This window comes from Malaclemys terrapin, chromosome 5, assembly GCF_027887155.1.
Source record: "Malaclemys terrapin pileata isolate rMalTer1 chromosome 5, rMalTer1.hap1, whole genome shotgun sequence".
NCBI classification, from domain to species: domain Eukaryota; kingdom Metazoa; phylum Chordata; order Testudines; family Emydidae; genus Malaclemys; species Malaclemys terrapin.
Window position 1 is genome coordinate 74,238,406 of NC_071509.1, and position 576,716 is coordinate 74,815,121.

The window sequence follows — 576,716 nt, forward strand, 5'->3', positions numbered from 1 at the left end:
TAGTAAAAGATGATGAATTATAATAATTTACCATGGTAGTCTGCAGAAAATTTAGTATTATTTACTATAAAGTTCAAACAAATGATGGCCGGGATTTTCAAAAATCAAAATTTTGTATGGTAAGCTATTATAATTTACTCTATCATTTTTACTACAATAAATGGGAATTATTGGGCAGTCGGTTCTTTTAGGCCATGTATTTAGGTGTCTTAATATAGGTTTAGGCACATAATGTAGGCAACCATTTTTGAAAATCATGATTATATCCTTTACAAATAGAGGACAAAAGTCTACAAATGAGTCCATGCAGGTAGATGCCTGCACTCACATTGTGCCCCACTGACTTAAATAGGACTCTGGGCAGGCAATTGTCTGCCTGTGTGGAACGATTTATGAGCTCTAGGCCACTGTGTAATAATTACTATAATTTATTGTACTGCTATGGTCACTAGTCCATTTAAGCAGTATTCCCTATCAGTGCTACGTTCTGCAGAGAATTGACTGGATTAGACATACTATCTCTTAAGTGGAGAAGGTCAAGGTATAGTCTGACTATTCCAATTAGGCCTAGCTAGATTAAAATTCCTAAATTTAAACACTGTCAAAGCTTAAATCCACCAGTGTACAAAAATAAAAAAACATCCTGAGTAATTTATATTATTTTTTGTCTTTGTGATATGCAGATGAAAGATTTTCAACCTAAGACTATGGATCTTCAAGAGGGCAGAATCTGGATGTAAGGGCTGGTTTGGTTTTGAATTTAAGTAAAATTAAAATAGGGCTCTTTTATTCTGAAATGAGAGTATTCATCCAAAGATCTGTGCCAAACCCAACTGTATACAGTCTGATTAAATATCCTACAGAAAAGACCTGCAACTTTAACTTGCCCCCTCAAAACATACAGATTTACCAAACTAACCACGCCCAAAACTATAAGATGTAGATATTTGATATAGTAGTAGGTTGTGTTAGGAGGAGCTTGATTGGTAAAAGGCATGGATGGAAAGCTGGAGTCCATGGGGGGCAGAGTTAAGGTTGTAATGCATTGCCTGTGGTGTCTGGTAGCTGTGGAAATGGTGTCCTGGGCTATTTCACCCACATCACCCTGAGGAGAAGCCAGAGTTTTGTGAAGGGGGTGCGAGTCTCGGAAACATACATAGATCGTTGTTTAGAACTGAACCAAAATGAGAATTTCTATCTTGCAGGAAATTCCGATATTTTGAAATTTGTTTTCATCCCAAATTGAGAAGAAAAGTTGAAATCTCAAAACTTTTCACAGAATGAAAAATTCCAAAAAAATTTGATTCAGAAATTTAATTTTGAAATTTTCAATTAAAATATGTTGACGTTCTCAAATCTAAATCTTTACTTTCAGTTGAATAGAAGGTAAATGTTATGTTTCAGGTCAATTTGACATAAAGCTGTGTCCACCAGGACTGCCATGATGCACCATTGTAATTGTAGTTTGAGTGCCTTGTATCGCTATTCTCTCCTATGGGAGACTGGACTATACCTCCCATGATGCACCACAGTTCTAGATCTCCCATGATGCACTGTGATACCTTGGCTTGAAGGGAGATGGTGGTTCATCATGGAAGATGTAGTCTACCAGAGGCCTGGCCCACAGGAGGGAATATAGGCGTGAATCACCTGAACTATAACTCCTATGAAGTACTGCAGCTGTTCAAGTGAATGCAGAATGTCAAACTGATCCAAAATGTAACATTTTAATTCAAGAACTAGGGGTCACCATATGAAATTAATAGGCAGCAGGTTTAAAGCAAACAAAAGAAGTATTTTTCACACAACACACAGTCAACCTGTGGAACTCCTTGCCAGAGGATGTTGTGAAGGCCAAGACTATAACAAGGTTTAAAAAAACTAGATAAATTCATGGAGGATAGGTCCATCAATTAGCCAGGATGAGCAGGGATGGTGTCCCTAGCCTCTGTTTGCCAGAAGCTGGGAATGGGTGACAGGAGATGGATCACTTGATGTTTACCTGTTCTGTTCATTCCCTCTCGTGTATCTGGCATTGGCCACTGTCAGAAGACAGGATACTGGGCCAGATGGACCTTTGGTCTGACCCATTATGGCCAATCTTATTATGACATATTGAACTGCTTCAGTTCAGGTTGACCTGAAATGAAATGTTCAGTTTAGATTTTTTTCAATGGAAAATCAGAAAATATTGGAAAAACTGACATTTTCCCATAGAAAAACTTTGATTTTGAAGAAAACACCTTTTCCATTCAAATGTTTTGGATCTCACTCCCACCTGCACCTTTTGGCAGAGAATTTCCGACCAGTTTTACTAATGTCTTTATATGATTATTTTCTGGGTCTCTGTGGCATTCTGTTTTGATGTGCTGTCTGGTTTGTTTCTCTTTGCTTTGGTTCTTTTTCTCTGAATTTTCTTGCAATATAAAATTATTAACAGATGCAAAATATTATTTTGTTATATGATTATTTGTTTGTACTCTGGTACTGCCTAGGTGCCCTGTGATGGAATACACCCCTGTATTCACACCCTACACACTGTTGTAATAATCTTTGTACAAAGTGTACCTTGTAAGATACCATTTGAAAACTCATAATTTGCTGGTCAGTGTTCTCCTGGTAAATATGTGGCAACATTGTATGTAAAGTTATAAGATGCCCCTTAACACATGTTCCAAACACGACAGCCATGCCGAGGCAGAAGTCAGGTCTCTCCTAAACAAAAGAAGGGATGTGTGCTTGCCTTGATTTGTATGTAAACTGTAAACAGAGTTGTCATGCAGGAAGAGGAAACAAAAGAAGTTCAAACAGGTGAAAAAAGAAACCCAGCAGGGAATATCCTTCCACACAGAATCTTTGTCTCCTGAATTTCAGCTGGAAATGTTTTTCAAGAGGGAGACTGAACTATAACAAGGAGGGACAAATGCTAAGAGACAACAGAAAAATACAGACACTAGTGGGGGAGAACAAGGAAACAATGAGAAGGTATTGGTCAATGCGATAGGCTGTTTTCTCACCAGAAGCCTAACCCTTCTCAAGTTTTGTGTAGGCATCACAACAGAGGAGAGTTTTTTAAGGAAAGAGTTGAAGAAGAATGATGAATTACTTTAGTGGATGTTTATGGGGAGCTCCCACCAAGCATGGCGGGGGGGGGGGGGAGAGAGGGAAAAGGGACAGCATTGGAGAAATTATGACGATGCATGTTTGAAAATTTAGCAACCAGTGGCTGCAGCCACTTTTTCTGCCCTCAGTAGATGGATGCCTTATGAATATGGCTTTACTTAGTACTTTGTTTTCTATGTTGTTTTTTGTAATTATTAGCACTTTTCTTACAATAAAATTATTTAATAAAAAAAGACATGAGTGTAGATTTTTAAAATACAGTACAACCAATGCAGAGAACAGAAGGGGGTGAGATAAAGAGGGAAATAAGAAAGCTGACAGCAGAAGAGAATTTGGAGCCTGGTATATAGGAAATCATGAAAGATCTGAGTGACAGGGTGGGGGGATTGGAAGAGAGCAAATAATTCTGCAATACAACAAGTGATAGAGAGAGAGAGAGTGTGTGCTCAGAAAGTGACCAATGTTTGCTAAATGATAGTTTTACATGCAGATCAACTACAAGACTGGGTTAATTAAATGTTTAGATTCACAGAAAACCTCACAAATCATTTTTTGGAAATAAATGTGTGGAGCTGCGTTCAAAATGTTATCCTTATTTTCTGAAAGATTCTTTGATTCACTCTCTTCACTCTTAAATGACACAGTAAGTAAAATGACTACAACTATTAGTTTATCAAAAAACAAAATTGCTTTAAAGGTTTAGTTCAGCAATTCCCAAACTTTATTAATTCACGTAACACCTTCTCAAAAGATTGATGTTGAAGCACCACATGCAATTTTCTTCTTTGTGCACTTATTCTAGGCCTTAATAGACTTAAGTATTAACAGATTTATAGTAAAACAAATGTTGAGTTTGGCTGGTGGAGCTCTTCCTGGGGGAAATTAGATGTGAAGGGAGTGTGGCTGGTAGGGTTAGAGGGTTAAAGCTGGTTGGGAATTTTTTGATGAAATGTTCTTTGGTTGGAAAATGCCAATTTGTCCAAACTGAATATTTGCAGGAACCTACTGGTTTTGACTAAACTTTTGGTGGGAAGATTTATCCGGTCCAGGATGGAACTTCTTCTGAAAACCAGAGAGATGGAGATCAAGATCCACACCAGAAGAGCCTGGTGGTTGGGGCACTCAGCTGGGATGTGGGAGACCTAATATCAAGTCCTTGGTCTGCCTGATTCAGGCGAGTGCCCTGACCACCAGGCTATTGGTTATTCCAGGGTGGATGAGTGTCATTCTCTCTCTCTCTCTCTCTCTCTGGTTTTCCATGGGAAACTTTGAAAGATCTCAGTTTCATCCTGATGCAGAATGGGAAAAAAATTGAAATAACAAAACATTTAATGAGAGAGAAAAACAGGGTTGTCCCATGATTCAAGCAGATTTCACCAGCCCACCAGTTGCAACCACATTTCACAGAGCCTCCCTTGGTCCTTGGACTTGCATGCTTCATCCCCTGGGTTTGAGACCCTACAGCTCTCCTTCTTTTGGGCTTAGATGTGTTTAGCCTGGCTTCCCAAGCCCACCAGGCTCCCTTCTGGTTCTGGTTCCCATCCCAGGGAGTCTCGATCCTGACTTGAAACTTTCCTGCAATTCTGCTGTCCAGGCTGTTTGCTTTCTCCCTCTCAATCTTACTGTCTCATAGCTGGTTTTCATTATGTTAAGGAGGTAGCTACCTTCCTCAGTTAGTTGGCTGCTCCTTTTAATACTCTTTTTCCTTAAAAGAGCCATGTCATGGAAGAGGAGCTGGCTACTCCTTGGCCCCACTACCTTTTAAACTGGACAGAGCACCCTGTTAAGTGTACAACTTCTAACAAGATCAAATACCACCAGTGGTACACGTACTATAATTTGGGAACCCCTGACTTAGATAATAGAACATCAAGATATTTACAAAAGAACTGTTTCAAATCGTTGAATCACTTCCTGCCTCCAAATAATTTTTAACATAAGACATACAGTATATACAATAAGGCTTATGATCCCATAACAAATTAATGTCAAATCCTTCTTTCCTTATTTATGAGAAGTCTTGTCAAATTCAGTGTTTTTATTGAGGGTTTTGACCCGAATATAACAAATAATGCAAAAGAAAATTTTCATCCAACTAAGATAAAATCACTCACTTCAATTATGAAAGGGTCCATTGATAGGACAACAGGGTAGAAATGAGAGCAAGCTGCACCATACACCTTCTGACACTGCAAAATGGTGGTTAGTCTGTCAAAGTGTAGATGTAATCTGTGGCTGGACCATATATTTAAATCAAGTACCTTTTGTCCTATTATAAAGTAGACACATTCCTGACTGCAGCAGGATCTGAAGTCTACATGTAACGCGGTAAGTGCATCAAGGCATCAATTGCATATAGGCATAAATATTATTTTTCACAAATCTACACAATAGAGCTCCAAAACAGTAATAAAGTACATGTTAGACCCTGCTCAAATCCTATGTGCAGCTACAGATTAGTGATGGGTTGCATATGGTTGTTGTGAACAATATACAGTGAGGGGTTATCTTCTGATAGGTTCAATCAAGTTGTGAAGATCATAACACTGCATCTAGCTAATTGCATGGGGTGACTCACCAATCCATATTCAGTCAGCATGGCAATTGGTGACATCTATTTTTCATGACATCTGTTTGTTACCTTCCCTTGTTCCTGATATCTGGAACAAAACATCCCTATTGATAGTTGTCAAACCATTTTATCTTGTACTAGATTAGGATGTATCTGTACCAGCTGGAATATAGCTACATAAATTTATAGTGTCCAGTTCGCTAGCAACAACTTTGCCAAGTTCATGTACTGCACAGTGAACTTGTAAACATCCACTTTAATACATGGCCTGACTTTGTTCATCTCAGATCTTCCACTAGGCCTAGTACTCCAGGCTCGCTTGCGCGCACTCTCTCTCTCTCCTAGAGAAACAAGATTTGATGATTTTGTTGATGATTTTGAAAAAAAAGTCAAAAACATGAAAAACATTTCCCATAAAATCTGAAAAAATTGCCCCCCCCCCAAAGACACTGCAACTGTTTTGAATCCTGTGAAGTAAAAGCAACTTTGAAATGTGAATGTTTTCACTGAATCATTTTCCTATTTGTCACATTACTTAGAGGATAGAGTTGTTATTAAGAGAGAAATCTAAGAATGATAAAAGTCCTTGTTCTTTAAATTAAGAAGCAAAAGCTGACAATGACCTGGAGTTGGGTACAGTAAACATTAGAAAAGAGATTAACATCCCAAAAGGAATTCTTTAAAGTTGCGGAGGATGGGGAGGCTGCAAATGTAGACTGAAAGTCTCCAACTGAATGGAACTATTAACCAAAGAAAAATAAAGATAACAGGAAAAGAAAACAGGCTCCTCCTACCTGTTTACCTGCCCTATTGTTCTGGCAGGTTTTTGGTCTATTGAATTCATAATGGGAATTCACTACTGCTCTAACTGCTTCTAGAGTCTTCCATTTTCTTTCTCATGAATTAATGATAATTTTCCCTGAAAATACTTCTAAAGTAAAATCAGAGTCTGCATGTGGATTTTGGAACACTTTAAAATATTGCTCTTAAAACAGACATTTTGGTCTCAAAGCAAGACTTCCAAAGGGCCCCCGTTTGAATGTAGGCAAAGACCAAAGTACATGTACAACTCACAGTCTCTGAAAAGTGCCAAGGGTAGGGCTCAAATTCATAGTGCATGTGTGCAGGTTTAGTGACCACAGCAGGTCTCCTTAAGCTATCCAGTTACTGTGACAGCAGACTTCCTGGAAACCCCTTTGATTGTTACTAACATATGTCTAGGGGCCCTACCAAATTCATGGCCATGAAAAATGTCACAGATCATGAAATCTGGTCCCCCCTGTGAAATCTGATCTTTTGTGTGCTTTTACACTACACTATATAGATTTCATGGAGGAGACCAGGGTTCCTCAAATTGGGGATCCTGCCCCAGAAGGGAGCTGCAGGGAGGTCACAAGGTTATGTTAGGGGAGGTCACGGTATTGCGGTATTTTGGAAAAATACTTCTGCATTGCCTTCAGAGCTGGGTGGCTGGAGAGTGGTGGCTGCTGACTGAGGGCCCAGCTCTGCAGGCAGCAGTGAAGAATAAGGCTAGCAATACCATGCATGCCATTCTTACTTCTGCACTGCTGCTGGTGGCAGCTTTGTCTTCAGGGCTGGGCTCCCAGCCAGCAGATGCCACTCTCCAGCTGTCCAACTCTGAAGGTAGCACCGCTGCCAGCAGCAGTGCAGAAGGAAGGGTAGCAGTACCACGACCTCCACCTACAATAACCTTGTGACCCCCTCATAACTCCTTTTTGGGTCAGGACCCCTACAATTACAACACTGTGAAATGTCAGATTTAAATAGCTTAAATCATGAATTTTACAATTTTTAAAATCCTATGACCGTGAAATTGACCAAAATGGACTGTGAATTTGTTAGGGCCCTACATATGCTTATGCAATCGGGAGGTGTAATTACAGCACATATAGGTATGCCCAAGCTAACTTTTATGAAGGCAGCTCACTCAAAATAGGAGTGTAGCCAGGATAGCAAGGGCAGTGACGTGGGTTAATTACCTGAATCCATATCCAGGATCCCAGGTGAGATTGTGTTTGGGCAGCTGGCCTCAGCCCATGCCACCACGGTTACACTGCTATTTTTAGCAAGCAGGCTCTATCAAAGCTAGCTTTGGTATACCTATACAAGCTATAATCATAACTTCTGATTGCAGTGTGAAAATATCCTCGGTGCTACCGGGAATGCACATCATTCTCTTTGGCCCAAGCTACTGATACTCATTCCTGGAATTACTAATTTAATCGTGAATAACTTCTTACATAAAACTCCCACAAAAGGACATTGGTGCATTTTACATAAATCCCACATGGCAGACATCAGTTTGGGCAGGCTCAGAACCACAGTTTGCACTCCTAGTGTGTGGAAAAAATGGTTAGAATAAAAAGATGATTTTCTAAAATGCTATTTGGGGCTTGTATCTTGGGGACTCCTTGCTAAAATAACCCCATATTTGGGTCACTAATACTCCCCACAAGGCATAGCAAATGTAAAGACAATCTAAGAGAACATGTGGATTTTAGAGCACTTACAACAGTCTACCTTTAAACAGAGAGCAATGCTCAGTCTTTACTGAAGCAGAGCTGGCCCTCTGCTACAATAGAAGGAACAGTCATAAACAGAGAGTTAGTGAATCTTAATGGAGAATGGACAAACAATAGTAACCTGTGCAGCTGAGAGTTTTTTTTTTAAAACTAGCAAATTCACAATACAATGTATTTTGAATTTCTAATTCTGTGTCATGGAAGTCAGATAGAAAGGCAAGTTAAACTAATGGCAGCAATATTTCCTAACCTGACGATGATGAAAAGAGCTATAGGTTACAACTTCAATGATCCCAATTTAAAATTAGGTAACATATATTCACTATTCTTATTGTTATTGCAGTAGTGGCTGGAGCACAAGTCATGTATTAGGGCCCCATTGTGCTGGGCACTGTACAAACACAACAAAAAGACAGTAAATTATTTTGTCCATTAGACTTTATTTTTGTTTTAAATGTAATAAATGATGATTTTCTCTCTCTCTCTATATATATAATCATTGAAAAGGGGGACACTGCTGAGAAAAAGGTAACTTCTTTAGTTTTGTACTTTTATATGTTTTTTATGTGTGCTTGAATAAATGGAATTACCAATTTGTGTAAAGTCCTTGATCAAAATGAGGCTCTTAAGCCAATTATGTGGAGATCAGAGTGCTTAAAATTATTGAGGAATATATTTAAAATTATTAAAAGCTTCAAGAAGCTTGGTTCAGGCAAAATTACAGATAATTGATCATTTAGTCTATGTTGTTTGGAGCAACTGCAGACATAGGTGTGGAAGATCACTTTTTAGACAAATCACAGTGAAACTTTTATAAAGCCCAAACCACTCCAGAGGTCCCTTTCTGAAGAATATTTCTTGAAAACAAATCCCAGCCACTTTTATTCCACATATCTCCTGCAATTATGAAATAAGGCACAATTACTTCAAGTACTGAATAATAATATTATTAAGACTGAAAGCGTGAAGTACAGCTTTATTAAAAACAAAAGAAATGATATTGATGATTGGAAGGTAAAACTACAAAGCCTGGGAGTGACGTATTTAAAACATACATAAACTAAGTAGATGAATGTTTTAAAAAAAGGAGTTTGGTATATTTAGAGAAATTTCTTCTTTGCCAAAAGGTTTGCTGAAAACTGTAAAACTAAAGTTAATAAAATTAACTTTGACCTTTATAAAAATAAGATCATACAAGGGATGAGTCTGAAAACACTTATAAACTTCTTTAGCCTACGTATAAAGTCTTTCCATCCCCTCAGTTGCAAGTTTGCAATGGGGTTGCTAACAGTAGTAGCAAGTCTTTTCAGGATTAGGCACATAGGTACCAATCTGACAATGATCTATTAGGGCCTGATCCTATGCACACTGAAATCAGTGACTAAACTCTCATTGACTTCAGTGGTGCAGGATTAGGACCTGAAAGGGATACTATGCAGAGCTATGTGAACCTTAGTGGTTTTAGTTCACGGGGTTTGTTCAATCTGTTTAAGTTTGGTTTTCAGAGGTTTTGTATCTGTTAATTTTGTTTTAGCTTCAAAACAAAACTGAATGTGAAACTCAGCTGAAACAACCACCCCATTTGTTGCCCCACTTCCATCTGCCTTTTCCATCAGACCAAAAATTTGCTGTTTTGCCTTAAAGGCTGGAGAATCTTTTGGGTGGATTTAGGTTGAGTTTTGAGTCAGAATCCTAAAAACAGGTCAGGTTTCATCATAGAAGCAGGGCTGGCTCTAGCTTTTATGCCGCCCCAAGCGGCGAAGAGGAAAAAAAAAAGCCGCGAGCGGTGGCACTTCGGCGACTACTCTACTGTGCCGCTTCAATCTTCGGCAGCAATTCGGCGGCCAGTCCTTCCCTCCGAGAGGGACTGAGGGATCCGCCACCGAAATGCCGCCGAAGACCTGGATGTGCCACCCCTCTCCATTGGCCCCCGCAAGCACCTGCTTTCTGTGCTGGTGCCTGGAGCTGTCGCTGCATAGAAGAAAGGTTAACAGCCTCAAGGCTTCACTAGAAACAGTATTGTTTGATGGATTTAGTAATAATCTGGAAAAGGACATGAGCAGTAAGGTGACAAACTTTGCTGGTAACACAAAATTATGTAGGTTAGTCAAGTACAGAGAAGACTGTGAGGAACTTCTGAGGAACTAACCAAGCTAGGTGAACAGGCAACGCAATGGCAGATGAAATTCAGTAATGCACATTGGAGGAAAAAAATTAACTATTGATGTACTTCCTAGGTTCTAATTTAATTGAATCAGTTCAGGGAAAGGACCAGCCATTTGGACAGTTCAGTGAAGACTTGTTCAGTGTGCAAATGTGGTGAAAAAAAGAAAACAAATGTTAAGGAACAGACTGGAGAATCAGGGCTGGCTCCAGGCACCAGACGAGGAAGCACATGCCTGGGGCGGCCCATTGTAAGGGACGGCATTCTGGCCAATCTTGGGGCGGAACATTCCGGCCACCCTGCTGCTGGGTTTTTTTGGGTTTTTTTGCTTGGGGTGGCAAAAAAGCTAGAGCTGGCCCTGTGGAGAATAATCCAGAAAGTATTATAATGCCATTATATAGATCATTGGTTCACTGTCATCTGGAATAGTGAGTGCAATTTGAGGGGGTTTAGAGAAGCTCTGCTTCCAGTAAAGTTAAGCATGTGTGGTAAATGTTTGGAGAATTGGGGCTGAGAATTGTAAGCTCTTTGGGGACAGAGACCATCTTTTTGTTATATTTTCACAGTGCCCTAGCACAATGGGGACCTGATCAATTATTAGGGTTGCTAGGAACTACTGCAGTGCTACATTTAAAACAAAAATAAAGTCTAAAGGAAAAAATAATTTACAGTCTTTTTATATTATATAATCACTGCCTCATTCTATACATGGAGCTATACCTATCTCATAGAGCTGGAAGGGATCCTGAAAGGTCATTGTGTCTAGCCCCCTGCCTTCACTAGCAGACCAAGTACTGATTTTGCCCCCAGTTCCTAAGTGATCCCCCCCCCGGATTGAACTCACAACTCTGGGTTTAGCAGGCCAAGGCTTAAACCACTGAGCTATCTCTCCCTCTTGCCCCCCTCTCATAACTATAAAGGGAAGGGTAACAGCTCTCCTGTGTACAGTACTATAAAATCCCTTCTGGCCAGAGACTCCAAAATCCTTTTACCTGTAAAGGGTTAAGAAGCTCGGGTAACCTGGCTGGCATCTGACCCAAAGGACCAATAAGGGGATAAGATACTTTCAAATCGGGGGGTGTGGGGGAGAGAAAGGCTTTTGTTTGTGCTCTTTGTTTGGGAGTTCGTTTGCTCTTGGGACTGAGAGGGACCAGACATCAATCCAGGTTCTCCACATCTTTCTAAACAAGTCTCTCCTATTTCAAACTTGTAAGTAAATAGCCAGGCAAGGCATCTTAGTTTTACTTTGTTTTCTCAACTTGTAAATGTACCTTTTACTAGAGTGTTTATCTTTGTTTGCTGTACTTTGAACCTAAGACTAGAGGGGAGTCCTCTGAGCTCTTTAAGTTGATTACCCTGTAAAGTTATTTTCCATCCTGATTTTACAGAGATGATTTTTACCTTTTTCTTTCATTAAAAGCCTTCTTTTTAAGAACCTGATTGATTTTTCCTTGTTTTAAGATCCAAGGGGTTTGGATCTGTATTCACCAGGGAATTGGTGAAAGGTTTCTCAAGGCTACCCAGGGAAGGGAATTAGTTTTTGAGAATGGTGGCAGCGGACCAGAACTAAGCTGGTAGTTAAGCTTAGAAGTCTTCATGCAGGCCCCCATATTTGTACCCTAAAGTTCAAAGTGGGGATACAGCCTTTACACCCCCTTTTTGTTGTGTGTTTGTACAGTGCCCGGACAAGGGGGCCCTAGTACGTGATTTGGGCTCTAGCCACTACTGCCTTCTCATTCAACTCCTTTCTCAGATAAACAAACCTCTTCTTTTCAGTCTCTCATCAAATTAGAGTTTTGCCATCCCCCTAATAAAGAAGGGCAAAAAGAATGATTAGGAGGATGGCAAAACTCTAATTTGATGAGAGATTGAAAAGAAGACATTTGTTCATATGAGAAAGGATTTGAATAAGAGGGGACGTGATAAAAGTATACAAAATAAGTAGACTAGGTGCTTCTTTTCTCTCCATCATGTAAGAACAAGGGGACATGCCAATGAAATTGAAAAGTGGCAAAATCAAACTAGTAAGAGGAAATACTTTTTCACGCAAAATACAATTAAACTTTTCATCATAAGAAGTCATTAAAACCAAGAATTTAGCAAAATTCAAAGAGGATCTAGGCTTTTATTTGGATAACAAAAATAGCCAGAGTTATAATTAATTAGTGGTAACAAATCCTTTAGGAAGGGATATAAAATCCCATGCATCAGGATTTAAGTGTTATGTGTGTCAGTTCCAAAGGTAACTGCACCTCTGACCCTTTTGAAAGCTCCTTGAGCGCATCCTACTTAGCTTTCAGGCCACTAGCTGTCACCTTTCTTGGGGTAGAATCCTATGACTCTCTCCCATTAGAGTGAGGATTTAGGCTGCAATTCACTGTGATTATTGCAACTGGACTGAGTTTAGTCCAGCACTTACAGCTCTCTCAGGGGACAATGACAGGTTAACCAATGACTAGTCAACCTTCATAAGCAAAGCATTATTTACTCAGAACAAAAGCATTGCAGAGAAAACATGTCTTAAAAACAATAAACATCTTAGATGCTGATCCAAGTTTGCCAAACTGTCATCAATCTTCCACATAGAGGCCCTCATAGGAATGAGTACTGTACTTCCAAACCACTCTCACAGGTTCTGTCCTGCTTGGTGACAGTGTCATGTCAATTCCTGGACTGGGGTAGAATGACTTACTTCCTTTCCCCAGGGTGGTCCCTTTATACAGTTCTCAGCTCTTTGTTTCTTAGTCTTCTGTAAACAGTTCAAACCAGGATGTCCAATTTCCCCCAAAGTGGGTGAGGCTGCTTCAGACTAGCTACATAAATCCCGCCCCCATAGTTCCTGCAGTAAACTTCTGTAATTCTCCCCCTCATCGCCTGCTATGGAGCTAAAGTATAAACCTTAGCCCATACGATACCTGTAATGTTTATAAAGTTGATACAATATTCTCAAAGATAGCCCATAATATCGGTCATATTAGGGGCTATGCTGCAACTTTCATAGGGGGTGGGTGATTAGATAATCCCACATCTGCCTAATGTGTGGTTTCTTTCACTTTCCTCCTAAGCATCTGATGCTGGCAATTGTTGGGGACAGGATACTGGACTGAGTGATCCAGTATGGCAGTTCCTATGAATTTCACTAGGCTCTTAGGGCAACATTTAAAAAGTGATTTATGCATTTAGGAGTGAGATTGACTTTTAATGAGATTTAGGCTCTAAAAGACAGACTTGTTAACTAAAGATGCAGACAAATGCCTAGTGCAATTTTCTCAAAGGGAGTTAGGTGCTTTGGAAAATCACACTAGGCACTTGATCTACTGACATATTTAGGCATCTAAATATCTTGGTGCCTAAGCCACTTTTGAAAAGGGGATTTTTAGGGCCAGATTTACAAACATATTTAGATGCCTAAAGATGCAGATAGGCACCTGTGATTTATAAAAGCTTCTAAACAAGTTGGGTAATAATTACCTAAGTGCCGATGTACCTTTGTAAATCTGGCTCCTAGGCAATAATCCTGCAAGCATTTACAGGCATGCTTAGCTTTCCTCATGTGATTAGCCCCAATAAACTGAATGAGATTACTGGCGTATTAAGCACACGTGTTGCAGAACCCAGCTCTTAGTTTCTTGACAAGAGTTTCCCACAAGAAGCTCTGCCAAGGTGGGACGGCAGAAAGCAAACAACAGGCCTCCGGGAACAAGGTGTTAGTACATTGTGTGGCCTAGGGGTGAAGTTTGTCTGTCCACTTGGGCTTCAGGTTTCAGCCTTTCTGTGGCAAACAAAGCCCCCAGTGAAATGATCATCATGAAAACCAGGGGCTGATCCCGCAGCAGCGTCAGGTTCTGCGGGGCTCAATGGAATCCGCGCGCTCCTCGCCTCTGCACCAGGCGCCGCTTGCCCCGCCGGCTTGTGCGGGGTTTGGCCGGGAGTCGTGCGCGGAGCAGGGGGAGGGCCGGGGAGGAGGGCGGGGTGGAACGCGCGCCGGGCGCAGGGAGCTGAGTGGACGGCTGGAGACGGCGGCGCGTGCAGCAACTCCAGAAAGAGCCGGAGTTGGCAGCGTCGAGCCGCATTTGCAGTAGGAGCGGAGAGCCTGGTGCGGGGCTTGCAGCAAGGTGATGGGCTAGGCACCATTGCTCTACGCGCCCCGACTTCAGCTCTCCTCCTCTCTCTGCCCTGTCTCCTCCGCTCTGGGGAGGAAGGGAGCGAGCATCCCTACTGCAGCTCTCCCCGCTCCCGCTACCTGTCCCCCTCCCGCCCCTCCTTTGCCCGGGGAGCGCTCCCGTGTGGCACTGTGGTGTGGCTTCTTGTTTGTGAACCCCCCTCGCTTTGTGTCTCCTCTTGCACAGATGCTGAAGGTGGCAGCCTTCATGTGCGTGTGTGCAGCAGCTTGGTACAGCCAGGGTCTAGCAGCAGCAGCGGCGGCGGCAGCCGGGGGCAGGTCGGACCCCGGGAATTTTCTGGATGATAAACAATGGCTCACTACCGTCTCCCAATATGACAAGGAGGTCGGACAGTGGAACAAATTCCGAGACGTAAGTTCAACCCCTCCCCACCGACTCGTCTGGGGTTAAATGCAGCCGCGGCTGGGTTCGGCCCTTCTAGCTGGGGGAGGGCACAAGCGGGGGAGTAATAAGTTCTCAAACCCTCTCATGTCTGGTTTCAGAGTGGTAGCCGTGTTAGTCGGTATCAGCAAAACCAAGGAGACCTTGCATGTTCCCTCCACCGGGCTCGGAAGGCTGGAGCGAGGCTGTGCTACATTCTTCCCTGTAGGCTGGCTTTGATGGCATTACAAAATATTGGCCCTTGTGCGCAGCCATCGCAGCGGTGCGGGCTGAACTTTTCTTGAATGATGTTTCCGCACCATGGCGGTGCGCTGAGTGTAAACACACACACACACAGCGAGAGAGAGAGAGAGAGCGTGCGAGCGAGGGGAAGATGTGCTCTCCCACAGTGGTGCTGCTGCTAGGCGATCCCTGATGTGCTCCTGCTGCTGAGCAATAAGGATCGATCCGGTCACTAATAGGCTTTTAAAGAACTTTAAACTAGAGCTGGCAGCGTAGGGGGATGTCGGCTCGACCCCAGTGGGGGGAGGGGAAGGGGCTACTTGTGCAGGGTTAGTACTGGTATCATAAGTGCTGATCCTTGTTGATATATTAACTTTTAAAGGACGACGTGCCTTCCCCTTCTCCCCCCCCCCCATTTCTTAAGCTGCAGGCCCCCTTGGAGGCGATAATAAAAGGGTTAACTCGGGCTATGCCTTTTGCAAAGGGTCATTCAAGTAAAGGAAGCTCCCGTGGTCGGATCTGGCTGTTGCACCGTTAGCCGTGATATGTCTGCCATTCTTTCCACCTGATTTGAGAGGAGCCCTGTAATAAACTGCCCTCTTCCGTTTCCAGTGCTTAGAATGTCAGGTGTGCGCTAATCCAGAGCTAGTCAATCACGTTTTCACTAGGGCATACCCCACCTGGCCAGCTATTTTTCCCCATTAGACTGGGAGATAGACGCACTGTACCAGCGTTTGGCCTCCAGTGACCTCTGTAGCCCAAACATGAAATTCACAAGGCATCAAAGGAGCAAAGTGAAAAAGACAGGAAGAGGCAGTTGCCAGTGCAGGCAATGAAGACAAATCGGGTTCAGCTTCACAAATCAGTGCAAGTGCAATCATGATAGTCTTGACAAATTGTTTCATGTGGAAAGGCAGTAACTTTCTGTTTAATGAGTCTAGTGGTTTCTTTCCCTGAAATGAGGTTAACACCACTGCTATTGAAATACGGATTTTGTCTGTCTCTCTCGAGCTCTCTAAATGGATTACTGCAGAAATACTAATTTCTGACTTTAAAATATGCTATGTGTACCTTACAATTTGTGTCAATATTGAAATTCATTTTGCAACACCAGGAAGTTCTAATGAGAAGTATTAGCAAGATAAGAGACTATATGGATAGTTGCTATTTTTTCCTAAATACTTTTTATGAAATATACTTCAAAGATGAATCCTACTATGGGACCTAAGTAAGGGCATAAATGGCTTGTATATCATAACATATTTCAGCTGCATGGGAATAGTACCTGAACATTAAAGCTAATTCTTGCCCAGATATCATGAGTTGAATAGTGGTTCTGATCTCTCAGATCACTTCAGTTGTTGTCATAACAAACATGACAACTTAATTTAGTGGAAGCGAATGGGTTGTTATTTTGTTTACCATTACTGTTTGTTAACTTTGGCGTGCCCTGATGTGTGTATGTGTTTGTTTTCAATCAATTAATTCCAGGAACTATAAAGTCCTACATCTTGCAGCTTTTATGTCCCCCCTATTTGCTCAGTGGATTTCTATTTATCCCTTATTGAGTTGGTTTAAGACTCCAATATTCAAAAGGTTCTCCTCTTACAGTTTGTCAATAACAACCCATCTCTGTACTTGACTCTAGTGATTCTGGGGAAATGACATTTTTTTTCTTCCTAAAAAGGAGCTATATCCAATGCACTTCTGAATATTGTACTTGAATGTATATTTTGAAGGTGAGATATGAACTTGAGAACTAAGATTGCATGAATAAAAAATGAGTTTACTTCTACATTTATGGGAAATTCACTTCCACAATGTTTTACAGGTTTTAAATGTGTATTATGAGTTATGCCAAACACCTCTTAAATACTAATATTTATTGTTGGTGGTTTTTTTTTTTAAAGATGTTTCAATATTTCTTCTGAAACGTGCACTGCTATGTAAATATTATAGGATTAAGTACTGTTGTGGACCATGCCAAACAACTCATAAGTTAAATTTTATAATTAGACAATATCACTTCCATAAGATAGCATCTGCAGCCTGTCTGGAAGACAAGTGCTTTCTAATGTCTGTCTGTCTCTTGGGTGCCCATTGGCATATATTGGATATTAGCCAGATAATTTACTCTGTGACAGGTAGGTATCCCAAGGGTTTTAGAAGTTACTATTCTGAGTGAGCACTGAATACAGATCGTTTTTTGGCAACCCTTACAAATATGCTGGCTTATTTATATAAAATTTAAAAAAAATATATACTTTTTTTATATATATATTTTCTCATGGTTTTATGAAGTTATTTCTGTGAGGATTCTAATCTTATTTCTCATAGAATAAGAGTCGGTTATTGTATTGAAATCCAACTATTTTAACTCATTAGGAAGTGGTTATAATAGAAAGTTGTTTTGCAGTGAAATATTACTATCTTTAAACTGTTGGTGGGTTTGCAGAAATCCATAGAATATAACTGGAGCAAATCAATAACTGAAAACTGAACTTAACTATTTGTCCAGCAGTTTGCAAGCGCCCCCCCTTCCCTCCCCTTCAAGAAAAGGAGAACTGATTTCAAGCAGCCTTGAACTACCATCTTAAATTCTTGGATAACTGAGTAATACATTTTAGTGAATCTATCTGTGACTTTTTGTAATGTGACTCTTTGAAATTGGGGTTAGATACTTCATTGCTGCTTTAAAAAGTTTTAAGAAAAACAAATACATATACTACACACATGTATAAGGAGTTAAAATTGGAAGTGCTGCTTTGTGAGGCCTTTATTTATAATTTTTTTCACTATTCAGAAAGAAACCTGTTTTCCACAAACCAGAAAAAAAAACACAGTTGTGTAGGGGAGATGGAGTCTTTTAAGTGTGTGTGTGTGTGGGGGGGGAGAGTATTAAAGGATTATTTTATGAAATGACAAGTTTGATTAATATGGAAGGTAATGACTGACTTCTGCCTCACTGGCTCAGTTTTTTAAGAGGTTTTTTTAGATCACAATGAAAGAGAATTCAGGGTAGTTCAGAAAGATTGTTCATAAACATATGTTCTTTAACTAAAACTAAATCTGATCGAACAAAAAATTCTCTTAAGTTAATGTCTCCTAGAATGTCAGAGTTTTAGGGAAAGAGTTTAAGCAATGCAATCATTCATTAACTCCAGTAATAATATTGGCTTACAAAATCTGTCTGTACAAAGCTGTAAAAACACATAACTGATTTCTCCCCCCCCCCCCCTGCACTCCCCTTTGCCTGGAATGTCTTTTCACTGTAGTCCTTGATCTTCGTGACAAATCTGTAGAGAATTATGAAACTGGTCTAGGCGAGAGACATGTCTCACTATAAAACACTGGAAAGCTGTGTATATGTTGGAGGCTACTATATACTGGCATTGATCTAGGTGCAGAACTCTCATGGATATCACTGGTTTTGTGCAAAAATTTAGGATAGAATGTTAAAGATATATAAATATTTTTTTTAAAGAGAAATGCTTTAGTGCACTTTGTGTATTTTTTTTTTTTTTTTTAAAGTGTACTCATTCCCATGAGAACCAGAAGTGTGACAGATACTGTGGATCAGATACAGGGCTGTATCTAAACTGTGCTTAGTGCTTCTTGTGAAGGAAAGAGGGGCAAAGGTGCTTTAAGGTGCCAGTTATGTCTCCTCAGGCTGATTGCTGACTAGCTGCAGACCCAGTGCTCCAAATTCAGCAGTGTTCTCAGGGCTACTGTACTCTCTTCTAGTTTTCAATTGCCTGCTAAATGCTTTGGCCATGCTACCTTTTCACTTAGCTATATTCTGAATAGCAGTGACTGGGAATGGCGAGGGGGGGGGGGGGGGAGTGTAGCAGATGCCAATTTGAGGTGAATATGCTCTTGGCCAGATTCTACTGGGTTTATGGTGCTTTGTGCTGATGGACTGGAGAAAAGTGGCTGGTGAATAGCCAGGAATCTGGTTAATAATTCTCTAAATTCAGCTTTCTTCTCTATCCTTCTCTGTCTGTGAATTATCACTAATTCAAAATAGTAGTGTGAAAGTTGACTGGATAATGGTAATAGCATAATCTCTTGTTATAACATTGTAAACCCTACTACCTGATTTTTATATTAAACACTTACTATACATAATACAATAAATCTGACCGAAACAAAACCTAGGAAAACTTTATTCTTTCTGTGTCTTATTTAAAGTTTTCCAGTAATCTCTTGCTTCAGAATGCCTCCTGCATCACCCATGCTGTTTGCAATAGGATTCAACCTGTGACTTGGCTGCTGACTCTTTACTGCTTCTTGAAGAGCTGGGAACTCCATATTCATCTCAGATACTACATGCAGAAGCCCAGCTCTGTATATATTTTGGGGATGTGGGGGGGAATTATTGACCTTGTTCATATGTAATGGTGTGATTATTATACCTGGTCTTACAAACACTTCCAAATTGCAATGAACTGTGGAAAAGTTCCTGTTTGGTGTGAGAGATGTTACTTATACCTAGATGCACTCCCCTTCCTTGCCCCCAGCCCTATGCATGCTGGTTTGGGAATATCACTGCTGTAGTGTCAGCTTTTAAATGAGCTTCTCATGCACCACTTCTAGTATTATGGTAAGTTTAAAACCAGCTACAGTACACTGGGACATTAATACTCTATTACAGTGTTTGCATTAGCATGTTAAATGCAGTAACACTTATGTCCAGGACATTACTAGCACACTTTTTCCCTACCGATACCTAGTAGTTGCACTGTTCTCTCCCATAGCTACTTATGTTGCAGCTTTTTTGTTAAAACTCAATTGGGAAGAAAGACTACTGATTCAGAACTTGTTTAATGGTTACTTTATTACTAAAGGGTGTACTGGGGTGTAGGCTTGGAGGGAGGAAGGGGAAAGTGTCACTCAGTTTGGTGCTGGTGGGGGAGCATTGCAGACCTTCAGCTCTACTCTGAGAAACCTGTCTGAGACTAATAGCTGCTTGAGAGACTGCTGCTTGCCAGAGCCTCTGGAGAGAAGGTAGGCCTGATATGGGATTATGGTAGTGATGTGATATCAATGCCACCCAGAAACAACATGGGAAAAGACTACTGCTGGTTGTGTCATGCCTTAGAAGTGACAGCTAAATGAAAATCTATTGCTTTGTGTACCTGACTGGGGGATCCAGTGCCGTTGGCTGTGAGCCCAGGAGTGATTGTCACACACCAAGGAGAATGAAATTTTTTAAGTATGGTAGTTCTGGAAGCATCACTTTCCATTTTTCTAGATGGAATCAAGCACTTCAGTGCATACATTATTTAACTAATAATGGCCAGCATGTCATTTCAAAGCACATAATGATCAACTGAAGAATTTGAGTATCCAAGGAGAGAGACCTCAACTATTATGGAAGTTATGAACAGCGGCATATTATCGCCTAGGCCAACAAGGCCAAGGCCTAGGCCTAGGGCAGCAAATTTGCTCTTGGCCCCTCCCCAACTCTGCCCCTTCCCCAAATCCCCAGCCCGCCTCCTCCCCCAGGCGCACCTTGCTTCCCTCCTTCCATCTCCCTCTCAGGCTTGCCACGCTGGGAGGGAGGGAGAAGCGAGTTGCAGCATGCTCGGAGGAGGCAGAGCAGAGGTGAGCTAGGGCCTGCGGCCGCGGGGAATAACGGGGGGCCAGGAACCGCTCCCCGGCCCACCCCAGCTTACCTCTGCTCCACCGCCATCCCCTGAGCACATTGCAACTTCCCTTCTCCCCCCTCCCTCCCTCTTAGGCTTGCAGCGCAAAAGTGCTGGGAGGGAGGAGAAGCGAGTAGCGGCGCGTTTGGGGGATAGCGGAGGTGAGCTGGGGCCGGCGGACACGGGGAGTAACTCTGGGGAGAGGAGAGGGCAGGGAACCGCTCCCTGCCCCTGTTCCACTGCCGCCATCCCCCTCGCGCCACAACTCCCCTTCTTCCCCCCCCCCACCTTCCTCCCCGGCTTACCACGGGGGAGCGGAGGTGAGCTGGTGGGAAGGCGGCAATTTTTTGATGGCCTAGGGACGGCAAATTTGTTAATCCGCCCCTGAACATGAAGTATTCCTTTCTACTGATGCGGTTTTGAATTACGGTAGAAGCCTTTCCCCAATAGTTAAAGGACAAAGATGCTAATTGGAAAGTAGGATTTCCTACTAAAACATTCAGAATGTTTATAATCTACCATAAATTGCATTTCATGAGAGACCCGTGTGTGATTCCAAAGACCCTTCTGATTAGCAATGCTAAAATAAGACACTTTGACTTAAGGTTACTTAGTCATTTTATATACATTTGGAAAACTTTTACTCTGTGCAACCATCTATGGAAAATTTCATGCGACTTCTATGTTTGTTAGTTAGGACTTTGCATCGCTATATTCCAGAAACTAACTTAGCCTAGATGTGACAGCCAATCTACAGTTAGACTGGTCACAATCCCACAACTTGAGTAGGGTTAGTATTGAATGATTGCACAGAATACTGATCAGAGAGGTGACCTCCATGGAATCTTGTCATTCTTCTTGTTGAATCAATGCTAAACCCAAACTCCAAGATGCAGTTAGAGGGAACTTGAAGGGTATAACTAACTACACTAGGAAAAAAAAAAACCCTGTGGCAGCAAGTCTTAAAGCTGGGGTCAACTTGCTATTCTTAGCCCCATCGTGCAATGTAGTCATTCATGCTTAAGCTGCAGCTGGGCTTTAGACCCTTTCCCCTTTGCTGGGTTTCGGAGATGAAACTGCTCAAGTGCAGGTGTGGCTCTGGGCACCAGCTTCTCAAGCAGGTGCTTGGGGTGACCACTCCGGAGAGGGGCGGCACATCCAGGTATTCGGCGGCAATTCGGCAGATGGTCCCTCACTCCGCCTGGGAGTGAAGGACCTCCCGCTGAATTGCTGCCGCAGATCGCGATCGCGGCTTGCTTTTGTTTTTGGCTGCTTGGGGCGGCCAAAACCCTGGAGCCGGCCCTGCTCAAGTGGGAATGTTTACACTGCTAATATTTTAGCTCTGTAGTAAAGCCTGAGTCAGTTGACCCAGGCTCTGAAACTTGCTGCTGCAGGTCTATTGTGTGTTTGTAGTGGAGAGGTACCCTAAGAGTAATAACTTCTTTCACTCAGTATTTAAAAACTAAGTTCCAATCCACTTCTGATCATTAAACATACTACCTCTTTGTTGTTGCAAGCATGTTATTTCTAGTGTTCTATCTAAAATCTACCTGGAGTTCCAGGTGGATATGGTGTGAGTTTTTTGTCCTAAACCATTGTGCAGTATTGCCTTTTACCTCAAGATGGTTATATTGTACTGAAATGACTGTGTTGGATCCTCTGTGATGAAAAGATGTTTATAGCACATAAATGAACTCCACTTTAACTCGGAAGCTGTGATTGGAACATCTATGGTATCCCTTTGATGTAACTACTACATGGAAATGAGAGATCAGACTTTATCTGTTACACCAATGTCAGCTGTGCGGTGGGAGCATTGTAACACTGAAGTTATCCTTTTAGCCCTCTTCCACTGGGAAATGCTTTCACCTTCAACTCAGCTTCCAGATGTATTACAGTAATCCTGCCCAGAAGTGATTGGCTCATGAATCATTGTTCCTCCTTTTGTAAGCAGGTTTCAGAGTAGCAGCCATGTTAGTCTGTATCTGCAAAAAGAACAGGAGTACTTGTGGCACATTAAAGACTAACAAATTTATTTGAGCATAAGCTTTTGTGGGCTACAGCCCACTTCATCAGCTGCATAGAATGGAATATATAGTAAGAAGATATATAATATAAAAATACATACCGAGAACATGAAAAAGTGGAAGTAGCCATACCAACTGTAAGAGGCTAATTAAGACGAGCTATTATCAGCAGGAGGAAAAAAACGTTTCTAGTGATGATCAAGATGGCCCATTTTAGACAGTTGACAAGAAGGTATGAGGATATTTAACATGGCAGGGTCTGAGTGAGCTCTCCCCTGACATCTACTGAGGACCGGAAATCCTAGTTTTCATTGATACTCTTCTCCCCGCTCCCCCATTCTGTTTATATATTAAAAAAAAAAACCCTGTATCAATTGAACACAATGTTTTATTGATATATTTAAGATGACAGGCTGAGTCCTGTCCATTCTCCTGATTATCTGAATTTTTGAGTATCTGATCTGGCCCTGGTCCCAATTAGATCAGATAATTGGAGTTCCACTGTATAGGTTTTTACATTTTTTTGTAAAAACACATATTCCACTTTTTTTTCCCCATGGCAAATTGATTTCTAGGATCCTTGGTGGTGAGTGGGGGAGTGGTGAAGACTCCAGGAACAGACAGTGCTTCTTCCATAAGCACACCTACTCTGACAAAGCACCTCACCTGCTGAATAGCTAGGCAAAGTGATCAATTTTAGCTAGTGTTTGGTTACAAATCACTTTAGTATTGAGTGCAGGGGTGTGATCGGCGTTGGCCCACCTACCCGCTAGGGGGCGGTGGGGAGCTATGAGATCACTGGCCGGCCTGGGTCACGCCTCCGTCAGCGGGGAATTAGCGGCGGGGCGGCCGCCAGCCAGAGTCTGTAGCGCGCCCCTCAGGGAGGGGAGCGCCGGCAAAGGTCAGTAGCGCGCCCCTCAGGCAGGGGCGCGCCGGCTAAGGTCAGTAGCGCGCCCCTCAGGCAGGGGAGCGCCGGCTAAGGTCAGTAGCGCGCCCCTCAGGCAGGGGAGCGCCGGCAAAGGTCAGTAGCGCGCCCCTCAGGCAGGGGCGCGCCGGCTAAGGTCAGTAGCGCGCCCCTCAGGCAGGGGCGCGCCGGCTAAGGTCAGTAGCGCGCCCCTCAGGCAGGGGCGCGCCGGCTAAGGTCAGTAGCGCGCCCCTCAGGCAGGGGCGCGCCGGCTAAGGTCCCGGCGTGGCTCTGCCGGGTAGGGGAGCGCAGGCCCACCCTACACCACTGCGCTCCAGCCCAGGGCCCTGACAGTGGCAGAACGGGGGTCCCACCACTGGGTCAGCGGGGTCGTCCCGCTACATAGACTCACCACTGTGCAGCTCTGTCCCTGGGCTACTTCCTACCCGATTGCTCGCCCGAATCCCTCTGGTCCCGTGAGTGCGTCGGGGTAGTCCGCTGCTGGCAGCTCCGGCTCCCCCTCAGGCTCAGGCTCCTCCAGCTCTTCTGGGTACTCGGCTGCTGGCAGCTCCTGCTCCCCCTCCGACTCCTCCAGTTCCTCTGGGTACTCGGCAGCGGGCAGTCCTGGCAGCCCCAGTCCGTCCTCCGGGTGAGGTTTCCATGGGTCCAGGGCCTCCCCTGGTGTGGCAGCAGGCTCTGAAGGGAGCAGCCCACAGTCTGTGTCTGCCTCCCTCCCTGGTGCTGCCCTAACTGAGCTAAGGGCCCCGCCCTTTATACTTCCTGTTCCACCCCTCCCCTTCCGGGGGGTGGAGCAAGCTTGGGCTGGCCCCGCCCACTCAGGCTGAGGGAAAGGCCCTTTACCCTCAGGTTCGGAGGGCAGCCACCCTGGCCCCCTACATACCCCACCCCTCAAATCCAGCTCCCGAACCTCGGAGCTGGTGTCCCCCGCCTCCCCCAGACGGGAGAAAAAGTCCGCATTGGCGTTGTCCCGTCCCGCCCGATGGCGGATCGTGAAGGCGTAGGTTTGTAGCGTGAGATACCACCGCTGCAGGCGGGCATTCGCGTCCTTCATCCGGTTGAGCCACTTCAGGGGTGCATGATCTGTGACCAGTGTAAAGGGGGCCCCGAGGAGGTAGTAGCGGAGAGCATCAACCGCCCACTTAACAGCTAGGGCCTCCTTCTCCAGGACGGAGTAGTTCCGCTCCCGGGGAAACAGTTTCCGACTGATGTAAACAATAGGATGCTCCTCCCCGTCCACCTCCTGCGAGAGGACAGCCCCAAGCCCCACGCCGGAGGCATCGGTCTGGATAATGAAGTCACGATCGAAGTCCGGGCTGAAGAGTACGGGCTCACTACACAGGCGGTCTTTGACAGTTTGAAAGGCCCTCTCGCAGTCCGCAGACCAGCGCACTCTGCGGGGGCTATCTTTGGTCAGGAGTTCTGTCAGAGGGGCCGTAATGGTCGCAAAGTGGGGTACGAACCGCCGGTAATAGCCGGCTAGGCCCAAGAATTGACGCACCTGCCTCTTCGTGGTTGGCGCCTGATATTCCTGGAGTGCTTGAACCTTTCCGATGAGGGGGCGTACCTGTCCCCGCCCCAGGGTGTACCCCAGATAAGTGGTTTCTTCTCGCCCGATTCGGCATTTCTTGGGATTGGCTGTGAGGCCGGCGGCGCGGAGGTCCCTGAGGACAGCTGCCACTTGGTTGAGATGTTCCTCCCAGTTACTGCCATAGATGACCACATCATCCAGGTAGGCGGCGGCGTACTTGGTGTGAGGTTGCAAAAGCCGGTCCATCAAGCGCTGGAAGGTTGCTGGGGCCCCATGGAGGCCGAAAGGCATCCGAGTAAACTGGTACAGGCCTGAAGGGGTGGCAAATGCGGTCTTCTCCTTGGATCGGGGTTCCAAGGGGATCTGCCAGTACCCCTTGGTGAGATCTAAGGTGGTGATATAGCAGGCTTCTCCCAGCCGGTCAAGGAGCTCATCGACGCGGGGCATTGGATACGCATCAAACTTTGAAATGGCGTTGACTCTCCGAAAGTCAATACAAAACCGCCGGCTCCCATCTGGCTTTGGAACGAGGACGACGGGGCTCCGCCATTCGCTCTGGGAATGCTCTATAACCCCCAGTTCCAACATGGCCTGGACTTCCTCCTCCACAGCCTCTCGCATTCGCCTAGGCAATGGCCGGGTCGTCTCTCGGACCACCACCCCGGGGTCGGTCTGGATTGCATGGTATGCGAGCGTAGTCTGTCCGGGCTTCGTGGTGAAGGTCCTGGGGAATGCCTTCACTAAGCAGAGGGCCTGTTCCCGCTGCTCAGCAGTGAGCGTCTCGGCCAGCTGGGGTTCCCCATTATCAGAGTCTTCGGGGGGTTGTGGCCCAAGGTCTGGTTCAGGTGGGTACGGGGCAATTAGTAGTCCTTCCCGTTCCCGCCAGGGTTTTAAAAGATTTACATGATAAATCTGCTTTCCCTTTCGGTGATCAGGCTGCCGGATTTCGTAATTGACAGGCCCCACTTGGCGAAGGACTTCATACGGACCCTGCCAGCGGGCCAACAGCTTTGATTCCTCCGAGGGGAGCAAGAGGAGAACTCGGTCCCCGGGGGCAAATAATCGGACCTGGGTGTCCCGATTATATTGCTGCTCCTGGCCCCTTTGGGCCGTTTTTAAGTTTTCCCTTGCGAGTTCACCTGCCCGGGCCAGCCGCTCCTGCAGCTGCAGGACGTATTGTAAAAGGCCCTGCGTTGAGGATGGTGTATGTTCCCAGGTTTCTCTCAGGAGGTCCATCACTCCGCGGGGCCGTCGCCCATAGAGGAGCTCAAATGGAGAGAACTTCGTGGAAGCCTGTGGAACTTCCCGGACCGCCAGTAGTAAAGGGGGAAGTAGTTGATCCCACTGACGGAGGTCCTGGGTGGGGAAACGTCGCAACATTCCCTTCAGGGTTCGGTTAAAACGTTCGACTAACCCATCTGTCTGGGGATGGTAAACTGAGGCCTGCAGTTTCTTAATCCCCAGCAGGGCACATACTTGACGGAACAACTTAGAGGTGAAGTTGGTCCCTTGGTCAGTAAGTAACTCTCGAGGGAGGCCTACCCTGGCGAAGATCTTCACGAGCTCTGCCGCGATAGTGCGGGCAGTGATACTCCTTAAGGGGATAGCCTCAGGGAAGCGGGTGGCGTAGTCCATCAAGACAAGGATATACTGGTAGCCTGCCTGACTTTTCGGGAAGGGTCCGACCAGGTCCATCGCTACTCGTTCAAACGGAACGCCCACTGTTGGCAACGGAACCAGGGGGGCCTTCCGGACCCCGGCCGGGGCGGCGCGTTGGCAGTCCGGGCATGACCCACAATAATCCTTCACCTCGCGGTGGATGCCGGGCCAGAAGAACTTGGCCAGGACCCTAGCCGCGGTTTTCTCTGGTCCTAAATGGCCTGCGGCTGGGATGTCATGGGCTAGTTTTAGGACCGCCCGTCGATGAATGCGGGGAACCACGAGTTGGGTCCGGACCTCTTGAGTTTGCGGGTCCCGCTCTACGCGGTAGAGACGATCCCGATCAAGTTCAAATCTAGGCCATTGGGTCGCCCGCTGGGCCTCCACGACCTTCCCCTCTACCCGTGCCAGCTGTTCATAGGCAAACCGGAGTGTAGGGTCCTCCCTTTGGTCTCGGCTAAAGTCCCTAATGTCCACCGGGGGGCCCCCCCCCTGTTTCCTGGCCATCCTGCCTGGGTGAAAGGGATGGGTCAACGCCGGGGTCGGGGCTCCGGCCGGGGCCTGGGTCCGTCGCAGAGGGGTCTCCCTCAAAAGCCTCTTCCGGAGATAGGGACCGGAGCACCTCAACGAATTCTGGCCAGTCCCGGCCCAGGATGATTGGGTAGGCAAGGGATGGGGCCACAGCCACGTTCATTAACTGAGTTGCCCCGTCTACCGTGAGAGGGACCTGCACCGTGGGGTACGGTTTCACATCTCCATGTATGCACTGTATCCGTACCTCCCCGATGATCTGCTCGGTGTCCGGGAGGAGGGACTGGCGGACAAGAGTCTGTCCACAGCCCGAATCAACTAGACCCACAACAGGTGTCCCGGCGATGCTCATGGGGGCCGTCAGTTTGGCCGTGGATGGTGGGCGGGCCCGGCGCTCCCCGGTGTACACCTGGCCAAAATCGCATTCCATCGCCGTACAGTCTCGTTGCAGGTGGCCGTACTCACCACACTGAAAGCAAGGTCCTACCTCTGTGCGCCCCGGCCGTGCAGGGTCACCCGGGTGGCCGCGGGGTTGGCCGGGGCCCGATGGACGGGCCAGACGTCCGGACGGTGCGGGTTGTGGGGCCTCGGGCCGTCGGGGAAAAGTAGTGCCGCTGCCGTTTGGTCGTCTGGCTCGAGCGGGCACATTGACTTTGGGGGTGGACCCCCTTTCCGGCTTCTGAGCGCCGGGTCCCGAGCTTGGGGGTCCCGAGCTTGGGGGTCGGGTGGTCGGTGCTATCGGGGCCTCAGCCTCTAGAAAGTTCTCCATAAGTGTGACCGCTGCACTTAGAGTTTGAGGTCGGTGCCGCAACACCCATGCCCTCCCTGGAGTCGGAAGGATGTGCACGAATTGCTCGAGGATGATCTGCTCTGTCACCTCAGCCACAGTTCGATGCTCAGGTTGTAGCCATCGGCACGCTGCATCCTTTAATTCCTGTGCCACAGCCCGGGGCCGGGCACCCGGGGGGTGAAGCTTTCCCCGAAACCGTCGCCGAAAAGTTTCCGGGGTGACGTCGAAGGCATCCAGGATAGCCGCTTTTACTCTGGCGTAAACACGGGCTTCATCATCTGGTAGCCTCCGGTAAGCCTTCTGGGCCGGCCCCGTTAGATAGGGGGCAAGCAGGGTGGCCCATTGGTCCGGCGCCCAACCAGCTACTGCAGCAACCCGCTCGAAGGTCACCAGGTAAGCCTCTGGGTCATCCTCAGGCCCCAGCTTGGCCAGATGGATTGGTGGAGCAGGCGGGTTGGGGGTGGTCACCCCACCCGGCTGGGCTCCACCGGGGCTTGGCCACAGGGCGGCAAGTTGCTGGAAACATTGGGTCTGTTGTTCGCGGTGCTGGGCCCCCAAGGTTTGAAGCAACTGCTGCTGGTGGGTACCCAGCTGCTGTATGAGTTGTTGCTGCTGCTGCTGCTGAGTCTCGGCCAGTACCTTGATGAGCCTTTCCATCTCCATCTTCTGTTTAGGGGCTGTCGCTGCCTCCTTGCTCTAATCCCTTCCGGCAGGGATAGGGGGCGCTGCCCGCATTCTCCACCACTTGTGATCGGCGTTGGCCCACCTACCCGCTAGGGGGCGGTGGGGAGCTATGAGATCACTGGCCGGCCTGGGTCACGCCTCCGTCAGCGGGGAATTAGCGGCGGGGCGGCCGCCAGCCAGAGTCTGTAGCGCGCCCCTCAGGGAGGGGAGCGCCGGCAAAGGTCAGTAGCGCGCCCCTCAGGGAGGGGAGCGCCGGCAAAGGTCAGTAGCGCGCCCCTCAGGCAGGGGAGCGCCGGCTAAGGTCAGTAGCGCGCCCCTCAGGCAGGGGAGCGCCGGCTAAGGTCAGTAGCGCGCCCCTCAGGCAGGGGAGCGCCGGCTAAGGTCAGTAGCGCGCCCCTCAGGCAGGGGAGCGCCGGCTAAGGTCAGTAGCGCGCCCCTCAGGCAGGGGAGCGCCGGCTAAGGTCAGTAGCGCGCCCCTCAGGCAGGGGAGCGCCGGCAAAGGTCAGTAGCGCGCCCCTCAGGCAGGGGAGCGCCGGCAAAGGTCAGTAGCGCGCCCCTCAGGCAGGGGAGCGCCGGCAAAGGTCAGTAGCGCGCCCCTCAGGCAGGGGAGCGCCGGCAAAGGTCCCGGCGTGGCTCTGCCGGGTAGGGGAGCGCAGGCCCACCCTACACCACTGCGCTCCAGCCCAGGGCCCTGACAGTGGCAGAACGGGGGTCCCACCACTGGGTCAGCGGGGTCGTCCCGCTACATAGACTCACCACTGTGCAGCTCTGTCCCTGGGCTACTTCCTACCCGATTGCTCGCCCGAATCCCTCTGGTCCCGTGAGTGCGTCGGGGTAGTCCGCTGCTGGCAGCTCCGGCTCCCCCTCAGGCTCAGGCTCCTCCAGCTCTTCTGGGTACTCGGCAGCGGGCAGTCCTGGCAGCCCCAGTCCGTCCTCCGGGTGAGGTTTCCATGGGTCCAGGGCCTCCCCTGGTGTGGCAGCAGGCTCTGAAGGGAGCAGCCCACAGTCTGTGTCTGCCTCCCTCCCTGGTGCTGCCCTAACTGAGCTAAGGGCCCCGCCCTTTATACTTCCTGTTCCACCCCTCCCCTTCCGGGGGGTGGAGCAAGCTTGGGCTGGCCCCGCCCACTCAGGCTGAGGGAAAGGCCCTTTACCCTCAGGTTCGGAGGGCAGCCACCCTGGCCCCCTACAAGGGGTAATGAAATGCTGTTATCCTTTTTGTAAGAATAAAGGGCAGTGGAACTGTGCTTAGCTCTTCCTTGATTGAGGGGTCATCCTAAGGGCTAGTCTACACTGGTGATGCTAAAACGTTGCTGTGGCAGAACTTCAGCGTGGCTTGTGTGGTCATGGCACAGCTCCGGGAGAGAGCTCTCAGGCGCTCTAAAAAACCCACCTCCATGAGAGCCATAGTTACCAGCACTGGGAGTGCAGCTCCCAGCGCTGGTGCACTGTCTACACTGGCGCTTTATAGCCCTGAAACTTGCTGCACTCGGGGGGTGTTTTCACACCCCTGAAGGAGAAAGTTGCAGCACTGTAAATTGCCAGTGTAAACAAGCCCTAAACTGAACTAAATGGGGTAGGGATGCTAAAGTGTGCAGTCAGGTATTCCTCTCTCCCTCCCCGTATGGTGGTGTGGGTTTTGCCTAAGGAATCTTAGAGACCATTTGACCCTCCCCCTCAGTGTCTCTTTAAACAGTGAAAAGATTCAATTGAGTCCTTGTTTTGTTAAGTGAGCACTAGAGCTGAAATAACTGATAAGGTGCAGAGTTGTAGATCTAGGGTGGGATAGTATTCAAGTGAGAGACTGCACAGGCTGCACTAGCAGTGAGGTTCCCCACTACATTGTGAAATCACTGAGATTTTGTGGTGGAAGCTCAGAAAGCAACTACATTGTAATAGAGAAGCAGCGGCCAATGATGTCAGTGAATAATGTTGACGACCGCAACGGCAGAGTGAATGGTGACAACTGAGCTAATTGCAGTAGTGGCTGCAGTAGCTGAGGCATTGCCCAGTGCCTTCCCCACCCTCCCTCTGGGTTAAGAGGTGAGGTAATCTGAACTCGCCTTCACTGACCAAGGACAGCAACTGTGAGTGAGGTGCAGTAGAGGGAGAGGTGTGTTAAAGGAACATTTGCTTGTCAGACTTTCACACTGCAAGGTGAGAAACTGAGGCAAAGGACACTGCCCAACATATTCTTAGGAAGGTGTTTGCTCTTGGTCATATGCTACCAAATCATGGTGGTGGTTTTCCCAAATTAATACTGGGTTCCCTTTCCTTTTTATTAAAAGCTTTCTTTGCTATACACGGAGTCAGTGCTTTTGAGAGGGAGTATTGCCTCGTAGAGGTGCCCAGAGTGGTGTTTAATATTCCCAGATTACTGGGTGGGAGCTCGCGCTGATCCTAGTTTGCATGGTTAAGAGGAACTTCTAGGCCTTGAACCTAACCCTTGTTGCTGCCAACTCCACCTAACTGAAGGGTTACATGTAGAAGAAACTGGCTAAAATTTCCTAGCAAGCTGGAAGTGGAAGAAAGCATCAGAGTTCAAAAATGTCATCTGATTTTTCTAAGCTTGGAGAGGAGATGAACAGGACCCTGAGACTTGCTACATGAAACAATAAATGGGGGCAGATCTATCCTTGGGATTGTGTATATGGAAACTGAAGTTGCCAGGAACAATGAACTGGGGGTCTGAAGAAGGCCTTTTTTCCAGAGAGGAGTCATCCCAGGTGTCTCTCTTCCCTTTGCTTTGCTAACAACTGATGTATTGAAAGGCTTTTGTTTCTAAGCTATAGTATTGGGTTCCTGAGTGTGAGGTGGAGCAATACTGCTAATAAACTTTTTTCTTTTTGTTTTGCTGGGCTACACGGGTGGTATTAAATCAGGTTTCTATGATGTAGGCAAGATCAGGTGTCCTATCCAAAACCAGAATATGAATGGTACTGGTCTTCTTGATGGCTTGACCTTGAATTATTGTCAAAAGTTACAGGGTGTACTCTTCTCCTTCCTCAGATTTTGGTTGAGGATTTCATTGATAAAGGGATTGGCCTCAAATACCTGGTTGTAGGACTTTTCCCTGGTGTAGTTTTCATCTTGGGTGGCCCAGTCCTAATTGTATTAAAGCATGTACTTTAGTCTTTGTAATTATCTGTTATAACTCTGTAGCTTTTTATGAAGGTAGGAGTAAAATAAAAGTAGCTGTAATCGTTCTACAGTTAACTAAAACTGAAAATTTTACATAATTTTAAATCCAACTCCTAATCTTTTATTTTTGCTTAATAAATAAATCCATAAGAGAACTCTGTTGGGAAACTGCTACAGTTTACTTAGAAAGTGCACTTCTCCTATATAGGTCATAAGCGTCCTATCTGTCTGAATACTGGCTGCTCTTTCTTTCTGTCTGTCTTTCTTATGCTTTTCAGATATCAGCTGTGGCTACAGGAGGGTTTCATTGCATCTTCTTTCTTGGCCCCAGCTGCTATTCTCCCTTCTTGTTGCATTGATGGTGGGTGGGTGTCTTGTGTTGTTGTGTGGTGTTTTTTAAATCATATATGCCAGAGACAGTCTTGTCCTCTTCTCTCCTGATGTCAGTGTAGATGCAGACAGTGCAAAATGTACTACAGTCATATAGTATCTCAAATGCAAAGCTGCATTTCACTGATCTGAGGTTTGAAGAACAATGTGGAAATAGCTATTTTACGGGATGTCTAGATTTCATTCCTGTAGTAACAGAACTGGTGATACGAAAGCAGGAAGATGGGTGGGTGGGTGTGGCTTAAATTGGTTAAAAACCCTAACTTTCAGTACTGTTTCAAAAATGTTAGACTGCCAGCCTGTGTCTAGGGTGACCTTAAAGATGTCTTGTGTTTTTTCAAACAAACAAAAAAAAACTATGAATAAAGCTACTTTAAGGGAAACTACTGCTTTGTCCAACCCTGAAGAGCTATGAGATCTTTGCTCACCAATTCTCCATATAACTTGTATTTGTCATGCCTTTTTGGTGACTTTAGTATTGCTATCTATTATAAATAAAGTGCATTTCATTGGTGGGTGGTTTTTTTTTTTTTTTTTTTTTAATGAAATTAACTGGAAAAAATGGCCAGTATTTTTTTTTTTTTTTTTAAACCTGTGACAATTATAAAATACTTTAGATTCTAGAAAGTAAATCTAAAACTTTCAGATTTTTTTTAATGGAGATTAAACTTGGATGATATGTAAATTTAAGTAAAATCTATTTAGGATTGTATTTTCTTGCACACTAGAACTTTTTTTTTTTTTTTTAAATTTGTATTATCGTCTTCAGTTTGTATTTTCGTGTGTGGGGGAGGAATGCTTGGGGGGTGTCAATCTTGGTTTATCTTTCAACTTTGTTTTTGTGAAGAACTAATCTATTTTTTTTTCTTGAGATGTTCTGTACTAATCTCAAACTATTGTTAATTTTAAAAAACTCTCTTGGAAAGCACTAGCTTGGAAGCTCTTTATCTGGTAGATCTTTAGGAGTAAAGTAAACTGTAATATTATTTCTTTAGATTGGCTTTAATCTAAGGTAAAGCAGATAAGATGAAACCGTTATCTTATCTCCTTTCTCTGAACAATAATCTCTATTTTACTTGCTCTAGGTTATTTAGTGGATATGGATATTCACCACTTGTCATGTCTTACTCCTTAAATCTTATTGGAATTGACTCCTGCCATCTGTGTCTAATATAGTGTAGTATAAATAGCTTCAATAAAGTAATACATGGTGGTAGCTGCAAGAGTGTTTTATAGTTGAGGAGGAAGAATGAATGAAGCTACAGGATCCATTATTATTAGAAATTTAATATAGAGTAGCTGGGATATTCAGACTTTCACTCTAACCCCTTAAATGCATTTTTTATCTTTTTTTCACATTTTTCAGTAATCATTATTAAAAATATTTGAGCTGTTTCAAAGATGTCATTTTAAAGTACTAATATTTAAACACTTTGTAGATCTTGGTCTGTTTTCAAATTTAAACCCATAATGTTAAGTACTGAAAATGAAAATAGCTTGAATTTCAGGCATGCTAAGGAGCCCCAACTCTGAGTAGAGGTGAGGAGCCGCTGAAAAATTGGGCCACTTAGGTTCTGGGCCTGTGATTCTTAAATTCATTTCACTTGTGAAATGTTATTTCTGACATGAGAACTTTTTCTGACCAAAAAATGCATGAAATTATATTTTAAAACCGCTTTCTTGAGCTTATGGTTCTGAAGATTTGATTTTTTTTTTTTTTTATTTAAAGTGAAATATTTTATCTGCAGCAATATTGTTATGAACTGTGGCATGTCTGACTGTTAGTAACTATAACTTAAACCTTTTGTATCTAAATCAGTTTGCGTTTAAACTCTAGTTGAGCATATTCAGTGCTGAGAACTGCCATATCTATCATTAATACAGAGTAATTTAGAGTGCCGATAGTGTTAATAAGTGTTGAATCTATTCTAGTTATTTTCATAATAAAACTTAATTTTCAGAAAGCAGATATTTATGACAACTAATAGTATAATCTTCAACGTTCTCTTTTGCTTCATTAATAGTAGGTAATCACTTGTTAGCTTTTCTTGGTGATGTTCATTGCATGCCTGTCCCGGGGCAATATAATAGTCTTATTACTTTGCTGCTATTGTAGTTAATGACTTATTAGGGAGATGCTGTGCGCTGTAGAGGAAGAAGCACAGGGTTGGGAGTCAGGAAGAGCTGGGTTAAAATCCCTGCCCCTTTAAAGTTAATGGCAAAACTCCCATTAATTTCAGTTGGTCCAAGATTTCATCCCTAAATTCTAATCCTGGTTCATTGTTTAGGGGCAACAATACGGGACTGAACCTGAAAGATGTTGAACAGCTAAGGTGTTCAGGGTCCTCCAATCTCAATGAGATGAAGATTACCCATATTTGGCCCATAGAAACTTGCCCAATAAACACAATGCTTGAAGGTTTGCTATGAGAAATTGTCATGGCCGTACTACATCTCTACCCCGATATAACACTGTCCTTGGGAGCCAAAAAATCTTACCGCATTTATAGGTAAAACTGCGTTATATCGAACTTGCTTTGATTGGCCGGAGTGCGCAGCCCCACCCCCCCCACCCCCCGGAGCGCTGCTTTACCGCATTATATCCGAATTCGTGTTCTATCGGATCGCGTTATATCTGGGTAGAGGTCAGGGCTGGCTCCAGGCATCAGCTTGACAAGCAGGTGCTTGGGGCGGCCACTCTGGAAAGGAGCGGCAGGTCCAGCTATTCAGCGGCAATTCGGCGGACAGTCCCTCACTCTCGCTTGGAGCGAAAGACCTTCCGCCGAATTGCCGCTGCAGATCGCGATCATGTTTTTTTTTTTTTTTTCTTTCTTTTTTGGGCTGCTTGGGGCAGCCAAAACCCCGGAACCAGCCCTGGTAGCGGTGTATCTGTTTTTCAGGAGCAACAAATACACAATCCTTGGGTTAGGAGAGACTGCTCTAGTCTCAATTTCTCTCAGCAGAATCTGAGGATAGTCTGCTTTTTAGCTGAGTGGCTGTTCAGAGAAGCAGGAACGTTCAGGGCTATTCATGACTGAAGACTCAATGCTGCTTTGAGAGAAGGAAACAAACTGGAGTGTACATGAATTCCTGTGGTTATGAAAGCTGTGTATTGCCATGTGTTCTCTTGGGTGTGAAAAGGTGACCCCTTTTATTTTAAATATAAGGAAATGTTTTAATATAACTGTCTTTTTTTTTTTTTTTTTTTTTTTCTTTTTTCTTTTTAATGACTAAATATTGGGAAGAAGAACCTTATTCTTAATTGTAAAAATTGATTTTTTTCCCTATATTTTTGTTTAGCTATTCTATTACTGTCTAAACAATGCCTAAGGATTAAATCCTGCAGGAACCCCAAACAATGGTTGTAGACAGACTTCCCTGGGGCTCAAGTGGACAACAGCAGGAATCCACTATATAAAACTACTTCCACTCCCAACTGGAGAAATGCATAAACCAGTTTGGTTAGTTTCAGAAGCCCTGCTTGAAACCTCAGAAGTTTAGGCAGGAATTTTCTAACAAACTTTTGCCCTCGGGGGAAGGCACTGACTGGGGAGGGGGCATGCATCAGACTGTCAGAAAGGCAGCAATTGCCAGGATTCTGCCTGTTTTTCCTAGCTCCAATGCTTAGGAGTTGCCTAGATCAAGTGTAATCTACTGTAACTGGCAAGGAAATGTTACGTTTAGGCAAAATGTTTCTGCTGTTGTTATTTTTAACCCCTTCTCTGCTTGTGATGTTTCTATGGTTGAATAAAACATGCAATTACAGAAACTAACTTGTTCAAAATAGTATTTACCTGCTGGACACAGCTCCCAGAGAGGATTCTGTAGAAGGGGCTAAACCTAGCTGGAGGTAATATGGTTGGGAAATGGATTGTTGTAACCTGCTGGTCCAGTCAAGTGTAGAATGAATCATGAGGTCTTGCTCTGAAAAGTGCAGATCACATGGGATGTGCTCACAGAGGTAGAGGTCACAGGTACAGCTCACCCCTGCATGTGACACTTGTATACTGGGCCTAAAATGGATGTTACACAGTATGGGGATATAAAACCCAAGGTCCTTAATGATGGTTTGTTAGAGGTGGGTGGTGAGGCAGGTTGGCAGTGGGACAACACTTGTGTAATGCATAGTTATCTCCTACTGATATTGAACCTCCAAAGGCATCCAAGCTTCATTCCCAAAAAATTCCTACTGCTCCCAAGTTAGCACTCTACATTTTTGATTCTTCTCCAACCACTCTGTACATGTGTAGTTTTGTCTTGTCTTTTTTTATTTTTTTTTTTTATTGTTTTATGGGAGAAGTAAACTCTCTTCCTCAGGATGTGCTAGGTGGCTCCCTCCTCCCACCCAGTCTTTCAGCTTTGGAAATGGGGTGCCTGATGTGGTGACCTCTAAATTGTAGTAGTTATGGGCACCTATAGCTAGACTTCATCTAGAATTGTATGTGCTCAACATCTGTCAATCTGACCCTATGTGTCTAAAACTGGACACAGAACCTGAGCCCTCAACAATCGGTGGCTGCTGTAACATTTTTAGCCCGTATCTTACTAAATAACAAAGGAAGCTAATAACTCGTTGAAACTGCTACAAAAAATGCACAACTCTGATCTCCCGATGTTACCAAAGTTCAGCTACCTACCAAATCCATAAAGTCCCATTGATTGAATAAGTAGTGCCTTAAACACTTTTTTTTTCTGTGCATAAAGAGTAATATGGATTAACTGTTCCAATGGAGCTTAGAATTTATTGGCAATTCTAGGTTTCCATCTTGAGTATGTAATGCTGTGAGCAATAATGTGTGGCTTGTGGAAAGAAGTATTAAAATTATTAGTATCTTCTTAAACATCAGATAGACATCTGGCATGTATTTTTCTTTTTTACATGTGTAGACATTTCTAGAGTATTATAGTGCAGAGTTTAACCTCTGACATCTTCAAGGTACCGAAGGACTCCCAGTAAATGTTTTTTGTTAACTAGATTCTAATTTAAATAAGCTTATTTATTTTCTAACACTGCCCACAACATTATGAAATATAACTTTTTTATATTTCATAATCTAGTGAGTCCTTATCCCTCAGACTCCTGAGTCTGCTCCTGTTATTTGGAAAACCTAGGTGAATTTTTGGCTGTGACTTTTGAGTAAGTATTGAGCATGTTTAAGCTTCTTAACACTTTTTTCTAGAAATCATTGATTTCTTTTTTTTTTTTTTTTTTAACCTTGTGCATGCTCTTTTAAACACTTCCTGCCAAACATAAGTCTTCTAAAAATATACAAGTGTGAGACAGTAATAGGAGTGAGGGAACTGCCTGCAGGAGACTTGGAGCAGGCTGACTAAATGAGCCAACCAGAAACATGAGGGAACCCCAAAACAATGAATGGAGTGAACCTCAAGTAGCAGCTCTTCGGGAAGAACTGACTGCCTAGGACAGGGGTGGGCAAACTACAGCCTGTGGGCCGGATCCAGCCCCTCAGGGCTTTGGATCCAGCCCATGGGATCGCAGCCTGTGGTGCTGCGGGCCCTGCGCCACTCTCTGAAGCGGCCGGCACCACTTCCCTGTGGCCCCCGGGGTGGGGGGCAGAGGGCTTCGTGTGTTGCCCTTGCATCCAGGCACTGCCCGCCGCAGCTCCCATTGGCTGAGAAGGCGAGGCAAGGGCAACACACACAAAGCCCTCTGCCCCCCCTCCCCGAGGGGCCACAGCGCTTCTGGGAGCAGCGTGGGGCTGGGGACAGGGCAGGCATGCAGGAACCCTTCTTGGCCCTGGTGCGCACCGCTGCCACCCTGAAGCCACTTTAGGTAAGCAGCGCTGGTCCGGAGCCCAAACCCCTCCTGCACCCAACTCCCTGCCCTGAGCCCAGAGGTGGCTCAGTTTTTAGCCACCCTAAGCATGGCAGTCAGGTGGCCTTCAGCGGCACGCCTGCGGGTGGTCGGCAGTGATGCAGATTCGGCGGTGTTTCTGTGGGTGATCTGCCAGTCCCACAGCTTCTCAGCATACCCGCCGCCGAAGGCCGCCTGATTGCTGCCCTCACAATGACCGATAGGCCGACCACCATGGCTTGCTGCCCCAGGCACGTGCTGCTTAGGGTTACCATATTTTCAGCCTTCAAAAGGAGGACAGTCCACGGACCCCCGGCCCTGCCCATGCCCCCGCCCCAACTCCGCCCCTTCCCCTGCTTCCTGCGAACATTTGATTTGCGGGAAGCCTGAAGCAGGTAAGTGGGGTGTGGGGGGAGGAGGCGCGGCCCAGTCTGGCCCCCCGGCCTCTCCAGCTTGGGTCGGCTCGGGCCCTGGGGTGCTGGCCCCGGGCACCCCCAGCCCGCCCAGCACTGCTGGTCCCCAGGCCCCCGGCCCGCTCAGCACCCCGCTGGCCCCAGGCCCCGCCGGCGCTCGGCCCCGGCGCTCGGCCCCGCTGACCCCCAGACCCTGCCGGCCCCTGGTGCTCGGCACCGCCGGCACTCGGTGCCCCTGGCCCTCGGCACCGCCGGTGTCCGGCTCAGCCCCTCCGGTCCCGATTTTCCCGGACATGTCCGGCTTTTTGGGATTTCCCCCCGGACGGGGATTTGGAGCCCAAAAAGCCGGACATGTCCGGGAAAATCCGGACGTATGGTAACCCTAGTGCTGCTGCACTAGTGCCTGGAGCTGCCCCTGCCTGAGCCCTCTTGTATGGCCCTCCTGCACCCCAACCCCCTGCCCTGCACCCCTGCTGCACCCTGTGCACCCCAACCCCCTCCCGCACTCTGCATCCCTCCTGCACCTTTCCCTGAGCCCCCTTATGCACCCCTCCTCTACCCCAATCCCTTGCCCTGAGGCCCTTCCTACACACTGCACCCCCTTCCACACCCACGCTCTTTCCTGCACCACAACCCCTTGCCCCGGCCCTGCATACAATTTCCCTACCCAGATGTGGCCCTTGGCCCAAAAAAGTTTGCCCACCCCTGCTCTAGAAAGTCTTCATGGGAGTCAACTGCCCCCAGGGCAGCAGCAAGCCGAACCCCAGAGCAGGTCACCACCTACAGACTCTGAAGGAACTATTTTGCTCAACCCAGACTCGGAGGTAAGAGCCATGCCCCGGGACAGATTTTTTTTTTGGCGGGGGGGGGGGGGGGGGAAGGGGAGAATAGTGTGTTTTCTGTCTTGGATTACTGCAGGAAGATGTACACTTTTAGAACTTCATTCATCTGAAAACAGAAAAATAACTTGCATATGAATTTTAGTTATTTCACATTTAGGACCCAATTGTGTTTGCTTTTATCAGTAAGGGGTTAGGATTTTTAGTGTTCCCTTACAGCCATAAGGGCGTCTTAATTTCTTTTGCCAGAGTAGTGCACTGGTGACAATTAAAGATTCATAATTGAATTGCAAAACAAATCTAAATGTCAATGTTTATCAACTGTTATCATGCACTTCAGTTTAGAAAAAATGAAAATAAAAGTGAAACTAAAAAGAGCTGTCTTTTCAGAATTGACAACTTGTCTCTGTTGCTTAATTTAGGTACTTTTCAGCCAGGCAACTTGCTCATTAGACCAAGAGCAGTCAAGCATGGGGAAGAAATGAAAGACATTGTGATTTACTGTTTTATGCTTGGCATCTGTCAAGAGAAATGCTTGATTGAAAAATTTACTTTTCATATTGCTGAGTTGTTGTAACATTATTGTTCCCTGACCCCACATCATTAAGAGGTTATTTTTAATTATTATGAAGTGGCAAATTTAATATCGGGACTACAATAGAAATTCCTTTTTAAAATCTGCGTCTCTAAGACACTAGAGCAGTGGTTCTCAAACTTCTTTGTACTGATGACCGCTTTCACACACAAGCCTCTGAGTACGACAACCTCCTTATAAATTAATAACACTTATATATAACGCTCTTATAAATGCTAGAGGTGAAGCAGGTTTTGGGATGGAGGCTGACAGCTCACGACGCCCCATGTAATAACCTCGTGACCCCCCCCACTCAGGGTCATGACCCCCCAGTTTGAGAACCCCCACACTAGAGCACTTGCTAGAATATGATGCAAAGATTCATTAAATTTAAGTACAAGTTGAAAAACTCACTTTATTTCCATCACTTTCTGCAAGACCTATTTCTTGTGTTCTGCACTGGTCCTGCTGAAGTTAGTAGGAATCTTTTCATTGACCTCACTGGGAACTGGATCAGAATGTTGGTGATTTTGGTCTACCTGTGTGAACCTGCATTTGAACAAAAATGTACAGTAGTTTGTAAAATTTTTCCTGAATATTTTTGTCTGCATTGTGAAAAGGAAGGAAAGCAAATCAGAATTTAAGAACAAAATTAAGGTGTTCCCCTGACCCCCCACTATAGATTCCATAGGGAATATTTAATGGTGGTGTGTGTGGTGTGTTTTTTTTTTTTTTTTCTTTTTTTTTCTTTAATCTGTGGCTGTTGCTTGCTCTACAAGACAAACTGTTACTTTTGTCGTTGGTCTCTGGTGCTGGTTGAGAATTTTCATTTTTTTTATCAAGAAAGGTGGTTTCTGCAAAATCACTTTTTTTTCCTTTGTTTTTAAAAAAAAAAAAGTCAGCTTTTTGCTGACTCGTTTTATTTTCCCATTGGGGAAGTTGAAACAATATTTTATGGCTCAAGCGGACCTGAATCTAAACACTATTTTTGTCTAACTGAATTGAAATGTTGTAACAAGCGAGTTCACTGTCAGTTTGCATCTGCTGGACCCACTGTCTTGCCTCATGGGAGTTGTAGTTGGGCTCCTATGGGCTGGGCTTCCTGAACTGGACTAAATTTCCTATGGTGCACTGTGGGCTTGCTTCTGGCTGAGCCCAGCCCCATGGAACATCATAGGAGATGCAGTATGGCTATTCAGTGAAAATTCACAAACAATTAAAAATAGCTTTTCACACAACAAACTGTGGAACTCACTGCTGCAGGAACCACTTGAGAGATTTGTTATCCGAATATCCACAGTGAGCACTTTAATAAGAGATTATCTGTTTCAGGGCTGAAATTGGGGATTAGGAGGAGACCTGATGTTGAGGGTCTACTGGTGGGTATCTTGCACATTCCTCAGAAGCACCTGGTAATGACTGCTGTTGAATTCAGGGTCTGGATTAGATGTACCAATTCCCATGCAGGGTGGTCAGTTTCATAATTTTGGTACAGATCAAGTATCAGGATGTACTGCAACACATTGATTTGAGCAGTATTGTGTAGATTGTGGGGTGTGTGTGGTTTTTTTTGTTTTTGTTTTGTTTTTTTAGTCCCTTAGGTTGAAGACTATTTTTCCATCAGTCTAACTTCTGCACTCTCAACCAATAATGTCTGAACTTTATTTGCCCTAAATACTGTGTCCTGAAGCTTCAGTCACATTTGACTGAGGTTTGTTAGCTTAACTGGTCATCTCAGCAGATTTTGAGTACTAGCTGCCACCTTAAATTGAAATAAGTGCACTTTTTTTTCCCTTTAAGTTTCTGCCCGCTACAACGTTTTTTTAAAGAACGTTGTCAAACAAAACTCCACATCATACAGTAGAAATATTTAGAAGGTGTTTAGTTTTTATCTAGTTTTAAACAATTTTGACAGCTTTGGTGAACCTTACCAAAAAAAAAAGGGGGAGGAGGGTAGAACAATGAGATGTACCCTAACGTTTTAGCAAGGATCTCATGGCATGCTGCAGCATTATTTACTGTCAGTTGTACCTTTTCTGATTTCTTTCTTTGACACAGCACACCAATTTCATGTCTCACAGTGCTCAGATTAACACTCTATCTTGTTTCATGGCCAAAGCTTGTGATCTCTTACACTTCCTTGTGATGTTTTATATTTGTGACTAAGGCTACGTAGCTTGGAGTTCTCCTAACATTGGATGTCGCTTGAGCTGTCATTCTGGTTACTGGTGTGTCATCAGAGCCCACTAAGTTCTCACTTAAATGGTGATGTGAGCAGTAGTTAAAAATACCTTGATAGAACCCCTCTGGGGTGGTATATGTGGGCTGATTTGAATTACCTGTGTAACATCCTGGCTGTAAATGCAGAGTTACATAATGGACTAGATTCTGCTCTGTTACTTGCATATTAAATCTAAAATAATTCCCTTGACTTCAGTGGAATTGCTTTTGATTTTACACTGGTGCAGTAGGTATCAGAATCTGGCCTAATGTCTTACTGTAAAAAATAATTTGACAGTGATTTTTGTGTTCATTATGTTGGATTGGAAGCTCCATCATAGTTAAGGTTGTATTACAGATTTCAGATTAAAACCTTTATTTTAAAAATCTCACTGAAATGACAAAATACAGAATGAAAGCTTTTGAGTTTTGCATGGTAGATTGATGAAAAATGAATTGGTACAGGGAATAAGAAGTTAAATGGCCAAAAGATTTCCCGCCTTCCCTTAAATATCACTTTCCTTTTTGTATTTTTTTTTTTTTTTTTACCCAAGAAATCCGATCCCAGAATGTTTCAATGTTCCTCAAGTGTTGATTCCAACAATATTAGTTATATGCAGATAGTGGTCCCCCCCCCATATACCTTTTATACATTTTGATGTAATGGCATATGTAGGCACCAAACCAAACCTGCTGCATTTGACAGATTGTCTGCAGTGTGAACACCATTGCTGATTCTGTTCCAGTGGGAGAAAATGAGTGAGCGAGATTCCTGCTTCCTACAGAGCTGTTTAGCAGGGTAATGTTCCCTGAATGGAAAAGAGGAGAGCTGGAATGAGAGGAGGAGCAGCACCATACTTGTAGCTCAGGTGCAGTGGTTGCAATGGGTAACTCTTTTCACAATCCCAATCTTCGGCTGCTCCAGGGCCCTAGCATAATTTAGACAGCCCTGGGAGCCTGTTTACATTCTGCCAGAATCTCCATTGTGCCCTACCCCTTTTGGCTCTTAGATTCCTATATGGCCCAGTCGCCACAGTATCTGAGCACTTCAGTCTTAAATGATTTATCCTCATGAGACCCCTGATGAGGAGAAAATGCACAGAGGTTAGTGGCTTTCCCAAGGTCACACAGAGTCTGAGGTACAGCAGGGAATTGAATGGGGGTGTCTCAAGTCCTAGGCTATTGCCTTAACCAAAAAAACTTTCCTCACCCAGTATATCTGTTCAATGTCCAGCCACACCTTCAATGCCAGGACTTGCAAAGGGGTCCACAGGAAGCAACCTTCTGACTGTCTTCTGCGGTGCTTCTGCTTGGGCTATCCTCCCAAAGCTGCAACAGTGTCTTTTAAGGCCCATTTACTCCACTCTGGACCTATTACATGTCAGAAAAGGGGCTGGAGTGGAGTTGAAGGTGTCACTGCAGGAGTTCAAATCTCACCTATTCTAACTGCTATTTATATTGTCATGTCCTTCACTTTCTTTATTGACTTAAGGCCAGGAACCCAAACCCTAGAAGGCAATCAGGGGGGAGTTGCTAAACCCTCTCTATACACACATCTTGGCAGAGAACTTATGCAAGGTCTCCGAATGTACAGTCAGAAATAGAACCCAGGTCTCTAATATGAGCAAAAACTTAAGTGACTTTTCAGACTCATCCATACACTGATAGATCTTAGCCCTGGTCTACACTACGAGTTTAGGTCAAATTTAGCAGCGTTAGATCTGTGTTTTTTGTTTTTGTTGACTTAAAGGGCTCTTAAAATTGATTTCTGTTCTCCTCCCTGACGAGGGGATTAGCACTGAAATTGACCTTGCTGGGTCAAATTTGGGGTAGTGTGGATGCAATTTGACGGTATTGGCCTCCGGGAGCTATCCCAGAGTGCTCCATTGTGACTGCTCTGGACAGCACTCTCAACTCAATGCACTGGCCAGGTAGACCGGAAAAGCCCCGCCAACTTTTGAATTTCATTTCCTGTTTGGCCAGCACGGCGAACTCAGAGGTAACCGTGCAGATCTCATCAGCAAAGATGACTATGGAGTCCCAGAATCGCAAAAGAGCTCCATCATGGACCGAAGGGGAGGTACTGGATCTGATCGCTGTATGGGGAGAGGAATCCGTGCTATCAGAACTCAGTTCCAAAAGACGAAATACCCAAATATTTGAAAAAAAAATCTCCAAGGGCATGAAGGACAGAGGCTATAACAGGGACCTGCAGCAGTGCCACATGAAACTTAAGGAGCTCAGGCAAGCCTACCAGAGAGGCAAACGGCTGCTCTGGGTCACAGCCCCAGACATGCCGCTTCTATGATGAGCCCAAGCAACAGAGAAAGCTGGCATTCCATAAGTTTTGAAGTGCAGTCTGGCCTTGTCCTCCCCTCCTCCCCCCCACCCGGTGCTTCCCTCCTCTCCCACACTACCTTGGCCATTATCCTCCCTCCCCCCCCATTTGTGTGACGAATTAGTAAAAAATGCATGATTTTGAAACAACAATGACTTTATTGCCTCTCAAGCAGTGATCAAACGGGGAGGGGAGGGTAGTTGGCTTACAGGGAAGTAGAGTGAACCAAGGGGGTGGGTTTCCATCAAGGAGAAACAAACAGAACTGTCACGCCGTAGTCTGGCCAGTCATGAAATTGGTTTTCAAAACTTCTCTGATTTGCAGCGTGCCTTGCTGTGCTCTTCTAATAGCAAACAGTCTAGTCAGCAAAAAGCTCCAGCGAGCTTTTAAATGTCCAAAGGCACATTCTACCACCATTCTGCACTTGCTCAGCCTATAGTTGAACTGCTCCTTACTACTATCTAGGCTTCATGAGCCATGGGAGCAAGGGATAGGCTGTGGTAGGTGTGACCGCACGGTGCTGCCGCTGGGAGAGCAACCTGAGTCAGAAGCGTCCAGCTCGCATGATATTCCAGGCAGGACTGAATCTCCATGACACAAAACTTAAAGAAGAGAATGACCTGGAGTCACTCCCATTTATGTCCAGGTGCCCCTGACCGATCTCACCAAGGTCGGTCAGGAGCACCCAGGAGACGACGGCTAGCAGTCTACTGCACCGTCTGCTGCCGCAAAGGCAAGGAGCTGCTGCTGTGTAGCAATGCAGTACCGCGTCTGCCAGTAGCACACGGGAGATGTTGAGCTGAGCGGGCTCCATGCTTGCCATGGTATGCCGTCTGCACGGGTAACCCAGGAAAAAAGGCGAGAAACGATTGTTTGCTGTTGCTTTCACGGAGGGAGGGGGGCCTGACGACTTGTACCCAAAACCACCCGCGATGATGTTTTTGCCCCATCAGGCATTGGGAGCTCAACCCACTATTCCAGTGGGCGGCGGAGACTGCGGGAATTGTGGGATAGCTACCCACAGTGCAACGCTCCGAAAGTCAACGCTAGCCTCGGTACTGTGGACATACTCCGCCGACTTACTGTGCTTAGTGGGGGACACACAATCAACTGTATAAAATCAATTTCTAAAAAATCAACTTCTATAAAATCGACCTAATTTTGTAGTGTAGACGTACCCTTACTGTCACTTATTCCAGGCATTTTTCATCCCTTAACACTACTAAGGTATTGCAATAGATTCATGTTCGATGAAGCTGATACTAGACACCTCTGTGTTCCTGGGGAACCAGGGTGCAGTATCCAGCCAGACTCATGAAAGACACCCCCCCTCCCCCCAGGGTCTGCTTAAACCAAAACCCATCAGAAAAAGAAAACTTGCAGAGAGCAGTGAAGGGCATTGGGAGACACACCTAGACCCCTCCTGACAAGGGTGACAAGATGAAGACATCTCCATTAGCATACAGAATGGAGAGCAAAGACAACTCCCCTAGCCTCATCTGCATGAAAGATGGGACAGGAAGACCTCTCAAATTACATACAGAATGGAGAACAGAGAACCACACTGAATTCTGGGACCAGAAAAAGCAGGGAAGCACTGCATCCTGGGAATCTCTGCTCCAGATGCTAATGAACCTACGCCCGCACACACACCCAGCTCAGCAGTTATCAGACCAATTCTAGTAATGAATCCTTAATTTATATCCAAATACTGAAGCAGCCTAGTTGCATTGTGAGCTCCCTGGAAGAAAACACCACCCATAGCCAAGAGTGATCAGCTCCTATTGTCTAGTCTAAAGAAAACCCTTGAGTCATCAGCTTACCTATAAACAAATCTAGTGTTCTCCCTTGAACCATTGTAATTTCTCTACAAAAATCCCTACTCACCCTGTAGTCAGGGTTCTGATGCTTAGATCCACACTATGCATCAGTTCCACTGGAACTCCATCTCCTGACTGATCGTGCTGGGGGCTCTGCCTGTCTCCAGCATTCAGAACCCTCAGCTACCACCATCATCTGGGAACCCTGACCAGTTCAAGCCTCATGGAGTGGGTAAGGACCCCCCCCTCTCTGTTTTCCTTTCTACCTTAGGTATTAACCTTTAATCATGTATGTTATGTTGGTTTAGTCCTCCTTGTGTAGTTATTACTATTATTCAATAAATAACTTCTATGGTTAAGTTGGTTGCTTCTCTCTCTCTCTCTCTCTCTCACTGAACTTTACTCGTTTATGTTTTTAGCTTCCCCCATTCATTCTACAGCAAAGCTTCTTTTACCTACGCTAAAGATCCCTGCAGCACCCAAAATACTGTGGGGTTTGCTCATCAAGTAGGTTACTGCCAGTACAATTGTGTTGGGGGAGTGGGGATAGGGACGTGCTGAATTTGGGACGCATAAGGGTAACAGCTTGAAAGTGCTGCTTGACCCAGTCCATGGAGCCCAGGGGCATATAAGGAGAGACCGCTTGAAAGTGCTGCTTCCTCCAGCCCAGTAAGTCCAGAGACATATAAGGGGTCAGCTTGACAGTGCTGATTGACCCAGTCCGCTCAGACTTGCTCTGTTAATGTACGTGTGGGTGTTCATCTGGTTCTGGGGTGGGAGTAACCCAGCCCTAGGGACCCTAGGTCCTGCAAGATAGCTCCATCGGCAGGGGGCTTGCAGAAGGGAGAAGTAGAGCTCCATATGTAAACACAAGTGACACAAGCAGTACATTGACAGGATTACAGAACCCCCTTCCCCAGAGGAGTAACACAAATAAATGTGCATACCCCAAAGTAATGGGCAATTCTGGTAACAAAGCTGGGATACATGTTGCTTTTGATATTTGTTCAAGAAGGAGATTAAAGCCTTATGTGGTACTGTGGTGTGTATGAAGGTGGAAGGGCATTTGCAAATCTTATTCTTGAGTACTTATTTTCATTTTTTCAATGTGTTAGGTGGATAAGGTGTGTCCTGATGCAATCTTAACTGTCACTAAGGGCTTGTCTATACTTACCGCGCTGGTTCGGCGGCAGGAAATCGAACTTCTGGGTTCGATTTATCGCGTCTTGTCTGGACGCGATAAATCTAACTCAGAAGTGCTCCCCGTCGACTCCGGTAATCCTGCTCGCCGCGAGGAGTACGCGGAGTCGACGGGGGAGCCTGCCTGCCGGGTCTGGACCACGGTAAGTTCGAACTAAGGTACGTCTACTTCAGCTACGTGAATAACGTAGCTGAAGTAGACGTACCTTAGTTCGATTTGGGGGTTTAGTGTAGACCAAGCCTAAATGTAGTTTGTGTGTGTGAGATATAATAAAAATAGGGAGATTTGGTAGTGACCTGACCCTTATGTTATGGAGTGGTCTGGCACTTTCCTTTTATAAAAGACTTCAGTGTTAAGAACCATAATTTGAGCAGGACTTGGAAATTTTGGCATTGGCATAGATGTGGGGTCAGTGAGGAGCCATTTGCAATTGCCATGGAAAAATCAGTTCTGGTGTGGTCAGGACTGACATGGGGGCTCTACTTTACCAAATCTCCACTGGTGTAGAATCAAGTAAGCACTCTGTCTGTGGTGCAACTTTAACCTGCTGCGCTTTAGCTCTAAATTGTATTGTGGCCAGCCCACAGGATCAGAGAGCTTGTAAGTGGCTTCCTGGTGTCTCTCCTGCAACAGAAGTCCACTTCACACAGGAGAGCTGGGGAAATCTGCAGTTAATATTATTAGGCTTCTAAGAGAAACTGAGGGGTTATGAAAAGTATCTTAGGAAAAAGTGTATTTTATCCTAGCCTTTTATTTGTTTAATTTAAAATGTTGTGGGTGTTTTTTAAATCTTTGCTTGAGAGATAAAAACAGATTATAGAAGTATGGAAAAAGATTCAATTTTGGCTAAACACTGTACATTGCTTTACCATCTCTCTTAAATGGTTTAATTTTCCATCTGCTAACTTTTGTTAAATTTCCTTCTTCCTTTCTTCTTTCTGTTCTACTTACCCATAGTAATTAAGCCTGTGCTGTAGGGAATGGGCTTTGGAATAACTCAAGGGCCTTTTAAAAAACAACTTTATTGCAGTTTTCTGTTGGGGGGGGGGGGGGGAAAACAGTACACTGGTTCATACATTTTTAGTGTTCTGTTCCGTACTTAAAATCTATAAGAGCATATTCATCCAGAGGCATGCTGGTGCCCAGAGTTCTTTGTCTTATAGATGTTTGCCTACTGTATATGCTTGTTCAGAAAAATGAAAGTTCATATTTTATTTATTTAAATTTGTTCCAGTTGCTTGATTCTGGGGGAAGCGTGCTCTGTGTGTGTGTGTGTGTGTGTGTGTGTGTGTGTGTCTGTCTCTTGGGAAGCAATGGATATTTTTGATTATGTACTGAAAACCAGCTAAATATTTACGTTGACATGTTTAAATATTTTAGGTGGTGTGTGGTGGCTCCCCCCTCCCCTTTTTATGTCCCAGGCTTTCAATGCCTGAGGAGTTGGGATTGTATTTAAAATTTTGGCTGTGGGGAAGGAAAGGATCTTTGGCTTGATCTCTTCATTCAAATTTCCTTTTTATGCAATGTGATTAGTAGATGTAGTGTAGAGTCCCAAATTACACTGGGATTTTTAGTTGTAGGAGGTTTGGCTACGTGCACATGCCAGGTGCTGAGCACCCTGTCTCCAGTACAGCGAATCATTTAAGCCTCTGGCTAACTAAACTTGTGAGTAGTCTCCATTGAAGTCACCTGTTGAGATCGAGCCTTATATGTGGAAATCTCTTAGTGACATGATCTTCCCAGCCTGGTCAGTCCTCTCCTCCAGTCTTGCGCAGCATATTCTAATTATCTGAGGAGAGAAGCAGTTTGGTATTTTTTGTTTTGGATGGCTGAGTTAAATGATCAGCACTGTCTATCAGTATAAGAGTGGCCAATTGCAGCTTGTTCCTGAAATGGTACGCTTTCAGCGTTGTTTTGCAAGCCTGAGGTATTGTAACAAAGATGTTTCAGAAATCCTTTGGAAAGTTAGTACATAATTAAAGTTGCTGTTTTTGGGCAGTATACCTAATTTGATTTTTTTTTTTTAAGACAGCTTTACAGTAAAGGAAACTTAAATACTTTGTCCTATTTCAATTTAATGGACACATTAAGGCCTCTTGGTATTAATCCTAGAAAAAACAAATGAATTTTATTTGATTTTTGTCCACTTCTACTTCAAAGTCATCAGAAGAGTTAATTTTTTCAGTCTACCGGAACTCCTTGATGTAAGGAATAGGAGAGACACTGCATGGCTTTGGAAATGGTTAAATGCAACCAGTGGCTACAGTAGTTTTTAATTACTAGCTCTGCGGTGCAGTAGTCAAAGGGGAAAAAAAACATTATCCATTACCTATTCAATACTTTATTCCATCCCTACTACAGGCACATAATCTTTGTTGAAATTTAAACGGGTGAGTTTGGATGTGTTTGGGTGTTTAAACTATCTCGCCTAGAACCTGATAGAATAGTAGAAGTTTAATTGGAGTGGCGCATAATTGAAGTCTGAATATTTTCAGAATTCCTGCATTTTAATGTGGTTGACCAAATACACTCTCAGGAGTTTTTTTTTTTTTTTTTAAAAAAGATACTACTTATTTCACGAGAATGTGTCTTACTTGTGTTCTGCCATTCAGCAGTTTCAGTAATCAGGGAAGAGTTGAAGAGAACTTCCTGCTTAAGAAGGAGAGCAGATGACTTCTTGTAGAAAGAGCCAAGGTGTGTGGTGGGTGTGTGTCCTTTCCTTTTTTTTTAAAAAGGACTTCAAGAATATTTCAGACTACAGATTTCAGAGGTATGAGAAAAATGCACAGGAAGAAAGATAACAATCCTTTGTTGTCATTGCATTGTTGTCAGAACTTTCATGTCTTATTTGACTTGTTTTCCCCTTCCCCTCTTATGCTCTGTGGCTGTTGCTAGTTATTTCTCTATAACAGGGGTTCTCAAACTTCATTGCACTACAGCTTCCTTCAAGACCCCATGAGAGGGGACTGAAGCCAAAGCCGGAGCCCTGCTGCCCCAGATGGGGTTGGCCAAAGCCCAAGCTGCTCCAGCCCGGGCAGGGGAGCCAAGCCCAAGGGCTTCAGTCCCAGGTACCTGTAACCTGAGACCCAGGACTGAAGCCCTTGTGCTTTGGCCACAGCCAGTGGGGCTCTGGCTTTGGTCCCAGGCCCCAGCAAGTTTAATGCCATGCCTGGCGACTATATTAAAACAGTCGCAACCCACTTTGGGATTCTGACCCACAGTTTGAGAATTACTGTTCTATAAGATGTGCAAATTTTGTCCCTTCCTCTGTGTCTGCTGCTAAACCCTTTTGGTGTAGGCTCTGGTTACCTCTCTGCAACCTCTTCTCTGGCCTACTGTAGTGCCACTTAAGTCTATCCAGCATGGTACTTTTTTAAAAACAAATTTCCTTACCTTCCATTCCACATGTATAAGATATTAAGACTTGCCCATCTGAGATTCTGCACTGGCTGTTGGTAGTATTCCATATCCCCTCCACTTCAAGTCCCTGTCTCATTGCTCCCACATCCTCATGTGGGTGCTACACTTCATCATTTCAGGTTTCCCTTGTGTCACGGATTCACAGATCGTGCCCACTCTTGGCCCCATGCGGTCCGTGGGGGGTGCCCCTGTTAGTGAGACAGCCCTTCTCGGGGGTCCATTCTCTCTCGGGGTCAGGCCCCTCCACCTCCTGGAGCCGCACCTCTCGGAGCCTTAGCACATCTTTCTCACCGTGGGCCCCCTCAGGGAGTCCACTTACTCTAGATCCCCTGGGCCTTCACCTCCGAAGGGGTTGATGCCACCCTGTTCTCTAGACTGGAGTGACTCTCAGCCAGCATAAAACAGGAGGGTTTATTGAGGGTTGAACACAGCACAGGAAACTCTCAGGGCCTCAGGCCTGGCCTCCTTCAGTCCAGCACATCCCAGTCTCTCAGCATCCAGGTGGGCTCTGCCTGCTCCCTCTCCAGCCCAGAACCCTCCTGCTTCCCAGCTCGGCATCTGAGATCACCGGCCCCAAGCCTCGCCTCTGTCCATTGTCTTCTCTCCAGGTAAACAGGGTCGTAAACTGGGGCCGCCTCTCCTCACTTCTGTCCTCTGGCTGGAACCGGCTGGTTAGGTCACTGGGTCCTCACCCTGCAGCCCATTGTCTGCCCACTGGTCAGAACTGGCTGCGTCTCCTCAGCTGGGCCTCCGGGTCGCCAGGTCACCGGTCGCTGTGGTATCCATACTCCCGGCCATCGGCTGGGTCCCCAAGTCTTCTCTCTGGTCCTCTGCAAAACAAACTCCCTCTCCCCTCCCCTCGTTAAACCAGTAACACCCAGGGAAACTGAGTCCCACCCCCTCCGCATGCAAACCATTGAAACTCCACAGAAAACAAGAAACCCCCCCACTTCATCACACCTTGATGTTCCTGTAGTTTCCTATTCGTCGCAAGTGGAGACACTAGAACTACAGTCTCCTTGCTGTGACTGGGAGTCATCTACTTGTAAATGCTTCTCTGAGAGCTCCTCTGTTCTGATGGATTTGTTAACTTTCTGAATGTGGGACAAAGCCTTTTTTCCCCCTCCTCACTGACAGCTGAGGGAAGAATCTTAGAAGGGCAGAGAACTAATTTTTTGGTTTTGGACTTTATTTGGAGCAAGTTGTTGGCTAATATATAACATGAAGGAGATAACTGTTGCAGGGGCTTTTGGCATGGTGGATGGGACTTATGAACAATTCACTATTTTATAAATGAAAAAACATAGTAGTTTATGTGCTACTATAACTTAAAGGTTTCTCCATTAAAATTAGTATGGAAATAAGCCTGCACTACTGGACTTGTAAATGTGAAGTCTGTTACTAAAACAAAATGTAACTGACCAAATTCTGATTGCAATCACCACTCTAGTAAACTGTAAAAGGGATATAGGAGAGCTGAAATAAATATATATATATTTATTTCAGCTCTCCTATATCCCTTTTATTTATATATATATATATATATACACACACACACACACCTATAATAAAAATATTTTTAAGAGAACAAATGGATGGGTGACATGAACATCTATTTCTGAACTCTGTGTGGCACACTAGAGGAATTGTTCACCTTTGTGAAAATATGTGATCACAGTAATGCTGCCAAGTTCACTGAGAACTTAGCAATTCTGCAGAGTTGAATTTTTTTTTTTTTTCCCACAATGGTTAAAATTGCACTCTAGTCTCAAACCTAAAGCTGCAATCTAGAATAAAAGTAATCTTGTATATTCATGTTGGGCTAAACTTTTAATTTGCTTCATTGTCCTCTTACTTTTTGGTTTTCCTTTTCCAATTAGAGAGGGGTACTCTCGTTGCATAACTAACAAGCTTCATAAATGTTCTGTAAATACAAAAACGGGGTTTGAGGTCAGCTAAATTAAATGAGCATATTTTAGTAAAAGTTGTGTAGAATTCTGAAACCTTGTTTTTGTGGAGAACCCCTCAAATTTATATTTGGAAGTTTAAATACAGTGCCCTTCACTGAACAGTAGTGTGCTTCTCTAGTATTGGAATGGATAATGCGTTTATTAATAAACAGGAAACTTTTATTGTTTAATAGGCATACCTAGGGTATATCATTTCTCTAAGGCATATTATGCCTTAGATGGAATATGTAGTTTGTACATGCTCTAAATTTTAAGTATACAATTTTAATGCTTGGTGAAAATGCCATGCTTAAATATTAAGACACACAAGTGGGAACTTTGAAATAATTTTAAATCAGTAAGAAAATAGTTATTTCATTACGAAGATGGTCAAGCCAAAAGGGCCATTTTTAGTTTGGTGGAGGAAAAGATGCTGTGTTGCTGTAGTAGACCTACTTAAAATGTGTGATTTATCATATTCATGACATAAGACTTTTATCTTTAGCATGACTTGAAACAATTCTTTAAGTTCTACTATTTTTTCTCTTTTTTTCTTTCAAAAGAATTTGGCAAGTTCTTTCTCAACCCAAGTAAGCATATTATGTCAGCAGACCAAGAAAAATATTTGTTGGATACTAATTTCAACAGAACTAATGACAATGTGCAAAATTAAATCTTTCCTGGATTGGGACCTAAATCAGTGCAGAAAAATATATACACGATATCTGCTATTTAGAACCTTATCGTTGAAAGACTCAGAGTTGTTGATCCAATGAAAACATAACTCTGACACTACAGAAAATAAAACACTATGCTATTTTAAAAAGATTAATTGTAGCACCAGTATTTTTGACAGGTCAGTTTACATCCTAGTACAATACAAAGAGAAAATACTTTAAGTTGTCAAACCGCAGGAAATGAGTCTCTATAGTGACTTGAATTCATGTTGTTAAAAAAGTGCTATATAAACAGCAGTAGTAGTACCATAGCATTTTTGAATTTTTTTTCTCTTCTAAACATATAAAAATAACTTAAGCTCTCTGTTACCATGTATTTTGGTCATGTAGCCAAAATGTAGAAATTTTGTGAGTTCTGCATGTGTATTCATGTTAACTGCAAATAAACAAGCAATTAAGATGTTTGCACTTGCAAATGTGTAGGTAGACTCCTAAAGACTCTGGGTACTTGTTTTAATAAGTTCCAAGACCAGAGGGACCACTGACCTCCTGTATAACACAAGCCATAGAACTTTCCCCAAATATTTCCTAGAACATATCTTTAGAAAAACATCCAGTCTTGATTTAAAAACTGTCATTGATGGAGAATCCAACACCACTGTTGGTTAGTTATACTCATTGGTAGTGTGGTGTGTGTGGTTTTGCCTTATTTTCAGTTTACATTTGTCTAGCTTGAACTTCCAGCTATTGGATTGTACTATATCATTCTCTGCAGGATTGATTATCCTCCTATTATATATTTGCTCCCAGTGGAGGTGTTTATAGACTGTGTAGTACCATGGCTGCCACCCACCTCCAATTTCTACTTCACTAGTGCCCCTTTAAGAACATACACAGTTTTCCAATTGCCTTCTCAGCCCAAAGTCCTTTTAATTCAGTATTCCTTGAGATGGCACAAGAGGTTGTCCGAAATAGAACTCAAAACAAACAGAATCTGTCCTCCTTTTCAGCTCCACTCAGTCTCCTGTCCTGGGCTTCCCTAGCTCCTTTTTCAGGCATCTTGCCTCGGGTAGTCTTGGCTATCTCTCTCAATACCCCTACCCTCTGCATCTTCCTGCTGCTTTTATGTTGGAATCCATGATCCCTTTTCAAGTGGGCTCATATTATAATCAGGGTTATCTTAGCCCCAGGCTCTCTAAGGGCAAACCATCCCGTTATAGACTGTAATGAAGTCACCCCTAAACCTTCTCTTTGTTAAGCTAAATAAATTGAGCTTCTGGAGTCTACCACTATAAGGCATGTTTTCTAATCCTTCAGTTGTTCTCGTGGCTTTTCTATGAGCCTTCTCCAATCTGTCAATGATCTTCTTGAATTGTGGATATTGGAACTGTTCCAGCAGCAGTTGCATCAGTGTCAAATAGAGTACAATAACCTCTCTCCACCTGCTTGAGATGCCTTGTTTGTGCATCCAAGGATGATATTTTGGCCACAGCGTGTAACTGGAAGCTCATGTTCAGTAGATTATGCACCAAATCTCCTAATCTTCTTCAGAATTACTGCTTTCCAGAATAGAGTCCCCCATCCTGTAAGTATGGTCTGCATTCTTTGTTCCTAAATACATACATACACTAAGCCATTTAAAAACGTGTATTGTATGCTTATGTCCTCTTGACCATGTGATACAGATCACTGATAGTGTGACCTGTCCTCTTCATTATTTTACTACAACTCCAATTTTTTGATCTGACAACTTTTATCAGTGATTTTTGTTTTTCTTCCAGCTCATTAATAAAAACATTAAATAGCACAGGGCCATGAACCAATTCCTGCAGGACCCCAGTAGAAACACATGCATGCAATGATAATTCTGTGCTCATCTTTTTGAGATCTTATCAGTTAGCCAGTTTTTAATCCGTATAAAGCGAGCCATGTTTATTTTATCATTCTAGTTTTTTTAATCAATAGATCAAGTGGTACCAAGTCAATACCTTACACAAGACTAAGGATATAACATCAGCACTATTACCATTATCAATCAAATTTATAATCTGAAAAAGAAAATTAGTTTGACAGGCTTTCTCCCCTCCCATAAAACTGTTGATTTGGCATTAATTATATTGCCCTACTTTAATACTTGGTTCATGTATCAACCACTCTTATATTTGCCTGGTATTGATGTCAAACAGGCCTACAGATAAATGGGATGACCCAGGTATTCTTTTTAAATATTGGCACAACATTAGCTTTCTTCCATTCTTCTGAAACTTTCTTGGAGTTTCAAGATTTACTTGAGTCAACATTAGCAGTCCAGTGAGTTCCTCAGTCAGCTGTTTTTAAAACTCTTAGGTGCAAGTTATTTGGACCTGCTGATATAAAAATGTCTAGCTTAAGTAGCTCCTTGTTTTCCAGTCCATTAGTAACTCAAGAGAACGTTGAAATCTTATCATATGTTTGACTCCAATACAGAACAGAAATATTTATTGAAGACTTCAACTTTTGTGCATTAGTATCGATAATCCTACCATTGTTAGGATTCTTTAAATCCTAATATGCTTAAAAAGACTCCTTATTGACCTTAATTCTACTGACCATAGACTTCTCCTTGTCCCTTTGCTTTCCTTATCAGTATTCTACAATTTTAGCTTCCGATTTATATTCATTCTTCCTTTTGTTATGTAGTATAATTTTTATATGTGCCTTCCTCTTTCAACCACGTCAGTATTTTAACAAAAGAAATATGTAGCTCAGAGGGAGCTTGTATTCATTATCTTTACCCATATACATAACACAAATTCTATTCAATTCCTTTAATCGTCTGCCATATGCATAAAATAAACTGGAACCCTTCTACCACCTTGAAATCACTTTGTGTATGTGTGTGTCTATATCTATCTCCTGCGAGTTTTAGGATGAGTATCTTTAAATATTCTTAACCAAAAGCTAAACAGAATAGAGCAGTTTAAATGTTTAAACATTTGTGGGTTAGCTGCTTCATGGTGGCAACTTTTTGGTTGGGAATATCCCATTTCAGAAGTTTTAGCGAAGATAGTATTGTCATACTTTGATATATATATCAATATATTTTTCTTATTTCACACATCTGCTTGCAGAGTATAGATTTTGGTAATCTGCAAGGTTGTCTGAAAACCCTCTTTTTGAAAAGCACAGTTCTTTTGCTAAACTGTTACATCACACAGGTTTAGGGTGACCCGATAGCGAATGTGAAAAATCAGCACTTTTTTGGGAGAATAAGGGGGTGATGGTAATGGGGGCTTTGTCTTACAAAGGCAATTATTATCAGGCCTGTCCTCATGTTATCAGGACATGTGGTCACCCTACATAGGTATTAGTAACTTTAAGCTTCCAAATGGACATTGAATACTCAAGAACAACAGAAATCAATCTGCTTTGGATTTATCATGATTGTAAGTGCTTTCTTAGGAAAGTAACACTACTATAAGGATGAAGCCTCTGGGTCTAGTTTTGCTGACCTCCCAGAACTCTGCATTTCTTGTGCCACATTTATAGGGTCTTAGCCAGTTGCTTGTCACTGTGGAAAGCTTTGAGCAGAGTATGTCTGTGCTACATGTCTTTGGTTCTCCTGGGGCAGCTCCACTCTCCTTTCCCTTTCGCCACCTAACCACAATTCCTGTTGATAATTCCCTGGAATTAGCCATCCTGGGCATATATCCCTGCACAGAGGCTCAGGCAGATATCAGCAGGCCTGGTCTCTTAAGTGTATGGCTACACTGGATCTGGAAGGTATACATTTAAAGCTCGTAGACATACCCACACTAGTTCTGATAGCAGTGGGAAGGGCAAGAGAGCATAGGTGTATATACTAGGGAAGCAAGCCCTTCCCATTGCTTGCACTGTTGTAGTTACACTTCTGTTTTTAGCTTGCCAATTTGATTAGAGGTAGTGCACATATGTCTCCTTGAGCTCAAATTTTAAATCTTCCAGCTGCAGGGGAGACATGGCATAAGTTTTAAATGGCAAACAGCAACCATATTGGCAACGGTAAAGTGAACACTACACTGTATAAAGGAAAAGAAATCTACAACCTGGCTCTTCATGGAATTCCTCAGTCCTGTGTCAGATATTCCTCTACAGAGGCCTGACATTCACTATCTCCTAAGAGGGTGCTGCAAATAAAAACCAATTTAAAAATAAAATAAAATAAAATGTCAGTCCCAGAACTTCCAGTCTTTATCAAGCTCATTCAATCTTTCATGCTTTAAGACACTGGGCTCTATTCCAAACAATAGTCTTCTGAACGGAGGCAAAGGCCAAAAGAAGCTGGTAAAAAGGCTCAGGCTCTACTGTGAAGGTCAGCTCTGAGTCAGAATTGGAAAGCGGACTGATTTACTTGGGAATACTTGAGACCATAATAAGGAGAGTTGTCATTGCACAGTACCTTCTCCAGGATGACCCTATTATTTGTTGGAGACTAGCAAAATGTCATAAAGGGAATATATTTTCCCCCTTGGGTTTAGAATTAGACCCTCACATTCCTCTAATACTGACCTGTTTTAAGGCCAGTGGGACGGTTTAGCAAATCAAAGTTTAGCAGTGTAAGGGATTGTGCATTTGACCACTTTTCAATGTATATGGATTTATATACCACTAGAGTTGCCAGGTGACAAGTGAGCAGATTAATCTCTGAGATGATTTCAGCACTAAAACTTTATGCAAGGGAACTTTATAGAATAATACCTATTGGTTCCATCACAGCTTCATTTGCCCTAGTTGTGACATTCCCTTCTGGTGTTAGCTGGACTGGTGATCTGCTAGGTCACTCCAACCCCTGACTCGGGAAGCCAGCCTTACCGTGCTCTGCTGTGAGAACCCCCACTCTTGGGCTGTTCACGCACAGCCTCTGGCATGTAAGCTGCTCCTTGGATTGTGCAACCGAATGACACCAGTCAATATCTCCGGTCCCAGACACAATCCTAGGAACCTCCATCTTGCCGTATCCAGTTATGCCTGCTGGATGTTGCAAGCTTCTATGAGTTCATTAATTTAACAAAGAAATTGATATATATCAGGCTTATTATCCCCAGGGAAGTCTTGGACACGCTTCAAACCGAACGCACTGCTTCAGGTAGAATAAACAGATTTATTAACTTTAAGATTTTAAGTGATTCTAAGTCAAAGCACAAGAAGTCAGATGTGGTTAAATGAAATAAAAGCAAAACACATTCTAAGCTGATCTTAATACCTTCAGTGCCCTTACACACTTAAAGAAGAACAGGAGTACTTGTGGCACCTTAGAGACTACTCTAAGGTGCCACAAGTACTCCTGTTCTTCTTTTTGCGGATACAGACTAACACGGCTGTTACTCTGAAACTTACACACTTAGATGCTTCTCACTACAGGCTTGGCTGGTTGCTCTTCAGCAAGGCTCTCCCCTTTGATCAGCGCTTCAGTCACTTGGTGGTGATGACTGTAGATGTAGGTGGAAGAGAGGAAGGGCATGGCAAAACATGTCTCCCTTTTATCATGTCCTTTCTTCCCTCTTGGCTTTGCCCCTTGCGCAGAGTCAAGTGAGCATTACATCATCACAGTCCCAAATTAACCAAAGGAAGGGGGGTGACTCACTTGAGTCCAACAGATCCTTTGTTGCATAGGCCAATGTTCTTTGTTCCTGTGAGGCTGGGCTGGGTTTGTCCCATACATGCCCTGATGAGGTGTGTACTGCCCCCTCTGCTTTTGGAGGGTTTTTGCCTCGGCTTGCTTTAAGCCACGAGGATACATTTTCAGTCTCCTAACTCTATACGTTGCTGTAACAACAATTACTATAATAACAATACTCAGTGCATCATGAGCCTTCTGAAGACACTCAACATGACAAACTTTGCATTGGATACCACACAATTATTTTATAAGGATGAACATTGGGATGTAGGGTGTTCCTAGGAGGTACAGAACATCACACTGGTTGTAGCACTGATGGAAGCCCTAGCATAGAAAAGATATTGACAGTTCTGGCTAATTTCTATGGCCTTTTCTGTACTTGGTATAAATTAGGTGTAAGGATCTGTAGTATCTACTTTACTGGCTTGAGTGAGCCTACTATGTCTTGGATTGTACACATTCTTCCTGTGGAAAGTTAAAAGGCAAGATGGGCTGAAACAAAGCTTTTGAAAAAACAGTGCACCTAGGTTCATCTCAGCTGCCTCATAAGTCCTTTCCGTTTCTCAGCCAGGATTATGGCCAGCAAGGCTAAGATGATTGCTATGATCCTGGAAAGCAGACATCCAGGCAAAGGTGATCGCCTTCAAATATGCTCAGGGAAGTCTTTCAGAGAGCCAGTTGCCAAAATAGTGGCTGAGTCTTAAGGCAAAATGAAGTAAAACCTGCCATCTACAAGGATGGGGAATATAAGTCACAGCACAGAGTCACATTTCTGTGAGTAAGCATAATAAAGAGAGAACCAGTATAATTGTATATGGAACAGATCAAGGGGAAACTGATCTAATGAGAGCCACCCATACCACAAAACAGACCCTTTGATATACTCACTTGGAAGCAGAGTTTCAGCTAGAGGGGGTTGCAAACTCCTCCCCATGGTAAACAGACGGATGCCTACCACATTGGACAAATAAGTTTGGGGCATAATCAAGGCAAATACTTCTCTCCAGGTGTGCATTACTGATTTTAAATCCCATTGAAAAATCTGTGGCCCTTTCCATGTAGGTGAATAACAAAGTTTATCTGCCTCCCTAAAAACTTCCTTTTTACTGGTAAAGTTCAGACTTTTTGTATATCCACCAGGGGAGGAAAAAACATTTCTTCCCCAGGCATTAATCCAATTAAAGATCCCTCCCTGATTGGTATTTGGCTATTGTGTAGGTGCTTGTGTACTAACACACATTATGAAACTGTTTTGTCTAGTAGAAGACAACAGTACATTGCTAGCTTAATATTTCTATGCTGTTGATTCAGTAATATATAGGTAAATAATTGTGCTGTGTTACCAGTAACACTGTAAGGAGTTCTGCAGAAAAGGGAAAAAAATATTTTTTGTGGAACATGCTTGAAGAAGAAAATTGGGATGAATAGGGCGTTAGCTGGAAATATGCTGTTCTCTAGACTATAAAGAGTATTTCCCTATAGACTTTGGAAAATAAAATTCAAATGCGTAGATTAGATTATTTGTACTGATACATTTGAATTAACTGGGCAGTTTGTTTTCATAGAAGTATTGTCTTTTGTACAAAACAAAGATACAGTTGAGAGGAATTCATGAAAAGTTGCATGCTTCTAGGCTTGTAGTAATAAGTGTTACATATCACCTCCTGGAAGAAAATCACCTGAGAGATTGTTTGAACATGGAAAGCTCTCAAAGGTTATTTACTGGATTCAAGATGGAGCTGTGGCCTGGGAGTGAAAGCGATCTCTAGTGTATAGTAACAGACCTTTGAAGAAATCATATAAAATCCATGATGAAAACTCAGTGAAAACTAGACAATTGATATATTGCTACTGACAACTCGATGATATGTACTAGTTTTCTTACAGCTTTTGTAGCAATACCAAAGTTTGTTCTTAGTACATTTCTGTTTCCCATTTATATACAAAGGATTTAGTCATGGAAGTAAGGGAGGTGTAATGTCATGAGAAGCCTTATACTTGTGGTTTTCTATAAAGTTCCCTTGCATAAAGTTTTAGTGCTGAAATCATCTCAGAGATTAATCTGCTACCTACCTGACCAATGGATTAACAAAACATTATCAATACTATCTGCATTTTAATTTCAGAAGTGTTTGTTAATATACAAACTTCCAGTTTCCAGCTCATCACTTCTTGGTCTCTAGATCAATCCAGTAAAAGGGATGCTGTATACTTGAATCAGTCAAATCTTTTTCTAAAAAGTAGTTGCAGGTGCCATTCCTGTCCCTGGGTTCTCCAGGGTTTGCGTGTGTGTTCCCATTTACTATCATTTTTCTATCCTTTTTCCCCCTCCTCCCCCATCCCTCCTTTTAATGTTTGTTCTCTTCCCCTGTTGCAGTGAGAGAACTACTGAAACAAGAAGGAAAACTGATAGTTGTATTGGAGAAACAGCAAAATAGTGCTGTCAAATACAGTAAACAAAACATAAAAACTTTGTCTCAAATTTCAGTTTTCCTGAGTATTGTAAAATAGTATGTTAATTTTAATAGCTATGTCTGTAATGAGATACACGAGTACAATAACAGAGTGCTCTGTCATGTCTGCTCATAAGGAAGAGTGTAATAAGCCTTATTTTTTCTGAAGATGATTTAGGGCGGCATTTCTCAAATGTGGCTACAGCCTCCTGGGTAGTGATTGAGGGGGGAGGGAAGCAGCAGAGTCACAAACGCCAGAGGAGCAGGCAGCCAGTGAGAGTTCCCGACCTTCCCAGGGGAAGTGGGGTTTAGGCTTCAGCTCTGGGGTGTAGGCTCTGTCCTCCGGCCACATGGCAGTAGGCTCCATCCTATAGCCGTGAGGCTTTGGGCTCTAGCCCCAGACCTGGGCTCACCACCCCATCTCCCCTGGACCCTGCTGCCTCCCCTAGAGCACTCCCCTCCGCTGTTGCCTCCCTGCCCACCTCCCCATCCAGGGTTTAACTTGTCCTTTGGCTTATCAGGGCTGAGTAAGTCTGTTGTGAAAAGTGGTATTTGTATGTTAATATCTCTTTTCACTGCCTTCTAGCTATCAAATCTGGTGCTGTGAAAAGTGATATTAACAAACATACAAATATCACTAGTCACAGAAGCAGATTTACTAGTTAGCAAGTCCTTAAAAAAAAAAAAAAAAAAAAAGCCACCAAAAAAGCCTCTCTTCTTCCCCCTTCCCCGCCCCCCCCCAACAAAAGACCAGAACATGCAAAGCACCTTATTTGCATTTCCATTCCATTTAGATCCAATAAAGAATACCGATGATGGTACATGATTAGGTCTGCAAAAAACCCTAAATAAATAAATTACACTGCATTGGACCAGTACATATGCATATTTATTTGTTTTTCCTAAAGTTAATTACATATTTTAGGAAAAATACTCAGAGCAGCCACCAAAATTTTTGTTGTGAGAACCCCTGATTTAGGGCCTGATCCTATTACCTGTATTCAAAGCCATAATCCTGTGTTACTACTACAGGTTGCCAGATTGAGCCATTAATATCTTTCTTTTCTAGAATGCCATCAGAGAAACAGATCAGGTGTTGATATATTAATTCAATTGTTTCTCCATTTGGAACTGTAGCTATAAAACATGCGAAAGGGATGTTTTGGAATTCTAGTTTACTCTACTTTATGGGGTGTCTTTCAACATACAGGATGTCATAGTCTAAGCCGGTGGTTCTCAAACTAGGGTCGCCGCTTGTTCAGGGAAAGCTCTTGGCGGGCTGGGACGGTTTGTTTACCTGACGTGTCCGCACGTTTGGCCGCTCACAGCTCCCAGTGGCTGCAGTTCACCGCTCCCCGCAGCCCCCTGGAGTGGCGAATCGCGGCCACTGGGAGACGCAGCAGGGAAACAAATTGGCCTGGCTCGCTAGGGGCTTTCCCTGAACAAGCGGCGGCCCTAGTTTGAGAACCACTGGTCTAAGCTAGTAGGAAAGTATTTTTTCCCTTTTGCAGCAGTCTGCATTATAGATTATATATTTTCTTTATAGGAACGGGGGACTCTTGTGAGACATGGGGGACCCATATAATTATTTGTAATGTAATAATACATTAAATTATGTATGTTTCTAAGTATTTTTTAGGGGGAGCAGAAGGAAGCTTGGCGTTATCTTTTTCTCTCTGAAATAAGAGATTTTACTAGTGTGTTTGTCAGTTGGCACAAAAAAGTAATTGCCGCAACTGTTAATCGCTCTTGGTGTTCTATAATAGGTATTTAAAACAATCTAGCTGTTTGTTTTTCTTGTTTGTTGTTTTTGTTCTATGATGGAAGTTTGTTTTGCAAATAAATGCAAAGTAGGATTTCAGCCAAGATTTTGCGAAATGTGTGAATTTTGTTTCTGGAGAGTGTTTGCTTTAGCTGTTTGGTTTTTTTTATTATATGGAAACCATTCCACAGGGTTATGGATATGAAGATAGTCTTTTTAAAAAAAAAAAAAAAAAAAAATAGGCTCAGATTAGCACACAGTTTAGTACAGTAGAAAATTAATAATTTAGGATTGGCGCTTCCCTGTGTACAGTATTTGTTTTGCCCAGAACTGGTGCCTCAGTTGACTCAACCTCCACCAAAAGAACCCAAACCCTACAAAACTTTATCCCCATATTGAAGACCTAAGAACTAGGAAACATTGGAGTAAGTATTGTAGATGGAGGCCGTGAGTGTTTATTGTACCACTTATATCTATGATTCCAGCCTATGCTGGCTGTCCAAGCTGTGCAGAAACTTTAATATTTGATGTTGACTTAGTTTTGAGGTGGAACGTCAGGAGGGACACGGGAATGGAGTTAAATTTCTCCAATCGCTAGAGGCATGACATCGGTAGTTAGAGCTTGTTGAGCTACTAGTTTAGAACAATAATCATTTAAAAAAGATGTTTGTGAACCAGTCCTGATTTCTGCATGGATCCTTTATTTATTTTTTTAAACGGGAATTTGTATTTAAATTCACAACTTTCAAAGATGACTAATGATTTTGGTGACTTTTTTGTTTTGTTTTGTTTTGAGGTGCCCAAAAATCATTAATCACTTGTCAAAACTATTCAGGCCAAGAATTTCACAAATACTACCTCCAGACTGTGAATTGTTTGCTTCAGCTACTTGGTATTCATCACTGATGTGCTCTTGCTACTTCCTGATAGGATGACTGAAAGTCTTAAAATGTGGGATGGGAGAAGGGTGTGTGTGGGTGTGTGACTTGCCAGAACACTTGTGCAAAAATGTGACACTTTCGTTATAGACACTTCAAAGGATACGTGAACATAATTAGGAATGATTCCATGGATGCTAACAAACAGAACTCAGCTAATTGTTCTGCTAGCTGAGAGGCTGCATAATAGTGGAGGCTCACTTATCAGTCCCCAGCATCTGAGTCTGAAGTTCTTTTAGAAGCAAAAGGTATTTCTCTGCTCCGCTCTCAGAACAACTGAAACCGGGTTGAGAGACTGAATGCTAGGGCACCAGCCATGTACTTCATAAGTGTGGGAGGAAACTCTTTTTGGGTAGATCTCAAACTCTGGTATATCTCAAGTGATGGATGGAGAAAAGGGAACTAGAAAGGGATTGACTGGGAATGCAGAGAAGGAAGAGGAGGATGGGATTGAGAGAACAGGAGACGAGTGGATTTGGAAAAGACTGAAGGGAAAGTCTTTTTTGTAATAGACAAAAGGACCATTTATAATTTCCAATTTTATGATATTAAAAAAAAAAAATGGGGTGGGAGGACTGAATGGAAGTTTGCTGCCAGGTGTCATGTGCCTTCAATGAAAACCTATTTAAATATATTTATTTGTAGGGTAGATTAGTGGAAGTCTGTTCCATCAGTGACTCATTCAGGGTTCTTCAACATGTTTGTTCCCATAATCTCTTGGGAGATACAGATGCATGTTCCAAGTGTCCTTAAAAAATAAAAACAAACCAACTTTTTCATCTTTTTTTTTTTTTTCCTTCTGTGAAGAGTAATATAGGAGTTTGTTCCTGAAGTATTCAGATTTGTCCATTCTTGTATTATATATGGCTAGTCATACATTTTCATCACTGTTCTTTGATGCTACTACAAGAAAATGGAGGTGATTATGAGAAAATTTGAGGCTGATTTTAAGAGTCTATAAGCATGCTTGTAACACCCTTGATAGAATTGTTTGAGGAGGACCAGTAAGCATTAATAGAAGTCACTTTTATTTACAGTAATACCTCCAGTATATAAAGTACTTTTTCCTTTTAGAAGGGAGTGGGTGTGCATATGTATGTGTACATGCAGTGAGACTATTTTGTTTTCACATTTTTCATTGTGTGTCTAATGTGTTGGAACTAGTGACAAGTTTATATTTTAATCCCTTCAGTCTTAACTGTTAGAGCTGATCTGAATAGGGGTTGGAGGAATTTTGCAAAAACTCACTTTCCATTGAAACATCAATTTTCCACCTGATTTTAGTTGATATACTAACTCTTTTTAAATCAAGTTGTAAGGGGGGATTGATTCTAGCATGGTCTGCCCTTCAACAACATGCTATATTTGTTTGCTGCCAGAAGGTACAACCATTATGGGGCATTTCCCACAAATAGGAGCTCCTCCCAGTGAGGTGGGACCCAGCAGCATGTTGTTTTCTGCCACCCTGTGCTACAAGCTTTACTGCCTATCTTCAGATCTACAAATCCAGGTATTAGGAATTCATTTCTTGATGCGAGAGACAGGGAGCAGTAGCAATTAAATAGTAGTAAAAATTGTCACTGGAATATCGTCTCGTGCTCACAAAAACTTTCCTTCATGGTGTTTGCATGCCATTAGGCAGTGCCTGTCAAAGCAGTATTTTCCAGCAATAACAGGGCAAGAATAAGGTTTCTTTGAAATAGTTTGCCATGCAGAACTAAGTGAAGAAGAAAGCTAAAATAGAACCCCAAATTTGCTCAATTCCCTTCCAAAATTGATTAAGTTAATTTTGAGTAAGACACTCTTATTCTGGAAGAAGAGCATCTACACCTGGAGTTAATGAGGAATAACTCTACATGTAGACAATCCACAGAATGTGTCGTCCCTGATTTTTTTAGATGCAATACATATTGAATAGGTAATGGTGTTCAATAATTTCCAACATTTCACAGAAGTATGAGACACCAAAAATTCCTGATCTAGTGAAGTGTTTTTCTTACTACCCAGTAGGAGGCCTTTCCTTTTGAGAAAAGGAACCTCTAGTTTCCAGCTTATTCTTGTTTTGGGTTAGTTGGAAAAATTTCTCATAATAGTCTGTGAACTGAAGCTATGACCAAGAGCTGGATCCAGAAACCATTGAAGTCCGTGGGAGCTTTTCCATTTACTTCAGTGCGCTTTGGGTAGGTGCTTCTGCCATTAGAACCCATATCATGTAAGAGAGTTGTATAAAAAGTGTAATGAAAGTTAATACTCTTGTTTGAATTTCTTTTTCCTGCTTTTTATAATATAATACTCGCTTCAGGGTAGCTTGACAGGTGTATTTTATGTTCTTAGGTCTGCAGCTCAGGTATTAATTCCTAAAAGGTGCGGGTCAGTGGGTATATAAAGAACATAATAAACCAGATGTCTTGAGTGTGAAGTTATTTGGTGATCTCTTTCCTGTTTTGCCTAACTTTCAGATGCAATGTAATATTGGTTATATGATGCAAACGATGAGATATAAAACTGTGACTGGAACTTAATTGTCCAGCTTCTAAGTGTAGTAGGCTGAGGCCCTTGTGAGTTGATTTTTAGATCATTAAAGTGACGTGGTTTGTGAGCTAAATGTAGATGTAATCTAAATGGTTATCTTATCTAAAATAGAGTTTAAAAGGTGTATATATTCTATGAGGACTATAAAATGGAAGCAAATTGCATTTTCAGCAGCTAACTCAATACAAATCATGTAGAACTGTGGTCCCCAAACTTCTGAGAGTCTTGCCACCCCACCCCTCCCCTGGAGCCAGGGCCAGGAGCGGGAGGGCATGGACAGGGGTAAGGGGCCCGAGGCTGGGGCTGTAACTGGCAGTGGGTCTAGAATTGGGGGTAGGAGTGGAGCCACAGCCAGTCCATAGTGGTGGCTGGTAGTCGGGCCCCCAGCCAAGTGCAGAGCTGTGCTGAGGCTGGGAATGGGGCCAGGAACCGGGCTGGGAGCCAGAGTCATGGCTGGGTGGTGCTCCCTCCCTGCTCCCGTGGGCGCTGGCCTGGACTTGGGCCTGCAGTGTCCACCTGAACGTTCCTCTGTACCCCACAGTTTGAGGACCTTTGATGTAGAAGGTAGGTAATTTGCCTTCCATGTGATTTTTATGCTTCATCATAAGTGTGGCTATTTGAAGTTTAGTGGGTATAGCTACGAACTCTTACTCTGCTAAAAGGCAGCACAGGGATGAGTTAAGCACATGTTTAAAAAAAAAAAATCGTGGAAACCAAGTGTGGGGTTACCATATTTCAACAAGCAAAAAAGAGGACGGGAGGAGCCCCGCCCCTGCCCCTCCCACTTCCCGCCCCCCCAGAACTCCCAACCCTCCCCCCGTTCCTTGTCCCCTGACTGCCCCCTCCTGGGACCCCTGCCCCTAACTGCCCCCCGGGACTCCACTCCCTATCTAAGCCTCCTTGCCTCTTGTCCCCTGACTGCCCCAACCCTTATCCACACCCCCACCCCCAGACAGACCCCTGGGACTCCCACGCCCCATCCAACCACTCCCCACCCCCTGACAGCCCCCCCCCCAGAACTCCCAACCCATCTAAACCCCTCTGCTCCCTGTCCCCTGACTGCTCCGATCCCTCTCCACACTCCTGCCCCCTGACAGCCCCCCCAGAACTCCCAACCCATCTAAACCCCTCTGCTCCTTGTCCCCTGACTGCCCCCTCCTGGGACCCCTGCTCCTAACTGCCCTCCAGAACCCCACCCCCTACCTGTACCCTGACTGCCCAAAACTTTCTCCACTCCCCTCCAAAAGCCCCCACCCGTTTCTTGACTGACCCATCCAGAACCTCCCTGTCCCTTCTCCTGCCCCCCCTTACCCTGCTGCTCAGAACAGGGTGTTGGGCTCTGTGCCAGCCGGACACATGGCTGAGCTCCCCAGCACAACACAAAACCCGGTCCCTGGCCCTGCACAGGACTGCCGGAGCGGGCTGCAGGAGGAGGAGCTGCCTGCCGGCTCAGAATGCAGGGAGGAGGAAGCTGCTCCGGAGTCCAGCCCGGGACTTTCCTGCAGCCCTCCCAGCCGCTCGCTCTGCCGGGGGAGGGGGAAATCCCGGACATTGTGAGTGCTTTACAAATTCCCCCCGGACGCTATTTTTAGCACACAAAAGGAGGACATGTCCGGGTAAATCCGGACGAATGGTAACCCTAACCAAGTGCATATGTCAATGGGGTGGTAAACAAAATAGTTAATTGATTGTAAGTCCAGTAAAATAAGCTGCATAAAACATAGAAAATGAATTCATTAGCTTTTTTTATTATTTCCAACAAAAATGTATAAATATCCTCTTCAAAAAGGATATTTAACAAGACACAGGAAACCACTTCTAAAGTGTATGATCTAGTAGATGGCCAATCATACGCTTTAACCAATTGCTTTCTGATGCAATTCAAAGTCTGCATTGGAATAACACTTTGGTAGACAATACCTAATTTTATTTAAAAGTTGCTTAATATTCCCATAGTGTCCTGTCTTGGAGGAGCTGCCTGTGAACTTTTTCTTTTGATGAGGTTACTCAGGTCCTCAAGCAGTTGTTGATTGGCAAAGACTCCAGAGCACTACGACTTTTCACCTGAAATGTACAAATATGGAAGTCCGGAAAGTACCAGCCTTTTCAAGACTATATTGGAACAGAGTATCGTGCCCTAAAAGCAGGGCCGGCTCCTGGCACCAGCTTAACAAGCAGGTGCTTGGCGCGGCCAAGGGAGAGGGGCGTCAGGTTCCTCACTCCCCTCTAGGAGCGAAGGACCTGCTGCTGAACTGCTGCCGCCAATTGCGGCTTTTTTTTTTTTTGCTTGGGACAGCAGAAATGCTGGAGCCAGCCCTGCCTAAAAGTATAAAAATGCTTTCACAGTTCACATGTATAAATGGAAGGGAAATATATTTACCTGTGACAACCATTGTGGAATCTCACCACTATCTGTAGCAGGGAAGATCCTTGCATGGATTGTCCTCACTAGGCTTTTCTCTGACCTAGTGGACTTAGTGGAGTCACATTGTGGGTTTTCTGTTGGCTGTGGTATCATACACCTTATTTTTGCAGCTCGACAAATACAAGTGAAGGCTCATGAATGGAACAAAGGCCTGTATATGGTGCGTGTTGACCTGACCAAGGCCTTCGACAAGGTGAATCAAAAGGGCCTATGGAATCTCTCTCATAAATTTGGGTGCCCAGAGAAAATTGCTATAATCTGCTCATTTCTCAACGGTATGGCGGCCAGGGTGATGGAGTGTGGTGCCTCATTAGAAGCCTTTCCTGTCACCAGCAGTACCAAATAAGGATGTGTAATGGCTTCAGTCCTCTGTCATTTTCTCTTCAGCCATGGTCTTGTTTGCATTCCAGGACTTTGGCAAGGGCATAAACCTGTTGTGTATGCCTGGATGGGAGTTAATTCAATCTACAGTGGCTCAGGGCCTACACAAAGGTAATCAAATAGCTACTAACTGTGCCCTCATAGCACACACACTTGAGGACATTCACTAACTGCTTTGCTTATGCCTCAAAATGCTTCTGTTTCACAATCCGTCTGAAAAAGATTATGCACATCCTGATCCCATGTCTCAATTGACAGTGCATCGGTCTGTCAGGAAATTCTGCTACCTGGGTATCATTTCCAGTAATGCCATGTTGATGAGGTCATTCTAGGGTGACCAGATGTCCCGATTTTATAGGGACAGTCCCGATTTTTGGATCTTTTTCTTATATAGGCTCCTATTACCCCCCACCCCCTGTCCCGATTTTTCACATTTGCTATCTGGTCACCCTAGGTCATTCGGTGTTTTGGTATTTGGCAGGCTCACCCTCAGGCTCTGGAGGGAGCATTCAGTCTGCTTGGGAACCAAGATAAAAATTTAATATGCTGTTGTATTCATCTTACTCCTTCTAAGGCTGCGAGACATGGATGCTCTATTTCTACATCAAACAACTGGAGAGCTTTCACCTTTGCTGCCTAAGATCCATCTGTAACATCAGGTGGTTGGTAGGACAGGATCCCCAACACTGAAGTCCTTAAGAGGTGACAAATCCATGGCATTAATAGCATGCTCGTCAGGGCTCAACTTTGCTGGGTTGGACATGTTGTCCTAATGCTTGTATTTGGAAAGCAGTGATCTACAGGCAGCTGAGCACCGTAACCCACTCTAAGGGTTGCCCATACTCTGATATAAGACTTTTTTTGGAAGGCCGACCTTAAAACACATAAGAGAGACATTAAAACCTGGGAACTCCCTTTGCACTAGACTGACCCAGATGGAGATGTCTGTGCTATGATTGTGTGTCCGCTTTTGAGGAACGGCTTGTGTGGTCTCTTCAGGAGAAGAGAGCACATCATAAAGCCAATGGTTCAAACCCTCCCCCAACAATGACTATGCTTGCAAGACAAACTAACCCATGATTCAAGTCACCACTATGTAAACAGTCACCCATGGAGGTGATGAGAGAATCCAACAACAACCCTTTAAAAATCCTTTAGTCTTAGTAAACTGCTATTTAATACAAAGAAAATTGTGTAGTTCCTTCAGAAAGTATACTTCTAAGGTGTTACTAACACAAACACAGGTTTTGGTAACCATGGGGTTTTTACTCTGTAATGCTTTCAAATAATCCTGAAAAAGCAGAACATGGCCTCTTTCTTTCACCTCACCTTAACTCTCTGCTAGGAGTATAGAAGTATAATAACTGTACATAACGTGGTCTTATTTAGTGTTAAAATTTTGATTTAGAAGTCTGGATACAACATGATTAACTATTCTTTGTTTATGTACATTGTAATGGCATTGGGATTTCATAATTTTTTTTTCTCTAGCTTTCCTTTAGATTAGGGTTACCATATTCAAAAAACAAAAAAAAAGGACACTCCACGGGCCCTGGCCCCTCCCCTTCCCCAAAGTCCCCGCCCTAACTCCCCCTTCTCCCTCCCAGCCATGTGAAAAGGGCTGCCCGAGCGCTACCGGCTTTACAGTTTGCTGGGCAGCTTCCAGACCCTGCGCCCCCGGCTGGGCGCTTCCCCTCCCGGGCTTCAGCTGCGCTGGGGGAGGCGAAGCGCCCAGCTGGGGGCGCAGGGTCTGGAGGTTGCCCGGCAAACCATGAAGCCGGTAGCACTCTGGCTTCGGGCAGCCCCTATGCCTCTGGACCCTGCGCCCCCGGCCGGGCACTTCTCCTTCCTGGCTCCAGCTGTTCTGCTCCTCCCCGGAGGTAAACAAAATGACAATGTGTCTGCAGACATGCAGCCCCGCAGCTCCCTGAACGGTTTGCCGTTCCCAGCCAATGGGAGCTGCGAAAAGTGGCGCCACTTCTCCCAGCTCCCATTGGCTGGGAACGGCAAACCGTTCAGGGAGCTGCGGGGCTCCATGTCTGCAGTCACTCCAGGTAAACAAAACGTCCCGACTCGCCAGCAGCTTACCCTGACGAGCTGGGAACCAAAGTTTGACAACTCCTGAAATATAGGGTCGGCTTTATGAAAGGGTCTTACAGTTTTTGCTATTTTTACCTAACCATCTTGGGGGGTTGGCTTATAAACGAACGGGCTAATGAATGAGTATATATGGTGCATCCTCTTCAGGGTTTAGGCCTCATGTCTTTTACCTATCATGGGGCGGGCAGGAAATTTCACGATTCTCCCACTCTTCCACCAACTGAGCTTGGACACCTGAGGCTCTTTATTTTGAGACACTGACCAGTGCTGTGCATGCATGTATTGACTGGATAGTCTTCTTCTTAAAACCAAAGGGTGTATGTTTGCCCTTCTTTTTCCCCCTGCCCCAGCATGAGCAAAGCATAACAAATGGTCTTAAGCATGTTTATCTTACTTGATGGTAACCTAAGCAAACCTAACTCCTTAAGTCACCCAGACAAGGGTTCCTGTGGTTCATTCTGGTCTTTTTGAACAACTGCCACCTGTTTCTCCCTAGAGAGAGGGTTGTTTTTCAAGCCCTCCTTTCTTCATCTTCTGTGATTCCAGGCTTTGACCATTCTGGACAAAACCAGTTCCCTAATCATGGCAGGAGATCCAGCTAGAGTCCTCAAATCTAATGGTTCTAGTACTGTCCCTTAAGAATTCAAGTGTTTTGCTGAAGGATGACTTATCTTGAGCCATTTTTTGTTTCCTGTCTGTTTTTTTTTCCCCCCCAGACAGCTTCCTGTTAGTGTTTTTTGCACTTCTGCATTGTAGTAACAAACATACACTATTAATAAAATATCACAAGACAGTGTCACATCTGTCACAGCCTAATATAAATGTTGGTCCATTATAATAATCCCAGAGTCATTAGACTCAAACCTTTGTCACTCTCAAATCTTGTAGTTTTGAATTCTCTTCCAGATGAATTTTTTGATCTTTTTCTCTTTGGTTTGTGTCAAGAATTGTTGTGCATAAAGGACTTCAAATAAGAAGATGAAAGAAAAGCTGCTTTTTAAAGTATAGAACCAAACTATACTTGGTTATAGCACCCTAACTTTAACTGTTAAATTTGTAAATTATATCAATACTAATGCTAGATTAAGGATGTAGCACCCAGAACCCTTGAGTCTCAATATGTTTATTTTGCAAACATACAATATATTAAGTAAAATTTCCATTAAACATAATTGAAACATCATACAAATAAGTTATTGTATTTATTTATCATTTTCTGTCCACTGTGGATTCTCTGTATATAGAGTCATTACACCTAACATTGAAACAATTCTCTAAATGTTCAGAATAAACATCCATTAATGTTTGAACCACTTAACTCCTTGCTCCCTATCCAAGAATTGGAATCCACCAAACGTGACGACAAACCTTGAATACAAAGATTTCTATAAAATGTACACACTGACTAAATGGCTTATAATTTATGATTCCAGAGCAGTAGGATTTCATGTAAATAAAGTCTAATGACTTAGACTGAATTGCTTTAAAATCGGACCACCTCCAGAGTGAGAAACTCTTCTGGTTCTCCTGACTGTTCAAAAATACAAAACAAAGATGCTCTGGTCTTCCTCCAACAATAGGATAAATAAACCAAAGCTGCTACTATTGGGACAAAAAATATCTACCAAATTATAACATAGCATTCTTTTGCTTTTCTACCTGTATAAGTGCTAACAACAAAAATCAATCTACAGCTACTGCAGTTACATTCATTCTTCACGTAAAGCTTAAATAAAACCAATTAAACATCATAATTTACAGTTGTAAATATTGCATTGCATAAATCCCAAAACTAGCTTAATGTTGCCTGACTCCTGCCATGTCATGACTCCTCTTCAATCCACAAGAAACCCTCTTGTACTATCCTATGTATTCCAAGAAACATAGTAGTAATATCAAAGGACAGTAAATGAATTGTTTAGTGAACTTCCTTTTGCTTTTTTAAAAAACCTATAGCTAGTATGGTGTTTAGGAGCTTCTTGGGGGAACTCCAGTTCACTTAGCTTTCCTTGCAACATGGAGCTACATGATCCTTGGCTTCCACAGCCCTGGAGAGCTCATGAGTTCTGTAAGACTCCTGTTTCCTTCTGTGGCCTCTCCTGCCCATGCAGCTCAGAGCTTTGATTATTCAAAGATGCCTTGTCTTGGCCTGAGGCTCTTTAGTAGTGAGTTTTTTTTGTTTCTTTTGGGCTTCCATAAACTTCATAAAATTTTGATTTAGTCCATGCTTATCTAATAAAGGGCATATTGTTATACCCACATAACACAAACAAATTTCTTTGTAAATAAACACAAGTCCATGTCCTAGATTTTTATGGCCCTAAGTCTGAAACTTTATAAAACTAGCTTCTTTTTACTTAGAGGAGCCAACTTTTTTCTCCCTTTGGCAACAATAATTAAAAAAATGGTTTTAATAGTTGCCTTCAAACTTTCTGAAACAGTTTTTGTGGATACTGAAATGAATTAGGAACACTCCTCTTACAAAGTTGACAGATGAGTGAGGCTTTAAATGCAACCTTGGTTGTATCCTTGAACTGAGGAGCAGCTACTGACCTGATTCCATATTTAAGGTAATTTTTAAATTATTTAACTCAAACACCTTGATCAACTTTCTACATACTTTAAAAGAGAGAAACTGTTGGGTGTAACTCTGCAACAAATACATTGCTATAAACTCAGTTTCAATATTATTGCTCAAAACCTGTGACCAACCTGAACCCTAGTCCTCTAGCTCCGAAAGCACAGAGCCTTTCCGTTTTCTGCTACAATTGTGAATTGTGGAAGGATTCTTAAATTATCTCAAAGGCTTTATCTATCTTTCTTAGATTTGGCATGCTAATTACCATGTGGGCCCTTTAGCAAATCTGTATGCATCACACACTTACATATGTACAAGAGTACTGTTGTCAGTGCATAGGATTTAAAACCACCATTTGGATCAGACTTGCTTTGAGAAAGGCCACTCTGTGGTTCTCTGCTGTGCTGGACTTTACTATTGCAAAGCTTGTGGAGATGGTGAACGTGGGGATAATAGAAAGGCACCGGTGGCTTCTTAGCCCTGTTTGTTTATCCTGTACTCCCCTCACAAGGCTCAAGTTAGTAAGAAGCCACTTAACTATACAAATAGCAATCCACAGACCAGGGTGGGATTTGATTTAAATCAATTTGATTTAAAACATGATTTAAACCTGGACTTCTACATAAAAGTGCATTCTTGTTGGTTGTTATAACCTTAATACATATTCTTCACAACTAAGAGATAAATGTAGGTTTCATTTTTAGAAGGTGTACACTATACATTTTGAAAACTTTTCAGATTAGTTTTACAGCTATATCAGAAAATGAATGATTGTTTGGTTATTTAATTTATTCCAAATTCAACAGGTTAATCATTAATATTTGGTGGATTTTCTTGCCATTCTGTATTAGGAGGAGAACCTCACCAGACAGATATTTAAGTTTTTATTTAAAATGTTATATATTCTGGGTATTTTTCTTCAACAGCAAACACATAATATTTTAACAAAACAATCATATGAATTTTTGAATTCAGTTAAACATTCAAGTTTTGTAAAATCAGGTTTGTTTTTGTCAAGGGATTGATTCTGTGTATACAAATTTGCAGAGGAACAATAGGGTTGATCTGTTATTTCTCCCCTATTTATTTAAATTTTTTTTTGCTGTTAACAAGCATGTTATCTCTGGAGACACAAATCCACAGTTCGAGAACTACAAAACTAAGCATCTTTGGTATCTTCTAGACTGAGCCCCATTGGGTAGATAGAAAGATTAACCTAAATAATCTATACAGAAGCCTCTGGAACCCCATAAGATTGTGTCCCTAATCCATGAACTATTAGAACTAATTTACAAAATTTTTCTTAAACATTACATAAATATATTCTCATACTATAGAATTAGAATTTATAATCCTTATTCCATGATGAGATATCTTTGAGTTTTAATTGAGAGGTTATTCCTCAAAGTGTTTATGAAAAAAATGATTTAAAAAAAATCATTTATTTGTATCCACCCTGGGACAGACATTATTACAGTGTTCATATACTGCTACTTTGATTTTATGCAACTTCAACTAATTGCAGTTTTCGCCTCTCTGAGGAAACCATGATCTGAACATGTCAGCTGTCCTGAGGCTGACGTGTGGACTCTGATACTCTGCTGGAGAAAGATGATTCAGTGTCAGCTGAACTGTTAATTTCAATACTTTAGTGTATGCGTGGTGGCCAAGTGATTGGCAGAGATGGAAATTTGTAGGAGTGGCAACCAGTGCTGGGGGGGAGGGGAAGTCCATCCTTTTATAATAAAACAATAATAAAGTCTTTGTAGGAGTGGAAAACTTGCTCCTCTCCTGGTAGGCTTTTCTCACCAAGAGCAACACTTTGGATAGCACTCTGGCTCTATGTACTCTAGGAATTTCCCCCAAGACCTTCTTTTCCACTTGGCCTTCCAAGAATTCAGTTTGACTTCAGACTTTGTCACTTGGGTATTTTTATTTGGCATATACCTATGCTATGCTGAGTTGGTCAGACTCAAATGGGAGTGGAGGAAGGGGGTTTCAGGTAGGGTTACCATATTTAAAAAAAAAAAAGACACTCCATGGGGCCCTGGCCCCGCCCCAACTCCGCCCATTCCCCGAAGTCCCTGCCGTAACTCCCCCTCCTCCCTCCCAGCCACGCAAAAAGGGCTGTCCAAGTGCTACCGGCTTCATGGTTTGCCGGGCAGCCCCCAGACCTTGCGCCCCTGGCCGGCGCTTCCCCAGCACAGCTGGAGCTCTGGAGGGGAAGCGCCCAGCTGGGGGCGCAGGATATGGAGGCTGCCCGGCAAATGGTGAAGCCGGTAGCGCTCGGGCTTCGGGCAGCCCCCATACTTCCGGTCCCTGCGCCGCCAGAGCAGAGCAGCTGGAGCCCGGGAGGGGAAGTGCCCGGCCGGCGGCTGGGGTCCGGAGGCATGGGGGCTGCCCGAAGTAAGTAGCGCTTGGGCAGCTCAGCTCTTAAACAGAGCCGAAGAGTCGGGAGGAGCAGAGCAGCCGCGGGAGGGGAAGTGCCCGGCTGGTATTTTCCCGGACATGTTCAGCTTTTTGGCAATTCCCCCCAGATGGGGGTTTGATTACCAAAAAGCCGGACATGTCTGGGAAAAAACGGACGTATGGTAACCCTAGTTTCAGGGTATGCTACAGTTTCAAAGTTGTAGCTCCAGAGTTCCCTTTCTATACATTTTACATATTTCATTGTATTTACCATATATTGCATTACATATATTTTTGGATTGGCTTGGTTACTTTGCAGGACGCAATCCCTGTGCAACGTGCTCTGTCCACATGTTTACGCTCAATCTTTTTACTTTATTCTTACATTTTTAAACTTATATTGTGTTTTCCTCTTACCTTAGCTGGCTCAGCTTTCTGAGACATTTACTTATCTTAGTTAGCAAAACATTCTGTTTTTAGCCTGATGATTTATCTACCTTCCTACTTCTATTTTCTAAAGAATGAGGCCTCCCCATGTGCTTAATTACTCATGTCAGGCCAGGCCTACCTACATGAAGTAGTGAGCTATGAATAGACTGAGAATACTAGCTCTCGAAGTGTGATTGATCAGCAGAAAGAGGAGCTGAATTAGGAGATGCCAAACATACTACCATACTATTGTAAATCTGCTTGTATGTAATCTGGGATCCAGAGATGGTAGTGAAAAAAGCATCGGAGTCCATTCAGCAGGAGGAGAAGGAATTGCGGGGAGAAGAAGCTCTCAACAGCAAGTGTACAGTTTTTTGTAAAAAATATAAAATATGGGCATTGGCTTTGTGGGCCAAGAGTTTCTTATGAATGTTGCCATTAGAGTAAAAGGGTGGAAATTAGTATGGCATGTGAGGCCAAAAGTATCCCTTTTGCCTCTTCCTCTCCCTCCCCCCCCACCTTCCACTCTGCCATTTTCCTAGTCTCCCTCCTCTCACATTCTCCCCCCACCCCTTCCTACCCATGTCTGCAGCACAGATTGTAGCTTTTGAATCTCTCCTTAGCCCACCCTGTTTAGTCACTTTCTCTTCTTATCTCTGATTTCTCCCCCCTCTTTCCCCCCCCCCCCATCCCCCTGGTACTATCAACCCTCACTTTTGTTTCTGTGCTGGGGCAAGTGGAAGTACACAACTTGCATACAGAGTGGCTGGCTGGGCCATGTCATATGTTCTTTTTCAAAATGGTATAGACCCTGAAGTAAAATTCAAACCTAAAAAAACTGTCTATTACACTTTTTGCAAGCAATTCTATATTGGACACTACATATAGCTAGAACATTTACATTAGTATGCCTCCTGACCCATCCACCGGGCTGAATCGTTCACCTAGTTTGCAGCTCTTTTTTACCTGCACTCACATTGCATTGTCTATTGGAATTTAATGTATAAAAAGTGATCCTCATACACAGGCTATGAATTTGGAAACTTTTGTATTTGAGTAATTTTTATTACTTTTCATAAAGGAACAAAATAAATGATTCACAGCTGGTATGTTACTAAGTGCCCCACATATCACAGGATGTCCAATGACCTTATGCATTTATGCAATTTAACAACTTGTCAAAGCTTCAAGACCAACCAATACAATATCAGACAATATTACATGGACATAACACATTAGGGAGGGGTGTAAAACAATGAAAAATAAAAATAAGACACACAAACAGGCAAAAAAGGAAGGAAAGGAGGACTGAGGGGGAGAAGAAAGGAGAGGGAGGAAAATATGTATTATTCTAATGTATATGTTTAATCCCTATAGTCCTGACCTGCAATCAAAATTAGGGTAATACGTATTTCCTTCTATTCCAACAGAAGCTTATGCACTTTCCCATTTACTGAGCTGTTTCTCTGATAGTATCTGTGTGAATAAGTCTACTGGAAGTTGATTGGCTTTCCCTCTGCTTTGGAGAATGTTACTGGAATTCATAACAATCAAATTATTTTTATTCCATTTCCTAGCATTCCATGAGAAAAGTGCAGTTTTGCTTTGTTTTTAACTCCTTTATTTCTTCATTTCAATGGCTATTCCAGTGCTATGGCTGTCCCAGTGTAGATGTGAACTAGGCATGTATTCGTAGGATTGGAAGGGACCTTGAGAGGTCTTCTAGGCAGTCCCCTGCACTCAAGGCAGGACCAAGTATTATCTAGGCCATCCCTGACAGGTGTTTGTCCAACCTGCTCTTAAAAATCTGGACTTTCGGAATGAGAGAAATGTGAATAGAGGATGGACAATTGTGAAAGGAAATTTTTAATGAATACTTAAGAAATGACCGCATCATTGCCAGAATTGGCATACAAACAAGTCTTTAAGTAATTTCCTAGCTAATAGCATATCCCCTCACTCTCAGCAGTTCCCCGAGCTTTTAACTCTTTTACAAGATTGTGGAAAGAAGTTGCAATTCTATTGAGATAAATATTATTAACCTTCAACCTTTTTGCCCTTTTCAGTTTATATATAGAAAACTCATTTTACATTTGTGACTGGCCTGAAAGAGGGTTTACATATAATATATGCCTTGAAAAGAGAGGCTGTGTGTAACCTGCATATCAAGTATACTGTGTTAAAATAAAAAGTCCATCTTTCTATACAAATCAAAATTGAACATTTGACAAAGGTTACATGCAGTGCAGAGGAAGAAATCCACGACCAGTGTATCTGTAAATGATGATGAATAATTTAAAAAAAAAATCTAGTTCACTGCTCCAACCCAAATTCACCACCACATTTTGAAAAAACATGCACAGAGGCTTTCTATCTTCATCACTATGCTGACTGCAGGCTAGACTTAACAAAACCTCATGTGACATATGTTGTCTGGCTGTGCATAGATCATAGCAAGTCTTGCTACTTCCTCACTTAGTTGTACGTAGAAGTCACTGTTCTTAGTTTCACATACATTGAGAAAAATATAGCAGACAAATATTTAAAACTGCTATATCAAACACATAGTTACCAACTCTTGAACATTCTGGCGTATGTTGTATACAGTACATCTCCAGGACCTTCCAATATGATCTGCCAAGGCCTTTCTCACCACTGAATGAATAGTACCCCTCTGGGGCTTCTTGGGGAGTACAAAATAAGCAAATACATTTTATCAACAGCTCCTCCACAAGTCTGGGAATCCTAGTTGTTTAAACTCCTCTGTGGTCTTTGGCATATTGTTCACCTTGATCACACATGCACTGCAACTGCTATACATTGCCATGCCAACATCTGCAAAAACAGCACCAACCAAGCACCTTCTGATACTAAATTGCTGTCCAAATGAGCAGTAACTTTCTGGAGTGACTAGCAGAAAATAGGCAATCTCTTCCCTTTAGGTCTGATATTGCAGCACCAGACCACTCATCATGGGGGGGTGTAGAAAGGCTCCTTCCACATTCAGAAGTTCTGTAACCACTGTTGCTTATCTCAGGCCAATTCTGTTGCACTTGTAGGCCAGACTTAAAATGGCATGCCACCAATGAACATTCTTAAGTACTGCACTGAGCCAGCTTCTCTGGTGTAATGGAGCACACCCATTTCAGCAAAAAACTCCATTAGCTGCTGGTAATTATCTGGGTTCAGACAATTTGCTCTCCTCAGGTGGTGTTTCATAACTGCTTTAGAGAAGCTCCTGTAAAACTTTTTCTTGCTGAGCAAGAAAGAGTTTTGTGTTCATTATGTTTTCTATTTTGAGAAAAGGTTTAAGAAATGAAACTGGTTACTTACTGACAGTTTCCCTCCCTCTCACTACCCTTTCTCATCTGGAAGAATGGGACATTCTATGGAGGTTTGATAAAATTAGGGTTACCATCCGTCCGGGTTTCTCCGGACATGTCCGGCTTTTTTAGCCTTAAATGGCCGTCCGCGGGGGATTTCTAATGAAGTAGAAATGTCCGGGATTTCCCCTCCTGCGGAGTGCGGTGCAGCTGATTGGACGCCTGGCCTGATTGAAAGCCGCTCGCAGCCACTAGGGCCTCTAGCAGCCAGAGTCCCTCCTCCCCCACAGAGCAGCTCGGAAGTGTTTGAGTCCATGTGGAGCCTGCATTTCTCCCTCTGCCGGGTGAGCGGGGGGAGCAGGGCAGGCGGCGGGGGTGTCTGTATGGGGAGCAGGGGGCACAGAGGCTGCAGGGGTGGGTGGGGGTGCAGAGGCTGCAGGGCAAGTGGGGAGCAGGGGGCACAGAGGCTGCAGGGGCAGGGGGGGCGCAGAGGCTTCAGGGGGAGTGGGGGGCACAGAGGCTGCAGAGCGAGTGGGGAGCAGGGGGCACAGAGGCTGCAGGGGCGGGGCACGCAGAGGCTGCAGGGCGAGTGGGGAGCGGGGGGCGCAGAGGCTGCAGGGCGAGTGGGGAGCAGGGGGGCGCAGAGGCTGCAGGGGCGGGGTGGCGCAGAGGCTGTAGGGCGAGTGGGGAGTGGGGGGCACAGAGGCTGCAGAGCGAGTGGGGAGCAGGGGGCACAGAGGCAGCAGGAGCGGGGCAGGCAGGGGGCACAGAGGTTGCAGGGCGAGTGGGGAGCAGGGGGCACAAAGGCTGCAGGGGCAGGACAGGCGGGGGCGCAGAGGCTGCAGGGTGAGTGGGGAGCAGGGGGCACAGAGACTGCAGGGGTGGGGGGGTGCAGAGGCTGCAGGGTGAGGAGGAGCTGGGCAGGCAAGGGCATAGGGGCTGCGGGGCGAGTGGGGAGCAGGGAAGCACTTAGCAACCCCCAACCAAGATCAGAGCGGGAGGGAGGAGGGGGAATGCAGGGTGCTCAGAGGAGGGGGCAGAGTTGGGGCAGGGACTTTGGGGAAGGGGTTGGAATGGGGGCGGAGAAGGGGTGGGGTTGGGGCAGGGAAGGGGCGGAGTTGGGGCAGGGCCGGGGCCCCGTGGAGTGTCCTCTTTTTTAAATGTTTGAATATGGTAACCCTAATAAAATTCTTCTGATCTCCCAAAGGAGTTTAGAAATTTCCCAGAACCATGAGTTCTGGGCCAGAAACTGTGGAATATGTACCAAGAGAACAGTACAACTGCAATGGTGTGATAAAGGACAAATGTGTATGCAGGGTTAAACTGTAACAGCATAACTAATGTGGATATATGCACCAATGATAACACTTGTGCCATCCCACTGGTTTATTTCTCCTAAGCTGAAATTGGCCAGCAGAAACAAACTGTACACACCCAACTGCACTAAACAATTAGGCACAATTGTTAAGGTAATGACAATTTTCTTTCCTTTATTATAGCCTATACATGAGGTGGTTTCCTCCTCCCTTCCCCTCCCCCCCAAGAAGGTTTAACTGAAAAATTTGAAGGGGTAGTGTTGGGTCTTTTACTTTCTACACAACAAACAATATAAAGGTACCACACCAACACAGTGGGGTCCAAATAATCATTTAGTTAACATATATAACATATATAAGGCCTAGCAACCTGATAGGGGTCTGGTGGCTTCTACCATATAGAAGACATGACAAGACTCTCAAACTGATTAAAAATACTATCCAAGTCATGTACATTGTAGGTAGCTCTCAAAATAAAGGAGGACCCAAACACACTGCAAAACAAGGTCATTTTTAATGGCCTGTAATTCAAAACAGTGTTACTAGTTTTCTTCAAGCTTAATGTAGATTTTTTTTTTCTCCTTAACATTCAGTGTGACTGACAAATTTCAGACAAAACAAATTTTACTAGCCAAAGTTACAGGGAGATCAAAAATAGGACATATAGTTGGAACCTGGTTGCCATCTTAACTGTGGGAAAACTAATGTATCTTGATAAGCTTGTTTCAAATATCTTTGAGAGAGGGTGTGTGTGTGTGTGTGTGTGTGTGTTTGTGTATAGAGGACTATTTCCTCTGTAAAGAACAAAGAGAAAATTTAAAAACCTCAGGAATAACAAGGTTTTGGGGACGTAGAGAAAGCTTTAGCACTTGGAAAATAAAAAAATAAATTTTTAATAAAAAACTGATGGGGTTTTGGTAGCACGGAGGAGCTAGATTGTTCTCTAAAGCATTTTGATTAGCTTTTCACTCTGTAGACATGGGTTGAAGTACAAATAGGATTAGTTGGCAAGCAGGAGAGGTCCCGGATGACTGGAAAAAAGGCTAATTTAGTGCCCAACTTTTAAAAAAGGGAAGGAGGAGGATCCAGGGAATTACAGGCCAGTCAGCCTCACCTCAGTCCCTGGAAAAATCATGGAGCAGGTCCTCAAGGAATCAATTATGAAGCACTTAGAGGAGAGGAAAGTGATCAGGAACAGTCAGCATGGATTCACCAAGTGGAAGTTGTGCCTGACTAACCTAATTGCCTTCTACGATGAGATAACTGGCTCTGTGGCTGAGGGGAAAGCAGTGGATGTGTTATTCCTTGACTTTAGCAAAGCTTTTGATACGGTCTCCCACAGTATTCTTGCCGCCAAGTTAAAGAAGTATGGGCTGGATGAATGGACTGTAAGGTGGATAGAAAGCTGGCTAGATCGTTGGGCTCAACGGGTAGTGATCAATAGCTCCATGTCTAGTTGGCAGCCGGTTTCAAGCAGAGTGCCCCAAGGATCGGTCCTGGGGCCAGTTTTGTTTACTATCTTTATTACTGATCTGGAGGATGGTGTGGACTGCACTCTCAGCAAGTTTGCAGATGAGACTAAACTGGGAGGCATGGTAGATACACTGGAGGGTAGGGATCAGATACAGAGGGACCTAGACAAATTAGAGGATTGGGCCAAAAAAAACCTGAGGTTCAACAAGGACAAGTGCAGAGTCCTGCACTTAGGATGGAAGAATCCTATGCACTGCTACAGACTAGGGACCGAATGGCTAGGTAGCAGTTCTGCAGAAAAGGACCTAGGGGTCACAGTGGACGAGAAGCTGGATATGAGTCAACAGTGTGCTCTTGTTGCCAAGAAGGATAATGGTATTTTGGGCTGTATAAGTAGGGGCATTGCCAGCAGATTGAGGAACATGATCGTTCCCCTTTATTTGACATTGGTGAGGCCTCATCTGGAGTACTGTGTCCAGTTTTGGGCCCCACACTACAAGAAGGATGTGGAAATATTGGAAAGAGTCCAGCGGAGGGCAACAAAAATGATTAGGGGTCTGGAGCACATGACTTATGAGGAGAGGCTGAGGGAACTGGGATTGTTTAGTCTCCAGAAGAGAAGAATGAGGGGGGATTTGATAGCTGCTTTCAATTACCTGAGGGGGGGTTCCAAAGAGGATGGAGCTCGGCTGTTCTCAAAAGTGGTGGCAGATGACAGAACAAGGAGCAATGGTCTCAAGTTGCAGTGGGGGAGGTCCGGGTTGGATATTGGGAAACATTATTTCACTAGGAGGGTGGTGAAGCACTGGAATGCTTTACCTAGGGAGGTGGTGGAATCTCCTTCCTTGGAGGTTTTTAAGGCCTGGCTTGACAAAGCCCTGGCTGGGATGATTTAGTTGGGAATTGGTCCTGCTTTGAGCAGGGGGTTGGACTAGATGACCTCTTGAGGTCCCTTCCAACTCTGATATTCTATGATTCTAATTATTTTGTCAGTGTGATTTAGTCATATTCACAGAGTTGAAATTATCACTAAATTATGGGTAGAGATTGAGGTTTCCTACTGGCATACCAATAGACTTTTTTTCCCCCTATTTCTCTCCCCTCCCCCAATCCTTCCTGTTGTGTTTCAGCAGTGATAATCTATTAAGATCAAGTGGGTGTACACCACAAAACAAACCACCTCTTGGCTGGAAGGAATGAAAGAACATTTTGGCAGACCACTTTTCTTGCCATCTTTTATTTCAATTGGCTGTATGGACCTTGCTGCTATGCTCTGAAAGTTCGCCAGTGCACTTTGGTCACCACAGAACTGTTAGTGTGTAACAGCAGTCTCCACGTGGCCACCTCATGCACAGCAGGCTGATGCAGTGTAGATTTTCACCCCAGCATGCAACACACTAAATACGTAAAAACGGCCATACTGGGTCAGACCAACCCCAGTATCCTGTCTGTGACAATGACTGGTGCCAGATGCTTCAGTGAGAATGAACAAAGCAATTTTGAGTGATCCATCCCATATTGTCCAGTCAGAGATTCTGGCATTTGGAGCTTTAGGGACACCTGGAGCATGGAATTATGTCCCTGATCATCTTGGTTAATTTTCGTTTATGGACATATTCTCCATGAACTTAACTAATTCTCTTTTTTGATCCTAGTTATACTGTTGGCTTTCACAACAGCCCATGGCAACGGATCCCACAGGCTGACAGTGCATTGCATGAAGAAGCATTTCCTTATGTTTGTTTTAAACCTGCTGCCTATTAATTTTGTTGGTCAACCCCTTGTTTTTGTTATGTGAAGGAGTATTTCTCCACACCATTCATGACTTTATAGACCTCTATCATATCCCTCTCTTCCTTCTCTCCCCTCCCCCCCCGTGTCTCTTGTGAGATGAGAAGCCCCAATCTTTTTAATCTTTCCTCATATGGAAGCTGCTCCATAGCATTCATTTTTTCCCCCCTTCTTTTCCAACCGGGACGGCAAGTTTGTATAATTTTTGGTGGTGTCCAGAATGGGTCTAAGTCCCGCCCCTTCCTCCACCTGCCTTGTAAGCTGATTGAGATATTATATCACTTATTTTAAATAATGTAAAAATGGACCAGAAACCATAAGCATTTAACAGTCTCCCTATATTGCACAATGTTATTATAGTAAGAAAAATATATTTAACTAAGAATATCAACTTTATTAATACTCTTTGGAATAAGGAACCAACCAAGCACTCTTGGACCAATAATTCTCAAAAGCAAATACATTCTAAAATTAAAACAAATATAACCCCTTCTTATGCAGTATTCTTCAGGAGGCAGCAAACACTTTTTGTCATCGTTTGGTTCTTGAAATGAAGTCATCCAGGAGACTTTCAATGTCCGATTCAGAGGTAGAGTTCTTGTGAATATGCAGAAATGCCTAGTGATAGTCTTGGCCCACTGTTGTTCGCAAATAATTTTTCAGTCTGCACAGGTAACTGAATGATTGTTCAGCAGTGCAGGTTGTAGTCAGATTTGTGTAGAATAATTTCAGGAGAACTGTAACTTCTGACATGTCACTCAAGCCTTCGTTTTGCTTCAGAAATTGCTTCACTTAGCTCACCGAATTAAGCTGGCAATTTCTCAATCTGCAAATATCACTCAACATTTCTAAATGAGGAGAGCCTCTGTGTTAATGTCACCATGGAAAACTTCACTTATTGGGACAATGTCCTGTTTCGAGCCATTTGCGGCATCAGTTATATGCTTCTCCAATTTTACTGCAAATGTAAAGCTTTCTGTTGCAAAGTTGCCATTGAACAGAGGTTTAGGTTTTCAAGCACCAATGATCCTGACATATATTTGATGAAAGTACTCTTTGGGGTCACTGACAGTATGAGGAAGGCTTCCATGGTCGAGCCATGTCGGTGGCTTGCGTTTTCTCGAGCGTGTAGGATCATCTAAATAAAGATTTCTTGCCTTCTCTACTGGTTCCCAGAAGTGATTGTATGATGAGTCAGTGTGCATCTCGCTCAACACCTCTTGCAACAGGCCAACTTCCTTCATAACGCTTGCCAATGACATGTTTGAGCTTTGAATTTTTGCATTAGCATCTTCTACAGGACCCATGGCTTTCGCAAGAACTGTTAGTGTAAAATATGTTTAAAAAGACTGCGGTTGCTTCGAGAATCCACTACGTTTTGAGCCAAATTCATTGGAAGAGTAATCAAATTAATCTAGGCAGTTTATCATAACCTCGTAGTTGTGGAGCAGTGATTTAATGCTACTGATCTTAGTGTCCATCTTGTTGGGCACAACGGTCATAAAGAAGGCTCTGCTTCACTATGAAACTCTCTGAATGCTGCCATACACTTTGATGACTCCCTGAAGGCATTGATGAGATCGTTCACCATCGAAAACCTATCACGACATTCTTGAATATTATGCAGAGAATCCTGCATGGCAAGGTTAAGGGAATGTGCAGCACAGTGCACAAATTCCGCTCTTGATCCTTCACTTTGGCTTGGACCCCAGTATATTTGCTGGACACATAACTGGCTCCAGCGTAACCCTGTCCCCGGCAATCAGAAAAGTACATTTCTCAGGGGTGATTTGCATCTTCCACAATTTTGAAAAGAGAAGCAGCATCCATTGCATCAGTTTAGTAAAACCAATAAACTCATAAATCTCCCAGTCTTCGCTAGAAAATAACCTTAAAGAAAAAACTTACTTGTTCTTTTCTGGACAAATCAATAGTCTCATCCATTACAATGGCATAAAACTTTGAAGCCTTTATCTTTTTCACAATTTGTCTTAGCTCCATCATTGCCATTACAATTATTTCATTAATAACCTCATGTGAAAGCCACTTGTATTTTGTGCGACTAAGCCACTGTCTCAGTTCCTCTGAATCTGTATTGCGTAGCAACAAGAGCTGCATCAAATTTGAATCACTCTCATTATGTCTATGTAATACTATTCCTTGTTGAGGTACTGAACATTTTAAAAAAATTTCTGCAGTGCATTCCTAGCTGATTGTGATTCTTTTCTGTAACTGGCTAACATTAGTGCAGAAATATTTACCTGCGATTGCAGAGCAGCATATTCATTACCGCTTCCTTGTGACAGGAGCATTTTTCTTGTGATGTAAAACCACGCAATGTGTCTCTCCAATCTTGAAATCCGGACGAAATAAAGGTTGGTTTGGCCTTTGTAGAAAACATTAAGATCTTCTTTTTCAGAATAGCTTTTGCAGATTGCTGAAAAACTCCACCAATTAGAGTTTTTGGCTCAATCTTGGCTATGTCTTATCTTGTAGATTTGCCGCATTTTCTTTCTTTCTTTCTTTCTTTCTTTTGTATAACTTCAGTTTGAAAACTGGGTGGCTAACTCAAGCCGTCACTTGATGAATTACCCTTTCCTTCTTTTTCTCTCAATAACTTTTTATTAAGAATTTATTCATTGTTGATTATTACTGGTCCTACAAATCAAGAATTTGTTGGGGGGGGGGGGGGAGAAATGAAGCTACAACTTGCTGATGCCACAAGATTACAAAGGCCAATTAAAAGTCGAAAGTCAGAAGCAGCACTTGCTTCAATACATTCTATTTTGTCATAACCATTTACAACCAATTATATGCTTTAAAGGGTATAAAATCAAGTATTGTGCTAGACACTATTATACCCCAAACTAACCACCGAATTTAAGTTGCTGAGGGTTGGGGTGAGGGCTCTGGGTGGGGGCGCGGGCTCTTGGGTGGGGTGGGGTCAGGGACGAGGAGCTTGGGATGCAGACATGCTGCCTGGGGCTAGGGCCAGAGAGGACTCTTTCTTTCCCCTCCTTCCCCCTCCAACCCTCTCCTTGCAGCAGCAAGCTTCGGGGGAGGGGCTCCCTTCATTTCCCCCCCCACTCCCGAAGCACTCATCCTGCACCACTGTCACTGCATGTGCTCCTAGGGCCCCTCTCAGGTTCAGGAAGCCCCTCGCCTCCCTTATGGTGGGTGCTTGGGGGGGGGGGGGGAGGGGAGGGGAAGAGAGGGGAGCTGCCATCACATGTGGTCTCCTCCCCTGTAGCTGCCCATCACCATAGCCTCACTGGGGATGGGGTTGCCCCTTGCCCAGCATGCAATAGGAGTGGTGGCTGCGGGTGTGGGGAGGCAGGGGGGTGGATCACCAGGCCGGACACTCACCCAAGTCCCAGCAGCTGTACCGGTGAGGTCCCCAGACTCTGTCTCCCGGAAGCTCCCTCAATGTCACCTCTCGGTGGGTGCCAGGGGAGGGGAGGGCAGGGCTGCCAATCATGTGTGCACCTCCTCCCCTCTTCAGGTGCAGCAGCTGCCTCAGCCTGCCACCAGCGCTGCTCTTGTGTTGTAGTCTTAGGCAGCAGCAGCAGGCAGCGACTGCAGCAAGGGAGCACAGCGCAGATGGTAGGGCAGCTACCCGCTTTCAGGCAGAGATGCTCTGGGGCCCGGGGAGGTGTGGGGAGGATTCCAATATCTCTTTCTTAAGTGGTAACCGATTTAGACCCCAGCATTTTGTAACTGTTGTTGGGGCTATGTTTTCCAGTTTGGATCACTTTGCATTTATCAACCCTGCATTTCATCAGTCATTTTGTTGTCCAGACATCCAAATTAGTGAGATCCGTTTATAGTTCTTCCTATCTGATTTGAACTTACAAAATTACTCAAGATAGGTATCTTCAGCAAACTGTCATTCAGTATTCATCCATTTTTCAAGATTATTAATGAATATGTTGTACAGCACAGGCACCAGTACTGATCCGTGGGGAACTCTGACATTGACATTTACCTCTCTCCACTGTGAAAACTGCCCATTTATTCTTACTCAGTTTCTTATATTTTAACCAGTTCCATATCCACGAGATGAGTCTCTATTTTCCCATGACTGCGTACTTTGCTTAAAAGCCTTTGAGGGCATGATACTGGCAGACCAGCTACCAGCTCTTGCCAAGGCCCTGGGTCTCGCTGAACACTGACAAATGCATAGGAAGCCAGTCTAGTTCACCTGTGTTTTAGCACTGTTAAAATAGATATTAAGTTGATAAAAATGTTTAGTATTTTGACCTTGTGCATTGCTTGTAGGATGCTGCATGTATTAGGCTTTGTCTACACTGGAACCTGAACGAAAAAACACGCCTCCTCCCCCAAACAACAGAAGTTTTGCTGATGAAAAGCACCAGTGTAAACAGGGCTTTGTCGATGGGAGAACTCTCTCCTGCTGACAAACAGCAGCTACACTGCACTTAGTCCCCATGTTATAGAGCGATAGCAAATGTTTGCATTGAAGACTCTGTAGTTGTCACTTATTGAACGCCCTGTTGCCACCATTGGGTCTGATAGAGCAGCCAGCCTAAACTGATTTTCTTTTTTTGTTGCAAGCGCACGTGGGTGCATGTGCCTGCCCCCCCTTTTTAAAAAAAAAAGAAAAAAAAAAAGAAAAAAACACTGTCCTGTAGCCATCTGGCTTGACCCTGTCACAGCGTGTGTAAGTGCAAATTGGGGCTCCCTGAGCGCTCTTGAATATCTGGCCCTTTGTCCCCTGTATACATTCATTGTTTATAGAACTGCAATATAACTTGCTGTCATAAATAAAGAGAGAAGGGTAGCATAAAATCAGTCCTTGGCAGCTGTACTAAATTGCTTTACCTGTAAGGGGTTAAGAAGCTTAAATAACCTAGTTGGCGCCTGACCAGAAGGGCCAATGAGGAAAGAAGATACTTTCAAATCGGATGGGGAGGGGGGAGATTTGTTTGTGGCTTTCTCTTTGTTGTTCCCTCTCTGGATGGAGGGAGAGACTAAGCAAATACAACATTTCCTGAAAATATACCTGGAATAATAGATCTAAAACCACAGAAATTGTAAGAAGGCAAGGAAATGCGTTAGGTTATCTTTTGTTCTAGCTTGTGAATTTTCTTATGGTACAGAGGTAGTTTTATTCCTGTTTTTGTTACTGTGAAGCTGAGACAGAGGGGAATCCTCTGTTTTTTTTTTTTTTTTTTTTTAATCTTTTCTTGACCGTATAAAGTTGCCTTCCATCCTGATTTTGCAGGTGTGATTCTTTTATTTTTTTTTCTTTTAAGAACCTGATTGATTTTCAGTGTCCTGAAGACAAAGGGTCTGGTCTGTGCTCACATTGCTAACCATTTGGTTGGTATATTATTCTTAAACCTTCCCAGGAAAGGGGGTAAAGGGGCTTGCAGGGATAGGGATTCCAAGTGACCCTTCCCTGAATGTTTGTATAAATCACTTGGTGGTGGCAGAAATACCATCCAAGGACAAGGAAAGGAATTTGTGCCTTGGTGAAGTTTTTAACCCAAGCTGGTAGAATATAAGCTTAGGGGGTCTTTCATGTGGATCCCCACATCTGTACCCCAGAGTTGCACTTGCAGAAACCATTTCTAGACTAGATGAGGTTGTACAGGTGAGGATAGTGGTCAACTGACAGTTCCATGTTGAGGAGCTTTCACGATCTGTGTTCAACTTTTGGAACCACTCAGATTTTTTTCAACAAATTCCCCCCCCCCCCCCAAAAAAAAAAAAAGCAAGCCATAAAATTACCTGTATGCTCCCTATGTGTTTTGTCTTGTATTTCTGTCTACATTTTTTTTTTAAACAAATGTGGAAACACAGTTCTATGCTATTTGTTTTGTGACCTTGTAGTTAACTCTGGGCTAGGTTCATTAGAGCAATTCAGTGTACAGTGAACTTGCTTAGCATAGAAACTGATCCTGACAGTCCGAAGTAAATATTTGACAGTTCAAAATCGGGGGGAAATGTTTTATGGATAGGGCAATGTGCTGTAACATAATTACATTTCTGTGCTTGCTGGTTTGTAGATGTAGGTTTTTGAACATTCTCGTTCACCACTGAGGTCAAGGATTTTAGCTCCATCATCTTGTTCATGCTAGTATGCACTGGCTTTATAGTATAGGATCATCATGAAAGTTACTTTGTGGTGTAATTATTCTACGCAGAAGACTCTGCATTTTAAATAGAGATCATTAGTTGAATAACTTGAAAAGCTAAATGGAAATTTGCATGTCACAGACATGACATCATGGTTTGCTATGCTAGTAGCAAATCAGTCATTTTTTGTTTTGTTTTTTGTTTCTGATTTATCTTCTCAGGCATGTCCATATCCCTAACTCTGACCACAAAGGAGCCTTTTGCCTCAAAGGTGATTGGGACAAAATCCAGACTCAAGTATCATTTGTCTTGGGGATTGTTTTCCCCCCCCCCCCCCCCTTAAAAGACAAACCAGAAGTTTGTCTCTGAAAGCAGAAAAATATTAGGCTCCAAATATCCAATGCATAGAGCAGTGAAGTGATAATTTTCCTCCTTTTGTGAACTAAGCTGGTCTTAGGAATGTGCCAAAGGTCTGGCTGTGCATAGCTCTCTTTGTCTTTGTCATGTGGTATGTGACATGAGTGATTGCAGAAGGCTCCTCCAATACCATCTGCTACTTGCGTGGGCTTTTGGGAGCAGCACAAACCCCATGAAGGGTACCTTAAGGCCAGTAGTTGTTGGCAGAGGGAGCTGCCCCCAAAAGTTGTCAGGAGAGAAGGATGTCTCTGGTCCCGCAACTAATAAGCAGAGGGTAGTGATTAGCAGTAGCAAGAGTTGTGTGTTATCTGCTTCCAAAGGAACAATCTCTGGTAGCCAACATGTGCTGTTCCAGAGATTCTTAAGGACTATTTTTCTTTCTTTCGGTAGGAAGTTAAAACATCCATTCTGCAGACAGATTATCCAGTTGGCTTCCTCCTTTTTCTTCTTTCAACAAGTTCCTTGTGGGTGTTCTAATTTATTCTGGACTCAGCCAGCTATGCTGTTGATAATCTGAGTCCCTAATGTTCATGAAGGTCTACAAGTTACAAATTGTATATTATCCGTTTCTGAAAAGGTAGGTAGCTCTCAAAAGATACCTCTTCAGTTCTTGTGAACAGAACCACATATGTTTTTGGTTTATTAAACGAAACAAACTGTCCTAAATATTTAAGTAAAAAAGCTTGCATGCATGCATTGTTTTGTCTGCCTCCTTCCCCCCCCCCCCCACTATGTTGAGTAATTTATGGACGGCACTTGAGTGAATAATGATGATTGTGGGATGAGTGCTCTACAGCCACTTTGTAATTGTCTTCAGAAATTGCCTAATGCAATCAAATCTTTAGTTACAGACATTCAGCTTTTTATCTGCCTTTCTGCAGTGGGTTTAAATGGATCATTGGATAAACAAAGCAATTTTTGATCTTGTAAATGCAATGGGGATTTAGGGTTTAAGGACTTCTGGAGGAAAAAATCCCTGATGTCATACACGAAAGCAACCTTTGTGGATGTGCAGGTTAACTATTTGTTGTTCTTAATTGAAATTAATACTAAAATTTGTGGGAACAAACTTTTTAACATGGTAAAAACATGTATATCTCCTGATTTTGAAGATAAATGGACCTCATTCTTCTCTGACTCATGTAAAATCAGAAATAACTATTGCAGTCAATGGGGGTACACTGGCTTAAAACTGCTGTAGCTGAGAGGAGAAACATGCTCAATTCATATTTAAAATTCTGGAGTAAAAAACCGTTTGTGACCATCATTACTAACATCGAATCCAGTCTTTTTATTTTAGTTTGGATTCCTATGAGATTTGAGATCTGAACTTCACTATTTGGGTTTCTTTCAAAACCGGAGGTTAGGGATAGTAAAAATAGTCAGCAAGATGAATAAAATCTATTTTAATAACTATTATGTCTGTTCACTTAAGATTCAAGAAAAGGGTTGGATATTCATTATATGGATAAAAACATCCAAGTTACTTCTATCTGTCTATGTAGATGTATAGAGAGGTGTGGGTGTGGGTGGGGGAAGAGAGAAAACACGAACGAACACCATCATGCTTTGGGGCATAAATCAGATAATTCCTTGTGTGTTAGCCTTCCAACACAGGAACATTCTTCCTATTAGATAATTGTTCAGTACAGGGTTTCTTTCCCCTTCCTCTGAAACACCTGATTCTGGCTACTGTTGGAAACAGGATCCTAGATTAATGGACCACTGATATGTATTGAAATTCCTGTTTTTGCTTTATAATGTATCAAAAGCTTTGATTATCTATGCTGCTTGTTACAGACTGGCACAAGTTAGGGGTTCATTTGTTGGATTTACAACATAATGGTTTTATATTAAAATATAGTAAAAGGTGCTAACCAAAGAGTATCTATCCCTGGCAATGGGAGCATTGGACACAAATGAAAAACAAAAACTATGCAAGACAAGGAGTTAAAACCAAATATCTTACTCCAGATTTGAATTTCCAGTCGAACTCAAAGAAAAGATAAAATATGATTACATAAACTTGAATAAAGACTCTGACTTGGTACCAGATGCAGGACAATCCAGGTCAGGAAAATGGAATAGGAATGACCCACTTCAGTTTTTAAACTCCTTGCCTAGATACCCTGTGAAGGAAGGGCCTGTGAGACAGAGGTTGGAATACTGGCCATATAAAATTAACATATTCTTCCTATATTGACCTTTTTTCTTAAAAACTAAGTAACATTTAGGATGAGTGAAAGGGGAGATTAATTTACATAGTATAACCAGCCCTATTACTTGGTTTATTGAAAATAACACTGTGTGGTCAGAGTCAAATACTCTTATACATACATGTTAAATAGTACTTTACTCGGCAAATTGTACCACTGATTTCTATGAGGCTACCTGTGTTGTAAAAATCAGCGTTAAGATTTGTAGTATTTGGCCCATCATGGAAAAATCACTAGAGAGCTAGTTCAAGGAGCTGTGTCTCTTGCTGTATGGTACATTCCTGCTGTGTCTGATCTAGAATATCAGTAACCTTTGAGAGGAAAATGACAGATGGCGGGGATGGGGGAAAGAGCTGCTGGGATCTAATCAGATAGGGGTTGGTGTGTGTGTGAGAATAATTACCCTGCCAGAGGGACTCTTAAACAAGTGGCATAGCTTTTCATTTCCCACGCCCAGCTTTCAGACCAAACTACCTTAAAGTGCACTAGATCAGGGTAAACTTCGGTAACTACTGTTTTAAAAAACAAAACAAAACAAACAAATCTTCTCCAAATTGTCCATGGACAGTTAACAATTTTCTATAATGTATCTGTTTAAAAAAATATGGTCTACAATTTTTGAGAAGTCGTCTGCTTCAGAGATAAAATGTGCTATTTATTATGTATTTTGATGTGCTGAATTAAAATATGACCATTAAAACAACTGGCTACTGTTTCGAAGATATTTAAGATTTTACATTTTATGTCTATGTATATTGTGTAGATAGTAGTTTTAATCATAAATTGTAAACCTAGGTCTTTTCATGTGTTTATGGTTGCTTTACATGATATTTCACCTGTCCTGTTCATGTAACATGTTAAAAATCAGCAAAAGGGTTATATATATATATATAAAATTTATTATGAAACAAAAGGCAAACTATTATGTACATAGTTTAGTCCTATTCAGTGTCTACTCAGCGCTTCTTGGCTTGTCTCTTGTATTCATTAAATGGAGCATCTCTTGTCTCTGTCCAGCAATAGTCTGCAAGCATTGATGGGCTCCACTTGCCCTGATAGCGTTTCTCCATTGTTGCAATGTCCTGGTGAAATCGCTCGCCGTGCTCATCGCTCACTGCTCCGCAGTTCGGTGGAAAAAAATCTAGATGAGAGTGCAAAAAATGTATCTTTAGTGACATGTTGCAACCAAGGCTTTTGTATGCCTTGAGGAGGTTTTGCACCAACAAGCTGTAGTTGTCTGCCTTGTTTCCGAGAAAATGTATTGCTACTAACTGGAAGGCTTTCCATGCCGTCTTTTCCTTGCCACGCAGTGCATGGTCAAATGCATCATCTCGAAGAAGTTCATGAATCTGAGGACCAAAAAAGACACCTTCCTTTATCTTAGCTTCACTTAACCTTGGAAATTTTCCACGGAGGTACTTGAAAGCTGCTTGTGTTTTTGTCAATGGCCTTGACAAAGTTCTTCATCAGACCTAGCTTGATGTGTAAGGGTGGTAACAAAATCTTCCTTGATTCAACAAGTGGTGGATGCTGAACACTTTTTTCCTCCCAGGCTCCAATGACTGTCAGAGTGGCCAATCTTTCTTGATGTAGTGGGAATCTCTTGCACGACTATCCCAGTCGCAGAGAAAACAGCAGTACTTTGTGTATCCAGTCTGCAGACCAAGCAAGAGAGCAACAACCTTCAAATCGCTACAAAACTGCCACTGATGTTGGTCATAGTTTATGCACCTCAAAAGTTGTTTCATGTTGTCATAGGTTTCCTTCCTATGGACTGCGTGACCAACTGGAATTGATGGCAAAACATTGCCATCGTGCAGTAAAACAGCTTTAAGACTCGTCTTCGATGACTCAATGAACAGTCTCCACTCATCTGGATCGTGAACGATGTTGAGGGCTGCCATCACACCATCGATGTTGTTGCAGGCTACAAGATCACCTTCCATGAAGAAGAATGGGACAAGATCCTTTTGATGGTCACGGAACATGGAAACCCTAACATCACCTGCCAGGAGATTCAACTGCTGTAGTCTGGAGCCCAACAGCTCTGCCTTACTCTTGGGTAGTTCCAAATCCCTGACAAGGTCATTCAGTTCACCTTGTGTTATGAGATGTGGTTCAGAGGAGGAGGATGGGAGAAAATGTGGGTCCTGTGACATTGATGGTACAGGACCAGAAGTTTCATCCTCTTCCTCTTGCTCATCTGACTCAAGTGAGAATGATTCTGGTGCATCAGGAACCGGCAGTCCTTCTCCGTGGGGTACTGGGCGTATAGCTGATGGACTGTGCATTATCCAAACATTCCACTTTTTCTTCTTTGACACACCTTTCCCAACTGGAGGCATCATGCAGAAGTAACAATTGCTGGTATGATCTGCTGGCTCACTGCAAAAGGCATAGATTTCCTTTTCCTGTTCAACCACTGGCGAAGATTTGTTGCACAAGTGATGCAGCATATGTGTGGGGCCCACCTCTTGTCCTGATCTCCAGTTTTGCAGCCAAAATAAAGGTGATAGGCTTTCTTAACCATAGTGGTTATACTGCGCTTTTGTGATGCAAAAGTCACTTCACCACAAACATAGCAGAAGTTATCTGCACTGTTCACACAAGTACGAGGCATCTCTGCTCACTTTGGCTAAACAGAAATGTGTCCCTTTGCAAAATCAAACACTGACAAATAAGAGAGCACGACACTGTATGATTTCTAGAGCTGATATAGGGCAATTTGTTCAGCAGAGTGATGTAAGCTTCGTTATGATTGCATCATCCATGACTTCTAGGAATAACATGATGCAATTCATATCTTGGATGACGCAATACCAGCTTCAGATTTCATTATTTTGCCTAAAAAGCAAGTACTGTCCAAACCAGTCATAGATTTATTCATAGATCCAGTCAAAGATGTATTTTAGTCATTTCTGATTTAAATTGAGATCCCTTCCCTTTATAACTCACTTATCCTCCGCCATTCCCAAGTCAAGGGTCGTATATACTGACCCAATAGCATATCTTGAAAACTAGAGCCAATCAACAATTTTAAGCATCATTTTCTTTCTCAGTGACCCAGAATTAGTAAAGTTTGACTACATTTATTTCAGAAGCATTTTGGCTGTAGAGCAGTGTTTTGTCTAGAGACACACGACCCAACAGTCAGTTCTGAGCATTTGATATTTGAAATTCAAGTTGAGTATGCTAGCTTTCATTGGACATGTAGATCACATGGTATTCTGGTTCCCTTATTTCCTGGGGGAAACTCATTGCATTAAAACAAACGCTCCTGATTCTGGTATTCACGGATATAAATTCAATATTACTTGCCATTACTATTTTTAATCATTTGCTTAAAATTTGCTGTTTTTGAAATCTTTCTTGGCTGTCAACTCATTCCCTAGAAGTGTGACAGCAAAAAGGACTCATATAAACATAACAATGTATCTTAAAAAATCAAATTAACATTCATAGATTCACAGATTGTGATGATCTAGTCTGACCTACTGTATAACACAGGCCATAACACTTGCCCAAAATAATTTTTGGAGCATATCCTTTAGAAAACCATCCAATCTTGATTTAAAAAATACCATTGATGGTGAATCCATCACAACCTCATTAAATTGTTCCATATTGATTTAAATCCCTAGTCAGGAAGACTCAATTTAATTATGGATTTCTACATAAAAGTGCATTCTTGTTGGTTGTTACCAACCTGAAGATCCTGCATGTTCAAACGTGTTCCTTTCATCATCTTCAATGCAGCTTCCTCCTGAGAAGGAACACTTCTTATGACGTTGTTTCATTCGGGCAACTAGGCCTTGTATTATTTTGTTGCACTGTTTGCATTTTGCACACATGCCTGTTTTACCCACAGGTAGGGGAACTTCATTAAAATATTCCCAAACTGGGTCTCTTTTACAGCCGTCTGCCACTATAGGCTTTCCCTTCTAGTGAGAGAATGGTATGGTAGATCTCAAATCAATGAAGGCTACACTCGGAAAGACCTCAAGACTTCTGGAATATGCTGCTCAAACAGTTTCACTTTTGTTTCTGTCTGTCCCTCCCCCTCACACTTATCTCCAGATTACTTCTCCTTGTCCAGATCTATTCCACCCCCACAATCTTCTATTCATTGAACTTTGTGAAACTTTGCACTTTTAGAGAGAGGTAAGGCATTGACTCTGTGTACACAAATTTGCAGAGGGACAATAGGGCTGAGGGCTGTTATTTCTTTCTCTCTCTCTCTCTCTCTCTCTTTGTTTAAAAATATTTTTGTTGTTAACAAGCATGTTATCTCTGGAGACTCAAATCCACAGTTTGAAAATTGCAAAACTAAGCATCTCTGATGGTATCTTCTAGACTGAGCACTGAGTTTCATTGGGTAGATCAGAGGTCGGCAACCTTTCATAAGTGGTGTGCAGAATCTTAAATTAGAGTGAATAAATAAAGGTTTTGCAGTCCAGTAATACATTTTAATGTTTTTAGAAGGACTCTATAAGTCTATAATATATAACTGAACTATTGTATGTGAAGTAAATAAGGTTTTTAAAATGTTTAAGAAGCTTCATTTAAAATTAAATTAAAATGCAGAGCCCCCTGGACCAGTGGCCAGGACCCGAGTAGTGTGAGTGCCACTGAAAATCAGCTTGCGTGCCACCTTCGGCATGCATGCCACAGGTTGCCTACCCCTGGGGTAGATAGATTAATCTAAATCTATACAGAAGACCCTAGAACCCCATAAGATTGGGTCCCGAATCCATGACATATTGGAACTCATTTACAAAACTTTTCTTAAATATTACATGAATATACTGTTTTCATAATAGAGAATTAGAATTTATAATCCCTATTCCATGATGAAGAACAGGAGTACTTGTGGCACTTTAGAGATTAACAAATTTATTAGAGCATAAGCTTTCGTGGACTACAGCCCACTTCTGAAAGCTTATGCTCTAATAAATTTGTTAGTCTCTAAGGTGCCACAAGTACTCCTGTTCTTCTTTTTGCGGATACAGACTAACATGGCTGCTACTCTGAAACATTCCATGATGAGATGTCTTTGAGCTATAATGTACCTTAATTAAAACTATCCTTTTTCTTCAAAAAGCATTTTATCCAAAAACAGATTTAAATTAAAAAAATCAGTTTGATTTTTATCGACCGTGGTCATTCTTGTGGCTCTTCTCTCAACCCTCTTCAATTTATCAACATTTTTCTTGACCCAGAACTGGACTCAGTATTCCAGCAGAATCATGCCAATGCCAAATATCGAGGTAAAATAACCACTATATTCCTACTTCAGATTCCCTTGTTTATGAATCCTTGGATTGCATTGGCTCTTTCCCTCGCAGTGGGAAGCTCATGTGGTCGATAATCAGTTGAACAATGTTCAAATCTGCTTCATAGGATAGAGTCCCCCATCCTGCAAGTAATCATAGAAATGAGCATTTGTTTTGCCATGTCTCACTTGCTGTCTGGCACATCCCTGATGGATTTTAATGCATTTGTTGCCTTCTGTCAAGGCTGTATCCCCACTCTGAACTTTAGGGTACAAAATGTGGGGGCCTGCATGAAAACTTCTAAGCTTAACTACCAGCTTAGATTCTGGTCCGCTGCCACCATTCTCAAAAACTAATTCCCTTCCCTGGGTAGCCTTGAGAAACCTTTCACCAATTCCCTGGTGAATACAGATCCAAACCCCTGGGATCTAAAAACAAGGAAAAATCAATCAGGTTCTTAAAAAGAAGGCTTTTAATGAAAGAAAAAGGTAAAAATCATCTCTGTAAAATCAGGATGGAAAATAACTTTACAGGGTAATCAAACTTAAAGAGCTCAGAGGACTCCCCTCTAGTCTTAGGTTCAAGTACAGCAAACAAAGATAAACACTCTAGTAAAAGGTACATTTACAAGTTGAGAAAACAAAGGAAAACTAAGACGCCTTGCCTGGCTATTTACTTACAAGTTTGAAATAGGAGAGACTTGTTTAGAAAGATGGGGAGAACCTGGATTGATGTCTGGTCCCTCTCAGTCCCAAGAGCGAACAAACTCCCAAACAAAGAGCACAAACAAAAGCTTCCCCCCCCACCCCCCCCAAAGATTTGAAAGTATCTTGGTCCTTTGGGTCAGGTGTCAGCCAGGTTACCCGAGCTTCTTAACCCTTTACAGGTAAAAGGATTTTGGAGTCTCTGGCCAGGAAGGATTTTATAGTACTGTACACAGGAGAGCTGTTACCCTTCCCTTTATAGTTATGACACCTTCTATGGATAAGGAGTATCACAAGGATCGGAGATGGGACCAGTTTATATAGAGCATTACAAATTTTCAAAGCACTTTAAAAGTGCTAGGTATTCACTTCACAGATCACTGACCTTGAAAAAAGGAACATGCAGTAATGTGATAAAATTTGCCAATAATACAGAACAGGAAACAGTAAATACAAAAGGGAAGAGGGGAAGAAGATCAGAATTAAAACAAAACAAAACAAAAAACTAGAAGCATTCTAGGTGTGTGGGTTTCCCCCCCTGGAAAATGAGGCCAGGGACAAAGCCTAAGAAAAATAAAATTGGGCCTCAGTGACCACTATACTTTACTAGTGAACAGGACAGAGAATTGGGGCAGCGGTAGACACATCTCTTAAAAACTTTAGAACAGTTCCTGGACAAATAAAAAAAACAAAACAATTTTTTGCAATGCATGGGTGTAGGAGTCTGTGGCAGTCCCTCCCTGTCAGTTTCTGAAGGAAGCCACAGCCCCTCGCTACCATGCATCTGTAAAGGCAAGGCTCAATGGGGAATTAGCAGTCTCAGGGCTATAGCCCTCTGGGCAGGGCAGAAAATAATAAGCAGTCTCAGGGCAAGGCAGAGCGGCAAGCTGTTTGAGGAGGCCCTGACCCTTTGCTCAGGGCAGAGCACTAAGCAGTCTTTTTCCCTGGCTTCCTGACTCAGGTAGACAGTGGACAAACACAGGCCTCTTGGCCTAAGGTGGGTAGGTGGGCCACCCTAGGGATGGGTGCGGCCACAGGGATAGGAGGACTTTGGCCCACCCAACTCCACCAGGTCCCAGCTCAGGGCCTTGACAGTGGAGGATGATTCTGCCACCGGGTCAGTGGGGATCCCTCTGAAACAGGCTGACCAGAATTCTGCCAGCTGGATTATTGTCTGGTGTCCCTGGTCTACTTCCTACTACCCATGTGGAGTGTACCTCTGTCTCCTGGGATTCTTCTGTCTCCCCGAGGTATATCACCAGTGACAGTCCCAGTAGCTCCTCTGGGTACTGGTCCGTCAGCAGTCCCAGTAGCTCCTCTGGGTACTGGTCCGTCAGCAGTCCCAGTAGCTCCTCTGGGTACTGGTCCGTCAGCAGTGCTCTATCTCAGGCGCTAGGATTGGTAGTGGATGAGAGACCTCTTCTTCCTTCTCTGGCTCTTGCACAACTGCAGGGATTGTCTTTTAAACTTGGGGAGAAAAACAAAAGGGGGAAAAAAAAAAACCACACACATATATAAAGTAAATGGACGAGACAGCAGGAATCAACAAGTGTCTGACAGTGATTCCAGGTCAAAGGCTAGAGAAACTAAGGGCTTGGCTACGCTAGGAATGTTAAAGCGCTGCCACGGCAGCGCTTTAATGCGGCTTGTGTAGTTCTGTGGCATGCGTCTGACGAAGTGGGTATTTACCCACAAAAGCTTATGCTCCAATATTTCTGTTAGTCTATAAGGTGCCACAGGATTCTTTGTCGCTTTTTACAGATCCAGACTAATACGACTCCCCCTTTGATACTGTGTAGTTGCGGCTCAGCGCTGGGAGAGAGTTAAAAAAAAACACCTCCACAAGGAGCTTGGCTCCCAGTGCTAGTGCACTGTTTACACTGGCACTTTACAACGCTGAAACTTGATGCATTCAGGAGTGTGTGTTGTGTGTTCTTTTTTTTTTTTCCCATACCCCTGAGCGAGAAAGTTGCAGTGCTGTAAAGAGGTCTTGTCTATACTGGCAAACTATATTCTTTAAAAAGTAGTTTCCAGGAATTTGAAACTTGCTCCTTACTGAAGTAATAAGAAGTAGTTGCCACAGAGCTACTTGAGTTTGTAACCACATATAAGGGATGCACAATTTTTTTTTAAATGGCTGGGTACTCAAGGAATTTGAATAATCTCTTTCATGCAAAAAAAGTGATTAGGTAAAATCCACTACTTGAATATTGATGGAATATCATAGTCTTAACAGTAAATCTCAGCATTTTCACTTTTGAAACACCATTTGTTCAGATCTTTTCGAGTTGCCATTATTATGGTCTATTTAATGTGACTTATGTTAAATAAACTCTAGCATACTATTATATCTGAAAGTATTTTTATTTATATGGTTCAGTGTTAAATCTAATAAATCTCCATGAATAGCACAAGAATGAGGCAATTTAAAATTACAACCATTGAAACAAATGCCTATTTATTATTATACAGTTGCTGAACATCTGGTTCTGCAGAAAGTTAACTGCCATCCCCAGTGGTAAGAAAATTCAATGCAATCTTTTTACGGTAGAGTCTGTTCTTAAAAGTGGAGTTTCACTATTAAAGAGCTGGCCTGGTCATTGTGCCCAAGCTTGCCTTCCTAACTCTTTTTCTGTCAGCCAGTGGAGAATTTTTGAGGCAAGCAGCATAAGAATTGCCTGTCTTTTGGCATCCAAGACCATAAGTCATGACTCATTGATGTAAACTGACATGTTAAAGTTTCACGGAGAATCACTTTTGTCTCCACTTTCAGATGTTCCCAGCTACTGCTGAATCTTGCATTTGCAAGGGGCTTTAGTAGCTATGGGCTGGATTCTGAATAGTCATGTCTTCATTCCAGCTGTAGCAAGCCTGACCCAGATGCTCTTCACTCTTACCACATGTAGCTGCATCAAATGTAGGAGTTGCGAATTTTTCTATACACCTCTCCTTAGGGGAGAACCATACCCTTGCCTGCTTAGCCTTGAGCTCATAATCCTTTGGAATGTAACAATTAGTGCCTCTCTACTGGTGATAATTGCTGCATTCCAAGGGGATTAGAGTAATGGAACCAATTTACATTTTAAAACTTCACCATCTGGAACACCTGCCCCTGCCTTTGGAGTTTTGGAGGACCCTTGGCAGAGGGAGTGGTAGGTAGGAGTCATGGATCTCTGTGGCTTTGAACCCTACTCTAGATGAGCTTCTTGGACAGCAGCATGCAAAGATTGGGTTAGGGTGGGTTACAAGCATCTGCAAGTGTGTGCATCTTTCTCTTCCATAGGCCCCCCCCTTTGCCCCTCCCATCCCCCAAGTGAATTTGCCAAAAGGGCCATGGAGGCTATTTTGATCATTAGGTTGCAGTAGCCTCTGTACAGTAGTCTTGCAGCCGTGGGTGGGATGTGGAGAGGGAATGATTTGGTCTCCTCTCACATATGCCTTAGTTCAGCTGCTATGGCTCAACAGTGGGCTCAAAACTGATCGCTTTTACTTAGATGCCTTTTAAGATATAGAATATTAGTAAACAAAACCTCCTTATTGGGAAAGATGGGAAGAGCGTTTCAGTGGAGTTTACCTACATACAAAAAATGTGTTTTGTAATTTTCCTAGAATACTCTTCCTCAGATAAATAACCCTCATAAGTATGGAAATAAACATTTAAGAACTAGTTGTTTTACTCATGCCATAGGTCCTCTGCCCATGCCTTCCATGTTTCTCCTGTGTTTGTTACTCTGGACCCCAGCAGCACTTTGAGTTCTATTTCATACCCTGCCAGTGTCCTGCCCATTCTTCATATACTGTCTTCTCCTGACTTCCCCAGGGTTTCTTCCCCCAGCATCCTATGGTGAAACCAAGAAGGACTGCTTCATATCACCTCTTCATGGGCATACTTCAGTCTATCTTCCCTTGTTCCCCTCTGCTCTCTTGCACATATCCCTGCAATTTTTTATCCATCCCCACCCACCTCTGACTCTGACAAAGCAGCTGGAGTCAGGTGGGGTTAATGTTTTTAAACTATACTGTACACACTTGTCTTTATAAGTGTAAATGCAATTTTCTTTTTAAAATCTCCACTGACCCTCCTGAAAATACAAATAAACAATTCTCAGCAGTCCAACAAAAGAAAACAAATGTTGGGTCTAGCCACTTTAGAGCGATGCTGAGTCAAAAATATATTGGAATAATATTAAAATATATTACAACTAAAATTTCAAATTGTAACTTGAAAAAGGTCTAATTTTTAACAGAAATTCCAGAAAAGCTCTTCCGTGGGATAAAATCTGCAAAATGGTTCACTTTGGGGGAAAGGATTTTGGATAATCAAGCTATAAAGTTATAATGACTAGCACTTAGGGTGATCACCTTTTCAAAAGGCAAAAGTGGAACACAGGCAGGAGCCCTGCTCCCTCTGAGGCCACCCCGCTTCCCCCGGTCAGTTCAGAAGCCAGAACTGGGCAGTGATAATAGCCACCCAGGGATCCTGGGCTGCTGTGGGGAGCTCTGGACCTTCCACCTGCCGTGGGTAGGTGGCTGGGGTGCCTGAGAGCAGTCTCTGGCACATGTTCCCAACCCTCCCACCCCGGGGCCCACCACCCAGGGCAGGTGGAGGGTCTGGGCCTCCCCATAGCACCCAGGCTCCTGGGCAGCTCTTACTACTGACTTCTGCCTGGCTCCACCTTCTGACCTCACCAGAGGGCAGGGCGTCAGGGGGAGAGGAAGAAGTGGGGCAAAGGGGTGGCTAAGGCCTACCTCAAACACACACACCCCTCCCTGGGAAGAGGCTGGCACCACCCCTGATCCTTAGGCAGGCATGGAGCGGTGCTTCAAGGAATCTGGGACAAATGCTATCTCAAAGTCATTCAGCCCAGGATCGGAACTTGAACTCTGCATTTCAGGAATGTCCAGCCCAATTTGGGATGCGTAATCACCGTACTACTATTACTGCTCTGTAACAGTTTTCAATCAGAGTGAGAGTTCCAGAAGAGATTTGCATTTTTGCCATGCCCCCAGACCTTTGCTGGTTCTAAATATGAGAGTACGCCTTTTGGAATATGAAACCCCTACTATAATGAATGTTAATTACTCAGTACCACATGGAGGAGTCCTCTATCTGATCTAACAATTAGGATTCATTATTGAATGAATTATTTCTTAACCAAGTATTTGTCAGATTTTGCTCCAAATGTCTTTGCAGTGAGAAGACATGACACATTTTTGTATGTTGCAGGAGGCTGTCATTTTTTCTTAAGCCAGCCATGATTCTTTTACAAGTGATAATACTACATTGTTTCATTTAGCCACCGATTGCCAGGGGACAGATGAATCCTTAGTTCAGAGAAAATATTTGACACTAGATGCAAATGATTTTATTTAGAACAGTGATTACAAAACACTAGTTTTCAATTTGAATAATTTGTGGTTATAAAGGTTAAACAGTGGCAGAAGTTGGCTTTTTGTTTCTTGCTTTTTTGTTTTACTTTGCTTCTTGCTAAACCTTCTCTTGTTACACTCTCCATTTTCTGTTTTAGTCAAACCAAATAATTCTTTATATATTTTTAAACAAAAAGTATAGGAAAAAGTTGCAGTGCAGATTATTTATAAAGACACACAATCTGCCACCTCTGTGTTCAGTAGTGTATTCTGTGAGTTGTCCAGTTGTTGCTCTTTGAACTGAGGATGATAGAATCTAGCCAAATTTCAAATGTTCAGTTTTGGAAAGTCAACAAAATTGGCTTCTGTATAACATTCAGGCATATTCATTTAACTGTAAATTTTTTAAAAAAGAAAACTATGTTAAACTTCTGTAAATAACCATATCTTTAAAAAGTGATCAGAAATTAAAAAAAAAAAGTCAGACTGACCGCATCCCTTTAAATAGTATTTTAATTATTTTTATTTTTTTCAAGTTGGTTTTTGTTGATGTTCAGCAAGGGAGTTAATAGACTAACTATCCAAAGATGCAATGAAACTGACTATACACAAAGTGCTGGCAAATGTATAAGTAAAAAAAAAAAAAAGGGGGTGCAAGTGTGTGGTGTGTGTTTTTTTTTTTTGTTTTTTTTTTTTGTTTTTTTTTTTTACTAACTGCTTTTATCCTGTTGAATAAGTAAAACTTCCAGACAAATGTTGTTTTTGTTTTGTTTTTCTTCAAATTGGTGGGGTCCCTTTTTAATAGAAAAATTAAACAGAGTGTAGTTACAAAATTGTATTTTGATACATCTTTTTAAACTTAATCTTCTGCAAAACCTGTGTTGATTTAGTATATGGTTTCTTTCAGAATTACATGTTCATTTCATGAAAATGATAGAGCTTAAGAAGAAGAGCTCTTGTGTAAGAGTGAAAGCTTGTCTCTCTCGTCAACAGAAATTGGACCAGTAAAAGCTTTTACCTCACCCACTTTTTCTCTTGAAAAAAGAACAGGAGTACTTGTGGCACCTTAGAGACTAACAAATTCATTAGTCTCTAAGGTGCCACAAGTACTCCTGTTCTTTTTGCGGATACAGACTAACACAGCTGCTACTCTGAAACTTTTCTCTTGAATATATTGGGACTGATATGGCTACAATAACACTATGTAAGGCTTAAAACATGTATTTAAAATGTACAATAATGCAGAGTAGAAATGCTGTCACTATATTGATCAGTAAAATTTCATAAATGGAATCTTCAGTTGTTTTAAAGATCTGATATCTTTTCTTATAAAGTTTTTAATTATTAAGATGAATAGGTTGGGCACAACTCTCTCAATCATCTTTAATTTTTTTATTGCATTTATTCACTAAAGGTGCCACACACTTTAGTTGCTTGTAAGTTCTTAATGTTCATTTGCAAGGCACCTGTGCTAATAAATGAAAAGAGATGTTAAATGAGAGGTTTCACGAATGTGAGAGTAAAATGTATATTCTGGAATAAGCAATTGATTGCAAATTGGAAGGCACATACTAGAGATTTCAGTCAGTTTTGTGACGTTAGTGCAGGTTAATGAAGTACCAGTTCTTGTGGATTTTTTTAAATACACAGTAGTAATGGCAACTATTGAAACGTCAGAAAAGTATAATTCCAAGATAATTTATTCTAAGAATAAGGAATAAAAAATGGACTGATTTGAAATGTGGAGGGGAAAAGAGTAAATACAAGGTGTCTGTCTAGCATGGAATATAGGAGTTTTTTGGAAAGATTACTTGATCCTCAGTAAGGCTATTCAAAGGCTATTCAGTCGAATGCAAAAAGAGATCTTTTTATTGAATGTGTGTCCAACTCCTGCACACTGTAGAAATCCTCAGGGCTACAGAAGCAATGAAACATTTATTTTTCATGCCTTGTGCCAGCTCCTGCAACATACAAGTCGTGAATTTTTTTTATTAAATCCAAATCTGAGTCCTAGATGCAATCCTACTCATGTTCAGAAAGAGTTCTGAAAGATAGTGCATGCCATGTAATCACTACCTATAATGAAATTATCTGTATTAACATGGTATCTAGAAACCATGCCTAGGACCATTATGCTAGGTGCTGTACAAATATAGACTAAGACGGTCTCAGCCCCAAAAAGCTCACAATCTAAGTATAAGCCAAGACTCAACAAATGGAGACAGATGGGGAATACAAGTTTAAAAACAAGACAATATTGATCAACATGATAGGGAGTGAGCTCAACATACAGCTGCCTAAGAACTATCACACCTTTTTGTAGGCATCTCATCAATAAAGAGTTTTGAGGAGGGTTTTTAAAGTGGATAATGAGGTCGCTTTGGGGAGGCTTATGGGGAACACCTTCCAAGCGCTGGAGGTAGTATGAAAATTTAAAATGTTGAATATTTAACTAGTGGACAGTGAAGGCTGGCATCATGTGCTGAGCAGAGGTGAGGGTTGAAAGCTCAATAGTGAATGAGATGGGCAGGATAGGTGTTGACCATGTAAGTACTTGAAAGTGAATAGAAGCAGCTATGTTTGTGATAGAGAAGGAGGAGGAGCCACTCGAGAGAGGCAAAGAGGGGTATCATGGTCCTGGTTTTCCTAACAGCATCCATCACCTATCCTTATTAAGCTTCTGAATTAAGCTTATAATTTATTGCAAACAGCCCTTGACCTAATTTTCTTTCCTACTGCTCTGATGACAAACAAACTTAAAACAAAATAAAAAATAAATTCTCATTCTCTCTTTCACCTCCTATCTTCCTCTTTCTTCCCCCTGGTACTTTTTAGTTGAGTTTAATCTTCAGGATGAAGGTTTTGAGATTAGGGATTATTCCAGTTATCTCTAATAATAAATTCCAAAGTCTTGACCTTGTTTTTGTGAGATCTCTCATGAGTATCACTCTTGAAGTTGATATCTTGGTAGTTCCTGAAGAACTGCTGAGGTAGGCCTTTGTTTTTGAGAGAGAGGCTATAAAATGTATAGGACGGGAACTTTAACTATGAACTTGACACTCTTCTGTGAAGAACCAATGAGGAGAACAGAGGGGTAATATGCTGTTGGTGGCTGACATTGGTAAGGAATGCAATCTATTTTTTTCAGGCTCTTAAACCACTCTCATGGCTTAAACCACCTTCCAAAATTGCCTTAAATTAGTAGACTAACATTTGCCATGTGTGATCTTTCGCTTATTGTATGAGGCTTTTAAAATGGTTTTTTAAATGGTTTGTATATCATATGTGCTATGTTGGTTTGAATGCAAGGTTAAAGAAGCACATCTTGGGTTTGGAATGGAAAGTCGTGCTGTCTGAGGTGATTCTTGTGGCTGTTCATGCATTCCACAATCTTGGGCAGGCCACCAAGAAAGCTCCGTCTCCTACATAGATAGACTTTATCCCTGCGTGGATGACAGGTTCATTGTGCTTGAGGAATGAGGTTGTCGATCATGATCCTTATCCAGGAGCGTCAGGTGATTGTTTAGGTATGGTAGTCTCTGACCATTGAGCACCTTGAAGATAAGGATGGAGACCCTGATCTTGACTCTGTATTCTATGGGAAGCCATAGTAGAAAATGGGTGTAGTGGGAAGGTCTGATGACTAGCTGGCCTAGTGTTCAGCTTGTGACATTATGATTTTGTTTGGGCTAGTTGCCCCAGAGGGGGTGTGACACTGTACCTCAGGGGAGCACTTTGTAACCCTCATATTCCTCATTTATATATAATTGTGATATTGCATATAGAGCATGCCATGTGAGGAGGTATTAGGAGAAAGGTTATGATCTGCTATTTTATCTAAATATGTATATCATTAGTGCATATGAAATTATGAGATTGTGTTGCATGTTTGTCAGTAAAACATGCTATAAATTGGGGAATCAGCCAGATATTAGCTCCCCAGAGACAACAGCAAGGAAAAGTAACCAACGCCTGAGCGGGTATCGAACCACCATCAACAGCTATTGTCCAGCCAGGGAGTTAAAATTCAATGACTTGCTTGGAAAAGGCCACACCAGGGGAATTGCTCAACCTTGCCTGGGGATTCAGCAATGCCCCCCAGACATGCCTGGACTTGTGTTCTCCAAGTACATGGACTAAGGGTATAAAATAGAACACAGTGGCCACATGCGTGGTCTTCTTTCCTCTCCCCACTACGCTGCAAGCAACAAGGATGCTGAGAAGACAGAATATTTCAACAGAGGACACTGGCTTAGGTTTAAGGGAGAAACCTGTATATTAAGGACTGTAAGATCCAGTGAGGGTGAGAACATTGCTTGATCCAAATACTGTCTAGTGTGATAAGGGTTAAGGTTTAGACTGCATGCTTTTATTTTATTTTGGTAACCATTCCTACTTTTTGCATATCACTTATCACTTAATATATATTTTTTTAATCAATAAACTTGTTTTACTGTTTATCTTTTACCAGTGAGTTTGCCTGAAGGTTTGGTAAATCTGCTGGAGTTTACAAAGGCTGGTGTATATCCACTTTCCATTGATGAAGTGGTGAACCAATTAATAAACTTGCATTGCTCAAGAAAGGGTCTTGAGTTGTGCAAGACGGTATTTTCCTGAGGTACAAGGCTGGGAACTGGCTGAGATTTGGCTGGTGCCTTTCTCTGTGTGATTCATGAGTGGTTCTGGGTGTAGGGTTCCACATGCTGTTGGGCTGAGTGATAACAGTGCCTGGAGGGCTTTGCTGCTTGCCACCTGTAAGGCCTTGAGAGACAACCCAGGATAGTGAGAAAAAGGCACATTAGTCCAACAGTCCCAGGTTGCATCCCCTGCAATTCTCCTAAACTTCCAGTGTCCTTTTAAACTGTTACTCCACTGAGAACAGGCTTTGCACTTGTTGAGGGGTGGGGCCTTCCCTAGCTCAATATTGCTTTACTCTCCACTCTGATTCATTTACTGAGGAGACTTACTGCAGCATCCTATACTAGGAGGAACTGATGACTTCATGCCCAGGTATATTGCATTGGTTTTGTGTTTGAAGGAGGAAGAGAAGATTCCTTCACTGTATGTGGCGTTGGCTATTTCAGTCAAGTGAGGCACTGTTTGCTTACAACTCTCATTTAGCGTTCAGAATTGGGAGGGGTCTGACTCTCTCAGGTCTTGAGCTGACTTTCCTATACAGTATCCATTAATTCTAGTAGTATAAATAGGCTCAATTCATGGAATGAAAGTGGGTTGTTTGCTGACAGAGATGGATTGGATGCATGTAGCCCAGGAAATTTTGGTTAATGTGAGTTTTATCTTTTCAGTGGAATAGAAGGATGATACTTTGCAGTGCTGGGTTCTGCATTTACTCACAGATGAGGTGAGTACACTCAAAGGATTCTATTTTTCCAAGGAAGCCTATTTTGCATTTGACTTTGAAGGAAAAGTAGGTTTGGATAGCTCATGTAGCTGTGTACTATATAGGATAAGGAGGGGGGCGTCGGTAGAGTCAGAGGAGTAAGAAAAGGAGAGTGTATTTGGCCCTTTAAGAGTTTAGGTTGTTGGTTGGAGGTTGCTCTTAGGAATATCTCCATTTATTATTATCTCAGAGTTGGAAGGGACCCTGAAAGGTCAAGTGCAGCCCCCTGCCTTCACTAATAGGACCAAGTACTGATTTTGCCCCAGGTTCCTAAGTGGCCCCCTCAAGGATTGAACTCTCAACCCTGGGTTTAGCAGGCCAATGCTCAAACCACTGAGCTATCCCTCTCCCCAAAGTGCAGAAGCCACCCTCTCCATCCAGCACACGGACTGGCCAGCATGGGGCTTGAACCCACAACCTTGGCGTTATTAGTACCACGCTCTAACCAGCTGAGTTAGCCAGCCCACTCTTCAAAGAGCCTGGAGCCGCCCATGGCTGAGAAGACTGGGGAGACGGAACGAAGGTAACCCGTACAGAAGTTTGAGATGATGGCTATACCAAGGAAAATGTAGAAGTTTCTGCTCCATATTTGAATTTTTCTGTGCACTGTTGTGTTCAGAAATATGGCTATTTTAACTTGGAAGTAGATCATGGAGGCGAAATGCGCCATCTAAATGACATGCAAAACTTGACAATTTCCTTGTACAGTATTTTGTGCAAACGCTCTTTCATTTTGATTCACATAGATCAAAATGAGGCCAAAATTGTGCCATGAAGCCCAATTAAAACCACCAAATTTCACCATTTGCTGACAAGTGTTGGGTTTTTTGATTGTTTCATGAGTTTGAGCATTTACTTTTATTTTTTTATTTAGAATTTTGTAATTAAACCTGAAACTAGATGACTTGTGTGTGACTTTGGGTTTTGTTATTGTTCATGAAGTTGGAAAGAGTTGTACCAAGATGAGCTGTAGTATGCACATGAAATTTATTTTTTTTTGTTTTTGTGCACCTCTTGTGCTGAGCTGAGAAAACATCTTTTTGGGGGACACCACTTCTTTAGGAAAGAAGACCTTTTGTTCTCTAAATAATATTGGGAAATCACTGTAAATGTTTTGAATGGACATATTTGTAAAAATGTAAATTAATGTTTTTAAGGTTTCTCATTCTTGAGGAGACCGAAACTGTCCCAAAATTTAGTCTATTCTGAGACCCCTAAACAGACTGCCATGTATTTTATTGGTTGGTTGTCTTTTGACTACCATAATATTCATGGTGTGTTCTACTAGTGACTAAAGCCCAGATATTTAAACCTTTTATAAAACCTTTTAAAAATTTTGCTCTAAATCACGTAGACTAGATTGAAACTTTGTTCAGTGCCTAAAGCGTGGGGTAGGGTGGTATATAGGTGCCCTGTCCCAAGGAGTAATTGTGGCTGTTCACCTTTACTCTTGGAGTTTCCAGAGGAAATAATTTGCCAGGTCTTTACCAGTTGTGCGATACTGGCATATTTCCGCTAGGTGTTGCAGTGCAAAAGGTTGGATCCAAGACCATCAGCCCCCCTGTTCAAATGAGGGGATGGTGCTGGGGGATGCCAGAAATACAGTCCGTCCTTTCTCCTTATAGCCATACCTAAGGCCTGGGGAGCTCTGGGTGGGCTTTTTTTTGCTGTTTACTAGAGTTCACTTTTAAAAAAATATATAGCCAGATTGACCCCTGCATTATTCCAGTCATCTCCCAGTAAAACTGGAGGAATGGAGTGCTGAATCAGCCCCATGAACTTTTATTTGAAAAATATGCATCCGTGGAACAATTAATAAAGATAATGCCTCTTTTAAAATAGTACAGTGAAAATGAGCATCTGTTTAACAATGGCATTATATTGTGGATTTACACTATAGTATCTTGGGGTGATTAGATTACCTAAGGATAGGAAAAAAGGCTTGCATTTAAAAAAAAAATAAAATAAAATAAAGCTGGGGGGGGGGAAGGTGGGTCATGATTTTGTGAGAGAGGAGTTGCTAGGTTAAGAGAGCATACCTTGTTCCATCTAGTGAGTGAAGCATTCCATTAACAGGAGCTTGGGAAAGTAGCTCTTTCATTCAGTGAAAATTGAAACATTTCCCTCCATATGTAGGGTAATGATTTGTTTGACTAGTGGTGTGGTGGCTAGACCTAATTTATAAAGGAACTCACTGCTGGTGCTGCATTAACAATGTCCATAACAGTGTTAGTTTGCCCCTCCCCCGCCCTCCCGCTTCTATTAAAAGTAGGAGTCAGTACAGAAATTCCTATTAAAAAAACAGAAGTCCGTGTGCTGTATTATATGCCTCCTTTCTTATTAAGAAAGACTAATATATGATAGAGGGCTAGCTCTGAAGTAAATCTATTTTTGTGCTTCAAATTTTGGTCCCCCTAGTGAAGACAGGAGGCCGACTCTGACCTTTTCAAAGTCCCTTCCAGTTCTATGAGATCGGTATATCTCCATATATTATTAATAATTATTATAAATTTCTCAATTTTTATAGCAAACGTTATGTGCATACTCTCAATAAAAAAATCAAAGCATAGTATTCAGTCATTCGCCCTCTTCCTTCTTTCTAGTTTCCTCAGGGACCCCTTTGGTTGATTTCATCTACATCCATTGTCTTTACCACCTGCATTGGAATTGCTATACTAGATTAGACCCTTGGTACATTTTTGTCCAATATCCTCTTTCTGATAGAGGCAGTACCAGAAGCTTCAGATGAAAAGGCAAGAAAATCTGTAGTGGGCAATTATGGAAAAGCATGCCCATACGGGATATTTCTTCCATTGGTATATGCCCTGAAGCATAAAGATTGTATCAGACTTATTACTTTTAATCATATTTAATGCAACTGAACATTCTCATCCTTATAAATGTCTAATTTTTTGTAATGTTGCTTATGCTCTTGGCATCCACTTTTTTATATATAGCAATATCTAATTTGTGTGAAAAAATGCCTTTTCTGTGTCCAAATTGCCTTTTCCTAATGTCCTCTCCAAATATTTCAATGACTCTAATAATTTAACACCTCTTCTATTTCTGATGTTTAAAAAAAAAAAAAAAAAAAAAAAGGTGACCAGACCTGAACAGTATATTCCAGGAGAAGGAATATTTTGATTAACAGCTTATAAAACCAGAAAGGACCATTAGATCATCTAGTCTGACTTTCTGTATAGCACATGCCAAAGAATTTCAACCAGTTACCCCTGTAAAATACATAGAAAATCGTGACTATCTGACCGTGGATTAGTCAAGAAAACGCTCTTTTAACAGAGTTAAGATTGCAAAGTTAAGCATTCAAAAGATAGGATATTCTGAAATTAAGGTTGTCAATGAAAATATTGGGCATACTTAATTGTATGTGAAGCTATCCATGCTGCCTGTAATACAGCCTAACATTTTTGTTTGGTTCACTAATTCTATGTAGGTGACTATCATATCTGATTCTCTGGTGCTTATGATAGTTCCACTGCATCTGGTCTCACATCTTCTTGTCTTCTGACATCTCTTCCAGGATGCTCTTTAACTTACTAATTTTCAAGCAGCTAAAATATGGTCCTCACCTTCACTCTTAAAACTGTCCTTTTAGTCCTTTCTGCAGTGCCATTACCATTGTCTTCTCAATCATTGAGAAGCACAAGGTTTGGGTTGTTTTTATATTGTTTCCCTTTTCCTTATATACAGGGTGTTGCTAAATCCTGCCATCTTTCAGAAGCTGGTCCAATAAAAGATATTACTTCACCCACCTTGTCTTTCTCTATAGCATTGGTTATCTCCTGCTTTGATAACCAAATATCCTTTTTTTATATATATATCTGTGAGATTTATATAGCCCCCATTACTACATGAGCTTTATTGTGCTTCTCTGCACGACACCTGTGTGAGGCAGGGAAGTGCTTGCCCCATTTTAAAAGATGCGAGAACTGAATCTCAGAAAAACTATTACTTGCCCAAAGTCACACAGGAAAACTGTGTTGGTGCAGGAATTGAACCTAGCTCTGCAGAGTCCCAGGCTAGCACCCTAACTACTGGACCATCCTTCTTCAGGCTATCCTGCTGCTGACTGTCTTTCCCATATCACTAACCAAGCTGTATCAAGAATGAAGCTTCCAGATAATCTTTCCCCTGATCTCCATATTTCTCTGTAGGTAGGAGGGAGAGTGTATAGCTTGGGTGCTATCAAGGACCAACCTGCCCCACCCATGGGGCTGGGCTATATAAACAGGAAAAGGAAGCTGAGCAAGAGAGAGGACTAGAAGCCATGCTGGCTGCTACAGGTTTCTGGCCCCTCAGGCTCCAGATAACTTGCCTGATCTATGCTCCAGAGATTTGTTTCTCTGACAGTAAGTTTGGCTGCTCTGACTCAACCCAATTGATAGTTGTTTAAGTGGCTCCTCCTCTAATTTGATGCCTAAAGGAAAGGAAAACCTGCCTGCTTCCTAGAACAATAAGACAACGAGGTACTCTTCTGGCTAGGGTCATTATGGTAATACCTTAAATGGGACATAATTTTTTGTCTTAGTTTGGTTTTGTCCTCCCCTTCTTGGATTCTGAGTAGCAGCCGTGGGAGGTGACTTCTGGGTACTCGTCTGGCTATATATCTCCTCAATATTCCACTCTATATGCATCTGAAGAAGTGGGCTGTAGTCCACGAAAGCTTATGGTCTAATAAATGTGTTAGTCTCTAAGGTGCCACAAGTACTCCTGTTCTTTTTTTCTTGGATTCTGTGCAATCTCCCATTGAAATCACTCCTTTTGGCTCCTCCTCACTTACCAAATTAATTTTTTTTACTTCTTCCATAGCCTGAATCTCTACTCGGATCATCAGTCTCCTAATAATGACAACCTGACCACTTAGTCATCTTTTCCTATCCTCTTTATCATCTTCTCTTTCCTTTCCTACTTCATAAGAAATGCCGCCCTCTTGCATGGGTCAAACTTTTTTCCAGAAGGATAGTGTTATCCTGCTGAAAAGCTGCTTCTACTTGGACTAAAAATATTAGCCCATGTCAGTAAAGCAGTTACCACTCCCATCCTGCATATAAATAAGAATTAAAACTTCTAAGATTCCCTCTGTTCTCGTTTGATCTTGTATTTCAAGTTGTAAATAACTTGGGGAAAAGATACTGTTTCTCTTTTATGACACTATTAGTTCTTTAACACCCAATATACTTGGTATTAAAGATTTTGTGTGCTGAATTCCTTAAACTCAACAACTTGTTTATCAAATCTCTGATGCTGTACCCCAGTAACTCCTGTTCATGAGCCTTCATTTATTATTAAAATGATATCCCTATTACACGAGGAGTTTCTGCTTATTTCAAATACTGTATATTATGATGATTTTAGTTAGGTGTTACACATTTGAGTAATTAAATATTAAGGGTTTGTTGCTCATTTACACTGAGGCCTAATTCCTTGTATGGCCACTCATTTATTAAAGGAAACAGTCCACTCTTAGAGTCACGTGGAAGTAGCCATGTCCCGTGAGTATGCTATCAGGTGGTTAATGCAATCTCTGGATTTTTTTTTTTTTTTAACTGAGGAAAATTGGTATTCTACTTGTGATAAGGTGTACCAACCCCACACTCGGCAACTGGGGCCTGAACAATCACTGTGGGCCCAGAAGACTGCATTCTCTCCCTCCGCCCCTGCTGTGCATGCTCCAGGTGGAAGGGACAGTTAAAAGGAGGCAGCCCAGCTCAGTCTGGGCTGGCTGAGGAGGAAGGACATGTGCTGCAGGTTCTGCCGCTCTCCAAGCAGTGGGAACCATGGACTCTCACTATACACGGTTGGCTGGTTGTATGCAGCAGACTGACTGGTGCCAGAGATGAGCACTGCAGTAGGAAGTGACCTGGGGAATGTATTCGAAGCAGAGGTGTGAACCTTTAACTGGGAATATCCTGGCTTCGTAAGGCCCTGGGTCAGAACCTGGTGGAATAGGGTAGACCCAGGTAGAGGGGTGTCTCTCTCACTCTCACACTCACACTCTCTACTTGGGACTCCAGCTATAGTGTGACTTGCTGCTTTTCTCTGCCCAGAGTGTCGCCACCCCCCAACTGCTATTGCCTGCCCCAGCCAGGAGGCTCAGGAGCCATAGACTGTTTGTTTCCTTTGCTCTGCCCCACCCAGAGGCTGCAAACTGACTGACTGCTCTGCCCTGCTGAGTGTGTCAGAGTCCCAGCTGTGATTGTTTGCCCACCTAAGAGGCATAGATAGTCTTTACCAGGCCCTTCCAGGGGCCTTGAGTCCCCTAACTGAGATTGCTTGATCCAAGAGGGAGACCTGACTATTGTGTGATGGCATGTACCAACCCTGCACTGGTCAACAGTGGTGGGCATACTCGACACACAGAGCCCCTTGTGACACTACTATTTGTTAAAGCAGGGCCCCCTCTAACACTACTATTTGTTAAAGTGCTTCAGAGGCATTGGGTATAATAAAAGTTTTGTAAAACAAGTGATGGATTAATAATGTAAATTAGTTTATTAAAAAAGACAATAGGTTCCTATGTATACAGGATAACATATAATCTCAGGGTTGGAAGGGATCTCAGGAGGTCATCTAGTCCAACTCCCTGCTCAGGACTAATCCCCAGATAGATTTTGACCCCAGTTTCTGAAATGGCCCCCTCAAGGGTTGAACTCACAACCCTGGGTTTAGCAGGCTAATGCTCAAACCACTGAGCTATCCCTCCCCCCATGAAATTTATGAGCTTGATTCTGCATTCATGAGGTCTGTTGTGCCTTATATCTGCAAATTCTTTGAAAAAGATGACAAAATCCTTACTATAAGACTGTTTCAAGTTTGTAAATAGCAAACATTTATATTTCTTAAGGATGATGTTATCTGAATCTAATTTAAGACCTAACAGAAACAATCAATCTGGCCTACGCTGCTGCAGAATAAACTTCAGAGATTGAGTCACTACGTTTAATCTTTCCAGTTTTCAAATATCGGAGGAAACCATGAAATGGAAATTCTGATAATACCCTGATTCAAAGACAAAACTAATCTTTCTCTTTATTTTATTTTAAGGCTGACATGTTACAGTGCTATTATCAATTCATATCTCATTGCCCTTCTGATGTCAGCGTTCTAGCTAAACATACTCACTCTTGGACATCATGCATATACAAGTGAGCATGCCTGACCATCTTGTTCGAAGGAGTTATAATAAAGCTCATTGCAAGGTCCATGATAGCTGTTCAGGGGAATTTTTGTTATGTGAATGATAGTAGCCTAGCTGTGAAAGTTTCCAAAAGGCTCTGAGCTCAAAATGCAGAAATCTAATTTTGGCCTGAATAGGGCCCTTAAAGCTTTTTGTTCAGTGAAACTGTTTTTCAGTGTTCCAAAGAACGTCATTACAAAAATGTTAGTTATAATTTTTTTTGTCTTGTAAAGATTGAGGAAAATATACTGTTGGCCTTCATCCAGCATTTCTCTTATCTTGCATAACCTAGGTTCTGCTAAAACAAAATCATTCTGAGCTTTAAAATTTTATATTCAAGCTTTTATGGCTTTCCACAGTAGTTTTTTTTTCTGTATGTCTCAGTGGGATTCAAACTTGCTGCTTCTGCTTTATTCCAGTCTTCAAATTAGACCGATCCAATTTATGCCTTAAGCTAAAAATCAGACTGTTTAGTTTTCTCTTTGCTGTAGTTCAGTATGTGTAAAGCTAGCAATCAAGCCTTAGACAGGTAGGGTTTCTTTCTAATATAACTTTATTTCCTTAAGCTTCCACACTTTATGGTGCCAGTAGTAACTTTAGGGAAAAAAATAGAATTACTCCATGTGGATTAACTACTAATTATGTATTTATTTGATAGTAGAAAGGCATCCATTTAAAGATTTATTGACTCTCCAGTTCAAGATAAATGAGGAGTTCTTCTCTTTTGAATAAAAATTTAAAAAAATAGCTGATTAACCTGTACCTGTAAAGGGGAATCCATAATTTAGAGGAAGTACTTTTTAAAAATAAAATGATGGTGGTTTATGATTAAATATGAGATTTTTATTTGCCATTCTGCTTCCTATTTTTGTTTCTCAACTTTTCTATCAAAATGTCTTCCACCTGAGGAGATAACACTTGCAAATACACTCTCCACCTCTGAAGAGATCACATCTATCCATGCCCTCTTTGTGTGTCTCTCCCTCCTGCTCCTGGCTCGTACAGAGACCTGGATTCCTTTGTCTGGAATGGCCTTTCCAACTGCCCACACTTATGGAGGCTGCTGCTTCTTCTCTCCCCTCCCTACCTCAGCCTGGATGAGACTGGGTGGGGGGGAGGTGGAGATGAAGAGAAGCACAGTCCTCCTCTTCCTATCGCTTCGTGATCATATATTCCTATATACTGCCCTCTATATTCACACCCTACACACTATTGAAATAATCTTTGTACATATTATGCCTTGTAAGATATCCTTTGAAAATTCAAAATTTGCTGGTCAGTGTTGTCCTGTTAAAATGTGTGGCAGCATTGTATGTGAAGTGAAGATTCTAAATACTACTCAGTCTCCTTTTAATCACTAAACTCAATAAACACACTGTTTACAGTCATTTTCTGGAGGTCCTCTTTTCCAGTTCCATCTTAAGTCCTGTTGTGATAATTCGGCCTACAAATTTACCTTCCTTTTTACAGTTGAGCTCACAATTATGTGACCATTCATAAGATGTCACAATAAACTATAATAAATGTTGATGGGAAAAGATATTGGATGGGAAACTTACAGAATTAGTCCAAACAAAAAGGCCTACTGATAGATATGTTTGATAAACAAGAACAGTGTGGAACCAGACATAGAATCCCAGGTTTGGAAGGGACCTCAGGAGGTCATCTAGTCCAACCCCCTGCTCAAAGCAGGACCAATCCCCAACTAAATCCCCAGATCCCTCCCAAAGTTGATGTGTCAGAAAGTAGACCAATTGTTGGGCAAAATAGTGAGGGAGTAAACTATTATGCCCACCAATCCCTTTTGTGAGCCCTTAAAGAATGACTTTGGGGAGAAACATTGGTTACTGGAGCAAGCTTCACCGTTATGGTTGCCACTCCCACTGTCTAGTGCAGAGGTGGGCAAACTGCGACCCTCCTGCCTGGCCCTTAAGCTCCCAGCCAAGGAGGCTACCTTCAGCCACTCCCCTGCTGTCCCCCTCCTCCGCAGCCTCAGTTCGCTGTGCTGCCAGTGCTCTGGGTGGTGGGGCTGAGAGCTCCTGCTGAGCAGCGTGGCTGTGAGAGCTGCCGGCCTTCCCCCGTGCTCTAGACTATGCGGTGGCATGGCTGGGCAGCGCAGCTGCCTGTCCTGATGCTCTGAGCAGCATGGTAAGGGGGCAGGGAGTGGGTGGGGGGGGGTTGGATAAGGGGCACGGGGTCCCTGGGGGGCAGTCGGGACAGGGAGCAGGGGGTGGTTGGATAGGCATGGGAGTTCCGGGGGGCCTGTCGGGGCAGGGGTGTGGATAGGAGTCAGGGGGGTTAGATGGGGGTGGGGTCCTGGGGGGCGGTTAGGGGTGGGGGATTTTGGGAGGGGGCGGTCAGGGGACAAGGAGCAGAGGTGGTTGGATGGGTTGGGGGTTCTGAGGGGAGCAGTCAGGGGGTGGGAAGTGGGAGGAGGTGGATAGGTGGCAGGGGCCAGGCTGTTTGGGGAAGCACAGACCTTCCCTACCCGGCCTTCCATACAGTTTCGGAAACCCGATGTGGCCCTTAAGCCAAAAAGTTTACCCACCCCTGGTCTAATGGAACCCTAGGCCTTTGTAATCCTGGGAGATGTCCTGACCAGACTGAGCCAGAGAGGGAGTCAGATGACATTGCCACTTCTACCAGCTCCAACTGAATTCCAAACACCACCTGGGAAGAAATGGGATCAGTCTTTAACAACAACAAAAGCAACCACAGCTCCAGTCCATCTCAACTAACTTCTCTTTTCTACCAGAAGGACAGTTATTACCATCTTTGGTACCATCTACGAGCCTGTCAATCAAGGGGGTTTTCCTTTGAAAAACTCTCTCCACTGAAAGGGAATAAGAGATTACTATTAAATAAGGCTTTAATTTTTATATTTCCAATGCTTTAACTGTTTTTTTTTTTCTTTTTAAAATCTTTTCATAAAAGGTTAAAAGGATTTTTAGTGGCATGGTACTAAGCAGGCTGAAATCTCTGTATATCAAACCCTGATCCTTGTTCTGGGCAACCTCATGTGCTAATGTAAATTCAACTATCATCTCTATGTTAGTGATTCACAGCTCTACCTCACTATTTCAGAATTGTATACTTCTATTCAAACTAAAATCTCTGCCTGTTTCTCTGGCATCTTGTGAATCTATAGCCATCAGCTCAAGCTCAATATGGCTAAACAAAATATCTGGTCTTCCCTTCCAAACATTCTCTGTTTCTTTTCTCAAACACTCTAGATAACATCACTATGCTGCCTCTCACTTAGGCCAGTAACCTCTGTGTCATCTTCAACATGACCTCTCTTTAGGCCCTCATATCCAGGCCATCTCTAAATCTTACAGATTTATTCTAGATAATATTTAAGATGCAGCTTTTCTTATGCATCTGCACAACTAAAACTCTCTTGACCAAGCTCTCACTGCACATTTCAGTTCATCTCCCATGTTGTCAACCTCTATCATCCACTGGTTTGAAATTTCAAACAAGCACCTTTGTAATTTCTTCCATGCTACCTTTCACTTGAGGGAGACATTCCCCATAAACACAGGCAAAAACATTATTCTCCTTTCCTCCTTCAGAACTTTTTGAAATCCTTTTTTTGCTGTGATGCCTTCGGAGAACTTCATATTAGCAGCCTCACTGTTGTCCTGAGGCTACTGTCTCATTGTTTACGTCTCCCAGTCTGTCTGTATTCATCTGTTGTCCCTTGTCCTAGATTGTAAGGTCTTTTGCAGGGCTCTTTTTTTGTTTTGTTTTTTGTTTTGTTTGGGCACACCTCTTAGCACAATGAGGTCCTAGTCCTTGACTGGGACTCCTAGTGCTATGGTAATGCAAGTAATAAATAAAATAAAGTAAAATGCAACTTATGTAAATGCCAAACAAGTATGGCTTGGTCTGTTTGCCAGGACACAGGAATGTAACTAAATTTGTCTTCATAACTCCTGCGAATATAGAATTTAGTACAAATCCTGAAACAACAACAGATTCAATGTTTTCACTGTACTAATACAAAATAAATGATTTAATATTTTCTAAGCAGGTGAATAAGAAGAAAACAATTTGTTAAAGATTGTAGTTGAGAATTTGACACTTTTTTTTAAAGATCATATAATTACATAGTAAATTTTAGTGTTTCTCATTGACACACAGAGGCAGTTTCTACCGAATGATAAGAAAAAGCATGTAATCCTTAAGCTAATATGAAGAATTATTCCATGTTGCATTTCCTTTTCAGTAAGCAAGTTCAGGTATTCTTACTGCTCTTGGTAACAAAAGGGAGAGCTGAGATTGAGGGCTACCAAAGAAATCCATTCCTCTACTTTTTCCTAACTTAGGGAGTGGGCAAAGGGATGGGACAGTTTGTTCTCCTCCAGCACAAAGCAGGTCAGTTAGCAAAAAGTGTATATGCCCATGGCTAGAGGAACTAGGTTCTTGGCTTTTCTCTTCTTTCTGGTCATCTTTTAGAATAGCATCAGCCATTGTACTCTTTCTTTTTCTTTTCTCCCATCTGTATTTTTGTCATGTGAAAGCTTAAATATTTTTTTGGTATAAAGCAGTTTGAGGCAAAGAATTTAAGAAGCAGAGTATAAGAAATTAGGCAATCTTCTTTACCTATTCTTGTTGTGAAGGTCGTGTTTGGTGTCCTGGAACTTCAAATATAAGTAGATGTGAATTGGGAGGATACCAGCAGAACTGCAATGTTGTAGGTAGCTTCTGCCATCTGGCCTGTCATGGCTGCATCTGTGACATGGAGCCAGAATAATCAAGCCATACCTGAATGGAGAAACCACATCAGGAGCCTGTCTACTGCCTGAGTTCTTGAACCCAATATGAAAACACTAAGAAATTCCCACAAGAAATGAATTAGACTCTCTCTGGAAAGAGACACACAGTGGGGAGAACAAATATATCTTTAGGTTTTATACTGATATCCATCACCATAATATCTGAGCACCTTTCACGTAAAATCAAAATATTTCCTGATTCCTTTAAAAAGATCTGATCTGAATTATTGCTGACACTGCCATTTTGCCTCTGAGAGCCATACTCGGTGTCTTTTTTTTTTTCTTGTTAAATTTTTTTTATTTCTATTTAAATACATTGATTTATATTTGCCAGATTAGTTAATAAAAATAATTTGAAATATTTGAGGCATTGTCTGGTGCCCTGCATTTCCTGAGGCTGTTTTATACAAAAAGGAAGATTACATTTTTTTAAACTGTTTGTGAAACTAGTAGTCCATAGTTAGAGCTAGCACAAGTCCTCCTTAATAGACATGAAGTGACTTAGTTTTGTTTTCTGTAGATATAATTCTGTGCATGCATCATAGTTTCTGAGTATGATTTGTGTACTGTAGAAATATTTGTAGAGACATACTTGGAAGTTCCTACAAATTTGGAATTTTTTTTATGGTTTTCCAACAGCTGGTTAGAGATATGTTGGAGAATCAGAGAACAGAGAGACTAAACACCTGGCAGATATATGTAATAAATTGTCCATCTGAATATTTTGTTTATTATCCTATACTAACATAACTTCCTCACTGGTGTAATCAGTTAATCTATGCAAAATATAATAGTTCTAAAAAGAAAGCACTGTTAAGGGAGAAATTCACATTGATTTGTTAGATTGATGTAGTTTGATACATTATTCATTTATGTAAGTTTAAGGACACAATGGCCCAGCCAAGCTGTGCTCAATCCAGGATCAGTACGGATAAGATCTCAACTGGAGTACTGTGTCTAGTTCTGGGCACCACACTTTAGAAAGGATGTGGACAAATTGGAGAAAGTCCAGAGGAGAGCAACAAAATGATTAAGTGTAGAAGACATGACCTATGAAGAAAGAGGGTAGGGGAGGGAAAGTGGGTTTGTTTATTCCAGAGAAGAGACGACTGAGGAGGGACATAAGTCATCAAATATGTTTTTGAGGATGAGGGGGATAAATTGTTCGCCTCACCACTGAGGCTAGGACAAAAAGTAATGGGCTTATATTACAGCAAGAGATATTTAGCTTAGACATTAGGAAAAACTTCCTAATTGTGAGGGTAGTTAAGCACCGTAACAAATTAGCTAGGGAGGATGGAGAATCTCCATCACTGAGTTTTTTTTTTTAAGAAGAGGTTTGACCTGTCAGGGGTGGTCTAGATAAGACAGGGGGCTCACAAGCCCCCCTCAGTGCAGAGGATTTGATTAGATGACCTATCAAGGTTCCTTCCCGTCCTAAATTTATGGCATTCTATTTTGCACGCTATGAACACAAAGGTAATGCACATGGCATTATTAAGCAAGGAAAGGGAAATAAAACCGAGGATATTTTTAGAATTTTTATCAGCCAAATGGAAATTCACTATTATATGGAGCTCACACTTTATTTTTTCAAAAAAGGCCATAGGGTTTCCAGAACCATTAATAGTCTAGACATAACCTTTATTGCTCATCCAAAAATCTCCAAGTTACAGGGTGCCATAGATATGTAAATACTAAGTCTTTTATACTGTAGACATCTACAGCTGTTACTTTTGAAAATTTTGAAATTGTAGGGAATAGTTCTAATGTTGAGAATATCTGAGTATACAATCTAAGGATGACCACACTGTTAGTCCTCCACCAAATTTGTCAATCATCATAAATTGTAAACTTGAAACGGCCTGCTTTCAAAAGTTCATTTACTGCCAAAGTTACAATGATTGTGCTACCACTGAATGGAAGAAAACTCTGACTAGCCACTTAACAGCAGTTTGATGTGTAAAGGTATTTTTAATCTGTATTGCTCTTGGAGATTAAGAGCTTGATCCTACTCCCATTCAAGTCAGCGAGAGAACCTTAATTGGTTTGAATGGCGCAAACTCAGACCCTAAGAGAGAACATTTTTGACCTTTTGAATTGTCATTAAATGTGAGACCTCAGGAGTAGAGAGATTTGGAAAGTCAGTTTTTCAAGAACTGAGCAAAAGTGAAGCTTGAAGCTGTTCTGTTCTAGAAAACCTGATGAGCACAGTGAATTACAAACATTCTGTGCGATTCTCTCAATCAATACAATTTATTGCTCCTGTTTAATCAGTTTATAATATAAAACATGGCTTGATTCTGTAAACCATTTTTTTGAAATTTGGAGAATACCAGCAGTCATCCTAAAAACAGGCTATAAATTTTTTCTATCCTACATGATTTATGCTCGTTATGCCGATCATGCCCTATTGATTCAACATATTGAACTGATAAGTCTGTTTCAGTGTATTCTAAGGGGCTAGTGCTATCTCCTTTTTTAGATCCCATGCAGCCCTCTGTTACTATGTAGAGTTCTGCCTGAGCAGCTTAGGGAGGAATAAAAAGGGAGAGGAGTAACGGGGACAGACTGCACGGCAACTCGGACATCCTACCTCCCCTTGCATACATACTTAGTGAGATGTTTCAGAGCAAGTTAATGTTGACTGTCAGCACTTGTGCTTAGAAGCTGCTCACACTAATGGCAGTTTCAACTTCTCTTCATCTCTGTCAGAGGGGGTCTTGAGGCATCTGCTGTGTGGAAGCCTAATGGGGAATCACACTGAGCAGAGATTTGCTGATTGACAATGGGACAGTGAGAAAATACAGGTCCTCTTTATGAATTATTTTAGTCCTCTGGGATTTGTCAGCTTCTTCTACTTCCACTGGTGAGACCTCACCCCACTCCAAAGGTAGAATGATGAGAAAACCCTGCAAGTCTGTAATATGTTTCTGTGCTGTTTTGCTAGAATAACTGTTTTGGGATGTATTTGACCTTTTTAAACCACTGTGGGCCACTTCATACTAACTGAAATGAAAAAAATTGGAAATAGGTCTGTTAACTGTTTGAAGTATTGCCTCATGCTGCAAGAATACACTGTCCTTGTGATGCAGATTAACTGCAGCACAAGTTACTTCTCAGAGGTCTTCACTGATCCTTAAAGCTGTCCTGTCATGCATGCTTGGTATTAAAAAATTCCTTTTGTACTCTTAGCATTAAATCAGGGTTTTTTTTAAATAAGACCATAAGAAGCAGTTGTTTTCATACACCATTATTTGCTTGAATACCAAGTTTGTTTTCTTGGCACTTCATCTCCAGACAATTTAAAGACCATAGATTTTTACTTTTTATTCTGCAGTATCTTTACTGATACTATTATTTGACTAGCAGTAATACTAATCCTCTTTCCTTAAATTTAAAAATATAAATTAAGGAGAGCAGTGTAAGATTTTAAATGTCTTGGGTCCAAACTTGTAGAAAGCAACTGGCTCAAAGCATAAAAACAATTTGAGAAAAAGGGGAAGGTCAACTACTCTATAGTACAAACTTTTTTCAATCAAATGAGTACTAGTATCTAAAGTGGGCTTCTCATGCAAGTCAATGTTTTCCTAGCATTCTTCTGTAGCTAATAGGAATAGCAGTGGGGTTTTGTTTTTTGTTTTGTTTTGTTTTTTTTGCCTTGAAATGTTTTAATTTGAAAAGGGAGTGTGTACAATTGTTACTCTGGTATTCAGTTCCTTCTGTACATTCAGAATCTTGTCTGCTAATTTTAACAATGGCTTTACTAGTTTTTACATCAGTTAGCAGTGTAGAGCCACCTTACCTGAGTCAGCGGGGTTGTGTTTCCTTTGCATCAGACTCATTTAAGTTACAGTCAGTTTTACCTGTGCAGACTCTGTGAAAACAATGGGGCAGCAGAGCTGCGACTAAACGGGATACAGTTTGAAGGTAATGTGTCTGTATAAGTGGAAGTGAGGGTCTAGTTTGGCCTGCAGAATCTTTATTATTGGTGATCTTGATAAGAGCTGAGGTGAAATACTTTCGAAACTGACACCCTGCATTCTTTCCTTAAGCTCATTTTGTCCAAGTTATTGAGATTAAACAGAGACCCTCAGGTGCCATAGTTTAGAATTGCTTGTCAGAACAAAACCTTCCATTATAAAGATCTTGTTGATATAAGAATAGAGTGACTGGCACACTGAACCTTATAAAGAAATGTATTTTTAATACTTAACAGTACCTATAACAACTATAAAGGAAAACATGGTAAAACTATAGTAATGGGAAGAAGCAAGAAAAGGGCTAAAGGAAAAAACTAATGGAAGGAAATAACCAATTCAGTTGACTGTAGCATGTGATCCCCATATTTCAAGAGTTAGTGGTTTCATATAGTTCAGAAAACATTTCTTTTGACACACTTCAATATTGAATTGTACTCCAAATATAACCCATTCATAACTGATTATATCTACTAAGACATTGGTCTCTTTTAAAATAGGTAAATAATTCTCTTTGGAATGCCTAACGATAGTTTCATTTTTTTAGGTATTAGAAAAAATGAATTATTTTATCTCCTCTTTTAAAAGAAAAGTTACATTTGTTTCTAAGTATGCACAGAGGCGGCAGACTAGGCATAAGTGCATCTAGAATCCAATTTTTTACTGCAGGATTGAGAAGTCCACTCTCCATTTTCAGTTTCTTACATGGAATTTAAATGTGCACTTTTTTTCTAGCTGTTGCAGTTGTAAACAGGACCTCCCAAATATGAACTTACTGATCAGCAGACACATGAGGTGAACTGCTTAAGTCCTAAATCCTGGCTTTCATAGTACATATTTTGAGCAACCAGACCCTGGACTGACAAGTTCCTCTGGTTCATCATGGGGAGAAATCCTTCCTTCCTTCCTCTCTCCAAGGCCACTACACAACTGCTACTCTACCTACACACTAGAGACTAACAAATTTATTAGAGCATAAGCTTTCGTGGACTACAGCCCACAGCTTATGCTCTAATAAATTTGTTAGTCTCTAAGGTGCCACAAGTACTCCTGTTCTTCTTTTTGCGGATACAGACTAACACGGCTGTTACTCTGAAACTTAGCTACACACTGTTTATGCTTTGACTACAAATGGGAGAATTAAGAGGTGAATCTGCAAAGTAGAGGATCCGTTAATCATACTCCTAAATCCCTGTTTTCCCCGGGTATGCAGGGAACCCCTGTGGAGTTGGTTTTGTGGAATAAAAGTTTGTGTTTCCTGCATGAGCTCTCCAAATCCCTATGCACTGGAACACAACATGTTCTGCTACTGGGAAAGCTTTTCACAGTCACAGAGGAGAGGACAAGATTTATCCTTTACGAGAGGTATTAGCTGCCTCATTTCATCTCAGTAGGACTTTTTTAACTCTAAATCATCTGCCTATTCATGTTTGACTTAGTTTTAAGGAATAAAGTTATCTGATATCTGGAAATTTTAGGGAGACTTTTACTGTACCTCACCTCAAGTGTGCATACATTGAGTACTAGTGTAAGAAATCTGCTGGCTAGTGACCTAGTGCAGGGGTTGGCAACCTTTCAGAAGTGGGGTGCCGAGTCTTCATTTATTCACTCTAAATTAAGGTTTCATGTGCCAGTAATACATTTTAACATTTTTAGAAGGTCTCTTTCTAGAAGTTTATAATATATAACTAAACTGTTGTATGTAAAGTAAATAAGGTTTTTAAAATGTTTAAGAAGCTTTGTTTAAAATTAAATTAAAATGCAGAGCCCCCCGGACCGGTGGCCAGGACCTGGGCAGTGTGAGTGCCACTGAAAATCAGCTCGCGTGCCGCCTTTGGCATGTGTGCCATAGGTTCCCTACCCCGACCTTGTGGCTGATCTGGTGAAAGTCACATTTAAAAATGAAAACTCCTTAGCACTGCACACCCAAACAAGTTTGAGCATGGATCGGCTTTTACTCACGAAAGCTTATGCCCAAATAAATCTGTTAGTCTTTAAGGTGCCACCAGACTCCTTGTTGTTTTTGTAGATACAGACTAACACGGCTACCCCCTGATACTATATGCACTCAAACATTTATTTTTCTTTTAACAACAATGTTTTTTTGCTGCATTGATAGTATTTACAGGTCATTCTTTCATACATCCTGAGAAGTGGAAGAGAGCTTGTTGTTAATCATCCTGCTGTGATATTTATGACAATGAATACATTATGCTCAAGTTGTGTCTATATTTATTTGTACTCCAATAGTATCTCATGGCCTCAACCAAGATTGGACCTCATTGTGCTACTTATATACACATAGTATAAAACAGTCTGCCCTGAAGAATTTGATCAAAATAGCCAAGACCGATGTTCTCAGATGGGGGAATTGAAGCACAGAGAGATTAAATGACCTTCCCAAAGACATGCAAGAAGTCTGTAGCAGAGCTGTGAAACATTGGTAATGTTTTTCATGAAGGTTAGTTTTAATCTTGATTGGACAGAACAACATCCAGAGGAGATCTTTGATCAGATTTTCCCCTACACAACAAATAGATTCCAGCAAATGTCCAAACTAGTGTAAAGGACATGGAAGTAGAGTGAGGAACTATTTATATTCCTAGAGTAGCATAAGTGTGCATGATGCTTTTTAGACCAATGTTAAGGCACAAAAGACTGAAATATGAGCATTTCTCAAAATGGACATAGTCTCACTTACAATACAGATCTTGGCTGAGAAGAAAGTGATGAAAAATAGTATGATTTTAAATTCCTGTATTCTCTCAAACAAAAAAAAAAAACCACACCAAAATTGTATACAGTATTCTGGAAGTTGAATGAGGGTGTTGGTCATCTTACTTCTAAACCCAATTAAAAGTTGCTGCATTGATAGTAAGTGTTTAGCAAACTGATGTAGATCCTTGTCCTTCAAAAGACAGTATTCAAAGTAGCCATGTAATGAGAGAGTCGCCAATAACCCTATCTGATTGTGTAGAAGAGCAAAATGAAAGAAAAATACTAAAGGATTAATCTTCCCTGTATCCCAGTAGTTAAAGTATCTGCAACAATGGGCTTAGTTTTCTAGTTTGCCTATGTATAGAGACAAATGGGGTGTTTAATAGTTTTGTCATTACTATTACATAAATGGTTTTTAGATTTGAGACTAGTCGTATCTTTTCATTTGAGGCAAAAGCAGAATATTAACTATTGCACATTTCAATGCTATTTCATATCATAACTGATTCCATTTGCTTTTTGGATCATCAGTACTATATTAGTGCTGCAGCTATTTCAAAACAATTTGTAATTTTGTTGAGCTACAATGTGAAGTGTATAGCCTCTTTAATTGACCCAGAGCACATAATTATGTATATTATATATGTCATCACTGAAATGTGGCCAGCTCTAGAGAAAAGCCTAGCAACCAATTACTGTGTGCCCCATGTAAGTGGGAAGACAAGAATATTTGTCTTAAGATGCCCAGGTTGTACTACTTCTAGGGAAAAGTCATGGAATCTTTAACATTCATCCAGAGCAGACTTAACATTAATACTGATGGACTTGGAGTCTAATATCAGATATGTCACCAACTGGAACATTTAAAGTATTCCAGATGACATATCAACTTTAACTATTATACTTTGTGTTTACAAGAAATTTAAAAATAAATCCTGGATTTTGGTAAAACTATTTTACTTAGTTCTTTGTAGGAATGCAAGTTGTCTATAGACTCTATCAAGCAAAGTACTTAAACATGTACTTCAGGCATTTGAGTAGTTCAGCTGCAAGCAATCCCATTGATTTTGTGCTTCATTAAATAGGTTCTTTGTTGGACTATGACCAAGATGCAGAAGGAAAAAATACTTAAGAGAAGTATCCTTCGCTCCAGTGAAGAATTTTCATTGTTACTTGTGTGTATTTGTAGTTAGACATAGGTTCAGTTCTGAAATCTTACATGGGATCTATTAGAAAACTGTTTTTTGTTTAAAAAATTTGAATGTTGGACCTCAAGTACCTTTATGGTATTTGGTACACATACATACAGTATTGAATGTGATGTACTATTTTGTAACGCATTTTATTTAAACTTTTTTTTTACGGTAATGGTCTACTGCAGTTTTGCCCAAATGTTGGATGTAGTGAATACCTACCAAACATTTTGACACTTTTCTCCAAAATGTGTAATCTGTATTATGAGCATGTGCGATTTTATTACAGCTGTACAAGAAATAACTAAGTATGAAGATTCAAAAAGATAAAATGTTTTAAATACTCTTGTGATTCCATGTGATGGCTGCATGAAATTGAATTGGGAAAATGAACTGTAAGTCAGTTTTGATAGGTGATTGCAATCACCTGTTTATATGGTCTACCATGATGTGTGTGGGAGAGAGGGAGGACAAACAACAAAACAGAAAAACTGGGCTGCAGAACTACAAGGAAAAATGCTAAAGGCTGAAGTTGTGCTTTCCATCTTCAGCAAGGACAAACACTAAGATTCAATGCAGATTCACCACTATTCTTTGGCACCAATGCTGTTTCCTTATTGGGCTTCAGATGAGTCTGACTGATTGTAGTTTGTTTGTTTTGTTTGTTTTCCCCCCAACTGGAGCTGGCTGCCCTATTGTCACTGCAAAACCTCCAGGGTTCTTCAAGGTACAGGTCGGGGTCATCCTCTTCCTCCTCACTGGATAGGCACCAGAGATCACCCTTGGACCGCTATTGGTACCCATCTGTCCCAAATTCGAGGCTCTTCGTCCAGGATCTACTGGCCACCAATGTATTATTCATATACCCAGTGGCCTCCTTGAAATCCTTGGGATGCTCCTTGGTCCCTGAAGTCTTGCTCTTCAACCTGCTTCAGAGCAAGGTCACTGATCCCTATGGTAGCTCCCATGACTTCTGAATCTGTTCCCTCTGGTCCTATGGGGGTCTTCTAACCAGATCCTGTGGTACAAGAACAGGATCCATGGTTAGTACAGCAAACTGCCTTCTCATCCACCCCAAATGATTCTACCATGCCAGAAGCTTCCTCTCCCTTGGTGCCCAAGGACTTTAAGACATATCAGGCCCTCTTGAGGTATATGGCCACTACCTTGGGTATCCAGGTGGAATGCACGAAAGCTGCTATATAGTCTCCATCAGCTCCAGGGAGAGTAGCCCTTGTAATGTGGCTTTCTGGGATCCTGAGAAGGCCCTCTGGACTACCCCAGCATTGTTACCCCTTACAGCAAAACATTCAGAGAATCAATATTTCCTTCCCATGAAAGCTTTGAGGGTTTCTGTTCTCACCCAGCCTCTAACTCCCTGGTGGTGACTGCAGTAAATGATGGGACTCAGCAGGGAAGGTTTCGCTGCATGTTCAGGTGTTGGTTGAGCTTCCCCTCATGGGTCCTCCAAAGTTATCCTGTCCAGGTCAGATAGTTCAAGGGCAGGACCCATCTAGTCCAATTGACTGCTTCACCAAAAGATGGAGAGTCCAAAAGGAGGCACTTGATGGGGGGAGATTTATATATCAACCTCCCTGCAGATGCTCATTGTGAACCATCAGGCATTGTTCTCCAGATATGACTGTTAGTTGTGCAGCCAGCTTTAAGTTCATGGACAGGTTGCCAGAAACATCCAGGAAAGAGTTAAAGTTCATTTTGGAGGGCTGTTTAGTAGCCAAAACTTCGTTGTAGGAAGCCCCGGATGTAATGGATGACTCAGCCAGTATTTTGGTGTCGTCTCTACCCATGAGGAGGGCCTTGTGGCTACAGAACTCAGGCATTGCACCCAATGTGCAGCCAGACCATTGAGGATTTATCATTTGATGGAATTTTGTCTTCAGAAAAAACTTCACATTCATTTAAAGAATTCTGAGCTGCTTAGGCACACGCTCCCAGGCCACAATGAGACTCCACTATAGCGGTTAGTAGCTGCAACCATAATTCCACTTGCAGCATCTTTCAGACCATCCTCCCTTCCTGTGCAGCAGCAGGACTTCTCCAGAAAGAGCAATAGATTCCAAAGGAGGAGGTCCTCAGGTTCTTGGTTTAGTCAGTTGACCCCGCTCTTCACCCCATCTCCCTGGCATCTAGCAAGTGCCCGTTTTGATTATCCAGGACAGTGATCCAGTAGTAACAACTCCTTCCCCATCCTCCTTGTTTGGGGACAAGCTGGCTTGTTTTTACAGTGTTTGGGGCTTGATTTACAACAGACAACCTGATCTGAGGGTGCTTAGGACCCAGCTATGCCATATAGTTCCTCCCACCCAAACTTCCACAATCACAACACATACATCAGATATGTAAGATTCCAGATGATCACCCTGGCAACGATCCTGCTTGCCTTAAACCACAGTGACTGGTTTGCTGCCCTAGGCCTTCAGGTTGCTTGCTTTCATGTACCAATTGTCCTGAGCCACAGGAGGTTTCTCTGGTTTGTTGTCTGGCTCTACAAGTACACCATGCTGTCCTTTGGCCTGTCTTCCACCCGCCCTATGGGTCTTTACCAAATGCATGGTCATGATGACACCATATGTCAGGAAGAGAGGAATTCATCTCTTTCTGTATTTGGATGATTGTTTACTGAGGGCAAATCCAGAGGGGACATCCTCTCTGTCACTATGTCTACTCATCTGGGTCTCATTCTAAATAGCAGGCAATCAACATTGGTTCCAACTCAAAGAATTAAGTTCATTGGGGTCCTGATAGACTATGACTTCAAGAGCATTTCTGCTGACCTAATGATTCCAGGCCATTTGCCCCTTATGTCTGGAGCTGCAGGCCTAACCCTCAGCCACAGCCTGAATGTCTGAGGTTGCTAGGCCATAGGTAGTCCAATATGCCAGGTTGTGCACTTGTCCTCTTCAAATGTGTCTGAAGTTGGTCTATTATCTCCAGCCTCATCCCTTGGACAGACTGGTCTATCTTCCTCCCCCAATAGTGGTGGACTGTTCAGGACAATGTTAGCCAGGGCATTCCTTTGCTCGGTCTCCATCAACCAGAATTATTGTTATTGATGCCTTCTTAATATATTGGGGAGCACATTTGGAGTCACTGAAGGTTGAAGGCCTGCATAGGAATGGGAAGCTTCTCCATATATCCACGTCCTGGAGCTTCATGCCATCTACAGTGCTTGTCAGGCCTTTTAAGATCGCAGCAAGGGCTCAGCAGTTCTCATACTCACTAACCGTATCACTGCAATGTATTATGTGAACAGGCAGGGGGAGCACATTCCAATATGCTTTATCAGAGGCAGTCAGGTTCTGGCAGTTTTGCATTGGGGAAAACATTTGGCGTGTGGCTGAACTCTTGTCTGGGATCTACAATCACCTGGCTGAGCACCTAAGCAGGAATTTCTCCTTGAATCAGAGTGGTCTCTGAAAGCCAGGATCCTATGGTCCATCTGTGCAGTTTGGGACATCCTGACAATCAACCTGTGTACCTTGAGAGAAAATAAGAAATGCCAGCTGTTTTGCTCCTGATGAGGTCTCAATCCAGGCTCCTTGACCCAAGCTTTTCACTGAAGCTTGGAATTGGCACTCTTGTATGCCTTTCCTCCAATTCTGATAATCCCCCAGGTCATTTTCAAGCTGAAATTGGACTGTGCCAGGCTCCTTCTCGTTGCTTCAGCATGGCCGAAACAACATTGGTTCTCCAACCTCCTCACACTATTGGTCTATCCTCCCATATCCTTTCCTCTTCACCACAACCTGCTGACTCAGCATCAAGACAGGTTTTGCATCCAGCACTCAGTTCCCTGCATCTCACAGTATGGATGCTGCATGATTAGATGAGGAAGAGGAATGATGTTCAGAGGTGGTCAGGTAGGTCTTGCTTAACAGTTAGAAGCCCTCTACAGGGCAGCCTATTTGATCAAGTGGAAGCGATTCTCAGTACGGTTGTTAGCCTGGAGAGACCAACCACCATGGACTGGTGTCCAGGCATATTGGCGTACCTCTTACACTTTCAGTTTTGTGTCCTTGTGCTTAATTTACTGAGAGTCCACCTAGTACTAATTCTGGCATTTAATCTGCCTATCCATGTGAAGTCAGTGGTTTTTAAACCACATTGCAATGAGGTTCTTGAAAGGAGTAGCTCATCTCCACCCACAGGTTAAAGTCTGTTCCTTTGTGGGACCTTAATACTTTTTTTAGTGGCTCTTATGGGACCTCTGTTTCAGCCTCTTGTAACTTCTTCTTTCTCCCTTCTGTGTCCAAAACCTGCCTTCCTTGTGGCAATAACATCTGCAAGGAAAGTGTGTGAGCTGCAGGCTTTGATGGTGGAACCTCCTTACTCAGTTGTTGAAGGACAAAGTGACCCTATGGCTAAGGTGGTTTCCCAGTTTCATTTGAAACAAATTATATATCTGTTCTTCCCTAAGCTACATTCAACCCCAGAGGAGCAGCATCTTCATGCTTTGGATGTCAGGTGATGTCTAGAGTTTTAGCTGGTCAGAACTAAACTTTTCTGTTCCTTGCTGCGTCTGTTTTTCATATTGGACTGAATGAAGAGTCAATCAGTCTCTTCAGACAGTCTCTAGGTGGATAACTTTCTGTATCATGGCAGCATACAGTTAGCCTAGGCTGCACCTCCTCCAGGGGTATGAGTGTATTCAGTGAGACCTCAGGTGTGACATCAGTGACACTTCTAAATGACATTCCTATATTGGACATTTGCAGGGTGGCCATTTGGGTCCCTGTGCATACTTTTGCAAACCACTATGCCATTATGGCTGCATCCAGATCAGATGCAAATATTGGGAACCCAATCCTGCAGTGCCTCTTTAAATAGGCTCCAACTCTTCTGAGTAATGCTTGCAGGTCACCCACATAGAATACATAGCTGCATCTACTGTAAGAAGAAAAAAAAAAACCTTCTTCGAAATGTAATGCAGATGTGTATTCCGTGACCAACCCTCTATCCTCTCTGCATTGGAGTCTGCAGTGTTGACATTCGGGGCAAAGGAACTGAGGAGGTCAGGGTGGTGCCGCCCTGACACAGCAGGGAATGGTTTACAGCCACAGGACATGAGCACTGCCCCTATAGGTACCGCTACATAAAAATCTCTGGCTCCCATGAATGGGGCCTGCACACTCCCAAAAATACATGTCTACACCACATCTCTAAGAGCAACAGTCATAGGCAGGTTACTTGTTTTTATCTATATTTAATATATTTTAATTGTACAACAAAATGTATTTTCTTACAATTTATCAAACAAAAATCCCTAATATGTAGACTAATAGAGCAGTCCTTTTCCGAGGTTTAATTTTTTTCAATTAAAAGTCTATTCAGTGGGACAGTTTGTGGAGTAAGATGCTACTTGATTTGAGTAAGGGTATTAGAATTAGGTCCACAGTGTATTCAGAAGTGAAAAGAGACATTGAAGTGTCACCAATCAGTATATGTGATATAACAATATCACACACACCAAAAACTACTTTCAAGACATGACCTTGGGAAATTACATTGTACTGTTGATTGGATGTAAGCTGGTTAATGAAAATGTAACTAAACAACTACATACTTGGAAGTTCTCAGGAGTTGTCTGGGATCAAATCTGTTGGTGGTTGTTTTGTTCTTCGTTTTATTCCCCACCCCCTCAATTATATTGTAAAAGATCTAGCCTAACAAATTGAGAGGCGTTCATGGTAAATAACAGACAGAAAAATATACCTTGGTTTCCTGTAAGGAGTATAAATGGTAGTTAATAGAAGCTGTGTGATATTTTTCTAGATTGTTTGTGCATTTATTCATAATGTAGAATTATTAATCCAAATAGTGGACCTCCATTGTAATACAGAAAGCCTTCCAATATGAAATCATATGTGGCTTTGTTTTCGTATTAGCTTACATTTTAATATACTTCATGTGTAGTAATTTTCTGTTACAGAAAATCAGTGCAAGAGACAAAGAAACTTTTATGTAGGCAAACTTGCACGGAAACCATTAAAACTTGGCTTAATGTGCAGTCTGTGCAAATATTTTCCAAGGAAATTGTGGAGGTAAGCCTGCCTCTTGCAAGTTTTACTTGCTCAACAAGGTACTGGTGAGTAAAGAAACTTAAAGAAGCTCTGTCCTGTCTGGAGATTAAATTCAAAATATTTATATCGTTCCTCTATTTTTAGGTTGTTTTACCAGCATAGTAAGAGAAAAATATTTCTTAAAAGCCACAATGAAAGTAAAGGTAGAAAAATATTTAATATAAATAATAAATTAGAAACAAAAAATGAATAACTACAGATCCTTTAGAAAAACACAAACAGTATTATAGCAGAGGGACAGCTTTGTGTTTGCAGCTCAACTCTTCTAAGATACAGTAAATCAGCTGGCTTTGAAATTTGGTGTGCTTCATGGGGGGAAGGAGGGGTTGATAGTGATCTGAATTTGGGGCTATTTGACCAAGGTGTTCCCTAGATAGTCTCTAGGGGGGGGGAAATGTTTTTCTTAGTGGGGAAGGGAAACTGGAACAGTTGATGGAGGGGGCTACAAGTTGATGGGAATGGTGGGGCACAAGGTGGAGCCGAGACGCATCAGTCTTCTGTCTCATGTTTAAAGGTTTTGTAACAACTATGTAATAAATCTATCAATGTTTTTGGATGCAGTAGTGGTGCAGTAGTGGTTGGACCAAGGATATTAGAGAGACAGGGTGGGTGAGGTAATATCTCTTATTCTTTTATAATATTTTTTTCTTTTATAAAAGGTAATACCGCACTCAACTTGTGTCTCTGTTTTTGGACACCGACCATGACTGAGATTTCTCTCACCGGCCTTATTAGCAGGAACTACACATTGCAAACGCTTCAAATCACACCCATTATCTCTATTTCACAAAATATACAGGAGTGGGGAGGAGCACTGGGGAGTCACATAGGAACCATGTGACCTCAACCTGTGGACTGGGACAGTTCCTAATTCTGTGACTGGGCTGCTTGGTGACTGGGGCAAGTCACTTCACTTCTCTCTGCTTCAGTTTCCCGTCGGTAAAATAGGAATAATGATTAAAATTCTTTGAGATTTGCTGATGAAAAGTGCTACATAAAAGCTAGGGTCTTTTGATTATCACCTAGCCTGTGTAGCCTATTAACTGCAAACCTAGCTGAAAACTGCAACTATCTAAATGACCACTAACTCCTATCAACAAACATTTCTCTTTCTGTTTATTAAAAAAACCCCCACAAAAACTAGGAAATTAAACTAATTGGGATGACACTTGAATATTAGCTCTCCATAATTAAACAGAGGAATAACGCTTTCTTTAGTAAGAACATAAATTATAGTGCTTAAATAAGAAGGAATGTAAATGAGAATGTATGTCTGCTAAAAGGAGATAGAATGGTATTGTAAAAAGGAATAGAAACTTCAAAAGGGTAAGGCATGTGGTACAGATGAAGGGCTATTAGATAAGAGGTAAGGCAACAGGTCAATAAATGGCTAGCGCAAGGGCAAACTACTGGGAATTAAAGACAGTGAGGGTATTCTTTCTCGACCGATCATTTTTTGTCTGTCATTGACTTGGAGTATTTTCCATTATCAAGACAATTGGTCTAAAATTTGTAGCTGTTCATCTGACACAGTGACCTTTTCACACTGATTCTTTCTAACTGCTTCTCAGATGAAATCAATATGATTAAGCAGCCATATCACTGGACAAAGACAGAGGTTTTCTAGCAAAACAAACAAACAAAAAAACCTACTATGTTCTGTACTTAACAGTATTTAATCAAAATATTTAGAATTATTATTAGTGTTCATATGTTAATGTCTTTGTTTTCGTTATTTAAAAATTGTCTGGGATCAGGGCTGTAATGTATTTGCACTGATCATAAAATCAGATATAAAAAATGTGAACTTGACATTTCACAAAAAATATCAGTTGTGTGATGTCTTTTGATATTGGGATTAGGCGAGTGAATGTATTTGTAAAAATATTTTTCATAAAATATTTCATAAGGAAATAAAAATATAATACTTTTTGAAAGGCGGGTGACACCATTTTTTTCAGCCATGCATTCAGCTTTGCTTCCTAGCAGAATGCCAGACCTCCGGGGAATGAACAAATAATTTAAACAAACATTCTGAAGTGTCTTAATGCCATCCAGGGTGAGTAGTGGTTTGCTACAATTCCAGTCCACTGCTTAACATGCCCACGGTGTTATACTATCTTTAGTAGGTTATAGAAGGCTTGCACTATCCCCATGGCCAGGTAATAGTCTCTTGAGTTTTAAGTCCGAATGGACTTTATGGTGGCTGTTGCCACAAAGAGATGTGAAATACTTGATATATTTGAATATTGTAAATAAATTCATACACTATAATTCAGATTTTTACAGGGAAAGTCATGGTTTGTTGTTGCCTATTGAACAGGGTGGATTTGATTTAAATCAATTTGATTTAAATCACTAGTCAGGAAGATTCAATTTCTACATAAGTGCATTCTTGTTGGTTGTTATACCCTTAATACATATTCTTCACAACTCAGATGTAGGTTTCATTTTTAGGAGGTACACACTATACATTTTTAAAGTGATTTATTTTGAAAACTTTTCAGATTAGTTTTACAGCTATATCAGAAAATCAATGAGTTTTTTTGGTTATTTCATTTACCAAAGGTAATTTAAGCAGATAGTTATGAAGTCATTGGGAGGTGAACTATCTCCAATTCAACAGGTTAATCATTAATATTTGGAGGAGTTTCTTGCTATTAGGAAGAGAACATCACCAGACATTTAAATTGTTTTATTTAACTAAAACAACAACATTATGTATTCTGTATTTTTTTCAACAGCAAACATATAATATTTTACCAAAACAAGCATATGAATTTTTGAATTTAGCCAAACATTCAAGTTTTTTTGAAATTGTTAAAAAAAATAGTTAAATTAAATATTTAAAAAAAACACCCAAAATTAAATTGAATATGTCAGCCAGGTCAACATGAGAAATTTAAAATATTGGCTTCAGCAGTTAACTCAGTCATCTTCACCTTCATTTTCCTGTTTGTTCATAATTTGGAAAAGAGAAACAATTTTTTCAGGTCCAAAACGATTTCTCAATTTGGGATGAATTAGTCCAAAGGAAGAAGCTACTGCTGTTAAAAGTAAGATTATCACTTTAACAGTCTCTGAATTCAAGTGCTTAAGTGACTTCCACCAATTCACTGGTGTAACTTTTTCTTTAAAACATCATTAGCAAACATATATTTCTTGAATGGTTCAACCTTAGCTCTGAAGTTTATTATAGTTGGCATTATGGAGGGATGATTACTGGATGTCCTTGTCATAGCTATCTCCTCTTCTTCAGCAGTTAAGGTTTGACCCTGGTACTGAGTATTGAGAATATTTGCAAGAAAATGAGCTGGAGAAAGTGCTTGTCCCATTCATTTTTTTAATGCTTGTAATTTAACTCTGTCATTGCATATTTCTCTTTTTAAGACCTCACTCAGTTCCTTCCAAATTTCAACAGTGTCAGCAATAAAACAGCTATTTCCCTGCATTTTGTTCCAGGCTACAGAAATAGGTTTCAGGGCACTCAGCATGTATTCAACATTTTTCTTAAACCCAATGTTGATAACTTTGGCTGTGACAGTGCCATCTATTTTTTTCACAATTTTGTTCACAAACTGTCATCAGATTAGGCCAGTTCTTGATCTCGTGCTCAAAACAGTCCACTACTGAATTCCATCGCATGTCTTGTGGAAGTGTTAGCTTGGTTCCTCCCACTTTTTTCAGAGCAGCTGCTGCAAAGTGGTTGTTACAGGAGTATTTTGCAATTTCAACAACATTAGCCTTTATTTCTGGAACACTGAAGTCTTTGGCTACAAGGTGCATCAAATTAGTACTTTCAACTGTATGTTATTAGCTTGGGACTCTCTTCCAAATTTCTTCTCATCTTGGATACATTTGCAGCATTGTGACCAAACTGCGTACTAGACATTTTATTTTTTTCCCACAGTTTATTATAGCTTTTACTGCTACTTCTTGTAAGTATTTTGCTGTGTGTACATGTCCTGATTCATCAATTGTTTCTGTAAGAAAGACATTCCCTTCTTCTGTTGTCACACAAACACATATAACAGGATCATTGTGGACACTGCTCCACCAATCAAGACTCAGGTTAACAATTTCACCCTCTCTAGATCTTTTGCAAACTATTAAATTTCTCTTTCATACACTTTATTCATCAATTTGCCTGCGACATCTGCTCTGTTGGGTGGACTGTACCCTGGTCTTAATGACTGAACCATGTTAATGAAGTGTGGGTTCTCAATCATACGGAAAGAGTTTGTTACATAAACAAACTGGGCAATTTTTTCATCAATTACCTCTTTTTGTAATCTGCTGGTTCTTATCACAAACTTATCTATGGTTGTTTTCTATGGTTGGACTAGATGACTTCCTGAGGTCCTTTCCAACCCTGATATTCTATAATTCCTCCTGAGAAGGAACACTTCTCATAATGTTGTTTCATTAGGGCAACAAGGCCTTGCATTTCTTTGTTGCACTGTTTGTATTTTGCACTCAGACCTGCCTTACCCACAGGTAGAGGAACTTCATTAAAATATTCCCAAACTGGGTTTCTCTTACGGCCTGCTGCCGTTATAGGTTTTCCCATCTAGTGAGAGAATGATATGGTGGATCTCAAATCAATGAAGGCAACACTCAGACCTCAAGACTTCTAGAATATGCTGCTCAAACAGTTTCACTTTTGTTTGTTCTGCCTGTACCTCCCTTCTCACATTTGGGGCCAGACCTCTTTTCCTTGTCCAGATCTATTCTGCCCCCAGCAATCTTCTATGAATTGAACTTTTTGAAACTTTGCACTTTTAGAGAGAGGTAGGGGATTGACTCTGTGTACACAAATTTGCAAAGGGACGATAAGGTTGAGCTATGTTATTTCTCACCTCTACACATTATTTATTTAAAAAACATTTTTGCTGTTAACAAGCATGTTATCTCTGGAGAGACAAATCCACAGTTTGAGAACTGCAAAACTATGCATCTCTGATGGTATCATCTAGACTGAGCACTGAGTTCCATTGGGTAGATAGAAAGATTAACCTAAATCTATACAGAAGCCTGTGGAACCCCATAAGATTGTCCCCCTAATCCATGAACTATTGGAACTCATTTACAAAACTTTTCTTAAACATTACATGAATATATTCTCATACTATAGAATTAATAGTCCCTATTCCATGATGAGATATCTTTGAGCTATAATGTATCTTAATTAAAACTATCTTTAGATAGGTTTTTCCTCAAAAAGCATTTTATCAAAAAATCCTATTTAAATAAATTTTTTAAAAAAATCCTTGATTTTTTTTTTTTTGTTATCCAGCTTGCTGTTGAAGTATATTTATAACTGCAGCAAAGACAACCTGAAATTGAAATCTTTGTAAATGACGCACGGTATTTATTACAGTTTTGTGAGATTCTACAGTATATAAGCGACAGCTTTGTATTAAAAATTATCCTGTAGAGAAGACTTCCATGGACCTGAGTGTTGTTACAAAATGGCACTTCACAAGTCACCATTGCACAGAGGTGGCACACTTTTACCACAAAAGCTAAACACTTGTAAAACGAATGTAAAAAAATAAATTAGGTAAAAAGGGTATGTTGTTGCAGTATTAGGAAGGGGAAATGCATACATAGAACCATACTACATATAGGCTAGTAGGTTGTAAACAATGTGTCCCTGCAAGATTCTCTTTGTGCTATACCAAACTTTTATAGAAGCCACTACATATTAAAAGTAATGTAGTGGAGTTTTGGAATAATAGCTTTGAATTTTTTTTTTTTTATTTTTATTTTATTATTGCTGGTCGAAATTTCTCAAAGTTTAAACAAAAAATTGACAAAGGATATACTTCCCACAAAAAAAGTTTCATGAAGAACGTTCCTAGATTTTGATTAAATCTAACTTTTTAATAATTAGTATGTTTATAAGTAAAAATGACTTTTGAGGAAAAAAATATTTTATTTTGTTTAATGTTTTTCTCCAAATCTGTATTGCTGAACATTTGTTTTGCTTAAATGCAGAATATGCAGACTGCTCAATATAAAATGTCGTCTTTCCGGTTTTTGTTGTTTTCTCTTATTTTGTTGGTATGTCTTTGTTCTGGTTTACTGTCTTTGGAAGATGCTGGGTCATTCCAAGGATCAGGTGGTAGAGGGTGCTAGATGTAGGTTCTTCTGTGGCTCTTAGACTATCATCTTGAAGCCTTTACATATTATTTTTATAAATGTCTTGCTTCTATGCAACGTTTGTATTTAGGGAGGTGGGCACGTGTGGGGTGATGCAGAAGCAAAGCACAATCTTCAATTTCTCGAATCTTCATTGCATTAATAATTAAACCCAAAATAATAAATATTTATGAATTGTATAGCTTTCAAGGCTTAACAAGGACTCCCCCACCCCGTTTAATTCCTTGCTTTTTGTAATGTAAAGTGATACTGTGGATAAAGGTTAATACAAAGGACCAATCCGGTCTACCTCACTGCATTCTTATGCTCTGAGGGACTTGATGCAGAAGAACTGGTATTGTTCCATTAGGCAGGCCCTGAAAACATTGCTCTGTGAGCCTTTTGTGCATCCTAGTGCACAGGTGTGCTTGGAGCAAGCCAAAGAGAGAGTGGTGTGATGGGTTTCCCCCAGGATGCCACCTGGAACTGGGGTACCACTGAGCCCTCTGACTCACCAGACTGGGCTCCCTCTCACACTGCTGCTGTGACAACCTGCAGACCTGTTCCTGGTCCTACACTTCTACCAGCATTCACACAGTTAGGAACACACCCAGTTGCAGTAGTATGCAGGCTCTGGCCAGCCTGCATGAACCAACAAAAGAGAGGCTACAGCCAAAACAATCACCAGCTTCCCAGCCTAGGATCCCAGAGCTGTACCATCCTGCCCTGGCCAAAGCGCCAACCAGTATGAATTTATTATCCTGTTTGCCTCCCCTTCATTGTGAGAGGAGATGCAACAGCCCCCGCCCCTTAAGCTAAGATTCCCAAGCACTTCACTCCAAATTTACTGGTTTAGATTAAAACATTAAAAAATGTTTATTAATTACAAAAAGATTAAGTGATAAGTGACAGCAAACCAATCGAAACAGATTACCGAGTAAATAAACAAAAACACAAACTAAGCCTCAAATACTAGAAAGATAAAACATGAATTAGCAAATGCTCACCTTGGCTGATGACACAAGCAGGCTTGCAGATTCTTAAGGGACAGCTGCATTTGCTTTGCAGCTTGGGATCCCCACTCCTGTTCCAAGTTCTTTTCCTTAGGAGCTTTTCTTAGGTGTTCAGTTATGGGGGAGTGAAGAACCCCCAATGTCACTCCCTGCTTTATATAGCTTTAGCATATGATGGGAATCCTTTGTTTCAAACTTGGTTCCCAGACCAGCCTGTGGAAAAATACAAACATCCCAAAATGGAGTCCAGAGTCATGTGGCTGGTCACATGCCTTTGCATACCTTGCTGAGTCATAGCAGCCATTACTTACAGACTGTCTGAAGCATTCTTAGAAAGGCTTACCAGGTGGGGATAAGCTTCTCCTAAGGGGTATTGTTTTTCCTAATGGTCCATTACCTTGAATAGGTCCTTCACAGCCAGCTATCTAGACTGGAAGTATTTTGCCTAGTGGGTGTTGCAGAGGTGTAAGTACATTTGAAATACAGATACATAATCAATATTCATAACTTCAGATACAAAAATGATACATGCATACAAATAAGATCATCCTATTCAACGAATCATAACTTTTCCAATGATCTCTTAGATGAGCCATCTTGTACAAACTGCATCATAATTGTCATAATCCTACAACTACGAAGACTATGGGGTGCAGTTTCACACCTCCCCCCTTAGATTACTGCCGGAGGTTTAGTCACTGACTAATGTGGAGGCAGTATGCCTAATACTTTATGTAGGTTTTGGCTATACAACTTGCAAATGTTACCAAACATTTTAGTATCACCCACAGGTGTTCTGCAAAGTTCCGTTTTTCTTTTTCCAGGTTGCCTGAAAACATTCTTGTGCGTAGCATTGTTAACATAATGCAGATATTGATATCTTTTAGTGTGTAGGTGTCTTGGCATTTAGCCACCAATGCCATGAGGTGGCGTGCCTCACTTTCCCCTTCCACACAGCAGACTAAGTTTGTTATGGTTTCCGTGCTGTGCCAAGCTCTAAGCCTGTTTATAGGTATTAGCTAAGAAGCAGGATCTTTATAGGATTTCTTTGATACCACTCCTAGCATGTTCAAAAACTTTTCCCCAGAAATCATGCATGTTACACCTTTTTATAGGACTTAGCATCAGTATCAAATTCTTTCTCATAAGGTTTACCGAGAGCAACAACTCTGTATTATGAGATGTTACAATCGCGGTAGACGTTTCCAGGTATCTTTATTATACCACGTCTTTGGTTTATACCATCTGGTTTGTTTAATACTCATTGTATTTTTCAACTCCTCCCTGAACCATAGCATGTGTTCAGATACTGGTGTTTTATCCAGTAATCCCCTTCAGTAAGGGTTCTCGGTTTATGTATGTCTTTTGGGTTTTGGTGAGGTAAGGATGTGAGGGGACCTTGCATGTTGGCTGGTTCTTCGTGGAGCTGCATTTGATCTCCAAGGTTGTCTTAAGATTTCCACTATCAGCACTGGGAATTCCCAACCCCCCCGGGACTTCACCCTTTCCCTTTGGGGTCCCAGCATAATATTCAACAAGGTTAAATATTTCTTTAAAGCTTGCAGTTCCTTTTTCATCAATTTTTTGTTTTTATCTGGTTCTGCTTCTGTAGCAAGTCCAGTTGGTGCTTTCTCTTTTTTTCCTTCTCTTCCATATCTTTAGCTTCCTTCTCTTCCATATCTTTAGCTTTCAATTCCATGGCTAGTTTCTGGGTCTTAATTTCTTTGTCAGTCTCTATCTGTTTCAGTTCTAAAATTCTCTGGTGTGCAGCTGCTTGCCTAGCCTCCTTTGCTTTCATTTATTTTATCTGTAACTGTAAACGCCAAAAGTCTTTTTTCTTTCTTTTTCTTCTGCTTGAAGTCTAAAGAGCTCCAATTTCACAATTGTTTCACTATTTCCACTCATATTGCTGCTTTTCTGTCCCTACTTCAGTTTCCCAAAATAAGCAAACAGAAAATAACAAACTGTTAACCTCTTTGACCGATCTCCAGTCACCACGCTTAAATCTCACTTAAAATCACCACCAGTGTATGAAGTGCACATTTCACTCAGAACAAGCTGTGCATTAGATTCTGCTGACGGAACCAGTGAATCTATTACCATATGAATCTAGTAGGGAGTTTCCCATGTGTTGTGTGTGCGCGCGGGGCTGTGGATGTTATCGAAATTGCAGCAGTGACCGTTGAGTGGCCTGATTTGGAGAAGTTTCTTTCTCCCAATTCGTGTGAATTCCCCAGTGCCAAGCCCATGTACTAGGTTTGGCATGTGGGAGAATTGCTCCCAGAGATACAGGGAAGAAAATACATTCCTACTGTAGCCCCACTTAAAAAGCTGTGAATTTCTGGAGGGTTTTTTATGCTGATGTTAAGGGAAAGCAGTGAAGCCCACGGATCCTCTTCCCTCTGATCTCCCACCCTCAGCCTCAAAGTAGTCTGAAGAGGAGGATCCTAGCCACAGTAACAATCTCCTAAGTGGAGCTCCTGTCCTGATGTGTGGCATGAAAGTTAAGGTTTGTCTGTTAGCATACCATATAATATGCAGTGGTGTTGGCATAGGAAGGTGCCCCTTTAGCCTGTTTCTTAACTGGCTTATGGTAGTGAAAGGCAGAAGGAACATTTCACTTTTATGAATTACATTGCTTTTGTTCTGGTTTATTTTTCGTATCTTTGAAAAATTTTATATGCTGCTTTTCATATAGTCAATAGGAAACTTCATGGTACCTGGCCCACATTATTCTGATGTTCAGCATTGATGCAAACTAGGTTAACACTTTATCGTTAGATGTTGCAGAGTGTTTGGTGCCAAAGAATTTCACAGACATCACAATGTATCTTCCCAGCTTGATCCTCCTCCTAAATATATGGGTATGTATTGCACAGCTTCAGTAGCTAACTTGTTGAAAGAGGCTTTGGTATGTATAATATACTAGAGGGTAGCATTGTTAGAAACTGAAACTTAACATAACACCATCAAATTACTGTCTGTCTAGATTCCTGCAGGGAGCCAGGGTTGCCTCTGATGATTGCTACGTGCCTACTAAAATCCTTTTGATTCTTTACTCCTCTCTGGTGTTTCTTACAGCTTATTTGAGATCTGCCAATATATACTGATTTATCTTTAGCTGGATCAGAGCCAAATTTCAATCATTGTAGTTTCCAGGAAGGACAATACAAGGGGGCACACAAATATAGGGAGCCTGATTCTCTTTTTCATTTACACCATGTAAATCAGGGGAGTAACTCCACTGAAGTCAGGCCCAGAGTGTTTTTTCCTCTTTTTCTTTCTGAGTTATTTCAGCTCATCCCTTAGCTATGGCTACCTTGAAAGGCAGTGTTCATACAGCAGGGGAGAGGCTGTGGTTCCTTTCAGCCACAGTAATCTTCTCCCCAACAAACATTCTGCTTGGACCATAAGCCTAAGCTTATCTGTCAGACACTAGTGTAATACTGTGAATCTGGTTCAATACATTTAATACATCCTAGTAAGATAAATACTTCATTGCAATAATGACATCATTTTAAAGCGGAAGGGAGAAAATGGGAGTGACTTGTGGTACAAAAATAATCGAATACCAGACTCCTTATTTAACATACATTAAGCTATTCAGCTACTTTTTTTTTTTTTTTTTTTTTTTTTTTTTTTGTGAATGAAACTGCATCCAATGGAGGATGTGTGTGCCAAATGAAATGTAGCAGAGTATCCACCCTGTTCCTGCTATTAATGGTAGCCACAACTTTGTGGTGTTACAACTTGAAATATTATGACAATATTGCTAGATAGCTGAAAATATTATAAGTCACCCCTTCAGGAAATTGTTATAATCAGCTCTAGCTCTGTCTTTTTTATTGTGTGTGAATTCATATGAATTATGAATTGTTGATTCGTATTCATTCCAACTAATAATCAATGTGGAGCTAATGACAAAGCCTGATCCAAAAGCCTATGGAAATTAATAGAAAGACTCCAGTTGAGTTTCATGGGTTTTGGATCAGGTCTGTAGGTGAGTGTTTCTGAGGCTTTGGAATTGATGAAGTAGAATAAAAAGTAGGATTTTTTTTCTTTCCGGTAATATGAATGAGTCTTTGATACAGTAGTATTTTAAAAGGACACTAAAGTATCTAAACTACTACGTGCCACAAGGGGCCACAACAGTAGTTCTTTTAACCCACCCAACAATATTGTTAATCTATCCAGCTATACTCTTAGAACAGATTCTTCTGCTGGGCTATCTTGGGGCCTCTCCTTCTGCCCCTCCACCCCCACGAACATGATACAATTCTGCGATGACCTAGAATCCTACTTTTGACGTCTCCGACTCAAGGAATATTTCCAACACACCTCTGAACAGCATACTAACCCACAGAAACCTTCCTATAAACACTACAAAAAGAAGGGTATTCTGTAGTGTATAGACTCTTCCTGAAGGTCAAAACAACAGACTTGACTTCTACATAGAATGCTTCCACCGACGTGCACAGGCTGAAACTATGGAAAAGCAGCATCACTTGCCCCATAACCTCAGCCATGCAGAACACAATGCCATCCACAGCCTCAGGAACAGCTCTGACATCATAATCAAAAAGGCTGACACAGGAGGTGCTGTCATCATGAATAGGTCAGAATATGAACGAAAGGCTGCTAGATAGCTCTCTAACACAACATTCTACGGCTATTACCCTCTGATCCCACTGAGGGTTACCAAAAGAAACTACACCATCTGCTCAAGAAACTCCCTGAAAAAGCACACAAACAAATCTGCACAGACAGACCCCTAGAACCCCGACCAGGGGTATTCTGCTACCCAAGATAGATAAACCTGGTAATCCTGGATGCCTCATCTCAGGCATTGGTACCCTGACAGCAGGATTGTCTGGCTATGTAGACACTCTCCTCAGGCCCTACACTACCAGCACTCCTAGCTATCTTCGAAACACCACTGATTTCCTGAGGAAACTACAATCTATTGGTGATCTTCTAGAAAACCGCATCCTGGCCACTATGGATGTAGAAGCCCTCTACACCAACATTCCACACAAAGATGGACGGCAAGCCACCCGGAATAGTATCCCCAATAATGTCACGGCAAACCTGTTGGCTGAACTTTGTGACTTTGTCCTCACCTACAACTATTTCACATTTGGGGACAATGTGTACCTTCAAGTCAGCGGCACTGCTATGGGTACCCACATGGCCCCACAGTATGCCAACATTTTTATGGTTGACTTAGAACAATGCTTCCTCAGCTCTCGTCCCCCAACGCCCCTACTCTACTTCATCATCTGGACCCATGAAAAAGAAGCCCTTGAGGAATTCCACCATGATTTCAACAATTTCCATCCCACCATCAACCTCAGCCTGGACCTGGACACTGCAGTGCTAATAAGTGATGGTCACAAACGCTACCCTATTCCAGAAACCTTCTGGCCGCTATACTTATCTACGTGCCTCCAGCTTTCATCCAGACCACATCACATGATCCATTGTCTACAGCCAAGCTCTAAGATACAACCGCATTTGCTCCAATCCCTCAGATAGAGACAAACACCTAGAAGATCTCTATCAAGCATTCATAAAACTACAATACCCACCTGCTGAAGTGAAGAAACAGATTGACAGAGTCAGAGGAGTACCCAGAAATCACCTACTACAGAACGCCACAGGCCGTCACCTTCAGCACCCAACTAAAACCTTTCCAGCACATCCTCAATGATCTACAACCTATCCTGAAGGACGATCCCTCACTCTCGCAGATCTTGGGAGACAGGCCAGTTCTCTCTTACAGACAGCCCCCCAACCTGAAGCAAATACTCGCCAGCAACCACACACCACACAACAAAAACACTAGCTCAGGAACCTGTCCTTGCAACAAAGCCAGATGCCAACTCTGTCCACATATCTATTCAAGGGACACCATCATAGGACCTAACCACATCAGCCACACCATCAGGGGCTTGTTCACCTGCACATCTACCAATGTGATATATACCATCATGTGCCAGCAATGCCTCTCTTACATGTACACTGGCCAAACCGGACAGTCTCTATGCAAAAGAATAAATGGACACAAATCAGATGGCAAGAATTATAACATTCAAAAACCAGTTGGAGAACACTTCAGCCTCCCTGGAAACCCAATTACAGACCTAAAAGTCGCAATTCTTCAACAAAAAAACTTCAAAAACAGACTCCAATAAGAAACTGCAGAACTGGAAGTAATTTGCAAACTGGACACCATTAAATTAGGCTTGGAATAAAACTGGGAGTGGATGGGTAATTACACAAAGTAAAAACTATTTCCCCATGCTAATTTTTCCTCTACTGTTACTCTCATAGTCTTGTAAATTATTAGAAATGGGCCATTCTGATTATCACTACAAAAGTTTTTTTCTTCTGCTGATAATAGCCCACCTTAATTGATTAGTCTCGTTAGAGTTGCTATGGCAACCCCCATTTTTTCATGGTGTGTGTGTGTGTGTGGTCTTGCTACTGTATTTTCCACTGCATGCATCTGATGTAGTGGGTTTTAGCCCACAAAAGCTTATGCCCAAATAAATTTGTTAGGCTCTAAAGTGCCACATTTTTTTTTGCTGATGCAGACTAACACGGCTACCACTCTGAAACCTTAGAAATGTGAGTATTCAATGTAGTTTACACATTGGTGTATATATAATAAAATTAGTTCGGGTGGTTTGATTTTACTTTTAAATGGGGCGAAGGTGTATGGTTAAATTTAGATTTCTAACATTAAGGCTAATTTAGGTGAATACTATAGATAACTTCTGAATAGAAAAGACAGCAATTTTTTTGGCTGATGGGATAGACAGTAAGAATGGGAATGATATAAATAAATGAGGAGAACAGTAGAGGGAAAGGAAGAATAAGAGAAAGGGCTAACATTTAAATATTGCCTTTCATTCAGAAGAATCCCAAGACACTCTACAATCCATATTTGTATACAGGGTTATTGTTAAATGATACTGAAATTCCTCCAACTCTTGAGGTCCAGCAATGTAATTCCATTTTAAGGCAGACAGAAGATTCTTAATCTATTTAAAACATAGGTACCACTTAGGTACCCAGAATTTAATTTTCCAACTGGAATTTATTCAGGGCATTGAGGCTGTTACTCCTCCTCTTGAGAAAAGAGCCATGTCATTTTTAATTATAGCTATCAAGATTTTATCCATTTTAATAACAAACAAGATTTAGGATAAATAGTGAGGACCTTAGTATTAAGTACCATACCAGAGAAATAGCGTCTAGCATCAGTTTTTCCTAATACTGTGCGGGTGTATTAATGCCCAAATCACCTACTGAATCATCAGCAGAGTTTCCTGTAGCACCTTATATTTTTTTGGTTAGTAGTGGCAAAGAAGATTGACAAGATCCGAATCTGATTGGTTGAAGGTTGAAAGAGATTATAGCCTGTCACAGGATCTGAAGGGAGTAGATAACAGAATAGTCTTAGAAGGGCAATATTAAGGGCAGATTAAATTTAGGGGAAATAGGGCAAAAACTGAATTTCTTTAAAATGTAAAATTATTTGGTTCAAATATAATGTAAGAAAAGCAGTACGTTACTAGCAGAAATTTTGTCAGCTGCTTGAAAAGGAGAAATTGAAATGGCTTGTGTACCAACCTAGCATTTCATCTCCATTGAAAGAACCTCATCTTCAATAGAAGCAGTGAATGGAACTCGTCATTTAGGACCTGATCCATACCTTACTAAAGCCTGTTGAGTTTAGTTGGCTTTAGACCAGGCCCTTAAAGGCTCCAGAATTTATCAAATAAATTCAAGCTTATAAATGATCTTAGAATAAATTCTCTTGGTTATATGATCATGAAGCTTCATGAGCATGGGATGGGTAGGAAGTTTAGTGGCAGAAATTCAGTAGGGGGTACGGTTATTTTATTCTTCAGAGATTCTGGCATAGCAGCATTCATTGGAAATGGGAGCAGGCCAGAGTGTTTACTCCTGCATGGCTCCTCTTATCTTTTCCCCCTTCCTGATAGTGTTGGGGCAACATAACGGGCCATGAATCCTACTCTTGCCATTGCATTGAAGTAGTCTCTGCAGCCACTGTGTGGCTTGTGTGGGTATGTCTACACAGCCTGCAGCAGTGAGCCTCTGAGCTGGAGTTGCCAGACTCTGGCTAGCAGGGCTGTGCTAGTACTCTAAAAATCAGGAACAAGTGAGGTGACCTCATGAGTTTTGGCCAGTTTTGTACACTAAAGATCAATGGGTTGGAAGAATGATCCAAAAACTAGTAATATTTGTTGCAGGAGATAACAGGGCGTTCTCAGAGGAGAGCTCTTGGCTGTGAAATTTACTACTTATGGAGATAAAGTTGAGCCTAAGTTTTGTCCCCTTTTGAGGTATGATACGTGATTCAGCTGGCAAGTAGTCTCCTAAGAAATGAATTGAGAAATTGTCTTGGTTGTGTCCTCTAGAAATAAAGCTTGAGAGTAAAATTCTTCTTTAATCTGAGGGGGTGGGAATGAGTGCTTTATTTCTCTTCCTTGAGGGAGTTGATCTCTTCTAAATTTATGTAATAATGGAGTCTAGATGTTAGTGTCCATTGCCACTAGGAAATATGAATAATGGTAGAGAAGGGGGTGGAGCGTTGAATAAAATTTTAGAGCAAGTTGATCTCCATAGACATGTGCTTCCAACAATCTCTTTTTCCTAGATGCTCGTATTTAGCTTGAATGTTTCCATGATGTCCAAGCACTTTTCCTCTTTTTTGTCCATACTTATAACCTTTAGGTCACTTTATACTACAATGTGTCTGCCTTCATTTAGAGTTCATCTTTGTCCTAGATTAATAATAAATGTATAAAAGTAGACCTACTGCTGTAACCCATGCAACATCTGAGTAGATGCCTTTCGCTCTCCTCAGCAACTCAGTAAGTTATTTATTATTTCACTGAATCAAGTATCTACATTTTAGTAAGACATGTTGCATCTGATGTGCTCCTCTAAATCACTAATTTAATTCTAGCCACACTTTATGCCTCCCAGAAAGCAAAGAAGTGTGTCTGGCAAGTTTTGTTTTCTATGAACCCATGCCAATTATAGCTCATGTTTCCATTAGTCTCTACATAAAGCAAGACTAACAAGTTTAGTCTTTTATTCCTGTTGTGAAGAAGCATGGTGACATGAGAAATGGGAAGAAAAATGCCCTTTGTGTTACACCAGAAAAATGCAGCTATAACTAGATTGTTTTGTCTTCATATTTTGTTCCACTATTGTACAAGGGATTTAAATTTACAGGACACTATATTTAGAATCCTGGTTTGTGGATGCTTTATGATAAAATTTTGTTGAATGCAGACCCATTGTCTTTAGTTGCATACCAGCATCCTGAGATAACTCTCTCTCTCTCTCTCTCTCTCTCTCTCTTGATTTGGAAGAGAGGAACATAGGTCTGGACTTCCTGGGTCACTGATTCCAGTACCCTGCTAGGATAGGGAATCCCATAATATAATCCTGTTCATAAATTTAACAAGCTCCCTTTAAAAACTTGTTGGGTTGTTTGCCTCCATCACTCCTATTGGGAGACTTTTCCAGTATATCACTCCTCTGATGGTTAAAAACGTTCTAATTTCAAGTCTAAATTTATTCATGGTCAGTTTATACCTATCTGTTCTTATGCCATAATTTTCCTTTAATTGCATAGCTCTTATTTCTTCCTCGTGTTAACCCCGTGTACTCCCCACTTCCCCAATGTATTTATAAAGAGCAGTCATGTCCCCTCTAAGTTGTCTTTTTCCTAGGTTAAACTAGCCAAGCTCTTTTAGTCTCCTCTCATAAGATATGGTGAAAGGAGAGCCTATCCTAGTAGCTCTTCTCTGTACCTATTCCAGTTTGAATTTCTCTTTCTTGAATTAAGTTTTCCAGATGAGGTCATAGAATCATAGAATATCAGGGTTGGAAGGACCCTCAGGAGGTCATCTAGTCCAACCCCCTGATCAAAGCATGACCAATCCCTAACTAAATCCCCAAATCTCTAAATGGCCCCCTCAAAGATTGAACTCACAATCCTGGGTTTAGCAGGCCAATGCTCAAACCACTGAGCTATCCCTCCCAAAGTTGATGTGTCAGAAACTAGACCTAATTGTTGGGCAAAATAATGAGGGAGTAGACTGTTATGCCCACCAATCCCTTTTGTGAGTCCTTAAAGAATGAGACTTTGGGGAGAAACATTGATTACTGGAGCAAGCTTCACCATTATGGTTGCCACTCCCACTATCTAGCACAATGGTGGGCAAACTGTGGCCCGCGGGCCACATCTGAGTGTAGTCAGCATGGAAGCATGTCCTCTGGAATGGTGGCTGAAGCAGTAAGGGGCATACGAATGTTTAGCGTATCTGGCATGTAAATACCTTGCAATGCCAGCTACAAAAGTGCCACGCAAATGACTGTTCTCACTTTCAGGTGACATTGTAAATAAGAAGCAGGTAGGATTATGTCCCGTAAATATAAACAAACTTGTTAGGTTAGCAATTGGCTGAACAAGAAGTAGGACTGAGTGGACCTGTAGCCTCTAAAGTTTTACATTGTTTTCTTTTCTTTCTTTCTTTCTTTTTTTTTTGAGTGCAGTTATGTAACAAAAAAATAATAAATTTGTAAGTTGCACTTCGACAATAGAGAGATTGGACTATAGTACTTGTATGAGGTGAATTAAAAATGCAATTTATTTTATCATTATTACAGTGCAAATATTTGCAATAAATAATAAGTGAGCATTGTACACTTTGTATTCTGTGTTGTAATTGAAATCAATATATTTGAAAATGTAGAAAAACATCCAGAAATATTTTAATAAATTTCAATTGGTAATCTATTGTTTAACAGTGCAATTAATTTTTTTGAGTTAATTGCATGAGTTAACTGTGATTGACAGCCCTACTTAAAACCTTTTTGTGGGTGTCCAACAGTAGCTAAGAATATGCGTGTATTGCATGTTTGTATTACAAAAGTTGGTTGTGTTTCCTCAATTAGCATGTTTAATATAATCGTTGCCAGCCCTTCCAGCTGCTTCCTTCAGCATTATCTCGGTCTTTTCTGGATTGACTTGGATCCAGTTTGCCGTCATCTAAACTTATTTAAACACTGAGTTACTTTTCCGTAGTAATGACTGTGTTAGACCCATGAAAGAGATATAGGAGCAGTAGTGTTTTTCCACAGTACAATAGAACCTCCAATTTACAAACACTTCGGAAATGGAGGTTGTTCGTAATTCTGAACAAAACGTTATGGTTTTTCTTTAGTTACAACTAAACATGGACTTAATACAGCTTTTAAACTTTACTATATAAAAGAAAATGCTGCTTTTAACAGTCTTAATTTAAGTGAAACAAGCATAGAAACAGTTTTCTTACCATGTATCAGAGGGGTAGCCGTGTTAGTCTGAATCTGTAAAAAGCAACAGAGGGTCCTGTGGCACCTTTAAGACTAACAAGTATTGGGAGCATAAGCTTTCGTGGGTAAGAACCTCATTTCTTCAGATGCAAGTAATGGAAATTTCCAGAGGCAGGTATAAATCAGTATGGAGATAACGAGGTTAGTTCAATCAGGGAGGGTGAGGTGCTCTGCTAGCAGTTGAGGTGTGAACACCAAGGGAGGAGAAACTGCTTCTGTAGTTGGATAGCAGAGCACCTCACCCTCCCTGATTGAACTAATCTCGTTATCTCCATACTGATTTATACCTGCCTCTGGAAATTTCCATTACTTGCATCTGAAGAAGTGAGGTTCATACCCACGAAAGCTTATGCTCCCAATACTTCTGTTAGTCTTAAAGGTGCCACAGGACCCTTTGTTGCTTTTCTTACCATGTCATCTTTTACCTTTTTAAAACTTTCCATTTATTTTTTTAATAGTTTACGTTTAACACAGTACTGTACTGTATTTCCTTTGGTTTTCTCTGCTGCTGCCTGATTTATGTACTTTTGGTTCTAAGGCTGGTGTTCGTAACTCTGAGATTCTACTGTACATTGAATACGTTGCAGCCATGTGATTGTCCCAGTGGTCTCGCTGAATGAAAGAGTAATTAAAATATTTTTTGTATTTTAACATGAATATATATAGTGCCCTCAGCATGCTACTTGTACTTTCTCATAAAGGTAACTTGTGAGGGCAGCTTGCTGATCAGCTACAAAATGAGGCTGACTGGTTGCCAGTCAACCAAGCTGTGAATAAGCTACCACAATCATATTTTCACATATTTGGGTAGGCGGTCTCTCTGGGAAGTGCACAATGACAGAATAGTTCCTTCTTACACTGTTTTATTTGATCTGTATGCAATTTACTTTATTTAATGATCTCATTTTAAAATTGTAAATTTTATAAAACAAATCGATGGTAGCTTTCAAAATATTAATAGGAACATTTGTGTGTCTCGGTATCGTTCCCTGTATGCCCATAACGTACCAGTAATACTGAACTTTACTTTAGTTCTCACTTCCAAGAACATATGAGCAATGCCCTCGCATAATATATAACTGGTCAGATTCAATAAAAAATATATTGACTTTTGCCCTTGGAAGGTTTTCTAATCCTTTAAAATAAATTGTGTGTTGTGCAAGGACTCCCTTTGTGGAAGGCTTTTTTTTATATAAAGCAAAACTGGTCCTAAAAGAGGACTATGGGATACAGATATTTTAAAGAACTGCTGAAGCTGAATGAAAAGACTGCAAAATAATTCTGTTTTCTTTCTTCTCTCTGTTACAAACATACACGAAACAGTATCTTCGCTTTATAAACTTCAGAACCTGTTGCTTATTCCTCATTTGGAGTCATCCTATCTTCAAGACAGTGCCACTGATTGCTGTACAAATTACTGAAGTAAATGTAATACTTTCAGTTTTTCATGAGGAGCTTGAGTTTCTAATTATAAATGCTTTTATAAAACTGCAAATGCAAATTGCAAAACTTCACAAATAGTGATAGCAAATTAACATAAAATTGAGTAAAGTAGGAAACAGTATTTTTATAAAGTACTACTGACTCCTGCATTTTTCCAAAATATATGACCAGCTGGTTCAAACAATTTGGGCCTGGCTGTAAAACCCATTTAATAGCTCGTTAAGCTACAAGTGCTTTTATTCAATGTGTGATCACTCTTCCATGCTAACTACCCTCTCGGATCTAGGGTAATATGCCTGCTGTATTAATTCACTACATTGGGGAGATTGAGTAGAATGAGTGATGTGTCAGACTTGATGTATGTATGTTGTGGACTTAAGGGAAAAGATAATGGAGGTTTCCTGTTAAATAGGAAGAGGGGAAGAACTTGTGATATGCCCAAATCAGGGTGTGATAAAAGAGATGGCCACATTTCCTAAGGGGCTTAAGTTATTACCACAGAACTCGGTCTGTATAAAGCAGCTGATTCTTCACACCATGTAACAATGGAGTATGAGCAACCAACATCACAATAGTTTTGGTGAGCCTCAATGATTGGAGAGTCCAACACAGCTCAAGCTTGGCATTGCAATCTGTGGGGCAAAATTGTTGTTTTGACCGCATGGTAAAAGGTTTCAAACTTTCAAAGTCCAGTGGCAGTGGGTTAATACTTAAAGATGCAAATTCATCCATTTGCCTATTTCAACCAACTGCGTTTTTTGCATTCAGAAATAGTAATTGTTCTTGCATGAATTAGTTAGTACATATGATTACTTAATCTGAATGTTCAAATTTCTCTTTGCATATGAACACTTTGGGGCTTGGCTTGCTCAGTGGGTGCATGTGTACTTTGGCAGTGCAGCTTTTATACTGGCTTTGAAAATTTGTCCTTTTGGCTACAGGAAACCTGGTAAGTACTAATTTGTGATACTTAATCAAAATGCAAGGACCAAAGTAAACAGTTGTATTCTGATATACTTACAGTTGCCTCTTACAGTTTTTTGTCTCCTGTTCTTCCGCATTTTATTGTGACAATTCAATTCTAGCTGTGAGGTTATGTTTGTTGTTGTTTCCTTGTAAAGGTGATTCCAGGATTGCTTCATGGATTGGTTGTGGTTGTGGGGTGAGAAGGAGACTGGCACACTCAATTTCTCTGAAAGGCTGTAAACTGTATCACCTAGGTGATGGCTCTACCTAAAAAGATCTACTTTCCCCAAAAGAAAGTAGCTGTTGTGCTAATGGGCTGATCATCAAGCAATAGTTATGAAATATTTATTTTCTCAGAAGTGAGGCATATGCATTTTTAAATGAAGTTCAAAAGTGATAAAGCATCACTGTTTATTTTAGTTCCTTTTAAGCAGAATCCTTACTTGACCAAAGCAGATGCAATTATTCTAATATTTGATATTGTTCAGTTAGGATATAACTTGTATTTTAAAAATTTGTTCTGCCTTTGTTAAATGTCACCTCTTTTTTTGCACTCCATTTTATATTTTTATTTGTCTCGGGATGTATTTTTAAAGGTTAATCAGCTTCTCTAATTGATATACAAATTAACACTTCTATATAGTCTGTTCCTAGGCGATTTGGCTAAAAAGTTAGCTAGATCCCAAATGTCAGTTCTATTAGAGACAATTTCTTCTTCTACTTGTACAGAAGGGGAGAGATTAAATCACACATCATAACACCCTTCAAGGCAGATTAACTAGTCTCTATTAAGCCAACAGTGTAGCAATGCAAGATTTTTTTCCTTCTTTCCTGCCTATAATTGACTTGAATATTATTTAATCAAAGAATTACATTGGCATATTGGTTTCAATAGATTGTGATCTGTGAAAGTTTTTGAAATAAAGGTACACAAGATATTTAGAAAGGATGGATGTGACGTTCCCCTGGTGTTATCTGGACCAGTGATCTGCTACGTCACTCCAATCCTCACCTCTGGGAGCCAGCCTTACTCTGCTTTGCTGTGAGAACCCCCTCTTCTGGGCTGTTCACACACAGCCTCTAGCATTTCATTATGTAAATCCTGCTTTGATTCTCATGTGACCAGGTGCAAGTCAGTGCCTCAGTTTCTTTGTAAGATCTCTGTAAAATGGTAATGTTTTCTTATTCTGTTTTAGTGGACTGCTATTTATAATAATTGGAGTATAATATGAGTTATAACATAGGAGTCCCACAATCCATGTATTATAACAATGCTGTAGTTAAAATCATGATGATTTTTCTGTACAAAACACATCTTAACTGGAAAACGTTGCTGAAATATTTGACATGAGTCTTTTACAAGTTTGGTAAGGTTTGGTTTGGCTCATCCCCTCTTAATATACCCGTCTCTCCCGCCCTTCCCCCAACCTCCCCGCTCAAAGAAAACCCCATAAAACAAAAATGGATTTTAGTAGTACTCTGTTCTCAAATAACTTACACTTGGTCTACACACACACTTAAAAAAAATACTGATATTACGATGTTAAGGGGAAAAATAACATTCCTAATATAGTTGTAACGGTGCAGCTCCTATTGTGGACACAGTTATGTCATATAAAGGACTCATATACCTATACAATTTATTTCCCTTCCTGTACAGGAATAAATTATACCAGTAAAATATGTTGTTACCATATAACTGCAGCCACACTGGTATTTGGTGGGGGGGGGGAGGAGGAGAGTGGGTGTTTTGTGCTACTGTTTTAAGTATACCAGAATACAACTGATGGTGAGAATCTGTATTCCCTGAATAGCCAGTCATATTGTCCAGTGCTATCATCATATAAAGGAAAAGCCTATCACAATGCAGCACATTTGGGCAATCAGGAAGAGTTTTTATTAAGACCTTAATTCAGAATTTCTTTGATTTTTTTGTCTTTAAAGTCTTACATTTAACATTAGTATGGACTTTTTCACTGTTAATTTATGCAATTTCATTATATACAGTATTATGTGCCTCTCCAACATAAGCTATGTCAGTAATGGCAAACTTTACAAGCACTTCTTGACTAGAGGAGGAAATAGTGTATTTTAGTGGATTAGTATTAATAAGAAGCAGTTCTGAGCAGCAATGGTTGGACCTCTTTGACTTGATGGTTTAAAAGCATCATTGACTCACTGAATTTAGTCTTGCCAAATAGAATGTGGAAAACTAGGTATGTTTCTCAACCTTTTTTACTTCAAGTGAGAGCAGAGTTGGGCCTGTTTTGAAAATCTCAGCCTTAGTATGAAAACTTTGTGGAGAAATGAGAGACCAGGAGGATGAAATAATATCTTTTATTGGCTCAACGTCTATTGGTGAAAGAGACAGGCTTTCAAGCTACACAGAGATCTTCTTCAGGTCTGGAAAAGGTACTAAGAATGTCATTGCTAAGGATAAGATTATATCCTGGAGGCAGGGCCGGCTCCAGGCACCAGCCCAGCAAGCAGGTACTTGGGGCGGGGAAGGGGCAGCATGTCGGGCTCTTCGGGGGCGGAGAAAAGGACCTGCCACCAAAGAAGAAAGCGGCATGGTGAAGCTGCCGGTCGCGATTGCGGCATTTCCCCCCTCCACCCCCCTCCACCGCTTGGGGCGGCAAAACTCCTGGAGCTGGCCCTGCATGGAGGTTACAGAAGGTACGGATTCTGTGATTTCCAGCGACCTCCATGAAATTTTCCACCTCAGCCCCAGGGCAGCTGGACGGAGCCCTCAGCTGGTGGGGGCAGCTCTCAGTCAGTGTGGGCAGCGGGTGCTGGACACTCGGGCTTCAGTCATCCCGTCAGCCCTCCTCCCACATTATTTTTAGTAAAAGTCACAGACCGGTCACGGATTTCCATTAATTTGTATTTATTGCCCCCGACCTGTCCGTGACTCATATTAAAAACAACGGTGACAAAATCTTAACCATAGGCAATGTCTAGGCTACGGGCCTTACAGAGGCAAACCTGTACCACTGCAACTGTGCTGCTGTAAGGTCTTCTGTGTAGCCATTCTATGCTTGTGGGAGAACATCTCTTGCCGACATAGCACTGTCCACACCGGCACTTCTGTGGGTGAAACTTGGGTCCATCAAGGTGGTGGTGTTTTTTTTTCCCCCCATACCCCTGACCAACAAAAGTTTTGCTGACAAAAGTGCTAGTGTAGACAAAGCCTTAATCATAGCTAAATACAAGGTGGTACAGATTGTTTAGCATAGGTAGTTAACGTATATTCTAACTATTCAAGGTGAAGTGGCTCATTAACTCCCCTGGGTTACAGATTGTTGTAATAAACCATATGTACATACAGTGTCTTTAATCAGGCATGATTGTTAGTATCCAAAAAAGTTATGAGTTTTAAGCTTCCAGGCTTGTCCTTTGAAAGGGTTGTGCAGGTTTCCTTTGAGAATGAGGACAGAGAGGGCAGATATGGATTGATCATTTTGTGAAAAGATATTAACTCACCTACCTTGTCTTTCTAATGTCCTGGGACCAGCATCGCTACAACATCACTTACACAATGGATGTATCGGAGGCAGGATATAAACTTGCCCCTTTCCATTGACTGTTCCAACTTTTGGGTATTTAGGTAATATTTACTTTATTAAAGAGTACATAGAATGTTAACGAAGACTATATATTATGAGATTAAACGTGTAAGATCTCAGTAAAGGCTTTTTTTCATATGTAACTCTGAAGTGAGTTTAACCACATAACATCATAGACCCCACTGATTCCACTGTAATTCATCTTAGAGGGAATCTTCCTAACGAATTAGAGCCTCCTCAGGTTTTTGTCTTTCAGTAGTACATGAAATGAGTAATGAAATTGAGGGGGGGGAATTTAAATTTTGACAGATTTGTGTCCCTCTTAGTAATTACATGGGTGATGATTTTCACTGCTGTCTCAACTATTAAAAATTGCCTTAAACATGTTAGTTACTTATCTTAATGCTTCTAGTAGAGTACATCACTGCTTCTCAATTTTGGGAGAGTCTTCAACTCAAAAATTGGACCCATGATGCAATCTTTCCCATTACCTTTGTGTTTTCACAAAGTGCTCACCTTTGGGGCAACACTGCATCAAGAGAGTATAAAACTGGCTTTACAGCCTCTAGACTCTCTGCTGCCCTTGCCCCAGAGTGCTGTGCTGTCTGGGATAGGAAGAAGCACTCAATTGTGACTGGGTTGTGAGGTGGATTAGGAGCAGCATGTCAAGGGGAAGGGAGCTGGTTTCTCTTTCTTTGCTGTCCTGTGTTTTCTGCAGGACACCAACATCTGAGGGGCTCTGCCATATTTCTCTCCCCACTCCCTCTGCTGGCAAGTTCTGACCCAACATAACCCAATTGATGGTTGTATCCCACTAGGTGAGAAATGACTAAACTACATCTACAGATGACAACGCTAAGAATTTTTGTAACATTTCTGTTTACATTGATTTATTTAGGGGGGGAGGGGAGTAAAGAAAACTTGTTTTGATTTAATGACTCATCCCTTCTCCCAGCTCCTTCCTTGTAGTGACTATGATATAACAATAGCCTGCTGACATTGATAGTGAGCCTTAAAAGTGATTCTACAAGACTGATTAAGAATGTGTGCTGTACTGGAAGGATATGATTTTATGTAAGAAACAAGTGTAAAAAAGGAAAATCTGTAAACTGGAAATAGTGTACATTTATGTGAAATGCAGTATTACCTACTCTGAATGTTCAGATGCCAAATGGGTACATTGCAAATGATATTGGTGCAGTTCAGGCCCTGATCTTGTGAATACGGATGTGCTTACTTTTATGTATGTGAGTAGTCCTATTGACTACTGCTCCACATTTTGGTTATTGCTGTCTACAGTAATACAATTACACGTTTATTCTTAGTCGTAGTTGATCATCCTTAATTTGAAGTATAGTGTAAAATACATATTAAGTAAAGAATACAGATTGCTATAAACAAACTTCCTAAACAGTTAAAAAAAGAGGAGTGGGTAATGCTCAGGCTGCCCTACTGTAGGTCACATAAAATGCAGCTTCTAAAATCATCTTTTTGGCCTGTTGATTTGATCATATCATCTCTGTCCCCTTTGAAACTCCCCACTGCTCCTTTTTTCAATGTATTAAGTATAGCTTTCTCCTCAAGCCCCTTCATAGCTCTGCTTCTTTTTACTTTACCCGTTCATGTCATCACATCACACTCCCTTTTGCCAGCGATGTCGGGCTTTGTCATCTATTTGTCTGCTTCTCCCTTAACTATCTTCAGACATTTTTTCATAGTGTCCTTTATTAATGGAACACGTTCCTTGAACTAGTTTGTAAGACCATTATCCTTGTCTCTGAATACTTCCACAAGACAGTCTTGCAGTGTGATGGCTTCATGAAACAACCCAACTGATCATAGCAAGTTAGAGGCAAAATAATAAGGCAAAAAAACCTTTTTCACAGCAGTACTTTCAAATGAGCATATAGTAGCCGCTGTAGCTTCACACATGCATTACTGTTAACTACTTTTCTCTTCCTGTTTCCCTCCTATTATTTATTACAGTTGTTCATTTTGTTTCGTGATAGATTGTAAACGATATGGGACAGGTTCTGTGCTGTCTTGTTTGGAGAGCGGCTAGCTTCCTGATCTATTTGCAAATACCATAATGTTCTGCTTCATTCCTTTTGAAGTGTATGGTTTGAATTTGTTTTCCTCTGGACTGTAATTAAACAATGTGGATTACTGACCAGATTCATTTGACTGGCAATATTAATCTTTCAATTCTTGATACATTGGCTTTTTTTTTTTTTTGCTTTCTAGAGACCACATCACTGATTTAAACTAAGGAAATAGCCCCTTCTCACTATATTCTATGGATATTTATCATATCAGTTAGTTTAGATAGATTTTTTTTTTTCCCTATTAGATCATGCTACAATTTTTTTCAGGTACAGAATGAAACCAAAGAACAGTTTTTCTTTTCACTAGGAACAGTTTATTTCAGATAATTAAATCCATAGATATTTAAAAAAAAAAAAAAAAAAAAAAATCCAGTAGGGAAACCAATTTAGGTTCCATCAAGGATGCAGGTTGTTCCTCATGAATAGGAAAATAGACAAAACAATTTTGAAGAAGTTTTAAAAAGTGAGCAATAGTTTTTAAGAGTTATGAAAAGTAGCCCATTTGCATTGAAATGTAACAAAGTATAGTGTCATGTTCTAAAATTCAAGTTCAGCATTTCCCCCCTTACAGTTGAAACTTTAGTACAAAATTTCCTTTATTATTTCAACAATACTTTTTGTTCTGCTGTCACATTGTGATACTCTGGTTAAAACTTGCATTTAATGTATGTTCAGATAACCATGTGATATATTACTTTAAAGTTAAATTGCAACTGTTTTAAAACTCCATATTTGATTTACTTTAACATGATCGTTTTAAAAAGGTGTCAGAGTTGTATCAATACTGTCTTCGTTAAGGCAAAAGTTTACATATGAAAATATTTTGTTTAAAATATTAGTCCTTAGGTAAGTTGGGGATAGTGAGGGGAAGATAAATCCTGTTTTGGAAAACAATTATACCATACGGATATAAAATATAAATGTTAGTCTAGAAAGGGAAAGTATAATCTGTTACCTAACTACTAACCTGTAATTTCCTGTTTGATTGGGTGAAAGACTAACAGAGTGCTTAGGGTTACCATATTTTAATTTTTAAAAAGGAGGACGCTCTATGGGGCCCCGGCCCCGGAAGCCTGAAACAGGGAGGCAGCAGGTAAGCTGCGGCGGGGTGTGGTGCTGTCCAGTCCGGCCCCCCGGCCAAGCGGCTCCCTCTGGCAGCTGGCCGACCCAGGCCAAGAGGCTCTGGCCCTGGCGTCGCTCGGCTCGGGCCCTGGGGCACCGGCCCCCGGCCAAGTGCCCCCGGCCCCGGGCTGAGCACCGCGCTGGCCCCCGGCCCCGGGCTGAGCACCGCGCTGGCCCCCGGCCCCGGGCTGAGCACCGCGCTGGCCCTCCCTCCCTATTTTTGAGATTTCCCTCCGGACGGGGATTTGAGGCCCAAAAAGCCAGACATGTCTGGGAAAATCCGGACGTATGGTAACCCTAAGAGTGCTATTAGTTAATTACACTGTGAATTAGTAAATATGGTAGATCAGTGGGCAGTGATGATGGAGGGGAACAGAGGTAATAATGAATAGCTCAAGTCTTTTTATTTTAGTTGTGGAACTGAATGTGCTGTAGATTCCCCCCCCCCTCCCTTTTTTTTAATATTGTTTTTTATGTTAGCTCTTATTCTGTTAAGTAGCTAACTGCTATTAGTTCACAACTGTATTTGATTTGGACATATGATACCTGCACTATAGAGACTTGTTCTCTTGAGCATGGTAACAGATTTGTTTCCAGTTTGTACCTTTTGTATTTCCAACAGTATTTTATCAGCATCAACTTTTGTGATTTTGAAAATAGTAAAACTGTTCTGAAGGAATTTGTACTCCTACAAAAGGGATTTACTGTAGTAGGTGCACTTGAAAAGGTTCATTCTGGTTTTAAAGATATTTATTTCATCAATAATCTGTATTGTGCCAGCACCAGAATCTCTAGAGCTGGAATCACTAGTCCTAGAGCAGAAAATATTTCTAGAAGTGCACGTAAGACTTTGTCTACACTGGCAAGTGAATGACCCAACTTTTGTCGTTCAGAGGTGTTAATCCCCCCCCGCCTTCCTCCCTCCCCCGAAAGACAAAAAGTTTGTTGAGGGAAAGCGCCGGTGTGAATAGCTCTTTTTTGGCAGGAGCACTCTCCTGCCAGCAAAGCTACCACTGCTTGTTGGGAGTGGAAATTTTTTGTCGATGGGAGAGCTCTCTCCTGCCAACAAACAATGGCTACGCTGTGTGCCTTTTAGCGGCACGGCTGTAGCGGCACAGCCATATCACTAAAAGCTGTGCAGTGTAGACATAGCCTAAGTATACTTATGTACCCATTATTTAACGGAGATGGGAAAAGGGTTGAAATATGACTCTGCTGTTTAGCTTACTGTGGGCTGGTGCCCGAATGTGTCAGCGACCCCTTTTGGTCAGACAAGTTTTTACACAGAATCTGTTTGGACCTGTGGGTCAGTCAGTCTACTTTTTTTGTCTGAATCTCTGTAAGCTTATTCTGAAGGCAAGGACATTGATTTCTGTTCCACAGGGGTGTACAGACTTCCTCTTGTGTCTGGTGAGGGTTAGCTGGTTCTTGCACTCAACAGCCCTGCATCCCCCTTTGGTTCTTAAGTCTCTGTTAAGGGGTAGTTAAGGGAACCCAGGTCCACCCACTCAACTGGATTGTAGCTCAGGGCCCTTAATCCAGGCAGGCAGAATCTGTCCTCAACAATTTTCCTGGTGTACCCTGAGCTGCTCTCTTGGTTCTGTAGGCTTCTGCAGCCTGTGGCTCTGGTTGTCCATTCTTTGGGTGGTTGACCTTCTGATGTGGCTTTTCACTCACTTGCTGGCATGACTTCCTATCTTCTCCGCTTGCTCTTTTGGCAGCCACATCACTCTTCTGCTTCTCAGCTCTTTTATTCTTCTAGTTGCTGTGTGGCTTCGGATCAACACTGGCTGGCACTTCCTGCATTAACTCCTTGGTTGCCCGAACCTCATGTGGTCTATACGCCCCATGACACTTACACTGCAATAACTAATTCCTATTAGGGTGAATAGGCAGAGGTTCTCCTGATGAGAGCAAAGTGGTTATACCCCAGTGATACGGAAAACTCCTGGAAGTTTATTCCTGCTGAGGCTCATATGAACACCACCAAACAGCACCAAAATGTTATGGCCCAAGGCTATATGAGGAAATGTAAGTCTTCTCCATTCACTTCTACCTCTTTTAGTTCCTTTCTGGCCAGCTGCTGCCCCTATTTAACTACATTAGACATCTACTTGATTAAAAGTAGTATACAGTTAAAATTTTAATATTTTAATGATAGATAAGTTTTTGTTGTTGTTTTGGAATCTGACATTGCATGCTCTTGTATGTTCTGACTCTCTGGGTCTTCCTCCAGTCAGTGTGCTCCTCCTTGTCCCCTACACATGAAAGGAGAAGAGGAAACATATTGGCTTTCTATTGCTGAAGGACAGGCACTAAAAGGAAAGGAAACGTGAGACTGTTCACAGAAATAGCTGTTTTTGGCACAAACTACAGTCTCTGGCTCAGACACCGGCCTCTCCTATCCCTGTTACAAAGAGCTCAGCTACTTTACATAGCAGTGCCATGTTTGCACCACTGGTATCTTTAGGTTCCTCAGAAGTGGAAGAGGCATCCAGGTAAGGGCCTAAAGTAGAGAAGAATCTGCTACATGCATTAATCTGATGCAGTGGTTAAGTATCTGATCCCTCACATCTTTGTCCGGAGATGCTTCTGGCTGCATTCCTATGGTCTAATATCTAATACCCAGACAGAGTGAGGATGTCTCCTTCAAAGGTGAGTGTCTGTCTGTTCAGCTCTAAAACACCTACTGCACGTTCTATGTTTCTTAACCTCCTCCTTTTTTCAAAATTTGCCTCTACATATTACCATTCCGCCCTTTCCTCTTCCTCATGGTTTCCTGTTCATCTCAGTGCTGTGAGGTTCAGGAGTTAAGGACTTGAGGTGGCTAAGGTTCATGGTTCTTTTTGTAGCCATAGACCCTAAATATTTAGTGCTATTAGGTGGTGCTTATGCAAGGCCCGTTGGGGACAGGTTTCCAGAAAGTTTTGGATCACTTCCATCTTGGGTGCCTTCAATGTGAATATGCAGAAATATCCTTCAGCGAATTCTCTATTTATCAATCTGGAAATAGCATGCACAGTTTCAGTGAGGAAAAACAAAGGCTCAAAGGTTAATGGAGAACAGAGAAAAAAATACAACGATAAATAAATAGGAAGAGAGAATCTTAAATATGAGATCTCATTTTGCTCATCTCCTCCCATCTCCCAGATACTTTCACAGGAATGAACACTGTTCAGTAACCTTTTGCAAAAGTATTCCAACTTTTGGGGCACTGAAATGGAATTTACTCATTTTGACATGTGACAAGCAAGAATGTGACCTTTGCCCCATCATCTAAGAATGTGCAGTGGCCTGTAATAAAAGATGTGGAGGCACCAGATTTTTAGATTTCCCAAGTATGAACGAGAGCTGGGCACAACATTATATTTTTGGTTTGTTTCATGAATACAGAAGAAAAATGTAAACGTTGTCAAAAGAAAAAACTTCCAAAACTTTGCACCTGTGAGCAGCATTGTGAAGCTGGGACCTGAATGGTTGTCGTAGTTGTAGTAGTAATAATAAAACAAACAAACAAGGCGCACTGCATCATCTGCTAGGGAACCGGGGTGTTTTTTTACAATTTTTTCCAGTCTTACAAGAATGTCTGATTCCATGAAGACCTACTGATAGTTCCTGTGGTTTTATTCTAGCTATTTGTTTTTGAGGACAATTAAGAAGTACAAGGCATTACAACTACCCCTAAGCAGTATTATGGCTGTATCCCCAATACATTTAGTTAAAAACATTATACTTCTTTAAACAAAATTTATTTAGGCTACAGCCCTATTAGGATACCAAAGGTAAAAGTCTTCAGTAACTGGAGACTACATAAATTAGGTTAATAGGATGTGGAATCTTTATACAGTAGGTCAGCTATTCAAATCTAGCTCAGGTAGGTAGGGACTATAATTTATCATCACCTATTTGATGTTGAGGTGAGCTTGGCTATCTTGGTAAACTGCAAGGTAGCCTATTGGGAACTATCAATCACTGTGGTGTTCTCCCTACAGAAAACATAAAACTTTTCTCTCTCAAGCATATATCTAGCACCATTCATTCATTCATTCATTAGCATTAGATTGTGTGCCCTCATTCACATACTCTTGCACACTAATAGCAATAGAAAAGTTTTAATTGTTAATGTTATGGTCCATAAAGTACAGAAGTTGAGCCTGTGTTTTCTTAACTGATTTTCTTACGAGGGAATTGCGTAGAAAGATAAGAATTCAATTTGTGCTAAAAATGCCCTCTGTTTTACTTTTCCAGCAGTAGACTATGATGATTGCTTTCTTCTGAGAACTGTTTTGAGTAACTCAAGGCTCTATTCATAAAGCTTTCAAAGTCCTGTGATGTATTTAAATTGTTCTGCATTATTGAACATGTCTGCAATTTTTTTGTATGTGATGTGCAGTAGTCATTATTTAACACACCATATAGACTCGTTCATTAGCCCGTTCATTTATAAGCCAACCCCCACAGATGGTTATGTAAAATAGCAAAACTTTGGCTCCTGGCCCATTAGGATAAGCCTCTAGCGGGCCTGGACGTTTTGTTTACCTGGAGCATCTGCAGGCACGGAGCTCCTCAGCTTGATTTAAAGAGCCCAGGGATTTAAAGGTCCCGCCTCTTCCGGTTGAGGCCCCGCCCCCTGCTCAGGATTCCGGTGTACCAGTAAGTCCTTTTAAGTTACTTTCACCCCTGATTAAGCATAAATTAAGGGAAATCGAGTAGGATAGCATAATGTTTCTCTCATAATCAGATCCATGCTGTCTGACCTGGTGTAAGTGGTCTGTTGCTCCACCCTGCTTTGTTTAAACACAAAGCTTTCACAGGAGTTTTTGAAGATTTTTTAATTAAGTCTGTTTATTCCTTGGCTTCCACACTTTCCTTTAAAAATTTTAAACTTAAAAAAGCTTTCTGAGAAGGGTTTGGAGGATGGGCCTCTCCCTCCCCCCTGAGTTATGGCAGACACAGTGACTGCAACCAGTGTGTGGGAAGATTCATGCAGAGATGGTTTTGCAGGCTTATGGAAGACACGTTCACTGTGACCATGCCAGAATCAGTGGCATGGAGCCAAGGGTAAGATTTTCAAAGCCCTCTGCCTGTCCTGTGGACATGGGACTCCTATTCCCACAGTATGCAAAGGAAGCAGGAACCAAATATGAGAACTTGAATCTCAGAGGAAGGCATGACTCCCTTGTTGCAACCCAGGGAAACAATTGCCTACCCCAGATATAGGCAGGGTCTGTGTCAAGATGGTTGAAAAGGTTGCAAAGCATTCCTCTTTTCCCACATGCTGTTTTTACATGCAAGCCCTCAGCTACCATGAAACTTGCCAGCTCCTGTGACCTTTCTGATCTCATTTGGCTCCAGTGGCTCTGGCTTATTCTCCTCCTGGTCTGTCAGTCCCCACCCAGCCCATACTCAGCAGCAGGGACCGTGGGATGAAGTAATTTGGATCCCCTTCCCTGGGGCAAGGGTTTACCGCCTCTGCTCATTTTTCTCAGGGAGATATATGCCTGCAAACTGTCCTTTCAGTTTCCCTGGTAATGTATTCTCTCCCTTACAGAGCCCCTTTCCATTCCTCTCAGGTGGTTTGGCTCAAGGACTCATGACTGGTATCGCTCACAATCAGCTCTTAAAGAGAAAGCAAAAAGTCTAAAAAAAAAAAAAAAAAAAAAAAAAATCTTATGAGAGTCTCCCCTCTAGATCCTCTGAAGTTGGAGCTTTGAGTGTGATACTTCATTCTTATCTGTGCTTCTCGGAATAGGGGGAACGCTAACTTTACAGGTGCTCATTTTTTTAAAAATGAAACAAAAATAAAACACCACCACCACCTTGCAAAGCTGATTTAAAAGCCATGTAATTCTTCCTCATCTGATTTGAGTGTATGAATAAAGTGGAAGGAGAATTCCTAGGCAGAATGTGCTTGTATTTAAGGTACTTGCTCTGCCTAGTGTTAAGTTGGCTGCAGTCTCTTCAGTAGGGGCATAGTAATACCAGCTGAGGGAATTATTACATTCTTTGTTATCCTCTTTTATAAAAACCTCTTCAAATACATTAAAAGGTTGTTATACAGAGGGTTGGTGTATACGTTGTTCTCCTTAAACAAGAAGTAGTGGGCTTAAATTGAAGCAAGGGAGGTTTAGGTTAGTCATTAGGAAAAACCTCCTACCTGTAAGAGTAGTTAAGCATTGGAACAAATTACTTAGGGAGGTTGTGGAATCTGTCTTTGGAGGTTTCAAGAACAGATTAGACAAACACTTTTCAGGGATGGTCTAGTCCTGTCTCAGTGCTGGGGACTTGACTGGATGACCTACTGAGGTCCCTTCCAGTCCTACGTTTCTGTGAATCTGGGAGCTCATGTTCAGCTGACGATCCACCATGATCCCCAAATCTTTTTCAGAGTCACGGTTTCTCAGGATAGAGTACCCCCTCATGTAATCTTAGATGTATACATTTGAGTTTATCAGTAATAAAACTAAGACAAACCCCCTCCACAGCTGGCTTTCTTAAATTTATTGGATGCAAGTTTGTGCAATATTATTGATGATTCTACCATTTCTATTTAGTAATGGACCAAAACCCTTGTCAGGATTATTTTTGTTCCTAATGTTTTTTAAAAATCCTTCTTATTGTCCTTAACTTTGTTGCAGATGTCTCCTTGTGTCCCTTTGCTTCCCTTATCAACTTCCTACAATTCATACCTTCTGATTTGTATTCACTACTATCAATTTTGCCTTTCTTCAATTTAGTGTATTATTTATTATTTTTTATAGCTGCCTTCGCTTCCCTCTAAAAAAAATTATGGCATTTTTTTAAACCAATATGTCCTCCTTCCTCAGTTGTAGGATTGTTGCTTTTTGGGCTTCTAGAAAGTGTTCCTAATCAATTCCCAATTATCTCTAACATTGGAAGAAAAGACATTCAAAGCGCTGCTTCTCTCCGGCCGCTGCTGCGTGGCTGCCCTTGCTCCTCCTGAGTCCTCCAGCCCGTGCTCGCAGGGACGCATTCCAAAAGGGGCTTTAGAGCTGCAGGCCAGGGCCCCAGGGCCCTGCAGCCCCTAAAGCCCCTGCGTTCTGGGTGGCCCTTCCCTGCTCGCTTGCTTACTCCATCCCTCCCAGAAAGTCCTAAGCACCACCAAACGTCTGTTTGGTGAGAGGAAGCACTGGGAGTGAGGGGGAGGATGTGGAGAAGAGTAACTTGTGCAGTGCTCCCTTGTAAAGTCAGCCAATCGATGTTATAAGGGAGCATTGCACAACTTTAAACGAGCAGGTTCCCTAATGGAGCAGCGACGTAACTTCGAAACAACATTAAGTGGGAGGATGTTAAGTGAGGAGTTACTGTATGGGTAGTAAGGGGGAGGGATAGCTCAGTGGTTTGAGCATTGGCCTACTAAACCCACGGTTGTGAGCTCAATCCTTGAGGGGGCCATTTAGGGATCTGGGGCAAAAAACTGTCTAGGGATTGGTCCTGCTTTGAGCAGGGGGTTGGACTAGATGACCTCCTGAGGTCCCTTCCAACCCTGATATTCTATTATTCTTGTCTCTTGTATGTGTAGTGTATCTCATCTTAAGTATGTGGGATTTGAAAGAATGGTGGATGTGGCACTTTTAGTTTCAATGAGAACAATGAGAATGTCACTGTGAACACACACATCCCTTCCAAATGGGGGTGGCGGGAAGCGGCGTGGGCGAGGGGTTTTTGACTAACAAGATAACTTTTTACAGGTTTTCTACTTATGAGGTATGTTTTGACACAAATGCCCTTCCTTAATTATTTAGTATAGTTGCAATTGCTGTACTACTACTTACTGTAAAGAAAAGCTAGGCAATCTGCATTCTTTCAGTTGTATGATTGAGATGGTTGACTTGATATAACTTTGGATATTTTGCTATTTCTCTAGATTAACATTAGTGTCCCATGTGCTAGGGAAATAGTTGGGTGTTAATGTTAACATACAAGAAGCTATCATAAGTGCTTACATTTGTCTGCTTTTTCAGAATAGATCATTTTCTTAATTATAATCATTCTAGTTTTTCAGCATCTTGGTAATAATTTGATTTGATTCAGATAATATTTTTATCTATGAAATGTACTATAATCAAGTGGAGAGTCATAAAAAATTAAATACCAGTTAGTCTACCATGTGTCATTTATTCCTTCAGGTGTAAAGCTGTGTGTAGAGAAAAAATAAAGAAATAAAAATGCCAGTAGTAGTATATTTTGTGTTGCTTTTATGAGCACTTTCATCAAACTTTTTTTTCTTTTATAATGATTAAATTAGCCATACAAAATTTCAGATATACAGTCTGAGAACATGTCTTCTCTTCCCATCCCCAAAAGTCAACTGTGAATAATGTACATTGTATATGAATGAAAGCAATAGCAAATAAGGTAACTCACATATTTGCGTTTGCAGAATGCAAAGTATCTTATTTCTTACTTTAAAAAACAAATCTGACAGTCAGTGAACTGTCCATAAAATGGTGTAAATATTTTAGGCATTTCGGAAAAGGAAGGAGGATTTTTTTTTTTTTTAAACCTTTTATTTATTTATTTGTGTCAATGCTGTGTCTTATCATAGCTCACAAAATGCAGATACAGTAAATAAGTGATAAAGTTTATTTTTTTTAAATAACTTCCCTTTGAAGACTATAGAAATAAAAGAGAAAAAAAATGCTTTGAACACACACAAACCATTGTTACTGTGTGTGTGTGTATGTGTGTGTGTATGTATGTATGTATAGAGAGAGAGTGCCCCACAGCAATTTTAAATCGGAAAAGACTAATTATTAGTCCTTGGATTTTAGTACCGTATTCAAAATATTAGTACCTACAAAATTACTTCTGGAACTTCCCTAATATCCTAGGCCCTGCTCCACACAGGTGAACATGTTTGACCTTAATGTGGCACAGCACAAAGGCCCACCCATGTGTCTCTGATCAGAGACTTATTGAGTAAACTGCAAGATGCAATACTAAAGATGAAATTCTGGCCTCACTGAATTCATTGGCAAAACTCCCATTGACTTCAATGGTCCAAGTTTTCTGTGCAAGAATTCAAGGGAAACTAAGCTGCAATCTCACCAGGCTGATATGTTATAAGTTCATCACAGAAATGATGTACTTAGTTTGTTATATGTATTCCTCTGTTCATCTGATTCATTGTTCATCATTTACATTTGAGTATTCCTTCGCCTGTTATAATGAATGACATTATATAGACAGAAAATAGAGAATTCACACTTTGATAAGGAGGAATACAACCAGAAAAACAACCATAATTTATCATTTCTGTTCAGCTTTCATAAACTTTTCTAACATTGTTTTATTTTCTCCCATTTTATATTGCTGTATTTTTTTTTCAAGAGTAGAACAAAGGCATGCAAACATAAGTATTCCACAGTGCAGAGATTGTTAACTTGTACAACAGTCACAACCATCAACATTAGAGTAGAGGAGTGCTTCCCACTTTAAGGTTCTGTTCTTTTTTCTTTTCCATTCCAAGGTTGGTGTTGCTCAGCAAAGTATCATGAACTCCGTGTATGTGTTACAAACATATTGTAAAAATAAGTTTTATTAATAACACCATGAATCAAAGACCTGTTATTCTACAATCACTTTTTTGCATCTGTGTGAAACCAAATTTTAGTGTATTTTTCTCTATTTCCTCATCTATGCAAATATATTTTCTCCCTTAAAGTTAACTCTTTAACTTATCATGAACATATGGACAGTTGTATTATACTTTTTGCCTCTAAGTGAGATTTCAGTATCCATTGCTTGGTGTTTGCTAGAAGATCTCCGCATAGACATTTTTGGGGAAAGGCATGTCTTTATTTCTAGTGTCATGAAAAGATCTGGCCAAGTTTTTGGTGTGGGTGGGTGGGTGTGTTTTTTTTTTTTTTTTTTTTTTTTTAAGTGGATTAGAGATGCTGGTTGGCAATTTATCCAATGGTTAACTAATCATAGTAAATAAACTTTATGTAGATGTTCTGATGTCCAGTAAAATCTGTTTAAGAGATTATTCTAGAAAAGGCGTGAGATTGAATTGAATATATTTCTAAGATTCCGTCAGTTTTCCCAATCTTTGACTTGTATCTCTAGTGTCAGTGGGTACATCAAAGAATTAAGCTATTGGTATGTATTGTTGTTGTGGTTAGATGTTTGGCTGCATGTGTGTGTTTCCTCTGTGTGCCACCCCAGCCCTGGGCAAACAGCTGGCATAGCAGACCTCAAGCAAACGGCCCAATAACCACAAGAATCGTTAAGGGACAAAATCACCTAGACAGGTTTATTGTCGACGAAGCGCAGTACTAGTATTTCACAGACTTTACCAGACTGCTAATACATGTGTGCTTGTAATAATGAACCAGCTCAGTGAATGGTGGAACTTTCTGTTTCTCCCTAGGCCAAACAAAAATACTTCCTCTGAAATACATCTTTATATCCTGATACAAACAAGTTAGTACTGCCCCCCTAACGTAGTTAGTTACTGCCCCCTAATGTGTCTAATTATTGCCCATTACCTTCCACATGTTGGTTTAATTAAAACATTTTTATTGTGTACTGTCATCCTGACCTTACCTTTTAGAGGGGTCAGTGTGTTTCTGTTTTTCCTGGGGAACATTTTTGTACCAACCTTGATATTGGGATGTTCTGGTATCACTTAATATCGGGATGTTTGCCTGAGTTCTCTGTGACTAGCACTTCTTAGAAATGTGTGTTTTTGCAATATCAGCCCTGTTCTTGCCAAATTCTGTAAGCAGGTTCTGCCTCATACCAGACCTCTGATACAAGGGCTTATGTCTCAGGCTCTTTTCCTACTACAGTTGTAAATTTTGTTATTTATTACTAAATATCTTAGTCGTACAATAAAGATGTTTGAATATTAGTTTTCGCCCTCATGCACATAGGCAAATACAAATATGATTTAATCAGGAGTCAGTCTTAATGGTTAGGTGATTATTTGTTAAATGGAAATGGAGTGGTTGAGTGATTGGTATATTCTTTCCATCGTTGATTAACTGTATGTTGGAGAAAAATATCTCTAAGTACAACTCCTATATAATTCTAAAATGTTTAGTTATGTTATAGACTACTTTTCTAATCATGATAACTTGAGAACTTACATTAATAATGAACTTGTCAAAAGCTAGCATATTCTGGTTTATTTGATTCAATATGCTTGTTTAACATTATAGAAAAAGATTTTAGAGTCACATAACAATTACTGTAACATTTTATAATAAGCAGTAGTAAAACCTGCACGTGGCTGTTCTATTTTCTTGCTTTTCATAATAGTATACAACATAGTATAAGTACTTCTGTTTTAGTTAATGCTTGAAATGGTATGTGAATTCTATTGTATGCTTGCTTTCTGTTCCAAGCAATAGTGTGTTCTGTTTTGATAACTATAACATATATATATATTTTTTTTTTATTGCTTGCCCCTTGCAGGAAGTAGAGGTTTGTATATATATCTTCTGTATTTTGCATTCCTTTTTTGTATGTATGCATTGATTTCTTATGTCATGTTAAATGTAGGCTGTTTTTCCCCTTCCAGGATGATTATTTCCGCACATGGAGTCCAGGTAAACCATTTGATCAAGGTAAGAAATTATCCCATTAAACATGTATTACTATTGTAAATGCTTTAAAATGTATAATATTCCTGTTTAAAAATAATAAATCTAAACCTCCATGAATCTGTGAAGTCTTTTTGGTGTTACGGTGGTAGATTAAAACAGGACCATAATGGGAAAGGTAGCCTTGCAATTACTATATCCACAATTATTGTACCAAATATTTTGGGAGAAAACAACAGGAGGGCGGTAGTAAAAAATTGTCAAGGGTTCTTTTTTATTTTTTATAATTATAACTTTTATAGAGGTCAAACACTTCCATGATTTGCAACGGAACTTGGAAGGAGGACGGGTCTAGAGTTAGTTAGATGCTTTAGCTGTCCTTGTAAAAATCCATTCAGATTTGGCTGAGTTATAAGCAATTGAGAATCAATATTAGTAGTCTTAATTATGCTCAGTAGATCTTGCCAGTGGCTTGCTGCTGAATATTTTGAACATTCCACCTGCACTAAGCATGCTCCACAGCATCTTTGCAATCATGGTGAGAAAGCCAAATGGAACCCTAGGGGCAACCACTGAGAGTCAGGTTTGTGAAGATTGCTGGATAAAAATGTTCGGGGAGCTATTTTGCCATTGTTCAGACTTGGAAAATCACTTTAAAAGTTATTGACAGTTAAGCCCTCTTGATGCTTTCTGTTGTCAAAGGACTCTAACAAGCTTGTCCAGTATATTGTAGTATAGAAAGCCTTTAATGTAGAGGAGTCCCTTCTTTAGTTTGCAAGAACAGTCCTTAGAGAGGTTGAGGGTGGTGTGGATGGAGATGAGTTGTGAGAATGCTTAGTACAATGATCAGTTTTTGATAATTTGAGTGAGGTGCAGCAAATAAAGCAGTCCAGCCATTAGACATTTTCTCCCCTTAAACTTCCTGTATAAAACCAAGGACTAGACAACTGCATATTCCCTTGTCCATCTAATCCAGTTCTTGTATTTTGCTCCAAAGCATGCTAGTAGGAGAGTGAGAGTGACTGTAACTTTGTTTTTTGAATTGCTAAAACAGAGCACTTCAGAGACTGGGACTTCTTTCCTGATAGCTACAATAGAATATTCATAGTGAAGAGACTTTAATGAGAGTTACACACAAGAGGTGGATAGAAAGAGAGGAGACTTAAAGGGGAAGAGATGATATGACAACATGGAGGGATGTGCTTATTTTTTTTAAAAAAAGCTTCTTCCATAATGTGTATTTGTGTGAGTTTGTTAATTTCAAATTAAGTTTTTGTGATAAAAATCATTTTGTAATTGAGAGTTGAAATTGAGAGATTCTGAATTCTTTCCTAGGTATCTGACTGGTGGGTGCTCAGGGTCTAACTGATTGATTGCCATATTAGGGGCTAGGAAGGAATTTTCTCCCAGGTCAGATTGGCAGAAACCCTGGGACTTTTTGCCATCCTCTGCAGCATGGTGTATGGGTCACTTGCAGATTTAAACTAGTGTAAATGGTGGATTCTCTGTAACTTGAAGTTTTTTAAATCATGATTTAACGTCTTAAGTAACTCAGCCAATGGTTATGGGTGTATTGCAGGAATGTATGGGTGAAGTTCTGTGGCCACACTATGGCCAGAAGGGACCATCCTGATCATCTAAAGTCTGAGTTTGTGAGGTGGGTGGGAGATGAGAAAGTTGCTATGGAATGAGGAATATATGTGAGGAAGAGAGCTATATACAATAATTGAGGTAGAATGGAGGTAGGGGGTATTGTAAGGTGTTTCTATCAGAATACATATCAGACTATTTTTATTGTATGCACTTACATAAACAATAGGCATACATTATTTAACTGATCGTTATAGTAACTATGACTTTTTTGATTAAATCCCAGTAGAAATTTGATCACTGTCTAATTGTTAAATTTCATTTCTTAATTCTAAAAAAATCCCCCCAAACCATAGCAAGCTATTTTTAATATGCGGTACACATACAGTAAACTCAACAAGGCAAACTGAATTTTGACTGAGTAGGGGAAAACATCATTTCTAGATTCTGCAACTTTGCATGACAAGTTTCAGCTCAAGGTGATAGCATCTGATTGAAATATAAATTCCAAAAATGATTTTGCATTAGAAATACTAAGAAAAACCTTAAGTCACTAGTGAGCATCCCTATAAAAACAACTGTTTGGTTTGTTTCATAATTATTTGTAGCAAACAGTGCCACCTGATTTTAACAGGTGGGAGAGTTGATTAGATCTGCAAGGTGCCAGACAGCTTTATAATGAAAGCGGCCTTCTGTCCATGAATGCTGTGCCACCCGTTGGGCAGGCGAAGGGAGATGATTATGGGGAACCAGGAGCCATTATTTTAAACCTTTGCCTGGGGTTTCTCAAGCCTTTTTCCCCCATTTTAGCTGTGCAGGTCTTTAATGGTGACTGTATTACACACTGAAATTAGATACATATAGGGTGAAATCCTGGCCTGACTAAAGTCAGTGTGCTTTGCAGCAGCCTGCTTATTAAGTGATGCTTCTGAGAGAGTACTGCATATCTAAGCTCCCAGTGATCTGTGCTGGCTGCCCCTTGCTTTCTGGGTGGATTTAAAGTGGTGGTTTTGACCTGTAAAATGCTAAAGGGCTTGAGACATGTCTGCTTGAGAGACCATCTCTCCCATTGACACACCATCATAGTAGTGATAAATGAGGGCACTCGAGCTTGATCCCCTTTGATTTAAAAGACTGGGCTCATAATAGAATGTGTTTTCTGTGAAATGATTTCTTTTTCATCTTTGGAAATGGCTCCCCAACTTACTCCAAAATAGCCTGAGTTCATGAGACTTCTAGGCATGCTGCAAGATGTCCTTTTAATTAAGCCTTAGAGGGGGAGGAGCATGATTGGGGGCTGAAATTGTCCATTGGAGAATAGGGGAGTTGGTTTTGTTTAATAAATGAATGAGTTATTGGTGGCAATGTGTTTTAGAGAGAGATGTTGTGGTGATTGTTCTGTGAGCTTTGTTCATGTTTTCATCATATCATGGTTGTCCAAAACCTATTTCAAATAGGCACATATATTGCATAATTTAGTCATTTAAATTTTTCCCATTGAATTTGAGTTTTTTGCAATATTTGGAGACTCAACCAGTACACTCACTGAGTTTAATGGGCAGTTATTTGGGTCCTGGCTACTCATGTTCACAGAACACGTCTCTGAATTTCCAAACAGGCCCAACCCAGAGTACATTCTGGGATTATCTGTCTTGCCATGTTTGCACTATGGCAAATTTTTGTTTCTGGAACCAGTTTTTCCTCTAAGGCAGATGAGCCTCTAGTAGTGGCCTAGTGTGTATCAACTTCAATTTGCTTTATTTGAAATGGGATTTAGATTAACAGCATTTTAAAAACAGTCCTGTTCCTAGTCAAAAGTAAAGGAAACTTTTTACTTAGTTAAGTCAAGCTATCAGTTCCCTAATTCTTTGCTATAGTAAGGATCCCTGAAGAGGTATTTTCAGAACACACTGAGGCCTGGTCTACACTAAAAAGTTAGGTCGAAGGAAGCCGCCTTAATTCAACCTGTTAATGTACATGTCTACACGATCGGGTCCTTTAAGCCGAGACAATGAGCATCGTGTGGCCACGCACTTAATTTGGAGGCTTGAGGTCGAATTAGATAAAGTCGACTTAATTTTGTAGGGTAGACAAGCACAATGCAGTGAACAGACCTGTGAGTGAAGTAGAAACAATGACCATTTTCTATAGGCCATAGTCAATTCATTGGCCTTATTGGATTAGGAATCAGCTGCCCCTTGAACCGTTAACTGCCTCCTCTATGTTGAAGCAGTTTTGTGGAGTCATCATGTGTTGAGGTTGGTTCCTCTATTTTGAAATCAAGCACATGCTTGTGGCCTAGGACAAAAGAACTTCCAGTTGTGGGAGAGCATCGAAAACAGACCAAAGGTTATCAGGATTGGACTACACTGGTGCAGTGTGAACGCTGTGATACCTTGGCTCACTTGGAAGATTTCCTGGGAGGCAGCGTGGGTTGGTGGAATCGCAGCCTTAAAGGTCAATGTAAATGCAAAGAAATGTGTTCCTTTTGGGTTGTTGCAATACCAAGGAAACTGGTTGATGTTCTTGTTTCTCCTGGGGGTAAACATAAGGAAGGACCATACCCAGACCATCACATGTGTGCCTGACTAGCCAACTGTCCCCAAGGAAGCCTGCTGTACGGAATAAGGCAGAACCAATATCATCTAGTCCCTTAAATGTAGTTTCTGATTTTTATGCTCCTAAGACCAAGGAAGCTGAAGAGCAGATCCATTTTCTTTTTAAGTAACATTTTCTTGTTTTTAATTTGAATATAGTGGCAGGGGATGACCTGCACTAATATCATTGATTTTTTTCTAACCTTTTTTTTAAGATCTGATTGTGGAGTGTGGATGTCTTAGTAGCATGTGCACAAATTGGTATTAAAAAGGGCACCATTAATTCAATACCAACACAGATTCTAATGAAATCCTACCCCAACTCAGAGTGTAATTCTGGGTTCCTTAAGGTGTCAGCCTTAAATTACTCTGCCTGCAAAAGGAAACTAAGTTGCTGATCACCACTGTATTGAAAATAGATAAGTTGAGTAAAAGGGGAGCAAACTGAGTATGTCAGTCAAACAGCAGTGCTTTGAAGAGTATAGTAATATTTCAAGGGCTTAGAAACAAACTACGCCTCCTTGAGTGTTTGGGTTTGATATGTGTACAGTTTATCATATGTTGATACACCCACATCTTGAATACTGCATGCAGATGTGGTCACCCCATCTCAAAAAGAGATATTGGAATTGGAAAAGGTTCAAAAAAGGGAAATGAAAATTATTAGGGGCATGTAACAGCTTCCATACGAGGAGAGATGAATAATACTGGGACTTTTCAGCTTGGAAAAGAGACCACTAAAGTGTGTGTGGGGTGGTATGATAGAAGTCATGGAATAGAATCATAGCATATCAGGGTTGGAAGCATAGGCGTGCGCACGGGGTGTGCCTAGGCACACCCTAATGCAGGGGTGAGCAAATGACTCCACTCCCCAGCGCAGCAAGCCGTGGGGTCTGCGCTCCGGGGCCAGAGCGCCTGGCCGAACGCAGCAAGCCGCCGGCCCCGCCCCTGGAGCCATGCTGCCACGCGCGCAGCGCTCTGGGGGCCGGGGCTGTGCGCTCCCGCGGGGCAGTGTTTGGCTCCGCGAGGAGGCAAGGAGCCTCATGTCATGGTAAGGGGTCCGGGGCCAGGGGGGTTGGATAAGGGCTGGGGGTAGTCAGGGGACAGGGTGGGTTGGATAGGAGGTGGGATCCTGGGGGTGGGGGATCTCTGGAGGGAGCAGTCAGGGAGTGGGGAGGGTTGGATGAGGCATGGGAGTCCTGGGGTCTCCCAGGGAGTGGGGGTGAATAGGGGGCGGGGGGGGGCAGTCAGGGGACAGGAAGCAAGGAAGTTCCTGGGGGGGGGCAGTTATTGGGGGGGTGTCCTCTGGAGGGGGTGGTCAGGGGACAAGGAGCTGGGGTGTGTGTGGTATGAGTCAGGAGTTCTGTCAGGAGGGAGGAATGTGGAGAGGGGTTGGGGGAGGTAGGGAGTGGGGGGATTATATGGGTCGGGAGTTCTGTGGGCCTGTCAGGGGGTGGGGAGCAGTTGGATAGGCGTGGGAGTCCTGAGGGTCTGTCTGGGGGGGGGGTGTGGATAAGGGTCTGGGCAGCCAGGGGACAGGTAGGGGGTAGGGTCCTAGGGGGGCAGTCAGGGGACAAGGAGCAGGGAGGCTTAGGTAGGGAGTGGAGTCCTGAGGGGCAGTTAGGGGCAGGGGTCCCAGGAGGGGGTAGTCAGGGGACAAGGAGTAGGGGGGGTTGGAGGTTCTGAGGGGGGAAGTAGGAGGGAGTGGATGGGGGCGGGACTATGGCAGTGCAGGGGCGGCGCTAGGGCGTGGCTGCCTGGGTGCACATCCTGATGAAATGGGCTGCGCACGCCTATGGTTGGAGGGGACCTCAGGAGGTCATCTAGTCCAACCCCCTGCTCAAAGCAGGACCAATCCCCAACCAAATCATCCCAGCCAGGGCTTTGTCAAGCCTGACCTAAAGGTCTCTATCAATTTTTAATTCTACTACTATATGAGCAAAAATAAAGCAGTCCAGTATAGGGCAACAACTATAAAGTGACATTCATTTTTCAAGGATAATGGAAAATCCATGAAATGAACCCTGGACTTTCATTTGGATTCATCTACCAAGGATGACTGGTGTGGAGAAAGCAAATAAGAAAGTGTTATTTACTCCTTCTCATAACACAAGAACTAGGGGTCACCAAATGAAATTAGTAGGCAGCAGATTTAAAACAAACAAAAGGAAGTATTTCTTCGCACAACAGAGAGTCAACTTGTGGAACTCTGTCAGAGGAGTTGTGAAGGCCAAGACTATAACAGGGTTCAAAAAAGAATTAGCTAATTTCATGGAGGATACGTCTATCAATGGCTATTAGCCAGGATGGGCAGGGATGGTGTCCCTTACCTCTGTTGCCAGAAGCTGGGAATGGGCGATGGGATGGATCACTTGATGATTACCTGTTCTGTTCATTCCCTCCGAAGCACCTGGCATTTGTCATTGTTGGAAGACAGGATACTGGGCTAGATGGACTGCCCCAGTGTGGCTGTTCTTTTGTTCTTAGGTTATTCAGTTTCAGATTTGCTTGATCAGACCCCGGGACTCCCATGCCCCATCCAACTCCTTCCCCCCCCCCCCCCCCCCCCCCCGCTCCCTGACTGCCCCCTTCAGAGACCCCCCGCCCCCAGGATCCCACCTTGTTTCTCTCTCAGAACTGCAATATGGTCAATCTACAAAGAGCATTTATGGGCCACTGGACTGACTTTTGAACTAAAACCATATTATCCTAACACTCCTTAGGTACTGAATATTTTAATTGCTGTACCTGCACATCTCTGCTTGCTGTTACAATCTGTTATTCAATTAAAATAACTAGGAGGCGTGGTAGATACACTAGAGGGTAGGGATCGGATACAGAGAGACCTAGACAAATTAGAGGATTGGGCAGAAAAAAACCTGATGAGGTTCAACAAGGACAAGTGCAGAGTCCTGCACTTAGGACGGAAGAATCCCATGCACTGCTACAGACTAGGGACCGAGTGGCTAGGCAGCAGTTCTGCAGAAAAGGACCTAGGTGTTACGGTGGATGAGAAGCTTGATATGAGTCAACAGTGTGCCCTTGTTGCCAAGAAGGCTAACGGCATTTTGGGCTGTATAAGTAGGGGCATTGCCAGCAGATTGAGGAACGTGATCGTTCCCCTTTATTCGACATTGGTGAGGCCTCATCTGGAATACTGTGTCCAGTTTTGGGCCCCACACTACAAGAAGGATGTGGAAAAATTGGAAAGAGTCCAGCGGAGGGCAACAAAAATGATTAGGGGTCTGGAGCACATGACTTATGAGGAGAGGCTGAGGGAACTGGGATTGTTTAGTCTCCAGAAGAGAAGAATGAGGGGGGATTTGATAGCAGCCTTCAACTACCTGAAGGGGAGTTCCAAAGAGGATGGAGCTCGGCTGTTCTCAGTGGTGGCAGATGACAGAACAAGGAGCAATGGTCTCAAGTTGCGGTGGGGGAGGTCCAGGTTGGATATCAGGAAAAACTATTTCACTAGGAGGGTGGTGAAACACTGGAATGCGTTACCTAGGGAGGTGGTGGAGTCTCCTTCCTTGGAGGTTTTTAAGGCCCGGCTTGACAAAGCCCTGGCTGGGATGATTTAGCTGGGAATTGGTCCTGCTTTGAGCAGGGGGTTGGACTAGATGACCTCTTGAGGTCCCTTCCAACTCTGATATTCTATGATTCTATGATTCTAAAAAATAACTTTAAAAGGGGAACTGCATCTTCCTCAGTGTGGCATGTGAGTTGCATGCTTACAACAATTCTTTTATCCACATCATACTGTGTGATCTGTAATTGAAAGAACAACATACGGCATTAGCTGGGGAAGACACTTTTAATAAGTAACAGTGCTCCAACACTAGCTTTAACAGATTAATGAAGAGAAAATTACTTAAATATAAAAAAAATATTGTATATAGATTCAGGGGATATTTTTACCTGCCAATACACCACTTTTCAATTTCCCTATGGCAACCCTGTTACATTCTTTGTCTGGTAATTAACTTGGGCAGTAAATGCCCAATCTGAATTTTCACTGATATTGGGTCAGGGAGTCTGTCGAAAGAAGCATATTTTTCTTAAGAACTAGCTAGAAGAGTTTTCTGTACTCTCGTCGTATTGTGATCGTGCACACGTTTCCAATTAACTAGCTACTTCTACATTATTATTTTTCTAAAGTGAAAGTGACAATACTAGTGAATAGATCCAGGAATAATAGACCGGTAAAGTACAAGCTTCCAAAAAAAACCCTGCCATATAATCTGTGTTGTGGGAATGAACTTTCCTCTGACTTTCTTGTGAATTCTGGAGGTGGGTGTCTTGTGTTGAAAAAAAAATGTTTACAAGAGGATGAATGATACTATACAATTCTTTTAAATGTGCTCTTTTTAATTTGAATTCAGCTCTTCAGATGTGAGAGGCTACTGCATTTGACCCTCTAATCTCATATTGTGTTGGAACAGCCTCTCAAGCTATGAAGATATGGAAGTCTTCTAAATGTCTTTTTTGTTTAAAAGTGAATTTAATAGTCATGAAAGGTGTCAAAAGTTGAGGTCTCCTATGGATCCCTGTATGTATCAATAGAACAAGTACAGCAGCAGTGGTAGCAGCACAACTTTTCCCCCTACTGTCACATGCAGGTAGAGAGACTTTACAGCAGAAGACTTTTAAGTCTTTGTAACAGGAAAACGCTTTTCTGCTGTGCTTAGTAGAGTGCCTAGAGCAACAAGGATTGGGTTTCCAGGCAATCACATACTATAAATAATAATAAGCTTGCTTTGTAGGGGTGAAGAAGGGAGAGAACTAGGGAAGATTATGTGCTGTACATCATAACTTGAAACTTATCATTTCATAAAATATTCTGATACTATGATGCAATACAAAAGTTTTGATGGATTAAATATGACTAAACCCTGTTTTGAAGGTGTGATAAAGTAAGTCATTTCCATGATCATTGAGTGTTTGGCTGACAATGCAAAAAAAAGTGTATTTTGGGTTGTTTTTTGTGACCTGGGTGTGGACTCAGGATCTAGACTGACACAATCATTTTATTTCAGCCAGACTTATCAAAAAACCATCATCCATTGATTTGGGTTATATTCAAACCTGTGACCGAGATTTCTCACCAACTCTGAGTCATCCAATCCCCTCTATGCATTTTACATTTGCAGGAAAAAAGTCTTAAAATGGAGACTTAAAGCAACATATTGAGAGGCCTCCATAACAGGAATATGACAAGAAGACTAGTGCTGTATTACTCCAATTGTGTATCATTTTAGAGCTTGGTTTATTTAAAGAGTTACATAAAATAAAATGTAATCATTAATTTATCAACTCAGTAGCCATACTTATACACTTTTGTGGAAGTTATTCAATGTTTTTAACTTTACACAAATATCTACTATTTTAGGCAATAACTAGGGATCAGAATCTACTAGTATGGAGTCCTGCACTCTATAGAGTGTTTTTAAAGTGATTGGGATTCCATACAGGCTCAGTTATCTGCACTAGCAGATCTTGTTGCAGAATTGGGACCTAGTAACATGATTTCATTGATTTTTGTCACAGGACAAGAGCTTGCTCCTTAAGCAAGGTCATCCTGTAAAGTGCACAGAACTTTTTCCATAAGAGGAAATAAGGATACTCAGCAATTTATAAGTCCAATCCTGAAGTTTTTAAAATCTAGGAACAAACCTATAATAAGGGACCAATATGTCTCCCCTTTAAGACAATGGTCAAGCTCAACCCAAGGTAAGGTTCAACCCAACAAGTTCTCACATGACAATTTATAATATTGCTACAACACTGATCAACCTGACCTTAAGAACAGGAAAACAATTCCTTGAGGGCAAGAATTGAGTCTCCTCAATTTCATATGTTTGTAGCCAATGTCAGTGCTTCATTTTTGGATTTTATTCACTTCAACTTTATTTGGCTTTTTCAGAGGCTAATCTGTATTTTTTTTATAAAATAATGTAGTAAATAAGCAAGATGCTACATTATAAAAATAACTATTCTTGAACTCAATTGTGGGTCAGATACATTTTTCTATTAAAAAAATGGATATTAGGTGTTTTTAGTGTTTTTATAAAAATATGCTTTCCCTGAAACATTGAATGGTAACTTGCCTTTAACTTGTACATTTAAGGCAAATGAAAGTACTATAATATTTCTATATTTTCAACTATTTTTATAAAATCTTAAAAAACAAAAATAAAACTATGTAATTTTGTTAATATATGTAATTCTGATTACTTTAATTTTATATTTCTTCTGGACTGAAGCTATAAATGTCATACAGTGATTATATCACGTGTAATTGCACTCACAACTTTTTTGTATCGTTTTTTCCTTTCTTGATTTAACATAATATTCATTGGTCTTGTGCAAATATTGCGATTACAATTTGTTTGGCATGGGTGGGGGAGATAATGTCATATCCCTTCACTCCTTTTAAAATAAAATAAAAAAAAAATACTACATGCCTTCCTGTCTGACATAACTTAGATATTCTATTTTTATGTCCTAATTTAATTTGTTTCTAATTTCAAGCCAGTTTAATAGTTTTTCAAACAAAAATAAAACAACTGAAAAGCTTATTTACTTCAGGAGAATAACTCATATGGTTAAATGCATTTCTGGATTGATGCCAGAATGCTCAGCATGTGGCCCTTTCGAGACACACTTCTTTATCCTGTAAAGAACAAAGGTTTGCAGAATCAGGGCTAAGTACTCAGAACAGGACATCTTAAGAACATGAGTGTGTTCTGTTCTGTTAATATTGTAGGTTTTAGGTTCCAATTCAGCAAAACAACTTAAGTACATGCTTAACTTTAAGTACATTCTTAAATGCTTTGCTTAGTTGCAGCACAAGACTGTATTTTATAGATTTTTTTTTTTTTTTTTAAATCTGTCTCCTTTAAGAATGCAGGGAAGAAATAGTTGCATATTTATCTTGTATATGGGAACTGTTGAATTTTAAAAGGAAAGAAATGTAAGAATTTACACTCTAATCTACTTATTTCCTTTTGATGTTTTGAAGAAAAACTTATTGTTTAGATGTTAATATTTAGTGAATTGGCCAGTGGGTAAGTTAAGTTGCTAATTTTTCATAATGTTTTAAACTGAACTGAAAGATCTGCTAATCTCCAAGAAAAAAATCTCTCATGTATGCAGGTTTCAAAGAGATTTCTGTTAGATTGATGCACTGATGTCAGAGACTTTGTAGGGATGAATGATTATCTGTTTAAATTGGATATTTTTATTTTTTTCTTTCCAATAAATTTTAGGTTTTATTTTAAGTGATGGCCTGTGATATGAGGCAACCTTTAATACTTCTGTTAAGATCAAGAATGAATGTTCAAAAAACAGTGTAAAGTTTTCTGTAATTAGAAAATGAAAAAAAAAAAAACTGAAACTAAACCACAAAACCCCCAACAAAACACAAGTATTGTAGAATAATAAGGTTGATGCTTTCATTGATTTGCATTGACTTTGGTGGAAGCAAATACAATGATAGCAATAACGGGCACTTAAGGAGTAAACTGAATACACCCTAGGTGACGGCAAGTAGTAGAGATAGGGATGGGATGCACTGTGTGTTGAAATGCTATAATTTGCAGAGTTTAAAATAGCTAAGGATGAATAGATGTTTCCATTACAAACCTAGATATTTTGAGTTGAATATGTTGGCAGCTCCACTTAAGTGACATGTTGGTATTTTTATTTTATATCTCACTTTCACCCCACATTCTCTTTTAGGCCCTGATCTTGCTATTTGTGGCAAATGGGGAGACTACTGTGCCTTAATGGAGCCCTCTGACTTCATTTACAATTACATATTTATAATGCTTTTCCATCAGCTCCTATATTGCAAAATGTAGGTTAGGGTAGAAGTTTTAGGTTGGCTTAGGTTCCCTTTCCTAAAAGAAAAATGACCGGCGTGCTACATACAAATTATAGATCCATATTCTGTCTGAGTATGGAAGCTTATGCATATTAAAGCCACTTCTACAGAGCACCTATGCACATAAAAATGGGTGCATATACTGTCAATTTTGCAGCGTATATGTGTGCCCACATTCTGCTGGAAACAAGCAATATAACTGGACATTTATGAATTCAGTTCCTGCTAAGAGCAGGGTAGATTTGATTTAAATCATGATTGAAATCACTAGTCAGGAAGAATCAATTTAATCATGGATTTCTATATAAAAGTGCATTCTTGTTGGTTGTTATAACGTCAATACGTATTCTTCACAACTCAGAGCTAGATGTAGGTTTCATTTTTAGGAGGTACATGCTATGCAGATTAGTTTTACAGCTATATCAGAAAATGAATGATTGTTTGGTTATTTCATTTACCAAAGGTAATTGAAGCAGATAGTTCACTATTCGTGACTTCATAAATATCTCCAGTTCAACAGGTTAATATTTGGAGGATTTTCTTGCCAGGCTGTATTAGGAGAACATCACCAGACAGATATTTAAATTTTTATTTAACTAAAACAACATTAGGTATTCTGGATTTTTTTCTTCAACAGCAAACATAATATTTTAACAAAACAAACATGAGTTAGTTAAACATTCAACTTGTTTTTAAAATCAGGTTTGTTTTTGATAAAATAGTGAAATGAAATATTAAAAAAAATCTGTCAGCCAGGTCAAAATGAGAAACTTAAAATATTTGCTTCTGCATCTAGCTCAGTTGTCTTCACCTTCATTTTCCTGTTTGTTCATAATCTGGAAAAGAAAAACAAGCTTTCCTGCTTTTTCAGGTCCCAAATGATTTCTCAGTTTGGGATGAATTAGTCCAAAGGAAGAAAATATTCTTTCTACACTGGCAGAAGAAGCTACACCTGTTAAAAGTGAGATCATCACTTCAACAATCTCTGAATCCAAGTGTTTAAGTGACTTCCACCAGTTCACTGGTGTGACTTTAAAACATCATCAGCAAACATGTATTTCTTGAATGGTTCACCCTTAGCTCTAAAGTTTATTATAGTTGGCATTATGGCTTCCTCACCGTGTATAGCAAAGAGACATGCCCCACCCAGCTTTTGTACCTTTATGTGCATTCCTGGAGGTGTGGGGGTGAGTTGCTGCTGTGCAAAGCTGACCACTGAGCACCATTTTTACAGCAGTTTTTGACCTTCCTTCCTTCCCCCCCCACCCCCCTCACAAAGCAGAGCTGCCCTTCTTTGGGTAAGCACCAGACAAAATCTGCCCCACTTTAGTTGTGGTGCAGTCATTATGGAGGGATGATGGCTACGACATGGACATCCAGCAATCTCCTCCTCTTCAGCAGTTAAGGTTTGACCCTGGTACCGAGTATGGAGAATATTTGCAAGAAAATGAGCTGGAGATAGTGCTTGTCCCATTTGTTTTTTTAATGCTTGTAATTTAACTCTGTCATTGCCTATTTCTCTTTTTAAGATCTCACTCAGTTCCTTCCAAATTTCAACAGCGTCAGCAATAAAACAGCTATTTCCCTGCATTTTGTTCCAGGCTATGGAAATAGGCTTCAGGGTACTCAGCATGTGTTCAACATTTCTGTTAAGCCCAATGTTGAGAACTTTGGCTGTGACAGTGCCATCTATTTTTTCACAATTTTGTTCACAAACTCAGATTAGGATAGTTCTTGCTATAGTGCTCAAAACAGTCCACTACTGAATTCCATCGCACGTCTTGTGGGAGAGTTAGCTTGGTTCCTCCTACTTTTTTCAGAGCAGCTGCTGCTGAGTGGTTGTTATGGGAGTATTTTGCAATTTCAACAAGATTTGCCTTGATTGCTGGAACACTGAAGTCTTTGGCCAGGAGGTGCATCAAATGAGCACTGCAACCGTATGTTATTAGTTTGGGACTCTCTTCTAAATAATTTATTCTGCAAATGTATCCAAGAAGATCCAAGAAGCTACATACTGGACACTTGAATTTATTCCCCACAGTGTGTTATAGCTTTTACTGCTACTTCTTGTAAGTATTCTGCTGTGTATGCATTTCCTGATATATCAATTGTTTCTGTAAGGAAGACATTCTCTTCTTCTGTTGTCACACAAGCACATGCAATAGGATCATTGTGGACATTGCTCCACATCAAGACTCAGGTTAACAATTTCACCCTCTAGACATTTTGCACACTGCTCTATTTCTCTTTCATACACTTTATCCATCAATTTGCTTGCGACATCTGCTCTGTTGGGTGGACTGTATCCTGATCTTAATGACTGAGAACCCACACTTCATTAACATGGTTCAATCAAATGGAAGGGAGAAATTGTTGCATAAACAAACAGGGCAATTTTTTCATCAATTACCTCTATTTGTAATCTGCTGTTTCTTATCATAAAGATATCTATGGTTGTTTCTGGATGATGGAGATTTTTTTTTTCTTTTTGCTACATGTGATATACTGTGGCTATGTGACTGAAACAGTATCTTTGCCAGATAACTCTGAAAGTATAGAAAATGATGATCTTGAAGATGGATAGTCTTCAGAATCCTGTATGTTGAGGAGGGATTATCCTAAACAAAATCAATGCAGTTATTAAATTATTTTTACCATACTGCTCATTTAGTATTACTCATTGCATTCACTGACACTCAGGACTACTTTAAAGGTGAAATTGTAAAAGGAAGATGTGCCTATTTCAGCTATTTATTTTTTTAATCACAACTGCATCTAAAATTCTAGCACCATAGAGTAACAACTATATTTTTTTGCTCAAACATGAGAATTCAAGAATAGTCCTGAAAGAAGACAGGCAGTCCTTAAGAAAGAAGAATGAAATAAGAGTTTACCAACCTGATCCTGCACGTTCAGACATGTTGCTTTCATCATCTTCAATGCAGCTTCCTCCTGAGAAGGAACACTGATGTTGTTTCATTCGGGCAAACAGGCCTTGCATTTCTTTGCTGCACTGTTTGCATTTTGCATGCATGCCTGTCTTACCCACAGGTAGGGGAAATTCTTTAAAATATTCCCAAACTGGGTCTCTTTTACGGCCTGCTGCCATTAGAGGTTTTCCCTTCTTGTGAGAGAAGGGTATGGTAATCTCAAACCAATGAAGGCTACACTCAGAAAGACAGAGTTCTAGAATATGCTGCTCAAACAGTTTCAATTTGATTTCTACTGCCTGTCCCTCCCTTCTCACATTAATCTCCAGACTTCTCCTTGTCCAGATCTATTCCCCCCCCCCCCCCCCCAACAAGCTTCTATTCATTCAACTTTTTGAAACTTTGCACTTTTAGAGAGATAAGGGATTGACTCTGTGTATACAAATTTGCAGAGGGACAATAGGGTTAAGGTCTGTTATGTCTCACCTTTATTTATTTAATTTTAAAAACATTTTTGCTGTTAACAAGCATGTTATCTCTGGAGACACAAATCCACAGTTTGAGAACTGCAAAACTATGCATCTCTGATGGTATCTTCTAGACTGAGCATTGAGTAGATAGAAAGATTAACCTAAATAATCGATACCGAAGTCCCTAGAACCCCATAAGATTGGGGAGCTCCTAGCAGCAAGGGGGAGATCAGATTTCACAAAGAAGGGCTTATTTCATGGTCCATGACACATTTTTCATGTCTGTGAAATTAGTAGGGCCCTATTGATAATATATTTTACATACATGTGCTCAATGAATTCAAACAATAGGTGAACACTGAAAAGATGCATCTGACAATAGAATTAAATGAGAATTTTAAGAATATTTTATCACATCAATTTGAGGAATATGTAATGCCCTGAAATACACCCAAATGTTAGGGTGATGCGTGTGGCATAATTGCCTAGATATGAGGAATTCTGTTGGCATCAATAGGAATACCATAAAAACAGTGTTACGAACTGACCAGTAAACCACACTCCTCATTTGGAACCGGAAGAACACAATCAGGGAGCAGCAAAGCCAAAAAAAAAAAAAAACGCAAGTACAGTACTGTTAAATGTAAAATACTAAAAAAGGAAAGCAGCATTTTTTTTTGTTCTGCATAGTAAAGTTTCAAAACGATTATTAAGTCAGTGTTCAGTTGTAAGCTTTTGTTTTGTTCAGGGTTATGAACATTTCAGCCTTATTAACAACCTCCATTCCTGAAGTGTTCGTAATCGGAGGTTCTACTGTAGTGGAATATAAACATCAATGTGTTCTGATAATCTTGATCTTTTGAAATAATGTATTATAATTAGCATTTCACCTATCTGATTCTGTTCCTTAAAACAACTAATAATGTTACTTCAGGAAGGAGTTGGTCCCAGAAGCACCCGCTTTTTTAGTTTGGGAATTCAATCATTAGAAACATAGATTGCTGGGTGTGTGATGATTGAGAGAACCACATGGTGACTTGCCTGCCTGGTGCGAAGGCTGCGGATCTCTCAAGACATCTAGATAGACTTATGTGTAGTGCTGGGGAGGAGCTGGTGGTCATGATACATGTAGGTACCAATGACACAGGGAAGGATAGGAGAGGCAAATTTAGGCTGCTACGTAAGAGATTGAAGTCCAGGACCTCCATGGTAGCATTCTCTGAAATGCTTCCAGTTCCACGCGCAGGGCCCATTAGATGGGCAGAACTGCATGTTCTTAATGGGTGGATGAGATGATAGTGTAGGGAGGTGGCTTTTAGATTAGGAACTGGGAAAACTTTTGGGAAAGGGGGAGCCTATACAGGAAAGATGGGCTCCACCTAAACCAAACTGGAACCAAATTGCTGGCACTTAAAATTAAAAAGGTTGTATAGCAGCTTTTAAACTAAGGGCTGGGTGAGGAGGAGCACGTGGTTCATACTGTGACATCCCATAAGGGAGGATCTATTCATGGAGATTCTCTATGTCCTAGTAAGGAGGAGAGGATGAAAGATGAGAAAATACAGGTAGGAACAGATGAAAAACAGGTAAATGAAAGAATCTCATTCAATTACATCATGTAATGGCAGACCGCTTAAAAGGGACAAGTTTTTAAAGTGCTTATATACCATGCTAGAAGTCTAAATAATAAGATGGGTGAACTAGATTGCCTTGTTTTAAATGAAGATAGTGATATAATAGGTATCACAGAAACATGGTGGAATGAGGATAATCAATGGGAGACCGTAATACCAGGGTACAAAATATATTGGAAGGACAGAACAGGTCGTGCTGGTGGGGGAGTGGCACTACCTGTGAAAGATAGCGTAGAATCAAATGAAGTAAAAATCTTAAATGAACCAAACTGTACCATAGAATCTCTATGGATAGTAATTCCATGCTCTAATAAGAAGAATATAGCAGTAGGGATATATTACTGACCACCTGACCAGGATGGTGAGAGTGACCAAAATGCTCACAGACTATTACAATAAAAAACTCAATGGGGGGATTTCAACTATTCCTATATTGACTGGGTACATGTCACCTCAGAATGGGATGCAGAGAAAGTTTCTTGACCCGTTTAAATGACTGCTTTTTGGAGCAACTAGTCCTGGAACCTACAAGAGGGGAGAGAATTCTTGATTTTTAGTTCTAAGCAGAGTACAGGATCTGGTCCAAGAGTTGAATATCGCTGGACTGGTTGGTAATAGTAATCATAATATAATTAAATTTAACATCCCTGTGGTGGGGGAAAAACACCACAGCAGCCCCACAGGGTAGCATTTAATTTCAGAAAGGGGAACTACACAAAAATGAGGAGGTTAGTTAAACAGAAATTAAAAGGTACAGCACCAAAAGTGAAATTAAATTAATTTTTTAAATTAAATTAAAATTCCTGTGTGACAGTTTGACTTACCACTGCAGCACCTCTTCTGGTGGTGTCTTGCCCATTGTCACCTCTGTTTCAGGACCCACATCACTCCCTGGACTGCGGCATCCTCTTCAGTTACACTGCCCTCCGGCTGTGCCAGATTCTATGTTCCCCCTTTTCCGGGGGGGACCTGCAATCTACTGTCCGGCCACCCTCTTCAGTGGCAAATAGCAGTCCACTGTCTAGCCGCTTCCCACATGGCTCCAGCACCCTCTTGCAACGAGGCCTCAGTCTGTAGATCTCTGCAGCCTGCCAGTAGCTGCCTTTAGCTCTCTGGGTCTCATCCTGCAGCACTGCTCTGTCCAGGGTGCTTGCTGATCTCCAGCTGCAAGGCAGCCAGTCCTCCTCCTTTCTCAAGCTCCAGGGAGTGATTGACTCTGCTCTGTTCTGCAGCCCTTCTTATCTGGCCAGCCCAACCCTGATTGGCTGCCTCCTGCGCAGCCTCCCTAGGACTGCTTTTAACCCCTTTTCTGCCATACCCTGCAAGCTGAATGGAAACTTTTTAAAGACACCATAACAGAGGTTCAACTTAAATGTATACCCCATAGTAAAAACCAAAAAAATGCCACCATGGCTAAACAACAAAGTAAAAGAAGCAGTGAGAGGCAAAAAGGTATCCTTTAAAAAGTGGAAGTTAAATCCTAGTGAGGAAAATAGAAAGGGGCATAAATGCTGGCAAATGAAATGTAAAAAATATAATTAAGAAGGCCAAAAAAGAATTTGAAGAACAACTAGCTAAAGACTCAAAGTAATAGCAAAAAAAAATTTAAGTGCATCAGAAGCAGGAAGCCTGCTAATCAACTGGTGGGGCCACTCAATGGTAGAGATGCTAAAGGAGCACTCAAGGACAATAAGGCCATTGTAGAGAGACTAAATTAATTCTTTACATCAGTCTTCATGGCTGAGGGTGTAAGGGAGATTCTCAAACCTGAGCCATTCTTTTTAGGTGTCAAATCTGAGGAACTGTCCCAGATTGAGGTGTCATTAGAGGAGGTTTTGGAACAAATTGATAAACTAAACAGTAATAAGTCACCAGGACCAGACGGTGTTCACCCAAGAGTTCTGAAGGAAATCAAATGTGAAATTGCAGAACTGCTAACTGTAGTCTGTAACCTGTCATTTAAATTAGCTTCTGGGCCAAATGACTGGAAGATAGCTAATGTGATGCCAATTTTTAAAAAGGGCTCCAGAGGTGATCCTGGCAATTACAGGCCGATGAGCCTGACTTCAGTACTGGGCAAATTGGTTGAAACTATAGTAAAGAATAAAATTGTCAGACACATAGATGAACATAATTTTTTGGAAAAGAGTCTATATGGATTTTAAGGGAAATCATGCCTCACCAATCTATTAGATTTCTTTGAGGGCGTCAACAAGCATGTGGAAAAGTGGAATCCAGTGACTATGGTGTACTTAGATTTTCAGAAAGCCTTTGACAAGGTCCCTCATCAAAGGCTCTTAATTAAATAAGCTGTCATGGGATAAGAGGGAGGGTCCTCTCATGGATTGGTAACTGGTTAAAAGATAGGAAACAAAGGGTAGGAATAAATGGTCACTTTTCAGAATGGAGAGAGGTAAATAGTGGTGTCCCCCAAGGGTCTATATTGGGCTTAATCCTATTTGCCCTTTTTTCCAGATCATTTATGAATATGTTAAATAGTGAGGTTGCAAAATTTGCAGATGATACAAAACTACTCAAGATAAGTCCCAGGCAGACTGCGAACTAAGAGCTATGAAAAGATCTCTCAAAACTGGATGACTGGGAAACAAAATGGCAGATGAAATTCAATGTTGATAAATGTAAAGTAATGCACATTGAAAGCATAATCCCAACTATACATATAAAATGATGGGGTCTGAATTAGCTGAAAGATATCTTGGAGTCATTGTGGATAGTTCTCTGAAAACATCCACTCAATGTGCAGCAACAGTCAAAAAAGCAAACAATGTTGGGAATCATTAAAAAAGGGATAGATAAGACAGAAAATATGATATTGCTTCTATATAAATCCATGGTACGCCCACATCTTGAATACTGCGTGCATGTCAAAAAAGATGTATTGGAATTGGAAAAGGTTCAGAAAAGGGCAACACAAACTATTAGGGGTATGGAACGGCTTCCATATGAGGAGAGATTAATAAGACTGGGACTTTTCAGCTTGGAAAAGAGACGACTCGGGGGATATGATAGAGATCTATAAAATCATGACTGGTGTGGAGAAAGAAAATAAGGAAGTGTTATCTACTCCTTTTCATAACACAAGAACTAGGGGTCACCAAATGAAATTAATAGGAAGCAGGTTTAAAGCAAACAAAAAAGTATTTCTTCACACAACAGACTGTCAACCTGTGGAACTCTTTGTCAGAGGAGTTGTGAAGGCCAAGACTATAACAGGGTTCAAAAAAGAACTAGAGAAGTTCATGGAGGATAGGTCCATCAATGGCTATTAGCCAGCATGGGCAGGGATGGTATCCCTAACCTCTGTTTGCCAAAATCTGGGAATGGGCAATGGGTTGGCTCACTTGGTGATTACCTGTTCTGTTTTCTCCCTCTAGGGCAGCTGGCATTGGTCAGTGTGGAAGACAGGATACTGGGCTAGATGGACCTTTTGTCTGACCCAGTATGGCTGTTCTTATGTTCTTAAAAAGCAAAGCATGGAGGACATGAGGGAGGTGTGTTTCTAACACAAATACTGGGAGCTATTCTTTTGATATATTTAGTTTGATAAAGGAATAGCTTTTTCCTTTCTATTCACCTAAAAAAAGTTTTTTTTACTTTGGGGAAAAAACAATTTGAATATCTTATTGTGCCTCTAACATAGGCATTTTGCATTTGGATTAAACCTGATATTATAAATGAAGAGCTGTCAAAGCTGAAATCATATTGATAAAATTGATATGCTGTAAGTGATATCCTTTAGCAAGTTTAAAAAATCAAAACCAACAGTTATTCTAGATTTAATGTTACAAATAACAAGTGATTACACCTACTGGTGAATCATTAACTGCATACTGGTGAATCATTAACACCAAAATTACGTCACCAAAATAATATAAAGATCAGCAATTTTACTACTTTGTGGTAAACTTTTATTTATTGTGATTTGATTGTTATGTCTTAGTAGATTTTAAACTACATGGTATATGCAGACAACTAATTTAAGCTTTGAACACTATCATGCATTATTTTATTTTCTGCTATCTTATTCAGTGAAAATGGAGCTTAATTTTAATTATTTATAAGAAGTCTCAAGTCTGTGCATTTAAACTTGTATGTAATTTTAAAGTGGTCAGAAAGTGCTAGAAATTGTCCTAGAAATGAGGATTTAACAGGGTGGTCCCCTGCAATTCCTTGACAACCTCAGTCACAGACCACAACCGCTCCACATCTTCTTAACCCTCACCATTGTTAATTATATGTTATATTTACAATCAGTGGCCTGCTTCCCGACTTGCTTTTGGGGAAGAAGGGAAGCAGCAGGAAGTGTTGCTGCCAGTTCTGACTACTTATGCCTTTCTTTAGGTTCACTACTCTCCTCCCAGCGCTTCCTTCCAATATGTTTATATAGCCCTAGCTGCTGGGGATACTTCCTCCCAATTAGCCCCTCAGCAGTATCACCACTCAGTTAATCGGTCTCCTCTGCTAACTGCCTCCTTTCAGTCAGAGCTCAATTAATATAAAATGGGGGATTTGAGTGGGAGGGTGCTGAGTTAGCTCCTTAGTCAGAACACCTGTTACAAAGGCATCTTCACATTTTTTTAGTTCTACTGTATAATAAAAACTAGTGATTATTTATAATTTTTTCCAAATTCAACAAATATACCAAAATACCAGATTCATCATTATTTACAATGTAAATAGTTAGGATAAACTGAGGGGACGGGAAGTGATATACCTACCTTCGGGGTCTACACTGATTTTTTCTCTCTCTCTCTCTTATATATCATCCCAAATTGCTTTGAATTTTCCAGGCATTCCTTTTATGGAATGCCAGTCACTTGTTAGCTGAGAAGTTGGCCTTCTCTTTGAGCCAGGTATCAATGTTTAGTGGCAATCAACTTTTCAGTTTTTACAGGACTAATCTTTTAATGACCAAAACTGCACATTCCAAACACATTGCCTTGTTACTAGGCAACCTCCAGATATCAGTAATATATCCAAAAAGTAAATGTAAGGAGGAGGGCTCCAACTGACCACCTAATATCAAACTGGTCCTTTGACCCATTTCATACCCAAAATTCTTGATATGGGGCACTCCCAAAACATACAAGCTAATGTAGCACCAAGAGAATTACATTTCCAACAGCGGTCAGCATTTATCAGGCCCATTACAGTTGACCTATATTCAAATATACTGGTCTCTCATGTCTTTGGGTGAAAAAGCCATAGCCTCACCTCTCCAGATGCTTTTTAACATCAGATACAATTTTATTCCATTGGACCAGAGATAGTTGTGTATTCAAATCTCTACTCCAAGTAATTCTCAAGGTTTTTGGGACAGAAAATAGTAAAAGAATCCCACTGGCTGAAAAAATCCAGGAAGTTTCCTCCAAAATAATAATAGTTCTGGAGTTCCCAATACATCTGGTCCAAATACATACATTTCCCCATAAGGAAATACCTTAACTGGAGATATTTCTATGCTCCAGAGTAGGGCTAATCAAATAGTTACTGAAGATCTACAAATGGTTAAAATTGATATTTGTCAATTAGCTGTGACACAGCCGGGATTCCTCTTCCATCCAATCCCTCCACATTAAGGTGTTGCCACTGATTTTAAGGATAGGATTGCTCCCTAGGACCACCACTACATGGAAGAATGGATGGAAGCAGAAATTTCTAGCCAAGTTTGCCCATGCTTGCCTCACAGCCATTACTGTGGGAGCTTTGGAGCCATCAAATCTATAATAATTCAATGCTACAATGCCTGAAAAGAGGAGAGGATATACCAATGCCTGTTCGATCTTAACCAAAGGTGTGGTCTGTGTGGTCTTACTTAATAGCCAAAATGACGCTTGGCTTAATAAAAAGGAAACATGATGATTTTCCAAGTTTGGAAAACGAAATTGTCCCAGTGAAGAGGGAGCAATATTTCTTCGGGTTGGATGGTGGGATTTAGGAGACATTTGGGGATTCCCTGTGGGCCGCTTCAGAGCTCAAGCAACCTGCACCCACCTTGGTCATCACACCCTCTGGTGTCCTCTAGTGGTATTTTAAAACCAGAATGTGTACCCATATATCAGACGCAACAAAGCAAACATTGAACTTCTATTTTCACAGTCTTCAATAAATGGAACATCTTAAGAATTCCTTATGAGTTTCTGGAGCTTGGAATGTCTTACAATTAAGTCAACCAAACTGTTTTACTGAAAATTAATATATATTGTTTCACTACACAATATGGAAAGTTATTCATGAATTACTTTGTATATCTATGGTAAGTCCTTGGTCAATGGCATTATTTAGAAATATAATAAAAGATGAAAAAAAATATAAGTGGTTGAAATTGCTTCAAATCTATTTCAGTTGAAAACCTGGGTAAATGTATATTTACTACAAAATACTCTTAAGAGCCAACCATAATGCATTGGAGTGGTCTGGGAAAAGCATTATAAATGTATCTACAGACACAATAATACCTGCAGGGTGTTCATCCTCTATGGAAATGTCATTTCATATCCTATCTATTAGATGAAAATACTTCACTGTTCCTCCAAGGTATTTCTACTGAAAAAAGAAAAGCAGCCTGTGCGCTTTAGAAACTACTCAAGTGACTTTGCATATTCAATAACCACACTATACAAGCTCTGCCATAATCTGTGTTCTAAAAATAAAGTGCACTGGAAGTATATTGTGCATGTAGGTTTGTCCCTGGTGCATATTAGAAATGGTGATAGAAATAGTTGTTAACAGAATGCTAAAACACTGGTGAACTCTGTAGTTTATTATTGTGGTCTAATGGTAACTCAGTAACTAATGTTACATTGGTCTTTTCATTTTAAAGGAAGTAACCCCTGATTTGTAGGGAAATGAAAACTTATGCCTGAGAAAACACAAAATCTGTTGTGCTTAAACTTCTTGAATCTTTGAGTGAACTAGCTGTTTTATGGTATTCAACTTATTTTTGTTACAAAAGGTGGTTTTCTGTTGTGTGTTTTGATGGGACAAAACAGTGAGTTGTAGCCTGGTTTGGAGCAGAACTGCCATGTGTTTAGTGTGTGACCTTTTCTTGGCTTGTTCCAAATGTAGGCACTCAGACAAGTGGTTGACCTGTTGAATTGGGACCCTGGCTTTGGAGGCTGAAACACCTCCTGCAACAATGATTGGGCCTTGCTTCTCTCTGAAATCATGGCTGTCTGCTGTGTCCCCAAGGTGATTCTGTACTCTGTCTTTTCTTTCTGTATTCCTCTTGTCTGCCCAAACACTACTGCTTTATGTTCACTCACATCCTTGTTGCTTCTCCTGCATTCCAGACAGAGAGTTGTTCCCTATCCCAAAATGAATTCCTCATAACACTAACAGCTGATGTTAGAGGAGAGGCTGCCACATCAGGATCCTTGGGAAAGGGCAAGGAAAAAAAAAATGACTTCAGGAAGAAAGCAAGGATATGAAAGCAGAAGCAGGGGTTCTCTTTCACCCCATTTACTTTCTAATATATCACAACCTACAATATTGAAAAACAACCAAAAATACAGCAACAAAACCTCACTTAGAATATACAATGTTAACTCATGGTTAATGTTAGTTAAAACCCAGGAAATACAAAGCTACAACACATCCTTGTTGTACATCTCTTCTCTTCCCTTCCCCCCCCCCTTTTTTTTTGGTATTGAGCTGTTGAACCACCTTTTAGTGTGTTAAGTACTTCTTGCAGTTGATGGTATTAAAAAAAAAAAAAAAAACTGGGGAGAGGCAGGGTTTGCATTGCCAATTTTGGATGTCATCTTAGTTTTTTTCATTTTCAAATATAAAAACAGAAAAAGTTAGTGAAAAATGGATATTTTTGAATGCTAACAAAGCAAAAATGGTTCAGTAATATTCACGCTTTTTTAAATAATATTTACTCCTCAGCTCCCGTGATGAGTTATGTGCAGTGTCCGTATTTCTAGACAGAAACATCTCCCTCCCAATATAAAATCCATTTGATTTTGGGTTTTGAAACATGCATGAAATCGTAATAATCTCCCAAATTTGTTCTCCCCCCCCCCCCCGGTTCAGAATCTCTCCCTAAAAAAGACAAGTGGGATTTAGCTTCCTGAGGCCATGCATCCACTCTCTCCATCCCCCCTCCCTCCATTGCTCACTCTCCCACCCTCACTCACTTTCAGCAGGGAGTTGGGAAGGGGTGAAGGCTCTGACTGGAGGTGCAGGCTCTGGGGTGGAGCTGGGGATGAGGGGTTCAGCAGGCAGGAGAGGGCAGGGGTACAGAAGAGGGTTTGGAGTGCGCGCTCTGGGAGAGAGTGGGGATGCAGCAGGGGGCCTCAGGGCTGGGGCAGGGGGTTGAAGTGTGGGAGGGAGGGGTGAGGGCTCTGGCTGGGCAGCTCTTACGTTGGGCAGCTTCCGGAAGCTACCAGCATGTCCCTCTGGCTTCTCTGCGTGCCGCCCCCGCCTGCAGGCACCACCCCCACAGCTCCCATTGGCTATGGTTCCTGGCCAATAGTAGCTGCAGAGTTGGTGGTTGGGGCGGGGGCAGCGTATAGAGACCCCCTGGCTGCCCCTGCACGTAGGAGTCAGACATGCCAGCTGCTTTTGGGAGTGCCGTGGAGCCAGAGTAGGTAGAGAGCCAGCCTTCGCTCCGCTGCGCTGCCAACTGGACTTTTAGCGGCCTATTAAAATCTCCCAGATTCCTTTCAGTAGTCACTGGAAGATTGATGCCTAATCTGAAAGACTCCCGGCCAATCCGGGAGGGTTGGCAACCCTAGATTCAGCAGAAGTAAGGAAGAAGAAAAACAGAAGAGCCAATACAAGATGCGATTTTCCTCCCACTGGCACATTGTTTTTTCTAAGTTGAAGCTTAAGGTGCAGGTTTACCTGAAAAGTAGCTATGCAAAATGGTAACTTGGTACTCAGCAGATCTATCCATTGTGTGCATTCAGAGACCTGTCTATGTTAGTGTCAAAAATACCTTTTAACCAATTTTAACTCCTTCAGACGCTAGAACACAGCTAAAAGAGAATGAGATGAGTTCTTGTGCATCATCACCAGAATTCTTTACTGATTTCCAATCAGTTACACTTCTGCTCTTCTGTTGAAGTCAATGAGACTTCATGGTCACTGAGAGCATAGAGGACAGGTGTAACTGAAAATCTAATGTAGCTAACAGAAACTTCGTTATTTGTGATGATGCAAGAAATGGTAAGGATCTAATTTGACTTTTCAGGTCTGCAGCTGGTAGGGCTGGCAGCAAAATCATCTATACAGTAGAACCTCAGTTACGGACACCTCGGGAATGGAGATTGTCCGTAACTCTGAAATGCTCATAACTCTAAACAAAGTGCAGTTTGGGCTCCAGATCCAGTAGCTGACACTCCAGGTCATGCTTCAGTTGAGCTGCTCCCTACTCAGCACCGGCATGAGTTTGCAAGCTTGTCTCCCTCCTGACAGAGAGAGAGAGAGAGAGAGAGGTCTATATTTGTCAGGCTAATATAAAAATCAGCCTTGCAGTTAAAACCATTTGGTTAATCCATAAATGAGGTGTCCTAGGCAGAGTAGTGTCAGCCTTAATTTTGGAACTGTCTGCATTCAGTAACTTGAAATATGGTTACTGAATATTGTGCAACTTTGAAATAACTCAAACTGAATGATGCCTCCCTATCACTGTCCACTTCTGCTGGAACATACTGTAAATAATTAAGTATGTCTTACAGCTCTTGTCCCTGCTTTAGGTTGTGGGTGGTTGGGATGGTACTGGGTCCGACTGCTAAACTGAGTTAAAGTGCACAAATGCCTGGGATCAGACTCCATAAAAGCTGGGACATGCAGAATACCTAAGTCTATTTTCTGGGTGCAAGGAGCTTGCTTTCTCAAAGTCTGAAAAAGCTTTCATGGGTGCAGAAACTAGGAATTCCAGGGAGCTCCTGAGGCCCGTCACTATATAGGTGAATTTCTGATAAGGCACATTCATAGTGTTTTAAATTAATAATTCCAGACAACAGTAAACTCATGATTTTTTTAAAAAACACTGTTTGAATCCATCTAAGCTTTTATTGGCTTAGTAACTCGGATTGTTAATATGAAACATCTTTAAATATTTAAAAATTGAGGCATATTGTTTTTCTCCCCCTTTTTAAGTTGCAATATTTCAGACTACAGGGCTTTTCAGGTGTCTTTCCCCTTGTGCACCTTATTGAATACTTTCTCCATTGGGTCTTTTGACACTTCATTGATGGCTTGTCTGAGCGAGAGGTGTACAAAAGCTCCACTGACCTGAAAAAATGAATGTGTTGTGTATTCGTTGCTTCAGGGTGTGATTTCAGCTATTCTTGGTGTTTTGTGGACCATGTTGTATGTGAGATCTGAACTGTTCAGGTCAATTTTATCTCAAGTGTATTACCAGATGATTTTGTGTTTATACTGAAATGGTTTTCAAATGTATATGCAATACTTCTTAATGTGTTAACCTGAAAATGTTACATAAATGGGCATCTTTTGTTTTAATTTAGATTTAATGAAGTCAGAAGAAATAATGGATGAAATATTACACTTTAAGTTAAAAGTATGACTTCTATCTATAGAAATAAAGTATCCTTTTTCTTAGATAAGAAACAAACTTGCTAATTGTAAGCAGAAATTGATCACTTTTCCAAAGAAATTAATACACATTTTACTGCGAGTTGGTTTGCATTACCCATTTCATCTTCAGTGCATATTCTCTTGTGTTGCTTTTGTGCAGGGTCTACACTGTTAAATAATTATAGCAATAATTCAAACAGCTCTTTTGTTTTGATGGTAGTTGTGGATACACAGTGGCCATCAAAAGGCTTTTTTATTTACAGCCAAGTTGACTGCACAAATTCAGAATTTGAACCACCAACCTACTAGTTGAATATTAGCACAATGCAGTCAGCAAGTAGCCTAGTTATAAAGATAGCCAGTGATGTGAAATAATACTTCAGAATTATATTTTAGTCATTGTTTCCGAACTGGTACTGAACATACCTTTGTTTTTGTTTTCTTCTTGTCTAGATTTGCAATTAATCCAGCACTGGCTCACCTGTATCCATTATTGACACCTGTTGTAGACAAAGCTACTAGACTAGGAGTTAAGAAGGGGAAGATTCCATGTCTTTGCTGCTGCTATTTGATTGTGTACATTTTTTGCAAGGTTACAGGACAGCAGCACATCTGAAAAAGAAACAGATGTAGTCAGCGCAGCAAAGAAAAAACGCCTGATCCTATAAACAAATTTGTGTGTATTAATTACTACTATGAATGGAGTCATTGGGTCCAGTGATATCAATTATGGTAGTAAGCATGACTGTAGGCAGTGTCTTCAGGATCAGGCCCTTGAGAGGGTGAGGGTGTGTATTATATATAGTGCTGTGTTTTACCATCTCCCACTGTCACACTATCCTGAGAAGCAGTTGCTGGATATGTGGTCCAGATAGGAAAAATAGATGAAGTCTATTTATGGTTATGCTTCATTAAAAGCTGCTGAAATCTTAGTATGCTTAAAGTGTCTTTTCAATCACATACATCTTTTCCCTAACCTCCAAAACCTACAAAGCACCACCTTAGCAAAGACTATTTGCATATAAATGAATATATTTTGCTATTAGCTACACAAGTATAAATCCAGAGTAACGCCATTGTCTGGCATCTTCAGTTAGAATTCAGTGGAGTAACTCTGAATTAACACGGGTGTAAGAGAGCAGAATTTGACCCTCAGTTGGAAGGTTCCCTCCAAACACTTGAATTAAGAAGACACAAAATGAAACAAAAATAAACAAGGAAAAAAAACACAAAATAAAGGGAAGGGGGAAAAGCGGCTGTGTTGTGTTCAATTTTTCCTCTCTCCTATAACTCTAAAATGGTGATTTTTGGTTTTCTGGATTTTTGTGCACCTAAGGGGACCTATTCTCTGAAAATCAGAGCCCTTTACAAAGTTTGAAGTTAGGCACCCAATATTTGAGATGCTCAAAATCACTAACTCCTTTTGAAAATCTGGGCTGGAATTTTTCAAAGGTTAATTTTTCAGAGTTTTGAGCATCTGAACAACAGGGTTAAATGCAGCCTTTAATATGACATTTGATTGAAAAACTTCAGTACTTGTCACCTCTAAAGATACCAAAACCATGTATAAACCTTAATGATTGAAGGTTTGCAATACCCCTATTTTCAGATGGGGAATTTGAGGTATATTATCTGATTGTTGGAAAGTGGACCATGGAAGGGCAGCAAGTGTGAAACACAGCAGGCATAAATGGGCATGCGTCCATGTGCACACACACATTCACCTCATTGTTCATAGGATGGCTTCAGGGTGTTAAGTTGCTGATTAATAATATTTCAGACCTAATTATGAAAAGAGCAGCCTGCTTCTGAAACTATTACTAAAAGTGATGGTTCTTTTGAGCAAATAGGGCAAGACATTCAAACAGCAGCAGCAAAGACATGAACTCTTCCCCTTCTTAACTTCTAGTTCTGGGAAGAACCCCGGCAGATAGTTACTGCCATGTAATCAGTAATTAGACACTTGTTTCTTTGTTTCTATTAGATGAATTGTGGTGTTTGAAGGCTTGCATAACTTTTTTGATGGCCAGGATCATAACACTGTCACAGCCTTTGTTAGAAAATATGTTTCCAATAAATATACTGTCTATTGTGCCTATGGTTGTAGGCAGTTGATTGTTCTTGAAGGATAAGGAAGTAATAAAGTGGAACGGAGAAGGTGGGAGGAAATCTTCAATTATCCCTTCTGTTTGTTGTTTTATCTCATAACAAGAAAGTGTAAATAAAGGTGACAACCATTTCCTTTTAATTTGAATCTGCCTCTGACTTATTTGTGATAAATAAGTGCACATGCAGTGTTTTGTGGTGGTCTTTACATCTGATTATAAATTGACAACCAATTAATTACTATAAATGCATCTGATAAATAAGCACAGAAACCAAAATATTATGGTTGAAATCCAACTTATTTTAAAAAGAATCAAATAAATCTCTCCATTTTGGCTGTACCTATCCAAGATGGATGGATAAATGCTAGGCAGCAGGGGTAGGCAACCTATGGCACACAAGCCAAAGGCGGCACGCGAGCTGATTTTCAGTTGCACTCACACCAGTCCGGGGGCTCTGCATTTTAATTTAATTTTAAATGAAGCTTCTTAAACATTTTAAAAACCTAATTTACTTTGCATACAACAATAGTTTAGTTATGTATTACAGACTGTGACAAAGTTCCTCCTCTATTTTGGTGGGTCCTGCGCTTATTGGCAGATTTTCTTGCCTCAGAGATTCACCATGTGGGTTGGGGAAACAGCCCAGAGACCTTCCCCTCTGGGAGAACCCACAGTACAGGTCAATTGGGAGATTTGGGGGGAACTTGGGCCCACCCTCTACTCCAGGTTCCAGCCCAGGGCCCTGTGGACTGCAGCTGTCTATAGTGCCTCCTGTAACAGCTGCATGACAGCTACAACTCCCTGGGCTACTTCCCCACGGCCTCCTCCTAACACCTTCCTTATTCTCACCATAGGACCTTCCTCCTGGTGTCTGATGATGCTTGTGCTCCTCAGTCCTCCAGCAGCACTAGCACTCCCTCTTGCTCCCAGCTCCTCACACTTGCACCACAAACTGAAGTGAGCTCCTTTTTATAACCCAGGTGCCCTGATTAGCCTGCTTTAATTGATTCTAGCAGCTTCTTCTTAATTGGTTCCAGGTGTCCTAATTAGCCTGCCTTCCTTAACTGGTTCTAGCAGGTTCCTGATTACCCTAGTGCAGCCCCTGCTCTGGTCACTCAGGGAACAGAAAACTACTCATCCAGTGACCAGTATATTTACCCTCTACCAGACTCCTGTACCCCACTGGTCTGGGTCTGTCACAAGACTCATAGAAACATTTTAATGTTTTTAGAAGGTATCTATTAACGGCACGCAAAGCCTTAAATTAGAATCAATAAATGAAGACTCGGCACACCACTTCTGAAAGTTTGCCGACCCCGGCTTACAGTATAAGTCTAACAGTTGCCATAGATTAATTGTGTGCACTTCTGATATAGTGGTCTCAGTCTATATCAGCATTTTTTGTGGTGTTTGTAGGGGGTAATGATTTAACATTTAGAATTTGAAAAACCCAGAAGCTGATGTTTGATATTAACAGACTCATTTTCTGTTAACTTTTAATTTATAATTGATTATATCCCTCAGCCAGTTCAGGATTTTCTCCCAGTTCGTTACTTTAGCAGTCACTTAAACTGTATAAAGAGCTCCATCATACATGCGCAGAAGCCTGAACTTAGCTTACATAGTAAGTAGCTTCTTAGTAATAGCAAAGATGAAGTAATTTCAGTAATAAACAGTTCAGGGATGTAAACTGTAGATATGAACACTAATTAATCTGTTGATAAGATTAAATGTATGTACCCATTTAAACAGTGTTTGTTTAGTATTTTACAAATAAGTTAAATAAGACAACAGCAAAACAATTAAAAATACAAAATTATAAAGGCAAATATAGTTATTGAAACATTAGCAATATGCAAAAAAGAATAGAAAGTAATACATCTTTTGAACTATTTACAACAACGATATTGTTTGCTCTTGATGCTGAAATAAAAGCAAAATCAACTTGTTTATGGTCTCTTCTTTTTAGGATGCATATCTTTTTATCATCTTTATATATACATGTCTTGACCCTACGTGACCTACTTCATGTGAGTGCCTTTAAAGTATACAATGGAAATAGGATGCAGCATGTGGGAAATGAAATTGAAATATACATCCTTATTTTTGTCTATTGTAGAATAAGGCATGTTTACTTTGTATAGACAGGATCATATTTGAAATTCAGACTCTTTGAAACAGCTATCAAAATCACACACTTAGACACAGTTTTTCATCATTCAAAGAGTGGAATGCAGTGAAGCACAAATATAAACTTTGAACTCTTGTAGGAAACAGTCTACATGTGTGATCTAAGCATATGGGGAAAAATTTGAATAAATAAGGGTTGTTGGTTTTATTTCAATATTCATTTGTAAAATGAATGTTGTAATAATGATTGTGAAATATAAAATGAGTCTATTAAGCACTGGAACAAATTAGCTAGGGAGGTTGTGGAATCTGTCATAGGTGGTTTTTAAGAAGAGGTTAAACATCCCCCTGTCAGGAATGTCTAGATAATATCTAGTCCTGCTTCAGTGTTGGGGACTGGACTAGATGACCCATTAAGGTCCATTCCAGCCCTACATTTTTACAAGTTTATTAATATACTTGTAAATGGAGATGACAAGTCAGGTGACAACATTCATATTTAGTTTTGTCAATACTAGGGATTACTGTGAGAACTCCAGAGGGGCCAAACAGAACTGGGAAATTGGGCAGCATGGTGGCATATCTAACTCTTTTCAGATAAGTATATGATAGCTCTAAATCCACCAGTGGATGGATTAAATTTGAAGCCTTTCAGGAATAAGATGGAGATATTATTGTAGACAGGTCAAGTGTGACTGCTCAGTGCATAGCAGTAGATTTAAAAGTGAATAAGGTATTCTGCTGTGTTTTAGGGGAGAGAGAAGTATGCTGAAAATGTTTTGTAATTACATAAATCAGTGGTACCATTATGTGTCCAGTTTTGGTCTTGTTTGCTTATAAAAGGCATAGCAGAAATCAAAACAAGGACCAGAGAAGGGCAGCAGAAGTCACTAGAGGAATGGGGTAAGTCCGCATGAGACTGACTGAAAAGATTAGGAGAGTTAGAGGGATATGATAAAGCCATGTAAAATAGTTGAAGGTGTACAGATAACCATCTCTTTAACCTTAAGCATAAAGAAATAAAGACAAATTTGCCATTAACAAGCAACATATGTAAAGTGAATTCAAGGAAATATCACTTTATATAACATATAAATAATTTATGAAATTTGCTGCTTCAGAATATTATTGAATCAGATATTCAATCAGTTTCTCTGGAGAAAAAAATAATTGTTATAAACATTAATCTTACCAGCATTTATATTTGTCATGATTTTAAAAAAAAGTTATCAGTCCTAATGCTTCATCCATACACTGATCAGATCATGAAAAATGGCTTTTTCATCACTTTTTCTACCATGAATATGGTTTTGCACACTTACTGTATGCATTGTTGAGTTTTCTGGCATCCTCAGAAGCATCTAGCATATGTCACTGTTAGAGACTGGATACCAAATGAGATTGACCATTAGATCCTTTCCAGTCTGGCAAGTATTTTATTCTGTAACAGTCTTGTCATCTTAAATACTTTTGCTTAAGGTATCCTGCCAAAATAAAACATTTTTCACTGCGATATTCATACTTTAACATTCTATGGATGGTAATTGCAAGTACCAGAAGTTTGGAAATTCGGTTCTGATGTTTATCTTAACCTCCAAAAATTCAGCAAACTCATCAGACCCTCCTCCTTCCAGTTAAACTCTACTTTTATCACTAGTGGTGCCAGGGACTTCCTGGAGATACTATTTTTCTTTTCCTCAACCTTTTCTTCTCAGGAATATGTCTTTTGAGATGAACTCAAGGAGACTTACCTGGTACTCTGAGGAATGAGATTTTCCAGCTTTTCTTTTATTCTTTGCCCCAGTAGGGACTGTTCTTGAGTCACATTCTGTCCCAAAAGGATTCCATGCTTTATAGACATGTCAAATTCAAAACTCCCATCATAAACTTTGAGATCAGAAGCAGGGCCAAACCAAGTTGAGAAGGCCATCAGACATCACTATGGAAAGCAAGGGAGTTAAATTAAAGCACTCATGGACCTCCAAATAGATTAGAATATGATTTGAATGGTAGACAAAAGTATAACTAGTTCTTATTTTGCCCATCCCTGAATCATGACCAACATTTGGAAAAATGGCTTATTTAAGACTAGAGTCTAGAAATGTTGTGCCTGATTGTGTCTCGTTGACTTTGATGGGAGTCAATGGTGTTCAGAATCTCTTGAAGTGCACTGTGCAGCTTTCAGAAAGTCCTTTTTAGAAGGCAAGTTTTCAGTGAGGTTTAAGCTGCAGAACTTGTGTAAAGATTACTCCTATATTAAGTCTTGCTAGTCTTGATTTCCCATTATACCCTAAATAACAGTATCCTGGCTAATGCCAATTGCCAGGAGCTCTATAACAAAATTGAATCATAGGGGAGATAATGGGTAACCCTGCTGTGTCACCCTGCCAAGTGTGAATGATAAATAAATGGATCCATTAGTAATAATTAAATCAATTTTGGAATATAGTAATTTCCCCTAGCATATAATGATCACAGATCCAAATCTATCTTAAAAAATAATAATAAAAAAAAAACAGAGGCTCCTAATTATTTTCCATGACTTCTCAGCAACTAAAGACAGCAACAAATCTTTTATTTTATCTTTAACTATTTCAGATCTAAAGTAAACAAATATATAGACATTTCTTCAAAACATGTTTAATGGTTCTTTCTGTGTTTGTGATATATGCACACCATTTCCTACCTACTCACAAGTGGTTTTTATATATCATTTTGAAACTAAATTAATAAAGTAAGCCCATAGCTAGAGTCTGGAGTCTTATCAGTTCTTAATATAGCTGAGATCAGAGTGGTTACTAGAAGCTGGTTGTCTCCCACTCGTGCCCTGAGAAGTCAACTGATATAGTCAAGGTCAACATAAATAAATTTGTTGCGGCAAGTCATATAAAACATTTTGTCTTGATCTAGAGCCTTCCCCTAATGCTGAAAAATCCATCACCCATTTTTAATTTTATAAATTAATGCCATGTAATTTTGCTCTAGAATATAAGCTTTCATTTCTCTTTGGGTGAGGGGCAGCCTCTAGCTTTTATGATTACAAAAATAATCTACAAAATGTGAACCTAATACAAACTGATGGATTGATGTCTGCTTGAAGCTGCAGAAAATAGCTTTGAGAGATATGTAAACTGTTCCTGTTCATCTCAATGAGATATTAATACTGATGACATTTTCAGCGAAAGCATTGTTAACTATTTTATGGCTCCTCATTTTAGCAGGAACATCGAAAAGGAGTTTGTTCGTCATTACAGGATGTCGTAGCATAATATGGTGTGGATTTCAGTGAAGCAGACAGTTGGTGTCAAAAGTTAATTTCTTCCCAAATTAAATTATCTGTGCCCCTCACGAATACAACTATGTGGGGGGAGGGAAGGAGTTTCATTCCTTCACCAACATCAAGAGACTCTGTTGTTTCCTAGATATCAAACATTCCAATTATCCTTCAGGCCTTTGTAAGGTCTAGCCCACATTTTAAAGGCTTTGCTAGTATAGTTATACCAGCAAAACCCCCTAGTTGCTTATGCTGGGAAAATGTGCTCTTTAGGTGGTGTAATTAAGCGAGCCACCCCCCTGAATGATATAAACTATGCCAGCAAAAAGGGCACTCTTGCAACTGGAAACTGTATCTACATAGGGAGTTTTGCAAGTGTAGCTATGTTCATTAGTGATGTGATTTCTCCCTCCCAACCCCCACACACTGCCTATGCTGGCAAAAGCCTGTAGGATAGACCTGACCTAAGTATCTAAAGCCTCAGTTATCTCTTACCCGAATGTCAAAACCGCTAGCTTTTCTCTGAAAGCTTCTGTTAAAACTTAAAATATACTTCGGGGTATTTATATAATGTATCAATTGATCTGGACTGTGAAGGGACAATGGGCAGTAAGGAGACGAGGGCATTAGGGAAGGGGAAGCAGAGTTGCAAAATTTAGGTCTAACGTGTTACATAGCACCCAGAGCTTTGGGTTGAGTGAAGTCCAGGATATTAAAAGACAAAACAAGATTTATACTGTTTATGTACCAGAGTCGTGTGTATGTGTTAGAGGCATATCTCAATTTAAATTAAATACATTCTAAAGATTAGAAATTAGAGAGTAAGATTTGTGTTGTTTGCATTGCAAATGGGTGCAATGCAATGTGATGAACAAAACAAGGGCAAGAGAAAGAGACATTTTTGTCTGATGATTAGGCTTTTGAACATCTCTTGTACTTTTCTTCTGGCAACTTTTTTAGATTTCCATCTTCTCTAGATACTTCTTAATCTAAAGCTGTATTAATTAAATAAATCTCTCAAATTTACCTGTGTGAGAACTGTAAACTCCCTCTGGCCTCCCTTCTAATTTGATTGTCTTCCAATTTTAATTAATTTAATGTATTTGTCTTTCTGTTTATACAGGACTCCATAGAGAGACAAGAGACATGGGCATTTTAGTCTTTAATGAAAGGACTTAATTTAATAGATTTTAGCCTTTTCACTGGAAAACTTCAAGCTTTTTGTCATTTGGTGTTTTGGTAACTAATCCCCACAACTGATTTTTTTTGTTTTATTTCTACATATATGTTTTAACAAATACACCCCTATAGACAATTTTCTTTAAGTAGAGTTCATCTCGGGAATGCAACTAAATAAAAATCTTTCCAGTATGTATTCAGTCATGCCTATTTGCTTTTCCTAACAAAACTGTTTCTCCCCCCCCCCCCCCCCCCCCCCGATCTTATATTACTAGCAGCACTGTAGAACCAGCACAGGTATATGGAAGCTTGTTGGTACATTTCCATTGTTATTTAAGTTCCAATTACAGATTTCACTGTTGTCGATGCATGAGCCAGATGGTACTCCTCTTGACACTCAGTTTGGGTTGAGTTAGCAGGATTGCCAATTAAAAATGTATATCTATATTTGCTTGTATACTGACAAGATTTGCTCTCCAAGTTTACCGAGATGGGACATAATGACATTATTTTTACAAAATCACAGTAGAACTGCACTTTATATGCAAAATATGATTTGGAATTAAATTACAGTTTACTAACAAGGTAACATATATATATTTGAGAGATCAGGGCTAATGCTGTAGTGCTTTATTAAATAGCAATAATGAGTTGTAATTTATAACTGATTAGAATTACAGATGGGAATGGCTAACAATGTATTAGTTACCTGGGTTCTCAGAAAATGGATAATCACTTCTGTTGTTATTATCCAGATTACTGGAGGGGCAGGGGGTGATTTTATCACACTAGTTTGGTGGCAGGCAATGAAACCATAATTTAATGACAGTGAAATATATCTATCAGATGATTAACTTGAAAGGTACTGTTTTATCAAACTGATTATATTAACTGGGGATAACAGGCTGATGGCTAAGAAAAAAATAAGACCCTTGTTTACCTTTCAGTATGATTATTATTATTCTCTTTCCAAGACATTGTGTTATTTTTACAATTACAGTTCCCATTGTAAAACGACATCATCCTTCTGAAAGGAAGATTTTTGGCATAAATATGTAAAGAGGTGGCAGAGCCTGGTGAACTGAGCAGTGGGATGGAAGGAAGGAAGCCCAGATTTCTAATTCCAGTTCTTCCAGTGACTTGCTATGTAACTTTTTGGTTCTGTTTCCTTATCTGTATAACAGAGATAATACGTACCTCAGATAGGCATTGTGGTGAATGTGACAGCATCTTGAAAATGTAAAAACATACTATATAAGTGCTAAAAATTATCATTGTTAAAGACTGTAAAAAGTCTTAAGCTAAAATTGTCAAGCTTGCCTGCCTCAATTAGAATTCCTAAATCTATAGTTAGGAACTTACTGTGATTGACATAATTTCCAATGGTGCTTAACACCTGTAGCTTCAATTGACTATATTTGAATATTTGTATTCAAGCACAATTTACTTTTGAGAAAAGAAGCCTGATGGGCTGACCTGATAACTGTCTTCGAATATATTAAAGGATGTTATAAAGAGGATGGTGCCAGTTGTTCTCCATGTCCAAAGAAGGTAGGACAAGATGTAATGGGCTTAATCTGCAGCAAGGAAGATTTAGGTTAGATACTAGGGGAAAAAAAATCTATGAATAGTTAAGCGCTGAATTAGGTTTCAAAGGGAGGTTGTAGAATCCCTGTCACTGGAGCTTTTTAAGAACAGTTTGGACAAACATCTGTCAGGGATGGTCTAGGTTTACTTTGTTCTGCCTCAGTGAAGGGGCCAGGACTAACTGACCTCTCAAGGTTCCGTCCAGCCCTACATATCTGTGATTTGTGATTTTTTCCATGGTATCTGTGCCAAGTGAACCAAATAAAAGGGCTTGTATAGAATCTTCCTTTTGTTTTCTCTTTTCAACAAACAACTTTCCAGCTACGAGGATTAGTTTCCAAAAGCACTTGCAATATTAGCCTCTAGCTTGCTGAGCTACCATGCTGGCAAAATGAAGAGAGATTTGACATTTCAGGTAATTGGGTTTTGCATTAGGTGATTTATATATAGTATTGCCCTTGTTGCACTAAGGTATTGCAACTTTCAAAGAAATACAACTCTAATGAAGTAAATTCCTCAGATGGTTCTGTATGGCAAGACAAGTGCAATAAACTCTAGGATCTCTAGGATATGTAGCAAAAAGAACATTCAAAAGGCAAGGCTTCATACCAGTCTCTGAGCAAGTTTTAAATTACCGTATATACTCCGTTCATAAGCGGAATGTTTTTGGTAAAAACGTGACGCATCAAAGAGTGGAGGTCAGCTTATAAATGAGTATATATGGAAATTTAACTTCCCACAGCTCCCATTGGCTGGGAACGGCAAACCGTGGCAACTGGGAGCTGAGGGGCTCCATCCCTGTGAACACTCCAGGTAAACAAAATATCCAGGCCCGCTAGAGGCTTACCCTAACCAGCCAGGAGCCAAAGTTTGCCAACCTCTGAAATATAGGGTTGGCTTATGAAAGGGTCATACAGTTTTTGCTATTTTTACCTAGCCATCTTGGGGGATCGGCTTATAAATGAACGGGCTAATGAACAAGCATATACGGTATAGAATTGGGCACGCTGTCATATATGGGTATTGGGTGTACTTCTTACTTCATAAGACAATCATATTATCATAATTTATGGGCATAATAGTATACCTGAACTTACAGACACCTAGGGTTGCCAGGCATCTGGTTTTCGACCGGAACGTCTGATCGAAAAGGGACCCTGGCGACTCCGGTTGGTACTGCCGACCGGGCTGTTAAAAGTCCAGTCAGTGACACAGCGGGGGCCCGGGGCTAAGGCAGGCTCCCTGCCTGCCCTAGCTCCGCGTGGCTCCCGGAAGCTGGCGCCAGGTCCTTGCGCACCCATGGCACATGGGCAGTAAGGGAGGCTCCATGCGCTGCCCCTGTCCTTAGTGCTGGCTCTGCAGCTCCCACTGGCCAGGAACCATGCCCAATGGGAGCTGCTGGGGCAGTGTCTCCAGGCATGAGAGCAGCACACAGAGCCTCCCTTGCCACCTATGGGCCTCGGGGCTGCAAGGACCTGGTGGCCACATACTGGGAGTTGTGGTAAGCGCTTCTGAGACCCTGCATCCTGCACCACCTCCCGCACCTCTACCCCAGCCCTGAGCTCCCTCCGGCACCTCAAACCCCTCATCCCCAGCCCCACCCCAGAGCTTCACCCCCCCATCCAGAGCTCTCACCCCTGCTGGGTTCCAGGGACAGGCGACAGCCTCATCAGTGTCCCCCTGCAGGGTTCCGTCGACAGGCGACCGCCTCCTCAGGGGGCCCTCCTCAGGGTTCCGGAGACCGGGGACAGCCTTGCAGGGGAGGGGGGGAGAAAACCCTGCAGCTCCCAGCCACCCTAGTGGCAGAGGAAACCATGGAGCCGCAGCAGCAAAACTCAGACAGGTCACTGCTTCTGTGAATTTTTATTTATTGCCCATGACCTGGTTCCATGGAAATTACATTGTCATCTTTGTTGAATGCTCCTAGATAGGGAATGGGAAGGCCCATTTTTCATTTTCTCTCCTCAAGTCTGGATTCAATTGTATAGTCAATATTCTTACATGGTTGCTGATTGCTTCTGCTCAGAAAGTCTCCTTCCATAGAACAATGGTCTTCATTTGAGTTGAAGCCTCTGTTGAGGAGTTTTGCAGAATGGCCATCTGGAACTTATTCAAGCTTCACTACCCCAGTGTATCTTTATCACCTGGTACAGTATTTGAGCAGCAGTTGTTTAGGACAGTTCAGCAATGATGATCAAGACTAATTCTTATTTATTAAGTGCAGAAAATATATATAGCACTATATAGAGATTTAAAATGAAGACAGTCTTTGTCCCAAAGAGTTGATTATCTTAAAACATGTAGAATTATTATTTTATTTGAATAATCTTTCTTTGGCCTCAACTCTTAGTCCTTCAGTCTTTCTCCAAATTCTGCCATTTACTTCTGCTCTTTTTTCCTGCTAGCTTGATGTTACTGCTAGTCAGACTTGTGATCTGTTGATGGAAGAGTCACATAATAGAGAAATAAACACTCTTACCTTCTAGCATTTTTACATGATGTGGCAAAACAAGTATAGATGTTCCGCCAAAATAGACCATTAACGTCTTAGGCTAAAGGAATGGGTGGCTAGGTGGGTCAAATTAGGCTAACCTCTTGATTTTCAGTTTGGGAAAATCACAGGTGGAAACCAGCAGAAGAAACAACGTGAGGAGTATGTTCTGGATTGCAGGGTGGGGAGGGAGAAGCTGCTTCTGCATTGGCCAGCACCACCTGTTTGATAGATTAATCAGAAAAAAAAAAAAAAAACGTTATTGGCTGTACTACTTTCCCCTGATCATAGTTAAAATTATCAGGTAAGGAAGCACTGTATTTACCTCAGAATGCAACATCTTGTTGCAGTTAGAGCTGTGTGAACCCCCTCAGTTCTGTGCAAAAATGTGTTTGCAATTTTTTTCTTGTTAGAATGGCTTCATATAGCATCAAAAGTCAATTTCAAAACATTACGATGGAATGAAGTTGGTTTCCAACTTCTTATTTTATTGCAAAGTAATTTAGGGGTTGAGTAATTTAGTGATTGTAAAAGGTGCAAGAAATCTTAATACTTTCACTGTGTGTTGGTTAAATAAATTCATAACTTATTTGTTTATAAACCAGAATCTACTAAAGTTCACTTTTACAAACTGTTTTTATATGTTAAAAACTATTGGGACCTTGTGTATCTCATGCCTGGAGTGAATATTTATCTAGTATGAGAAGGTGGTTTCATAATCAAAATTTTTGGTGAATTAGTATTTTCAACATAACTCCTTCCTTACTTGTTTTAATCTGAGGCCCTTCAGAGGCTCCCTACTGCAGCCCTCCATAGCCTATTTGAAGCTTTTAAGTTGTTTTTGTACTTTAGCTAAGCACATGGAGTGTCCATAGATTTTGCCCTCTGAAAATGAAACAATTTCCTGATTTTGTGATTTAAAATTTCCCATTTAACATTGCATTAAGATTTATTTGTATTAAATTAGCAGTTTAAATACATTTCAAGTGCAGTGGAAGGTTTTATTCATAATATGACAACAACTTGGTACAGTTCTACAAACTTAGAAATAGGAAGAAATACTCCTAGCAATGCATACCAAATGGTGTTCTCTGTTTTGTGTACAAATAACAAAACTTTAATTTCTTCCTGACAATGAAGTCTATTTCCTCATACATTTTGAAGGTGTGAAAACCACAAAGGAAATAATAGTTGTCTTAGAAATTTAGTGACTATCAGGAAGCAGTGTTAATGATATTTATTTTCTGATATTTATTTATTTATTTCAGTTTATATGGCAAGTTTTAAGAAGTGCCTATCCAATACTCAGTCTTTTTGACAAAGGCTTAAATCAAACCATAGCAAAACCATAAACCTGTGGCATAGCCTATTGAGGCAGATTTATGGATATTTGTCAGGGCTGCAGAAATACAAAGCAGCTAGAATCTGTCTATTCATATTTAGATATATTAATGTGTAATTACATAAACAGTTTTTTTTTTCAGTCTGCATTGCAGAGTTGTTATATTATGGATTCCATCACTTTTTTTTACGTTTGTTTATAGTGGGTTGCATAAGCTTCGTACAGTTGAATGTGTTGTTAAGAAAAGTTCAGAATAAGAAAGTCATTTCAATGACTTGAAGCTATATTTAATCATATTTAGTACCACAAAATTGGCTGTCAAATCTCTAATTAACTATCAGACACTGGTTCTGGTTTCCATGCTGCTCGCTTACTCTGCCTTATATTAACAACACCTGGCAGTTCAAACATACAAAGCTGCTCATACTGTAATTTAAAGTTTACTTTTGAATGTGAATGCAAACAGGAAGAACATGAACTTGCTTTTAGTAAACTTGTATACAAACATTGTTTACTAAACAAAAAAAAAATAGAGAAATGGAAAAATGAATGCACAATCATGTAATTAAAGACTGTATCATAATGCATATACACAAGACAGCCAAAGAAGGTTGCACAGGCAACCATAGTTTTGGCGTTTCCTAACTTATGAGCACTTGACTTTGCAACCTTAATAATGTTATTTTAATGTAGTTTTTATTTTGTGTAATTTCCAAGGCTTTTTTAAAAAGGAAGCTTGAAAAAATAGAAATTGACACTTACATGGATCATCAGCAAGTTTGGAACCTTTAGAGCCATCATGCAGACTTCTGCCACTTGAGTTAAGTGGATGATATAGTAGTGGGGTGCCATCCTGTGAGTGGAACAGCATTAAAAGGGGAGGGGGACACACTGCGTCAATGGGTTTCACAAATATTTGCTGACATCAGAGGAATGATTTGTCTCAGGAATTCTGGGTTCCATTCAGGCTGTGGAAGGTAGTGCTGTCTAGTAGTCAGACACATTTCTGCCTGATCTCCCATCAAGTTTTGCATCTTCTGTCCAATCCCGATAACCTGCCCTGTCCCCGTCTTCTTTGTCCCAGTTGTATTTTCTTTGCCTACTCTGGCCTAGTCTCCACTCTTTGGGCTTTTCATCCCAGTATCCTTATTGAGATAGTCCTAGACTCCCCTTTCCTCAGTTCCCTGTCTCAATCACACCCTTCCCTGACTACTTGTCCCAGTGTCTTTTATCTAAACAGCTCCTTTTTAGGTCTGTCTCCCATCCACCCCCATTGCCACTGCCATTTCCCTCTTGTTTTCCAGTCCTCTTGTCCAGTGTTCCCGCCATGCATGCTCTCCACACAGCTGCTCATATGATTTGTGTTCCCTCCCCCTTATTTCTCTCACCAACTCCTAGTCTTCTAACCCAAGTTGAAGCTTCCCCACCTCCACCCCTTCAGTTAACTGTTCCAATTTCTCCGAGTCTGAGTTTCCTTGCTCGCCCTTCCCAGCCACCCTCACCGTCTCTCAGTCCGAGTTCCTCTCTCTTTGCCACCTGCAGTCCCATTCTTGCCAGACTGCTTGTCCCAATCTACTAACTTCCATTCCCCCCAGTCTGGCTCTTGTCCCCTCTGCATTTGAGTCAAGTGGCTTCTTTCTGCATGCTGTCTGGGTGTCAGCAGGGAGAGTCATTGAGAGCACAGGAGAGATGGTCTCCCTGCACTCGGTCCCACCCTGGCCCAGAGCAGCCAGGATCTGCAGTTACAGGGAAAGTCCAGCCTCACCCCTGAATTTTTGGGCGGGAGTACGTTCAGTCACTCTGTGGGAATGGCACATATACAGTCCAGTCAAATTTAGGAGCTGTGAGGGAGTGGAGCATGCTCACTGAAGTTAGAATCTTTGGAGATTCTACCTGCTAAACTCTTAAGTCTCTAGTGAACATGGGCAAACTGAGATTTTTCAGAGACTTATAACTTTACTGTATTTTCATGGGGGTGACAAAAGGCACAAAAAATGCCACCCCTTGCCAAATAGTGAGTCCCTACACTAAAGCACCGGTGTGATTGAGTGTCTCAAATAAGATTGCCAGAAGTTTTTTATCATTCCAAACATATTTCAAAATATATTCCCCCCCCCATCCTCATTGTTGATAATGTCTTTTGGCCAAAACATTCTAAAAAAGTCCACCCTGTGGCAGATACTGGGCATAGAAAATTTCAGACCAAGTGGTTAAAGTTTGTCAAAGTTTTATATGAAACTTTAAATAGGGTCTTATAATGGGAAATCTTGGGCATCCTTAATAGGTACTGCTGCCAGCACTCTCTTTATTAGTGTCAAAAGGAAAAATGAAAGGTTTGTCTAAATTTGGAATCACTTTTGTCATAGCCCTTGAAGTGATATCAGGAAATTGGAGAATTTATATAAAACACAAAAATTTATAAAATCATATTGACAGTCCAGTAAAATATACTTGCATCATATTAATACTGTATTTTTATTATAATTAACTTAATAATGTTTTTGAAAGTAAATCCTACTTGCCTTAAGTAGGTTAATACAAAATTGAATATGCTCTGAACAGTCTGACACAAGGGAAATATTTCATTTACTAGACATGACAATTTCATGTCTTCTAGGATTGTGTATACGGTAGGGATGCGGTACAAACTGTCTTGAGTGAAATGGTAAATGACTCCCCTGCTCTCTTGTGCGGGAGAATAGACCCAGGAGTTTGACAGCACATTCACATTTGAAAATGTGGGAGAAAGGAGAAAAGTGATGCATTGAATCAAAATATTTGAGGATCATTCTACTCCTAAGAGAAATATGACATTTGAACAGTGATTCCTCAGTGTTATTTCTTTTTCTATGTCTCTCCCACACATGCACACGCACACATGGCAGCCAAACTCATTTAGGGAGTTCCCATTTGAGAATTTGGAGCAGGAAGGGGGCGCTAGCTCCCGTATTTGCATATGATTCCCACATTCCAAAAGCTGAGTGTAAATGTCCGCCTAAGAGTACACCTATCTGATCGGGCTACCCTCTTATACCTGACAACCAAGTGGTTAGAGCACTTATCCAGGGTATGGGAGACCTAGGTTCAAATCCCCAATTCATCTGATTCAGAGTTGAAAGTAGAAACCAGGTTTCCAACTGCTGAATTGTAAGATATTTTGGGGTAGGGCCCTGTCTAGGGCACTCACCTGTGAGGTGGAAGACCTGGGTTCAAACTGCCTCTATTCAGGCAGAGAAATGATTTTGAACCCAGGTCTCCCACATCTCTAACCACTCTTTTGAGTATATGACCACCACCATCACAATGACATACTTGGGGAGAAAAGCCTGACCTGGCATGGGCACCTACCTCCAGGAGACAGTCCATGGCTGAGAGTCCCAAGTGAAGATAGGCCAGAGTTTGGTGCCTACTTCACTTTGAGAGGTAGGTTTTTCTTATTGGCTAGCTTAGGCAGCTCCTTCCACAGCTTGCTGCTTACTGTGGATCACATTTGTAGGGGTCTCATTCTCCCCATGCATTGTATAGGGAGCCTGAGTATCTAACTCGGGGGCTGGAGATTCTACTGTGTGGCAGGGCACCTAAAGCTAGGGGTTGCAGTGCTGAGCCTAAGTCCCCTTTCTTGATCTATCTCATTCTGTCTCGTTCATATTCCTCGATATGCAGCCATCTACTCAGACTCCCTTCTCACACCCTCTGTCTCACCCCCTCCACGTCAACATTTGTTCCTGAATTGCTTTGCTCCCTTACTTCCTCCATTCCTGGTCTCAGGCTCCCCACATCCAAACCCCTCCCTGCTGAGCCCCAACCACCTTCACTTTGACACCTCTTCCCCCCGTGGAGTCCCATTACCATTGCATCCGGTCCCCAACAAGCCCCTGTGCATTCAAATCCTCCCCCCCCACACACACATACCTGGATCCCTTACTGAGCTACCCGCACGCAGATTGCCCCACACGGAATCTTCTCAACCCACACCTGGATCCCTCCCACACTAAGTTCTCCACACTTGGATCCTATGTTCTTGAGCTTGCCTGCCTGCCCACACCTGGTGCACCTGGCACAGAGGGGTAGGGTTCTGGGGGGTTTCTGGAGCAGGCCCAGTCCTTGTGCTGTGTTGGGGCTCACCGCTGTGTCCTTTTCCTGGGGGAAGCTGTACAGTGATCTCCACCTCTGTGCAGCCAGTGGTCTGTGCTCCCCAGTGCCATGCTGGAGTCTCCACATTTGACAAACAAAATTTGCAGAATTTTAAAATATTGTGTGCAGAATTTTTAATTTTTTGGTGCAAAATGCCCTCAGGAGTACCACTCACCCTACTCTACACAGTAGAAAAGAGAAGGTAAGGCCTGAGCCTTCACATTTCTCTGAATTATATTCAGGTCTACCTCACCGTTTAATAATTCTCTTTTGATGAGCTAGTGGGGTGTCCTATGATATTCCTTCAGAAATACCTTCTGATGTGATTTTTCCTGCTGTCTTTTTGCGTGCAGTGATTTGTTTTAAAAGTCTACTTAGCAGTCAATACTGGCGTCTATAGCCTTCATAGGTCTAAATACCATATGAATTTAAGTTTCAGAGTAACAGCCGTGTTAGTCTGTATCCGCAAAAAGAAGAACAGGAGTACTTGTGGCACCTTAGAGACTAACAAATTTATTAGAGCATAAGCTTTCGTGGACTACAGCCCACTTCTTCGGATGCATATAGAATGGAACATATAATGAGGAGATATATATACACACATACAGAGAGCATAAACAGGTGGGAGTTGTCTTACCAACTCTGAGAGGCCAATTAATTAAGAGGAAAAAAAAAAAAAAAAACTTTTGAAGTGATAATCAAGCTAGCCGAGTACAGACAGTGTGATAAGAAGTGTGAGAGTACTTACAAGGGGAGATAGTCAACGTTTGTAATGGCTCAGCCATTCCCAGTCCTTATTCAAACCGGAGTTGATTGTGTCTAGTTTGCATATCAATTCTAGCTCTGTAGTCTCTCTTTGGAGTCTGTTTTTGAAGTTTTTCTGTTGTAATATAGCCACCCGCAGGTCTGTCACTGAATGACCAGACAGGTTAAAGTGTTCTCCCACTGGTTTTTGAGTATTTTGATTCCTGATGTCAGATTTGTGTCCATTAATTCTTTTGCGTAGAGACTGTCCGGTTTGGCCAATGTACATGGCAGAGGGGCATTGCTGGCACATGATGGCATAGATCACATTGGTAGATGTGCAGGTGAACGAGCCCCTGTGTATGCTCTCTGTATGTGTGTATATATATCTCCTCATTATATGTTCCATTCTATATGCATCCGAAGAAGTGGGCTGTAGTCCACGAAAGCTTATGCTCTAATAAATTTGTTAGTCTCTAAGGTGCCACAAGTACTCCTGTTCTTCTTTATATGAATTTAAGTGTGCTGGTAAGATAGGAAGAAGGGGAGGTTATTTAGGATTTTAAAAAATATTTTGTGAAATTAAGCATATTTTACACACTTTTTAAAAAATTTCCTGAGAATCTGCTTTTCTCTTTAAGTGAAAGTTTAAAGATGTGAGTAGCCCAAGTTTGTACATCATTGATTGTGCTGTGTTTTGCTTTGTTCTGCTATTGAAAATGTTGAAACAGAGGTGTGACTTGATACATTTAACTGAATTATAATGGCAAGTATTTTAAAATAAATGAGAACAAGTAGGAAAGTCAGTTAACAAAGATGATTCTATTTAAACATTGATTTGGTTTATTATTTTTTATTTATATGTAGCATCTAGGAGTCCCAGTTGAGAATCAAGGCTCCATTGTACCAAGTGCTGAACAAGCAAACATGTTAAATAGCTAATTTACTGCAGGGTATATACTAAAAGAAGGTTTTAAAATATTTTTCTACAATTGTTTTTAGCTTTAGATCCTGCTAAAGATCCATGCCTAAAGATGAAATGTAGTCGCCATAAGGTATGCATTGCTCAAGACCAACAGACTGCTGTTTGCATTAGTCATCGGAGACTTACACACAGGTAAATGCTTTAAAGTTAATGTTATTGATTAGTTTACTGTCTTCACCATTAATAACTACAACCTGTGAACAAATTGTAAATACTGTAGTTTCTCTACAACGTACTATGGGGAGGAAATTGAGATGATTTTTGTAATAGTTATGCACTGATTAATTACTGTGATCGTTGCATATTTGTACATAGTGTGTTACAGGATATACATATATGATCATAGAGTAAGCTGCTGATAAAACTACTGCTACATTCAAGGAAATAGTGTTTATACCAATTGCAACAAAACTAATTATCCCATATCCCAGGAGATAATCTTCCACTGCTGTGATTTCATCTTTTTTTTTTTTTTTTTGTATTGAAATCTCTTTAGAATCCCCAAGGTTCTTCCCTTCCAAAGGCTGCATTGTTATACTATTGTTATACTATTGGGCACACATTTGTCTGACTGTTCTTGGTTAAGGTAAATCCCAACATTTATTTGGTGTACCTTTTTTGCTTATGTGCAATATTCACCCCGTTTTTTTTTTAATGTAGTGCCATTTGAGTTCTACACCAGTTACACACAAGGAGCAAATGTGTGGTACAGTTTGCGTAGGGTCAGAACGTGGCCTATTTTCCCCCTTATACTTCTCTTTTGGGAACATATTTAACGTTTTAGCTATGAAATATTAAAATGTCTTTTGTAAGATGAGCGAACTACTGTACATATGCCCCAATTTAGCAAAGCACTTGAATATGTGCTGAACTCCTATTGACTTTAATGGGCCTTAACAAACCTGCTTAAAACTAAACATGTGCTGAAGTGCTGAGTTGGGGCCATAATGATGAAAAAGTTTAACCAGTAACATAATAGACAGTATTTCTTGGCTCGTGAAAACTATATATTTAAGGGGAAAGTATCAAGCTTTTGAGATAGAACAGTTATAAAGCTATATTTGTTAAGGAATGTTTTCAATTTCCTAATATCTAGTTATGCTGAAATATACCCATCTGTGGTGGATCAAAGAAACAAGCTAGTATTTTCGTGAGGTGAAAAGCAGTGTTTTAAACTGTGCAGCCACAATTATTTAACAAAAACTATTTGTAGGGTTATGCTTTTGACATTAACCAATGATGGTGTAAAATTAGAGATTTTGGTATTATTATTATAGAAATTGAAAGAGTTATTCTCAAATAACGTTGCTAATTTCAGTTGCATTCAAACCGTAGGGGAAAATATCAAGGCCAAATGCAAAAGGACAAAATAATTGAAGAAAATGTTTATATTTCTCAGAGGGTATTACACATATGTGGAAAAATAATAATAAAAAAAACCTGTGTAAAGTAGATAGGTGCTGAAAAGTCTTGTAGACCAGCTGCAATTGCCTACAGTATTTGCATAAATATATGTATAAGGCCTTCTTTCCCCATTGCCCTTGATCTAGCTTGAAATGCTGTCTGAATATAATCAAAACTCATTATGTGAATTTTCAAGAATGGTAGAAACTCACTAATTGGAACTAAAAACTAGGAAACTTATGTGGACTATTCAGTATTAAGCCAGATCCTGTCCTGTAGATCTAGGCACAGAGGGGACCCTAACATGCTTGGATCTACCCTTCCTCCCAGAACAGTGGGACAACCCTTTCTATCATGGTGCATTCTCTTCCTGAAGAGGTGCTTTCCATGCAATTTGTGGCCTGACCATGGTGAAAGTGGTGGGAAGGAAGAACAAAATACATCGTCCTTTTTCCATCCGCAAAGAAATTAGGTGAGAAAGGTAATATAGCACTGGGCTCCATTATCCTTTGTATAATACATTGCCCCTTCTTCTAACCATTCCACACATCTGCTCACTGGGGACAGCTGTACATGGAGTAGGAAAAGGGAGGAGAGGCAAGGCACTACAGGGGGCCAGCCTCTGTGCAGACCTCTGAGAACCTAGCAGGTTTTTGGGTAAGACCCATAGCTTTCCCCCCAGCAAAGCTATAAGGATGGAACATCTGAGAATAAATCCTTGCAAAATTTTATCCTTAAGAGCCTACACTCATATTTTATTCCTCACAGGCAGGATTGTTTTCAGCCACAGTCATGGCCAAGATAATCTATTTCTCTTGTAAAATCTGTGTGAGGGATTCTGGAGAATTAATTCTCCCGGGGGAAGTCCACACAAAGATCCACTTAGATCTTCCCATTGGGGCACATTAGCTCTAGTTTCTGCACTGCCAGTTTCTATTGGCTGTTCCAGGAACTATTCCTTCAGGGGAGTTGTACAGGAAAAACAAGGCAGCCCCAGGTTGTATTTTTTTTTCACTATCTTATATGGGGCTAGATGGGTGACAATGTGTATGGTCCGTCCTGTCCCCAACCCAGACTCACCCAATCTCTGACCCTCCCCAGCACTTTTCCTGGGCTGTGTGAAGAGGCCTTTATAAAATGCTGGGGGCATGGTGCTACTGAGGTGCCGAGACTCCTCCGTCCATGCAGAAGTATGAAGATCTGTGTCATGGATACCCTCTAAGTGCAGATCTAATAGGGCAGAATTTAGTCCAAAATTTGTATTTGTCGGTCTCTTATCTCACTGAAATGCATTGGGCTACTTGTATAGGAGAGGATTTCTCACCCAATTAAAGGTTACTGAATCAGAGCCTTTGAGTAATAGTGAGAGAGTGAATAAATAGGGAAAAATATGGCATTACAAATGTTCTTGTGATTTATCTTTTTTTTTAATTTATTTTCATTTAAATCTACATATGTGAATTCAACATTGTGTGAAAGTGTGGTTGTTGCCTTGTATTTATATATAGCAAAATTATACATAACTTTATATTGCATAGATTTAAGGATGTTGTGAAGTATAGCTTTGTTTCAAATAGTTTTAATTATTTATAATACCTTACATGACATGTTAATAAATTTAATTATGATATATTTTATCAAAAGTAATGTAGCTAGTGATATAAGACTACACTGTATGACAGATTCCTGATAGAGAAGTGGGAGAAGACAGAATGTTTGTGTTAATTATTGATTTGTTGTTTAGAAAATGAACATTGAGATTCTGTGGTGTCAAAAATAATAAATATTACTTCTCCAAAAGTAAAAACACTTTAATGCATTGAGTTTGTATTTTCTGACATAATACCTAGGAACACAGTACTCCTCTGTAACCTGTATCACTACAGTATGTACTTTCATTCTTATGATACTTTTAATAGGAAACAGGGTTAAATGGTGTATGTAGAAATATTTTTAAAATACTTTCTCTGTGTTAGGGACAAGAGTTCCAAAACTGATCTGATCAATATAATAAACTATCTTACATTTTCTCCTATATTAAATGCATTCATTCATTATATGTTTTAGCAGTCTTCTTCAGTTACTCATCATTTTTTATCAGGCTTGTTCTTGTGATAAGTTGATATATGACACATGCACATTCGCCTCTTCAAAATGCACTTAGACTGTGTACATCATCATCAATTGCATCAATGAAAAATTCATGTCATTCTTTTTTGTTTTTGTTAAGTAGTTGCCAATGTAGGAATCATATTTGCATTACTCATATAACATAATTTACACATAAGCCTAATCTGCCTGTCATCATTTGGTTTGGAGGACATATTTTATTTTCTATCCTTTATTGTTGTTTACTGGTACCTTGTTCTCTGATGGAGAAGGCTTCAGAGATAGACAAAACAGATTCAGCAATTCATCTTTTACAGGTGGAGTAGAGGCATTCTGAGCAGAAAATCACCAACAGAAACCTGAGGAGTGCTAAACATGTACATGATTTTAAGCACAAGTATTGCTATTGGTTTCAGTAGCCTTACTGCAGAAAACTGCAATACCAAGTTCTTCCATTAAAATTGTTTAGTGGAATGGGGGACAAATGCATATTTATCAAAGTAAAAATATTTAAGCTCAACTTGTAGACAGAAATGGAGGAAAAACATTTCAATTAACAGCATCTTCCCCTACTTTGACAGTTTTTCCTTTGTTTTTATCTCATGTCTGTTCAGCTACAGGAGACAATTTACAAATGAGGTCACATTCAGTTAAAACCTTGTCATTGTGAAGACCATTCTAAGCTTTGACTAGTGACTGCAAGGAACTGGCAAAGTGCCAAGTGATGAGTTGCTCAGTAATATTTTAGAAACAGGTTTCCAGAACATGTAGATTGAGACATAGAATGTGTACACTGTTTTGCGCTAAACATCCGGATCCAGCATCATCTGGACTTCTTTGATGTTGTGGAGTATAGTGAGCAACCTTACACTGATTGATCTTAATGGAGGCTGATAAAACACAAAAGCCTTGTTCTCCTCTTGCATAAGCATAGAATGCTTTAATCAAAACCAATTAAATTCAACAGCCCTTTTTGTAAAGAAAGTGAAGAGGTATCCATATACAGAACTGTTAGATGCACACCATTTTGTTTCTTACATTATGAGCCTTCCGCATTGCGTTGTGCAGACTTGTTTGTTAGTTTGTTTTTAAATCATAGCCAGCTTTTTTAGTTGTATTGGCAGAACCAAAGGTAGCATTTTGGGGTGGATCATTTGGACTGGCTTTAAGCAGATTTTGAGGATGGTTTCCGAGGTGATTTTCTGTATCCGCTCACATTTTCAGATTGCCACCACCCTATTCTACTGCAGCTGTTCGTCCTGTGTGCAGTAAATGGTGGTTAACACACACATACAAAGGTCAATTTTCCTTAGAAGTTTTGGGGTGGCTAGATGCTTCTAATCCCCTATCCACTCTGGCAAATTTTTGAGGTAACTTTCTCTCTTTTTTCAGTTATTTTAGAATCCAGAGTAGCAAGCAATAGTATTATAATGTAAGTGCTCAAAATCCACTCCTTTTGTCCTATAATTACTGATATGTACGAGGTCCCCGGGGAAATATTTTATAATAAAGGGGCATAACTTAAATAAAACTTATGAACCCCAGATAATGTGTGTATCTCTCAAGATTGTGTGTATCTCAATCTTCTATTGTCTAACTTACGTTCTTCTCCATTCCCTTCCGTTTTTCCTCAGTTCTGTGTACTGTTTTGTATTCCTTTTATGATTCTCTCCCCTTTTCTCCTTTTATTTCTTTGAAAAAAAAATCTACTTTTCTTTCACATAGTCACACCTATTCTCTGTTGTCCACTACCTTGTTCTTTCTCATGACATGTGGTCTCTTCAGTCTTATTATTTATTTGCTTCTTTTGCTAGTTTTTCCTGTACTCAGTCTCATTGCACTGTCACCTTTGCCATCACCTGTATTCCATTGTTTCTTCAAGGTCTTCCTGTCTCACTTTAATAGCAATATGTAGCATTCATATGGTATTTTACAGATTTTTATTAACAAGTAAATAAATAATATCTAGTTAAGGCACCCAAAGAGTTGTTTTCTTGCATGCACAAAGGAAAAACATGACCATGGATGAAAAATTAATTATCTCAAGTTTAACGTATGACCCTGAGGAGCATGGCCAACATTCAAAAGGATACCACATAATACAGTAGCTTATAATTATTTTAGTTGTTTCCCCTATCACCAAATTCTTTCTTACCTTAGAAGAAAAGCTGAATAGTAAGCATTCAAAATATGGAGAGAAAAAGCCAAGAAGTAGAAAAAATAAAAACTGACAGAATACTGCTAGGTATTTGTTGATGTCCCAAAACTTGCAAGAGTTTGAGCACCATGTGTAAACATAAAGAAATAATTCAGGTGAATATTATGGTCATAAAACTGTTACAGCATCACCCTTTAGTTAGAAACAAAAACTGCAATACCAAGCTCTTCCATTAAAATCTGGATATAATAATTAAATAGTTTTGAAAATGTTCTGGCCTGCAACCCACATGAATCTCAACTGTGAAGTGCCAAAAGGTAAGCGGTTGCTGCACTTATTTCCAACTGTTTAAAAGTAATACAGCTATGCCCTAATTCCAATAAAAATTAATAGCAATGAAAAGTGAACCAGTACAATCAAATAGCAAAATGAATAGCTGCTCCCCACAGGATGCGATTAGTGTGGTTCTGGTTTGCAAGGAAGGATTCCAGTGGGTGTACCAGGACATGCAAATCTATGTGATGTGGAACTCAGTAGGACATGAGCAATCTGAAGGAATTGAATGCTACCAAATTTATTACTGCAGAGATCCTCCCATCTACCCATTGTGAAGGCCTGTAAAGATCTGCAGTTGTTGTGCTAAAGAATCTTCTGTGGAGTGTAGCTTTACAGGGAGAATTGCTGCCTCCTACCTGTTGGCCTACAAGACAGATTTTTATGAGGCCTTATTGCCTGCCTATAAGCCAGACTTCCCAGAATGTTCTTCAGTCATGCTAAGAAGAGGAAAATGCAAGCTTGCTAGAAATTACCAGTTCAAGAATTAAAGAAGATTAAATATTTTTAGTGATGTACTGTACTAACTACAACAAGTGACAGATGCTTAAGTTAGCAAAAACGATGCACTTACCAAAAGGACATAAGTAAATAATCAAAAGTTTGAGCATATAGTTGGACACTTATCAGAATGTTAAGAAATATATATAAAATGGGGTCTAAATTAGCTGTTCTCACTCAAGAAAGAGATCTTGGAGTCATTGTGGATAGTTCTCTGAAAACATCCACTCAATGTGCAGCAGCAGTCAAAATAGAGAACAGAATGCTGGGAATAATTAAGAAAGGGATAGATAATAGGACAGAAAATATCATGTTGCCTCTATATAAATCCATGGTACGCCCATGTCTTGAGTACCGTGTGCAGATGTGGTCACCCCATCTTAAAAAAGATGGATTGGAATTGGAAAAGATTCAGAAAAGGGTAACAAAAATGATTAGGAGTATGGAACTGATTCCGTAAGAGGAGAAATTAATAAGACTGGGACTTTTCAGCTTGGAAAGGAGATGGCTAAGGGGTGATATGATTGTGGTCTATAAAATCATGACTGGAGTAGAGAAAGTAGATAAGGAAGTGTTTACTACTTCGCATATCACAGGATCTAGGAATCACCAAATGAAATTAATAGGCAGCAGGTTTAAAACAAATAAAAGAAAGTATTTCTTCACACAACGCACAGTCAATCTGTGGAACTCCTTGCCAGAGGATGTTGTGAAGGCTAAGACCATAACAGGGTTCAAAAAAGAACTAGATAAATTCATGGAGGATAGGTTCATCAATGGCTATTAACCAGGATGGGCAGGAATGGTGTCCCTAGCCTGTATTTGCAAGAAGCTGGGCATGGCATGAGCGACGGGATGGATAACTTGATGATTACCTGTTCTGTTCTTTCCCTCTGGGGCATCTGACAGTGGCCACTGTCGGAAGAAAGGATACTGGGCTAGATGGACCTTCGGTCTGACCCAGTAGGGCCAGTATTATGTTCTCATATAATACTAAAATAAAATATGTCTATGCAAAACATGAAATAATGAAAATGAAACTGTAAGCAACTCTAGTGTAATTGTGTCAAGCTGTAACCCCAGAACCAGGCCATTACCAAAACCTTACTGTTAATTACTGGGCGGATCAGTTCTCTCCGACTGTTGTAAAGTATATCCCTTTCTGTTATGTGATGATTAACAATTGCTAATTACCATTGCTTAGTAAATGTAATCAAGCTGGCTATTTCATAAATTCAAACCAGTAAATACATAACTAATTAGACATATAACTGTATCAATAATTGAATTACTGATCATTAATTATTTACATACCCATCAGCCCAAAACTTCTCCTGGCTACTCAGGGACAAATCCTGAATGCAGTGTCTGGACCAAGAGTTGTAGTACTCCCCCTGTGAGGTTCATGCATTTTTTAAGGTTGTCACACAGGTGAGCAAATTAATTTAACAAAGCATGCCAAGAATACCACATTTATTAAAAATGGCAAAATCTGTTTTATCATCTAATCCATCCTTCTGCCAGGACGGGATATAGTCTCCTGATAGATTTTATGTTAAATTGATAAACATTTGATCTTAGCCCAAATGCCCAGAAGATGCTACATAATGTATGAAATTTCAGATTGCTATATGGAATCAAATCATTGGTCCCTCTTGTTCCTTATCATGTCTCAGAACCCTGCCTCCTGCCAGTGCCTCAAAAAATGGAGGGAAAATGGGAAGAGAAAAATCTATCTACTTATTTATATGACCCTTATTACCATAGCATCTAAAGATATATGGAGTACTGTAACATGAAGAAACATTCCTTTTCAATTCAGAGGTGATCAGCTTTGTGCCTCGAGGCATGAGATTTGGTTAACCTCATCCGTGATGGATGCTGTGAGAAAACCTAAAATAAATTCCAAGTGCTACTGTACTGTAATAGTAGTTCTACTGCATTCAGTACCCAGAGTGACAACACTTACTCTGTTACTACTCTGTGGCACTACATGGCTAAGAAACTGATGTCTCCAGAGTTAATAAATTATTGACCCCAGATGGATGACATGGCTACCTACTGGGTGAAAAATGTTATAATATATTTTTTTCTGTTCGAAGCACTTTTACACACATTAACTAACTCATGCTTGTAATACCCACTTGTGGTAGGTAAATAATATCTTAATTTTATGTATGTAGAAATTGACTTAGGGAATTAAGTTTTCAAAAGCACTCTAAGGGTCATTTAATTTTGGGGCTTAGGCTCCCAAATCACATAGGCACCTTTTGAATATTTAATACTCAGACTTTTTTTCAGAACCTAAGTCTTGTTTAGGCGTCTTGAAATTTCACCCTCAATATTTGGCTATCCATTGGTCAATTATGTATTCCAATCCAAAGAAAACCCCACTTGTATTAGTGGAAGTTAAGTTTGAGGTTTTAATTGTGTGGAAAACAAGAAATTAAATACAGAGTTGCAGTAAGGTTCTGTTGCCAAAGTGGTAAAAGAATAAAAATGAGAAAGTAAGTTTGATATTAGAAGTGGGATACATTTTTCTTAAAAGTCTGAACGTAAGAACGGCCATACTGGGTCAGATCAAATGTCCATCTAGCCCAGTATCCTGTCTTCCGACAGTGATGAATGCTGGGTGCCCCAGAGGGGAATGAACATAACAGGTAATCATCAAGTGATCCATTCCCTGTCGCTCATTCCCAGCTTCTGGCAAACAGAGGCTAGGGACACCATCCCTGCCCATCCTGGCTAATAGCCATTAATGGACCTATCCTCCATTAATTTATCTAGTTCATTTTCAAACCCTGTTATGGTCTTGGCCTTCACAACATCCTCTGGCAAAGAGTTCCACAGGTTGACTGTGCATGATGTGAAGAAATACTTCCTTTTGTTTGTTTTAAACCTGCTTCCTATTAATTTCATTTGGTGACCCCTAGTTCTTACATTATGAGGAGTAAATAACACTTCCTTATTTACTTTCTTCACACCAGTCATGACTTTATAGATCTCCATCATATCTCCTCTTAGCCGTCTTTTTTCCAAACTGAAAAGTCGGAGTCTTATTAATCTCTCCTCGTATGGAAGCCGTCACATACCCCTAATATATATATATTTTGGAAAAGGTTCAGAAAAAGGTGTTTTATATATATTCTATTTCTATTCTTTTCTATTTTGAGATGCGGAGACCACATCTGCACGCAGTATTCAAGATGTGGGTATACCGTGGATTTATATAGAGGTAATATATATTCCGATTCTTACCCATCCCTTTCTTAATTATTGCCAACATTCTGTTGGCTTTTTGACTGCTGCTGCATATTGAGTGGATGTTTTCAGAGAACTAGCCACAATGACTCCAAGATCTCTTTTTTAAGTGGTAACAGCTAATTTGGACCCCATCATTTTATATGTATACTTTGGGATTATGTTTTCCACTGTGCATTACTTTGCATTTATCAACATTGAATTTCATCTGCCATTTTGTTTCCCAGTCATCCAGTTTTAAATGATTCTTTTGTAGCTCTTCACAGTCTGCCTGGGACTTAGCTATCTTGAGTAGTTTTGGATCATCTGCAAATTTTGCCACCTCCTGTTTACCCCTTTTTCCAGATCATTTATGAAAATGTTGAATAGGACTGGTTCCAGTACAGACCCCTGAGGGCCACCACTATTTACCTCTCTCTAGTCTGAAAACTGACCATTTATTCCTACCCTTTGTTTCCTATCTTTTAACCAATTACCAGTCCATGAGAGGACTTTCCCTCTTATCCCATGACAGCTTACTCTGCTTAAGAGCCTTTGGTGAGGGACCTTGTCAAAGGTTTTCTGAAAATCTAAGTACACTATAGCCACTGGATCCCCCATGTCCACATGCTTGTTGACCCCTCTCAAAGAATTCTAGTAGATTTGTGAGGCATGATTTCCCTTTACAAAAGCCACGTGGACTCTTCCCCCAAAAATATGTTCATCTATGTGTCTGACAATTTTGTTTGTTACTATATTTTCAATCGGTTTGCCCGGTACTGAAGTCAAGCTTATTGGCCTGTAATTGCTGGGATCATCTCTGGAGCCCTTTTTAAATATTGGCATCACATTAGTTATCCTCCAGTCATTTGGCACAGAAGCTGATTTAAAAGATAGATTACAGACTACAGTTAGTCGTTTTGCAATTTCACATTTGAGTTCCTTCAGAATACTGGTGGTGTTGAAAAGCTGATGTACAATCAGTTACAGTATTTTTTAAGCAGATCTAGTTGGCATTTATAGATTTTTAGATTAATGGATTTTAACGGTAGAAGCGACCCTTATGAAAATACCATCTGATTTTCTGAATAAAACAGGAGAAAACAGTATTGTTGTTAGTGTGATATCTTTGCTCTTTGAACACTTGCTTACCTCAGCCCCTTTTTGAAAACATGTTTTTGAAAACATGCCACACAAGGGGAATGGAGTCAGCTGCTTACAAGAGAATCAACTTATTTGAATAGGAAATGTCCTCACATTTCTTGATCGTAGATGCAGATTCCTTTGTGAGCAGCTGACTCCTCCTCCAGTGCCTCATGCATGGACACATTTTCAAAAAGAGGATAGCTATTTTATTTTTATTTTATTTTATTTTATTTTTAAATTCACATTTGTTTATAGAAAAGAGTTTGTATTTGTTTTTAAACAGCTGCATTTTTGTTGCATAATTCTATAGTTACAATCTTACGTATTCAGAGCAGGCGTGATCCAGATCCCATTAAAGTAAACCATAGAGATTTCCCAATGACTTCATTGTTAGTTGGATCAGACTCACTTTCTAGCTAATTAAAAATAATTTTTTTTCCCAACTTCTCTATATATTTTTAGGTGATAGTTTATTATACTTTTCTTAAAAACAAAACAAAAAACCCATTGAACAACAATGGACTTGCTTTAGGCAGATTGTACAAAAGTTGCAAACACTGCTATTTAGAATGTCATCATTTCACATTATAACATTGCTCTCTAAAGAAGGCCAGCTGGTGCAGTTAAGTCCCTTATTGGAAATTTTACTCTGATTCATTACTGTGATTTGTAGTTGTGTAAAGAAACACTTAATCATTCTTATGCTCCAAGCTCTATTGAATCTACTGAAGGCTTTCTGTTGCTCTGCATAATTTGTTCTGCCAGTCTGCCAGCTTGGAACGGTTTCAAGCTTGTATTATCTATGTTTGTTTGCACAGGAAGTGATGCTGCACGTAGGCTGAATTTACAGTAATTCTCTTGTAATAGGCTAATGAGGAACCCTACTTTCTTCACAATGGTAACATTATATAGCTTTGATTAGTCCAGTTATTGTGTAACTGTGCAATTGTGGTAATGCTTGTACTGAAAAAGAAAGTTTGCTTACCCATAGTTTAATCCAACTTGTCAAGTAACAGTCTGTGCTTTTATGATGTCAGAAATGGAGAGGTAACATTTTGTGAATATTTTGAAGGTTTTTATATGATGCAGTACTTATTTAATTTATTATAATATCAAACATTCCACTTTTTAAATGCTAGCTTTTTTTGCCCTTTTTATTTTATTTTTTTGCCTTATGGAAGAAAAAAGGTTAGTGAATGATACAATGAATCATCTGTACTGGTATTATAAAAGTGCAAAACAGGATCTATTATTCCCTCAGTTCGCATTTCTTCCATTAATGTTAGTGGGAGTTACGGATGCACATCTAGTAGAGAATAGGACCCCTAAGGGAGTCCATTCTCTCTTTATGTTCATAAGTAACTTCCACTAACCTTAATAGAAGATATGCATGCAGTTTGAGAGAATAGATATTGTTGTATCAGCATTTCCATTATAATCCCTATTATTTATTAGGTTATAACTTACCTGTAGAATGCTTTCTGCTCAGCAAAACTTGGCAAACAAAATCTCATATCGGAAATGGTTTTCAGTAAGAAGAAAAAGGGGAGAAAACAGCCATGCATATCTAAGAAACAGAATTTTTCCAGTTTGATTTATAGGCTCATGTCACAAAACATACCTTTATAGAGAGAGACTGAAGCAGACTTGAAATAAGAGAGATACAAAAATATGACTTGACTTGAACAGGACTTTTGTGTTCCTTATGTTAATAGTCCAAATAGTTCTCTGAATAACAGAATTCAGAACGTTACATTGTCCTGTCCCATAAATCAAACATAGGCTGTGATTTGCTTTTCTTTAATAATAATAATAATAATAATTAATAATAATTAATAAAAAAGCACGTCCTCTTCCCCCAGATTTATCCTGAGAATTTTCAGCTCAAAAAGAGAGCTTGTTTTTATAGACAAACTTAAAAAGCCTGCTGAAAATAGGGTTAATATTGGAATCTTACCTACTGGGACATGATTATGGCCCATAATCATAAAACTCAGCACTGAGTATCCAAATTGATTTTTAATCACTGATTTCTAAGAAATGTCACAAAATAGTAATTATTACTTAGATTGTAAACGCTTTGCGGCATGGACAGTCTTTTTTTCCCCCTGCATTTGTATTGTGCCTAGGATCCTGGACCATGACTCAGGTTTCTAGGCACTACAGTAACACGAATTGTTAATAGTAATATTAAAATTTCCTTCATCAGGAAATATATGCAAACCAAAAATGCAAGACCAGCTTAAGCCCCTCATCCTGCAAAGGCTTACAGAGGTAAGTGTTTTGCAAGCTCGGGGCCTAGGCTCTTAAGATCTCTCATACTTTTTAATTTTTGTCGTATTAATGTTTTAAGTATTAGATATGCTAATCAATTTCAATATCAATTTTCTGTAACTTGTATGAAAATTCATTAGCAGCTGTAGAATGCCTACTGTAAATATGTTTTCTCACAATTAGTCTATAATTTGGTCTGCTAACTTTCTCTATTTTTAAATATTTTTAAAGAAACTATTTACCCATTCTTTGAATGTTACTGAAATACTTAGTGATAGTGGGATGGATTAAGAATTGAGATTTTTTTTTTTTTTTAATTTTCATATGGATTTTGTTCTCATTAAAATGCGAGCTCCTGAAACTGACTAGAGTCAAGTCTAATGCATTTTGCTTGCTGTATATGCATTCTCACATAATTGTCTTCTATATTGCTATCCTGACCTTTAACACATCTGTTTTTTCGCTTATGGGGCCCTCTTGAGCAGACTGTCAGTTGTGCAAAATTGAGTATGGGGGTTGTGCTTAAGGAATAGAAACTGTCTAGCTAATATCCAGTTGTGCTGTCAGGCAGGACTTGAAAACTTTCAATTGAGAGGTTAACTATGGAAGCTGGTGACATTTGTCATTATGTATCTGCTTTAATTTTAAAATAATGGTAATGTGAGCAACCAAGTATTTATATTGCAGTGATATGCCAGTTATAATGTGTTTTTAGTTGATTACATGATTTTCCTTTTTGGAGTCTACATAGCTTGAATAAGAAAACTTAGCTTGGGGGTGCAGCATATTTACTTCTAGCATTAATTGTTTGTCATTTGTTCTCCAGCATGTATGATTTTACATGTTTATTTTTCATTCCTATTTGTACTGCAGTATTCTGTTTCTTTTTATTTGAATTTTCAAGTGTGCTGTATGGAAACCATAAATCAATCTCTCCTCATGGAACTACTGTAGCAATTTCATTATCCACGCAGGGTGGATCCACTAATCATTCAATTTCCATTGACTACAATGGGCACTAGGATCAGGTCCTTATTGTGTAAAACAGCTTGTTGATAAGTTACTAGTGTAACCTGAACATCAGAACAGACATATATACAGGTACTAAAAGTTAATGTAACTTAACATAACTTTTTTAACAATGAAAAAGTTAGAGGAACATGCATCTTATTTGTTACTGTACATTATTTATTTTACTGAGTCAGAGTAAAATAAATAACTTCATTGGTGTCACAGAAAAGCAAGTTATTTTGAGAGATAATCCTACATTGCACTTGCATGAGAAATCTTTACATGAGTAGTCCCCACTGATTTCGAGAGACCTGCGGCGTGAGCAAGGATAACTCAACTAAAGGTTGCTGGATTGGGCCACTTCTGAGTTAATTATTTTGTAGAAAAGCAAATGTCCATCAAACCGTACTCTAATGGTAAGAATTTAAGGCCTGATCTAAACTTTGGTGAAGTCAACAGAAAGCCTCTGATTGAGTTCAGTGAACTTTGGTTTAGTCCCGTAGGCTGTAAGATCTTTGGAGCAGGGACCATATTTTTGTATGTTTGTACAGTCCTAGCATAATTGGGTCTTTGGTGCTAATGTGATATAAATAATAATATATAAGAAACTGCTTGCTATTATTATTTACAAAAAATATGTACAGAACATATTTGTGTTCAGGACAAATCATTTTTATAGCTCTAACTATTGCTTTATTTTCAAAGAAAAAAGAACAGAGTGTAAAATAATAAATAAAAGATGGAAGCAAAGATAATCTTGCCAGCAGTTCCCAGCCTTTCCCATTCTATGTCCCCATGAAACAAAAGAATAAAGATTTCAGGACCACCCTCCTGTCCCTCCTAGCCATTTAAAAAAAAAAAAGAAAGAGGAAAAAAAAAAGAGGGGTTGTGACCTTTCCTCTCTCTCCCCAAGCCCGTTCATGGCACCCATGGTATCAAGATATTCAGAGTTATATTAGGGAGTTTATTTTGATGAGAAATCCTTAATGCTATTACTGCTATTCTGCATACTAAATTGTATGTTTCAAGCATGGATGCATGCATGACAATCAGTCAAAATGGCAGTATCATTTGGAGGTTCTGTTTTCTAATTAAATATTGCCATTTGCAAGCTATATAGAGACGATGATAAAAATCTTACAAATAAGCATTTCATTAAAAAACTTTTAAATTTATTTATTTATTTGTCAGAAGGGTGCTTATTTGTATTGTAATACAGTGTTGTGGATTGGTTAGCAGCAGAGCTGGTTGAGTTAATAGAGAGATTTCTGCAATTATTTACTCCAACTGAAGAATGAATCTTGACTTTGCCCTCACATTTTTTATATTCAGTTTCAAAGAACTCTCCTGTTACTAAGGTTTTACTCACATAAATAGTTACAAAGAGTGAATTTGAAGCTTAAATGCAGTATTACCAAACACATATGCTTAATTCACACTGTAAATGCTTTCACAATAATCTTAAATATAAATCTGTGTGGGTCTGAGAAAGAGGCAGACAGGAAGGGAAAGTAGTACAGAGAGAAATTATTAAAATTGGAGAAGAAAACAAAAAAGGCAGCATCAGTGAGGGTGCCAGGAATCTCCTAATTAGGACTATTCTGGAACAGTAGCATCCCCAATGTCCCCATCTGGGGATGTTATCAGGATTCACAGGAGGCCACTCAAGCACACAGGATCCAGTGACCTCCCTGTTACCCCTTTTGAAGCCCCAGACAGAAAAACTTAGGGTCAACATTAAAGCCCCAGCCCTAAGAGCTCACCCCCAAAGCAGCAAAGTAGTAAATAAGGGCCTGCTGTCACCCCTTTGTGTCCTCCCATTGGCTCCACCTATTGCTACCAAGGAACATTGACTAGGTCCAGTGATTATTTCCTTCTCCCCCCCACCCCAACTAAAACCAGTAGCAGGAGTAGTTCCAGTGTTATGTTTAACCCCCAACCCCATGAACTCTTTATCTTTCAGCTCAAACCAATAGCAGCGGAGAGGAGATGGAGTGCTTTTCAAATGCCAAGAATGCCATGACATCATCAGAACCTTTGACCTCAACTAACAAACTCTGGAGACTTTATTTACATCTTGTTGTTTTTGTCCCAGTTCCCGTTCTTTTTACAATGCAAGTTAACACACATTAGAAGGAATAATGGTTGTATTCTAAACTAATTGTAACTGTTTGGAATGAAGACCTAAGGGAGTGTGAACAGTTAATGTAACTTCTGCTCAATGTGCAGCAGCAGTAGTCATGAAATTAAATTAAATGTTAAGATGAGTAAAGAATGGTATGGAAAATAATACTGTAAATGTTATGATGGCATTATATTAATCAGTTTTATACCCTAATGTGTAGTAGTAAATAATAATAATAATTAATTAATACTTCATTTTTGGTCACCTCATTGACAAAAAATATAGAATCATAGAAATGTAGGGCTGGAAATGATCTTGAGAGGTCATCTAGTCCATACCTGAGCTGCGGCAGGACCAAGTACACTTAGACCATCTATGACAGGTGTTTGTCTAACTTGTTTTCATAAACCCCCAATGATTGGTATCCCACAACTTCCCTTGGAAGCCTATTCCTGAACTTAAGTTAACTACCCTTATAGTTAGTTTTTTTTTTTTTTCCTAATATCTAACCTAAATCTCCTTTGCTGCAGGCTAAATCCATTGCTTCTTGTCCTACCTTCAGTGGACATGGAGAACAATTGATCACAGTCTCTTCCTTACAGCCCTTAACATATTTGAAGACTGTTGTCAGGTCCCTCCCTCAGGCTTCTTTTCTCGAGACTAAACATGTCTATTTCTTTTAACTTTTCATCACAGGTCAAGTTTTCTAAACCTTTTATCATTTTTTTGGGGGCTCTCCTCCGGTCTGTCTCCAGTTTGTCCAGATCTGTCTTAGTGTGGCACCAAGAACTGTCAAGTAGAGTGGAAGAATTACCTCTATGTCTTAAATACAATAATCCTATTAAGCGACAAAGAGTCCTGTGGCACCTTATAGAAATACTTCTGTTAGTCTATAAGGTGCCACAGGACTCTTAGTCTGGCTCTGTAAAAAGCAACAAACACGGCTACCCCTCTAATACAATAATCCTATTAATAAACCCCAGAATATTAGCCTTTTTTGCAATTGTATCACATTGTTGACTCATATTGAATTTGTGATCCATTAGAATCTCCGGACCCTTATCAGCAGTACTACTGCCCAGCCAGTTATTCCCCACTTTGCAGTTGTGCATTTGATTTTTCCTTCCTAAGTGAAATACTTTGCACTTCTCTTTATTGAATTTCACCTTGTGTATTTCAGACCAATTTTCTAATTTGTGAATGCCATTTTGAATTCTAATCCTGTTCTCCAGAGTGCTTGCAATCCTTCCCAGTGGAGTCCCCTTCAAATTGTATAATCATTCTCATCACTATTATCCAAGTCAGTTATGAAAATAGTATATGAATAATACTGGACCCTGGACAGGCCCCTGCAGGACCTCACTAGATACTTCTCTCCAATTTGACAGTGAAACATTGATAGCTACTCTTTGAGTACAGTCTTTCAAACAGTTTCCCCTACATTTTATAGCAATTTCATCTAGCCCACATTTCCCAGGTTTGCTTATGAGAATGTCATGTGGGACAGTATCAAAAGCCTGACTAAAATCAAGATATAGCACATCAACAGTTTCCATTTATCCAATAGACCAGTAACCACGTAAAAGAAGGAAATTAGATTGGTGTGACATGATTTGTTCTCAACAAATCCATGTCATCTATTACTTATAACCCAATTATTCTCTGGGTGCTTACAAACTAATGGTTTAATAATGACAGATTTCAGAGTAGCAGCCGTGTTAGTCTGTATCCGCAAAAAGAAGAACAGGAGTACTTGTGACACCTTAGAGACTAACAAATTTATTAGAGCATAAGCTTTCGTGGACTACAGCCCACTTCTTCGGATGCATATAGAATGGAACATATATTGAGGAGATATATATACACACATACAGAGAGCATAAACAGGTGGGAGTTGTCTTACCAACTCTGAGAGGCCAATTAATTAAGAAAAAAAAAACGTTTGAAGTGATAATCAAGCTAGCCCAGTACAGACAGTTTGATAAGAAGTGTGAGAATACTTACAAGGGGCGATAGAGTCAATGTTTGTAATGGCTCAGCCATTCCCAGTCCTTATTCAAACCAGAGTTGATTGTGTCTAGTTTGCATATCAATTCTAGCTCAGCAGTCTCTCGTTGGAGTCTAATAAATTTGTTAGTCTCTAAGGTGCCACAAGTACTCCTGTTCTTCTTTTTTCGTTGGAGTCTGTTTTTGAAGTTTTTCTGTTGTAATATAGCCACCCGCAGGTCTGTCACTGAATGACCAGACAGGTTAAAGTGTTCTCCCACTGGTTTTTGAGTATTTTGATTCCTGATGTCAGATTTACGAGAGACTGCTGAGCTAGAATTGATATGCAAACTAGACACAATCAACTCTGGTTTGAATAAGGACTGGGAATGGCTGAGCCATTACAAACATTGAATCTATCTCCCCTTGTAAGTATTCTCACACTTCTTATCAAACTGTCTGTACTGGGCTAGCTTGATTATCACTTCAAAAGTTTTTTTTCTCCTAATTAATTGGCCTCTCAGAGTTGGTAAGACAACTCCCACCTGTTTATGCTCTCTGTATGTGTGTATATATATCTCCTCAATATATGTTCCATTCTATATGTATCCGAAGAAGTGGGCTGTAGTCCACGAAAGCTTATGCTCTAATAAATTTGTTAGTCTCTAAGGTGCCACAAGTACTCCTGTTCTTCATTTTAATGGTTTAATAATTTGTTGTAGTATCTTTCCAGCTGTCAAATGTAGATTGACTGGTCTATCTTCCCTTTTTTGAAAGATATGCCACCAAGATATGATTGAGGTTAAAGCTTAGTGACGCTCAAAAAATGTTTGCTTGGATAACAAGAACACACAATTACATGAAGCAGGTAATAAAATAGAAACTATGCAAATCATCATTCTTCAGGCATCAGCCAACCTCTAACTGACGTGTTAGGAAGAAACTTTCCCTATTGGTTGGTTATTCCATGATTGTCCACAATGGTGGTTGTGTGGACTTTCCTGTGAAGTATCTGGTGTTGGCCACTGTCTGAACTAGATGGACAGACTGCAACAATCTGATACTGCAATTTTTATCTTCCTCTGTTCTGTATTTCCTTTTTATTAATGTCCATCTAATTTACCTTGTTACTACAGTATCTGAGTGACTTCCAATCTGAGTTTTGTTAAAGTCAGATAAAAAAAAATTAGAATATTAGAGTCAGATGTGCATGAAATATAACCTTTATCATGCAAGTGTGAGTTCTGAGGCATTTTAAAGCAATATGGTTATGTAGTTTATATTCAGTAAGCAGTGAGGATTTCTGTATTGTTTTTGTTTTTTGCAAGTATTGAAACAGATTTCTTCGTGATTTTGTATATATTTAATAGAATCATATTTTGTTTGGATTTAAACATTACCCTACAGTATGTGATGCCCAAAAGCAGTCATGTGTGTATTTGAGAATTAGAAACTGTCTGTAAACAAACAAAACAGTTAAATTAATCTACTTTCATTGTCCAAGTTCAGTGAAGTGCAAAAAGTAAGTAGCCAGTATAAATAGTGAGAAGTAAATCATATTTTTAAAATTGTTTAATTTGTAGTAGTCTAAGGTGGTGGTAATAATTCAGAGAGAAATTTTGTTTTTTAAAAATGTGATTTTTATCCTGACACTAGCTTTGGCGGTCTATGCACTTTTAATATACCTAGCACTATACCAGACAAATCAAATGCTAATTGTCTTCAGTAAGTACTCCTATAAGCTGTACCATTGTTTACCTACAATGAACAAAAAAATGAAACTGTCCTGCTTCTGCGTATATCAAAATGTTATCTAACCTTATCTTTACAACCTACGGCCTCTAAATCAGATAAATGAAGGCAAATGTATAGTTAAAATGGGAACTGACTTTTGAAAACTAATTTTGATCCATATGGTGAGCTGATCACTATAACAGATGATTGGAATGATTACATTCCTCTAACAACATAATAGTGCCATGTGATAGCACACAAAGAATAAGGACAAATAGAAGCAATGTGGAGCCTTCAGAACTGTTGCGATTTATCTCACCATGTTCAGATAAAATAATGACTCATGAGATGATTTACTCTGTATCAGATTTGAGGTGAGGGGCGGAGGGAGAGGAGGAAATCTAAACTGAATTAGAAGAGAGACAGCAAGTCCTCTATAATAGCCAAAAATAATGCTTTTTTGAGGGTTGTTTGATCTATAAAAACCAGTGTATTAAAAAGATCCATAGAATTCAGTAAAATCTAGTGGAGGCTCTTCTGGGTTTGCTTTGACTACTCAGTTTTGAGTCTGATACAATATGACCTTTACCTGGTGCTATAAATTGGCTCTGAGCATACCTTTGTGTTAGTTTTGCTTACCCATTTTCAGATGTCACCAGCCTGCATTCAAGAAATCAGCAGAGATAATATTCTGGGTTAAAAGCTGTGCTGCATTTTTTCAAGGCGGCTATGGCTAAAAATGGAAAAAGGAACTGATAATAGGTGACTATTTTCCTTCCATTTTAGATAAAGATTATGAAGAAGATTAGAGATAGGGTGAGAGCTAACTAGATCATCTGCACAAAGTGTATTTTTCATAAAAATATAGCTGTTAACCAGTGCCAGAACATAGAGTCTCAGTGCTGACATATATCATTCTCTTAGAAATTCACAAAGATCAAAGTGGTGGCTAGCAGCTTACCAAGTGCTCCCCTGACAACTTTTCTACAGGTATCATCTGAAAACATCAAAACCTGCCTACAACGTAGGCTAACGTTAATCTCACTAGCTAAGACACCTCAGGTTAATACTATTTAATTTTTAATGAAAACAGGGAATATGTTTCCAATGCTTAGTGAGCAAACAACATAAGGCAACCTTTGGTTGAATATACATTATATCTGAGAGTTTATAACTAAAGCTATGAGATTATTTGATCCTTGGAAAAGGATTTTAGAAATATAAGTTTTGGTTGCAGAAAGAAGGACAAGTAATGCTAGCACTAGAATTGCCAAGACTGCTGGACCATTTCAAGCCTGCACTAGTCAGTGGAAAGTAGATGTAAGGGGCCAACTTCTCATTCATGCTGTTCTTACTCTGTGATTTCCTGATTTTAGAGCAGTCTGAGACCAGAATCCAGCCCAGTGTTGGTAATTGAAATTATAGGTGTCCAGGTTGGGTAGTAGAAATAAAATATACAAAAGGCCTAGTTTCTAATAAGATAGCATATTAATATAAAAGGTTATTGCAATATCAGCAAAAGCAGTTGCAATGTTTGAGGGCATGTAAGAAAATGATTAATCAAAACTGGCAGGTGAAAAAGTTGAGCTGTCAAGTGAGACACAACATCATCGTGAACTGGAGTGCACTGGTGAATAAAGGAGTTAGGTTAAAGGGCAGCAAGGGTAAGGTGACTGGAAAAAGTAATATGAGTTGGAGACAAAGTAGTAAACAAATTGGAGACCTTGCAGTCTGGAGTGAGTGTGATCATCAGAAAGAATGGCTACACTAGTGTGTACATTTAGCGACTCTAAAGAAATCCTGGTTCATTCATGCTATTAAACCAACTTTTAAAATCCTTACACATGAGGAAGTTGGAGTACTTATCCACAAAGATAGATGGAATTGTGTAATAGCTGTAACGCATAGTTTGGCATTGCTACATTTATTCACTAGAGGGAGATAGTTCTTAATTCTCCTCCTGGAGTTTTGCAGCTGGTTCAAGCTACTTTGTTGTATATGCCATTTTACACAATGCTTGAAGTCTTCTGTTCAGTTATGCCATCTCAATGCAAAATATTTTATAGTACAGTTCATTAGAAAATTATTTCAAATAAACTTTACAATGTGTAATAAACAGTTGCTAGACCCTCCTCACACTTCCAACATTTGGATATGATAATCTATGAAGCTGGGGAAAATATAATATTAAAAAGAAACAAAGATTAATAGAAGTGGAAGGAGTAAAACAACCATTCCTATAAAGAAAAGCAGCAGAAATCTGCTTTAAATTAGGCACTTGCAGAGATTACAGTGGGGTCTACAGTTTTAGTATACTGCCTGAGGAGATGATGTGTATTTACTTTGTTTCTGAAATGTCAAAAGTAATGATAAACCTAATTAAATTTTTAAAAAATACTTTAACAAATCTCAAATATAATATGAACCCATTAGTTAAAAATTGTATATCAGTCTATGTGCCAAATTAACATTATTACTTTAAATGTTCTATTGGATCTACAGTTCACCTTGTCCTGTCCTTGGAGGGTCTCTTTGGTATTGTCCAGTGAAAGAACAGAAAGAGAAGGCCTATACAGATTGTATCCAACAGTATAAAGTGTATATATTAGATAATGAGCAAAAATCTTTCCAATTGAAATAGATGCACATAAATGAACTAAGAACATATATAATTTTGGTCAAGTTTACAGACCATACCAACTATAAATAAAGAATTTCAAATGTAATGAAGGAGCAAATGAAACTGGAGAATGAGCTGGAAACTTCAGAGAAATCAGCAAATTTTAAATGCCATATAGTCATGTCTGTAATTGGCTTTAGCATTTTTATACTCCTTTCTTCTCCTCTTATCTTATCCCTTATGAATGATTCTAGTGCCATCCATCACAACTACACAGTTTTAATATTATCAATGTCTTCCCCACAGCAATGCCCCCTTGTAAATATCATTAATTCATTAATATATACTAATTTAGTAGCAGCATGCTACTTGTTTTTTTTCCTCTTAAAAACATCCAGAGGCATTTCCTCAGTTGTAATTCTCAGCTGTTCTGGAAAAGAAAATTAAAAATTTAAATTACAATGTCTGTGTCAGAATTCAGTAAAAATCAAGAAATCAAGTAATCCTGTTCAAATAATGTTCCTGGAAACAGATGTACTGTCAAGGTACCATCTTCAGCCCATGCAGAGTCCCATTGACTTTACTAGAATACCGAATGGGAACACAGGTTTTTGCTAGCACATATGTTTGTAATGGTCAAACCTATATCGGTAGTCTTCTGATGCAGAAATGTCATTCTAATGTGTGTGAATTCCTTATGTAATAGCCTAACTATAATCTTAGTTTTATGCTAAATCAATTGGGCTTTGCATGGGTGCAGCAGCCTGCCCATGCAAATGCAGGCCAGGGCCTCCGGTTATAAGCTCTTAAAGGCAGAGACCATCTCTCAGTATGTTTGTACATTTTCTAGCACAATGGGACCCCGATCTCACTTTGAGTCTCTAGGCACTGCTGTAATACAAGCAGATAAGAAGAAATAATCTACATTCCTATAATCTGCTGAGCAGTTTGGCCCTGATTCAGCCAAGCATGAGTTTAAGTGCCTTGCTGCATTGAGATCAGAGTGCTGAGCACCTTGTAAGATCAAGCCCCAATGAGTTTGTCAGTGAAAAACAAAATCCCTCACTTATTATAAGTGCAAATTCAAAGATTTCTGAGCCCTTTCATTGGCAATCATTATTAAGAACTATGGAAACCTATAAAATCCCTACCAAGTATTAATCCAGGTAGATTAGGTAGTGAGTCTTTAAACCTGCACCTCAGATTTCTGTCCCTTATGAGTAAACCTTTCTGATTCCCCCCCTTAATCTCAGAAATGTTTTGTTATAAAGGAAATAAACAAAAATAAAAATATAGAAATAAACAGTTAATATTGAAATCCCAATGATTTCAGTGGGCAGGGTGTATAATTAGGATGATTGAAGATAGACCAGCTACGGTGTCTCCTGGAAGGCTATCCTTATGGTGGCTGACCAAGAGGAAGATGGAAAGATAATATTGAGCAATAGCTAATTGCTGTTCATGTGAATTACCTCAATGGGAAAAATATGCCTTTGACAAAAAATGGTGGGAGCACGTTGTGAGAGCAGCAAAGAACCACCACAGTCTAGAGAGCCAGGGAGGAGGAGGAAGGAGTTAACCTTCCCAACATAGTTTATTGAGGGGGGGTAGCTCAGTGGTTTGAGCATTGGCCTGCTAAACCTAGGGTTGTGAGTTCAATCTTTGAGGGGACCACTTAAGGATCTGGGGCAAAAATCAGTACTTGGTCCTGCGAGTGGAGGCAAGGGGGCTGGACTCAATGACCTTTCAGGGTCCCTTCCAGTTCTAGGAGATAGGATATCTCCATATATTATTATTATATATGCAACTGGCAAGGTGAGGTAATCTACAATTTTCAAGTTTAGAAATTTTGTTGACTGAAAAAGAACGCATTTTTCAGAAAATTATTTCGCAAAAAATTATCACTTTAGCTATCAATTATCACTTCCCCCATTTTTCAGCTAGCTCTGTTTGCAAGTTTAAAATTCAAATGGCAGGATATCACACACACAATAGTACTGTGAATATTTCTTCAGTAACTAACCATGATTAAAATTATTCCTGCTTTTTACAAGATTTCAATGCTTTATACTGCTTTAGTCTTTTTTACTTCTTGAATGTACAAGCGGAGCAGTCGGATCTCTAATTGCAGCCTGTAGGCGCATTTGCAGTGGAAATATGTAGTAATAATAATCACACTTCTCCAGAAACATTTCCCCACATATTCTAGTCATTCCTATCAGCCTGAGTCTAGTTGGGTGCTTAGAAAAATAAAGTTATTTCTTCTTGAATTAGAGTTACTGAATTGCTATCTAATAGGAAAATTAGCAAACAAAACTACAATTTAGTGACAGGTAAGGCTGCAGCAGACACCTTATTTACCCCAACCTTAAAAGCAGGGGTCTAAAAGAAGTTAAAGGGAAAGACTTGTGCATTTCCTTCGCCTTCATAGGGCCTTCAGTGCTGTTAAGACACTCCAGAAAGCTTTCACTTCCATCTTCTACAGATACCAATAAGCAGTACTTACTGCCACTTCATTAAGCTTGCACTCTAATGCAAAACCTTAACAGTGACCTTATGCTATTATGTCAACAGATCAGCATATGTGACTGTCACACATTCCATGAATTTGGGAAGTTATTCTGCCTAATACTGCTAAGGTCACTGTCAAGATTTTGTCTTAGGGTTCAAGTTATAGGGACCCAAATATGAAGAGGCTGTCTTCTGAGTCTTCAACTATTGTTGCACTTATGCCAGGACAGACAGATGAAATAGTTCTGCACCAATCTTCTCCTAAAAATGTAAACAAATAAAAAACAATAAATCCTGCTGGTCTCCAAACTTACTTTTATTTCTGGACCTAGTGAAGTTTAGAGTTGCTCATTGAATCTTGTTTGTGAAAATGGCATTTGACAACATTTACATATACCTGCACTGTAATAACAAAATTTATTTTTGTTTTTATAGCAATTTTAGGGCACTGTAAATAAAACCTACAATCTCTATATATGTTACAATTTGCAAAGATGTGGAATAGTAAATTAGTTAATATAAATTGTAAGAAGATGTGAAGGATCCTGTGCAGATAATGTATTAATTTTCTCTAATATCAGCCATGATCCTGCAACTATTTCTGCATAGATGCAAAGGTCTCTCTGCACAGAGGCAGTTAGTTGCAGGACTGAACTCATAGTGAATACAAATATTTCAGAATTCTAAAGAGCAGCCAAGACACAGAGACTATCAGTACTGTATTGTGCAAAACAACAAGGATACAATCTTACTAAAATTGATGATACGGCTGTTTAAATGCTATACCTAGGAATCTCAGTTAAAAAAGCCAGTACCACTTTAATCATAATCATAAGAAAAACTCTGACAATATTTCCATGTTCTATTTGCTTGTCAAAATAAATTGGTTTTCTCTTATTTTCAGCCCTCTAAGGGAAGACAGATTTTTTGTCAGAATGGGTGGGGGTGGAAAGGTGTATTTGTTCTGTTTTACAAATCCTTGCATTATTTGAAAACTTTGCTTTTTCACTATTTGCCCCTTTTCCATATAATTAATGAATATATTGAACAGCACAGGTCCTACTACAGATTGTTGGGGGACCCCTCTGTTCACCTCTCTCCATTGTGAAATTGACCATTTTATTCCTACCTTTTGTTTCCTATCCAATTATTTGTTCTTACCGCTAGGCTGTCTCTCCATCAGGTTGGAATCTGTTTGATTAAATGTGAAGCTGATATAGTAAAAATTGTTTTTTGTAAACTGGGTTGATCCTACAAAACTGAGAATAGTAAATGAGTTTTGACTAGTATACTTGGGAAGCATGAAATAAAAATGAGAGAATTAAGAACATAATATACCTTACATTAGTTTTAATAAAAACATTTTTATTAATACAGATGTAATAGGTTTCTTCACAATTCTTCTGTGCCAGGAAGGAGCCAGTAAAGGTGTGAATGTAGAAGTTTTGTCGGTTTTGGACATAAGGTAATAGCTGCCATACAGGGTCAGATCATCCGGCCCACTATCTTATCTCTGGCAGCAGCCTGTCCCAGAGCTTCAGGGAGAGTGTATACAACAGAGCAATTATGGAACAATCCACCAGTCTTCCATTCCTGGCTTCTGGTAGTTGGAAGCAGGCCTTTGCAGCGGAGCCCGGAGCTAGAGCGCGGAGCAGTTCCGGAGCAGTGGAGCTGCAGGTTTTTTCCTGGAGCTGGAGCAGAGCTGGAGCACAGCTCCAAAGCCCTGGTTGGACATTTAGGGTGACACTGAGTATTGGATTGCATCTCTGACCATCTTGGCTAATAGCCATTGGTGGACCTATCCTCCATGAATGTATACAGTTCTTTTGTTGTACCCAGTAATATCTTTGGCCAGTTTCATAATATTGTTCTTGAGATGGATTGAACTGGACACAGTATTCAAGATGCGGGTGCACCATTGATTTATACAGTGGCATTATATTTTCTGTCTTAGTTTCTATTCCTAATAGAATATTCCTAATATTTCTGAACATACTGCTAGACTTTTTTGACTGCTGATGCACATTGAGCTACAGTAACTCCAAGATCTGTTTCCTGGGTGATAATTGCTAATTTAGACCCCATCACTGTATATGTATAGTTGGGATTATTTTTTTCCAATATGCATTACTTTGTACTTATCAATGTTGAATTTAATCTGCCATTTTGTTGCCCCGTCACCCAGTTTTCTAACTTCTCACAGTCTGCTTTGGACTTAACTATCCAAGATAATTTTGCATTATTTGAAAACTTTGCTTTTTCACTATTTGCCCCTTTTCCATATAATTAATGAATATATTGAACAGCACAGATCCTACTACAGATTGTTGGGGGACCCCTCTGTTCACCTCTCTCCATTGTGAAATTGACCATTTTATTCCTACCTTTTGTTTCCTATCCAATTATTTGTTCTTACCGCTAGGCTGTCTCTCCATCAGAAGAAGTTGTGGCAGGCAATGATGTTACATCTACAGTATGCTTATCGTGGGCAAGTAATTGGGGGAGGGATAGCTCAGTGGTTTGAGCATTGGCCTGCTAAACTCAGGGTTCTGAGTTCAATCCTTGAGGGGGCCACTTAGGGATCTGGGGCAAAATCAGTACTTGGTCCTGCTAGTGAAGGCAGGGGGCTGGACTCGATGACCTTTTCAAGGTCCCTTCCAGTTCTAGGAGATAGGATATCTCCATTAATTTATTTAAGTTTTGCCATAGGGTACAAACAAAATGGGTGACCTTCCTCCTTCTCCTGTTTGGTTAAAAAAGCCCAATTGCCTTATCCATGGTGGTTTAGTCTATGGTCACTGAGAGAGGGGATATTTTTGATGGCTTGTGTGGGAGCAAAATTTTAAGAGCTAAGATTTGACCCTGTTGTACTTAACTTCATAGCTGGACAGTCATGAGGAGATGTCAAAAAGATTTTAATTTAAATGGAAGAAGTCTGATTTGGAGTGAAGAGGTAGACCCGTGAGATCTTGGCACATAGTTGAATCTGTGGATTGCACAGACATTAGGTGTTGAGGAGAACTGTTAGACTAAAACTGGTTAGCATTTGTGAGGCGATCACATACGTTGGTGATGTTAGCCATGGATTATTTTATTTATAGTTGTAAGCAGGCTAGCTGCCTCCCATATGTCCCGTCCTGGCCTAGACTCACACTACAGGCAGCCTTCCATAGTTTTCCATCTTGAACTGTTCAAATAAACTTCATATCAGGCTTTTTCTTGGAAAAAAATACCCCTCCTTGGGGATTGGGTTTATTAATATAAAATAAACTGTAAATAAAACTCAGAACCCCAGAACACACAGTCCATTCATACGGTCCACACAATCCAAGATTTCTCTTCCTCTTCCCAGGCCTTCCTGCATGGGGCCTTTGCAGTCTCTCTCCTGCTTGGTCGGGGACTCTTCCAGGCCTCACTAGCTGGAGCGCTTGCCTCGCTCCCTGCTGACTCTGCCACAGCTTCCTAAGTATTCCCTGTTCAGTGCAGCTTCATGCTCCTTTTGTACTGGAATCACCTGATTCTTCTCAGGTGATGTTCATCCTGTAATTAAGATTGGCTTAGCCCCAGGCTCTCCAGCCAAGTAAGACACTCGTTTACAACAAGCTTTTCTATCTATTATACCATGTTAAAGGGATCAGACTAAATAGAGGTTATCTGAAGCTCTAGCTGTTGGAATGAAACTTTGCCAAAATTGTGTAAACTTTTTTTCCCCACACACCATGACAAACTCATCTTCACCTACTGCAATGCACAGCTCTCTGTGTGTATGTATTGTCTTATCCACCCACAGCTGTATGTAGTAAACATATTCTGAGCTGCTTTTTGTATCAAAATATTTTTGCTGAAGCTAAGAATAGTAAATTTCAAAGGAGTAGAGACAGGATATATTCAACTAATGTCAGTCATCCCTGCCTAGATAGGTGCTATTAGGCAAAGCTATGTGAGAGAGCCATTTAAAATCTGAACTTAGAGGCAGTAGGAAGAGATTGGGACACTTAGTTCTACTTCACTACATAGAATCATAAAAACATAGGGTAGGGAGGGACCTTGACCGGTCTTCTAGTCCAGCCCCCGCAAACACATGCTTGACCAAATATACATAGACAATCCCTGACAAGTGTTCATCTAACCTATGCTTAAAATCCTCCAATAATGTGGACTCCACAATGTCCCCTGGTAACCTTTTATTGTTCGAAAGTTGTTGTTTTTTCTCCCAATATCCAACCTAAATCTCACTTGCTGCAGATTAAGCCCATTACTTCTTATCCTACCTTCAGTGAACACTTAGAACAATTGATCACCCTCTTCAGCCTGTAACATATTGACGACTGTTATTAGGTCCACCATTAGGTTAGATGAACACTTCTTTTCTCTAAGAAAAGACTAAACATGCCCAGTTTTTTAACCTTTCCTCATAGATCAGTTTTTTCTAAACTTTTTATCACTTTTGTTGCTCTCCTCCGGAGTCTTTCCAGTTGGTCCACATCTTTCCTAAAATGTGGCACCCAAAACTGGATGCTGTACTCCAGCTGAGGGCTCACCACTGCCAAATAGACTGGAATAATTACTGCCTGTGTTTTAGAAGTGACACTCCCGTTAATATGCCACAGAATGATATTTGCCTTTTTTGCAACTGTATGAAATTGTTGGCTCATGTTCAGTTTGTGATCCAATATAATCCAAAATCTTTTCTTCCTAGCTAGTTTATTCCCCATTTTGTATTTGTGTACTTATTTTTATTGATTTCAGCTTGTTGATTTCAGAAAAATTCTCCAATTTATCAAGGTCATTTTGAATTTTAATCCTGTTCTCCAAAGCGCTTGAAACCCTTCTCACCTTGATGTCATCTGCACATTTTATAATCATGCTCTCCACTCCATTATCTAAGTCATTAATAAAAAATAGTGAATAGCACCAGATGCAGGAAGACCACCATGGAACCCCAGTAGACACATCCTTCCATTTGATAGCAAACCATTGATAAGTATTCTTTGAATATGGTCTTTCAACCAGTTGTGCACCTACTTTATTGTAATTTAATCTAGACCACATTTCCCTAGTTTATGAGAATGTCATGTGGGGTTATATCAAAAGCTTTACTAAAATCAAGACATATCACATCTATATCCACTTAGGCGCTGTTGACTTGAATGTATCTAACTTTAACCTATTCTTTCCCTATTGTGGTTCAGTTCCTTCCCTCTTATTGTTAATATTGATTGTATTAAGCATCTACTTACAGTTAACCTTTTTACCGAAGGCTGAAGCAAAACTGGCATTAAACACATCAGCCTTTTTGGTGTCATCTGTTAGTTCTCCTTTTCTACTAAGGAGAGGACTTACACTTTTCTTCATCTTTCTCTTGCTTCTAAAATACTTATAGAACCTCTTCTTATTGGCTTTTATGTCCCTTGCTAGGTGTAACTTATTTTGTGTCTGAGCCTTTCTGATTTTATCCCTACATGCTTGTGCTATTCTTTGTTACACCTCCTTAGCAATTTGCCAATCTTTCCTCTTCTTTGTAGGATTCCTTTTTGATTTTCAGGATTTGCCATTCTGGATCAGATCACAGTCTTATGTCCTATCTCTACAAATGGCCAAATATCTGATGCCTTAAAGGAAGGTAATATCTTCCATAATTTACCTAGAAAGATGTGTAAAGCTGAATCAAAGTCAGTAAGAAACAAATTCCAAAGTCAGTGGGTCGTTGGGGGGGGGGTTGCAAAAAAAACAAACCACAACCTTGTCCGTTGTTCGCTCTCTTAGGCCTTGTCTACACTACGAGAGTAGTTTGAATTTACTTGCATCGAATTTTTGGAATCGATATTGCAAAGTCGAACGTGTGTGTCCACACTAAGGACAGTAATTCGACTTTGAGAGTCCACACTAACTGTGAAAGCGTCGACATTCGAAGCGGTGCACTGTGGTCAGCTATCCCACAGTTCCCGCAGTCCCCTCTGCCCATTGGAATTCTGGGTGTAGCTGGCAATGCCTTCTGGGTAACAAAATGTGTCGAGGGTGCTTTTGGGTAACTGTCGTCATCCGTCCATCACTCCCGCCCTCCCTCCCTGAAAGCACCAGCGGGAAATCAGTTCGCGCACTTTTCCAGTCATTGACAGCGCGGACGCCACAGCACTGCGAGCATGGAGCACGCTGCGACCATCGCTGCAGTTGTGGCCACTCTCAACGCCTCGCAGCTTATCATACAGGTTTCCCTGAGGCAGATGCAGAAAAGTCAGGTGAGGAGGCTACGGCACCGCGGTGATGTCCTCAAGTCTGAGAGTAGCACAGACCTCTCAGAAAGCAGGGGACCCAGCGCCGAGGACATCACGGTGGCAATGGGTCATGTTGATGCCATGGAACGTCGATTCTGGGCACGGGAAACAAGCACTGAGTGGTGGGACCGCATAGTGCTGCAGGTCTGGGATGAATCCCAGTGGCTGCGAAACTTTCGCATGCGGAAGGGAACTTTCCTGGAACTTTGTGAGTTGCTGTCCCCTGCCCTGAAGCGCAATGACACCCGGTTGCGAGCTGCACTGAGTGTACAGAAGTGAGTGGCCATAGCCCTGTGGAAGCTTGCAACGCCAGACAGCTACTGGTCAGTCGCGAACCACTTTGGGGTGGGCAAATCTACCGTGGGGGTTGTTGTGATGCAAGTAGCGAAGGCAATCATTGATGTACTGCTGCCAAAGGTAGTGACCCTGGGAAACGTGGAGGCGATCATAGATGGCTTCGCAGCGATGGGATTCCCAAACTGCGGTGGGGCCATAGATGGAACTCACATCCCTATCCTGGCACCGGACCACCAGGCCACCCAGTACATTAACCGAAAGGGCTACTTTTCCATGGTGCTGCAAGCACTGGTGGACCACAGGGGACGTTTTACCAACATCTACGTGGGATGGCTGGGCAAGGTTCATGACGCTCGTGTTTTCAGGAACTCTGGTCTGTTTAGACGGCTGCAACAAGGTATTTACTTCCCGGACCACAAAATAACTGTTGGGGATGTGGAGATGCCTATAGTCATCCTCGGGGACCCAGCCTACCCGCTAATGCCCTGGCTCATGAAGCCCTATACTGGCGCCCTGGACACTGAAAAAGAACTCTTCAACTACCGGCTGAGCAAGTGCAGAATCGTGGTGGAGTGTGCTTTTGGCCATCTCAAGGGGAGATGGAGAAGCTTACTGACTCGCTGTGATCTCAGCGAAACCAATATCCCCATTGTTATAGCAGCTTGCTGTGTGCTCCACAATCTCTGTGAGAGCAAGGGATAGACCTTTATGGCGGGGTGGGAGGTTGAGGAAAATAGCCTGGCTGCTGATTACGCACAGCCAGACAGCCGGGCGATTAGAAGAGACCAGCGGGAAGCGCTGTGCATCCGGGAGGCTTTGAAAGCAAAGTTCCTGAGTGAGCAGGGTAACCTGTGACTTTAAAGTTTGTGTACAGAGAAGCTGAACCTGCCCCCGTTTCTTTACCCAGTTAATGTTGACTATCCTATCCAGTTACATACCCCCTTCACCCCCCTTCCAACACATGTTTCAAAATAAAAATAGTTCTACTTTGTTAATGCACACCGTTTTCTTTAATACTGTTTTTGCGGGAATTTTTTAAAACTGGGACGCAGACTGTGGTGCGGAGCGGGTGTAATGTAGTGACGCGAATGAAGCTTCTAAACTCAAGGATTGACAGGCTCCGCTGCAGTGGGATGGTTGTTTCAACGGAGCCTGTCACCCCTCCTGATCGGGACTGTGTGTATGGGGGGGCTATGTGACTTTGTGGCAGGGGGAGGACGGTTACAGATCCCCTGCTGCGTGGCTCTGTGATCCTGCATAAGGACCGCCGCTTAAGATCTGTAACTGCCCTCCCCCGCCACAAAGTCACAGAGCAACCCACCCCCCACCACATAACATGAAAACAACCTCCCAGACTAACCAGGGTAACTAGTCACTGCATCACTGCACTGTGTATGTGCCCTGCTGCTGTACCTGTCCCCGCCTATGTACCCTGCCAAAGGTAACTGTCCTGTCCAATTACCAACCCCCTTTCCCCTCCTCCTCCAAAAGAACATGATTGAAACAGTAGTTAACAGAAACGTATTTTTTATTATCAACTACACATGGAACTGGGAGGTGAAACTTGGACGGGGGCTTGTGTCAGGCGGGAAGGAAAGAACTTTTCAAATTTTGGGGAATGAGAGCCTTCTGCTATTAGAGCTCTCTGCAGGGGTGGAGTGAGAGTTAGCAGGGACTCTGCCGCCTCTCCTTCTTTGCACTTTGGGTGAGGTGGGTATGGGACTTGGTGGCGGGGGAGGGCGGTTAGAGATGGACTGCAGCGGGGCTCTGTCCTCCTGCCTCCGTTCCTGCAGAACATCCACAAGGCGCCGGAGCGTGTCTGTTTGCTCCCTCAGTAGTCCAAGCAGCGTTTGAGTCGCCTGCTGGTCTTCCTGCCGCCACCTCTCCTCCCGATCCATGTTTGCTTGGTGCATTTGGGTCAATTTCTCCCACCACTGGGTCTGCTGTGCTGCCTGGGCTTGGGAACAGGCCATAAGCTCAGAGAACATGTTCTCCCGTGTCCTCTTCTTCCTACGCCTAATCCGCGCTAGCCTCTGGGAGTGTGATGCCAGGCTAGGTTGTGAGACAGTCGCAGATGGGGCTGTGGAAATGGGAAAAAGGGAGTGAATTCCTCAGAAAGATAAATGTAGTTGTGAACAAAGAACATAGTCTTTCTCTGTGAACAAGACCATGCACAGCACCTATCACATGCGCACTCAGCACAAGGTCGAATTCTCGGCCTTCGCATTCAGTGCCTGGGGTCTTGCACAGCACATTTGAGAAGCGGGGCAGCACAACGGAATTTCTGTTGCAGGCAGACATGGTAAGCCGTAGACTTGTGGCAGTTTAAAACTTTTATATTACCACTGGCCTCATTTCACATTTAAAGCAATGTCAGTCCCTGCTGCCAGCAATCCGTCAAGCGGGAACTCTGCCCCTGTCCCACCCCCTCGCGGCTGTCCCCGGGAACGATCCCTTTCAGCTGCCCCTCTCCCGCCTCCACCGCGTGGCTGCAAACCAGCGGTTACAGTTCTGTAAAGGAACGAGCAAGCAGTCCCAACACTAACATTCCCCTACCTAATTCAAAGCAGGTCACCATGGGCGACATCACCCTGATGAGGATCTCTGAGAGCGAGAGAGAGAGAATGCTCCGGGAAAGCCTCCAAAGACCAGGGCCGTATGCCGCCCTGCTGTGCAGAGCAATGATTCCCGAGTACTTGATAGTCTCGTGGCGCGGCAACGTGTCATACTTCGGAGGACCCAATAAGGCCGCTCTCCCCAGGAACCTCATGCAACGGCTTTCCAATTACCTCCAGGAGAGCTTCATCGAGATGTCCCAGGAGGATTACTGCTCTATCCCCGGACATATAGACCGCATTTTACTGTAGCTGCAGTAGCAGGGAATAAACAGTAGAGCGGCTTGTGCAGGACAATCACGGAAAACCGGACATTGCTAGATTTTTTTTCAAAACTTGCACTGCCTATGACTGAACCGTTAAGCGCCTAGGGCACAGTAATCATGAACAACCCATTCTTTTAATTGTTAATATTCCTGTTCTGTTAAAAATAAATGTTTAGATGTTTACAACACTTACTGGCTGATCCTTCCCCAGATTCTGTGTCCGGGGTAACGGCTGGGGACGCTTCATAGGGGATCTCTGTTAGGGTGATGAAGAGATCCTGGCTGTCGGGGAAATCAGCGTTGTGAGCGCTGCCGACTGCCTCGCCCTCCTCATCTCCTTCCTCATCTTCCCCGTCCCCTAACATGTCCGAGGAACCGGCCGTGGACACTATCCCATCCTCAGAGTCCACGGTCAGTGGTGGGGTAGTGGTGGCGGCCGCACCGAGGATGGAATGCAGTGCCTCGTAGAAACGGGATGTCTGGGGATGGGATCCGGAGCGTCCGTTTGCCTCTTTGGTCTTCTGGTAGCCTTGTCTCAGCTCCTTGATTTTCACGCGGCACTGCGTTGAATCCCGGCTGTATCCTCTCTCTGACATGTCTTTAGAGATCTTCTCATAAATCTTTGCATTCCATTTCTTGGAGCGCAGCTCAGAAAGCATGGACTCATCGCCCCACACAGCGATGAGATCCAAGACTTCCCGATCAGACCATGCTGGGGCCCTCTTTCTATTCACAGACTGCACGGCCATCACTGCTGGAGAGCTCTGCATCGTTGCCAGTGCTGCTGTGATCGCCACGATGTCCAGACAGGAAATGAGATTCAAACTGGCCAGACAGGAAAAGGAATTCAAATTCAAATTTTCCCGGGGCTTTTCCTGTGTGGCTGGTCAGAGCATCCGAGCTCGTACTGCTGTCCAGAGCGTCAACAGAGTGGTGCACTGTGGGATAGCTCCCGGAGCTATTAGCGTCGATTTCCATCCACACCTAGCCTAATTCGACATGGCCATGTCGAATTTAGCGCTACTCCCCTCGTCGGGGAGGAGTACAGAAGTCGAATTAAAGAGACCTCTATGTCGAACTAAATAGCATCGCAGTGTGGACGGGTGCAGGGTTAATTCGATGTAACGGCGCTAACTTCGACATAAACGCCTAGTGTAGACCAGGCCTTATAGACTGAATGGGCTCCAAGTTGAATATCTGTGCTGATTGTTACTGCAGCAATATCACATGAGGAAAGAGTAAGCAGGCCCTTTAGGGCTTATAGGACAAAGTCAGCCCTCTAAACTCCACCCTTAAACCAACAGGCAGTTAATCCAGATCCCTCTGGTAGTATCTGCCCAGAGTGAGATATTCCATTTAACACATGGACAGCCAGTCTCTACACCAGATTCAGTTTCCAAATGAATTTAGGGTATACCCCCAATTAGAGCACTTCACAATCTGATCTTTATATGACATGGACCTTGATAGCAATGTCCACATGTGAGAGAATAAGTTGTAGCCTCTTGGAATAACAAAAATCTTAAATTGCAAATGTGGATAATGGTGGGCCCACATCCTTAATTATATAAGCTTTGTCATATCCTCTGGTTACTATTTCTAGCCTCCTTTCATTGTCACCTTTCTCTAAATTGGAATTAACTTTAACTTATGGTCATTCCCCAATTTCTACTATACATTCCAGGTAAGCCTGCATTGCACAGTTAACAGGGCTTTCACACAGGTTTTAGCCTTTGTGCTCCGCTTTAATTTAGGCTAGAACACACCAACTTTACTGTGAGAACACAGGGTAAATCATTCAAGTGCTGATAGTCTTCCAGTGACCTTCCTGCAATTCCGCCCACCCCTCTGAAGGACAGAAGGGTCTTCTGCATTTGACACATTTGAGTAACATGGAGTGTCTCTTCGGTATGAAGATCCAAGGAATATGCTCCCTGACACACATGGGTGAGTGCAGAAACCGAGAGGACACAGTAACATGGGTATGGCTTCATAGTGGGGATGCTCGGACCCTGACTAAAGTAACCTGAGTGCTTTACTGCCAATCCCCATGTTAACTGCAGTATAGACATAACCTGAGACACACAGTCAGGCATGTCCTCTCAGTTTGATAAAATGGAAATATACAGCCACATGTCATGAGGCTACAGAAATAGTTCAATCCATAAATCATCACTAAGACTTCCGATGGCATTTTGTGCACATTGATTGGGAGGGTGAATCTCACAGGAGAATGCCCCAAATAAGATATCACTCACAGTAAATTCTGTATATTTGTGATCCTCCCTCCCTCTTTTATATGAGGAATTAAATAGTTCATAATGTTGAATTTTAATTCGTTATCACTGTGAGTTAACCTCTCACTGAGATGAATGGGTCAGTTCATACCTCTGAGGAGTTGTTCTTTGTTTTCTGCAGACTCACATAGAGATCTCTGCATCAGGTACACTCAGTGCACAGTGTTTGAGGTTTTTGTTGTAACCATAACAGCTAGAGCCTTTTTTTTTTTTTTTTTTTTTTTTTTTTTTTTTAAGTGAAAGCTGAAATTTTGGAAGTGCCTGGTGTGTTTTACTGCCACATGATCATCCAATCCAAGTTCTAGTAATTATAATGGGGAAGCTGGGTTTTAAAGCATAATTCTAGATTACAAAGATTTGAAAAGGGTGAAGTATCTAGTTGATTAGCATGGGGATGAGTCAGGTCTGGTCTCATTAGCGTCTGTAAATTAATGTTCTGGGAGAGGAGTCCCTGACTTGTTATAAGACAGCTCAACTGGGAAGCTTTGAAAGTAGCCCCCTTCCCAACCAGTGGTCCACTCTGTCTTTTCTGATCACCTTTTAGTAGCAGGAAACTGCACTAGGAAGAATTTAAGAATAGCCCTCTGGCCTCCCAAACGTGGATTCTGCATCAAATTTCCTTGCTGAAGAATTACAAAATACATGGGATACTGGTTATAACAATACCTTGTATATACATTAGTTGGGCTTTGTAACCAAGTAGATTCCATACCCCCCACACTGGAATAACTCTCAATAGCTTCTTCTATTATCACCTTTATGTATATGCCAGTTCATCTCTCTCTCTGGTGTAACCTATCCTTCCCATATAGATCATAGTTAGTGATTACCTAATTTTACTAATATTTATTTTCCTACTCTGTTTGAGTCAAGGTTTCCCATTATTGATCCCTTCTTGAGAAGCTAAATGTTCCAGCTGTCCCATTTGTGGTTATAGGTGTCTAGAATTAACATAAAGGCCATTCTACTTTTTACTCCTAGCATTACAGCCATTGCTAATGGCCTGATTTAACCGAAACACTGCTTTTGTTTGAATTGATGCCTGTACCTCTTTATCCTCTATTGCCTTTTTCTACTGAAAGCTCAGTACATAATTCCTAAAATGATATTTTAAGGGTCCTTCTGGAATATATAACCACCTACACTGTAAAAAGAACAGGAGTACTTGTGGCACCTTAGAGACTAACAAATTTATTAGAGCATAAGCTTTCGTGGACTACAGCCCACTTCTTCGGATGCATCCGAAGAAGTGGGCTGTAGTCCACGAAAGCTTATGCTCTAATAAATTTGTTAGTCTCTAAGGTGCCACAAGTACTCCTGTTCTTTTTGCGGATACAGACTAACACGGCTGCTACTCTGACCCCTACACTGTGGTATCCTTGAGTGTTTTCTAACACCTGTTAGCTTTCCCTCAGTTACTTCCTGTCATGGTCTACCTCTGCCCCATCAAAAACAGTTTATTTTCCATTTTCAGTTTCATTCCCCTGTGGTTAAGATGGAACTTATTTCCTCAATATGGTTTTCTCTTCTCCAAAAGGCTCCCAGGGACTAATGAATTCTAACCCATTCTCTTCGTACCATTTTCTCACCCTTGAAATGATTTTTTAGAAAGAAGCTGTAGTAGGGGAAAATACCAACATGCATGGTGAATGTATGGGAAGATGTAAAGATTTGGGACCTACATTAGTGGGGCTTCCTGCTTAATTATGGGTTGGATATTACTGCTGGTAGATAAGATACTCCCACTATATTGAACTATCATCCCCGAAAATCTAACATCCCCCTTGAATGTGATTTTCATTTTAGCACGAGTAAATCAATGTGGGTAGATATGGACGATAAATATTTTATCACTTGTATACCTCTGATGAATAGATCTCTAACCTGACAATTGAGTCTCTTCAGAAGAGCATACAAATAGAAGAGGTTTGGTGGCTGTAAAGAGATTTTTTTAAAAGTACAAAAAAGAGTAGTAGCATTTATCTCATCAAGTTAAATAGTTGTCTTAAGTGTTTACACCGTCCCTGTTGCTTGGTGGAAGTGATGTCACTCTAATGGTATAACCTAAGAGGAAAGATTTCCATATATGACATGTTAGCATGAAATACTTGCATGTTCAACCTTGGTGCTCTCTACCCACCAGCCAGCAAGGTGTTTAATATAAAAGATGCATAAATATTCTGGTGGAGAAACCAAAACTTTAAACTGCCTGCAGACTCCAGAATTAGTGATTGACCACGCCAAATGCGTAGTGGTAATATCCATATTTAAAGGGAAAAATGGAAATTCTACTTTTACAGAGTTCAGACACTGATTATTGTAGTTCTTGTAAATAAAGAATTTCCTTCTTCAGAATTTCTTTCAAGCCAGACTCTGTGATTGAGATGCATTAGGAAGACAAGGATTGGGGAAACAGCAGTACTGACATCAGGAGAAAACACAGTATCAGCACTGCATTTATGGGGCTATGGGAGATATAGGTAGCATGAAGATTACATTGTCTGCAGAGCTCTGAAAACTATCAAGGTGTAATATCAACCTGCTTCTATAATGGGGAGGAAAAAAAAAAAAACACTTGTGACAGCCAATCTGTTCAACTATTAGTCACAGCTCCCTGTGTATGTTGGAAAATTAGCCATTTTCTAGAGAAAGTAATCCAGTAGTTTTTTTTCAGCAGCTAGTAAATAATGGAGGCACTTCTATTAATATTTTAATGAAAGTATTTTTATCAACATTCTACCTTGAGTAGCTGTGGAAGTAGATTGTTAGTCAACTTTACCTGTTTCATTTATCTCCATTTCACCGACACGTTTTTTTTTTTTAGATGATTGGATGAAATATGTGATAATGACCTCTGTCTCTGTGATAACATTCTGAGAAAAAGAACCAGCAGAAGAAACCATATGATGGAATCTAAGCAAAGCTATAATTTCCATTTATGTATTCCTAGAATAATGTCTTTAGATTTCTAGACACTTACTATACACTGTCTTTATTTAATTTTTAAGATGCCATTTATTTAAAATAAATGCCCAGCCCTCTGTCCAAACAAGAACCAAAACATATTATTTTATACCCAAATCTGACTAAGCCACAAAAATGCTATTATTTTGCTTTTAATATTAGTTATTCAGGCCCCAATTTAGGAAAGCACTGAAGCATAGGTTTAGCTTGAAGTCAATGGGGCTTAAGTGTGTGGGTTTTTTAGATGATTTGCTGAAATGGGGCCATACACTGGAAGGTGTTTTTGTTTGTTTGTTTTGTTTTCTTAAGAAAACGAAGGCTATTGGAAAAAACTCTTTAATTCTAAAGTAAATACGTAAATTTAATTTTACTTTGTTTTAAGATCCAGGAATATTATATTTGTGGCACAAATGTTAAGTATTTATTCCTAATTTGAACACTGTCAGACTGAAAATATAGTGGCCTTCTGAACATGTGGAAAATCTTAATAGAGAGTGAATCTAAAGTTATTTATCTGAATTTAGTGACCGGGGGGGGGGGGGCGGGCGAGAGGAGTGGTTTCAATCAAAAGAAGTAGCTTGTTTGTTCTGTTCTGTGAAACAAATCTGAAAAAGAAAAATGAAGTTTTTTAGTTTGTGTACAAAAGTTGTGGGGATTTTTGGAGGGGATTGGTTATTTTCTTTTTTTGCCTGTGGTACACCTCTGCCCCGATATAACATGACCCGATATAACACGGATTTGGATCTATTATGGTGAAGCAGTGCTCCGGGGGTGGGGGGCCGAGGGGAGCTGCGCACTCCAGCGGATCAAAGCAAGTTCGATATAACGCGGTTTCACCTATAACACGGTAAGATTTTTTGGCTCCCGAGGACAGCGTTCTATTGGGGTAGAGGTGTACTAACAATGAGTGTATGTATATTTTAAAGATGCAAACCCTACTAAGTTGACATAAAAACTATTTAATATTCTGGTTTTGCAAAAGGACAAATGATAGGCATAGTATGATTGGCAGCTGTTTAATAATTCTTTTGGCACCATAAAATGAAAAAAGCAACCTTCATCAGAGATGATAAATCAAAGAGAAATGACTGAAAAATTACATTATAAAAAGGCCAGACACTTAGATTAACACAGAAAGCACTTATGAAAAACATTTGCATTTCTTGTCAAGTGATCACAAAGTAAACTATAGTCTAGTAGGCTAACAAGTGTTAAACTGACAAGACATCATTCCAGAATATTACATTATTATTTTATCTAAATACATTGGGGCCTTAGTGGTAGGGACATCTTTTAAATGTGCAGATTTAAGTTGAACTAAATAATAAATAAAAATCAGTAAGGGTTTGATTCTTCAAACAATTCTAATGATAAATTCCCATGGTCCTGATCAATTTTAAACTTGTCTGTTTCCATTGTGTTTATCTGGAATTTAATTAAATAATTGTCCTTAGAGTGAATGGAAGTTGATGACAACAATATTAGAGAACAACAGCAAAAACACAAAATGTAAAATCTGCTCAAGATTTAAGAGCAGATCTAAGAAGTTGAGGGAGGAGAGGCTGAAACTCCTGTTAATGGAGCACTTGCTGAGACTCACAGGGTCCAACTCACCCCCCTGTAAATCAGACCCGCTGACTGCCTCTGCTCCAGTAGTAAACAAAGTAAGCATCACCCAGACTTTCAAAGAAGAAAAGACCCCACTCTCCAAAAAGAGACATGCTCCACTGGCCCTGACTTATTACTTAGTACCTACTTACGCTCCATCTGTGCCATCTTCGACAGTGTCTTGTCCTTCGGTACCCATAGGGTCCCCACGCAAACTCTTGGAAGGTACTGAGAAAGATTTCCAGTTGATACCAGCATGACTTCCCCCAGTGCTGCCTCACCAGGTAACCCATTATTCAACCTCTGTACCAATAAATCTGGTACTTCCCTGGAGCCTGGAACCAACTTGACCTCCAGTACCGGCACTCTCCATTCCTCAATGGACATATGGGGGGTGATACATCATCTGACTCTGAGGTATTTTTATAAGGGTTCTCCACTTTCATGACCATGAATGCGAGCTGTTCAACGAGATTTTCCAAGAGATATGCCTTACCTGGGACCATCCACAGATAGATATCTTCACAACTCAATCCAATGCAAAGTGCAGATGATTCTGCTTGAAAGGAGCAGATCTAAGAAGTTGAGAACTGATTCTGTAATCATGGCTCAGATATTACCGTGTCTGCTTTGCCTTAGTTATGACTGCAAAGGCAGAACTGCAACCTTAACTTTGTTATAGCTTCAGCTGTAGCTTAATATTGGATTTATTATTAATTATTTGAGGGGAGGAAAGGTTATTTGATTTTGTTCCTTTTTGGATCGTTTTAGTACTGTCATCTAAAATGTTTCAGCTTTTTGTTTTGTTTTTGCTAATCATCAATGTCATGCATTAGTTAGTGCGAGACTTTACAGAAGTATAGCTGATTGGATAATTTTACAAGGTGACCATTATGTGTAATTATTTAGACTATTAGTAGGAAACTAGTAGCAATGTATGGGTACCAAATGGTAAAATATTCACAATAACCAGATATAAAGTATCAATGTGTACTAAGGATTGAAATGATCTGTGTTACAAAAGTTGGTACAATTTCCGATATCTGTAAGCCCCCTAAATGGTATATTGCATCTAATAATTTGACCAATGGCAGTTCAGATAATATAAGCAATTGTAATGTGATGCACAAGCTTTATGGCACATCTATAAAATGGGGAAGTAATTTGATCTTTTTCACGTTGGTTTAAGCCTGTAGAGTTATCAAAATGCTCATTCTTCCTGTTGATGTTTAAATAGGCCATGAACAGTAAACAAGTCTATAATAGATGTGCCTTGAACTTTAAAAATAGAATTAAACCCACAGTTATTTTATAATACTGTATGTACATCAATTTAAAGGAAAAATATTAATAGTATTACTGTAGCAACCAGTTTTTAGAAATCTTTTCTCCTTTGGATTTGTCAAAAAAAGAGGAATTTTTTTCTTAAATTGGATTCTCATATTTATGTAAGCCTGCTTTGATTTAATTAATCTCAAATGCATATATTAGTTTTCATTCCAGTGCTCTTGGTTCTTCAACTTCAGTATCATTATGAAGGAAAAGAATATAATAGCTTTCTGTAATTAGTCTTTTAAAATGTCCTTTCAGTGGTCATACATTTTAAATAGAGTTGGTTGAGAAATGGTATTCATGTCCCAAAAAAATTAAGATTTCAAACATTTTCCTTTTCACAATGGGATGAACCCAAGATTGTCCAATATTTTTCATGAAAAGAATCATAGAATCACAGAACTGGAAGGGACCTCGAGAAGTCATCTAGTCCAGTCCCCTGCACTCATGGCAGGACTAATTATCTTGACTATTCCTGTCAGGTGTTTGTCTAACGTGCTCTTAAAAATCTCCAGTGACAGAGATTACACAACCTCCCAAGGCAATTTATTCCAGTGGTTAACCACCCTGACAGTTTGGAAGTTTTTCCTAATGTCCAATATATATTTATGCCTGTATCTATAATTTTTACTCTATGCATCTGAAGTGTTTTTTTTTAACCACGAAAGCTTATACCCAAATAAATCTATTAGTCTTTAAGGTGCCACCTGACTCCTTGTTTTTGTGGATACAGACTAACACGGCTACCCCTCTGATACTAGAATACTGAATGGCCTAGTGGGCAGAACATTCATTTGTAATGTGAGAAACTCAGTTTCAAGTCCCTCTTCTGAAGCACAAACATCAATTACTTGACTGTGTGTGTCCTACATCCCAGGTAGTGTCCTGACCACAATGCTGTTGGCTATTTGGGGTCTCTTGATTTCTCTCAATTCCATTCTGGACCTGCAAAACCTTTCCAACTAAATTTTGTTGAAACTTGTACATTCCCATGAAAAGTTTGTTTTGACAAATCCTGGGGGGGGGGGGGGGGGGGGAACTGTTGTTGAAAAATTCCTTAGCAGGTCTGAGTTTCAATTATCTTCAGTTACATGGGAATTTTTACCTGTAAGACTATACTTTTGAATTGCTTGCTTCTGAACATGCCTCCCATCTTTCTTCACTCTTACCTTTGAGCCATCTGTCATGTCATTCCATGGGTTACGGACAATTTTCTATTCTTCCTTTTGTGAAGAAAGGTCTACAGATACTTTACAGTGGCTCTCCAGCCTGTTTGTAGTTGAGGGCGGAACTAGGCTTGTTAGGGAAGGATGGGTCCAGCTACGAAAACACACCCAGTTTTGTTTTGTCACTCAGCTGCAGACAGGCTTTCTCTGGTTCTCCCATAAACTGATACCAAAACATGGTGCATTGAATTAAATCAAGACGATTTAAAGGAGTGATTTAAATCACATAGTGGAAAGCCACGATCTAAATAATATTTTTTAGTACTTTTCTGTTTGTACTTCAGTATTTTCTAATGAAAGATGCATTTTCAATGGTTGATATAACTGTTAAAACATGTTGATTTACAACCAAATAGAGCCTTCATATTAGATTTGGTACATCTTTTTGCTACCTAGGTGGGTACGCTATAACAATATATATTTATTGAAACAATTATGTAGCTTAATATTTTCAGATTTTTATTAATTGTACAATTTTAGTATGTTTGTTTGAAAATGAGTAATATATTGCTTATTTTCTATATAATTAACTTTTTATTCATAATTTATGTCAAGCTGTATTAGGATGGTAACTAGAATTTAATTAAACACAAAAAAGCATACATTTATTTTTATTAACAAGCTTAAATATTTTGGATACAGATTATTTCAGTCTGCGAAAATTTTCAGATATAAAATTAAAGTGATTGGAGCTTCAGTTTCTAGTCTCACCTAAGTCTTTTGCAAATAAGACAGTCTTCTAAATTGCTTAGGCTGACTTATTGAGCCATATTTATAAAGCTTGACCTCGAAAGTTGATGTTTTTCCCCTGATTCATTCTTTATATAGAAAAGCAGCTTTTAACTCAGTTTTTGATAGTCTTGTGGATTTAAAGCATATTATTTTCTTAAAAATGTGTCAAGATTATAACAACTTCAGACGTTAATATATTCTGTATTAAATTCAGAATTCATTTTAAACATTTATTTTTAAAAGAAAAAATATAATTTAAATAAACCAGTCTGATTTTTTTTACCTTTTTTCTTCAAAAAATCATCAATTTTTATCCATCTCGTGCAAAACAAAAAAGGAAGATGTTTTTTATTTCTACTATAAGGCTTATGGCATTCAAAGCTTTCACTTCACTATTATTTAGCCAGGGGGGTTCTGCAGAAATGTTTCTGCAGATCTTTCAAAACGCTTCTAAAAACATTCTAAAAACAACTCTGTCAATTTTATCTTTTATTTGTATTGTACTGTATGCTATCTGCTGTGCTGCTAAGCTTGATCATGCAAGGTGCCAAGGATTCTAGCCCTGATTCAGCCAGCACTTAAGCACATACTTAACTTTAACCAAGGAGTAATCTCCTTGACTTCAGTTGGACTATTCACATACTTAAAGTTAAGCACACAGTTAAGTGTTTTGCTGGACTGCACTCAGAGTGCTCGATATCTTGAAGGATCAAGCATTTAGACTGGAAACTCAGCCCATGGGCCTGTTCTTTATTTATCAAATATGTCAGCTGGATTGCACAGTGCCATTCTAACTGATAGTACAGTGTAAATAGTGTCATCTTTCAGTGATTTTTGACAGTAAAATAATAAGAAATCATTGCTTACTTTTGATGGCACTTGTTATGAAAATTAAAAATATGGATATACACATATACAAATTTATACAATGTGAGATTCATAGATAATTTTTTTCTTATATGGAAAAATAGGTTAATCTTGCATTGCAACTCCATAAGATTAGGTTAGTGTATCGATTCTATTCTTCAGGAAGTACTGAGTTTTGATATTCGCTTTTGTGCCAGTATTTTGTTTTCATAAATATTGCTTAATACTAGAGTACATTAATTACTAGTCCATTAAAATACTGCCACTGTTTCCATGGCCCCAGTTAGAATTATGCATCCTAAGTAAACAAATCATATTTCACTCAAGTTGTAAGGTACCTATTACCATTTCTCTAGAATACATACATTTTTCATCATTAATAAACTTCATCACCTTCATTTTTCTACCACACAAACTGCCTGCCTTTTAGTGACTAAGATATTATTGTAAGCTTTTTTGTGTGTTCAATATTGATGATGCCTGTGCAGAGCTAGCAGTTTTGTAATGTTAAATGGCACATTAAATCTTTAAGTCCACAACAGTTTACATAGAAAGGGCAGAATTTGAAAGTCCCTAAACTGTATTATATATTTTATTATCTACATTCATATGTGCTATGAAGGTACATAATATCTCAGCTTTGCATGGTTTTCTAATTCTCATCTGTGCTGTTAGTATTTCCTAGTTGCTTCAATATTTTAGGCCACCTTGACTGTATTGTGGAGTTGGCCTTATATCTGCTGAATTGGCAGTGTGTGATATTTTGGGCATACATGTTGATGATTCGCTATCTGTACCTTATCTCTTACCTAAGTATAGATGAATGGATGTGATGACAATGTTGGTATTTCTCAGGTACCTATACTCATAGTAAGTATAGGCTATTTAAATAGGGTTACCATATTTCAGCAAGAAAAAAAGAGGACGGGAGGAGCCCCGCCCTAGCCCCGCCCTAGCCCCGCCCCTGCCCCTCCCACTTCCCGCCCCCCCAGAACCCCCAACCCTCCCCCCGTTCCTTGTCCCCTGACTGCCCCCTCCTGGGACCCCTGCCCCTAACTGCCCCCCAGGACTCCACTCCCTATCTAAGCCTCCCTGCCTCTTGTCCCCTGACTGCCCCAACCCTTATCCACACCCCCACCCCCAGACAGACCCCTGGGACTCCCACGCCCCATCCAACCACTCCCCACCCCCTGACAGCCCCCCCCCCGAACTCCCAACCCATCTAAACCCCTCTGCTCCCTGTCCCCTGACTGCTCCGATCCATCTCCCCACCCCTGCCACCTGACAGCCCCCCCCAGAACTCCCAAACACTCCCCCCCTGCTCCTTGTCCCCTGACTGCCCCCTCCTGGGACCCCTGCTCCTAACTGCCCTCCAGAACCCCACCCCCTACCTAAGACTCCCTGTTCCTTGTCCCCTAACTGCCCCCTCCTAAGACCCCCCCCAACTGCCCCCCAGGACCCTACCCCCTACCTGTACCCTGACTGCCCAAAACTTTCTCCACTCCCCCCAAAAAGCCCCCCCCCGTTTCTTGACTGCCCCCTCCAGAACCTCCCTGCCCCTTCTCCTGCCCCCCTTACCCTGCTGCTCAGAACAGGGTGTTGGGCTCTGTGCAGCCGAGCCGGACACGTGGCTGAGCTCCCCAGCACAACAAAACCCGGTCCCTGGCCCTGCACAACAAAACCCGGTCTGGCCCTGCACAGTGCTGCCGGACTGGGCTGCAAGGGAGCTGCCGGCTCAGAATGCAGGGCGGATCCGGCTCCTCTACAGCTGCTCCTGAGTCCAGCCCGGGACTTCCCTGCAGCCCTCCCAGCCGCTCGCTCTGCTCTGCTCTGCGGGGGGGAAATCCCGGACATTGTGAGTGCTTTACAAATTCCCCCCCGGACGCTATTTTTAGCACAAAAAGGAGGACATGTCCGGGTAAATCCGGACGAATGGTAACCCTAATTTAAATATATTACTTGTTAAGCAAATTCCTTTCTCTAGTAAATTAAAAAGTCTCCTATCAAACACTAAATAATAAAATTGTTCTATGTAGCCTCTCACCCACCCTGATGTTATTCTGGGTTGAGATTCTTTTACAAGTCATCATCATCTTCTTTCTTCTTCCACAACTTCCAAGGAGATCATTGCCTGTTAAAGTGAAATGAATAAGTTTTTTGAAATAAACAGACTGTTAGTGATTACAGTGTAGTATGGCAACATGTTATAGAATCACAAACTATGTATTTGTGTAATTCTGGATATAGTGTATTATGTAGAAGCATCAATTTCTGGCAAAAATAAAGGCTGTTAAGTGTAAAGGATAGTACCATTTTAAGTGTGACATTTATTTAAAAACTTTGATACAGTTTGGAAGATGCAATTTATTACTTTCATAAATAGCTTATATTAGTGTTTAAAAGATTCACAGTTCATTGCTACTGACTTACACTCAGGGAGTCTTAAATTTCCAGCTGTCCTGCAGGAAGAGAGTGTCTTTTTTCCTCCCCCAGAGGCTTTCTTTTTCACTTTGCAGGGCAGAGTGAAATTTCCCTGAAGGACAAAGTGAAATGTCAGTGCTGCAGAGATGTATAGATAGCCAAGGAATTTCTTAATTGGCATACAAATTGTAAGGGGAAAAATTCTTTTCAAAATGACATCTGTATGTTTAGCAATAGTATGTTTGTAATAACAAAAAGAATCTGAATATAGTTGGTGCTAAGTAAAGGTATCGAGATGTGGTGAAACAAAGTGCTGTGTGCAACCCACTGAGAGGCACTGAGGTAAATTTTCAGGAGTACGGGGGTGACACCTAATTTGAACATAGACGCACATAGTATTTTAATCACTAAGTGCACATGCTATTTTTTTTAGGACTTTGAGAGCTTACAAAGCACTTTACAAGGCAAAATATGTTATGAAGGCTTCAAAGCCAGGTGTGTACAGCCTGATGATGCTTCTCAGAAAGAGTTCTTAATGGTTTGTACTGTTCGTCATGACTGTAGTATATCTCTGAAATGGCCACATGCATGATGCAATGTATGTTTGAGTCTGCTGAATGATTGCTGTGTCCCCACCCCACCCCACACTGGCTCATAAATAAAATATCTTTTCTCAAATCTATGTACCTCTAAAGAGGCATAAATATCAGTCATGGTAATTAACTCCAGATATCTTTCACTACAGATTATGATTATATATTTATAGAAAGTGAGTAAATTTCTTCTTGAATCTTGGATTGCAAAATGAGCAAGAATGAGCACAATGAGCCTGTCCATTCTAGCTGACTTTTGGCCTCATCTAGTTTGGTTTCAGGTAAAAATGGCTCTATACTTTATTTTGTCCCTTTCAAAGCTACTGCAATGAACCGTGAAATTTGTTTAATCCTTTCAGCAGGTGGACAACAGTTTATATTCATATTTTTGAGCATTTGTTGGCAAGACAGAAAATAGGAAACATTTTTTCTGAACTTCCATGAAAATGCCTGCAACTTTATGAAAGGCCTCCCACTCTCCTTGCAATTTCAAGCTAAGGTCCCCACTCCTCTCTGAAGTTTTAATAAGTACTTGGCAATATCTTTTTAGCTGTTGAAAGTCAAGTATTGGCTTTAGAGATGCAGAATGGAGTCTCCAATGACCCTAGCAGAAGTGGCTTCCTTCTGCAACCTTCCTTAACCAGATATACCTGAAACACCAGGATCTACTCACCCTATCTACCGCACTCATAAGCACTCCACTTTTTTCTGTTTGCTCTCAATAGTTTTCTGCTTCTACCGGAAGACTACAGCAAGTGGCTATGGTTGTGGTTTTGCACCATAGCCCTAACAGGTCTTTAACATCTATAACTTGTTAGACAATTCAACCACATTAGATAAACATATTCATTGGATATTTATGCATAAAAGAGCAGAAGTATAGTTCACAATATGGACACTTGAATTGTCACAATTAGTTTTCAATCAACAGCCTGTTGAAATGAATGGGGCTAGTTCATACCTTTTAATGCTATTTGGTGAGGCCGGCTTGTACAGACTTTTGCATGTAGCGTGTTAATGCTCATTGGTGCACATATGGAAGGAATATCTTTTAAGAGCTGTACACTTTATAAAAAAAAAAAAAAAAAAAAAAAGCTTAAATTCTAAGGAAACAAAGTGCTGCTAGTGGTTTGGAGGACATATTTCCGTGGATATCATGCGGCTTGAGAGCTGTGAATAACACTGCTAAATTATTCTAACAATTTCTTTATAAAATGTTAGCAAATAATTAATAAACCGCCCCATTGTGGCTGTAGAAATGCAGTATTCTGTCACTATAGTAATGCTATGTGAAGCCTAAAGTTACAGGGTGAAATCCTGGGCTCACAGAAATCAATAACAAAACTCGTATTGACTCAAGTGGAGCCAGGATTTCACCCGATAACTTTAAACCCATCCTCTGTATACTTAATGCAAAGATAAAATATCTCATTCAGACATTTCTTGATGATATTTCATTATGACCAGATATTCACAGTGAAAATTACATGTGAAGACACGTGGACCCTGAGAAATGTAGAAATTCTGTTTATCTACAAACATATATTGCTTGCTGCCTAATCACCTTGATATTTATCAAACAAGTAATATGTTAGTCACTGGCTGAAGCAGGAGCAGATCTGGGCAGCAGCAGGGTCTGGTTACATGGAAACAGGCACAGGCTAAAGCATGAGCAACTGTTGGTTGGGGCAGAATCAGTAGTGAGAGCAGTCTGAAACCATTAACAGTGAAAGTGCTCCTGGTGAGGCAGTGACATTAAGAACACAAATATGGCCATGCTAGATCAGATCAATAGTCCATCTAGCCCAGTGTCCTGTCTTTCAACAGTGGCCAGTGCCAGATGCATAAAGTGATACATTCCCTGTCGTCCAGGCCTAATTTCTGGCAATCAGAGACTTAGGGACGCCTCGAGCGTTGGTGTTGCATCCTTGACAATCTTGGCTAATAGCCATTGATGGACCTATCCTCTGTGAACTTATCTAATTCTTTTTTGAACCCCGATATACTTTTGGTTTCTCAAGATCCCATGGCAACTAGCTCCACAGGTTGACTGGTATGAAGTTCTTTGTTTAAAATTTGCTGCCTATTAATTTCACTGGTGGCCCCTAGTTCTTGTGTTATGTGACAGGGTAAATAACACTTTCTTATTCACTTTGTCCACACCATTCACAATTTATAGACCTCTCTAATATGTCCTCTTAGGCTATGGGTACACTACCACTTATGTCAGCAAAATTTATGTCACTCAGCGGTGTGAACACCCCCCCCCCCCCCCAAACAACATAAATTATGCTGGCATAAGCGCTAGTGTGCACAGCGCTATGTCGGTGGGAGAACTGCGACCGCCACTCATTGGGGGTGGATTAATTATGTCTACGGGAGAACTCTGCACGAGAGATCTCTCTAGTATAGAGATGGCATTAGTCATCTCTTCTGTAAGCTGAACAGTCCCAGTCTGTTTTTAATCTCACTTCATATGGAAGCTGTTCCATATCCCTAATCATTTTTGTTGCCCTTCTCTGTATGTTTTCTAGTTCTTCTGTCTATTTTTAGAGATAGGGCAACCAGAACTGCATGCAGTATTCAAGATATGTCTGTGTTGTGGCAACACATGAAGTCCAGAAAATTCAACAAGGCACGGTTGATTTTAAAAATTAAAATCAAACAAAAACTGCACAGTTAAAGTGTGCAGTTTTGGCTGAGTTTGGTTTATTATATAGGCATTCAAAGTAAACCTCTGGTGACCTGTACAAAACTAAACAGGCTGTGCACAGGATTCCAGTGCAGGAATTGTGGAGATTGAATCATTGTCCTAGTCTGCAGGCAGGGCGGGAGGCATCTGAGTAGCTCTACTATGGCCTGTACTGCAACGTATTGTCATGGCCCAACATGCCAGCTACATGGATTTCATGACTCATCAACTTCCTCAAGCCAACCACACACCACTTCCTGCATCTTTCTCCAAAGACACTGAGTTCTGTTCCACTCCATGACAAGTGAGGGATATCAGAGTCTCTCTTTGCAGCTTTTTCATTTCTCAGATCCACCACAAAGCAGAAGAGCTGTGGTTTTAGTTTTATTTTGGGATTTCTGCAGCCCCCGAGACAGAGACTATTATACTCTTAAAAGGAGAAAAAACTCGCATAGTGCTCTTTTTAAGTGTACCAGTTGTGAAAGCTTCCGTGTGAAAGGTCCCAGGGTTTTCCTCTGTAAATGCTACAGATTCTCTGATAGAGTAAATGGGTAAAACTCCATGAACTCAGTGCAACTGCACTCACTGGAGCCAGAAGAGAAATTTCCCTTATGGTTTAGCTATGTGATATTGATGCACCATATTGGCAGAAGCAGGCACTAAGAATTTGGATATTTGCATCTTCAAGAACATTTTTTATTTTTTGTTTCCTCATTTTCCCATCTCCAGTTCAGATCAGTAAACAATATTATCCCTTTTAAACACACACAAAGAACCTGGCCATTAACATCTTGAAACCTACCATGTATGTATGTTGAGAAAATCTTACCAACATGATAGCTTATGTGTAATTTTTCAAACTTGACCTGTTGGGTGCTTTTTGTTAGAAGATATTAAAAAACCCCAAAGCACACTTATATAGTCCCACATGCTGCATGTTCTGATTATCTCTTTTTCAACACCATGGAGATTCAAAATGCTAACAAGTAATATGAGTTGACTTCTATGTCGTCTTTGGTCTTTTGTAAAACTAACATTGTTTTGTTTATTTCTCTTGCGTTTGATTGACTATTTATTTCTTGTCTCAGTGTTTTCTTATGTTTGTTAGTTTACCATAAGTAGTGTGGCAGGCCAACACATTACAGTAAAAAGTTTGGAACAGCAGTGCTTTGCTTGATTTTGTCTCTTAAAAAGAAAATCTCAGTAATGCGGTGGCAGTGATATTTCATTCCTACTTGCAACTTCAAGGAAGTCCTAGACAGAGAGAGCACTCCAAAAGAAATCCAGTCTGCTCCAGTGAAAACAGTTTGATTAGTGCTAAACAAGTCTTTCATCCAATTTATGTTAATGATACTGTCCAGTTACAATTTCCCTCAAAGCCCCATGCTGGCACACAATCCGAAAACCTTTAAATAGCAGTGCCTTGGAAGTCTATTAGCATCACAATAATAGTCATGATACAAGAATTGTACAAGTCCTGTGAATCACATTTAAAGTCCACGTAGCAACAGTGAATCAACCCCATTTACTTTAAATAACTTTGCACTCTGAAAAATCTGCTTCTGCTGATATTTGAATCAAGGACTCTTAAATATAAATTCCTTTGCAACTCAAACATGCTACCTGTCTTCTCTGTGCAGACTGATGTGTTCATTTTGTGTGTGTGTGTGTAATATATACGTAAAAGATTTTATTTTATATATATTCTATATATTACACACACACACACACACACACATATATATAAATCTTTTAAGTGAATCGAGTTGCTTAGAATTTTGGTTCAAAGCCACAGTTTCAGTGACCCTTTTTAACTGTGCACATGATATTCATGGGTAAAATATTTGTGCATACAGAAGACTACACTGATGTATGCAAACAGTTATTTGCATGATTAATTGGGCAGATTGGCTAATTATGTGCCTAACAATCCTCTTGCATGTGCAATTACTCAGTCTACACATATATGCATGATTTTGTGCATGCAAATTGATGTAATCAAAAATGTTTCAAGTAAAATTAAGCTGGAAATGCAGCCCATGATGTTTATACATGTCCACTTAATGTTCCCTCTCTTAGTAGCAGCAAAGACTATATCTTAGGGTTACCATACGTTCGGATTTTCCCGGACATGACCGGCTTTTTGGGACTCAAATCCCCGTCCGGGGGGAAATCCCAAAAAGCCGAACATGTCCGGGAAAATCCGGCGCTGCTGGGCCGGGGGCTGGCCCGGGGGCTGGCCTGGGGCCGGCGACCGGCGGTGCTGGGCGGCCGGGAGTGCTCGGCCGGGGGCCGGCAGTGCTGGGCGGGCTGGGGGTGGTCGGCCAGGGGCCGGGCCCGGGACCGGCACCCCAGGGCCCGGGACCGGCACCCCAGGGCCCGAGCCGACCCAGGCTGGAAACGCCGGGGGGGCCAGCCTGGGCCGCACCTCCTCCCCCCACACCCGCCCTTACCTGCTTCAGGCTTCCTGCGAATCAAATGTTCGCGGGAGGCAGGGAAGGGGGCGTAGACTTTGGGGAAGGGGCGGGGCCCCGTGGAGTGTCCTCCTTTTGGAGGCACAAAATATGGTAACCCTACTATATCTGGAAGGGAGGGGAGAAGGGGGACTCCTATTCTGTATACCAATATGATTTTTAGTGTACCCAAGAGCATACTGGCCACTTCACAGAAGACTAGAAAGACACCTTACAATCTGTGTTTTACATGACAAGTAAGGATGACAAAACAGTAAGAAGAGAATGAGACCAGGAAGAATTATAGCAATGCAAACACACAGTTACTCATTGTCAGCATGTGAACATCATTGCGATTCTGGATTTTCCTCCTTCTAATTCTATTAAAAATAATAAAGAAAATAAAGATATGGCAGACTGAATATTAATTACTCATCTATTACGTATACTGATTTTTTTCTCTCTGCACTCTTTAATAGATGTTCACAATATGTTGCTATACCCAAGAGCTGAAACATTAAAATATTCTTATTTTGTAATAGATATTCTGCTGCTCATAAGGAAAAAGTATAATCGAGCTTTTATACTTGTATATGTGGTGGTTTTCTTTAATAAGTTTATTTATATCTTGTGAGTTAATATTGGGGCTGTGGATTGATATTTAGGTTTGGCAGAATTTAGTATTTTTTATAATTTCGATGGATGGATTTGTTTATTTTAAGTCTTTTTTTATTTTTATTTATTTACTTTCTCATGGTTGTGCAAAACTGTGGGGCAAGGGGTCAAACAATAAAGGGGGATCAGACAATTATTTAATGAGAATAGATACTGAGATTCAAAAAGTTAAAGCTTTGTAACAGTTAAAACACATATTGCCAACATCATGTCAAAATATACAAAGTACATATCCTTAAATAAAACTCTGATAAATTCTGAAGTAGTATATTTCTTACTTTGCCTGTTGGTGTAACATATATATAATATATAATTATCATTGAAAATATCTTTTCACCATTGAAATGGTGTATGTGGATGAAGAAGTCCATATTTATCAACATACTTATAAAAGATTACATTTTCCAAGCCTATTTACAATTCAAGCTCCATAACTTTCCAAGTAATCATATACTGTATGTTAGTTCAAGCCATCATCAACATGTAGCAATGGTTATAATTCAGTTTAGTTTGTATAATATATGTTCTCTCAACTCGCATGTCAAAGGCTCATACATATTTTTATTCATGGGCTGGAGGCTACATACCTTGAAAAACTGAAAATGGTAAAGGACAACCCACACTCTTTGTATTTTAAATAATAGATGTTTGTAAGAAAGTATTTGTATGCTTCAGAATGGAAACCATTATTAATAATTAAGAAGTGTGCATGTTTTCATATGCAGTAGTTTGTTTTTGGTGTAAAACAGTTTGTTTTTTAAATTTCCCATGTCAGTATGTTTAATATCAAACTGGGAGGTACAGATGTCACTTGTAAATAATGTGTTTTATACATCGCCAGAGGAAGGTCGATCTAAAGTTCTTGTATGGCTTCATTACCATTGTGTTGGAGGGTCTGATATTTTTTTTAATGTATTTATTCTCACAAAACCGCTGTGAGGTAGGGCTGTGCTGTTATTCCCATTTTACAGAGAGGCTAAATGACTTGCCTAAGGTCACACAGGAAATGTGTGGTGGAGCAGGGAACTGCACCCAGGGTCTCTCATACTAGGCTAGTGCCCTAACCACTGGACTATACTCCCGCTCTCAATACATAGTATGTGCTATGTGTGCTCATGTAAAAAAAAGTTAGGCGAATATATGTAGCTTATGCAAAATATATTTTTAACATTTATTTCTCATACAACTTTATAATGGCATTGCATGCTGGGAATCTAAAAACATCCTATAGGCTGCAGAAGAACAAGGGGTAAGAGGAAGACCATCTGCTCTAAATGATCAAATTACACTGATACGCAAGTGAAAGCGTGACACTTTTAGAGAAGTGAGGACGGAGGAAGTAGCTGTCACAGGGTATTAGTGCACTGGCTGTTCGTATCTAGAGATCTGATTCAGATTTGTCTTGCTTACAAGTGAGATGAGATTAATGGTGTTAACATAGTCTTCAGTTGATGCTAGTGCACACAAAGCAATTCACAGTAAACTGTGTCATGAATGACTCAGTATTCCCAAGACAATAGCAGGATTGTTGCAGTCAAGAGTAAGGTACATTTGCAGATCTATGTCCCCAATTCAGCAAAGTTTCTAAGCATGTTCTTAAGTATTTTTTACTGATTTGGGGCCTATAAGTGGAAATTTGTGTCATGTAACTATATGTCTAGTTCTGACCGGCTTCCTGGGCAAGTTTGACTTGCATAAAAACATTCATTCTGTAGATAATTTAAGCTCTCATTGATTTTTGGCAGTAGTAAGTGCTAATTTTTATGTGCAATGGGCTTGATTTCCTTTACATTAACACATTTATACTGCAATAATTCATAATTTACACACCCATACAATATTTGTACACACCGTTATGCATATAAGTTATGTTTTTACCCACATTAAATCCTCTTTTCACTGCCACAGTGGGGTAGAGAAGCCATAGCATAAATGAGAACCAGGGCCAGTGTGTTTAGACTACCAGCAATTTAGCATCAGGTATAGATGTAGTTCCACTGCACATTTTTACTACTTTAAAAAATTGAAGGGTGCTGATAAAAGCGGATTTTGTTTTCTATTTTTTAGTTTTCTTTAATCACTTTGACAAGTAATTCTCAGACTGTGACTCATGAACTACCTGGTGATTAACAGAGCCTTCTTGGTTGTCTGCACATGAAACACTTTGAAAACCATGGAATGGAAGAACAGGGAATTGAGGAACTTTAATGCTGTGGACTTTCTAAACTGATATTGTGAGGGACTCGCTGCTAAGGACACAGCCCAGTGGATTGAGATTGTGTTGCAGATTTCTCATTTTTTTTCCCCTTCTACTCCTTAGTAAGATTCCAAGCAGATAAATAGTGCATAGAAATCACCGATTTATTGTTTTATTCTCGTACTTATATAAACCCAGTAGAATGGTATGAATTTTGCATTTTCTTCATGTTGGCACATTTTTTTTATATATGCGCACCTGCTGGATTTTTTTGCTAAAGCAATAAGAATAAGTGTTACTATATCTTCTTTCTCAGTCATTTTTTGCTTACTATAAAGTGTTAGGTATTGAGATACCATGGAGGTGCTCAGATTCCGCAGTGATGCGTGTCATATAAAAGCTGTGGGAGAGAGAGTGTGTAGGAAAGATGTTTTTTACCTACTGGAACCTAATACACAAGGTCCTCAGGTGACTAATAATTATAGTGTGACAATATATATGCATTTACAAATACTTTTGCTTATCAGGTTAATGCTTTTTGTTTATTTACAGTATGAAAGAGGCTGGTTTAGGCCATAAACAACCGAGAGGTGGTCCCATTTCATCAAACTGCAAGCAGTGTCCAGTAGTTTATACCAATCCTGTTTGTGGATCAGATGGTCATACATATTCTTCTCAGGTAAGAATAAAATAATCAAATTATTCATTCATTCATTCATTGCTAAAGTCAATTTATATTTCCAAAAACAGTCAAATATCCCACTGTTTAATAAAAAAAGCAGTTATTTATTTTGATTTGAACAGCATAAAAACCTGTCCTGGGCGGATACCCACAAAAAATCCAAAATATTGTGAGTCTAAAAAGCAGAACAGCAACAAATCTCACCCAACATAAAACAAATAGTTAGCAGTAAATAAATAAATATAATGATATTCCCCTACCTCAGATTTCAGAAGAAATCCTACTCCCCCCCCCTCTCCACCCAACTCAGCCTTCACAAATGCCTGTTCAAAGATGAGTTTTGCAGCATGCTCTGAAGATTAAAAATTCAAGCTGTTTCAGACCTATGGAGGGTAAACTGCAAAGTCAAGGAAGAACCCCTTACTCACAGTTCCCTCTCTTTTAAATCAAGGAAACACAGGCCAGGCCATTCTGCAAAGTGTGGCAGTGGTGAATGAGGAGAGAAACAGTCATCCATGTAGATAGGTTTCAGGCTATTATGAGGAAAGACTAACACTTTAAACTCTACCTACAGGCCACAAGTAGACAGCAACTGCAGATTCGGGGGCAAAGATGTCATGCTCACTATGAGATACTAATAATAAGCAAGCTGCTTCATTCTCCCCTAGATGCAGTTTCCTAATGGGCTTAAGGTGTGGCACGTTACAGTAATCTAATCTTGAGGTGACAATGGTATGGATTACAGTAGTCATGTCTGCATCCAGAAGAAAAGTTTGCATCCCATGGACTAGGCATACATGGAAAAAAGCAATTGGAAATTTAACCAGGTCTGCAAGTTACAAACTGTATTGAAAAATTATGTGCATACTCTTTTACACTCATTTGGGGCTGGTGCTAAGTATAAATTTAGCCAAATCCCTTAATTGTTTCCTGCAATGCACCACAAACACCTTAGTCTTACATGGATGTTCTCTCAACAAACTTACTCTCATTTGTATCCAAGTATCTCCCAAACACTGACTGAGATGCTTGACTGCACTGTTGAAGCTGGATGAAAAAGAGATACAAATTTGAGTGTCATCACCATACTGAAAGCACTTCAGTGTGGCGATGACACTCAACTTTATATCACCTTCTCATCCAGTTTTGAGAGTGCAATATCTACTCACTAACTGTCCTAACACCTCATACACATTGAATTAAAGGGGTGGCAGCATGGAAACCTGCAGTATACAACATAACAAAACAGAAGAATATTTGCCCAGGATTAACCTCTGAGATTTCTTGGGAGAAAAGAATGAAACCACGAGAAGGCAGTTCTGCTCTTTGCAGGGACTGCAAGCAAGTCAATATCCTCTCGAGATCCACCATATAATATTAGTATAGACATCTGATCTTTATCCCACCAAAGTGTCTGCACCAATAGATAATACCTGATGCTTTAGTGGAAGAAAAAAAATTCATCTATCATACACAAGCTATGCACTGATTACCTGTAAAGGCAAAAAAAAAAACCCACTTTCTTTATAGAATTTTAATCAATGGACTTACTCAATACCCCACCCATTTAAAGATTGTAGAACTGCTATTTACTGTATTAATTTTCCTTTTGATTTTCTGCTGCACTTGCAATCTGTGCATAACTTTTCCAAAATATGATTATACTTCCTATTCGTGCCTCCCAGCCGAGATGTACAGGTTTGCACTAGCTCTGCTCAATCTAGCATACTAAAAATAGCAGTGTGGACGTTGCAGCATAGATGGTGCCTCAGGCCAGCATGAACCCAGGAGATGACGTGGACTTGGTCTCAGGTGGCTAGACTGAGCCACAGCCCTTCTTGCAATGCCCACACTGCTATTCTTAGAGTGCTAGCTCAAGTAAAGATGGCATGCTCCCGGCTGCTGTGTAGACATACCCAAAAGAAGGGTGTCCTGCTCAGCTTTAATAAGATAAGCAGGATATGACCAACATTTCATTCTCAGTGTTGCCAGCTAGCTCTTAATATTTTATCCTGAATCTCATTATATTTAATATATTTCTTAAAGCTCCAGCCCTTGGGGTCAAGGGATTATGTGAGAATCTCAAAAGTTCATGTTTTTTAAAAGTCAGATTCTAGTTTTTGTAGTTGTAGAGAAAAGTTTGGAAATGTGACCTGTGTTCACTTTAAACTCTCAGAAAGCAAACAAAAAAGAACCCCAAATTGACTGGCTTTGAGATCATGAGGTTTTTTTTCAATAATGCCGTGAGTTTTTGGAGGCTCTGAATGCTTGGGAATGGAAATACTGCATTCTTTTAAAATGAGGATATACTATTTTGACTTTAGTGTTTGAGAAATAGTCATAAATAATTCACAGTAAATTACTACATGCATATATGTATACAAGAACTATTAAAAACCTGTTTGAAACATGCTTAAATCATGCCAACTATCTCGTCGTCATTGTTTAGTAATTCCATATGATAGCACTCAAAGGGCTAGTCAGGAAATGGGCCCCAGGGCTAGGCACTGTACATGCAGAGAAAGGAAGATGGTCCTTCTCTCAAAGATCTTATCCTCTAAAAAGCCAGACAAACACAAACAGGTTAACAACAAATAACCAACTGTATTAAAAGTATAGAATTTACACATTACAATTTCTCCCAGCCCTGTTCCCTCTCCGTACTGATGCCAAAGCCAGATTGTCATTTTTCAGAGTGTGTCATCTTCCTTTAGAGTGACCAGACATCCTGATATTAGGGGCTTTGTTTTAATACTCAACTATACGCCGCTTCCCACCCCCCAAAAAAGTGTCCCGATTTTTCCCACTTGTTATGTGGTCACCCTATCTTCCTTCTATCCTACCCTCATCCCAAAGAAATTAGCAGTCTTTGAAGAGCATTCAAAACAAAACAAACCTAGAAACCTCAAAGTTCCTGAATGCCTCCTTCCCAGTCATTTCTTCCCCAGTCCTTTTATGTGGATGTGAGCAAGGCTGCTAACTACTCCCTAAGGGAAGAGAGAGGGGATCCATGTGACCTTTCTTTGCCTACAACATTTTTCCAGCAATGGTGGTGACTCCTGGCCATTTCTTCCTTATAGGGGTACAATTGCAGAGGATGCAGGAGAGATAAGGGAGGAGTATCTCCAGAAATCTTAATTTTTCAAATCTATATGATGGTTTCATGTTTGGCTTGTGAAGTACCTCAGTATTCAGAGCACAGTATTCAGAATACTGTGACACAGGAGTTTCAGATATTCTAACAGCAGCTACACATGCATTGTGCAATTAAGAGATTCAGAGAGTGTGGAATAAGAGCTCTTTCTATAAAACTTTGAAAATTCTCAAATAAAAAAGAGACATACAAGGCAAGTCTGGTTGCTTCTAGTGTAACTAGTTCTGCAAAACTTGTGCAGGCAGAGTCAGATTCTCTCATTTCATTTATCCTTTGAAAAGATGGCAGTGATTTAATTTGTACATCTAAATGTCTGCTACTAACACAGTGTATTTTCAGGATATATAGTGCCTGGTGTACACAGAGATGTACAAGTGGTGGTTAGCACTAAAATCATTACAATTGAGCTCTGACACACAATAACTGAAGCAGTCAAAATTGTGTCGCTTTGTGTGGAAAGATATGGGGCTAAATGAACCCACTAAGGGCAAGATTCTGCCACCCTTACTTATGTTCATTAGTACTGTACTCTGAGTAGTGCCATGACTTCATTGAGTCCTATAGGCTCAGTCATGGCTTGGCCATACATAGCAGTGCAGGGGCTGTAGGGAGGTATAAAAGAAAGAGAGAGAGATGCACACACGTGCTCCTGTGTGGCCTCCTCACATTTTCATTGCATGGGTGTGGAGGGAAATAGGTCTCTTTGTGTCTGGTAGTGCTTCCCACCACTGTGAAAGGTGGTGGGGAATTTACTGTGCTCCCCTTCCAATGCCCCAATCAGCACAGCTGAGCTGGTAGTAATTACTTCTCCCCAGGAATAAGGGGAAAGAGATTGTTTCTCATATTGCACTTCCAGGGCTTTTCTTTAGGTGGTTCTACTGTGTGTCACTTCTTACACAGAACTAGGAGCAAATGCAAAATCCAGTCCTTTGTCAGCAAAATGTTAAAAATGTGAGAGACTACAGGAGGTTGTTTACAAATATTTACTTATTCCTCTTTTTAAAGATGTTATGCTTTCTGTATTCTCTCAAATTTATGATGCATGTATATCAAAATAAACATTCAAGGTTATTTGAGGAGCAATCACTCTTGAAATTGACATAAAAGATAAATATTTTTGTTCCTTTACTCCAGGCAAAGTTTATTTTGATTCTCTTCAAGCTCAGTGAAAGCTTAATATTGTTCTATGTAATGGGGTTCACTCTGCGCCCCTGGATATTTGGCCCCTGGGCCTCCCTCTTCAATGAGTCAGGGACACCTCAGTCTGGTGCAACACCCATGCTCTTTGTTCTCATAAGGTTTCCCACCACCAGTTCCCAACTATATTCACAGCTACTTTGCCTACAACAGGCCTGGCCGGCAACAGACTAGGAGGCTTCAACTTCCTTCTGTGCCTGACCTTTCTCTTTCCCTCTCCCCATTCTCTGGCTTCCTCCCAGCCTTTATAGCTCTGGGCTAATAAGACTGGCAGGTGCAGCCAGTTACCAGGCAGGCACAAGGCTATTCACCCAACCCCAATCCATTCCCCTTAATTGGGGAGTGGCAGGAGCTGATTAAGGGCTTCTCAACCAGCACCGTGCCACATTCTACAGCAGGGGTCGGCAACATTTGGCACGCGGCTCGCCAGGGTAAGCACCCTGGCGGGCCGAGCCAATTTATTTACCTGCTGATTTGTCAGGTTCGGCCGATCGCGACCCCCACTCACCGCAGTTCACCGTCCTGGGCCAATGGGGGCGTCAGGAAGCGACGCGGGCGAGGGATGTGCTGGCCGTGGCTTCCCGCAGCCCCCTATTGGCCCGGGACGGTGAACCGCAGCCAGTGGGGGGCCGCGATCGACCAAACCTGCTGTGTCAGCAGGTAAATAAACTGGCCCGGCCCACCAGGGTGCTTAACCTGGTGAGTCGCGTGTCAAACGTTGCCGATCCCTGTTCTACAGTATAGTTATTTTCTTTTATTGGGAATATATTTGTCAATGATTGCAAATTGTACAATACATTTTCTGAACACAAGTCAATAAAGGATATCAGTGTTATAGAACTGTGCAGTGCATTTGTATAATTTCCCAGTGGATGCTGCTTTGGAAATACCATGCCCTACTCTGTCAGATAAAGCCCATAGCATGTTTGCTGTTTGAACTGCGTAATTGTAAAAACTCCAAATGTGCTTTTGGTTCCCAAAAACATAAGTGAGGTCATATGTGGTAAATGAGCCACAGTGAAAAAACATTTTAAAAGATTGTCTTCAAAATGAGATTATATAGAACTTGATAATGCCACATATCTTGCAGTGATTTCAGTGGGACAACTGAGCAGACTAATGTGCTACTCAGCAGGAGTATCTGGCCCATAATTATTAACATTGTCAGTGTAAAGGAAGGGTGGAAAAGTCAAATGCTTATTACAGAATGAAGGAGACACTAAAAGGGGGAAAATGCATGATGAAATGTTGACTAATAAAAATCAGCATCAGTGGCTGTACAGGAAAAATTTAATTTAAAGGGACACTGTAGTGTTCTTACCTACATTGCATTTTATGCAACACCTTTTGTTTAGTTCAGTGGTTCCCAAACTTGTTCTGCCGCTTGTGGAGGGAAAGCCCCTGCACAAGTGGTGGAACAAGTTTGGGAACCACTGGTTTAGTTAATAAAAAAAAATTGTTACAAATATTTTCATTATTGGTCATGTTTTACCTTCTCCATTTCTCTCCACTTGGGCAATGAAAGTAGATTAGTCAGTTTTCAGTCAATTTTACATACAGATACTCAAGCACTGCCATAATGTAAGGGATTATTTATTTTAATATAGCTGTAATAATTCATAACTATAAAACAGATTTTTTATCCATATATTGAATGCTACCTTAATCTGTATGTAGTGCCTTGGATTTCATACATACTCAACATTTGTTGCAGGTGTGGGATGACCTAGCCCTAATAATTACAGAATAACAATGCTTTCAGTATTTTTAAGAGACAGTGTTACAGAAACAAACTACTTTTAAAACAAAGTTTGCCACTTGCTTTTTGGTTTCATTCCAGAATAGCCTTGGCAATAAGCCATACATCATTTTTTTTGCTAGTAGCATTTTCCTCAAGAATGTCAAGTCCTTTTCACCCTGACAGCAAACTTTTTACCAATTTATTTTCTTTCCTATTTATGAAAAGTATATCTGGTTGGTGGTATGTCTGCAGTTACTCTTAGAGAAGAAAGGACTCTGTTGATATAGCATTTAGCCATAAACATTTTTATCACCTGAAAAATCCCAACAATAATCATGATTACAGAAAGACAGACTTGGTTCCTTACAATTAGAGAAATGAAGTTAAGATTAAATATTATTTTTTCAAAAATGTAATGGGTCCTAACTGTTTGGGGCTGAGTGGGGAGATCAAAGGGAAAGGAATTAGAAAAGATATCCAGAATGTCTGAAAGATAGGAATGGACTTCTGATGATACTTTGCACATAGATAATTAACAGGGGGGTGTGTGTGTGTGTGTATACATACATACATACATATATATACACACACACGCACACAAATTTTGTATAATACAAAGTGATTTTTTTAACCTTCAGGTATTATGATTTGGAGTCATTACCTTCTGGAGGTATGATTTGGAGTCACCAGAAATTTGAGTGTGACTCAGTAGGTTAATAGCAATGAATATGTTCATTATGTTGTTCTTGACTGTGTGAAAATCTTAACCACTTGTTTTATAAATTTATACGAATCTAACTTTCTGCATGCTTAACTTCATTCCCCCCACATTTAATGATTTCCATTTTAAGGCCAGTGCCATTTTAGTTGGTGTCAGTGTATTTTTAGAAATAGGTTTTGTTATTTTGTAAAGCTATCCACATGTCTTAATGTTAAGGGTAGGAAAAAAGCTTATTTGGAGGAGTCTTTAGAAATAAAAAGTAAGTAGAGGTGTTTAATTCTGGTGTGTCCTATTATAAATGTGAAGTTAATTGAATCCTATCTACTTAATCAACTTCATGTGATACTTTCAGACACATGTTTGAGCTGTTGGCATTTCCTTTCCAGTTCAGAAAAGATGATAAACTAAAGCTGTGTAAGTATTCAGTCTCCAGAACCTGTAGGATTAATTGATTCATATTAGTGCAAATTGGTATCTTGTGGAGGAGTTAGCTGTCAGAATGTTTAAATATTGACCCCTTTATTTGGTAACAGTAAATAGAAACAACTTTACATGGGCCTGATTGAGCACAGATCCATCACACGGTTCTTAATTAGAATAAACCACCACTTTCCTCCATTCTGATTTTTCTTTTAATGAAACTGTATTGGAGTAGACACAGCAGTAAATGAGACACAGACAAAAATAATGTGATTTAATGCTGGGCCACATAATCTGTAAGAAATAAATCTTCTGGCACCCACCTAGTCCAGTCTGGTAGGTATTGAAACTTTGCCATCCAGGAGGTCTTGTAAATGACACCCTTTCAGGAGATAAAAGTTCATTCCACCAAATCCTTACAGAAATTTAGAGATCTTCCCCATTTATAGCTCTCCTTGACCAATATTACATTGATTGTGACTGCATCTATAACCTCAATCCCAAACTAATCTGTGAACCTCCTTATCTGCCAGCCACCCATTGTGTACTCAGTGGATTATACGGCAGATTCAGACCTCATCTGGTGCTGCATGTTAGACTAACCCTGAAAGGACAAACTGGAAACGTGCTTACTGAAGCCAAATATCCCTGCCACATAATATAGTCCCAAAAAAATGGCCTCGAAACTATTCCATCACATTCTGTTACCCCTCTCTCCCCTCCCCAGCTACCTCACTTCCTGTTCCAAGAGTCCTCCACTCCACTTATTTTTTTAAAGACATGCAGGGATCTGAGATCTCTACTCCATATGAAGCTGCTGTATTGTCATTGATCTCCTCTAAACTTTCATTCTGCCAGTGATGCCAAAGAAAATGCTGTCTTCTTTGTTCTCTCTCTGTACAGGTCCTAGCACAGTGAGGTCTTGATCCTCCATTCAGGCTTGTAATAAAATAATATAAATGCCCAGAGGGCCCTTTCCACATAAATACTATTGTTACCTCATTTGATGGCCCCCTGAGCAACCTAGTCTCTTTTGGGTAAATGTAGGATCAAGTAGGCCACCCTTAGGAACTCATTCCCCATCATTCCAAGTTAGGGGTGCTTTTGAATCAAAAGACACCAAAAAATGCCTAAACAAAACATGTGAAACATGACCCTTTTCCTTACCATTTGTGTATACCCTGCTGTACACCAACTATCCTTGTGTACGTGGACACTTTGTCATCCTAGAGGACAGTGAATGTAACTAACCCTCCAGTGAATGAGAAATCCCTTGCATGGACCCACAAACCACATGACTCTACAGGAGAATTTGATTCTGGCCAAGTAGGATGCACTCAGTATAGATGAAAGTCTGTAGTGAACCAGCACCACAGCTGACAGAACCTTCTATTGCTCGGAGATGAGACATACATGGGGGGAGGCTGGAACCTACCCAAAATGTGGTATTTTAGAATAAACCAGCTTTGTATGCCCTGTGGTCCTGTGGCAATAGATTTCTCTATCAGTCTGTGAGGTCAGGAGCCAAGAATCCACAATGTCTGTGGCCCTCACTTGGGTTGTATTTTACCCTGCTACCAGGTCTTGAAACCCGTCTAACGGAAAATGAGAAAAAGAAATGCTGTTATCAGTACCAAGGATGTGGTAAAATAATTGTTACATTTTAAACAGTGACATATAAGCACACATAAGACATGTCACACTCTGGGAATCTGATTTACTGACTATTAATAATGTGGGACACAGCCTGATTGTCAGATCAGGAAACAACCTTCCTAGTATGAAAGATGTCGGCCCAGATCATGATAGTTACCAGGACAGGTAAGAACTCTAGGGATGTAGTGTTCTTAACAGTTTCTCAGATTGTGCAGTCCTCTGGCCATAGGCCTTGCAAGTACAAACTGAAGCTGATTTTTCCCAGGTATATCTACATATATCTGGAAATTAATTACAAATCTTTACTCACACACCCCAAAAGAGACTATATTATATCTGCCTAGACTGTTCTGAGAGAGAGGTGCTCTCATATTTCTATGGTAATGTTGGCACTTGACTTCCTTAGTTCTTGGGCATTTATATTATTTTTTACAAACACAGAAGGCCCACACTGGGTCAATTACTGCTAAAAAATCTTGTTAAACTAAATTGATATATTTTTAAAGAGATTGTAAGTTTGATTGATAAAGGTAACAGTGTTTATGGGCTAAGCTTAGACTTCTGTAAGTCATTTGACTTGATATCACTCAATATTTTGTTTAAGAAACTTGAACAATACAAAGCAACATGGCACAAAATTGGCTAACTGATAGGTCCAAAATATAATTGTAAATGAAGAATAATCATCTTGTGTGTGTATTTCTAGTGGAGTCATGTGGGGAATAGTTTCCCGGCCCTATATTATTTAACATTTTTATCATTGAACTGAAAGAAAACATAAAATTTCTGAAAGTTTGCAGATGACACAGAGGTTAGGGCGGTGGTAGACAAGAGGACAGATCACTGATGCAGAGTGATCTGGATCATTCGGTAAACTGGGTACAAGCAAACTATAATCACTTCAGTATAGCCAAATACCGGCTTGTAGGATGAGGTAATATCCTGGGAGGCAATGCCTCTGAAAAAAGACTTGGAGTTTATAGTGGATAATCAGCTGAATATTACTCCTGGGGGAATTCTGCGCCAAAATATTAAAAATTCTAAACCAGCAAATTAAAAATTCTGTGTACAATATTTTAAAATTCTGCATATTTTATTTGTCAAAGATTTGTCAAATTAAGGCAATATCATCACACAGGTTTCAATTATTTTGGTAATTTATTTAAACTACAATACAATGGATGGAGAATGGGAGTGGGGAGCTTTGGAGGAAATCTCCAAACCCCCTTTCTCTAATAGTAATGTAGCTAGGTTTTACCCTTTATTTGTAGTTATTACTCAACAAATGCCATATGCTCAGAGTTATATCATAGGCAACTGAAGAGCAAGTGAGTGCTGCGGAGTCCAACTGACCATTTATATTGGCTATTGACCATCTCTAAAAGGTCAGTACCAAACAGTTCATGGAGTACATTTTTATAGGAATTTTTTTCAGTCCAAAAATTTAGACCAGTTTTTATCACTAAAGCACTGTCAACATTTATAAGGCCATACTGTCCTTCACACCACTCTGGCAATGTAAAGGAGCCTTAAAACTTTTATACCCGTTTTATACTCCTGGGGGAATTCAAAAAAGGCAATAGAAAATTTTCACTAAGCAGGCAGGCTGCTATATTCTGAGAAAGTAGGAGTGGTGCAGAGGAGAATCACCCCAAAGCCCTATCTCTCCACGTCAAGCATGCCACAATAACGAGCAAGAGGGACAGTGTCTGTCTCTCCTGGCTGCTGTAGGTTCCAGAACCAACCTGCCTGTGCTGCCAGGGAGGGGCACATGATTGCTCTTGCAGGCTTCCCTTTGCTTCCCAATCAGAAGTAATTTTTTCTTCAGGGAAGCAAAGAAATCTGTGGGGGACACGAATTCCATGCATGTGCAGTGATGCAGAATTCCCCCAAGAGTAGAATATGAGCTTCCCGTGCAGTGCTGTGGCCCAAAATGCTAGTTCATTGGGTGATAAGTAGGCGTAGAAGGATTAGATTTGTATTGGTAAATGTCAGTTTCAGTGTACACACACAAACAGATAACAAAATATTTTAATCAGTAATAATAAAAGTTTACACATGCGAAAATAAGAAAAAATGGCTTGAGAACTTACTAGAGTTTGATGAAAAGATATTTATCTTGTATATTTTGACATGTGATGTTCAGTTTGTTTGAATGGTTATAAAGCTTTAACTTTTTCAGTCTAAACATTTGTTGTCAGTAAATAATTCTTATCTGATCCCCCATAATTTCCCACAATTGTGAACGTTTAAATGGATAAAAATAAAGCTTAAAATTATTTTAGACAACTGTGAAAAATTTAAATCAAAAATTTTAAAAAGATGTTTTAAAATAAACTGATATCCATCAAAATCATGAAAAAATGAATAAGATAGAGATGGTGCAATCTATTTGACACTGGTGTGATCGGTACTGGACTACTGTGTCCAGTTCTGGTGTCCACAATTCAAGAAAGATGTTGAAAAATTGTGGAGAAGAGCTGTGAGAATGATTAAAGGATTGGAAAACATGCCTTATAATGATAGATTTAAGGAGTTCACTATAATTATCTTATAAGAGAGAAGGTTAAGGGGTGACTTGATCACAGTTTGTAAGTATACATGGTATAACAAGATCTGATGCCTGAAAGTTGGTCCAGCTCAGTTTATTCCTCCACTGGTGAATCCCCAAGTATTTAACCAAGATCTGAAAGTCAACTAACAATCAGACCTCCCCAGAATCCACCTTGCCCATGGGATTGGTTAGGATGAGACCCCTTGGCTGTCAAAGCAGACATATATTCTAGGCAGGCCTCTGCACCTGGATCATTCATGCTGGTACTTGTAGGAAGTGTAAAAACAATTCTTTTTATAACATTCCAATTTGAAGTTCTGATTTCCTTTGACTTCAAATGCAATGACCTTTGCAGCAGTACAAGCAGATTACTGTCCTTGCAGGGCAGTAGAAACATCCTAACTGGAGTCATCATCTCTACATTGACATTATGGTCAGGCCAAATCAAAAAATTTGAGTGATCATTGGCTACCTTCAGCCACAACTTCTCATTTCTGAACCATGAGACTGCTTCTCATGCAGCGTGGGCCCTCCAAACCACATCAAGTATCACAGTACAGCACACCAATTCCCCTCTCATTGATTATAAATATAGTTTAATAGAGGCTTAAGAATATGTTGAGGAAATCCTCCTTCCATATGTTTTCCAAGCGGTCTTTATGCCATGCCAGTCCCTGCCCCCCCAGCCTGGGTCCTCCAAGGGCAAGCAAGTGGGAAAAAGGCGGTTTTGATGGGATGCCTGGGGGCGCCCTGCCAGTTCTCATCAGGGTTCCACCCTCAATAAAGCTTCCCTTCTCCAATCGGTTGTGTGCTTTCCTCCGGGAGAGGTCGCAGCTGACCTTGGACTGATGGGTCCTCAACACCATCTCCCGGGGCTATACCCTCCAGATTACTTCCTCCCCACCCAACCACCCCTCCAGCACTGGTTGGCCTCGGAGTTCTCCCAGGCCAGAGACAGGATGGACAAAGTCCTCACGGTGCCCCGTCGCTGGAACTGGTGTCAGACCTGGGATGGGGAGCCTATGTGGGAAACATTCAGACCAGGCCCGGCTCTAGGATTTTTGCCGCCCCAAGCAAAAAAAAATTTTGGCCGTCCCCCCCTTTTTTTTCATGCCCGCCCTGCCCCTGGCCCCGCCCCAACTCCACCCCTTCCGAACCCCTTCCCCAAATCCCCAGCACCGCCTCCTCCCCCAGGCGTGCCGCATTCTCCCCACCATTGCTTCCTGCCCCCCGCAACCAGGGCCGGCTCCAGTATTTCTGCCACCCCAAGCGCAAAAAAAAAAAAAAAAAAAGCCGCGATTGACGGCGGCACTTCAGCGGCAGGTCCTTCGCTTCTAGAGGGAGTGAGGAACCTGCCGCCCCCGAATTGCCGCAGGTACTGCCCCTCTCCCTTGGCCGCCCCAAGCTCCTGCTTGTTAAGCTGGTGCCTGGAGCTGGCCCTGGTTCAGACCCAAGTTCTGTGGCCGGTTCAGGATCTGACCCTCCACATAAACGTCAAGGAGCTCAGGGTGGTACAGCTGGCGTGCATAGCCTTCCGCTCGCACCTGGAGGGCTCATGGACAACACAGCCTCGATGTTCTACATCAACAGGCAAGGCAGGGCACGATCCTCTGCCACAAAGCCCTCAGGCTGTGGGACTTTTGTATATAACCCACTACATCTGCTTATGGGGCTTCCATCTGCCGGGCACCCGGAACCCACAAGCAGATCACTTGAGCAGGGACTTCTCCTCTCAGCATGAGTGGTCTCTCCACCCCGAGGTGGGGCACAGACTTTTCCAAGTGTGGGGAACTCCCCAGGTGGACCTGTTTGCGACTCGGCAGAACCATTGCTGTCCTCAGTTCTGCTCCGGGGGGGGGCTGGGACAGGGCGCTATCTCCGATGCCTTCCTCCTGTCCTGGTCAAGCCAGTTTCTCTATGCCTTTGCCCTGTTCCCACTGATCAGCAAGGTCCTGGGAAAGATAAAGGCGGACAAGGCCCGGCTCCTTCTGATTGCCCTGGCCTGGCCCTGGCAGCACTGGTACAGGACCCTCACAGGCCTGGCAGTTGCCCCACCGTGGCCGTTGCCGTCCCGCCTGGACCTGTTCTCCCAGGACCAGGGCCACCTCCTCCACCCCAACCTAGTGCACTCCACCTCATGGCGTGGCTGCTCAATGGTTAGGTAGGGAGGAAAGGACGTGCTTGGAAGGGGTTCAGCGCATCCTCCTAGAAAGCAGGTGATCTTCCAAGCGCTGAGCCTACTTGGCAAAGTGGTCTCGGTTTTCCAGATGGGCAGACGAGCGGGGCGTTTCCCCAGTGGCTGCCCCGATCCAGCTTATTCTGGACTACCTCCTTCACTTTAGAGCCCAGGGCCTGGCACCCTCATCTGTCAAGGTGCACCTGGTGGCCATATCGGCCTTCCATCTGCCAGTGCAGGGCCACACAGTATTTTCCCATGCTATGACTGGCCGATTCCTTATGGGGTTGGATCATTTCTTCCCGTATGTTAAGCCCCCACTCCTGCAGTTGGACCTAAACCTGGTGTTGGCCCATTTCACAGGGCCCTCGTTTGAGCTGCTAGCCACATGCTCTTGGTCACACCACTCATGAAAGATGGCCTTCCTGCTTGCGATCTCGTCGGCTAGGAGGGTCATGAAACTCAAAGCCCTGACCTCCGAGCCCCCGTACACTGTGTATCATAAAGATAAGGTCCAGCTCCACCAACACCCTTCATTCCTCCCAAAGGTGGTCTCCGCCTTTCACCTGGGTCAGGACACTTTTCTGCCAGTCGTCTGCCACAAGCCCCATGCGTCCAGTGAGGAGCGCTACCTCCACACATTGGATGTGCGATGGGCTTTTTACCTGGAACGTACTAAGCCATTCAGAAAGTCCTCAAAACCGTTCATCGCCTCGCCCGAGCGCATGAAAGGTCAGCCGATCTCCACTCAGTGGCTCTCCAACTGGATCACCTCGTGCATCCGTACCTGTTATGAACTGGCAGGTGTACTCAACTAGGGCACAGGCCTCGTCAGCTGTCTTTTTGGCCCATGTCCCCTTTCAGGACATTTGTAGGGCTGCCATGTGGTCTTCAGTTCACACGTTCACCTCGCATTATGAGACTGTCTCTCAGATCAGGGAAGACGCCGGGTTCGGCAGGGCCGTTCTCCATCCTGAGAGTTTGTGAACTCCTTCCCACCTCCAACAGATATAGCTTGGTATCAGCTATTGTGGAAGTCACATGAGCAATCACTCGAAGAAGGAAAAACAGTTACCTTTCTGTAACTGGTATTCTTTGAAATGTGTTGCTCATGTCTATTCCACATCCGCCCTCCTTCCTCTCTGTCGGAGTTGTCTGGCAAGAAGGAACTAAGGGTGTGGGGAGCGCACAGCGCCCCTTATACCGCATCATGGAGGTGCCACTCCAGGGTGCTCCCCTAGGGGTACTGCTAGGAAAAAAACTTCTGGCACCGGTGCACGTGGTGCCCCTTTCCCCCCCATACCATTGTCCCCCATTCTCCACCTCCATGGTGGAGGCTCCATGTGCTTCTTCATTGCCCCCTTATCCCATGAAAGGGACTCCATGTTCCCCTCCATCAGTGATTCCATGTGTCTCCCCACATTTCTCCTTCCCCCAAGCTAGTGGCTCTGTGTGTGCCTCCTTCCTCCCACCATTCTTATTTCTTATTTTCTAGTTGGAGATTCAAGTGAGGATGGGAGAAAGAAGGAGAGAGGATAGAAATTCAGCCACTGTTTTTGTTTGTTTTTTAAATGAGTGAAGATGTAAGGAAGAAGATTTGAGGCCCTGGTCCAGCACAGTATTTAAACATACACTTAGACTTTTCTGGATCAGGACCTCAAGGAGAGGGCCAGAGTAAGATCTGGCAGTTATTAACCTAGAAAAAGTTTATTAGAAGTTTATTATTAAAAGAAAAATTGTAACATGATATTTTCTCCCTTCACTTGCATATTGGGATGCTAGATTCACACATTTTCTTTCTGTCTTGAACACACACTGATGTCCCAGAGACAATGGGAGAGCCATGCCCTCATATATGGGCTTTGCACATAGCTTCTGTCTCTTTAGTAGCTCTTCCAAACTGCTGAAGTTTTGTGCAGAAATGAAAGCACATTCACCTCCTAAGGTCTGAAGAGGTCTGGCCATTTTGCATGGGATTCTGAATACCACTGGATGATTTGGTTCTTTAAGAGGATTGTGTATTACTTGCTTCCTGTATGCTGTGCTCAATAGTTCTGTTTGGGTGTGTAAAGGGGTCATTTTCCTGAATTTACCCTACAGCTGCAATATATAGCTACAATGTGCATTAAAACAGACAAAAAAAAATCTAATTTTTGAATTGCCTTGCTTCTGCTGTTTTCTGTAATTTTCTTAATGCCAATTTAATGTTTATTTTTGTGTGTTCATTTAAACTAAACATCACTTTCAAGTGTACTGAACCAGAGAGACCAGTTTTTTCTTTGATGTTCCTCCTTGACTCCTCTTAACATTAATGGGAGTTAAATGTGTGCTCATCAAGAAGGAATAGACCTCTAAATTAAGTTCTGTTATTCTAAGACTGTCTCTGTTGTGTTTCATGGCTTTATGGAGAGCTATAATTTCTGTGCATTTTCATTTGCTGCACTTTTTGATTAATCTTTAATTTCTCCAGTAATTAATTCTATTTTTCCCATCAGGAAAGGTCTTAAAACAAAGTGTATATATAGCAAGCATAAAAGAAGACACATTTAACATTATTGAGCTATCTTGTTTTTGTTTTTCTGTGACAATTAATGGAATATTAAGCATCTGAAAAGCTACAGAACTGCAAATGAGGTAAAAAATGACTAGAGAAAATGTAATTATTCAAATTAAAATGTATTAGAACTTGCAATTAGTTTAGAAATCAAACAGAACAAAGTGTTCAACTTCTAAGCAAAATATTCTTATGCACTATTCATGTAGGTCACATCAGCACTTAGTGAGGACTTGAGATATTGTACAGTTTCAAGAGTCAACATCAAACACCATGCCAGTAATTTAAAACTCTACTCTTCCTGCGAACTAGTCATGCTGTCACAGGGTATGTCTACACTGCAATCAAACACCGCAGCTGGCCTGTGTCAGCTGACTCAGACTTGCAGAACTCAGGCTATGGGGCTGTAAAATTGCAGTGTAGACATTCGGGTAAAACTCTGAGGCTCACAAAGCTGAAAGAGGACTATGGCTGTAACCTCTTTTTCCTCACCGGTCTCCTTCCCTCCAACAGGCCCAGGATTCCTGTAATACATTTAATCATTTTTCTGTAGGAAGGATCCTCCCTAACTTCAGCTGATTTCTGGCAGGTTGAAGAACCTTTCAATTCCATTATTTTCTAAGCACTGCTACCTGGCCTGTTAACTCATGTTCAGGGACATTTCAGCTGGTCTGTTCCTATCTCCTTTCTTTATGGGAAGCTAGGCCCTAGAGCTCTTTTTGTTTCACAAACTTTCCCCAGTAAATAGTATAAAGTTAACATAGGCTAATTTGTGTCAACTTGCTCTTTAAGTACACTCTCAGTCGTAGAAGCCCAGAATGCATTAGTTATATTATAATTAGTGAGACTGGTCATTCCCTAATTATAATATATTTGATACCCCCTTGGGTGAGAAATAAGTATGTCAGAATTACTCTGAAAGCAGAGTAATTAAGTCCATAAAAATGTAATGTGGGGGTTCAGAAGGAACATAGGATAAGTACACAGAATAAGAATTGTAAGAGCCACAGGATTTGAAAAAATGTAAGAGAAGTTGAGACAGATCCTTGGGGTGAGTGAAAGAGTTGGTTTTGTTTTGTCTGAAATTTGGAGAAAAAATATTTGACATATTTAAGTTGTGAAATACCAGAAACAATTATTGGGACAGTTCAGGTCCAGTCCTGGGAATCAATTCTGTCTCCAACGAATATGAATATCTCCCCTTGACTTCAAGAGGAGTTATTCATAACCCATGTAGAGAAGAACATGCCTTGGAGTATTAAAATTTCACCTGTTGCACCTGGAGGGGATTTCATGCCCAGCAGGATGAAAACAAATTAATCACACAGAATTCTGTAAAACAACACTTCCTTCCAACAGAACCGAGGGAATCCTATGTATCTAGGACAACGTATAAATAAGCTAAATATCTAGTATATTAAGTTAAAGTAAACTGTGCCATAGATTTTTAGAATTGCAAAAGAACAAAGGAGAAAGAGCAAAGACCCATGATCTGATATTATGTCACTTTCTGTATCGAGGTGAATTCCTAGGTTTTGAACCTATTGAAACATTTTTTGTGTTGACAGATCACGCATTGACCAGTTTTGGACCTGAATATGAATCAGTTTGCAAGCTACCAGTTCTGATTACCACATAGCATAGCTTAAATGTTTTTGACACTTAAACACTGGGAAACCAAGCATGGATTAACTAGGCCTGTCTGTATATGGTATTTGCATTACTTTTCTGTAATTAAAGACTAATGAGCATGCCCTTTATGTGATATTTTACTTCACTTATAACTTTATAAATATTTCAACTTTGGGATAATTAGGTAAATTGAACTTGATTAATTAGTAATGCAATCAGTGAGTGTAGTTTGAGAAAGTATATTATACCAAAAAGTGGAATTATAAAACATTTTAATAGGCCCCGAGTAGAATCTTTAACAAAAGTTCAATGTTTTGAGAAGCCAAATTCACACATACGCGTGTGTGTCTGTCTCTGTGTGTGTGTCTGTCTCTCTCTCTCTGTTATTGGAGTGGACATTGGAAGAGGGGAGAAAGAGAGCAGTTAGAAGCACCACTTATTATCTAGGGTGCCTGACGCTTCCCACTATAAGACACAGTTCTCAGTTGCTTATAATTTCACCTGTTTAAATGTTGTACATGCCATCTTCCTTGACTGATTTTTTTGGAAATTTTCAGCCAAAACAGTCCATTTCTGAGAATGAGAGTAGGGAAAATTACCTTTTTTTTGTCCATGTTAAAAACTTTTTAATGACCTTTTCTTTGGAAAGTTCTAGCGGCCCTGTGCTTTGGAGTAGGACCTTGAAATTTGGCAGTCGGGTGGCCTTTATATCTGGGATGTGCCTTGTGCGGTCCCTTTGAAATCTGTCCAATTTTGGCCAAGTTATAAGCATTTGAAAAATCCCAATTTGCACATGGTCTGTGCAAAGACTTTTTAGAATTTTAGCAGCTAAATTCCCTCAAAGATTGTATGTGACTAAGCATTCTCCAGCTTTGGGACTGAGCAAGACTTGACCTACAATTTCAGCTTGGGGCTGCTGTGGGACATACCGGGTCTGGGCCTGGGGCCTGAGACTTAGAGCAGAGAGACTCTTGTGCTCTCAGTGGTTCTGATGCAGAGGGGAGAAGAGCCAGATCTGCTTGGGTGTGGGGGGAGGAGATTGGGACAAGAAGTCAGGGAGTGGAGGTTGTTGAGGGAGGGGAGAGAGAAACAGGTAGTTGGGATGTCGGGAAAACTGGGGCCTGGTCTACACTGGGGCGGAGGGGAGGGAATTGACCTAAGATATGCAACTTCAGCTACGAGAATAGCGTAGCTGAAGTCGACTTATCTTAGGTCGACTTACCTTGCGTCCTCATGGCACAGGGTCAACTGCTGTTGTTCCCCATCAACTCCGCTTCTGCCTCTCTCCACGATGGAGTACAGGAGTTGACGTCAGAGCAATCGGGGATTGATTTATCGTGTCTACACTAGATGTGATAAATCAGTCCCTGATAGATCGATCACTACCTGCCGATCCAGCGGCTAGTGTAGATGTACCCTGGGATAGGAAATGTCATCCCCGGGCTCCTAAACTTTTGAGTGCTTGACTTTGCAACCTTAATAATATTCTTCAACATAGTTCTTTGTGTGTAATATAGAGCAAAATACATAATCACATACCCCAAGCGCACCAACCATATGGATATATTTTAGATAGTTCTAGGATAACTGTATTGATGTGGCTATACCTGGGGGAGAGGAAGTATAACATGGGAATATTTACTATGAATTATTTTGCCTTTAGTGCTACTTTAAAGTTAAAACAATTTGTTTATTAAGCGTTTCTAGTGAAAATTATTTTAAAGTCAAACATTCTGAACACTATAAAAAACCTTCCTTTTAACAGGTGACGCTTTGGAAAATCCCACTAGGCACCTACCTACATCTTTAGGCGCCTAAATACCTTTGAAAAGCTGACCTAAAACTGTTAAGTGACTTCCTCAAGGTGACAATAAAAGGCATTAGAAACTAGGTGACCTGATTTATAGTCTTTTTTTAAATTGCTGCACTACACTGTGCTGAAGAAAGCTGGCAAGACCAAGAGATACATAGGAGAATGAGTTTCCTGAGAACAGGAAGAGAATTGTTTATACAGATTTTCAGTGTGCCTTGTAAATTGCTTTCTCTGGGTCATAGTTTTATAAGCAACATATCATCAGTTCTCTTTCAAGCACAATAGACTTTTGATTGCTAGTGGTCCTGGTTCAAAAGCACATGTCCTTTTGTTTCTGGGTCAAAACATTGTTTGTATTCCCCCAGGTGTTTTGTTTGTTTTTACAGTAGTGCTAATCTGTTGAAATAGCTTTAACCTAAACTCTTATTGAATGGGTAGCACATTGGATTAGTGGTTAGTGTAAAATAAAAGAAACATCAGTTGATGCTGATCATAAACTAAAATATTTTTTTAGACTTTTGGAGGATGTTTAATTTTAATGCATAATTTTACAGTTTTAATTCTTCTGCTCTAAAGTCTAAAAACATATTTGTCAGCATCAGATGATCTTTCCTAATTTTGCACTAACAGCTAATCAAGTGTGTTACCTATAAACATGTCTGTAATTCTTATAAGAGCCTTGAGAAAAGCGCACACACATTTAATGTTTTTGGTTTTTTTAATGTAAGGTTTTGAGCTAAAAACATAGTCAACTGGAAATAATGCCCAAGAACTGCTGATGCTATAATATCAAGGGGATTATTTCTAGTTAATTAAGTGAGGTTTTTAGCTCAAAACTTTATATTAAATATATTTGTACTTTTCTCAAGGCTCTTATAAGAATTATATATGGACATAATTATTTCTAAATTGTACTAAAAATGTTACTTAAAGTTAAGGTTGCAAAAGTAAATTTGCTTTCAACATAAATGCTGAAGATACTGTTGTATAAACTGGTAATTGTCTGTAATATCCAGAATGATCTCAATTCACATAATGTACACTCAAAACATACTCACATATTCAACTCCACAACACTTGGAGGAAGGAAGCATGAGTGGGATAAGTGTGAGTTTTTCTTGAAGGAAAACAGTTGTGTGCGGGGGGGAGGGGATGTTCCAAGTCCCTGTACACTCACAGCCCCTTTGTTTAATTGCTTACATATTAATTGTTAGGGGCTAGAGTGGGGGCTGGAGGTGGTGGTAGTGCAGAGGACTATGGAAGGATCGTGTGTGTGTGTGTGTGTGTGTGTGTGTGTGTGTAAATTAAGGCATATTGGAGGGACAGAGACTTAAGAGGTCTCTCACTCCCCTGCTCTAGACACACTGCATCAGTCATTCCCCTGCTCCAGATTCCAGAAAGTTTGGTTAGAGCTGAGGAGCAGGGCCTGAGAATAGACATGGAGCTGGGGACGAGTACCCTTCTCTCTGCCCCAGTTTTGTCACTGACAAGCATTAGATTCATCATCCACATGAGTGGTCAGTAGTTCTGATTAAAGATTATTCACTTTGACAAATAATTCTGCTATACAGACATATGTAATCCAATTTAACATTTGGAACATATGCACTAGTAAGTATCAGCTGAAGCTGAATTGAATTACTCATGAGTGCGTTTTCTTATTAGAACTATACAGAGTGCCCTGTTTAATTTTAAAATAAATTCCCACATAATAAATTACTGGCCTGTAAAGAACTTTCATTACCTAGATAAGTTACAATTAAAGATGACAGCTACCTTTCAAACATGAAACATTTTTGCAGTTTTGTAATTACTAGTTATGAGTCATCTAAAAAGTATCTCATTAATGTGCTAATATTAATGTTCTAGAAAGAGTTCCTGTTTGCCTCACAGTGAAATTTCGTTAAGATTTCAATTCACATCAAATTCACAGTCCATACTGTGCACTAGATGAGGAAGGAGTTGTGCAGAAAAAAATAGTATGTGATACTGTAATCAGATTGCATCATAATGCATATGCACACGGGGGCAGAATTAACATGATGTGGGCAACTTTAATTCTGGCATTTCTTATCTTTTGAGCGCTTGACTTTGCAACTTAAATAACTTAGTGTTTTTTGTCTGTAATTGAGTCTAACTTTCTCTGCAAAGAATATCAGAGCACTTTACAAATCTTAATTTAAAGGTGGGGCTGGTAACAGCATTCATTATTGAGGTTCCTTGATGCTTTCCATTTAGAGACCTCATTTTCAGTTGCTCATTAGTTTGCTAACCTTTAACCATTTGGGCTGAAATTTTCCATTGCAGGTGTTTGGCTCAGGCAGAATTGTTTGGGAAAATTTCAGCCAAAATAATCTAGCCATTTCAGAAACTAAGGCTAGGGAAAATATCCATGCTTTTCCTGTGTTAAATTCAGGTGACATTTTCTTTGAAATTCTCTAGTGCCCCTGTCCTTTGGAGCAGGGACTTGAAACTTGACTGGGAATGGGGGTCTTTGCATCAGTGATTTGCCTTTTGCCATGTAATCTACTCAAAACTAGTCAAGAAATAAGCCTTTGGAAAAAACTGCAGTTCGCGTATACTAAGTAGAGACTTGCTAGACCTTTGAAGCTAAAATCTCCAAAGATTCTGTGCATGCTGATCATGCTCCAGTCCTGGGCTGAGCAGGACTTTACCAGTAATTGCCATTCTGGTCTGCTGGGGATAGGGTGACCAGACAGCAAACATGAAAAATTGGGACAGGGGGTGGGGAGGGTAATAGTAGTCTATATAAGAAAAAATCAGGACTGTCCCTGTAAAATTGGGACATCTGATCATCCTAGGTGGGGATCATGCTAGGTCCAGGCACTGGCACTTGAGTGCAGAGTGCCTGCATTTCCTGTGTTCTCAATGGCACACACACCCTACTAGGTCCAGGCAGAATGTAGGAAGAAGCTGCCTGATTCAAATGCAGAGGAGACAAGAGCCACAGCTGATGAGACTTGAATGGAACAAGGAGCCCGGGGAAGAACTGAGACTGCAGGCTGCGGGGAAAGATGATACTTGGTGGATATGGAGAATGGGGTTGGGATCCAGGTAGATAAATGTGGAAAGGGGCAAAGACACTAGGATAAGGAGCCATGGAGGAAGTGGGGAGGACACTGAGTTTGGATGAGGAGCCTGGAGAGGAAGACTGGGAGGCAGTGGGGTTGCAGAATGAGAGTGGGGGAAGAGTGAAGTCAGTAGAAGGAGAGAGAGAGATTGGATGAAGAGCTGGGAGGGGCAGGAGAGTATGAATGGCTATGCAAGGTGAATGGAATCAGGAATGGTGGGGCAGAGATTGGGACTGGGACAGAGTCTGGAGGGGGGAGACTAGATTGGCTGGGCAAGAAGACGAACTGCAATGAGGAGTGGTAACTAGAACTGGCTAGGAGTATAGGACTGGGATGACATGCCAGAGAGCAGAAGGGACAGGTTGGAAGGGATGGGGAAGAAGCAGTCAAGTAGGGGAGGGAATGGGTAGAAGAGCCTGTGCCGACTAGAGTATATATATATATATATATATACACACACACACACAGAGAGAGAGAGAACAGGGATAAATGTACCTTTGGTTAAAAAGCAGCTTGCCTCTGGAGTAGAACTTGGCAGAATGTTAGAAAAAAAACTGTGCTTTTTAGTTTATAGGGCTTTTATCATTGTAACAAGTGATAAATACAGAACTCTTATATATCAAAATAACATACTGTGAAAAAGTTCCTCCTCTATCTTGGTGGGTCCTGTGCTTACTGGCAGATTTTCTTGCCTCAGAGATTCACCATGTGGGTTGGGGAACAACCCAGAGACCTTCCCCTCTGGAAGAACCCACAGTCCAGATCAATTGGGAGGTTTGGGGGGAACCCAGGCCCACCCTCTACTCCGGGTTCCAGCCCAGGGCCTTGTGGACTGCAGCTGTCTATAGTGCCTCCTGTAACAGCTGCATGACCGCTACAACTCCCTGAGCTACTTCCCCACAGCCTCCTCCAAACACCTTCCTTATTCTCACCACAGGACCTTCCTCCGGGTTTCTGATAACGCTTGTGCTCCTCAGTCCTCCAGCAGCACTCACTCTCAGCTCCTTGCACCTCTTGCTCCCAGCTCCTCACACTACAAACTGAAGTGAGTTCCTTTTAAAACCCAGGTGCCCTGATTAGCCTGCCTTTATTGATTCTAACAGCTTCTTCTTAATTGGCTCCAGGTGTCCTAATTAGCCTGCCTGCCTTAACTGGTTCTAGCAGGTTCCTGATTACTCTAGTGCAGCCCCTTCTCTGGTCACTCAGGGAACAGAAAACTACTCATCCAGTGACCAGTATATTTGCCCTCTACCAGACTCCTGTACCCCACTGGTCTGGGTCTGTCACAATACATTGTAATAATTGTAGAACAAATGTGACTATTCCCATGCTTATAGATTGTAAGAATAATAAAACTGTATGATTTATATCTAAATATGGCATGAATGCATTGACATTTTTCTTAGAGATTTTTAATTGCTGCTCCCTAGTGCACTACATAACAGTTTAGAATGAGAAGTAAAGGATGTTGTGTCCATTTGAAACTATACAAGGTACTTAAGTAAGCAGACTATTGGAATACAAATTGGAATTTGTCTAGGAGGACCTTGACATTACAGAAAGCTAGCAACATTTCATCTTGAAATGTACTGCCAAGAGGCTCTGACATAGTAGTAACTATATGTCTATATAAAAGTGGGATATATTTTTTTAAGGTACTGTGCAGTATATCATCCTGAAGTCAGAAGTGCCTGCACTTGTATTTCAAAAATAAATGTACTAAATTCAAAGAGTTTAAGCACCATAATAACATACAGCTAAGGATGTGGTGAAACTGCCAGGTGGCTGAGCTCAGAGGGAATGAGGATCAAGGGATGAAAAAAGGACTAGATACATTCATCAGTAAAATGAAAAGTTTCATTTCACAACAGAAGAGACTTATAATTGTATAATAAAGTGAGGTGGGAGGGGAGACATTTAGATGAAATATTAACAACTAACTGTAAACCCGAGATAAGAAATGAGGAATATTGTGAAGTCAACCAGTGAGTGCCTTGAAAGTTTTATGAATTGTACTTTGAAGATTCAGTCTTTCTCCATAGATTGATTTAAAAAAAAAGAAAAACAAAAAACAACAACCCTGCAATACTGTCAAATTAGACCACATTGTTTCTCTGGCATCCCCCTGTTTTCAATCCATTCTGTCTCTCCCTCTTGCAGTCTATCCTCAGACTTTCCATTGCATCAACCATCCCTTAGGAGTTTTTCAAGCATTGTATTTGCATTTTGTATTGTCCAAAGATAGGTGTTTGAAAAGGAAGCAAGGAACTCTGACTGCCCTGGGTTTCAATGGACTGTCTTTGCAGCATTTCTGTCCCTAGCTAGCCTATGGAGCAAGGAAAAGAGATTTGGACAAAAATTTAAATTTTCTTCATAACATCAGTTTAGTGGCAGCACTATATATCAGGATGCATATTGATTCATTTTTTGCTTCATGAAGACACCATGTATCCTGTGGACTACTGGAGATGTAGGGCCTGATTTTGCCTTATTAGTCATGTACATCACTGCAAAATTAGTGTAGAGTGAGAGTAAAATTCTAGCACAAGCCTGAGTGGAAAATACTGGAAGTGTTGTGCACCCACTTTGTACTCACTATGTGTATTTGTCCATGACTACAGAAGGTGAAAATTAGGGAAGAATATGTTCTTTAAAATTTAAGCAGAATTTAATCCTTTTGTGGGCTTTACCACTGAATATGTAGACTGTGTGGCCAGCGACACAACAGCAGGTGATTGGCACTGGTTAGTAAACCTGTCTCCCCTTGAGAAGTTTCAATGTCTTTGGGCAGAGGAGTGTCTATGGTGGGATAGAGGAAACCCCTGAATGAAGAAAATGTCCCCAGAAAGGTGGATGAGCCAGAATTTTTGTTGGCCAACTGTATCCACATTTTTGGGACAATGCCCATCCAGAAATGGCGCAGTTGTGGCTGTGATAAGGTGGATGCTTTTTTCAACTCATAGTGGTGTTCTGGCTAGAAGCTGCAGCAGGCTTATCCCAATCATCTTGACCAGGGGTGGCAAACTGTGGTTTGTAAGCCACATATGGTTCTTTTACCATTAAAGTGCGGTTTGCGGAGCCCCCCCACCCCACCCCCCATTCTCCACATACCAGACCAGAGTGGAAAAGCTCAGGACCTTTGCCATGCAGCAGGATTGTGAGATGTGTGGGCTTCTGCCCATCAGGAAGGGGGATCTCAGGGCTTCAGCACCATGGAATGTACCTGCTGGTGCACGGGGCTTCAGCAGGAGCAGGGCTGAAGCCCCGAGCCCGGTCAGGCACCTCCCATGGGGCTGAAACTCACGAGTCCCAGCAGGTGTGCCCCTAGCTCTCGAACTTCTGAAGATTGTTGTGTGTGGTTTGGAGGGTCAATAAGTTTGACCACCTCTGGTCTTGACCTTTGTCTTGCCATTGGAGTTCTGTGAGATCCTGCCAGGAGAGAAGGTGGAGGGTCTTTGGCAACCCCTTCCTTCTTTATTTTGCTTACGTGTGCACATCAAGAGTCTGTGCTCGATGGTTGCTTGTTCTGATAGGGAAGGACTCAGACATTTGGCAGCAGTTCAGTTGTCCAAGCAGCCCTATTTAGGGATGGCCTCCTTGCGCCAATCTGGGAAAGGCCCTAGAAAAGGTGGGATAAAGAAGCTTCTGTCTTCCTTCTTCTTTCCTGGCTCTAAACTAATCATTGCTTGTTGGAACATTTGCACTATGTTAACTGGACTTGACCTTGAAGACTATGAACTTTGGAAAACAGTCATAATTGATAGAGAACTGCATCAGTTCAGCATTGATATTGCAGCCTTCAGTGAGACAAGGCTTTTGGAAATTGGATCACTAGATGAAGTAAATAATCACTTATATTGGTCTGGGAAACCTGACAATGAACCAAAGATAGGTAGTGTTGGATTTGCTGTTAAGAAGTCTGTCCTTAGTGCATATACCCCTCCAGTACCTATCAGTTAGAGGATCATGCGGCTGGATGTGAACACGAACTTGAGAGTCCTGACTCTTCTGTCCAATTAAAAAAACCCAACACTTGATTATTCCAAACAGCAAAAAGATGAGTTTTGTTCTCAACTGGGACAAATAGTTGAGAATGTCCCCACAAAAAGCAGACTCACTCTTCTCGGTGATTTCAATATGCACGTGGGTGAGGATTTGGAGCACTGGGGACACATCATTGGTAAACACAGCACAGGTAGCCTCAACAAAAATGGCCAGCTTTGTGCCTCTTGTGAGCTGATGCCTATTTTACCATCAGCAGCTGCAGCAAGGTCACATGGAGGCACCCTTGCTCAGGATCTTGGCATCAGCTTGACCTTATCCTGATCCATCCCAGAAACATTCACGATATATTATATGTTCAATCAATGCACAGCGACACTGATCATGCTGTTGTTAGGGCCAAGCTCCAATTACATCCTTAAAAAGATCTGTTCTATGAAGCCAAAAAACCTCACCTCAACATCACTAATATGAAGGATTTTGACACTTGTACAAATTTCCAATGTGCACTTGAGCTTGTTTTTGAAAATGATCAACCTGATTCTGACACCTTGTGAGAAAATTTTAAGAATAAGACACTGGCTGCTGCCAAAGATGTCCTTGGAACCACAAAGAGAAAACATTGACTGGTTTGCAGCATCTGAACATCTGCTGCTCCCACTTATAGAAAAGAAAAATCAAGCTCTCCTAAGTCTACTTCAACAACCGATCAAGCTCAGAACTCTCAAGTTTAAGGAGGCTAAGGCTGTGGTTCGGAATGCACCAGAGAATATGCCCAGAAATATTGGCAAAACCAGTGAAAAAATTATTTAGATTTCTTTTGAAAGAGGGGACCTTCATAGTACCTATAATGGAATTGAAGGGGTACTTGGTCCACTTTGTAAAAGAACAAAAACCTGAAGGCAAAAGATGGTACCATATTGACGGACAGGGAAAAACAGCTTGACCGATGGACTAAGGATTACAAAGAACTCTATTGAAAGAATGCCATTGTCTGTGATACTGCCTTAGCTGCCATTTCCCAGCTTCCAAAAGTGCAGGAGCTGGACCAAATACTGACTCTTGAAGATGTAGAGAAGGCTACCAAAGAGATTGCAACTGGAAAAGCAAGCAGCAGGCAATGACCAGTTACCTCCCGAGCTCCTAAAGGCAAGGGGGAGAAAGTTTGCAAGTGACATCTATGCACTTCTCTGCACCTGTTGGGAAGAAAGCCATATACCCCAGGAACTGAAAGACGCAAAGATAATTATGCTATATAGAAATAAAGGGGACAGAGGAGACTGCAACAATTATCAAGAGATATCTTTGTTCAGTATGGTCGACAAGGTGCTTGCAAGGGTCATATTGAAAAGACCCCAAGTCCTTGCTGAGTCTACCCTGAGAGCCAGTGTGGGTTCAGAGATGAATGCTCCATGACTGACATTTCCTTCATATTGCGCTTGTTTGCAAGAAAAAAGCCATAAACAGGCACCTCTCTATGTAGCCTTCATTGACCTACAAATGTCCTTTGACATGGTTAGCAGGAATGGCATCTATAAGATCCTGTTGAAAATTAGCTGTCCACAAAAGGTGCTTTCCCTATTCAAGAGTTCCACGAGGGAATGAAGGCAGCCATCCAATATGAAAATGAAACATCATCTGAGTTTAGTATTGATGCTGGTATGAAGCAAGGCTGTGTCTTAGCGCCCACTAGCTTTGGTATCTTCTCTATGCTTCTTAAGTATGCCTTTGGAAATGATCAATCTGGCATCTAATTGAATTGAGGATGGCCAACAGCTTGTTTAACATCAGATAAATAACATCAGATGATTCCAGCACAGAAGGCACGTCACCCAGCTTACTATTCAGGATCTCCTTTTTTCAGATGATGCTGCATTCATCTCTAAATTATCTGATGAACTGCAGGTCATGATGAACAAGTATTTTGATGCATGTGCCAAGTTTGGCATGGTGATCAGTATCAAGAAAATTGTCACATATGTCAATAATGAAGCTCTGAAACACATGGATCACTTCTGCTATCTTGGCTCAATTATTACCAGCTCACATAACCTTGATAGGGAACTTGATGTAGAATCTGCAAAGCTTATGTTACCTTTGGCAAACTTACCTCATGTTTTTGAAACAACAAATTGCTAACTCTGAACACAAAGGTGTCTGGTTTATCGAGCTTGTGTCCTCAGTACCGTCCTTTACAGGTGTGAAAACTGAGTCACCTACTCCAAGCAAGCATGGAGATTGAACAGTTTCTACCTCTACTGTCATAGAAAAATCCTTGGCGTTACTTGGAAACAACAGATCACCAATAACGAGATCCTTCAGAGAGCCGGGCCTGCAGTCTATGCAGACTATGCTGGACGTTCACAGGCTTCACTGATTGAGACATGTGGAGCGCATGCCTAAGGATTGTCTGATGATAGCTCTGCCCGGTGGCCATCTTAAGAACCACCCACGATGCAGAGGAAGGCCAAAGCTCCCATAAAGCGACAAGATGAAGCAAGACCTCAAGAAATTCAGCATCCCACTGACAATTGGGAGAAACCTGCCAAAATCATTCAGTTTGGAGAAGCCAGGTTAAGAATGGTTCCATCACCTTGAAGAGCCATCAGAGAGACCAGGCTGAGGCCTGCAGGCAATGCAGGAAACAGAGTGTGCTTCAACTTCCATCTGGTGAGTGGATCTATAGCCACTGTGAAAAAGTTTGTCATTTGGTAAGTGCCACTGACGGACCGACTTTGTCTTGTCTGCTTTCATCTGTCAAGATGTTGAACGGCCACATATTACTGTGAATAGAGGTGGAATGGTTAAATAACATTAATGAAAAGAACTAAATGTACACCAATTCAGAGCCCTCACCCATGCTCTAATTATGTTAGATGAGCATTTTATTAATATAATAATATAATAAAATAATTTCTTTTAAAACATGTACTTATTTGAATGGAGCACACAGAAGTCTTGGCACCCATGAAAATCTCTGACCAGAAGACCAACCAAAAAGAAAAAAAAATCATCTATTAACAAATGAAATCTCCTGTATTTTACACTATTTGAATTACAATGTTTTGTATTTACCAGGATTTTAAACAGTAAGTCTAATTTAAGCTCTGCAAAGACTTATGCACATGCCTAATTCTAAGTAAGTGGGTAGTGCCATTAAAGACAGTGTTATTAGACACATGCACAAGTTTTTGTAGTTGTTTAATTAAGCTGGAACAATAAGAATTTCCAAGATTTAAAAAATGGAAAAATCCAAATTTTGCACAGAAATATGTATTAAATTTACTATTTGGCGAATTTCCACACTTTCTCACCCACCATTGGACAATACAATGTGTTCTATGCCATCTCTGCATTGGAATAGTAGAGAGTGCACAGCCTCAGTAGGAACTCCCAGAAACTCTAGGAAGCACAGGACGAGTAAGTCTGTGCTCTAGGAAGCACAGGACGAGTAAGCCTGCTGTTATACCCTTTAAAAAGGATGAGTTTCTTTCAATGCCAAGCTAGCTCTGCTTGCTGTTGCAGAGAAGGGAGGGGGTATGTTTTGGTCTCTTCCTGATCTTTTCTGAGAGATTAGTTGCTGCTGTGAGCTCTGGGTTTGTGTAGACCTTGATCTGAGCACAAGTGTGGGGTGTCTGGCTCTTGTTCAGGACTGCAAGAGATGAGGGTCCAATTGTCCCTCATCCCTCTCTCCGCCCCCTCCACCAAAATCCACTGCCTGTGAATCTGTGCAGTGCTGAGCACATTTTTACATAAATTCAAAAATATTGAGATCCGTTTCTTTTATCTCCTCTAACAGTCTTCTTCCGGGGTGCTTTTCTCATATACTTCTGTAAAATGATAACTCTCCGTTTGTCCTGCTCTACGAACACTGGGAACAGTTATGTGACAGAATTGAAAAGACCAGGTGTATAGAGGGTTGACAAAAATCAACATGAGATGAGGGTGAGTTTGAATATGTTTGTGTCTGGCAATAACAGACAGAGTTTACAACCTAAGCTGCTGCTGTTCCCACAAGCCCATGTTCCAACAAATACCTATGCTCCCCCAAGTTGCCATCTTCCTACCCTTACCTTAAAGGAAGTTAGCAAGAGAAAATCAAAGCTCTTTCCAAGCAGTGTCAGCAGTCACTATAGAGATTGCCAGAGAACCTAGCCACTGGGGTAATGTAGTGTGGTTCAGCTGGAACTAAACCAAATAGAAGATGAGTTACAATGTGAGAATAGACTTCTGGTGACTTTCTCTGACTTTGGGTGATGCCTCAGAAAATTCCTCCTATGTTTTTCTTTGCCATTTGAACTTACCCTCTGAAATAAAAAACATTGAGGTTCTATCTCCTTCACCTGACTGAGCAGTGGGAAATCTTCCATTCATCTACTGAAGGGCTAAATACTCTCTAGCACCATCTTTTTTTCTGCTTCTTTCACCCCACAAAAGCTCCTTACCAGGTGACTACAGATTTGTTCATAATAGACTGGGAAACCGTCCTACTGATGGTCCTACAGGCCAAAATCAAGAACGGACCTTTGTTTGAAGAGGTTCATGGGATCAGTGTGGCCCTATTTTTTTCTAGCTATATAGAAGAGTTTAACTTTTTGATTAGAAAAATAATGATCATAATTTTATTTTATCCACCTGTATGTATTGTCCATGTTACTTTCTTTTTTTGAAATTACATTTCTGGTTTTTGTTTTAGTATTGTTAATGTCAGAATGTCCATAATTCCTGAGCATGTTTTACACACATTGTGTACAAATCAGAACTAAGCAACCTTCAACTTAGTTTTATATTGTAGAAGAGAGAGCCCAACTGAAAGTGTCACTATGGGGAATACATTAAATTGTATTGTCTATGACATACTGGCTTTATTTTGAGTAGGTTATTGTGTTAAAAATAGAAATGTATGAATTGTTAAACACTATAAATAGATTCCTATTGCTGTCCTTGCTATCTTATTGACCATTAACATATACAGAACAGATAGAATCAATATAGTCTGAGCACCCACATGTATTCTTTATGCATGAAGCATAACAGAAGAAAATACTATATCTTTATAGAACTTTAAATAAATCTACTGAGTTGGTGTCAGTAATTTACTATATCTTCAGAACTTTGACATAACATAGGGATTTCATCATACCTGTGACTGGGTGTTGCAGGATGTAAGACAAATACCAGAAAAACTGGACAGGCACCATTTTTACAATATCAGTGGCACTCTGAATCTAGTCTTCCTTGCCTGGAACTCTGATTTAGGGAGCCATACTAATATGGCTGCACAAAACAGGAAGAGGCTTATTTCCCTTTACTCTCCTGTGTAGCTATATCAGGGATTGGCAACCTTTGGCACGCGGCCCGCCAGGGTAAGCACCCTGCCGGCCTGGCCGGTTTGTTTACCTGCTTTGTCTGCAGGTTCGGCCGCTTGCGGCTCCCATTGGCCGCAGTTTGCCATCCCAGACCAATGGGAGCTGCGGGAAGCGGAATGGGCCGAGGGATGTGCTGGCTGCCGCTTCCCGCAATCCGCAAGGCATTGGCCTGGAGCAGGGAACTGCAGCCAGTGGGAGCCACGATCAGCCGAACCTGTGGACGCGGCCGGTAAACAAACTGGTCCGTGCCAAAGGTTGCCGATCCCTGAGCTATATTATAGTGATTCACAACCTGGCCCATAGTTAGTGTCTTCACATCACAAGTGTTGTACGTGAAGGTGGATTGTGTACATATTACTGAATGTATGTAATTAAACAAATGCATTATTAATAGAGATGAGCCTAAAACAACCACCAGCTGAAATTAGAGGACAGAACATTGCAGCTTGTTTCCATCTTTAATTCAAACTGTAAAGTGCAAAGGTAATATATACTGTACAGAGATTTATCTAGCATTTATAACCACAAAGAACAAGAAGTGATGAATGACTAACAAAAGCTCCTTTAAATATTCAATTTTAACTGGAATTTATATTATAAAATATATTTATGTTAATTCTCATCATTCTCTTATTACAGTGCAAATTAGAATATCAAGCATGTGTCTCAGGAAAACAGATTTCTGTGAAGTGTGAAGGACGTTGCCCTTGCCCTTCAGATAATCCCACAAGTATAGGCAAAAATGGTCAGAGGGGTAAGTAAAGGCAATTTCAGTTTTATTTTTTAACTGAGCATTTTTAGAGAGAATTTGGTTGCTTTGTGCTGCTTCTCAGCCCCTCGCGCAGTGGGTAAAAAAGATTTGTGGCCAACCGCTTCTAGATTCTACTGATTCCTGGGTGCTGGAACAGCCCATCGTGGCTGCATGAAGCTGGTGTAAATTATAGAACAGCAGGAGTTTGCTCTAGTGGCTGCTAGATGGATGACCTCAGAGTTGGGAGGCACACACAGGTTGTTTAAATCCACCTTTGTGCACACACCTAAGTGTGCCAAATGCAGCACAGATAGAGCCTGGGACTTTCTTTCTTTGCTCTACATTTAAAGAATCTCTTGGTGTATAAATGCCATTTTTCCTCAGTGGAATGTATGAATACTGGTGTTTTGAAGATATTTTTCTCTGGCAACATTATAAAGAAAAAACAAATAGCATTTATGGTCTTGGTGTATATTATTATATCAGTACTTTCTGAAGCTAATTTATTAACTTTCATGGGCTATTTTAAATTATTGTGTAGAGAATTCTTATCACCTCCATTGTAAAAGTTAGCTGCCGATTAAGTAAATTTTTCTTACGGTTTAAAAAAAAAAGATTGGATTAGTTCATTTTAAGTAATGAGTTTAAGTAACCACAATGAACACAGATGCGTGTGCATGCACACACAACCAATTACAAAACTGTGCTAACACATCACTTATGCCTCTGCTTTTTTCTGCAATAACATCACTAAGTGTTATATAAATACTGTCTGTAGTGTAAACTGCTGCACTACAATAAGGCATCAGGGTTTTTTAATTGCATTAATTTTTAGTTGCACTTTGGTACCTTTTATCAGGGCTTTAAAAAATTCTGCAACATCTACTCATCCTAGTAGCTCAGGTGAAAAATACTGAAGCAGGGGTAAACCTCAATTAACTTAATTGGTGGAAGTCTCTGCATGGTTCAGTGATACCAATCACTAGTAACCAATTGCTGATTCAGGGCTATTTCTGAGTATAGATCAGAGACTCCCCCATGGGTGGAAGAGAGATGACCCTGCTTGGCTACCTGCTTTCCCGCTTGTCCACTAGTAGGCATAAAGTGGAGAATTAGCTGAGAGGCTTCACTCTGGGAGGCCATTTTCACCTCTGCATGTGGTACCTCTGCTCCTGACCCCCATCTTCCCTACAATCAGGGGTGCTGGAACAATTTGTACAGTGGGGATGCTGAGAGCTATTGAACCAAACTGTAAACCCTGTATATGATGGAAACTACTTCAGCTAGGAGATGCAGCAGCACCCCTATCACTTCTATTTCCAGCACCTATCCCTAAAATAAAGTAACAGTAGCATTTAGCCCTCTGCTCCCTGCCTCCCTTCCAGCCCATTCATCTGTTCTAAATTCCTACTTGCCCTGGATGAGTGAATTTTTTCAGTCACAACCTACTATTAATACTAAAATTATCTAAATACTGAAAATAAATTATAGGTACAAGTTAGCGGCTTCAACAAGATGGAACTGTTTTTTAATTAGTACTCTTAGAAATGAACTGTTCCTAAAGACTTACCCGGTCAGGGGATAAAGATAATTTATGTTCAGTTGAATAGAGGGAAAAGGCAGTGAGAATTTAAACTAATTCTGTCCTGCCAGATTGTGAGGACAAACAGAGTACAAGATTTTCTTACAGCTGCAGATCAGTAGTACATAAAAATGTGAATGTCATTTCTTTTCAGTGCCAAAGGCCAGGAGACATGAAAAATGTGAAAGTAGGTTGAGTATCATTGCTAGTATTTCAGCTGTCATTTACATTAGAAGTTCATAATGCTCCAGCAGTAGTACACTGTGTGTGTTAGTCAACCCCCATCAATGTTTTCTAACAAAGCTCATTTGTGCTTTGATCAACAAAGAGTAATCTAGGGATCATGTTGAAATGGTTGGGAGTGTTTTGTCATGCATCTGCAATATTAAAAAGAATAGAATACGAATCCTCAGGAATATAAATATGAGAAATATAATTACATGCATCTGATGAAGTGGGTATTCACCCACGAAAGCTTATGCTCCAATACGTCTGTTAGCCTATAAGGTTCCACAGGATTCTTTGTCGCTTTTTACAGATCCAGACTAACATGGTTACCTCTGATAATTACATTGTAGATAGCTCGATTACAAAATATTTTGTTTAATTAAGAAATGAATCCAAGCAACTTTTTTGGCATGAATAAAAAATAAGTTTAATAACAGTATCTGAAAGTTAATGTTACATAATTCACCAAACTGCATGTGCTTGCACGCTAATTTAGTGATGTAGTATGCAGTTTGTGGCAACTAGCTACTTTGACTTAATTTAATTCATGTTCCTGTTCAGCCAAATTGAGTTTAAAATATAAACAGCAGAATTTTCTTCAGGGGGAATTAAGCAAGTTAATAGTGGAATTGTAGAGAAGATGATGAAAATGCTATTGTATTAAAGCCCTTCTGTGTCTCTTTAATAGATTCTCGTGTAACTGTGTATAAGAATTTAATTCTGATAAAAATGTGTTCTGTAGAACTAGAATAACTTGACTTGTATATTTGTAAAAATCCTTCCTCCCTTTTAACTCATTTTACTTTTTTTCCCCCCTGCTGCTGCCCTAGTTTTTCCCCATGAGTCTTAAATGGCAGTATATGCCTGTTTGAATCCCTTCTCTTTTCTGTGTCCAGTACAGTTTCATTTGTACTCTCCAGTCTGTGAATAGTACCAAGTTAACTCACATTGACAGTCTTTTGTTGGGTGCATATTTCTCATCACTGAGCATGTAGTCTGTTGCAACTTAATTATGTGGCCCAGACTTCTTCGGACTGGTCTACATTACAAAGTTAGGTCGACATAAGGGAGCTTATGTTGACCTAAAAAGAAGAACAGGAGTACTTGTGGCACCTTAGAGACTAACAAATTTATTAGAGCATAAGCTTTCGTGGACTACAGAAAGTGGACTACATACTATTATGCTCTAATAAATTTGTTAGTCTCTAAGGTGCCACAAGTACTCCTGTTCTTCTTTTTGCGGATACAGACTAACACGGCTGTTACTCTGAAACCTATGTTGACCTAATTATGCGTCCGTGTCTACACTACAGCCTTCCCCTCACCGATGTAAGTGCCCTACTACACCGACCTCATAACTCCACCTACATGAGAGGCATAAGGTGTATGTCAGTGTAGTTAGGGCAACGCAGTATCTGTGTAGATGCTGCATCCCTTACATTGGCTGTTGACTGTCTTGTAAATATCACAGCAGGCGCCAACTGCTCCCTGCTCCCCTGAAGAGCTGGGTGGCTGGACCCTACTCCCAGCTGGAAGCCAGGGAGAAAATGGACCCCATACCCAGGTGGGAGCCAGGTCAAGAAGCCCTGGCAACCTCAACCTCCCCACTGGGAGCTGGGCAGCCTTGTAAATTTCTCAGCTTGGTGAGCTGAGAAATTGACAAGGCAGGTTTCTCGGCTCCTGGCAGGGAACAGGTTGGGGAAAAGCCCTCAGTGGCTTTTCCTGTTCCCAGCAGGGAACGGGGAGTGGGAGTTGGGCGGCAGCCCACTGAGAGCCCAGTAGCCTGTGGGACAGCCAGGTGCCCGGGGGCCAGGCTCTCAGCTCCCCACAGTGCCCTTCTTAGGTTGGTGGAAGTGCTTCTAGTGAGGATACGCACCACTGGCCCAAAGAGGGTAGTGTGGACATGCACTACCACAGTAAGTCAACCTAATATAGATTGACTTACATTTCTAGTGTTAGACATACCCTTCTATACTTACGAATTTGACTATTTCCTTTCATTGCACTGTGTTCACTGTGCGTCCAAACCTGCGCCTATTATGGTCAATGACAAAACTTTCATTTACTTCAGAGATAAAGGATCAGGCCCCTTGGTTTCTTAATTCCTCCAGATTTTGGAATGTTAAAATAGATTTTGCCTCTTTACAAAACTTATTTAGTTTTTTGTTTTGTTTTATTTTTAAACATATGTAGGCTTTTATAAGATCCTTGTCTAGCCTCAACACTAGGCCAGTCTATACTACTTTGATTGGACAATCCCTAGCCTCTCCACTCTCTTGTAATACTGTGACTCATCTTGTGTTGTGGAACCAGGTTGGAGGGATTGTCATACTTAGTGCTGTGAGTCCAAATGTCAGAGCTAAGGGTCGCGACAGAGTCAGTGCCAGGAATCTTAGCCAACGGTCAGAACCGGATTATCAGGAGTCAGGGAAGGCAGGAGCAGGGCTGGTTCTGAGGCAGGTGCAAGGCTGGTTGCAGGATGGGGTCTGGACTGGAGCAATGAAGGTGCAAAGCCAGAGCAAGGCTTGGAGAGAGATGAGGACTGAGAGGCAGAGAATCAGTGGGCCTGTTCATTGAGCAGCCAATGAGCTGCTGGGATTAGAAATCAGCCTGCTAGCTTCCGCAGCCAATCAGGCAGGGCAGTTTGTCAGATAGCCTAGCTGGCTTGTTAGACTGTCAGGAGTACAGAACAGATGAAGCTGTGAGGCATTACTCCTGACTTTTTGTCAGATCTTCATTGTTGGGCGGGGGGTTGTTTTTGTTTTGTTTTGTTTTTGATGGTTTGAGAGTCAGGGTGTCAGATCTCTTCTCCCCTTTCAAGATCCCTACATTCCAAAGTCCTTTTTTGCTGAATCCCTTAGTAGCCCTTAGTAGCCCTGGTAGAGACTGCCCCTCCAATAGCCAGGATACAACAGGTTGTAGTGTTCCATTCTGAGAGGGCTCACCCCTACATTCAGGTGGAATTGAGTAAACTCCTCCACACCCCCAACATACACCTCAATACTCAAGGTGTTTTTTTTGCTTTGCATTAAGATAAAATTAGCCAGAAACCAAAGTTCTAGAGGTCTAGCTAGCCTGAATAGGCTCTTCGCTGCTTCCCAGCACCAATTCTTAAATTCTATCCACTTCATTCTCTGAGTGATTTGAAGAAATAGCAGTTACTACACTGGACCCATTGTCTAGTTTGTTCTTTGGAATTGCTTCTCTTGCTCCTGACTTCATGCTTGCACATAGTCACTGCCACTAGGCTGGGAATGAACTCCTGCAGGATTACATCTTTATGACCTTCCAGATCCAATGAGTAGCACTTGCCCTAGTGGAAATCACAGACCTGATGCCCCCAATGCATAAAATTCAGCTATCGAGTCTAACTCTGGCATCCAATCTCCCCCACTTCAGGGAAACCCTATTGCACTGACAAAGAGTATAATCTAGTGCCCAATAAAACCTCCATCTCTTAATTCGTCCTTTAGTAATAAATTTGGGCTGCCCATGAGCAAAATACCTCCCAAGGGCACTACGTGGGATGTGAAATTGAAGATGTCCATGCTTGTAGTTAATGCAAAGATATCTTCTTGGCTGTTCCAACCCTCCAACCTACTGCCTATTTAATAATAGTGAATAAAGAAATACCTCTGTTTCCATACAGTGGGGACATCTGTGTTTCACTTGCTGGCAGTACTCCTAAACTACTAGCCAATGGGCTATGAAGTCAGCAAACTTGTCTCATCTTTTGGATAAACCTTTATTTGCAGGAAGGGTGGATTCAAGTGGCCTACCACCTGCAAAGCTGGCTTTAACCAAGCAGAAACTCCTGGGCTTCAGATGGCAATCTGGGAGTGAGGAAGAGCTCCATCTGACAAGACAGATCATGCATATGGTCATCCCCCTGGTGTGCAGGTGACCAGTAGCTTAACTGAGCCCCTCCAGCCAGCCCACAGCTAAGATGATGCCCTTCCAAGCCAAAGTGGGGGTGACACTTAAAGAAAACTGAATATCTTTCTTCTTGATTGACCAAACAAACGCCCCTTTGAGGCTACAAATGTTACATTTTTGAACATTTTCTTCTTACGTTTAGCATCTATATTATTTTATAGTTCTTTCATTTAGCATATTTGAAAAGGAGGTAAAAAGACATTTTAAAGATTATAGAAACCATGTCTCTGTACTTTGGTGATTGTTCAACCAATGTGACAGGTCTAATTATGGTGGAATTACCTCTGAAAATGTGTCTGACTGACTCTCTAGCCTTATGCCACGTTAACCTCTACAATTAATTGTGGTCTCCTTGTCATTTTCTACAAATTGTTATATGTGGATAGTTTATAATATGCAGAACTGAAAAAGAATACTGAAGACTTAAAGTGAAGTGAGCTGTATTTTTAATTTATTTTTGATCCACAAATTGACAATTATCGCTCTCTGGATAAAAGCTAAAAAGGAAACTAAATATGTAATTATACAGAGACATCGCTCCTAAGCAAAAAATAATGTACCAGAAAGTTTCTGAAATTAGGAGATGGTCTTACTGGATACATACTTGGGTACATACTTGACTAAGCCACATCTGGTTTGGAGGAAGGTGGGAATAAAATGAATACTTAGTATATTTCAAAAGTACCAAAATAGATTAATCTTCCTTTTGAGAGTTGGATAGAGTATAGAACCTAGGATCTATACCTCTCTGATGTGTCCGATACCAGCTGACATGCACAAGATGGGGGAGGTTTTGGGCTTGGTTTGTTAAATGCTTCAATTCATTCACAAAAAGGAATATCAAGGGCAGCTGTCATGCCCTAAGAAAATTATAATAACCAAACAGTATAAATGCAGGGCATGAGAGGGGAAAATGTGGGCAAGCAAAAGCAAATTTGTGCTTATTATTTATTTACTGATACTTTTATTTTATAGCTATGATGTAGATCGGGATCCCTATTTGCTGTACAAACATAGGACAATAGTCCTACCTCAAGAAGCTTACAATCTATGAAAGCACACAATATCTAAATGATGAGGGAAACAATTAATTATGTGCAATTTAAAATACATTTGCTTTATATAGATATATAGATATATAATTCAAAATTGTGTGTGTGTGTGTACACACATTAGATACATAAGTAAATATACACTACCTTCCAATGGAGAACTGAGCAGTTGATGTTGGCCATTGGTATTTTGACTGGGGTGGAGGTAATGCAGTAAGAGATAAAAGTGATTAAATGGACAGGAACAGAGTTGTAAAGAGCTCAACGTTTTCCTACGATTACAATGAAATACTGAACTTTAGTTTCCATAACAATAATATATATAGGTATCAGTTGAACACACTGTTTTATTGAAATATTTACAGTTTTTAAACTGATAGCCAGAGCCCTGCTGCTGTATATTATTTTTTCACAAAATGTAAAAACTAAAGATTATCTGTAAAAGCGCAAATTCTGTTTTTCTGTATTTTTCTGTGGCAAATGGATTTTTAGTATCCCTGTTTATAACCATCTGACAACTTCCATAGCAGGACAAAACTATTGCCAAATGCTTATAATATTGACATGAAGTAAACTTCTGGAGTGATAGACACTGCAGAAATCTAGACTTGAGGCAAGGGAGCTCTAAATGACAGGAGGGTAAGAACACAGGTTCAAGGTGGCAGCACTCAGTATTCTGCAACCAAACAATATTTGAAGAAATCTCTGAGGATGAATAGAAGAAGACAGAGGCTGTAGCATGAGAAATCTGGTAGAGAGAAGCTGATTCTCCCTCTGGGGGATATACTGAAAGTTGAGCCACTCTGAATGGAGATGACTGACTGGTTGTCTCCAAGTGCTTTTCCACCCATTTAATCTAGTGAAGCTCCCTTATAAGGCAGACACTTGCTTCTGGTCCCATCCCTGTCTTGTGTATATGAGTGACTGCAGCCTCACTGCCTGAATAAATTAATATTAGATGTACATAAGTCAGTTACTGCGCAAAGCTGTAATTGTCTGGTGTGTTTTCTTTCCTTTCTGGACCAAATATTTTGAGCATGGATAGATGTTTCCATCCAAGTCAGGGAGACTTAGTATCAGATGTGGCTGCATTCATTCCACTATTGAGTCTGGAGGGGCATGTGAATGGGATGTACATAGGATTCCCACCTCTGTAACGAGATCCTTACTGAATCTGGCATTGACACCAGATCCTGACATTTTGAGTGTCAGGAGAGACTACAGGAGGGGTCTGGAGTGTTCTTGTCCATGAGATTGTCCCTATTAACTACATTGCTGTCCCCAGCAGCTGTAAGACTTACCTGGCTGACTGGGGTCTGGATGGGTGAATATAGGTTGTGCTCCTCTTATGGGCCAAGCATGTCTTTATGAATAATGAACAGAGCTTCCACGTTCACTAGCCACCAAGAAAGGGGATGTTTTGAATAACTCCCCAATAAGATAGTTGGTAAGAGGTCAACTAAAGTTTGCATTGTAAAAGGCTTCCTGAAAAAAAAGGGTCTTCATTAATTTGTCAGGGAGGAATGCATGTGTAGCCTGGACAACTGCTACCACTGTCATTATTTTTTTAAAGGTACTCTTCTGCCAATGTAAAGCCAAAAGGCAAAGTGTCATATTGAAAATGCCTTCATCTATTGCAATTTTTGAGGGGCATTAAGCATATGATTGTAGGAAGCCTGGCAGGGGGACACCATAATGTGCTGAATATTGTCACTCTATTAATCGCAGTTTTAGCAAATAAGTTCCAGGAACACCATTATTTTAGTTTACCTAGGTAACAAGAGGTGGGAAAACTTGACGTGAACACAAATACAATTAGATTAAAAACAAGGTGGGTCCTGTTGTGTTCTGTATACGTTGCTACTTAAAAAAACAAATATAGGTAAATACGTTTTTAAACAAATTGCATAGCAGCATTCCCAGAAATCCTCGTTATGTTTTTATTCACATGGCACTATCTTCTTACTACATGAGTTAAAACCCTGCTACATCATACAGGTGTGGATACCAAATAAATCATTTTTTCCGCTGTTTGTATTGAAAGAGAAAGCGGAGCAGTTTCCCAAAATCACAAATGTACGATTCGAGGGATGAGAGTAACACTTGTAATAACCTCTTAATCACTAATTTGCATTATTACCTTTCAAGGACAAACAGTACATTTTATTCTCTCTATAAAATTAATTTCAGGAATAAAATCCATATACCTTAAGATATACACCAGACCAGTCAAACCTGATAACATCAATGATTAGCTATGGGGTGGCCAAGTGAAGCTATTTCTATAAGAAAATGGGCTAGATTCCCATCTAAAAATGTTTAAATGTTTATTGTATATTCAAGATTGAGACTTCAAATCCAGCAAAATATATAAGTGTTGTTGTATTACTGATAAATCAATTGTAGAAAATAATACTGGCTTTCCTCCAAAAAAAAGTTGTATTAAATTGGCAACAAAAACCTTAAAGAGGTGTGCTTATTTTCAGCATTCAGAAACTATTGCCATTTCAGATGTCAACTTTCTTAGGAGAAGAGGCTCAATAAATGAGTGGGCATTTTCAAAAGCAGCAGCATTAAGCCAGGTTTGCTTATTGGAAACCTTTCATACACTATTAGCTGAATCACCCCTTGCTTTGGTCATTTTTTTATTACATTGTCTTCTTTCTAACTGCATTTCAGTTTTTTAATTCATTACCATAAGATGTCTCACAATACAATATTGACTAAAAACAGTAAAGCAGTTTATACTGAAATTAACCGTCAAGCAGCATCTTCAGTAGATGGTCTTGTGGCTAATGCACAAAACTGGGAGTTAGACTGGATTTCTTTTCCTGTCTGTGCCATAGACTACCTGCATAGGTTGCTTAGCTCCATTCAAGCCTGATCCTATACACTGAAGTCAATGGACATTTTGCTGTTGATTTCAGTGGGGAAAGGATTAGACCCTTGTGCTGCCTGTGACTCAGTTTCACTATCTGCACAGAGATGATGAAGCTTAGTCCATTAAGGCTGATAAAGTACTATGAGATGATACAGTGAAAAGAGTTATAGAAATGCAATTTCTTATTATTAATCTAATTCTGTTTCCAGTGAAAATTAATTTAATATTTTCTTTTAAATAAGTTCAACTTCACTTTTCAATTTCAATCCTTCACATATATACCAAAACCTTTTTTACCTTTACTAATTCACTCATTTACCATTTGAACTTTTAAAATGTTGGTTTTTGTGGCAGTTTTTGTGGCAGTTTTTGTTTGTGTCCTCATTTCAAATTCTTATGCCTTGATATTGGACCATAATATTGACAAAGAATCTCTTCTTTCTCCCTTAGTGTTATAACTGCTTCATAGTCCATTTTCTGCATGATAGTTCTGTAATATAGACTGCTATTGTTAAATTAAATTTTTTATTGCTTTAGTAATTTTTATATTATTAACATTCATTTTTACTAGAGTAGTGAAGTAATAATCTCAGTAATATTCATTTGTAATCTTAAACTGATTACCAGTGTTGCAGTAGGAATGCGATATGATATAAAGGGAAATTGCTAGTACAATATGGTTTTATTATTGTATTTATATAAGAATGCCATTTCCTATTCATGCCAAACATTGACATTTACTTCAGTGGTTGTGGAATAGTAGAAACTTTAATAGAGACATTTTTATTGTTTATTCCCCTACTGTTCAAAAGTTTTCTGTATGACTCTCATTTAGATTTCTAAGCAGAATAAAAATATAGCATCTCTGTACCATATCTTGAAAAGCACAGAAGTAAGGATATTTGTTTTTGCACAGATATCCTTTAGGTGAAATTCACCTAGATGTAGAATTCTAGCAAAAGACCCATCCGCTACTTAACCTCCATGTTAGGCCTTCTAATAGAGAGGCTTCCATATCTCTTGCACATGAAGAAAAGTGTCTCAGTACTATCCTCACATACTGCAGATTAAGACAAAGTTGATCAGTGAAGGTGAGCCAAGGGATCCATATTTACATAATCAAACAGCACCCCACCTCCACACACATAGGACAAGACTGGAGGACTGGGAAATTGTAGCACTGCTCTGTATCATAGGCCCAGCCTATGAGTGAATTTCACCTCCCAAAATCTATTCTCACCTCCATTGCCTTTCACCTGCATATAGGCATGGGTATTGTAGCTTTATGTGGATGAAATTTCAGACTTCCTATATAGAACCTGACAGGCATATGTTTTATTTTTTTTAAAACATTTACCATATTAAGAAAGACTTACTAAGAACTAGAGCTGGTCAAAACGTTTTTATTGAAAAATGACCTATTGATAAAAAAAATCATGGAAAATCTCCTGATTTCTTCACTTCTTGGGGGGGGGGGTGAAGATCTTGAGTGTGAGGGACAGGAAATGGCAGTAAAATATCTGTCTTGTAGAAAGCAAGCATCCTTCCTATAAAGTAAAACAATGAAGCTGAAACATTCTAGTTACATTCTAGTTATGCCATATCAGGGGTGGAGGGAAAATGAATGATATAAAAGAGCAGATAGCATGTGTTGAGCAATGACAATTGACTTTTTACTCCTCTGAAACATAGACATAAATGCAAAATTCCTTTAAATCCTGTACTGTGCACATGACGAACATTGGGAACTCAAGTAGATGGATGATGGGGGTAGGGAAACAGATACTAACATCCATAGTAATATATATCAGAGGGAAAAACAAGTTGAAATACAAGATATTTGTACCAGATATTTGTGGAAAAAAACAGTTTTTTTCCAAAACTTGTTCAATAATAGTTTGTGGAAAGAGGACTCTTGTAATGTTGACAAGATCAAGTGAATTTTATAGGAAGGGTGGGATGCACAATAAGTACTTGTGGGAGTTAAAGCTTAACTTAAGAAGCCATTTTTATTAAGAAATAATTTTAAAAGAGTGAGAATATTGTGCATGTAAATTTTTTTCCAAAGCTATTTGACATTCTATATGTTTCTTTCCCCCTTTTATCAATTTTGTAGTCTAAAATATTGTTACACCTTTTTAGTCTGAGTGGTTAGCCAATATTCAGGGTCTTGCAAGTTGTTTCTCTTAGGAGGAGAAATTGATGACAGAATTTGGTATCATGATGGAATCCTGACTATTTATAAAGAAGGTACACTAAGACCTGTGTCCCTCAACACAGTGGAAATGAAACAAGAGGAGGCAGTTTCTTTGCTCACAGTTCCAAATTTCCTTCCAGCTAACACTTTGCCCAAAAAACTCTCTCTCTCTCTCTCTCTCTCAGCTTTCTCTAAGTGCCAGGTTACCCGTGCTTCTCTTGTTGGCTTTCTGCTCTCTTCTCTGGCTGCTTCTGACACTCAGATACACACAGTTCCACCAAACAATACTCAGCCTTGGGTATGCGTTCAGACCTCAGGGAAAACCCCTCAGGCCATATGGCTTAGTTCTACTCCAGTCTTGCCATGCTAGTCTGCGATTTGGTTGTTGGCTTCTGTTGTTTCAGCTATTACTAAATAATGGGCATTTAACTTCTCTCTCATTTAGTCTGAATGGAAGGCAGCTATCACACCTACTAGCTTCAGCAAGATTTGTGACTGGCCATAAATCAAAGACCTACTCTTGGGAAACACCCAACTTCCAGCATAACAGTATCTATTATATTGGCAGTGCGATCACCACAGTATGTAAATACTTTTGATAAGATGACTCCAATATACTGTCTAACTGGATAGTTTTCCAAAACATTCACCAACTTCTTTGAGAATTCTGACTTTTCGGGTCAGATGCAGTCACTCTCTTTAATTCACATTACATAAAAACTCAAGATATCTGGAATGTTATTTAGGATATTAAAATGTAAAGCAGCTTCCTTACTAGCTAAAGATTACTGACTTACTGTTTATAAAGGAAAATGCATGCACAGAACAATTAGATGAATTTGTTTATTGTGAAAGTTCTGATTAGCCTGCTGATGTTCTATATATATTGTGTATGTATTCTTCTTGTTTCATAGCAAAAGATCCCATGATTAAATTTTTCTTTGAGGAGAAAAAAATTCTATTCCTACATGAATTTTCTTGTTATTGGATCCATATATAAGTGTGTGCATGTTTGGTGTCAGAGCAAGAGAGAACATTAGAGAAATTGCTGTGTTGAAAGAAAATAGTTAATGCTTTTTAATGTTGTGCAATTGTTTGGTATCAATAATGTTAACCTAGGGTATTAGATAATTAGTGAAGCAATTTCAAAAGTGGAGTCCCCAGACCACTAAGTTGTTATGAAACGGTAGCTTGTTAGGCACCGCGAGGCCAGATGAAGATTCCATATAGTAAACTAGTTTAGATAAGTCCTAAGATCCCCCTTTAGTTAAGAATTTAGGATGTGTGGATTATAAAACTGGAAGCTTAAATATGGTTCAGACCATTAAAACAGTGTTGAATTCAATTATAATGGATATAATTGCCTTAATTAGGTACATGAAGGGGGCTTTGCAGTCTTATGTTTCATTAAAGGCTTTGTAAATGTGTGTCAGTCGTTCTATTGAGACTAAATAAGCAGAGGTATGGATTCTATGGTAAGGATCTGACTCAGCATTATTGTCCTGTAGTCATGTTACATTTTAAATAAGCTAACAAAACACTGTCATGTTTCAGTTTCCATTCTTGAGATGGCTGCAACATTATTTTTACTTGTACTATATTTTATATTGTCAATATGTAATTTATTTTTAATATGAACATGTTTGTTTATCAAAGTTAAATAGCTTCTGGTGGGTCTTTATTTTCAGCAAGGTTAATTGCTCCTCCTTCCACTGGCTCGTTTTTGAAACATAAAGGCTACTGTGTCATTTACATGAATTACAATCATGTCATTTTGTGCTATGATCATTCCAGATCTTATAAGCAGGGCAGCCTGAGTCAGACCAGTACTCTAATAGTAGATCTGTGTGTTGCAGAAAATGGTGGTGGTGGTTTGGCAGTGTTCTGAGTGGTAATGTACCAGTGCATTGCATTTCACTGACTTTCTTTCAGATGAGATGTAAAACCAGTTTTACCCTCTTCTATTTAAAGGTTGCATGGCACTTCTTTTCTAGCCAAATTTCAATATAGGTAATTAAATTCTGCCTAACTAATTTTTTAATATACTCTACATTTCCTGCCTTCCACTATGGTGTTGCTGTTGTCTGTTTTATATAGGTGCCATGCTATGTTTCAGTGATTAGCAAAGTGATGGATGTTCTAAGGCTTAATTAATTCTTTTAAAGCCCTTTGAGCTCCTGGGATTATATAAGTGCAAAATGTTTGTTTGCTGTTGCTAATATTTGTTGTTATTACCACATTAAAATTAGCACAAATAAAGAGTGATAGCTAATTACGCCAACTCAACACATACAAAAGAATTTGCTAGGGACATGTTGCCCATATCTGAGTTGTTTATAGTTATTTTTTGTTAAGGTGTAAAAAGTAAAAATGTTTATTTATTATAAAGCAAACCTCCATATTCAAAGCTAATTTTCCACTTGAGCTAAGGTTTATCAACCATTTTTATCCATATGTGCCAAAGCCTCATTATATAAGGAAAAGGCTCTCAGCTTGCTTGATTATCCAACTGCCTCTTAAAGTACTTGAAAACAAATTCCACTGAGTTCTGTGAAATGCAAAGTTCAAAATGTCACTTCTGATTCCGGAGAACTGCTTATGAGCATGGGGAATAAAAACAGGTATTAATTTACTGTATCACTAGTGTGGAAAAAATATGTGTACTGCTGACCAAACCCCAGTGCAAACAATTTTTTATTTAATAAAAAATATTCAAGGTTTGATCCAAAGAAAATACAAAAGCAATATTGTTGTTGGCCTTGTATAGTTCACTAGTACCCTCCCCCAAGTCTCCCTTTTTTGTTTGAAGCTCCCAGTTTTACAAGGGCACACATGCTTAACTTTATTCACATAAATTAAGTCAAAGGGACTGTTCACATTCATAAACGTTTGCACGGTCAGGGCCTAAGAGTGTGTGTGTGTGTGGTGTATACACCTTTGCATCCTTCTCGCTGGTGGTCTTCCTAGATATCAGTATACAATACAATATCTTTTTCAAGCTAATGCTGCCTCCAACTTACCAGATTTTCCATTCTTTCTGGTAAGTAGCTCAGATATGCTTGGGTCTTCTCTGCCTCTCTTTCTTTACTTCCTTAGTTCTTTGAGGAAATATGCACTCAGGGCTTGTCTGCACTTACAGTGCTGCAATGGTGCAGCTGCACCAGCTATAGTGCTTAGTGAAGATGCTTCCTACACTGACAGGAGAACTTCTTCCGTCGGCATAGAAACTTCACCTCCCTGAGAGGCAGTAGCTGTGTCCTTCCTGTCTCCGTAGCACCAGGAGTTTGGTTGGCATAACTGCAGTGCTCAAGGAGAATCCACACCCATGAGCAACATAGTTATACCAACATGAATTTGTAGTGTAGACCAGAGCTCAGATTATTGACATTATACTTCTATGCATTTTTATTTCCTTCATGAGCAAATTACATGCTGAACTATTACACAAAAACATAATTGCCAATCTTTCTATTTTTTGGCTATTCTTAAAAAAGAGGGATATGGGGGGGGGGGGTTATTTTGTTTGCTCCCAGGAGCCCTACAGGGAATAAAGTATTAGTCAAATATCAGTCTGTGGAGCATATGGAATAATGTATTTGCTTTATGAATTAGCAAATCCAGTTAACCTTTTTTTTTTTTTCCCCCCCCTGGCACTACTTGTCAGTAAATAGACCTTGAGGTGGGACAGAATGGGAGAAGCATCTTGATTTAAAACTGTTTTAAAGCTAGACTTAATCGAAGTTACTCCGCTTTGGAAATGTATTTTAATTAATAGCAATAACAACGTATATTTAACTCATATCATTCCTTTCATGTCATCAAGCTAAAGACTCTTTTGAAGTCTGGGTGTGTTTGTTGTGTTTTGGTTAGTGTCACATTGATCTAGACACAGAGGCAAAATGAGGAGACGCACATGGATGGCTTTTTAACCAGCAGGCTCCAACTTTTATTAAACTTAAACAGAGATGAGGGGCTCTACCCACCCATCACCCATATTCTCCTATACCAGGAGTGGTTTCAGTGCAGGTGTTATAGGGCTCCGACTGTATAAACTCTAACTTGTGGTAGGCTATCCTCGGCCTACCCCTCAGGATTCAGCTCACTCTTCTGAGGCCTACTGCTCCCTGCATCTCCTGCCCCCTTAAGGAGGACAGAGGGTGCAGAAGGGTGGGGACCTAGGCTCACAGGAGCCAGAATGTGTCTCACTATCTCATGAGCCCAAGACCCATCAGCAAAATTTCAGGTCTTTTTTACCTCTGGGAACTGTTCATTTTATCCTTTCAACCACACTGCTAGTCTCCCCACTCCCCTTCAGCAGGAAGGGCAGGATGTGGGGAAGCCAACTTGGAATTCCTTCCTGAAGGCAATCCTGCTCTGGTAGTGGGTAGATCCCCCTTGCTGTGGGACAGGGGTCTGACCCCTGTGGTAGAGCAGAGAGCCCCCTGCTGGGGAAGCCACTCTGCTCCAGAGGGAGGAGCTCCAGAATCCTTAGCTTTCCTCCTCTGCCTCCTGACTGCAACTGGAATAGTGAGTAGTCTGGTCACGGCTGACATGGAGTTGAAAGAGGCTCCACATGGCCCATGCTCCAGTTTAAATCCTGGGAGTTGGGGAATGCTGGCCAATCAGCAGTTCTTCCTCCCAACTGGCCAGTGGGTTCCAGAGACTCCAAGGTGGAGAGGAGCTACCTTGTGTCCATCAGCGAATGTCTCCCTCCCTCACTGTCCTCCTTTGCCGCTGGCCACATCAAGTTCCCCATCCACTGAGGTAGGTGGATGACATTTTTGATGCACTTTAGATGCTACTTTTGTGACCGGTGTTTATCCAATGGTAACTGAAAGATTTAACCTTCCGGTGAACCTTAGATGCCACTTAGTCACTTTTGCTAAGAAAAACTAATTTCAGATAATGTACTTTTGCCCCTCCACTGCTTCCGTTCCTGTGATAATATGTGTTATGGACATGTACATGAATAGAGTAATTGGATAAATATTCTGTGGTTTGGTTGTAAATGATTTCATGTAACTAGCCATCTGTGGTGCTATTTGTGTGTTTCTTGGAACATAAAATTAATTTTGTTCTTTTTCATAATATCACAATTTTACATCCCAGCCACAGACTACCCTAGCTGGCCATAAATCCACTAAATAAAACATTAAAGCCTGCATGCAAAAAATACCAGCTTCTTCCCTGTAGGCAACAAGATCCATGAAATTAGCTGTGGTATCCATTTTAACTGTTGTTCCTGCTGATACTGCTCGATCAAGTGCTATAGCCACCTTGCAGGAAAGCATCAACAGTTGCTCAGTTATATCCAATTATAAGTTCTGCCTCATTAGCATGGCAGCACCTTTATAATTGGCTGACTGCTAAATGAAAAGAATTCAGCTGTAACACATAACTATCTCCTAAAGTGGCTCTGAAAAACAGATTTGCATTGGTATTTGCTAGTATTAACGTATTTTTCTGATAGGAAAAAAACTATATATATATTTTTAAAACCATGTACATTAATAGTCTTCATTAATGTACAGTGAATAATAAATCTTGTCAAAAAGTATCTGCCTTGTTTATTCTGTTAATAACGTCCCCATTAATAATCACAATAATGTTCTTGAGACCTTTGTGGTACTCTGCTCATAACGAGTAGCTTGAAGTCTGTAAACAAAGATAAATGTAAACCCAGCTTTCAGGGGGCTAAGTCATTAAAATATTTGTGTTCAGTTTTGCCTTTTCAGCGGGATTATCTCCTTATCTACATTTAGGAAGTGATGAAAGTTTTAAATAGGTTTATAATCCAGTTTGCTATGTCTCACAGGAATCAGGATTTTTCCAGATTTTCTTTTAAGGTCAACATTTGAAGAAGTTGATCATCCCCTGTAGTATTTCTACATGCACAATTTAAGAGGATTGTATTTTAAAGGATATCCCAGAGGTCACTCATCATTCTGTTTCATTCAGTTACTTTATTCTAAAAGTTGTTATACTTCGAAGGCAAGGGGGAAAAGCAGCATACAGTTTTAACAAAATGCAAAGACAAAGAAAATAGAATTATTTTCTGTGTTCTTTTCTTTTGAAGCAGATAAAGTAATGGAAATACACAATGGAACAAGGCTTCAAAGAAGCAGTACAGGGGACAGCTTTTTCAATAACATTTTTGCCTTAGAGAAATTTGAGCAACGAGTCTCATGCTTGTCAGAGTCTGTATTTTAGTCCATTTGCAAAAGAAAAGGAGTAAACAATTTATATTTATATTTCTGCTACAGCCCCAATTGCATCTGCTGAAAAGAAAATACAGAGTCTGACAGAAATGTATTAAAGTCAGTTGGAGTATTTCCATTGACTTCAGCGGGTTTTGGATCAAGACCATAAAGTTGAGGGGTATTGAGGCACATTGCTTATCACAACTTCTCCGCTGTTGAGAGTGGGCATTTCAGGGGCAGGGAGGACTTCATCTTGGACTAGGGACAGTGTGGGTTCCCTTGAGGGTCCCTCAGCTACTGACATAGGCTCCTGCATCTCCTCTTCTAGTACTGGAGGGTTCAGGGATGCCTTTCACCTATATGTCCCCACTGTCCAACAACTAGGTGTGTCTTCACAGGCCTGTTTTTCTTCAAAGTGGCCTAGGAATGCTGGAGGGGCAGACTCATTATCTCAGGCTGGTCTTATTGGTCTCATGGATGTGCCAGCAATGGGTCTAAATGCTTCCGCCATGGGGTTTAGGGCTGAAGAAGTGAAGCTCTCACTGGGTTCAACCGATAGAGGCTGGAATCTGGTCTCCATTCTAGGATATACCGTGATAGTGTTCTCCTCTTCAGACTCTCTCTCTCGGATGTGTTGAGCAAAGGTAGGTTAACTCTAGGGGGCTCACTGCATGTGTTGGGTTTTGGTTTCAGTCCAGAACCCTTTTGCCTCCCAGGTTCCATGTCATGGTCCATTTTATAAGCTGAGTGCCCACTAATTCCCCAACAGGTAGTAAGAGGTTCCTATGTACTATAGCTATTATGTCTTGTATATAATATAATATTTATGAATATCTTTGAATGTTGGTGGTCCCAGATTAGATATATTATAGCATAATAAAAATAACCTCTATTAACATATGGGGGGGGGGATTAAAATCTAATTTCCATTTCACTATGTAGTGTAACTTTTTGCATTTTTCTCAATTTGGACAATATAACAGATTAGTTAGTTTGGGGTTTAGTGAGTTTCTAATCTATTTCATTTGCACATCGTCATGCCCAAGAGCAGTGGTGTAACAATTGGGTTACAAACACCACAGGTGACTTGGAGGAGGAGGTGTGTTTTTTTTTAATTCATGGAAATATTAAGATTGGATGTCTTCCTAAAAAAAATGTTCTAGCTCAGACAGAAGTTATGGATTTCTTGGAGCTATTACTTGATAAAATTCTATGTATGTTATACAGAAGGTCAGACTAGACGAGCATAATGATCCTTTCTGGCTTTAAAATGTATGACTCTGTGAATGTATTTTGGTCTTAACATTTGTCAAATCTTGTCTTACCAAAAGAATCAGTAGGTGATGTATGTGGTTCTCTTTGATGTTTTAACGAGTCTCTGGATGGTTGTGTTATTGACCTTAAAGTTGGCTGTAGTCTTGTTGCTTAGCTGTTGGAAAGGGGCATTTCTAAGGGGCCTGGTCCTGCCCCTGTTGAAGTGAAAGATAAATCTTCCATTGATTTCATTGTTGAAAGATCAGGGTAATAGCCCTTTGGAAATGTATTCCACATCCTGTTCTACAGTAGCTACACTGGGGAGGTGTTTAATAAAATATCTCATTTCTTAAATCCCATAGAAAACAACCAGGTTAATTGTAAAATCATTTCTGAAATCTCAAGCATAAACACTTTAGATTGTATTCTCTGTTCTACCAGAAAACAAGTTAAATAAATAAAAAAACAAAAACAGTAGTTGGTTTTTAATTCAGTCATACATTTGCCGCTTCCAGCAACGTATCCAGCTGATCTGCTGTTGTAATTTAATAATTATACTATAGTAATCTTTTTTTCTAAAATACAAGTATTCACTATGATTATTTATTTTCACAGCACTTAACACCATCCAGGTCATTTTAAAAGTGTAATGATATAAATCAGTCATTAGTGACTGATTTCAAAATGTAAGAAGGCAAACTATGTGTGATTTGCTTTAGGATTGTATAAATACTTTTGACATTGTATGTGTAGCACCTTAAGTTAATCCACATACAAGATATTGTATTACCTCAGCCACTTTGTCTCTCTAATATCCTGGAGCCAACACAGGTACAACGGCACTGCATGTACTAGAGATTAGCAGAGAAAATTTATGTTTTATTAAAACAAGTATAGCAATATACACTGAGGCTAAATGAGCAGTTTTCTGTACCAGTAGCTTGAGATATTGTATAGCAATTTAGTATATGCTAGGCATAATCTGAAATAGTTCTCTTGGCTCTCATGTTAGCAAATAGATATTGCTGATGCAACTTTGGAAGATACAGAGATAACATACAGCACCTTGGCAACTGGATGAAAGGCCAGGTCCACAACTTTTATTTAAATAACCTACAGTGCAGTATTATCTGGCAGCTAGTAGACCCTCCAATATTAAATAATTGTAAAGCTCAAAAATGTGGCCTCTTAGTTGCAACTCCCAAATCATGCAGATGTTAGGAATTTGTTTTCTCAAGGTGTGTGTGTGTGGGGGGGGGGGAGAGTGGCCCTGTAACTGCATATTAAGTCCTTCTCTCATGTTCTCTGAATAAAACCTTGGTCCCATTTAAGTCAATAGCAAAACTCCCATTAATTTAAATAGCACTAGGATTTCTCCTTATTTAACAGAATACGGGCTATTCTCCTTATGAACAAACTTACAAACCTTGATACCCAGAAATATATACAGCATTTTTGCTAGCTGGTTACCATTTATTAATTTCTTTGAATCCAATAAATATGCTACTCAACTAGCCAGCCTAACAATTAAACCATGATCTTCTTTTATTTTAGGATTCCATGTCATGCTGATCTTAATTATGATAATTGGCTAAGAATTAAGATTAATATATCTTTAATATAATACCAGTAATTAAAATATAAAGTATCACCATGATATTGTATTTGTACACATTTCTGTATATTTAATATTATCACTTCAAGACTAAAAATCACTTCTAAAAGCATAGTCCACAAAAGACAGAAACAGAAACATGCATGAAATTTCAACTCACTAGAGCTAAAATATAGAGGTGTCTGAATGATAACTAGCAAATTACTTAAAAACCAGTTTGACAGAAAATAGTTTTTATTATACAAATAAATGAAAAATGAAGACAAGTTTCACACTGAATATTCTCTGTTGGCCTTTCTGAGATATCTTCAGAAACAACATCAGAATACAATTGGCTATTAAAAAAGATTAAACATTTGTTGTTTTATTTCTTCAGGCATCAGCTACTGACAGATTATTTTCAAACTCTTTCTGACAACGTGCTGATGTCATCAGTGACAGTTTAATCAGTCTCAGTTTCATGAATCTTGCAAGCAGCATAGAATAGCGATGCTGTTATTAGAGGTAATAGTTGTTGCAAAACCAAGATGCAGTAGAAAAGAGGCTCACACTTGATGACATTTGACAGTTCTTTTCAGCTGAAGGCAATGGAGCTGATAATCAACACATCCAGTTAGTTCAACTATCTTTCATGCTTTATGATTAACAAGCAAATTTATGACTGAATAAATTACTGCTTGGTATCTCTTTGTCCATATTTTTTTTCTTGAAATGCTCTTTATAAATGTGACAGTATAATAACTAGATACAAAAATGTATGTTTTAATCTCTACATGGCTCAAAATTCTGTGCAGCGAAAACTAATGGCTGTATGTATCTTCTAATGTAATTTCATGAACTTTACATAGGAAATGTCCTGAATGAATGCTTTCTTAGGCTTAGTCTACAGAACAAAGTTTTTCCAGCATAGCTGAGTTGCATAGGAGTTTGAAAAAAATCACAACCTTAGCCGGCAACACCCCCGGTGTAGATACAAATATACTCTCAGAGGAGTGCTTTTGTTCACTTAGCTAACACTGTTCATGTAGGCATGGCTTGACATGAGTGACATGGGTGAGGCCTCATTTCTTGTGAGACAGGATTAGAGAGGAATATGGATCGGCAGGCTGGAAACACAATGTCTGTACTAACTAAAATAAGGGTAAACACTCGGAACCATTTACAATGGACAAGATAACAATGGATAAGATAAGTCGAGAATGTAAATAAGAGTAAGTCGTACAATGACAGTGCGTAGACACAGCAAAACTTGTGATGTAATATATAGTAAATGCAATGTAATCTGTAAATATATCAAAAGAAAGAGGTTTGTGGTGTAACTCGGGATGTGCGGTATGCTCTATGCCCAGCCCTATGCTTGAGTCTGATCAACTCAGCATAGCTTTGCTGTATGCCAAATAAAGGAATCTGAGTAATGAGACTGGAGTCAAACTGAGTTCTTGGGGAACTGGTGGGTCTATGACTCTGATACACTTGTCTGGAGGACGTAATGTATACACAACTTAATGTGAAGGTCACAACCTTGAATTAAGGGAAATGGTACTGGAAGGGTTTAAGGGTTTAAATACAAGGAAGTTGGAGAAAAGGGTTAAATCTAAGGACAGACCCAATGGACTCCCCAAAGACTTATTAGAGGGAGATTGGGACTGGTGAAAAAGTAACTCCAGAGTGGTATTAAATTTAAAAAAAAAAAACAATATCTGGCAGAGGTCCAGGAATGCCATAAATATACATATTTTATTGGCAGAACACAGCAAAGGTCTGTTATGCCACTGAAATTTTCCAAAAAATAGGACCAATATTCAGCCATGAAGAAAATAGTATCTAGGCAGGGAGTGGGGGATGTTGATCCTAAGGCTTAAAAAAATTAAAGCTCAAATCAAAGCAGCAGTTTTACAAGGATTAGTTCTGGTGGCTAAATATTAACAGACAATATCTGCCAATTTAAGAGATGAATGCTAAAATCATGCAAATCAGATTTGTAGAGGGGGAAACAATCTAAAAGGAAAAGATTCCTAAAAGATCACAAAGAAAATGTCTGTTACCTATTTGCATAAACCCAAAGTAAAAAGCAGCCATCCTTCAAGGACTATATTTGGTGAATACAGGTTTTCAGGCAACATGTAATAAGTTTAAAAAATAAGTGTGAAAACATAAAAGATAAGCTCAGAGATACACACAAAAAAAGTCAGCTAAGAAATGTGTTATTCTGGGAAATAAAATTTAAAAAGTTATGGTCCCAGAATTTATTGGTTAGTAAGGTCTTATTAAACAATGAAAAACTGAAGTGAGTAATTTAAAAAAAGATATGTGCAGTTAAAATGAGCTTTTGCACAAATACTGCAGAGCTCGGAGTGATAATGGAAGTACTAAAGTGTTAAAGAAGATGTTTAAGTGTTTTTTAAAAAAGAATGCTTCATTTCATAATGAAATCCAGTTATGGCAGTATAACGTGGTGCAATGATGCCTGATAAAATCTTTAGTAATCAAACAAATTATTCAAAAGGGAAGTCAAGTGGTGAGAACTACCAGCACTGTTTTTTTCCCCCCAAAAAAGCCTTTACAGACGTTTTGAAAAATATACAGAGTGGAAGAACTGAATGGAAAAGGTCTTGGGAGAACCTCAACTACAGGGAAGTGGTGTAGCTATGCTGGCAGGAAAAATTCCTTCTCTAAGTTTTTGCTGGATTTCCTCTGCAGGCTGTCCTGTCAAAGGCTCTATAGTGTAGACCAGCTCTTGGTAAATGACTGCATCAAGTTTTATAAATCATGTACAATAATCTCTCTTCCCACAAAAGTAGTAGTCTTATTTTTATTAAAAGATCAAAAAGTTACACAAGGCTACAAGGGATAGATATTAAAAATATCTTTATGTTGAATATACAAAATATGCATGCTCATATAGAAACGTAGAAATAAACTGTTTTTCTAATTGTGGAAGACTTACTTGGAGCTCCTTTTGGAGCATGTCAACAGAACTCCTTAATCATCCATCTGTTAAGCAATTTCTAGCACTCCCTTCCACCTCTTCAGTGACACAGCATGATAGTATATACAGCAAGAATCCAAGGATGTATTCTGCTTCCTTTGAAGTCACTCTAAGTTTTTCCATTGACTTCAGTGGTGCCAGGGTATCACGAAAAGTTCAGAAATCAAACCTGGATCTCCAACATAGTAATGCAGAATTCGATCATTAGACCACTGGACTGGCTACTGAGCAGTTTCTTGATAGGAATTCCCAAGATGTGGGTCATGACCTTCTAGGAATCTCCAATAGATTTCCCTTCCGTTCTTACCCTTTCATTAAAAATAATAAAAGTTTCTAGCCTTCATAGTTTTAGAGACATCCTTAAAATGTGAACTGAGCATAAACCAATGCAGCAATGCCTGTCTGCTCAGCTTCACCATGGTCCTGTGAACTCTGATTTTGTTTCCGTAGAATTTGGTGTTTTCCCAGGATCCCAAGGAATAAAGCATTTGTATTATTTGCCATTTCGCTGACACCAAATGCCTAATGTTTTCTTTTGTCTCTCTGACCTACTGGTAAGAATTCAGAAGAGCCATCATTTCTCAATACAATTGGATGAAACTGTAGATGACTTTTTCTGCCTAATTTTAACATACATGAGGATTTCCTTTAAAGCTGTCCACTGACTGGAGGTGCTACAGAAGGAAAAAAAGAATGAAGCTTTCCAACAATCAATTCTTGCAGCTGGGTTAGATTGGTATTGCAGTATTGGGATGGTGCCTAACCTATGACAGAAAAACACAGCACCCTTGTGATTAGAATCTAGTCAATTGTACCTCAAGTTACTTGGACAAATTGTTCAATTCCCTACAAAGTAGAACTGGTAAAAAAAAAAAAAAAATCTAACTTTGTCATTTTTGAGGTGAAAAAAGGACACATTTTTGGCAAATGCTTTTGAGGAAAAAATCTCTATTATGAAGCTTTTGATGGGAAAGAGGATGCCATTTTAACTGGCACTTAATGAGCCTGTAAAAGTGAAGTACTTCTGTGACGGGTTGAATCACAGAAACCCGCTTGGGAGCTGCCACCTGATGTGCCCAGACTACCTCTGCTCCTGTTTTCCCTGCCAGCTCAGGACTCCAGCACCCTGTCTTGCTGAGCCAGACACTCCCGTCTGCTCCAACACACACCCAGAGTCTGAATTACTTGCCCCAAAGCTGCAGGTTTACCTGAAAACAGCTCACAGAAGTGTGCTTGTCTTTAGCACTCAGATGTCCAACTCCCAATGGGGTCTAAACCCAAATAAATCCGTTTTACCCTGTATAAAGCTTATACAGGGTAAACTCATAAATTGTTTGCCCTCTATAACACTGATGGAAAGATATGCATAGTTGTTTGCTCCCCCAGGTATTAATACATACTCTGAGTTAATTATAAAGGAAAAAAGTGATTTTATTAAATACAGAAAGTAGGATTTAAGTGGTTCCAAGTAGTAACAGACAGAACAAAGTAAGTCACCAAGCAAAATAAAATAAAATGCGCAAATCTATGTCTAATCAAACACTGAATACAGATAAGATCCTCATCAGTTCCAGAATGCTCCCTTTTACAGGCTAATCTCCTTTTAGCTGGGTCCAGCAATCACTCACACCCCCTGTAGTTACTGTCCTTTGTTCCAGTTTCCTTCCAGTATTCTGGGGGGTGGAGAGGCTCCTTCTTTAGCCAGCTGAAGACCAAATGGAGGGGTCTCCCACGGGTTTAAATAGATTTTCTCTTGTGGGTGGAGACTCCCCTCCTCACTCCTATGCAAAGTCCAGCTCCAAGATGGAGTTCTGGAGTCACCTGGGCAAGTCACATGTCCCTGCATGACTCAGTCTTTACAGGCCAAAGCCATTGCCCGCATGGTATCTTGTATGTCTCCAGGAAGACTTCTTATGTGGATTGGAGCATTCCAAGATGCATTGTTCCCCAAGTGCTTCCTGATTAGGTACTTAACCTTGCAAATTCCTTCCTAAAGAAACTGACCAAATGCCTCACAAAGCTTACTTAGAAAGCAAGCAAGTATACAGCCCATATTCTTAACCTCAAGTAGAAAATGATATATGTGTACAAATAGGATGAATAGATATAGTAGACCATAACCTTTACGGAGATATGTTACATGGCACAGGCAGCACAAAACATATTCCGGTTATGTCATACATACATTTATAAGCACCCCCCCATAAAGCCTTATGGGGTACACTGTCACAACTTCATTAAAGGTAAGCCCACCAATATATGCCTCGAGGTTATTTTATATGAAGAAATACACACTGAGCATCGGCAACTCCTCTTCAACATTGGAGATTGTTGACTTTCACGTGGCAAAGTTTTGAATGGAAAAAGATCTAAATATTCTTCTTCAAGGAATGTCCCTGTGGGTGCTCCACTTTTAGGTGTTTGAGTGCCTTTGCGCTTCTAGTTGGAGATATAAAGTAGCAGTGCCCTGGTTGGCCATGCACGCGCTGCAGCCAGCTTATGCTGCTCTGAGTGGTTAGTGCGCGCGTGCAGCCAACCGTCCCCCAGTTCCTTCTTTGCCGCCGTTGGCTTCAGTAGGAACAACAGCAGCGCCTCAGAATAATCTTCCTCAGAATACTTTTTCCTTTCCTTTTTGCCTGAAATTACCCCTTCCTGTTTCCTGTGGGGTTCCTGTCTCCAAGGTCAGCTAGATCTACTTCACTGGTTGCCCCAGCTTCCCCTGAAGTCGCCAGGGAGAAGCAAGAGGGCAATGAGGACTTAGTAGAGGGTGACATTCTGCCTCCTACCCATATTTCTTCATTGTCCCAAGAGAACACAGTCATCCCCACCCTCCAATCGGGGGATGACTTTAAATCTTTCCAAGATCTATTCAAGCATGTGGCTGATTCCCTAGGCATCTGCTTAGAAGAGCTGCCAGAGGCACAGCATAAGCTCACTGACGTCCTCTATGCCTCTTCTACGACCAAGATTGCATTGCCTATTAATTCTACCATTCTGAACCTGGCAAAAACGGTCTGGCAGACACCAGCCACTGCACCACCTTCTTGTAAATGTTCAGGCAAGAAGTATTATGTGCCAGTAAAAGGGGCTGAGTTCCTTTTCACTCACCCTAGCCCAAACTCATTGGTTGTGGAAGCCGTTAATCAAAGGGGAAAACAATACCTGACTCATACCAACCCTTATGACAAAGACTGGAAACGCCTTGACCTGTTTGGTAGAAAGGCCTATTCCTCAGCGACTCTTCATTTATGCATCGCTAACTACGCCACGCTGTTAGCCAAATACACTCACAATATTTTTGCACAGATGTCTACGTTTATTGAGCATCTCCCAACAGACAAAAAAAAAGAAAATACAAAGCAAGCATCTCAGAAGGTTCCCTGATTGCCAGGACGGCCTTGCAGGCATCATTGGATTCTGCAGACACAGTGGCTCGCTCCATCGCTGCATCAGTAGTTAAGCGAAGGGCCTCTTGGCTCCACCTTTCCAGCTCCCCCAAGGAAATCAAGGACGTACCTTTTGAGGGACAGAAACTCTTTGCAGACATCACAGATGCAGCCTTGCATACACTCAAGGACTCCCATGCCATGCTGTAAACCTTGGGAATTCACATACCTGATAACAAAAAGAAACATGGCGCATTTTACACCCAGCGCTTCTGTACTGCTCTGTATAGCCAGATGCAGAGACAGTACTACCAACGGTGCAAACAATGTCAGCGAAGACGATGATAGAAGCCAGGGCAGCCCACCAAGTTCCAACCATCTACTTCTAGACAGGCATTTTGAAGTGTTGGTCGAGGGCATGAGAGCCTCTCAAATTCCATTGCTGCAACCATCTCCCGATTCCAGTCCATTTGGAGACCGCCTAACACCTTTCTATCCGCTCTGGGCAACCATTACATTAGAAAAATGGGTTCTGGAAATTATACCCAAGGGCTGTTACATCCCCTTCACCTCTATTCCACCAACCCACCCACCCTTCCCCATCCCTCTTCAGGGACCCTTCTCACAAGTACAGCAGGAAATAAATCCTCTCCTGCAACTCGGTGCCGTAGAACCTGTACCTCCCAAACTCAGAAGGACTGGGTTTTATTCACATGATTTCCTCTCCCAAAAGAAAATTGGTGGTTGGAACCCCATATTAGACTTGTGCAAGCTAAACACATTTATCAGAACTCAGCATTTCAAGATGATTACCCTTGCAACCATAATCCCGGCATTGGAGAAGGGAGATTGACTCTCGGCCCTCGACCTCCAGGATGCTTATTTCCATGTTACCATACATCCTGCACACAGAAGGTTCCTTCGTTTCAGAGTAGGCAACCTACATTTCCAGTACAACATGCTTCCATTTGGACTTTCCACAGCCCCACGAGTTTTCTCCAAAGTCCTCGCTGGGGTGGAAGCCTATCTTCGCAGACAGGGGGTAATTATATTCCCCTACCTGGATGATTGCCTATTGAATGCCTACATACCAACAGGAAGTGGACGCTTTGTCGCTCACTGCAACTCTGTTCAGAAGACTAGGCCTACAAATTAATGCCCTAAAATCCACCCTAATTCCAACCCAACAGTTGGAATTCATAGGTGCCCATCTGGACTGCATCATGACATTGGCAAGTCTACCCCAACAATACTTCCTGACATTAACGAACCTCAGAGCAACCATACAAAACAGCCCGCAGACATCTGCCAGGTTATGCCTCCAACTTCTAGGACACATGTCAGCAACCACGTTTGTCGTGAAACATGTATGACTTCATATGAGGCGCCTTCAGGCATAGCTCCATAAGTATACATTCCTCAGAGGCATTCCATTCACAAGTGACTGACCATGCTCACCACGATAATGTCACCGCATCCCGGTGGACAAACCATTCCAACGACACACCCATCAGTAACAATAACCATAGATACAATTCTCCTGGGCTGAGGGGCACACCTGTCCAAACATACCATCCAGGGCAGATGGTCCTCCATGGAGTCCAGGCTCCACATAAATCTATTGGAGCTCCAGGCGGTCAGCAATGCATGCCACCATTTTCTGCCCCTCATTCGCAACATGACAGTGCAGACCCTTACAGACAATTTGGCCACCATATTTTATATTAGTCACCAAGGTGAGGCTCGATCTTACCTGCTCTGCACGGAGGCACTTCACTTTTGGGAGTGGTGCATCTCTCACAACATAGACCTCAAGGCAGCCTACCTACCGGGAAGCCAAAACAGCACAGCGGACGTGCTAAGCAGAAACTTCTCCCAGACACACGAATGGGAAAGGACACGGAAATCCTCACCACTATCTCCCAACTCTGGGTTTCCCCACAATAGACCTTTTTGCAACACCCCGCTATACCAAGTGCCCTCAATACTGCTCCCAGGCAGTATTTGGGGAAAATTCCCTTGGGGACGCCTTCATGAAATGGGAAGCGCCTCAGTTGTATGCTTTCCCCCCAATTCCTCTAATATCTTGTGTCCTTTACAAGATAAAACAGGACAGATCCCAAGTAATCCTGATCGCACCAACGTGGCCCAGACAAACATGGTTTCCGTACCTCAACCAGATGATCACAACACCACCATGGCCTCTCCCAATTGTACCTCACCTACTCACACAGGACTGAGGTCATCTCCATCACCCCAGCATCCCAATCCTTCATCTGAAGGCATGGCTAATTTGTGGCTGACAACTCTGGAGGCAGGCTGTTCAACAGAGGTCCAGGATATTTTGATGAATAGCAGACAATTAACCACATGAAAAACATATACTCAAAAGTGGCGTCGTTTCTCCACATGGTGTGGAGACAAACAACTCTCCCCTCGAACAGCTCCACTACCCACAATACTTGAATATACGCTGACCCTAAAAAAATCGGGTCTTTCTATCAGTTCACTCTGGGTATACTTATCTGCAATCACAGCTTTCCATTCCAAAGTAGATGGCCTCACTATATTTGCACATCCTCTCACTAAACGTGTCTTCAAGGGTATACAGAATACTTACCCTATGGTCAGAGCCCCTACCCCATGTGGGACCTTAACTTAGTCCTCCGTACCCTCATTGGCAAACCTTTTGAGCTTCTGGCTACCTGCTCACTATTACACTTGTCCATGAAAGTCACTTTCCTAGTTTCAATTACGTCGGCATAACGGGTTGGAGAGCTTGGTGCCCTGATGGTAACTTCACCTTACACCATATTCCTCAAGGACAAGGTAATCCTTCGCCCACATCCAAAATTCATACCTAAAGTGGCCTCATCCTTCCATCTCAACCAGCCCATCTACTTACCTGTATTCCTCCTGAAGCCGCACGCTGACAGCAGGGAAGCATCTCTTCACACATTGGACGTTTGTAGAGCACTCGCTTTCTATATAGATAGAACAAAGACATTCAGAAAATCCACCAGACTGTTCGTTTCCACAACGGATCAATCTCAAGGACTAACCATTGCCAAATGACTTTCAAAATGGATATCGAAGTGCATCTGATTATGCTACCGCGAACACGATCTAGAACTCCCCTCTGGTCTTTGCACCAACTCCACCAGAGCTATATCCACATCAGTAGCCTTTCTTAAAGATATACCCGTCATTGATATATGTAAAGCAGCTACCTGGGCATCAGGCCACACCTTCACCAGACATTATGCCATAGAGAAACAATCAGCTGCTGACGCTCATTTCAGAGAATCGGTATTATCCACCTCTCAGTAAACATCTCTGAAGCCCCTCCTTCCACTGAAGGGTACTGCTCCATAGTCACATAAAAGTGGAGCACCCACAGGGACATTCCTCAAAGAAGAAGAGAAGGTTACTCACCTGTGCAGTAACTGATGTTCTTTGAGATGGTTGTCCCTATGGGTGCTCCACTACCCCCGCCTCCCGCTTTGGAGTTTCCCTTCAATCCTCTGTGGCAGAGAAGGAACTGGTGGACGGTTGGGTTCAAGCTCGCGATACCCACTCAGAACAGCATGAGCTGGCTGCAGCGTGTGCATGGCCAACCAGGGCACTGCTACCTTAAATCTCTGACTAGAAGCGCAGGGGTGCTCAAACACGTAAAAGTGGAGCACCCACAGGGACAACCATCTCGAAGAACATTAGTTACTGCACAGGTGAGTAATCTTCTTGTATGACAAAATTGCAGAAAATATAGTCTGTAAAAGAGAAATACTGTGGCTACTTGTTCAGCACCAGGTTGCAGAGCTCTAACACTTTCTCATTTGATTAGTCTTGTTTCACTTCAATAGTGCACTCACATGAGTAAGGTCTCTGCAAGCTTGCCATCAGTAACACACCTAGTGTTATGTCATTTATTGTAAAGATTATCATTTGTGATGTTTTTCTCCAAAGGTTTCAAGAAGCCTCCAGAATTGTGCTTACAATAATTGGACTTTCAACCATTTCCACACATAAAACTTGATTTTTACCAGCATGAATGAGTACTCATGCATGCAAATTAGGTCAGTGCACATGCAGTTACCACATTTATTGGACAAAAAGGCCTGTTTCCTGAAGAACATGTTGGATTTTATTCTCATGCAAATGTTGTAGATGGCCCTTCAAAGTTTTTAGAAGTCCTTTACAAATAAAATTGATAATTTTAATACTGAAATCATAAAATTTCAAAACTAAAAGTGCAAATCAAAATTCAGGGAAGCAAAGAAGAATTTCCTTGTATTCCGAAAAGTCAGCTAATTTTCATGCTTTTGGTAGGATACTTTTCATCCAGAGAAATATTTGGCATAATCAAAATCCAAAAAATGTATCTATCACCTCTCAGAATAACTTTTTATTTAGCAAGAAGAACTACAGCAGAATTCTAAGTTTCCAATGTTAAATTTGGCATCCAGGTTTGAGTTGCACAGGATAAAACAGTATTTAAGAACACTCAGCCCCCAATAAGTAAAGCGCTTTTGTTTTTATTTAATTATGGATACAATGCCATCCTTTTACCTAATGGAGTTGAAAAATAGTGGTATTTTGACAACATTCTTGGGGTGTAATAATAAGGCACTCCAGTATCACACCAATGGGCACAGTATAAAAGCCAAGATGTGTAGCTATCCCAGACCTCCAAAACTACAGTGGGCACAAGCTCTCTATTATTTATTCAATTTTTATTGTGCATACTTCATACTCTAAGCACATTTGCTGCTTGACAGAGCTTATATACTAAATATAAAGTCATACTGTAGATATTACAGGCACTTTCAGTAGTGAATATTGATATTATTAATGGCTCCCACAGTACTACGGATTCCAGCAGTTATTCCCCAAATCCACAAACATTATTCTCAGCGAAAGATGAAGATTTTATTTGAAAAAATATTTTCCATGATTCCCCCCCCACACACAGTCAGCACCTTGAAAAACCTTATGTTTCTGACTACAGTGTGAAGAATTTTAATCTTAATATTATTCCCCATTGAATCCAGATTTCAGCAGAGTAATACCTTTTCCATTTATTACTGCTGTGAAAGAGTGTCATAGTACTTTCCACACTAGGCTGTAGTTTTCTCTTCTATATTCACTTTGTAAATAGTTTTCAATTAGTTCAAATACTTTAAATACTTATGGAGCAATTTTATTGCTTTTTTTCCCCTATAACTCTTCTTCCATTGTTTTGAGAGAAGTTTCCTCTCCATGCATCATCTTAATTGAGAATGCCTCTGTACAGTCACTGTTGGTCTTTCAGTTTTTGTATTTGGAATACGTACTGTAGTAAACACAAGAATAATCAGGTAACATGAATTCATGTGTTTATGAATTTAGATGAATATTCATGTACACCTCGCAAAGATTCAGTATAGTTCATCAGGCATTCCTGAACAGTTCACTTGATGTTTAGGACCATTGAGGAGTAATTGCATTATGATAACATTGCATTTCACATGTATTTATCAAATACATTTGGACAACTATGATATGAAAAGTATTTAATCTCATTATCCCATTTCACCCCCATGACCTTACTCACGGCTCAATCTCCTCTGAGGCTTTGTCTAGTCTTGACTGCTTTTAGTGAGTGGTGTGAATATGCTATCTCCTCATTAAACTATTTTAAGGAATTATGGAGGATGTTATTGATGAGTCTGTCCCTGTTTTGGTTTTTTTGTAAGAACGTGCAGGAGGATGAAGACATAGACATGTGAATTGATTGAAAGTGTCAGATCACTACTTTATTAACTAACAGGCAAAATTGGATCCAGTGAAAGGTTAAATGGTTTTATGCCATACAATCATTGGATGAGAATTGGCTCACTTAACCAAACTCCCAACAATCAATTCATAATTCAGCACAAATTCACCACCCTCCCTTGTGAAGGTATGGACAGTCTACAATGATTTAAGATCTTCTCTCTCTCCCAACAGATTAATAGGGTCTGCCAGTCCCTCCTGAGTCCTTGCTCAGCATTACACGAGGAGTTAGCCCTTGAGTCCTCTTACTGGCACTGAACATTCACTTTTGTTTTAAAGAGTATTATCCCTTATCCTTTATATATCCCCATCTACCAGGCCTCCAGAATAGCTGCAGAGGGGAAAAAATAAAAAAATCCCACCAGCACCATGCCAATCTAGCCCAGAGGAGAAAATTCCCTCCAGACCCCATCAAGCTATCACGTTAGACCCACAGTAAGCCTGGAAACCCAGCTCTGACAACTACCCCACCTCTAGAAGAAGAAATATGTGCTTAAACACATGGAGAGAGGCGTCTGCAGGAGCTAACTAGCTCTTTCTCCCTTAAATTGGCCTAAGGGCAGCCAGAGGAAATGGAGCTCCCCTCAACTTTCCCCAGTCCCTGCCCATGCATGATCCCACATGCATCCTGGGCAGGGGGAGAGGAAAGGGATGGGGCCTTGGTGCAAGAGCACACTCACATCCCCCAACCAGGACCCAGAGGATGTCCATCCCCCAGCCAGGACCCAGAGGATGTCCATTCCCCAGACTGTCTGATCAAACAACCCCAACACTAGTTGATAGTGTTAGTCAATAGAGTCCCAGTTGGGACTTAGCCCCAAACAGGGCATGCCCTGCTCCTCCAGCTTCAAGCCATGTGTGTCCTGCAGCAGGCTGATGCCAATCAATGATCCGCACGATAGCTGTCTTAAGTGTCTGGGAGAAGGCCATTGCAAAAACAGATGCCGCATCTGTAAGAACTTTTGCTCACAGACCCAGAAAGACCGGGATATCCACTTGAGGGCGTCACTGATGAAGGCTGCTGTTCATCCACCATCGGAACCTTCCACTGCAGCACCCACACCCAGCACTTCAGAGTCGGTGCACAGTGCACTGCCGGTGCTGGGCCGAGTCCGACACCATTCCGTTTCACTGGCGCTGAAGAAGAAGCTGAAGAAAAGAAGCCCTTTGGCACTGAAAGACAGAGTGGCCTTGTGCAAAGGACCTGAGTCAGGCCATGCACCCGCTACAGGGCTTCTGCAGAGGTTGGACCACCAGCCCCGTCAGGGACCGCCCCCCACCTTGAGCAGTGGTAGGGGCTCTCAGCTAGTGATGGGGCTTTCAGTGTCCGAAGTGGTCAGAGCAGCTAAGAAGCAAGGCTGACCAGCTCTGCAGGTGCCATGCCAGGTGACCAATACGGCTCCACTCTCAGCACCAAAGGGGAAATCCATGGGGGTGCTGTAGCATAGACTGGCGGAACACCCCAGGTCACCGGATTGCAGGCACAAGTCCATGTCACTGCGACCTCGGAACCCGGCACTGCATCCTAGCTCACTGGCCAGAAGACTTTGATCTCCATCGAGATCTCCACCTACTAGGCAAGGGTCTCCGAACTTGTGGTGCTGTTCCCCGTACTGCCGGTACTGACGATTGTCTAGCCATAGGTCACCTAGATGCCGAACACCCTCTCCCAGACAATGTTTTGGATCCAACCCTCCCTTTCCTCAACCACCTCCACCCCTTCTGGTTGGCCTGGTCCTGTGTCACCTCGGGCCCCTGGGTATTAGATACAGCTTCTTCAAGCTAAACCCTGCCGTTTATATCTGACCACCCCTCCCACCCCCCTTCCCCATCCCTCTTCAGGGACCCTTCTCCCAAGCAACTCCTCGTTCAGGGTGTTGAAAACCTCCTGCACCTGGGGGCACTGGAAAAGGTTCCTCAGAACATGGAAAGAAAAGGATTCTACTCTGGCTACTAGTAATTCCAAAGGCAAAAGGGGGGCTCAGATCCATCCTAGAACTGCATCGCCTCAACAAGTCTCTCAAGAAGTTGAAGTTTCACATGGTCTCCCTGGCCTCCATCATCCCCTCCCTGGATCAGGGAGACTGGTATGCCATTCTCGATGTAGAGGATGCATACATCCATATTTCCATCTTCTCAGGGCACTGGCGCTTCCTCCGCTTCATATTGGGCTGGTGCCATTTCCAGGTCACAGCAATGCCCTTTGATCTCTCCTTGGCCCGAGGGTATTCACAAAGTGTATAGCACCAGTGGCCACTTACTTGAGATGTCAGGGAGTCCAAATGTATCCGTACATTGACAACTGGTTGATAAGAGGCCGGTTTCTGGATCAGGTGTGGTATCATCTCGACCTGGTATGTTCCACCTGTTGTAATCTTGGGTTGATAATAAATGAGAAAAAGTCAACCTTGACACCAGTACAATGCATGGAATTCATCAGAGTGATCCACTCAGGCCAGGGCCTTCTTCCCTGAGACTCGGTTCCAGGCCACAGTGGACCTCATCACTGGCCTGCGGCCTACCCACTCACCAGTGCCTACACGTGCCTGAGGCTGTTGGGCCACATGACAGCATGTACATACGTAGTTGGGCACGCACGGCTCCACCTCAGACCTCTTCAGGTATGGCTGTCGTCGTTCTATGTCCCCAACCAGTACAGCATGAACTGGGTGGTCAGGATCCCAGACAGCATTCTGTCTTCCCTCTTCTGGTGACAGGATCCCATGTCAGTGTTGGAAGGAGTTCCCTTCATGGCCCTAACCTGATCCTGTTCACTGATGCCTCAGACCTGGTCTGGGGAGCCACCTGGGTGCTCTCAACACGCAAGGTCATTGGTCCAGTCACGATCGTTCCATGCATATCAATGTCAGGGAGCTGACAAGCCTGACCAGCCTTTCTACCTTACATACACAGCAGGGTAGTCCAGGTCCTGATGGACAACATGGCTACAGTCTTCTATATCAACAGGCAGGGCGGAGCAGCCCTCTGGTTCTGGGACTTCTGTCTGCAGCACCTTCCAGGGACCAAGAACGCTTTGACAGATCACCTCAGCAGGATATTCTCATCTTGCTACAAGTGGTCCTTTCATCCGGAGGTGGCCAGTTCCATCTTCCGTAGGTAGGGAGCTCCCCAGGTGAACCTATTCGCTTCCCAGCAGAAGAGGAGATGCCACATCTTCTGCTCAATTGGGGGCATGGACAGAGGATCCCTGTCAGATGCCTTCTGCTCCTGTGGTAGGGGGCTCTAATGTACATCTTCCCTCCAGTGCCATTGCTACACGGGGTCCTCATGAAAATCAAACAGGACAGGGCGAGGGTCCTCCTCATAGCACCAGCATGGCTGCGCCAACACTGGTTCAGCATTCTGATGGACCTCTCAGTGGTGACCCCATTCCAGCTACCGCTCCATTCAGACCTGTTGTCCCAGAGCCACAGCAGTCTTCGGCACCCCAACCTAGTGGCATTACATCTGATGGCTTGACTGCTGTGTGGCTTAGTGCGCAGGAGCAGCAGTGCTTAGCTGAGGTTAATTGCATTCTGCTGGGGAGTAGGAAGTCCTCCACCAGAGTGACCTACCTGGCCAACTGGAAATGGTTCACCTGTTGGATTGCAGACAAAGGTGTTCGTTCTGAACAGTCTTCGCTGCAGTTTACTCTGGACTACCTCCTTCACCTCAAGCTACAGGGCTTATCCCTCTCCTCGATCAAGGTCCATCTAGTAGTCATTTCAGCCTTCCACCCGCCATTCGAGAGCAGGTTGTTTTTTGCTCAGGATATCATGGCCAGGTTCCTTTTCCCACATGTCAGGGACCCCATCACTCTGTGGGACTTGAATCTGGTGCTGTCACAGCTCGCGGGTCCTCCCTTCAAGCTGCTGGCTTCCTATTTCCTCCTTCTGCAATCCTGGAAGCTCGTGTTCCTGGTCGTGGTCACGTTGGCCCGCTGGGTATCCGAGATTCAGGCGCTCACGTCAGAGCCACCATACACAGTCTTCTACAAAAATAAGGTCCAACTAAGGCCGCACTTGGCTTTTCTTCCTGAGGTTTCTCAGTTTCATTCGAGCCAGGACATTTACCTACTGATCTTCTTTCGGCGGAGTAGTGCAGTCGTTCTGTAAATCAACGCAATTATTCATTGCTGTGGCCGACAGAATGAAAGGTTTCCCTGTATCTATGCAAAGAATTTCGTCTTGGATTACTGCGTGCATTCACTTCAGCTACAACCAAGCGAAGGTGCCACCCCTGGCTATTGTCACTGCCACCTCTACCAGGGTGCAGGCCTCTTTGGCAGCCTTTCTGGCCCATGTGCCTATCCAGGACATCTGTAGAACAGCCACCTGGTCATCTGTCCACACTTTTACGACCCACTATGCACTGACCCAGCAGGCCCGGGATGATGCTGGCTGCAGTGCTGCAAGCCGCTATGCTGTGAACTCCGAGCCCACCTCCCTGGATACTGCTTGTGAGTCATCTATAGTGGAATCAACATGAGCAAGCACTCAAAGAAAAAAGAAGTTACCTACCTTTTGGTAACTGTTGTTCCTCGAAATGTGTTGCTTGTGTCCATTCCATTTCCCGCCCTCCTAACCCTCTGTCGGAGACGCCAGCAAGAAGGAACAGAGAGGGCGCAGGGCCAGTGGCACGTGATATACTGATGCATGGGAGTACCGCTCCAGGGAATGCCACAGCCAGCCCTACAGATACCGCTAAGGCAGAAATCTCCGACAACTATGCACGTGGGCGTGCATATGCCTAAAATGGACTGCACATGAGCAAAACATCTCGAAGAACAACAATTACCAAAAGGTAGGTAACTGTTTTTTCTTTAAACAGAACCCAATATACTTCACATAAATATTACTTTCCTTCACTAACTTTTGAAAAATTTCAAGAAATTAAATATGTGAAGAAATATGCTGCAATATGAACTCCAGAGCGCACTGATTTTAAATACTAGTAAACCAGTTTATAATAGGTGCACAGGAATCAATACATGGGAAGTATGCAAGCTGCTTTCAAAAAGTTTCAGTTTTGAAATATTAAGTGCCTTCTATGTTAAAAATATATTTTAAATTATGAATCTTGGGGAACATTAAAGACACAGCCTTATCGCACAAACTCTGTGTTTTTAAATCATATATTTTGTGAAAGCTTAGTGGTTTGGCTTGGTGGTGGTAAAAATATTTTCGAATGAAAAGAACAAGTGAAAGACACTGCAGCAGAGGTCTCCTGCTGTCGACTTTGTTGTTATTTATTATCTCTACAACTCCAATAACATGTATGCAACTTTACAGAATTTTAAGACATTTCCCTCCCCCAAAATTGATATTGTAAATTGGTGCAACATGATGAGAAATGGTAACAAAAACTGGCTGTACAGGAACAAGAATGCAAGAATTGCAACAACAAAACCATGTTGGATAAAACCATAATTAAACATGGCATGCATCTTGCGGGGGAGAGGCTATGTCTTTTAACATAATGGTATTATGAGCAAAAGACTAGGTGGTAATAATTTATAATATATTTGAAATTTCAAAATGTATTTTATATTTTTATTTTGTAATCAATATAGTGGCATTACCATCAGTCTTAGTGGAGGTTTGCTGGAAATTGTTTTCCTAAGAAGTTTAAGGTTTATCACGACTCAATTTCCACACAAGCATTCCTTTATTAATTCAAAGGCCAGTTGATGATAATTACACGCAGTGTTCAAACACAAGTATGTACTCCTATATTCTACACCTAAGAGCAATTTAGTTTTAAGTACTGGACAAACTATTCACAACAGAATCAGGCCCTGGAAGCACCTTGCCATCATGGCATTTTCCAGAGGGGTAAGGAAAACCACTGACAAAGAACCTAGAAAACCTGTATTTATTTTTTTTCTACACTGTGACAAACAGGTGATGTCATTGCCAGTTATCCGACCTTCACTAAAGCTAGATGAGGGAATTTTAGGGCTGAATCCTATCCTCGGCTCTGTTGAGACAAGATTGTCAAGATTCATTCACAATTCAAGAAGGTTGCCTTCTTATCTTATTTTAGTATGGTTTTTTTCCTAGCTATCAGACTAAGCATTTCTAACCAATTATTTACTGCACCTGGTGCCCAATTAACTATGTTTTCTTTATTTCTATGACATCCACTCAAATCTTAAAACTGGTATTTTAAGGGTCACTACAACTATCACACAAGTAACTTATTTTTCTCATGATCTCATCCTTTTACATATTTCGGGCCTACCACTCATGCTAAAAATCCAAACTCAGTTTAAATCCATTGTCTGCTTAGGCCTAATGTAGACCCATATTCCTAGAAAAGTCACTAGCACTTACATGTTGAGGAGTAATATTGCTAAAAAATAAACTTTAGGGAAGAAAAGTAGGTTTGTTGTGGGAAAAGCTGGTTTCCGTGAACTTGTTGATATGCACCTCGGTATGTCTGAAGCCGCCTTTGCAGGGCCGGCTCTGGCTTTTTTGCCGCCCCAGGCAAAAAAGCCTCCCACCGCGTGCGCCCTCCTCCCCCCCCAGGGAGAGCGGAGCCCCGGCAGCCAGAGCGCCGGAGGGAGGGCGGCGAGCCCCGCCGGGGCTCCGCTCTCCGCGGCGGCCAGAGGCTGCGCCGGGGGGAGGGTGGCGAGCCTGGCTGGGGCTCCGTTCTCCCCGGTGGCCAGAGGCTGCGCCGGGAGGAGGGTGGCGAGCCCGGCCGGGGCTCTGCTCTCCCCGGCGGCCAGAGGCAGCGCCGGGGGGAGGGCAGCGAGCCCAGTCGCAGCCCCGCTCTTAGGCCGGAGCACCGCGCCGCTCCCCTCCAGGTGCCGCCGCAAGCACCAGCTTGGAGGGCTGGTGCCTGGAGCCAGCCCTGCGCCTTTGGTTGGGATAGGGAATGATAAGAGAGACAAGAATGAAACTTTCAGCAATAAAAGACAGTGTATACACTACAGTATTTCATCTTTCAGATAATAAATTAGGAAATGAACACTGTATTTTTTTTAAATAAGACAGGCATTACAAGGTAGCACACTTTCACATTTTAGTTGCATAGAATATCTTGGCATATAAATTCTGCATGTTATGAATCTCTACTGTGCATTACAGTTTATTCTAGTGAAAGTTGTACTCAGCCTTAGTCCAGATATTTGACTCTGAGTGGTCTTAACAATTGTGTGGACACAATAAGATCAGATTTATTTTAATGAATATGTAATTTAATTTAAATCATTTTAAATGTTATAATACGTTAATCAAGAGCAGAATGTCTGTACGGAACATTAATTTGAGGCAGTAAGAACAAGCAGCTGTAGTTCCCTGATATGATATCTGCAGTATTTATATTAATTATCTCATAACACAGAATAACTGGAGTAGAAAATCCATTATGTTTAGTTAAATAGTGAGGAAATCAAAATGCTTTTATCTGTTAATTTTAAGGTATCCTCCAGAAACAGTAGGCTTTAAAGGTAACAGATGGCCAACATGTTTAGTGGGATTAAAAAATACAGTAGTAATATTATAAGTGTGAACTTTTCCAATTTGCAGCCTTTTTACTCTAATTAAACAAATATGGCTATGAACAAAATTACTAAAATAATTGTCTTTAATTTTCATTTTCAAGTGTAAAAGTTTTTTGTACTTCTGCCAAATTTATTGTCATTTGCTGACATGTTCATTGTGTGAAAATACTATTCTCCTAATTTACAACAGACATAATACAAAAATAGAAATGATTCTTTGTAATGCAGAAGTAATTTATCCATTGTTTAATTTAAGGGGAAATGTCTGTTAACAACACACTTAAATATTACTTTAACTTCTAACCAAAGACAAATGTGTAGTAGGTTTCCAGCTCATATCCTATATACTTAGGCTTGTCAGAATCTGATTTTGATTTTTAAAATATTTTTTATGGATAACATCGATGTTTATTTTTAAGCAAGTTTAAAATTTTTAACAATTTAAGTTTTCACAGTTGTATAAAATTGTGGATTTTAAGCCTCCCTCCCCCCATCCCCCCATTTTTATCCATTTAAATTTTCACAGTTGTGGGAAATAATGGGAGGGTCAGGCAATTATTTAATGACAATAGACATTGAGATTCAAATGTTAAAGCTTTATAAATGGTCAACATCACATGCCAAAATATACAGAATAAATAGCCTTAAATCAAAAAATCATACCACTTTACTCATCATTCACTAGTCTATTTGTAACAAATCTAATTCAGAAGTCTGAATCACTGGATTTTAACTCTCATAAATTCTTAAACAGCATTTTTCTTTCTTTGCCTATCTGTAAATTTTGATTGTTATTGATGGAAATATTTTCCCTCAGTTTGTGTATGTATGGTGAATTAAATGTTTACCAAATTTACCAATGGTAATACTTATGCACATGCTTAATTTCAGTGGGATCATTCGTCTGCTTGAAATTAAACACATGCCCATGTCTTTTCAGGATCGTAGCCTTAAATAATAGTGATACTGCCTGGGTGCTGCACTATATTACATTCCAAATGTTGGCCATCAAAAGTACTGTGTTTAAAAGCAGGAGCAGCGGCACAGGTTTTAGTCTCCATGTGACCGACTTCCTACCCTTTAAGAATAGTTTGTCATATAGTAAGAGAGTGAGTCACTCTGATGTACCGAGATGACTCCATATATTTCTGGCATCACAGTACTGGATTTTAGGATAATGCTCTATGGAGGGGTACTTCCCGATTTAAGGGCACAGTGCTTATATATTATTATTTATATTACCAATCTTCTGTTGTCTTCTGTTCTGTATATAGGGAAATTGTCATTTTACATATCTAATTAAAATGGACTTCAATAGTTTTTTGAGGTTTGTCCCTTCTGGTTTTCCTCACAACTGTCAGAGGTTCTGGCCTTTGAAGTAGAGACTCAACTGAAGCCTCTTGTGCTCTTCTCTTTGAATGTCCTGATGGAAGTTAAGTGTCCAGTATTAATTTTTGAAAACAGCAGAGAGCCGACCTCAGCCTCCTGAGCTAGGTTGTCCTTTCCCTTGAAGAACAGATTCAGCTTTGTGAGCTAGTACAGAGTACAAAAATTGAAACCTTATTTTCCTACCCAATTAGGCTACTTTATGGTATTCACTTCCTTTGGATTTTTTGGAGTTGGAAGACCTCATTCATAAAAATTACTATATAAAACTATTATATTTTCAAAGTTCATATACTTCAGTATAGTAAATTTATATTTTGTTCATGTAGCATATATTATATAAATGATTTACTGTATATTACTCCGGAAAGAAGAGACTGTTTGTTTTAAATATGCAAGGAAACTTAATCCATCACACTGTTTCAGAAATATATGTTCTATTTCTCTTTATAATTTTCAGTATCACTATTTTTACTTCTCTCTCAATTAGCATTAGCTCCAGATTTGAAAAAACAGTGGAGGAATATACACTGATTAGCATGTTCAGATACTCTGCTTCCAATCAGTAAATTATATTCAAATGTCAACACAAATTCTACCATTTTTTGTATGTGAAAACAAATTGAACAGTTGGTTTCTCTTAACATTTATATAATATTTATTATAAAGATATTTCTAGAACATGTACTTACGAGTTTCAAATTCCTTCATTTCCATAGCTATATATGTTGGTTTTGTAAAACCAGTCAGTTTTCATTACTTCAGATGATAGGAGAATAAAGTAACCTTTGAGCTGATGACTTTATTTCACCCCACACTAATTCTCTTAATGGCTACTAGAATTGATTGTAATAGCAGAAATGCCTTGCATTTGGTATTAGACAAGAGCAGAAGCACTTCTTGGCAGGTTCCTGAATGGATTCATCTGATATAATATGCATTTTTTGATTACTGTCTAACCTTCTACAACCTTTACTGTCTGTCTTTTGCCATTAAAGATTCATTTGCCACTCTATCAGGTGAAATAATAGTCTGAATAGATCTGAATTACCTCATCTAGACCTATTTTAAATCGACACAGACCGATGATATAATTTCAGTAGCATGTCTCATTTGTAAGAGAAGTACCTAAACAGATTCCAGAATACAGAGACATGTTAGTAAGATTACTCAGCATATTGCACACCCTTGATCAAGCATATACCTATAGCACACACCTCAAAAACATTAAACTGGCCCAGCCACAATATACAGCTTTATCCATTGCTTAGCAAACATTTGTGTTCTATGAGGGAATGGGTGCTTGTGATATCTGCTAACATTCTGGCACACGGGCAGAGCTGTATCAGATGATGTATTGGAGAAAGACAGAGAAAAACCAACACCAAGGAAACAAATTCAAAATATTTAGAAACTTCCAATGGGTCAGGAGGTATGTTTGTGACTTTGAGGTTTTACTTTAAGAAGTTTCAGTTAGGGTTTTCTTCTGCAGTCTAATTTTGCTAGAAATAGTTTTAGTGGGAGTGATGGTAACATCTATATTTAAGATTACCTAGTTGTTTTCATTTTGGTCACTTATGACTATCTCAAACTCACTTTTTGGGTTATAGACTAAATGTGGGTATTTTTGGAAAGTTTAAGCAAAATGTGTTCATCTGTGTTTGAATGAGGGAAAATTGAAAAAATACTTATCCCATTTTAAAAATAGTTTTGTAAGTTTTTTTTCTTCTTCGAGTGATTGCTCATGTGTATTCCACAGTAGGTGTGCGTGCTCGCCACGTGCACCAGTGTTGGAAGTTTTTCCCCTAGCAGTACCTGTAGGGGGGGAGTGACCGCTGGAGTGGCATCTGCCTGGCGCGGTATAAGGGGAGCTGCGCGCTCCCCGCACCCTCAGTTCCTTCTTGCCACCAGTGAAGGTGCGTCGGAACTCCTCAGCTCCAGCCTTACTGCAGCTTGTCCCCAGAACTCTTCATTCAGTAGTACCTGTAGTCAGTTTAGTTTCCAGTGAAGTTTAGTTAGTTAGTGAGCCTGGGCCGGGGCATGCCCCGTGCCCCGGGATTTAAGTCGTGTGGCTCCTGTAGGCGTTCTATGCCAAGGAGTGACCTGCACACAGACTGTCTGCGCTGTTTGGGAGAAACCCATATCAGCGAAAGGTGTAAGATTTGCAAGTCATTCAAGCCCTGGATGAAAAAAGAAAGAGACATTAGACTCCGGGCCATCCTGATGGGGTCGGAACTGGTCCCGACCCCTGCACCCTGCTCCGATCCGGTACCCGGCACCGCGACGTTGGTGCATGGAGACCCTCCGGTACCTTCAATTAGTTGGCACCGATCCCCTTCCACGGGGCAGGCCAAGAAGACCGGAAAGACTCCCTCTTTGCAACGGCACCGAGGGAAGTCTGGGACAGAGACTAGACCCATCTTGGGTAGTCCTTGGTCCCCATCGAGCCCTAGGCATCCAACTCACATGGAGCAGAGTAGCCCGGCCCCTTCGGAGCAGGCTTCTCCGGATGTCCGAATGCCAAAGCCCTCCAGGCGGCTAAGGACATCATGTCCATCCCAGGGCTGGGAGCGCCGCTGATGTCAGCCCCACACGACAGAGGCAAGCCGCCACTGGGACCGCTGCAGTCACCGCCAGCCCGGGTACCGGTCTTGGTCGAGGGAACGTTCCCGACACCGCTCACCGCCCAGTGACCATTCAGGGCTCAGTCCATGTGGATCGCCCTCAACGCTGGCCAGACTGTCTGGATGGGTGCCATCCAATTGGGACTCCTGGCACCGCTTATCTTCACGGAGCGAACACAGATGGACCGTGGCGGACGTCGCCAACGGTCCTCGTCTTGAAGGCGGTACCGCAGTCGGTCGCTGCATGACCGTCGATGCCGTTCCTGCTCGGAATCCTGCTCCCAGTCTCCGCCAAGGCACCGTAGCTCCAGGCATCGATCACTGGCTCCTCGCCGTCGCGGGTCCACCTGTCGAGATCACTCGCAGAGCAGCCACTACCAACGGTGCTGTTCTCCTACTCTGAGGTCACGTTCCCGTGGTTGACATAGATCCCGGCACCACCGCCACTCCCGGTTCGGAGGCAGCAGCGTATTATACTATTAAACAGCGTATTATACGCCAGTCCATCCTCCGCTCACAGTTGTCCATCTACAGGCCAGGCTAGCGAGCCCGATCAGCCGGACCCGCCGGTGCCTCAGCAAGTGCAATGGCACCGTGCGTCGTGGCCAGCCCAGTGGGCACCTTGGCCTCCGGCGCAGCCCCCGGTGGGGGTTGCTTGGTGGCCAGAGCATCAGAAGCATCATCGGCCTCCATCCCTAGGCTGCCAAGAAAAGGGTCGATGGGCCCGCTTCCTCAGGGTTGTGCCCAGAGTCCGACCAGGTGGTGGATCCTCTGGTGCCAGACGACACCCAAAGCACCGCACCGGCCTCCTCGCCCTGTCCTGAGGAGCTGATTGCGTTCCCGCCCCCCTCCGTCCCACAGGAGGACTACCGGGTCCATCAGGACTTAATAAAAAGGGTGGCAGTAAGCCTCCATGTCCAGGCTGAGGAAATGGAAGGGCCCTGAGACTCCCTGTTCAATGTGCTGTCCCCCTCGGCACCGAGCAGGGTGGCCTTGCCGCTCCATGAAGGGGTGGTGAAAATTTCAAATGCCCTGTGGCAAACACCAGCCTCGTTTGCTCCCATCTCTAAAAAGGCAGAGCGCAAGTACTTCATACCCACTAAGGGGCATGAGTATCTGTATACCTACCCAGTGCCCAAGTCCTTGGTGGTCAAGTCGGTCAACCACAGGGAGCGACAGGGGCAGCCAGCCCCGACCCCAAAGAACAAAGACTTTCAGAGGCTGTATGCTTTCTGGAGAAAAATGTATTCGTCTTCAAGCTTCCAGCTGAGAGTAGCAAACCATCAGGCTCTCCTAGGTCACTACGAGTTTAATCTCTGGGGATCCCTCCCCAAGTTTGAGGACTCCCTCCGGGAGCGCAATAGAGAGGAGTTTAAGGCGCTCGTGGAGGAAGAGGCAGCCGCTGCAAGGGCTTCTCTGCAGACCACTTCGAATGCAACAGACACAGCTGCACGGTCCATGGCCTCGGCGGTGTCCATGAGATGGGTGTCCTGGCTTCTGCTCTCTGGGCTATCCAGTGAAGCGCAGTCGTTGATGCAGGATCTCTCTTTTGACAGGAAGGCGCTGTTTGCGGAGGAAATGGACACAAGGCTGCACGGCATGAAAGACTCCCGCATGATCCTCCAGACCTTGGGCCTCTATGTCCCTGTTCCGACAAAACCCAAGTTTAAGCCACAGCAGGCTCCTGCCTAGATCGCCCTCCCAAAATACGAGGCTGCCCACAAGAAGCAATGGGACTATAAGAAACGCCCACAAAGACAACACCGGCCAGCCCCCCAGCCTGGGTCCTCTAAGGGCAAGCAGGCGGGTAAAAGGTGGTATTGATGAGACACTCGGGGGTACCCTGCCAGTTTTCAGCAGGAATCCATCCCCAATAAAGCTCCCTTTTTCCAATCGATTGTGTGCGTTCCTCCCGGAATGGTCGCAGCTCACCTCGGACCGTTGGGTCCTCAACACCATCTCCCAAGGTTACACCCTCCAATTTTACCTCCTACTCACCCAACCACCCCCTGCCCCGGTCCCTCTTGGGGGACCCATCACATGAGGCTCTGCTCAAGCAGGAGGTCGGGAGGCTCCTGGAACTAGGAGCGAGAGAGGCGGTGCCCAAGGATTTCCTGGGCAAGGGGTATTACTCCCAGCATTTCCTTATCCCGAAGGTCAAAGTGGGGCTCAGACCCATACTGGACCTGCGAGGTCTGAACCAGTACTTGGTAAAACTCAAGTTTCACATGGTTTCCCTGGCCTCCATCATCCCCTCCCTGAATCCAGGGGATTGGTACATGGCCCTCGATCTACAGGACGCGTACTTCCACATCCACATATTTGAGGGCACAGGTGCTTTCTCCATTTTGTGGTGGGACTGAATCACTACCAGTTCACTACCAATCCTCCCGTTTGGTCTGTCCACTGCCTCAGGGTCTTTACAAAGTGCAAATCAGTAGTAGCAGCCTACCTCAGGCACTGGGGAGTCCAGATATTACCCTATCTGGACGATTGGCTAGTCAAGGGCACCTCCCGGTCGCAGGTGAGGGATCATATGGCACTCCTCCTGTGCACATGCAACGCCCTGGGCCTGTGGGTAAACAACGCCAATTCCACGTTAGTCCCGGTCCAACACATAGGGTTTATTGGGGCACTCCTGGACGCAATGTCAGCCAGAGCCACTCTTCCACCAGACAGGTTTGAGACCTGAAAGGGCTCATCGACTCGATCGTAAGGTTCCCGGTGATGACAGCCAGGTCCTGCCTGCAGCTGCTAGGTCACATGTCAACGTGCACGTATGTGGTCCGCCAGGCCAGGCTCAGGATGAGGCCCCTACAACTCTGGCTCGCCTCGCAGTTCTCCCAAGCCACGGACAGGTTGGACAAGGTCCTCACCGTGCCGAACTCAGTGGCTGCCTCCCTATGGTGCTGGTCCACACCAAGCAACATGTTCTGAGGGGTCCCCTTCAGGGACAGGGCCCCGTCGGTGGGGCTGGTGTCCAATGCACCGGACCTGGGCTTGGGAGCCCATGTGAGGAATTTTCAGACCTAAGGCCTGTGGTCTCCACAGGACCTGACCCTTCACATAAATGTCAAGGAACTCAGGGCAGTGCGGCTGGCGTGTATGGCCTTCCGCTCGCACCTGAAGGGCAAGGTAGTCAGAGTTCTCACGGACAACACAGCCTCGATGTTCTATATCAACAGGCAAGGCAGGACTTCTGTATAGCCCACAACATCCACCTAAAACCTTTCACCTACCTGGTTCCCAGAACGTGAGCATGGATCGCTTGAGCAGGGACTTTTCCTCTCAGCATGAGTGGTCCCTAGACCCGGAAGTGACCCTTCAGCTTTACCGGAGGTGGGGAACTCCCCAGGTGAACCTATTCGCGACCCCAACCGTCGATGCCCCTGGTTCTGCTCCGGGGGGGCCTGTGGAGGGGCGCTATCTCTGATGCCTTTATCCTGCCCTGGTCAGGCCACCTCCTATAGGCTTTCCTTCTGTTCCCACTGATCAGCAAGTTCCTAGAGAAAATAAAGACGGACAAGGCCAAGGTCCTCCTCACTGCCCCGACGTGGCCCAGACAACACGGGTACGGGACCCTCTTGGGCCTGGCAGCGTTCTGCTATGGCCGTTGCTGCTCCGCCAGGATCTGCTCTCGCAGGACCAGGGCCATCTCCTCCACCCCAACCTGGCAGCTCTCCACCTCACGGTGTGGCTGCTCAGTGGCTAGGTGGCGAGGAGAGAACATGTTCAGCTCTGGTTCAGTGAATCCTCCTTGAGAGTAGACAGCCCTCCACTCGCCACTCCTGCATGGCGAAGTGGTCTCATTTTGCTAGGTGGGTGACGGACCAAGGTGTAACCCCAACGGCCGCCCCTGATCCAGCTTATCCTTGATTACCTCCTCCGCCTGAGGGCCCAGGGCCTGGCACCCTCGTTGGTCAGAGTGCATCTGGCAGCCATATCAGCTTTCCATCCCCCCGGTACAAAGATGCACAGTGTTCTCGCATGCTATGACCGGCCGGTTCCTTAAGGGTTTGGACCGGTTTACCTGCAGTCTAAGCCCCTGGTCCCACAGTGTGACCGGAATTTGGTGCTGGCTTGGCTTACAGGGCCCCCATTCGAGCCGCTGGCCACGTGCTCCTGGTCTCACCTCTCATGGAAGTTGGCCTTCCTGGTTGCGATCACGTTGGCCAGGAAGGTCTCGGAGCTCAGGGACCTGACCTCCGAGCCACCATATACTGTGTTTCATAAGGATAAGGTCCAGCTCTGCCCACACCCCATGTTCCTCCTGAAGGTGGTGTCCACCTACCACATGGGTCAGGACATTTTTCTACTAGTCCTTTGCCCCAAACCTCATGCGACTAATGAGGAACGCTGCCTCCACAGGCTCGATGTGAGGCGGGCTCTGGCTTTCTACCTCGAGTGAACCAAGCCGTTCAGAAAGTCCTCACAGCTGTTTGTCGCCTCGGCTGAGTGCGCGAGAGGCCAGCCCATTTCCACTCAGCAGCTGTCCATCTGGATCACTTTGTGCATCTGCTCCTGTTACGAACTGGCGGATGTTCCCCTGCTGCCCATTGTTAGGGCACACTCGACGTGGGCGCAGGCCTCGTCGGCTGCCTTTGTGGTCCATATCCCCATTCAGGACATCTGTAGGGCCGCCAGGTGGCCTTCAGTTCACATGTTCACCTCGCACTATGCGATAGTCTCCCAAACCAGGGATAACGCTGGGTTCGGCAGGGCGGTACTCTGTCCCGAGAACTTGTGAACTCCTACCCACCTCCAGCAGATACAGCTTGGAATCGCATACTGTGGAATACACATGAGCAATCACTCGAAGAAAAGACAGTTACCTTTTCCATAACTGGTGTTCTTTAGATGTGTTGCTCATGTCTATTCCACATCCCGCCCTCCTTCCCCGCTGCCGGAGTTGTCTGGCAAAAAGAAATTGAGGGTGGGGGGAGCGCGCAGCTCCCCTTATACTGCACCAGGCAGGCGCCCTTCCAGGGATCGCAGGGGATGCTCCCCTCCTACAGGTACTGCTAGGGGAAAAACTTCCAACACCGGTGCACATGGCGAGCACGCACACCTACTGTGGAATAGACATGAGCAACACATCTAAAGAACACCAGTTATGGAAAAGGTTTGATTTCTGTTTTTTTTTTAAGTTTACTCCAAAAACATAGTTTGCAAATAATTTTAAAATGAATTTGACCAGCTTTCATACAGCATCTGGAACACCATTACAATACCATATAAAAGAACTGATCACACAACAAATCCCATGTAGAATGAAGAGCTCTTTCACTTGTGAATAACCTACTCTTGGAGATTCAAGGGCACTCAGATCAGTCCTCAAGGGAAGGAAAAACCTAGGATTTGAAGGCCAGATTCAGAGGTTTGTCTAAAAGACTACAAGGAGTCTAAGTTTTTTTTAACTTACACACTGAAGAGACTAGAAAAAAGTTTATGTTGCTTCAGATTAGACTCTCCAATCAGTTACTTTGATACCTTTAATTTTTATGCTTATGTATTTAGATTCACAAAGCTAAAATCAGATCCCTTTAAATTTACATAGTGTATGGAAATCTAACTTAGGCCTGGTCTACACTACAGGGTTAGGTAGAATTTAGCTGCGTTAGGTTGATTTTAAAATGACTGCATCCACATAACCAACCCCGTCGAGCTAAAAGGCTCTTCTGTACTCCTCCCCAGTGAGCGGAGTAGTACTAAAATCGACCTTGCTGGGTCAAATTTGGGGTAGTGCGGACACAAATTGATGGTATTGTGCTCCGGGAGCTATCCCAGAGTGCTCCATTGTGACCACTCTGGACAGCACTTTGAACTCCGATGCACTAGCCGGGTACACAGGAAAAGCCCTGGGAACTTTTTAATTTCATTTCCTGTTTGGTCAGCGTGGTGAACTCAGCAGCACGGGTGACCATGCAGTCCCCCCAGAATTGCAAACGAGCTCCAGCATAGACCGAAAGGGAGACACTGGATCTGATTGCTGTATGGGGAGAAGCATCTGTGCAGGCCGAACTCCAATAAAAAAGAAGAAATGCAAATATATTTGCCAAAATCTCACAGGGCATGTTGGACAGATGCTACAACAGGAACACACAGCAGTGCCGTGTGAAAGTTAAGGAGCTCAGGCAAGCCTACCAAAAGAGAAAGGAGGCAAACGGTTGCTCCGGGCCCCATACATGCCGCTTCTATGATCAGCTGCATGGCATTTTAGGGGGGGGGACCCAACCACTATCCCACCACTGTCCGTAGACACTGGCAAGGGGGGAGTCTCATGCAACAGAGAGGAGGATTTTGTGGATGAGGAGAATGAGCAGCAGGCAAGTGGTGAATCCATTCTCTCCGGCAGCCAGGACCTTTTCATCACCCTGGAGCCAGTACCCTCCCAAGGCAGGATCCCCAACCCTGAAGCCAGAGAAGGCACCTCTGGTGAGTGCACGTTTGTAACTACAGTACAGGGTTTAAAAGCAATAGTGTTTAATGTTTGATTTGCCCTGAAGAATTGGGATGCATTCGGGGCCAATACAGCTACTGGAAAAGTCTGTCCACATGTCTGGGGATGGAGCGGGAATCCTCCAGGGACATCTCCATGAAGCTCTCCTGGAGGTACTCTGAAAGCCTTTTCAGAAGGTTTCTGGGGAGGGCTGCCTTATTTGTCATCCACGGTAGGACGCTTTACCACACCAAGCCAGTAGCAAGTATTCTGGAATCATTGCAGCACAAAGCATGGCAGCGAATGGTTCTGGGTTTTGGTCGCATTCAAGCAACATTTGGTCTATATCTTTCTGTGTTAACCTCAGTAAAGTGATATCATTCATGGTCACCTGGTTGAAATAGGGGAATTTTTGTAAGGGAACAGTAAAAGGACCCTGTTCATGCTGGGCTGATTGCACTTGGCTAAAAGGGATCATCCCAGAGAATAGCCACGCGGCGGGGGGAGGGGTGAAGCGATTATGCTGGAGAATAGCCACATGGCAGGGGGAGGGGAGAAGGGATCATCCCAGAGAATAGCCATGCGGTGGGGTGGGGGTAGGTGTGTACTGCACATCCACCCAAAAACTGCAGCCCCTCCTTTTAAATGTGAAACCCAACCCATTGCTTGCTCTGGGAAAGGAGGGCATTGCAGTTTGAAAACATTCCCACATCTTATGAAGGCGTAAGAAGCCAACCCCGCATACCAAAAGGCTTACCATGGCTGCCTGGAAACCGAATTCTGTTGCCCAGCCATGTGTGATGTGTCACCATACCAGCAGGCGCTTAATATAAAAGGCAAAATGCGACCTTGTACCTAAAGCACATGTGCTGTCTGCTGTGAATTGCTTGATTCACTGTGAAAGAGTCTCCCTTTTGTTCTCAGAAATGTATCATCTTAAATTTTACTCTCCCTTTTTATCACCCCCCAGGTGCAAATGTTTCTACACTCCCCCTATCATCTCCATCCCTGAGGTTATCGCAGATTAGAAGGCGAAAAAAACACACTCGCTGTGACATGTTTTCCGAGCTCATGCAGCCTTCCCACAGTGATAGGGCACAGCTTAATGCATGAAGGCATTCAGAGGCAGAGGCCAGGAAAGAATTAACTGAGCGCGAAGATCGGAGGCAGGACGCAATACTGAGGCTAATGGGGGGAGCAAACGGACATGATGAAGCGTCTGTTGGGGGAGCAAACGGACATGATGAAGCGTCTGTTGGAGCTGCAGGAAAGCCAACAAGAGCACAGACCCCCGCTGCATCCACTGTATAACCGCATGCCCTCTTCCCCAAGTTCCATATCCACCTCACCCAGATGCCCAAGAACGCGGGAGGGGAAGGAGGCTCTGGGCACCAGCCACTCCACTCCAGAGGATGGCCCAAGCAACAGATGGATGTCATTCAAACAATTTGATTTTTAGTGTGGCTACAATAAACAATGTGGCCTTGTCCTTCCCTCCTCCCCCACTCCACTTGGGCTACCTTGTCTGTTATCTCATTTTCTTTTAATTAATAAAGAAAGAATGCATGGTTTCAAAACAATAGTTACTTCATTTCGAAGGTGGGAGGGTGGCTGGCTTACAGGAAATTAAAATCAACAAAGGGGGTGGGTTTGCATCAAGGAGAAACACACACAATTGTCACACCGAAGCCTGGCCAGTCATGAAACAGGTTTTCAAAGCCTCTCTGATGTGCAGTGCACCTTGCTGTGCTCTTCTAATTGCCCTGGTGTCTGGCTGCTCAAAATTGGATGCCGGGCGATTTGCCTCAACCTCCCACCCCACCATAAACGTCTCCACCTTACTCTCACAGATATTATGGAGCACACAGCAAGCAGCAATAACAATGGGAATGTTGGTTGTGCTGAGGTCTGACCTAGTCAGCAAACAGTGCCAGCAAGCTTTTAAATGTCCAAAGGCACATTCTACCACCATTCTGCACTTGCTCAGCCTATAGTTGAACTGCTCCTTACTACTGTCCAAGCTGCCTACGTAAGGCTTCAGGAGCCCTGGGTGCAAGGGGTAGGCAGGGTCCCCAAGGATAACTGTTGGCATTTCAACATCCCCAACAGTAATTTTCTGGTATGGGAAGTAAGTCCCTTCTTGCAGCTGCTCGAACAGCCCAGAGTTCCTAAATATGCGAGTGTCATGCACCTTTCCCGGCCATCCCATGTTGATGTCGGTGAAACATTCCTTGTGATCCACCAGTGCTTGCAGCACCATTGAGAAGTACCCCTTGCGGTTCACATACTGGTTGGCAAGGTGGTCCTGTGCCAGGATGGGGATATGCGTTCTGTCTATTGCCCCACCACAGTTAGGGAACCCCATTGCAGCAAAGCCATCCAGTATGACCTGCACATTTCCCAGAGTCACTTCCCTTGATAACAGAACATCAATGATTGCATTGGCTACTTGGATCACAGCAGCCCCCACAGTAGACTTGCCCACTCCAAATTGATTCCTGACTGACTGGTAGCAGTCAGGTGTTGCAAGCTTCCACAGGGCTATCGCCACTAGCTTCTCAGCTGTCAGGCAGCTCTCATTTTGGTATTTCTGCGTTTCAGGGTGGGGAAAAGCAACTCACAGAGTTCCAGGAAAGTGGCCTTACGCATGCAAAAGTTTCGCAGCCACTGTGAATCATCCCATACCTGCAACATTATGCGGTCCCACCAGTCTGTGCTTGTTTTCCTGGCCCAGAATCAGTGTTCCACTGTATCAACCAGCCCCACTGCCTCCATGATGTCCCAATTGCCACAGCCAGTGCTTTCAGGAATGTCTGTGTCCATGTCCTCTTCAAAATCCTACTCGTGCTGGTGTCTCTTAGCCCAGTTCTGCATATACTCCAGGATAATGCACAAGGTGTTTACAATGCTCACCACAGTGATGGTGAGCTGAGCGGGCTCCATGCTTGCCGGGGTATGGTGTCTGCACGGGTAACCCAGGAAAAAAGGCGCAAAACGATTAACTGCCGTTGCTTTCATGGAGGGGTGGCGACTGACAACATGTACCCAAAACCACCCGCAACAATGTTTTTGTCCCATCAGGCATTGGGAGCTTAACCCAGAATTCCAATGGGCAGCGGAGACTGCGGGAACTGTGGGATAAGTACCCACAGTGCACCGCTCTGTAAGTCGATGCTAGCCACAGTAGTGAGGATGCATGCCTCCAACTTAATGCGCTTAGTGGGGACATATGCAATTGACTATAAAATCGATTTCTAAAAATCGACTTCTATAAAATCGACCTAATTTCGTAGTGTAGACATACCCTTACACTCAGGGTATATCTACACTGCAACTCAACACCCACATCTGGACCATGTCAGCTGACTTCGGCTTGCATGCTCGGGTTGTGTGGCTATAAATCTGCGGTGTAGACATCTGGGCTAAGGCTGAAGCCTGGGCTCTCGGATCCTCTGTCGATGTGACGGTGAGACCCTGAGTGAGTAAATTAACCTCTCTAACTATTTTTATAATGGATTTTATCCCACTTTCTTTACCTGACTTCAATATTTGCCATTACTCAAAAGAGTATCTTTGCAGTTTGTTTTTGATATTGTTTCTTGTTCAAAGAATTGTACCCACACATAGTTAGATCCTCAGCTGGTGTAAATTGGTGTAACTCTATTGACCTATGCTGATTTACACCAACTGTGATCTAACCCAAGGAATATATATTAAAAAATACATTGTTTTTGGCAAAAATGGGTTTAAAAAAAGTGAAACTAAGTTTATCTACATAAATTGGCAGGACATAATGGGTAAATAGTTACTGCAACAGCACCTAATTCATTGTCAAGCCTGGTGCTTCAGGGTAACTGTTCAGCTTTGTCATCTTTTGTCAGAAACTTTAAGCTTATGTCAGAATGCAAACTAGAGTCAGTCAAATCAGGTCCTACACTGACTTAGTTTCTGGTGGTGATTAGATTAGTGACGGAGTGACCATTTGATCTCAAAGAATCTTTAATTTTTGTTCAGTCATTTGTAACCTGTATCTCTATGGAATTCCAGACTCCTTTGTGGTATGAAATTTAAATTTGCCTATGTCCATATGTAAAGAGATATTCAGATCTCACGGTGTTGTATAAGGATGTAGACAGAAAAATATTTCTTTATTACTCTTAAATATGAAAAAACTATATGTTCCTAAAACAAGGTATAATCTGTTTTCCCCCACAAGCAAGTCTGTTCTTCTAAAGCCTGGGAAATCATACATATGTATTCTACAGCTATAATCAACTATTTTCCTTCACCTATTCTGTTCCTCAATATGTACTTCCACACAATTGTTTGCTACTCTGTCAATTTTCCAGTATGCAAGATGTCAAGTTCCACTAAATTCCTTATTCCTGTTTTAATTTGTGAATGGTGGATTGTTTGTCTCAAAACATTATTGGCATTTTTTTTCAGTAATCAAAATTCATATGGATTTTATATACTTTTCTTTAAATTGTGTGATACTGAACTGCTCAAAACAACTGAATGTTCAGATAAGTGTTTTACTATCACACCTGTGTGCCACACCTTTATAATACCATATACACTTCTACCCTGATATAATGCAGTCCTCGGGAGCCAAAAAAATCTTACTGCGTTATAGGTGAAACCGTGTTATATCGAACTTGCTTTGATCCGCCAGAGGGCGTAGCCCCGCCCCTCCCCTCCGGAGCACTGCTTTACCGTGTTATATCCGAATTCATGTTATATCGGGCCACATTATATCAGGGAAGAGGTGTACTGTTTGTGAATTGGCTTTCTCCTACTGCTTTATTGTCAGGAATAGCAAAATCTTGCAAAATATTTTTGGAAAATAGTGAGCAAATTGAAATTGAACTTTCCCAATGGGAAAGTTTAAAAAGGGAGAGAAAATAGAGGAGGGAGGGAGCCTTGTAAAATGACAACAGGAAAAAACATTTTTTGTTATTTCCTAAAAACAAAATGAAATGACACTTTAAGTCAATACAAAACAAAAATGTTCATTTTGAATAATTTTGAAACATCCCCTGGAAAATCGAAATATTTTGCTTGAAATTTCTCATGGGAAAGAAGTTGATTTTCCATCCAGTTCTATTATTTAAATTACATGCTTATATGCTAATAGTTGAAGTACGGATTACAGTATTTACTTAAAATGCTGACGTTTTAGTATTGAAATATGAGATCTTGTTACAGTTCTCTCTGCTGAGAAATGAGGAGACCACAGTTTTTTCTATCTAAATTATTAGTGAAGTTCTGCTGTATCTTTCTTGTAAATTTCACATATAAAAGACATCTGCTTTTACTTGACATATTAGAAATGTCATGAACCAAATATACACAGTGCATTTAAATTGGTAATATAGTAAATGTAATTACCTGCAGTGCTTGAGAGCTGACTCCAGTACTATAGCTTTGGGGCATAAAATAGGCAAATGACAGTTTGTAATCAGGTTGTTTTGCATCGCCTTGATTTTTGAAGATGATGATCTATTCCCATTTTACAATAATCCAACTAATTAAAATTAGTAACAAAAATGATTTTTTCATTCTCTTTCTCTATTTTGGGTCCAAATCATCATTTAAAGTTTCAGTATGGAACAACAAAGTTTGGAAAACTGCAGTAATTTATATTATAAGAATGGCCCTAATTTAAGATCATAGCAGGATTTATTTTTCCTGCTCCCAACCCCCCCATAATGCTCCTCAAAATGCGTGTGTGTGTTGAGACATAGAAACAGGATTTGTCATGTTGTCCCCCAAAATGGGCAGTACCACATGTTTCAGAGAAAGGTGTAAGGAACCGCTCAGTAGGCAAATGTAGGATAATCTGCCCTCCACATTGTTTTATCCTGATCTCTAACAATGAGAAATTGGTTAAATCCTTGAAGCATAAAGTTTAATACCCCTTCCAAAATTTGTTAGCATTAACTATTCTAACATGAGTAAAAGATGAGGCTGGGATGGGACAGGACCAGTCTGATGTGTTCACAGCCATCTATACATTTATAGATCCAAAATATTTATTCTCCTCTCACTTCTGCACACTTTCAGTCAGCAGCCGTGCACTACCAACCCCAGGGTATTCAATTTTAGTTCCATTTTGGAGCTGGGAGCCAAGGACATCAAGGAGATGCTGCCTTCTTTTCCCATCTATACTCAATAAGATATAGACTGTACATCTTGTAGGTAGGAGTTGATCAGACACAGAGGCTCACCCGGGCTGCTTTTCTGGAATGAAGGGTACCCAGGGGATCTCTGGAGATTGACAGCACCATGGAATTGCTATGTGCACTTTGCTATTGGTGCCAAGATTTTATCACTCGTTTTAACATAAGATTTTGTTTAAAAAAAAAAAGGGAAAGGAAGTACTAGACTAGTAAAAAATTGCAACATCAGGGCTATCCAAAGGAATGGGAGGAGACCAGATTATCTAAAACCCAACAAACTTTAACAGAGTCAGAGCCTTGATACATCAGCACTTGCCTTCCCAAAAACTAGTGACAGGCACCATCATCCACCATGAAAACACTTTGTTTCAAATTCATTCCCCCCAATTTCTTTTTCAAATGGCACATACCTGCCATACAGCCAGTGGGGGAAAGTAAGCTCATTTCAATATTTCCAAGCAGTGCATCATAAATTAAGGATCTGTATTGTCTGCCACATACATGTTTAAATACTTGTATTGAACTGTCACCAGCTGGAGGTTTGGCCAAAGCAGATCTTAATTTAAAATATCCTGTGTGTTTAATTCATCTATGTGTAATCTTGGCTGAGTAGCCCATTTTTACCCTACTAGAAAGGTCTGGCTGATTTTGAGCTTACCTTACCCACCAATAGGCCAATACCAGAATTGTTTCCTGTTGCATATCAAATTGCTTCCTGTTGCATATTGAGATGAGGAATTCTGATTTTGTGTAAGTTACACAAGAAAGGAGCAAAACATGATTTTATAAGAAGCTCCAGTTTGTTTATAATATATGCAAATATGTGCACAAATCCAACATGAAAGTCATTCATGAGAAAAACTAAAGTCTCAAGAGCTATGTTATGAGCAAAGATGAATAAACAAATATATCAAGTATCAGAGGGGTAGCCATGTTAGTCTGGATCTGTAAAAAGCAACAGAGAGTCCTGTGGCATCTTTAAGACTAACAGATGTATTGGAGCATAAGCTTTCGTGGGTGAATACCCACTTCGTCAGACGCATGTTGCAAATATACAGATACTTGCCCCTGTAGTGATTGTCTTTTTCGCTGACATACTGACATGCTTCAGTTTTACTCTAAAATCAAAAATAAAATACCCAGCCTGTCATTCATGTAAATAAAAAGTGTATTAGACTTTACTACCAACTTTCTTGGATTGCAACATAATATACAAAATGCAAATAAAACTGGGGGCTTATGTTTCAACAAATGATTTCTGCTTTGGTCTGGAGTTATACCACTTTGGATTGTGAATTTATCAGCTCTTAAAAAGTAAGTAAGTTTGGGCTTAGTTTGTGGTTGGGTGAAGATCTCCAGGGAAATGAGCCTGGTGACTGGTTATTTAGTAGCTATTTCTTCCTGTTGAATCAGTATAAATGAAACTGCTCTAGCTTGGTGTTTTAGAGAATGTTGGGCTATTGAAGGTGTCTTCTTTGGGATATCATGCTAAAGCCAAGGTCTTAGTCACTTGTGGTAATTAGGATCCCATGACACTTTTCTCAAGAGTGTAAGTGGGTTTATTTCCATGTTATGCTATCCTGCGTCCCTCAGTTCTCACCTACCGTTTGTTAGATTTGATGTTCTTCCTCACTCCCTGCCCTAAAGTGAATGCTGTTAAATAGCTGCATGCTCTTCCCCAGAAATGGATATATTTCCATGGTGAATGGAGTGATTCCTTTGTGTAGATCTGTGTGGATATATAATAGTTTGTAAAGTACTCGGGTATCATCTGGATGAATAGAACTGGATACATGCCAGATATATTGGAAGGTTATTTTTATAAAATTATTTATACTAAAAAAAAAATCATATTTTGAATGTCTAATTAAATACTGAACATGGAAATGACTAGCGAAAAGGAAACCATAGACCACATGTTGCATTTTCTGTTTGTTTCATTTTTCAATTTTTAGCATAATTTGAAAGATTGCATTTAGTTATGTTTCTTTTTACTGCATGATAAAGAACTTTGTATCTTTTATTTCAGTGTGCAGTGACCTGGAATTCAGGGAGGTTGCAAACAGACTGAGAGACTGGTTCAAGGCACTTCATGAAAGTGGAATCCAAAACAAGAAGACTAGAATTGTACAAAGGCCTGAAAGAAGTAGTAAGATATTTCTTCTTTTGATATTTGATATTTTCTTTGCTACTTTTCCACACTTTAGTTTTTCCATTAATGAGACTTCCATTATTCTAGTGAATCTTAAAACTAAGCTTTATACAGCAACCTGAATAGAAACCGTAATCTATGACTTTGAAAAGTTCATTTTCTTATTTCTTCTCAGGGTGTAGATCTGTGCTTTTGTATCGACATCTAACGTTCACCTCAAGTTTCTCAAAAGAAATATTGTTTTGCAAAACAGTGGCTGATGAGAGAGTTATAAGAAACCTGTCATTCACAAAGCTATTATTTAGCCCAAGGTTTGATTGCTATTAGTAATATGGCAGAAATACTTTGCTAGACCATGATAATTCGTTGACCTATAAGGAGGGAAAAAGGGAGGAGTAACTGCTGTTCTGAGAGAGCCATTTAGCAACTTACCCTATCATTGGCAAGCTCTGCTGCGTACAAGCTTGTAATTATATGTAGCCCATCACCTCTAGTTGGTGTCACAGTGGATGCTGATATAGAAGAACGTATGAAAGAGAAGCATGTAAAAGAAGGCAGTTTTCAAGGATACACTTCAAAAGAGGAAGAGTCAGGAGTGCTAATGAAGTGGAAACAGTAGGGGAGGCATTTTGGTTTTAGCTACCTTAAATATTTAAATAGAATTCTTGCTTTAGAAAACATCAACATTTCAACTTACATAATCATCTAAGGGCTTTGTTTAAAATGGCAATTACAGCATGCAGCAGAGCTCTTGACAGTGGTGTCCCACTGTGGCACAGAGTTAAATTAGACTTTGTAAGCATTAAATCTGTACCCTACATTAACATGAAGAGCAAACTCTCTATGAATTTCTCCTATATATATGTTGAATGGAACTTGGCCACTCCTTACTGTTTACTTTGGTCCCTTCACTGTAAGCATTTTTAAACTGTTGAGTTTTTTTCTGCCTTTGTTTGTTCAGCCTGGTGGTGAAGGGAGCAGCTGAGCTAAGCAGGGTGACTTGTGTAACCTCTTTTTCCCTCCAAGCTTACTCAGGAACAGGTACCTGTTCCCAGGGCACCTCATGTCATTAAGAATAATGTTGATCTTGGGGGTCCCAGCTGAGATGGGAAAATAGGTGGGAATCCTCTAGTCACACCTCTGTAATAGTCCTCTTACTTGTATGAATATTGTCCACATGTATACCTGTGTCTGTACCTTGATTGCCTCCAGGAACAAAAAATACAAATAATGGATCTTATTCAGACAACACTGGTCTACAATTTTTGAGAAGTCGTCTGCTTCAGAGATAAAATGTGCTTTTTATTATGTATTTTGATGTGCTGAATTCAAATATGACAATTAAAACAACTGATTGGCTACTGTTTCTAAGATATTTAAGTTTTTACATTTTATGTCTATGTATATTGTATAGATAGTAGAGTTTTAATCATAAATTGTAAACCTAGGTCTTTTCATGTGTTTATGGTTGCTTTACATGATAATATTTCACCTGTCCTGTTTATGTAACACTTTAAAAATCAGCAAAAGGGTTATATAAATAAAATTTATTATGAAACAAAAGGCAAAAAACTATTCTGTACATAGTTTAGTCCTATTCAGTGTCTACTCGGCGCTTCTTGGCTTGTCTCTTGTATTCATTAAATGGAGCATCTCTTGTCACTGTCCAGCAATACTCTGCAAGCATTGATGGGCTCCATTTGCCCTGATAGCGTTTCTCCATTGTTTCAATGTCCTGGTGAAATCGCTCGCTGTGCTCGTCGCTCACTGCTCTGCAGTTCGGTGGAAAAAAATCTAGATGAGAGTGCAAAAAATGTATCTTTAGTGACATGTTGCAACCAAGGCTTTTGTATGCCTTCAGGAGGTTTTCCACCAACAAGCTGTAGTTGTCTGCCTTGTTATTTCCAAGAAAATGTATTGCCACTAACTGGAAGGCTTTCCATGCCGTCTTTTCCTTGCCACGCAGTGCATGTTCAAATGCATCAGCTCGAAGAAGTTCACGAATCTGAGGACCAACAAAGACACCTTCCTTTATCTTAGCTTCACTTAACCTTGGAAATTTTCCACGGAGGTACTTGAAAGTTGCTTGTGTTTTGTCAATGGTCTTGACAAAGTTCTTCATCAGACCCAGCTTGATATGTAAGCGTGGTAACAAAATCTTCCTTGATTCAACAAGTGGTGGATGCTGAACACTTTTCCTCCCAGGCTCCAATGACTGTCGGAGTGGCCAATCTTTCTTGACGTAGTGGGAATCTCTTGCACGACTATCCCATTCGCAGAGAAAACAGCAGTACTTTGTGTATCCAGTCTGCAGACCAAGCAAGAGAGCAACAACCTTCAAATCGCCACAAAGCTGCCACTGATGTTGGTCATAGTTTATGCACCTCAAAAGTTGTTTCATGTTGTCATAGGTTTCCTTCATATGGACTGCATGACCAACTGGAATTGATGGCAAAACATTGCCGTTAGGCAGTAAAACAGCTTTAAGACTCGTCTTCGATGAATCAATGAACAGTCTCCACTCATCTGGATCGTGAACGATGTTGAGGGCTGCCATCACACCATCGATGTTGTTGCAGGCTACAAGATCACCTTCCATGAAGAAGAATGGGACAAGATCCTTTTGACGGTCATGGAACATGGAAACCCTAACATCACCTGCCAGGAGATTCCACTGCTGTAGTCTGGAGTCCAACAGCTCTGCCTCACTCTTGGGTAGTTCCAAATCCCTGACAAGGTCATTCAGTTCACCTGGTGTTATGAGGTGTGGTTCAGAGGAGGAGGATGGGAGAAAATGTGGGTCCTGTGACATTGATGGTTCAGGACCAGAAGTTTCATCCTCTTCCGCTTCCTTGTCTGACTCAAGTGAGAGTGCTTCTGGTGCATCAGAAACCGGCAGTCCTTCTCCGTGGGGTACTGGGCGTATAGCTGATGGAATGTTTGGGTAATGCACAGTCTGCTTTTTCTTCTTTGACACACCTTTCCCAACTGGAGGCACCATGCAGAAGTAACAATTGCTGGTATGATCTGTTGGCTCTCTCCAAATCATTGGCACTGCAAAAGGCATTTCCTTTTCCTGTTCAACCACTGGTGAAGATTTGTTGCACAAGTGTTGCAGCATATGTGTGGGGCCCACCTCTTGTCCTGATCGCCAGTTTTGCAGCCAAAATAAAGGTGATAGGCTTTCTTAACCATAGTGGTTATACTGCGCTTTTGTGATGCAAAAGTCACTTCACCACAAACATAGCAGAAGTTATCTGCACTGTTCACACAAGTACAAGGCATCTCTGCTCACTTTGGCTAAACAGAAATGTGTCCCTTTGCAAAATCAAACACTGACAAATAAGAGAGCACGACACTGTATGATTTCTAGAGCTGATATAGGGCAATTTGTTCAGCAGAGTGATGTAAGCTTTGTTATGATTGCATCATCCATGACTTCTAGGAATAACATGATGCAATTCATATCATGGATGACGCAATACCAGCTTCAGATTGCATCATTCATTGTTTTGCCTAAAAAGCAAGTACTGTCCAAACCCAGTCATAGATTTATTCATAGATCCAGTCAAAGAGGTATTTTAGTCATTTCTGGTTTAAATTGAGATCCCTTCCCTTTAGAACTCACTTATCCTCCGCCATTCCCAAGTCAAGGGTCGTATATACTGACCCAATAGCATATCTTGAAAACATGAGCCAATCAACAATTTTAAGCATCATTTTCGTTCTCAGTGACCCAGAATTAGTAAAGTTTGACTACATTTATTTCAGAAGCATTTTGGCTGTAAAGCAGTGCAATCAACAGTCAAAATAGAATCAACACAATTTTACCTAAGCTATCCTAACATACAATGGAAAATGTAACAGATGAATAAGGTGAAACTGTTATAATTGTATCAAGTCAATAGGTGGCTCTGCAATAGGTTAGCTAATGGCTGCAGCTTTCAGCAGCAACATAAACCTAACCAATGATCTTAGTATTCTACATGGATCCACCCCAACCCTGAGTGTGCATTCTCCCTTAAGTGCTGGGCCCTCCCTTCCATTGGTGCACTGGGCAAGATGGAGTTCAGGACAGATATCTGTACATCTAGCAAAGGCATTCCAGATAAAACAGAAAAGTCCAAGTGAGACAGTTTTGAATTGCAACCGGCATAGAATGCACAGTACTAGCTGATAGTAACAATTGTTATCTATTGGAGAATAGTAACCCCTGATTCTCGCCATACAATAAGTTCCCCTTCTTTTCTTCATAGACATAATGTAGCCATACCAAGACTTTTAGTCTCTCTTCAACCCAGAGAGCATAGCCCAACTGTCCGTGAACCAAATTCACACCAGCTGCGCAACGAAAGTTTCTGGCTTCCGCTCTCAGTGGATCAGTGGGGAGAAGGAGGCCATGAGCCCAGCAATAGCAAGTTGTCAACTGTAGTGCAATATTAACCCTGACCATGTATCTTCAACCCCAGCAACTCAACACAGGGCTCCGTCACAGCTTTTCCTTACCCAAACCCCAAAAAGGAGCAGTAGCTCTGTTTCAGCTCCTTTCCCCGATATGGAATCCATGGCCACTAAATCCAGCTTCAGAGGGTGCACACCAGTGCACCATGGGATTTGTAGTCCTTTAAAGCCAGCATACAGTACACAGCCATCTGTGTAATGAGAATACCTCTAATAGGGATGAAAGGCTCCTCAAGTTAGGGTCTATACTTGGTATAAAATGTCACTTTGTAGGAGAAATTGAGAGACGCTAACAGGAGAGCTTTGGCAGGAGTTTAGAGGAGGAGTGTGAGAGGCTTTTCTTTCAGCTTCAGCTCTACATGCAATTTCAAGATGGCCAGAGGTTGAATAGTGGTGGTGAACTGAAATAGATGTGCCATGTTTTCTTTCCTCCCTGAAGCGACTTCTTGTCCATGAAGTACAAGTTGATGGATGTGCTGAAGCAGAAGATTCTTGGATTGGAGAGACAGGTAGAAACACTCCTGAGAAGCTGAGAAGTTCCTAGATAGCTAGATACAGGAAACATCAGTACTCCAGGTTCAACGAAGAAAGGAGCTGGCCACCAAGGAGTTGGAAAGAGGAAGTCAAAGAGGAGGACTGGCAGTTCATAACCACCAGAGGCAAAAGGTCATAGTGCCATTCTGCACAGCTGGAGATAGACAACCATAGGCAGGCTAGGGTCTCCAGAGAAAAAAGGACCAGGAAGAATTCCACACAACTACAAGTTTCCAGTTGGTACCAGATCCTCAATGTGTAAACTGTGGGAGATACTTCTCAAGATCCATCTCTCCAAGGGAATGGAGAGATATATGGAACACAATGTGGATGGCAGCTTGGCCTAATCTGTAAGAAAATCAGTTTTGTCCACAAAGAGTTCTCCAACTGTTCAAGGAAGACAGATGCTCCGTGTTGGGGATTCGATACTCAAATGTATCAAAATAACATTCTGCAAAGAAAACACAGACAAAGTGTGCTGCCTTCCTTGTGCTTGCCAAGACACAAGACATCATTCTAAGATTGGATAGGCTTTTTAAGTCAACATAAAAGGATCCTTTGGTGATGACTCATATCAGCACTAAGAACGCTATGTCACAGGATATCTTGCAGATAGTAGATGACTTATCCAAATGATTTTCTCTGTGATCCTTCCTATTCCAAACATGAAGGTAGACAGAAGGTAGAAGATTCTGGAAGCGAACCACTGGCTAGGTAAGGGGTGAGGAGTTTTGGCTTTGTGGAACATTGATCCACCTTGTATGAAGAGAGGGGGCTATGTAGTTTGGATGGCCTCCACTTCAGTAGAAGGAAATTCCTGGGGACAGGCTGGCTAGAATAGTCAGGAGGGCATTAACCTTGTATCAAAAGGAGAGGGTAAAAAGAGGGAAAATATGAGCACTCAACACAAAACTAAGATGTTGAGAACAAAATTAATCAAGGAACTAATGAGCGTGAAGAGAAGAAATTCTATACACTAGTGCTAGGAGTCTAGGTAACAAACCAGAGGAAATGGAATTGCTCATTTATGAGCATAAATTCACTCTAGTTGGTATTGCTGAAACCTGGTAGGATGATTCACTCAACTGGAATGTTAAAATAAATGACTATAACCTATACAGAGCAAAAGGGGAGGGGAGAATGACAAACTATGTCAAAAATTGCATTACCTGATTCCAAGTTACTGCTAATTCAGAAGAAAATGATCTTGAATGTTTATGGATCTATGCATGACAGATAAAACACAAGATGGGGTATTAGTTGGCCTGCCACAGAACATCAAATCACACTAGAGAATAGGATGACCAGTTCCTTACTCACCTATCTATAATGTGTAGGAAAAAATGTTGTGTGATCAATTTGTGTGACATATGCTGAAGATCTCAAGCTACCAGTAGTAAAACATCCTTGGAATTTCTAAATATTACAGGTTAAAGCTTCCTAACTTAAAGAGAGTTGCATCCAAGATAGGGGAATTGTATATTATACTTTACTTTGATAGATAAAGAGGAACTGATCACAGAACTAAAAATTAATTGTAATTTAGATACAAGTGATTGTACCTTGAGCACATTTATAATGTACAAACCAAACAAAATCCAGACCAGTGTTGCATATACTTGGTCCCTTAAAAGGGGAAAGCTGAAAACAATTATGAGCCAAATCAGGAGGAAGAATTTAATCAGAAAAATCTAAATAATTATTTGGAATTGTTTAAGAACACTTTATTCAATGCCTATAAAGCCACAATCCCACAATTGAGGAAGGAGACTGTTCTGGTTAAAAATAAGACTTGGTTTAGAGGGGAAGTGAAGGCAGTTAGAGGGGAAGATGATAGTAATGAATATAAATTATAAGCTAGGAAACATAAAAAATTGATAAGGGAAGCATAAGAGCAATCTATGTCCAGTAAATTTAAGGAGAATAAGAAGGAGGTTTCTTTAGTATATTAGGAACAAAAAACATTCTAACAATGTAATTGATCCATGACTACATAGAAATGGTAGAATTACCAATAATAATGCAGAAAAGGCAGAAGTATTCAATAAATATTTCTGTTCTGTATTTGGGGGAGAAACACATGATGTAGTCATATCATATGACGACACTCTTTCTATTCCACTAGTATCTCAGGAAGATGTTAAACAGCAGCTACAAAAATTGACCTTTTTATATCAGCAGGTCTGGACAACTGGCATCCAAGAGCTTTGAAAGCTGCCTGAAGAGCTTGCTGGACCATAAATGTTGATTTTCAATAAGTCTTGGAACACTGGGGAAGTTCCAGAAGACTGGAAAAAAGCTAATGTGGTACCAATATTTAAAAAGGGCAAATGGGATGACCTGGGTAATTATAGGTCTGTTAGTCTGACATCAATCCTGAGCAAGATAATGGTGTGACTGATATGGGACTCAATTAATAAAGAATTAAAGAAGACAATATAATTAATGCCGATCAACATGGGTTTATGGAAAATAAACTTGATATCTTTCTTGACAAGATTATAAGTGTGATTGATAAAGGTAATAGTGCTGATGACTTAGACTTCTGTTAAGGTATTTGATTTCATAGTGCATTTTGATTTAAAAAACTATAAAGGATATACCATTAATATGGAACACTTGAAATGGATTAAAAACTGACTGATAGACCTCAAAATGTAATTGTAAATGGAGAATCATCATTGAAATTGTTATGTTAGTAGTGTGGTCTTGCAAGGATCAGTTCTTGGCCCCACGCAATTTAACATTTTTATTAATGACCTGGAAGAAACTACAAAATCATCACTGATAAATTTTGTAGATGACACAAAAATTGGGAGAGAGGTAATAATGAAGAGGACGGGTCACTGATAAAGAGCAATCTGCATCACTCGATAAGCTGGGCACAAGCAAAAAATATGCATTTTAATATGGTGAAATGTGGATGTATACATGTACATATGTAGGCAATACTTACATGATTGGAGACTCTATCCTGGGAACCAGTGACTGAAAAATATTTGGGGGTTGTGGTGGATAATTAATTCAATGTGAGCTCCCAATGTGGTGCTGTGGCCAAAATAACTAAAGCAATTCTTGAATGGATAAACCAGGGAATCTCGAGTTGGAGTAAAGAGGTTATTTTATATTTGTCACTTGTGCAATTATAGCTGGAATACTCTGTGCAGTTCTGGTGTTCACATTTCAAGAAGGATATTATTAAATTGGAGAGGGTTCAGAGAAGAGCCATGAGAATGATTAAGGGATTAGAAAACATTTTTTATACTGGTAGACTCAAGAAGCTCAATCTATTTAGCTAAACAAAGACAAGGTTAAGAGGTATCTTGATTACAGTATATAAGCACTTGCATGGGGAAAAATATGTAATAGTGGGTTCTTTGATCTAGCAGAGAAAGGTATAACATGATCCAGTGACTGGATGTTGAAGCTAGACAGAGTCAGACTGGAAATAAGGCTTCAAATTTTAACAGTAAGAGTAATTAAGCATTGGAAAACTCACCAACAATGGTGGTGGATTTTGCATCACTGACCATCTTTAATTCAAGATTATATTTTTTTTTCTAAAAGATATGCTCTAGGAATTGTTTTGGAGACATTCTATGGCCTGTTTGGAGAAGGTCAGACTAGATGATCACACTGGTCCCTTCTGGCCTTGCAATCTATTAATACTGTTCTTACATTCCACACACTTTTCTATACCAAGAAATCCCATTTATTTTCATTTAATTGGAAATGCTATTTCTCTCTGTGATTTCTCATGCTAAAATAATACTAATAGTATAAAAACAAAATGAATTAAAGATGAATCTGTCTTATCAAGGAAGCATTCTTCTCACGATCTGAGAAAAAATTGCTTCCGAGGCAGGGTGTGGAGAGAATTGTTACAAAATGAAAAAGCTCTATTTCTCTATTTCTTTTTATTGTGCTTAAAGAAGTTTTATTACAGTTATATCTATCTTTCTCTCACTCTCTAATTAATATATATTAATATATATAATATTAATATTTAGTGATTTTCAGTTTGACTGGTACCCATTATCATGCAGTCTGGTTACCACACTAATTAAAACAAGAAAAATAGAAAAATGTTGGTCTCTCCAACAAGAAATTCAGATATACTTAATCAAATACACTTCATAATCTGTCTGATGATTAAGCATCATTCAATCAAATATCTGATTATGCCAATGAAGAGATACACTGGGTCCTTGCCAAATACTGGCTCTCATAGACCGTTGCAGGGAGCTGGTTAAATAGGTGAGGGTCTAAGATTGAGAAGCCTGTGCAAGCCTGATAATGGTTCTGGAGAGTAAAACTCCAGGAACTAGTATAAGGACTGAACCAGTATAAGCAGGAGTGCAACTCCAAGAGGTGACAAAAGAAACCACTCAGTAGATGTTAAGTGCAGTAGTAGGTAAAAGGGGAAAGGCAGACTCACAAGAGGCAGTAGCTATGTCAGTGGGAGAAGCTTTCTCGGTGACTTAGTGCTGCGTACACTGGCGCTTGGATTGGTACTTATGTAGTAGATTATTCACACACCTGAGCAACATAAGTTATACTGAAGTAACTTGTAGTGTAGACAAGGGGTTAGTAACATGTTCAACTACTCAACTTGTTGCAGTACTTGTGAATCTGAATTGGTTTTAAAAGTAAGAATATCCTTTTTGTTCAGTCCAATATAGATGAGGTGTAAGCTTTTTCATTTACTAGATTTAATTTAAACAAGTCACTGCAAAGAGAATGATTGGACAAACTCTTTCTGTAGGAATAAGAGAGTAATTAAATATGCAATCACTTGTAATTTCTCTCCACAAATAGGTTTATGATGCAACAAATGTGTGTTTTACTCCTTAACCAATTACCTAATATATTGTAACATCTCTTAAAACAGATTACTTTAGCAGTCTTTTCAGAAACTCATACACTGTTACACATGTTGCTCTCCTTTATTTTACTTGCTAGGCAGGAAATGTTTGCAGTGGGTCTGCTTGTTTAAGATTGATATTTGGGGACTGAATTACAATTACTTTCTTGTGTATTTTTGACATCCAAATATAGTTATTTTTTCTTTTTGATTACACTGTGCAGTGAATGAGGCTGACCAGTTGGTTCTGCTTTTATTTGTGGCTTTGGGATAACTGAAATATTTCAGATGTGACTTTAGTAAGACAACTACATATTTTTTTCTGATATACTCCTTTAAATGTTGTTCATTTTTCGGCAAAGGAAGTTATTTCAACTCCTGAAGTGATTGGCAATGTTTCTATAATTTGCAGGATACATATATACTCTTAACGTCTCATTGAGTTACTTGGCGCTACCTATGTGTTCCTCTCTTTGTGCACAAAGACACGAAGAAAGAGATCCATTGAGCATAATAAATCCCTATTAAGAAATCCTTTAGATATGACAGCTGCTCTGCTTCCTCAAAGGTTAAATTCCTGAATGAAAGATGAAACAGTCCTGACTAAGTCTTCTTAGCAGATGGTCAACAGATTGTGTTAAGTGGACCCAACCTTTAGATCTCCCATGTTTCCAAGCCAGCTGGGTCTTCTGGGCGGAGTCTGTCTCTAGCTCTTGGCCTTTACAGCACACCCTGGACTGCAGATTCCCATGTGAAACCCTTCCTTGGGGAGAAGGAGAAGTGGGACTCTGCAATCTAACTGCCTTAGGCCCCAAGACCAGTGCTGAGAGTTCCTGTGCCTTCCCAATCGCTTGTGTGTGTTTCCTCAGAGTTCTACCACCCAGGAACCATGTGACAGTTAAAGCAAGGAACACAGGCTTGGCAAATGAACGTCTTAATCTCTCTCTCTCTCACTCTCACTCACACTTTACTGTTAGACAGCACAGGTGATACAGATCTGTGCAAAATGATAAACATGCAATCTCCCCTATCAGAGTCCTCACCACTCCAGAGAGTTCTTGGAGTAGTCAGTGTCCTTGAGGGAAGGCAAAGCTCCTTCTGCCCTACCCTGACCCATACACACACACCACTGCTCCAGCTGTGTCTTCTGTTTCTTGCAATGGATTTGCTTTCTTTAGAGCATATCTCTTTTAAGGCAGTCTATGGCTCCTTTTCTTTGTCTCTTTTTCTGCTGGGGATTTTCCATTTTCCATCTCCCTTGTTGGCTATTGGGCAAAGTCATTATAAAAGTCAGTGACTCTGCCAGTCCTAATAGGGTGGAACTATTCGAGGTTGATGGCCCTGTTTCAGCTTCACAGACATAGTTTGTTTTGCCTACAAAATGGAAATTCTAAACTGCAGTGAAGGTTTCAGTCATAAATGCTATTCATAAAACAAAAACAAATTCATATGCTGACATAGACATAGCCTCCAAACTGTCAGTAATTAATTAACTTAATGTGCTGCTATCAAGCTAATACAGTGGGAGAAGTCCAGATCATTGCTTTTTAATTTATGGTTATGAAGTTTTGTTTAGCTGTTGCTTATATTTAAAATGTGATGCTCCTTAGTAGTGTAAACGGAATGCTTTCTAATACTTAAGGGATTTAATTTACAAACCTTATGTCTTCCCCAGAATCCAGTTGGTGCTCAGAAAAAGAGGGCATGTCTTAATAGTTATTTGTATTCAGGATGTAGTTAGAAGGCCCATTCTGTGAAGCACTGTATATACACACAGTCCCTGCCCTGAGAAGTTTGCAGTCTTAATAGACAACATAGATGAAATAGGGAAATATTATTACGCCCACTTTACAGCTGGGTAACAGAGGAACAACGAGATTAAATCAGATTTTACTGGTTTATTAAAAATAGCTCTAATAGACTTTGCTTATTCTTTTACGTATTTATGTATTTTGATGGAGAGCAACAGAAGGGAATTAATGTCCAGCAAGCAAAGTAAAAGAAATGTAATCCCCAAAATATTTTAGTTGACTGACCGACTGTCTCTGAAGAAGTCCTACTGCAGACTTTTTTGTGTTACACATTGAACGGTCACAGGCTGAAGAAGAGATGGTGGATCTCCCAATGGCCCTGAAAGACATTAATTACTTACATGCTGCACTGGAAATCATTTTGAAGAAATTAGAGATGATACTAGCATGAAAAAATTACTTGTCCACTTGGACAGAACTAATGTAGGTAAGTATTTCATTGGGATTTCAGAAGATGACATACTGACCTTGAAGCAAGATAAAGATATGACCAATTAAAAAAGAGTTAGATAAAATTGACAATTTCAAGAATCTGCTTTGACACACTAAGTACTGTGAAAATCCCAGAGAACCCTCTGTGGGAAGAGATACAATTGAGATTGTGCAGACACAAATTAAAGTACCATATATACTCGTTTATAAAGCGAATACTTTTGGTTAAAAAGTGACACATCAAAGAGCTGGGGTCAGCTTATAAACGGGTCTACACCAAAATTTGATGATTTTAAACTCTATGGAATCATTGAATTTTAATATCTAATACATTGTCATTTTGTTTAAATGGAGTGTCTGCAGGCCTGGAGCCCCTCAGCTCCCTGTGGCCGCGGTTCGCCACTTCCCGCAGCTCCCATTGGCTGGAAATAGTGAACCGCAGCCACAAGGAGCTGAGCAGTTCCATGCCTGCAGACGCTCCAGGCAAACAAAACGTCCAGGCCTGCTAGAGGCTTACCCTAATGGGCCAGGAGCCAAAGTTTGCCAACCCCTGAAATCTAGGGTTGGCTTATGAAAAGGGTCATTCAGTTTTTGCTATTTTTACCTAATCATCTTGGGGGGTCGGCTTATAAACGAATGGGCTAATGAACGAGTATATACGATATTATTTTTACTCCTATCCTTTTTATTATTTAAGTGTCATACAAAGCCACAGTGAGCAAACAGAGATTTGGAGAATGATCCTTGACTAACCTGGCTTCATTTTTTGAACTTCTGAGATCAGATTTCCCCCTACTGTTACTCACACCTTCTTGTCAACTGTTTGAAATGGGCCACCCTGATTACCATTACAAAAGTGATTTTTTCCTCCTGTTGATAATAGCCCACTTTAATTGAATTGTCTCGTTAGAACTGACCCCACACACACACATGGTAAGGCAATTCCCATCTTTTCATGTACTATATATAAATATATATATCTTCCTACTGTATTTTCCACTCCATGCATTTGATGAAGTGGGTTTTAACCCATGAAAGCTTATGCCCAAATAAATTTGTTAGTCTCTAAGGTGCCACAAGTACTCCTCGTTGTTTTTGCTCTCTATAAGAGAGACATATTATTTGGAGATATCACCTTACGAAAAAAAACCTTCGCTGCTGATCTTACTGTATGAGAAAATGCCAAGCACCCTGAACTGTAAAAGAAGTTGTTGGCAAGCTGTAGAATTCAATACATCCTGCAATATCCAGCCTGGTAGCAAGGAAGAAAGATTTTTTTTAATGACCTTGTGCATGTGCCAACTTGGTGAAGGGCCAACTGGCCACAGCAGGAGCTAAAAGGAAGAACATGCTTCTGTGCAGGAGTTGGATTGAAAACCCTCTTTGCTCAAAATTAAAAATCAGAGCAATCAGCATCAGTATTGTTGGCTCAGGTCTGGCCGGATTGAGCCTCTTTTAGAGGGGAAAACAAACAGTCTGAGCTACATCGAGGTCTTCCTTTTTCCTTAGGAGACCTGAACGGTCACTCCTACTCACCAAGTGGGCAGAGTCTGCTGATCCATGTAGTCTTACATTGAGCCACTTATGAGCTGGAGGAGCCTCTGAGTAACCAGTCTCATTGCAGATTTTAGGATTTTTTTATATAATACATTTTCTATCACGTTTCCTTGCAAAGGAGCCTTCAAAGTACGCACCAGATGCAAGGGATGAAGGGAACTTGCCGTTGTGCTCCATTTTACCAGTAGAAATGATTTCTCTCAGACATGCTTGCACGCTTTTTATGTAAAATGAGATGTACTGCAAATAATCATCTCACTGACCCTTCCCTAAATCCTGAAGCTAACCTGGTGCATATTGGTGTGATCATAGTGAGCATGAATGTTATGGGTTTTAGGGGAGTGACAGCAAAAAAATGTTCTAGTCCAAAATGCTGTGGCTGGATCTGCTTGTTGGAATGTTCAGACCTCTCCTGGGCTCAATCAGGTTATAACTGGTAACATGGAACAACCTCCCTTGCTGTAGTAGCTGCTGCAAGAGGAACTCCTCTCCTGCATCCTCCATTAGTGCTGAAAAAAAACATGTAGGATGTGTGCTACAGTCTCTTCATTGCCTACTGCTAGCTATTCTAATAGTGCACTGGAGGAGTGGTCTGACCTTCTGCAGTGAGTGGAGTGAGAGTCTTGCAGATGCTGACAGCTTGCCTTTCTGCAGTTTGTAGTAGTGCTATCTATCTAGCTTTATACATCAAATGGTCTTAATTGGCTTTGAAGTCTGTCTAGACTGGACAACAGAATAGAGGTCAAGTATTTACTGCTGCCACCATTGTAGTAGAATCTAATGTTTAGAGCACATTTTCACCTCATTGATGCTTTTGCTGATTTTAGGCACCAAGATCACAAATTCTTGGATCATTAAATAGACACAAACCAGGAACCTGAACATCTCCACACTTTGTGGATCAAACACATCCCAAGATAAGGTGTATTTCAGCAATAAATGACATTTCTCTGGGATATGGAGGAGAAAATCCTCCTTGTTTAGTATACATGTTTTTAGAAATTGTAGGTGTTTGGTCATCTGATCAGTCAATTTTTGTGCAATAAAAGGTTTTCGCAACCCCATTTTTTTCTTGCTATACATGCCTGCACTATCCTACATATAATACTTGTTTTTTATTTTCTTAAATTTGTGGCTAATTGATAGCCAATTTACGGCATTTTTACCAATTCAAAACTCAGTTGCTCCCCAACATATTTTGTTGTTGTTGACTATGTTCAGCCTGGCATTTCTGACTTGCAGAGTCTGTAGCAGATGCAAGCAGAGAATAACACTTTTCCCTCATTTAATCTTCAGCGCAGATTTTATTTTTTCATTTGTTTCAATTTAACAACATGAAACAGTTATATTGCAAGCTCTAGGGATTTGGCTGTGTCATCGATTAAAAACACAATCCATAACGATTACAAATAAATCGGGAAACACCACTCTCATAAAGCAAACACTCAGGAAGAAAAACATTACAGAACAGAAACTGCCTCCCAAACCTACGCAGATTCTCACAAAAGCCCCACACCTAATGAAAGGGAAATTGCCTCTCCTGAATGACTCATGATAATCCAGCATTCTGCCATTGGGTCTGGAATTGGACTGACCTATCTAGAGAAGGGAATCAGAGTAACATGAATTACCCCGTAGAACCAGTGAGATAACCGTTTTCAGAGTAGCATCCGTGTTAGTCTGTATCCGCAAAAAGAACAATAGTACTCATGGCACCTTAGAGACTAACAAACTCCAATGAGAAACTTCTGAACTTGAATTAATATGCAAATTAGACACCATCAATTTAGGCTTGAATAGAGACTGGGAATGCCTGAGCCATTACACCCACTGAATCTATTTCCCCATGTTAAGTATTCTCACACCTCTTGTCAAACTGTCTGTAATGGGCTATCTTGATTATCACTACAAAAGTTTTTTCTCTTAATTAATTTAGCCTCCTACCTTTTCATGTTCTCTGTATGTGTATATATATCTCCTTTGTTAGTCTCTAAGGTGCCACAAGTACTCCTGTTCTTATATCTCCTTACTATATGTTCCATTCTATGCATTCGATGAAGTGGGCTGTAGCCCACGAAAGCTTATGCTCAAATAAATTTGTTAGTCTCTAAGGTGCCACAAGTACTCCTGAGATAACAGTGTTATATGATACTATTCAATATCAGTAACGGGTAGCAGAAACTAGCCCTGACTGGAAGATTTAAATTTGCCAAATCTTTCTGTAATAAATATGCTACATTATAGCACCTAAAATTCTTCTCAGTTTTATCTCTGAGATGAGGAATAGGCACTACAATTTTCTGATAGAAAATTCCCTATTTTGAAATAGTCTGAAGTATCTCTTATGGTCTATGTTTAGTTTTTCCAAAATCCACTGCATAATAAAACATTATTTCTAATGGTATATTTCAGTATTCAACAGTATGTCTATTATATCTTAACTTAGAGAAATATAATGAATATATATTTCTTGGATCCCAAATGTCCTTATTTTATTCCAATAATTTTAATAATATCTGATCTTTAATGATTTTATGATGACCAATTTAAGCATGAACCACAAAACAGCCTCTTTCTAAACTCCATCTATACCCACATATGCACTGAGAAATGACCAGGAAAGGTACATTTTGTACTTAAAGGCTTCAAAGTTAAAAAAAAAAAAAAAAGACAACAATTTGGGAAGAACAAGAATCTGTGATGTAATCAGTTGGCAAATTGGTGTGAAACATAAGAAAGAATGAGGGATGATGTCTTTTGAGACAGGGAGTATAGTTTAAATTCATCTATGATTTAGTAATTTATACAGTCTTAAGACTTTTAACAGTGTGTCTTTCAGTATATTTTGTGTGTTGCTTCTTTGGGAAGGGGTTGGAAGGAGGTTAGTAAAAATCCAATGAAATGCAGCTAAGCAATTTTATTTCCTCTTGGTCTGTCGAGAAAATGTGGTAGCTTATACTGAATGGAGATTAGAAGCTAGTTATGTGCAATTGATGTCTTTAGTGGTTCAAATTTGAGCCTTTCTAGCATTTTTTTCAAATACTAATCTGAAAGTTTTGTGTCCCAAGTATTCGTGATCCATCCTCCAACAAACCCCGCTCACAGGACTCCCTCAGCCTACAGCTCTTCTCTCCCCTTGCATCTCAACTGGCCTCAAGATTCCTCCTTTGATCTCTTTTGGTGTGGGTTACTGTTGGCTTTGATCTCACCTTCCCATCTGGTTTGACATTTTATGGAGCCACATGACCCCCACAACCTCCTCATTGTTGTTCAGAGAAACCTAGTGGCTGTTCCCTCTCAGCAGCTGTCTTGGGTTCTGTGGGGCTGCTCTCTGCCGAACTTCAAAAAGCTATTTTGGGCAGAAAAAAATAAAATCACCATTTCCCACTCGTACACGTACGTGTACACACATGCACACAGAGCCAGGACTACAAACATTCTCTTTCATGTCATGCTCTCGCAGTGGACAGAAAACCTTTAGCAACTCAATCCAAGCGCTTAAGAAGGATTTAACTCTCAGAGCCAGTGAGGCATCCCTAGTAGTGGGAGCAGGAGTAGCTGTGGTGAGATATTAATGTCTTGGGGAGTGTGTCCTAAGGAATTAATAGTTTAAGGTTCCAAATAGCTTCAAAATCTGAACATTACTAGGTGTTCATCCTTAACTGAAATACTTATTAGTCTTCCAAAACCTAGTAAAATAGAAAAGCTGCTTTAGCTGGTTAGGACCATAACTGATTTTGGTCAAACAATGTTTGTAAAATAATTTTTGACATTTCATAAATCTTTTTAAACTAAAATATTTAATACTCTGTCATCATTTGCCCACTGTAGTCACAACTCACCCACCCACAAATGATGATAGTTTTCTATATTTTCAATTGAAATCTGCTGACTAGATCAGTCTCCACTGAAGTTTGTGCACTAGTAACAGTAGATTGCATGCCCATAGTGGTACGTGAATTCCTAATGTAATGCTTCTCCATTTGTAAGCTCTTGTGCATACAAAGTAGCATCTACTCTGTCTGGTAGAAGGTTTTAATTTGTAATTAGCTATGCATGTACAGGGCTTGCTCTAGGTTTTTTGCTGCACCAAGCAAAAAAAATTTTTGGCTGCCCCCTCCGCCCTTGCCCCCCCCCTTCCCGCACCCTCCTGCTGCTCCAGCCCTGGGTCACTGGTAACTCGCTTCCAGGGCGGGTCATTCAGCAGGAATTTTGGATGTGCACAGAACACAGACAGGATTGGTTCCCATATGGTTACAGAACTGCAGTAAAGTGGAACAATTTTCAGCTTGTGTGGTTGAAGATGCATATTATAAGACTGTCCTACATAAATGAGGAAAAGTTGAGGTGCCTTTATTATTCTTTTGTTCCATTCTTTGTTTCTATGGGGAATTTGCCAATGCAATATCACTGTCTTCCTTTTAAACAAATAAAACTAAAACTTAAAAATAATAATAATAATTAAAAAAAAAAAAGCAATGGCTGTTGAAAATAGCAATTCCAGTCCTAATAACCACTGGGAAGCATTTCTTGCTCAATTTACTCTACTTTTTCCTACAGCAAGTTACAGTGGATCAGTATATTTGATTTGGGAGAAATGAAGTAACAGCTGCCCAAATTGAGCTTGAGCACTCCTGAATTTTGAGGGTGTTCAAATCTAGAAGGCAGGTGCTGGATTCCCTTTCTGAATATTAGCTAAATCTGGAAAAGAAAAGTCAATTTCTGCTTCCATGGCTCAGAAGTGTAAATCCTCCTACGTGCCTGGTACCGTATCTAAAGCTGCCCAGTCTAGTAGAGCCTCCCTTCCCTTACTTTTCATTTTAAATTCTAGTGGGATCCACATACCTGCCTTGCTAGGCTTCAGATAGAGAGGTGCAATGTCCACCCAATTTTTTCTTTGGGGAAGAGCCCAGGCTGGGGCGGCAGGAGGTGCAGGTGGGGGGCCAGAGCTGGGGCAGCAGGGAGTGCGGGTGCAGGGAGGGGGGAGAAGAGCCCAGGGCTAGGGTGGCAGGAGATGCGGGTGGGGAGAGAGCCCAGGGCTGGGGCGGCAGGAGGTGCGGGTGGGGGCCAGAGCTGGGGCGGCAGGGGGTGCGGGTGCAAGGGGGGGGAGAAGAGCCCAGGGCTGGGGCGGCAGGGGGATGCGGGTGGGGGCCAGGGCTGGGGTGGCAGGAGATGCGGGTGGGGGGAGAACTCAGGGCTGGGGCAACACAGGGGAGCGGGGGGAGCCCAGGGCTGGGGGGGGGGGCGGCAAAAAACCTAGAGCTGTCTCTGTTCCTACCATTTACAGGAAGCTGTAGCATGAGGTTTCAGTTCTACACTCCTTCCCCCTCCCTTTCCTGTTAATTGCGGCCAAGGGAATGCTGGGAAATGTAGTTCTTTCCCTGCTCCAGGGCTGGCTCTATAGGTAGGGAGCTAACCAAGGAACTCCCAGCTCCCAGGGCTCCCTGTTGGTTCTCAGCTCTCATGCTGGATTCTTGCCTCCCTGCAAATTTGCCGCCCCAAGCACCTGCTTGCTTTGCTGGTACTTAGAGCAGGCCCTGTGCATGTAGTACTAGCCTTTGAAATATTCTAGAAACTAACTCTTTAATTCAGTGACTATTATGCACAGGTCAGTATTAGTGTTAGAGATGACAATACACAGCTTTATATTATGAATATGCAAAAACTATGAGAGGTGGAAGTGGCCTAACATGAAGTAGTGATGACAAAGTCCATAACAAGTCCTTTCCTCTGCAGTGAGGAGGGATGAAGAACATATTACAGCTCTTGCCAATCATGTCATCAACAATATAATGAACCCATTTGACCCTGAATCACATCCAGAGATGCTCAGGGCCACCCAGAGGATTCAGGGGGCCTGGGGCAAAGCGGGGGAGCTGCGGCGCTTGTGCTTACCCAGTGGCGGTCCGGGTCTTCGGCAGCACTGAAGGGCCCCCGCCGCCGAAATGCCGCCGAAGACCCAGAGCGACTGAAGGGCCCCCCACCACTGAAATGCTGCTGAAGACCTGGACCGCCACCAGGCTAGGGCTTGCAGGGCATTTCGGTGGCGGGGTGGCCCTTCAGTCGCTCCGTGTCTTTGCAGCACTGAAGGGTCCCCCACCGCCGAAGACCCGGACCGCCACTGGGCCAGGGCTTGCGTGGCCCCTCCAGGGCCTGGGGCAAATTACCCCACTTGAACCCCCTGGGCGGCCCTGGAGGTACTTATCAACATATCTACCAGATGCATGTAACATCAGATGTACAAGAGTCTCTACTGAAAATAGCAGATGTAGTTGAAGAACGAATGGGGAGATTTGTGAGAGGTGCACTTGATTATGATGTGATACGCAGCTTTTTCAGACCAGTCAAGAAATCTGGCATAAAAAACATTTGCTGATATGTCAAAGATCACATTTAAGTCTGGCAGGGGAGAGACAATCACAACAGCTGTCAGTCCAGAAGTTTTTTTCCTCAGAGCCCTGTCCTGGGCAAGATGCAGAGATATTTCAATGGCATCTGTTCTTAGGCACAGTCCTATTAGGTGACTATGTCCCTCTTCCACTAAGAAGAACAGACAAAGGTGAGTTAGGACATCAGCTGAAAGCTTAAGCTAAAAGAATCCATGAGCTAAGAACATGCAACAAAGAAATCACGTGTATATCAGAGATGCCATAGCTTTAAGACAAATGATGTCTGGAGGCAAATTCCACACATTTGATGAATTGTCTGCTGAGTACTCAAGGCACGCCCTAAAAAGATTTTACCAGGTTTATTTTGTAATCAGAGTTTTTGACAGATTGAGAACAGGAACTCTGTGAAAACTGCAGAAAGACAGAGCCAGACAGGATCTAATGTCAGATGCAAAGAAATACCGGGTGGAAGTCCTGTGCCTCCATGGAAAAACATTGTAAACATGGCATCCAACAGGCAGTCACTTGTAAAAGTCCTTTGTGAATATATGGAGCACACCAAAATGCATCATCTTGCTGGAGGCTTTTCAAATGGTGAAGTAATGAAGTCCATCACCAGTAGAGGTGTTGAAGAAGCCCAAGACTTGTACAGTACTCAAAAGGAAACAGACACAAGGATGCTTCTGCATTATATATGCCAATATGGCTTTTGGTGTCAAAGGAACCATAGTAATTAGGTCACCTGATACAGATGTTTTGGTCTTTGTTCATTACTTTCCAAAAATAGAACACACAGATAACATGTGGATTGAAACAGGCACCATTTCCTGCACAAGTAACAAGCAGTGCTTCATATTTGTGCATGCAATTTGTGATGCACTCCTGACTTTTGCAACATACTTCCTGCTGTACAATCATTAACAAGATGTAACTCAGTATCATCCTGATTTGGTATTAGGGGAAAAAACCTGAGTTTAATGTTGCAAAAATTAAGGGAACTTACTGCTTCAGAGATCTGGCCAAATTTGAACAGAGTGATGGTCAAGGAAGTTGGCAGCAGTGCTGTATGACCAGAGTGAGAAAGAAAAGGAGACCCACAGAGACCTGAATTGATTGTGCCTCAATCTAGCCATCTAAGAGGACAAGTCACTGACTAGACTCCCACCATATGAGGACAGTTCCGAAGAGCATATCAAAGAAAGATATCACAAAGAAAGATTTTGATGTCTTCACACATAAGTAAACCAGATATTGGATCACTATTGCAACATGGATGGAAAAATGAGGATGATTAACTACTTCCTGTATTCTTCAAGGGTCCAATGACATCTGAACTTCGACAAGATCTTATTTATGTCTATACCAGGAGAAGTCACTGTGCAATCTTCCCTGTACAGAACTGTGTACATGCCAATGCAATGAAGACTGGTAACCCATGCAGTCTTGACAGAGGCCATAATGATAACAAGATGATAAGTATGTAAACTAGAAATGTCACTGGCACTGTTACATTTCAATGATATCTGTACAAATTTATTACATTAGTTTTATCCTTTTCATTGTTTTTATGATGCTTTGAGGTCACAAAGAAATCCCATTCTATGTCTTTAAAGAATACATGGAGTCATTAAACTAACAAAAGGAAAAAAGAAAATATTTCAGTGGTCATTTTAATGTGTTGATAGTGTCATTGTTTATCCCCTGTTTTTGTGGTAATGGCATTATTGACAGCTCCACATCACACCTCATCTTAAAGTACACATAATAAGCTTTCAAATTATGTATAATATGCTTGTGTGTAGAGGAATTACATTGTCAACAAAATCTTGGTGTGTGCTGCTTGCCTATTATAGAATCATAGAAATGTTGGACTGGAAGGGATCTCAGTATGTCATCTTGGCCATTCCCCTGCATAAAGACAGGACTGAATATTATCTAGACCAAGGGTAGGCAACCTATGGCACGCGTGCCAAAGGTGGCATGTGAGCTGATTATCAGTGGCACTCACACTGCCCGGGTCCTGGCCACTGGTCCGGGGGGCTAAGCATTTTAATTTAATTTTGAATGAAGCTTCTTAAACATTTTAAAACCCTTATTTACTTTACATACAACAATAGTTTAGTTATATATAATAGACTTATAGAAAGAGACCTTCTAAAAATGTTAAAATGTATTTCTGGCAGGTGAAACCTTAAATTAGCGTGAATAAATGAAGACTCGGCACACCACTTCTGAAAGGTCGCCGACCCCTGATCTAGACCGTGCTTGGCAGGTGTTTGTCTAACCTGTTCTTAAAAACCTCCAGTGATGGAGATTCCACAACCTGCCTAGGTAATATGCTCCAGAGCTTAACCATCCTGACAGGAAGTTTTTCCTAATGTCCAACCTAAATTCCCTTGCTGCAATTTAAGCTCATTTCTTCTGTCCTCTCCTCAGTGCTTAAGGAGAACAATTTATCACCCTCCTCTTTATAAAAACCTTTTATGTACTTAAAGAGTGTTGCCATGTCCCCCATCAGTCTTCTCTTCTCCAGACTAAACAAACCCATTTTTTAATCTTTCCTCATAGCTCATGTTTTCTAGACCAGTGGTTCTCAACCTTTCCAGACTACTGTACCCCTTACAGATGTCTGATTTGTTTTGCGCACCTCAAGTTGCACCTCACTTAAAAACTACTTGCTTACAAAATCAGACAAAAATACAAAACTATTACTGAAAAATTGCTTACTTCCTCATTTTGTCCATATGAAATTTTAGTTTGTACTGACTTTGCTACTGCTTTTTATGTAGCCTGTTGTAAAACTAAGCAAATATCTAGATGAGTTGATGTATCCCCTGGAAGACCTTTGTGTACCACCTAGTTGAGAACCGCTTTCTAGACTTTTAATAATTTTTTTGCTCTCTTCTGGACTTTCTCCAGTTTATCCACATCTTTCCCAAAGTGTGGTGCCCAGAACTGGACACAGTACTCCAGATGAGGCCTTATTAGTGCTGAGTAGCATGGAAGAATTACTTCTTGCGTCTTCCATAAAAAAATCTCTGAATTATATTCACTTTTTTTTGCAGTGGTATTACATTGTTGACTTGTATTTAGTTTGTGTTCTACTAAAATCCCCAGATCCTTTCCTGCAGTACTTTGTTGGCAGCCATTTCCTATTTTGTATTTGGGCAGTTGCTTATTCCTTCTTGAATTTCATCCTATTTATTTCAGACCATTTCTCCAGTTTGTCAAGATCATTTTGAATTCTAATCTTGTCCTCCAAAGTACTTACAGCCCATCCCAGCCTGGCATCGTCTACAAATTTTATAAATGTTCTCTCTATGCCATTATCCAAATCATTTATGAAAATATTGAATAGAACTGGACCCAGGACAAATACCTGTAGGACCCCACTTGGTATGTCCTCCTAGCTTGAGTGTGAAACACTGATAAATACTCTGAGTTGTGCACCCACCTTATATTAGGTTTGTCTAGTAACTCTATCTAAGTTGCATTTCCCTAGTTTGTTTATGAGAAGGTCGTGTGAGACAGTATCAAAAGCCTTACTAAAGTTGAGATATATCACATCTGCTGCTTCCCCACTATCACAAAGTTTGTTACCCTGTCAAAGAAGGATATTAGGTTAGTTTGACATAATTTATTTTTGACAACTATATGTTGACTGTTACTTATCACCTTATTATCTTCTGGGTGCTTACAAATGGATTGATTATTTGCTCCATTATCTTTCTGGGTACCCAAGTTAAGATGACTGTTCTATAATTCCCTGGGTTGTCCTTATTCTCTTTTTATAAACAGGTGCTATGTTTGCCCTTTTCCAATTCTCTGGAATTTCTCTCCTGTCCTCCACAAGTTTTCAAAGATAATTACTCATGGCTCAGAGAGCTCTTCAGGCAGTTCCTTAAGCATTCTATGATGTATTTTGTCAGACCCTGCCAACTTGGGGCTTATCTACACTTAAAAACTTACAGTGGCACAGCCATGCCTCTGCAGCTGTGCTGCTGTAGCGCTTCAGTGTAGACACTACCTATGCTGATGAAACGGATTCTCCCATCAGCATAGGTAATCCATCTCCCCAAAAGGCGGTAGCTAGGTTGATGGAATAATTTTTCTATCAACATGGTGCTGTCTACCTGAGGAACTTAGGCTGGCTTAACTATGCCGGTCAGGCATATGGGAAGAAGGAATGAATACATTGTTTTTTGAGTAATATTCTTAGTGCATGCTGTTGATAAGTTATAATTTTTAAAGTGTTGCTAAGGATGAGAATAGCCTTTTAAAGTATTTAATGCATATCATAGGAAGTAACAAATGGGCTGCAATGAGTTACACTGAATTTACTCCTTTTTCCTGGTTCTGTGAACATCACAAACGATTCGAGCTCCATTCCCCTGATTTATGATGTCATTAAAATCCCTTAAGAGAATTACTTTCCTGAAAATCACTCTAGATCATTTATTATTCTCCAATGTGTGTTTCCTGTATAAAAATTTTGGGGAAAGGGTCATATTTTTGAATGCTTTGAGCATGATTGGGGAGCTAATTTTTAACAGATAAAGTTATTGATTTTTTTTTATAAAGTTAGCATATTACTTATACACAGGCTATCAATAACATTCACTATTTATGTACTGTGTCTATTCCAGTAAAGCCATATCCATGACACAGCACTTTCTTTCCTTGGCTGAGTTTAGCACCAGCTGTATCTTTTACTGTTATCTGATTTCTTTATATTTTTACCTCTTAGGATTTGATACCAGCATTTTGCCAATTTGCAAGGACTCCCTTGGCTGGATGTTTAACAGACTTGATACAAACTATGACCTGCTGTTAGACCAGTCAGAGCTTGGAAGCATTTACCTTGACAAGAATGAACAGTGCACCAAGGCATTCTTCAATTCTTGTGACACGTACAAGGACAGTTTGATATCTAACAATGAGTGGTGCTACTGCTTCCAGAGACAGCAAGGTAAAAGATGAGAATAACTTGCAGATGCTGACTGACCTTATTGTACTGTTTTATCTTTTGGGAACATGTTAAAAAGTTTATAGTGAATTACAAGCACTTAAGTGCTATGCTATGAATTTGTTTAAAGGTTTTGAGCCACTGTGAATATAAAGTGAAAAAGAAAGCTAAAAACCAAGCTAAGCTGGAGAAACTTAGCTGACAGTCAAGAAATTCTAAATAAAATGTAAAAGAGCAATTAATGCTTTGATAGAAGCATTGTTTCTGTTACCAACCGCCACAGAGAGGAAAGAGAAGGACCAAAATAAAAGGACAAAATTATTAGCATTAATTTTCTCTCGTTTTTCCCACATTATAAAATTAACTTTTTATTAACTTTTTTACTACCAGGTTATAACATTTTAACTGAAAGAAATTCAATGTTATGCATAAGGTTATTTGCATTCATTGGGCCATAAAGCCACTGATTTTCAGGACCTAGCTTAAACTCTTGATAACTTCTTGAAATTCTTTGGTTAAGAAAATAGTAGCTCAAAATATCTAGAGTCAATCCTTTCTTAATTGTCCACTAATGTAAATTAAATTAAACTCAAATAACAATTTTATATCTGAATGACATATTCCATAAGTTAGAAAATAAAAAAATGAATTAGAATAAGATTTTTGAAAAGCCTGCTCACTGTTTCTTAGCTGAAACGGAACAGAAAATTGAAATGCATCCACTGAGCTTCTTATTTGCAAGATTATTTAGGACGAGGTTTTCAAAGGAACAAATGGCGGTCAGGCACCTAACTGCCACTGAAAGTAAGTTGAAAATGCCTTTCAGTGGGACTTTTATTCCTACTCACTGAAGCACTTCTGAAACTTTTACCTTATGTGCACAATTGTGTCATTTATGCCTATGAAAATCCCCTACTTAAGTCCCATTAACGTTCATTATTAAGGCTTAAACCTGACTTCACTGGGAGTTGAAGACTCTTACCACATTGCAGGGTCAGACTCTTAAACTCTCAATTATAAATCAGAACAAAAATAAGGATACTTCTGGGGATATATTTTGGCTAACTGCCTTCTTTCCTATTTAAAACATGCTATCAAATATAAGCATATTGATAACTATTCAACTAACTAGTGCAAAAGGTCAAGATTTCATCTTCCAAACAATCTTTCTTGCTTTATTAATAGGACTGTCTTTTTTTTTTCATTTTTAGAAGTAGTGTACTGCTTCAATAAATGAAGTATCCTCCATCTCAAGTTGCTTATTAAAGAACATAACCAGTTCTTTTTAAAGAATACAGTTATTTTAGATTAAATTATGAATATTTTGAGGGGTGCATATTTTTTCAGTTGTCTGAAAAAGTCCAGTCATGTTACAACCTGTAAGATCAAATTTATCACAATTTTTTGTTCTTCTACCAATTGGTTCTCCTGCCAGTTTTATACTGTATATATCAATGGTCCCCAAACTTTATTTCTCACACCCCCCCTTACCAGTAATAGAATGTGTTTTCCCCCTCCCCAGGAGTGGAGTCACAGCTGGGAACAGACAGCTGAGAGCGGGGGCCGGGAGCTGGTGACCAAGAGCAGGGGCTGGGAGCAGGGCCACGTAGCCAGGGCCACAGCTGTGGACTAGGTCGTGGACCGGAGTGGAGCTGGGGGCAGAGTAGGGCTGGGTGGCACTCCCGTCCCACTCCCTCATGGGGCCTGGCCTGGGCCCTGCCATGCCCCACTCGGGGAGCATGCCCCTCTGTTTGGGGACCACTCATGTATGTATAAAGCATACTTTTCACCCATTGTGTGCAAAGGGCACTTCCATGGGATAGTTATGGTCAGTTTTGAAGTCTACACTCTATAGACACTGTGTATAAAAACAACTGATCAGGATACTGCTAATCCGGGTCTGATGTATATGTACCTTAGTCATAGTAATAAAAAAGTTAAAAATGGAGTCGAACCTATCAGCAGCATTTAGTGGAGAGTTCTCTCCCTGTCTCAGAATCCAGCAAAGGGACTGGCCATCACAAGGTTTTATCCTCCTCCCTCGTTTCCCCCCCCCCCCCCTTGCCTATGATGGCACAACAAGCTGCTGATTTAAAAGAGATTAGATTGCTGGTGTTATCAGCAGCTTGGCTGAGAGTGGGCATATAATGCCTCAACACCAGTAATGATGTGAAATTTCAGTTCTGGCAACTCCTTGAACATTTAGAACACTTCCATGCACCCCTTCCCAAAATTAACACTACCACCAAAACCTGTCTTCTCCTCCCATTGCCAGACCTAAATATGAGAGAGTCACTGTTCTCTTTGTCAGCTACCTATTATTAGCCCTTTTATGCATAATTGTTTCCCCTTAGAATGAACAAAGCCACACAATCCTCTAATAGTAAATTTCAAAATTTCAGTTTTATGCTAAGCCTTGTAATGTATTGGTGTTTTTCTGTATTGCTGGATTGCATAATCTAAATATTTCTCTAATTGTTAATTGTGATAGAATTATTAGGTAGAGAAGATTAATGTTGTCCTTGTAACGTTCATTGAGTAAGTTTCCATTAATAAAAAGTTGTAAGTCATGTCGCCAGCTCTCTGTATTCAGCTATCTTTGTAGCTCTTTTCTGTGCAATTTTACAGCTCCAATACACAGTGTACAGATCTTGATAACTGCTATTGATTGTGTTCAAAGTGAATACAAGAATGCAACCTATGTAATATATCACAAAGGCTTCAATGCCTATATATATTTAAGACAAAGTTGTTAAAGCTACCATCTATGCAGGAGTCTCACTCCTTGGTCTCAACTTCTTAGTGCAAATCCAGTGGGATTACCCCAATCCGTAGGATGTTTGGGGGTGTTTTGCCCTTGAGGAAAGTAAAAACAAAGTAGATAGTAAACTAGCTCTTAGTGGCTATTTGCACACCACCCCATGTTGATTATTAACACTGCCTTCCATACATTCCAGTCAGTTCCTTCTTGAGCAGCAAAAGTGCTCCCTGCACATTTACTGTTGCGCCAACACTCCTCTGGATCTCAGCGATGCTTATCATATCTTTTCTTGGTCTCACTTCTGCTTCTAGGCCAGGTGGTTTAGTGTTTCTGAGTTTATCTAAGTGCTTCAGCACCTGCCTTTAGCACTTATTTTCTTTGTGCTTTGACACCTGCTTTAATGCTTCATTGCCCACCTTAATGCTGATGCACCGCTAGTCTTTGGCCTTTTGGACATTCTAGTGACTGTTTTTTTCTTTTTTTGCCAGTGCTTCATCATTATGGCAGCAGTGCTCTTGGTGCACCAGTGCCTGAATCTAGATGCTAGAATGCCAAAGTTTGTTAGGAACCTCAGTATCTCTCCATTGCTGCTTACCACTTCGGTCTATTAGCCCAGTGCATCTCTCGATGCATTTATACCCTTTTTTTTTTCTTTTGCAGGATATAGTAAGTAAGGAAGATGCAAGACCATGTAATGTCTTCAGACCTAGTCTGTGGTACAAAAGAATGACAAAGACTGAGCTCCATCTTTCTTATGTCATCTTCCTCAGATTGTAGGGGTCTTATATATTTGTAGATGGCACTGAAGAAGTGTGATGTACACCTCAAGCCTTTACTAAGGCACCTAAAGAGATTCCTGTAAGTCCAGCAAAAGGTAGACCCTGAAAGCTGAAGCCTGACTTCCCCAAGACAACTGAGGAGCAGATTGGAGTGCTAGTGCTACTGTACCAGACCCAGCATCAGTATGCACACCAGAGTGGTCTCACCACCAAAATACCCTGTGTCAACAACAGAAAGGCTCCAACAAGCATCACTGACAAGCAAATGTACTTTGAATGAGCTGAAAATCCTTACAGGAGGCCAAGGCAGGAAGCACAAGGTGTATTCTGGCAACTCCTTGATGCACTTCTGTTGAAGCCCCTCCCTCCAGGTGACTCTATAACAGGTCTCCAGATTTCCCATTCCCCCTGCATTAATGCACTTGAAGCAGAGATGGGGGGAAATAGTGAGTCCAGTATAAACTGGGAAATTGGACATAATCTGTCCTAATCCTCTGCAAGGCCCACAGTACTCATTTTTAAATATTTCCCTCTCTCTGTGTTGGCAGGGTAGGCTCTCTTGGCATATTTGCATGCAAATGCCTCAAGGGTCAGCACTCTTGGCACAGGAAGCCCTGGCCTCAACATAGGTTCCTCTTGCATTAAAAGCTTCAGCACAGCTAGTGTTAGTGGCTCATGGAGCACTTACCACAATGCAGGCCACTCCACCACCATCCTGTCATCTAGACCACTCCACTGTTTGGATGAGAGCTGGCTGAAGATCAGGGCAATGAGGTCTGTTATTCAGATGAGCAGGACTCATCTGATGCCCAGTTCTCTTTTGTTCCAGAGGAGCACCAGCACAGTGACTATGCAAGAAATGATCCTACATTTCCTTAGTCTTTACAGAAGCTAACACTACTGATTTTGAGTTAAAATCAGTCCAGGAATCTGAGGGAGTATTGCCTCCCACTCACTGGAACTGATTGAAAGATAAAGATGGCAGCATTTATACTTGGCAAGGGTGGCATGTGTCAGCCCATAGGGATTCAGCTCAAGCTCTACCTTGCTACCACTCTTTTAGGACTGGAAAGCTTTATCTGCTAAGAGAAATCTGTCAGTTTTGTACTAAGAAGCTAAAGCCCAGTAGTGAGAATCCTGCAAGATTATATCTTCAGAGAAGCAGAATTACAGGTAAGTAATTTACCCATACTGTTACCTTTCTTATTGCTTAGTGGTATTTCATATTTTCTAATTATTCATTTTAGATCTATTGTGATAAGTGATTAGGATTATTTAGGCTCAGTACATAATATTAAAACTGCCCTGCATCAACTTTTATATGTGTATCTTTGTATTCCTGTTTTCGGATTTTTTCCCTAGAGCTCAATACATATACTTTATTGGGCAAGTTCCTTCTCATTCAGCACATTACCCATCTTTTTTGGAAGTTGTGTATCACCCTTTGTTTCTTCCATTTCCCCAATATTATCTCAGTTGTATGGACAGCAGAATTTCAAACACTTAAAATAAATGGATGTAACCATATGCAATAACAAGTCTGAGATATAGCAGCTTTTAGCGAAGTTAAAAGACATTACTCTTAACCATACTTGTGTATGTTACTAATAATCACTAGATATCTGGACCCTTGTCTTTAAGTCCTAGGTGTGGGAAAGAAGCAATTTCTGAAGGGTTATAGTTCAAACTTATATAAAACATGAGGAATAACAGTGGTAAAAATGAGCAGTTAACAGTTAATATCTGTAACCAACATGACTGATAGCGGAACTTTTTCTGAAAGATGGTAAATATCCGCAAGGTGCTGAGTAGCTTCAGTTCCCATAAAAACATTTCTCAAAATCAGAAGCCATTAAAAATAAATGGCTATACACCTCTACCCCGATATAACGTGAATTCGGCTATACCGCGATAAAGCAGTGCTCCAGGGGGGCGGGGCTGCGCACTCCAGTGGATCAAAGCAAGTTCGATATAACGCGGTTTCAACTATAACGCGGTAAGATTTTTTGGCTCCCAAGGACAGCGTTATATCAGGGTAGAGGTGTATTTTAAAATACAAGATAATGTTCATTGACTGTTCCTGTAAAGGTAGAAAACATCCAGTGATGGTCAGAAGTTTAGCTGGGTTCAGAGCCAGAGAATTTCAATGTTTGATTCCAGAGAAAATACATCCCTTGGACATTCTTTCTTGCTCTAAGATCCCTGTGAGCAGCATCTTAGAAGAAGAGGCAGTTTTTAGGGATTTTATTCCAAACTGAATCCTTGCATATTTAGGGTGAAATCCTGGCCCCACTGAAGTCCATGGCAAAACGCCCATTGACCTCAGTGGGGCTAGAATTTTAACCGCAACCTTTCTAAGCTCATACATATGTATCTTCTTAAAATACAATTTAAAATGTGATTTGAAATGTAAAGCCAAGAGTAAATACAGCCTGATCTGTATGAGAGGTCGCTATTGGATTCCAGTTTGTATTTATTCTGTTAGATCAGATCTCATGAATAATACAAAAGGGCTCCTGATATATATAGCTTCTATACCACACATGAGGCTACCCTGTCACTAAATAAGCATGATAGGTTGTTTATTTAAATAAGTTAGTATTGATTGAATTTGAGATTTCATAGGATATTGCCTTGGGGACAATCTAGGCTAAAAGCATACTCCATGTCATCTGTCCTACAAGCTCCATTGACCTCAGACTACATGCCACAAGAATACTACTGATTCCGAAAGGAAAATGCCTCAGTAGTGACCCTGTAATTTCTTATATGTCGTATGCAGTGTTCAAAGAGAAGTGCTAGCCTTCATTCTCTATCTTTCTGTACAGTAGTATACATGCATTCACGGCTTTCTTTTTTTCCAAGGAAGTGCCTGTAGTGCTCTGACTTAGCTTTTTAGAGATAAGTTTCATAGTCGCAGAAAATTAAATATTGTTTTTGAAGAATCGAGCAAACCATAACCCGGAAGTTTGGGGAATTGAGAATTTGAATCCATATTCTGCAGCTCAGAGCCATCTCTAATTATTTAGTTAGATTTCAGTTATTTCTAAGCCTCAGTCCTTCAGCTTGTGTGTGGATACAGGGGTCTGCAAAATTGGGGCCTTAAATTGCCATAGTAGAACCAAAATCCTACAAATTTCAACAGAGAAAGTGGTGACTCAGTTACTGTATTAATAGAATGAGTTCATTTACTTATTCTTGTCACCACTATGATATAGATCATATCCTTTGGTATCAAAACATTTGGGAAATATATTTATTAAAGGAAAGTTGGTCAATCTTGCTTTTAACTGCACATATTAATAGAATTACCTACATCTGAGGCCAGAATCTAGCTCTAGAACATTTTTTCCTTCACTGCACATCTGCACCCTGAATTTACATTCTATTTTCTCATCTATTTTCGGTTGTTAAAGTCCAATCCTACTCGCAGTGAGGGTTAATGGAAGTTTTCCTATTGGCTTCAATAGAAGTTGCATTGTACTCTTACACAGGTCCCAACACTGTAATATCTAAACTGCCTTAAAGGGATATTTAAGGGATAACTTTTACAACTTTCATGCTAACATGATATACACATTCCATCCATGAATATACAGTTTGGTTTACTGCACATGTGCTTTATCTTAAAGTCTCATATGAAAAGGTTTCCTTAAAAATGTTCACATTTAGGAGATCTTCTTACAAGAGACAATGATTTGTATGGCCTCAGAAAGAGCATGGCAATTTTAGACAATCTAATATTTAACATTAATACACGCCCTATTTTCTGAGTACATATACACACAAACACATACACAACTCCCCCTTATCTATCAGTTTCTTATGTGTCTTTCTAGCTAGGTGCAAGTACTCTTTTCTTTTTTTTTTTTTTTTTTTTTTTTTTTTTAAAGGTTGTCTTATTAGATATATCAGGCTTTGATATCTAGGTTAAAAACGCTCTTTCTCAGGTGCAGCTTTGGAAAGATCTAATCTGAGAATGTGAAATGCAAAATCTACTAAGGGAGGATGTATATGTTTCTTAATGGCAATAATTAGAAGAAACCTGAAGTATAAAAACTGGTGAAAACTCAATCATCCAACTTTCTTCCTTTGATCAGATGTAATCTATTTAACATGTTAATGTCATTTCAGACCCACCTTGCCAGACAGAGCTCAGCAACATTCAGAAGCAGCAAGGAGGAAAGAAGCTCCTAGGTGAGCCATAGATCATTCTTTTGAAGGTTTTATTGCTTACATAAATAACCCTAGTGAAACAGCTACATAAAATCAATATTAATCCAACAAAGATGGACCACACTAAATTCCAGCAACAAAATTTATGAAGTTTTTGAAAGCTATTAAACTTAGTTTTATTACATTACCTACTGAAAGATATTACATCCATTTTATTACCCTGATAGACTGTACATTTTTACAGTTATTAGGAAAAAAGACTTAAGTAATCCTAAATTAACATTTTTGCTGATATTTAACTCTAATATTTATGTAAGTAATTGAAATCTTTGTTATGAAAAATTCCATATTGTATCAAAAATGTTTCATTTCCATAACTTTTATTTTGGATATAAAATCTGAATTTCAGCATTAGCAGTCTTTATAAAAGCTGGAGTAAAAGACATAGGAAAAACCCATTTGAGATGTTAGTTTTAAATTACTCTGATTAAAAATATCTCATGCATTTTACAGTACTGACAATACATTTTAATTGTGATTTAGTTACCATTTACAGTTCTTCAAAGAACATCTGATTATTTCAAGGACAAAATTATTACAGAATTATTTTGCCTTTTACTTAAAAATAAAAAATTAAGGTTCTGATTCTATAACTCTATAATTGCTGTGCTTGCAATTGACCTGTTAATTTCAGTGGGGCTCTGTAGAAGGGTTCATTTGCATGGTCCATTTGCCTAGGTATTTTGTAAATATGAGTTAAATAGGCAAATAAATGTAATCTGTTATCAACATTTTAGTGTTACAGTATTTAGCTTAAGGTTCCTAGTTCACTAAAAAACTACTATTCTGTTTTGATGAAATTAAAAATCTGAAGAACTGCAAGCATCCAAACCAATGACTAGCATGGCTAGGATCCAGGGTGAAATTCTGACCCCATTGAAGTCAGTAGCAAAACTCCCATTGACAAGATTTCACCCAAGCTGTGACTACCATTAATTAGGACAGTTCAGTAAGACATAGTGTGACTACCAAGGTAGAAAAACCTAAAAAATGTGTCTGTTAAAATAAATATATAGAACAAAAATCATATTCATTCATTGCTAAAAACTCCCATACTTGTACTTTAAAGAGTGTGTCTACTCTGAAAAAGTACTACATAAAAATGTGCCCTCTTACTTCACAGGTTTGCTCTGTGAGCATATTTCAAATCACAGGTGCTTACTTTAGTCACAGAAATACATGGTTTTTTGTTTTTGCTCATCTTAGCACTGCATTATCAACACAGCTTTGGGAGAATACGATGAATTCTATACTTTCTTTTGAATCACCACAATAGTTGACAGCGATTACATCTATACTGAAGTCAGAGATGTGTCCGAAGTATGTGTAGACATACCCAAACTAGCTTTGATCTACCTCGCTTAAGTAACAATAGCATTGAAGCCATGGCAGCACAGGTTGCAGAACTTAACATTTAGACATCTGAGCTACTCCCTATCTAGCCTGGCGTCAACATATGGCGTTCAAGATTTTGGCTATGACATTCAGGGACTCTGATGTATAGTAAGAAGCAGATGTCAGAGAATCAATGGGGAGCTTGAAAGAGGAAAGAGGATACTCCTTAATGGACTGGGCATATCCATTCTTGAGATCAGTCAAAGAGAGGCTCACATATTTGATATCTGCTCTCCCTCTATGAATAAGGAGGAAGGGGCAAATGTATTACGTATAAAACTCTTCTTGGCTGACCTCAGTAACAGAGTAAGTCAATCAGGGAGGACATTGAACAGAGATAAGACATGGTGGTTTATTTTTTATTTCACTTCTGGTGTCATGTAGAATATTGGTTTATTCTGTACAGGTGACTGCTAATGTTATAATTTAATCTTTATGTATCATAGGGCAGTACATCCCATTATGTGATGAAGATGGGTATTACAAACCAAGTCAATGCCATGGAAGTGCAGGGCAGTGCTGGTGTGTTGACAGATATGGTAATGAGGTAACAGGTTCCAGAACAAATGGTGCTGCAGACTGTGGTAAGTGGAAGAATTCTTGCTCATTATTGAATTAAACTCTTTCTTTCCTTTGAAGTCAGTGGTCAAGCTCTTAATGTCTTCAGTGACAATAGGACTGGGACCAAACAACACAGATTTAGAAGTCAATTTGTAATTATTTTTATTTATTTATTTCACTAATTTCTGTAGCATCTATCATGCTGATAGTTATAAATAGAGACAGCCTATCTACCAAGTAATGTGGATAGAGCTTATTCTGCTCTGAATAGGATAGTTAAAATAAAGCACTACCAGCCCCAGCAGTACCTGATAAAATCAAGTTGGGTACCCAGCATTCTATTGAACTCAACTCAACAATTCTTTAATTACGTAAGTAAAAGAGATCACCTCTCTCTTAACCCCAATCAAAGTGCTCACTAAAGAGTAGCTTATATCTCATAATTATTTAAATTGACACCCCACAATTTGAAGCCAAAATGGAAGTTTTATACTTGCAATTTAAGACTAAGAAAAAGCCGTGGCACTGGAACAGTGGGCTAATATACACAGTAAAAGGAACATAAGAATTGCCATACTTGATCATACTCAAGGTCCATCTAGTCCAGTATCCTGTCTCTGACAAAGGCCAGTACCGGGTATTTCAGAAGGTGATGTAGGAACCCCACAGTAGGCATATGTGGATTTAACTGCCCCCTATATTAGCCTCATCCTGATCTCTAATAGTGAGAGATTAGCTTGAACCATTTCCATCCAAAATATTGTTATCATTAATGCTAACTTTGGATATTCTTGAGCGCCAGATAAATATTTAATCCTTTTTTAATCTTAATGAGTTTGTGGCCTCAACAACTTTGTGGCAGTGAGTTCCACAGTGTAATTATACAGTGTAAAAAAAGTAGTTCCTTCTGTGAACATCAGGAACTATTGATATCAGTGGTATTACTTTTTTACTTTACCTCATTATTTAATTTAAATCAACTGACCTAAAGCCAGCTAGTTCTATAACCGTGCGTTCCTATTACTATAGTATAATTTTTACACTTTTTTTTTAGCTATTGATTTAGAGATCTCAGGCGATTTTGCCAGTGGTGATTTTCATGAATGGACAGATGATGAGGATGATGAAGATGATATAATGAATGATGAAGATGAAATTGATGATGAGGATGATGATGAGGATGAAGGCGATGATGATGTGGATGATGACGATCATGATGGATACATTTGACAATATTAGAGGTCAATGAATTCTTCCTTTCTAAAATTCAAAAGGTGACATCTCATAGAAAATTCCTTTGCTTTCCAAGATCAAAAGGATTCTAAACAACGTGTATATTTTGTATGATTATTTCAAATATTGCAGCTGGAGTCATAGACTTTCTTTGTTTAAATAAGAATCATTATATTATGTGCTTTTGAGTTTTTATATGCCTTTGAGCAGAAGAAAACACATTGGAAGTCTAGCCTGAAGAAGGAAATGTGATGTGCTACTACAAAAATAAATGTGCAAGGACAACCAAACTTTTAAAAACTTCCATGAAAATGATATTGTTTGGAACTTTGGGTGGCCTCATTAAACATGAGTTCAATTATATGTTAAGGCGGCTTTCACTTTGCAAGTGATTTAGGCCATGTAATAGATTTCATAATTGTGCATGACCTGAATCGACAACTTATTACAGTAGAAATTTCAACACACAAGTAGCATCTTGCAAACCTTTAACCAGAGGTGTGCTGTGACTGTCACATAGGAGAAAATAATGTAAGGCCCTCCTTTGTGTTTGCATTTATAGTTATATTTTTTATTAGGAAATGTCTAGGTTCTTGAAAGGATGTTTATCAAAAGCAGTAAACATGGACAAGTATTGATTCTACAAATCTAAACTTTTGTTGTCCTTTTTTTCATTTTTCTTTTAATGTCAAACTCATATAGACTTCGTTATTTACTCAAGCAGCATGATGATTTTACCCTTTTTTATTTCTATATCTCTAACAAGAAGATTAGCATAAAATATTTTAAATTGAAAAACTTTGTGTAAAATATAGTACATTTAAACATTACTGTACTTAAGAGTACTGGAACTTTCCCCAAGACAGTTCTAAACCCCCCCTAATCATACCACTTAGTTTTTCTATTTCAGAAAATAGTTCTCATCTTTATCTTAATTCAACTCCTTTTCTGTTATTAGTGCAGAAATTTAGAGAACGTATGGTAAGGTGCCTTGCAAAAATAGAAATAGAGAGGTTTTAGCATGCATACCAATATAGGCTGTTAGGCAATAGCTAAGCACACCCAATTACCAAATTAATACCAGTATAGGTACTGCTGCTGGAATGAAGAAAATGGGTTATTTTAATTTTTTTCTATTGTTATGTAATTACCATGTGGACTAGCTTATGATTATTGTGTAGAGTAGCACTTAAGATTTGACTGTAGAGAAAATTACTTTAATCACTGTATTTATGTTAGCATGTTAATTAATTGTGTAGACGTTTTGGAACTCCAACACCTTCATGCATATCAGACCTATATGGCTTTCTGCCCACAATAAAACTGAAACAACCTATGTAATATTACACGACTGATTGTGTAATTTCAACAGGGGATCACTGGTTTCCCTGATTTCCATCTGCAGTTAAATGACAGGAAAATCAATTTATTGTTTGCATTTGATTTCTACACATTTAAATACTAAATTTAATGTTTATCTTATGTAATATTAAAAAGTATAATGCATTTTCTTTTTTACTGTTATGTATAGTTTGCAAAATAAAGACTCTTGTAACCAACCTTTAGCTGTATACTGTAATGATTTTTAACAGTATAGACTAGTAGTTTGAAGTTTTGTATAACTTTTTCTATTGAAAAATCAGAAGCTCTCATGTTTCAGATACATTCCCACAATCATTCAACTATTCAACTTATGTAGAGCCATTTATTAGTGTTTCATTACATTTCAAGAGATAAGTTTTGGATCAAGACAAAACCCATAAGAAAGATTTTTTTTTTAATTTGCTGTATATTTAGAATTTAAGATTATTGTTTTGTCTTTTCTTCATTATATGGTAGCTAATGTTACATTTGTTTCTTATAGACCTTATCCTAGTATGAGGGACATAGACATGTTATTTTCTTAAATAAATATAGTTAAGAGTTTATCATAACTATACTGACTGAATTTCACCAAGAACTGATTCCTTGGGGGTGGAATAAACTTCTCTATATAAAAATGATTTTGAATAAAGAAACTAAAGCTAAACAGTTGTGATTATTGTCTGATACAGCAAATACTGACTGCTCTGTTTCCTAATGTGACAAATGAATATTGGCTGACAAAAAATTAGAGATGCATTTCATGCAGCTCGTGCTGCTGCTAGGAGAGTTAAGCAGCATATAATAGCACATTCATAATGTGTTTAACCATTGAACTTTAATGGGATTATAGTATGAAACTATTCTATAGTTAAAGTAATGCAAAGAACACTGTGGGCTAAATTCTTTCTTCCCTGTGTATTCCATGTTGATCTTAATAGGAGAAGGGGATATCAGCACAGATTTAATCCTTCTGCATGATAATTGCCAGCAGATACATTGTTTTACAGAAATAATAAAGATGGTTTAATTCAGTCAAAGACAGCAACAATGAAGGTTCAAGGTTATTTAGGAGTATTTCCTTGGTGCAAAACTACCAACAAAAAAAATTACCCAACCTTGAACTGTTCCCTGTTCATCAAGAACAGCTGAATGAAGGATTGGAAACATTAAATCACTCTTTATTTTGCTATATTGACTTTGTTATATATATATAGCATAAAGAAATACAGTATACTAATGGCCTCTCCGCACATTATGCAGTGGGGGCATTTTGTTGGAAAAAGTGTGTGCTCCTTTAAGGGCTAGAGAGCCAACTAATGACTTTCTGATGCAGCTACAGACAAGGTCTACATGGGAATGCTGACCCATGCCCCCTCCAAGGACCAGAAAAGAGTGATGTGATGTGATGTCTAAAAATTTGAAGTCCTTAGTGGAAATGGACCATATTGTAATGAAAAAGATTACACGGGAATTAAATGAGAATAGAGTAGCGAGGCCATTCAGTGAGTTATCTAGATAGAACTTGCGGGTTTCTCCCCTAGGTTTAGTCCCTAAGAAAGCTCCTGGTGAATATTACTTAATTCACCACTTGTCAAACTCACGGGGTAGCTCAATTAACAATGGAATAGATCTGGCTTTGTATTCTGTATGCTATTCCTCCATTGAAGAGGCTGTATGCAAGGTTATGTCTTGTGGCCCGGGGTGCTGATGGCCTAATGCGATAGCAAGTCTGCTTTTTGTCCGCTGCCTGTGCAGCCTTCTGCCTTCAACCTTTTGGGTTTCTCTTTCATAAAACTATGTCCATAGGCTGTGTAATATCCTGTTTGGCATTTGAGAAATTTTATACAATGCTACAGTGGTCAGTAATGCGGAAAGCTGGTTTACAGCAAATAATGCATTACATACAGGACTTTTTGTTCATGGACAGGATGAATTTGAACAAGTGTGCTGAGCTGATGGACACTTTTCAGGCCCTTGCTAAAAAATTAGAGGTACCCCTAGTGGGGGAAAAAAATAAGGGGACCTTCCACTACACTAACCTACCTGGGGATTGAACTAGACGCTGGCAGGTATATTTCAACTCCATCAGGAGCTACTGGCCAAGAAAGTTACACTCCATGAGCTGCAATCTATTATTGGGCATCTTAACTTTGCCTGCTGGATGCTAGCCCCAGGGCGGGCATTTTGCACCCAGCTTGCAGTGGCCACTGTAGCCATAGCAAGATCTCACCATTTCATAAGTTACTACAGAGATGGAGGAGGGTTTGGGGATGTGGGAACAGTTTCTGAGCCATTTGAATGGAATGTCATTATGGAGGGAGGAATGAATACTGGAGGCTGATTTAAAGATCCACTTGGATGCTTTGGGAAGTATGGGTTTTGAGATATTTTACCAAGGCCAGTGATGTGCCCAGAATGGGCCTCTACTTGGACGCAAAAAAGGGGTGGTGCAGGATATAATATTGGTGGAATTTTTTCCCATTTTGGTTGCAGTGGTCATTAGCAATCCGACGACAGGGGCCGTCAACCATCTCCACTTGCCTACCAGCCCTTACATTTGTCAGTAGGCTGAACAGTTACCCAGATCCTTGCAGTAGTATTTAGTTCAGGGGCAGGCAAACTTTTTAGCCTGTGGGACACATTGGGGAATAGAAATTGTATGGCGGGCCATGAATGCTCACAGAATTGGGGTTGGGGAGGAGGTGAGGGCTCTGGGGTGGGACTGGGGATGAGAAGTTTGGTGTAGGAGGGTGCTCTGGGCTGGAATTGAGGGTTTTGGAGAGGGTTATCAGGGCTGGGGCAGGGGGTTGGGGAGAGGCTCAGGGGTGCAGCGGCGCTTATCTCAAGCAGCTCCCGGAAGCCGTGGCATGTCCCTTCTCTGGCTTCTAGGCATGGAGCAGCCCCTGACTCTTGGAGCAGGGCCATGGCACGGCTTCTGGGAGCTGTGTAGTGCAGCCCCCCACCGAGCGCCCCAGCTGGAGCACCGGAGTGGGGCCAAGCCGCGTGGTGCGGGCCCCCACCTGGCTCCCCAGCAGGAGCTTGTGGGCCAGCTTAAAACGGCTTGTGGGCTGTATCTGGCCCGCAGGCCATAATTTCCCCACCCCTGATTTAGTTTGAAGGTTTCTAGCTGGATGGTCTTGAAGCGCCAGCCCTAGAATGATAAACATCATCCCGTCACTGTTAATATGCTTAGGGCTCTCATGCAGATCCTGGAACCCATATGTCGATGTGGACAGATAGTGCCCTTCTTCAGGATGACATTTCTGGTAGCATTTTTGGAACTTTTGGGATAAAAGTGAGCTAGTACCTGGGTCCTGTAGGTATTCTTGAAGGGCTTTGGATCTGAGGGATATACACAAGGAGGAGTTATATTAACCTTGAGGAAGTCAGATGTATCAGGGAGGCCAGGGTGAATCCATTATTCTACAGTAGGGTGGCGAGCCCGGGATCTACCCTGTGGAGGCTGTGAGGGCATACATGATGATAAGACCAGGGAGGAATGAGCCCCTCTTTAGTCACGGTGACAGGAATTCCCTCAGAACATTTTCAAGACAGAGACTGATAAGGTCGGGGATCCCAGCACGTGAATTTGGTTTCCACTTGTTTAGGCATGGGACAGCAACAGCAGCGACCCAGCTGTGTATAGGGGCTAAAGTAATTTGGGCAATTGGGCATTAGCGTTCTGAAGCATAGAGAATGTGCATGGGAACCCAAGTGGGGGAATCCATGTTAATTTTCCATGGTGTTTCATTCATTCAGATGCGGGCAAATGGGCCAGGCACATGACGGTGTGGATCTGTGGGCACAGTATTGTTTACTGGGCTCATATGTAGGCTTCCAGGCTGTCTGAAGGTTTGCAATGGAGCCTCAGTGGTGATTAGGGTGACCAGATGTCCCGATTTTATAGGGACAGTTCCGATATTTGGGGCTTTTTCTTATATACACACTTATTAGCCCTCACCCCTTGTCCTGATTTCTCAACACCCTATCTTGTCACCCTAGTTGTGAAGCAGTCCTGAGCTGGAATGGGAGGAGGGGCATGTTATGAGACCAGTTGATGCCCTTTCCATAAATGCTGGAACTAAGGGTGCTGGAGGTGCTGCTGCACTTCTTGGCTTGAAGTGGATTCCATCATATCCAGGGTTTACAGTTTGGTTCAATGGCTCTCAGCACCTCCTCTATGCAAATTGTTCCAGCATGTTAGCATATAGGCTTGTTTGTCAGCCTGAGATAGAATTTTGGGTTTGAATTTTTGATACTCTTGTATCTTATACTAATATGTGTGAACAAAGGATTCTTACTAAAAACAAAGACAGACGCTGTAAATGTTGCTTTTGCCTAAACCAGATGGCTTTGTTAGTATGATAGAAATAGGTAAGAGCAGGTAAAGTGTTACTGGGCATAGTGGGTATTAATATATGAATGCACACTTGAAAACTGCCTCAATTCCTTATCTCAAGGCAAGGTCAAGCAACCAATTGGGAGAGGCAAGGGGTATGGGGGGAAGGTAAAACACTGAAAGACCAGAGAAATGCCTGCCCTGACCAGATTACAACCTCACTCCTTACCCCTCCCATGGGATACAAAAAAGGTGGGATGAAGACCCCAACTCATGACCCTCCTAAATGGAACATGACTATAAATTGTAAGGGGTGTGACTAGGAGTACGCACTGCAGGTATAGTTGGTCCTGCTAATGAGGAGGAGGTGGGAATTGGGAATGGGAGCTATGAAGGGGGATATGGGGTCAAGGCTCTGTGGCGTCAGAGCTGAGAAGAGGAATATGGGGTAAAGGCTCTGTGGTGTCAGAGCTGGCAGAATGGAACACTGGCAAACAGACTACCAGCATGTAGAGCTATGGATATGTTGCTTGGAACTAACCCCAATAAAAGTTACATTGATTGCACTTTGGACTTCTGGTCTTCTGCTTTCTGTCTGTGTGACAAGCACCAGGGGAGAGGGTGAAGGGAAAGCCCTCTAACATCTTGGTGCCGTGACTCAGATGCATCACGTTGGACAGGTAATTAGTAGCCAGGGAAGTCCCCCTCCCCAACAGTCCACGTAGCTGCTTGGAGGGGGTATGGTGGGCTCTCATGATGGTAGTTGTGGGTCCTTGCAAGCTGGGGTAATGGTCTTTTTGGATAGGTGGATACAGAAGAATCTGGGCCCATTCCAGGTGCACGCGTTAACCTGGGATGAGATTAAAAAGGAAATGGGGACGGTGTTAGAGGACCTGGAGGCATGGGGGCTGGCTGAGGAGCCCATCCTCCTTGGTAAGTAGGTAGTGGAAGAAGGTCTGTGCCCATGGGAACAGGATGTATTCCAGGGAAAGGAGGCACCTAGGTCCATTTGTAAGAGATTTGACGTAAAAGCAACATTATAGAAGGCTTCTAGTAATCTTTCAAGTTTAATGTTACTCCAGCAAAGGCAATTGGAGGATAGTAAATTAGAGTTAGGAGTGGCTAAAGATAATTTGGCACTACAGTGTTTGGAGTCAGAAGCAGAATTAACAGACCACCTTACGAGACAGGAGCTGCAACTTGGTCCTAGGGGAATGCAAGAAATAAAGTTTCAAAGTGAAAATCAGAGTGTGAGTGGGTTAACCCATGGAGTTGCTTGGAAACAGTTAACTGCAACAGAGAAGGGCACTCCTGCAACTCACTTGGGGTGCAAATAAAAGAAACAGACCCCAGGGGAACAAATTCAGGGTTTGCAGGAGCGGGTAACAACCTCCACTCTTCTCTCAGAGCCAGGATAAAAACCTAGGGGTAAGGGTTCCCAACTGTTTAAACTTAGGGATCCCTATCCTTTGCTCAGAGCTAACTATATCCTTTTCTTCTTCTCCTTCTCAGTTTGCTTAATTTGCTGCTGTTAGCCTTTACTTCTAAAATAACCTCACAGGGTTAATTGGTTGCTTTCCACCACCACCATCTCACACTTTTGTTCTTCTGAAGTTTTAATGGAGGGTACTTTAGATACTTAGGGTACGTCTATAGTATGAAATTAATTTGAACTTATTCTATTCGAATTTTCAGAAGCGATTTTATACATTCAGTGTTGTGTGTCCCCACTATAGTGCATGAATTCAGTGGAGTGCGTCCACAGTACCGAGGCTAGCATCGAATGTCGGAGCGGTGCACTGTGGGAAGCTATCCCACAGATTCCACAGTCCCCGCCGCCCACTGGAATTCTGGGTTAAGCTCCCAGTGCATGATGGGGCAAAAACATTCTCGCAGGTGTTTCTGGGTGTGTCATCACTTGCTCCTCCCTCCGTGAAAGCTACGGCAGATGCCATACTGCCAGCAGACGGTGCAGTACGTTGCACCACCTGTCTCCTGTTACTATGAATCCATCTCGCATGTCCTCTCATCTTTCTATCTACTCTTTTATCTAACCATTTCCCACCTTTTTTTGGCTACCATGAACCGAGCAGCACAGCTTCCACCGCAAACTCTGCTTTCCCGCTCTTGCATCGCTAGCTAATTTTTCCATGTTGTCAGGCCTGGGCTCCCATGGAAGCTACAGAAGGCAACAATTTCCCACTGTTTTTTGGCCATCATGAACTGAGCTGCACAGCTTCCGCCGCAAACTCTGCTCTCCCGCTCTTAAAGCTCTAGCGAACTTCCCACCTCTGTGAAAGCTACAGAAGACAACCATTTACTGCCTTTTATCGGCCATCTTGCACCGAACAGATCTCCTACGTTTCGCACCCTTTTTCCAGGATTACCTGTGCAGGCGCCATAGCGCACCAAGCATGGAGCCCACTCATATCTCTGCTGCAGTTTTGACCAGGGTAAATACCTCGTGCATTATCCAGCATCAGGGCATAGCCGTGTTAGTCTGTATCTACAAAAACAACAAGGAGTCTGGTGGCACCTATCTAGCATTATGTGCAGTACCGCAAAACCAGGCGAGGAAGCGACGGCAGCGCGATTACTATACTGATGAGGACATGGACACAAACGTTCCTAGAAGCATGGCATATGGCGATTGGGAGATCATGGTGGCATTGGGCCAGGTTCATGCCGTGGAACACCAATTCTGGGCCCAGGAAACAAGCACAGACTGGTGGGACCACATTGTGTTGCAGGTCTGGGATGATTCCCAGTGGCTGCGAAACTTTTGTATGCATAGGGCCACTTTCATGGAACTTTGTGACTTCTGTCCCCTGCCCTGAAGCACAAAGACACGAAAATGAGAGCAGCCCTCACAGTTGAGAAGTGAGTGGCCATAGCACTGTGGAAGCTTGCAATGCCCGACAGCTACCGGTCAGTCGGGAATCAGTTTGGAGTGGGCAAATCTACTGTAGGGGCTGCTGTGCTGTAAGTAGCCAATGCAATCATTGACCAGCTGCTATCAAGGGTAGTGACTTTGGGAAATGTGCAGACCATTGTAGATGGGTTTAATGTGCTGGGGTTCCCTAACTGCGGTGCAGTGATAGGAATATGCGTTCCGTCTATCTTGGCCCCGGCACACCGGGGCAGCCAGTACGTAAACCACAAGGGGTACTTTTCCACGGTGCTGCAAGCACTGGTGGATCACAAGGGACGTTTCACTGACATCAACGTGGAATGGCCGGGAAAGGTGAATGACGCTCGCATCTTCAGGAACTCTGGTCTGTTTGAACAGCTGCAGGAAGGGACTTACTTCCCAGACCAGAAAATTACTGTTGGGGATGTTGAAATGCCTATAGTTATCCTCTGGGACCCAGCCTACCTCTTAATGCCATGGCTCATTAAGCCGTACACAGGCACCCTGTACAGTAGTAAGGAGCAGTTCAACTATAGGCTGAGCAAGTGCAGAATGGTGGAAGAATGTGGTTTTGGACATTTGAAAGCATGCTGATGCAGTTTACTGACTCGGTTAGATCTCAGCACAACCAATATTCTAATTGTTATTGCTGCTTGTTGTGTGCTCCATAATATCTGTGAGAATAAGGGGGAGACCTTTATGGCGGGATGGGAGGTTGAGGCAACTCCCCTGGTAGCCAATTTTGCCCAGCCAGACAACAGGGTGATTAGAAGGGCGCAGCAGGGCGCGCTGCGCATCAGAGAAGCTTTGAAAGCCAGTTTCATGACTGGCCAGGGTACAGTGTGACAGTTGTGTTTGTTTCTCTTGAAGTTACTCGCCCCATATTATAATATATATATATGAAAGGAAATAAATTCAAAATTGTTTAAAAATCATTCTTTATTATTTGTTTCACATCACATTGAGAGAAATCAGAAGGTAGACCGGGGGTAGGCGGAGAGGTATTGGGTTAGGGGGGTGGAGAAGGAGGAGGGAAGGACAAATCCAGAAACCACATCAAAAGTTCGCATATGCCAGCTTTCTGCTGCTTGGGCGATCCTCTGGGGTTGAATGTGTGGGTCCCCATAGCCTCCCCCCTCGTATTCTTGGACATCTGGGTGAGGAGGCTGTGGAACTTGGGGAGGAGGGAGGGTGGTTATACACGGGCTGTAGCAGCAGTCTGTGGTCTTGCTGCCTTTCCCGCATTAGTTCCACCATATAGTGCAGCATGTCAGTTTGCTCCCCCATGAGCTTGACCATAGTGTCCTGCCTGCTCTCATCACACGCATCCCTCCTCTCTTTGTGTTCCTGTAATGCTTTATGGGACTCTGCAATTGTTTGCCTCCACACATTCAGCTGGGCCCTATCAGTGCGGGAGGACTGCATGAGCTCGGTGAACATGTCGTCCCAAGTTCGTTTTTTCCGCCTTCTAATCTGGACCAGCCTCTGGGACGGAGTAGATAGGGGCCGCACTGAAACATTTGCATCTCTGGGAGGAGAAAAAGGGAGGGTAGTATTTTAAAAGATGCATTTCAGAGAACAAAGGAGACACTCCTTCTCAGTGAAACAGGCAATTCATAGTACACAGCACATGTTCTTTCTGTACAAGTTAGCATTTTGCCTCTTATACTGAAGTGCCTGCCACTTTGGTGTGAGTAAGCCATCACACACGGCTGGGCAACAGAATTCAGCTTGCAGGCAGCCTAGGGACATGTGGGGTTCTGCTTCTTGTACATTCATTTCAATGCTTTCAAACTGCTGGGCCCCCTTTCCCATAGCAATCAATGCCTGGTGGGTTTGCCATATAAAAGGAGGGCCTGCAGGCTCTCTGGGATGATCGCTTCACACAACACACACACACACACACACCCCGCCCCCCACCGCGTGGCTCCGATCAGGCTCTCACTCACCAGAAGTACCTTCTCCAGGGTCATGGTCCATGAGCCTGTCTTGAGAGTGGGGGGAGGCTATTGGCTAGTGTTAAGAATAATTCCTGGCTAGGGGGGAAAATGGATTCCCCACTTGCCGCCTGTGCACTGTCCTCCTCCTCCTCCTCTTTATCCTCCAATGACTCTTCCTCCTCACTCCGTGCAACTCCCCCCCCCTGCAGGTGTCCACGGACAGTGGTGAGGTAGTGTGGCATCACCCCCCATAATTGCACTCAGCTCACAGTAGAAGTGGAATGTACAGGGCTGTGACCCAGAGCGCCGTTTGCCTCCCTGGCTTTTTGGTATGCTTGCCTGAGTTCCTTGATTTTTGTACGACACTTCTCTGTGTCCCTGTAGTAGCCTCTTTCCATCATGGCCCTGGAGACTTTAACGTATGTATTTGCGATCCTTTTTTTGGAACATAGTTCTGCCATAACAGATCCGTCTCCCCAACATGCAATGAGATCCAGTACCTCCCGTTCAGACCATGCTGGAGCTCGTCTGTGAATCCGGGACTGCGTGATCTCTTGTGATGGTGGACTCTGCATGGTCGCCTGTGATGGTGGACTGTGCTGATGGTCACCTGCGCTGATGGTGACCAAACAGGAAATGAAATTCAAATGTTCCCGGGGCTTTTCCTGCCCACCTGACTAGTGCATTGGAGTTGAGAGTTTTGTCCAGAGCGGTCACAATGGAGCATTCTGGGATAGCTCCCAGAGGCCAATAACGTCGAATTGTGTCCACAATACCTTTAACCCGGGATTGTGATCTCGATTTAAGCGCTACTCCACTTGCCGAGGTGGAGTACAGAAATCGGATTAAAATGCCCTTTACATCGAAAACAACAGTTTGGTCATGTGGATGGAATCTTTTTTTTTTCCGAATCATCTCTGCTAATTCCGAAATAACCAACAAGTGTAGACCAGGCCTCAGTGAAAAGTTTGTTTGGACAAAGCATAACAGAAGTCTGCTGGATTCCGTTGAACTTTTTGGAGTAAAAGACCCATGGGCATCCATGGAGACAAATGTTTTACCATCTTTCTAAACAATCCCAAGGTTAAAACAGCACAGGGAAAGGCAGCTGTGCTGCAGGGATTGTATTTGGTGGCTAAGTCATTACGGGCAAAATGCTTTAGAGAACTGAATGCAGAAGTAAGAGATTTAAAGTGAGTGAAGAGTTACAAGTATTGAAGAAATGAATACTACAGAGTCTGGAGGGAGTTTGGAGGGAAGTAAACAGTTGGGAGTTGTGGAAATGTTAAAAGGTAACATTTGTGAAGATTTTAAAAAGTAACAGTTGTGGTGATATAAGAAGGGAATTCGTGGTTTAATAACAAAACCAGTTATATAAATGTAAATATATGTGCAACTCGGTCAGGTGGCTACTACCTGTTTTTATCCCCAGAAGCCTTTACAGCTATTCAGAAGGAAAATGGACCCCTTTCCCACAGGAATGGTTTGTAAATATAATCTAATCAAAATCACTAAAGAAATATAAGGGATTTCCATTGAAACTTGACTGCCTCTGATTGTACAAGGAGGGAATGTAATTTGGATACGGTTGTGTAAAATAATGAAAGCAGTGGAAGGGATGTTAGGCAAAAAAGAATTTTTGTTTCAGAGGGGTAGCCGTGTTAGTCTGTATCAGCAAAAACAATGAGGAGTCGTTGTGGCACCTTAGAGACTAACAAATGTATTTGGATATAAGCTTTTGTGGGCTAAAACCCACTTCATCAGATGCATGGAGTGAAAAATACGGTAGGTAGGTGTATATATATATTACAGCACATGAAAAGATGGGAGTTGCCTTACCGAGTGGGGGGGTCAGTGCTAACGAGGCCAATTCAATCAGGGTGAATGTAGCCTATTCCCAACAGTTGACAAGAAGGGGTGAATATCAACAGAGGGAAAATAGCTTTTTGTAGTGCTAACGAGGGTGTGTGGCCCATTCCTAAGAGTTGACAAGAAGGTGTGAGTATCAACAGAGGGAAAATTACTTTTTGTAGTGACCCATCCACTCCCAGTCTTTACTCAGGTCTAATTTGATGGTGTCCAGTTTGCTAATTAATTCCAGTTCTGCAGTTTCTCGTTGAAGTCTGTTTTTGAAGATTTTTGTTGAAGAACGGCCACTTTTAAGTCTGTTATTGAGTGTCCAGGGAGATTGAAGTACACTCCTACTGGTTTTTGATTGTTACAATTCTTGATGTCTGATTTGTGTCCATTTATTCTTTTGTGACTGTCCGGTTTGGCCAATGTACATGGCAGAGGGCATAGCTAGCACATGATGGCATATATCACATTGGTAGATGTCCAAGTGAACGAGCCCCTGATGGTGTGGCTGATGTGGTTAGGTCCTATGATGGTGTCCCTTGAATAGATATGTGGACAGAGTTGGCAATGGGATTTGTTGCAGGGATTGGTTCCTGGGTGAGTATTTTTGTTGTGTGGTGGGTAGTTGCTGGTGAGTATTTGCTGTCTGTAAGCAAGGACTGGCCTGTCTCCCAAGGTCTGTGAGAGTGAGGGATCATCCTTCAGGATAGGTTGTAGATCCTTGATGATGCACTGAAAAGGTTTTAATTGGGGGCTGTAGGTGACAGCTACTGGCGTTCTGTTACTTTCTTTGTTGGGCCTGCCCTGTAGTAGGTGACTTCCGGGTATTTTTCTGTATGTGTAAATATTTTTGTGTAATTATGTAAGCTTTTAAGGACATAAACCAACACTCATGGTTTATAGGTTTAAGATAAATTGGGTTGGTTTTGTGTTTTTAAATTAAAAAAAAATAATGCCACTAAAACGCCATTTGAATCTTTCATTCAAAGTTGCAACACTGACAGACCCTTGTGCCAGACACTGGCAGCTAGTGTGATTTGCCTTTGGTATTTAGCATTTAACCTTTTGGGAGCGTCCATGCTTTTATAAAGTTTAATATCTTTTAAAATAAGGACCAGAGAATGTAGCCATGGCTGTGGCAGCCAGAACCAAGGGAATGGGGATAGATTCTGGATCCTTTTTTGGTCACAAACAGCAGCTAAGAACTGCAGGAAGCGAACAAAAAGTTAAGACTGTGTACCTCCGAAGTAAAGGCAGCGGTGAAATGTACAAAGAAGCAATGTCAGAAACACTGAGCTTTAAGGGGGCTCTGAGTAATCTATCTGTCACAATGTTAAACCTTGGGATAAATGCTAGTGAGTAACCCTGTAACAATACGTAATGTGTATGATTTTTTTGGAAAAGTAGTAAGCATGCTAAATATGGTAACTGAAAGCAAATTTCTTGTCAAAGGTCTCATGGTAATACTGCCTCTCAGCTGTAAATAAACTTAAAGCTTGGCATAGCAGAGAAACAATTACAAACCTGGTCTGGTGTACAAGAGGGGAAACTGAGGTACACCATCTCATGAATTTCATAAATGAACAGTGATATAATTCACCCTTTCCTTTAAGGGTAGAAACCTGGCCTGCCTATAGCACAAAACAAAGAAAGTATCGAGGTAATTCTTCTGTTTTTCCTGCAAACAGCAAGGAGATTTGTAAAAGGAAGGGGTATTTTTAAGCAATAATCTGTCCCCATCAGGGGCTAGGAAATGTTTCTTTTGTTTTTCAGACACTCTATGGGCAAGCTGGCGCCAGCAGAAGAACAACCCAGAACACTCTGGGTCTACTGTCGCAACGAAGATTGTGGGGGAAATCAAGTCCTGTTTCACGTTTGCCCTAGCTAAGCCTCCACAACACAGGGGGATCCTTTTTTTTCCTAGTGGGTCCACCTGTAAAATGCATGCAACATAATTTATCTATCCTCCTTAATCCCCATTTCGAGCCTTTTTATGAACTCATTTCTGGCCTTTATTCACCATTTCTAAATAGCAGCAGGCTTGGCCCCAATAGGTCAAAGACTAGGTAAGGGCCCTCCGTTTAGGAACTGGGAATAGATGGTATTCTCAGTTGTTGCTCTTGTAAACTCTACCCTTATTCGTCATTGGTCAGGATGCGGGACAAAGAAGCAAATATCGGGACAGTCCCGATAAAATCGGGACGTCTGGTCACCCTATCTGGGTATACCCCAACTGCAGCACATTCATAGAAGGGTTAACGCAACAATTTAATTGGTGGATCAGGGGACATACATGGAATTGTCTCCTGAAATGGGATTTGTGGGCAGGAGGAACCACAGGGTTGGGTGTATGGAATTTGGGGGACAGTTAGGTAACTAAGCAACTAATAAGCCAAAATGTAAAATTTCAGCAGCAAATCAATGAACTACTGGCACAGCAACTGTCTGTAATTGCAACAGGGTGGGAAAAGGCAGCAAAGGTGAACCTGCAGCTAACCCAATGGTCAGGAGACCTCATGACACGGGTGAGGGATGGCTTCAAAAGGCTAACCTGCAGGGAGGTGTGTATGGGAATACAAAATGCTCAACCAGGGGGCTAACACTTATGTAATAGTTACTGTGGTATCTTGGAATGGGATAACAACTAAGGTGGTCCCCATGAGCCCTATGGGAATAATGACAAAGGGAGGAGTTCAGTTAGAACTACTGGGGAATAGATGGGGAGGATGGAATGGTGTAAAATGGACAATAAGTCAGTTAAGTAATTATTTGTCCAGAGAAAAAATTCAAATATGTCACTCCCCAATGGCCATGGACGAGTAGAACCAATGGCCTGTTGCAAATGGGGGCCATTAGGGGTAATGTATATGGGGTATTGGGTGTTTTGCTGGGAATGTACACAATACTAGGGGGCAAAATTACACCAACACATGACAAAGTTACACACCTCTATACGCTGCCATCAGGACTTTGGTGCATGAATGGTTCTGTGGAACTCATTGATGTGAATAATCAAACCAGGGCATAGTACCCAATTCCATACCAAGTGGTCAAGCTGGTTTGGACAATACCCCATTTTTCTGTGAATAGCCAGTGGACTTATGATAAGGACAAAAGCACATGAACACTGCAGAGGCAGCTCACTGCAACTGCCAACAACTGACACATTTAAAATATACACTCCAGAATGGTGTTTCAGGATTTAAAACCTGTGAAAAGAGAAGAAGCAGTGGTTTTGGTGATGGTCCGGATGTTGGACCATATTACAATGGTCAGGGCTCCCGATATTATTGTGGACCATTATGGCAGTTGGCCGATTATTAAGTATACTAATCTTGCAATGTGTACTGGGTGGTTAAGGGGGGCACAGACCCACAAGGTACAGTAATGTAATAGGCCCTCCACCACAGTGTAACAGATAACCTGGACCCAGCCTTCTCGGGCCCATCACTATTGGGAATCTGATACACTAATTGGAATGTACGTGCAGTATGTCCATACTAGGGAAGGTTCAGAGCACTATATTGCATAGGGGGCAGTGAGGCAAATGGAGCACCGGCACATTCCATCTTGATACCTGGCTCTTTCAAGAAATAAGCCGCCATGTACCCTATGCTTTTCCCAGGACACCTGGGCAGGAGGGTCCCAGAAGAAAAGAGGGGAAAAGGGGTGGAGTGTGAAGATATATGCTTATTTGTCAGCCTGAGATCAAATTTTGGGTTTGAATTTTTGATACTCTTGTATCTTATACTAATATGTGTGAACATATCTGAAGAAGTGAAGTTTTTTACCCATGAAAGATTATGCTCAAATAAATCTGATAGTCTTTAAGCTGCCACTGGACTCCTTGTTATAAAATAAATAAGTAAAGGATTTAAAGGAAGTAGCCTTTAAAGGCATAGAAATCCGACAGAGTTTAGGGCTCCTATGACTGCTACAGCTGGGAGTCTCACACACACCCTGTTTTGTAGCATCCGCCCTTAACTGTCATTCGAGTTGGGAGGTGAGGTCCCCGGAGCAGGTTGGCTGGGGACCAGGATGGGAAAGGGGAAAGGTTGACAGAAGCCCCCCAGGCAGATATTGAAATGATTATGGAATTACCTGTACTGTACACTTTTAAATATCTGGAGGTACCCAGTTGAGGCCTAATTCAACTACAACCAATGTCTCCTGTAGGTCTTCCAGAATAGCCAGACGATGAAGCTGAGACGGGGTGAAGGAACACAATTCAAAGCAAACTACCACTGTCGTAATCAAAGACTCCTGAGCAATGCACTCTAAAACATTATCTAAACTTTTCTTTTATTGTGTGGATTGATACCAGCCAACCCAGCTTTAAAGTCATGAGGTAAAGCATGCTCAATAAGCAACCAGTTTCTCTAGCCATACAGCATATTTTTCCCCTTTAGAAGTTTTTTTTTTTTAAATAAAGAACAGAATATTTTATTTTAATGATGCTATAGTTGCTGAAATTATTTCACTAACCTTTTATATTTACACTTCTGTTTGCTAACAGTAAACCTACAGAATAGATGAGCAGCAACTTCATCTTTTGGGGCCAAATTGATTTCCTTTTACTCCCAAAATACCCATTGGCTTTAATGTATGTTTGGGTGCACCAGGAAGGCAAGATCACATTCCTCTTGTCAGATTGATCCTATCTGGTGCAGGTATTTTATATTCACCTGTGTCAGCTGATCTCCTTGTACCAAGGGATCTGTGGAGATTTGAATGCAGGGATTGTAGAAGACTACTCCAGGAGGCATTGGCGTTGAAAAAGGCATGAAGTCATAAATGAGCAAAAGGTGGGAGCAATGCTTCTGAAAACAAAGGGCATAAGAGGGGACTGTGATGAATATATGAATTTTTGGTTAATATTTTATGATCCATATGTGTGCCTCAGTTTACCCACTGACTTTGAATGCCTACCTACTGGGTGTGTAGAAGGGATTAAATTGCTTCTCTTGAAACAGAGGATTATGCATGTGAGCATTTGACTCTCAGAGCTCTCCTGAGTTGGTATGAATTGTACCATCGAGAGCTGACTGGAATCAACACATGTGAATGGAGGGCCCTGCACTGACAGCCAAGGATTGGAACATTCCTCCTCATGCCTGGCAGCCCATGAAGGTGTACATGTGAACACAGTGTAGGGACAGGAGGAGAACAAAGGGACAAGGTAGGTAGGTGGCTGTGCTAAGAACTGTGCTTGACTGGGAGACACACACAGACTGAGAGTTTGTCTACACAAACTCATGGCAAGAAGGGGTGTAAGTACCCTGCACTAGCCTGCTATATTAACTGTCCATGTGTACCGTGCTGACTCTCATTAACAGTTTGTTAATGTGCTTTGATCAAGTCTTCTGAAATAGGACTACATCAAAGCACTTTAACGAACCATCAATGCATATCAGCAGGGTCCACATGGACAGTTGATGCAGAGCACACCCCAGCCTAAAACAAACTAAGGCTATGTACACATTACAATTTATGACAGTATAAGTAATGTCGCTCAGGGGTGTGAATAAGCCACTCCCTCTTCCCCCTCCCCCCCCAAGCAACATAAGTTACATCGACCTAAGCACAGGTATGGACAGTGCTATGCCGATGGGAAAACTGCTGCCGCCACTCATGGGGGCTGGACTAATTACGTCAATGGAAGAGGTCTCTCCTGTCAGCTTAGAGTGTCTGCACTAGCAGTGCTGCAGCTTCACCACTGTAAGCTCTGTAGTGTAGCCATAGGCTAATGTTTATATAGACAACTCTGAGACAAGATTGATCTCAAGAGAGCATGGCATCTTGGGGCCTTTGCTTCTTTCAATATAGACTCTAACTTAAGCTTGGCTTTACCATGTTCATCAAAGGACTTCCAGATGCTGTATTCCATTTGATTAATAAATACTATCTTGTTTTGAAAGGCTCGTCGCTTCACTGCAAATAAATGCATGGTTTGCATTGCTCCCCGAAGACAGAGAAGTCATGACTGGAGGCTGACCTGAGGTGGACTCGCCACAAGAGCTCATGGGGAGAAACATGGTGTCGTAGTCCATAGACTGAGTCTAGTAATCATTGAGGCCATGTGGCAAACCCTTGTGAAAAAGTGTAGACCTCTGGGGTCTGGCACAGTAATAGAGTTATTCCCAGAAAACACTTTAAAAATGGAGATGTAGCACAGACCCAGTAAATCCATGCCAGACTTAGAGGAAGAGATGAAGGCTGGGAAGTTGCCAGGAGTCAGATTAGAGATCCTGGACAACGATCAAGAGAAAGATGCAAAGCTTTACATGGAAGATGGAAAGAAGCTGGTTGATATTCAGGTTATGTGGTGAGAGCTCTGAAAGAGGGAACGTGATTTTGGCAGCAACACTTTGGAAGCCAAAGAAAACAAAAACACACTTTCAATTGTGGTTTATATGGTGAAAGAGTGGCAGTATGCCTGACATCTCATGTCATAGACAAGATAAGGGCTAGGGAAAAACTCTCTGGTCATCTCATCCACAGGACGATACTTTTCTCTACACTAGTTAGTATAAACAAACATTTTAATCTCACCTTCTCTTAAACCTTCCTAGTTAATCATTCCACTGGCTAGTTGTTCTCCATGACAAAAAGTAAAGGTTCCTCAATGAGTATGTGGTTAACAATTCCATGTTTTAGCCAAAAGAATATACTTTATTACCAGTGGGACATAGTCGCTCCCTCTGGCCAGCACAGGATTTTGGGCCCCTTTGGCACCTCCTAGGATAGGAGTAACACAGTTTACAATCTAATTAAAATCAAGACACAAAGTGGTGTAATGAATACACAGAGGAATGAGGGATGAAGGCCAAGGATAACAGTGACAGAAAGAAATGGTTACGTAGACTCGAACTGCACACAATTTTCTGATTTTAAGCCAATGCTTGCAGATGCAGCCAAAAGCATTTGTTATTGACAATAAAACATCATATGACCTGACCATCTCAGAGATCACCTCTGCCTTTCTGTCCCATCTTAGTAGTTGCACTGAAATATGTTCCCAGTGCTGAGTTTGATAGGGCAGGCAGAAAGACATATTCAGCAACGGGCTGTCAGCTTTGGAATTTGCTTATCTTTAGGACTGTCTTTGTTAACTGTAAAAATAACAAGGAGTCTGCTGGCACCTTAAAGACTAACAGATTTATTTGGGCATAAGCTTATGCCCAAATAAATCTGTTAGTCTTTAAGGTGCCAGCAGACTCCTTGTTATTTTTGTAGATACAGACTAACATGACTACCCCCTGATATTTGTTAACTGTGGGTTTTTTCTTAATATGAGCCCAGAGACATCAAGTAATTATCCTGTCAATGGGCAAACACAGTGGAAAACAAAGCGCTGGATTTGATTTGTGGCAATTGTTGGCAACAATTGCACAGATTTATTTCTGTATTGCACCTGAATATCACAAAGATGGATACAATACAACTAAAATGAGAGACAGAAAAGAACTTTTTTTGCCCCAGGGCTAGAAACTCATGCAATAAAATTAGAAGTAGGGAATCAAGAGACGAGCCTTCAAGGGTGTGTGTACACACAACATATGTGCACAAATGGCTCAAAGCTTACGTGGGTTGGTACATCAGAGTATTTTTGCCCTTAGGTTGTGCACACACCTATTTGAAGAGTTTCAGACACAATGTTTTAACTGCACGTACTTATGGTACTGAGAGCCTGACAACCTATGTTTCTTTTGTGGAGCAAAAAATATCATATTCTCCTCTCCAATAGCATTAACTAGCAAGTGAATATTATTTCCAAACATTGTTTCAGATTTTTTATCTGATGCTTCAATTTAAGCCATACAAATATGCTTTGTTCAAAATACCAAAGGCATTAATTGCATTAGCTATAATTGGATTACTTACCAAAGACTGAGGAAGATTCACTGCAATGATAGCCGGATTATTAAATGTTTGTTTTGTGATAAGTAAACAGGAAGGATTATTGTAACTCTCTCTCTTTTCTTTGCTAAACTCTTAGGTTCCCTAATGGATAATGAAGATGTATTGGAAAATATTTAGGAAATTACCTTAGAAGATATGAGTTTTCTATATTTATTTACAGATTCTTATTTTCCCCCAGATATTTTCCCCTACAGAAATTATATTATTTGTTTCCTAAAAGCTGAGAAGTAGAAGAACTGGAAATGTGCCAAGTTTATATGCAATCTGAGCTACAATGATCATTTGTACTGACTTTTCAGTAACCTGAATCAATCAGAAAGCAGCAAGTGGGCTCCATTTTTCTTATCTTAACTTCTAATTATGTTAGAATTGTATTTTCATTGAGTTGATATCACACATATTTTATTCTCAAGGACTTTTTCACCAGGATTCTATTTAATAGGCACAGATTAGAATAAAGATGAAAAGCAATATGGATTCAAGGAGAGAATCCCTAATCTTGTCCAGTTAAAATTTTGTCCCCACTTGTAAAATAGGTGATGAAGAGAGGTGACTCTTTGGGGATACTTACACTTTGAGCGGGGGGGAGGGGGAGGGGAGAGGGTGATTCCCATCCTGAGGAGATACACCCACATTAGTTCTCATTGAGCTAGCACATTCAAAATGGAATGTAGCCAAAAGAGCATGAGCTGTGGGAAAAGCTAACGACCTTGAGTACAAGCTCATCCAAGACCCTAGGCATATATTGTGGGTGACTAGTCTCTCCTGCGGCTTGTGCTGCTGCAGCTACATTCTGTTTTTAGTGCACTGGCTCGTGTGAGTATGGCCCCTTGATCTGGGAAACACATTTCCAGCTCGAAGTGTAGAAATACCCTTTGTGGGACAATTCCAATTTGGACTAATCCTGTGGGGCAGTTTCCAACCATTCCTTACTCTAGGGGCTGGTCCTAATAGCTCATTCCATAATCCTATATATGAGTATTGTAAAAAAGATGGCAGAACTCTTCTGGTTACCTTTTCCTGTGAGCAAATGATAGAAGAGTCTATAACGCTGGTAAAATTCTGCTGCATCACTGAGGTAGGTGTTGCTCATTAACTCCACCCAGGCTGCACTGGAAGTGGAAGTGACTTTTAAGAAAAGGGCTTGAAGGGAAACTTTAGCATTAGCCCAGCTAAGGAGATACCTTAGGCTGAGGTTTATGTTGTATTGTTTTCAGTTATGAGTAGAGAAGGAGAGATGAAGTTTGTGTGTGAATGTATGTATATACATAAATTCCACACTTCATTATTCTTAATGAAACAGTATATTTGCAATTTCTCTATTGGCTTTCCACATAAGAACATCTTACTAAAATTTCAATTAATTATATCGGCTAAAATAGTTTCATCCACCAAAACCTGTAACCACATCACATTTTTCTATCCTGTACAGCAAAAATGATGTTTCTAGATTTCTTAGTGAAAAAGTAAGATCGAGAAATGGCCTAAGGCACTCTTATGCCTGATAGGCCCCCTCAGGTGTTCTGTAAACAAGGAGGCAGAACAATCTTGGCTTACAAACAGGTTCCTGCTTGGAGCTATCAGCAATAATAAAGTCAGACAGTTGACGTAAAAAGATATACTGAATTCATATCACTCCATGTAGCACCACTTTGTAATCCATGGGACAAATGTAGATTTCAAATAGAGCTGTTGAAGGCTAGCATGATGCATTTCAAAAAAGAAAAACTAAACCTTAGCATTTGCTATGTGTCTTATTAATGTCAGGTATATGTTATTAAGTTCCTCCTTGCACCCTTTCCTTTTTCAGTTTTTTTTAAAATATATATTACTATTCATTTTGCGGAACTTGCATTTCTTTTTATGTTTCACTTCTAGTGAAGGAAAACAGCTTGTTTTGTCTGTAATGTTTCTGATCAATTTACATGCACTTTACTGTTTTTATTAGTAACATATATGCACTGATATGTGTTGAGATGAAAGAATGATTAAAGGAATACTTTAGATTCTGTTTTGAAGCTTGGCAAGATTGCCTTTTTTGTCATGGACAGCTGTCATAGTATTCTGCAGTAATGAGCCAAAGCATCAAAACTTGCATCAATGACACTGAAGTGGGTTTTTGCTATTACTATAGAATGCCATCCGTTTTTTTTTCTTTCAGTGAGGGCTGCTGTGAAAACTCAAGTGATTTTTGAGCTTACTCTATGAATTATTTTACTATTTATTTCTTTTTCTGAACATTCCTTACTGGTGGGGAAATTCTCTGTAAAATATACCTTAAGCCAGCTTCAGTATACTGTGTGGGAAGTGTACTTGCTCTAATTATCAAGTGTAAACATTCACTCTTGTAAAAACAGTAATAAAGCTTATGCTGACCTCAAATAGACCAGTATAAATCCAGACTAACTTTACTGAGTAGAATTACTCTGGATTTACACTAGCCTTCTACATTTTATCCTATTTTCTCATTCAGGTTGGCTATATGAGAATTGAATTACTATGACTTGAGTGAAATCATTTTATTTGGTATTTGGGAAATGTTTTTTCAGTGTTTGGTTGAAATCTAATGTAAACAGTTCCTCTCTTCTGATTTTCGTTTTACGAATTTTGTGATAACACAGTTGTTCATCATGTATGGGCTGGAAAGGAAAAGGTAAAAATACAGGGAACATTTCAAAAGCACCTAAGGCATAATCCTACAAACGTGACTAAGGTGCTGTGATGTTCAGCCTCACAACTCCTAACCTTTAGGTGTCTAGAAAAATCCCGAGTAAGAACGCTGCAGTCCACAAAGCCTGAGTTAGGCTCCTGTACAATAAGTGGGGATACATAGGTAGGTACCTTAGGATGCTGGGTGATGAGATGAGGTGTACCTGCTGGAGACCCTGACCCAAAGAAAGTGCTCTTTTGAAGGAAAAGAGCAGCAAGTTTAAAACTCCCAAAAGACCTAGAGAAGTCACCTAGGGTCAGCTGCTGGCAGAACTAATGAGAATTGGTCCTCCAGTAGCTAAGGGCTGAGAATGGGCAGAAGACAATCAGGGCCCAGAAAACAATATCTGAGTGCTTCCTCCGGGGGGGGTGGGGTGGGGGGTGGAGCCAGGAAGGAAAGTGAGCTGTTGTGGGCGAAGATGTAGCAGGAGGAAGGACTTCCCTGTCTTAACACAAAATACAGGCCTAGCTCTGACTGCATCTTATGATTGAGCCAGCAAAAGATTGTTTTGTTTTATGGTGCAGAATGTAAAGCCTAGGTGTCCATCCCATGTTGGATATCGATTGACTGCAGTAAAATTTAAGGGAGATTGCTTTGAAAGATGCTCCACTGGTTCAGGCCAACTCATGACAGGCTTGGTTCCGTGCTGTCAATGACTCAGAAACATTGTTCACGCAAACAGGGCAAAAATATAAATAATTGGCTGGATTCTAACTCAGTAATCCAAATGTAAATCTGCAGTAATTCCATTTATATCTATGTAACGGAGATTCAAATCTCACCAACATTCTTTGCTTACTCAGTACACTGCAAAAAGCCTTCAAACTTCCTCAGTACACTTTATGGGTTGCTTGTTTATTATATGTGCAAATGCGTTACCACTTAATTTTTTAATATAGAAATGATCATTGTTTCAGCAGTAATAAATCAAAGTGTTGCCATTTAAGTTGCCTTTAACAGTTACTACACAAAGATATAAAAAGTCTGTGCTGGAAAAATCTTGGAACTTGGAGAAGTCAAATTAACAGGTAAAATGTTTTTTTCTAAAAAAAATGGATTCTGTTGGAGCCTTACAACTGGCCCTGAATTACATCTCTGGTACCAGCTGTTGAGTTAGCTGTTGTTTTGGTACTATTTATAAGTAATGTGGGGAAAATAATAGTGCAAAGAGTCTATTTTTTTTTCAATTTGTTTTTTTTTTCTTTTACTGCTAATTTAGGATACAATTAGTCCTGCTTTGTCTTTCTTACCAATTTTAGCTCCACTGTCCTGAATAGATTTTTTCTTGACTTATACTAGTATAAGTGTAAAATTAAGTCTATTGATCTTCAGCAGAGTCAGTGATGAAGTCTTGCTCTTTGCTGCTGTAAAGAAGTTCTTCTTTTTCCTCCAATGGCATCTCTGTACAGTACATTAAGAGAAATCTTGTTGCTCATCCTCATCTTTCCTTCAGTGAGGAGGATCTTACAGCAGAATCAGTGGTGTTAATGTAAATGGTGCATGGTAGGACTTTGGAAGTGTGCTCAAGGAACTGTGTGCCCTGCAGTAAACAGCTCAATGTTGGCTCGCTGAATGCTCCTGGGCAGTGGATTCTGTGGAGGGATAAATTTGGGCTGGATGGATCACCATTACCACAGAGAACAGATTCACTGTGAAGACGGGGCACAAAAGCATCAGAGCTTTGGTAGGTGTTCTGCTGCTGCTCTCCATCTTGTAGTGAAGGGAAAAGTTCTTCTTCCAAATCCCATAGATCTCCCCAATGCATAGTCTGGTAACCCAAGCTCTAGGCTGGGCTGTTAAGGAGATGGGTGGCCCCTCTTTGTTGGCACCCCTCACTACTACATTTGATCTTCCTAAACATTCTTTTGCTTTGAAGGACACTGCTATTTTATTCCTCGTCCCTGCTGGATTGAAAAACAGATAATGGTTAGGCTCTATATCTTACCCACCTGAAATAGACATTGATGTCTCCTTGCTTTAAGATTATGTGTAAAAATGTCATTAGCAAAATGGTTCCCAATTTAAAGAAATTACAGCCTATGAGTTAAGCCTAAGCAAAAGTCTGCAGTGCATTTCTCTTGAGCCAGGGTAGCGAGACAGAAGCTTCTCCCAGCTCTTGCTTCACACCACTTTGCTCCAAAGGCTTTGCTTAGCTAGCAGACCTTATTGCTATAGGTATATATCCAATTCCTTCTCACAGGAAGTAGGTAGGATACTTCTGGAATTCCACTTCTTCATAGAACAAGCATAAGAGTAAGTTGCCAAAGCCACAATTGTTTTCATATAGGTAAAGCTTCCAATTGTTATCCTTTGGGACAGGAGAAACAACATTACAGCACATTCACACAAAAATTTCAAAGGCTGCAGCTTTCCTTCTGTACAGCACCTTTTTGTGAAAAAATCAGTACAAAAAAAAGTCACTTTGGAAGGTTATATATCATCCTCAGTGTGTTAAACCTAATTACCACTTCCTTTCCCCCACCCCTCCCAAAATGGTAGTGTTGATAAGCATTTGATGAATTCTCATTTGTGAAGCCACGAGCAAATTACGCTCAACTTCCAATCATTTTCTTTCTTGATTTCAGAAGGATAACGTACAGTTTTGATACAATTCCAGTACCACAACATTGAACTTAAAATTCAAGAGCCATCTGGAATTTTAATCACTGTGCTGCTATAACAAGAGAGGAGCCTGAGCCATAAAGTTCCAACTTCCCCAGTGTTTCGGTGGATGTCAATGTCATGGGGTACTCACTCACTGTAGGTGGCACCATCTTGTGGATGCTTTGGGGATCAGCTCTTGCCTGGTCTGGAGCCATTTTCCATCAATTACTCAGGAGGTGATCCCTCTCTCTCGCTGTTCACAAGTTGGGGTGCTCTGTCTTTGTGACTTGGCCTTCCAGCAAGGTCACTACATAGTCCTGCCCTTCCTGGGTTACAAAGTATTTCTGGACCCAGCTGTACAGTTGGCATCTCCAACACTCCTGTGCCACTTGACGGTGACTAGTAGGTGCACCCAGGCCTGCCCCTATTCTAGGTTCCAGTCCAGGAGTCCAATGTCCAGCAACTGTGGCCTGCTTTCCCTCAGCCTCTGTTGCTCTTTCCCTGGACTCCTTCCTACAGCTTCTGGCTCTCCCCACTCCATCTGAGTGTACCAGCTCAAGCTCCCTCCTCCCAGGTAGTAAGTGCAGATTACTTAATTCTTCAGCTTCAAACACACCTCTCTACTCCCAGGAAGTGACTACAGACTATTTCTTCTACAGCCCCTTTTTGTTGTCAACTTTCTGGCTTTATATCAGCCTGGTCTATTCCTCCTCAAATAGGCTCCATCTTCAATCAGCCTTTCAATCTCCCTCAGTTGCAGCCTATCAGATTAATTAATTTAACTTAACCTCCTCTGTCTTGTATAGGGTGGACACCCCATCACAGTCAAGCTATAGGGAATCAAAAACTTCCTTGAGTATTTATTAAAGAAAACAGCTCCAATTATAGACACAAACAAATGTTTCTAGATTGAGTTCCAGCTTTGTCTCCCTTGTTTACCAGAGACCAAACCCTGTTGAAAATGCTGGATGCCCCCACATTCAGTAGCTGAAAAATATGGTGCAAAACAATACAGGATATTGAGATCCAGAGTCCTTTTCAAAACCCATCTACTATAACATGATGATGGAGCACCAATTTAACATGGCTACGACTTATAATTACTAAGTAAATATGATCCAGTATTAGTGATATACATTTTAAAAAAGTTCTCATTGTCTTGTAAGTGTGCCTAAAGACTCAAGAGATTATCATGCAATTCTGCCTGTCAATATCGCATGTATTTCACATGTTTAGTTTCCTCACCAGATATTTCTGCTGGAGATTTTCATTGGCCTTATCTTAGAATTCATCCTCTATTCATATTAGTGGATCACAGATCTCCTGTGTGATTCCATTGTTAATTTTCTTAATTAATTCACTGGCCTCAGTTTGGACCCAATACACTTAGGGGAAAAAATTCTTAAATGACTTCTAATTTTGAGTAACTTGTTTTCTGAGTATGCAGAAGGAGTTTATTAATAGTGATTTAGGCATGGGTCAATGGGTACTAAACAATATTACAATAAAACTTAAATTAAATCCAAAATTATAAAATACTTATAAATACAGAATTAAAAAGACATACACCATTAATCCATATATGATTACTGTGCCATTTGCCTTTTCCTTATTTTAGTAGCTGACCTTGCAAATAGGGCCACTGCTTGATAGATACATTCTATATTATGAAAGATCATAGAAAAAGGCATCTGGGACAAAAACATGGAAAGCCAGTTTGACCTCAAATGGCAATACAAATTACAATGTAATAAATAATGGGGTAGATCTTCCACCAGATCTAAACTGCACGGACAGAGGCAATTACATTTCTCAGTCCTAGTATATCATTTTTCTAAGTAAGCTGTCTGCATAGATTTGAAATAGAGCACTGTAAAGGCCCATGTTAGAATGTTATTACATAGACTATGTAAATATTTGGCATATCTATGGTCATTTTAACAAGGGAAAAACCAAGGTGACATATTTGGAATAGAAATAACTGCCATAACCAGTTGCTTATTAATACTCTGTAGTATTGACTTGATTAGGGATTTCACATTTTTAAACTTAAATCTAATCATTTCCGATTCAGAGACATCTAGTGAATACAAATAATTTTGAATATGCTCTAACGGAGGAAATTTATATATGAGACAGTCCTGCTGAGCTGTTCTACTGAGCAGAACCTTGGCAAATGCTGTGGGTGCATATTATGAATATGCAGCCAAAAATTAATACTATGATGTTGCACTTTGGACGGAATTGAATTCATACCTGTTGCAGCATTAAGAAGAGGTATTATTTTGGAGGCCAACAATCTTCCTAAGAAATTTGTTTCAAATCACCTCTTGTCCCATGGGATCATCCCCATATTTCTGCACTGTACAAAATTTGAGTGCATACCTTAGCCTCAAGCTCTCTAAAGACTGATTCAATTAAGATTCTGAGTCCAGATAAAATGTAACATAGCTTGTGTTGAATTTAAGGCCTTCTCTTTTGTTACTTGAATATGCTCATCCCACAATCTATTCTGTGACAACTAGATACTCAGGTAAGGGAAAGAGATAACTTGTTCAATATTTTGCCCATGCAGCTTGTATCTCTGACAAAGACAATTACTTTCAGTTTTTGAATAATTTATTGAGAGATCCTCCCATAAACAGTATAAACCAAATACACTTAGTAAATGCTTCAGTCCCAAAGGTGTTTGTGACAGTAAAACCATATTGTCTGTATATAACGAGACACACACCGGGTTATTCATCATTTTAAGGGGAAAATACTGAACCTCTTTTAATGGTAAAACATCACTGATATCAAAATTAAAAAGAAAAGGAGTCCTGTCCAACTCTCTTTGTAATTGGGATGGAATCAGTTAATTCCCCACCCAGGCGTATTCTAACCTTGGCCACTGTTCATCTGTGAAGAGCCGTTAGAAGAATAAGTAACAGGGGATCTGTTCCAGAAATCTCCAGTTTGCTCCACAGACAGTCTCTATCAGTGGAATCAAAGGCTGATTTTTAGATCAACAAAAGCTTTATACAATTTTCCCCCATGAGGAGCCATGTATTTGTGGATCAAATAAGAATGAATAAAACAATTAGTTGTAGTGGAGCAAGCATTTCAGAAACCAGCTCCTTGCTCAGTAAATAAATTACTTTTCCCTGTCCAGTCCTGCCCTGCCCTGTCCTGCCCAAAATATATCTAGCATACATTTTTAAAGCAACATCCAATAAACTAATTGGGCAGTAATTCCCGGAGTCTTTCCTCTCCTCTTTTTTGTAAAGTGGAATGATAATACTGGTAGCCCAACCTGAGGTGAGAATCCCCGTATTATTTATATTAGAAAAAAAGTATAGCCAAAACAGGTGCCACCAGTCACTGTTCTCCTTAAATACTTCTGCAGGGATATGCAGCTTTAGACACTTTTGGCCTAATTTTCAGAAAGGTGTCGCGCACCTGCAGGTCTCATTGACTGCAGTTTGCATTGTGAGTGGTCATCTCTGAAAATCAGGCACATGGTGTCTAAGATCGGAAACCCAGAAATGAAGGCACCCAACGTTAGAGCTTACTTCTGGAAATTTCATCCTAACCCTTTTATAGCAACAAATATTTTACATGATGTATGTATTATCAACGTGCTCTAATGGAGCTAAATCCAGCAACAACCAAAGGGAAGGAAAAAATGGTAATTATATAAGATTACTACAATATCTATTAATAATTTTGATTTCTCTAATTCAGAGCTGCAAATTCTACTGCTCATGATCAAATTGTAACACAGTAGCCAAAGAGTAGTCTTTCCTTCTGCCTTTTATCATTTTTTCCAAATATCCTTAGGCCAGATACTATAATGTTGTTTCTCTTATTGAAACTCAGGAGTCCAACAACATAAAACAATACCCCAAACAATTCATGTTACAAGCTGTGTTTAGAGAAATCTGATTCTCATGGTGAGACTGGTGCCTCTATTACATAGTGCTGGGCCTGAATGCTGTCACTCAATCTCTTTCCACCACAGAACATCTGCTAATCTGATCAGCTATATGAAGGAGCCAGGGCCGGCTCCAGGCACCAGCCCTGCAAGCAGGTGCTTGGGTCGGCCAACGGAGAGGGGCGGCATGTCCGACTGTTCTGCGGCAATTGGGCGGCAGGTCCCTCACTCCCTCTGGGAGCGAAGGACCTGCCGCCGGATTGCCACCGAAGACTGAAGCGGCGGCGGTAGAGCAGATCGCGATCGCGGCTTTTCCCCCCACACACTTTTTTTCTTTTTGCTGCTTGGGGCGGCAAAAATCCTGGAGCCGGCCCTGGAAGGAGCACAGCAGATCTCCTGTTGCTTCTCCCTGTGTCTTCCACAGAGCAACGGGGGAGCTTTTTCAAAATGTGTCTACTCACAGGGCTGGAAGAGTGAGCAACTTTCTTCTCCCCAACTGCTCTGATTCAAGGGAGGTGGCTACATCACCCACCTATGACTATTCTCATTGGGCAAAAGCACCACTCACTCTGCTTCAAGTGTCAAGATTGGAATAAAAAGGATGACCCTATCTTCCTCCTTCCAGTTGTGTCTAGTCTCAGAGAGAAAACTTTCCCCCTGCATAATATGAAAAGCCTGTCTACTGTAGTTTTGCTCCATCATGTTATTACCCAGGTAATTCCTGCTTCTATTAAGAGCCTTCAGGCACAAGTGGGTATAGACCCTCCAATTATTAGCTACACTACCCCATAATACTCCTCCTCCTCTAGACTTTCATTTCTTTAAAAAGCTATTACACTCATCAGTAAACTGCTGGAATAATTTATGTTCCATATTCCCTATAATTTGCATGCTATCTGTTTCTGGAGTCCATTTATCAAGCTCATTCACATATGATTTCAGAAACAGCAGATGGCCAAAATTCAAACTCTCTGGGAACTTACATTTGGTGCCAAGAGAACTCTTCTTACAAGCACTGTAAAATGTACTTTTTTTTTAAAAGGATTTAAAACTGATTTTCATTACTTCCTGAGCTCATTTCTCCAGTGGAAGCTTGTCAAGTGGAAATTTGTCAAACACTTTATAAAAAGTCCAAATGCATAGGTCATTTGTCTTTCAATATTGACCTTCACTGCAACTTCTTGAAAAGAAAAGCTGGGGTGGTTGGCTTGGTAGGAGGGAAGGTTGTCTTGAAGAACAGCAGCCAGTACCCAAGGAGTCTCAGCTATATAAAATAGCTTAGGAAATGTATGCTGCTAAGGTGGAGGTTGGAAAAGCTGTGTGTGCTTTGGAGTGGTTTTTGTTTTGGGGGAGGGTAGGGGATAGAGTACATTAAATCATTAGAAAACAGAAGGTCAGAATTTAGGAACCAGAAGTTTTCAGAAAATAAGAACAATTTTCAGTTTGCTCATTACAAATTGCCCTATTTTCATAGGTGTCAAAAGCTTTTCACAAAACAAATGTGCAACAAATTTATTGGAAAAGTTGCCATGTGTTTTATCCTTGTTGGCAATTCGGTAGCAACAATTCCCCAACTGAAAATACTTTGCACGAGTGGCCATTTATTTTTGCACCACAGTGGTGTATAATATACTGTCTTGTGGGAAGTATCTCCAGGCAAACACACAAGCAGAAGCAACAATGCGTTACTGAACGAATGCCAACAACCTGCTTCATACCCAACAGCTAACACTCCATTGATGGATCCCACTAGTATCTTGGCATTCCCTGCTTAATTTTATTTTTGGGATTTTTGCACTTGTAGCTACACCAGTGCAAACTCCTAGAGAGAAATCCTGACCTCCCTGAAATCAATGGATGTTATGACACTGATTTCAACAGAGCCAGGATTTCACTTGTAGTGTAGATGCACTTGTGCAGACTACCTGGGATTAAAACAGTGGAATAAACTTGTGTACAAGCTACACAAGTGCAAAACAACCCAGTCCTCTGCTTACAACTGTACGATGGCTTTTCATTCCAACTTAATTGGGGTCCAAAACGATGTAGCACTCTGATAATTTATCTGAAAAACACACTGAAAGTAAATACAAATTCTTTATAAAAAGTAAAGATTTAGCTGCAAACCCATGGAGAAAATCTTTATGCAATAAAGGCCCTAAGCCAATGTCCATTGAATTCAATAGGCATCTTTCCAATAGGTTTGGGATCAGAACCTATGAATCTTCATTTGTTTTCTCAGCTATTCTGTAAAGACAAGTGCAATTACATCTGGCACATTACATGAGAGGGCTGATTCTCCTCACAGAATGGTTTAAGCCCCCTTAATTTAGTGGAGTTGCCCCTATCATATACCAGTGCAAATGAGAAGAGAATTAGGTCCTCTGCCCTTCAGCAAAAACTTAGTTCATAAAATAGACACATGCTGATATGCAAAGTGAACTTCCACACAGCTCTTCAGTGCTTCTAGCAAGTAACATCTGTTAGAATTAAACAGATTCTTCCCAGTTAGGAAGCACAAATAGCTAGCCAATTGTTCCATTATACTCGAACTTTTCAAGTTTCAACATTAACTTTTTTATTTAAAGAATATTTTCTTGTAAAAATAAGAAAAGAGAGACAAGGTCAGAAAATGTGGGTAGAAGAACAGATGGAGTGTACTGGTATGTTTGTGATGTGGCTGGCAGCTGACGTCTGTGCCACCATTTTTACATAGAATTACTCAGGGCACTGAACAACAGAATTGCCTCCAATTCAGTGAATGAGATCTTGTATATATATAAAAAGAACAGGAGTACTTGTGGCACCTTAGAGACTAACACATTTATTAGAGGATAAGCTTTCGTGGACTACAGCCTACTTCTTCGGCTGCATATAGAGTGGAATAAATATTGAGGAGATATATATACACACATACAGAAGTGGGCTGTAGTCCACGAAAGCTTATGCTCTAATAAATGTGTTAGTCTCTAAGGTGCCACAAGTACTCCTGTTCTTTCTGCAGATGCAGACTAACATGGCTGCTACTCTGAAACCTGTATATATATATTCAACAATAATATTAATAACGCCAGAATGAACATGATCTACCTACTTCACACTGTCCAAATCAAAATGAACATTTCGAAAAGCCCACTGCATAAGACAGACTGGCTGATTTAAAGACTACAGAAACATAATGCTTTGCTACTAATACATATGTACCTAGGCCGTGATCCTGAACACAGTAATGCCTGAGAGTAATGTTACTTCTGTTGGACTACTCATCTGAGTAAAGCAATTCATTTGTAAGTTTAATTTTATTAGAGTTGGTGCTGGCAGCAACCCCTAAAATCGAGGTTGCAAAACAGTTTATATTATAGTTCACTATTTTCATATGCTCCTAATAGTTTCCACCTTTAGGGATGAAACTTTATATGCTTGGTCTTTTTCATAAGGTGGTGATTTTGGGATGGGCAATCAGGAAAGATGAAGAGGATTTTGAGGGGAAATCGGAGTTAAAAATAGAAAAAAAAATTTCCGACAGCAAATAATGATAACCCCTACCTTGAACAGGGGTACAGCATGGAAATATTATCATTTGTAGCTTATGGGCAAAGTTTTTAAGTAGCGCTCTGCACTGCACTTGCCATTCATGATGTTTAACTCACAAAATGTGAGCAGGTAAGTAGAATCATAGAAATGTAAGGCTGGGTGACTTCTCAAGGTCCCTTCAAGACAGGCCTCCTTTGCTGTGTCTGGAACAAGTACACTTAGACCATCCCTGACAGGTGTTTTTCCAACCTGTTTTTAAAAACTTCCAATGATAGGGGATTCTACAACCTACCTTGGATGCTTATTACAGGTAATTAGGTAAATACTTTTTCCTAATATCTAACCTAAATCTCCACTGCTGCTGATAAAGCCTGTTACTTCTTGTCCTATCTCAGTGGACATGGAAAACAATTGATTGTTGTTCTCTTTATAACAGTTCAGTATTTGAAGATTGTTATCAGGTGCCCCATCAGACTTCTTTTCTCAAGACTAAATATGTCCAGTTTTTTAAATCTTTCCTCATAGGTCAGATTTTCTAAACCTTTTATCATTTTTTTGATCTCCACTGAAATCTTTCTAATTTGTTGACATCTGTCTTAAAGTATGACTCCAGCTGAGGCCTCACCAGTGCTGAGTAGAGTGGGACAATTACCTCCCATGTCTTATATATGACACTCCTGTTAATACACCTCAAAATATTACCCTTTTTTCCCCCAGCTGCATCACATTTGTGGACTTGTATTCAATCTGTGATACATTAGAATCCCGAGACCCTTTTCAGCAGGTCTACCACCTAGCCAGTTATTCCATATTTTGTAGTTGTACATTTGATTTTCCTTCCTAAGTGAAGTACTTTGCACTTGTCTTTATTAATTTTATCTTGTTGAATTTAGACCAATTCTCCAATTTGGCAAAGTCATTTTGAATTCTAATCCTGTCCTCCCAAGTGCTACCAACCCCTTCCAGCTTGGTGTCATCTGCCAATTTTATAAAAACATCCTCTCCACTCCATTCTCCAAGTCATTAATGAAAATATTGAACAATACTGTTCCCAGAACTGAACTCTGCAGGACCCCATGAGATTTGCCCTCCCATTCTGACAGCAAACCATTGATATCTATTCTTTGAATATGGTCTTTCAACCAGTGCTGCACCCACCTTCTAGCAATTTCATCTACACCATGTTTGCTTATGAGAATGTCACATGTCAAAAGACTTACTAAAATCAAGATATCACATCTACTGCTTTTCCCCATCCATTAGGCCAGTAACCTTCTCAAAGAGGGAAATTAGGTTGATTAGGCATGATTTATTCTTGACAAATCCATACTGGCTATTCCTTGCAACCCTATTATCCCCCAGGTGCTTACACATTGATTAATAATTTGTTCCAATATCTTTCCAGGTACCTAAGTTAGGATGACTGGTCTATAATTCCCTGAATCTTTTTTGTTCCCCCTTTTAAAGATATTTAGGTACTACCCTTCTCCAGTCCTGTGGGTCTTCACCCATCCTCTTAGGAATTCTCAAAGATAATTGTGAATGGTTCCAAGATTGCTTCAGCTAGTTCCCTAAGTTACCCTAGAATGAATTTCATCTGGCCTTGTCAACCTGAATCCATCTAACTTATCTAAATATTGTTTAGTCTGTTCTTTCTCTATTTGGGTTTGCTTTCTTTCTCTTTTGTTATAAACTTCTCAAGAGATGTTTCTACTCAATAGAACTTTATCCAAGAGAAGGACTTTGTCACATTCACTACCATGGTATTGTCTGCTAATGTGACTATTCCTTATTCCAGGAAGCAGACTTTTATAATATTCATTTTGATGCGTGTATTATTACTCCATTCTAACTTGCTACTGCTATTGGCAATTGCCTTCCTTTTTTCATATGTCCTAAATTAATTCAACCTGCATTTGTCTCCCTATCATATTCGGCAGTAAAAAGCACCAGTGGGCCAGGTACTCCCATTTTTTTTGTAATAGCACATTACTCACACGCAAATGTGTCTAGGCATGGAGGGATAAAGTCAAATTTTGTATTTAATTCAAAAGTATTCCTAAAGTGTGTCCAAAAGGAAGAAGACCTGCATCCTCCCTTATGTGTTTCTTTAGATATCCAGTGCGCCACCCTCCCATTCTAGGTAGGCTGGATCCAATAACCTCTTTGTTAGGTTCTGCTTTGCACCTGAAAGCACTGTGGAGGTTGAGATGGACAAGAAATACACTAAAGGATTGTTTGAGTTATTGTAGTCTGAGTTTTATTACTGTGTGCACCTCAAGTTAAAGTATGCATAGTGCTTTTCCTAGTGTCTGTTAAAGTGCTCTATTATAAGACAATATTTTAGGTTAAGTCAATCATCAGACAAAGTTATGTTACCAGGTAAACAGTAAAGCTAAAAAAATCAGACCCTGAGTAATTTTCATACTTCTGGAGAAAGCAGAGACATTTGTTAGTGACAACAAAAGAGAGGCTGACAAACTGGGAAAATTCTATATAGGCAAAACAATTACCATATTGTACATAAATACAGTACTGTCATGCAGTATCAGAAGGATAAAATAATTTGAATTTCTTGTATTATTTTTCCATTTAAAGGAAGAATTCACATTTAACCAAACTGATCCTTCAACTCAGTCTTTTATAAACCTTTATCTAGACACCAGATTCTGAGACTTTTGCTCGACTGGTAAAACAGTCCTTGCTCAAGCCAACTCCCATTGAAGTCAATTGGAATTCTGACTTGAGTAACAGCTGAATTAAAGGGAAAAAAATATGAGTATGTACCTGGGGACCTGTCCATAGATTTGAAGCTAATCTTGACTCATTACTCCATTGATGCAGGCAGTATCCAATCCCTTTCCCCATGGGTTAAGTACTGCAAGTCTTGTTTGCCGTGAACTCAGTTTCCTTTAGCTTGGGATTTTTGATGCCATTCTTAAACCTGTGCTCTCCTTCACAGCAGCTCAATGAATTGTCATTATGCCAGTAGGAGAGTTAATTTCTTAATTCTTTTATGGTACTGAGAAAAAGCCCCTGCTGGGTCTAAGGGACTTTCACATGCCTTGCAGTCAAAAAATGACAAATTAATGACAGCACACAAAGGAGAATTTTATCACTAACACTTCACAGCAGGCAAGCTGATTTGCCTGTCAAATACAAGAAAAAAGAAGAAGTCTAGCTAATCTCTTAACCACATAAGTAGTAGCTCCTCACATTTTTACAGCTGTAATACTCTAAAAATAGGGGAATTGGTATAAACAGAACTTAAAAAAATGTTTCTCTCTTCTCGATTCCCTTTGTTAATTTGGAAATGCCCTACATCACAGTTAATAACAAATTAATGTATGCAGTGCCTAAGATAAGTCCAATATAACAATTGGAGGGAAATCTACACTTATAATTGCTTTGTGAAGGAAACATATTATACAGACAGACTAAAAATGGACCATAGCATATTGAACCACATGTGCAACACACATTGCCATCACAGGGAGTTCTGTGCGCACAGCAAGGATACTATGTGACCCTAGATGACCTTGAACTGGCATTGCAATAGCTCTCATGTGTCCATGGTTAACAGGTACAGATTCTCTTTGTCCTTCCTGTTCTCCTGTTACAGTGCTATCCTATCATTTTAGACCAAGGGCCTGCTCCTGCTCCTGCTCCCATGGAAGCCAGTGGGAGTTTAAGAAAATTAGTCAGTTTCTCAATTTTTTTACTGTATTCTTTATAATTAAAACTACTTATTGAATAGTAACAGATTGACAGTGACGTAGGATGTGACTTTGTATTTCTGAAAAGTTTTGTGCAAAGACAGAGTGATGGAAGAAGGAGGTCGGCCAGATATGTTGTTCCATCAGAACGCGTCAAATAGCCTCTTAAGATTGTGGGTAAATACTGAATCTGAAGTTTGAAACCCCCTAGCATTCACTAGAGAAGAGTCTGATTCTTCTGTGACTTATACAGTAGACCCTTGCTATAGCGCCCTTTACAGTAGCAAACCTTGGGCTATAGTGAACATGGTCCCTAGATCCCACCTCCAGCTCCACACACGGTGATAGGGAACTGAGAGCTCTTTCAGCCCTGGGCTGTAATGGGAGGCAGAGTCCCCTTCCGGCCCCGGGACATTGGCTGGGGCAGAGTGCTCCTCATACATACATTCTAATCTTTTAAATGTAGGTAATAAAGGAGGAAAACAGGCATGTTCCCATCAACTCTTGCCTCCAAATTCTTCTGCAGGAGAACCACACTAGTTTTATTGCTAAATGTTCCTCTCCATCAGTGGCAGAAGGGATTGTATTGGCCCCTTACTTAGAAAAAAGCATTAATGGGAGAAAGGAGAACACAAATAACTTAAGATGAAATTCACTCTTATGCAGGGACCTCACAACTCTCAAAATGGGGGTTAGGTGGTGTACAAGGTTTTTGCATAGAGGGAGTTTCAGCCTTTATATCTACACATAAACACATCATGTTCCTGGGCAGTTTTTTAATGTGCTAATTGTTGAAAGCATTATATACAAGGCGAGAGAACAGAATCTTTGACAAAATATAGAAACATTGATTACTGTTTGCAGCTCCACTGAGCAGGCATACCACTGATGTTAGATATATTAAGGTTAAGTTGCTAGAAACCTGTTTAGTTAAAGGTTAAGCACAAAACCTGAAAACAAAGCAAAAAATCAAAAGTATTTGTTTTTATCTGTTTATTTGTTTTATGGTGGTTCAGGAATATTTAAATTTTGTTTAAATTCATTAGAAAATGTTTTAATCTGATTCTGGATGTTTTCTCCCTATTTCCCATTTGGTCAGGTACAACAACAAAAAGAACAAAAGTCAAACCCAAACCAAACTATAAACCATCATGCACTTTTCTCTTGTCCATGCTCCAGAGGTGAAATTCTGGCCCTCTGGAATTCAATGGCAAAATTCATGTAGCCTTCATTGGAGTCAAGATTTTACTTGAGGAGTATATGTAATATGTTGCTTTCTTTGTCGTCTTTATACAACCAGTGTTCCTTTGCTGTGTTTTCATTCTTATATCATCCTTGGTACAGGCAATGGTGATTTAATACTGCATGTTCAAAGAATTCGTGATCAGGTCATTTCTGATAGTTATAGTCCAGCTTAGACTCAAATTTGATGCAGGAAGGTCTGTAACTTTAACTAGCATGGAAACACACTCAGTTATTATTTAACTGATATCACAGAGAGAGACTTCCATTCTTTGTGGGTACCCTGGGAATTACAGCTAGGCAGAAATCTGATTTTGCAAGAAAATCTGCAATTTTGATTTTTTTTTCCATTCTGAAATAGAGCAAAAAAACAATAAAATTGTTAGTTCCCAGGAAGATAAATATTAAATAGAAAATTATATCGGGTCGATCAAAAGGTTTTTTTCCTGTTTTGACTTTTATTTTAAGTAGCTTCTGTTCAGCTGCAGTTACGCTTCTGACATAAAATCAGGCAGAACTGGAAAAATCATTTGTAGTCTGTGTGAAGTTTTCTATGGTGAAACCAGTTAGAGTTTACATATAAAGTAGAATGAAGAACTGAATTATTTTGGTACATACTTGTTGTTGGAGGGGTGGGGGGGTTAAAGGTGATGTAGGATTAGGATATACTCACAAATTGTGTGGAAAGCATCTCCCCTCTTTTTTAGCATACGAAAGGGCTTGTCTTGTGGCCAACAGCTGGGATTGTGGAATTTATATTTATGGATAATATCAGAAATATCTCTTGTCGTTTTCCTCTACAGGTCAGAAAATAAAGCCCTAGGGTCATATTTTGTGCTTACTTAAAAAACTGAAGGTAATGATTCTTCTCTCTCACATTGGTGCCCCTGCCCTGAAGAGTGTCTGATTGAGATCGCTTGTGAAACCCCAATGGGCTAAATTCTTTTCTCAGCAACATGGATGCAGCTTCAGTGAAATCAGTGGAGTTGATCAATGAGATTAGACAGGGTGTAACTCATTAAAGAAGTTGGTCTCTGAAGTTCCCATATCACATATTTGAGCTGACCGTTGAACAACTCACCTTCTCCCCACATCTGTTTGTTATGTGAAACAGATCAAAATAAAGCCCAAACCAGCGAGATATATACTTGATGCATTAAAATGGCCAATTTCACAATGCTGAAAACAATTATGGGCCAACTCAGCTGAAGAAAAGAATTTATACAGAAAAGTTTGAATCATAATTGTTAACTGTTTAAGGACACTTTATTACATGCCTCTAAAGCCACAATCCTGGTTATCAATAAAGAAGATTACACTGATTAAATCTATGGTCAGCAGACAACAATAATCAGTTGACATATACATATATTTTAGAGTAACAGCCGTGTTAGTCTGTATCCGCAAAAAGAAGAACAGGAGTACTTGTGGCACCTTAGAGACTGAATAAGGACTGGGAATGGCTGAGCCATTACAAACGTTGACTATCTCCCCTTGTAAGTACTCTCACACTTCTTATCACACTGTCTGTACTCGGCTAGCTTGATTATCACTTCAAAAGTTTTTTTTTTTTTTTTTTTTTCTCTTAATTAATTGGCCTCTCAGAGTTAGTAAGACAACTCCCACCTGTTTATGCTCTCTGTATGTGTGTGTATATATATCTCCTCATTATATGTTCCATTCTATATGCATCCGAAGAAGTGGGCTGTAGTCCACGAAAGCTTATGCTCTAATAAATTTGTTAGTCTCTAAGGTGCCACAAGTACTCCTGTTCTTCTTTTTACATATATTTTAAAGTTTACAAAGTATATAAAGCAAACAACCAAAGGAATCCTAACAATGGTTACTAGATGAAAATGGTAAAATTGTCCATAATAATGCACAAATGGCAGAAGTGTTCCATCAATATTTCTGTTCTATATTTGGGGGAAAAGTCAGATGGTATATTCATCTCGGATAATGATGGTGATGAAACACTTTCTATTCCAACAGTAACTCTGGGGGATGTTAAACAGCAGCAGCTAACGTTTTTTTTTAATGAAATTGGGGACCCTACATCCTAGCTGAGTGCCTTAAGCAGTCGACTATTGGGTATTCTGGAACACATGTGCACATGAGATCTGGTTGGCCCTGGCTGAGTTTTGTGTAGGTGAGGTGTGCTCTGAGCATATCTACCAGATCTGGCCCCATAGGCTAGATAGACAGGGGAATGCCTATTGGGAGAATCCTGCCAGGGCTTAGGTGTAAGTGAGGGTGCCAAGCAGCTTGGCGGTATCAGATTTAGGTGGTTTTGTGCATGCTCATTGTGGAAACTTAGGTGCCTACAAGGTTACGGGTCACCTGAGTAGGGGTTTTGAGGCTCTCAGTGGCATCTAAATGTGGTATTAAGGCACCTAACTGCCACTTTAAGTGTCCAGTCCTTTTGTGGATCTAGCCCATAGTAATTATGCCTTGTGGCCCCAACTCTGCAATCAGATTGGCTAGTGGAAGCGCTTGTCGTAGCATTGTTCCATGCAGGCACAAGTGTCCACTTGGATGGATCCAATTGCAGGATCGGAACTTTACTGAGCAATAGAATAAACAGTTAAGTAAACAATCATGTGATGAAACTATTTCAGACAAGCTTTTTCTGATAAGTAATGTTGCCTCTATACTGCTATCCTTACCTAAGCCATATTCCCTCATTGGCACTTAGGGTGGATCCATGTGGCTCTGCTCTGCGTAAAGTGTATGAAATCAGATTCTGTTAGTGGCTGTAATCTTTAACTAATGGAATATACACAAGACTCATAGCACTGCTCTACAGCCAAAATGCTTCTGAAATAAATGTAGTCAAACTTTACTAATTCTGGGTCACTGAGAACGAAAATGATGCTTAAAATTGTTGATTGGCTCTAGTTTTCAAGATATGCTATTGGGTCAGTATATATGACCCTTGACTTGGGAATGGCGGAGGATAAGTGAGTTATAAAGGGAAGGGTTCTCAATTTAAACCAGAAATGACTAAAATACATCTTTGACTGGATCTATGACTGGGTTTGGACAGTACTTGCTTTTTAGGCAAAACAATGAATGATGCAATCTGAAGCTGGTATTGCATCATACATGATAAGAATTGCATCATGTTATTCCTAGAAGTCATGGATGATGCAATCATAATAAAGGTTACATCACTCTGCTGAACAAATTGCCCTATATCAGCTCTAGAAATCATACAGAGTTGTGCTTTCTTATTTGTCAGTGTTTGATTTTGCAAAGGGACACATTTCTGTTTGGCCAAAGTGAGCAGAGATGCCTTGTACTTGTGTGAACAGTGCAGATAACTTCTGCTATGTTTGTGATGAAGTGACTTTTGCATCACAAAAGCGCAGTATAACCACTATCGTTAAGAAAGCCTATCACCTTTATTTTGTCTGCAAAATTGGAGATCAGGACAAGAGGTGGGCCCCACACATATACTGCAACACTTGTGCAACAAATCTTCGCCAGTGTTTGAACGGGAAAAGGAAATCTATGCCTTTTGCAGTGCCAATGATTTGGAGAGAGCCAACAGATCATACCAGCAATTGTTACTTCTGCATGGTGCCTCCAGTTGGGAAAGGTGTGTCAAAGAAGAAAAAGTGGACTGTGCATTATCCAAACATTCCATCAGCTATACGCCCAGTACCTCACGGAGAAGGACTGCCGGTTCCTGATGCACCAGAATCATTCTCACTTGAGTCAGACGAGGAAGAGGAAGAGGATGAAACTTCTGGTCCTGAACCATCAATGTCACAGGACCCACATTTTCTCCCATCCTCCTCCTCTGAACCACAGCTCATAACACAAGATAAACTGAATGACCTTGTCAGGGATTTGGAACTACCCAAGAGTAAGGCAGAGCTGTTGGGCTCCAGATTACAGCAGTGGAATCTCCTGGCAGGTGATGTTAGGGTTTCCATGTTCCGTGACCATCAAAAGGATCTTGTCCCATTCTTCTTCATGGAAAGTGATCTTGTAGCGTGCAAGTTATTGCAGGCTACAATATCCCCTGGGGGGGAGGGATAGCTCAGTGGTTTGAGCATTGGCCTGCTAAACCCAGGGTTGTGAGTTCAATCCTTGAGGGGGCCACTTAGGGATCTGGGGAAAATCAGTACTTGGTCCTGCTAGTGAAGGCAGGGGGCTGGACTCAATGACCTCTCGGGGTCCCTTCCAGCTCTATGAGATAGGTATAGGTATAACATCAATGGTGTGATGGCAGCTCTCAACATCATTCACGATCCAGATAAGTGGAGACTGTTCATTGATTCATCGAAGATGAGTCTTAAAGCTGTTTTACTGCATAATGGCAATGTTTTGCCATCAATTCCAGTTGGTCATGCAGTCCATAGGAAGGAAACCTATGACAACATGAAACAACTTTTGAGGTGCATAAACTATGACCAACATCAGTGGCAGCTTTGTGGCGATTTGAAGGTTGTTGCTCTCTTGCTTGGTCTGCAGACTGGATACACAAAGTACTGCTGTTTTCTCTGTGACTGGGATAGTCGTGCAAGAGATTCCCACTACATCAAAAAAGATTGGCCACTCCGACAGTCATTGGAGCCTGGGAGGAAAAGTGTTCAGCATCCACCACTTGTTGAATCAAGGAAGATTTTGTTACCACCCTTACACATCAAGCTGGGTCTGATGAAGAACTTTGTCAAGGCCATTGACAAAACACAAGCAGCTTTCAAGTACCTCCGTGGAAAATTTCCAAGGTTAAGTGAAGCTAAGATAAAGGAAGGTGTCTTTGTTGGTCCTCAGATTTGTGAACTTCTTCGAGCTGATGCATTTGACCATGCACTGCGTGGCAAGGAAAAGACGGCATGGAAAGCCTTCCAGTTAGTGGCAATAAATTTTCTCGGAAACAACAAGGCAGACAACTACAGGTTGTTTGGGGGTAAACCTCCTCAAGGGAAACAAAAGGTTGCAACATGTCACTAAAGATACATTTTTTGCACTCTCATCTAGATTTTTTTCCACTGAACTGCAGAGCAGTGAGTGACGAGCACGGCGAGCGATTTCACCAGGACATTGCAACAATGGAGAAACGCTATCAGGGCAAATGGAGCCCATCAATGCTTGCAGCCCATTGCTGGACAGTGACAAGAGATGCTCCATTTAATGAATACAAGAGACAAGCCAAGAAGCGCCGAGTAGACACTGACTAGGACTAAACTATGTACATAATAGTTTTTTGCCTTTTGTTTCATAATACATTTTATTTATATAACCCTTCTGCTGATTTTTAAAGTGTTACATAAACAGGACAGGTGAAATATGATCATGTAAATCAACCATAAACACATGAAAAGACCTAGGTTTACAATTTATGATTAAAACTCTACTATCTACACAATATACATAGACATAAAATGTAAAAACTTCAATATCTTAGAAACAGTAGCCAATCAGTTGTTTTAATTGTCATATTTGAATTCAGCACATCAAAATACATAATAAATGGCACATTTTATCTCTGAAGCAGACGACTTCTCAAAAACTGTAGACCAGTGTAGTCAATGTCCCTTGGAATGTCCTTTTGCTAGTGACTAAACCCCTTTGGGGCTGTAACTGGTAACTGAACAGCATTCAGTGGAAAAAGGGAAGGTTTGGGTTAACAGAGATTGTGGCTGGCCTGTATGTATATATGGGACTTCAAGGGGTAGGGAACCAGAAGCCTCCCCCTTGCACAGCACACATAAAAGCAAATCACAACTGCAGCCAGACCCAGAGTATGGGGGATTTCAAAGACACTGCTGTGTATCCCCTGGAGAAAAGGGGAAAAGGTGGGGTGATAGCTCAACCTCTTCCCTCCACAGCCCATAGGGATGTGCAAGTGCACATGGGAGTGCAAACTTCACTATCTAACCTCTGGACCTGTAGAGCTTTGGGAGTGATTGTGCCTTCCTTAGGCACATCTCTTCTGATGCTCCCCTGGTGCTCCCTCTACTCAAGCCAGTGCTTATTGGGCACATTTAGCCCTACATTCAGAATAAATATGGTATAGGAGCAGGTAGAGAAAAAAATGAGCTTGGACAGGACATTTGACTGTGTTAAGTAAACTGAGATAAATCACCAAACAAATATATAGTCAAGTGGCATGGATCACTGTTTCATAAAATGTCAGTGTATTTGTAGAACAGCAGAGAAAGTGGCACAGAGAACTGAGACATGCATTTTCTTATCTCTGTTTTGGGATAAAGACATTCATGTGTTTTTAAGAAAATCTCTTTGCTTTGAACCATATTAGTTGTTAGTGATTTTAAAAAGTTCATTCCAATCTGAGGAAAATTTGTGGCTGCTATAAACGTTTTAAACTTTGCAGAATCACATTCAGTGCATGATTATGAAAGAGACTGATTGTAATTTGATAGAGACTTTTTTTTATACTATTAATGAAGTCAAAAACCGAGTGGGCAGAATCGAACAACTGGGAAAGAAAGAAGCAAATAAGGAACTGAGGCAGAACTACTTAAAGCACAGATAATGAACATATGAAAAAGGTTATCAGAGAAGACAATTACAGTGGACAGTTTAAGTGAATTCAAAAGACAAGTAGAATATTTTCTGGAGAAGTGGGGTTTCTGAAGAATCTGGTTCAAGAACGAGGGTCGGATTAAAGATAAACTGAAAAAAGAACAGGCATTTTCAATCAGATGGCTTTTTGTTAAAATAACTTGCAATGTGTTCTTTTTTTCTTCCTCTTAGGAATTCTGTAAGTACATCAGTACTAAATACTTTCTGGGACAGGGGGAAAGAGAAAATTCTTTGTAATTTTTTCTAATTTGGGTTGGAGTTATAATATGTGTGCCTGTGAAACTTTAACTGTAGAACCACCTGTCTGCTGTAGGCTCTATTCTGGCGCAGCTTTAGTTCTCTACTGAAGTCGGCTTACTTTCCTTCAGCTATATGAGGCATATATTGGGGGTGCATTTTATCACCTGCCCTGGAATTTATTTATTTACAAACAAACCCCAGATTTTATTTATGTTGCTGGCTTAAGGGAGGATGGTGCCTGAATGTCAAACCACGGAGTTTCCTGCTTCAGTTTTGACATCACATGGCTGTTTCTACACAGGAATTGAAAGATAGGAGAATGAGAGGAAGTCTGATATTTCTCAAAATGTTTAGAACTTTCAGAAAATATTTAATGACATATGTAGTGCTTAAGACAGTCACAAAGTAGCTGCACTCCTATCGAAGGATATGGTCTAGATATAGACATGCAGCATCAGGGTCTGATCATCCATGGACCTCCAAGGTTCTAACCAACCTCAGCCTCCCCTTAGCTCAAATGGCAGTTCAGAGTGCTCTGCACCTCATTAGATTTGTCTCTTAACAGCTGAAATCTTCCACCTCCCAAACCATCCAGCCCTCTGATAAAACATTTACTTTTACTTACCTGTCTATAGCTCTGTGATCCATTGCCATAGCTACTAAAGTGATCACAACCTCAGAAAATAACAAGGGGAGAGTACCCTTATTCAGAATACAGTAGAGATTGGAACTCAAACCTTTAAAAACATGTTTGTCTAGAGCTTTTAGATGTATAATATTCAAGTAGGTTCTAAATTCTCTAAAATATGTCCCTGTCATTCTATGTAATATGAATTCAGGCTACTATGAGGAATGCAGAGTATTGCTGGGAGGGTATTTACTTAGAAAAAGTTGCAAATTTACTTTGAAGTAAGTGTGCTTCTGTATATATTTCTTACCAAAGCTATTTTCTATGCTTTCAAAGTGAGTATAATGAGTATATGGCCTTATTGTTTTTTTCCAGACTTGCTTTCAATTGTTGTGTGTTGATAATAAGAACTGTGCTAATGCATCTGATTGGCTATGTGAAATCAGTTTGCAGGTACAGATGTCAAAAGCCAACTGGTATGGGTGCAGAAAAAAATATTACAGAAAACAGAACATTCAGTGACCTACAAAAGTTACTAATATGATTTCTGTAGATCCATGTGTTCAAACAGATTCTGCTATTTTATTCCCCAAAGTCCATTTGGGTGAATAAACATGTCTGTGGCTGATGCTAAATCAAAGGAATTGGAATGAGCTCCATCTGTGTGTTGTGTGTCTTTTAAAAAGGAAATAAACAGTATCTCGGTAGTTTTGTTTACCAGGCATTGCAGGAGGAGTTATAGTTTGTATGAATTTTTTATGTTAATAGCAAAGAAAAGCAGGTGTGTAAACACTGTGCATCTTGGTAGTGTCACTTTTGTAGCCATAGGACTGAAATAATATACACATTCTCTTTTATTATGTTATTAAAATGTTTTTGTTATAGCATTTTTATAGTGTAATGTTTGCAACTGGGTAAAAAGTATATATAGATGGCTCAAAACCTTGTAAGTTATAATGCTAAACAATGGATAGCACTAAGTGTGCTAAGCAATGGATATAAAGAAAAATGACCATATTGTATTGTCAGAAGCTCAAATGAGCTCTACAGCAACAAAACCCCCTGAATTAGTGATAGAATCAAAAGATCAGGTTTGGGCACCTCTAGTCACAATGAATATCACCTGTTCTACTTATTCTGAGAAAGGTGGAAAAATCTATTCCATAGGAATTAAGAGATGTCTAAGACCCATTAGAGCTAATCTGTATCCCCCATAAATGCAGGATTTTTTCCAGTAGTACATTTTTTGTTTGTATTCAGTCCATCTGTCCCAAATCGTGGAGATTTCATCACTTCCTTTGGGATAATATTCCATGGTTTACTACACATCACTTTTATAACTTTTATTTCTGCTATTCAGAAAAATTAAGAATAATGAGATGAAGTAATAAAAGGGAAAATAATTATACCTCCTTGCCTTGGTCTAAATTATTCCTTTCTCTCCTTGGGTTTTATACCTTTCAAATATTTATCGTTTTATCATACCTCTCACTCCCTGTTTGTAATTAAGCCAAATAAACATAGTGAACTCTCTTAATCTTTCCACACAAATCATTCCCAACACCATATTGATCATTTTAGTCACTCTTCTCTGAACTCCTTCCAATTTGTCAATATTTTTCTGATAAAAACATGTCCAGAAATAAACACAATATTCCGGGCACTGTTGCACCTGAACCATGGGTTATTACTTCCCTGCTCTGTGATGTAATGCCTTTGCATCTTTACCTAAAATTGCATTTGCCTTTTGTACTGACACACTGGAGTGCAAACTCATGTTTAATTACCTGTTCACCATTTCCAGGTGTCTTTCAGCATTACTGCTTTTGCGTGCATGTTCCTCCCTCTGAATATGTTTTGGATTATTTTTCTGCAGATATATTAACCTGAAGTTTTCAAAGTTTTATTATTTATTATTACTAATGTTTCATTTATTGAAGTATCTTTCCTTTTTTTTCTGTCCTCACTTGGTTTTCTATATCTCCCAGTTTGATTTAATCTACATATTCTGTTAAATACTGTTTACACCCTAATTGTAATGACGAAAGAAGATAGTGAATGACATTATCCCTAATATTGATTCCTGTAAAGCATAAGGACCAAAAGTTTTCCCTTTCTCCCCTTCCTAAATAGTTTAAACTCCTGGTGATATAGCCATTAGCAGGTATAATCTGAGTGTTTAAGTGAAAGCCATTTGATACAAAGTCAATCCTTGTCTCTTGTCTTTATTTTACTATAGAATTAGAGTAGTTAGAGATGGGTGGGGGGTGGAATGTCCACTGGAATTTCCACGAGTGCAGGCTAATCCCCCATGGTTTATTCCTAAGTATTTTGTCCCATGTAGCTGAAAATGTCCCAAATAGTGGGGCTTCCACTATTAGCTGTTGGAGAAAAAATGTTGGACTATGGCTAACAGTTAATGTTTTGACAAACTAAAACATGTTGAAACCCTGAGTAGAAGGCCATGAGGGAAGGAGGGCTTAGGTTTTCCTCTGCTATAAACAAATGATTGATAATTAACTTTATTTCCTTACCCACATATCAGACTAATTTCTCTCCAGGTCCACCACCCAAACCTGTCTATAAATTTGCCAGTCTTAGATTCCTATACTCATCTGTATGGTAGCTGAGTGTTTCATAATGCCTCTGTGAAGTGGGGAAATATTTTCCCCATTTTGTAGGTTAAGAACTGTGGCACAGAGAAGGACTTGCTCAAGGTCACAGGATGTTGGGGAAAAGTGGGAATCAAACCTAGGTCTTCAAGCTTCCAGATCACAAGGCCATCCTTCCTCCTTTAGAAAGTAGTTTAAGGCCATCATCAGTTGTGTGGCACTCTAACTTCTGTGATGCATCTGAACTTACGTCTTTCAAATCCATGTCTCCAGCAAAGCAATTTACTGTGCAGTAGGTATCCCAACATACAATATAACAGTCACAGAAACTTTGCTTTATCTTTCCCTTCCTCCAACAGTGCCAGACATTCTCAGATTTTCCACCGAGAATCATTTTTCCCTTTCCAGATAGAAAATGATGGACACTAAATAAGAGGCCAACTCTCCTTTTCACTTACTGTACATTAATACCTTTTTATTGCAGAAAATATAGCTTTGTTTTTAAAACAGACAAAAGTTTTGGCTGAACTGTGCTCCTCCCTGGATAGAGGAAAGTAATTTTTGGTAGAATCAATGTGATTATAGCTAGAAAAGGTTTGTTAGGATGTCCCATCTACAGAGGGAAGCCTCCTGTGTCAAGAGAGACAGTTTAGTTCAATTTCTAGATGAACCTTTGCCTTCCCCACAAAGCTGTAATTTTCCTAAGCACATGCATAGTGTGAAATCAGTAGGAATCTTGCCATTGAATTCAGTGAGACTGGAATTAAACCCCAACCCTTAAAATGCCAAATGTGTTAAAGACGTACATAACGTACCACTAGGTGGAAATTGAATCTGTCGCATTTGGTTGAACTGGTCAAGCTTACCTATACCCATGAAGTAGATATTTTATATATGTGAACCAGTTGTTACTTTTTAAAAAATGTTAATGTGTGTGAATGCTATTTTGTTGGGGTTGATAAATTTGAAATAACCCTTGTTTGCTTCTACATAATTTACCTTTGGATAGCTTAGTTCTTCTCTAAATTGTTTTTGCCTTTTAAAATATTTATAACCATCTTCATTTTTGCTCCGTACAGTGATTTTCTCACAATACTGGTGTTCCTGCTTTTGCATGTCTAACAGCTGGCAACCAAAAATGGTGACTTGTTGCCTATCAGGCAGGCTGACCTTTCTAGCAAAGCAGATGGAGTTTTTAGAATAGATTTTTCATGTATGCTTTTGAACAATTGTACTGTACCTCATGATAATGTGCGATATATACAGTGCATTACTAAAGGATACAGTTATGTCTCAGTCTATACTGGTAACTTCGGTAATCAGATTATCCTTTCTAAATCTGAATTTTGTTGACATTTGTAACTTTACTCATTTCCCTATGGTGTTTTACATTGGTTTATAAATGGCATATGTACAAAAGCAACCCCATGGACTTAGACAAATAAAGCAATTCCAATATTAAAGGCATCTGTTCAGCAACCTGTATCTGAGAGTCAGGCAACCATGCTTCTATCTGTTATATTTTCTGTGTGACGGCTGTGGCCCTCATTGTAGGTTATTGCAGGTCTCAGAGGGCTAAGCTCACTTTGCCTTTGAGCCATTCCCTAACAAAATAAAAAATGTCTTGCATTTCCTTCTGTCACTGCACAAGCTGTATTGTAAAGATTACTTCAATTACTAGATCACTTATGTTATTTTTAAGCAGAATTGATTTTGTTTTCAAGTTTTATAGATGAAAGTTGGCTCTGTTAAAGGCTTTTAAAATGTTATGTTGTTGTACTTTCATGTACCTGAATGCCTCTCATCATTTTGATTTTGCATAATGATAATGCCATTATTTACTATTTATTTCAGATATTTAGACAGAAAAGTCTTCTGAGACACCATCTGTGCACTACAAAAGGAGTGCATTCGTTAAACATTACAAAATTAAAACAATACATAGTCATTCTTTCAATCCCACTTCTAATGCACCTTCTAATCTTCCATTATCTCTGCCAAAGCAACACATTTTTTCCATGTAGAAAAAAGAATCAGTCCTTTTAGTCTGTGCTCCAAACGGCCTGAATGGTGTGAAAAGTGCACTATCCTGCCAGGATTTCCTTTTCAAATAATTATTTTCATTCTTTACAAAGTTACCTACAAAGACCTGAGTTCAAAGTTTCTTTGCAACAACTGGTGATAGTGCTAGCTGAATTTTTCACGAAGTTTTAGGTGTAAGTAAAAGTGACAGCAATGTTGATTAAATTTTTTGTGCTTAGTAAGGGCTTAATTTTCTTTCTTTCGAGGAGATGGCCCATTCTCACAAATATACATGCAATCATTGAAAGAACGGACCCTACGAATCTAACCATATTTCATTGAAACTAGTCTGTTTGCAAGCAAAGAGCAAATAACAAAGTTGAAAAGGAGTGTATATACATTTTAACTTTTCTTCTAAATTCCTTCCAGGCAAATATGTTCTATTAAAATTGGGAGGTGGGGAAGACAACTAGGCTCAGCACCACTTTTTTCTGTGGGGTTGTGACAAGTAAGTATTGCAGAGTTACACACCTTTGAAAACTTTTTATCATAATAGTTCTGAGGAATATTTTGAATTGATGGGAACTGTTACGAGGCCATTCCGTCTGGGTGGGATCCAAATTTTTCAAAGCATGTGTGTCATCTTAATAAAATAAATGTCTCTCGTACCAGTTCCTCTGCCATTCATTATGAAATAACACCCCTGTGTGTCAGTTTTGCTGAAACTTTTCAATTTTCTGTCAAACTGAAATGATATAATTTGTTTCAAGTTGGGTCATCGCAAATTGAAACATTGTGTTATGTTGAACCAAATCAGAACATTTAGTTTATGGTTCATTCAATGCTAACTTGTGTCCACCTGAGTTCAAGTGCCTCATGCCCCCCATTATCTCCTAAAGACTTAATTTCATCTTAGATGATGCACTGAAGTCTCCCCTCCAGTGGGGCATCACAGGAAATGTAGAGTCTGACCCATAGAGGAGAATGGGAACATGAGGCATCTGAGCTCCAACTCCCATGAGGCATTATGGCAGCACAGTGCCAATGTTGAACTAAGCTGAAATGAAATGCTTTGACAAAGCAAAATTAAACATTTTGCTTTGGAAATGGGTGAAGTGCTTTATTTTGACTGAAAATTTCTAGTTGAAGTCTTTCAGAATGTTCAGTTCCTAGAAAATTTTCATATTTCAGTATTTTGTGCTAATTTGGAAGAAAAATAAATGTCAGAATTTGGAATTTTCATCAGATGGTAATTCCAGGTTTTGACCAGCTCTAAATTTAACCAGCAATACTAGCTGCATTTCAAGAATCAGGAAGTGTTAGGAGCTGGTCCAAATCACTTGAACAAATTTAGGAGAAAAAATTGGCTCATGAGCCCTTATATTTGAAATGTTCCTCTCCTTTTCACATTTTGTCCCTAAGTTTTCCTAAGTGGTGGCGCATAAACTCACTTTGTCAAATTTCTGAAATGAAATGCAGTAGTTCAATCTGATACACTAAGGCTGTCTCTGCTCTGCTCACAGTTTGGACTACAGAGTGTGAATATCAATGAGCACCACAGTTCTGAGCTGTAACTCCCCATGTGTGAAAGGACTATTTTAATGCAAAGTAGGAACCTTTATGTTTACACCTGCAGCATCCACATAAGGGAGTTACAGCCCAACACTTTGGTGTGTGCTGCCATTCACACCTCCATAGTCTGCACTGCAGGGCAGTATAGACAAGCCCTTAGTATGACCAGACATTTTTCTGGATTTCTTTTCAGTATGAAGATAGAAAATTTAGAACTATTTATTAGTATTTTACCTACAATGCTATATACATTTGGAACTTTGACCAGCTGCAAGAGCAGACAGGATTCAAAAGTGTCCACAACATGCTGGCAATGGCAATTCAGGAGAGAACTGCTGAGTACAATAGCTCATTACTGATTGGTTTTGTGTTCTGTAGAAAGACTTTTTCCTGTGTGTAATCAGGATGTCCTGAGAGCCTGAACAGAGGAAGGACCAAAGGAGACACTACCTTTCCTAAAGTCATCATTACCAACACTTAATTGACGTTTATATTTGACCAACACAGGGAAAAGTGGATTAAAGTGTGTGGTTAAATAAGGATCCACACACAATTTCTAACATTCTCTGCAGCCTCAATGGAAAAATATTTAAAATAATAGAAAATGGAAATGGAAAATAACTCTTAACTCATCAAGTCCATCCCCTGCTAGTGGAAGATAATGCAGAAACCTGGAATGAGAAGACAAGAGATTTGAGATTGCTCTCAACCCGCTCATTGTTCTCACTGGGAACCCCATCAAGCTCCTGACACTCTACTAGAGGCCTTGACATGAAGTGGTTTCAGTATAAATACACAGGACACCCAAAGTGGGTTTAGTATGACCAGAGAAGGAAGAAGAGCTCACACTTGGTGGAAAAGGAGCAGAAGCTGTTTCTGCAATATTTTTACATTGACCAAATGTAGCATTATGTCATAACAGGAAGATGTAGGTAAAGGGGGGAATCCAAGCTGAATGGAAAACCTTTGGAAAGATTAATACTACAGTAAAGATTAAGCTCTCATCTTCTTAAAAAGGGTTTTTGACATTTCTCTTCTACAAGCCAATAGAGCCATGACAAAAAGCAGAAGTAAGGACTCTCATTTAAAAAAAAAATGCAGCAAAGAGGACAGATGTCCATTTCTTAACCATTTTCTCTGTTATGGATACATATGCTTGGTTCTTGTGCTGCTGTTTAATATTTAAGTGCAACAGAATTGGTGACAAATGTGCCTAGCTGCCTAAGTGACAGAAAACTCCACCCTGCCAAGCTTAACAATCTCAAACAACTTTTCCAGATAAACATAATGGATTTTTAATATTTTCCCCTCATTTCTTTTCTCCATTCATCCAGCCAGTGGGAGCTATTAGAAGACTGATCCTTTATCTTTATACACACTTCCAGTAAAATTTAAAATGAAAATATATTTTTAAATTGCTATGTTGAAATTTTAAGATTTCTTTTCAGCTGTCACCATTTCTCTATTGTTGTCTATCTAGTATTTATAAACCAATTGAATTGACTGCCAGTAGAGCCTGTAATCCAAATAATTCACGTTAGTAGTAAAATAAAACAATTAGGTAGATATTTTGATACCGCATTTATAGATATCAAAAATTTGTGAAAAGATTTTTCCATGACTGGCTTCTAACCTATTTCTGTAGTCAATAATACAAATCACTTACTGTGATGGGGTGAAACTCCATCATGGGCTGGAATAGCCAATAAATTACACCACAGGTGCAATAGATGTACCTAATTAATTGCTTTACAGCCAAAGCTGTGGAACTGGGAGGTATCAGGTGATAATTTAAAGGATATGGATCATATAAAAGGGAGACTGTTCAGCCTTAAAGGAGGAAAACTTGGGAGTTGAGTACTCCTCTGAAGGGGTCTGAGCTAGAGGCTGCAGGACAACAGACACCTCGGAGAGATATAGTCTGAGGGACCAGTCCTCAAGGCTAGAGTGGGGAGATTTCTGAGTAGCTAAGAAGAAGACAGAGCCCAGAAAAATGGCAGAGTGGTTGAGAGGTTTTTAGCCATTAGTTTGAGCCTTTGTAGTCTGAAAAAGATTGGACTCCAGCACTTCTCAGCTGGAGTGCTGAGTTGTACATAAAGGTAAATGATGAGCAAGAAATACAGAAGATAATAGAATTGTAGGACTAGAAAAGATTTTGAAAGGTCTTCTACTCCAGTCCCCTACACTCGAGGTAGGATTAAGTATTATCTAGATCATCTCTGACAGGTGTTTGTCTAACCTGCTCTTAAAAAATCTCCAGTGATGGAGATTCCACAACCTCCCTAAACAGTTTATTTCAGTGCTTAACTACCCTGACAGTTAGGAAGTTTTTCCTAATGTCCAACCTAAACCACCCTTCCTCCAATTTAAGCCCATTGCTTCTTGTCCTATCCTCAGAGGTTAAGAACAATATTTTTATTTCTCCCTCCTCCTTGTAACAACCTTTTATATACTTGAAAACTGTTATCATGTCCCCTCTCAGTCTTCTCTTCTCCAGATTAAACAAGCCCAATTTTTTCAATCTTCCCTCAGGTCATGTTTTCTAGACCTTTAATATTTGATTAATTACTTCTTGTGTCTTGTTTATATCCTGCTAACATCCCAAAATAATGTTTACTTTTTTTGCAACAATGTTACTGTTGACTTATATTTAGCTTGTGATCTACTATAATCCCCAGATAATTTTTTTTTTTTTTTTTTTTTTTGCAGTACTCCTTCCTAGGCAGTCATTTCCCATTTTGTATGTGTGCAACTGATTTTTCCTTCCTAACTTCTTTCCATTTGTCCTTAATGAATTTCATCCTATTTCCTTCAGACTATTTCTCCAGTTTGTCCAGATTGTTTTGAATTTTAATCCTATCCTCCAAAGCACTGGCAACCCCTCCCAGCTTCGTATCATCCACAAACTTTATAAGTGTACTCTCTATGTCATTATTTAAATCATTGATGAAGATATTGAACAGAATCTAGAACTAATCCCTGCAGGACCCCACTCAAAATGACCTTCAGCTTGACTGTGAACCTCTGATAACTACTCTCTGGGAATGGTTTTCCAACCAATTATGCACCCACCTTATAGTAGCTCCATCTAAGATTTATTTCCCTAGTTTGTTTATGAGAAGGTCATGTGAGACAGTATCAAAAACTTTCTAAAGTCAAGATATACCACCTATTGCTTCCTGTCTATCAACAAGGTTTGTTACTCTGTCAAAGAAAGCTATCAGGTTGGCTTGACATGATTTGTTCTTGACAAATCCATGCTGACTGTAACTTATCACCTATTATTTTCTAGATGTCTGCAAATTGATTGCTGAATTATTTGTTCCATTATCTTTCCAGGTATTGAAGCTAAGCTGACTGGTCAGTAATTCCCCAGGCTGTCCTTATTCCCTTGTTTATAGATTGGCACTATATTGGCCTTTTTCCAGTCCTCTGGTATCTCAACCGTCTTACACGACTTTTTGAAAATAATCACTAATGGCTCAGATATCGCCTCAGTTAGTTCCTTGAGTCATTCTTGGATGTATTTCATCAGGCCCTGGAGACTTGAAGATATCTAACTTGTCTAAGTAATGTTTTGTTCTTTCCCTATTTTAGCTTCTGATCCTACCTCATTTTCTCTGGCATTCATTAGGGTATATTACTAAGGCTAAGATTTTGTCATGGATATTTTTAGTAAAAGTCAAGGACAGGTCACGGGCAATAAAGAAAGTGATCTGTCCCTGATTTTTACTAAAAAGATCCCTGACAAAATGGGGAGCTCACCTGTGGGGTTAGGCAGCTGTGGGGGATGCTCTGAGCTCTGGAGGCTCCTACCACCAGTGGGGGCTCAGAGCTCCAGGGTACACCCACCACCTGTGGTGGCCAGAAGCTTTGAAGTACCCCCAGCCCTGTGGAGGCTTGGAACTCTGGGGGCCCTGCCATTCTTGGTGGCTCAGAGTTCTGGGGTATCCTCACCACCTGCGATGGCTTGGAGCTCCTGGGTCCCTCACCCCTTCCGTGACCTCCATGGAAAAAATCATAGCCTTATACATGACCAATTACTACTAAATTTTTTTGTAAAAACTGAAACAAAAAAGTAATGTAGAACTTCTGCCATTTCCACATTTTCTTTTGTTTTACCTCCTCATTGAGTAACAGGCCTTCCCTGTCTTTGGCCTTCCTTTGATGAAGATCCCTGAAACATCACATCCCGATGCCAGGGTCTAATATTGAGTGCACGTGAGAACACTTACTCTAAAGACCAGCTTTTTAAACATCTGCAAAAACATTATGCTTGCAAAATAGTGATGGGCAAATAAATTGCAAGTGTAGCATCATAAACACTAGTGTAAACCTGGAGTATATCCAATGCAGACAGTTGACAGGGGCCACACATGAACATATCTGAATAACTGGCCCTACAGACTTCCTCTACAGTAAAGATGTACTTTATTTACATCATGTCTCTTTTCCCCACACTTTCTCACTGTGTTTAAATTGGAAATAATGATAATACTCTGAGTAAAAAGAGAAGAAGCAATAAGCATGGGGCTAAAAACTGAAACTTGTGGGGATGGGAAATCTCAGATCTTTGATAATTTTGGGGAGGAAAACTGTTTTAAAATATTTTAGGAAGGAGTGATCCATTTTAAGAAATCAGAAGTTCATTTGAGCAGAGGCCTGGGAGAACAGTGGTTAAACATTTTAAAATCTCCTATGGTCGCCAGTATTTTTCCTTATTGCTGTGCTGCTCAGCTCCTATTCTGCCAAATGCTTTCACTGCTCACCTTCTCTTCTTTCAACCTGACAGGAGCAGGAGAGCATGTCCATAGTATATTTTGAAATGTATTCTTTACAGGGCTCCCTATGGATTTATTGCATGCATTTGTTCTTGGATTTGGTGTCTTGGGCAGCTGCCTCATAGCATGCACATGGTTTTGATGGTATCTCCATTTTATAATTTTAAAAAACGTTTTGAAGACATGACCTTCAAGCATATCCAAATGCTGAAAGCCCTGTTTAATATTACTGTGTAACATGTGGGGCATATTATGACCAGAGGGAACATTTCAAAAGCAATTATTTCAAAGCAGATTTAAAGAATCTGGACTGAAAGATGTGTCTTAAGGTACTTTCAGACTTTTTGTACAGAATGAATACTTATTTTTTCTCTCTGCCTTTATAAAAATGTATTTAAATGAGCTTACTGGAAATGGCATTGCTGCCAAACCAAGGAGCTCCAATAAACATATCTCACTTAGCCCTTACAATGGGGCCCCAAGTATATTTTTGGCAACTAATAAATAATAATCTCCCAGTTTCTTTATCCCAATCCTGCCTCTTAATTCTCCTTTACAACAGGCTACCTGATATATCTATAAAACCAACTAACATTTTTAACTGTTTCCCCCATTGGCCCAATTAACTGAGCCCTAGGTGTATTTATGTGGCTCACTGACCCACTGTCCAATATATTATCATTGCCCTTATGTATTGAGTGACTAGGTTTTATAAACAATGTCTTTTTCCTTTGTTCCTCTGTAAAGAAATTATTCTATGTAAAGGGCAAAGTAAGTTCTCATGTCAGATACCATTTCCAAGCATACAGGAACAAGATGAAGTTGTACAGTACTTTATATATCCAGAAACATCACATTATTTTTCTACTTTTGGGTAACCACATAGCCTTTTAACATGAAGAATAGATTAGACAAACACCTGTCAGGAATGGTCTAGTTATTACTTAGTCCTGCCTTGGGCTGGACTAGATGCAGTCAGTTGGACTAGATGACCTAATGAGTTCCCTTCCAGTCCTATACTTCTGTGATTGTAATAATTCAGATGAGTTCTAAGAGCCCTTTATACCAGGGCTTGAAAAGCCCACTTGCCTATTCATAGCCAACTGCTCCTTCTACTGTAAGAACCCCAAGACCACTTCTTTTTTTCAAGACAGAACAGGAAAAAAAAATGGAGACAGAGTTGGCCAGGCACTGCTCTTGCTTTCTTATGAAGAAAGGCAAGAACTGAAGAGTAGAGCAGTAGAGTCAGTTCTAGGATCCCATTATTGGCCGGGGGCAAGTGAAGACTTTGAGGCCCCTGGATGTTGCTACTTAAAAAACAAACAACCTTCCAGGAGTCTACTTGTGGCTACTGTGTCAATATATTGTCATTGTCACTTCCACTGCTTATGCATAGTGGATAACTCTGCATCCAAAGAAGTGGGCTATAGTCCACAAAAGCTTATGCTCTAATAAATTTGTTAGTCTCTAAGGTGCCACAAGTGCTCCTGTTCTTTTAGTGGATAACTCTGTACATTTGGTGCCCTCTGAAGATTTCTTGGCCAAAAAATATTCCTTTTGTCCCCCTCTCCCTGGTAGCACTAGCAGCCATGTTCTTCACCCTGCAGAGAAGCTGAGGGGTCACTGATTTTTTGACATGTCAGGAGCTGGAAGAATACCTGTGAGTGAGTGGGTGCATGTGAGTGAGAATACATGAAGGTCCAGCCCATCCTCATGTATAGTCAGAAAGATAAATTCCTGTATATGAAGAGGATTTCCTTGCAAACGTAGATCTAAGCAAAGTCTTCCTCAGCATCCAAACTACTGGGGTGGGGGGAACCTGAAATTCTCCTGGAAAAAAGAGTGCTGCAAAAGAAAAGAAGTAGGATCTAAAACCTATTTTCCCAAACTTTCAGAACTAGTGACCCACTTTCCTGACTAAGAAGTGTTTTGATAATATCCTCATTTTCAAGATCTTAACCATAAGTGGGTGAAATTGTCAACACTACAATAAAAAAACAAACTACTATAACACTTTGAAAAGCAAATTTTATGATAAAAGAAGAGACAATATACTTACAGTTGGATGTGACCGATGAGCCTGTATTGATGACACATGGTAGTCACACACAACATAAAACTGGAGAAATGCACAGTCTCAAGTAATTTTCAATCCACAATTGACTGTTATACCCCCTGACTCAGAGACAGGAGAATGAACCTGGGATGAAAACTTTCAAAGCTTCTGCAATGAAAGTTGGATGCTCCTTTTTTCAGAGACAGCCAAAATCTGATCAGTTATTGATTAGAGACCATCAACAGCAGGGTCTTGTCACAATTTGTTTTGCAGTGCTGCTAAGTAAACAGTTTCTTGTCTCAACACATTTGTGATCTACTTCTTTCCCCTTTGTGGGTCATCAGGGAAATATTCCCACAACTGGGAATTATGTTCCTTCAGAGGTGTTTTTAATGAGTTCCTGATTGCTCCTGAGCAGCTCAACAATTCAAAAGTCAAAAACAAGAGAAACTACTCAAATTTCTCTGCTCTAAAGACCAATTTCTAAGTTTTCTGAATAATATTTCTACCCCATCATGCATATTCTATCCCTGGAGAGAAGAGTTTGGATCATTTAGCTTTAGAAGTCAGCAATATAAGCTAAATAGGCCACTGTAGCAGGGTGGACACCTGCTCCTGCTGGAAGGGCCTGAGATAGCCTAGGAAGCAGGCAGCATGAAGACTGAGCTGATAGGGAGAGTGGCTGCAGCTGGGGCCATGCCCCAAACAACTTCAGCAGGCCCTATAAAGGCAGGGAGCCCGGTGCTCAGGCCAGAGTGTCTTTCAGCCTTGAGAAAGAGAAGGGCCTGGCTGCAGGGAGATAGACACAGGGTACCTGTAGTGGAGCAGGCCTGGGTGAAAGGCTGAGGCGCTGGGGAGTTCAGCCTGGAAAGCTGCAAGCTGTGGCCTAGGAGAAGGCTAAGGGGTACTGGGGGTTGCAGAGGGCAGCCCAGGGCTAGGTCCAAGGCAGCAGGTCCAAACCCAACTTTGCCGATGATGAGTGGCCTATACTGCAGTCTGCCCCAGAGAGTGGGGGCTAGTTGGTGACTGGCAGTGGCCTTATCCTGAAGTGAGGTGGGGTTAGTGGGTGGGGGTTCCCCTGGGAGGGGAGACCTAACGTGTGTGCGTATTGCCAGGGGACAGCACCCAAGGCAAGGGGCACTGGAGTCCTGGGAGGGACACGGGGGGCCAGAGAAGAGGACAAGGCAGATCACCGGCCTGCAGAGGGCGCTCCAGAGGCTGGTGAGCTAATTCCCTGGATGACTAGAAGGGGGGGGCCACAGGGGTGAGTCTGGACCTCTTACAGCCACAAAGGTGAATTATTGAAGATGCCTGTAAGTAGAGAAGCTGGATCAGCAGTAAATCTCCCATGTCTGCTCATACAAACACTGCAAAACATTGAGACTTCCCTGAACAACCTTCTGTTAAATTTACCCAGCAGCAAATTGATGGAGGACCTGGCACCATTTTTTTTAGACATGTTTTTAGCAGCAAGACTGTGATGGTGTGTAGAACAGCAAAGCCATGAAGTAAGTGGTATAGTGTTTTGGATATGTGAGACACCACACTATTATTGTTACCTGTCATTGCTTTGGCACCATCTGTGCAGACAACAATATATCACACCCACTGACCGTGAAAATCTTTGACTGCTTCCTGAAATGTCTTAAATAAGCATTCTCCAGCTGTGTGTCCTGGCACAGTTTTACACAAAAATAATCTTTCTTTAATAAAACCTAGAAGCTGTGCAGCATTAGCCCTATCAGTTGACTCATCACGTTGAATTGTTCGAACATAAGAATGGCCCTAGTGGGTCAGACCAAAGGTCCATCTAGCTCAGTATCCTGTCTTCTGACAGTGGCCAGTGCCGGGTGCCCCAGAGGGAATGAACAGAACAGGTAGTCAGCCAGTGATCTATCCCCTGTCGCTCATTCCCAGCTTCTGGCAAACAGAGGTTAGGGACACCATTCCTGCCCATCCTGGCTAATAGCCATTAATGGATCTATCTTCCATGAATTTATCTAGTTCTTTTTTGAACTGTTATGCAGTGGTTCTCAAACTTTTATATTGGTGACCCCTTTCACACAGCAAGCCTCTGTGTGTGACCTTCTTTATAAATTAAAAACACTGTTTTTATATTTACTACTACTATAAATGCTGAAGGCAAAGCAGGCTTTGGGGTGGAGGCTGATAGCTTGTGACCCCCCCCATAATAACCTTGCAACCCCCTGAGGAGTCATGACCCCCAGTTTGAGAACCCCTGCTGTTATGGTCTTGACCTTCACAACATCCTCTGGCAAGGAGTTTCACAGGTTGACTGTGCTTGTGTGAAGAAATACTTCTTTTTATTTATTTTAAACCTGCTGCCTATTAATTTCATTTGGTGACCCCTAGTTCTTGTGTTATGAGAAGTAGTAAACACTTCCTTATCTACTTTCTCTACATCAGTCATGATTTTATAGACCTCAATCATGTCTCCCCTTAGCCGTCTCTTTTCCAAGCTGAAAAGTCCCATTCTTATTAATCTCTTCTCATACGGAAGCTGTTCCATACCCCTGATCATTTTTGTTGCCCTTTTCTGAACCTTTTCCAATTCCAACATATCTTTTTTGAAATGGGGCAACCACATCTTCACACAGTATTCAAGATATGGGCCTACCATGGATTTATAGAGAGGCAACATGATATTTTCTGTCCTATTATCTATGTTCTGAATAGCTCTGCACATCACTAATGTTGCATAAGAGAGTGTTTGACAAAAGTAACTGTTTTCAAATTTTGGAGCTGCTTCAAGCCCTGTAACTTTTGACACTGTCTGTTTTCTGAAAAACTTTGTACTTTACACTGTTGTGCGATATGTAGCAATACCAAATAAGGAGATGTCTGAAGGGAGTGTGTGTTGATATTGCCAGTTTGAGTAATCAACTCTTGTTGACTTTTTTCAAGGCTTTATGTTTTCTCAGAAAAAATATCCTTAGGTTTATCTTTCATTGACTAATGTTTGGTTACTAAATGTTGCAACAGAGCTGAAGACTTCACATTTTTGGTAGCAGGCACTTCAGGGGACACTGCAGACTATGGTGTTGAGCAGGGCCGGCTCTAGGCACCAGCCCTCCAAGCATGTGCTTGGGGTGGCACTTTCTAAGAGGCGGCACTCCAGCCCCCCTCTTTTATTTTTTATTTTTTTTGCTTGGGGCGGCATTGCCGGGAGCCGGCCCTGGCCCAGCCACTTGCCCTGTCAGTGTGAGCTGGGATCCGCGCCCCCTGCCCAGCCCGGCGGCGCCCTGTACAGCCCACTCGGGAAACGCCCCCCCCCGCATATCCCTGGCTAGTCTGAGCTTCTTCCTCAGCTCCAGTGATGCCAGCTCCCTCTGGCTCCCTGCTTATGGCCCGTAATCCTCAACGCTATCAAATCTTACTTGAGCCCTGGGTTAGTTGCTTCTCCCCTTAGGCAGGGGGAAGGGCCTTTAGATGTGGGCAGGCTTGCTGGGAACTCAATAGATGCAGTGATGCCTGGGAGCAGAAAAAAACAATGAGTTACTTGAAAGGCTTCTCTGCCTTCCCTGCTCCAGCAGCGTTGGAGCAAGCAACCTGTATGAAGGCAGCTACCAGTCAGGCCCAAGTCCATTGGAAAACTTGCTTCTCCCATGCTATTATCTTCAATCTTAAAGCCAAGAATTTCCTCCAGAGCAGCAGCGAGCCCTATTCTCTGGATTCTTCTGGTAAATGGTGGACGAAGCACAAAGAAAAGTTCAAGGGGAAGACAAAGAAATTAGGCAGTCGCTGAGTGTTAAGAGACTGGGGGAGTCAAAAGAAATTCACTCCATATAATCACTCACAATAAAGAATTCAATTTGTCAGGACAGGAGGTAAAGATATCAAGAATGTAGACAGGGAAACTGAGGCAGGGCCACTCCAGACCAATCTGAGGCTATGAGGGAGCCCTCAAGAGGTGGTGCTGCCTTAGTTTTCCCTACTTCACTGGGTTCTGTCAGGTTACCAGACAAACTCTTCTTTAGTTCAGCTATATCCCTTTTTGGGGCTAGAGTTATTAAAATAAAATCATTCCCAAAATACAATTCTCAATATCCCTATCAAATCTATACTCCCAGGCTCTCTCCCTGAAGACTAAGGGTTCTCTAGTAGCACCTACTCACTCCCAGAAGCCTGCCTACCTGCTACAGCTTCCTGCTGCTCTTTATAGAGGAATCAGCTCATCTGTGCCCAACTGGTTCTACTAATTAACCCCTTAACTGTGATGGGCAGGGCTAATTGAATGGAGCTCGTTGGTTCCAGCTCTCTAGTCCTAAAAGGGGCAGGCCACCCAGTTACAATGTATAAGGAAAGAATAGGGAGTTCATGTTGCTGAATAATTTCTTTTCAGGGACTGAAGATTGCCTGTTCTGATGCTGTTTGAGAGTCAGGAGATATCTGAGGGGATAACTTGTCCTTTAGGAGAAATCTATAAAACATGATGTTGTTTGGACTATCCTTTGTAGCAGTGCCAGCAGACAACTTATATGCACCATCAAAGACTTCCCTGTATGTTTTCCTTTGGGTGTCACAAGATAGTTGTAGTAAATAGCAATTTGGTAGCACAAAGGTGACCTTTTGTTAATCTTTATGTCAAGCATTCTATCATGTGTATCTGTGTGCAGGTCTGTGTCTGCTGCACATCCTGACTGCGTACATTTTATGCCTTTAACTATTTAGATGTTTTTATATTAGATTAAGGTACAACATGGATTCATTGTTATATGTGAAAATTTTGCATCTGTACAATATCCTTTGTAGCATGAGTTTTGACTAATTAGGAATTAAAGGAGCTTTGAAATGAGGATTTATCAGCTGGAATTGAATTAGCCTATGCTGCATACCTTTTCTGACTTACTGGGCTTTTTCTTGTATAGTAAAGAACTTTACAAACAAATTCCACTATATAGAAATATTTGGATTTTAGACACTTTTGCTGTCTCTAAGATTTAATTACTAAAATTTTGGCCCTCAAAACTTCTCATAATTTGCTGTGAACTTCTTTCTTTGAAGATGTAGGTACTTTTGGTATTTAAAAATATTTGCAGGTAAAAGGTGTCTGGGGAATACTTTAAGTATTGACAGTGTTGAGTTAGGGGTGCATCCCATTTTTAGTGGAAGCTTTAGTGACAGATTGTGCAGTTCACACATGGCCCATGTTGGGGTGGTGCGTTGCCTTATGGAGCTCTAAGCAATGTCCTTCACAAAGCACAATTTCTTGTGACTCTCTGGTGGTCAACTCCACAGGATGTACTCTCCACAGGAGAGCAAGGCCCTGGCCCTCTTCAGCCCCGGCCCTCTTCAGCCCCTCTGAGCTCCATAGAGTGCCTGGAGGGAGCAGTCCCAAGCATAGAGACTACTGTTGTGTCTGGCCCTTGTGTTGGGTGGACACAAAGGAAATGTCTCCTTATTCTCATACTCTCTCTCTCTCCTAACTCCCTGAGCACCAACGCTAGGGATAAACATCGTATGGCCCTTAATAGGAGGATGTTATAGGGGGCTATATTGTGGCTTTAGGAAGCACTGCTGCACTGGGAACATGGTGATGGAGATATTGCATCAGTGGGCCTGGCTGGAAAGATTCTGCCCGCAAAGGATGTGTGCCCCCAGAGGCCACTATGGGAACCACACAGAGGATCATCATCTGTGATTCATTTTCACTGGGCAAAGTATGCAATTCTCCCTGTGCTGGCCCTAGTCCAAGAGCTGATGTACAAGGAGGGATGTGTGGCCTGGCTCTGATATTACATTCAGAGAATGCTGTTCTGGCAGATGCATGTGTGCAGGTCAGGGAGCTCATGCTAGAGATTTCAAGGAAGCTCTAAAATCTGTTTGTAGATTCTGAAAATCCTGTAGAATAAGTTTGATTCCTGTCCCAGTAGGGAACATAGTAAAGTTAAGTAAACTTTTGAAAGGTTAGTCAAGTGGATTCCAATGTGTGTTGACTGGAATGAGATTCACGTGCTTCAGCCGAAGGTTCTGGGAGACTTCAATTCATGTGTTTGTCACAGGGTGAGCTGGGCCTTCATAGGAGCAAAGCCTAGCCCATCAGTGCCTAATATTCCTCCCAGATCAGGGCACTATGGGATACAGCAAGGCCTGCTAGGATGGGGATACCAGGATAAAAGATAGGTCCTCTCAATGAGAGAGCACACAGGGGTAGTGACTTGCTATAAGCCTCTCAAGTGACCGTGTTCGGGACAAGGACTACTGTGGCAAGTTGAGGAGGGAACCCATTACAGGCTTGGTAGAAGTTGCCTCAGGGGATCTAGAAGAAGCCATAGGGAAGAGCAGCACTATGTTAGCAGGGCTCTCCGGGGAGTCAGAGTCTGAACCGATGCCTGTGCCAATTCCTCACAGAGAGAGAGCTGAAATGGGATCTGCAAGATGTTTGGCCAAAGATGCTAGTGGAAAGGCTGGAAGGAAGAAATTGGAGGAAGCCCACCAAGAAAGTGGCCCTTGGTAATCATGAAACCAAGCAGTGTGGAGTTTGTGGACAGACACCCCTATATAGAGCCTGAAATAACGGGAGAGCCTGATATTCTCTTTCATGCCACCTAGAGGTAGAAGGAAAACCCTTAAAATGGCAATTTTTTCATAATTAAAATGAATAAATGTCATCACTGCTTTCCTGATTCTTTTGTAAATGATCCATTGCCTGCTGGATGTACAGTGACTATATTCTGAAGCTGCAATTTAGCATGTATTTGTTTCCTTGGGTGTTCTGTTGTACCATTCAGAATTAAGAACTATGACTCTGAACCTAGTCTAGAAATCTGTGGAATCCAAAGAATTAAGAAATGACTCTTCTGACCACTGCATATTTGGGTCCAATTCAAATCCCACTGCAGTCAATGCTTTCATTGACCTCCGTGAGCTTTGGATTGTGGCCATTAAGAGCTCATAGTATTGGGTATTTTACTCTTCAGTACTAGTACTTACAATGTCACTTCTGAACTAGTATCAATAAGTTATTTACCTCTTTTTTGTAATCCCAAGTGCCCCTCTCTGCTCCTTGTGCCTGCCTGTACCACCCTGTTGTAGTTTTATGTCCTCTATACTTGGAACATTATCAGTGTTCTGGGTGCTAAACATTGTTATTCTCCGAGACTTAGAGATATTGAAAGGCTTGAAAGAAAAAAAGATATCACTTTTTCAATGCACCCTAATGTCTTGGGTAGCTTTCAATTAAAATGGGTATGTCTACACTGCATCTGGGAGCATACCTCCCAGAGTGAATAGACTGACTCACATTATCTCTACTCAAATTAGTGTGCTAAAAATAGCGGCAGGGATGTTGTGGCTTGGGTGGTGACATGGGCTTGCAACCTGAGCTTGGACCTGGAGTTTGGGTGGGCATGGTCTTGTGAGGATAGACCAAGCTACTGTCCATGCCACAATGTCCACCCTGCTATTTTTAGTGTGCTAGCTCTGGCAGAGCTAGCATGAGTCTGTCTACCTGAGTTGGGAGGCATGCTCTCAGCTGCAGTGTAGACACATCCTTAGGGTATATCTACAGAGCATTTTGGAGTGGGTGGGCCAGCCTGGGTTGACAGACTTGAGTTAGTGATGCATAGACGCATGTTGAAGTTGCAGCTTGGACTCTGAAGTCCATCTGCCTCCTCTAATTTTAGAGCGCTAGTATGCGCTGCACCTGCCCTAATCCGTCTACCCTGTGCTGGGAGGCTCACTCCAAAATGCCACGTAGACATAGCCATAGGGGTTGCTTTACGAAACACCTGCCCATTGCCTCTGACAATAGTTGTTTCCTTTTATTGAGAAGATACTGTATTGTTGAAATTCAGATTCACTTTGATGGTCTTGTCACCTGATTTATCCTGCTAGCCTCGGTATGATATTTTAAGAAATGGCACATACCCAAGATATGTGATTTGCTCATTACCTTATTTACATATTCTTATGGAATCCATAGAGTACTTTGGGTAGAATTACCCTTCAATATTGTATGTTACATGCAACAAGTAGGTGAAAGTACTACATTTGCTGGAAATGACTGGATACTCAAGATTTCCATACTAGCAATAAGAGAGTTAAAAAGCTTTTTCCTCAGCTGGGGATAATCACAGTTACAGAAGATGTATATGTATATTACTATCTTTTTTTACAATAAAATGGTAACATCTAGGAGAAAATGACCAAAGAAAAATGCCATCTGAGAGACTGGAATGCTAAGTTCTGTAGTCATGAATTCTCTCAGTCCCGTTATTGATGTTACAAAACTCACTAACAATTTTATTAACAATAGTACTACTATAAGCTGTGCTCTTTATTCTTTTATTACTAGATTCTTCACCTGAGCACCTTTTATTGCCTTTGCTACATGTGGCAGAGATTGCTCCCTGATGGAGCTGCATTGTTAGAAATAAGAAATTTGCTTTCACTGTTAATACCATAATCTGTGAAGCACAAGAGATTCTGTCATAATGATAATGGTGACTTTGTGTTCTATTGCCTGGTGTTTGCCACTTTGCTTACACTGTACTTGGCTAAAATTAGGGATGAGGAGATCAATTCTTAAAAAATCAAAACAACTGTTTTGATCATCAACCTTTCTTCTGAAGCAAACTTAAACCTTTTTGAAAAGGCTTAGATTAAAAATGCATCTGAGATGCAAAATTCAGCTCTGGTTTCAGGTCTATATTTAAATGCCCTGTCCCAGCAAAGTTTGTGGCATTTGGATTCCATGTACGAATTCAGGCTTATCTTTTATTAAGATCACCTTAGGGAAGTAACCTTTTCCTTTCCCGTTAAAAATGTTTTGATTTTATAGAATTAGCATTTTCTGATTTGGGAAAAAACATTCTGTTGGAAAACTTTTGACCAGCTCTACTAGCCACCATTAATGCTAATCCTAAAAAGAAACATATATACAAATATATTTTGAAGTCAGTTTTTCAGTTTATGCTTATTCCTAAAAGAGGCTTTGACTTGCACCAGTAACCCTTTGGGTTAAATAGCTAGGATGATAACACTTTATTTAATCTAATATATGGTAAATTACTATGACATATTTAAACTGCTGCCTCCTGAAGTTTGAGTGGACTCTGAAGTGCATGCAATCATGGTTTTGAAGATTGTATTCATGTGTGCATTTTTAGATACCAATGACAGCACAAAGCTATTGCTGTTAATCAGTACATACCCTCTGGGGATAATAAAAAACATGTTTGCCTCCTCATCTCGCCAGCAGTTTTAGGCATTAAAGGCTACTTTTGGCTTTTAACTGTAACTTTGTAAAGGTAAGAAAAAGAACCCTATGTTGCTTATCATAACTTTCTTATTTTTTCCATTTACTTGTTTTTTTTTTTTCTTCTTCTTAACCAGTGCTTAATTTGTGCAAGGGTTCAGCCCTGCCTTCTCTAGGCTTGCCATGCCAATTATGAAAGTAAAAAAATAATTGCTTGAGCCCTGCATCTAATTTCTTGAGCCCAGGCAGCTTTTTCATTACAAATTAAGTACTGTCCTTAACTTTCTTGGCATTCAGAGGCATGAATTGACTTTATAGGGTTTTTTAAAATCAGATTGTGGAAGCTGGCCCTTCATGTATCTCCGTATGAAAGTCATTAATTTCAGTAAATCATGCTTTCTGCTTGGCTACAAATTCTTTTCTTCGTCCTGTTCTAAAATCCTGCTGGATCTGTGGTGATTGTGTTCTGCCTGATAGTGTGATGTGATATATCCTGCTGTTTGGGGGGGAGCTTTATCTAGAATGCTTAAAAAAGATGAGTGCAGGTCAGAGGAGTGTAATTTCAATTTGTCTTTGTGTTTTTCTATAGTACCCATCGCTGTGATATCTAAACCAGAGGTTCTCAATTTTTTTTCAGTTATGCACCACAACTTAATAGAGAGAAACTATCTCATAGAACACCAAACTGGATCCTGGCAACACTCCACATGTAAAAGTGACATGCAAGCACCTCTGACCACCTCCTGGGTTCTTCACCAAGCCAGATCAGAGGATTGAGGCCATTAAGCATGTGTATTGTTTAATTTAAAAAATTGTATACATCACTTGAAGGGAAAAATTAGAAACCAAATATTATAAACTGCAATTTAAGCATGAACATTCATTTGTGACTTTGGGCTGGTCTACACCACAAAGGTAGGTTGGCTTAACTACATTGCTCAAGGGTGTGAAAAATGTCATGCCCTGTGCACTGTCATTAAGCCAATCTAAACCTTTGTGTGCACACCACTAGCTACTACCTCTCGAAGAGGTGGATTTACTACAGCAACAAAAGAACCCCTTCCATCACTATAGTGTCTACACTACAGCTCTTAAAGCAGTAAAGCTGCAGCGTTTCTAGTGTAGATATATCCTAAAGCTCCTATTTTGTGTAATGCTATTAATTTGTCAGTGTAATAAGAAATCAAGCAAGATAAGTATTAGCATTTGTAATTTTGTTTCAACTCTTACTTTTAAAGGCTCATTAATTTTCATTCAAACATTTACTTAGAATGATTAACATACTTTTAAAATTTGAGCCTGTCCTTCCTAGGTGTGTGAGTGAGAAGTAATTTCTGTATCACACCCTAACACGTCACAAACTACTCTGCAAGATGGTCCTCACTGGCTGCATAAATATACTGAAACACAGTGAAACCTATGTCCAAGGGATCAACACAGTTGATTGCTTTACACACTCTTTGTTTCCTTATAAAAGTGGAGCCAATATGTGCTCAGTAAACTTGAGGAATCTTTGGGCAGTCTCCTAAAACTGGAGTTACCTAAGAATGGTGGTTTTATTGTAAACTGTATGTATAAGGCATTTACAGTTCACTAATGACATATGGTTTGTAATAGTGAGTGTGGCCCCGAACCATTGAAAGCTCACTAAGCATCCAGGCTATGTAAATCTTTGGATTCTCAATCAAGGATGACATTTACAAAATGTTGATGTGCCCTAGACTCTTAAATTAAGTCTAATGATTTACAGTAAATATACCCGATCATTTGTTAATAAATGCCTTTTCTGTGCCTTGAAAACATAAAGTACATGTTAAAGGAACACCATTAGGTAATCTAGGGCCAGAAATTTGCCTCCACAGTTTGGGCATTTATGGAGATGTGCCACCTGTCTAGTCTTTGTGGTTGCAGACAGGGCCAGTGCTACCATTTAGGCAAACTAGGCAGTTGCCTAAGGCGCCAAGATTTGGGGGTGCCAAAAAGCGGTGCCCCCATTTTTTTTTAAACAGTGTTCCTACGCCCCGTCCCCAAGTGCACGGTTGCCGCTCCACTTCTCACGCCTCCCAGGCTTGCAGCGCCAATCAGCTGTTTGGCGTCACAAGCCTGGGAGGAAAGGAGAATTAGAGTGGGGGTGGCGTGCTCGGGGAGGAGGCGGAGCAGAGGTGAGCTGGGGTGGAGAGCTGCCGCACGGCTCTCCGTGGGGGGGGGACTCTGCCCCGGGGGTTGGTGGCGCCTCAGGGCGGGGAGCTGCCACAGGGCTGGGGGAAAGGGGGCGCAAGGTGGAAGTTTCGCCTAGGGCTCAAAACTTCTTTGAACCGGCCCTGGTTGTAGAAGTACATGAATATGTAGTCCTTTAGGAAGCCTGGCTTACAGGACAGAAAGGGGGCAATAGGCTCCTGAACTACAGCCCCCATAAGGCAACAAATTTCCCAGTATATATATATAGTTTTCATTGTCCTTTGCCTTAATCAAGCTGGTCAGAAAGGTAAATTTGTCTAGGGCAGGGTTAGTGTATGTACTTCCTCCCAAATATAGTTTAAGAACATATTTCTAGTGCACATCTATACATCATACAATGACTTTTGGAACTAGCATGCCAGCAATTTACATACCACACCTTAGAAGATACCTTTTAGATACATGCTGTGACAAGCGTGTTAGGGATGGTGAGGGAGTCAGGCCTGATGAGAGTTACTGTGTAGTGGGCTCTGTGCCAGTGGGCTTTGATGGGCTCTTATGGTCACAGCTTATAGCCATCTTTACACTATCCAAAAAACATGTTCTATAATTGTAACCAAAGCCACAAGAAAACAATAGGTTTCAAAAGCTTAAAATATTCCAACTGTAAAGGGAAAAATAAGTGATTGATTAAGCAGTGTTTGTCATCTACATTGTTCAAAATTGTTGTGACCTCTTGTATGCTAGAAATTTGGAGTGCATTAAATGTAATTGTCTAGCCAATTAACCCCAAGGTAGACTTTGGATAGTAAGTGGAAAATAATAAATTAAGCAGTTAGCCACAAATTGTAATATGAAATAAACAAAGGGTGGGGCTACAAAAACCTGAAGATTGTGAACCATGTAGGTCCAGTGCAAATGGATAGCCTGATGACCTCAGAAGTTGATAAGTAATGGCCTCTTTGTAATGTGCTGTCATTTTCTCTGGTCAGGGCAACCTGATTTAACATACTTGGTTGAGCTTACTATTTGATGTCACCATAATCAATACTTTAACAGAACTTATTATTTACAGGAAGGAGAGGCATGTGGCTAAATTGAACCAATCAGAAATAATGTGCACTGTCATTTGTTGCCCTGTGTTGTTGTTTGGCTGTCTCCAGCAAAAGTCTGAATGAAATGCTGAAGTCAGAACAAAAAAATTAAAAATGGTAAAGCCAAGGAAAATGTAAAAAAAAAATCAAATCATTCTGAAAAAAAAAATTTTAAAAATTTCATCGAAATAAATATGATTTTGTTAAATATTTTGATCACATAATGGCATTTTTCTGCAAAAAATGGTTCAATGACATTTTTTTGACAAGCTCTAGTCCATAGTTAAACATCCTGAGATAAGCTTGGTAAAGTTACCATAGTGGTTAAGTTGCTTCTCTAATTATTAGTAGTTTGTATATGTATCAGATCTACAGAATAATGTGAAACACTGGAAGCCTAAGAATGTCTGTGTTTAAAATGGAATTATTTTGGCCTGATTTGGGACAAAACAAAATTGTGAAATCATCTATTTTTCACAAAATGGAAACTCCATTTTTGACCAATTCTACTGTGGAAGCTGATATTGACATTTCTCATTACTGAACATTAGGAAACTAAAAAATACTCTAGTTAGCAAAGTATCAGGGGGTAGCCATGTTAGTCTGTATCTACAAAAACAACAAGGAGTCTGGTGGCACCTTAAAGACTAACAGATTTATTTGGGCATAAGCTTTCGTGGGTAAAAACCTCACTTCTTCAGGTGCATCTGAAGAAGTGAGGTTTTTACCCACGAAAGCTTATGCCCAAATAAATCTGTTAGTCTTTAAGGTGCCACCAGACTCCTTGTTGTTTTTCTAGTTAGCAAAGAGATTCAGCCTTGGGTACTTGAGAGCGGTGCCAAACAATAAAGTTTTCAAGTTCAGAACTAACGCATGAGTATATCTTTGAAAATACACCATCACAATACATTCTCTTCCCCTTTTGTCACTGACATATTTTTAGTATTATAGTAAAAAGAAAAAAACCTTTAAACACTTCATGTATCAAGTGAATAAGTAGGCTGATTTTAAAAAAAACACTGTATCTGAGGGGTGGAGGTAATGGGCAGATTTTGAATCCAGAAAATGTGATAGTTAAAGTGAGAGCAGCTCAGCAATAATGGAATACTTACTCACTTAGGCCCCAATACTGCAGTCATACCTGCATTTATTGGACTCTGGGTAGACATAAGGACCACCTGTGAGGATCCAGCTGAAGGAACATCACATTAATGATCTGGTCTGTGGCTGACAGTTACCTACAGCCTGGGATTTTCCAAAGGGTTAAATGTTGGCCTAATTCTGCTCCCATTAAAGTCAAATAAGAGTTTTACCACTGATTTCAATGGGAGCAAAGTTAGGCCATAGATGTTTTTGAAAACCCCTCCTGTAACTTCCCATTAGTGTGAACTGAACATTTGTGAGCCCCTTTCCATCCCATAGCAGCCCTATTAAAAAGCAGGGGGGGGGACCCAGAACCTGTAAAAATTGCTCTTGAAAACATAGTACAAACTTTAAAACATTAAAAAAAAAAAACACCCAAAACCTCACTATATAAAGAAGAAGGAAGTAGTGCACAGGTGCCTTGAAATAGAAGTTGAACATTAAAGTGAAACAATGTCATATTGACTTCCTCTATATAATACTTTGACACATGTCACTACAACCATTGGTTAGGTCTTGGCAGCAACATAACAACTTTGATCTGAGCTAATCAAGGAAAAGAAATACTTTCTTTCCACTAACTGAACAGTTTCCTCCTGTGGGCACAACAACAGTCAGTAGACTTCACAGTCTTATCACTGGGGTAGCCTGGCTTATTGAAAGAAAACGAATGAACAAAAGCTTGCACTGAATTACCAGCCAGAGCTGATTCAGCTCTGATTCACCCTACTGCAGAAGTTAGAAGTTACTTTATTATGCAGGACCCAAAGGTTATATTACAACAAAAGTGTTTAAAAAAAATATGCAGTAACAAAACTGACTGATGCATTTAGTGCTAAAACCAGATTGCTCCATCAATCACATTGAGGGAGTAGTTCAGTCCTTTAATGGCATTATAATGAGGAAAAGATTACTGTTAAATTGACTTCAGCAAGTGATAATGCCTGCAGATAATTTTAATGCATTACAAAATGCTACATGCTAAAAATACATATGGGTAGAAATCAACTGATATTTTCTATGTATCCCTGCTATTTATCTATGTATTTTTGATAGAACTACTAAAAGCCAGACAACAATACGTTCAACAAATACTTAAAGCCCATTTAAAAAACAAATGTCCATTAGTCTGCTGCCATTCAATCCACTGGAAAGGAGTTGAACAAACTTGGTCTCACATTGGCTGCTTCAGGACAATATAGCAATGTATGCTTAAAGGTAAATGGATGCAATTTCTCCCAGCTCTAATTACATAATTTTCTGAAAAAACAGCTCCACATTCATACAGAGATTGGTCATTTAGCGAGATTTCCTACTGGGAAAAATATTACTGTCCTCTGTTAGTGCTAGTGATATGGATTTTTGCACAAATTCAGCTCTTTTTTGTGCTAAGCACAAATGTCTACTGTATGCCCATAAATACTAGTTAGGTCAAACTGGTTAGGTTGCTCAGTATGTTTTTCTAAATCTTACAAAGATTTCCTAAATCTTATAAAGACTTGGATTTGGGCACACATTTCATTCTGGATCCAGAGGAAACACCAACAATTCTCCTCACATAGTCATAGTGCAAGTCAGAATGCATGTTTCTTTCCATTTTATGTTCCATTCCATTCACATAAAATAATGTGGTGTGACTCAAACCTCTTAAAACAAAATGAAGAGTCTGATTATTTGATAACTCTTTGCCTACCTTTGAAACAAATTTCCAATTCCCCAACTCAAACCCCTGTTTTTCACCTCTCCCACCCCCACACAACCTCCGATGTCTATTTACTGTTCCCTTCTTCATATTATTCCCGGGGAATTCCCCATAAATATTTGAAGCTAAACCTGATGTTATGTTTGTTGTGCATAGTTGTCATTCAATCTAGTAATAAGGGGTTAATGTGTCACATTGGGCACTCACATGGACTAAACCCGATTTTATGTCAGTTGTCTGCCTATTGGTTAGAAGTGCCTGGGTAATTCTATCCAACACATTGCTTGTGTTTAATTAATTTGGAGATAGAGTTGTACAGGAGAGCCACTATTGAGTAATAACTAATTACATTGCTGTTTTGAACTCAGAGCTCCTTGGATTATTCTTAAAAGTAAAGCAGGTTTCATGCAGTAAATGAAATGGATCATTTGTGATTCTTAGTCAGAGGTGCCTTTACACAGAGGTTGGATAGCAGTTTAGAGTGCCTTATTTTACGTGGCTGTGTTGGCTTCTAATTGCAATGAAACTCCTTCCACAGCCATCTGGCAAGAAGACCCTCATGCAGAGCCTGGTACCTGGACTGAGATGATGTCGTTTATGCTGTCTCAAGTCTCTGGGGCTATCAGAGGCTGGGATACAGAGGGAAGGACATGACAACAAGAGATATATGGAAAGAAAAGGGATGATGGAGTCCCTTTATTGATTTTGTGGGGAGAGAGCAGCACAGATCTGTCTTCTATATGTATTAATAATTCTCTTAGCTCCCTGTAAACGTCAAGTTTTGCTGTGGGCCAGATACCTGGGACACTAATATTATGGTGTTAATGGAGTTATTCACATTTACACCAGATGAGCATGTGGCCCTATTAATCTGAAAGCAGAAATGACTCTTATGGTACTGCAACTGCAAATTGCCAACATGTAATTATCTTTTAGAATGTTCTGGACAGAGTGAATACAGACTAACACAATCGCTTTCATGCCTTTCTCAACTCTAGCTCTCCACAGGTCAAAGAGTTCATAAATTACTTGGTATATCTTTGGAGTCATCCATTAAATTCTCCATAGGGAATCAAAATATTTCATGCACTGGGAGTGATCACTGCATATCTTGAATATACTTTTAATATATAGGCTTTTAAACTGATTGTATCATACACTTTCTATGGGTTTAAGCCTGGCTGACACACGTCCATTGTGCAGTACAAGTTTTTAATATTTTATTAAATATATAAAATGATCTTTAAATTTTCACACTTACTGTTTTGATTTGCTTCTCCCATTAACTAAAATACATTTTTTAAAAAAATATTTAAGAAGAAATGCCAAACTAAACCTTGCTCTAAATCTTGGCAACTATTTGTTACATTCATCTACTTAACTATTTTGAGCTCTGTTTCACAGAGCTGTTACTGAACTGAAATGATATGTTTCTCTAAGGGGGAAAATGGTTGTCCTGAACGGTCTGTGAAACATGATACATAGACCTGTATAGTTATCAGCCACTATTAAGAAAGTGGCAGGAGGCCACCAAAGCACTCAGCAGAGAGGTCTGTCCAATTATGTTCTGTAAACTATAGCATTTGTGACCTTGATTCTCCTGTTCCTTACATCATTGTAAATCAGGGGTAATTCCATGAAAGTCAATGGAATGAGATGGCCCCTGCATACTACAACTACAATCATGATTTAGAACTGGGTAACGGCAAATGTTGTTTGAGATTTTCAGAGCTGACTGAGGGTATGTCTACACTACGAAATTAGGTCAAATTTATAGAAGTCAATTTTTTAGGAAGCGATTTTATACAGTTGATTGTGTGTGTGTCCCCACTAAGTGCATTAAGTCGGCAGAGTGCGTCACAATACTGTGGCTAGCATCAACTTTCGGAGTGTTGTACTGTGGTAGCTATCCCACAGTTCCTGTAGTCTCCGCTGCTTATTGGAATTCTGGGTTAAGCTCCCAATGCCTGATGGGGGAAAAACATTGTCGCGGGTGGTTTTGGGTAAATGTTGTCAGTCGCCCCTCCCTTCATGAAAGCAACAGCTGACAATTGTTTCGTGCCTTTTTTCCGTGCGGACACCATACTGCTTTCAGCAGACAGTGCAGTAGGACTGCTAACTGTCGTCATCGAATGACCGCTTGCGCTGCATCTCTGCTCTCCTGGTGCCATAAATCCACCTCGCAGGTCCTCTATATGACCCTCGTCATCCACCGCTTCCGCTGCAACTCTGCTCTCCTGCTCTTGTCTCGCCATACCTCGGCAAGCATGCAGCCCACTCAGCTCAGCTAACGGACACCGCCGCTGTTGTGTCCTGGTGTTGCTGGCAGCAGATGGTGCAATAGGTCTGCAAAACTGGTCTTCCAACCACCGGTTCCACTGCCACTCTGCTCTCCTGCTATTGTCTTGATCGATAGCAAATTTCTCCATGTTGGCTGTCATGGGCTCCCGCTTCTGCTGCAACTCTGCTCTTCTGCTCTCATGAATCCACCTTGCAGGTCCTCTCATTGTTCTCTATAAATATCTATTTTTGTGGCATCTGTCATAAGCCACCGCTTCAGCTGCAACTCTGCTCTCCTGCAGACGCCATACCATGGCAAGCATGGAGCCCGCTCAGATCACCCTGGCAGTTATGAGCATTGTAAACACCTCACGGATTAACCTGCAGTATGTTCAGAACCAGAACCTGCAAAAGCAGGTGAGGAGGCGATGGCAGCACGGAGACGAGAGTGATGAGGACATTTACAGACTTCTCTCAAAATATGGGCCCCGGCAACGTGGACATCCTGGTGGCAATGGGGCTGGCTCCTGCTGTGGAATGCCGATTTTGGGCCTGGGAAACAAGCACAGACTGAGACTGCATAGTGTTGCAGGTCTGGGATGATTCCCAGTGGCTGTGAAACTTTTGTATGCATAAGGGCACTTTCATGGAACTTTGTGACTAGCTTTCCCCCACCCTGAAGTGCAAGAATACCAAGATGAGAGCAGCCCTCACAGTTCACAAGTGAGTGGCAATAGCCCTCTGGAAGCTAGCAACGCCAGACAGCTACCGGTCAGTCGAGAATCAATTTGGAGTGGGCAAATCTACTGTGGGGGCTGCTGTGATCCAAGTAGCCAGTGCAATCACTGAGCTGCTGCTATCAAGGATAGTGACTCTGGGAAATGTGCAGGTCATAGTGGATGGCTTTGCTGCCATGGGATTCCCTAACTGTGGTGGGGCGATAGGGATATGCGTTCTGTCTATCTTGGGACTTGACGACCTTGGCAGCCGGTACATAAACTGAAGGGGGTACTTTTCAATGGTGCTGCAAGCATTGGTGGATCACAAGGGACGTTTCACCAACATCAACGTGGGATGATGCTGACATCTTCAGGAACTCTGGTCTGTCTGAACAGCTGCAGCAAGAGACTTACTTTCCAGACCAGAAAATAACCATTGGGTGTGTTGAAATGCCTATAGTTATCCTTGGGGACCCAGCCTACCCCTTAATGCCATGGCTCATGAAGCCATACACAGGCACCCTGGACAGCAGTCAGGAGCTGTTCAACTATAGGCTGAGCAAGTGCAGAATGGTGGTAGAATGCGCATTTGGATGGTTAAAAGCACGCTGGTGCAGTTTACTGACTTGGTTAGACCTCAGCAAAGCCAATATTCCCATTGTTATTACTGCTTGCTGGGTGCTTCATAGTATCTGTTAGAGTAAGGGGGAGACATTTATGGCAGGGTGGGAGGTTGAGGCAAATCACCTGGCCGCTGATTATGCGCAGCCAGACATCAGGGTAATTAGAAGAGCACAGTAGGGTGCGCTGCGCATCAGAGAAGCTTTGAAAACCAGTTTCATGACTGGCCAGGCTACGGTGTGAAAGTTCTGTTTCTTCTTGATGAAAAGCTGCTCCCTTGGTTCACTCTACTTCCCTGTAACCCAACCAACCTCTCCCCTTTGATCACCACTTGCAGAGGCAATAAACAATAAAGGCATTGTTGTTTCAAATTCATGCATTCTTTATTAATTCATCACACAAATAGGGTGATAACTGCCAAGGTAGTCCAGGAGGGGTGAGGGAGGAGGGAAGCACCGGTTGGGGTGAGGGAGGAGGGAAGGACAAGGCCACACTGCACTTCAAAACTTATTGAATGCCAGCCTTCTGTTGCTTGGGCAGTCCTCTGTGGTGGAGTAGCTGGGTGCCTGGAGGGCGCCCCCTCCCCGTGTTCTTGGGTGTCTGGGTGAGGAGACTATGGAACATCAGTTACACAGGGGCTGCAGCAGTGGTCTGTGCTCCTGCTGCCTTTCCTGCAGCTCAACCATATGCCGGAGCATATCAGTTTGATCCTCCAGTAGCCTCAGCATTGCATCCTGCCACCTCTCCTCTTGCTCCCGCCACCTGTCCTCTCGTGCGTCCCTCCTGTTCTCGCATTCATTTTGTGCTTTCCTGGACTCTGACATTGTCTGCCTCCATGCATTTTGCTGAGCTCTTTCAGTGTGGGAAGACTGCATTAGCTCCGAGAACATTTCATCACGAGTGCATTTTTTCGCTTTCTTATATGCCCTAGCCTCTGGGACAGAGATGATGGGGGAGTGTTGAACCAAGCTATTAACATTACATAGCACATGTGCTTTTGGTACAAGGTTGCATTTTGCTTCTTATATGGAGGACCTGCCGGTATGGTGTGAGAGATCACACACGCAGGGCCAGGCAATAGAACTCGGCTTGCAGGCAGCCATGGTAAGCCACAGTCTTTTGGCTTCTTTAACCTTCATAACATGTGGGAATGAATGTCCCCTTAATAAAATTCCCCTATTTCAACCAGGTGACCATGAATGATATCACTCTCCTGAAGATAACACAGAAAGATAAAGAACGGATGTTGATTGAATGCATTCTAGTACTGGCCGCGAATGCATCCCAAGTCTTCAGGGAAAATTAATCATTAAACACGCTTGCTTTTAAACCATGTATTATATTTACAAAGGTACACTCACCAGAGGTGCCTTCTCCTCCTTCAAGGTCCGGGAGCCCACCTTGGGAGTGTTGGGAAGATATTGTCTCCAGGGTGATAAACAGTTCCTGGCTGTCGGGGAGAATGGTTTCTCCACTTGCCTGCTGTGCGCTATCCTTCTCCTCCTCCTCATCTTCCTCATCCCCAAATCCTCATCCCTGTTGCATGAGAGTCCCCCCTTGCAGGAGTCCACGAACAGGGGTGGGGTAGTGGTGCTGGCACCCCCTAGAATTTCATGTAGCTCATCATAGAAGTGGCATGTCTGGGGGCCTGACCTGGAGCGGCCGTTTGCCTCTTTGGTTTTTTGGTAGGCTTGCCTGAGCTGCTTAAGTTTAACGCGGCACTGCTGCGAGTCCCTGTTATAGCCTCTATCCTTCATGCTCTTGGAGATTTTTTTCAAATATTTGGGCATTTTGTCTTTTGGACAGAGTTCTGATAGCACGAATTCGTCTCCCCATACAGCAATCAGATCCAGTACCTTCTGTTCGGTCCATGCTGGAGCTCTTTTGCGATTCTGGGACTCCATGGTCATCTCTGCTGATGAGCTCTGCACGGTCACCTGTGCTGATCAACTTGCCACGCTGGCCAAACAAGAAATGAAATTCAAAAGTTCACAGGGCTTTTCCTGTCTACCTGGCCAGTGCATCTGAGTTGAGAGTGCTATCCAGAGTGGTCACAATGGAGCACTCTGGGATAACTCCCGGAGGCCAATACCGTCGAATTGCGTCCATAATACCCCAAATTCGACCCGGCGATGTCGATTTCAGCTTGTTGGGGAGGAGTACAGAAATAGATTTGAAGAGCCCTTTAAATTGACAAAAATGGCTTTGTCATGTGGACGGGTGCAGGGTTAAATCGATCTAACGCTGCTAAATTCATAGTGTAGACCAGGGCTAAGCAACATAGCCACACAGTGCTCATTAATTTTAGCAGGAGTTAGGTAGCTAAATCTGCATCACCTTTGCAAATATCAAACAATAACTTTAAGTGGTTATAATTAACTTGGTTCAGTTTCTGTCCACACTACCATACCATTGCTTTTCTACCATCACAACCATGTTTGCAACCCTCGTTTGCTACTTAGCTTAACTGCATGTGTATTTTGGGATAATCTAGGCAGCTGTCCCATACTTCCTCAGCCTGGAGGACCACAAACTCAAAACAAAACCAGCAGTACATGCTGCAGTGCAATATGGGATGCTCTACCACACAGATAGCAGAGAGGGTATGTCTACAGGGAAACACTCTGTATACTTAAGGCAAATCAAATAAAGGTGTGAATTCAATATGCATAAGTTAAAGCACGTTAAACCCCCATGTGACTGTTCTCATTCAGGAGTGAAGTGGTTTTAGTTAAGTTTCCTGAGTATCCCCCGTGGACATGGTCATAGAAGGACGAGGACCAGCCAAACTGGTTACAGAGGCATGATATGGGGGGGAGGGGAGGAACTATTCAAGAGGAACCCAAAAAAAGGAAATAAGTAAAACAAAATGATTAAACGTTTATATTAATGCAACATTAAGTTTGAGAGTTTAAATACACAAAAGTTGGGACACTTAAAGTTAATATAGTTGACAACTAGCATGACAGATTTCTCAGGATTGTGTGATCATGTAATTGAAAACCCTAAGACTATGTTCTCATGAGCTAAAATTTACTCATGGTGCAGAGGGACAATATAAGACCTACCAGACCATTTAAACGTCACAAAGAGACTGTGGAGAGGGACTATGCTGTAGGAGTGAGTATACGCAGTTGCTTGTAAGCTCCATATGTGCAAGAGAAAGAACTGCCACTCTGACCCTATATAGTCTGTATAGAAGCCTTTTTTCATTTATACATAATACACACACACACACACACTTTCAGATGCAGAAATTGTTAAATTAATGTCAAGGACCTAATTTTCCTGTAGCCAAATTTCAAATTAAAAGATTTATAAGCTTTTAAAGTGAAAACTCATTTGTTTTGCATATTTCATTGGTGGCTCTGTTTTAGCTTTTAAAAGGTGTGAAACTGTCTGATGGTAAACTATTGTTCACCACTTTCTTAAACAAATTTTGAACCATTCTTCAGAAAGTATATAGTATTTACTCTGGCAGCTTGTGTACCTGATCTGGTTGAATAATTCTTTCCCAAAATATTTGTTACAAATATTTGCATTTTTTATTGAATAATTATTTACAGCTAAATGCCTCCTTTATTTAGCCCTATGATGCTTGAGTTATGGAGCCCCCTCAAAATTGGATGGAAATGGCAAAATATCCTGCATAACAGATCCTTATAGGCAAGTAATCATTTTGTGTAATACTGTAATTTAAGGGGGGGGAGGGGGAGGAATTCCTTACAGAAGATTATAATGGGAGATGGTTGTGTTAGGGCATACAACTCATTACAGAATACTATCTTGTGATAGTGGTAATCAGTACATTTGAGTCTCTTGCCAATTCTATATTTACTTCTAGTAAAAACATGCTTGTGTATGAAGGACCAAAGTTAGTGTTGCTCCTTCTCGCAGAACAGCCCACCTGAAAATCAGGCCCAGAATATGCAGTGCAATATTATTTTTGACTCCTTATTAATAATTATAATTATATACACATGAATGTTGTTTATTTTTAAAAGAAAGAAAAACGGCATCCCTGTAGTAAATGCAGTATGTCATTATAGGTTTTTTTAATGGCATAATGTTCACTGGCTTGTAACTGAGGAATGCTGAGTTGCAGGCAATCCCAGTTGTCATGTCTACACTTGCCATATGTTAGTATCTCTCACTAAAGTGTATCTATCAGAAATGCTGACAAGCAGCACTAATCAAATTATATCAAAAAGGATTTTGTTATGGTTCTGATATGAAGGTTATAGTAAATGTGTTGTGGGAAAAATGGGGATGACTGCACTAGTGGTTAAGAGTGAAGGCAATGAGATTTGCATTAGCTATGTGCATGGGTGCAGAGATCTGGCTGTAAACTACCTATTAATACAGTGATACTCAGATCTCAGTGGTTCAGGAGCCAAGTTAGGGATCAGCATTACCCAAAAAAGCCACAGTAGCGTGAATTCATTGTTTTCATTTACTATTTTGATAGATATACCAATATTCACTCTCACAGCAAAATGACTGATCAAGTATTATCAACTACAATAGGTTAATAACAGCGCAAAGGCATCCTGATTGGTTAATAACTTAGACTGGTTAATGACATTGTTTTAATATCATATGCTGGAGAGAGCCACAGCAGATACATTAAAGAGCTACTGGCTGTTCGCGAGCCTCAGTCTGAGTATCATTGTGTTAGTGGAAGAGATTAGTTTAGTTTACCCTTTCAGTGTTGCATTTGGTTACAGCTTCTAGATTGCAGAATAATATATTGCATTCTTGTAACGTGATGTCATGTGATGTTGGCATGTCACATGAAGTAGCTATAGGAAGCATCTGATCATTATATCGTGTATAAAAAAGAACTATCACACAAGGTGGCACTCAAACAGTTCAGTGGCTTGTGTAGTTGCCATGTTACTATGAACCTTTCATACTATAAACCTTATGGATCCCATTTATAGTTCCATTGTTCAAAATGGGATCTGAAACAGCCATTTGACAAAGAAAGGAAGAAATAACAGTATTTGAAATGTATTTTTGTGCATCCAGTGCCAAAAGATTGATAGCTCCTTTAAAGAAAAAAATAACTAACAATTTTTATTTACGTATTTGTACCTCTATAGGCTTAGGATTTAACTCCTGGTAGCACATAAATATCCTTTGTAAATTAAAAGCAGATTTCCATACAAGACATGTACAACAGGCTTAAAGTATCAAATACTTAAAACTATGCACACAGCTTTGTTACAAGGTTACAGGTTCTAACAGGTTTTCACGTATGCAATATGGACATATAACTATCCATTAAAGAGTACAATTACCCATTTTACGTATATGTCTCATTCACTGTTGTCCATACATATTTGGTTTATAAATTTCAGGTGCAATTTTGGAAAATGTTGATTTAAAAAAAAAAACTTTCTTCTAAAAATCAAGTATTTCAAACTGTTTGTTTTGTAAACAAGATAACTTTAGATGTACTTCCTCACTGAGCTTGATTGTCTTTGTTGTGACAAGTAATGCACAGCTGCATTTGTCATGTCATGTCTTTTACCAGTGTCTCTTTACTTGATGTGCCGCTCCAAGGAGACAGCACAGTGGGAGATCTGGAAAATAACAAATGTGTACTCCATAAATTATTTTTTAAAACTCTTTTTATATTTATTTATTTAGGCAGGAATTTTGACTTTTAAAACCCAGGCCCAGATCAAACGTCCATAAAGAAATAGAAAGTCCTCATTGAGTTTCCTTTGTAATGTTGTTTTAGGAAGAGAAGGAAGGGGATTGCTCCATCATGGAATGGATAGTAGGTTTGCCTTTGTTAAGTATCTTACAAGATCCATATGCCACAGCTGCCCAAATGAAGGCTTTGTAGCTCCATGCCACATCAGGAGCCCTAGTCTTCTGTTGTAATAATTGGGCCTACAAATTTACACTAACTGTGAGATCAGTTGTGGGAAAGTGGATAAAAGTTTATGAAAAGTTCCAATCACATAACAAATATCAATGGGGAAAGGTACAAAAGGGAGACAGAAGCCTGAATTAACTAAACAAAAAGGCCTACTGCTCTAACTCAAGGCCAGTGTTTGGTGAAAAAGAGAAGTGTGGGGCTGAAAATCAGTGAACCAAAATTGGTGTGTCAGAAATTAGGCCTAGTCGGTAGACAAAATAAAGAGACGGTGGGCTATGCTGCCCATCACTCTCTTTTGGGGTCCTTAAAAGAAAAGACTTTGGAGCAGAACACGAGTGCAGCAATTGCTGACTGAAAGACAAGAAGGCGTGAACTTCACCATTGTGACTGCCACCATCACCCTCTGTCCTATCATAATATCATTGGGCCTTTATCATTCTGATCCTGAGAGATGTCCTGAGTAGTTCTGGCCAACAGAAGGACCCAGATGAGATTTTTATCACCCCTCCCGCGTACGTCTTTTTTCCTTCCTCATCTATTTATTTTTTCTGCACTTCTCCTTTTCCCTTCTGTTTAATAAAAGTATGTCTTAGCCAGCAAAGAATGTATATTTTGCAACACTGCTGACAGACTGTGACCAGAAAGTCAACTAAAAGCAATGACCTAACTTGCTTGACACTGGTACAAGTTTGCCTGGTCTCAGAGTGGCTGATAAGACTGTGTACTGTCCCTGGGTTTTTCCAGCAGTAAGGTCGCAAGTGCAAGTCCACCAGAGGCAGAAGCTGCATTTTCTGTCTTTGCTGCTGTTTTCCTTTCCCTTTATGTGTCTTGGCTGTTAGGAAACATGATCAGACTTTAACAACGGTGCCAGCCCATCTCAGCTAACTTTTTCTCTGTTCCCTAAAAAGGACAGATTAATGCCATCTAAGAGACTGTCAAATAAGGGGTTTTATTTCCACCTAAGGCTCTCTATGGCTAAAGGGAACAGGGGATATTGTTAAAATAAGTCTTACTTAATTCTTTACTTTTCAAATACTTTAACTGTTTCTCCATACTTTTCTGTATATTTAACAGAAAGGTTACAAAAATGTGTAATGATGTATTTGCTATGGTACTAAGTAGGCTGTGTACCAAAGCATACCATAAATCTGTATACCAAACCTTGTTTAACACTGTTTAATGTTTGACCATGAATAACACATTTTGCTCTTTGAGCCCATACAGTCTATCAATATAAATACAATCCTCCCCTCACCATTATGGTAATGTATATCAAACTTGAACTGTGGTGTCAGAACTCATGGGCTCTCCTGCTGCTGCCTACCCCTAGAACTGCCTTTCTCCTTAGGGCAGGGTCCATGACATGGAAGAATGCACATGAGTTAATGCTCACACATTCTGAGTTACCTTTAGTGTGGATTCCCCTGGGCTGTGCACATCCTCTGATCCAACAGATCATGGAGGACCTCCTATGGAGCACAGGGTTGGAAAGGGCAATGACGGAGGGTGGTATGTCCTCTTCTTGCACAGTCTGGCTGAAAAATCAAAGTGTTTTTGTCCCCTCTAATTATGGAAGTGGAGGCAATAATTTGACTCTCAAATTCTTGCTATTTATTATATAAAACAGTTTTTTTAATGAACACCTGGGCCCTTTGGCTTTATAAAAATACAGTGAAAGGCCACTGATTGCATTTGATCTGTACACAGAAGTCCCCATTAGTATCAGTGAGAATTTTGTCAAGATTTGTGGATGCTCTGTGGCTCTTTGTCCTGAGCACAGAGTGGCAGGAATTATTGCCAAATATGTTTGGAAAATCTGGAGTAATTTGTCATTGATGTTATTACAGGATTGATGATGGGTGTTTACAGAAAGCTGAAAGGGAGTTTCAAATTCAATATGTCTCTAGCTGTGAAGTATACATTAAAGAGAACATCAGTTGGCATTTCATATTTTATATATAATACTATTCCAGGGCCCATTTGCAAGCAAGAAAGAAAAGTGAATAGCCTCAATTGAAAATATGCTGCCAGTGAAGCTCTTAGCTTTGAATTCACAGCTCACTTTCTCTTAAGTTGAGTTGGCAGCAGTAATTACTAAAAGAGTAAAAACACTATTATTTGCTGTTTTACTTCACATTTTAATTTCTTTTACAAAAAAGATTCAATGGCACAAACATTGCTGTAATTACAAGCAGGAGTCTTATGTTAGCCTTGAAATACAGAGGAAGTCATTGTTACATTTCTTTTCATATTTGCAGTTAGCAGAAGGCAGAGTATTAAATGTTGTCCACCAAGCAACCTTAATTCTGAGTTAATATAGTATTTTGCCTTTGAATTTCCTAGTTCTATTAAACAGGAAAATATAGTTTTGGTCAGAATTAGTAGTCATTTAGGTAGTTGTATATATCATGTCTTGGCCCAGATCAACCTCCAATTAGCAATCCCCTTGCCATAGTGCACTCCTTGCTCTCCTGCAAACTTCTGCAACTTCATGATCCAGGAATTGCCCAGAATCCACACATTATAATGCTGGCAGTCCACATACTTCTTTTCCTTCAGAGTTCAAGGTACCTGCATTGTCAATTACAAAGCTCCATACTATGGACTTTGGAAACACCACAGTAATCTGTTCCAAGACCAGGCCATTAGCCAATTATTCCTTCCCCTCCAGGGGCTAGTAAAATACAGATTTTCTCAACCAACCAACCAATCCAAAGCTTGCCAATGACCTGTCCTCACTGCCCAACTCCTCTACAGCTGCAATCCCTCTCTCTGTCCCTCTCATCCATATCCCCACCCTCCACACAAAGTCCTCTGTCTCCAGCGCCTCCCAATCTGATATAACAAAAAAAAAATGGGTTTGACTGGCTGGTAATTATATTGTGTTTGCAGTAAACACCCCCTTAAAATAAAAACATACTTATAACAGCGATAACTAATAGTAAGTAATATGAGTTATTAAATCTTTATTGCAGAGATTTACAAAGGTTCAGACTTGAAATATCAGTGGATGGAGTGTTCACTGGGGCAATAGCATCAACATATTCCCTTGAACTATCTAGGCAACCATAAAGTGGCTACAAAGAAACCCTCTCACAAATTTTCTTTATTAGTGCATATGCACTGTAATTCTTCCAGACTGCACATCTATGTAAACAAAGAAGTGAACATGTTTTAAATACCATTCTCAATTTGGATCCCCCAAAGATTTAGTGCATGACCTTGAGTAAAAATTGACCTACTGAGACCATTTTGATTCACATCAGTAGTTTCATCTCTAGCTCTGTGCCAAAAACTCCCACCCAGAAACTTTTTGAAAATGACTGCTTTTTCAGAGCTTACACCTGTGGAAGACATGCCTGAAATGACCTCAGAGTCCTACATTTCACACTCCTGAGGCATACCAAATTTCAAACAAATTGACTAAGCATGTCAGTTTTAGAGGAGCTAGAATGCTCAACCTTTAAACAGAAGTTGTGATGAAATCTTAACTATAGTGGCACTACTGCACCGTTATAACCTTTATCGTGATTTATTAACATTGTTATTACATGCATTCCTTGATGAGTGCTAAACTCAAAGTTTAGGTTATTTTACACCAGCATGTAGAAAAATTGTAACCAGTTTCTCTTTCATAACAATTTTATTGAATGTTGGGAACAGTTAACTGTCAACCAAAATATTCTCAGCTGTAGAGATGCATAGCTCCCGAATCGCCAGTCCACAGGCGCGGCAAACTGCTCCCATGGCTACGAGGCAGGAGTGACCTTCAATCCAGCGTTTGTGTTTGGGAAACTTATTTGGCTGATTTGATTGTACCCTCGCAGCTGGTGTTCACGCGCTCAAGAGATGGGTTCGTTATCTTATGTGCATGTATACTGCCTGGCTCTTCTATGCGCAAGAATGTAACCACTAAGAAGAGTTGTAAACAAAGTAAGGAGAGAAATAAAAACCCCAGGAAAAGTTTTCCTGGGAGGCTTTTTGCAAGAGGCTTGTAAAGCTCTCTAGCTACCACAGACCTGGCGTTCTGTTTCCTTTCCTGCGTCGTTACCACAGCTGGTGACCCCGACGTGATACCCCTCTACTCACCGGCTGGATACGCCGAGCGCGCCCGCGGCTGTTTGCCGCCCCTTATTCGTGAGTATGGGGGGGAAACTTTCCAGTGCCCAGAAGGAGCACGCAAGAGAGTTACAAGAGATTATACGACAGCGATCATGTGTCGCTGTCCCGGTCGCTCATATTGAGGACCTCCTAAGGGAAATAGATCGCCAGTGCCCCTGGTATCCAGACTGCGGGTCATTGCAGCTTTTTGATTGGATACAGATTGGGATCACCTTGTATAGTAAACCCCGTGCCCCAGTTCAGTGCCTGCTGCTCTGGCAGCGTTGTAAGGAGGCACTGGAGGGGATCGGACCCAACAGCCCCAAGCCGGTCCCCCTTTTGCCCCCAGGTGATGGGCCACCCCCCTCCTGCCCACAGCTGACCCTCCCTGCGCCGCCGCCCGTGGCGGCGCCCCCCTGCCTACCGGTCGGGCAGGGGGGCGCTGTCGCCGCGGCGGTGCGGCAAGCGCGTGAGGCCGGTCTCTTGACCGATGAGGAATCCAAGTGTGGGTTCGAGGCGTTTCCCGTCTCTTGGCGGGATAATGGAAATGGGGGGCAGATAGTGGACTGGGAGGCTCTCCCCTACTCAGTTCTGCGCGAGCTCCGCAAGGCAGTTCGTGAGACCGGGGTGCGGTCCACTTTCACCCTGGGGATCTTGGAAGGTGTGTCAAACGGTTACTTCTTGCTCCCCCAAGATTGGAAAGACATGTGTCGCATGGTGCTGTCTCCCGCGCAATACGTTGTGTGGGATAGCGAGTACCAGCGAGAGGCGCTTGCAGCAGCAGCGCAAGGTGGGGGGGCTTATCTTGCTGAGCAGTTATATGGCACAGGGCAGTTTTCGAGCATCCCCGAGCAGGCGGCGGGCACGCCCCGGGTAGCTTTTCCCATCATTGGCCAGTGTGTCCGTCGCGCGTTCCGCAGGGTCCCCGCTGCAGGCGAGTCCTCTAAGTCCTTTGCGGTTACTCGGCAGGGTGCCACCGAACCATTCCACCAGTTTATTGACCGCCTCCAAGAGGCAGTCCAGAGGCAGATTGATAACCCGCAAGCCCAGACTGAACTAATGATAAAATTGGCTTACGAAAATGCCAATGCAGACTGCCGCCGTGCCATGCAGGCAGTGGTCGGGCGCCCCGGGTATACCCTGGCAGAATTGCTGCAGGCGTGTGCTGACGTAGGCACTCAGACCCATCAGATGGCCCTGCTGGCAGCTGCCCTGCACAAGGGGCAGAAGCCTCAGGGGAACTGCTTTAACTGCCAGAAGCCCGGACATTTTTGGCGGGAGTGTCGGGCCCCTGCGGGGGGCATGTGTAAAAACAAACCCAAGCCCCGGACAGACCAGAGGCCCCGCACGCTGTGTCCGAAATGCAAAAAGGGCTACCATTGGGCTGCGCAGTGTCGCTTGGCCGGGGGTGACAGCCGGGTCTTGGCTGCTAACCGAGACAACCCCCCGGGAAACTAGTAGGCGGGCCTGCGACCAGCCCGAGACCCAAGGCCGCGCCCCTCTCCGTGCACGACGCCCCCGCCGCCACAAGGGGCAGTGCGGGGATTGACCTTGTTAATCAGGAAAATATGGATATCACTCTCCCCGGGGAGGTCCTCCTCATGCCGTCCCAGATTCAGGGCCCGCTGCCGGAGGGCATGGTGGGCCTTGTCCTACCCCGCTCATCCGCCAGCAAGCAGGGCCTGTTTGTGGTGCCTGGGGTGGTGGATTCGGACTATGGTGGAATTATCCATGTTCAACTGTGGAGTCATCTCCCGAAACGGCTGTTTCAGGGAGATGCCTGGGCGCAACTCATACTTGTGCCCTACTCCCTTCCGGCAGGGGGAAGAAACGTTCCCCGAACCGGAGGCTTCGGGTCCACCGACCAGCGCACTATTCACCCACAAGTGGCAGCAGTTGTTAAAGACATTGGAGCACCCCAACCCAAACGCATTTACTGCCTCAACGATCAGCCGTTCGAGGGTGTTATCGACTCTGGGGCAGACATTACCGTCATTGCCGCTGCGCAGTGGCCCGCCCATTGGCCCACAGAGCAGGCTCCGGCAGTTTGGGGTGTGGGCGGGGCACAGGACTCACAACGAAGTGCCCGATGGTTGGAGGTTAGGGCGCCCCAAGGCATCCGCCGCGCCCGTATCCGGCCTATCATTCTCCCCGTCCACCTCAACCTGTGGGGCCGTGATTTATTGACACAGTTCACTGCCACCATCCATATCAATGATTAGGCATACGGCCCTCCCCCTCCGTTGGCTCACTGACGAACCCGTATGGGTTGCGCAGTGGCCGCTTCCTTTAGAAAAGCTGGAGGCCCTCCAGCACTTGGTTAATGACCAGCTGAAGGCAGGACGTTTGGAGGAGTCCACTAGCCCCTTTAATACCCCCGTGTTTGTGATTAAAAAGAAATCTGGCAAGTGGCGCCTCCTGCAGGACCTTCGCGCCATTAACAAAATTATACAGCCTATGGGTCCCCTGCAGTGTGGTACCCCTAATCCCAACCTTATTCCCTGTGATTACCGGTTATTTGTAATAGATTTAAAGGATTGTTTTTTTACCATCCCCTTGCACCCTGAGGACCGGGTGCACTTTGCCTTCACTGTTCCGGTTTTGAATCACTCCCAGCCCACTCCACGCTATCAGTGGAATGTGCTCCCTCAAGGCATGTTGAATAGCCCCACCTTGTGTCAGCATTTTGTTGCGCAGGCCCTACGGCCCTTCCGCGCAGCACACCCAGATGCCTTAATTTACCACTACATGGATGACATCCTGGTGGCTCACCCCGTCCTCCCTGATGACTGGCTGGACGAACTGCGCCACCAGCTTGCGGCGTGTGGCCTGGTTGTGGCACCGGACAAGATCCAGCGTCAGCCACCCTTTTTGTATCTTGGTCACCGCATGCTCCAGTCATATGCCCGTCCAGTTTGTCCCGAGTTGGTATTGCCCAACCCTCTTACGTTTGTACAGCTTCAACAGTTATTGGGGTCCCTTAATTGGATTCGTCCTTTTTGCCCTCTGACTACCTCCATGCTGTCCCCTCTTTTTTCTGGCCTTCGGCAGGGCCGTCTCCCCGGAGATATCATTCCCGTTTCCCAGGAACAGCGCCAAGCGGTCACCCTCATTAACCAGACCCTGGCCCAGGTGTGGGTCGACCGCCGAGAAAGGGAACAGCCCCTTTTTGCCATTTTGCTTCCCACACTCTCACAACCGACAGCTGTCCTCGCCCAGGAGGGGGCGGCAGCGCGTCTTCGTTTAATTGAATGGATTTATTTGACCCACTCCCCTCCGCATACTATTCAGACACTCCCTCAACAGGCCGCAGAGCTGATTTTTAAAGTGCGAGAACGGTCCCGTACCCTCTTGGGTTGGGACCCCGTTGCCATTATTGTCCCCATCCCGGCTAAAGACTGGGAACGCACTGTCTCTTGCAGTGCCACCCTCCAATTGTCTCTTGCTGACTATGTTGGGGAAGTTAAATATCACATTCCCCCTGACCCCCGTCTTTCATTCCTACAACAACGTTGCCTTCACCTCCGGCCGTCCTTGTCAACCGTCCCCATTAAGGATGCACTTACCCTTTTTACGGACGGCGGCCCAACACGAGGTGCGGTCAGCTGGCAGGTGCAAGGCACTTGGCAAGTCCGCTTTACCCTGCCTCAGCGCTCCCCACAGCGCGCAGAGTTGGCTGCTGTCATCCTGGCGTGCCGATGCTTCCAGGATGACCCTTTTAATTTGATTACTGACAGTCTTTATGTTACTAATGTTCTTAAGTCTCTTCCAGGTTCCTATGTGTCGCCCTCCTGTGATGACAATTTGTTGGCCCTTTTTCTTACCCTGCAACAGCTCCTTTCCTCCCGCTCTAGCCCACTGTTTGTGGCACACATTCGCAGTCACACCACACTACCGGGCCTATTAACAGAAGGCAACACGGTGGCCGACCAGGCGGTCAAATCGGTGGCCTCAATTTTTTCCTCCCCAATCGAAAGCCACGCCTTTTTTCATCAATCCGCCAAGGCCCTTGCCAAGCAGTTCACTCTCCCATTGTATCAGGCGCAGGCCATTGTTCGCCAGTGTGACCTTTGCGCTTCTCTCTCCAATAGCCCGGAGGTAGGGGTTAACCCTCGTGGAACCTCGGCCAACCAGCTCTGGCAAATGGATGTTACACATTTCCCTCCCTTTGCCCCCTGGCAGTATCTTCACGTGTGTGTAGATACCTTTTCCCATTATGTGTGGGTCACCCCCCAGAAGGGTGAGGCCTCTCGTCATGTTATTAATCACATGATTCGCGCTATGGCAATCATGGGTCACCCATCCCATCTTAAGACCGACAACGGCCCCGCCTACTGTAGCTCGGCCTTTGCCTCCTTCTGTACCACGTGGGACATTGTCCACACGTTTGGTATCCCGTATAACCCCACAGGCCAGGCCATTGTGGAACGAGCCAATCGTGCGCTCAAACAAGCCCTGGTCCGCCAAAAACAGAAAGGGGGGATTCCCGTAGGCCTTCCTCCCCGCCAGGAATGGCTGGCTGCAGTGCTTTTTACCCTGAATCATTTGAATTTGACTGACAACTACTCTGCAGCAGAATGTCATTTTCGCAGCTACCAGGCCTTGCCCCGCCCCTTTGTTAAATATCGCAAGGCCCCAGACCCTCAGTGGCATGGCCCAGTGCCCCTTATAACGTGGGGACGAGGGCATGCTGCCGTTTCTCTTCCTACAGGTCCGTTGTGGGTCCCGGCGCGTAACGTCCGCCCGTGGCACGGCGATGGCCTGGCACCAGGGACTATCGAACCCCATTCCACAGTTCAACCTACATCTGCAGGATCCCGAGCATCCTCGCCAGCGCCCCCCGCGGGGGCCCCCGCAGCGCATAACCTGGGGACAGGTTAAAGCCCTTTCATTGCAGGCCGAGCAGCTGCGAGTGCAGCAGCAGCTAGAACCTACCGCAGAAAATTACCTTGTGACATTGTTAGCTTGCCTTAATGCTAATTCACTCCTTATTTTGTGTGTATTGGGGAGTTTCCTGTTGGCCCCTAGCTGCCAAGGCGAACCCCAGATGGAGCAGCGGCTGCAGTTTAACACCTGGGTCCACCTGGCAGAAGTATTAAATCAATCTGATTTCTGCCTGGCCGTTGCCCCGGAAATGCAAGGTCTGTTAAGTACCTGCCTTGTTCCTGTCTGTAAACCACCCAGCAACATCTGGGGTGTGAGACAGTGAAAGAAATGTGCTGTTTTAAGCTTGCTGATAATAGTTTTGTATGCAATAGCAAATTGATATGCTGAAATGCTATGCTTAAGTCATCCGCCAAGACGTTTTTCTTCCTTGGTAGGATTATATTTAGTTATAGCCACCCTTAGAGTGGATGAAGACCCTTTTATAGTATGGGGTCCTAGTTTTGATGTTTGACGTTTTACTTTGCTGCTTTGTTTAATGTATACCCAATCTAGTGGCATTGTGTATGCTACCCTGCGAGAGTGTTTTGTTTAAACACCGCATTTATAAAATAAAACAGGGGGAGATGTAGAGATGCATAGCTCCCGAATCGCCAGTCCACAGGCGCGGCAAACTGCTCCCATGGCTACGAGGCAGGAGTGACCTTCAATCCAGCGTTTGTGTTTGGGAAACTTATTTGGCTGATTTGATTGTACCCTCGCAGCTGGTGTTCACGCGCTCAAGAGATGGGTTCGTTATCTTATGTGCATGTATACTGCCTGGCTCTTCTATGCGCAAGAATGTAACCACTAAGAAGAGTTGTAAACAAAGTAAGGAGAGAAATAAAAACCCCAGGAAAAGTTTTCCTGGGAGGCTTTTTGCAAGAGGCTTGTAAAGCTCTCTAGCTACCACAGACCTGGCGTTCTGTTTCCTTTCCTGCGTCGTCACCACACTCAGCCTGCTCACAAAGCTATTAGTCTTCCCCTCACCAAATACAGCTAAAAGCTAATAAGAAGAAAGTTAGAAGGGAAAAGGACAGAAATAGATGTTCCTTTTTGCAGTTTGGATAATGATTGTTTTCAGTCTTCTGTGTGTCTCAAGTTAGGGAGAGGAGGACAAGATTCCCTGCTCCATTTGTGGTCAGCTTCGAAGTCTGGAGTATAGGTATGATCTAGCTGATGAATGAAGCTTTCTCTTTTTTCTTGGTGGAGTCAACAGAGGTGACACCAGATGAGCTGGCAAGGACCAAATCCAGGACCACTTAGGTCATACTGTCAAACCTGGGAAATATTATAGCCTGAGATTCAATGGGCTTTGTACTTTTTGAGCTGAACATTTTGGTCTGATTCAAAGCCAGTTAAAGTAAACTTTGAGTCTTTCCCTTGACTTCAGTAGGCTTTGGATCAGGACCTTAAAATTGAAAGAAATAAAAGTGGTTGTTTGAAAAATAGTGAACATTTATATTTTGTGAAAAATTGTTGAAATTTTGAACTTTCAAAAAATTTCAACCAGCGCTGAAGTAAATAATAGAAAAAGACAGAGCAAATAAAACACAACTGGCAAACAAGTCCAGTGTGAAGGGTTACTTTGGGTTTCAGGCTTCCTCGGTCCCTGGAAAAGTATTCTTTCTAGCTAAGACTTCCTTTCCATACTTTTCCAGTAAACCTTTAATTGAAACAATCTTTGCTAATAACATCTGAAATTGCTTTAAGGTTGTTTTGTTCATAAGTTAAGTCTAGTTCTTGTTTAAAAAAAAAAAAAGTTCCTAGTATGCACTGATTCTCCTTAGCGTGACCTTGATCAAGTGATTTTAGGTCTTTCACAAAAAAGCTCAGGATAACAGTTCACAATGCATAAGCCTTAAATCCATGACTGTCTTTTAGCAAATAGCTAGCTGAGGCTTGTTGATTCAATTGTTATCACATATTCCAATGAATAGTAAAGCTAAAAGTTTATCTGAAGATGAGAAAGAAGATATTTAAAAGGACAACACATTATTAAAGGGCTCTTTTAAAAGATTTACTATGCTATTGACACCTAAGAAGATCTTAGTGATCTAATTAAAATTATACTTGTTCTTCAGCTCATCCATTTACCTAAATAAATAATTAACTGTGAACCCTACAGAATTATAATTCAAACTGTATTGTTTTGTTTTTATTCAGGATTGTACTGTCTCTGTTTCCAGACACACGAGGAAGATTTTATTTTGCAGAATGGGAAAGAAACCAAATCTAGTAACACTTCCAAATATTGCATCTGTTTGTTTGGAATTTGAGTAAGAAAAAAACATCAGACACAACTGATTTTTTTAAATACAATTTGTTCTCTTAATTGACAAATGAAGATATTACGTCACATAGTAATTTCACATTAATCTGCCTTCAGTTTACAATTTTAATTTTTCAATTTTCATTAAATGCAGATGGTATATTTACCAATTATAATTTGATATATGAAAGTGTGGCCCTTCCCAGTAATAAAAACTCCTTTATCAATGTTCACTTGTGCCATCAGAGCTGAGGATCAGAATAATAGTAAAGGAAGCTGACCCTCAATGCTACATTTTGAATGGAAGAAGAGTGTAACCTGAGTGTCAAGATGTTACAGTAGTAAAGGTGGGAGATGATGAGGGTCTGCACAAAAGTTTTGGCATTGGTGATGCAGGGACAGGAAGTGACTGCAGGTCACAGTGAGTGAATAAGCTGTGATTTACAGCTGAATTGTAACTACAAAATTAACAATGGCATAAATAGGTATGATTTCTTTGACTTCAAAGATAATTAGATAGCGTGGTGATTAACAGATGAATTTTCTTATTTTTTAATTAGCTAATACAACAAAAATGCATATGCAGGTAAACTGACTTTAAAATGGTAAGCTCTATCAACCCTGCTCAGAGCATATCAAATCACTTTATAAATATTAACAAATTAAAGCCTTACCAATAGAACTATGTGAGAAACAGTTTTCTCGTCCCACAATTTTTTTTGAGAGTTTGTAATGGTTTTGCCATTTAAAATCAGGAGGAAAAGTTGGAATCTCAAAAATATTTGTGAACCAAAACCCCACACATTCCCATCCTCTCCCACCCCCCATTTTGGTTGATTTTTTTTTTCCGTGGTTTCAAAATGTTTTAATTCAGTTTCAACTTTTTTTTTACCCCTTTCAATTTAATTTAGCTTAAATTTCAATTAAATAAAAGTATTTCCAAACCAGAAAACCAGAGCTTTTCCTTTAGAAAGTGTTTGACAACTTGGAAACTTTTTTTCTCAGTATTTATTTGGGTTGGGAAATTCATTAAACTAGATTCCGTTTTGTGAACTCTTTTGGTTTCAATGAATCCAGATTTTTATCCAAAAAAAATTATGAAAAATTCTTGACCAGCTCTACTCAAAATACCTCCTTTCAAGAAATTATACTCTATCTCCATATTACAGATGGATTGACTAAAGTAGAGAGTGGTTAGACAAGCTGATCAAGTTCTCAAAAGTGTCTTTATTCCATGCTTCCCTTCTTCTTTCCATGTAATTGTTAAACTTAACCCCTCAATAGTAATAGTAGTAGCTTGAGATTTACTCAGGTACATTTGTAGAAGTGTGAAATGGCTGAAAAAAGCATTGCACTTTAAAAAGCAGATTCAAGTCTTAAAACTGCTAGTTCTAGAATTTTTGTTACACAGTTGATAATATGGCTCTGTGGTCTAGAGGTGCATGAAATTGTTACCGTAAATTGACATTATGAACCATTTATCGAGGGGTAGCCGTGTTAGTCTGTATCCACAAAAATGAGGAGTCCAGTGGCACTTTAAAGACTAACAGATTTATTTGGGCATAAGCTTTCATGGGTAAAAAAACCCACCGCATCTGAAGAAGTGAGGTTTTTTACCCACAAAAGCTTATGTACAAATAAATCTGTTTGTCTTTAAGGTGCCACTGGACTCCTCATTGTTATTATGAACCATTGTATTTCTGAAGGAGTAATGCACACATAATAGGTGTAAGGAAAAACTATACTTGGATGTGATGACTGTTGCCATATGCTAACTTTTTAATGATTACAACCATATGAAGAAATAGTTTAATCTCTCTCAATGAATTTCCTGCCTTTTTCCTGCCTTAAATTAGATACTTAGGGTATGTTTACACTGTAATTAAAATCCTCGGCTGGTCCATGCCAGCTGATTCAGGCTCACGGGGCTCAGGTGAGGGGCCTGTTCAATTATGGTGTAGACATTTGGGCAGGATCATGGAGCCTAGGCTCTATGACTCTGTGAGGGGTCCACCAGCCATGGGTGTCTAATTGCAGTGTAGACATAGCCTTAAGTAAGTCTGCACTGCAGTGTACGCCTAGGATTAGTGGAATTGACAATTTTCTAACCTGAGCTCAAACCTGGGACTCCAGCATCCACACTGCAGTATGCAGACCTGATTCCAACCAACCATAACCCAGACTGCCTAATGACCTCCTGAAATGTGGCTGCTCTAGCTCTTTGTTTGGGAAAACTTGACTATGCAGAAGACAAAGAAAGTTGGCCTGTAAGATTGTAGGATTCTTTTGGTGGACTCCTAAAGCATGAGCTTAGTGGGACTGTAAAAAGAAGAACAGGAGTACTTGTGGCACCTTAGAGACTAACAAATTTATTAGAGCATAAGCTTTCGTGGACTACAGCCCACTTCTTCGGATGCATCCGAAGAAGTGGGCTGTAGTCCACGAAAGCTTATGCTCTAATAAATTTGTTAGTCTCTAAGGTGCCACAAGTACTCCTGTTCTTCTTTTTGCGGATACAGACTAACACGGCTGTTAGTGGGACTGTGTGTATCCTGCAAAGATATAGGACTTGGACTCTGGGTCCCAGCTTGACTCAGGCTCAGAACCTCTGCCCCCATTGAGTTTTGGAACCGTGGGTCTGAGCACTGGGTTAGTGCAATGTGTGTGTAGATGGAATGGGTATTAGGTTTGGGATTACATTGCAATGTAGACATGTCCTTAGAGGTAAACCTTTAATGTGATGCATAGAGATTTAGCATCACAACTTCCACTTAAAGCTAATAGTATTTTTACAGCTAATTCCCTTTGCATCAGTTGGAAAATATACCCGTTAATATCTAACATTACATTTTGTGTAACATTGCCTAGGTTGTATCTTTTTTTTTAAATGGAGAAATAAACTATGTGAATACCTAATATACAGCACCAGAAGTTAATGATATCCTATAACAACACAAAACATTTTGTCCTTGGAGAAAATACTTCTCCAAGGAAATGGAAATGTTTTGTTCGATTTTATTTTGAGTTCAAAAAATCAAGATGAAGTCTGGTAAAGCTCACCTTCACAGAATTGTAAAAAGGACAATGTGTAGCAAAACCATATTAATCAAGTTTTAGACATATGTTTGGAATACTGTGATTGGCAAATAAAATTAGAAACATTTCTGTTTATATAGTGATTCATGACTTACTGAATTGTACTGTGTATGTGAAACAGTTGTCAACTAAGTTACTGCCTCAACCTTTGTAGTGGAACTCTACTCCATATCATAAACAGTGGGGCGCTCCTGGTGTTTATAAATTTATCCAACTAATTGAACTATATAGTTCCTGCACTTAATCATACTCAAAGTGGTTGTAATCAGTGATCATAGCACCAGCACTATGAACCCTGGTGCCACTGTCAAACTTTGAGGTTTGCACAGAACCTAAGGAAGAATTTTAAAAATTGTCTTTTGGGCCCATTGGGGATGCTTGATCAACCAAAGTTCAGATCAGAGGCAATTGGGAAGCAGTTCTACAAAGTCAGACTGCTAGCAAGAAGTAGCCTTCAGAAAAGGAAGTTTTAAATGTAAACAACTGAGTGTGTTAAGTAAGACCATAAAGGTCTGTGCGTGTGAGGGTAGTAGAGCAATACACAGAGGTAATTGCCAGACATTTTTGAGTTGTGTCATTTCTCTATGTAATGTTTTCTTACAGTTTCATTTAACAGAGGCTAGGGACACCATCCCTGCCCATCCTGGCTAATAGCCATTGATGGACCTATCCTCCATGAATTTATCTAGTTGTTTTTTGAACTCTGATAGTCTTGGCCTTCACATTTGGGTTAAATGAATTGCATCATACAGAGGTCATCTTTATTCCTTTTGTAGTTTTGCCTTAGATAATATGGCCTTTGCAGTAGGTATGATATATATATTTTTTTCATAGATTCATAGATTCTAGGACTGGAAGGGACCTCGAGAGGTCATCGAGTCCAGTCCCCTGCCCGCATGGCAGGACCAAATACTGTCTAGACCATCCCTGATAGACATTTATCTAACCTACTCTTAAATATCTCCAGAGATGGAGATTTCCTATACTGAAGCCTCTTCTATCTGTCCTGTGTTGTTTTGCACTAGTGTAGCTGCACTGGTGCAAGCCCCTAGTGTAGGCACCATGCACCAGTGCAAAAAGTGACTTGCGTTGTACAACTTATCTCTGTTTCAGTGACCAAAACAAAAATCAGTTGCATAATGGAGAAGGTCTTCTAACACAGCTGGAACAGAATTAGACTGGGTAGGTTTGGGCAAGTCTAGAAAAATGCTGTGACACCCTATGAAAGGGTTAATTTGTAAAATCAACAACTTGCAGAAAAATGTCCTTCTGTGAGAATCACTATTTAGCCCATATAAATTGTTTGATAAAATAATGCTTCAGTCACTGTTCTGTTTAGATTTTTTTTTTTTTTAGTGGCTTTGAATGATAAAGCAGAATTTTCCAGGTCTATTTTGCATGTGTAATTGCATTAATTTATTTTAGTAAACTGAGTTGTTAAATTTATCTCCAGGCTCTTACATAACATTACTCCAAAGACAATAAATAGATTTTTCCCCATTTTTCATAACATATTGTAACTCAGTAACTAGATAATTTCACCTCACAAATGTGAGAGTTCACAGACCAAGCAAAAATTCCACAATTCACATCTCAGAGACATAAAAAGGGGTACATTGTAAAGTCTGTTACTTAACACAAAATCCTTCACTTTCGGATGTTAGTGTTCAAATTTAGAAAAATATATCATTGTTTTTGTTTTCTTCTTTTAATAGCTGGTTGTAAAAACAAACAAACAAACAAACAAACAAAAAAAAACCCTCCTATTATTCAGTGAAGCTGAAAGAATCAGTGTTGGTTGGCCCAGATTAATCAATTTCATTGGGACTAAGCATGCTTGATATATAGGATCTACTACTCAATCTAATTTCAGCATTTCAGATTCTCCATGAATGGTTTTGTGACTTTAGAGTCCTCTTTGCCCATTGGGATCTTCAGGGCTCTACTAACTCAGACGTACTCCTGTGTAGCCATCATCCATTGTCTCCTTTTAGTTCTAGTAGAAACTTTTATTGGAACTAGATAGTTATCATTGGTTTAGCCATCTTCATTTTCACAAAATCCAGATCCTGCATCTCTGTTTTCTGCATAATTGAGTCTGGCAATGAAAGATTTACATTTAGCATCATAATCCAGAAAAGTAGTCTGGTCAAGATTTATTTTACTATGCATGGTACAAAAGAATATCACTTTTAGAACTCAAAACTGGGGTTTCTGTGCCCATAGGAAACCAAGATAGTGAGCCTTGCAGGAACTATACCAGAAAAATGTTCTTAAGAAGGTAAATTTTGCCACTTTTATCGACAAATTTACTTTGAAACTCTCCTTGAAATCAGTAGTTTGCTGGATGCACAATTTTTCCTCCTCCCTCTCCCCAAACATGTAAATATCTTCTGATGTATGACATCTAGAAAATAAATTTAGAACTTATTTTGAGATTGCAGAGTTGGAACTTTTTAACAATGTTTATCCCAAATGAAGACAAGATTCAGAGTTAGTGTCTCGCTTTATTTTTCTAATCTGAATTGCATAAATGTGCTTGAGAGAGGCTATGATTTGTGCTGCTGCGTTTATCTATCAAGTATAATGAAAACACAGCTGAATGATATAATGAGGAAATAAAAGGCAATAAAAACTGACCTAAGGAATTGCTCACAATTTCCATATTGGATGTGGGTGGAGGGGTTAAAAAGTCCTCCACAATTAACTCACTAACTCAAGGGTATTAAAACAAATTGCTTTGGTGTCTGGAAATGGTGTCATATTAGCTTTTTCTTTTTTAAAAAAGAGGCTATTACAAATATGAATAATTGGAGTTCCATCTGCTTGAGGGACATCAATTTACAGTATAGTACAGTCAGTTAACATGGATTAAGGTACTGACAAAACTATGCCAACAAAAGAGGTTGAGGCTGATTTTTCTTGCTGAACATTGACTTTCTGAAATTTATTTTAATGGTCTACTTATAGGAGTTACAAGATTAATCAAGCTTAGTTTGACTGCACCCACTGTTTAGGATTGCTGCCAGAAAATTCTAAAGATGGCAGATTGTTTGTAAAGAGCTGTCTAAACTGCTCAAGAACTAGGGGGAAGAGAAGCCTTAATAATTTCTCAAATATAGTAATAGTGTGTAATGCTAGCCATCAGCCCTTTAACCATGATTCAGTGTCAAGCTTTATATGATTCCCACAAATCTTCATTAAAAGATGTGCCTTCATGTAATATTGTGTGTTTCAGTAATAAGGGAACTGTTTCTTCATAAATTTAATTTTTAAATTAATGGAGATATTCTATCTCCTAGAACTGGAAGGGACCTTGAAAGGTCATTGAGTTGAGTCCAGCCCCCTGCCTTCACTAGCAGGACCAAATACTGATTTTTTGCTCCAGATTCCTAAATGGCCCTGTGGTGGGGCGATTACCCCACACCCAGAGAGACTGGGCTGCGGCAGGCCTAGGCGTCTGCGTAGACGCGCGGCCAATCAGGAGAGGGCTTACTGGGAGCCAATAAGAAGGCAGATTGGAGCCAGCCAATCAGGGCCTGGCTTAGCCATATAAAAGGCTGCCCAGAGCAGGAGCAGTGAGTCGGTCCCAGGCCTTCAGAGGGGAAGGTCTGTCTCCAGAGCTGGGAGGCTAGCACCATGGACAGCCCAGTGCAGGCCAGCCTGAGAGAGTGGGAGAAGGCCCTACTCCATAGCCTGCTAGGCGGCAGGCCTGGGAGGAGGAGGCCTAGCGTAGCGAAGGGCTGTTGGGGAAGCGGTCCAGAGGGATAGTCAGAGGAGGAAGGAGAAGGAAGACAGTGAGGCTGTCACCCGAGGGCCTCTGGACCGGGACTCAGAGTAGTGGGCGGGCCTGAGTTCCCCCCCCCTCCTTTTCCCCCCTTTGTTTGCTGTGCTACCCCACGCACAGCCACGGGCTGCAGGGAGCGGCTGGTCAGAACCACACCAGATCCTAGACGGTGAGGATCGGACTCGAAGGTGTGGGGCTGTTGTTTACCCCCCCCCCCCCCGGAAGGGGGTGTGAAGAGGCAAAAGGGACACTGTCGGAGGACAGTGCTCCAGAAGAGGACTCCGTACATTGAGGGTGATGCAAGTCCGCGCACCCAACGCAGGTGGAACGACAGGTGGGACGCCACCCGAAGAGGCGCCCTACTGGTTTGAGCCAATTCCCCAAAACGACCAGGAGGAGGCGCCACAGCGGTGAGCTACTACCCTGTCACAGGCCCCCTCAAGGATTGAACTCACAAGCCTGGGTTTAGCAGGCCAATGCTCAAACCACTGAGCTATCCTTCCCCCCCCCCATTTATAGCTTTGGCTCTAACACTGCAGCAACAGTGGATTTAATACAAACAGAAATGTCAGGAAGATCACAGTGAAGCTGAGAGAGAGAGAGAGATGTTATCTACTAAATAGGACACTAGGCTATTTTTCTTTTTGCACACTCAGAGTTTTTAAATGTTTCAATCACATTTTCATATTCTCTGCTGCTGTGGCATGTCATCATTACAGCTAAGGATTCCAAATTCACACTTGTAGTTCTTTTTATCTCAACCTTTACAAAGGACCTATGCTATTAAGAACATCTCTCTTAAGCATATAACGACTATCCTAGACCAATGTAGCTGATCTTTGTAAACTTTATCCACCCTATTGCCAGAGATTTGTGTATGAGTGAGGACATCTGCTCTGTCTGAGCCAATATGGAAAAATACATGTAATTTTCACATACATAATATGTAAGTGGACTAGAGAGGGGAGGAGCACAGATACCATAAAGGAGGAGGCGATTACAATAGTCAACATGAGCGATAATCAAAGATTAAAAGTTGGGAGAGAGCAATAGGAAAGTTAGAGATATAAAAGAAAAGTGATAGGATTTGTCTGGAAAAGGTCAAAAGGTGACAATGTAGTTTTCGGCTTAGGTGACAGAGAAATTGGTGGAGTTGTCAATTGTGAACAAGAAAGCAAAGGAGGAAAAAAAGGATTTTTGGAGTACAGATGAGAAGTTTAGAGTTTGAAATTCAAATAGTAAAGGGCCATCCAAGAGACAGAGATGCATAAATGGAGTGAAGTGCAGAGGTCAATGATGGAGAGGTAGATTTCCAAATCATCAGTGTATCATTATTTGCTATTTGTATTGAGGTACTGCCTAGGAGTCTCAGTTACAGACCAGATCAACAAAAAGTTGGTCCTTTCCTAAAGACCAGGCAGTCTGAGATGGTAGCTGAAACTGTGGAATGGATGAGGCCGCCTACGGAACAAGCTGTAGAGGGGAAAAAAGGAGGGAACTGAGAATAGGATCCTGAGGGGTGCCTACTGAGTGGGAGGGAGGAGGAAGAGGAGCCCCCAAAAGGACAATGGAGGAGCAGCCAATCATTTAGGAAATGAAGTCAGAGTTGTAAAAAACAAGGTAGGATATAAAAGGAGGTGTTATACAGCATCAAAGGCTTCCTTAAGACCAATGAGAATGGGGAAGAGACTCTTAGACTCACCTCTCTTCTAGTCAGGTCATATATTAACTTTAGTTAAGGGCAGAAAAGGTGAAGAGGGAGTTGAAGGAGAATTCAAGGCACCATGAATAGGCAACAGCCTTCAAAAGCTTGAAGATGAATGAGAAAAGGGAGAAGCTGTTAGAGAGATTTTACTATAGCAAAACTGGGAAACAATTTGCTGCTTCAATATTGTCAGATGGATTGGGGAAACAAAAATGCTGCTAAAACTGGTTCTAGGATAGTATCCAAAATTCACAAGAAGATTTTACAAACATAGGCCCAGATTCTGATATCTTACTCCACAAATAGATTGACTTGAGTTTTCCTGTTCGTGGAATAAGGTACAATTTAACAGGAATAAGGATATCAGAATCTAGCCCATAAGCCTGTTTTTTTTATTCCCCAAAATATTAAACCACCATGGTGCTGTTAATAGACTAATTCTTGATGTATATGCTGGGGTACTTTGGAACAAGAACCTGAAAATGTTTCCTTACCTTGCTCTGAAGATCTGTATCTCTGCAGATGACACAGTATGGTATGCAATATTGCCACCCCAAAATGCTACAGGTGTTAGGTCCTACTGCATGCTGATGTGTTTTGATGACTTTGATGACGTGTAAGTTAATCCTTTTATTAATTTAATTTTTTTCCAGTGAGACAGCTTCCTAGACACAGTATACTATTTGTTTATGTGAGATTCTCAGGGGAGCAGTAGTCATACTGTTTTATTCCATCATTATTCAGTATAAATCAAAACAATATAATACGGGATACTCAGCCTGAAATAGCAGTTGACAGTGAGCAGTGAAAATTTCAGTTAATTTTCCATTTGCCAAAGCTAAGGAGAACTTAGCTGGTTAAAACCTCTTAAAACCAGACAATATGGACACCTCTTTCAATGGATCTGGTAGCTTCTTGCAGCAGTTTAGGTCTGCGACCTCAACAGCCTCTTCCCATAGTCTCTTTTGGGGGTCGAGGAACTTTAACATTGATAAACTGGGTTGAGTGAAGGGCATGTTGCCTGTTGGCGTTGAGAAAAGTTGAACATATCTATGCTGGTGGCAAACTGAGTACATTCAAACAATGTATTAAACCAGTGACACTGCTTTCTCCAGGAGAGGCATAGCCAATTGCAGCGATCACAGTAATGAGTTGCCACTGCACAATATATGGATAGTTTATGTTTATAAATACTTTCTGGAGGTCAAGGTTTTGCAAACCACACATTTATTTTGCAAGGTCTGTGAAGTCTGTTCAAGTTCCAGAATTTGCCTCCCCTCTCTCCTTGCTAACTTAAACCCTTGTGTTCTTTCAAGGGTGATTCAGGTTTTTTTAAGTGTTTTTTTCTTTTTCTTGGAAATGAAAACCTTGTGCTATTTATTAGGAGCAGAAAAATCTTCCCACTCTTCTTCAGAAGCCAGGTTGCCACATGAGTGCTCTCTATATATGTTGTGTATAAGCTGGGTCAAATTCTCTGTTGATTTAAATGGATGCAGATCCCCTGACTTAATTGGAATTTTCCTTTCTCCTCCTGTGCTCCTTTTTCCACACTTCCCTCTAATTTTTTTCCACTCTGCTTGTTTTCTTCTCCTTTTTCCATCTTATTTTTATTAGAGGTTTTTCTCTCTCCTTTATTTTTCATTCTCCTTAATTCATTTTAACCTTATTTTTTGGTTATTGTTTTTCTCTCTGCCCTCTCTCTGCATCTTTATAACAATCTGTCCTAAGCAGAACATGAACACAATACAATTTGAATTGAAGTCAGGCTTTTGAACTCATAACTTTGTGTAGTTTGAAATTAAGCAAAAAGAGTTTGCTTAGCGGTGCAGATCAACTAGAAAATTCTAAGTTCTAATGTCTTGTGGTGGAGTGTGAGGGGTTCTTCAAACTAAAAGAGAACAGCGTTCAACTGAGTTTCCACTTTGGGGAGTTGCATTTCAGATTCTTTATCTCCCAGTCTACTGCTTGGCACTGAAGACTCTAGTCATTAAGAGACTTCAGCTTCAATATGTAGAATAATGTTTTAGCATAAGTTAGGGTGACCAGATGTCCCGATTTTATAGGGACAGTCCCGATATTTGGGGCTTTTTCTTATATAGAGGCCTATTACCAGGGCCGGCTCCAGGGTTTTTGCCGCCCCAAACAATCGCGATCGGTGGCAGCTTCACCACGCCGCTTTCTTCTTCGGCAGTAATTCAGCGGCAGGTCCTTCCCTCCTAGAGGGACCAAGGGACCTGCCGCCGAAGAGCCCAAGGTATCGTCCCTTCCCCTTGGCCGCCCCAAGCACCTGCTTGCTGGGCTGGTGCCTGGAGCCAGCCCTGCCTATTACCCCCCCACCCTCTGTCCCGATTTTTCACACTTGCTATCTGGTCATCCTAGCATGAGTATAAGTTTGGATCAGACTATTATTCTTGTTTCATTGTATATGAGTGATAGGAGAAGAAGGAATACGTGCTGCTCTCTCTGAGTGCCCAGTTATGCAAAACTTTACTAACATGTGTAATCATAATTGGAACTAATAATATGAGTAAGGCTCAGATACAGCCCTTAGCTGCCACACAAATTGGTGATGAGTACTGCACAGTTGATAATGCAGTGGCACTATTGTCAGTTCCATTTAGTACTCTGAATATTCATATTTTCTTTGTGTTATTATTTATGGTATAATCCCCCCACCAGATTCTGGGCATTTGCAAAACACAATGGGGACAGAGACAAGACAGGTGAAGTAATATAGTTTAATGGACCAACTTCTGTTGGTGGGAAGTACAAGCTTTCACGCTTCAAGGGGTCTTCCCCAGAGGTTATTTCCTTCAGACCTGGAGAAGAGCTCTGTGACAAGTAGGGAGAGGTTACAGGAGAGGGATAGTAATAGGCAGGGCCGGCTCCAGGCACCAGCCGAGCAAGCTCGTGCTTGGGGCGGCAGATTCTACGGGGTGGCATTCCACCCAATCCTAGGGCGGCACGGCCACTTTTTTTGTTTTGTTTTGTTTTTTTGTTTGTTTTGTTCGCCGATCTGGCCACCCTGTAGGGGGCGGTGGCATGGAGGAGGGGACTGCCCTGCTGGGAGCGGGCTGTGCGCTCCGTCTGCCCCCGCCGGTGCCAGGTCTGTAGCAAGCCCGTCAGGGCAGCTCGTGTCCTTCCCTCCCCGCCGACCAGAGCGGCGCGGAGCCCTCCCGGCAGGCGGCGCGGTGGTCAGGGCTGTCTGGCGAGTGTCCCGCTGAAGCCCTGGCCGCCCCCCTTCTCTCTCTATCCCCCCACTCCTTCTCCCTCCCCCCGCTAGCCGGGGGACGTCTGCAACGCAGGGAGTCCCCCTGCACCCTGGCTTTGGCCGCCCCGCAGGTTTTTTTTTTCTGCTTTGCCGCTCTGGCTGTGCCGCAGGGTTTTTTTGGGGGGAGGGTGCCGTTCTGGCCGACCCAATTTTTTTTTTTTATTCTTGGGGCAGCAAAAAAGCCAGAGCCGGCCCTGGTAATAGGCAATGTATACAGTTGAATCATACACATTGTGTGTGTGTATATGTATAAAAAATATATGCAGATACCTGTACATGGGGAAGGTATGAGAAAAAATGGACTTTAGGGAAGTCATAGAAAAATGCATTGGTTTGAGAGGAGGAAGCTACCACAGCTGTGGTTCAGTTGCCTTTCGAGATGTTTTCCCTTACAAACAATACATAAACAGCTCATATTGTTGCTGCCACAATACCTTTGGGTATTTTTAATTTTTCTTTCATTCTATTCTCTGGCCTTATATTAATTGCCAGATTGATACTGGTTTGAATAAAATTCCCCTGGAGTCTCTCAGACTGATTATATACCAGATCCACTGTTTTTTTCATTAGACAGTAAATAGCACATACCAGGCTGAACTTTCACAGGTATTCTGTTAAAGGGATAAATGACTATTTAATCTTTCTCGGATGAAAACACTTTTAAACACAGCAGTGCTTGAGATGAATGACACTAGATAGTCATGTCCAGACATCAGGCTGCATGATCCAAAAGTAAATAATAGCAACATTTGTGATACAGAGGAGGCAGCTAAGACATTGGCCTGGAATTCTGGAGGCTTAGGTTCGGTTCCCTCCATCGCTATCCTGATGTGAGATGGTTTTGGGCAAGCCACTTTACCCCTCTGTGCCTCTTTTCCCTGCTGCCTTTTCTCTGATTTGATTGTAAGCTCCTCAGAACAGGAACTCTCTCTCACTGTGGGGTGTACAATTCCTAGCATAATGGCACCACTGACAGAGGGACCTGAGTGTTAATATAAAACAAATAATTAATACTAACACTAAACAGAGGTGGATGAACCTTCAGAGGTCAGAAGCATCCAAAAGTTTTAACTACAAAAATCACTGAAATATCCAAAGCATGGGAGGCCCTTCCCTCTTCTGACTCCTCAATCTCTGTTCTTTCTCTCTTGTAAGGAGTCTTCCCCTTTTGTTCTTGCAGTAGCACTTCTGGCTTCAGTCTGTGGTCATGGGCCCTCCCTCCTTTCTGAGTGAGGAATCTGACCCTCCGTTCTCCTGTAATGACCTAATCTGGCATATTTCTCCTCTTCAATGGGTTTGTCTCCATACCAACTGCTATGCAGGTCTCTGTGCAAACAGCACAGCTGAATCTTGGGGCTTAATTAGACCTACCTGTGATAAATTTGGCCCATTGGATTACAAGCAGGCAAATATGTATAAACCATAGACAGTATACATGGAAATAGTCAAATAGGATTACTCATAAAATTCTGTTATATCATGCTACACAAAGAGTCAATATTCTGTATCATTGTGTAGGTAAAGAAGATGAGCGTAACTAATCACTCTTAATTTAAGCCTTTAGTGAGAATTTATTTTGGGGAGATTATTAAGGTGATATTTTTTCCTATTTGGAATGATTTTTCCTTTCTCTGATACTCTGTCTCAATAGTACAGTATACATTCTCCCTCTAACCCTTTTGCAATCTTTCCAGTTGTGCATCTTTGTGAGTGATAGGCCCTTGGCCTCCACTTTGCTCAAGGAGGAGCCCCATGAAACTGGTACTCCAAGAATTGATCCCTGGCTTCAGCACCTCTTTTTCTGACCATAGCTTCTGCAGCAGGTCCAAATGAGCTTGGACCTCATCTTGGAGACGTCTCATCTTGGGAGCTGTGCAACCAGCAAACATTTGCAGTGGCACAGGAGAGCCTTTTCAAAATGAGACAATATTTATTAGTCAGCAGGAGTCCAGGGATATATGGTTAAAGTGGTAAAGGAAAGCCTAAATGTATAACTCTCCCCATCCCAGTCAGTTTCCTCTTGCTTAATTAGGACAGTCCCTCTTTGAACTGGCCTGGTGGACAGACTGCATGTCTGCGGCAACTATCCTGCCCAATAGCCCCAACTGGGAAACTCTAAGGGCTTGTCTACACTGGCAAGTTTTGTCGATGAAACTAATGACAAGAAAAAATCGACAAAAGCAAAGTCACCAAAGCGTGTCTATATTTGTTCCCTCTGTCTATAGATCGTGTCCACCTTCGGGGCCCCTTTGTCGACAGCGAGAGCAATGGACTCTGGGTATGTATCTCACAGTGCCTGGTGACACCATCTGTCACTAGGTGTTGTGGGAATGTGGAAACGGAGTGTGGCGCATCCTGGGATGTGCAAAATGTACCACCATGCACCGCTTTGTGTCCCAGCCCTCCAATGGTTTCTGGCTTCCTTTTGTACCATTTTTCCAACTGTCTTTTGTAGTGCATGCCAGCATCTGCAGTGAGAGAGGATGGATCCCACACTTCTCTCCTATGCACTGCTAGCTGTTGTGAGGACATCATGCATGGCTGCATGATTACTCATAGAGTTACTCTCAAAGTTAACAGAGGATGAATCGCAGGCTCCCGAGTGTGATATGGACAGCCGCAACTTATCAGTGCTTTTGGCAGTCACAGAGCAGCTGCATAGGGTAGACCATCGCTTTTGGTTTAGGGAAACACCCACTGATTGGTGGGATCACATTGTTATGCAGGTGTGGGATGATGACCAGTGGGTACAGAACTTTAGGATGCGTAAAGCAACCTTCATGGAGCTATGTGCTGAGCTGGTCCCCAACTTGCAGCGCAAGGACACCGGATTGAGAGCTGCCCTTTCGGTAGAGAAGCATGTTGCAATCGCCGTGTGGAAGCCGGTGAATCCAGACTGATACTGGTCAGTTGCAGATCAATTTGAAGTAGGAAAGTCCTCTGTTGGGGCTGTATTACTCCAAGTGTGCAGGGCAATAAATCACATCCTGCTGCGGAGGACCGTGTCTCTGGGAAATGTGCATGAAATAGTAGATGGCTTTGCAGAGATGAGTTTCCCTAACTGTTGCGGAATGATTGATGGCACACACATTCCAATTTTAGCGCCAGATCACCTTGCCTCTGAATACATCAAAAGGAAGGGATACATCTCCATGGTGTTGCAAGGGGCTTGTGGATCACCGTGGGCGTTTCACGGACATCAGTGCAGGCTGGTCTGGAAAGGTGCATGACGCACACATCTTCAGGAACAGTGGCCTGTACAGAAAGCTTCAGGCAGGGACATTCTTTCCAGACCACAAGATCACAGTGGGGTGTGTGGAAATGCCCACAGTAATCCTGGGAGACCCGGTTTACTCCTTACAGCCCTGGCTCATGAAACCTTACACAGGGCACCTGGACATCAGCACAGAGTGTTTTAACAACAGGCTGAGCAGGTGCTTCAAGGTAGTCAAATGTGCCTTTGGCCATTTGGAAGCTCGCTGGAGGTGTCTCAATGGCAGGCTAGACTTTTACCGAGGATAATATTCCCATGGTCATAGCCACGTGCTGCACTTTGTATAATCTGTGTGAATCTAAGGGTGAAATGTTTGCTCAGGTGTGGAGCACTGCGGCAGAGCACTTGGATGCACAGTTTGAACAGCCAGATGCTAGGGCAGTCAGAGGAGCCCAGAGGGCTGCTATTAACATCAGAGAGGCTTTGAGGAACCACTTCGACAATGAGGGGCAGTAACACATGTCTGCTTTGGAGTTGCTTCCCTGGTGCATCCATGTACAATTTTGGAGCCCAAGATCCATGCAACAAAATGCTTTAGAAGCCTTACTATATGCTTTTGTAGAACACAGAATAAAAATGCTGTACCATTAAATACCTTAGCATTTATTTATTGTTAAAAAGGGTAAAACCTCACAACTGTGTGTAGCTCCAGCTATCATTGTGCAAGCTGTGAGAGGGGGTGGAGTGATGGGGAAACTCAGGAGTGCTGTGAAGTTAAAAGGAATGTGTGGGCATAGAGGGGGGTGGTGTTGGCAAAGAATTGTGCATCTGCATGTGCTGTAGTGGAGGTCGACCATGGATCTGCTCAGTCTGCTGTATCAAAGACTTGAGCATCTCTGTCTGATCCTCCATAACTTATCATCTGCTCTGTTGTTTGCCCAGCAAATGCAGCATTCTCTTTTCTGTCCTACCTTTTGGCTTCCCAGCACTCTTTCCATTCCCTGGTCTGTCTCTCATTGCACTGCAGCACCTCCTGGAACACGTCGTCTTTGCTGCGCCTAGGGTTCTTCCTTATCTGCTGAAGCCGGTCAGCAGGGATGCATGGTGTGTTCCTCAAGGTCTGTGCTGAACAGAAGAGGAATTGTTACATTCCAGCAAACGATTGAAACATTTTAGTAACAAGGGCCTTTTTTGCTAGTAGAAATCACTTTCTCTCTGAGACTCTAGGCAGGCACACAGCTCTGCGAGCACCTCAATCATGGTGAGTGTCGGGAGTTGGGGGAGGAGGCGGTTGGGCATACAGACAAAAAGGTCACAGCTTGCAGGGCAGCTTTGCAGGGAACTCATTCTAAAATTATCACACACTTTTTCACAGGTGGGCAACCTGCTGGCTGACATCTCGCTGCTGTGGGTGACCAGAGAAACCAGGGCACAACTCCTGCATGCTTGCAGCTTTCATCCCGGTCTATATGCAGCTCAGCTATGTGTCGCTTTGGTCCCAGCTCCAGTGATTGCTAAATGGCATGGTACAGTTTCCTAAAATGGGGGAACTAACAAGGCTACAATCCCTTGGAATCTGTGGCAGAGGATTAACAAGCACCTCTTGGAAACTTTCCAGAGCCTCTCTCTGGAGGATACCCCTGCAGGTTTCAATGTCCATCAACACTATGCTTGGCCATGCAGATTAGCTACACAGGGCAATGTCCAGGTCGCAGAAAACACTACCTGCCTCTCACTTTTCGATTCCCTACACAAGTCACAGCAAATTATCTGGTGTCTCATCTGCTTCCTGCTTCCCGTTGAGCACTTCAGGAGTGGAGAAAAGTTTGCTGGGAGCACCACATCCTCTTCTAGCTTGACTTCTTCATCCAGAATTTCAGCCTCCAGGTTACCCCCTCTTTCTGCTGCCTGCGAAGTATCCACAGGGTTATCAGGGATGGAGGTGGGGTCACCACTGAGGATAGCATTCAGCCCCTTATAGAAGTGGCAGGTCTTAGGTGAACTACCGGAGCAATGGTTTGCTTCCCGCGCCTTATGGTATGCCTACCTCAGCTTCTTTATCTTCTCTCTGCACTGCTGCATGTCCCAATCATAGCCCTTTTCGCACAAGCCTCGAGGAATTTGCCCATACGTGTCCCGATTCCTATGGGTAACTCACAGCTGCGACTGAACAGACTCCTCTCCCCAGATATTGATAAGATCCAACAACTCAGCAGTGGTCCAATCGAGAATGCGTTTGGTGCGATAGCCAGCCATGCTGACCCGGGAAGCCACCTGAGAAGCTCCTCTGGGAAGCCAGCAAGCAGGAAATGAGATGTAAAATTTCCAGGGTTTGCAAGAGGGAGGGACGGATTAGCTGCAGGGCAGCAAAGTTGAATCAGCTGACCAGAGCGGCAGCATGGGAATTATGGGACACTTTCTGGGGGCCAATAAAATTGAAAAAAAGCTGTGGTGTTTACATTGGCTATTTGTTAACAATAAAGGGAGAGGAAAAGACAAATGTCTCTTGCAGGGGTGGAAGTTTTTTGTTGCCAAAACTAGGCATTTTTTTCAAAAAAAGTCACATTGCAGTGACTTTTCCTCTCCTGGAATTGACACTTCCTCCTCTATTATTGGGAGTGGACTACATCCACCCTGATTGAATTGGTCCTGTCAACACTGGTTCTCCACTTGTGAAGAAACTCCCCTCTCTCCATATGTCAGTATATAATGCCTGCATCTGTAACTTTCACTATATGCATCTGAAGAAGTGAGGTTTTTACCCAGGAAAGCTTATGCCCAAATAAATCTGTTAGTCTTTAAGGTGCCACCAGACTCCTTGTTGTTTTTGTAGATACAGACTAACACGGCTACCCCCTGATACTTGACATTGCAGTGTGTTCGCTATCGCTGTTTTGTCACCAAAAGGCAGTTTTTGGCGACAAAACTTTCCAGTGTAGACAAGCCCTTAGTTGCTTACCTCTGCTCCTGTGTCCTTTGTCTCAAATCCCAGTCACACTGTTTTCATGTACTACCCCACCCCACCCTGCCCTGGTTCAGATAGAGGAAGGGCTGGGTTCAGTTATGTAACTGCCCATCCATATGCTAAAGAGTCCTCTTGGGTGGCAGTCATGGAGTTAATGGTCCAGTTGTTAGTTTCCATTGTCTCTCCAAGGTAGCTCTATTAAGGGCTTGTCTACACTTGAAATGCTGCAGCACTACAGTGCTACAATGTAGACACTACCCGCATCTACAGGAGGTTCTCTCATTGCATAGGTAATACCTCCCCAGAGGCAGCAGCTAGGTTGACAGAAGACTTTCTCTGTCAACCCTAGCGACCTTTACTTGGGGACATAGGTCAGCTTAACTATACTTCTCAGGCGCATGGATTTTTTACACCCCTGACCAACATAATTAAAAATACCTAATTTTTTAGCATAGACCAGGCCTCTCATATTGGCAGTTCTTGATAGAACATACATACCAACCCAGACGTAACTGTCATCCACACTCAGTCCATTCATCATTTATTTCCTGACTCATGGAGCATCTCTAGAAAGACATTAACCCCTTGAGACTAAGTCTATGTCTACATTGCGTACCTTACAATGGTGTGGCTATGCTGCTGCAGGGGTAAGGTGCGCAGGGTAGCCACTGTTTGTCACCGGGAGAAAACTCTCTGGGTGACAAAATAAAACCACCTCTAATGAGGGCCTGTCATAACTATAAAGGGAAGGGTAACAGCTGTCCTGTGTACAGTACTATAAAATCCCTCCTGGCCAGAGACTCCAAAATCCTTTTCCCTGTAAAGGGTTAAGAAGCTCAGGTAACCTGGCTGGCATCTGACCTAAAGGACCAATAAGGGGACAAGATACTTTCAAATCTTGGGGTGGGGGGGGGAGGAAGGCTTTTGTTTGTGCTCTTTGTTTGGGAGTTCGTTCGCTCTTGGGACTGAGAGGGACCAGACATCAATCCAGGTTCTCCACATCTTTCTAAACAAGTCTCTCCTATTTCAAACTTGTAAGTAAATAGCCAGGCAAGGCGTCTTAGTTTTACTTTGTTTTCTCAACTTGTAAATGTACCTTTTACTAAAGTGTTTATCTTTGTTTGCAGTACTTTGAACCTAGACTAGAGGGGAGTCCTCTGAGCTCTTTAAGTTTGATTACCCTGTAAAGTTATTTTCCATCCTGATTTTACAGAGATGATTTTTACCTTTTTCTTTAATTAAAAGCCTTCTTTTTAAGAACCTGATTGATGTTTCCTTGTTTTAAGATCCAAGGGGTTTGGACCTTGATTCACCAGGAGTTGGTGAAAGGAAGGAGGGGGAATGGTTAATTTCTCCTTGTTTTAAGATCCAAGGGGTTTGGATCTGTATTCACCAGGGAATTGGTGAAGGTCTCTCAAGGCTTCATCAGGGAACAGGGGGGTTTGGATGGGCTAGGAGTCCAGGGGGGCCATCAGTGGGCCAGAAGCGGGTGGGGGGAGCGGCCCACGCTCCCCTTCCCTAATCGGCCCTCCATACAATTTCCAAAACCCTATGCAGCCCTCAGGCCAAAAAGTTTGCCCGCCCCTGGCTTAGAGCATTAAGTAAATGTTTTGAGGCAGATTGCCTAGTCTGATAATAATAAAGTAACATTTTGTGACAGAAGGAGGCTTTACAGCCCAACTACATCTACCCAGCTATCTGTTAAGCCTTTTTACCTTGTAATGATTTTTCCTTCTACGTGGTTGGCTAATTCTTTTTGAGTGTGTTCTTGGTAGCAGCTTCTGTTTTTCATGCCTAGTCCTTTCTTAACTTTAGTTCATGTCCTCTTGTTTTTGAGCCTATTATCCCCTTGAATAATTTGTGGGCACCAACCTTCTCTGTACTCCTCAAAACTGTAGAAATCCAAGACCTGCACTATTATGTACCTCAGCTACTGTAAGCATGTTGTTTGTTTACACTATTACGATCTGTAATTGGGAAAATGTTGTGCACTGTTCTCCATATTCACTAATTCTTTATTCCCTTTTGTCTTTCTAAGTAATGCCCCATGTGATATACAGAAAGACAGAAAAGGTTGCTTCAAATATAGCAATAGACAGACACTGAAAGAGATTTCAAAGATATAATTTTCACTGATGAAAGGTATTTTGTGAGATAGAATATGACAAAAATGATCTTCAGGAATATTGGCTGGTTGTCCATGAAACAGAGAAAAGCACCCACAGCAGGTATCTATCAATCTAATCTAGCTATTTAGGCTTTTAAACCTGCTCCTGACTGCATTACCAATTCAAAAAGTAAACATATTTAAGATTTTTAGCTTTCTTTCTCTGCATCCTAAAATATTATTTACTTTTGTTTATGTGAAAGTTATGTCAAAGAAGTGGGTTTAAGTACAAAGTTTATAGGAGGAGGCACTGCCTCCTGGCCAGTCAAAAGTGGAATTCTTAGCAGCTGTAACCATTTAAGTATCTATTATTAATAATGAATTTATATTGGAGGACTGTCTAGATGCCCTAATGTATTAGAAGCTGTATGCACACATAGTAGTAGACAGTCCCTGCCTCAAAGAGTTTACACTCTAAATAGACAAGATAGCAAAAGGGTAGGAGAAAGGGAGTATTATTAGTCTCTTTCTGTAGATGTGGAACTGAAGCAGAGAGAGATTAAGGGATCTCTTATGCTTGGTCTACACTACTGGGAGGTGGGGTCGACCTAAGATACGTAACTTCAGCTACGTGAATAGCGTAGCTGAAGTGGGGTATTTTAGGTTGACTTATCTGGCTGTGAGGATGGCAGTGAGTCGACCGCTGCTGCGCCGCCGTTGACTCCGCTTCCGCCTCTTGCCGCGGTGGATTTTCGGAGTCGACGGAAGAGCCATCGGGGATCGATTTTATCGCGTCTTCACTAGACGCGTTAAGTCGATCCCCAATAGATCGATTGCTACCCACCGATTCGGCGGGTAGTGAAGACGTGCCCTTACATTTAAAAGTTTATACTGATTAAGGTAGGGTATGAACTTAAAGTGCAGTAGGTGTTCCTGAATAACTCCATGTGTGATACTCTTAGTCTGGAACATGAGTGCCTTTTTCCTGTTTAGCTTCAGTAGCTATTGCATGCTCCCAGAGTTCCACGTAAGCTGCATTATTACTGTTCCCACTTCAGGGACTGTGTGTCCATGAAAGCAAAGAGCATGAAGGCTTTGCAAAGGAATTTTCAAACCAATCACACTTTAATCACAAAGCACAAGATATATGCAGCTCTACAGAAAATAATAACCTACTTGCAAAACCCTGCCTCAGTTTCCTCACCACTTGAAGAGCCCTTTGGAATATGGTCAGGCCTTTCAGAGTCCCAGAACCATCTTCTCCTCTGCGCCAGTCTTGTCGTCTTGTTCTGTACTCTTCTAAAATGGCAGGAGCTCTTACCCAGAGAGGCAGTCTGGCTGAAGAACTCTATCCCAAGCATGGGCCAGGCAGGTCTGAGTCCCAGACCCACTCCTCCTCCTGTATCTGTTTTCCCAGCAAGCACCAAAAGCCTGGATCCAATCCTCCCACTTTCCTGGGAACTGGGGGTTCCCAGTCACTCCCGTTCAGCTTCTCCCTGGGAACTGGGGGAGGGGCTAATGCCCAGGGTGCCAAAAGGACTGCAAACGTGGGAGCATGCCTAGGGTTGCAGTGCCACTCAAATTTGGCTCAGTTGCCCCTCTGTCATGATGGAGGATAGGCCGATTTTCAGTCTGTCAAAAGTTGGGCCTCCTTACTTCCCTTGTTGTGCCCCTGCGTAAGTGATAGCTTACTACATGGCCACACTCAAAACTCCAAAGTGCTGCTGCGGGAGACCTCCCGCAGCAACGCTTTGAAGTGCAAGTGTGGTCGCGGTGCCAGCGCTGCAGGTACTCCACCTCCATGAGGGGATTAGCTTACAGTGCTGGGAGCACGGCTCCCCGCGCAGGGCACTGTTTACACTGAGGCTTTACAGCACTGTAACTTGCTGTGCTCAGGGGGGTGTTTTTCACACCCCTGAGCGAGAAAATAGCAGCACTGTAAAGAGCCAGTGTAGCCATAGTGTCCTAATTGCTTCCATTTGACTGCAAGACTCCTTCCGTCTCCCCCACCATTGCTTTGTATTGTTCCTCATCTGCTAATATCTCTTGGGATCCCAGTCCAAGATGAAGAGACAGCAACAGTGAAGGCACAGTGCACTTTACAGTCAAAATGGTGTTCACAAAGCAATGGAGTTTCTAGTTTGATGTAGACATATGCTAATACATCACAGCTACATATGCAGTTTAATAGAATAACAGTCTTTAAATGTTTTAGCCTGTTTGACGTCAAAGAATCCTAGAGATCTGTGGGAATTAGAGGAATTAAGAATTCTTTAGTATTACAGTGTTGTGGGTAGAGGTTACCTAAGGAGCTATAGCAAGAAAGGGAACTGGCCATGTAATGATTTTTAATTGTAAATGAATGCACATTCCTTTCCAGTAAATCTCTGACATTTCTTGTGGCACCTTAGAGACTAACAAATTTATTAGAGCATAAGCTTTCGTGGACTTCTTCTTCGGAAGAAGTGGGCTGTAGTCCACGAAAGCTTATGCTCTAATAAATTTGTTAGTCTCTAAGGTGCCACAAGTACTCCTGTTCTTCTTTTTGCGGATACAGACTAACACGGCTGTTACTCTGAAACTTGACATTTCTTATGCACCATATGCATTTTACTTATTGTGTGTTCCTGTGACAAATTGGGGGATTTTCTTATCTTTTCGTGGTTTTCCAATGGTTTGCATGCAGAGGGAGTGGGACTCAGTGTCCCTGGGTGTTACTGGTTTAAAGAGGTGAGGGGAGAGGGAGTTTGTTACAGAGGATCGGAGAGGAAACTTGGGACCCCAGCCGATGGCCTGGAGGAGGGACGTCCCAGCAACTGGTGACCTGATGACCCAGAGGCCCAGCTCAGGAGTTGTAGCCAGTTCTAGCCAGTGGGAGGACAATGGGCTGCTACGAGAGGACCCCATGACCTAACCAGCTGGTTCCAGCCAGAGGAGGGCGGAGAGGAGAGGAGGCCCAGATGACCCTGTTTACCTGGAAAGAAGACAATGGACAGAGGTGGGGCTTGGGGCCGGTGATATCAGATGCCCAGCTGGGAAGCAGGGGGGCTCTGGGCTGGAGAGGGGGAGCAGGCAGAGCCCACCTGAATGCAGGGAGACTGGGATGTGCTGTGCTGAGGGAGGCCAGGCCTGAGAGTCAGAGAGTTTCTTGTGCTGTGTTCAACGCTCAATAAACCTTCCTATTTTAAGCTGGCTGAGAGTCACTCCGGTCTAGAGAACAGGATTGCATCATCCCCTTCCGGGGGTGGAGGCGAGTGGACTTTCCGAGGGGGCCCATGGCAGGGACAGACGTGCTAAGGCTCAGATAGGAGAGGTTCCAGGAGGTGGAGGGGCCAACCCCGAGAGAGAGTGGGCCCCTGAGAAGGGCTGTCTCACTGAAAGGGGCACCCCCCAGGGACCGCACTGGGCCAAGAGTGGGCACGATCTGTGAGTCCGTGACAGTTTCTTCCTGCTTTTATTTATTTTTTTAAAGGAATTGTGGATCAGGGTTTTGGGTTTTTTTTGCTTCATAAAGCACATTGTCAAGGACGTATGTTCTCTGCATTGCAGCATATGACACTATGTGCAGATTCATTCAAGGTGAAGTACAATATGTTCCATATTTTTTTAAACCACCTGTTTGATAGTGAAATACAATAGCACTTCACTGTATAGTGTAGTGTACTTCATCTCTATTAGTGATGAATGAACTATGAAATGTTTGGATAAACAACCGTATGTTTGCATGCTAATCTAAACCAATCTGAATGTCTTTGGACTAAAACTATTCTGTTTAAAGTAAGTCAGAAATAAGCAAGAATAAACCACCGCAGTATTTCTGTACAGAACTTCGATTTTCACTTTGTCCAAAGTGGACAGGCAACTGAAAAACAAAATAAAACTGAAAAAGGTAATATGATCTAGGGGCTAGAACAATGAGCTGGTAATTCGCTATTCTTTTCCTGGTTGTCACCCAGACTTGCAGTGTAGATGTTGGTTGGTTTGTTTTTTGAGAAGCATGTAATCTCTCTGTTTCCTTTGGATATAATAATACTTATGCCTCAAGGGGTGAATTCTTTAATAGTTGTGATGCAGTTTGAGATAGTCAGGTATAATGTGACCTATATGTGCAAATTATTACAGTAGAACCAGTCAACCACACATCTCATTTGGAACTAGAAGTATACAATCAGGTAGCAGCAGAGACCAAAAAAAAAAAAGGGGGGGGCAAATACAGTACAGTACTGTTTTAAACATAAACTACTACGAAAAGAGGGAAGGTTTTTAAAAGAAATTTGACAAGGTAAGAAAATTGTTTCTGTGCTTGTTTCATTTAAATTCAGGTGGTTAAAAGCAGCTTTTTTTCTGCATAGTGAAGTTTCAAATCTGTACAGACGCCTCCCGACTTACGCAATCGTTCCGTTCTGGAAAGCCTTGCGTAACTCGAATTTTGTGTAAGTCGGAAATGTTACGCAAAAATTTCCACAACTCGAAAATCTTATTTCTGGCTTATGGAACTTTTTCCATAAGTGTGAATTTGCATAAGTCGGGTCTTGCGTAACCCGGGGAGCATCTGTATTAAGTCAATATTCAGTTGTAAACTTCTGAAAGAAAAACCATACTGTTTTGTTCAGAGTTAAAAACAACCCCCATTCCCAAGATGTTCCTAACTTGGAAGTTCTACTGTATTACAATTTCTCCACAACCCTTACTTAACTTCATTTTGAATTTTGAGTAAAGGTTTTTGTTCTGTTTTCATTTTATCCCAAGCAATTGGCCCATCCAGAATTCAATGGAATTAGGTATTGCACTGTCACTTCCGGAAAATCTCCTCTCCCCACAATGCTTCTTTAGCCCTCATTTTAAATTTTCTCTAGAAGTTCATAAAACAATGCTCAATTTCATTGCCTGGGTATGGAGGCAAGAAGTGATGCTGAGCATGGAATATTTCACTTCTAGAGCTCTTAGTACATGGTTGGGTAGTGAGTGTTACAGGTCATCATCAAACAAATTTGACATAATATTGGGAGGGGGAGAATTTGGTAAATTTTTGGGTTTGATTAAAAATGGCCTCTTTGTTAACAGGCCTCTGCATCTAAATGCCTCACTACAGTTGAGAAAAGTATCACATTCATAGTCTTCAGAGAGTGGACAACATTCACCTACTGAATTGAGACTTGGCCTCAAAAGAGCTAAACGTTTGAGACCTTTTTATTTTAATTCTTCTTAAGTTCCCAATTGTTCATGGTCAGTTGGTGATTAATTGAGAAGGTGCTCATTACAAAACAGTTAAAAATCAGTATTTGTTTCTCTGTCCTGGAGCTACTATACCAATGGATAAGTTATCAATATCAGAGCTCTGACTTTAACTAACACTGTCAGTTGGTCCCATAGAATTGCCATACTTGCCAGGTATGGGAACTTCAGGTCAGAAGACCTCTTTACAAATACTGGCTTAAGACCTGATCCTACAGACTCTTAGGGCTAAATTGCCTGATACTCCCTTCTGGAAGAAATGGAGTGCAAAAGGAATGGAGAGGTTGGTGGGAAGCAAGTGGGAGGAAACCTATTTTTCCCCTCCTTAGTCACTGGCCTCAGCATAGGGGCAAGTAGGCTGCTTGTTTTCTTTTCTTGTTTTGTTTTGTTCAGTGCCTAGCTCAGTGGGGTATTGGTCCATTACTGGGGCTCCTAGGTGTTACGGTAATACAAATAATAGTAAAAGTGTCACAATTTGTTCCTTTGTTCCTGTGGCAGCGCTGTTGAGCATCACACATTACTTGGGACATCTTGTAAAGCTACTATCTAGGTCATAATGACTAGACAAATACCTATACATTCAAAGTCATGGTAACCAAGTGCTTCCATTGACTAGATCAGAAGTCAGTAATCTTTCAAAGAAGAACCATTTTTTTGTTTTTGTCTTGACCAAAATTTTTCAAGAGCTGCATCACACACAAAGCTATTTGTAGAGTTAGCATTTATCAACTAATAATAATTGAACCTATTAAAGTTATTACTACTCACCAATACTTTTAATGCAATTTCTGCTGTTGGACATCTTTAGAGAGTTGCTCTATGTTGGTGAATATGCCATGATTTTCATTTTGAAGCAGGACTCAAGATTAACATCTTGCAGTTGGCTCCTTAGTTTGTTTTTGATGAAATTCATGTTGGAAAACACTTGTTCACAGAAGTACATTGAACCAGAGATTGAGAGAAGCCCAAATGCGTATTTCTTCAGCTGACTGTATCTGGTAGACCATTCCAAACATTGAATATAATCTGGTCTTGTTGTTTAAGGTAATCCATTTCAGACCACTTGTGTTATAGCCTGAGGGTGGATTTTTCCCTTTCCAAATTTTCAAGTTCAGTGACAAGATCTTTCAATTTTGAATTCCATGAATCCTTGTCTTGCAAGTCCGCTAATTTAAGTTCAAATTGCACTTGATAGATTCCCGCAAATGCTGAAAAATTCAATCCAGAAGTGTCAGCTTCAAGCGGTTTCATCAGAAATGACAAAGTGGCCTTTTCCCTTCTGAACTCAAACTCGATCAGCAAATGCAGCTTGCATTTTGATGCCTGTTTCTGCAAGGAACCTAACATCAGTGTCACAGTCATTTGTTTGTATTGCTGCAATGTTGGGAGATTCTCGTCTCAATGTCCCTTACAAACAAAGACAGCTTTCGTTCAAATGAAAGAACTTCTTCCAAATGAGAAATTGAAGTATTTCCTTCTCCCTGTAGGTTCCGATTCAGCACGTTCAAATGATAAGTTAAATCCACCAAGAAACTGAATTTCTGCAGCCAGTGAGGATCTGTTAGCACTGCGTATTTAAGGCCCTTTTGTCAAAGGAACACCCTAATTTCCTCAAGACATGACATAAACCTCACCAGAACTGCACCCCTGGAAAGCCATCTTGCCTAGTTATACATGAGAAGATCAGAATATTGGCTGTTAATTTCTCGAAGAATCTTGCAAAACTGCTGATGATTGAGAGTGCTTGCCATTATTTCGTTAACGATCTGCATCATCATTTCCATTACTTTCAAGATTTCTTCTGGAAAGGTTTGTGCACACAGCACTTTCTGGTGGATTATGCAGTTAAATGAAATTACATCATGCACCATACTTTTTTAAAGTAAAGAAACCTTGGTGTGCCCCCCTTCATGCTCGGTGCTCTATCTGTAGCAATAGAAATTATTCTGTTGATGTCAATATCTTTAAGTTTCACACATTCCGTGACAGCAGATGCAATATCTTCACCCTGAGTTTCAAAATGTCTTTCTAGGTTTGATTTCTTATTGTTGGATAATAAAGTCCATGAAAGCTTATGCTCTAATAAATTTGTTAGTCTCTAAGGTGCCACAAGTATTCCTGTTCTTATTGTTGGATAGTTTCTCATTGCAAATGAGGTACAACCGGAGTCCGGCTGAACTCAATATAAAAGCATAAGACTCAGTCCAATCATTTTGAAATTCTTGATGTTTGTATTCTCTCTCTCTCTCTTTTTGGCTGTCATTTTTTTGATTGAAGGTATTTATCTGATCTATTTTATTTCTGATTTTTTACTTTTTCAAACTGTTGAACGCTGAAACATTCTAGTAAAGACAGAGCACATATGCTTCCTTTTCACAAGAAATTCCAAGAGTTTTTTTGGTGAACAACAGTTGCCTTGCTAATGAGCCATTTGAATATAAACAGGAGAGGGCTCCGGGCTTGGGCAGGGGATTGAGGTGCAGGAGGGGTGTGGAGTCTGGGAGGGAGTTTGGGTGCAGAAGGGGGTTCTGACCTGGGGCAGGGGTTGGGGTGGAGGAGGGGATGCGAGGTGTGGGCTCTGGCTGGGAGGCACTTACCACAGGCGGCTCCCGGCCGGTGGCGCAGCAGGACTCAGCAGGCTGCCTGCCTGCCCTGGCCCCATGCCGCTCCCAGAAATGGGTAGCCAATGGGAGCTGAGGGGACCGTGCTTGTGGGCACAGGCCACACATGCAGACCCACTGCTCCCCTGCCTCCAAGGGGTGTGCAGAGACGTGCCAGCAGCCAGTCACTTCTGGGAGCCTGCTTGAGCTCTGCTGCACTGCCAGCCAGGAGCTGCCTGTGGTAAGTGCCTTCTAGCCAGAGCCTTCACCTCGCTCCCCATCACAAAACATCTGCCCACAAGGGGGCACCCAAAGAGCCGTTTCTCAAGAGTGTTCAGCATGATAAACGATGGTCTCAGCACACCAGTGGCCAAACCACAGTAACAAAGCATATGTTTTAGCCAAGAAGTGCAGAGAACAGAAAGTCATGTCCTTTATCAGTCTCTTATCCTGTGGTTTTGCTATTGCTTGCTTATCTGAAGAAGCAGTAGGTGGGGAGGAAGAGACGCTAGACTGTCTACTTTTCTTCAAGCAGATTTATAATGTTCACAGCCAATATATATGATGGATGTACTCTTTAATTAGACTGTTGTAAAAGCTGTAATTACAGATACTAAGTGTACTTTTATGTCTCCATGCATAAGCAATTTCAGGATTGTCACTGAAACTCCACAAGGAAACGACTTGGCTTCCAGAACATGGTTTTGTGTGTGTTTGGGATTTTTCATAATGTGTTTTTAAATGATGTTATAAAACAATTTTCTTTATAACAAGTTCAGGACAATAGAGATGCAGACATGTTATGAGAGCTGTCTTTTTAAAATATTTTTATCCTTTTAAAAAACTTGAAAAATATTGTTCCACCACCTTTCTTATGGTTTAAAAATTCTTAATTTCTCTTTCATAAATAAAATGATCCATGCAATTTCATTTATAGCATGGCCCACTGAATGGCTTGTTACAGAGGGAAAGATAATGAAATTATAAGAGCAATTGACTCCTACCACAGGTAGCCAAGACAAACAATTCTGCAGCATTTTCTGCCTCTCCTTGTGATCTATTAGCAAAGAGCATATACTTGATGTGTGGAATTAAAGTGATTTATTTTGTGTTTGCTATTAATCTTTGGACCCATGCTGCATTTTCAGCTGTTATCTAGATGCTGTAGACAACAGAGATGTTTTCTACATAAGGAGGAAGTTGCTGAACACTGTTCACCAGAAGGCAAAGGAAAATTGACTTGTTGAAGAATGCAAAGCTAATATGCAAATGAGCAGCTGTTCTTGACTATTGTTTCTTTTGAACTTCTTCCTTCTTTTTCTCCTCTCTTCCATAGATGAAACCTATGTTCTATCAAAGTTAGCACAGAAAATGAGTATAGCTGAAGAAAGAGGCAGATCAGGCTAGATTCACAAAGTGGGCTTAGGCATTGCAATGTTAAGCATTGACACATCTACCTTTTAGAAACCCTGCTGCCTAGTGAAATTAACAGCCCCAAATTAATCACCCAGGCTCCCCATACAATGCAAGTGGAGAGAACCCAGAAACTAGCCCCCAAAAACAAAGCACATAGGAGTGACTTTTCAGCTCTACATTAGACTACATTTAGAAGAGTTTTAAATAGTGGATTTTAGAAGATTAAATTAAAGTGTCTACAGTTCAATAGGATTTTGAATTCTAGTAATATATATTTAATATTTTAAAAGGATTTTTTTTTCCCCCTTCTCTTTCCAAATGTGCTTGGATGAAAATCTTACTCACTAGTTTTGTTTCATGTTGCCCACCTTAATAATGGTCTCATTAGTTATCACATTAATAGATATAGCTTGTAACTAGAGATCTGCCATAACTATAGTTCCAGATCCAAACACCCCTAAATTCTGGGGAAGTTCAAAGCCTGACCTGAATGTAATGGGTTCTTTCTTTATAAAAGAAAAAAAAAATGAGCTCATGATCTGAACATCCCCAAACTTCAAGAAGGTTCAGAGCCTGATGCAGGTTCAGATCTGCATCTAAATGTAGATATCTGCAATCAAGTAAAACTAAAATACCAGCTGCTTGGATCCCCGATCTTTGCAGAGTGGTTGACATTCTAGATCTAAATTTTTGCAGCTTGAGCCTATTTCTGCCTATGGATATCTCCTATTTCTAATTCTAGATATGTATATGCCCCATCTCTGTAGTACCTAAACTCCTCAAAAACGTTAATTAATTTTCCTCACCATACCACTCAAGTAGGGAATATCATTATTCCTAATTTACAGATAGAGGGACTGAAGTAGACAGAGAATTAAATGATTTGTACATAGTCACACAAGGAGTCCTTTAACAGAAGCCAGGTCTCCTGAATCCTATTCAAGACCTTAACCACAAAATCACCCTTTTCTTTCATGAAGGTTCCCCACCCAGCATTTCCACTTTGGCTGTGCCTTCTATCTGGCTTCATTTGTAAGAGATGTGCAGCAGTGTTTTGATCAAGGGTGCCAGGTATGCTGGTCTCTGAATTTAGTGAAAAATGGGTCTTTATATTAGCTAGCAGTCTCCTATGCTTGTATTCAATGGATGAAATCTTGGTGCCATTGAACTAAATGGCAAAATTCCTCTGCCTTGAATGAGGTCAGGCTTTTACCCAATGACATTTTCTTCTTTGTGACAGGTACATCCTGGGGCAGATCTTTCATGGACTTCAATGGTGCTATCGCCGTTCACACCAACTAAATATCTGCCTGTAGAGGAGCAGACTCACCCCTGCGGCACCTCCTGCTGGTTATCAACCCAGGAGCACCCTCTGCAGGCCCACAACCCACCTGTCACTGGCCCAGTGTCCCTCCCAGGACCCCAGTGCCCTTGTACCTGGGGTGCTGCCCCCTAGCAGGAACCCCTCAGTCTTAGGGTCTCCCCTCCCCAGGGAATCCCCACCCACTATTCCCACCTTACCTCAGTATAAGGCTACTGCCAGTCATCAGCTAGCCCCACACCCTGGGCCAAACTGCAGCATCAGCCTACTCATCACTGGCAAGGTTGGGTTTGGACCTGCAAGTTTGGCCTGCCCCTGGGCTGCCCTTCTGCTAGGCCACAGCCTGGGGGTTTCCAGGCTGGAGCTCCTCTACCTTTCCCCAGCCCTATTCCCCTCATGTACCCAGTCTCTAACTTCCTACAACCAGGCCCTTCTCTCTCTGAGCGCAACAAGAGACTGCTGAGCGCCTGGCTCCCAGCCTTTTTATACAAGCCATCTGTGGCCTGATTTGGGGCATGGCCCAGCTGCGGCTACTTCCCCAATCAGCCCAGCTTTTAGAGCTGCAGCCCTTTGCCAGGGCTGTTTTAAGCCCTTCAGACAGGAGCAGAGTAACCATCCCACTACACTGCCTCCTTGTCCAAAACACAATTCTGTTCAGATAAGACCTATGTTGTTTCTCTTTTAGTATGTGGTTGTAGTCCTTGGGAACAGGGTTTATGTCTCCTAATTTCTCTGTATTGCACTATAAATGCTCAGTAAATAAAGCATAATACTGTTGTTTTGGGGGGAAAGACATTTCAGTTCCCTTAGGTTTTGCCTTATTGTGTGTTTGCCACTATGTTGACTAAATCTTCCACTAGAACTAGGCAAAAATATTCATAACTAAGGCTTATTGATAAATGCTTGTTCATGAGGTGAGAATTTTTAACAAGATGGAGTAAAATCTTTAAAACTTGAGGGCAAAAAGGATTTGCAATTAAAAAAACCTCCTCAAAACTCCCTTTTGCCATGCTGCCTACAAAAAAACTTGACAGCAGTTAGGCTGTTGGTGTGCTGGTATCATGCTGTCTCACTGTCACAATATTGTGTCATTGTTTCTTTGTACTCCTGCATCTGTTTGTTTGTCTCCATCTGTGTCTCTTAGATGATATGCTCTTTAGGGCAGGGCTGTCTTTTTTTTGTTCTGTATTTGTACAACACCTTGCACAGCGGAAACTTGGTCTGTGGTCAGAGCTTCAGAACAGTATGGTAATACAAATAATAATTTCTTTCTGTGAAGACCACTCTAAATAATTTTATGGCACATTTTTATAGATTTTTTTTTTTAATTTGGATGAGCTGGTTATAGTTGGTCATATAAGTCACACAATATCTTTCTGGTTTCTACCAGGCACACAGATTTAATATCTTTCTATGTGATTTCCAAATGAAAAGAGGAACATATATGTAAACTGTTTAAATAGATTTTAGGTTTATGAATTGTGGTAGATTAGGTCTAAGATAGATAATAGATGGAACTGAGGGGTTTTATGGGAGAGGATGTGACAATATTAAGAGAGTTTGCTTTATTCAATGTTCTCTATGGTGTAAGGAGAATATGCGCTTTCAGATATCAACAAGCAAGATCTATTTTATTTGATCTACATGGTCACTGATTTTATGTTTGTCAGGAAGAATTAAAGTCACCTCTGGGGGAGGGTTAGAAATACAAGTAGAAAGCAGACTATTTTAAGAGGAAAAATTAATTATAACACATCTGAGCTCAGTGTGAAGAGGCAGAAAAAGATTTCTTCATACAGAGTTTTCATTTGGAAAAAGTCACTTTGGTAATTCCTGGGAGAAACACACTTGGGTGATCCAGTGTATCTTTGCTGAGTGGAGTGATAATACCCAGGGGAAAGTAAGTTCTTAGTCAGTCCAGATGAGATTGTAGGAGTCCTGACCAGAGGACTATTTGCTGAAGAGCAATAGGATTGTTTTGTTTTCCTCATTGTCTACTGTAGTTTAAAGGCCAGATTAGCTTGGGAGTTAATTTTTACTCCCCTCATGTAGAAAGAGTTGTGTCCGATTATCTAGCCAATCTTTGTGCTGCCAAGAGCTATGGGGACCCAGACTTGGTGCAGAGTTGCATTGACTTCAAGTGGGCACGATATATCATCGCTTCTACTTCTATGGAAGTAATTTCTTACTGATTTCCCACACCTATGCTGTGGAATCTAGTTCTCCTTTTCCCCATCTGTTATATATTTCTTTTTATTTCTAATTGGTGTTTGGTGCCCTCATTTCACCACTGAACCAAGATGTGTCGTTTTGCTAAAGTTGTCCTCTTTCTTGATAGTAGAATCATGACTTTTTGACCATCGAGTAAACTCTTATTTTGTCATTTTGTTTTAAAGGAGATAAGAGTTTGTCTTAGGCACGCTTTCTGGAACATTGACACCTGCATTACTATGTCAAAGCTGAATAGCAGAGCTCTTTAAGAATGTCTCTTTATAGGGTTCCTGAGTAAAAACATTGTAATAAAGATTGAGTTCAAACCAGCATATGATAAACACATTTATTGATTGCTTTTGGGATTACAATGTAGGATTCTGTTACAACCTAATTTCATCTTCTTCCCAGTTCCTCAAATGAGATCAAGTTAGTTTTGAGGTTTCCTGCTAATTAAGTCTTCAAATCTTTATATCTGAATTAAAATATTACTGTGAATCCTTAGTGAGGGAGTTATTTTGTTAACCAACATTAATGTTATATTATGTCTGTCTTAGTGTGTGGCTGAGATTTCTGAAAAGTGTGTTTTGTATTTCAAATTAAATCAAGTATAAATAGGAAAACCTTGATTGTAGTACAATAAAAATTTCTTGAAGACCATGTTTCATTGGTGCCTTACATTTTATCTATATAAAAACAATTATTTATGGTGCAGATGTTGGAGAAATTGTAGGGGACAAGGGGATTTTATGTATCTTTGGTGGACACGCCCAATTATTAATGAGTGCATGGATGTAATTCATAACTAGATATTAGGACTGGTCAAATTTTCCACTGAAAAGCATTTTTCATCAGAAAAATTGGGTATTTGACACTATGAATTTTTCCACGGAATGTGTCTGCTTTCCAGAGAAAATTTGACTTGTGCTGAAAAACCCCAAAATAAAAAGTTTTCAGCCAAAACCTTTTTGTTGTTGTTTTTGTCTCTTCAGTGAAAAGCTGAAATCTTTTCATGGGGAAGTGTGTACCAACCCACCCTCATCCCTCACTTTTCCAAATGTTACAACTGTTGGGTATAGATTACCAAAGCATCCTTTAGTATTCCTGCTGGGAAATGGAGATCATTGTTACAGAAAAGTTAATATACCAAGTGTGTGCATAGAAATATTGGCAGATGACAAATACATATCTGGGGCGAAATCCTGGCTCTACTGAAGTCAATGGCAAAATTTTCATTGAATCCAGTGGAGCCAGGATATCAGCCTTGGCTACCATTTATCTGATACTCAAACAATGTTTTTACTTCACGGTCCAAGAGACACAGACAAGGTTTTCATCTTGGAGCCAAAAGACCAAAAACATCAAGATGCTTGATCACGGTCTTTGTTAGGCTGAGAGACTACTTACACTTTATCTGAGCTCCGAGGAGCCGAGAACCTCCCTGAAAATAAAATAAATTTCCCTGCAAAATTAAAATAAAATCACATTTGCCTTTTAAAATATTAGTAACTATAGTAGACTTGCAGTGGTTTCTCTATGACAGATGATGGAAGCTTTGCCATTGACTTCAGTTGTTCCAGAATTTTACACAAATGTGTTTCAGTTTAAGAAAATCCACAAAGAAGGTGTTTGAAGGTTGGTGTTTAAAGATTAATCCTTTGATATGGTGAAACCTGGCCCAATAGATAAACTTGGTTATATCCTAACATCATGTCACTTTTTTTTTTTTTGGCTAAGAGAGTCCATTTTTGCATATGTTAATATTACATTTATGCTAACTTCATGTTAATGATTTGTAAAATTGTTTATACTTCCTAAATGAACAAATAGCCATAAAATAAGCAAAAAATACCTTGCACTATGAGCATAGCAGAGACAGAAATTCATTGCTCTCTACTGATCTCTTTGGATAAAACAGAGCAGCACTAACAGGCATGGCGGTTCTTGCTGAGTCCTCAACTGGAGTCAGATGTGGGGGTGTCACTAGTATGTGGGCAGAGTAACAAATGGTAAATGAGGTGTTCCATAGAGCTGCAAAAATCCTGAGAGGGATGAAAAGATGCCCTGAGACGCTGCAGGGTTATGAGGTTAAGATAAGAACATTTTCTTTATATCATTTGCAATTTTGGATGCAGTCTTCACATTCTGTTTGAGCTTTCCCATTAGAAGGTTTCAGGAAATGCAGTCTAGTGATGCACTGGCACATAGCCGCTGAATGCATAAGCTATTGTTGGAGAACTAACTGAGCCTGTATTTCACTTATTTACATTTGTTTTGAAGAAGCCACTATTAAAGGCCTTCCCCAACAAGCAAGGAATTGTGGGATACAATCCCTTGCCTTCCATAAAAAGTACTTGGGTTGAGTCAGGCGGCAGTCTTCCATTGTCTGTCAGTTTGGATCTTTGGGTGAATATTTATTTAATTTAGGTCCAGAAAGTCTAGTTAATAATAATTATAATACAATTTAAACAATAATTGTGCCTAAAGGGCCCAATCAGGGTCCACAGTGCTAAACACTATACAAATCTGAAGAATTAAGACTCTTTGCCCTAAACAGTTTACAGTCTTTAATTATAACAGATAGACAAAACAAACATGGAAAAGGGAAGACTAATTGACAATAAAGTGAGCATTATCTTTCATGGTAAAAGTGTATTCTAAGAATTATGCTAATTAATAAGACAGGTAAAATTAAAATCAGAGGTCTCCACATTATTCCAGTTAATAGCACTCTGATAACTTGATTGTATTGACATGATTTTCTAGGTAATAACATAAGGCCAGATCCTGAAATGTTACACAATTTTGAAGTTCCTGGGAATTTTGCCCATACAAGGACTTCAGGATCCAACCCATACTGTATTTATTATATTATATGCCACGTCACATTAACAAAGTTTCCATAGTTGTCCCAGTAAAAAAGGGATTGCAACTCTGTTTAATCAAGGCTAATACAGTCAATTTAGGAAATTTACATTCAATAGTAAGTAAAGGATTATATTCTTTTTCTGGTGTACACTCATAACTATTATTAGCATAAAGAAAAACAATATGTTTGTCCTGACAGGATAATAGTACCTTAAATGAGCAATTCTTTCCTATGCACTTATTTGAAATAAAAAATGAATAACCTGGGATTTTTTTTATTGTGTTGGTACTGAGACAATTGAAGTCATAAACTTCTATAAAACCTTAACTTGATTGGTTTATGATTTGCTACACTATGAACTTATCTTTATTTGTTTTAAAATATTCAGCAAGAAAAAGATGCAGTAGAGTGCACCTCTCCTTTGCAACTAGGGAATGGAAAGACATTGTGTAGCTCAAAATGGTATTGAAACTGATTTGCACTATCAGATAAGTGTCCCTCTTATTAACTGCTCACATATAAATGCATATCATAATTGCAGCATTGTTTACATCAGCACAGATGCATTGCATTCAACAATCCAGAGACAAGTATTTCAGTAAAGCTGACAGAAGAACAAGCCCATTGCAGATTAAAAATACATACAACACTGAGAACACTCTATTTTAATGAGTTTATTGTGTAGTACTCATCCCTGGCTGTGAGGCAGATGACAGTGATGTATAACTTGCAAAGCAGTAGCCCTGATAGAATGATGGACTGCTTCTCCTTCACATGCCAACAGAGCTTCTTTTCATCTCTTTTCCCATTCTCTGTTCATTGTTTATCCTTTGTATCATCAGTCACCAAGCAGTATAGTTTACAAATACGGTTGTGGCAGGTGGAAAAAAATTGTACAGTCAATGATGTGAAATATATCAAGTTCCTGCCAGGGTGCAGCTTGAAACCTTTCTTTAAGCTCCTGTCGGAGTCTGATCCATGGTTTAGATAACATTTTACGTATAAAAGATAGATTCTTTCCCGCTCACTAGTTACTCAGAGAAAGATGGTCTATTCATTCCCCTTATTCTTGCTTTGTACAAGCAGAGGCTGACCAGCTTCCAAAAGCCGGTGAAGACTGAATCAATTATACCTGGGTGTCTCTTTGTTACAGACATTGCATACATGGCCTTATGACAGGATAGCATATCAATACTTGGCACTCACAAAACCCAAATATGTATAGCACCCAATGTGGAACCTGAGCAGCTGAACAACAACATTGTTGTTGAACAGAAAATATGAAAACCTGGAGGGGGAAAAAGAGAGATTGCACATGGGCACAGTGGAGAGCAGTATCTGCATAAAGTCACTTAAACAATACAACAGCATTACTAGAGGCGTTTTAGGTAAGACCCACACAGAGAAAAAAGTCCCTTGCTGCTAAAGGTAAGTTACTGAATTTTCACTGGTGGTACAAAATTATTCAGGCTGGTGAGTTGGGAATTAGACTTCTTTAGGTTTCATTAAGTAAATAAGATTAAGAGCTGGAGAGTGACTTAGACTACAAGCCTGTGCAGGAGCAAGAGCCCTCACTTACACTCTAGTGTGTTACCTGAGCATTGGGTCCAGGCACATGGGAGTGAGTGAATGATGTGTTTCCACCTACCTCACCCCACTAGAGTAGATGGGCAGAGAGAAGTAGGTTGGGAAGGGGATGAAATGGGTGAATGCCTTGAATAAGCAAGTGTGGGGAGTGTTGTTTTACTGTTGGTATAGGCCAGTAGAAAATGACTCCTCTCCCAGAGCATGGGGAAAGCAGGGGAGGTAATTTATCCTTCAGAGGTGTATCTCTGAGGGACTGCTGTTCCAGGGCTACTTCCAGAGTGTTGCATCTTATGCTCCACCTCTTGCTCAAGTTTGTGCCCAAGTCAAAAATAATCCTAAAGGAATGCTATAGGAATTAAACATTTACAGCTTGGCACAAATGGTTATTATGAGTGGGGCGAGGATTTAAAGGCAGAATAATGATGACTGTCTGTAGAACTTGAAGAGTATAAAGAATAAGGAGGGAGAGGACTCTTTAAATGTTGTCCAAAGGGGACTACACTGAAATAAGAATAAGTAAAGGGAATTTAAAAGTGAATATCAGGAAAAAATAGTCCTTACAATGAGGTCTGTTGGACTGGAGAGTAGATGCCCACAGGAAAGGGTCATTAAAAAGTCATTACTCATTTAAGACTGGATTGGACAGAGAAATGTGTGGTACTCATTATTATAAATGAGGTGTATTGTACATTGAAACCAACGGAAATGCTAGTTGGGATACTGGATTAATCCACTGGGATTGCACCTTTGGGTTCAGTCAGTGGCTTTAATCCCAGTGATGGAGTTTGATTCTCTCCTATGGCAGCCTTCTGACTAGGATGGGGCCAAAGTCATTGCAAAGTTTGAAGCTGGAAAATAACATAGGGCCAAATCAATTTCCAGTGCCCTAATCCATAATACCACCTAAATGAACTGGACTTATTTTATTTAGCCCACATTTGCAGTTATGATGATAGTTTTTCCAAAACAAAGCTAATGAATAGTACACACATTTTTCAAGAATTCTGGATTTGGTGAAGTTATCACAGAGGCCAGTAATTATATTTCATCAATCATTAGGAATGAAATCTTGTGTAAATCAATAATAGTAATGCCCTCTGTTAGCCTCTGCTGTTCACTACTCAGCTGGTTCGCTGCTGACTGCCTTTTTATAACAGTCAGGCCCACTCAAGGCCCACCTGGAACAAAGCACACCCAATTCACACTTTTCAAACAAACAATCAAGCACACGGTCAAACTGACAAACTGTTCCCGCAACAGACACTCAGATACTCACCAACACAGCCTCCCTAATGCAGCACTTAGCGTACCTCCTCTAGGACAGATCCCAGGCAAACTCCCTCTGTTAGCCCCCGCTGTTCGCCTCTCCAACCCCATTCCCCCACTTTATCTTTGCTCTCCACTTTATCTTTCTTACCTATAAACTCTGTAGTGGATTGTACAAGAGTGCTCCACCCTCTAAATTTAAAAACAGGATCCATCTCCTATGCTAAGATAATACCCACACAGGCTAATTCTGTGGGACAAACACAAGAAACCATTTTTGTGTGTGTTTAGTTTTACATTTATTTCCTGCTGTATCAATCAGCTGAGAAAGGAGGATGTCTCAGGAATTCCCACCCTAAGAACCGAAAGAGCTGCCAAGAAAAAAAGCACTTTTTGTGGTAAGCAATTTCTGGGTTCTGTAATGTAGTGTCTCTTTCAAGTAACATAGAGAGGTTTGTTATATTCTGTTATTGTTGGTGGGTTCAATTAAGCTCAGTTTGATATTCCTCTCAACTGACAGATCTGGATGTCAAGCTATCTAAAGTATTTGCTTTCTCATGAATGAATTTGTACCTTGGCAGCTTCTTAAGATAGTTATATTGGTGGCTTTGCTCCTGAGATCCTTATATGGCTGGTTGCAAATAGGCTATAGAAGTTGCCTTTTATCATCTTGCATGCTTTTTTGGGGGGGATGGGGTTGTCATTTTTGAGTAATGTGTGCATAAGACCCTATAACAGCTCTATGTAGATCTCCTCTTTATCGAAATGGAAGTAATAAAATGATAAACCTTCTGTCTGACACTAGTGAAGATTAGGCCTTTTGATTTGTGACTTTGCAGATACTCCCTCTGCTCATTGTGAGCCCACTTCAAACAAATCCTTCCTACTGCTTTGATATGTCAGGAGTCCGTATAACTTGGCTGTTAAAGCTGGGGACTGGGAGTTATGAAACCTGACTTCTGCATATACTAAGAACAAAAGGTAGAATTGTCAATAATAATGCAGGGGAAAAAAACGAAGTGCTCAATAAATATTACTGGCATGTTTTGAGGGAAAGAGCCAGATGATGTATTCATACCATATGATGATTAAATACTTTCCACTCCAGTAGTAAATAAGGAGAATGTTAAACAGCAGCTACTGAAGTTACACATTTTAAAGCCAGAAGATCTAGATAACTTGCATCCAATAGTTTTAAAAGTGCTGGCTGAGGAGCTCTCGGGACAGTTAATGTTGATTTTCAATAAGTCTTGGAGCACTTGCGGAAGTTCCAGGTGATTGGGAGAAAGCAATTTGTTGAGCCAATATTTAAAATAGGTAAATGGCATGACCCAAGAACTTATAGGTCTATTAGCTTGAAGCTGTTCCTGGGCAAGAATGGAATGGCTGATATGGGACTCAATTAAAAGAAGGTGTCACATTTCAGGGTGCAATCCAGACCAGTAAGGGTTTGTGTCACAGCCTGCCATGCAACCTTGGGTGCCTCACAATGATGCTTTGCTATTGTTGCTCCCAACTTGAGTCACTCACAATCAACCTGCCAGCATGCAGGTCACACCTTAAGTGTCTGTTTCTATAATACTATGTACACTAAAAAGTCAGGTCCCAGGTATCTCAAATGTGGCATCCCAAGTTAGTGGATTCTTTTGACCTTAATCTCTCAGGATCTCAGCTCCCTAACTGATATCACCCCTTCCATTTACAGAGGTTTTGTGAAGCACTTGAATACTATAGTGATGAGAACCATGGGAAACCTATTATTTAATTTAATAATTCTGTCTTCAAAGCAGAGTCTGAATAGCATGTAGTAAATAAGGCCTGTAGCCAGGCACTGACCAGAGAATAAAATAAAATATTGAATAGCTGCTCACTGATTGAGCACAACCCATCCAGTGCACCGAATGAGGCAGGGTCTTATGGAAAAAATAGTATGAATATGTAATAAAAGACTGTATCATAATGCAGACGTATAAAGGGGCTGAAGGTGTCAGATCCTTATCTTGAAAGCTCTCCATGGTCTTGGCCCAGGGGAATATAAAAGACCATCTAAGGCTCTATAGCAAAGACTGTGGTTGATAGTACACTCCTCTGGCACATTAGAACTGTCAACAGTAAGAGTAAAGCTCCTTGGCGCAGAACTTTAATTCTGGCAAGTCCTAACTTCTGAGTGCTTGACTTTGCAACCTGAATAATGTTCTGTTAAAGCACTTGTGTGTGTGTGTGTGTGTGTGTGTAATTAAATTCTTACATTATTAATCTTTCTAAAGAGACATTTTTTAAAACTTAGTTTTCTTTGGACAAATGTACCTCCCAGTCTTAGAAATTAAAAAATATCCTTAGAAAGAATAATTCATTATGACTCAGGGGTAAAGCATGGAGATGCTGCTGTAAAATGCAAGCCATGCTCATATAGCATTCCATGTACTCCAGCCCCATTTATACTGAATAAAACTTACAGGCTAATGGCTCTAAAGAGTTGCTAGTATTTAGCTATATAATCCATTACCATAAATGGGAGTCATAGATATACTGTACAAGCAACACTTTAGAATTTACCTCTTCTTGTCTTAGAACTCTTGCTAATGCTCTTCAGAAACAGATTTAACCCCAAGGAAATAGCTGATTTTATAGAGCTGCATTTGGTTCCCCCTTGACGCTAAATGGTGGTGACAGCTGTAGCAGCATACAGAGATGTGCGCACCTGCCTGACAGATGCTACTGTACCACCTTCAGACTGTTTTTCATTTCCAACCTTTTCTTTCACAAAAACCTGGCTGTGGTCAGCAGCCATTGTGCATTTTTCCGAAGCAGCTATTGTATTGCTGCACTGTTCTGTGGAAAGGAGAATCAGAATCAGTTTGTTCGGTTCTTTCGGAGAAAGATTTTTCTGCCAAGACTCAATGAATGTATTTGCATAACCTCCCAAATCTTTAAAATTCTGAAGTCTTGATTCATTTTTACCTCAACCTTTATTTAGACAAAGTTCTCCTTGTAATCATAGGGAGGTTTTTTTTTTTTTTTTTTAACCTATGTAAAGACTGAGTGCAAGGAATGTATGAACTTCACTTTGGACTATTATTTGTTGAGCACTAAATATACCAAGTAATTTACAAATAACAGTCTTGTTTCTCCAAAGATTGCATTCCACTTCAGACACATCAAGACTGTTTAGATCCAAAGAGCCTGAATTTCCACTGCCTTGCACCTTGTGTGGTCACTTACAGCTGTGCAAAATGGGTGTCAAATGTAAGTAAGCAGAGAAATTTGATTTGGTGGTATTTAACAAGCATTGTGCATAGATAGAAATGACTAAAGGCTATGAAGTCATGCTTCACTAAATAATTTATTTCTGTGTCTTACCAGTACATTCAAGGGGCTCTCTTTTGGCCGGCTATGTGCAGGTACAATGGACACAAGAGTGGAAAGGGCATGTTTTGGGAGCAGAGAGAGAATATTCTCTGTTTCTGAAGAGAAAAACAGAATAAACTCCCACCGTCCCTCACTGAATTAAGTCTCCCGTACACCATATCTTGGTCCTTCATAGGAACTGGAAGACTATGAGCTCTGAGTTAAGTCCACATATTCCTTTCTTTAGACCTTGAAGTTTTTCCACCTAATGATAAGCTGGTAATCAACAATAGTTTAAAATAAAATGTACATTTTCAGTCCAAACTGATTTGTTCAAAACTACTTAGACTTAACTTAGATAGTCCTGCTATTCTTAAAAAAAAAAAAAGTGGAGATTTTCAAAGGGCCCTTGGGGATTTGGGAGCCAATTCACCCATGCACATTCAGTGGGATCTGGGTGCCTAACTCCCTTAGGCTCTTTTGACAATCCTTGCTCTCTTTCAAGAGGGATGATTAGTCCTCTTGGCTTCATTCATTTGCCCACTAATGTAAGGGCCAGCTAAAGTCTCACTGGGAAGTGCTGCCTGCTAGATGCTGAAAAGAGGGTTTTGTGAAGGTGGATGGCTTCAATTTGCTTTGTCTCGACCACTCTAGCTAGCATGGATTAGGGCAGGGAACACATGCTGCACCTGTTGTAAGGGTAGTGGAGTGTCATGCATTCATCATAAGCCTCTTCTGAAGCTGCATGGGGCCTCTGTATCCCTTCCATACTGGACTGTAGCTTAAATCATGCTGTGTTAAGGGAATATAAAGTTTTTATATCAGTGAGTTTAGTTCTGAGGTGATTTTAGTCTTCCTTTGGTCTGCTACTTTTTATTTTTCATCTTGTAAGTAGCCAGAAAATGACAGTTCCAATAGGTTTTGCAACTTAACTTTATAGGAGAACTTCAGGCAGTAGATCAAGGAGAAACTGAAGATGTAAATATGGGGAAGCTGGTTGTACTTGCTGGGATAAGGAGGACATGTAGCCACCAACTACATTTAAAAAAAAAAATTTGTAAACGGTCCAGCCAATGTTAAAGTGGTTTGATTTTCACCAGTGCAGAGATGTTTGCCATTCCATTGCAGTCCATGGGAGCTGTGGATTACTCAAGCACTCTGAAAAATATCAGGCCATTTTTATTTAGAAGTTAAGTACGCATTTAAGAGTGTAACTTTAGGCAACCTTGTGTGAAATTTTTGGCTTACATTATAATTCATAACCACAAAGGGGAACAATTAAGGTTATGGAAGTCTTTCTTGCCTTTTAAGTATCTGTCTGACTTAATCAACCGTAATTTATTTTAATCTACGGTTGGAATCTTTTTCTTTAATGGAATGCAGTTCCAAAGTTCAACAGAGCATAAAATTGAATCTAAGGTTTTTACACAAGAGATTTTTTTTTCAATCTCATAAAAAAAAATTCTGAAAGCATTGTTCATTTACTGCTCATGCCCCCTTATTTTATTTGGATTTTAATTACTGTGTCCTACTACTATCTTTCCCTTTTGTTGCAATGCTGCACTTTTGTCTGAGTTTGTTGTGCATTTCTGCAGCAGAAGCTAAGAAAGGTCACCCTCTTAGCATGTCTGCTTTAATGCCATCCCTGTTTGTTCTGAACATAATCTTCAGTGTGGACTTTTGTTAACCTGGTTTCCAAAATCACCTATTGACCAGGCAGAACTTAAAATAAAGAAGTTTAGTTATTTTACACTATACTTGATATATTATGTTGGGTATAAATGTGTTGCTTATCTTAAAATAATGAGAAAATAGCTTATACTTATCTTTGTTATCTAGGCAGCGAACAATAAAAGCAGTAAACTGCAAAGATAAAAACCTTAGTTTGTATCTTTTTATTATCTTCTCTAAACAGGGAAATGAGTTAGATAATGTCCTTACTGCATGTAGTAAGTATTTGGCTGATTCTTTCCTCAGTGCTTGATCTCTTCCTCATTAACAATTCTTGTATCCATATGGCAACATCCAGCTGGGGTCACATGTAAGAGCTCCTTTATCAAATCTGCGAAGACGCCATTAACACAGCAAAGTTAACTTTTGCTGCAGAGAAGCTGGCACTCACTCATAAATCCTTCACTGTCAGATGGCACTATATATGTCTACTAACAAGTCTACTATATATGCTTTTTATTAGTTCCCTAATAAATGACCACCACGCTAAATTTGAAGGGTTTTATGTCTCATAATGTAATTTGGATTAACTATTAATATTGAGTAATTGCTGTCATGAGGACCACCACTTTAGGTTCGTGTATTCGTTTTGCTTGATTTGGCTGGCAATACCTGTCTTTGTTCAACAAGATGCACCTCTGACTTCCTGCCAGGTTCATTTTTTTCCCTTCAACAGAATTTTTCACCCACCCATGACATCCAAACATTTTTACTAATGGAGTAAAAGAGCAGAAACACAAGTCTCTCTGAAAAGCCACCTGTGACGTTGTGCAGTCTATATGGTTTTATAAAAATATGATAAGTGAATATCATGTAACTGGAATATGCTTCATGCAAAAGGTCTCTTGTTAGGTATCATTACAAAGTTTATAATCTACTGAGTGTGATCATCTTATTTGTAGAAATGTACCACTCTTGTATCTAAAACTAGAAATATAAAACATAACTCTGAGGGCCTATTGTAATTATGTAAAGTGTGGGCCATTAAGGATGGTTTGGAATCTTGATGACTCCCATTGTCTGCAGATGGCTGTCTTTACCTGTGAGTCTTCCTGTATATGTGTGTGCTGGCAAGTGAGTAATGAAGTCTTGCAGTGACATGTGATCATGTCACCTGAACTGGAATCCATCTTTAACCTGGTGCTTTTCCAGTGAGGAGGGGTGGAAACCCAGAGGGACAAAGGGTTCCCGCCTTATGCAAAAGATATATAAAGGGGTGGAAGAAAACAAAGAGGGGGGGAGGAGCCATCATGAAGAATCCCCTCGCTATCACCTGAGCTGCAACAAGAGCTGTACCAGGGGAAAGAATTGTGTCCAGGCCTGGAAGGTGTCCAGTCTGAGAAAAAGCTTACTGAAGTATCTCTGAGGGTGAGATTATCTGTATTCAGTTTGATTAGACATAGATTTGCGCATTTTATTTTATTTTTCTTGGTGACTTACTTTGTTCTGTCTGTTACTACTTTGAACCACTTAAATCCTACTGTCTGTATTTAATAAAATCACTTTTTATTTAGTAATTTACTCAGAGTATGTATTAATACCTGGGGGAGCAAACAACTGTGCATATCTCTCTATCAGTGTTATAGAGGGCGAACAATTTCTGGGTTTGCCCTGCATAAGCTTTATGCAGGGTAAAACGGATTTATTTGGGTTTAGACCCCATTGGGAGTTGGGCATCTGAGTACTAAAGACAAGCACACTTCTGGGAGCTGTTTTCAGGTAAACTTTCAGCTTTGGGACAAATGATTCAGACCCTGGGTCTGTGTCTGGAGCCAGACGGGAGTGTCTGGCTCAGCAAGACAGGGTACTGGAGTCCTGAGCTGGCAGGGAAAACAGGAGCAGGGGTAGTCTTTGCACATCGGGTGGCAGCTCCCAAGGGGGTTTCTGTGATCCAACCCGTCACACCACCATTTTCCCTTTTTAATTTGTTACTCTCCCCAACGCGGAGTTAGGCTAATTTACACCATCTGAGGATCTTTCCCCTAGTCTTTGCTACTGACACAGAATCAATCCAGTTGTTGGTGGAAACTTAATAGTGCTGTAAAGCTTCCCTCTCTTTGGACTGATCCAATACCTACTGAAGTCAATAGGAGTCTTTCCATTGATTTCAAATGGATTTTGGATCAGGCCTTTTGTCCATGTTGTTTTTATAAAGTATTTATTTATTTATTTTGTGTGTGTGTGTGTGTGTGTGTCTTATATCAACAATATTTTTGGAGGCTGTATCTCATCCATTTTACATCAGACAGAGCTGATAGGCAAAATCTGCTCTCATAGTTTCATAGTTCTAAATGTGATCTTCAGCAGGGTGAACCCAGATGTAGACTACTAGGTTTCAGCTGAAATGGGTTTTGTTTTCTTCTTTAAAACATTGCTTAAATTGTATTTTTTTAAATGAAAGAAACTTCATTATTGTATTGCAGCCTTCCAAATGTTGTATAGATAGCTACGGATAGAACAACATAAAGCTTCAATAAGGAACATATAAAATTATTTTTATAGCTGTAATAACTATTTCTTATTTCCATCCTCCCCATAATTACTGTTGCTTCAAACAGGAATATCACTATTTCCCCCTTAATTATCCCTAAGCCACCTCCTTCTTAAAAAAAAAAAAAAAAAAATCTCCTCAAGGGTACAGTAATGTCCTAAGAACAATGGATATGAACAGAGCTTTCTGGTTGTTTATCTCTTTCCCCCTATAATACTGACTGTCTTTTCCCCTTATTTTTATTTGTAAATGTAATTTCATAACTGCAATGAGATTACTGGAATTGCATTGCTGTGGGATTACATATTACATTTCTTGAGCAGTTAAAAATCACTCAGCTCTCAACTCTAAAGCCAATTGAATATTTTAAAACAATTTCCCAGGCATTCAGTAATTCAGTGGGACTACTCAGGAGCTGGAAGTTAACCAAGTGTTTGATAAATAGTTGCAGGATTGGGGCCCTAAGGCTCAGTTATGACTTCAGCTGTGTTGAGGGGAACCTGGAGTCGCTTTGCCACAGAGACATTCAATTTCTGCCAACTTTTCCCACTAATGGAATCTTCCAGTCTGCTCATTGTATCAGCTAACTGTATTTGATCAAGTTGAGAACAAAGAAGACTGAACATCATCATCCTCTAAGCAAATTTAGACATTAAATCAGATATGACCCCCTTCTTTATATTTTATAACAAGTAAAATAAATGTAATACATTTTGAGAAGTACTATCTGTTGGATGTTAAGATGAGGTTTGTTTTTAGAAATACTAAAGCTATGACTACATAATGATTTTGGAGTGTCATTCCCCTACTCGTGTTGACATCAAGCAGGCACGAATATAAACAGCAGTGTAGCCGGAGTAGCATCAGTGGAGGCAAAGCTTAGCTGTGCCAACTAAGTCCCCACCAATTTCAGGCTAAGCTGAGCCTCCCTTGCCACTACCTGTGCTACCACAGCTATTTATACTCATGCTAGCTCAATGAGAGCTAGTGTGGGTATATGTACTCAAGCATGGGAATCAGCCCCCATGCTCAAAGTGGAGATATAGTCTAGCAGTCTTATTCCACTCTGATTTTTACCAGTGTAAATCAAGACTAATTTCACTGATATAAATGGAGTTACGGTGATTTAAGAGCACTAAATGAGAGCAGAACCAGGTCCCAAAAGCAGGGCCGGCTCCAGGTTTTCTGCCACCCCAAGCGGGGAAAAAAAAAAAAAAACAGATCGGCAGTACTTCGGCTGCAGATCAGTTGTGCCGCTCCATTCTTTGGCAGCACTTTGGTGGCAGCTCAAAGAGGAAGAGAGGGACTGAGGGACCTGCCATTGAATTCCCACCGAAGATCCAGCCATGCTGCCACAATAGCGGACGGAGTGCCGCCCCTTTGTATGGGCCGCCCCAAGCAACTGCTTCCTTAGTGCCTGGAGCCGGCCCTGTCTAAAAGTATAACGTTTTCTTGTGAACCTGTACTAATATATAAACAAAGTTGAAAATTTTTAAATAAAAAAGCAATACACATTATTTAAGGCTTGCATTTGAATCAGATAGATTGTGGTGTAATTAAGGAATAAACAATTGAGAGGATACATAGTTCTTGTGTTTTTGGAGGGAGGGGGACTCTGTGCAGAGTCAGCCAGGGTTACTTGGCTGGATGGGTCATAGCTGTCCAGAAATTGGGTGTGGTGGACACTTAGCATGCTTATTAGCTGTTTTGTGGTTTCCATTGTGGGCAAGCAGTCTGGTAGGACACATCCAGAGTCAGTATCTGAGAGTGGAACCAATGGGTATTCAAGGGGAGGGGGAGAAATTAATAAATAGGAGGAGTGAGAGTCGGACTGAAGAACTCAGCAGCAGAGCAGCACAAAGATCAGAAGAGTATGCGTAAGGATTGTTTCCATGGACTCTGGATTGAGTTTGCTAGCTCCCCCACCTCAATGGAAAAGAAGAAAACTAGAATTTGCTGCAGGCTGTGCAAATTGCAGAGACTCAAAGGGAGTTTGAAGGAGACCGTGGGTTGGACACCATTCCTTAACAATTCAAAGAAAAAATCCTCCCAAAGAACAGCCCATGGGGAGTGTGTATATGAGTGTGTATTAGTAGATGTTGCATTCATACTTGTGATAGTAACAAGCACTAAAGCTGGGGGGGGGACTCTCTGAAATTGTTGGGGATTTTTTAGAGTTGTTGACAGTATTCACAATTGTTTCAAGGATTATAAGTAAACTCGGTCTGGGACAATTCAATATTTTCATTAATGACTTGGATAACAGAGTGGAGAGTATGCTTATAAAATTGGCAGATAATGGAAGGCTTGCAGGTGCTTTGCAGATCAGGTTTAGAATTCAAAATGAAGGATCTCAGGTTATAATGAATCACAAATAGAACATGAGTTAGCTATGTGATGCAGCTGTGAAAAAGGCTAATATTGTAGGGTATATTAACAGGAGTGTAGTATGTCAAATTCAGAATATAGTTGTTGCACTCTGCTCAGCACTAGTAAGAACTCAGCTGGAGTACTGAGTTCCATTTTGGATGCCCCACTTTAAGAAAGATGTGGATAAACTGTTCCCCTTATGACCAAAAAGCCTAGTAGTTCAGGGAGTCACAGGATGTGGGAGACCCAGGTTAAAGTCACCACTCTGTAGTAGGGATTTTCACCTGGGATAGGAGAGACGCAGGTGAGTGTTCTAACCAGCAGGTTATAGAATCATTCTTATGCTCTGGCCCACTGAGTATTTAATTTTTTACAAAGTGGAAAAGCAACAACTGAGTGAGAGAGATTCACTGCAGAATAGCTCATAGCCTGGGGGTTAAGGCCCTCACTTGGGATATAGGAGACCTTGGTTTGTATCCCTGGTCTAAAGCAAGGATTTGGACCTAAGTGTCTCACATCCCAGGTGAGTGTCTTGGGTATAGGGTAGTACCGGGAGCATCACCTCCTCCTTAATTTTGTGAATGGTGACTAAGTCCCCTTGTGCATATACCATGAAAAACCTGAAAGACTGTTAAAAATGTTGAAATAAACTATTTTTACATTTTCAGTTCTCCTTGATTTTCAACCAAAACAATTTGCTGAAATTGACCTAAATCTACATTTTTGGCAGGAAAAAGTTTTGGCTGAAAAAGTTCACCCAGCTCTGGTCTTTATTCATTGAAGAAGATTAGGGTTACTAGCATGAATAAGGGTTGCAGAATCATGCTTCTGAAGCATAGGCTGGCTTTGAAGAAATTTCCAAGTTAAACTGAAGCCGATCAGCCATATAAAGTTAGGCCTTTATCTTTATGAGTATTTAAAAAATAAAATCCCTTCTTGTCTCAGTTATAGTAAGTAGATGTAAGAGCCCGAGTATATAAACTCTTACTTCATGATGCATTTAAATCCATTCTTAAGAGTCTTGTGCATCCCAATGACAGCTAAGGATTTCTTTTAGGGCTGCAGAAAAATCCAAGTGAACACTTTGTTAGCCAATATTCTCTAGTTAGCAACCAATGAAAATATTGGATCAAAGTTTTCTACTTTCATTTAAAAGTCATAGAGATTTTTTTTTTTTTAAGATTTCATCAGGTCACATTGATGTGAATTCACATCTCATTGTGTAGTGTCACCTTAGATGCAACTGGAAAGGATTTGGCATGTTGTCTCCTGATATACATTATGGTTTAGACCAGGGGTCGGCAACCTTTCAGAAGTGGTGTGCCGAGTCTTCATTTATTCACTCGAATTTAAGGTTTCGCGTGCCAGTCATACATTTTAATGTTTTTAGAAGGTCTCTTTCTATAAGTCTTTAATATATAACTAAACTATTGTTGTATGTAAAGTAAATAAGGTTTTTAAAATGTTTAAGAAGATTCATTTAAAATTAAATTAAAATGCAGAGGTCCCCGGATTGGTGGCCAAAACCCAGGCAGTGTGAGTGCCACTGAAAATCAGCTCGCGTGCCACCTTTGGCATGCGTTCCATAGGTTGCCTACTCCGGTTTAGACAGACTCATATCTAGCTGAGCAAAAGTGGGGAGGCTCTGGGGAAACTGGGGAGATAATAAATAACTTAAAAGGGGGTTGCGGTGGATTTGGAGTCCACCTTTATACTTTTGGAATAGCAGGGGCAATTTCCTACATTTCAGAGGTATTTGAAATATTTCAAAGTAAGAAAAGCTTATTCCAAAAAAATGTAGCTTGACAGTGTGACAAGTTAGGTTCTTTGTAAAGATCAATAAAAATACACTAGACTCAACAAAATTCCAAGGCCTAGAATTCCAACCTCTCTGAAATTTCCCAGCCAACAAAGTTAGAATTATACAGTGTAGAAAATAGCAAGCATCAGCATTATATTAAAAATCAGATCAAGTCAAAGCATGTTTGGTAGATATCCATCAATCTCAGACAAGGTTCAGTCAGGAAATGCATGTGGTTTCAGTGGCCATTCTGCATTCTGTAGGTCTGCAATATAATGATCAATGGTCTCACCTTTCAATTGGTGGCGCTCCCAAGTGAATGGCTTGGTCTAGCAGTTTGTAGTCATCTTTGTGTTCCCCATGGAGTCAGCAGCAAGGTGAGGCTCTTGCTATGATACTAGCCCTTAAGACTACCCTTGGTTATAGTGTTCAAATATACTATTGTAATTGCTTGAAAAGGAAGAGTTAACATGGCTCCAATCATACTGCTGGTTGGTGCTGCAGTATATAGAGAGAGCAGGAAGAGAATGAGACTTTTAATCATCTGAATTCTCAAAAGCTTTTTTAATTCTAAAAAAATTACACCCTTCTCTCCCCCCTGCACTTTTGGGGGGTAAAACAGCCTCTTCTGGTGTGTACCACTCTGGAATCTGACCAGTTTGGGACATGAAGAGACAGTCATTTTGGAGCATGAAGGCTAACAATTCCATCCAGGGCACTAATTAACTTTACTTTTATACAAGTACTCCTGCTCTTCTGTAGTTCTATGGAAACAATACTCACCTAATATCATAGCATGAGGAGAATAAATGATAGCACTGAGATACTAGTGATGAGAGCTTCTATGATGCAGCCAAACAGGGAAAGAAGAGTCAAAGAAAGATACAGTGATATGTAAGGAGCTATTATATAAGTCAGGGATAATTTAGACTGCTACGAAGAGATATGGGAGCTCTTTCTGATCATCTCTATATAGCTGTTCACCCTGTCCCTTTCCATTAGCCTTTTGGATATCATTGCTTTTACCTCTTGTCACCCTGAATGTCAGCATGACTCTCTTTTTTCTAATTTCTTTGCAGTTTGCTAAATGAGCAAACTCCTATGTTGGAGAAAAAGCTCTCCTGTCTTGTCTCCCACCTCTGGAAACATTGCTCATTCCTGGAGTGCTAAACTGAATTTTCCTCTAAAAAGCTGGTTCCCAGGCTTTTGTTCCCGTTATTTGTTATTTCCATGCTTCTCTGAAGCAATGAATCCTGGCAGGGATTGGAACCAGAAATAAAGCCCCAGACTAAAGGTCATTCTTGCTGTATTACCAGCATGAAGCAGAAATACTGTATGAAGTACCAGAAATCTTACAAGTGTCTTACAGCCAGATTTTGCACAATTAAATGGTTTGGACATCACTGGATCTTTTGGGTGTTTATCCAAACTGACTCCAAAAGTTGAATCCTCTAGAGTGGTCCATCATTTGTGGAACTCATAGGATGACAAAATATAACCATCACTCCACACTTAAGAAGGACACTAATTTTCTATGCTTTCTCAGCCTGGCAAACTCTTCAATTTATGTAGTAGTTAGAATTAGGACTCCAATCCATGGCTCTGGCCACTTTGTGTTGGGTCTAGTGCAAAGCAGCCCTGGAACTCGAGCAACCGAGCTCATGACTCCCCCAACTTCTTGCATTGTGCACTCTTCTGCCAAAGCTGAGAATTGTGGCATAGGACTGTTGGAAACTTTTGCTACTCATTCCCATCTTGCCTGGTACCGTATGCAAATTCAATTTTTTATTTTTATATATATATATAGGAAATATTAAAGGTAAACATTTTTCATGCACACAACTCTTTATAGTCCTTGCTTATTGCAAACAAAATAAACCTGGCAAAATTCCTTCTCCTTCACTGGGCCATTCTACTCAACTTGAGCTAAACTTGAAAATCATCTGTATGCAGTATGCCAACGAACTAGAAGTTTTTCAAGTTAAGCTGACATGCTACTGGCATTAATTCAGCACTTTTATTTCTGGTGTAAAAATGATAAAAGGCCACTGGGATACAGGGTGTTCTTTTTTCTTAATTATTGTTTCACTTATATGAAGAATATTGCATTTTTAGAACACCACTTAATCCTCAAGTCTTTAGGAAAAAGAAGGGGAGGGGAGCACTTTCATTGCCACACAGTGAAGCTATGTTGCATAATAAATACAGCAAGAACAGGAGCAAAAATTAAAAATTGGTCAGTAAGAAATGTGCTTGACCTATTGATATTTGCACACACCTCTGGTGGTACTAAGCAGGTGATAGTTATGGTTGGGAGGGGGGGGAGAGTTGGATCTTGGCTTTTTTCCCCATGTTCAGTGGAATGTTTTGCTTATTATTTTTAGCACAACATTTCTATCATTTGAGACCTACTGCACAAACATGTTTAATTTTTAAATATATTTCTAAATTAATTTTTAATACAACTGCACTCTCTGGTGAGTAAGAAATTCTTTGCAGTGAAATCAAAGTGTTTGACTTAGGTAGATACATGGATAGGCTACTAGATAAATGCTGAATGATTACTATTCATATATTGTTAAATGTAAGAGTCATCAATTTGAATTGCACATATTCCTTTGATGTATTAGATCATATAATATTTGATATTCATTGTTTCTGTGCAATGTCTTACTGCTATGGTTACCAAAATATCAGTAGTTTAACAATTTATCTGACAAGAAGTGTATGTGTGACCTACAAAACATGGGAGGATCTTTAATTTCAGAGATTCATTCTACTCATTAAATGCATGTAAATCCCTTTGATACTAGGGTGTTGTGTACAAGCATAAAATAAATAGGCCACTGAAGCTTTTAAATTACTAGGGCCGCACACCCTGTAGAATGACATTGGAAGTCAGTGGGAGTTGAGGGCAGACACCACACCTGAGGGGGTGCACAGCAATTCATATGATTGATTCCATAACCTACTGTCTCACAGTGAAACATTCTTTTACTTCAACAAATAGACTATTGAATCTGGATCTTCGATAGCCCATTCCAGTGCTCTAATCACTGGAACAACCTTCTTCTTGCATGCAACCATTTCCATTCAAAGGACATTTACCCACTACTATCACAGTGGTATCTGAAATACTGCACTATGTATTTCTGTACAAGATTATAGGTGGAGCTGTCACCAGCACTTATATATAAGGTTGCCTAATGCTTTTCCATTATAATACCCTCTTCTCAGTGGCTTATTACTTTGCCAAAATTTAACCATTAAGGCTGAATTTTCCATACTGGTTCTCTTTCTCCAGCTGAATTTGTCGGCAAAGTTTCAGCATAAGTGGTTCAGCTGGCCCTGAAAACAAAGCTGAGGCAAAATGTTGTTTATCCACTGTTTAAAAAATTCTTACTGCTGCTGCATTGAGAAACTCTAGAACCTCTGTGGTCTGGGGAAGAGATTTGAAATATGGCAAAGGAGGTTGGGGGGATTGTTGCCTTGGCTTCAGGGATGTCTTTTTTGCTGTCCGTGAAAACCTACCCCAATGTAGCTGAGTTATAAGCCTCTGGAAACTGCAGTTTGCACATGCTCAGTAGAAACTCCAGCAGGTAGGGGCAAAAGCAGCTAAAGCAGGAACTGCTGTACAAGGGGGCCGGGACAAAAATAGGGCCCAGCTGGGATTCCCTCTCCCCTCAGCAACTCCCTGGACCAAGAACTGTACAGGTACCCAGGTGGTGCCTCTCCTCCGCCCAGCTACGTGGGTTTGGGAGAAAACCACAGCGAGCAGCCAGCCAGGGACTCCAGCCATTAGGGGAAGAAGCTGCCAAACCAGGGACTTTTGAATCTTTGGACATTTGAGAGCTTTTACAGGACTTTTGCTGCCCTGTATTGATTGGCTTTTGCACCAACCCTCCTGCTTCCTCCCAGTTTCTTCACCTCTGCTTCACTCACACCTACCCCACAGCTTCTCCCCTACCCTATGTCCCTCAGTCTTCCCTTTCCATTTAGCTGATCCCCTCCTAGACCCCTTCTCTCCCTCCCCCCGCAAAATGTGGAACTAATATGACATTTCCTGCCAGGACATTGTTCATTTTGCTTGTGGTATATCCCTTTCCCACATGCTGTGTGTGTCTTATATATTTAGATTGCAAGCTGTTTGGGGCAGGGACCTTCCACTTATGTGTGTTTCTACAATTTACACAATGGGGTCCCTATCTTGGTTGGGCCTTAGACTCTACTATAATAAATGCTGACGATTTAATGAGAAGAAACTTGATAGAGTTTGGAAGCTAAATTCTCCAAAGATTCCATTTGAACTGGGCATGCAGCAGGACTTTCCCTGCAATTGCTCCTCCCACTTGCTGGATCCTACTATGGTCCTAGGCACCAGAGCTAAGAGCAGGAAAGCTCTTGTGTTCTCATAGCTCTTCCTGTTAGTGTCAAGGCAGCGGGAAGGAAAAGGAGGATGCAACTTGAATTGAATGGTGCAGGGGGCTCATTGACAGACTTTGGTGGGCGGGGAGAGGCACAGGAAGAGTTAAAGAGACCAGAATAGAATACACCAGGCTGGGGGAGGACATGTTAAGGGCAGGAAGAGTGTAATCATAATCAGTAAAGCACACTCCTGTCCACAACCAGGAACAGAACACAGGATTCCTGAGTTAATAATCCTCTGAAGTCCATTGAAAAAGCATAATGTCTCTTCCCCTTGTAGTGGCTGCTCCACATAGGGTATGTTTACATTGCAGCTAGGAACAAGCATCCTAGCCCAAATAGAGAGACTCACGCTAATGGGCCTTGAGCTAGCACCTTAATAATAGTGGTGTAGATATTGCTGCTCAGACCCACTTAGCCCCCTAAGTTTCACATTGAGCTTTGTTTTCCTTCATCCTGTTCCATTGTTTGAGCCGCAAGAGCATTTGTTTACTCGGTATTGTGCTATAGCTGAGGAAGAGTGTGTGCAAATGTCGCTTTAAACTACACTTTTTTCACTCATTCTGGGGCTAATTTGGACTAGTCACTCCAAAGGGCCATTATAGTGTTGGAGATTGCCCTGCTCAGGAGCTCCGGCCATACCCTTTTGGCCATGTCCTGCTCAGGAGCTCTGGCCATACACATCCTCATTGTACAGCCAGGGAGAGGGGAGAGCGTATAGCTAGAACAGGTCTATTTTACTCAAGGATTCACCTGAAGCTGGGAGATCTTTTGAGATCCAGACAAAATGGCCTTAAGGACAGGGAGCTGCTTCTGCTAGTGTAGAACAAAGCTGCCGTAGGACAGGTTCTACCACCCCTCTCCCCCCCCCCCCCCCCAATCTCCCTTCATGTGGACCTACAGACCCTTGGTGGTGAGTTCTTTTACCTATTTTCCTTTAGAACCATCAAGTCTTTTTTCCAGAAAATTTGTTGTCTTCAGTGTTTCCAGCTTAGTTGTGACAGGAATCAGATACTCTCTTATGGCCAAATTTTTCTGATAGATATTCTGAGAGTACTTTAATGAAGCTTACCTGGTCTCTTGTTGCTTATTCCTTACACAACAAAAATGGCTGCTGGGTGAAAGAATGCCAGATCTTTTCAGGGATTTTGCTTTTCTTGTGTATAGATTTTTAAAATTTCTCTCTCTCTCTCTCTCTCAAATGTGGATATCAGTGTATTATGAACAAAACTAAGGACAAGATGTCAGTGAGCAACTTTAAATTTCCTCCTGTTACAGCTTTTCTCTCCAGCTGGACAACACTCTGTCAGCAGTGCATTATGTTTCACCCCTGTCTCCTACCCTTGGGAAAGCCAGTTTTATATGCTGTCAGAAAAGAAAATAGGGCACTTGCTAAAATAGAAAAATTAGTCAGACGAAGCAGAAAAGAGAAGAAAAACAGTGTGAATTGAGGTGAAGACAGAATGTCTCCATTTGAGCCAACAGAGGGGTTTGAGCTCCTAAGATCATATGCCTGTAACACTTGAGCTAAAAGATCAATTCAATTAGATAGTAGCTATAGTCGACTCTTATCTTCTTCTTATGGACCAGTCAGTAGCAGGTAACAACAATGTACGCTGTCCTACTATGGATTACGGATATTTCAGATATTACAAATTCAGCAAAGACCTGGCATTTTCATTTTTGCCAGTGATAACATTTCCTTTCAAATAGGAAATTCCTGGTTTGAGTTAATACCCTGGGTCAGAGGGTTTACTCACCACTAAGACACCTCTTCCTGGCTGCTCTGGGGACTAGCTCCATTCAGGTCTGACATCCCCCTCCTTCATTTGCACTCACCAAGCCCCTCTTGCTATTTGGGACTCAGTGCAGTCCCTCTTCATGACTTAGCCCTCCAGAAGGTCAATATAGTCCTCCCCATATGGGGTAGCAAAGTCTCCCCAGACCAACTGTGCAGGTATCTTTTAAGGCCATCCTCTAATCTAAGGCCATGCCACGTTCCCCAATGGCAGATAGGGGAAACCAGACCCACCCCCTACTTCAGATCCCATTGCTATGTTCCTGTGCTCCTTTGTACTTCCCTTCTCTTTCTCGGTATTCTAGCCCATACATGGGGTCTAATTCAAGCTCCATAGGGAGCAACTGTAATCTATTTCCCCTACTCCTGTTCTCAGCTTCCTAGCTTTGTACCAGCCCAACCTACATCTGCTCATCTGAGCTTCATCTTCCATTAGGGTTTGGGTATCCAGCCTAATTCTCTCCTAAGTGTGGCCTAATAAGTTAATTAGCCCTTCCAAGTCACCTTGGTCCCTTCAAGGAAGGTGTGTAGTGAACATCCCATCACATACTGACACAGCATCCACTGCATTCCTTCCAATGGATACTCAAGTAAGTTAGGCTGAAAAGTAAGTTAGCTCTGAAAAATATTAGATCCACGCCCTGTGAAACTGCCCTATCGCCCTACAGGATTGTTAAAGCCAGAGAAGAACAACTATGTCTACTACCAATGGATATAGTAAATATCTTCTTCAGAGAAGCACACCTGTCAAACGTCTTGAAAAATGCAATAGTTTTCCCCAATCCTCAGGTAGCCAACACTCAACGGTGAAAATCTCTCCAACTAGTCTCCCAGCTTGAAGCTCCCATTCCTGGGCAAAATAATTGAGATAGTACTAACAACCAAGCTCCAGCAATATTTTGCATCAGTCAACATCTTGGATGCCTCACAATCAGGTTCCAGCCCAGGCACAGCACAGAGATAGCTCTAGTGGCACTAAAAGATGTTGTCTTCATGACCATAGACACAGGTAAGATATCCAGCTCATACTACTGGACTTCTCTGCAGCCTTTGGTACAGTGAACCATCAGATGCTTCTAACATGCCAATATGACATTGCAGGAGTAGATAGCCCAATCATTCCTTTTCAGCATAATTAAGGGAGTAGTGATGGGTAACTGGTCCTCTTCTCCAAAGGCCCTCCCCTGTGGGGTCCCCCAGTGTCTCAAACTATCCCTACTTCCCTTCAATATCTATGTGAGACCACTGGGAGAAGTAGTGAATTGCTACTAAAATGTTGGAATACCTACAGGAAATCGGCTTTTAAAAAAGAGCAGCTGGCTCAAGTTGAAGAATGAAGTGATGTTGGTCAGAAAGGGAAAATGCTTTGAACAGCTGGATGTTGTCTCCACCTTCCACTGAAGGCCTGCGGCCCTCATTTGTCGAAGTGATATGAAGCCTTGAGATTCTGTTTGACTCCTTGCTAAATTTGGATGACTAAGTAGCATCAGTTTCAAAAAATGCCTTCTTTCACTTACTGCTTGCTAGGAAACTTTATCCCTTCCTCCTGAATGAGGATCTGGCCACAGCAATTCATGCACTTGTCCACTCCAGGTTGGATTATTGTAATTCACTGAACGTAAAGCAGAATGTGAAGATAATGCACAGGCTCAAGCTCCAACAGAATGTGGCTGCCCACCTTCTCCATGGCTCAGGCCACTGTTAGAACATCAGGCCTGTGTTCAAGTCCTTCTAGTGGTTCCCAGTCAGCTTCTGATCCCACTTTTAGGACTCTGACCATCTTTAGAAAACGTTGCAAAACCCTTCTCGTAGAGCGCCTTTTCACTGTAAGTGATGCTCACAATTCAAATAGCCATTTTATTCCCAAACACCTCTCAGCATACACCCTGAAAAGACCCTACCCCAAGCAGAGTGTGGACCCTCCAAAATGGAGAAGTGGGAGGAACTCCATGAAACTCATTAGGGTCTTCGATATTATTATTGATTTTACAGGGAAGGTGCTCAGATGCTATGGAGATAGTCAGCAGTGTCAAATCCTAAAATAAACCTATAGATAGTAGTAGTAATAATAATCAACCACCATTTCTGTATTCACCTGTTTCAGTAGAATGTCAATATGTTACATCATATGTGTTTATAAAATGCTTAATGAACACTGAGCCATGACTGAGAGCCAAGATGTTTTCAAAACCTGGTAAATGTATGCTTGTAGAGTATATTAGATCAATAACATAAATGCAAATAGCTGCTAGTAAACTATATCCATTCTGTTTTTAGATTTCTTTGTTAGTTATATTTTCTGTTACTTAAATAATAATAATAATCTCTCCCTGTCTGCTGCTAAAGTTGCAATGACCTGCTTCTAAGTCAATAGTCTTTGTTTTTTCCTCCCCACCTGGCTTAGGCACTTGAGCTCTTTGATGGCCTTCAAAGGTTAAAAAAATTCAAAGACTATTAAGTTTCAGTGTTTCTGAAGAAAATCACAAGTACCTATTATCTTAGGTCTAATCATAGTGAGGGAGTAAACAGACCTCTCCAAATCTGTTTCAGTCTTTGTTGATGAACCTCACAATACTTAGAATAAAAATGTAAATGAATCATTACACACATGTCATTCCTCATGAAAGGCACTGTGCATTCCAGAACTATTTAGCCTTCATATCACCCATGTTCACCTCTTGATTAATTTAGGAGATCTCTTAGGGAAAAATATAAAGAGGGAAGATAAAGTCACATTTAAAAGAGAAAGTAATGCTATGAGGTAGAATGGCATTTCAGGTAAAACTTTAAAATAAGTGTAAGAAAATAACCATCATAATTACACAGAACTGAACACTTATACTAAAACTGATAATAAAAGTGGAAAACATACACAATCTTAGTAATGTTGTGTGAAGTACTATATACACAGGATTATAGAAAGTAATAAGGCAGATTTTGCCTGAAAAGTATTAACCAGTTTAGACCTGAAAAATCTCTGAAGATGAATCAGCTATAGAAGGAATATGACAAGTAGCCTTTGCTTGATTCCCAAAGGCCAACAATCCAACACAGGGAATCTTATAGCAACTAATAATAGAATAGAATAAATATTGAATGGAAGAATTGGTACTAAAAATATCATCTATGTGGAGTAACCCTCTAAAGTATATAGGTCAGAAGTAACAATTGTTTGGCTGAGATTGATTGGTGTTTGAATGAGATTTCTATTCTCACTTTGCTTTATGTTGCTTCATGTGCCATGCATTGTAACTGATACAGGAAGAGGAAGGCATATTGTGATGCATCAGCAGTTAAGAAAATAATAAGGCATTTTTTTATTAGCTGCTAGCTATCCTTTCATACCATATATAATTCATTCTGAATTATTATCATGCAGACTCCTCTGCACACCCTGATACTATGCAGCTTGACAATAAATTATAAATGTATAATACTGTACATGTTAGAAATAGCAGCATTGCATAAACTGATGAAAAAAGCTCCCCAGGGTCTTGCTAGGAGCAGTTTTCCTTGTATGTCCTCCAAGTTTAGAAGGTAAACATAAGCAATAATCTATGATGAATTGTTATTGCTATGAGCAGTTATATTGGACACATAAATTGCTCAGTTGCCTTCAGAACTCGGTAAATGGAAGTATCTGGTTTAACCATGCTGCTTACTGTGTGCTATTGATATAGAGATATACATCATTTTAAAACACATTATCCCCATTCTTGCTGAGCTTCTTTGGTACATCATGGGAGTTCCATGACCACATTGCACCATGGGAGATGGAGTCTAGCTAGGGAGCCCATCCCATAGAGGAGCATTCCGCAGCTGAAAGAGTGGGACTGCCCCTGTGCAACAGCTTTCTCACTCAAAAATTTCCCACATAGATGTTCTCGCAAATCTCATTCCATTAACATAATCTTATCAAATGTTCCTTATATCATTAATTCAAGTCTTGTGGTGATGAGGGGATGGTGAAGCAACAGGTGGAGATGACCTCTGGCATTCATAGCCACAATCCTGAATGTAGGTGGCCTTGGGACTAGTCATCTCTGTTCCTGGGGCAGTGGAGAAGTTTGGCAGCATCCTAGGTGACTGAGAAGCCCTTTTTAGGATAGCACTGCTCACCCTTTACAAAGAGAAGGGGCTAGAAAAGATGCCGTAAACATTGCCTGCCCCATAACAACTGGCCAGACTACCATGGCTGGCAAATAATCCTATAGCTGTCAAAAAACAATAAAGAAGAAAAGACCCATTCTAGGAGCAGGGAATGTCCACACTCTTATGGATGGAGGTGATGCATGAAGGCCTGAGAGAAGAACAGCTCTTGTTTCCAGAGAACTCACCCACTACAATATTGATATTGCCGCACTGAGTGAGACTAGATTGGCTGGAGAAGTTTCCATCAGTGAGCTTTTGGAAAGGAAAAGCAGAGGATGAAGACAGGATCTGTGGAATTGGGTTTGCAATTAGAATGTCTTTCCTGAAACAACTACCTGACCTCACTGTTGTCCTGAATGTATGGCTCATGAAACTTTGATTCCCTCTGAATCCTTTACGGCATGTCACTGTCATCAGTGTCTATGTGCCTGCACTGACCAGCACAGAGGAAAGCAAGGAGCAGTTCTACTCTGATCTGGACTCCAACATCAGATCAACCCTGCATATGACAAGCTTAAACTGCTGGGATACTTAAATGCTAGTGACAGCAGTGATTGGAGAGATGTGATAGGATGACATGGAGTGGAAAAATGAACACCAATAGAGTCTTCCTCTTGAGTAAATGTGCAGAACATAGTCTGCCCATCATTAACACCATCTTTAGGACAGAGTGACCAATAGCAAGTCCTTGAGAGAGCAAACACAACCAGCATCGGGAAATGCAATTGATAGCACAGCTTAGGTGGACTGGACATATCTTCAGAATGGAAGACCACAGTCTCTCAAAACAGATATTGTACTGGGAGCTGAGGCAGGGCAAAAAGAAAGAAGGGTCGTCTGTATAAGCACTTCAAAGATAACCTGAAGAGCAGTCTCCAGTGGGCTGGCATCAATCGCAAAGAACTCTAGCAAATGGCTCAGAACAGGACTCACTGGCAGTCTCTGACAAGATCGGCATACAACTGGTTTGAGCAGGAACGATGAAATCATCTCCAAGCTGTACATGAAAGGCACCACAGAGCTGCATCATCAAACATCATAGATACAGACTTCCCAGGCCCTCGGTGTGACCAACCCAGTGCATCAGTGTTCAGACTTCAGAGTCATATGCATAGCCATAGATGAGAATTGCGACAATATCGTCATCATCAGTGATAGACTACCAACACCAAAGGAGACATTGTCAGATGGACAAACGGGATTAACATGCATAGAAAACATGCAGATATCACATGACCTATTTGATATCAAAGTCTCTGGATATTTCCATCCAAAGGGTACAGACCTTTGTAGCCCTCTTCCCCAAGGATGAACAAACTGGACGGCAATTATTGGATACCTTAAATCTCCTAAGAGTTTCTAAGCTTTTGATTTAATCAAATGAATGATATAATCACCTTTTTAATCTTCAAAATTCCATTGTCAAATTAAATGTGTTTTCATCTAAAAATAGCTGCTTAGATACAGTTTGATAAGTTGTACTAGAGTATGGATCATAATCAGTCAAAGCATGTTTAATGGGAGGAAAAGAAGAGAATTAGTTACACACTGGGAAAATAATCTTCTTTCTACAATTGTAGAGATAATGAACAGTTGCCTGAATTCCTTTTTTATTTGCTCTCTCCTTTTTGGTTAGGTCATTTTTCATTACCTGAAGGCCCTTGGGAGTTTATTTTAGTCCCATCGGATTGTCAGCTTCACAAAAGCAGTTTCTAATTGGCATTGATTTTAGGAAAGATACCTGTCTGTTCAATCATGAGGTGTGGATCAAGTCAGGCTCTGTAAGTTCACATGATGTGAACAGGAAGACATTCACCTGACAGCTCCCTGCCCAAAGGTGAATTGTCTATAGCTGTAGTGATCTATAAAGATACCAGAGAGTTTTGGAAGTTTTGGACTCTCTCACTTTTTCTTTTAATTAGCATCTTTTGCCAAAATTTGTTCCAATTCCTGATAGAAAACTTTATCATCAGGGCAGAGAGGAATTGGACACATATGTAGTTTTCACCCAGGTGCAGTAGAATCTCAGAGTTACAAACACCAGAGTTATGAACTGACCAGTCAACCACACACCTCATTTGGAACCAGAAGTATGCAATCAGGAAGCAGCAGCAGAAACAAACAAACAAAAACAAATACAGTACAGTATTGTGTTAGACATAAACTACTAAAAAATAAAGGGGAAGTTTAAAAAAAGATTTTGACAAAGTAAGGAAACTGTTTCTGTGCTTTTTTCATTTAAAGTAAGATGCTTAAATGCAGCATTTTTTTCAGCATAGTAAAGTTTCAAAGCTATATTAAGTCAATGTTCAGTTGTAAACTTTTGAAAGAACAACCATAATGTTTTGTTCAGAGTTATGAACATTTCAGAGTTATGAACAACTTTCATTCCCGAGGTATTCATAACTCTGAGGTTCTATTGTAGTTCAATCATATCTGGAGCTCATGGTAAAGTGGCCCACATCTACAAGGACTAAGATTCAGTGTGTAATATCTCCTTCCTCTTGCCCCAAATTCCCCATGTGAGAATTGGGGATGGAAGCATGTTTAGATCCCTGGAGACTGAGGTGAGAAAAATAAGCAATGTATGTAGATTAGATGTGGATCTTTGTGGAATGAATTAGGGGGAACATAGATGAAAGGTTCCTGTTCAACAGGATATGAGGGAACTTATATGATGCTTCAGCCAGGAACACAATAAAGGAGGAGAGGTCTTGATTCCCCAGAGGGCTCATTTTATCACCACACAGCAATGTGAGCAGGAAGGATGGTCTTGTAGTTAAGGCACAGGGCAGGGATTCAGTAGATCTATATTCAGTTTACAGATCTGCCACAAACTTCATGTGTGATCTAGGGCAAGTCACTTAATCTCTCTGTGCTGCCATAAAATGGGGTTAATAATTCTTCCTTTCTCTCTCCCTGTTGTCTGTCTTGTCTATTTAGACTGTAAGCCCTTTAGGACAGGTATCTTACTATCTTTTGCACAGTGCCTAACATAATGGGCCTCTAGGCAATACCATAATGCAAGTAGTAAAGTGCTTCATCCTTCATAAATGGTGTGGCACTGGAACATGAGACATACATATCCTACTAACATTGCTGAGGCCCCGTCACGCAGGGAACCTCTGTGGCTTCGGATGTCACAGCATTTTCTGCAGTGACCCTGTCTTCACAAATGTAGTTTACAGAAAGTAGAATATTGAAACTTGAAAGTCCTGTAAGCAAAAGCATGGCTTGAGAAGTACTCAAAGTACATCATGCATAAACTTTACATAATGTATTAAATGGAAATGTTATTGATTAGGTATATGTATAGAAAATACTGGATTAAATTCATGTCTGGTCCAACTCTATTGAAATTAGAAAGAAACCAGGGGAAATGGATTTTTATAAGCAGAACAACAAAATGAAAAGGGATGAACATTAAAGTACATGTTGTTACATGAAGGTTGAAGTTGACCCAATAGGTCTATTGGGTAAAATACTGGATTCACTGAATTGATTTGTATGGCTTGAGTGCATGCTATTCAGAACACAAGAAACTCAAATCCCCAGCATTTCCTTTATCTCTTTTGGAATAGTTTGACTGGTGATTATAGCTGTGTAAGCAGTTAGGGTGTTTCATGAGGTAGAGAAGCAAATGTACAAATGAAAACATCAAACACTTCAAGACTGTTTGTTTGTTTTCCCTTAAAACTTGTATTGCCCAGGGTGCCGAGGAAAGCAATATTTACAACTGACAAAACAAATGGGTTTTGCCTTGCCATAAAACAAAACAGAAAAACTGCACTGTGGGCCATCACCTCAGCCCTGTGGTGACTAGGCATGGAATCCCCCTTATTCTTCTCCTCCTCCTTCCCAAGCCACTGTTACACAATTTTCTGCCTTTCTATTTGGGACCTTAATTAACCTCCAATCTCTAGTGTTGTCTTATCTTTCCCTGAGCAAGTGGAGGAGGAAGCAAAGCCAAGTTTATACCAAAAGATCATCTTACACAATAATGGATGAGTGATAATGGCAGTTTTCCCATGTGGTAAGGAAAGAGAAAAACAGGCTAGCAAGATTAGAAAACACAATCAAACATGGCTCTTGGCCCATTGCCTAGTCCGCACCCTGTAATTCAATAAAGGATGGTAAGTAGTGGTAATCCTGAGTTTCAATACTTCTTTTCAAGTTTGGAGCAAAGGTAAAGGAACATTTTGGTACTGAATATCGTGTGCTAAATATTGTTCTTTGATCTTGACTTTTTACCCCTTTTTATTTGTGTTGTCTTGCTCTTATTAACTCCTTTGTCCTCTAGGGTGACTGTCAGTGCAGTAATGTAGTACAGCTCTGCTTGGGAAATAAGGTTTCTTGTTTCTGCTGGAGCTACCTCCATTTTCTTTTCCACATCTATACTCAATGGATGTTTTAAGACTAATACAGAACATAAGAAATGTCCTTCTTTCCACAATGATTAAACTTCCATTCTCTGGCATACAGTAGCTCAGTGTTGGGGACATCAAATAAGAGCATAGGATAGATAGTTTCTGATACAGGGAAGACTGTGAACTCAGGCCTTCTTACCTTGGAGATACGCAACAAGCTGATACGCTGCTGCCTGGCAATTGTACATTATTTTTATAAACTATTCACATAGTTTGTGACATCAGATGACTCCCTATTCAAGAGGTCAGATTGGGAAAACAAAGTTGGTGGTACCCTTCCAAAGTAAGCTCTGATCGTTGAATTGCCAAAATGAAACATGACTCATAGTACATTGTGCAGTGATCATGTAACCACTCCCATTCAATGTTGTGCTCTGTCCCCCTGCAGGAGTGGTTGGACTACATATAAAGGCTAATGAGGCTGCAACAGCATTGGCTAACAAACTGTGGTCTTTTAATCGAGGCTGTAGAGTCTAATGCATTCAGATATAGAGGTCCCATGTTCAATCTCCACTGCCGACTCACCCTGGAGTGGGATATTACAAGCAGTGGATCATACAGGGATTGGAGTAGGTTACATACAAAATAAGTTTGTGAGTGTTCTATGGGCTTCTTGAGTTTGGTTGCATTCGTTACACACCGTTCATGGGTTTTTTTTAAATCTTCCTCGCAACCATAAGAGAAAACAACTTAAAAAAAAAAAAGTCAGATTTTGGAGAGCAAGATAGTAGTGTCAGACAAGAAACAAAATGGCATATGGATATGTACTGATTTTTTTTTTCTGAGCTCTGGTCACGCAAGGCAAAATATGTGCTATGCTCTCATTCCTGCCTGAAGACAGAAGGAATTTTATTTGCATGAAGTGCAAGTTGATGGGTGTGTTGGAGGAAAAAATTCTTAGATTAGAGGGGCAAACTGAGATACTACTGAGAAGCTGAGGAGTTCCTATATAGGCAGATTCAGGAACCACCAGTGCCCAGGTTCAAGCAAGAATGGAATTGGCCACCAAGGAATGAGAAAGAGAAGAAGTCAAAGGTGTGGCATGGCAATTCATAACCACCAGAGGCAGAAGGTCATTACAGCATTCTACGTGGCTAGAGACAGAAGCCATGGCCACCAGAGAAAAGAGGACCAGGAGAAATTCCACACAGAAGTTTCAAATTGAAATCAGGTCCTCAAAGTGGAAACTTTGGAAGATACCTCTCAAGATCCAGAAGGTCCAAGTGAATGGAAAGATGTACAGGACACACAGCGGAATCCATGACACCACATCTGCACTACTATTTTTACCCATATGAGGTAGATTAAAGCTAGTGTGAGTATGCCTACCCATGCTACAATTGCACCTTAATTCGTGCTGTAGACATACCCTAAATTGCAGTGTAGATGTACCTATGACAAAATGACAATATCCTGAACAATCCTTATGGAATTAAGATTGTCCCAACTAGTAAGAAAATCAAGCCCATAAAGAGTTCTCCAGCTGTCCAAGGAAGATGGACAATCCTTGCTGGAGACTCAATACTCAGGAGAATTGAAAGAAAATTGTGCAAGGGATATGAGGACAAGAGGACCATGTGCTGCCATCCTGGCGCAAAGGGACAAGACATCATTCTGAGATCAGAAGGGCTTCTTGGATGGGCAAGGATCCATTGATGATTGTTCATATTGGCACTAATGACACTGTGTTGCGGGATATCTAGCAGAGAGTAGATGACTCTGAGAGTAGAGGGAACTCAAAGGCATGCTAAAGAGGAAGAACGTCCAAGCAATCCTCTCTGAGATTGTTCCTGTCCCACAAACAAAGGAAGACAGAAGGCAGAAGAGTCTGGAAGTGAACTGCTAGCTAGGTAAGTGGTGTAGGGTTTGGGTTTTGTGGAACACTGGGTACTTCTGTGGGGAGAGGGAAGCTGTATAGTTTGGATAGTCTCAACTTCAGTACAAGGGGGACCAATCTCCTCAGGAACAGGCTGGGTAGAGTAGTTGGGGTGTGGGGGAAATAATAATAAAAGGTGAGTGTAAAAATAGGGAAGATATGAGCACTCAGCACAAAATTGAGATGTCAAGAACAAAATTAATCAAGGAACCAAAGAGAAGAAATTCTTTAATTGCCTATACACCAGTGCTAGGAGCCTGGCTAACAAACAAGGAGAATTGGAATTGCTCATGTATGAGCATAAATTCCGTTTTGTTGGTATTACTGAAACCTGGTGGGATGAGCCACATGTCTGGAATGTTAAAATCCATGGTTATAGCCTGTTTAGGAAGGATTGAGTAGGCAAAAGAGGAGGGGGAGTGGCATTCTGTCAAAAATGGCATTACCTGTTTCCGAGTCACTGAAAACTGATAAGAAAATGATCTTGAATGCTTATGGAGCAATGTCCTAACAGATAAATCACAAGATGGGGAATTAGTTAGTGTCTGCTATAGACTACTAAATCACACCAAGGAGCAGGATGACCACCTCCTTATGCACCTGTCTATAATGTGTAACGGGGGGGAGGGAACTGCATAATCATGGGGGGACTTCAATTTGAATGACATATGCTAGAAGTCTTATACTTCCAGTACTAAAACATCCTTGGAATTTCTAAACATTATAGAGGACAATTTCCTAACTCAAAAGTGTTGCAGTCAACACCGGGGAATTCTTTATTACACCTTGTCCTAACAGATAAAGAGAAACTGATCACAATAACTAAATATTAATTAGGTACAAGTGGTTATGACTTGATCATATTTCTAATGTGTGAGCAAAATGAAGTCCAGACCAGTTATATATATATATATATATATATATATATTTAATGAAATCTAGAGCAAAGGAAATATATATTTGGTGCTTTAATAAGGCCAATTACATAAAGCTGGGACAAAGAATTAAATCAGGAAAATGTGAAGCATAATGTGGAATCATTTAAGAACATCTTACTAAATACCCCAACACCCACAATCCCAAAACTGCGGAAGATAGCTGTGCTGGTTTAAAAAGGACCTGGTTTACAGGGGAAGTGAAGGTAGTGATAAAATGTATAAAATAATATATAACAATGGGAAGAAATGAAAAGCTGATAGTTATGTATAAAAATCAGAAGTTGGGTATATAGGGGTTTGCTTGGTAAACTGGACACAAGCAAACAATGTGTTTTAATACAGCTAAATGTAAATGTATACATCTAAGAACAACAAAGAATGTCGGACGTACTTATAGAATGGGGGCGGGGAGTCTCTATCCTGAGAAACAGTGACTCTGAAATAGATTTGGGGTTGTAGTGGATAATCAGCTAAACATAAGTTCCCAATGTGATAGTGGGTCAAAATAGCTAATGCAATTCTGGGATGGACTAAACAGGGGAGGAGGAGTACAGAGATTATTTTACCTCTGTATTGGCACAGGTACAACTGTTGCTGAAATACTATGTCCAGTTCGGGTACCCATAATTCAAGAAGGATATTGGTAAATTAGAGAGGGTTTAGAGAAGCGCCATTTGAATTATTAAAGGATTAAAAAATATGTCTTACAGTGAGAGACTCAAGTAGCTCAATCTATTTAGCTTAATAAAAAACAACATTAAAGGTCGTTTTGATTAAAGTCTGTAAGTATCTACATGGGGAATAAATATTTAATAATGAGCTTTTCAATCTAGCAGAGAAAGGTATCACATGATTCAATGGCTGGAAGTTGAAGCTAGACAAATACAGACTGGAAATAAGGCATAATTTCTTTTACAATGAGGGTAATTAGCCATTGGAACAGCTTACCAAGGGTTGTGGTGGAGTCTCCATCACTGACAATTTTTAAATCAAGATTGGATATTTTTCAAAAAGATATGCTCTGGGAATTGTTTTGGGGGAGTTCTATGGTCAATGTTATAGAGGAAATCAAACTATATTATCACGATTATCCATTTGGCCTTGGAATGTATGAATTGGAATTTATGAAAGTCTGTAAATAGCTTTAAATAGAAAAAATCTACTTCACAACTCTTAGCATTCTCTCCCCTACTCCAGTGTAATGCAAGTAGGGTAATATTTGAAAAATGCAGTACATCTAATTCTCTCCAAAATTATAATATTAGTATTAATAACAACATTTGGCATTTATATCTTGGCATCTTTACATGTCAAAAGCACTGAACAGATATAAATTCCTTAAAATGTGAACTTCAATTTTACCCTCACATTGTCTTGTTTGTCTCTCTGACAACACAGAAATACTGTCTGATCTATGACTTGGATCCAAAGCCAAATGAAGTGAAAGGAGAGGCCTTCCGCTGATTTCAATAGCTTCAGATCAGACACTTAATAGAATTAAGAGAATATGAGCTTCTAATTTATCTTACAATTACTTCTGTCATTTTTTGTGTAACATACTAGTATCTAACATGATAGATTGCTAGCAGTGCTAAGGAAATTATTGCAATACACGTCACCAATTATTGGTGGCAAGCTCCATTTACTGTCTAATCACTTTATATGTGGGTTATTCTGTTAATCTCCTATCAAATGTTAATATTATGCACATAGAATGAAAAGATTTGGGGCTGGATCTTAAGCTAGTGTAAATTGGCATAGTACCATAGAAATGAATGGAGTTAAACCAGCTAAGGATCTGACCCATTGTCTTCTCTTGTTAATGTGTTGAATCCCTCATCAGAATCTCTAGATTTCATTATATGAACAAGATCCAGCTGTAATAACTGTGTCAGAGGACAGGAAGAAACTGATAGCAAACACCCCCAAAAAAAGGGGGGGAGGTGTTTTTCCCCTCCTGATGCTATCAATAAATTTGTGAAATAACATTTTCAGTTTTGTCATGGTTAAAAGGTTACTATTGTGGAAGTTTCAATTTTCTGTCTCCCTGGCAAAATCAAAATGAGATCATTAGGAGTGAGATTAACTCAGAAGTTCTGGGGTGGTGGGGAGAGAAGACATGAGAAAAGGAAAGCTCGTGATTTTTATTTCACCTCTAATCAAAAACAGAGAACTTGGGAAAAGTTTTGTGGGGAGTAAGATTAAAAAAAAAAGCCAAAATTCACCAAGCTCAGTTTGTCTTGAGAATACAATTTATATCTTTGGAAAATTTTAATGATGAGGTTGGGGGCAGGCATCTGGGCGATTTAGAAATTTAAGAAACATTTAAAATAAACATTTGAAGTAAATTAGTTGAAAGCTGCCATTTAGATACTGCTGCATGCTACCAATTATTTACATTATGCAAAAGATGGCTATTTCTAGAATAGGGAATAAATATGAGAAGCCATTATACTCAGTGCCCTGTGATTGGTGGGTATTTTGACATCCAGAAGTAAGAAGTTTACTTGTAGGAGCACAGAGGAGATGGAATATCAAAGAGAAAAGTTATTTTTATTAACAGCTATTGCAACACGAAAGTAAAATCAATGCATTAAGAGGAAAAGACAGAAGCACTAGTCCCTAAAGGGGCTAACAGCTTATGAAGATGAGTCATAACACTTAGGGGAGCAGAAATCTCGACGTACATTTTTTTTTAAGATAAAAAGAAAGATTATTCTGCAGAGGTAAAAAGGATGCCAGCACTGATAGGAATGTATATATTGCTTAGAGAGGATAGCTCACAGTCAAAATAACTAGCACTCAACTAAGCTCTTTCTGTCATTATGCCATTTTATGAAAATGAGAGAGAGTAACATAAATCTGGGAAATTTGGTATCAAAAATATTATCAAGATTAAAAGTTGGCAATAACTTTGCTGTATTGCTCTGCTTCACATCTATCTATCTATCTATCTTTACTGTGTTCATCTGAGATCTCCCAAAAATGTGCCCTATCTACAGTAAAGACTCCTGCCTATGTGTAGTTACTGCCCTTGTTCCCTGAAGACAACAGTTAGCATGTGTAGTTAAAAAACATAATTTGTTGTCATTTTCTTTTCAATTATTATATTTTCGTTCCCCTCCTACTTCCTCCTCCTTTTTCTTCTTCCTCCTCCTTCCCATGCACACATTCCAAATGATCTAAACATAGAATGATAGGACTGGAAGGGATGTCGAGAGAGGTCTTCTAGTCCAGTCCCCTGCACTCATGGCAGGACAAAGTATTATCTAGACCATCGCTGACATATGTTTGTCTAATCTGCTCTTTGTGGAATCTCCTTCACTGGAGATTTTTAATCTCCCTAGGCAATTTATTCCAGTGCTTAATCACCCTGACAATTAGGAAGTTTTTCCTAATGTCCAATCTAAATTGCTTCTTGTCCTGTCCTCAGAGGTTAAAGAGTGCAATTTTTCTCCCTTCTCCTTGTAGCAATCTTTTATGTACTTGAAAACTGTTATCATGTCCCCCCGACATCTCTTCTCTAGACTAGACAAACTCAATTTTTTCAATCTTCCCTCATGGATCATGTTTTCTAGACCTTGAATCACTTTGTTGCTGTTCTCTGGACATTTCCAGTTTGTCCACATCTTTCCTGAAATGTGGCGCCCAGAACTGGACACAACAGGCCTCAACTGGAGTAATCAGGACAGAGTAGAATGGAAAAAAATACTTTTCCTGTCTTGCTTACAACATTCCTGCTAATACATTCCCAGAATGATATTGGCTTTTTTTTTTTTTTTTGCAACTGTATTATATAGTTGACTCATATTTGACTTGTGATATATTTTATGCTTTTTGGATATGTCACCAGAATGCCGCAAGACGTTAAGCGAAAACTGTTCTCCGGGTGGCTTGTAACATCCGGGATAAAATTCCACCAACTGAGGGGTGGAGGTGACTCAGAGGCAGACCACGTATTACATAGGTGCATCAAGTCTGTTCTAGCATTGGACTCTCAGACCGTCAAGCCCTTGGAATGGACCAAATGATCACTACAGCCGACAGTTCAGCTAAGCATTGAAGAAGCTCAGGATCAGGAGAACCACAAAAGTGGCCTCTTAACAGACACAGCACAGATTCTTATCCCCCCCCCCCCTTTTTTTTTTTTCTTTTTTTCTTTTTTTTTTTTCTTTTTTTTTTGGCTTAACTTTCACTTAACTCCTTCACTCACAAACCAAGGTGAACAATATATGCACTCACTCTTATATAGAAAATATATTTCCAGCTCCCCCACCACCATCCCCTATAAACTAATCATACTACAATATTTACAGATTAAGTGGAAGAAAGAGCAATATTGTTATTTCTATATTAAAAAATGTTGGAGACCTGCAGATATTACAATAGTGGGGTGGGAACTAGATAAACACGTACTGTAGATAGAGTAGGCCCTTCAATTTCACAAAAATATGTAATTATCGGTCAGTTATAGCTGTAATCTATGTGTGTATCTTGATAGTTTTTAAGCCTGTGTTTTAGTTTAATGATGTGATTTGTTATTTCAAATAGTTGTTGATCTTAAATGTTAATTTTCTCTCTGTTTTAAAATGTATAGCTATAGCAACATTAACTTTAAAGATATTTTGCCTTTGAAAATAGAGTACATCTATTAGTTCTTATTTTCTCTA

At 41.0% G+C, this 576,716-nt stretch overlaps 1 protein-coding gene and 1 non-coding gene across 3 annotated transcripts; one reads left to right on the plus strand and one right to left on the minus strand.

Annotated features, from left to right (window-relative positions):
- Positions 1-14,427: 14,427 nt before the first annotated feature.
- Positions 14,428-410,923, plus strand: SPOCK3 (SPARC (osteonectin), cwcv and kazal like domains proteoglycan 3). Of its 2 annotated transcripts, XM_054030790.1 has the most exons (11): positions 14,428-14,517; positions 14,752-14,937; positions 176,112-176,157; positions 223,803-223,917; positions 281,000-281,126; positions 313,850-313,964; positions 373,263-373,382; positions 398,181-398,402; positions 406,074-406,136; positions 408,017-408,154; positions 409,186-410,923. In XM_054030790.1, exons 2-11 carry the CDS (start codon positions 14,752-14,754, stop codon positions 409,359-409,361), a joined length of 1,308 nt encoding a protein of 435 aa, XP_053886765.1. In that variant the 5' UTR covers positions 14,428-14,517; the 3' UTR covers positions 409,362-410,923. The 2 variants fall into 2 exon arrangements, with proteins under 2 accessions (XP_053886765.1, XP_053886766.1); XM_054030791.1 differs by lacking the exon at positions 398,181-398,402.
- On the minus strand, positions 111,197-111,270 carry TRNAI-AAU (transfer RNA isoleucine (anticodon AAU)). Its single transcript has one exon. It is a non-coding gene; the product is annotated as a tRNA-Ile (tRNA).
- Positions 410,924-576,716: the final 165,793 nt, after the last annotated feature.

Coding starts and splice junctions, on each gene's coding strand:
- SPOCK3 (XM_054030790.1), top strand. CDS start 14,752: ATGCTGAAGGTGGCAGCCTTCATGTGCGTGTGTGCAGCAGCTTGGTAC. Junction 313,965..373,262: donor AGGCAAAAATGGTCAGAGGG/GTAAGTAAAGGC, acceptor CTTTTATTTCAG/TGTGCAGTGACCTGGAATTC. Junction 398,403..406,073: donor CTGCTTCCAGAGACAGCAAG/GTAAAAGATGAG, acceptor ATGTCATTTCAG/ACCCACCTTGCCAGACAGAG.